Source organism: Molothrus aeneus, chromosome 7, assembly GCF_037042795.1.
Source record: "Molothrus aeneus isolate 106 chromosome 7, BPBGC_Maene_1.0, whole genome shotgun sequence".
NCBI lineage: Eukaryota > Metazoa > Chordata > Aves > Passeriformes > Icteridae > Molothrus > Molothrus aeneus.
Genome location: NC_089652.1, coordinates 5,793,277 through 6,367,483, shown reverse-complemented (window position 1 = coordinate 6,367,483; position 574,207 = coordinate 5,793,277). Strand labels below are relative to the sequence as shown.

General features: G+C 42.7%; 14 protein-coding genes across 29 annotated transcripts; 7 read left to right on the top strand and 7 right to left on the bottom strand.

Annotated features, from left to right (window-relative positions):
- Positions 1 to 89,003: 89,003 nt before the first annotated feature.
- ADARB1 (adenosine deaminase RNA specific B1) lies at positions 89,004 to 155,868 on the bottom strand. The gene is made up of 11 exons (XM_066553138.1): positions 155,786 to 155,868; positions 137,149 to 137,185; positions 128,532 to 128,606; positions 121,871 to 122,802; positions 114,513 to 114,627; positions 112,534 to 112,702; positions 111,890 to 112,038; positions 111,108 to 111,276; positions 102,214 to 102,395; positions 96,856 to 97,034; positions 89,004 to 95,362 (listed from the first exon to the last, which is right to left on the bottom strand). The coding sequence occupies exons 3-11, from the start codon at positions 128,557 to 128,559 to the stop codon at positions 95,186 to 95,188; spliced, it is 2,100 nt and encodes a 699-aa protein (XP_066409235.1). The 5' UTR covers positions 128,560 to 128,606; positions 137,149 to 137,185; positions 155,786 to 155,868; the 3' UTR covers positions 89,004 to 95,185.
- A 10,392-nt stretch (positions 155,869 to 166,260) lies between these two features.
- Positions 166,261 to 206,691, bottom strand: SLX9 (SLX9 ribosome biogenesis factor). The gene is made up of 6 exons (XM_066553409.1): positions 206,563 to 206,691; positions 204,672 to 204,780; positions 173,947 to 174,015; positions 170,750 to 170,903; positions 168,238 to 168,306; positions 166,261 to 166,857 (listed from the first exon to the last, which is right to left on the bottom strand). The coding sequence occupies exons 1-6, from the start codon at positions 206,689 to 206,691 to the stop codon at positions 166,731 to 166,733; spliced, it is 657 nt and encodes a 218-aa protein (XP_066409506.1). The 3' UTR covers positions 166,261 to 166,730.
- An 8,538-nt stretch (positions 206,692 to 215,229) lies between these two features.
- On the top strand, positions 215,230 to 222,634 carry ITGB2 (integrin subunit beta 2). Its single transcript, XM_066553421.1, has 15 exons — positions 215,230 to 215,293; positions 215,607 to 215,695; positions 215,996 to 216,179; positions 216,382 to 216,552; positions 217,141 to 217,382; positions 217,718 to 217,873; positions 218,082 to 218,177; positions 218,317 to 218,406; positions 218,585 to 218,725; positions 218,978 to 219,162; positions 219,861 to 220,105; positions 220,340 to 220,559; positions 220,692 to 220,906; positions 221,027 to 221,193; positions 221,493 to 222,634. The coding sequence occupies exons 1-15, from the start codon at positions 215,230 to 215,232 to the stop codon at positions 221,553 to 221,555; spliced, it is 2,328 nt and encodes a 775-aa protein (XP_066409518.1). The 3' UTR covers positions 221,556 to 222,634.
- An 827-nt stretch (positions 222,635 to 223,461) lies between these two features.
- On the bottom strand, positions 223,462 to 233,164 carry KMO (kynurenine 3-monooxygenase). Its single transcript, XM_066553690.1, has 15 exons — positions 233,111 to 233,164; positions 231,928 to 231,997; positions 230,718 to 230,815; positions 229,359 to 229,448; positions 229,131 to 229,179; positions 228,469 to 228,556; positions 227,457 to 227,622; positions 226,879 to 226,950; positions 225,552 to 225,673; positions 224,929 to 225,076; positions 224,449 to 224,506; positions 224,255 to 224,337; positions 223,938 to 224,039; positions 223,802 to 223,861; positions 223,462 to 223,629 (listed from the first exon to the last, which is right to left on the bottom strand). Exons 1-15 carry the CDS (start codon positions 233,162 to 233,164, stop codon positions 223,462 to 223,464), a joined length of 1,428 nt encoding a protein of 475 aa, XP_066409787.1.
- Positions 233,165 to 233,871: 707 nt separating this feature from the next.
- On the bottom strand, positions 233,872 to 243,622 carry C7H21orf58 (chromosome 7 C21orf58 homolog). 8 transcript variants are annotated; one of them, XM_066553493.1, is made up of 10 exons: positions 243,538 to 243,622; positions 243,228 to 243,292; positions 242,437 to 242,494; positions 240,995 to 241,062; positions 240,264 to 240,407; positions 239,700 to 239,814; positions 237,533 to 237,663; positions 236,104 to 236,277; positions 234,807 to 234,823; positions 234,638 to 234,722 (listed from the first exon to the last, which is right to left on the bottom strand). In XM_066553493.1, the coding sequence occupies exons 2-10, from the start codon at positions 243,288 to 243,290 to the stop codon at positions 234,707 to 234,709; spliced, it is 786 nt and encodes a 261-aa protein (XP_066409590.1). In that variant the 5' UTR covers positions 243,291 to 243,292; positions 243,538 to 243,622; the 3' UTR covers positions 234,638 to 234,706. The 8 variants fall into 8 exon arrangements, with proteins under 8 accessions (XP_066409584.1, XP_066409585.1, XP_066409587.1 ...); XM_066553492.1 differs by having other exon boundaries at positions 236,104 to 236,252; XM_066553487.1 differs by lacking the exon at positions 234,807 to 234,823 and having other exon boundaries at positions 233,872 to 234,722.
- A 3,612-nt stretch (positions 243,623 to 247,234) lies between these two features.
- Positions 247,235 to 317,591, top strand: PCNT (pericentrin). 2 transcript variants are annotated; one of them, XM_066553259.1, is made up of 54 exons: positions 247,235 to 247,332; positions 252,302 to 252,499; positions 254,019 to 254,069; positions 254,884 to 255,063; positions 255,827 to 255,970; positions 258,291 to 258,455; positions 258,749 to 261,208; positions 261,293 to 261,385; positions 261,598 to 261,774; positions 262,747 to 263,002; positions 264,797 to 264,855; positions 265,030 to 265,204; positions 265,794 to 265,930; positions 266,463 to 266,574; positions 267,515 to 267,547; positions 269,152 to 269,416; positions 269,657 to 269,744; positions 270,289 to 270,505; positions 271,383 to 271,621; positions 272,530 to 272,996; positions 274,118 to 274,694; positions 275,327 to 275,560; positions 276,491 to 276,655; positions 278,275 to 278,421; positions 278,970 to 279,121; positions 280,747 to 280,961; positions 281,405 to 281,631; positions 282,902 to 283,064; positions 283,517 to 283,660; positions 287,827 to 288,056; positions 288,485 to 288,604; positions 289,146 to 289,166; positions 291,249 to 291,476; positions 292,716 to 292,886; positions 294,034 to 294,186; positions 294,567 to 294,737; positions 294,999 to 296,102; positions 297,917 to 298,444; positions 299,148 to 299,241; positions 299,685 to 299,839; positions 302,671 to 302,868; positions 303,122 to 303,295; positions 303,908 to 304,103; positions 305,153 to 305,366; positions 305,849 to 305,999; positions 308,198 to 308,914; positions 309,455 to 309,729; positions 309,985 to 310,084; positions 311,998 to 312,162; positions 312,925 to 313,160; positions 314,308 to 314,396; positions 315,110 to 315,272; positions 315,772 to 315,899; positions 317,207 to 317,591. In XM_066553259.1, exons 1-54 carry the CDS (start codon positions 247,279 to 247,281, stop codon positions 317,248 to 317,250), a joined length of 13,419 nt encoding a protein of 4,472 aa, XP_066409356.1. In that variant the 5' UTR covers positions 247,235 to 247,278; the 3' UTR covers positions 317,251 to 317,591. The 2 variants fall into 2 exon arrangements, with proteins under 2 accessions (XP_066409356.1, XP_066409355.1); XM_066553258.1 differs by having other exon boundaries at positions 299,145 to 299,241.
- Positions 317,592 to 320,227: 2,636 nt separating this feature from the next.
- On the top strand, positions 320,228 to 399,406 carry DIP2A (disco interacting protein 2 homolog A). 4 transcript variants are annotated; one of them, XM_066553286.1, is made up of 39 exons: positions 320,228 to 320,360; positions 344,280 to 344,351; positions 352,320 to 352,439; positions 358,674 to 358,793; positions 363,096 to 363,341; positions 366,739 to 366,867; positions 367,417 to 367,536; positions 368,411 to 368,608; positions 369,447 to 369,538; positions 369,814 to 369,924; positions 370,673 to 370,796; positions 371,051 to 371,160; positions 371,604 to 371,706; positions 372,648 to 372,712; positions 373,034 to 373,127; positions 373,588 to 373,707; positions 374,449 to 374,563; positions 375,451 to 375,590; positions 381,658 to 381,794; positions 382,231 to 382,311; positions 382,504 to 382,631; positions 383,711 to 383,825; positions 384,963 to 385,164; positions 385,526 to 385,635; positions 385,762 to 385,842; positions 386,892 to 387,015; positions 387,278 to 387,399; positions 387,715 to 387,826; positions 388,029 to 388,138; positions 388,248 to 388,378; positions 388,889 to 389,057; positions 390,293 to 390,463; positions 392,553 to 392,582; positions 393,005 to 393,066; positions 393,678 to 393,735; positions 394,415 to 394,489; positions 395,233 to 395,407; positions 396,972 to 397,095; positions 397,419 to 399,406. In XM_066553286.1, the coding sequence occupies exons 1-39, from the start codon at positions 320,264 to 320,266 to the stop codon at positions 397,669 to 397,671; spliced, it is 4,746 nt and encodes a 1,581-aa protein (XP_066409383.1). In that variant the 5' UTR covers positions 320,228 to 320,263; the 3' UTR covers positions 397,672 to 399,406. The 4 variants fall into 4 exon arrangements, with proteins under 4 accessions (XP_066409383.1, XP_066409385.1, XP_066409384.1 ...); XM_066553288.1 differs by lacking the exon at positions 363,096 to 363,341; XM_066553287.1 differs by lacking the exon at positions 392,553 to 392,582.
- Positions 396,665 to 407,814, bottom strand: S100B (S100 calcium binding protein B). Of its 2 annotated transcripts, XM_066553291.1 has the most exons (4): positions 407,683 to 407,814; positions 406,591 to 406,743; positions 405,973 to 406,128; positions 396,665 to 397,658 (listed from the first exon to the last, which is right to left on the bottom strand). In XM_066553291.1, the coding sequence occupies exons 2-3, from the start codon at positions 406,726 to 406,728 to the stop codon at positions 405,988 to 405,990; spliced, it is 279 nt and encodes a 92-aa protein (XP_066409388.1). In that variant the 5' UTR covers positions 406,729 to 406,743; positions 407,683 to 407,814; the 3' UTR covers positions 396,665 to 397,658; positions 405,973 to 405,987. The 2 variants fall into 2 exon arrangements, with proteins under 2 accessions (XP_066409388.1, XP_066409387.1); XM_066553290.1 differs by lacking the exon at positions 396,665 to 397,658 and having other exon boundaries at positions 405,197 to 406,128.
- A 5,472-nt stretch (positions 407,815 to 413,286) lies between these two features.
- On the top strand, positions 413,287 to 421,558 carry LSS (lanosterol synthase). Its single transcript, XM_066553713.1, has 21 exons — positions 413,287 to 413,390; positions 413,465 to 413,603; positions 413,681 to 413,789; positions 414,192 to 414,313; positions 414,603 to 414,699; positions 415,467 to 415,602; positions 415,783 to 415,891; positions 416,189 to 416,307; positions 416,684 to 416,781; positions 416,889 to 416,916; positions 417,457 to 417,513; positions 417,696 to 417,767; positions 418,457 to 418,507; positions 418,664 to 418,813; positions 419,148 to 419,244; positions 419,433 to 419,538; positions 419,773 to 419,838; positions 420,243 to 420,323; positions 420,611 to 420,781; positions 421,085 to 421,163; positions 421,250 to 421,558. Exons 2-21 carry the CDS (start codon positions 413,525 to 413,527, stop codon positions 421,439 to 421,441), a joined length of 2,019 nt encoding a protein of 672 aa, XP_066409810.1. The 5' UTR covers positions 413,287 to 413,390; positions 413,465 to 413,524; the 3' UTR covers positions 421,442 to 421,558.
- Positions 421,559 to 426,987: 5,429 nt separating this feature from the next.
- LOC136558911 (maestro heat-like repeat-containing protein family member 6) lies at positions 426,988 to 431,653 on the top strand. Its single transcript, XM_066553686.1, has 14 exons — positions 426,988 to 427,392; positions 427,487 to 427,633; positions 427,795 to 427,943; positions 428,185 to 428,332; positions 428,573 to 428,760; positions 428,850 to 428,987; positions 429,250 to 429,364; positions 429,538 to 429,675; positions 429,921 to 430,097; positions 430,224 to 430,379; positions 430,534 to 430,635; positions 430,940 to 431,042; positions 431,130 to 431,186; positions 431,448 to 431,653. The coding sequence occupies exons 1-14, from the start codon at positions 426,988 to 426,990 to the stop codon at positions 431,651 to 431,653; spliced, it is 2,229 nt and encodes a 742-aa protein (XP_066409783.1).
- A 1,986-nt stretch (positions 431,654 to 433,639) lies between these two features.
- On the bottom strand, positions 433,640 to 442,614 carry NUP35 (nucleoporin 35). Its single transcript, XM_066553411.1, has 9 exons — positions 442,515 to 442,614; positions 441,543 to 441,713; positions 439,428 to 439,555; positions 437,721 to 437,781; positions 436,974 to 437,118; positions 436,531 to 436,600; positions 436,311 to 436,439; positions 434,294 to 434,461; positions 433,640 to 433,936 (listed from the first exon to the last, which is right to left on the bottom strand). The coding sequence occupies exons 1-9, from the start codon at positions 442,546 to 442,548 to the stop codon at positions 433,859 to 433,861; spliced, it is 984 nt and encodes a 327-aa protein (XP_066409508.1). The 5' UTR covers positions 442,549 to 442,614; the 3' UTR covers positions 433,640 to 433,858.
- A 786-nt stretch (positions 442,615 to 443,400) lies between these two features.
- Positions 443,401 to 450,313, bottom strand: DUSP19 (dual specificity phosphatase 19). The gene is made up of 4 exons (XM_066553864.1): positions 450,048 to 450,313; positions 449,913 to 449,959; positions 448,468 to 448,620; positions 443,401 to 444,572 (listed from the first exon to the last, which is right to left on the bottom strand). The coding sequence occupies exons 1-4, from the start codon at positions 450,265 to 450,267 to the stop codon at positions 444,351 to 444,353; spliced, it is 642 nt and encodes a 213-aa protein (XP_066409961.1). The 5' UTR covers positions 450,268 to 450,313; the 3' UTR covers positions 443,401 to 444,350.
- Positions 450,314 to 465,256: 14,943 nt separating this feature from the next.
- On the top strand, positions 465,257 to 518,556 carry NCKAP1 (NCK associated protein 1). 4 transcript variants are annotated; one of them, XM_066553121.1, is made up of 32 exons: positions 465,257 to 465,458; positions 475,997 to 476,014; positions 477,139 to 477,249; positions 486,822 to 486,908; positions 487,117 to 487,173; positions 488,218 to 488,360; positions 488,446 to 488,536; positions 490,612 to 490,749; positions 491,414 to 491,462; positions 491,966 to 492,122; positions 492,705 to 492,761; positions 493,287 to 493,383; positions 493,630 to 493,736; positions 494,797 to 494,929; positions 496,201 to 496,282; positions 496,677 to 496,735; positions 497,287 to 497,432; positions 497,943 to 498,075; positions 499,714 to 499,833; positions 500,075 to 500,214; positions 500,914 to 501,045; positions 503,376 to 503,594; positions 503,937 to 504,067; positions 504,444 to 504,541; positions 505,570 to 505,663; positions 506,270 to 506,352; positions 506,813 to 506,893; positions 507,748 to 507,841; positions 509,372 to 509,488; positions 513,314 to 513,423; positions 516,177 to 516,266; positions 516,911 to 518,556. In XM_066553121.1, exons 1-32 carry the CDS (start codon positions 465,351 to 465,353, stop codon positions 517,025 to 517,027), a joined length of 3,399 nt encoding a protein of 1,132 aa, XP_066409218.1. In that variant the 5' UTR covers positions 465,257 to 465,350; the 3' UTR covers positions 517,028 to 518,556. The 4 variants fall into 4 exon arrangements, with proteins under 4 accessions (XP_066409218.1, XP_066409216.1, XP_066409220.1 ...); XM_066553119.1 differs by having other exon boundaries at positions 486,816 to 486,908; XM_066553123.1 differs by lacking the exon at positions 475,997 to 476,014.
- Positions 518,557 to 530,745: 12,189 nt separating this feature from the next.
- Positions 530,746 to 551,368, top strand: FRZB (frizzled related protein). The gene is made up of 6 exons (XM_066553354.1): positions 530,746 to 531,199; positions 540,317 to 540,364; positions 545,369 to 545,434; positions 547,701 to 547,905; positions 548,103 to 548,166; positions 550,385 to 551,368. Exons 1-6 carry the CDS (start codon positions 530,746 to 530,748, stop codon positions 550,490 to 550,492), a joined length of 945 nt encoding a protein of 314 aa, XP_066409451.1. The 3' UTR covers positions 550,493 to 551,368.
- Positions 551,369 to 574,207: the final 22,839 nt, after the last annotated feature.

Genomic DNA, 574,207 nt, shown 5'->3' with positions numbered 1-574,207 from the left:
TATGGTAAAACATTTTGTTCTACCCAAGCTACATCCATATGTGACAAAAGATATTTAAGCGCCAGAAATAACTGTTATGTCCTACATCAGATATTTAGAGACTTGCCAAAGGTGTCTGCAATGATACTGGATGAGCTTCAAGGTATACAACACTGGGGGTGGTAGATGCCCAGAAGCAGAAAATACAATTGGAAAGCAGAAATCATTCTATGCACACGTTGCTAGCCCAACCCTCCATCAGCCTTGCATTCCTTACTGCTTTCCTCAACAACCAGAAGACAAAACCAGGTTTCTGACAAATAATCTGGAATGCACAATTAATAGGGCTTCTTTCAAATAAAAGGTAATGTACTTAAGGATGAACATTATTCTGTTTTGAGTTAAAGACTTGTTCCTATCGTGCCTTGATATATTTTTAATTGTTTTATAGAAACATCCTTATATGAAGCATGCAGTCAATGAAACCATATGCAGAGCCATATTTCCTCCCTCACAAGCAACATCATAATGAATACAATCTCATTGCACTGACATTGGGACAAAATATCACTGCTAAATTAATCAGAGCTTGTGGTGAGGCCCTGGCACAGGTTGAAGTTGTGAATGCCCCATTCCTGGAAATGTCCAACAGCAGGTTAGATTGGGCATGGAGCACCCTGCTCAAGTGGAAGGTATCCCTGCCATGGGTGATCTTTAAGGTCCCTTTCAATCCAAATCATTCCATGATATTCTATCTTTGCAAAATTTAGCTATAACAATTTTATCACCCACAAAACTATAAATTGATGGCACTAAGCTTGAACTCAATATAAAAAAAAAACCCCAGAAAACAACACCAAACTTTTAGTTCCATATTTCTGATTCAGAACACAGTAGAAACATCCTGATGATTTACAAAAGGCACTGATATTACCTACAGAGCATGCCAAAATGAGCCATCAGAAAGGTATATATTTGAGCTGTGTGGGAGAAGGGGGTCTGGTGTCACTTGTATAGCTTGAAATTCAAAAGCAGTTTAAAAAAAGAATTCAATTAGCTCATGCATCTACTGTGAGTAGGAGGTCTCATTGGGGCTGTCAGAGGAAATGCTATTTAATCAACATGATGTCAGTCAAGTGCTTGTCAAACCTACTACAATTTTTCAAAATCCAAAATGTTTTAAACAATAATTGATGGAAAATTATATGCAGAGATCTGACCACTTTAAAATAAATTACAGTATTTGAATCTTTTCTAGAAGTTTCTGGCAGGAGACATTGTTACTAGGTTTATTTCAAAAGCCTCTGTTTCTACTCTATGGAAGAAATGTTTAATACCCATCCACCCCAGCAGGATTTGGACCATCTACAAGAACACTTAATTACATAATTATGAAATTACATGAGACAGGCACTAATTTAACCTGCAGCACTTTCTCCCTGAGTTGCATCACAGCAAGTGTTTCTGGAGAGCAAACCACAGGATCATCCAGACTCAGGCTTCCCCCTGGAAGTGTGCTGGGGCAGGTTTCTCTGGGGATCTCACACCTGCTGTTGCACCCACCTCAGGGGTTAACCAGCTTTAGACCATCTCAGTGGCACTGTGTGGTGCACAGAAGGATTAGACCCAGGTTAATGACTCTAGAGAAGACAGCACAAGATGAACAAGGTCCAGAAGAAGCTGCAAGGAGTCAGCTCAGGGCTAACACCAAAGTCAGAGCTATAGAAAAGTCTCCAGACCAACTGCTGACCTTGGCTTTGATGTTTGAGTAAGGTCAGCCTGGAAACCCTTGAATTCCTGCATGCTGCTGTGCTGCCCTCCCAATGGCTGCATGGTGACAATCCTGGAAAGGGCCACAGCAGGCACCTTGAGACAGCAGTGACCAAATCAACATGTGAAAGTCTTGTAGAATTTCATCTTTCTGCAGGACTGGGAATCAGAAGCTCTGAAAATTTCTGGTATAACCTCTTTTTAACAATTTACTACATCTATCCATATGCCCAAAAAATTTCTCTTAGGTAACAGAAAACTAATTTTTTTTTTAATAAAGTGAGGATCTAGGCAGCAAATGAAATCAACAGTATTCCATAACTCCTGACTACGATCTGTTGGAAATACCTTAGGTTTGTATCATGCAGAGATACAGGTCAGGCTAGGAGCAGTGTGGTGGGGCATCACAAGGCTGATGATACTAAAGAATTGTGAGGGCTTCTCCAGAGGACTAAAACCACTGCATCAGCTTTTCCCAACAAAGAGCAAGTTCACTTCAGATAAGTGTCAGGTCACAGAACAAAGCACATTCCAGCTGGTGCAGAAGTACATAGAAAAATATGATGGATGAAACAGCTTCATAAGCATTTCTGAGCTTCAGCAGGAGGTCTCAGCACAGACAAAGCTTTGCAAATTCAAAAGGAATTATTCATAAGAGGAATGGGTGTTCCTGCAGGAGTAGATGAACAAACTATTAGACCCAAATCAAATGGAAGAGTTCATGTTTCTGTGCTTGAGACTCTGGTTACCAGCTCCCCCCTAACTGAGGAGGGCTTACCACAACTACACTGCAAGAGGAGACGAGAGGTAAACAGATTTAAATAAATCGGAAAAGAAAAAACTTACAGTATTGGCAATACCACAGTAAGGCCCTACTCAAAGCAACAAGTAGTTTACTGAAAAAGCTTAGTTTGACTGATAAATTTTTGAGTTATTGCACCCATGAGAATTCTTTGCAGCCTTCCAGTGAGCTCAGGTTATAAAAGGGGCGTTTCTGAGAAATGTAACTCCATTTTTCTTTGCTTTGGTGACTGACATTCCATGGAAAGGCTTTTGAAATCACTAGGTTGTTTTGCAGCTATTGCTAGAATCAGCCAAACAACAAAAACAGTCTTCTTTAATCATATTGAGCCATAAATGGCTATTAAGACAGCCAGCCCTTTCACAAAGCATGATCCAAAATGCATACACCTGTGTTATATACATACATTTAATAAAGAAATTCTTTCAAGGTCTCTACACACATAGCGCCACCTGGCAAAAATGCAGCTTGGTTATTTGGAAAGAAAACTCTGCTTGATCTAATTTGGCTCAGAGCCATCCCCACTTCTGATAGAGACTGGGAGATGTACAGATCAAGAGCAGGCCTGTTGAGTAGAATTTGGGAACACTGGTGGACAAAAGAAAAACATCGGAATAGGGCAGCAATGCACACTTGCAGCCCAGAAAGCCAGTCTTAACCTGGGCTGAATAAAAAGAGTGGCCAGCAGGTCAAGAAGATGATTCTGCTCTACTTCACTCTCATTAGATGCTCCTAGAGTACTGCATCCAGCTCTGGAGACCCCATAAAAGACAGACCTTTGAGAGCAGCTGCAGAGGACAGTGAAAACAGAGGGCTGATCTTGTATGAGAGAGGAACATTGTTTGGGGAATGCTCAGTCTGGAGAAGAGATGACGCCTCAGAGACCTTACTGCAGCCTTTCAATAAAAGAGCTGGGGAGGAAGGTAGGCTTATAAGAAAAATGTAGAGGGGCATTTCACCAGGGTCTGTGGTGTGAGAAACAAAGGGAAATAGTTTCAGTCTCGATTGTATCCAATATAGACAGTTTTAAGTAAGGCCTTTTTGTTTACTTTTTTGTTAACACAAACAATGAGGGTGGCGAGACACTGGCACAGGAACAGAGAATTTGTGGCCACCCTATCCCTGGAAGTGTTTCAGGTCAGGTTGGAGCAACCTGGACTAGTGGACAGTGTCCCTGCCCGTGGGAGGGGGATTCAAACTGGTCTAGATAAGCATTAAGGTCCTTTCCAACCCAAACCATTCCACAATTCCATGAATCATCCAACAGTTGACTGGGATATCCCTAATTTTCAAGCAGGAAACCATCACCATAGAGAGTCTTGGACTGGAGGTTTTTTGTGAGATTTCAAGGGTATTTTTGGTTGTTGGTTTGGGATTTGTTTTCCAAAGTTCATTAAAACCAAGATATTTTAGACAAGCAGCAAAGTAGTTAGTTGTAGAAACGGATGTAGCATTTCACACCATATAAACTGAACAAACAAACATTGTGAGCTTCACTCTCTCCCTCCTTACCAACAGAAGTATTTGAAAACTCAGAATATTCAAACTGCTCTGGCTGGTGTCCTTGAAGAAGTGGATGTCAAATTGTTTATTATCATAACAACCTGTCACCAGAGAGCTCCTGTTATGTAGCAAATGCACTACAGATAGATGCATTTTAGTTAAAAGCCTGAAAGCTCTGAAGCATTTGGGGGATAAAATAATGATTCAAAAGCTAAATAGCAGATTTAGATGCCTGCCTGCTGCCACATCTAACCTCTGCATCTTCAAAACTGATCTAAACAACCCAGGCAAACAGATTCCTGCCTCCGCCAAGAGTCACGATTTAAATGGACTTTTGTTCCGCACTATCACAAACTCTGTAGTCCATTCCACAAACACAGGATTACAGTTTTATTTGAAGGTCTTTTTCTTATTGTCAGGTTTATCCTATATCATTAGAAAGACTGAATGTTTAAATTGGCAATCACCCAAGTTTTGCTTTTACTTCTTTATGGTTGTTTGTCACTGTGTTTCAAAGAAGCTCAAATGCAATTTTCAGAATTTATTACAACCTATTTTAAGTAGTGCAGAAGGTCCAATGACAATTTTTTTTTCGTTTTACTGTTTGCTATAAGATGGGCATTCACATTTAATCATATCCAATGATTGCCTCAATGAATACAAATGTGTTACATTATCTTTAAATAAATGAATGTCAATATGTTCCAGGGTAACAGAAGTAATTGCATATTGATAACAGTCATTATCATAAGTCATGGTTGCTGGCAGAAAACCCACTTGTATTTTTTAATAAGGTGCAATATTATGGTCTATTTTGAGATGATAGCTTTCTATTTCCCCATACATAATACAGTATCACTTCAATATAGCTGGCAGACTGTGGAAATAGATAAAAATTCAGAATGCAAACCTGCAAACTGTAAGATTTTACAGTCTTTTGAAACTAGTCTGGATAGTCCAAGTACCTCAGAAAAAGTGATATGAGGGAATCATTATCTATGCCAGGCTGATGTACCTTCTCTTCCACTCACCACAGCAGATAATAGCAACCAGCACATTTTCCCAAATTGATACAACCAGATAGTTCAGACTTTGCATTGCAGCTCATTGCAGTTTGCAAAGTAATCTGAAAGACACTTGAGAAAGGGACATGTCCCCCCTGTTTTTAAGGGGAACAAAACTTTAAAGCTAACTCAGATATTCTGTCTGCATCTGTTACAGGAGAGCAGAGAAGTTCTAACATCCAATATCAGGATTGGAGGCTCTTGTTCTGCACTACTGCTCTACCTTATTGCTTTAAAGCAGCAGAAAGTCAGGACTTGTTAAGACAAGCAGAAAACTGCAGAGTCCTGCAGTGTGGACAGATTATCCCCTGGAAACTGCCCAGGCTGGAGATGACTGTGTAGCAGGTTTTGCAAAAAAAAGCTCCTGAAGGATCTTATCTGGGCAAGGATTTTAACGTGGGTCAGCAGTGTGTGGATGGGCAAGGTCACAGCAAGGTCAAAGCTGAGTGACTCCCTGCTCCTCAGCAGCTGTGAGGCCATGCCTGGAACACTGCCTAGTTTTGAGTTCCACACACAAAAAGTACCTACAATTAACCCTCAGAGGAGGCAAAAATAAGAGTGCGCCTTTAATTTTCCAATGAAGCAAGGGGTTTAGTTCATGAAGCATAGAAAGGGACTGAAAAAACAAGTTTTATTTGCCCTGGAGAACAGGAAGCTTGTTCTTGAGAGGTGGGTGCTGCTGCTGCTCTCAGCAGCCTATAGTATAGCTGTGGAGAAGACATGGCTTCTACTCCTCCCCAAGATACTCAGTGAAGGGATAAGCAACAAATACTACCTGCAACAATGGAAATGCCCATTGCATGACAAAAAAAAAAAAAAACCAACAAAAAAAGAACCACAACAACTGGAATTTCACAGTGAGAATGGATAGACCTGCTCATAGAGGATCCACCATCCCACCATCTGCAGAAATTTCCAGAATCCAAACAGCTGGCTCTGCCTAGAACCGAGTTAGTTTCCTTCACAGCAGCTCAAACTGTGCTCTAGGTTAGATTTTTGACCAAAACAGTTCTGGTAACACAGTGATGTTGTCACTTTTGCTGAGCAGCATTGAGGCCTTTTCTTTGTCACTCTGCCTCACCAGTGACCAGACTAAAGGAGGGTGCATAGTAGGCTGAGAGGGGACATAGGCAGGCAGGTGACACTAGCTAGATATTCCACATCACATAACAGCGTGCTCAAACAGTAAGAGAGAAAACAAGGCAGTTTTGGAGGGTTTGCCATCTTTTTGCTCAGAAATCTGTGTGCTTTAGCCTGCACACAGCAAGTGACTGAATCACTTCACAGCATTACTAGTGTTGAGAGGGACCTCTGGAGATAACCCAGCCTAATCCCCCTGCCAAGGCAGGGTCCCCTGGAGCAAGTAACACAGGTAGTTTGGAATGTCTCCAGCAGGGCTTTGCCACATTCAATGTCAAGAAGCTCTTCCTCATGTTGAGGTACAACTTCTTATAGTTTCATTTATGGCCATTACTCCTTGTCCTGCCACTGGCCACCACTAAGAAGAGCCTGGCACCATCCTCTGGACACTTGCCTTTGAGATCTTTATATGTATTAAATACCTTGCATTATTTTTCCCCTTGTGAACCAAGTTTATTCCTGTCGCTCTTGATGCCATCAAGTCAGTTCCCTAACAGTCACAGAAGGGTTTGTGTGAGGGATTCAGCAGAAACACAGGTGGATCAGCCCCAGCAGAGCACTGCGCCATCCCTTGGGAATGCGCTGCCACACCGAGCCCCACCACTGCCCCAGAACACTTCACCAGGGAGAGCTTCACTTATAATTGCTCATAACTATAATTGCTCATACATAACTGTGACGGTGTTCACAGGGGTCTTATGTTGAGGGAAGAGACTAGGATCTGCCTCCATTTCTCAGAAGGCTTGATTTATTATTTTATGATATATATTACATTAAAACTATACTAAAAGAATAGAAGAAAAGGTTCTCATCAGAAGGCTAGCTAAGAATAGAAAAGAATGAATGATAGATAACAAAGGCAGCTGCCTCAGACTCTGTCCAAGCCAGCTGGACTGTGATTGACCATTAATTATAAACATCCAAGATGGGCCAATCACAGATCCACCTGCAGCATTCCACAGCAGCAGATCATCATTGTTTACATGTTGTTCCTGATGCCTCTCAGCTTCTCAGGAGGAAAAAATCCTAAGGAAAGGATTTTCATGAAAAGATGTCTGCGACACATAATACCACTTGTTTATAGCACTTTTCTATCATTCCACTGCAGTTTCCCACAGGGAAAAACAAAGTGTCAGCTCTAACTTTTCTTAGTCATGGCCACACAAATAAATATGTGAAATAAAACGCTCAGGCACCCAGAGATCATGAGCACCATTAAAACTTTTTCCTCAGGTGAGGAGTAGAGTGTTGGGGGAGGCAAACAACCCAAGTGTTCTGAACTCTTAATTATGCAAAGAGGCATAATTAAACCTTCATTTATTTCTATGCAACTATTCCCTCAAAGTCTCATACCCGAAGCTTTCTATCCAGCAGCCACAGCCAAAACTTTAAAAGCCAAATATTTTGAAGCGTTATCGCATGAATGCCTCAAAGGCATGCCCTGAAATCAGCCCGCACTGCCCCGAGCCCTCAGGTGGGTGGGCACGGCCACCGCGGCAGCACAGTGGCCCTCGGGGCACTCATCAAACACGTGCTTTGATGGTTTTTTTCCTGGGGTTTTCGTCAGGTTTTGGGTTTTTTCTTTTGGTTTTTAAGTTCTCTCCGGCCCAGGCCCGGCTCGGTCGGGCCCGGCGGTTGCCTGGCAACCCCGATCCGCGCAGCAACCGGGGCCGGCCGCGGCCGCCAACGCTGAACTTCTCCAACTAATTATGTTTCATTAACTTGTCTAATTAACATTGTTACCTCATCAGAAACATTGTAAATTTTCTACAGGTTTTTCGACGAGTCGCTATTGTTAGAATACGGTTTGGGAATATTACTAAGTTTTGCTAAACTAACCTTGGTATGTCTCAAAGCACAAAAACTGAGGGAGAGATGGATTGCCGAGAAGGGAACGCAAAGAAGGCAGAATTTAAGGACAACAAGGACCAAAGTGTTGCAGAAACCTGAGATAAAGAGGAACCTAAGACAATTCAGTAATTGCATTGAGAAACTCTCTGAGAAAAAGATAATAAAAAGTCTGCCAATGTGGGCTAATTAGCATGAGAATAGATAAATCAATAAAAGAATACTAATTTATGAACAGAATTATGCAATTTATAGCCAATGTGCATTAATTCCTTTGTTTTCTAAAAACATACAAATATTGAGAAGCTTTCCAAATGAGCCTGTACATTTGTGGAGCAATCTCACACACACCAAATGGTGTGAATAAAGTAACTCCTGCCTTCTAATACTAATGATAGTTTGATTTATCCCGACATTTTTGATAACAACAGGGCACCAGCAAAAATTAAAAGCAACAACAACATGGGTACATACCTGTTCTTCAAGGTTGAGCTGCTGAGCTTCCTTCAGGGAGAAAAGGTGTGCTCCTGCCTTCTCCAGTTATATTAAGCAGAGTTAATTGGGATCAGCTGTGGGGCTGCAGCCACACCTGAAGCTGATCATTGCTAATTAGGTGCAATCAGGCCAGGTGTTGGGAGAACCTTCTGCAGGGGCCAGAAAAACCTTATGGAGGAGCCAGGTGGACCTCAGCCTCTCTATTTGGGGTGTCCCCATGGTGCTGGATGTGCAATTAGGGCTCACCTAAATGCTTTCCTTGGGAAGCATGCCAGGTGTTAGGATTTCAGAAGTGGTTCTAGATTGGGGTGATATGAAGGAAAGTCTCCTCTTTCCCTGTGCCTTTCTGTCCTTCATAGAAACAATAAGATTCCTGAGAGCATCAGGAGCCTTACAAAGCATCCAGGATTCACCACAGACCCAAATTCTCCAAGTGGGAAATGTGGAAAATGTGTCTCTGACATCCACCAAAAGATACAGCTTCTATGAGGGAAGAAATGTCAATAAAAATATGGCCTTCAGTAACCACTTGTGACTGAGCACATGCACTTTAAAAAAGCCCTCACTATTTGCATACTACTTATTTTTAATGTTAGAGGCCCAGCAATGTTGGGTAATTAGTGCAAGCGTACTGTAAAGTCAATTTGAAAGTGGGCATGTAAAAGATACTGAATTTGTAATATTTTACTGCCTCATGAAGGGCATCTAATTTGGACATTGAACATTTTTGCAGTGAGTAAGCACTTCCATGAATTTCAATGCACGTAGTTCCCCACAGAGTGAAATTTTTATGGAAAGTTGCACAATTCTGAGCTGCAAATACTCTGTGTGCTTAGTTAGCAGTTTTATGAGCAGCCAAGTTGTGGTTGCTATCAGGTATCTTTTTTTGTTATGTGCTCTTCTTTAACTTCACAGCAAGTATAAAGGCTCTTCTTAGGAGAAAATCGTCTTTCCACTGAGAATTAATCTTTTTTGGTATGCTCTCTATTTCTGGCTTTCACTCTTCTGCTGCTGTCAAAATCCAGGTTCTCTACAAGGTGACTGACACATTGAGTACCTCTTCCTTCCCTTGATTTTAATAATAAAGAATCTACAGACATAATGATTTGTTTACACTTTTGTGCATTTTTTTGTTGAAGGAATTTTTCTTTTTATATGACTATTCTACTCCAATGTAAGGCTGAGATAGAGCACACTGTTAAAACTAACCAATGGGGGCCAAAGAAGTCAATACCTCTCTGTCTGTATAGTCTATTTCCTACTATTTTCAGGGTCCTTAAGATTTAAAAGGATTCTTAATTAACTGTGGTAATTCTGAAATCTGACAAAATTGTCATGGATGGTTCAGTGAAGATCTCTACTCACTGAAAGCAAAAAAGGGTAATGAGACTAACATTGATGGTATTTATAATGCACTTGGGTACAGTGGCAAAGCTATCCTTAATATTGATCAGTATAGGAGAAGTTATGTGACACAAGGGGATTAAAGCAGAAAAGGTTATCAATTCAAAGGAAACTCGAAGATGAGGTTGTTTATATTCAACAGGAAACACATAAGGCAATATTTTAAAAATAACAATATTTCAATTGTTATATTTCATTTATTTCCATGCATCTCATAATGCTACAGATTTGGCCTCTGTACTTACACATAGAAACTATATTATAATGTGAGTTATCCAAATAAAATAAATCCTAATTTGGGAGGGTGAGGGCGTGGTACAAGCAGCAATTATAAAGGATTTCCTGTGTGGAGGGTTGGTAACTCTGTTACTGAGTGATGTAAATGAGATCACAATTTAGTCCAAGGTTCTGTTCTCCATTTCTAAATGGGTTACCTCCCACTGTGGCAGATGTGAATACATATGGGAGAAAGAACAGAACGGATCAGATCCATCTAGTGGGAGGACAGGAACAATGTACACATTGATCTACTACATGTAACCACAAATCAAAGAATTTTCACATGGAACAGGGACATAGGTATTTGTTTCATATATTACATACTTCCATTTTTAATAAGCATTACATGTAAAATCATGTAAAGTAAGAGCACATGAAGATATGATAAATGAACACCAGAAGTTATGTCACTGGGTATTCTTTAAATCAACACATCTCCTTTTTTAGCTTTTTTGGCTAATGTTAAATTCAGATTTTTTCTATGTTTGAGGTTGGAGTCCTTTAAATATACCTAAGAGGAACAGAAATATTTCTAATAAGAAATAGGGTATGGTAGAACTTTTTATTTCTAATTCTTCATGCCTGCCCTGTCTGTATTCTCATTCTTAATGCCATTAGTATTTGTTACTTTTTACAGTGACTGGTATCCTTGAATGCATATTCCAAGAGGAGTTCATGGTAACTATTTATTGTGATGGGATCTTGTTTTTGTTTCTGTCACATAGTAAAATGTTACCTTTACAACAAAAGAGTTGAAGTCACACTGAAAAATCATCCACAAAGTTTCTGAATTATAAAAATATGTAAATTATGCAAAGCCAAGTCTTGCCTGAAGGGTGAGAGACAGGAAGCCTTAAAGTAAGTTGACACAGTTTGTGAAGTGACAGACAGGCCTTGTTCTTGTGCAGGTTTTAAAATTGTAAGAAATTCAAAGGAAAAAACCTATAGTTAAACTGAAAATCACACGTCTCCACAAATCTGAAGGAAATGTTTTCTGGGATGATTACTTTGCTGGTGTGAATGTCCAGCAGCTTGGCACATGAGTCACCCCTGTCTGGTCAAAAGTTTAATGGAACATGAGTTTCATTAATACTTCCACTAATTTTTCCAATATTTTTCCATTTCTACACTAAGTAGAAATAGCAATTGAGCTCTATATTTTTTTCCCTCTATCACTCAGTGTTGTATTTGTCTGCAGATGTCCTCAGAAAGGATTCACTGCTGCCATAAAAAACTGCTATTGATGATGGAAGATGCATTCGATCAAATTATTCCTTCAAAATGGGCACAGCCTTGCAGGAAAAGGATAAAGAGGCTACATGAAAGTGGAGGATGTAATTCTTGATGCCAAAGAAGATGGGAGTGGATCCTAGCAGGGAGGTGCACCCATTCACCTGCTCGTTGTGTTGTGTACCACTTGTATTCCTGTTCCTGTTAGTAGGAGTAACTGGCTGGAAGTAATTCAGAAGTAGCAGAGCTTTCCAAAGATGGTGGAAGTTCTCATCACCATGACAAGAAAACAAGAGAAGAAGGGAGATGTGCTGGTGGTTTTTCACAAACAGGACAGGACTGCTGTGATGTTCCTGTGAGCTTTTATTGCAGCATCAGCCTCATTACCTGGCTGAGACAATTGGAAGATGGCAAAAGCTCACATCCTGCCAGCAGCAGTCAGAGATTTCTTTGTTACAGAGCATTTAAAAACTTTCTAGCCAACAGCACATTGCTAAAGCTCACAGACAGTTGTTTTAGCCAATCACTAAAATCACACACACACCTGCTTCACACAATGCTTGCCTGTCTGCTCTCTATTAACAACACACAATACTTCATTATGAAGCTTAAAACCTTCTACTATCTTGCTAAACATATTTTTCTGCAGTCTTAAGGTCTATCTTGGCCAAGCCTAAAATTCAAGCTATTGTTTCATGTCTTTGCTTGCTGTACTATTGTAAATTTTCTTCTTTCAGACTTTACAGCTGTAGCTAGTTCTAAGTTTTCTGTTCTTTCTAAGGACTGCCTTCTCAGCTTTCTGAAAGTCTTCTTACCTTTACTATTTCCCACAGGGAGAGGTTAAAACTCTCTTACAGCTGTTCCCTCTCTAGAAAATATCTGGCCAATGTGCTGTTTTACACAATTTCCAAGGACTACAGTATTATCTGTTCTGAAAACTGTTTAACATTCACCTGAAAACTGTTATTTGCACACAGGTTCACGTAAGAGCTTTAGATCTTGACCATTGTGCTCAGGAGTATATAAAGAAACACCAAAAATTTGATTACTGTCCTGTAGGGAAAAATAAGCACTTAAACCTACTAAGTTCCAAATATTCTATTTTGCATTATAACTGTATTCCTAGAATGTAGAAAACTGGTTCAAGGGGGAGTAAATCTGATTTCCTGTGAGTCCATCCTTGTAAAACCTAATAAATTATGTATTAATTTATTTTTCTGAGTCACTGCAGTGGTTTTGCAACATATTTGCCCCAAAGCAGAAGCTCAGAAGAGGGCTGCAACCTGTCACAAGATAAATAGGAGAAAACTTGAAATGAGGAAAAAGTAAATACTTTAAATATATATATAGTACATATATATTTCGTATATATTTTAAATGTTATGTGTGTACATATATATATATATATATACACACAAGATGTAGGTCCTAAGGGCTGTATCTGCAAACAAAATCCTTCAGTTTAACAGCAAGTAGAGAGCTGCCATTCTGACACTCTATGGAAAAGCTGGTCCCTTTTATTGTACATTTTATTAGAGGGAAGAAGAGAAATCTGAATTCTGGATGGTCATTGGACAGTTTCCAGGGCTACAGTAAACTGTGCTACCTGAAAACAACCCAGAGGACAAGAGCTCATATTTTCTTATAAAGCTCAAAAATAGTCTAAACCTAGTAGTGACTCAGAGAGGAGGCAAAAAGGAAAAACAAATACAAAATGTAACTAAATCTAGAACATCTCAGCTCTATGGAAAAGAGATTTTTTTGAGATGCCTTCAGTCCCTCATGTACATGGTAAATTATTTATGAATATAACCTGGTAGAAAAATTATATGAAGGAAAAAAAGACAAAATTAAGGCCATGGTAATCAGTTCTCAAATGTTCACTATCTAGATTTTCAGAGGATTTTTTTTTAATAGGATTAAGTGCCTAGAAATGGTTGGGTTCATTCATATGTACTTAGGACTAATTTATTTGTCAAGACACAACATAATAAATAGTAAGCAATCCTGAATTAAATGTCCATATGTCAAACTGCCGCTCTGTTTGCTATCAGCTGATGTTTATTTGTTCAGAAGCCTTTCAATATTCTTCAGAGCTGCTATTGTCACCTAAATTTCAATTCATTACATCTGTACATTACTTATGCTGTCTAGAGGAAAAGAAGTAGGACTTTCAAAAGATTCTTCATAGCAAGAACTTAGTTTAGCATTGTGGCCTGTCCTCTCTCTATCAGTCATATGATAACCTGAGGAGAAACATTCTTCTAACTTAAATATTCGAGTTGGTTGCCAAATGGCAAGAAAGATAAATATCCTTGTTTCTCTTCTTTTTAAATACTTCCCTCAGGATCTCATTTGTTCTTGGGGGTAATTTACTATTTTAAAACTAGAAGGATTAAGCCTTTAGCTAAAAACAAAAGCAAACTTACAGAGAGAAGAATATGAGAAGGAATAAATACATTAACATGGCAAATAATTTAGCCATTTTTCTGTTGGCATTTTAACCACTTTTTTATAATTAAATCAGAATATTTGGTTGTACTTTCTATCAAAATACTGATTTTTTTTTCATCTGCCCTCTCTGAAATTATCAGTTTGAAAGATTAGACTGTAGAAAACCCTGTGTATTTCATCGTGAAATGATCTTCAAGTTAAAATAGAAGTCAGTAGGGTACCTACAGTATAAACCAATCCACTCTAAAGATACCAATTTGTGCCTTCTGAATTCACCTGGTTAAATAAAAAATAGAAATGTTTTATGTTTTAACCTATTTGGTTCAGAGGAAAAGTGATGGTTTTGTTCTTTCCATTTCTACAATTCAGAAATTTCTAAATCTCACCTTGGTTCTCTTCCAGACCATTTCTTCATTATTTCTTGCAGCTTTTCCAGTTTCTAATTTTCCACATGAAGTTGTATTTTCATCAATAGATACAACATAAAGTGAAGGTTTAAATAAAGCAACTGTAGAGAGCAAGCACAAAATTTTAACAACAAAGGTAACTGACCAGTCAAACGAGCTCAAATTAACTGTGAAGTATTCAAAGCTTTATCTTCAAAGCAATGCTGGGTGAGGGGTGATAGGACAATAGTGACCATTAAAAACAACATAAACTAGGCTGTCCAGCCTCAGTTAGGGTGTTTGATAATTCTAACACAGAGGTATCAGGCTAAACATGGAAGCTTGTGCTTTACTAAAACACAGACAATATGACCTATACGTCTTTTTCTTCTCTAGATATGCTTGATATTTTAAAGTCATCAAAGCAAATGCTTCAGTCATGGCAAACTGCTGAAAATTAGAATTTGAAATGTGAGCTCCAGCTCTGCCTTCCATATCAGCAAATTACATCTATTATTTAAATGCATGCATATTTTTAAGTGTTACCCAAGCTACTGCTCCGTGGATTTAACCTCATGTTTCCAAATCATGTGACTGGCAGAGTTCATAATCCCAAAATCACCAAGGGCCCTAAAGCCTTGCAGTAGACTAACAGGGCAAGACATTGCCATAGAAATAAATAAATATATAATAAACCACACAGAAGAATTTCAATCTTTATATATACATATATATATATATATATATATTTGAACTTTTCTAAGGCTTAGAGCCAACTGAGCAGAATGTTAACTGGCATGAATCCAGATGGTGCCCCAATTTCTTTAAGGAGATGCCAGTGTCTAGCCTGGTGTATCTGTTATTAGAAGAATAAAAAGAGGACAAATATTAAGCCCTATTAAAGTAACCCATATGGGCACCCGAAGTGATTAAGTGAAACAGCACACAGTGTTCCTTCCATGTGCTAATTTGCAGCAGAAATTTCTGTTCACTCCCCTCTTTTCCAACAAGAGCTGCTTCTTTCTGTGACTAAAGGGAGTGTAGAGAGCAGAGTAGTCCTGGAAATAGCAATTTAACCTCTTGCTGATTCAACAACAATTTAGCTAAACAAGTGGAGTCTTCAAATTTACTTATCTATGAGGAAAATTGCTTCTCTTAAACACTCATTGAAAGGTCTGGGGGAAACCATGTGTATTCTTACCATGGAAATCCCCCTTATTTACATTAAATACTCCTTGCTCATCTCTGCAGAGATGATGTTCTCATTGGGCTAGAGGCTGATGAGATCTTTTTCATAAGATATATTTCAATTACTTTACCAGATATGTATAATACATTTAATATTTAGAAATATTAGTTTAATTACCTACTTTTTTGAAACATTTATTGCCCTTATATTTGTAATAGAGCTCAAGGTAATTGTGACCAAGTCTCAAGAGAAAGTAGGAAGCACAAAGAAACATAAGGGGTCAATGGAAAGGGAGGAGATTGAAACCTGTCTGATAGAACTGAATGTAAAACTAAAGGTTAATTTTGACATCTGATATCTGACCCAGAAATGTGTAAATCAGGAGAGCAGAACCCCTTTTATAAAGGCACAAGGTTGTTTCTTTAGACATGAATAGTTCAGTGTGCAAAACAGTGGTTAACAGGGCATATAATTTAAAAATCCTGCTTCCACAACAGATGGCTTTATTTATCCTGTTTAGAAACTTGACGTGGGGAAATCTTCCACTGGAAGCTCAGTTGTGAGTGCTGCAAAATAATCAGATGTGGGTCAAAAATCAGATTTCCCTAATATTCGGTGCCAGTGTTTATGTAAGATTGTCACAATCTGTCTGAAGCAGGAAAAGATTCAAATAATTAAATGTATTTAGTGTGTGATGTTTTACCTCCTAAAATAATTGTGACCAAGTCTCAAGGGAAACATCCATAAGGGAACAGCTTTCCAGTGCTGCTTTTTTTCCATTTGGTACAGTGTTTGCAGTGTGACTTTTGCAACATCCTTTCTTGCCTTCTAATAAGTTCTGGGAAATATGAAGCCATATAAAAATCAGGGTATGCTGAAGACTGAAGAGTGGTTCATGGATAGAAACACTGAAGAGCAGCTCTAGGAGACACTAGAAGGAAATGCTGGAAAACACAGCTCAATGCACTTCAAATTTGCTTGCTAGTGAATGTCTTATAACTAAGAGAGTACCAAGTGTTTTCCCTGCTCCTCATTTTTACGCCCAAGAACTCTGCTGGCCAGTCTGGTGTGGCACAAGGACACCCAAACAAGCAATCTAAGGAGAGCCTGGAAAATAGGAGGCAGGATATCAGTACTCTGTGTTGGGTGACAGGAGATGTTTTGTTTGGAGGAGAAAGAGGCCTAAATTAAAATGGAGATGTGTCTCCAGAAACCATGGGCATCCTGCATGCATGACAGAGCTGCTAGGACATGATATCCTTAAAAAATCCTTTTCCTTCTGAGTTCAGTATCCATCCTGGTTATACAGTAAAGGATAAAAACCAAAAAAACCCCAAATGTGTGGTTAGTTTATGGATTCTGAGGGTTTGGGGTTGGTGGGGTTTTTTTTTCCAAATTTGTGTAAAACCAAAAGCAGTTTCTAATTAAATTAAGGTCATTAACCAGTTCAGTGTGATTTGCTAATAGCAGCAGCAGAACCAAATTCCCAGGGTGGTTCAATCATAAGCATAGCCCAGAATATATTTTTCTGCTGTTTGCTTCAGAGGAAGGTCATTAGCACAACAAAACTACACTGGTGTGACTGGACTTCTCACAGATCTTTATTCAAGCTGTGGAGCCAGAACAGAGAGAACAACACAACTGGTAAATTAAAATACAGAACTGGGATGCTGTTCAACATTACTAATTTCTAAACTATCATTAACCTAGAGCTGTTACTAATTTTAAGTAGGAATGAACCCAATGAGTTTTGTCAGTTCACCAACAACACATTTTTTAAGGGAAGTAAAAAGAAAAGAAGTGATATCAGCACTCATCTACAGCTTCATTGTTACTGTACAAGAAATTGGGTGGCTCAACGGTGAGCTAGCAAAACTGTTTGTTTTATACAGAGATTTGCTGAACAGGATAATCAGGATCTTGGGGCTTTTCAGAAAAAGAAATGAGGACTATTTTAAATGCAGTTCTTTAAAAGTAAATGTACATTGCAAGGGCTGGCAAGCTGATTAATGTTACCTTGGGGTTTATGGCTTGATTAGCTATACATTCTGCAGTGCTGCTGCAACAACAGCAGCACAAAATTATATATGGGGTTTTGGTGGGGTTTTTTTGTTGTTGGCTTTTTTTTTTTTTTTAAATTGTGGCATTAATTTCTCTGTTTGATTCTCTCATTTTTCTTATCCTGAAAGTTTGTGGACTCGCTGGTTTCCACACTGTTGGCTGTCCAAGCTGTGCCTGGCATCTTGGCTCCGTTAAACCGAGTGGCAAGCCGGCTGCGGAGGGAAGGGTTTCATGTGTTCACAGCAGATGGTCTAAATTGCCTCGAGGGCATTCTCACTGCAAAAACAGGAGAACACGACAAAGTCTACAGTTTCTAACATACATACACCAAGCAGCTGGAAGCTTCTCAGACTTTCTGTGTGCTCTGGAGGTATTTTGCAACATATCAATGTCAGAAGTTGCTACTTCAACACTTCCCATAATGATTTCCAAGGAAAGAGCTCTAGAAGTCAGGAAAATGCATGGGTTAAGTGCTGTGCAAATTGTGTGTCGTTTGACATAAACTAACTCCTTTGAAGTGTTAATTTGGAGAATTTGTCTCCTTATTCCCTAAGTTTAAAAGGCAGATAAAGCACTCTGGAAGTGATAGATTTTTGAGATAAGATAATGGATAACAAGGCTTAAACAGAATAGTCCTTTTCTTCTCTAATTTTGGATACGGCATAAATTTCTTCTTAGGAAGCCTCGGGGGCCACTAACAAAAAAAAAAAAATTTTTTTGAGGAGATTTTATTTTTTTAAAAGGCAGACAAATCAATCAATGGATATTGTGGACAAAATACTTTGTCCTTGCCTCCATCAAAAAAGCAGATTAAATTGGAGGGGGAAGAAAGGAATGAACGAGACACTATTTTTTCACGTCTCTAACAATACCATGTATTTTACTTTTGAATCTTTTCCTGCCCCCAGTATTGTCTCCTCAAGGAAGTGAAGTTACTTAAATTGCTCCTGTATGTGGTTTTTCTATTAATAGCACTTGCAAGCAGCCTTCCTGCAGAGTTTGACTCCGTGTCTTTGCTCGGCCACATCTGCCGACTGTGCGAAAGCAGATGTGCGGCATCGGTGACATTGAGGAAAGGCAGGACACTGACACCACATTAATTCTCTGTGGCCAGGCTCTGCACATGGGGTGCAGAGTGGCAGTGACCCTTCTCCTCCCAGTGGTCCCTTGGAAGGGCCCGTGCCAGGCAGGGACAGCTTGTCACAGCACCTGTACAGACTGGAGGCACCTCTGCACATCCTAGTCTGTGATAATGGACTGCAATTTCTGCTTTATGGGCAGAGAATGGTTTTTGTTGAAAAAATTGATCAATGGGATTGTGAAAGTCACAGAAATGACCAGGTTCTGAGGCTCATGAAACCATTTGGGTTTGTATCGTTATCTCTGCTTTTAATGAAGGAAGGGAACCACAGTGGGCTAAGAAGGATTTATTGCTCAGATAAACATCAGTCTCAGAGGCCCTGAGATTTTAAGGGAGCAAGCAGTCAGCCATAGCTCAAAGTAGTCACAAGTTCCTTGTTACATGACAATATAGAACTTTCTAATCCAATAGACAGATGCCACAAAGTTTATTTTGCTTTTCTAACCTATCACCTTCACTTAATTTTGCTGCACTGCAGATACTTTGTCCAATGGGCCGCCATCTCACATACACACATGTATTTTGCTATAACACACTTCTATTATAACTTCCAAACTCTTAGCTTACTCCACACAGCCACATCCCTACACTATAAACCCTTCACCATCTTATCAATACAGTTTCTCACTTACTTGAAGCACATTCTTACCTACAACTATAGAAACATAAGTTTATGATTTTTTTTTTTACTTACTATCTATTGTATTTTACATCAATCCAAGCTTCTTCCAAGGCTGCAGATCAAAACTTTCAGTGTCTGTGAACGTTTCTGTTTTTCTGATTCCCACAGGTTTGTTCACAACAAAAATTCCAATTGTTATCATTGCTACAGAGATAGCAAATTTACACTTGGGCCTACAACAGAGAGTGTGACTGTAGTTTTCATGAGCTTTATATCAAAACCAAACATATATACTTGATTACATGGGTGTTTTCTGGATAATAATAAACAATTAATAAATAAGAGCTTCAGTATCATCTCATTAATAGTTTTTTTCAAAAGCACTGAATTTTGATAGACTCTAGCACTATGTCCATGCACACAAAAATTCAGAAGTCACTTCACTGACTTAAAATCACTAACCTAACATCTGCAAGAGCCCTGTGGGAGGTGTTTGATGGTTTGAGATGTGCTTATAGTGATGGATAACTACTTCAGGCACCAGGCCTCCCAGGGTGAATGATCATCCTGAGAAGTCAGGGTTGGCAGAAGGTGAGGGTGGAAAGTCAGGTCCCTGTGAACGAGTTCATCCCTCCTGGCTGGACACACTGTCCCACCTGCTGGGACTTTCCTTCAAAGAACAGCACTTTGCCTTGCCATGACCTGGCCCTGATCTCTTATTTAGGCATCAAAACAGGCAGATATTTTCAGGCTGATACAGTCAATCCTACCAGCAATGTGCACCTGAGGCAAAACACCTGAGCTGTCTGAGCTGAAGGGATGTGACACTGAACACATCTGCCTGTAATTAGGGAAGTACAGAGACCCACAGGTGGAGGGTTTTTTTAGTTTAACAAGAAAAAAAAAAACTTAGATTTGAAAGAGAGAAAACAAACATTAGAATTGTGTTCAATCATTTAAGCTACATAGTTCTCACTTGAGAAGCTTTGATCATGTATAATCCTGTTGAAAGCCTGACTTGTAACCAGCCTCACATACATTATGTTGAAATGCTGTGGCACTAGTGCATGACAGAACTTTATTTTCCATTAATTCATTCTTTGCTGGAAATATAAACACTCTATATGCTTAATAGCCCAAAAAATGAATAGTATTGCTTTTTTAAATTGCCTGTTAATGAGAATTTTGCTTGCTATTAAAGAAATCTGAGTGCCTGAGGACCATCTTTCAAATGCTGACACACCTATTTTCAACACCAACAGTGCTGAACAATCAAAACAAAATCATCCCAGGCACTGCTTTTAGTAAAAGCAACCATGTTTTTTAACTGATCAAAATAAATGTTTACAGCATCTGTGAACCACAACTGATTCTAAAGTAGCTTTCCCCTGAACTTATGAACAATTTCATGTCTACTGCAGTGCAGCAGTGATGGCTGTGCAAAAACATCCATGGAACAGGTAGTTATTTTCTTAGGAAAAAGCCTGTTGTTGTAAGGCACAGGAAAAATAAAATTTTAAAAAATGGAAGAAAGAAAAAAAGAAAAAAAAAGAAAAAAAAAAAAAAGAGGTAGGAAAGTCTGCATTGAGCTGAGTCATGAAATCCATATGCAAATGCAGGGTTGGCACTTGTAGGAAGAACCAGTTTCCCTGGGCAGGGATACTCTGTGTGGGAAAGGCTCCTACAAATTCCAGTCACACCCAGTGCACCAGCAAAGAGGGGGTATTTGTAAGAGCTTCTGTGTACTAACAAATCACCTGATCAGGAGTAGCTGAAAGCACAACTGTGCACTCCAGAGGAAGAATGGAATTCACACTGTTATCAGTTTTACAGAATATTAACTAAATCTGGATTATCCTACCTGCAGGGTTTCATGTATGCTTGTGAGAGCAAGAGCTTCATGCAGTCAGAATCTGAAAGGAAATAGTTACCCAGAGTTGTTGATAGAAATCTTGTGCCACAGGATTAAAAAGCCTTCTTCCCAGTTTTGCAAACTTAAAGCATTACAGGAGAAACAGAACAATTCCTTATCTTACTTCTACACATAAGTAAGGATTTTTGATAGCTTCTGGTGACTGATATTATACACCTGTGGAAGCTGGATTTAAAGCTTAGTGCAGTTTGAATATTTGGATTTTTTTTATTCCTGTTTTCTACTTTCTTTTTCCTGTGCTGGGAAGTAGGAGGGGGGAATCCCTTCAGCTTATTCTAGATATAAATGTTAAACTTCAGGCTATTTTGGAAAACTTTAAACACATATAGAATGTGGCACTGATAAAGGAAATAGCAGAATAGCCTGTTGGAAAAAGTTAGGATTATTTCTATGTAGTACCAGTGAAACTGAAAACATTTCCCCAAATTTCTAAGTCTAGTGCCTGCTTTTTGTGGCTGCTTATAGATCTGTGATAAATTCTTTGGTTTATTATTAAATCTTAATCCTATCTGTAGTTCTGTGTAATTTTTGGCTGGCCCTAATAATGTAAAGAACATTTCCCTCCCCATGGAATGGGGTTTGGAACTAGATGATCTTTAAGGTTCCTTCCCACCCAAATTTTTCTGTGTTTCTAATGTAAAAAAAGGCTTAGAAAATTAATGGTTCTGTTTTCTCCATCATAGTGGGGAAAGAGATCATATAAATAGGGGCATACTCAAATATAAAATATGGCTAAATAATCTCTATCAGAAATTGTATTTTCATTACCTTCTAATAGGAGACATATACATCAGGATACATCAAAATATTATACAGGATATATGTATGTATATATATATATAATATAATATAAGATACATCAAAAATATTTCATTTTTTCCTTCTCATGTCCTGTGGTGATCTTCTGAGAGGGAGCTGGAGAGCTACAGGCACTACTGGGTGTATTTGTGATTGTTCTAATTTTGTGTTGACGTGAACAAATAAAAACAGGACACAAGTTCAGGGGGAAGGAAAATTTACCTTCACTCAGCTCTAAGTAGAGAAATATTGACACCACAAAACCTTCTTTGCTGGCACCAGGTATAGTCACTCATGGAAAGGTGTCTTTGTTGGACAGCCAGGAAAGGAAGCCATGGACTGAGTAGGTCTGAGTAATGATCTGAGGTGACAAACTCCAAAATTAAAGATATTAAAGAAAATAATGCTTTCTATATTTTTATTTATAGTGAAAATAACTTGGAAGTAATGCAACTTTTTTTTAAAAAGAGGGTTCACTGAAGATGCATTTGTGATGACACATCCTGGGTTTTTGCACAGCCAGTGAAGTTTTATACCAAACATCTAATAATGTACCTATTGGAGAGGCTCAAGTATCATTTAGGAAACCCTATATATTCCCAGCACACTGCTGAGAATAGTGTAAAGAAATACTTTCTTCTCCTGGTTTAATTTCCAGCATATCTGTTTGTAGGAACTGTGCACTATTCCATTATGCATAAATACATTTTTTTTCCCTACAGGCAATCACCATATAACACATAGTGGCTGCAAACCTTAACTATACATAAATAAACAGTCCCATAAGGACTTTCTACAGAGACTCAATTTTCTGATATTCAAAACCACATTCTCTTACTCTCTAATTTCATTTTCACCTAAATATATAGAACAAGGAACCAAGCCAGATCCTCACACATTAGGAAACCCATGCGTGCCCACAGTACATGGAATTATTGGCTCACAAAGTCACCAGAAAGGTGTCCAGCCACTGACTTCTCATTTATTGTATCAGGATTTGATGCCCATCCATATGTACCAGTCATGAATTGCAACTTCAGAGTAACCTTCTTTACTGCTCTGCTTAACATTTTGTCCTCAATACTGCAAGGTTAGTTCATACACTGAACCAAAAAAAAAAAACCAAAAAAAACCATAATTTCAGTGTTGGACAAAATACAATTTTGAAGAACCAAGCCAATAATTTTATTTTATTTCAATGGAAAAAGTGTTGTTTTCCACATTGTAAATTACAGACCCAAATGGAAGCGTGGTATAAACCACAGACATCACGGAGGGAAGAGTTTACAGTTACTTTGCTTGTCTGCTCTACTGGTGTCTGGAATAAAGATTAAATACTAAGTATAAAAGGCTTAAAAATTTTGAAAGAATAAGGAGGAATAGGTCTCCCTGGTACCTGGAGCCCTGTTTCTAAGGATAAAGAAATTGAAATCTGTCTGCTGAGTTCTGTCCTTGTGACCTGGTTTCCTAATAGCATCCTGTAGGCCTTTGAAGGGGTACAGATGGTAATAAACTGAGCCTCGGATTAAAAATATGTACAGTATGAGGAGAGACTACACAAATTGAAAATCCATCATTTTAAAATGATTTGAGGAGGAAGACAGCATTGTAATTAAAGTACCTACATTTCTGAATAGGATAAATGAGGTCTACTCAAGTTGCTATGTGCACTGCAAAAAACAAAAAATGAATTTGTTAGTTAAATAAAAATAAACTTGCAGCAGGTGTTTTTAACTACTTTTTCATGTACAGAGATATAGTGAAATAGTTGCTACATCAAACACAGGAAAAAATAGCTCATTCAACAAAGAACTAAAAAGAAAAGACGCAGGCAATAGGCTATAGAAGGCACCTGGAAGTATTATTTTCAGCGGCCTGAATTATAGTTATTAAAAAAATTCTTTTTCCAGCTCTCCCTCTGCCTTTAGTTTCCATAAATTAATAGCACACATTCTGGCAGAAATAGAACTATGTTGCACACTTGCCTCTGAAAGCAGAGGTGAAACACATCTTCTGAGCCAAACAAATAAATCCAGGCCCTCAGCATCCCAGCCCTAATAATAGTCTGTGAAAGCAGGTGTTTGTTTCAAGCATTCCTGTTTATTTTACCCTAAAGTCATATAATGCCATTAATGCCCACTTAAAAAGATTTAGAAGACTAGACACAGTCTTCTCCAGAAGTGATGGCAGTTTTCATGGAACAGTGTAATTTTCAGCACAGAAGGAAAAACAACTCAGTGCTTTAATGACAGAGTAAATATTGAGATTAAATGCAGCAGGTCAGCAAAGCCTGCCTGGATTTCACAAGAGTAGCTCATAAACTAAAATTTTAAGAGTAGAGTGAACTTTCCTTGACTTGTCCACTGTCAGTGCACAACACAGCAGGAAATGTTCCCTTTGGCTCTCATACCCCACTTTGCACATCTACTACCCAACAGGTGAACTAAACAACAAGTTCAGCAAATATTAAACAACATCAAACACTGTTCAGCAACTGTTTTCCAGTTTTACCTTGTGATTATAAGCCAGCCTTTTCCATGCAATTAGGTCATGTAAGAATGGAAGCAATGCCAACAGCAGCTGCTTTATGTAACTCACTTCAGCTCTTTCCCAAGGTGAAGAATTTTGCCAGACATCACTCACAGAAGGGATGATGGTGCTGCTTCCAGGAGTCTGAGCCCTGTGGTCAGACCCCCATGTTGTAGCATTCCCCTATCACTGGTCTTCCACATCATATCAGCACTGCTGAAATAGAGAGGCATTTCAAATGACAACTCCCTAGAGTCTTTCTATGAGGGACTCCTCTTTCCCAAGATTTTTGCAGGCTCCAAAATGTTCCTGTTCCAATGAAAATGGCAACGTTGGCACTGTTTTCTTGCCCCCCAGTAGCTGATTTCATTTCAATGTTACACAGTCCTAGAGGAATTGGAAGGGTGAAAGCAGGAGGCAGCTTTAAAAAGGAAAGATTTTGTATTTTCAGGGTAGGGTTTATCACTTTGTTCTACACCATTAATTATACATATCATGCATATGATCTGACAGTTTTATATGCTTTGCATCTTAGGTGAATCTTTTCCCTGGGAAGGAGGAAAGAGAAATTAAAAATTTGCCAGGGTTAAGACTCAGGAGAAGAGCTCCCTTGTATATTTTTATGAGGTTTTTTAAGTCTATACAATTGCTGAACACAATTTTCAAAGCAAAACTTTGTGTATAAAACTCAGATCCTTAAACTCACTACTAAACTTAAATAAGAAGCTTGATGTAGTGCCGAGCAGGCAGTAATCCCAGGAATGCCAGAGAACTGCTGAATGCTGTGCAGGCTGAAAAATCAGACCAGCAAATTGCAGACACTACATTTGCAGGTTTTCATGAAGATATAGTTGTTGAAAATTCCCTGATTAGTTGGAGAATAGAGCTGTGGTTATCTCACAGGAGGAAAACAAAAATGGATCATTTAGATTTAGATGCTGAAAACAAAGTCTAGGAAAACTTTCTTCCTACATGACTCTCAATCAAAGATTTGAACCTTCACCTCTCAAGTGGCCACGTCATTTTTTTTCTACATTTCTGCTAAGCTCTGAAGGTCTCCAAGGACCCAATTCCTTTGCTGTGTTTATGGAATATGTATGCCCAGCCACTGCTTTGGTGTATATCAGAATAATGTCACACCAGGCTAGGGAACACAGATAAGGGCTAAATGGATATTTCTGAAAAATAAGAGTGTATTATTAGAAAAAAGTCCATCTCAGTTGGTCACATCCGTATTCTCCCTCTCCTCCATCCCTGTACCTTGTCTTTGTTGGCTGCCCATCCCTCATAACCAGGCCTGTTGGTGACCCAGGCAGGCTCTATGTTTTTCTGCCTTCTTCCATCCACTTAAGCAGCAGTGGAATAATGTGGCTCCACGATTTTGGTCAAAGGGTGGCTGTGGGCTTGGGATCCTTTACTTTTAATTTTTTTAAAATCAAATAACATAGACTATTTAAATATGTTTGATTTTTTTTTTTTTAGTTTTTAATTGTATGTTTTCATGAATGGGTTATGTATGATTAGATAGCTTTACATAATATACTTATTCAAATTGTTATATTTATGTTTATGTATTAGTAAATGGAAAGTTATTGTTCTGCTTTGTAGAGTTGTATGTTTTACATTTTTGATATTGATTAATAAATTATTTAATGTAAGAGAAGTAGTATTCTAATAATAAGAAAAATATATTAAAGTTTCCTTAAAACTGAGGAGAATTTACCATTAAGACTTGGATGAGAGCCTTCCTAGCACATCACACAATGGCCCTGTCTCAGCCAGTTTCGAGCTTATTAATTTATGGGAGACATTTTAGGCTTCCCAAATGTATCATCTATTAATAGGCAGCTTGATGATCAGCAGGCTCCTGCTCTGTAACTTTGATTTAAGTACATTTTCCTCACCACAGCCAAAGAACCTCCTGGGAGCTGCCCAGCACCGTATCCCAGCTCCTGCTCTGCTGAGCCCACACGGGCAGAGCCACTGCTCATAGTGTGAAATACAAAGCTGTGTTTCGTGTCAGGTACAAATAGGTGATGTGTGTATTTATGGATGCGAAATGTGTGGACCCCGACAATGGGAGAGCTGTGAATTCCAATAATAACTGAGGAAAATAAAGCATGGAAAAAGGCCTTTGAACCTATCTTTTGTTTGCAATTAACCCTGGTTGATTTAGGAGCATTGGAATTAAGGTGTTAAGGATGTTGCTTTTTGCTTGCATTTAATCCATAAAGAGCTCTGCAATAATAACCTTTTGAAGTATAATTTTAGAATATTACTTGTATCCTTGAAACTATAGCTTTGGAATATATATAAAGGAAATATGCTTATCTCACACCTTATGGAAGCAGAGAAAAGCAGCTTGAGAAAGGAAGATGAACATCACCTCAAGGATTTATAGTTTTGACCAAAGAGAAGCTGGACATCACTGTTGTTAGATTTATAGTCTCTGCAATTAAAAGGTGGACCCACATCTGGGGAGCTGGACTCCACCAGATGGGATTAGTCTTTCTTCTTTTGGAAACTGGACCACCACCATCGGGGATCCTCCTTTTGAGATACATCCTGAGAAACTAAGATCACAATAGTGTATAGAATTGTGATGCAATAATTTGGAATAAAAACTGCTGATGAGTAAAAAAATTGGAAATAGAAACTGCTGAAAAAAGCTGATGAGTACCCCTATAAATACCTGTAACCCTCAACTATCAGTGTGCAGTTGGAGGGAAAACTTCCCCCACTGTACCCAGCGCTGTATTGCTCATACTTTACCATATTAAATAATAAATTGATTGCTGCTTGAATATTGGCCTAGTCAAGCTTCTTATTCATAACAATAGGAGTTTGCACTTCTTCCCTGCACCCTGAAGCCTTGTTTTTGGAGCATCTGACATCAGATGTATTGGACAAGTATCTTTTTTTTCAGCAGCTCCTCTGCTGCTCTCACACTGGGCTGCGATGGCTGCAGACAAGGTGAGCTCCTTCACGGAGCTGCTGCTGCTGCAGAGGCTTAAATACAAGTGGCAGCACTTCAGCAGGGCCTAACGTACATTCTTTGACAGGATATAGATTCCCAAGGAGAAGTCACTCTTGCTGCTGTCATAAAACACTGCTTTTTCCAAACGTCAGCACCATATGGCGCTGCCATCAATAGAGCGACTGCTACCACCATCTACTGGCAAGAGCATAGAAGGGAAAGAATGGAGGGCGGATACTGCCTTTGGGTGGGTCTCAGCAGGAGGAAAAAACGAAGAAATACAGTATATTGCGGGAAAGAGTAAAGGTAAGATGATTTTCAGAAAGCTGGGAAAGCAGGGCTTAGAAACAGAGCAGAGAAATTAGAACTAGCTGCAGCTGCAAAGCCTGAAAGTAGAAAAAGTTACAAGAGTACAGCAAGCAAGGACACGAAACTATAGCTTGAGTTTTAGGCATGGCTAAGATAGACTTTAAGACTGCAGAAAAATATGCTTAGCGAGATAGTAGAAGGTTTTAAGCTTCATAATGAAGTATTGTGTGTTGTTAATAGAGACAAGATTGTGTGAAGCAGGTGTGTGTGTGATTTTAGTGATTGGCTAGAACAACTGTCTGTGAGCTTTAGCAATGTGCTGTTGGCTAGAAAGTTTTTAAATGCTCTGTAACAAAGAAATCTCTGACTGCTGCTGACAGGATGTGAGCTTTTGCCATCTTCCAATTGTCTCAGCCATGTAATGAGGCTGATGCTGCAATAAAATCTCACAGGAACATCACAGCAGTCCTGTCCTGTTTGTGAAAAAACTCCCAACACAGCATATGATCATCTTTCACATAGCAGCAGCCAGTACTGCACTAGTGACAGCTCTCCAGTTGCATTGGTAGGGAAGAGCCTCAAGGATGAGGTAAGCCTCAAGGTAAAGCCTATTTGTTCCTTGCAGCTGGTGGATGGTACTTCACTGTTCAGTTCTGCCTTGCAGCAAGAAAAAGCCTGGCTCATCTGCTCTCTGCACTGCCTTTACTGGGAAAACATCACTAGGATGTGGTGTCACAGGAAAGCAGAGAGAGCATCACATCCAAGTGCTCGAAACATGGAGTCCTGACAGAAATTTGTGTATCTGAGCAGAATTCAGGATAGATGGAGCTGTGTCAGCATTACAGAGTAAGTGGGAATTATACAAGAGTTTAACAAAAAGAAAAGAGTGTACTGTGGTACAGTGATTGACTGTGAATCTGATTCAAATATTATCAAATAAGAACACCTTCTTTTACACCAGTGGGAATTAAAGCAAACACTAGACAAAATGTACTGATGGGGAATGTTGGTACTTCATAACAACTATTCTGATTTAACTGTAAAACTGTCTTTCCTTAGAGAGATGATGGTGTAGTTGACTTAGAGATATTAAGCACAGATTCCTGAGGTTTTTTTAAACTAGACTCTAAATGAACATGCAGGCAAATAACATCTTAACTTAAGAAATCACAGTGTATTTCCCCATTTTTCACTGACATTGATTGAAAGATAATTGAGGGTCTTGGACTAGATTCTAAAATGAGTCAAATAAATTAATCCTGTTGTATTCAATCAGTTTTGGTTGTGTTCTCTGCATAAATCAAGTCCAGAAGAGGTCTTAACTAAGGCATTTAATTCTGATTCTTTCACCTGATAATAAAAACAGAGCCAGATTGAGATGATTTTATGCTCACTTATAGACTGCTGGAAGGGATCATAAAGAAATGCACCAACACCTCTGTCAGAATCAGATATTCAGACTCATAACCAGACAAATCAGGGCAAATTTGGCCCACTGAAGTGCCAAAGCCCTGGCCCAACATTTCTTCCTGAGCAGTGCCTGAGTCACCTCTGCTCTAACCTGCAGGACAAATAACAGCCCAAATCCTCTCTGCACAGATGTGAAGACATCTGACAACCAGTTACCCTCTGGAAGAGACTATCCCATTTGAGGCAGTGGTCAGCAACTTCCAAGCTTCCAGACAGTGAAGCTGATTCATCACCATTTCATCTTGCCAATCTCCTGCTATCCTTTACTGGATGGAGGGCACAAACTACAGCTGAATGCCAAGGAATGAGATCTGGTACAAACACGATGTAAGACAGCAAAGTCCTGAGCCAAGATCTGCTGGACCAGCCAAATTGCATCCCAGTGAACTGTTGGAAATGATGAAACCATCAGTTCCTACAAGTTGTACCCTGCATCAGTGCCCAACACCAAACACTGCCAAGAAGTCTTCACTATATTTCACTTCAAGTAACCCAGGCACTTGGAAGATCTCTCAGACTGCAGACCCCTCTGCCTGTTTGTATCAGCTGAGACCTCAGCTGCTCCCACAATTTACTGCAGTCCTTGAGACACTGATACTCTGTAGAAATTTTACCCAAAAAGCAGTGACCTAGTCCAAATCCTGTACAGGCTCAAGAAAGAGCCCCTTGAATTGTCATTCTGCTTCATTCAGGACACAGTTGCCCTTTTCTTCCCTGCAGTGATATGTTACCTGAAGAAACCCACCCTCAGAGGAGAGCTTTCACACTTGTTGCTTTATGACTTGGGATGAAATGACCACTCAGATCTAAGTTCATACAACTTCCCACCCTCTGTGTTATGTGCCAAGTACATCTCTTTGCTATTGTCCTGAAAGATATAGAGTCCAACCTGCTGAAATCCAAATGCCAGAGAGACCCGGGCTTAAATTTGGAGAGTTCACCAGTAAAACAACCTAAACTGCTGCAGAGCTTGTGTTGTGAAGCATCTGCTGCCTCTGCCCTGCCTGCTGTGCTCCACCAGCCCCTCCTGGACTGCTGGTGGCTCTTGAAGCTTGTCCTGACAGTTCTGTGAGCAGTTTGTGTTTGATCAGTGCTCCCACACCTACATGCAACAGCCTTGCTCCACATTGACCAATCCTTTCCCTCACTCCTTTGTCCTGTGGGTGAGGGTCCATAATGACAGAGACCCCAGGCAAGTGCAAAGGAGAGCCCTTCACTGCAAAATCCAGGCCTTTTTAAGCAGTTACCCCTTCATGAGTTATCTAGTTTTAATCATCACAAACATAATCCAACCATACCCCACAATTTGAACACGTCATGGTTACATAACTTCTTTTTCTACCCCTAATTCAGCTGAGCCACTTTCCCACAGTGCTCTTCTACTTAGCCAAAGTAGCAGGCCTGAGCCATGATTTTACAAGGGTAAAAAGGCCCTTATTTCATAAGACTTTACCTATCTAGAACATTTTCCCTTCACCAAATATCAGCAGTCCCCTCATCTTTTCCAGGCTCCCTTCCCTGGCATCCACTGGGGGCACTGCCACTGGAGCTTAGGGATGAATTTTCATTTAAAGGAAAATCTTTGAACTTCCCTTGATCTAAACACATAAAACTGACCTCAGTTGTACCAGCCTCATGACTGTTCAAACAGTTCTTCAAGCCCTCCAGAAGTATCTGAGAAGTAGAAAAACAAAATAAAGTAAAATGGTTTGTCCAAGCCTCTTTGCACCAAAATAATGCAATTTCTCTGATGTTTTCTAATTTATTTATTTTGGAATTAAGGTTAGAAACCAAAGTAAATAATTCTGTATTTTTCTCCTTTTTTTTTTTACTTCCTTTTTACCACACTGTTGCAAATAGTATTCTCTTTAGAATAACTGTTACTTTTGCTTCAATCTTTTTGGCTTGTCACATGGTCAAGGGCCCAAGGAACGTTGTCTCTCTGGAGAAAAAACCCTAGATAGTATAAATTTTATGTTTGGTTACTCCACTTTTCCTTAAAATCTAATTGGTTTGCTGTTTTCCTCCAAGTCCTACCCTGGATTTTAATAATCTGTCACTGCAGACTTTCTTTATGACCTATTTCTGGGCCTAATTCTGACCCTATAAATCAAGTCAGATGCTGCAGTATCTCCACGTTGTCCATTTCCTACTGATTATTTTATGAAGACATTCAGCACATCATGGATTTGAGCTTTGCTGGTGCCAACAGCTCCCAGCTGGGTGAGAGAACAGAGCTGAGCTCTCTGTGCTTGTATCTTCTTTAATAAAGAAAGTTGGGAGGCATTGAAAGCATCTATATACCTAAGAATTGGTCAAAATTCAGGTGTTGAAGTCTCATTTTCTAAGGTGACTTGGTCACTGGGTGCCCAGTCACTACACCCAGTGTAAGTCAGTAGGGCTTACACTGAGAATTTTTTGCAGCAACTGTTTCTTCTGTTGCAGCAGTGCAGCAATGTTTATTAACTGCTCCAAGAGACTTTGATTAAAGGATTTGCAAATGTAGAATACACTACTGACTCTCATTAATTCATTCTGTAAACTACCTCAATGTCCTTCTAAAGCTGCTGCTGCATCTGGAGCTGCTTCCAGTTCCAGTTGGGATTAGCTTTAGACAAAATGGAAATTTGAATAACCTGGCTGTGAAAGGAAAAGAACAGGCTGTTCACATTTTTATTTGCAATATTATGTATTTTTACTTATCATGCAAACATAAATGAACAAGTAAGTGTTGACTGCTGGGCTGCCTTCTTTCTGATTAATGCATTTCCTCATAATAAGCTGTGATCCTCTACATTTCCCTCCAAACCCTGCTGCCTGAATTACTCATTAATACTACAACTAAAAAAATTCTTTAGTTAAACTCTTATGCATCTTTATTGCTCCTTTAAGTATCCAAAGAGTGCTGGACTTGTACCAGAGAAACTTGCACAAATAATAAATTATTTGTTTGCTGTGAACAATGTGATTTTAAAATGATCTGATGAAATAAACCCAAGAAAAAAAGAGCCATAGGATTCAGGTGTGATTGACCAATTGCAGCTGCCTTAAAATCACAATCTGCTTTAAAACATGTCTTGTTCTTCAAGGGGAAAAACCCAAATCTTTAGGGCAAAATTATCCCTTATTTGCTGCAAAAGAAAATAGTTCACTGTAATCAGCTTTCTTCATCTCACTAATGAATAAGTCGAATTCATTTCAGGAACAGATTAGTCTTCCTCATGATGTGACATACCCTGGAATGCTATAAATGCTTTTTGCTGCACACACAGTGTTCGTTTTGAGCTACCTATGCACTGTTCACAGCACTTTAAATGATTACATAGTAGGTGTGTGTTTATATATAGTATGTAATCATCTCAAATGCTGGGATTGCAATGTGAATAGGTAATAAGAAATAAACTCCACTTTTGATTACATAGGCCTGTGATTAATTGTTTGAACTTTGGTAAATGAAAAAGACTTAATTAATTAAAAAAAAAAAAAAACAACCAAAACCAGCAACTCCTGAAAATGGGCTGTTATTATTTAAGGTTAATATATATTTTATGGGGTTTATGTGCAGAGTATAGACCTTTTTGGTTTTTTTAAAATTTTTTATTTAATTTGGTTTATTACCTTATTCATTGATTTCCCATAATAATGCTTGTGCTTATATACTGCCTTTCACTTGGGCTCATAAGGTATTTTACAAACATTAATATATTTTTCTCACTCCTTTTATTTACATTCCCCTTCTAATGAAACTATCATAGACTAGCTGCATATAAATTACACTGTGTGCAAGAGAAGCAGAAGGCAGAACATGTACCAGATGGAAAAAAAAATTACAATTATTGAAAGGAGAGCCCAAAATGCCATATCCCAGGTGACTATTCCACCTTCTGCTCTGCCCTCAACACGGAGAAGCAGGATCATGGATAGTACAGCTGCTTTGGGGCTGAGCCAGCTATGCAGAGGTCACTCAGACATTGGGTTAGCCTGTTCTTAAAAATTTCCTATTACAGAAATTGTCTGTGGAGAGCAGAGACTCTGTTCTCACCCTGAACTACCTGTGCTGCTGGAAACCTTTTCCTAATGCCTAATTTAAATCAGCTGCTTCAGGTTTAGCCTATTACTTCATGTCTCATTCACTTGGACACAGAAAAATTGCTCCCTACCTTTCCAGCAGACTCTTCTCAGTTTAAAGGCAATTATCCTGTAGCACCTGTGTCTTTCTTCTTCTTTAGATGAAATAACATCAGTTCATTACACCTTCACTAGTAGGCATTCTCACTGCCTTACACTTGCAGGTCTCTGGTCTTATCTTCAGTGAAGCCCAGTGTTGGAAATAGACATAAAATTTCACCAGAGCACCTTCACTTACCCTGCAGGGTATATTTCTTCTTATAGAATATTCCAAGTTGTAACAGACCCACAGGAATCATCCAGTGCAGCTCCTGGCCCTGCACAGACATCTCAACAATCCCACCCTGTGCCCAAGAGCATTGTGCAAGTGCTCCTTGGGCTCTGTCAGCCCTGGAGCTGTGACCATTCCTTGGTCAGCCTCTTTGGTGCCCCATCACCCTCTGGGGGAAGAACCTTTTCCTAATATCCAACCTAAATCTCCCCTGGCACAGCTCCAGCCGTTCCCTTGGGTCCTGTCACCACAGAGAAGAGACTGATCTTCCACACCCAGTGAGTGCTGGTGTTTTGCACAAGACCTTGGCAGTGGTTTCTCCCACTGGTGATGCCCAGTGACGGCCCAGATCTTTCCCTGCAGATCCATCACCCAGTGTATCCTGAACTGGCACAGCTGGCTATCCTTGTACAATCCTATTGTTGGTCAGCATTGCAAAGTTCATATTTGTCCTTAATTCAACTCCACTCTAACTTTCAGACCATTTCTCTAAATTATAAGGTTATTGGAAAAAATGTTCTTATTTTGCCAACATGCCTGAGCCTGCCTAGGATGATCTGGTCTGCATATGAACCTTTGCTTCATCATCCAAGTTATTGATGAAGAAGTTTCTGCTGCTCCCAGAGTACAGAGGATCCTGTTTGAGAGCTTGGCAGTGAGTCATTAATAACCTCTCTGTGGAAAAGGCTTTCCAGACAGCCCTGTATCAACCTTAGGGCAGTTTAATTACAGACACACTTTTCCCAGTCTCCTTTGGAGGCCAACACGTTAGGCTTACAAAGCTCAAAGTATTCCATGCTGGCCAGCTCTACTGCAGCCACTCTATTCTTTCACAGGAAAAAAAAAAAAAAAAAAAAAAAAAAAAAAAAAAAAAAAAGGAAGTTTGAAACTTGGATAATTTGCTTTTGACAGACCTTGAAGCCAAGGTCTGTCAAGTTGTTTCACACTTCCTTGGCTTCATTTTTTTCTGTGCTGTTTCTGGGTTTTTTCCTCACAAATTATTTGTTTCTTCAGTATTTTTTTTTCTGGGAAGGCTGAGTGATCTGTAATTCCTCTGATCTTCCTTTTCCCTCTTTTTAAATGTAAGGACTGCATTTACTTTTTCCAGGATCTAGGACTTCATAAATCCTTCATACTTTCTCAAAGATAATTTCTGATGCCTCTATTTGATTCACTTCACTCATAGCTCCCCGTGAAGAGAGACCAAGTCCACCCAATTTCACAAGTCAAAAGTTGCTTAGCTCCCTGTGATGATTTCTTCTCCTGCTGTAGCTCCAAATCTTGCTTCTCTGCTGCTGTTCATGTGCAGCTGATCTTCCTACTGAGAGCTGAACTCTGATTAATACCAAAAAAAGTGGTATGAACTATGTTGGCTTTCTCAGTGGTATGTATCAGCTATCTAAAGAAGTACCCCAGGACTAGATTGCTATCTAAAGCAGTATCCCAGGACTCTCCATCACTGATAATCTCTCTGTTCTTTGCTGTAGTGTCATATCCTGTGCCCTAATGAAAAGGCTGACTACTGCAATAACCAGAATAACTCCTGCAGAATCCCCCTTGATGCATCCTTCTCATTGCATCTTTTATTGTACAATATATCATTATTAAACCAGTCATATATATAAGTATAAAGAGCTATTTGGGCATCTTCCTTCTCCTGCAAGATTGTTTTAGAAATACAGATTTGACAGGAGGCTTGAGCAGTGTCCATGAAAGGCTCTTTAACCACAGGCACTTGCCACTTTCATTCTGCTTGGCATTGAACAGATTTCACTTATGTGGTTACAAAATATCTGGCACTGGCATAACACTTGCCATCAGAAGAGCTCAAAGCACTTTCCACATGAAACTTTTTAATAAGGCAAAAGTAAGTAAAATGACTTTCCAGAGGTCGCCCATCACGTTATGGGCTGAGCCAAGAACACAGTCCAGGCCTCCCAAATCCCAGGCCAGTGCTCCATCATTATGTCATCCAGCCTCCCATACTATTAATGCTCAGCCTAAATATATTCTTGTAGCAATTGATTTAATGCCATTAGTTTCAGACAGCTAATCCAAAGCTCCTTTAGTTATCCAGCCTCCAGGGATTTACTGGAACAAAGAACCTCAAGACTGATCCAGAAAATAACATAATAACTTTCCCAGGAATCCTAGCTGGAGTTTCTTAGTGGTAAAGTTATTTTGAAGGAAAATCATCACCTGTAGTTCTAAACCCACTGAAAATCAAGTGGAAAGATTGCATTTAACTAAGTGTATTTGCTAGCAGGCCCACAATGGTTTTCTGCGTTTCCTTTTCAGATGCCAATGTTCAATAAAGATGTACGGTAGTAATTAATGGAATGAAGATAATTATTGTGATACATTAAAAGAGAATTAAGTAAAAAAATCCTTAGGGTCTTAAAGAGATGAGAAGGTGGGTGGAATTGGAGACTGCAGAAAAATTATATCCAGTCAGCATCTCTTGGGCATAAGAGGAGATAAAGATTCTGTGTGAATTATAGAAACAGACCGGATTATACAACAACTAGAGGGAGATACATATAGCCATAAAAATAACTTTGGAGTCCTAAGTCTTTGGCAGTGCCCAGAAGGATGCAGTTCAAAGTCCTCAGAAGATGGCAGAGAAGTAGGAGGACAGAAAGTTAACTGTTCATTAAATGTGTGAGAGAACACAGGCAATCAGGACAGCCAGACAAATATGTGCCAAGAGAAAGATGAGGAGGAGGTACAGAAATCTTCCCATCAAACAAGCCACACAGTTTTCCATGCCTTTGGCTTTCATAATCCAACATACTGGACTAGGTGGGAGAGGGTAAATGCACCTTTCAGTCTACCATCTGAGACCTGTATATAGATTTTCTCACTCGCCTGGATTTCTCCATGGTGTAGTTTCAAATTACTGAAGTGTTCAGAAAGCTCTCCTCATGCTGTGTGTTCTCCAGGACTGTAGATCAAATCATGGAGTATTATCTTATTTCCATGTACACTGTATGTTTCCTTTACAGGACATTTCTTTTTCTTGTCCAGGCAGCCTTTGGATCAGACCTTATTCTTTATAGTGCTTTTTAATTGCCATTATATAACATGCCAATTACTAGGGTTTATGTCAATGAAAACTACCATACCTTTTACAATTCAGAATAACTTATTGTTATTATCTCTGCTTCAATATGGATGTCAGTGTTCTTAACAGCAAACCTAGTAATAGCTTCTGTTTTCTACAGCTGAGTACATTAAGAGGATGCCTTGCTTCAAATACTCTATTGTGTACAAAGATAAAACAGAAAATAAAAATATAAAATACACAATCAATTACTTAAAGACAAAATTTAAGAATTGTATTAACATAGAATGGAAAAGAGAAGACTTTCTCAACTCTAAGCAGAAACAGCCCTGAACAAAAAGAAAGAACTAAATTGCATCCTACCACACTTTCAACTCACTGATGCCACAGTTTTAAATGGATAGAAACACTAAACATCTGTTTTTCCTTTACATTCAGATTCAGCATCCAACAAGCCTGATCCATCATACTGTCTGACTACATCCCAGCTTCAGAAGAACAACAGACATTTAAAATGGTACATCTCAGGGGTGGAATACTGAGGGAAAAATTTCTCACTATGTTTTGTACAACAATGACCACTGTAGTTACCTATGTACCCACCTGAGATTTAAATACATTTTTATGTACATAAGCATATAGAAAGTAAACACAAATATACTTTTTATAAAGTATATACAAGTATATTTTAAATATACTTTTCCTGACAGAACGAAAAAGAAAATCCTGTGACTCACATTTAAGGTGCACAGCAGATTCACATGCAAATCTCTCAACTCATTCAGGGGAGATGTTTGTCTGTAGGCAGAAAGCAAACACCTCTCCACACTAATCTCATGTGATTGATATCTCAATGTCAGAACTCAAGCTCTGAATCTTCAATAAACTGCTCTAGTCCCATATAATATGCTACTGTATCTCTGTCTGCCAGAGCCCTGTTTGAATCCAGAGCTGCCCGTTTCATGTCAGGCTGTTTGTCACCAACCTGGTCTCCAAGCACAGGAGCAGTCCCACATCTGCCTCTGCACTCAACTGCCAGCTCTGAACTCAGAGCCCTTGAAGGAAACCATTATAAACCTCACACACAGTCATTTACAGCATTTTATCAGCCTCAACTAGTCACTGATCAGACTGCAGCAGCCCACAGTCCTCCAAGCCCTAATCTGATGCCTCAGGTTTTAGCTTTTATATGTTTCAGATTCTGACCTGCTTTACTGTGTGCTTCTGAGCTTCATATTCGGGCATGGTGAGCTCTCTTCACAGAGCAGGGAGACAAAACAATTCCTTCTCTAGCTGGGGACCAAGGACAAATGATCCAAATCTCAGGCCCAAGAGCATAAACAATGGCAGAACAAACAGAGGAAAACAAGGATGGGACTTCATAACCTAGAGCTCTAATTGGACAATTAACTCCAATATGCAAATGGACCAGAACTTATAAAAGTGAGAGACCCCCTGACCGGGTGTCCACTTTGTGACCATTTTGGTTCATCTTGGGTACAGCCCTGGCTGGGCTCCTGTGCTGCTCAAGGTGCATCCATTGAGGCCTTTTAATAAATCCCTGCTTTATTTTTTTAACTCCATCCAGCCTCTGTTCCAGGTCAGCCTCGACAAGGCATCAAATCCTTGTGATTTCTGCTGGCAGCCCCTGAGCAGCCTGAGCAGCACAGCAACCTGCCTCAGCAATACATGGCTGCATAGGCACTGCTCATGCCCTGTCCAAAGAAAGATGAATGTGTCAAGAAACCTACTTTTCCCATCCTAAAGCTATACAGTGTCTCCTAACTTTGTCCATGATTCCTAGTTCTCTGTACTTGTCTTTTCTGCATCAGATTCCAATACAAGAGTCAAATGAATCAGTTGTTTCAGACATGGCAGTATGATTTCTGACTACTTCTTTGTTTGCCTTGTCATTTTTCACCTCCAGTAATGAGAAGCACAAGCTAGGGAAGGTCACTTTTATTACCTGTTTGGACACTGGTAGTAATGGAGAGTAAAATGGAGAGTAAAACTTAGAAAAACAGATGCAGTTCCTTGCACACTGAAGTATATTGACTGTGCTAAATTCTGATTAGAGAGGGATGTGCTCTCTTGCACTGGTTCTATTTGTGCTGAGTTTTCACCTGCCCTTAGCCAAGCACAAACCTTGTGGGTTTAACAGCTTTCAGAGGATTTCCTTTTGCCTTTCACCTGAATAAAACCCAAGACTTCTTTCACCCTCCTGAAGTGACAAAAACCCATGCAGTGATGCAGGTACACAGAAACATGAGCTGAAATGAGATGGCCAAAAAGCAGCAGCAGCTTTTTGTGGCATTGATGTGTTTGGCAATTTTCTCTTTGTGCTGGCCTTGCCTTTTCCATGTGCTAAATGACCTGCAAAAAGTTGTTCAAGAGTTTCTTCAACTGCTCTGTACACATGGAAAAGTCATCTATCAGGCTGATGTTCCCCTCCTAAGCTAGCTGAGTCTGGTGCTTATAGAGGAAAAAGCATAAAAACAGCCTAGAAGTACTTATTTTATTTTTTGAAATTTTCCTTTGGGTCAAATTTAAGAAGTGACCCTGAGAGAATTCAGTGCACCTCCTAAATATTTTTTTCCAAATATCCCTCCAAACAGCAAGTCATCACATACCTCTATGTGTCTGCACTTTCTACAGCAAGGACTGTGCTGGATGAACACAAACTTTTTATTTCTACAAAGCTGAAATTTGGTAGCATCAGCATTTTGAATTCTGTTCACAAAAGGAAAATGATAATGAGAAATTCTTTTTATGGAAGTATCTAAAGAACCACTAGGAAGAAAAAAAACCCTGAAGCTACCTTTCTCTTTGGAAAGAGGCTTTTCTAAACACCATACATCCTTTCAGCAATTGAAAATATAATGATAGTAGGAAATTTCCTTTATATTACCACAGCATTTTTTCCTTCTACTGGAAAAATTTTATCAGGTAAAGCTGCAGAAAAACTTTAAATTAGTTGACAGATCTTTGCCATCTTCACAAAACAACCATAACTCCAAGCCTACCATAATGATCATATTTGGCCAAACACAGCAGAGAGACACAGGAGGACAAGGTGGTGGCATTTGGTGACATTTCAGATACAGTTCCTGTGGCAGGTGAGGTTTGTCTCTTTAGGTGAATTTTCCTCAAACATGCACTTTCTAATACTGTCTGGAGCCTCTAATTCTGTGAGAGAAATCTTAACTCAAGGCACGTACACTTCCTTTTAAAAAAAATAAACTTAAAAAAGAAAATTGCATATTATTGCTACACTATGCAGCTTCTGACAGCCCAAGGGAAACATTATTGACCAGAATAGATTTATTCATTAAAATCCAGGACAGCCTCACACAGCTGATGAAGCATCTGATGCTTATTCTAGTACAGACCAGTCTTACATGGGGCACCATGAACAATTTGAGTTCAGAGGTAGAAGAGAACAAGAAATGAACATCAAAACTTACCTAAGTTAGATCAGGTTCTCTCATGTATAAATGGAGGCAACTTCCTGAGGACTTTCAAATCTGTTTCACAACATTATCACTTCTTAAGTAGTCTTAGAGTTCTTTGTTTCCACCTCACTTCAAAATATATCCCTGCTGGAGCATCTCCTCAGGTAAACACTATCCTGATTTCAACACGCCAGCCAAAAAATGTCTTTGAGCTAATCTTTTCTATTGGCAGCTGAACAATTTCTGTTATGTTGGAAGGACAAACATTTTACCATGGCAGGTATTTTTAAAGCTGAGACCTGACCTTGGTATCCACAAATGTAATACATATTTGCAAACTAAATTTTGAAAGCAAAATTCACCATCTGCAGCTCCACGTGCTCAGTTCACACTTTGATATTTAGAAACAAACTAAGATTTGTAAAGACAAGCACAAAAACATGGGCAAAACACTTGCTTACATGAAGAAAGCAATTATTCTTCTGAATATCTACTCCTTACCTGCCATGTCAGTCCAAGGATTTAATGCCCAAGCAACATGCCATCTTATATAAAATTGCTAACATTAACTCCTGTGTTAATGCCAAAGTACCTAATTTTGTGACAGATTTAAGGTCTTAATATATTCATCCCTCTTTGGGAGCTCACTAGGTTCTGACATTTGTTATTTTTGGCAAAACACAAAGGTTTATAGATGTTTGTTATGTGCAGTGAATTAAAATGCAAATCTCCTCAGTACAATGAAGGCATTTTGTACTCGGGGCTGAAAATTTACCCAAAGTACAAAAATAATTGCATAAATGGTTACACTCCTAACTATTCACTGACTTCTGCTCTTCTAATTTATTTTCCTCATCCACACCATTACTAGAGGAATCATTTAGTGAAAGCTCATTTCATTGTGAAGCCCAAAACTATTAAGAAAGGAAGCAATTCCTTCCACCACTTTGAAAGACAACAGCTTGACGTGCTGTGTATACTGCCTGAATTTAAAGCTATTTCGCTTTTCTTTCAGAGGAAGGTTGTGACAAAGCTGTCTCAACATAAACCATCCTTTAAGCACAAGTTATAATAATCATGAGATAGGATATTCCTGGCCTGTTTCACCTGACTGTATTTAATAGAAAATGCATCACTCAGCCATGTCGGAAAAATGAGACTCCAGCTCCCCTCTTCCCGCAATATCAAATTATCTGGTAATGCAGATAAAAACACAGCACATCACAGCTTGCAGCTCCAGCTTTGGGTTGCAGAATAATGGTATGAAATAATAGCTGGCACATTTAAGTTTAGGATAGTTCCAGAAATAGCTAGTGCTGCGTACTCTAAAGAAATATTAATAGAACAGGCCAGTTACAGATCAGAGACCCTGTGATTTTATCACTGTGATTTGGCATTATGTACTTGCATATCAATGAAATATGTCATCTAAGACATAGTTCTATTTTCTCACATGGAAAGAGCCTTTTTCAGTTAATTTAAACTCCAGTTCAGCTCTGAATGGGGTCACAGTAAAAACTGCTTACCTTTCCACAGATTTATTTCTATGTCCATGGACAGCTGATACTTCACAGTGCTAAATCTTCTTTTTCCCTCTTCACCCATTTTTACTCTTTCAACAAGGACAGAACCAGTAGAGCAAGGAGCATTTGTGCAGGTTACTTGTCACCAGAGCCATCAAACCTGTTTACTATGATCAGAATAATTACATCGTTATCCATGTTGGTTCATTAATGATGAATGATGCAAAAGGAGAGAAGAACTGAGCTGGACTCTCAGCCCTCCATTTGAATTTCCATCAAGGAAACAAACAGTTCCATGGCCAGTAAAACTCCTAAAACCCTGTTCCTGCGGATTTATGTCCTGTGCTTCAACTACCAATTGCCCAAAAGTGCAAATTCTCATTCCTCTGCAATAAGAGACTGTTTCTGTGGGGGTGATCTGGTGTCTACTTGATTTCCCAGTAATTAATGATTAGACTGATGCAATAACTGACTTTTTTAAAGCAATTATGCTTAAGCTACAAGCATATGAAGCTTTTCTAATGAAATGTAAGAGCTCATAACCAATTTTTGTCCACAGAAAGGTGGAAAATATCTCTACTTTAAGACTAAATTGTTACAGAGATAAAAAGGAAATCAGGTAGTTCAGGCCCTCACAGAAAGCTGAACATATATATAATTTCAGCAAAAAAATTTATATCAATCATTCAGACAAATAAATAGCATTTTTTTCATAATTTTAAATACAAAACAGCAAGGCAGACATCAAAAAGCTGGTGATCTGGTGATGACAGTCTCTAATTTACCTTTAGACCATTATAGATATTTTGGTATGTAAGATCAGCACAAAAACATTCTCCAACAGCTACTCAGAAAATAATGTGTCAGTGAACTTATTCCTAACAGGTGCCTCTGAGAGTAAGACTTAGTCTTTCATCACTTGTGATAGAAGCTTTGGTAATTTTATTTCCAATCTGTTGTCACCACTGGCAGAATGGAACCAATTTTCCACTGAAGTCATCCTCAATCTTCCTGTTGCCTTCCTTAAAAATAACTAGGTGAGATTTTGTATGTAGTAGCATTTTTGTATGTAGTAGCATTTCTCTTGTTTATATTATTTTATAACAGTATTAACTTAAAAAATTAAAATAATACTAATATGTCAGGCTATGTACATACATAGTTTTATGTATAGAATCGACACGACTGACAATGACATACATGCTCATACAAATATATAGACCCCAGACAAATAGGCAGAGTTTCCCTCTAAAACCAGAACACTGAAATGCAATAAACCCATTTATAATCATCCTCCAAGCACATGAAAAGTTTCCTATGAATGTTGTCATTTGACCTTTTCAGAAAAGGTCACCCAAAGGCCATCGATCTCTCATTGGATTTCGATTACACACACTTTGAACCAAGGATCTTTACATTTACTGCTCTCATTTATCACAGAATGCTGATTACAGGAAACATCCAAATTCTGACATTTCAAAGGTCAGTTTGCAATTTTTAAAGATTCCCCTCCATTATTCATTTTATTGCCTGCTCTGCTCACAAGTAATCCATTAGAAATACAAGTTTACTCCTTGATCTAAACAATTTGTATCAGAAGCTCAGATCTGAGTGGAATTAAAAACCACTAAAATGAAAACCAAATTATTATGCTGGTTATTCATCAGAGGAAAACATTTTGCCCAAGATAAACATCCTTATGTTTGTATAGTTGTAGAGGTGGTTGGTTGGTTTTTTGCAAAGGAAGGGGTTGCTCTTGGTTTTCCTAATCATGCTTTAGACAGAAGGTGAGGCACCAAACTGGCAAACAAGTGGTGTGTATAATGTTGGTTTCTGACTTACCACACTGCCAGCTACAATGTCAGTCGCATTACAACTCTCCAAATTCCCCAAGTTCTTCAAGGTCATGCCTTGGCAACGTGGCAGGCACATCTAATCAGCTCCTACGTGCTGCTTCAACACTCCAGTGAAACGCTTTCTCTTCCTGAATGCTCATAAAATAAACGTCTTCTCAAATACTTTTTAGTCCAGGATTACTTGTCATTATACGGAAATAAATAATTTATCAAAAAATCTTAATTTGCTGTTCTGTTGCAATAATAGAGTGAAATAAATGCTCATAGTTCTGAGCACTAACACGATGCTCAGCTTATTATGGAAGGGGAACATTATCTGTGATTTTTTTTCTTCCTCATGAGGTACTTGCATCCCTTAGCAATAGCAGTTCTGCAGTCTTGGTAGAAAGGTGCTTCTGACTGAGCTTGAAAACCCCACAGAGGTACACCTTCAAATAGGCACAGCTGCTATGATGACCTGTAAAAGGATATTAGAACATGAGTGGCTTTTTCTGTTCTTTATTGGCTCTTGGATATGTCCAAATACCATTAATCACTTTTGCAAGATCACCCCCAGGTCTCCCTTCCCCTTCTCCCTATTGTCCCACCCTCCCCAGGGTTTTGCCACAAAATTACAGAATAATGAATTAATATTTAATTAATTTTTGATATTTAGCTTCAAGAGGAGGACTGCTAAGCCCAGCAGTGCCAGGCCCCTTGGTCTGTAACTGATTCCTGTGCAGCTGCCGGCCTTGGTGGCCCTGCTTGTAAAATGCCCTGTCACAGAAGTGACCCAGACCAAACCCGAGCTCCACTGACTCCATCAGCCAGGTATTTATATGCTCCTGTCAGCAGGAAAGCTGTGCCATGGGGGTGGAAATACACCATTCAACTCCAAGAGTAACAACATGTGAAACCCAACTATCTCACACAATTGGGTTCAGGAACCCCAAGGCTTTTTTTTTTTGGTGCACCTTTTCATAGGTTGAGTTGACCTGTGGTGTTACATCTTTATTTTGAGCACTATACACTGAGGTATATTTTAACATGAGATAGGGGGCACTGGGGCTTTGCAGAGAAATTATATGCTTATTGCAGAGGAGCTGAATAAATACCAAACAAATAAAAATTTGACAACCAAAGTAAATCTCAGACCTCTGGCATTGCCACAGGACTGCAATAAGATCGGCCTTTTCCCTTTGGGATATTTGGTCTGTGCATTTCAAAATGCTCAATGTGGATATTCTCAGGAGTGGAGTTATGACTCTGAGGGGGAACAGATTTACATCAACATTTTGTACTGGCTGCCAGCTGAGGCCCAGAATCACTTCAATATCTCTTCCAATGCCATAGAAGATAGCAAGAACCATCAAGTGCCATGACCAAAATGTGTATAAACCAATTCCTGCTGAACATACAGACTCACAGATTCAGGATCAGCCCTTTGATATGCCCATATAACTCATCTGCTACAGAGCATGGAGGAAATCTCCCTGCATTAGTAAATTCCCATGTGTTAAAAATCAAAATGAGATAAAAGGGGAAAAAAACACCCATGCTTTTTATTCCCACAGCCCAGACTTTTTTTGACTTGCATTTTCTAGAGAGCTACAGAATGTCAGATGGCTGCTCTTGTTTAAACCAAGAGCTGAATCCCTCAGGTCCTTCAGATTTGAAAAATGAAAGAAAACACTTCTAAATTACTTCCTTCTCCACTGCTTCCACGCCCTGCTCTGATTATTGGTTTTCCTGTTTCTAATTCAAATGAAAGAAGAAAAAGTTCTAAGCCACAGCTGGCAGGATATCATACTCCATTTCATTAGTCTTTTTAATAGAGATTAATAATATTCTTTCCTGTTTTAATGGGATATCACACTTCCTTATGTACCATGAGAAGCACTTTTGATAGACTAAATTCCAACTGGTGCCATATGATCTTTTAGGAAGAGCTTTTAGGAGGTTTTCTATTTCTCTGCTGGGTATTAAAAAAAAAAAAAAAAGGGAAAGAAAAAATTGAAAGAAGCTATATTTTGCACTTGCAGATAAAATTTTATCCACACAGATTATCCATGGTGTACTTTACAGATAATATTTTCTCAATCCTCATTTAGAAATATTTGGGATTTTTTTTTTAGTGTTTGCAATGTGGCTTACATTGCTGTTCATTTCAACCACATAAAAAAAGTCAGGCAAACACTAATGACTTATACCTTCATTACAGTACACATTTGAGTAATGGATTTATTCAGAGCATTACAGCTCTTCATTATGCACTAGATTTAGTAGTTTTAATTTACTAGCAGCACTTTGATACTCTATGAAAAGTTAACTTTTGAATTGAATGCCTTATTTGCCATGTTAAATGGAACCAAGCAAAAGGAACATCTCACATTCTAAAGAGGATCACGAACAAAAACTATTTGGAAAGACTGTTCAAAACTCACTGCAGCAGCACAATGCATTTCTTTTTATGTTCCTGAGGTCAGCCCAGTTGATAAAATGCATTAATTTGTGCTGCAGATGCATCAACCACCTTGCTTTGCATTCTACATGAAAACTACTGTTGGCTGAGAGATTTTTTTCTTTTATGTACTGAACTGAGGTGTTTTCATCAGCACATTTGATAGGTCCTGGCTTTGATCTCTAAATCAGGAGGAGCTCCTTGGCACACCGTCCCTCCGAAGATGTATTACAAACCAAAGCAGAACAGACACCTGAGTGTCAGCTCTGAAGGAGAGAAACCAAGCAGTGCTACGAAAAAGATGAAGTGCTCCAAAACTGCCATGCTTTCCAAGCTAGCTGATCTCCTTGCTGTGTTTCAGAGAGTTTAATTTCACCATTATTACAATTAATTGAGTTAGGACAGTTTTAATGCCACGAGGGGCTTCCAAGGTACACAGCTGTAAGGTGGGGCAAACATCCCAGTTTCCAAGTAGACACAGCAAAGGTCTGAGCTGAAGTACTGTTGTCATCATATCATAAAACTTCCACACCTTCCCAGTGACTTCTCATGGGCAGCTCCTCGCAGCACTGACTCCTCCTCCTTCACAGCACAGCCAACAAAGTGCAGCTCTCCTATTAACCAGCTAACCCACTCTTTTGTAGCCCTCATCCTTATTGGACACAGATGTGGCCTATTAATGGCAGGCCTGTTCCTAATCTTTGGTGATTAGTACAGCTGCAACTCCTCAAAAAATAAGGAATGAGCTAGACCCTCAGGAACATAATTTATTTTTACTACTTTAAAAATCCTTACTGGTTTAAGAAAATCCCTGTGTTTTAGCATATATATGAATGTAGATATTTTAGCAAGGTTCTTTAAAATCCGTGATGGGCCAAGTCTCTCAGGAAACCTTCAGTCTGACACAAGAATAGAATTTGGATTAGTTTTATCACAAAGAGGAATTCACCATGAACTGCTAGGTGCTGTCAAAAGTGCTGGCAGTTTATAACCAAATCCCATATAGTGTAATTTCAGGGTTTTGTTTTGACCAAAGGTCCTTATAACCACTCTAATGATTGCTTCCCTTTCACAATGCCGTTTGTTTTAAATAGCACAACAAAATGCACCCTGTTAGAAAAGAAAAAAGATTCTCACTCCTCTTTACCACAACTTAAGTCCTCACAAGAACTTTCTGGTAAGGAATCATATGTTTCAAATGCATTCTTCCCAGCCAGAAGTTCAGGATAGAAATTCTAAATGCATTTAGGCACTGCTTCAGGACATAGCAAGTATGGAGGGTTTTGTTGGTTTGTTGTCACTGGTTTTGGTGTAGGCTTTTTTGTTTGTTTGGGAGTTTTTTGGGTGGGTTTTTTGGTTGGTTGCTTGGTTTTTGGTTTGGTTTGGATTTTTTTTGTCAATTTGAGGATAGAAACTTTTTGGACTGGTTCAATATTCCTTGTGTAACTAAGACAGGTACAGCCCCCAGCCAACCTCCCCCACTGCTCTATGCACTATAAAGAACCCACATGTGGAACAGGACTTGCCCACTGTCACTTTAACCAAGATACTCACCCTATTTGTACCAGTAGACTCTCAGAGTCAGCATTAAATAAAGTACTTGAGAGATTATTGTGGAGGAGAGTCTTTCACAATGCCAAAAGTGGACAGATTAAAAGACAGAACATGTCTTTCAAACTCAGCTGCTGTTTGACTTAATTTTTACCCATTCTACACTCTCCTTATGCATTGTCTTTCACAGCTTCTCAGCAGATAGGGAAAAAAAACTAAATATATATATATATAATCAAGCTGAGGCCAAAGGTGGGTGATCTTTGAGAGATGAGAAGACTTAGGTTCCAGTAGGGAAATTCCAAAACTGTCTTTAGTGGATATATTTGAGAATTAAAGTACCTAAGACACTGGGGATACCCATGGACTTTGTTTGAACTTCAGTGTGGGGTTTGAATGTGTGCTGGAATTATTTTTGCTAACAGAACCTATCTTTCCTCTTACATCTTCTTAAATGCAAAAACTTGTAAATATTGCTTTATTTAGTGATCCCTAGGAAACCAGTCCTTCAATAAAATTTTAAGTTCTCAGGCACTAGGTGCCCAAGGGTTAATTCAGTAACTAGTGCTCACTGGGTGACCTGATTTCAGCATCTGACCAGGAGAATCACAATTGCTTTGTCACTGAGGCAGGGTTTACTTCTGAAAGGCCAGCAAGTGTTTCACACCCAGCATACCCAATTTCAGAAGACAGCCAAGAGAAAAATCAGATTGTGCATCAAGGCAAGATTTTTAAGCTTTTTGTCTTTGTTAAGTGAGAGAACAAGTGAAAGGGACTCCAGCACAGAAAATTACATGACCATGCAACACCACCAGCCTCACAGGTCACAGCAGGACCTGTGCTTCATATCTGCCCCTTGACAGGGGTGTCAGTTTTTAACAAGAGCTGGGAGAGATGGCTTAGCAGCAGGTTAGTCTCATGAATTCTTATGCAGCCTGCTGTTGTAAAGGAATAGCAGCAGGCCTGAAATCAGAAGGGTAAGTTAAATTACCTGCTTTTTTTGTATTTTTTTCTGGCTGGAGAGTATAGTATTTCTGGTGGTTCAGCCTGGTTACTGCCTTCACTGAACGCTGAATTCTAAGTCCAGATACCCCACAAACAAGGCTCACTGTGCACTTCCTCCACACCGCCATCTCCCCTACACAGTGCCTCTAGATCCTTTGACTCTCAGTTCTATTAAAGCTGGTAACAAACATTCCTGCCTTAGAGCCCCTCACAGCAGGACAGAAGTGGCTGAGCTCAGCAGAGCAGTTTTCAGGAGCTGGTGTTCTGGAACAGGTCATCTCCTGCTTCTGCAGCTCTTCACCATCCCGAAGGTGCTCGGGGGCTGCAGCACCACTGTGCTCCATTTCCACTGAAGGAATTGACACAAGAACAGATTCATGTCGTGCCACTTGCTGTTCTCACAGCCTTTGTCTGAAAAACCAAGGCTCAAGTACTACTGTACTTGTACTGTATCTCATTTGCCAGGAAATTGGTAGAAAGGCACAAACTTTTCAGCTTTTCCTGCGTTCTGCAGTTTGATTCTTGTCAGTTTTGAAGGGTTGGGGTTTTTTTAAGACTACAAGGAGAGGAGAAACAGTAATCAGAAGGAAATAAAGATATCACAGTGCCTTGCACGTGAATGTATTACAACAGTCACGAGCACAAAGATTGCTCTGGTAGACCGTGCCGGGGGGAAATGGAAATTCCAAAATTGTCTTTAATGGATCTATTTCAGAATTTAAGTACCTAAGACATTGGGGTTACCCATGGACTTGGTTTGAACTAAAGTGTGGGGTCTGAATCTGTGCTGGAAATATTTTTGATAACAGAACCTACCTTCCCCTCCTACATCTTCTTAAATGAAAAATATTGTAGGTATTGCTTTATAAAAACCATTATATATGTATAAAAACCATTGTTATCAAGGAATCTCACTCTAAAACCATAGCTGACATTCAATGCTTAGCCTTTACATGCTGCCAAACCAAGACAGGAATGTAGTCCATTAGCTTTCTCAATCAGTAGTATAATAAGGACCAAGGTACAATTAGCTGACATTCAAAATTAATAGCTGGACTATGTTTGAGCAATTTATGCTCTACTAATTCAAGAAAAAATAACTAAAATTTACTCAGATTTATGCTCTGAATGAACCAAACTGCTGAAGAGCAGTAGAGTGTAAGTTGTTCATGGACCAAGACCAGACAGGCAAATTTTAACCAAAATAAATGAGAGACATTCATTCATGCAGAAGCAGGATTTAGAATGGAAACAAGGACAAGGCCTAAGAACATGGGCACTGTAATTAGTGGAGCTCAATATGGCACTGATGGGATCAAATTCTACCAGGGCACACTTCAGCATTAGCCAAAATTAAAACCTCCACAGGATGGTCAGAGGACTGGACTCATTATGCACTTGCATTTTAATTCCATTGCAGGAATTGTTGCTGACTGGCACAAAGTCTTTGCTCCTGTGGACTGCCAGGGTGAAAGAGAAAGAAGCTGGCAACAATTCTGTTTCCCCATTTTGTCCAAAAGACCCATCAGGGTCTCTAAAACCCAAAGCTGCCATTTTACAGGAGCAGATGTAAAAACCCCTACACCAGCTTACCTGGAATCCACACGACTCACTGCACCTGCCTTCACCTTCCCTTACTCGTTCCTCTTGCTTGCTTGTAGATATTTTTGTTTCTTTCTTCACTGGCTCTCAGAATAGTCAAGATTGCATGACACCCTCAAATATTTACTTTCAAAATAACCTTGAGGAGGAAAGAAAAAAAAAAAAGCACAGACATTTTGTGGACAAAGAGACTTTTTAAAACTTTTCACAATAGTTTGCATTGAGCTTACTGAATCCTCTCTCTCTCATGTGATTGACTCATTATTTCCCATCAGTTCCATCGGTGAAAATGATTTCCAATATTTTTCAGGAAAAAAACACAATGTCAGTAGGGCACAGTCAAACACACAATGGCTGTGAGTAGCTCAATAGACTGAATTACTCTTGCACAATTCTCTTTGCCCTGCCAAGAGACATTTTGCAGCATCAATTAGGTTCAGCAAGCATTTCGTTTCAAGTCAAGAGCTGGGAGAATAATGAATTTCTTTGAAGTCTGATGACAGCCTAGGCAATAGCACAAGTAGAAAGAGAAACAATCTGGAAAACTCATTTACATAAGAAATTGTACCAGCTGACCTTTTATTAGATCTGATCTTGTGAAAGCTATCACTATATGAATTTGTCATTCTCACAAGCAATTTCTCATTTAATAAGGGCTATTTGCTGCAAATTATGGCACTGGGCTCAGTAACTCCCTAGTAAGGGTCAGTGAGAACAGAAATGATGAATGTAATGGACAAGTGCAGAGTGCTCAGGTCCAGTGAATTTCACACCTCATCTATATTTAGTGTTAACTTGCAAAAGGAAATGTCTGCTTGCTACCAGGAAATATCAGAACACCGACAGAATTGCCAAAATCCCTCTGTGTACCTTCAGTAGTTTTTGGTTTTTCATTTTGCACAAAGCTACCCAAAACATTAGGAAATTGAGGATCCATACATGTACAGTCATATATTTCTCGTTCTTACAGGTGCCACAGGAGCCTCAAACAATTATTTTTATTAGTGGCACTGATGTACAGCTTTCCAAGAGAATTTAAGTAGGGAAGATGCCAGAGATGATAATAAATATCAATGTGGAAAGTTTGCATTGACAATCTTAAGCATTTGGAAGGAATAGCACAGAGATATAGGAAAAAACAAAGGTGGGTAAGCTGAGCAGCAAATTTAGGGGCAATCTGAAGACAGAAGTCATGGGAGTGACCAAGAATAATTTGACTCAATGGTACAAAACAGATGTCTTCAAGTTACTGGGGAACAAAAGCACCTGATAACAGTGAAACAGAAACACTTTATTTCCAAGATTGTCAAAATATACCCTTTTGCAGCAATCTCCTCGTGGGTTTTTAGCATGTTAAGTTGCAACATGAGCAGATATTTCTTCTGTGATTTCATTGCAGCTTTCAGTAGCCTTAAAATGATATTATTTTTTCTTCACAATAGGCATCATTCCATGACTATGCCAAGAACTTCAGCTGAAAACAGCTTTCCAGACACTACCAAATCCAAAATGCCATTGTCAATAAAGGCTGAAACCAACTAGCACTGATTTGTTTCTCCAAGAAACATCAAAGGGCTTCCTAATAAATGTGCCAACTCTTGAGAAACATAAATTTCCATTATTCAGAACAATTGCATGTTGTAAACTTATCTTTTTTCCCAATCAGTTTATATTATCTTGACAATGAATCATAGTCATTAATGAGTATTTCTGAAACAAAAAGAAAAAATTAAACCTTTGAGCATGTTTTTATAATACAGCACATACAGACAGAGAAATAGAAATAATGTTTGCTCTTGTTTTTAGTTTTCAGATTACAGAGCATTTGGTAATAGAAAACATTATTAGTGTCGAGGACCTTCTTGCTTTGCAGCTTGAGACATGTTTTCATCCTGTTTCTTGGGAGACTCTGTGCAAAACCTTTTTCCTTGGGGGTTTTTTTGGGGTTTTTTGTTTGTTTGTTTTTGGGTTTGGGTTTTTTTTTTTTAAGGGAAAGAGAGAGTGAAAGTAGTTTTGTTACACCAGGAGTAGAGGCACTTTTCTATCATGCTTCCAGCATGGAATAATCATAAGCAAGGTGAATCCTAGTTTCATGGGGGTGCAGTATTTACTTCCTATGTACTTTTCAATCCCCTTTCCAAACATTATCATGCTATTTGCTATTAATCTCCAGCTGAACTGTATAAACTACTTCACATCACTAATGATCTTCCACTCCATCCTGTGATTTTTGCAGTTTGTTAAAACAGTTTAGTTTATGCTTTATTAAAGCAGTTTGTTTTGGCTTGATTAAAAGCACCTGCAGATCCAGATATTATTTGTATTAAGTTAAATAATAATAATAATTTAATGTTTATTTTTAATATTTATTAGGAAGAATAACAAGTTTATGAGAGTATTCCTATATATTTTATATTCACACTTTGCTATGTATCTTTTCCACCATTCAAATCAAAGTGGCAGGTCAGTTACCCTGCAAACTCATCCAGACCAGTTTTGCAACTTCAACAGTAGCCAATTATTTAGCACAACCAACTTGGTTTTGAGACTAAACAAATGAGATATAAAGTAATTAAATTATAAGAGTGGTCAGAAATGCTACATCCCCTAAACCTGAGGTTCTGGAAAAAAATCACAGAAAAAAATTGTTTCTACAGAAAAATGAACATTCATCTGAAAGCCCAAAACTGCCAGAATGGTTTTTTTTTTTTCTTGAACAGCTATTACAAATGATTTTTAGGATTCCTAGGAAAGCTTAGGAAAGGTTACGTTAATATTCAGCTCTGCCTTCCAATAGAAGAGTTGATAAACTGGCAGCTGGATACACACACACACACACACATGTCTGTGTATTTGTACATTTGTGTGCATCTGACACCAGAGAGATGAATCCTACAGTCATAGGGACCAGCACTGCCATTCCAGCCACTGCAACCAGACATCAGACCCCTCTTTGGCCGCAGTTTCCACTCATAAAACTGCTCCTATTGCAGATGCCAGCACCAACAGAGTGTTCAGAGCTGTTAATAAATACACTGAATTAGAAAATGTCTCCATATGAACAATGCATCTGAGCTAGACAGATTAGAGGATTAAGTTTCCCACTGCAGCAGTTCATATTATGGTGACACAGAAATGTCAAGGATAACAGAAGTTACTACTGCAGCATTTGAAAAACTGAATATGAAAAACCATGAGTTTAAAGCAAGAGGAAAAAAAAATTAATAGATTCACAATTCACAAATCAAATTAAGCAAAACAGTGAAGTAAATAAATTATGAGTAGAAATGATTCAACTCTATTGATAAAACTTATTAAAAGGTCAGGTCTCAAATAATTCTGTGTGATACACCAAAACCAGGGGATTCATTTCCTAACCTGCTGAAAGGGGCATATGGGATAAATTTCATCAATTTACCTCTTAACAATTCAAAGCTTTCTGGAAGTATGCTTGCATCCAGTAAAAGCTGAAGAATGTCTCTGTGTGAGAAATCTAGTTATTTCTCTTGCTTCCAAAGGATTAGAGGTGGCATGGGGGGTGTCCATCAGAGAGATCTTCATGCAAAACAAACTAAATTGCCCAAACACAGAAATATCCTGTTTTAAAACCTCATCTCAATTCCTGAAATTGCTTTCCTGTTTGTTTTCATTGTCTTTACTGTAAAACTAGTATTTGTTCTGTCTTGAAATTATTTTTTAGTAATAAATAACTATAAAATAAATTGCACATTAAATTAAGCACATTTAAAGTAAAGAAGTCTCCTTTTTTCCCAGTATCACCCATGTAATGGAAAGAAAATCCTGCATGGATTATTCTTCTTGTTGGTTATTGCACCCATGGGGCTGGAGAAACACTTGTGACCTTCAGGACACTAAAGATACTTGATGTCAAACCTAGAGAAAAGGTAAATTCGCTGCTGATGTGGAAAAGGGGATGAAAAATTGCAGTTAATGGAGTCAGTTCCCGCTGAATCGGTCCCTTTGCACTTGCCAATGTTTTTCTGTCAGGTAAAAGAATGAACTTTAGTCTACAATAAATCATGAGATGCCTGTTACCTTCTTGAGGGTCAAATGTTGCTGTTTGTAGAGGCAAGTTGGAAAGAAGTGTTAATTTTAAAGGCATCTTTAAATGCAGCCCCTCATGTGCACCATCAGCACAGGCTCAGTGTTCAACTTTCCAACCAAAGGCATCAGCACCTTCTCCAAAATTCAGAACCCAGCTCCAAAACTGAGGTTTTGCCACCAATATTTCACATTTCTTTGGGGAATTACATCCCCTAAGAAAATAAAATATAAACATAGCCTTTATAAGCTCCTGCAGTAAAGGCAAATGATAAAAATACTTCCTTACCATCCTTTTCACACACAGAAACAAACAGCTATTTCCAGCTCCCCCTTGACACAGGCAGCGCCTGAAACCCACCAGCTGTAATTCTGCCAGATCTCTGAACTGTGCCCTCCTCGGGCTTGGTGAGTCAGCACCTGCTGTTAAAGGTAAAGAATTACACAAGAGGTTGTTTTCTTCAGTCTGAAAAGGAGATGGAGTGAGTGGGTAGCTGTGAATTTTGGGTTGGTGTATATTTTTTTTTTTAATTTTGCTTATGATGGATTTGGTTTGGTTTTGTTTGCTTGCTTTGCAGGGGAGTGTTGTTGGGTTTGCCCCCACATAATACAAAAATTAATGTCTTTCCCTTGCACTTTTGTTTATTTATCTTTGGTTAAAGAGTATGTGCAGTATCAGATAAGAAATGGGAGGAGGGAACTGAAAAAAGTGAATTTTTTCCAAAAAAGTCCAATAAACAGGCATTTAGAATGCAGATGTTTCTGAGCCACCCTGTTGAGCACCATTAAATTCACCTTTATGCTGCAAATCCACCATATCAAACAAGCAGAGATGTGCCAGTAAACTGAACCACAAAGGAGTTTCTGTCATACCAAGCCTCTGAAACCTGGCCTAATGACTGTTATTTATATTTTAAATCTTTGGAAGGCATAAACCAAACTTACTTGATGCTAGATATGCAAATGTGCTATCAAATACTGGTGCCTTTTAGATTACAAAGCACTTATTTTCCTGTGGTGTTTTCCACATAATCTAGCCTCAAATAAAGACATCAGTAATTTTGACTTGATTACACTATAATTATTTAAATATCTTTAATTTCATACACTGGACTAATTATTGTATCTGTTGTTATCATTAAAAGAGATTGTTACAGATGATGTATCTCATGTATTCCCCCTAATTGAAAAATGCAGTTCTTGAACAATAACAGTTGTGACAACAGCAATTCTGTTTAAAGGCTACCCTGGCAGTACAGCTGGAATTATTGCAAACAAACTACAGTGAGGGACCACAATTAACAGCAGAGTTCAGGGACAAGCTGCTGACAGCTGACTCGGTCCTTTTGCCAAATTTCTTCTTCTTCACAATGATCCAATAGACAACATTGGGATTTTGCCAGGGAGCTCCCAATTCTTATTATTTATAAAAGTCTGAAATAACCAAGTAAATTATCCCAAGTAAATTCCGTGTAGTTGTCTTGTACTGAAGACTCTCCAGATCCAGGCCCCCCAGAAATCGTGAGAAGAGGGGCAGGATCACTTCCCCTGACCTGCTGGCAATGCAATCACCTTCTCTATTAAAAGGTGTGCTTTCTCCACGTGACCTTTTCCTCTTGGCTGATTCTTGCTGGATATGGGAAGTGAAGATGATGCCTCAGGTTTTAGCTTTTATATTTTTCGGATTCTGTGCTGCTTTAGTGTGTGCTTCTGAGCTTCATATTAGGGGATGGTGAGCTCTCTGCACAGAGCAGAGAGACAAAACAATTCCTTCTCTAGCTGGGGACCAAGGACAACCACCCAAATTTCAGGTCCAAGAGCATAAACAACATGGACTAAAGAGAGAAAAACAAGAAGGATGGGACTTGGTAACGTAAAGCTAAAATTGGACAATTAACACCAATATGCAAATGGACCAGAACTTACAAAAGTGAGAGACCCTGTGACCAGGTGTCCATTTTGTGACCATTTTGGTTCACCTGGGGTGCAGCCCTGGCTGGGCTCTTGTGCTGCCCAAGGTGCATCCATTGATGCCTTTTAATAAATCCCTACTTTATTCTTTAACTCTGTCTGGCCTCTGTTCTAGGTCATCCTTGACAAGGCATCAAAGATGGATAGAACAATTTGCCAGAAAAAGAACAATTCACTCACCTTTGGACAGATGATGGCAGGAGTTGGTTGTTCACAGATCTCCCTAAGGGAGAACCTAGAGGGAAAATGTCAGACAAAAAAACTTCCATGGAAAATATGAGAGAATTGTGACAAAGGTTTAAAAATGGAGACTGAGACAATACAAGGAATTGCAGAAAATGAGTGAAGGAAATAAGAGAAGGGGAATGTTAACTGTGAGAAGAAGAACCAGTGAGGAGAGGGCACCCAAACAATAGGCAGACATAAAAGTGAAGATGGAGGAATTTCAGATTTGCCAAACACCAACACAGCTCTGAGGAAGAAGTTCAGGTGCTATGTACCAGAATAAAAGAGGATGGAAATACCAGATGAAATGATGAACACTCTGAATATAGAGTGGCATTAAGACTGAAAGCTCTTCAGGGGAGAGATTGCCTTTTTATTGTGTGCTTTAGCAGAAGTCAGGAGGATTTTTAGCATAACTCTTTTCTCCAAGTGCTACTTCAGTACAAATAATTAATAACAATAACAGTCAAAATAATTCATAAGACTAATGACTTTATAAATGATCTTGTGCAGTTCTCAAGGGTAAGTGCTCCCTTCCCTCAATTCACTCCCCAAAATTCACCAGTGAATGTAGCTGCTTCCCTTGACAGCTCATCTTATCTCTCTCTTTTCCTTATTTCAGCTTGAATTATGGACCAATTAATATACTTTCTACCTTATAAGTGGAGCCACAGTTGGCTCTGTGCTGAAGCTGACTGCATGTTACATTGAATTTGTAATGAATACCCCTCTGGCTGGCACTCAGCACTGCTTTTCCAAAGCAAAGCATTTCGGATAGGTAAATAACAAATGCTGGGTTTGTCAGATCTCTGGAACTTTGTCATTCTACCACGGATATTGCAGTGTCTGATTACCACACTCCAGTGTTAATATCTCTTTTTAAATGTATGCTCTCAAGAAAATGAGTTTCCCTAGGAGCACATTTGATCATTAACTTATACTTACAATTATGGACCAGCTCCAGTCTACTCAGTCTTCCTCTCCATGCTGGTGTTTTTTCCCAACACATACGTTGGGCAGGAACAAAACCTTTTAGATTCCTGCTATCTTGACTTCTAAGTGAAAACATTCTTAAGGTGCAATTTCTCAATAGAAAAAAAAAACAAAAAACAAACCACCAAACACCAGAGCGTATCATCACCTTCCCTTGCAGCCCTTTTGAAGTGAAGTGGACCAGCAAGGATTTCTCTTTCTTTACAGTAGTCATGCCCCTGTGTGAATGAGTGTCTTCCCAAAAGCCACTTGTCAGAGAGCACTGTTGTATTTCATCAGAGCAATTTTCACTTCTGTAGATGAAATTATTGTAATTGAAACAGAATCCATGCAGATTAAAAGGCAGGCAGGCTGATCTTCTCCAAGATCCTTCTTCATAATTCTCTCCATCCTCCATTCTTGTTATCTATTGACTAAGATGTAAGATTAGATTCAAGGGGAAAAAGGAAATTGGTATTTCCAGAAAATAAGGGGTTTTCTTTGCTGCTGCATTTTCTAACATTGCACCCTCTCAATTCTTGAAAAACAGGTGGACATATTAGAAGAGAACCAGGGAAGAGAAACTAATTCCTGTCAGCTTTGTACTGGTCTGCTGCTCTTTCACCTTTCTGCCAACTGTGACACCAGCACAGAGATATTTAGAGGCTTTAGAGATTTTTGGTAAAGCTAGAAAAGGGTCTGATATTTCACTGACTCTATTTATCAGCACAAGCAGAAACAATAGATGAGACATCCATCTGTAGACAGAGCTTCCTTAACCAAAGTGACTTGAAGAGATTTAAGGAATGTCACTGTGTGGAAGTCCTGTTGTCACCTCTGCAGCTCTGGGGCCACTGCCACCACATTTGGAATTTAATGTACATGCTTTTAAGTCACAGATTCATTATTTCAAAGTAAAACCTCACCACTATCTCTAATGAATGCATTTTTGTGCTAGCAGCAGCTTCACTGCAATACTATTAACTTTCACTTGTGTGCAAACTGATCTTGTCTCAGCATATTTGAATGAGCAAGGCTACCCTGTAACTGCAGTTTTGTTATAAATCTAATAAATAATAATGCAAGGTGAAATTACATTTGCTCTTTATGCTGTCATATCACATCCATCCCATATGGAATTATTTGTCTGCTCTCAAACGAGAGCAGCACTCATCAAGCTGCTCTCCAGTTTTTCCCTTCTGTACTTCTAAGTAGTATTCCCTAATACTGTTGGGAGAGCTAAAAATGGGGTTGGGGGGAAGTGTGTTGCCTAGGAGGCAAAATATCTTCAATGTTCATTAAAAAAATAAGTGAAAACAACAAATCTGCGTCAACTTTCCTAAAATAACAGCAGGGTGCCAAGGCAGGCAGCAGTGCTCAGAGACAGCTGGGCCTTGTTGGAGAGGGAGGGGAGAGAGACAAAAACCAAAATCAGCATTCCTGTGCACCGAGAGGATTATTTTTGCACATTGTAAACATCTCAAAACAGGTCCTACAGTGCAGGACACTGTTTTAGACTGACCTATGATACAAAAATATTTCCTACACCAGGAGAAACATGACCTGGTAGCATGTTCTAGCAGGTAACCACAGCAAAGCCAGGCTGACAAGTCAAGAGGGACATTTCAGCTGCAGGGAAGAATGCTTCTACTTTGGGAATATTCTCAACACTGGATCTGCTACATCACTTCCAAAACCACCATCTGATGCAAGCCTCCAGTGTGTGATTGATTTGAGACCAGGTCAAAGCTGTCCATGGCAGCCTCCCAGGTGCACTGGAAGCACTGAGCAGCCCCTGTCTGCACTTCACAGGCTCAACAATTAACAATGCATCTGATAATGCCACATTAACACCTGTAATAAAAAAAAAGAACACCAGAAGCTGAAAAGTGAGGGACAAAACAAAACGAAACCAAAAAGCAGTGGCAACACAAGAAAAACAACCCAAAGGAGCAAGTTCCTTCAGAAAAGGGCAGGTTGGTAATCCAGGGCTGAATATAGGGAGAAAGAGAAAGAGAAGCAGGACCCACAAGAACTGCCCAACTAGAAGGTGGTGGGAAGTTGGGTATGGAAGCCATGATGTGGAATTCCCGCAGGCAGCCGGCCATTTTGGGCCTCAGGCCCCTGAACAACTGTTCTGGCCTTTTCCTTGGGAAACAAAACTCACCAATCCAGGTTCCTGGTGTCAGTTTGCAGGAGCCACTTGGCACTGTCAAACCAGCCCGAGTTGCAAGTGGTGCCAGCTTGGGTATGGGAGGCATCCTGCGCAATGCGGAATTTCAGGAGCAAGACAGGCACTCCAGCCCACAGGCCCCTGAACACCAATGCCGGCCCATTTCCCTGGAAAACAAAACTCACCATCCCAAGTTCCTGATGGCAGATTGCAGGAGCCACTTGGCACTATCAAACCAGCCCAAGTTGGCACTGGTGGCAGCTTGGGTCTGGGAAGCATCCTGCACAATGCGGAATTCCAGCAGGCAGCCAGCCATTTTGGGCCTCAGGCCCCTGAACATCATTGCAGGCCTTTTCCCCAGGAAACACAGCTCACCAATCCAGGTTCCTGGTGTCAGTTTGCAGGAGGCACTTGGCACTGTCCCCTCATCATTTCTGGGATGAACAGATGAAACTGGTGTGACTTCCCTGGCAGTGTTCTAAAACACGTCGATGTGATAATTTGGGGCGTGGTTTAGTGGTTTCCTTGCAGTGTTGGGTTCACTGTTGGCTTCAGTGACCTCAGAGGTCTTTTCCAGTATTATTTTTCCTGTGTCATCTTATTCTGTGACCCTTAAGCAAATATCACAAGAAGGGACTTAATCAAGGCTTTACTGATCCCCTACGTTTCCATGGCAATTGCATTAACATTTTCCTTTCTGATTTTGGCTCTGGTTTTGAGTAACTATTCCTCATGCAGGATCTTTTTGCTACTTACCTCTTCAGGTTGGAACAACCAGATGCCTGAACTTGGAAAGAAGTGGTCGACTGTCTTCCAAACCAACAAATGCTGGGAACAGTTGAGATCAACACCTCACTTAACAGGAGACACAAATACAGAGGGGTTATTTTTACATATAGGACCACTGCAGGTACTTCTTTAAAATACAGATGTCCAGTTTCCTCAGCCCACAGCAGAACTCTGCAGGCATTCTCATCTTTTTTCACATCCTGAAATACTGGAAATCATCCATGCAGGCCCAACTGAACACAAGTGATCAGTAGTGCAGAGAAGGGAGGTGAAAGCCATGTTTCAGAAGAAAAGGTTCTAGCTGGTTAGCTAAATTACCTGACTTAAATACCTGTCTCCAAAGATTCTATGCTTAATCCTGTTGATATTTGCATGGTGATAGTTGGGTTTTAAGATTTAATCTGTGTGAAATACAGTGAATAAATTGGGTGATAAATCTTTAAAAATCAAGCTGCAACTTCTATCTCACTGATTTTATCCTTCCTTTGGGACTCAATGCTATTTGATTAAATACTTGCCCTTTTCTCTCTATTCCATATTATACTAAATTCATTATGATGATTGCTATAATCTGTGTAGCCCTAACTGTAAAAAAGTCTCCTCAATAAATCTTCCCTGCTTTGTTTGTGCCAGGTTCTGTAGTGGCTTCAGGACATGCAGGAGAGGACAGTCTCAAGCATGACCCAGCTTGTGAGACCACCGCCCACCCCATCCCTGTTCCAGTTCTGGGGGAGTCAAGGAGCCACCTGTGGTGAAGGCCATGCAAATGACAGCAAGGAAAAGGCCCTGAGCCAAGGGAGCAACAACCACCTGTGAAAAACCTGCAGAGATCATTAATAACTCACTGCTCTAAAATTTATGGCAAATGCCAGTTTCCTGCTGCCTGGGAAAGAGGGAAAAGGGAGGAGGAGTTCTAGAATACAGTAGCTATTTCAGTTGGAATGAATCAGGTATATAAAAAAATAGAGTTTCAGAAAGAGAAATCTTAGAATATTTACCCTGAAAAATTAGTTCAGATTTATTTAAATAAAAGAGACAGAAGGGGTCCTACTGAGTCCTGCAACAGTGCTGCTTAGCCAAAGCATTCAAAATTCGAATCAGACCATTAAAAGTGAAAGGATAAAGAATAATGCACGACTTTTGTTCTCTGCTTCAACTTTGATCAACAGATTTTAAGTATACTTAAACTGCTGGTATTCCATTATCTCTTAAGTTACTTCTTTTTTTATAGTGAATGTGTTTTCCTAACCACAACTGGGATGTGGTGGAAAGTTGAGCTTGGATGACAGTGACAGGCTTATAACTACAAACATAAGATGCTGCGTACGCAACCAGTGCATGCATTTTATCAGGAAATAGTGGGCTGCATACACCTCTCCCTCTCCTTTTCTCAACAGATACATCAGCTGTGCTGCTCCTAAACAGGAAAATCAAGTAAATAATCTGATTAATTTAGTGATGCCTCAGGCTTTAATATGTGAGATTAAAAGACTTGATTTCTTAGTATCAGGAGAGTATCAAATAAGTAGGACAACTCTGCAAGCATCTGACTTGATTTTACTCTTCCTAACTAACTTTAATCAATCTCTGCAGTCACTGATCCATGATTGCTGCACTGTGGGTGAAACAGCAAGTGCCTTTTGCCTTGCTCAAAATGTGGGAAAAGATTCTGTGCGCTAGAGGGGTCCATAAACATCCAGTGGGCTTAAAAAGCAGGAATGCCTGCTGCAATCTTGGTGGAGGAGTTGAAAAGCAGGGCTGTGCAAACTAATTGGTCTGTGCTGACTGCCCCAAACACAGTGGGCTCCAATTCCAAGGAAGAGCACAGCATAAAGCAATTCCCTGAGTTATCATTCCCAAAAGAGGAATCTGCAGCAACAGCATCCCAGAGTTGTGCTGGCCCAGGGACTGACAGCCAAGGGGCAAAATGGCAAGGAAAGACAGGACTTGGCTCCCAAGGATCAAGCAAGGAAGGAGAGCAGGCTCATCCAGACACCAGGCAGTCCAGTTAGGCATGCACCCTTGTGTGCACTGAATGCCAAGTGAGCCATCACCTTTATATTCCTTATTAACCTATACAGGGCAAGAGGAAGATGGGGGTTTTTAAGTATTTTCATAATTTTTTAAAGTATTTTCAATTCAAAGTATTGAATTTTTAAGTATTTTCAATTCAAAAATTCCAGCATTATGGACTAATGCCTCTTGGCCTTCCAAAACTGTGGAAAAGCTTAGCCTGAAAATCCACCAGAAATTCAACTTATCCATCCTAAAAGTCATTCAACTGTACACTTGTAGAACTCTGTCCCTCATCAAAGATGATTGGTTTAAACAAAGCCTTGTGCCAAAGCAACTACAAAGTTCCCAGTTTAGACCAGTTCTGTGCCTGAAGGCTTAAAATGCAAGCATAACAACCTGAAAAAAACAGGTCCTTAAGGTCTTGCACATGTAAATTCGTCAGAAGTACAAAAAAAAAAAAAACCTCAGCTAGAGAGGACTGATTTTTCTTTGCCTTCATATATTTTATTAATCAGAGCCAGTTTAGCAGGGAAGCACTTCCAGAAAGCACATCAGAGTCAGCAAATCTGACACTGCCTCTCAGTGAAAGGCCAGCTGATGTTATGCTGCAATTTAACCCTTTGCATCAGAAGCAAGAAGTTGCCTCACTTGGAGGTGATCAGGGAATTAAAGGCTGAAGGAGAACAGTCCAAACCCCAAACCCATTGCACCCCATTGCACGTTCTGTAGCAGCTCACAGGATGGGGCAGGTGTCCTGCTCTGCTCCCTCACCAGGTCTGTGCCACAAGGACGCTTTTTCCAGGTGAGACACATCACACTGTGGCACTTGTCACTCAGCCAGGAGTGCCTCAGTGCTGGCTAAACTTAAAAACATCAGTAAAACAACAACTGCTCAGTTTCCTCCTCCAAGAGCAAGGCTCACGGCTTCTTCCACGCTTCCACCCCACAACAGCTTCAGAGGAGTTAATGTTTGAACTCCAGATGTGAACTTGGATCCCAGGGCTCATATTGGCTGAAATAAACACCAAGTGGCCCATGGCTTATTTACCACCAAACTCCAGCAGCAGCAGGCACAGGAATGTGGGTAGCTGGGTACTAAATTGAATTTTACTGCATTTCCCTGGGTTTCCCAGAAGCATTTTGCTCACATTTACGCTGCATTCAGGAGCATTTCTAACCCTCCCACAAAAGGGAGGATTAGAAACACAATTTTAAGAGATTTTAAATATTTAAAGACTGTGGTTTCATGATTACAATAAAACCTATTGCACTTTTAGGGCATCTCCATTGTTGAGGTCTTCAAGTTCTATGAGGACTTCTCCATTATTAACAGGAGGTTGGCAAGTAATTTAATGGTCTTTTTAAACACTATGAGCAAATCATAAAAAAACCCTGGAAGGAAATTGTGTGTGCTCCTCTAGATAATGTTTGAATCTTGTCTCCAAAGATGACATGCTTTTCTCCTTACTCACTGCTCCAGGCTCTCAAGCTAAATTTGTGTAGCTTACTCAGAAAAGGAGTAAAAGAGAACATGGAAGCAGCATCTGCTGTAAAGGATTCAAGTCTCTGCAGGGCTACAAAACTCCTCTCCATTCCCCAGCATGCATTTTTCAGCATCACAGCCTCCCAGAAGTTTTGACAAATGGGCAGGCACATTTTAAGGGGATCAGGGAAGCAAAAATAATTTCTTATCACCTTTTGACTGCTCCAGTAGTGAGGTTTTTTTTGTCACTGTGTTTTCTGCTAATTGTGACCCCCAACACATGAGCATATATATACACACACATCTGTAGGGATTATTTGTTTGATTGGTTAGGGGTTTTGCCTAAGAGATGGGAATGTAATCAACTTTCCCATACCCAGAAGGGCTATGTCAGCCTGCAGCATTTCAACCTGAGACTTCCAGCACCAAATGAACCTTTTGATTTTGTATGAGATGGGCAGCACCAAGGACCAACAGACAGACACGTTTACCTATCTTGCCAAAAATCAGCTTCTCATTAATCGTAATTAATCATTATAAAGTGGAAATACAGAGATGTCTCATCTGGCATTGATTATTAACATCAGGAAATGACTGTATGGGGTAGAAAGTATCATCTGGTTTTAAACTGCAGACATCTACTAAGAACTGACCTGTCTCCTGTAGACACAAGTCCTGTTTCTCACAGGAGGCAAAGGTGCTGAACCCCACTGTGCCAGATGCTCTGAGAGCCATGAGTGACAGTCACTACACCTGAACAGGGATTAAGAAAAGTCACGGCTTCCCTAAAAAACTGGTTCTGTTTCTAAGGACATTGGAGGTGCTTCAGCCACGTGTATCAAACCCAGCTGCTTTCTTCAGCAAAAATACACATTACCTCTACAACTATTGCAAAAATTCCATTTCTTAAAATGCTAGCTTCTGATCAGAGCATATAAAATTACTTGATTTAATTTAAATCCAAAGGAAACATCAAGATCTCAGCATTTCTGTAGCCAAAACCAACACCATGGCACCATCTTCTGGGCACTTTATAAAGCAAGTTCTGGAAAAGCCAACACTGCCCACAGGTACAGACTGTTTGCTCCATCCCTGAGCTCATACAGAAGTGCTGTGTCAAAAAAAGGTTTTAAAATCTGAAATTGTTCATATCCAGCTGTTTGGGAAACTATTTTACAAGTTCCACAGCAGGCTTAGGAGAATTTCTATACATTTTTTTAGTACAATTGTATCACCAAAAAATCCTAAAAAAAAAAAAAAAAAAAAGCAATCCTTAAACCCTGCAGGTAACATGAATCTCCACGAGATTCTGAATGTGAATCCTAAATGAGACACATGGTTATATATCCTGCCTTCAGGAGTAAAATCCCTACTGTCATGAAGGCTTTTTTGTTTTAATCGGAAAAAAAAAATCTGATTTCTAGCCCATATTTTGATGCTGGTTTTAACCACAAAACCATATCTGGCTTGAAACTCCAAGTCCTGACACAGTGACACACGACATCAATCTATCCAAAATGCCCAAAAATCTTATTTTTGGCCAGCAGAAGAAGGGGAAGCAGAGTAGGATACTTTTACATTTAAATTTGTCTGCTCTTCCATTTGGGTTAGCAGTTCTTTTCATATACAACTTTTCAGCTGACAGAAAAACAACTGCATTTGGAATTCCATAAAAAATTGCTTGTAACCTGCTTGATCATTTTGTGTCTTTTCTACCCCTGAATGTTCTGTCAGCAAGTCTGTAAAGACATGAAGAAAGTAATTCCTATATTCACAGATTATACATTTTGATTTGGGCTTTTGAGGAGCGGGATAGGAGTGGTCACAATTACTGAGGATGAAGAGCAGAAAAATCTGTTTAAGACCTCCCAAAGACCACACCATAAAGACTGTATTTCCCTGTAAAATAATGTAGGCATCACAGCAATTGAGGCTACAAATGAAGCAGTAATAGTTGGGATTTCATGCAAGTTCTTGTTTGTATTTGTCTGTCTTGTCCTTAAGCCAGAGGTCAGTTGTGACAGTGTTCACAGGGGTCCCAGGATGAGGGAAGAGACAAGGATCTGACTCCATGTTTCAGAAGGCTTGATTTATTATTTTATGACATGTATATTATATTAAAACTATACTAAAAGAATAGAAGAAAGGATTTCCTCAGAAGGCTAGCTAAGAATAGAAAAACAAAGAATGATAAGCTTCTGTCTCGGACAGAGTCCAAGCCAGCTGGGCTGTGATTGGCCATTGATTAGAAACAACCACATGAGACCAATCACAGATCCACCTGTTGCATTCCACAGCAGCAGATAATCATTGTTTGCATTTTGTTCCTGAGGCCTCTCAGCTTCTCAGGAGGAAAAAATCCTAAGGAAAGGATTTTTCATAAAAGATGTGTGCGACAGTCGGTGGCTCAGATAAAATCAATTTTGCTCCAACACCCTGGTATTCCCTTCTGGGCTCTGGGGAAGTCACTCTTGGACCGAAGCCACAGCTATCCAACTCACAAGCTCTGCACAGTGCTGACCAGAGGAGTGACTGAACAGTGTGAAGGGGCATCTCACACCATTTTTCAGGGACAATAGACCTGAAAACTACATTCCATTTGCTCTTGGTGAGAAGGTTTCTGAGCAGGGAGAAAAGCACCCTGCCTGGCAATTCCAGGCTATTGTAGCAGATGTCACTGAAAATAATCTCCTGCAGCCCTGCATTCACCTGCAGCTCTCCTGACACTGCTGCCCTGGATTCCTCCTCCTTGTTAGAGATTAAAATGGCTGAAGTCAAACTGAAATATCACACTATTGCAAAAATCTGTATGGGCATTCAAAACCCAGGGATGAGTGCACTCTGCAACAGCTCTGATGCCCTACTGACACTTAACATCCTTTCCTCCCTCCAATCTCAGCAGTAAAACCAGCTCTAGGACTTGGCTGTGTTTTTATTGTAGTTGACTGATTTCTGCTGAGTGTCTTTCCCCTCTCCTCCCCTCCTCTTTCAGTTGCACCAAGCTCACAGGCACAGAAAGAAATTTAAAACAAGGAGAAAACTGAAATCCTGGCTCACCCTGCCTCATGCAGGCAAGGCAGGCATGAAAATCACCCTGAAAATTCAAGTCTCCACAATCTTTCAAGTGCCTCCTTGAGAAACTCTCCAGTGATCAAATTGTTCCTAGACTTGCTGAAGCTTATTAAGAAACACCTCTGTAAGCAGAAACAAGACTGCTCTGCCAACTGCTTTATCTCAGTGGAGAATTTGTTGGGTATGGATCCTAATTGGCTTCTCCATAATTCAGTCTTGACACTGGAAGCACACATGGAGAGGTCTCCAGAGGCTGAGCCCCTGCTGCTGTTGAAAGCACAAAGAAGGGACTTAAACATCCAACCAAAATTGTACAGCACCGAGTCAGCAGTCACCTAGTGCAGGACCTCTACAAAATAAACTGCATAGAAAATCAAGCCATTCCCATCTCAGGCACCTTCTGTCCTGCCATCCCTTCTGTGTCATCAGAATTCACAGGTACAGACCAAACACCAACACGACGCACGTTGAAATCAGAGCCAGGAAGAATAAAAACGCAAATAATAAGTACAAATAATAACAACGTCTTCTTTTTTTAAGAATAAAATGCAAAGTGGTTTTGGCTTCTCTGAGCTGACAAAGCATCAGTTTGGGCTTGCTAAGTACTCAGCTGGGAGGCAGGAGAGCTGGGCTCACTGTTCCTGCCCCTGACATCGTGCTCTACAACAAAACCATTGAGCATTGTAAGCATTATATTTCATTACAAGAGACATCATCATGGACACAGGTGTAAAAAGCCCCCTGGACTCTCAGCATGCAGCACCGCTGCAGGTAGACAAATTTAGAGTTAAGGATAATGGGGAAACACATGGAATTACAGCTCCACTGCATGCAAGTGTATCCCTAAGTACCCAGGAGAGACCCAGGTACCAAACACTGCCTGAGCTCACTGGGAAAAAAAAAAAAAAGTCCTCATTTTCCGTAACATTTGCTCTGGCTGCTTGCCAAGGGGTTGGAAGCAATGCCTGCATGGATTTCCAGACTTTCTAGACTTTTTATGTTCATATATATGCATATAAAATCTCAGAGCACTCACTAAGGTGCTTGGAGTGTGATCAGCACAGACTGGGAGGGAAGCCAGCTCCCAGAGGCCACAGTACATGCAAAGCAGACCCATTTAAACACAGATTTCATTCTTCATCCACCTAAGATAGGGCTCCATTTAGCTGTATTTCTCTATTGGACTTTTATGTAGACATAATACACACAAATATATACAATACATATATTAAACAGCTATGGTATGAAACCCAGAACTGGCATTCTCAGCAGAAGAAAAAATACTGCTCATCAACAGAATTCTTCCAAAGAAAAATAAAATATACTCAAAGGCATGCAGAGGCCATTGAAATAATGACAGACATCTCCAAGTGGTTACCAGAGATGTACCAAGTGCTGGTCCCTGGGAGTGAACACAGCTTTGGGCCATGTTTCATCACCAGGGCACATGGGCATTACCACACTCTTGGCAGGCTGAGCTGCCTTGAGTGGCACAGATGAAATTCCCAAGTTTCACCTCCTCTGCTCTCCTACTACACTTTAGAGTATGTTATATCCACACTGTAACATTATACTGTTCTCTTTCACATGCACAAAATTGTCTTTCACAAAGTTATTCTGGTATCCTCTGGTACCAAAGCAGAAAATTAACTCCTCCTCTAAGAAGCTGCACTGCTCTGTGACTGTTTCAAGCCTACAATAGCTACAAGTTTGTAAGAGCAAGATGCCTAGGAGCTCCATGACCAGTTTATGACTGTTATTGCCAGAGAGAAGAAGGACTCAAACCCCAGCTTGAGGGAATAGTTCTGCAAGGTCATCCCCAGCAAATACACCCCAAAACACAACAGAAGCACCCTGGTGCAGGAGACAGAATTGTGAATTTAGTCATTTCAGAATTCACTTTCCTCCCACACTCTGCCAAAGGGTAGCAACACCTCAAACTGCTGCCCACTGTGTGACCATGAGTCCTAAATCTTTCCACTGGATCTCCAGGATTAGTCCAGCTTTACCACTACATTGTCCAAGCCAGGTTAATTCACTCCTTTACATCTTCCCACCCCTCCACCCCATCCCCTCTGTACCTCTTATGCATTTTGATAACTAAAAATTTAGAGTTTAATATCTTCTTAGCCATTACTCTATTACCCAACATGAATCATATCTACTTGTTGTACTGAAGGGAGGAAATTTGGTCAAAGAATAACCTAGGTATGAATTTCTGCTCTTTTATGTGCAGCTGAGTCCCTGAGTGCAATAGAGAAACAGCTAAGAGAGATACTCAACCACAAACCCATTATTTCATGCAGTTCTATACACCCAATTCCTTTGCAGCTACAAAAAAATTATATTCTATTTTAACTGGAAAGCCAACAAAATTCAGAGCAGCATCCTTAAAATACCACCATGGGGATTTGTTCTGTGAATCAGGAAGGGAAGGGGCAGTAGAGTGAGCTACTACTCCTTTTGATCCAGGCAACAGACTGTGTTTCTTTTTCCTTAAACACCCAGAAAGAAAAATAAATGGCCTCAGCAGCCAGTAATTTTCCTCTTTTCCAAGGAACTCATATGTCACTTTGAGACATAAGAGACTTTGGCTGCAGGCTCGTTCAACACACAGAAAATTACTCTTATTTCTGCGACTCTGTTCATTTCTCTCTTAATTTTGCTGTTTCCAAACACACAAACAAGCAAACAATTAGCTCAATGGGCTACTACTGATTGCAGTCTCTGTGGAAAGAGTGAAATGTGAGCTCTTCAGCTGGAAAGCGGCAGATGCAAAACCTCCAGTAAATTCCAATAGGGACAGGGGAGTCCTGTCTCACCATCCCCAGCCCTCTCCTGAGGTCCCTGTCAGCTCAGGTCTCCCTCAAAAGGCTGACAAGCACCAAATCCTGGTGGCTGCTTTCACTGAAGTCTATTTCTAACCACAATGAAGCCAAAAAGCAAAATGCCTTGTAGCTTGCACCATCATGCCAACCTCCCAGTACTTTTTGTGCAAGCAAAAACGTTTTCAAAGCTTTTTTTTTTTTTTTTTTTTTTTTGTAGACTCCATCATTGCTATTGGACAATTTCCTCTTGCCAGGTCACTGTGCTGCTTCAGGGCTCTCCTTCCCTCTTGACAGAGCCCTGGGGCTGCAGACTGGTTGGTTCTCCAGTGGTATCACAGATGTGGGCAGTGCCACACTCCCTCTGAAGGCTCTCTGCAAAACAAGGCTCTCAGCACAGAAGTTTTATCCTCTTTCCTTTAGTTCAATGTTCAGCAGCAACCTACAGACCCAGTGGTGAAGAGCATTTTCACAGGACAGCAAGGATGAAATGTGGAGAAAAGTCACAGATGAAATGGGTATAGACATCCCTGACCCAGCTATCCATAAAAAAAAATAAAAACACTGCAAGGCCTTCATGCTGCCCAATAAACAAGCAACTCCCAAGTTCTTATTTATCTAATCAGCCTAGAGAAAAACTATCCAACTATAACTATTGGATTTGGGCTTTATGGTTCTTTGAAATTTAGAGATTAAGTTGTACTGTGAAGAAGATACTCTGACAACCCAAAGCTAAAAACTGAGGAAGGTTCCGCCATCTTCATGGCGAGTTTATGCTAAAATATATCATATTTCAAACCCAGAACCCTAGGTTTTGCCACAGATTATTACAGTTGATGAAAATTTCATTGCAATTCTTAAATTAATGAATAAATTATTAAATTAGTGTTACTAAAGTTGTGAGGGAAAGGTGCTCAGGGCTTTCACCAAGTGCTATCCCTTCCTGTGCCCAATGCTGAGTGCTGGGAGAGTGTGCATGGGGGGAGCTCACTTGGCACCCCCAGAGTCCTCACTGAGCCAATTCCCACCTCAGACAATCTGGCCAAGCCCACTGAGAGCTTCAGATGTGGGAGTGGAAAAGAGTGAGCCCAGTGCATCCAGCCTGGTGACAAGTCCTGGCAGATCCCATTTCAGGAAGAGCAAGGGTGTTTTGGGCTTAGATGGAGAGGGTTTTTGTAGCCTCCATATTTGCAGAGCAGAACAGGGGGTGAATTGATTAATCTTCATCAAACAGTAGGTGGAACAGCAAACAAAGGACTAGATAACCTCAATTTTAAAGCTGATTGTTTTTCCTGGCTTTGTTATAAACTAGCTACTCCTAACCCAAGGAAAATAATGAAATCATCTGCTGTCAAGCTTTAATGAGAGTGCTTTATAATAGTCATTTATTTAAAACTTTGATAAAGTTTAATTAAAATTGGTTTTCTGCACCCATGTTTCTGCAGAGCAAGCATCTGGATTTGTGTTCACATGCACAAAATGGGAAAATAACCTTTGGAAAGCATGGCTATGGGATTGCATCTACCCAAGTGAATTCCAAGTTTGAAGGAGGTGGATTTGTTTTCCTCCAGATAAACTGGACAGAAACGACACAGCCTGAATTGCATCTCAGTTGTGAAAAATTTCTGTACAGCTCTTGTTACCCCTTGGTGTTCCCTGGCTATTTATGTGTACCATATTCTGTTTCTTACTAATGATCCAAGAGAAAGTTAAAATGGATACACTGAGCACCTCCATTTTGTGGCTCATATTGCAACAAAAGTGAGAATTTTACTCTACAAGCAACAGTCACACCACCACAACTTTTTACTGCTCTCTGTTTAGAGCCTCATAATTCCTGGCATCCATCACTGCAAGATTTTGGTCCTCCCAAAAGCATCCTGAAGGTCACTATTGCCACATTTCTGAAGTTCCAGTATCCTGTCTTTGGCAAGCACAGCCACTCCTCAGTAATCCCAGTGCAGTGCAACAACCAGCAACACTCCTAAGAGCACAGCTAAATCTTTAATTCTTTCTCAAACAAAAGGAGGAAGGAGCCTGATGGGTTTAGGATTCATAACACAAGCTGCAGGACTCTCTTTGCAAGCTGTCAAAAGGTGATACAGACACAGACTTCATGCAGAGACTGAGTTTTATCAGCCCTCCTAAAGCTGCTCTGAATTTTACAGAATCAGATCCTAACCCCAAGTCCTAAAGCAAATCTAAGGGACTTGCTCAGATTTATTCACTTGTTCAAATTTACTCCTTTGGGAATAAATCCATTTGTTCACTGGGCCCCTGCAGAGAGGCTGTAAGGAGCTGCCTTCAGTGGATATTTCTGGTTTCCACAGCTCTCCCTCACAGCTTTGCTGGCAAGTTGGTCACATTTTCAAGGAGTACCTGAAAGGGATATTTATTAAAAATTACCATCATTTCATCCAGTGCTACAGATCTGCCTCGAGTGGCACAGATGAAATCCTCCAGTTTCATCCACTCTGCTTTCCTTTCATACTTTAGACTATGCTGTATTTATAATATAATACTATAATATATATAACTCAGCACAGCTGTTTTTACAGTTCCGACACCCTCCACTCCCTCAATTGTATCACTCTCTGAACTGCATGTTAATATAATTTTTTCCTTTATTTTTTCTTTCTTTTTATGATATATTTTATTTTTTGTATGCAACCAAGCCATTTTTACCCAAGCTGGCAAGAGAAGTGGAATGGGAAGTAAATTCCTTTTCACAGCAATTAGGACATTCCAAAAATAGTGAGGAAAAAAGGTGGCAAAGTGCAGCACTGTAAGATTTTGCTTCACTAGAAAGAAAGAAAACAGTGGCTGCTCATAAAAATGCCAAGTGAATTAATGTTTCACTAAAGGAAAAAAAAAACTCCAGTGGCACAAAAGACTAATTTAGGTCTTTAGATGCCACACAGTCACTGTTTGCTATTCCCACAGATAAAGGGTAAAATACATTCATGGTCTGGCTGTCTGTGCATGCATTTATTACACCTGAGGCAGCTGCTCTGGGATACTCTGTGCCCTTTAGACAACAGCTACAGCAAAAACAATTACCTTGCCTCCAAACAAAGTTACTTGAGAGCCAGGAAGCATAAAAAATACTCATCTTCATGACCCATAGTCCTGACCTAAAGACAAGTCATGTTGGAAATGAAAAACATTCATCTCTTGATTTTCCTAACTCAGAGACTTTGTTCATGACATATGGATTGTCAGTTTACCTAAAATACATTTTTATGTTGTTTGAAAGAGTCTGGAAAGTGGGATGGCTGTTTCAGAAAAGTGAACAAACCTAAGAAAGAACAAAAGGCACAGGATGGGATGAGAGTTGACATTGCACTGCTCTTTTTCTGGGCTACAGATGAGCACCAAAAATGCTGAAGGGCAGTATTTTAATATGTTACAACAGCTATAGCATTCCTTGACCTGTTTCCAGGCTGCTCACCACAGTCCAGTCCTTATTTATCAAGTAGGTCACCCTTTCCTCCAGTTTAATAAAGGCTCACAGGGCAATTTATGGACCTGCAGGAGAGCTTTATATCAGCAGTGGTTCCAGTTGTGTCTAGAAACTTCTAGGACAGCAACACCCTCACAGAGCCACGGTAAAATCTTGTGATCTCATGAATTTATGTGTTTGGTTGGCAATTACAATTTGGTCTGAAATTACATCACCCAGCTTTGAAAAATAAATCAGAAAAAAAAGAAAACCAAGTAACCCCTGTGCTACTAGGAAGCCACAGGATATGAAAGGATGTACTGTACACACAGAACACTTCAAATTCTTTCCCCACACAGGTCATCACACTTTCACTCCAATTTTCAGGCTTTTTCTCTAAAGAGGTCTGGGGCAGGACTAACTTTTCCACAGAAGCAGGTTCATAAAATAGCAACAATGAATACGGAAAGGAAAAGCATGAAATTGAAATTTGCAGTCATCTCTCACATCAGGAGCTCACCTCTCAGCTTTCTCAGCCTTACTTCCCCATTAAAGGAATTTTCTTCCCCTGTCTACACATAAATTATACACATATAATACACGTAATTATGTGCATAAATTATAATGATTTTAATTGCTCTGTCTTCTTCAAAGAAGACAGATACTCTATTTATGCATGCTCTCTCTCCATGTAAGCAAAGCATTTCTCTGCTCTGGAATTAGTTACAAACAACTTGAAGTTGTACTGTCGAGTGAGAGAATGCTAAGTGTGAGAGAACTTGAATGGCTTTGAGGCTGATTTCACCTGCACATAGCAAACAGGTTTACATTAAAGTAGATGGATAAATCTTTGTTCAAGGAATCCTTTATGATGCTTCAAATTTTACCAAAGTTACCAAACTTTTTTCCATTCACTTCTCCCCACACGCTGTTTTAGCGAATGCTTTGCAATCTCAAATCCATGCTGGATTTCAATAGTTATTCACAAAGCTATTCAGGAAAAAACATGGTGAATTTTCCCTTTCAGAGTCTGCAGATCTGATTTCCCCACAGAAATCAGTGTCTGAGAACTGTAAGGGTCAAACCCCACAGGAGTCAGTGGTTTGCCCATGATTAGTTTCAGCGGAGGATTAATTTTTTGCTCTGTTTAAAAAACACTGCGAGCATTTGAGAACAGCGTATTTCAAGAAATAAATATTGCTGGAACTGTTGGAAATTAAACTTCCTTTTTTTTCCTTCTCCTTCATTTTACATTTGACACATATTACTTTTTTCTAATTTTACTCCCTTTATATCATGACTATTTTTGTCAAAAAGTGTTGGTATAACCATAGATTCATGTAGGGCCAGAACTTTGCTGGTAAGCACAAGAACAAGTTGGTCAGGTTAATTCTGCATGTGAATGCATGCAAAAATAAGTTCTAAACATCTTAACATTTTTTATTCTATACTGATCTGTTATAGAGCACAATTTTTTTGAATTGTTTCTCACCTGACAAAATACATTCCAGAGATTTCAATTTCACATTCTCTTTTAAGAAATAAACAGAACTGGTTTGGAGATCATCTTGTTTCAACACCACAATTGAGGACTGCCACTCTTCTAGGTGGGCAGCTGTTGACAAGAGCCATTCAAGCTGTCACACACACACACTAATGAACAGCTGTGCACTCTGTGGGCTTTTGGAAAGGTAAAAAAAACCACAGATTAAAATGCTTTTAAGCAGCAGAAGCTGGGCTGTGCAAGTGGGAGCAGCTTTTTGCAGGAGCAGGGCTGGAAAGGAGCCCTGCCAGCCCGCAGCCACAGTGGCACAATTACACACTGTGGTGACAGCCAGGGGCACCAAGCTGGTGTCAAGCTCTCAAGGGCATCTGGAACTCTGCTGATGCAACTTCCTCAGCTTTAAAGCACAGTCAGAAAAACTGACCTGCAAAAGTCCTTGCTACTGGTACTGGACATTTCTATCCACTTTTATTGGCTGCTGCTGCCAAGGAACTCATCAGCTCAAAACAAAAGTGCCACACGTGCCCTTCAGCATCAAATCACTAATTGTTACTAGTAACAAACACCTTCATTACTCACAGGAGTGTTAATCCTGATGCTTTTAAACCCAAGAGGGTAAACCTGATGAATACTCCGTTTCTTTTTATAAATATCAATTCCTGAAGCTCCCAGCGTTTACAGCTGATGAACATACAGCAACAGTTTTCACTCCCAGGACCTGCATCACTCTGCTGCACCACTGGTTGAAATCCAAGCATTTAGTCCAGCTTGTTTCCCTGGCTCCTGGCTCTGCACATGCAATGAGAATTATGAGTTTGCCACCCGTGCCAGCCTGCAGTCCTTGGGGGGAGAATGGCAGAGTCAGCACTGCAGAGAAGAACCCTGGCCAGGATTGGCATTCTGATCCCAAATGTTGGAACTAATGGAACATAAAGAGCTAATGACAGCACAGGGTTTGTCTCTACAGTCTAACCTTGCTTAGCTTAAACCATTGCTGGGTGTATTTTAAAAAGAGTTACCTTGAGAACAGACCCTGTTCCATACACTTCAGGTGTAACAACCTTGCACTCAGATTGCAAACATGAAAAAAAAAAAAGAAACACACTTGAATTTCAACATAAACCACTTTTTTTTTTCTGATTTTCACTAAAGTCTGTGATAAAATGTCTTCTTTATATGCACTAGCTTGCATATTTGCAAACAAGTTTTCACATGGGAAAACTACAAAAGGACAGGTTAATTCTGCACATGAGTGCATGCAAGCATATGCAGGTTTTGTAATACCAGTCCAGTCAGTACAATATGCACCAAAAAAATTTAAAAACCTTTATATCTATTTTCTTGTTATCAAAAAATTATATTCTGGGTTTTTTTCTATCCAGCAAGACCCTGATGCATAAAGTAAGCTCCAGGCCTCCTGTGAAGCCTACACTAATGTCTATATTATTTAAACCTGTCATCTCAAAGCAGCACATCCCTGAATAATTTGCTAAATAGAGACATGCTAAGAAATTACATATTTCTTCCTGGAATTGGGACCTTCATCCTCAGACTGGCCCAACATGAACCTGAGCTGATCACTGCTAATAAAAAGTATTATCTGGGACAGTTGTGAGTCTGTTCCACAGTACAAGTCCAAACAAAAATAAAGAAACACATAAACAGTATCCAACAGGCCCTTTAAAATAGAACTAATGGACAAAATAACCTAAAGATCTAATTTTTTAATACAAGAGTATGTTAAAAGAAAATGCTCAATGAAATAACAATGAGGCACTGGAACATGCGATCCCTAGAGAACACAGCTCCCCCCAGCAAACCAGCCCAACCCAGTATCTGCAAACTGGTGAAGGCAGAAACAAGGTAACAGAACATAAATCACATTTTGAATTCTAGGTTTTTCTGTTCTCTTGAACAGTGAAATGCTTTTAGAACTCAATAAGTGAACATTCTATTTTTATAAACGTAGTACTTTGTGTTTCCATGAATAGAAGGATTCTCTCTGAAGCACCAGAAGGACAAGCAATTAAGGAATGAGCTGATCAACCTCATTATGTGACAAGGGACAACATGAGAGACTAATTAGGTCAGCCCCACTTCATTTGTCCCCAGTAAAACTGTGTCTGGTAGGCAAGGAATTACAAGTTGTAATTAACATCAATTATGAATTAACCCATTACCCAGCTTCTCATTTGGGCCAAAAGTGGGTTTCCCATTTTAAAACAACATCTTAAATCTTGCATTTCAACACTAGCAATACTGAGAAAGTTTCCTTGATTTTTCTAATAGAAAAACCAGAGCATTTTTTATTTTCATCATAAAGTAAGAACAAAACAACTGCTCCTTGTTTTTTAAGTTGCATCCATTGCAGCTTGGCATCCATTTTGTAAACCAGCTTGAGACACCCTGTTGCTCTGGTTTTGGGTTTCATTTGGTTTTGTAGAAGGAAATGCAGAAGGAGGAAAAAAGCTTAAACCGCCAAAATCTCATGAAAGAAAACATTAACCTAAATGGCATCACTAAAGTGATGACTAAAGGAGTCTAAGGATAGAAAGATAAGGATACACAGCTTACATTCCTAAGCCAAATATTGTAAAAAAGTTCATTTCAACACAACAAATATCCTAGTTATAACTCCCAAGCCAAATTTTTCATTTTTCACTTTTTTAAAATGTATTTTCAGAACGAATGTGAGAGTTTTAGCTGGATCTGACTCTTTATATCTTCTCAATTACCTAGGACCTACAGTCCAAAATCCACCTAATATGATCACCTTCCATAGCACCTAAATCTTTAATCAGAATTTTTTGAGGTGACCATTGGATACCAAGTGACCCCCCTTGTTCCACTGATGCCTAAGTGGGCAGAAGCAAAGCAAATGTTTATGACCAGAAAATGTCATGTGGAAAAATATGTGAGCAGGCACTCGGTGAGATTACCCCAAACAGCACTTCTGTCTCAACCTCTGGTGTCTGTTTTACCTTTCAGAAAGTTCCTTTTCACCCTGAGAACCTTCTGCAGAGATCTTGGTTTAAAACCACGCTGCCTGAGGAGAGACCATGTGAAATCTTACCTGCAGCCACCAGTTTCAACATTCCAGTCAAACACATTTGGATCAATACCTGAGACACTCTCTTGAACTGCTTCCAAATGCCAGGTCTTTGGTTTTTTGCAATCATGTCTGCCAACACTCAAAGCCACGTGGCCCCTCCAGAGGCCCCTCAGAGCCCTGCAAAGACTTTGGTGGCAGAGATACACACTTGGATTTTCTACAGGCCATACTCCTTCCACCAGGATGCTAATTTTAAGCTTACATTCCTTATCCTTAGGAAGAAAAAAATATTTATATAGTAATTTATATGTATTATTAAAACCTGAGGGGGGGGGGGGGAAAGGAAAAAAATGAGAATTTGATGTATTACTTCTATTTGTCACCAAAATCACAATCCACCAAAACATTCCTACCAAAGTTGTGGAGTTTTTTAAATAAAAAAGAAATCTTTGGTGCCTGTATTAGGATTGGTCTGGTTTTTGTAGGGTAGCTGGGCATTTAAATCTCAATCTGAGAGGACCTCTGTTGGGAGGGAGGGAAAAAAAAAACCAAGCTTTTCTTCCCCTCACTTAGAGAAGCTGCAGCATGCAGTTGACACTTCAGATACAGGAGGATTTCACCCTGTCACCTCTGTGTAATAGAATATTTCTTTGTTCTCTTTTACTGAGATATCTCTATTGCTTCTGCAGGAGACAGGGACTTAACCTTCACGTATGTAATACTTGCTGCCACCCCATAACACACCAGCCCCTTCTTTGCTATTTCTCTTCTCCTCTTTGCTGTTGTGACACAAACCCAGCTGCTCTGGAGTGACAACACTTGTGGACAGCTCTTGGTGCTGTCTCACATTTGAAGGTGACAAGGTAAAACATTATTTCCACCCCTCTCAACGCACTTGGGCTCCTGTTTGCAAAATCAGAGGGAGCACAAAGGAGGGGAGCAGGCACCTCCACCTCTGTGTGTCTGTGTCCCAAAGGAAAAGGTGCACTGGTACAGCCTTACCCAGTTTTCTGGCAGAAACTGCTCAATACCAAGTTCCCTTCAAACAAAATAAATTTGCTTGCTCCATAGTGACATGAGCAAGAAGGGAAGAATGTTTTTTGTTGCAGTGCTAAACCAGAGGCTGATCCACACGTGTCACTCTAGATCCACCCTGTAACTCTTGTCAAGGCTGACCTGGAACAGAGGCTGGACAGAGTTAAAGAATAAAGCAGGGATTTATTAAAAGGCCTCAATGGATCCACCTTGGGCAGCACAAGAGCCCAGCCAGGGCTGCACCCCAGGTGAACCCAAAATGGTCACAAAATAGACACCTGGTCACAGGGTCTCTCACTTTTATAAGTTCTGCTCCATTTGCATATTGGAGTTCATTGTCCAATTACAGCTTTAGCCCATGCAGTCCCATCCTTGTTTTTCTCTCTTCAGTCCCCATTTTTATGCTCTTGGGCCTGAGATTTGGATCATTTGTCCTTGGTCCCCAGCTAGAGAAGGAATTGTTTTGTCTCCCTGCTCTGTGCAGAGAGCTCACCATGCCCTAATATGAAGCTCAGACTCACACACTAAAGCAGCACAGAATCTGAAAAACATAAAAGCTAAAACCTGAGGCATCACCAGTTCCATCCCTTGACCTTTCAGCTCAGTCGTTTCCGTGTCTATAAAAGGAAGACCCCAATGTCCATCAGTCCCACATTTCCAGGTTTCCAGCTCTGAAGGGCAGTGCCTCCTCCCAGAGTGTCTCTGCAGCACTTAGCACAGGCACTGTGACCAGAGTGGGAGCCCAAAACCAGTGTGACAGCACAGTGCTGGAACAAATCACTCTGTGCTCCACAAGGCCAAGTCCTCCACACGTGATTTGGAAGGTTTACGTTTCCAAGATTTTGAATATTTCTACTGAAGACAATCTTCAGCAAATAAGAAAGAAGATTCTCTGTTTGGAATCCAGGTATCTCCTACAAGAGCAAGATCCTTCCACACAAGAGTGAAACTCTGAAAACCCAGGTTTTAATGGTGACCTAAACCTCCTCAGCCATCATCTGTTACAACATTCCCTGTTCCCATACCTTTCCTCCCTGCATGGTGAAGATCTCTGACCCTTTTCCCATCTAGAATCTTTGCAATTAAAAGGTATAAAAACAATTGAGTGATTTATCAGCTGAATTCCCAGGTATTGGTATCTCTTTCTGTGAGAGGAGGCTTTTCCTGCTGGGCCAAGGCAGCCTGGGATAGAATGGGAGCAGATTTGGTCTGGGAACCTGTGACCAGTGACACAGCACTGGGCGCCCTTGGGAACAGGATAAAGGCCTGAAAAAGCAGTGCCAGGCTGTGCTTCCCTCTGCAGAACATTTATTTGTATTTCAAGAAAGAAAAACTACTTCTTTGCTCCTGAGCATGCAACAAATTGGGAAGAAAACTGTTGGATGAAAGTAAGGGATGGGATTGAAAAGGGCAATCAGGAGGGAATCATGATGAGCCACTCACAAAACCAGATGCTCTTGTCTTTTGCAGCTAGCTGTAGGAAAAGCCATTATGGGTGAAACTCTAGACCCTGCCAGGGCAAGGATTCCAACCTGATATGCCAGATCAGGTTGCTGCTTTCTTCATTTCCTGCAGTATACCACAACAATGTCTAAGTTTATTACTCCCCTTGTATTATTGGACACAGAGAAAGTCAACACCATTAGGGCCAACAATGTTGGGATGCTGAGAAAAGAAAAAAAAACCACAACATCAACAACCAAAAAACCCCAAAACCCAAAGAAACCAACAAAACCTACACACACCCCCCAAAAATAATTTGATGTGAATGTGAAGTTTGAGCTGCATAAAACTTTACCCTGCTTTCACTGAAATTTCTTTGATGTGATTATTACATTTGTTTCTATGAGGCTATTATTAAAACAATAAAATGTACCCACAATTCATTTAACACACTGTCAAACTCACCAGCCTATTTTAGTCCTGCCATTGCATAGCTGGAGATTTCAATTTTAGGATTCTCACTGATTTCAGGAGACAAAAGTTTGAGAAAATTAAACCCATAGAATATGAAATAAAATACTGTAAGGCTTCAGAAAAGAGCAATTGGACTTATGGGTGAAATAAAATTATTTTTTGGCTCTTAGTGACAGCAGAGAAAAAAAACAATATAGATGCATATATGGAGTTCATATAAAATGATCTGGTCAATCATTAGTCCCTACACAAAAATTGAGGTCTATATATACAAAAAAATAGGTTTTGTCATCAGGGTTTGCCTAATTTTTTTTTTTGAAGAATGTCATTTTTCTACTGGTTAACTTTTAAGGTAGTGTTCCTTGGGTTTTTAATAAAAATGTTTTGAGAGGAAAACCCAAGAGAACCTAACAGAGAGATGGTTAAATCAATCCCTGCACAGCTCCTTTTTCCCAGCCCAAAGAGTTCATACAAACTACAGGCACCATCATTCCAAGCCCATCCTGCTGGGACTCAAAATCCAGCAATTCCAGCTGGTCAGAGCACAACAGCCACAAAGGCACTTCTGGGAGTTGGAAAGAACATCTGCACCCAGCAAATGAACACCTGGCTGAGAATGCCCAGCAAAACCAGGCTGGGCATTTCTTCCACACGGGAATTTCCAGCCCTGCCAGCCGCATCCCAGGAGCCTCCACCTCCTCAGGGCAGCTCCTGCAGAAACACAGAGGGCAATTGTGATCCTGTGACTTCAATAGCACCACAAAAAGGGCACTGGAAGAACGCTGAGAAAGCGTTCTTGAGCCATTTCTCTCTCTTTCATATGCAGTGATAAGGCTGAAAGTGAGAAAATTTATGCAACCTCATTTTTCCCTTGCCAGGTGCCAAGGTTCAGAGCTGAGTGCCCCCTTGTTATATGTCAGAGCTAAATTTAAGTCAGGATTTTAAACTGTTTTGGGGTAGGTCTCTCTCTCTCAGTGAATTTCTTCATCTGAAAAGCCATCGTGCTTGACAGGTGGGAAACTTCTGTTACAGTGTTGTTGTTTGTTCTGTTCTGTGTTATATAAATACACACACACAGATATCCTAAATAAAGAACTCTTGTTCCTTGTCCTTCATTTTTGCCTGGAAGGCCCATCATTTTCAGACTTATAACAATTTGGAGGGAGAGGGTCTTCTTTTCCATTCCACCTTCCTCAGCAGACATTTTGTTCTTTAAACCAGGACAAAAACTTTCCAAACACACCCCAGACAGCAGAAGATAAATCAGAGCAAAAGCTTCCAACACTTGTTTGCATTTTGCAGCAGTCTGGTGATGTTTGGGAAGTTTCCCAATCACTTTTTGAGGCTATTCCTGATGCCTTACAGATTTTACTCTTAATTTTGGAATAGTTATACGCCACCACCAGCAGTGAGTTAAAATAGGTACCAGTGCCATAGCTGTGCTGGCAGGAGCTGGGAGCTGTGATCCTTATGGGTCCCTTCCATAATTTAGGATTTTCTACCTTTCAGGACCTTTCCCAGTGGCAACTCTGCTTAGATGTGGGGAAAAAACCCAAACATTTCAAGGCTCAGCTAGCAAGATGTCCAGCAATATCTAAATTTGACCATCTCTAGGTGAAGGGACGGTGATAACTGTCACCCACTGCACTAAAACACCTATATTCCAGTTAATCACTGTGTGTCTATTAGGCTAGCTGTCTCCATAACAACATAATTAAAAATACATTTTAAATTCTTCATTACGCTCGTGTTCATGAACAAGATTAATTGTTAGAAAGATGCTCTTGCAAGAGCTGACTTCTATTGCAGTTTGGATTGATAACCATTTTTGAGCAGGAGACAAAAATGACTTTAGTTGAATTAATAATATATGTTATTAATATATTAAAAGACCTAAACAGCTTTAAAATTGTATTTTACAGGGTTTTTTTTTGTCATTACAGACAACTTTGTAATTGTAATTCTTTCAAACCGACCATACAGGAGTTTCTTTTTGGTATTTCTCAGATGGAAATAAAGCAAAAGAACAACACTATTTATCTCACCAGCACCCAAAAATTAGATGGCTGAGATACACAATACAAAAGAAAAAATATTGAAAAGTTCTCAGCTTTTCATACTAAAATATTATTTCATCCTTACAACAAATTGTATGTTCATAAACCGATTTCTGCAGTAAACTATACCAAAACCTGATGCAATAAACAGAACAATTTCCCACTTTTCAGAACAATTTCCCACTTTCCTGCTGCTCCTAAGCAGCAGAGAGACTCCAGCTTCAGGCACAGAGCTGGAATGAACAAAACCCACAATTCATCTGCAGAGATCAGAATTTTGGGGTCACTTTAGCTGCACCTGAATACATCAGCAATAAATTCTATATTGAAGCTGAATACATTCATTTATTAATTTATTTCCACTTTCAAAGCTGAAAAACTTGAGAAACCAAGATATCTGCTGACAGAGAGGACACCAGAATTCAGAGTTTCTCAGCCTGATCCCAACACGAGTTTTACTTGTGGAAAAGTGGAAAACATCACTTTGTTGGCAGAAGCACAGCTCATGGACATTACTCAACAACATACCTGAGTCAAAGCACTCCTTAATAAAGGCAAAAAGCATTTTAAGAAGTTTTTATTCTAAGATGTTTAATCCTGAGCCTTCTCACCTGCAGTCTGAAATGCAAGAAACCAGCTCCCAAATCCAAATTACTTCTGGACCAGCTGGTTTTGTTTTCCCTCATCTAAGGGCTGAGCAGCCCAGTGTTCCTAAATATAATTAAGCAGCACTTTTTGAAGGCTCATCTGTGAATTAAAGGAAAATTATGCCAGTTTTGTATTTTTACACATGCACACAGACTGCCAGAAAATAGATATTTATGTTTATACCCCCCAAAAAAATTATATTATGGTATATTCTGCTGAAATATCATTTGGTCAATGTGCCCATCTCAAAATGGACATGAGTGAACACTGGTAAAAAATTTAAGAAGTTTAAGAATGACCTCATTGGAGCAATATTTAGAAGTCTGAAGTACTGCTGAATTAACCTATTTAATAGACTCATCTTTGTCCTTTTTTCTACTTCTCTGCAAAAAAGCACCTCAAGTCAGTTCTGAAGAGCTGCCACACGGTGGAGGTAAAAGGCCATAATTGGAAAAGGAGAGGCACACACGAGTCACTGGAACATTCTGTCTCCCTTTTATGTTAGTGAAAGTGAATTTCCAAAATTAATCTCACTCGCTTTGAAAGTTACCAGAAAGCTGAACTAAGGAGGGGTGGAAGGGGAAAAAGGAGGGAAAAAAATAAACATCAAGATTTTATGCCAAAAATAGCTTAAGTAGTAGGGAAATTACCATTGAAACAATTGAACAAACCCTTTTTCAAATTAAAACCTGTGCAGATCTATATACCAAAGAATCAGATACCTGAGGAACATGTTTGTGAAACAGACAACAGAAAATAAATATTCATAAAATTCTATAATACTACAAAAAGTGTCATGGCCAGTCTTACAAGAAACCCCATGTAAGTAAACTCAGAACTGCCTTTCCTGAGCATCCTCCCAGCACCAGCTGAAGCCCTTAACTTTGGTTTTAATTGATAAATGTAAATCACATCCAGCCACAGGCAGAAGAGAATCCTTCCTTCCTGCAAAGCAGCAGGTACACTGTTAACATGCTGTAAAATCTGGATTTTTAAATGCAACTCTACCTGACAGCAGTAGCTTTCCTGGAAAAGGTTGGCTTGAGGACCTTCCAAGCACTCCAGAGATTTTTTTTTTCCACTGGTGTACTTGTCAACAGATGGACCCTGTACATCCAGGTAATTAATAACAATCTTCATGAAATTAAAAAAGAAAAAAAAAAGAGGAAAAAAAAGAGGAAAAAAAAAGAGGAAAAAAAAGAGGAAAAAAAAGAGGAAAAAAAAGAGGAAAAAAAAGAGGAAAAAAAAGAGGAAAAAAAAGAGGAAAAAAAAGAGGAAAAAAAAGAGGAAAAAAAAGAGGAAAAAGAGGAAAAAGAGGAAAAAGCGGAAAAAGCGGAAAAAGAGGAAAAAGAGGAAAAAGAAAGAAAAAAAAAGAAAAAAAAAGAAAAAAAGAAAAAAAAAGAAAATCCAAACTGGGCTTTTTGGGGAGCAAAGAGCCCAATCTGTTGGCCAAACTCTCCTTTTAGGGAATTTTTCTGCCTCCTTGGGGCTCAGGATAAGACATTACCAGGAAACTTGCACAGCCTCACAGGGCCTTGGGATAATTATTATTATTGGCTGTAATTTTGCTGTGTGCACCAGCAAAGCCCCAAGGAGAAGCCCAAGGGTGTGGGGAGATTGTGGAAGGCTTTAGGAGGGGAGGTGCTGTTCTCTTCTATCCTCCCAGCTGTAGAGAAGGACACCAACAGGAACAGTGCAAGCAGTTCATCCAGATCTGGCTCTGAGAATGGCAAGATTTTGTGGGTTTGGACCATGGGGTGATCTGTGCAATGCCAGGGCTGTTTGTGCCCTACAGGATTCACCTTTATCAGTGAGGAAAATAACTTGGGCCTCATAAGTTGGCAGGATCCATCAAAAGAACACCACTGTGTTATTATTATCCCATAGGTTATTAAGGAAAATCTCTGGCTCCTTGCTTTTATAGATAACTTGAGCTTCCAGCTGTTAGCTGGGACTATCACAAACAGACTCAAAGCAGCTCCAGGAGATTCAGGTAAAATTGAGCTGGCAGCCTGAACGTGCTCCCCAGGCTGTGTTAGCCCAGTGATGACAGATTAGAAGGAACAATTAACTCCCATTGGGATAGAGAGATCCTTACAGAGAGATCCTGATGGATCAGTGCACTTGAGAATCACCCACCAAATGAAATCTCTAGCAAGGACAAATGCTGGATTCTGCTCTTAAATTGCTGCAATTCTGGATGTACATCCAAACTGGGGGACAAGCTCCTCACCAGGAGGAACTGGAACACACAAGTTGCACTGGGTTTGGCTGGAAGAGTTTGTTGTTTTTTGTTCAGATTTGAGACCAAAGCAGTGTTGACAAGAGCAATGTTTCACTGCTGCTGAGCAGCACTTGCACAGCATCAGGGCCTTCTGTTTCTCACTCTGCACCTGCAAGGGAGTGGGTGGCTTTGTTTGGATGGTGAAGGAACAGAGGCTGATAAGATCATCTTTATCTTTCCATCAGGTGTCCTGTCCTGCTGTAAGAGGAATCAGGGAGGATTCTTTTTGGTATTCCTCAGATGGAAATAAAGCACAAATGTGGCAGTATTATATGTGAGAAGCTGAGAATTCTCTGTATCTGAGAATCCACCATTGATAAACGTCTCTGCTGAAGAGGGAATAAGAAAGAGAGAAGGGAAAATCGTGGAAGCTTTCTCTGCCCTGGCTGGCTGTCAGGTGAAACCTCCCTGGGACAGGGCTCCCCCCTCCATTTTCTGCCTCCTTAACATGTGGCACATGTTAGGGCTTTCAGCACTGCCCCTGTAGTAATTTTCCATCCCATGTCACAAAATAGATTCATAAAATATGTTGAGGCATAAATAAAAGTTAAATTGGCCCCTCTCATCAGGGTCTGGTTTGTAATACAAACATTTGTCCTGCCACAGTCCTGGCTGAGTGGTCCAAGCTCCCCCTGTCCCAGAGCTGTAGAAGCCAGCCCCTGCTACCACACAGGGCTGCTGCCACCCCACCTTTTTGGATGGTTCATCTTTTCTTGTGTGGTACAAACAGCCAGAAGTGACAGCTGCCAGAAGATTGCCATGATTTCCACTGCAGCCATGGAAAAAGCACATTCACCTTCAAAAGCAGCCTGGCTGGCTGCACAGCCATCCAAGGAGGACAATGTCTCTTGAGGCTCACCCCTCTGTGGCTCATGAGAGATTTAACTATTTCCAGCCATGTACCTGAGGCACTGAAGAGAGGGGCATGAACACCCTTTTATTTTTCCTGCAAAAAGAGGAGCACAGCCCTGCTGGGTCCTAGGAAGCCTCAGTGGTGTGGGGCCATGTGAGGAGAGGCCTCAGTGAATTGAGAGGTGCCTGTGCAGCCACACATCTCACCCTCTGCTGTCCTCTCCAAGAGTGTGATGGGTCACCACTCTAGTTTGACCCCTGTAGGCACAGCCCCCCTAAAAGCATTTACCTCTTATTGGCATCCCTTAGGGCCCTTTTGGGGTCAGCTCATAGGTTCCCATCTTACTGGTGTGAGGTTCAACAGAACTGCTCCAAAGGCTGCTTGCCCCATGGCAGAAGTGCCAGTGGCTGCAGCAGAAATGCTGCCAAGCTGTGTTCTTCACATGCTGGCACCCTTGCCAAGCTTGGGATGATGCCCCTCGTGGCTGGGACTATTTTGGTTTGTTTTCCAAAAGCACACAGTCATTGCTGTGTGCCATCTGAAGTAGCTGCTGTTACAGATCTTTGCTTGAACAACTCAGTGGGAGCATTGGCTGGGCCATCACTTCAGGCACATGGCCACGTCCTCAGAAATTCTGCACCTGGCTTGACATGCAAATCTCCTGGTTTGCAGACCCCACTTCAGCACTTCAGGCTCTGGGAGGGAGATAATTGACATTTTCAGCAGCTGCAGTACACATGTCAGGGCTGGTCTCTCAGTGGGAGGAGCAGAATCAGCAGCAGGTCCCACCTGTGTTACCACTGTGGCAGGGCAAACTGCAGGGATTCTGGCCATTTGCAAAGCCTTAGAACTAAAATTCAGAGCCCAACTTTTCCATGAGGGTTGTGATAGAGAGTGATAAAAAAACCCATTAAAACTTACCTCCAAACCCACAGGCTTCCAATAGTGCTTCCAATAATTCACCACTCAGCTCTCCCATCATCTTCCCATCTGCTACAAATTACAGATTTCCAAGCAGAACAGAATAACCACAACTTTACCTGCAGGGGAGGAGCTCCTGCACCTCCCCTTGCTGCCCCAGGCACCCCCCTTTCCCTTTGCTGCCCCTGGAGATCACTGCCCTCTACCAACAGCTGAACCTGGTGCAATTAATCCTGGTGGGCTTTGTCAGCTGGCTGGACAAGCCCAGTGCCACAGGAACATGCCCTAGCCAGGAGCTGCTCTTGGCACTGCTGCCTCTCCATGTGGTGCCCTTATCCAGCATCCTCCAAACTGTGGCTGTGCAAGTGCTCGGTGTCAGTACCACAGATGCAATCAGGTTGGAAAAGGCCTCTCAAGTCATCCAGCCCAGCCTAAACCCATCAAGCCAGAAACCACTTTGATGCTGACAGAGCTTCATTTAGAACATTCCTTGCTGTGACCTAGAAAAGGCCACAGAATCACAGAATATTCCAAGCTGAAGGGACCTACAAGGATCATCAGAGCTTACAGGGGGTCTTTCCTGAACAGGTGCATCACCCAAGCAGGGATCTCTCATCTTACCCCTGCTCCCAATCAGAAACTGATCTGATAAGGCAGATGATGGGGTCAGCAAACACCAGCCTGAAGGCTATTATCCATGATGGTCCCACAAAGCAGCAGGCTGTGGAGGAGTTCTGGAGCAGGACTGTCTTGGATCTGACTCTTTCTTAAGATGCATTTCTTCTATGCAAGGTAAGGTGCTGCTTCCAGAGTGGCAGATCCAGAGGGCTCCCTGCCCTTCCTGAGCCAGTGCTGCATTGGACCGGAGCGGGCATTTCTGGCTGCTAATGAGACCAGGACTCTCCAGAAGCATCCTCTGAGCAGGATCCAAGCGTAGCGCATTTGGACCAGACCTTCCTGCTCTGCTGGGACAGGTGCTGCTGCAGGTGACCATCGGGTGTCTGGGCTCCTGCTGTGCCAGCACTGGGGAGCTGGGTGCCCTCCTTGGGCAGTGCTGGCACCCACAGGGCTCACCAGCTCAGGGCTGCCACCACGGGCAGGGTCCAAACCAACAGCACACACGTGCTGGGCTGATAACCCTGGTGACCACCTACGGGTTTTGGGGATCCCGCTTGGGATTTGGGTGCAAAATGCCAGTTTTAAAACACGCCAGAGGGGGCACAGGCCTTCTCAGACCCTGACACAGGCCATGTGCCCACACTGGAGGCACAGACCTGTCACTTGCCCTCCCCTTTCCCATGCTCTTACCAGCTCTTCAGGACAGAACCAAAGCCACCACCTGAAGGACATGCCCAGTATCTTGTGACATTTCACTTGTTGTTTTGCTGTCACTAGCAACACTGATATGAAAAAAATAATAATGAAACTTAGCAATTATATAGCTCTTTATATTTTGAAATCTCTGTACAAACATTACTTAAACAAAGCAAGGTAGTATGCAAAACAGTCATTGCTTAAAATAATCGACCAAGGGGTTGTGCTTCAGCAGTGACACTGGGAGGAGGACAAGAATGCTGGAAGGAAAGTGGCAAACCAGAGGTATAACAAGGTCTCCTCTTCAAATTTGGGGTTATGAATGGAGAAAGTGTCAAGGACAGTATCTGAAAGTGTTCTTTAATAACCTTACACCAGGTAGGTAAAGCTGATGTGTTTGCACTGTCACACAGGGAAGAGTAACTGCTTAATGCAAATAATATACAGCAATATCATACACAGGGATGTATAAATACATATTCACGCACACACACATTGGATCTTAAACTTGTTGAGGACATCTCAGCCAAACTGCAACAAAAATGGTACTGGTATGATAGTGATGAAGATATTAAAAACATAAAAACACAGTAGTGACACCAACTGTGGAGCTCCCCCTCCAGAGAACAGGTATTACTTAAACTGTTCTATCTGCTGAGGCTGGCTGTAAACACAGCTCTCAATTCCTCTCTTCTGGAATGACTGAAGAAAACAAAACACAGCTACCCACAAAACTCACTGCTGCAAACACAGATGCTGTTGGTACAATTTATGGCCCATTCATTAACAGGTAGAGGGAGAGGCCTTTGGCTGAAAGGTGCAGAAAAACACAGTACATGGACATGATCCAACAAGGAATGTGTGCCCTCCCTGGTCCCCAGAGCCCTGCCAGCTTCAGGACTCCAGCCCCAGCTCAGTTCCTGCAGCCCCCTGATGATTGGTTTGTATTATTCCCAGCTAGAAGAAGCTATGGAAAAAGCAGTTTTATAAGGGAAGCCCCATATAGGTCCGAGCACATGACACCAGTGGATGCACTGAGGGAAAACTGCCAGAGCTCACCCCATTTTAGGGACAAACACCTGCCTAGGGATGAACCCCCCATCCTGCAGCTCCAAACACCAAGCCTGCCTGCCCAGAGACCCACACAACTTCTCCCAATGGGGAATCAAGCCAAAATTGCTGCAAATACTCCAGCTGTTTGCACAAAGGAAGAGCAGCAAGCCCAACGAGGCTCAAAAGCCTCAGATGGACACACAAAAACCTCTGTGCCTCTGCTAGCTTTAGCCCCAGCATAAACATGACCTCCTCTCCCAAGAGGAGCACACAAAGTCCAGGTGGAAACATTTAAGGTCAAGTGAAAAAACTTGGTATTAGAAAACAAATAAAGAAATGGACAAAGAAACCCAACAAAAACCACGCAGTGATTCTGAGACAGAACAGTTCTATTTTATACATTTTATTTCTGTGGGGTTTTAGGTTTTAAATAAGGTGAGAGATTTTTGTTCTGACTCTCTACCTGAATTGCAGCTCTCTTTCCTTTTTAGTAAACTTTGGGATAATTTTCACAGTGGACAGTTAATGATGATGAAATTGGAAAGAATTCAAAGTGCAGCTTCTCTGCAAGCATCAGCCTTCCAAACATCAATTTAAGGAATGGAAATAAAACTATTTTGAAAACCACTGATATCTTAAAAAACTCAAAATTTTAACTATGTGGTGACCATGACTAAGCAGTTCATAGAACACATTCTCAATTCCTAGCTGGTCATTTTTCTAAAACCAGAGCTCGGTTTCCAAAGGCAGCACCTACTCCATGACACAGGCTCTGCCTCACACTCCCAAACACTCAGAACCAACAGCTTTAACTTGTGCACACTTGCTCTGAGAGCACAGTGAGTTGTGGGGTTTTCCTTGGCTACATGACCTCTTGGACATCACAAAATCATGGAATGGTTTGGAATAACCTTAAAGTTCATCCAGTTCCAGCCCCCTGCCATGGACAGAGACATGTCTCACTATCCCAGGTTGCTCCAAGTCCCATCCAATCTGATCTTGAACACTTCCAGGGATGGGGCAGCTCCCCTGGGCAGCCTGTGCCAGGGCCTCCCCACCCTCACAGGGAAAAAACTCTTCCCAATATCCAGTCAAAATCTAACCTCCATTAGTTTATAGCCATGCCTGTTACCCTGGCACTCCAGGGCTCTCCAGCTCTCTTGGAGCCCCTCTAGGCACTGGACGAGGCTCCAAGTCCTCCCCAGAGGTTCTCTTTTGGTGAACAGCCCTGCCTCAGCATATGCCACAGCAATGTCACAGTGAGACAGCCACCATACACAGAGCATCACCACACAGTATCAGAAAGCTTCAGAGTAACTCCTCACCCCTTCAGAAGGCTTCAGGCACCTGCCCACACACAGTAACACCATGGCACTCAGCAGGCTGCAAGCATCTGCCCTTCTTGCTCTCCAGCCCAGCCTTTTATCCCCTCCTGTTGATGCCCTGCACCTGTGTGCCCTCTGTTCCCTTTCCTGGTTGGTCAGTGCCCCTGGGCACTCCATGGCTCGTTCCCTTCAATAGCATTCACCTGTCCTGCACAGCTGCAGCCATTTAGGGATGAGCCCCCACTCCCAATCACCCCAAACTGTGCCCACACCACAGCCCCACTGCCAATCACCCCAGACTGTGCCCACACCACAGCCCCACTGCCAATCACCCCAAACTGTGCCCACACCACAGCCCCACTGCCAATCACCCCAGACTGTGCCCAGAGCACAGCCCCACTGCCAATCACACCAAACTGTGCCCAGAGCACAGCCCCACTGCCAATCACCCCAAACTGTGCCCACACCACAGCCCCACTGCCAATCACCCCAAACTGTGCCCACACCACAGCCCCACTCCCAATCACCCCAAACTGTGCCCACACCACAGCCCCACTGCCAATCACCCCAAAATGTGCCCACACCACAGCCCCACTGCCAATCACCCCAAACTGTGCCCACACCACAGCCCCACTCCCAATCACCCCAAACTGTGCCCACACCACAGCCCCACTGCCCATCACCCCAAACTGTGCCTGCACAGACACTGCAGCTCTCCCAGCCTGTCTCCAGAGCTGGACTGATGAAAAGCAACCCCAGTTCCCTGCTCCTGAGCCTTTCAGCTGCTAGTTCTCTTAGATTTAGAGGAACTGCACACAAAAACCTTCCACTCCAGAGCTGCCTGTGCAGTAACCAGCCATGAAAAGATTTCTCCAAGACAAGGAGAATATGAGAATTGCCAGCTGTACAGAAAGCCCACTGCTGTAAATCCCTAAGGCAGCAGCAGAGTCACTGTTCCCATCCCCAGCTGCTCCAGGGGCAGAGCCAGCTGGACATCCCCACTGCTAACAAGCTCCTACACAACAACACTCACACAATCAATAAGAATAATCTACAGTTATTACCAGTCCTGAGTACAGCCATAAGCAAGATTTCAAGTGTTAACCTTTAGGCCCAGATTTTCTTAAAATGATCCTGCAGAACATATATATATATATATTTATTTTTTTAAAACATCTATATTTAAAATTATCTATTTACCTAACCTATAAAACTTTACTACAAGCCAGACTGCCATCTGGAGAAAAAAACACCTTAAATTCAATTTCAAGTATTCATCAACATTAAAGTTGTTACTCTAAGTCCTTTGAAGATCCTGAGACAAATACTCAATTATAATTATGTAAATATTCAAATAATTATATAAATATTCAATCAAACATAAGGGAAAAAAAAAAAAAAAGTAAAGGAATAGAAGCAGCTCCCAGAGCAGCAGCACAACCTCCCTGTGCAGGCCAGCTCCCACCCACCCAGCCCAGGATTTCCAGAGCCCTCAGCCTCCAAAAGCTGATCTCCTACAAAATTTGGCAGCTGCCAGAAGCTGAGTTGTCTGATCTTTTTTGCAGCCACTAGAGATAATATACATGGCAATCCCTCAGTGACACTGATTTCCAGGGAGCTCTCCTTACTTCCTTCCACTGTGAACTGCACAAAAAGGAACAAGGGATTGAAGGAAGCCAAGGAGTTTTTATTGCCTCCCAGAAGACAGACATGGATTGCAGACAACCCTGGACAACTTATTTTTAAAATCCCAGAATTACCAACAAGAGGACTCTTCCTCACAAATAACCTGACACAACTCCTTTGTCGAAAGATTTTGGCATGGAACTTATTTCCATTATAGTTTAATGTTAATAGTTCATTCCAACAGCTAAAAACTATGTCTATAATACTATTGAAATATTTTGTTCATATTTTTGACTTAATTAAAAAAAATAGTTTGAGCTACTACTTTCCTAGTCCTCAAAAAAATTCAGGGAGACGCCAACTTATGAATGAGTCCCTTAAAAATGTGTATTTCAGCTGAGAGCAGTAATGACTCCAAGGAAACACACACAGCTTGACCACCTTTTCCTCTGAAAAAGAAACATGTTCACACACTCAGCTACAGCCCCAAACAACTTCTGCAGCGTGATCAAGACAAGGTCAATCCCAAGACTGGTGCCCCAGAGCCTGCAGAATCTGACCACAGAGAACTGAACTCCTTTGTTTTGGAAGAGGTCAGTCTGCACCTCAGTTGGATGATGACTCCAAGGGCCTTGCTGGGCCTGCAGAGACCAAGGGAGTGCTCTCAGCTTTAATGAGAACCTGGCAGGGTGAGTGAAGCCACCGCAAAGGTGAATTAGCCCAGCCCTTCTACTGCAGCTTCCTCCCCAGCATCTGGAAAAGGCAGCAACCTCCAGAAGCACCAATTCCCTGAGAGGACCCTGGGTCACAGCCTCTCTTGTATTCCCAGGGGAATGTTTGCTGTTATCCACAGCACCAGCCCAATGCACTGCTCGCACCTCCGTGTCTTCTTCCCAAGACATGAGCCCAGAGACTCCAACTCAAGCACAAGTGATTTTCAGGTCTGATCAGGTTTTGAAGCTGAGAACAGGCTCCTACTCGAGCAGAAATGTCTGAGCATTCATGGCTGGCCAGAAGTGGGTTTACACCAAAGTCTTCAACACCCCAAGGACCTGCTGACCCCAGGGGTGCAGGGGCTGAGGTGCTCCTCCTACACAGCAGTTAATCAAACCTCAGGATCTTGCTTCCATCCTACAGTTTTACATAAAGCAGAAGTGTCCACACCTTCAGGAAAAACACTTTTTAAAGGAATAGTCAGAACAGATGGACACACATTTGAGGGCAACTTACCTAATGATGCCCATCACACATGTAAAGCCCAAAGGCAAAAGGGAATCTCAGACACAACAATTTGGCTGAAAGCAGATATAACTCACAGGAAATAAGTTTTAAGAATTGGTTTCTCTGTTACAAGAGTTTCTAGAGGAGAACAATTAATACCCAACAAGTAGTCACTGGTTTTGGCAACTCAGGCTTGGTGCCCTTAAAATGAGCAAATTTTCTTAAAGCTGTTACATTGCTGTTACAGTTAAGATTGTATTCAGATGAGTTCCTGGGATACACAAATCATCTACTTCTAAACAGGCTTCTGCATGTTATAGACTAAACTTCTTAACTGACAAATAATTATTTTGATGTTTCCAGTTTACAATGGTAAAAAAAATGAAGACTTCACAATGGGTATAAATGGGAGGTAAATGTATTTTTAAAAACAGAATAAAAAGCTGCATGTTAAAAACTGGCTCACAGACTAATAAATACATACATCAAAGACATGAAATTTTCAGCAGCTGGTTTTAAAGAGCAAGGAATTGGGAAAAAAACTAGCTGTCCAGACTCCATTCCGCCTCTGTGGTCTATGTACTAAAAATATCTGCAGTTGAAAAACAAGTTAACAGAGGAGTAGAATCAGCTTTGTCACCTATTTTCTTTTTTTAAAAATTAAGCTACTTCCTAAAAGTGTGGTGTAAAACCTAGAGAAACTATTAATTTCTTCATGCACTTGATGACATTGAATTAAAAAAGAAATTATTTTAACCCAGAAAAAATGAGTCATTGTATACAGTAAGGACAGCCTTACTGCAAGTTTTCTACAGTAAAAGTATTTCTAGAAATACACCAGAAATTACTTTCCTATAACAAAATATACAATTATGTGTTGCATCATCATTGAGTTTCAATACTTAGGCAAAACAGAAACAGCTACTGTGAAGTTTCAAAGAAAACCCAAAGAAACCCAACTCCAAAGAGCAGAAAGATGTTTTGACGGCTGTGGAGATGCCAGAAAGCAACGCCGGACACCAGGAATCTCCAGAACAACTCCCCTTCCCCAGTGATGTGCAGTTTGTGAATCAGACTGTGAGAGAAAACTGATCCTGTTCTATGGGCTTCTCCACCCAGGCTCCAAGTCCTGCCTTCAGGAATGCTTTAAACAAACACTCTTTAGCAGTTTGATACTCCGTGGCTCCTTGCTTGGTGTCGTGGTACAGGTTGGGCTTGAGGATCTTGGAGCGCAAGCTGGAGGAAAGCTGTGGGGTTCAGAGACAAGACAAGGAGAGAGACAAGACTCCATTAAGCCAAACAGCACCAGAGTGACTGAGTTATTTAAACAGCTAATATTAAAATAAGGTAAGGATCTATCAAACAAAATGTTGAGGCCAAAAAGCCACAGGCATACTTACTGGAAGTTTTTTTTCTGAGAGTAAAGAGTGAAACCTCAGCAGTGAAAATGGGATCATCCTTCCAAATAAATTAAAATGCAAAGGCAAGCTCAAAGGAGACAACATCCTTTGCCTACTCAGCTATAAACCAAGGAATATGCATTTTGGACCAGACAGCATCACATTAAAAAGTAAGTTAACAAACACATTGCTTTTCTCTGTTACTGCATGAGGCAGCAGCTACCTGACCTCAAGCTGCACCAGGGGAGGTCTAGATTAGATATTAGGGAAAAAAATTTCACTGAAAGGGTTGTAAAGCATTGGAACAGGCTGTCCAGGGAAGCAGTGGGGTCACCAGCCCAGGGTGCTAGAGGACACGGTTTAACATGAACATGGTGGTGGTGCTGTGTTGATGGCTGGACTTGACCATCTTAAGGGTCTTTTCCAGCCTTAATGATTCTGTAGCTCTAACAGGAGGCTCAGCTTAAAACAGGCTGAGATACTTGGGAATTCATTAGATATTAGGGAATTAGATATTAGGGGATTCATTAGATACTGGGGAATTGGATATTAGGGAAGTCATTAGATATTAGGGAAACACGAGGCTCAGCTTAAAACAGGCTGAGCTGTTAGGGAATACATTAAATATTAGAGAATTAGATACTAGGGAAAAAACATTCACTGAAAGGGCTGTAAAGCATTGGAAGAGGCTGCCCAGGGAAGCAGTGGGTTCACCATCCCTGGAACTGTTCAAATAATGCACATATGTGGTGTTAGAGGACATGGTTTAATGTGAACATGGTGGTGGTGCTGCATTGATGGCTGGACTTGACCATCTTAAGGGTCTTTTCCAGCCTTAATGATTCTGTGGCTCAGCTTAAAACAAGCTGAGATACTAGTGAATTCATTAGATATTGGCAAATTAGATATTAGGGGATTCATTAGTTATTAGGGAATTCATTAGATAGTAGGGAAAACACAAGGCTCAGCTTAAAACAGGCTGAGCTATTAGGGAATACATTAAATATTAGAGAATTAGATACTAGGGAAAAACCATTCCCTGAAAGGGTTGTAAAGCATTGGAAGAGGCTGCCCAGGGAAGCAGTGGGGTCACCAGCCCTGGGGATGTGGTGCTAGAGGGCATGGTTTAACATGAACATGGTGCTGGTGCTGCGTTGATGGCTGGACTTGGCCATCTCAAGGGTCTTTTCCAGCCTCAATGGTTCTGTGGCTCTGACAGGAGGCTCAGCTTGTACCAGGCTGAGGAAGCACAGAGGCACAGTACTTGTGTGAGTGCAGCAAGGCCATGCAGGTGTTTCCCTGAGCCCTGAGCAGAGGCACAAGCGCCCCTGGGGCCGTACCTTGGCGTGGATGCGCATCCAGCGGCTGTAGAAGGCGTGCTTGCAGAGGCGCGACGCGCGGCCCATCTCGTCCTTGCCCGTGGTGGCATTAATGACCTCCAGGCCTGAGTCTCCCACTGTCCAGTTCACACTGAAGTTTGGGGCTTTCCCTGGCTGGCGGGCCTCTGCGTTGCTGATACCTGAAAGAAAAGTGGTGTTTAATGATGATAATAAACACAAATGCTTGACTTTTGGTTTTGTGTTGGGAGGGTGAACAGTCTTAGAAGATCTTTTATTTTGAGGGCTCTCTCCTGCAGATTTCTCACCCACTCACAGAGTGACATCTCACTCTCATTCTGGCTAAAGTGGTCTCTAGTTCTGTCCCTCCCAGCAGGGCAAGTGTGCACTGCTGGAAGAAGCAGCCTCCTTGGCAGAGGGGGTCATGGAGAGCTCTGTGGCAGGAGTTCATGGGGTTCACCTCACTTCCAAATAACTATGAACCCTGGAAATGCTCATGGCCAGGTTGGATGGGGCTTGGAGCAACCTGGGATAGTGGAAGATGTCCCTGCCCATGGCAAGGGGTGAACTGAGATGGGCTTGACAGTCCCTTCCAACACAAACCATCCTGTGTTTCTACTGAAAGCGAGCCCCATGCCCAGCACCCTCCACAAAGCCAGAACTGGCAGATATTTGGGTCTTCCAGCACAAATCCGCTGTATTCCAGCTGACTCTCCACTCCACAGGCTCAGTGCTGCACACTGAGCCCAGAGACAGGGAACCACAGGATTCCAAAGAGGACTCAAATCACTTTGCTCAGGTGTTAAATGAGGTTAACATCTTCCAACTATGGCTCTACCTGCAGGGATGGAGAAGCAAAGCCTCCACAATCCAACCCAAGTGCAAATCCAGTCTGGCTGCCTGCCCAGGGCAGGATTTATTCCCCACAACACCCCAGTGCCCAAAGATGGACTAGACACAATCAAGGTCACAGCAGCTACTGCCATGCATGAGTGACTCCTCAGACATTGCAGGGGTGGCAAAACTCTATTTAAAATGTCTCAGTCACCTCACCAGGACAGAACAAAGCACTGGGGCCATTTCTTCTTTCTAGTAAATATAAATCCCACTTTTACTTTAGGGCAGCTCCCACCAAGAACCTATTTCACTGTTAGGCCAGGTCCTACACTTAATAAAATCTAAAGAATTTGTGGAAATTGAGCATGAGCCACACAGCAGGATGCATTTCTGGCTGATATCTGGAACACAATCCAATAAAGCTGGGCACTTGGGAGCAGGACTGGCTCAGTCTCATGGCACCTCTGGGCCCAGCACTGAGAGTGGCCAAGGTCAGAATGACCCAGCAAAATTCAGTTTGCTTCCTATCATCAATTCCTCATTTAATAAACAAAGAAAGAGTTGAAATATAAACCACTGAAGCTGTTGTATTTTTACCCTTGGTTTGGATCAATCTTGTCACTATGACTGATAAGAAATAATTAACTGAATAATAATAGAAAATAACCTATTATTCCCCTTTTTCTTAAAATATAAGCTGAAAAAAATGAGAATTGGCACAAAAGCTGGTTTTACCAAAAGTACTGAAGCAAAAGTGGTAAGAAATTGATGCCACATGACAATTCTTGGTCTTTTTTTTTCCTTTAATGACATCTATGCTGCTACCTTTTCTTTGATTTCATACACTATTAAACAAGTACAGGGATCAGACAGAGGTCATGAAGTACTCCAAAACACTTGTGATATCACAACCAGTCCCACAAGCAAATCAAATAGAGATGAGAAAGCTGAACATCCAGCATGCACTACATTTCCATTGCAATTATATTATTCTATTCCTTGGTTTTGAATGAATTGTTTTTTCTTTAAAACTACCAAAACCAGCCCAGATTTAGAATTTCAAATAGATTTAATTAATAACAACCCATTCAGCTGCTTTTTGCATGCAAGAACCCTGGAGAGATGTCAAAGGAGTCCCTGATGGTGGATCACAAGTAGCAGGGGCAGGGAATAAAGGTCATCTCAAAATCAAGGCATTTGATAAAACTTTAGGTGGGTCATATCTTCTCCCTCAAAATCTAGACATGAGTATAGCACAATATGCTGAGATCAGAAACAGAAAAGAAATTTAGGATAGAAAGTCAAATATTTTAGTCTTCTTTGAAAGCTAATAGAACTACATCTATTTAGAGAACCTTGCTCAGAACTTATTGTTGAGTATTATTACAAAGGGATATAACAAACAAAAGCAAAGGTCACAGCTCTTTGTGCCACTGCTTATATAAATAATAAAGTTTGACAGTTCTTTGAGGAGAGAGCTAAAACAAGCTTCATGAAAAAGGACACAAAGCTGAAAAACACCAATGTGAACAGGAGGATAAGGTACCAAGGGAACGGGCAAATAAAAAAAAAAATCACCAGAAGTTCTGCTGAAGGATTTATTTTTGTCTACCTTAAAAACAAATTCACTAACACTTGGATAAAGATGACCTCTTTGGGAAGAGTGAACACAGCTGGAGAACCTCCATCTCAGGGCAGACCTGGGATGTGGGGGGGAAGAAAACTGAGGTAGGATCATTGATGACACTAAATTACTTTTAAACAGCAATAAGAGGAGCAATAGCAAAAACGTAGCATAAAAAACCTCCCATACTGGGTGTCTAGGCAATAAAAAGAGAGATTAAATTCTTCACAGATAAACATAAAGCAACACATATCAAGAAAAAACCCAAAGCAATCTTGCACAAGGAGTGCTGGACTTGGAGCTCTCTATTAGCATTCAGGAATGAGATTTTAGTTCCTAATATTCAGTCCTACCAAAAGGCCAGGTCAGTCACCAACAGCAATCAAAGAGAACATCAGGAATTATCAGTGAAGTGAACAGAATATATGCCACTACATGGACTAGTATTGCTGCTTTACCCTGAATATATCAGCTACTGCCCTGGTCTCACTAGCACAAAAATGGGGCTGCAAAATCATCCTTTACGTGAAAGGGTCTCTGTGCAAGGAGCAACAAAGGAGACTAAGGCACCTCAGCTTGCAAAAAACAGGATTTATCTAGGAAGGAATATCTCAGAGGTATAGAAAACAGTGTCATGACCACTGCTTATGGCCTGGATCTCACAGAGCACTCAGGAATATCTAACTGAGGAAATTAGCAGAAAGGAAGTTTCTCTGCACAAACTTTGGCACATTCCACGGTCCTCCTTTCTCAAGGAGGCTGTGGATGACAAAAAGTTGAAAGCATTTAAAAAAATGGAACCAGGAATGAGCAACTGAAAGATGTGTTAAGGATTTCTACAAAGATCTCAGTCCCTGACTCAGACTTCAGCCCAGGTGAACTCCTGCATGCCCATCTCCCACAGTGGCTCCCCCTCAAAAAGAGTTTTTGCAGGTCACCCTGCAGATGGGCAACTTGATACTGGCTGATTTATCCAAGCACCCTCACTTTGACTGAGAAATCCATATTTTTTTTTTCAGATTATTCTACAAATTGACAAGATTCAAACCTGTCTTCTCTTCAAGCCACTTCTCAGAGAGAGCTCAACTGCCCTCAAAAGCTGGATCCTGCAACCAAGGCTTCCAAGAGTCAGCACAGGAGGGAGCTCTCTATGGACAGATTTCCTGCATCCCTCAGCTGAAAAACACCTGCTCTGGTATGCATGTTCCCCACTGGAACTGAATATATGGGGATGTGTTAGTGGTGGACAGGGCAGTGCTGGGCTCATGGTTGGATTCAATGATCTTGGGGGTCTTTTACAACCTTAATGATTCTATGACTCAATCTGCTGCCAAAAGGGCTAAATCAAAGTCTCTTATAAAGAAACAAAGATTATAAACAGACAGTTTTTAGCAGTACAAACAGTACCTCAAAATAATTTTGACTTACTGCAGGTGCCCCAGCAGACATGAAATTTGCTGTATTAGAGGAAGAAAATCTGTTTTTACAGCGCTTTCTCAGCTAAACAGGCAGGACAGTGAGGCAATTTCTGTTCTAGTTCACTCTGTTGGTGCAAATAAATCTTAGTGTGTGTGATACAAGAAAGAACACAGAGCTGGAGACAGGTATTTCTGCCATGCTTCTTCTAGTTAAGAATACACTGAAAAATATGTGAATCCAAGAGCACGTGGGCAGCTACACAAGTGCCCCAGCTGAATCTAACAGCAGAGGTCAGAAAATCAGCTTTCAAGACTGAACCAGTAACAGAAAATACATCAACATAGTTCTCTGCCCAAGCTCCTAAAGAACCTTGCTGTACAATTTTGAGATGTGTATTTTTGTGAAAACTCCACAGCTGAGAACATTTCCAGACTCTCTCTCTGCTGCACAGCAAGTCCTGGCTCAACTGTTTAAACAGATGGTTCTCTTTCATGGGAAATAGATGATAGCACCATTGCAGAAAGATGATTTTCAAGACGACAAGGTACTGTTACATGCTGTGAAAAGGATAACAAAAATGCTTCTCACCCTGCCACAAACCTGCTGTCTTGAAGGACTGATAAAAATTCCCCAAAATCAGGCAGAAACAGTCCATACATGAAGCTATTAGATATTTGGTACGGAGTGTTGCAACTGTTACTTACTTGCTAATATAAGGACAAATATGTTATTTAATATTTTTATACATTCTAGTTCAGGGAATCCTTATTACCTTTCTTACCTAAAGAAATACTCATTGTTGACAATGCTCTTTTCCCCACTCCCTCCCTAAATCTTTTTTAAAAATTCACGTCAAACTTTCAACATGCTTTAAAATTATGAGCTGCTTTTTCTTCCCTGGAAAATAAACACATGCCAAAAGCTAACCTCTACAGAACAAAGCAATAAACACAGTGAGTGAGAGAGAGGATGAGATTTCAGTTTTAAAGCTTTCAGAGCATTACTGAAACAAGCCATTTTAGAATTTAAGACAGGTGAGGTGTTATCTCCGTCCATTCTGAGTTGATAATTAACCTAAAAATAGTGAATCATGTTGGCGCACTGATGGATGAAGGGACCACTCAACAAAACTCTGCAGTGCAAGAGAAGTGACAGTGAGTGCTAACACACTATTCCACAGGTGGGAGGAGATTTCCCTAAGCCTTCAACTCTGCTCACATCTCCCTGGGCATGCTCCAGACAGGCACGGTGTGAAAACTCACCCCAAAGTTTCATCCCCCAGCTCTTTCCAACTTTTAAAGGTCCTTGCTATGGTATTTCTGACTGGGTGTCTGTATTATGTTTGGACCACAGCTTCTCTATTGCAAGCAGCAAGCAGTTTACTCACAGCACACAGTTTGCAAGGTTTTGAGAACTACAAAATCACAATGCTACTGGAACAGACTTCGTTACCGGCACGGCCTTCTCCATTAGATACTTGCCACTAAGTAAAGGTCTGTTGAGTGTATAAAGAGGTGGTAGATCTTCTATCTCTGCTATCCTCTGGTAAACGGCTCTGGATAGATGATCCCCATGATATAAACTCCCCAAGATGATGCTAGAGAAGTAAATTGGCTCCACAAAGAGGCTAAGTAAGGCTCCTTGAATACCCAATACGTTCCACCTAAGAGGGAGGGAAAAACAAAACAAAACAAAAAACAAAAAAACACTTTCTTTTTAATGAAACAAGTAACATCTGCCAGACATAACAGCAGTTAATCACAATGGACCAGACTTTCAACCCTTCCTCCTGACTAGCACATGACCATGGTAGCATAAGCTGTGACACCTGCCAGAATTTCAGAGATCAGCTTAGGGGATACTCAGTGTAATCCTGAGTAAAATGACCTAAAACAGGAGCAGACTCTGTAACTTGTACCCCTGCTAACATGTCTGGTGATGCATTTTCCAGCACTCTAATGCCAGAGATGGACAGGATCATTCAATGGGAGAAAGCCAAACTGAGAATTTATCCACCAGAAACAGTAGCTGATATCTGCAGAAGACACCTGGCAAGGAGAAGAGCATCCTTCCCAGAGCACAAGAAGGATTCTCTGCAAGACCTCCATACCTCACCACCAGGAGGAAAGGCCTGTCCTTCAAACCCTGGCCCCAGTGGCCACACCCTGCTGACAGAAAGGGCATGTGCACTGGCCTTTGAGCAGGGACAAAACTGACTATGAAAACTGAAAACATGCAAGGAATGCATACAATCCTTGCTCCCTTTAGACACTTCACAGATTCCAAACATAAATCCCTGTCTGGGCACTGTGGTTTACACTGGATCAGGTCTGGGATATAGAATGCCTAGGAGCAAAATCCTGATCGTGATATTTGTTTTTTTAAATTGTGCTCATTTAATAAAGTTTTAGCTCTCAGTGTCTCTGTAACTGTCACACAAAATGCTTTTGAAAACCTCAACATCTCCTGCAGAGTATTTTCACTGCCTTGCTCTGAGGAATGCTGAGGCACTATGAACATAGCATATTTCAGTCTTGGAACCCAGCATGGTTTGGCTTGCAAGGGACCTTAAACAAAATCTAGTTTCAAACCCTGCCACGGGCAGGGACACCTTCCACTACCCCAGGCTGCTCCAAGCCCTGTCCAACCTGGAGCTGGAGTCCAACTGCAAAAGACAGACACAAGCAGCAGGAAAAGGTTCCTTTGGTGCTTGGATGAAACAGGAGCACAGAATGGTTGTCCTTATTAAAAAGCCCATGCTATACCAGGCTGCAAGGTTCTCCTAGGAAGCCAGGGAATTCAGATGCTGCTAACAGTGTTTCCTGCAGTTTTAGGCTAGGAACTCCACACCACAACTGTTTCAGTGCTGCAATAACTGAACTACACTTCAGGACTTGCAACATGCTTCTTTTTTTAATATCAAACTAGTAAAACAAAGATTATAATCCAAAGAAACTATTTCTTTGCATACCTTTAGTGATGGTGAAAATGGGGGCAATATTCATTAATTTACTCACCCATCATTAAAAAACCTGGCCTTAATAAGTGAATAAAAACACTGTGCTAATATATGAGGTGTATTTTACATGGAATAAAGGCATATTTTTTAAAAGACTGAGAACACAATCAGCAACCAAGTGTCAGAGTAAAGATATCAAGTGAACATTGTTGCTTCCCAGGACCAATATGCCTTTCTGACTGCTACAGACACAGGTAATACTATGGAAGAAACATCTGGAAAGAGAATTCAAGACTGAGCATTGCAAAGACAAGGCACATCCCATTTCACATTACATGATCAGTGCTCAAGTGATGATAGACATTTTAAAACAGGCCAAAGCACTCCTCTGGAAAGCCCTTACTTCCTAAATAAACCCCCAGCCAGACCCTTTTCCTTACTTCTGACTTCAGGATTTCCAGAGCTCATGTTTTGCTGCTTCCTCCCACAGCTGGTGACCTTCTGTGGTGCAGAAAATGAAAGCTGACATTTGCCTTGTGAAGCTCTGATGAGAGGAGGATGAGGAGTGAGGAGAGCTGAGCAAGCCTCTGCAGAGAGGACTGTATGAACTGATGTTATATGTGAACTGTATGAGCAGTTTTTCTGGGCTGTGCTGAATCCCCTCTGGCCCCCCAGCACACACTCTGGGCTCAGAGCAGTGGGCTGTGCAAGCACTGCACAAACCACTCACACAACCAAAACTCCTCATGTTCAGTGGGCATGCAGTTGGTTTATAAAACTAGCTTTAAATCTCATGGTTATAATAGAAGAACATCTACTTCTCTACAGAAATGTATTGTTGTATCAGAAACTGGTTATAGTGCAGAGACAAACACAAAACCCAAAAGAATCACATAATCACTAAGGCTGGACAAGGCCTCTACAATCATCAAGTCCAACCACTAAACCCTGTCCAGTACAATCCTGTTTACCACTGTTCCCAGGTGCCACACCCACACACCTTCTGGACACTTCCAGGGACACCCCACCACTTCCCTGGGCACCCTGTTCCAGTGCCTGGCCAAATTTTTCCCCAATATCCAAGCTGAACCTCACCTGGCACAGCTTGAGGCCATTTCCTCTGGTCCTGTCCCTTGAGACCAACCCTCAGCTAACTCTGCCCGACCACCAGGGAGGTGAGGAGAGCAAGGAGGCCACCCCTGAGCCTCCTTTCCTTCAGGCTGAGCTCCCCCAGATCCCTCAGCCTCTCCCTGGCACATTTATGGTTGTGTGCTGCAGATCATAGCAGAGTGAAAGAAAGGACTGCAGGGAGACTTGCTTCTTGTTCCTTTTTTATCCTGTACTTCTGTCAAGCAGTAATATCTCACTTCCATCAGCATGTACACTCCAACAACTTTTATGAATATAAACTGAGAAGGAACCACCACCACACATCAGTTTTCAAAAGGCCACAAGCATCACCTCCAGAAGTGGTAAAACTGCCTCATCCTCCAGCTTACAAACACAGACTGTCAGAACTCACACCAACAACTGCTGCCAAAATAGCATTAACCTTTACTGAAAGTAACATTTCTTTTGAAATTAAGGGGCCAAATGCTGCATTTCACTACAAACCATGCAGTGAAGAGCAGAAAAAGCAAAATGCATTGCAGAAAACTTCAAGTCAGTGTTGTCTTTCCAGTGGAGCATTTAAACAATGGATTTTTTTTTTCTTCACATTAAAAATAGCATCAGAAAAGAGTTAAGTAAGTGAAGTGACCCAAGTCTAGCTTACAAACCCAAACCTGGGTGCTAAAGAATGAGCATGAACAGGACAAAGGAATGCTGCCATCACATCCACAGATACTGAAATGCCTCAAGTGAGGCATGTAAAGCTGAGAGTTACAGATGGGAAAGAACACCCAGGGAAACTCTCCCAGTGTAAACCTTCTCACTGGAAACACCTGCAATGCTTGTCTAAGGTAAGCAAAAAAAATTGTCTTATGACAGTATTTAACATATCCTGAGTGTTCTGGTTTTAAGTTACTACTAAGAATTTTTTCTGACAACCTTCAAAAACTTTACCTTAAAGTAATGACATTTAAAGTGCAAGCTCTTAGACTGGTATAAACAGCCACAAGATTTACATTCAAACTGCTAACATTTAAACAGAGGTGCCCTGATCTGAGCTGGGGTACAGCTAATTGTGGCTCCTTCACTGTTGGAGTAGAAGGACAGGGTTGGGAAATGCTCCTTCAAACCAGTACATCCCAACACCTTTGCATGCTCATCCCCAGGCTTGGCCTTTGCAGATCCATGGACATGGGCTGTGTTCAATTCCTGTCAATTTACACAGAGGAATTTACTCTCTGTGTACTGTGCTCACCTGATGTCTTATAGATCAGCACCTCAATGGGAAAAATCTGAATTTTATCAATTTGTCAAACTCACTGGTTTTCTTATTCTATAAGCACTGCTGTTATATCTTGTTCATAACAGTCTGGAGGATGGATGCCCTTCCTCAACCTTTCTGCTTGTTCTCAAGCACACTGCACTAAAAAAAGAGGGTGGAGAAAGCAGAGACTGACACCAAATCAAGAGGAGTCCTCTCCTTGCTATGTTGGACCACCATCTGCTGAGGGGTATCTACAGTGGGTTCCTAAAAGGTCTGTGGATTTCTTCATGAAATGCAGCTGATTTCACAGCTCTTGACACATGAGAAGGCAAGCAAAATTAACTCTCAGCAACCCTTTCACAGCGTGCTGGTAGCACATCTTGCCAAAAATAAAACCAGTTAAAAACATACATGCCAGGTAAAAACTCTCCTCTGAACTTTCCAAATGAAAAAGGTACAGAAATTCTGTTATTCCCATTATTTTTGACAAAAGGCAGGATTGAGGGAGGCCCAAGAGCAGTAAGTCATCAAACTTCATATTAATATCAAACATCTTAGTTACTGAGAGGAGCATAGGGCAGGGGAGTCCCTATGTGTGACCCACAATAGTGTCCATATGGAACTAGTGCCAAAATTCATCTCAGGAAAATAAAAGTCCTGCGACTACTCAAACAAGGCAAAACCTGACAAGTGCTTACAGTTCAAAGAGCTTCTCATACCAATATTATTTATAAACAACAAATCACTATGAGGAAATGAAAATTATTTAGTTGGCACTTCATTTATCACAAGTTTCTACTTGCAACTGATGGCAAGTGAGAGAAGGTGTCACCGTGGAAGATGTAGCACTAGCCCAGAAACCACTTCTCTTTGTGGTAGCACAACTTTAAACCTGATTTCTCTTGTCTCCTAAAGAGATTAATTGTCTGTGACCACTCCTCTTCAAGAGCCACAGTTGTACACAGGCAGCAGTATCTTTACAAGGAGTGAGAGCTTCTTTTAAATCAAGTGGCTGGGTCAGCAGCCCACACTACAAACCTTATGTGCAGGAAGTCTCTGGTCTTTGACAGTGGCTCTTTTCACAACACCATTTTAGATTTGCAGTTACAGACATGAAAAAGTCCTCCCCTTGCAGCTGCACTGAGACAGGTAACCACACAGCTCTGACTTGCCCCAGCTTTTTTGGCATTGCCTGGATTTGCTGCCTGTATGTTACTGGAGACTGAAATGTTATAGTTTATGATTTCAACATCTTCATGAAGAACCTTTGCCTATTACAGCAAAACTGCATAAAAGCTGCAGAGAAAACCACCAAAACCCTGAATGGGGTCCTGGACTGCACATTGATGAGATCAAGTGACTCAGGTCTGGGCTGGGGGATGAAGAAGACATTCACAGAGGGATCAAGCTGAGCACAGCTTGTGGCTGGAGAGCACAGCCCTGGGGCCATCAGCTGCCAGGCTGGCACAGACCCTGCACCAAAGGCAGGAGGGAGGAGAGGTTTTGGGTGTGTGGTGAAAAAGCCTCTGCTCAGAGGCAGTGAATGCCATCCTCTGCTGTGCAGAGCTCAGCTGTGGAGCCCTTCACCCCAGGAGAAGCTGCAGGACAGCTGAGGGGGTGTCATGGTCCATCAAAGGCCCCCCAAAGCGGTCCCCAGACCCTGCACCAGAGCACTGCAAGTGCTGCAGCACATCCAGAGTCCTGCAAGGAACAGTGTCCAACTGGCCCCCTGCAAGGGAGGCATGTGGGCATTCCCACCTGCCCAAAACTTCCATTCATCCACTGCATTCTGTACCTCTCAGGGCTGCAGGGGACCCTCAGCACCAAGACCAGATGGAGGGGACAACAAGGCATCACTGGGACCAGAGTGATAGACTCCTACCTAATCCCTGTCACTCTCCCCCTACCCCCATACACACTTCTTTCTCTATTTCTTTCTTTCCTCTTTCTTTCTCATTGCCTCTTTTACTATTAAACAAAACATATCAATTTTTTGGCACCAAGAGCTAACCTCTTTTGGTTTTAATCATGTTTTTTTGGTATTGTTTGAACATTCAAAGTTCTGTCCCTTTTATACACAGAGACTTAGTTTTCTTTGTTCTTCTTGGTTTAAACCAGATTGTAACATATGTGAGCTTAGCTGAGAGGTCCCATAATGGTACACCTTGGGTAGTCATTTCTAAACACCTGCCTCAGGTATTTCACCCAAGTGCCACAAAGCCACCATGCACTGCAATTCACATCAGCTACTGCCACTGGGTTAAGAACTGGTGAGGAGAAATGCTCACTATTGGGGAAAAAGAGAAAGACTGAGTTACAAATGTCTGTTTGGATTTCCCACTCTGAATGAGCACAAAACAAGGCCAGTGAATGGGTGTGTGATGTTCTTTCAGACAAAATATCAGAAAAATATTTTCTCTTCTCTAAAGCAGAAGAGAATGAATGACCTCCCTTTTAACAACTCAACTGAGAAAAGTTTTTCTCAGCTCCTAGAGCTTTTCTAAGAAACTGTGTGATAAGGAATTTTGTGCTCAGCAGGACATTAGCTATTAACTGGAATGTTTGCTGAGAAGCTAAGTAATTATTTGAAACCAAAAATATGGGCAGAAAAACACATCAAAAGAAAAATGACAAAAATCAACATTGTGAAGTACCATGGCACCAGGCCAGCACACATTTAAAACAAATGCATGTATATAATAAATGTTAACTCTGGTCAGAAACCACCCTAACCCCTTACTGCAGAGCCACCAAGCTCTAACACACCAGGACAATCCTGCTTTAATGCTTCCAGTCCAGGTGGGATTACACTCATGGCCCTCCCACGTTTCTCACAACTGTTCCTGGATGTTCCTAGCAGGTCTAGGAGGGTGCTGGGCAGCACACTGCAGCAAAGCACCCAAAGGCTGGAAACAGCCACTTGGATGATCCAGATAATCCACAGAGATGAGGCACTTCAGGTACAAGTGGTTTGATACAACTGCAGTCCCACACCCCAAATTCATCCACGTCTTTCCCAGGCTGTGACTTGTGAACCTCTGGGAAAGCTCAGTGGAAATTCCTGGGTCTGAGGCATTCTGGAGGACCCAGAATGCTGGACACTATGGAGCAAGGCACTCTTTCAAATGCAAATGGACAAAACATGTCAGGGCAATGTTTAAAAAAAAAAAAGATGAAAATCTGGGCCTCCTTACCCGTCATAAAGTCTTTGTTCTGTGTCAAGGGGTTCTATTTGCTTCCTTCACTGGCACAAACAAAATTATTCCCATTAGCCCCAAGGAGAGGTGACAGCTAGCTATGGAAGCAAGAAATGGATTCTGTTCTGCATCACACAAAATCAACAAAAGAGTCAAATGTGTTCTAGCTCAACAACTGGCTTTTTTTTTATATTTGCAATGACAATGTGATAAAAGAACGTGGTTGGGAAAAGCCCCTGGCATGAAATTGGGGATTTATTTGGTGAATTTTACTGAAAGTATTATAAAAGAAGCCAAAATGTTATTTTTGTAGAATTACCTTTCCCCAGCTGCCTGTCCTACCTTCTGAAAGGCCCTATTCATTTATGTTAGAGGTACTTAAACTAAAATAAAATATCCTCCTTCAGTAGAGATGGTGATTACTTGGGACAAGACTAAAGGAATGAAGCCATTATATAACCTTCCTCCTCTATTTTTCATTTGGCATATGTAGGTCACAAGAATAGTTCCAGCTTAATATCTTTATTAAACTTTAAATCAGGCTAACAGTGACTTGAGAAAACAGCAAAGCTCTTTTAATTAAAACATATATAGCATACATATCAGTGAAAATAACTAAAGTATTATCAGCTGAAAAATTTGGCATTTCTCATCTACTTTGCAAGAGCACCAAGGCTGCAAACATGCAGACTCATTTAAAAAAAAACTATGATGTTGCAACTCTCCCATCCTTCCAATGCTTGTTAAAGAATACTACTGCTGATTTTTTTTGGTCCATTTATGATTTTGAAAACAAACAACAAAAATCTTTCAATCTTTGTCAAAGAGAAGAAAGGAATTTGGAAAATTTCCAAAAAAGGAATTTGATGAAATATAAATTAAAATATCGTTCTGGAAACAAAATATTTAATTTCAATACAATATTTAAACTATAATTAAAATTCTAGAGTAAGAACTAGAAGTGCCCATCAATTAGGATATTTTTAACGGGAACACTTTTTACCATAAAAAATAATAAAAATCTAAACTATGCATGGAAAACGTAGGAATCTTTAATATCATGGAATGGTTTGGTTGGAAGGGACTTGAAAGCTTGTCCTGTTCCATCCCTGTGCCATGGGCAGGGACACTTTCAACTTGACCAGGCTGCTCCAAGCCCCATCCAACTTGACTTTGAACATTTCCAATGATGGGGCAAGGGCATGTATCACCAGAGGAAGTTATTCAAATATAAGTAATGCAATAGACTTATTGTACTCTTTTCCCAATGCTATACTACTTTAGGGGGAAAAAAATCTAAAACATTCCTCTGCTATTCCCTGTGATACAAATACAAAACAAAGCTGTCATGACTTGATGTGGCTGGAATGGTACAGAGTGACTACACCTTGCCTCTGACACCAATTGCAGGTGAAGAATCAGAGCTTTATCACAGGGGTGACAGCAGCCACCCTCACACTATGTCCAAGCAGTGAGATAAGCCCATCAATTCCCTGCCCATTCACTGTGGGTACCATGCACCCCTCCTCTCTCGTAGGAACCACAGGATGGTCTTTGATTGGAAGGACCTTAAAGATTTATCTTAGTCAACCCCTCTGCCATGGGCAGGGACACCTTCCACTATCCCAGGTTGCTCCAAGCCTCATCCAGCCTTGGCCTTGAGCACTTCCAGGGATGGGGCAGCCACAGCTTCTCTGGGCAACCTGTGCCAGAGCCTCAGCACCCTCACAGGGAAGAATTTCTTTGCAACATCCCACCCAACCCAGCCCTGCTTCAGCTTTAGGCCATTCCCCCTTGCCCCATGCCCTCCTCCAGCAATAACATCTGAACCATTCAGAGTCTCACCTGGCTATCTTGTCACTGCAGGACATGGTGAGCAGCCTCTCCCCTTGCAATACCCCATCCCAGGTCTGGATGGTGGTGGTGGAGCGCACAGGGATGGTGCCTTCCCCAGACTCGATTTTGGTCCGGAGTTGTCCTCTGGCTTTGCGGTTTGGATGTCTGTCCCCTTGGTCTGAAGGACAAAAAACACTGAGGATCAGCTGAGGAACCTTCTCAAAGGGTTTTACATTAGAATCACAGTAAGAAGGACTGACTTGAGGGCTCTGCCTGCAGTTACTGCTGGCTTGCATCACAGTTCCTACTGCTCTTGGCAACTTAGCTACAGCATCAGACACCTCTCACAAACACTGCCTTCCAAAAACACACCTGCAGTTAAACCAAGCTTTCACCAAAGGAGCAGTAGGAAGCAGGCAGCTCTGGAGCTCTGTTCTGTTTGTTACAGAGTTAAAATGAAGTTAATGGGCAGACTGTGGAAGGGGCAGGCAGAGAACTGCTGTTAAAGGATGGAAACAGGGAAAGGGGATGGTTAGTTCTGTAGGAATACTTGCTGACTCACTGGCTTATCTCAGTTAGCATCAGCCTCTTCAAGACCACAGGGCTCATCACTCTATACTGAACTTCTACCACAGAGGAAGAACAGCTCAGATTTTTTTGGAAGAGATCTTTGTCTAACACACTTCTATGCTAAAAGGAAAGAAGACACCTAAATTTTAACCGTGCCACTTGTACATGCCCCAAGAATAATTTAAGCTCCCTTGGGTGGAAGAGGAGGACTGCTGCCATACCCTCTTGTGCTGCTTCATGGGGTGAGAAAATCCGAGCATCACCACAAGGAGATGTGCTGATATAGAGGTGGAACTGCACATTCTCCTTCAGCTTAAACCCGCCTTGCTCTGACCTGATGAAAATGGATTTTTGCTGATCTTCTTTATTGCTGAAACAGAGAAGAAAAGCTGGAGTCAAAACTGACATTAACATGGAAATAGGCATAAGCTGGGCAGACTTAACAGGCATTAAACACCAACACAGGGTGGCTGAAATTTCTATAATGTAAATCTAACAGTTGTGACAATTAACAAAATTAAAGGACCATCGAGACAGGAAACAAAGAGCCTGTGGTAATCCCAGGTGTCAAGAGCTTTCAGACACTTAAATGAAACATCAGCAACCTTTAGCCCACTTCATATTATTTTGATTTATACAGTTACAGTTCACAAAATGATTGCCAATTATTTTCCCTGTCCTCCTCTCTCATGATTGACACCTCACTGAATAAATGTTTTGTTCTACTCAAACTTCAGGGCAAAGGGGACGAGTTCTAAATTAAACATCCTAATCCAACAGGACAAGTGCTTTACACTGAAATAATGAAGACAGATGTTTTCCAGAGACACCTTTTCAGCTCATCATCTTTTTCCCTCCAGCTTACCTTAGGTAAAGCTCAAGTTGTGTGTACAGAAATTTCAGCAGACACCGTCGAGCTATGATTTCTGCATGGCAATCATTTAATGCAAGACCACGATCACTCATGTATTCACCATTGATGCATTTTGTTCCTGTAGAAACACTTATTACTAGGGCATCTTTCACGTCTGTACCTGCAAAACAAAATTTCAGGAAGAAGATGCAATTAACATCACAAATAAAGCACTGAGTGATCTTCTTGCAGAACCCAAACAAGGCTCTTTTTTTGGTGGTTTGCTTCTTTTAAAAAAAATAAACTTTTTTTTCTTCTGATAATTTATTTAAAAACAAAAGCTTCACTCAGCCATACCTCCCCTGCACCAGCACCATCAGCAGTTCTTATGAGAACTACTCTTTTCATGCTGGAGCTCAGACAAGTTAAAAATTGAAAACCTGCAGGTAGAAAGTGCTGCTTCAAGAAGAATAATTAAAGCCTGAGATCCAAAGTGCTTTTTTTCCTGAGATTCAGGCAGCCACAACTTTCAGCTGTACCTTCTGGTCACCTATGCAGATATTCACAGCCACTTGAGAAATCTGAAGGGCATTGGTTTATTAAAGCAGCAAAATGTTATGGAAGGGTATTGAGCCAAATACAGAAAAGGCAAGACTGGGGAAAAAGAAATATAAATGCTTAAATCACTGTAAAGATTACCAGTATAAAGTGCAGTTCTTGGTATTAAACCATTCCATGCAAAAGGATGTTGGGTGGGTGTTTTCTAAGCAGAGAACTGCCTTTATCACTCAAAAAACCCAGCTGGATGAAGGACTATGGAAGATGGGTCAAAATGCCACTTAGCAAAACACTCAGGGGTAAAAAACAACCCAAAAAGCTAAAATGAACCTGAGCCCAGCTGGGCCCTCCTGCCCACAGGGCCAGAGGAGAAGCACCAAGCTGTAACACAAGGCTGTGCCATGGGGTCATTGAATTCCAGGTGCTCCCCAGACACATGTTCATGGCAAGATATTTTCTTATTCTGTGTAAAGCTATTTCTTCAGTTAACCAAAAGGCATCCACATGTTTAGTTAAGTCTTAATTCTTTGGCACATGACTCTTCTTGGAATTGCACATAGGGGCTGTAAATAGCATAAAAACCTGTTAAATATCACAGAACACAAATATCACAAAATAAAATAAACAAAACTACAGCATGTTCCTCGTGTATTTGGGGCTAAAACAGTGTTATGAGCAGATGGAGGTCTGGCTGTTGCTCAACAGAGCTTGAGAAGCATCAAGGTTTCCCAAACCTCCCAACAGCCTGTGTGAGTGGGAGGGCAAGAGATCAGAAGGGGACACAGCTGGGACAGCCTCAAAATGAACATTGCACCAAGGGTTCACATGGATTGAAGACCAAAAGAAACCTTAATGTGAGGAAAATCAGCAACAGCATGGTGATAGATTAGTTTAGGACAGAACCTCACTGCTTTGGGGGATTTGGACAAGCAGAGATCTTGTGTCAGCCACGACACCATTGCTGACACGTGCACACCACTGCCATCTGCCAAAACATAAACTGCTCTCTTCAGATATTTTTACTAAAATGACTAACATAGAGCACTAAGAATAAAATGTAGCAAGAATAACAAAGTGCAAAATCTTAAAACCTTGCAAAGAAGCGTAATTCTTACATAATGTGCCCAAACCAGGAATACCAATGGGGAATTTTATTTATTTTCCCAAAGTTTCTTGATTCACTTTAAAACCTGAATTTTGTGAGCTACTCAGATGTCTCAGGCAGAGGACAGGAACTCTGTGGAAAAAGCAGTACTTGCAGGTCTAATTTTCCTCTAAGTACTTGAGATTTAATTACTATGTTTAGTCCATCTTCAAGATGAAACAGTAAAAATACATTTCAAAACTGCTTGACTGAAAAGAGTTCGTTTACTAGATGCAAACAGAGCTCTCATAGTTAAGCATTCAAGATATTACTTTTTTTTTAAATTTACCTGTTGTCATGACAATTCCAGCAAGGACTTTTCGACGTGCATGTGGAGATGAGAAATTTTCTGTCAAATCACTGAATTTATCTACAACCAAGCGTGCAACAGCATCAGCTAATACCTGTAGGACCACACAAATGCACATTAAAAAAATTTAAAATTCATTTTAGAATTACAGGAGTATTAAGTTATAAAGATTTACACTTTTAAAGGATTGGACAAAGCAAATGAAGTGAGTGTTTATTGTTCACTTTAAAAATTGACATTGAGGAGTCCCTTGCAAGTGGAAGCAGAGGTTTGAGTGCTCCATGTCTACTAAAACAAGGTCAGACAGTGCTAAGCAAAGCACTGAAGCACCTAATGCCCATGATCCTGATGAACATTTGAGGCTTGGGAGAACAACTGGATAGACAGATAAACCTATCCTCTCATGCTCAAACCTCAAAACACATCATTTCAGTATCCTCAACATTGAACCAGACAATAAGATTGAAGTAAAAATCCATGCCCCTCAAATGAACCTTTTATAACAATCTAATTCCTTATCTATTATATAAATAAGGACAATTCTGTTTTCAACCCTAGTTTAATGCCTCCTATTTTTACAAGACCTCTACCAAGTTAGGAATAGAAAATTTCAGTGTATAACCCCAAAAAACTATCTCAAAACTAGGAAAGATTTCTGTCTTTCAGAAAAACCTGAACTTTAAGTCAGGCTGTAAGTGGGGCTAACTTCCAAAAGGAAGGAGAACTTTGAAATAGCAGTCCTGCTCCTGTTGACAGACAATCCAGTTCAGCACTGCAGCTCATCCCACCTGCTGTTTTCAAGGCAACTGGAACTGTAACTGCTAGAAAAAATAAGTCAAGACCAAATTCTTGTATTTTCACCTGAAAAGAAGCTGAAGCCAAGGCAACCATGTGTTGATAACCAGCAGTATCTGAGATGTTCTAGGTGTGCACACCTGGCCCACAGCTCCACGTGCCACAAATCCACAGGTATTGTGTCACACCCACCAGTGCCATTCACATGTTGAATGTGAGGCACTGGAACACAGAAGCTGTGGCTGCCCCACTGCTGGAAGTGCTCCAAGACAGGCTGGACAGGGCTTGGAGGAACCTGGTCTAGTGGAAAGTGTCCCTGCCCATGGCAGGGGATGGGACTGGATGAGCTTTAAGGTCCCATCCAACTCAAACCATTCCAATACAGACGTGTTAGATGCCCAAAGGGAAAAAGGGGAAAGAAAAAAACAAAATACAAAAAAAAAAGAAGAAAAAGGTTTGAAGACCACCAGCCCCATTCAGCCCCATTTCCTTAACAAGGCTCATGAGAACCAACCAGCCTAGAAATGCAGTAGACATGCTCTCAGTATTAACTTGCTTTTGGAAAAGCTTTAGCAGCCAAGAAATAACGAAAGCTTGGGTGTCATGATGACAGAGCTCAGCAGCTCTCACCAGAGCCTGACAGAAAACAGTGACCAGCAGTCAGGTCCCAGCTGCACCAGCCTCATCCATGTTTTGCAATCGCTCAACTTGTGGAATCAGAAGACTCCTGACATTGCAAACACCAATTTTCTTGAAACATTTGAATGGACTGCAACTCAGAAACTCCATATATTTTTCAGGAACACAATTTAGCTCAGAGGTCATGAACATGTCTGGTCAGGCACTGATTTTCAAACACAGCCTTTTTGTTGCTGGACCCAAAATTGGGTTAGTCCATGTTCTGCCAGCACCACAACCACACAGCTAAAAATCTGCATTTAATTGTCCTACTTACCTAATGCAGAAATCTGAACTTTAAGGTAAATACACAAAAGAAAAGGCAAATAATTGAGTGTTTTTTCATCACCCTGGTCTTAGAAATGGAAAATTAATACACAAAAGGCTTAAATGATTAAGCTCCCTGCAGCCATGCAGGCAGATCACTGTATAGCCAAGGCACAGATTTCTCATTGCAGTGTTCTATCCCTAGTCTCCCTGCAGAGTAATGGATACTTGCTTCCAGTTGCAAGTTTTATGCTCTCTCTTCTGTAATCCATGTATTTTCTGCTCTGCCCTACACTGTGATGTGCTGGACAGCACACAGTAAAATCATGCTGAATGACACTGTGATGGAATACTAGAGAAACAAACTATTCCAGACAGGAAATGCTTCAGGTCACTTCCAACCCAAACTGTGCTATGCTTCTATGCTTAACAGAGGCTTCAAAACTGCTAGAAAAGGCCTGGCATCCATTAGCTTCTTCCAGAAGGAGCTTCTTTTTTTTTTTTTCTCCACACAACAAGCACAGCAGAGGAAACTGTGGTGTTGGTACACAAAGGAGCATGCAGTGAGTTCCTCCAGGAAGATGGAAGTTGGCACAGCAGAACAAGATGGAGTTGCATCTCACAGAGCCTGGAGCTCAGCTGCTGGCAAGATAACCTAAAAATGCTTGGATGAACTTGGAGCTGGACGCTGGGGAGAACTTATGAAAAGGACTAAACAGAACTCAAGCAAGACAAAATGAACCTTGGAGATGCAAACAATCCAGGATGAACTGGAGAGGAGGAAAAAAAAAATCACTGCCAGAAAACAGGCAGATAGGTTAAAGTTTTCTTATTTCTATTTGATAGACAAATTGCATGACAACAGCTGGGCAGTGAGGAATAAACACTGTTAAATGCCTATAGATATAGTCACTAAGATTTTGGTCTTTGGTAAGAACACTCCCCCAAGAAATTAGAAGAATTATCCCTCTCTCCCAAGCAGTTATTACATTGCCATAGTTAAGGGCATGAAAGAGAAGGGAATAAGGCAGCACCAGGAACAAGACTTCCTGGCCAGAAATTCCATCCTGCAGTCCCCATCTCAAAACCATGGACTTGAAGCTGTTTCCACAGCCAGCCCAGGCCAGTGACTGGCCTGAGTAGGGATCCTTCACATCACATTCTGCTCTACTGCCTTGGATATAAATAAATATTAACTGGAACAGAAACTGAACTCATGTCTCACCTTCCCTGTGAATGCCCTAACATCTGACACACAGTTTCTCTACCCCCGCTTCTGCATTAAATCATTATTCCAAGTTGAGTAATTCAAAAAAGGAAAGACCCAAAATAGCTGACAGTTGGTTCAGTAAGGCATGTGAGCTCCAAATTATTTTGGGTGCGTTGCTCCCTTCTCTGATGAATTTACAGTGCATCCACTCCTTTTCTACACACACAGACTGGCTTTGGTTAAATACAGATGTTGCAGCAGAACCATCCTGATCCTTCATACTTGAAAAATATTCAGGAGCTGATGAAGTTCAGGTCAATCTGGAGCTAAAGACCTTGGAAGGCCCTGGAGACCACCAAGATGAATGGGATCCCCTGAATGGTGGGAGAGGCAGCAGCAATAGCTCACAGCTCCCACAGGAACTGACCCAAAACATCTCAGTCCTTTGTGCTCTTCTTGGATCTCCAGGGACCCTTCTCAAGCAGAAATGTTCTCCCTTGGTTTGTTTTGATTTCTTTTTCTTATCTTCACAGTTTATGGCTTATGTGAACTTCCCACTGCAGGTAAAATCGAGGTCCTCCCCTTTAACAGTGACCAGCATGCACAATTCAGAGAAGTTTCCTGTAATGATTTAAAGAAACTTCTGCCTGGTTATAGAGTCTTCCACTGTTTATACTGATGTATTTTGTACAGTTCTTCCAATTCCACAGCAATTATTCCAACAAATGATGCATGATATTCCCATAAATATATTCAATATTATCTTTTTCCCAGATTTGAATCCATCTCATTCTTATTCTCCTGTATACATTTAACAATTCACTGCTATGAACTGCCTAGAACTCCTTGGTACCTCTCCAGAAGCAGCATTCCCAGATCTCCAATCATGTTCATAATTATTTGTGTATCTTTTGTAAATTTGAATTTTTTTTTATACTTCCCCTCATCCCAGGTGGAACCAGGACTAAAAAAGCACATCAAGTACAAGCAGCCATTCAGAACTGCTTCTCATCCCATTTCTCCTGCTTAACATTTTGTTTCAATGTCTGTCCCCAAGAGCAGAAAGGATAAATTGAATTAGGTGAATGATTAAAAATACTCTCTCTAGTGATGTTTATCAAACTGATCTCATTTGCAGCTACACTGCTCACTTGTGTAGCTCAACTTGCTTTCTCTCACCACAGTCAAGCTTTCTAATTTTAATAACTATATTTAAGCTTCAATGTGAACGACTTCAATTTCCAGCTCTCTGCACACCTTGACTAATCAGTTACCTTTTTAAGTAAACACTTGGAGGAAATAACACTAGGAAAAAAAACCTCCATATCAGCTTTCTAACATAAGCCATTAGTGGCCTGAAGAGGTGATACCTCCAAGCAGCAGGATCCCACAGTCTGATGGAAAACTGCTCCCTGAGCGACCCCAGCAGCCTGGACTGCTGCAGGTTTGAAGCATATGCTGGGAATTACTGCTACCAGTGTGTTCTTTTCTCAGTTTTACTCCAAAGCATTTGGTACTGGCCTGAGAACTTCTTTTAGGGACAGCACCATGCCATCTTTGACAGAGGTGTGAGACCCCTCCAGAGAAGGCCACCAAGATGTTCCAAGAGCTGGAGCCCCTCTGCTCTGGAGCCAGGCTGGGAGAGCTGGGCTGTTCACCTGGAGGAGAGAAGGATCAAGGGACACCTTAGAGGCCCTTCCAGTGCCTGAAGGCGCTCCAGGAGAGCTGGAGAGGGACTTGAGGCAAGGGCCTGGAGTGAAGGAGAAGGGGGAATGGCTTCCCATTGACAAAGGGGAGCTTTAGATGGGATACTGGGAAGAAATTCTTCCCTGTGAAGGTGGTGAGGCCATGGCACTGAGAAGCTGTGGCTACCCCATCCCTAGAAGTGTTCAAGGGCAGGTTGGATGGGCTTGGAGCATCCTGGGACAGTGGAAGGTGTCTGTGCCCATGGCAGGGGGTGGGAATAAGATAATCTTTAAGGTTTCTTACAACCCAAACCATTTTGTCTTTCTATGATTTTTTGGGATCAGTTCACAAAGCAGAGCTAACCATAAAAATATTTTCTTTGTTTTGGAGAGGCAAATCCCTCCAATACAAGTGTGACAATCTGTTCAATACCAACACATCCACTGCCAAGGTGCTAAATGCACAACTGCTGAGGTTCTCACTGGGACATTTCTGCCCACTCTGAGGCACACATTGATTGTGTTCCTGGGTTTAACTCATTTTGCCAGCACAGAGATGTTCCTGACTGCAGGGAACCTTCCTTCATCCCTGACAACACACCAAGCTGTGAGCAAGCAGACAAGCTGGAACTGAACCACAGGACCAGCCCCTCAATAACCTCCTGTACAGACCATAAGATTATTATTCTCACATCTCTTTCACAACAATACATTTTTGACTACAGCAACCCTTCTGTACCATTTGATACTTGGCACCTGTGTATGTGCATTTAACTCTCTTTGGGGCACCTGCAGCTCTGCTGGGGTCACAGACAGACATCCAGCCACACTCACCACCAGCACCATCACAGGGAACAACTTAACTCCATTCTTCTCACCACAAATGAGCTACAGGCAGGTTTGGATTTTGGTATTTGATTTTTTTCCTCCCCTCACATATTTCTACCTTTCTTTTTTTCCAACCTGATCAATATTTTATGTTTTCCACTGGTTGTATCAAAACCTATCCTCATTTACATCATTCCTGCACTCTTCAGTTTTTGTGATTTCACTCACTCTAGGATTATCTCTGAACCTAACACTTTTTTTTACACAGTAAACAAGGTCTAAAATAATTAAACAACTCACAGACTTCTAAAAGAAGATAATGAAGCAGGACCTGAAGACAGCACAAATGCTTAAATCATTAAATACATACCAGACCAAAATCACTAATATGCAAAAGACCTAATGTAATTCACTAACAGCTAATTATAATTCAAAGCAAAGCAACACAGTGAAGTGCTTGATGACATCCTGATGACAAGCTGATCAAAAGCCCCTGAATAAAAAAAATACTTGAAATAGGGTCTAAACGAGGCAGCACCCATGTACCATCTTTTTCCCAGCTCAGCTTGGGTTTTTCACACTTTCCTCTTCCAGTTTCAGTTTTCACCATTTTACTGATGCAAGAACTAAAAACACATGAATTACCAGCAGTGAAATTTTTTTGATGTCTGGGGTCAAATCTACTTTTAAAAGCAGAGAACACAGTCTAAAATCACTGAATCTACTGAAGATATTGTAACTACCCAAACCAGCATGATCCTGGATTTGAAAATGAAGGAGACATTTATCAGTAACACAGTAATAGTGCAACATTAAAATAAAACCATATAGGACATTCTGAAACATGCATAATGTCCATATATTTTGAGAAAACAACATACTCAAAATAGTCACATTTACTTACACTCTTTGACCCCACATTATCAAATCAGAACAGTATGTTAGAATTTTAATGAAATCTACAACAATGGTTTTGAGATAGAAAAGGTCAAAGCCTTGAAATTCTCATAATAAACAGAAAGCTGCAAAAGAATTCACAGACAAATACTTTAATTTAGATGGGTATATAATATCATTAAAAATACCCAAGAGATGCAGTAGAAAGACAGCAGTCAAACAATTATTAGTGTAGTTAGACTAAGAAGAAATATAAGCAAGAAAAGAGGAAGAACTTTTCTGCATTAAAAAAACCTCAAATTACTCCATTCTAATGACTTCAAATTTCTGATCTGTGTCTGGTATGTTGGATACTTGCCCTCAAATAGTTCCTTAACTATCTGAATTAAATTATTCCTTAGCTATATTTACTTGCCTAAGTAACTTCCAATGCATATTAATTTACTTGCCTAGAGCACAACCCTTCAGATGAGAGCCATTTAACCACACATCCTGGATACACACACATGGAAATCAGTGGCAGTTGCAACAGCCTCAATAAATCTGACCTTGACTCACAACAATTTCTGTTTGCAGGAGAGAATGATTTTCTTCTCTGCTAAAAACTATTGTACCAAATAATTTCACTTAAAGCAGCAATTCTCACTTGAACTCCATCTAAGTCTTGCTTGCCTGAGATGAGCAAGATGTGATTCAATCTTTCCCCAGCACAAACCATAATTCAAGCTGGCACTGGTGCTCTCTTACACAACAGGATCAAGGCTGAAAACATCAGAAACAAAGCCTCTTCTCTGTGCAAGAGAATACAATTTGTCAGGAGCTGTAATTGTATAAATCACATAATGCAGATTTACATACATCTATATAGACACACATATCTACAGAAGCAGAAATGCTGTTCAAACTGATTCAATCCACAATTTGACCCCTCTTGGCCGTTACCCAAAGCCACCCACAACACCCGAAGCATTTCTCACCTGTGGCAAGTGTAACTGGAGCCCCTCGCTGGGAATGGGCTGGCGAGAAGGAGTCTGGTCCAGCTGCATGTTGAACAGGGATGCCAGGGCTGACTGAGCAGCCCGAGCTTTCGCCAGCTTTTTGTTCCTTCCCGAGCCTTCGAAAGTCTGACCGTCCACGGCCACGGCCATGACAAAGTTCTTGGCGTGGCTCTCTCCGCTCTCCGAGAGGAACTCGTACTTGAGCCCGGGGCGCAGCTCGTTGAGGATCATGACGGGGTTCTTCCCGCTGGCCGTGGGGTAGGGGGAGGCCGGGGGCAGGGGGGACTGGGACAGGCTGCTGGCTACGGCGCACGATGGCAGCCCGTAGTCCCCGCCGGAGCCGAAGGAGCCGTCCCCGTTGGAGCCCAGGTAGAAGGGAGCGTCGGAAGGGACGGGCGTCTCGAAGCCGTTGAAGAGGGTGTCGGGGAAATCGGCCTGGTCAGACGTGAAGTCCGTGTTGACCGACAGAGTCCTGCCCATGGCCAGGTGGGCCTCCGAGGCGTTGGGGAACTGCACGAAGGAGCGCAGGGCCTTTTCGGCAGCGTGAAGCTTGGCTTTCTTCTTTGTTGGGCCAGACCCCTCGAACACCTGCCCGTTGACTTCCACCGCCATCACAAACATGGGGGCGTGCACCGGCCCCGTCTGGGAGAGGAGTTTGTATTGTAAACCGGGTTTGATCTCGTTAAGCTGCATCAGGGCGTTCTTTGGCAGAACGGGGCCGGGCGTTTTCTTCCTCTTCTTGGGGCGGAATTTGGAGTGGCCATTGTTGCCCTCCTCCAGAGGCCTCTTCCTGCTGCTGCTGCCGCCGCCGTTGGAGAGCGGGGTCCCCTCGCCAAGGCCCTGCCCGGCGCTGTCCTTGGGGGGAACGTTGTCCACATTGCGGTTTTCTTTAATGTCGGTGCTGCTCGAACCTGCGGTGCCCAGAAAGAGTAACTTACAATGCCTTCGGTGCAGGATCTTGTAAATGCAAAATTTATAGATTCCTTTATCTCTCTTTGTAACTGGTTAAGTGATGTGTGCTCACAGGTTAAATATTTTGGCCATGCAACCGGAGATGATGATAATGTAACACAACCTCTCAATAATTCAAGAAATAACACACTCAATCTTCAAACCACACACCTGATACAACTGCACAGCAAAAAACCTCTACAACTTTTTTTTTTTATTTTAATTATGCTATAACAAAGCTTTTACTTCTAAGTTATATTTAGCCTTAAAATTGCTTTAAATCAACAATATAAGCTATAGCAACGTATGCCTACAAAACAAACAACTACCATTAGTAAAGTAAAAATGGATGCCTAAGACCACAACTCTGAGCCAGATATTTAATTCTATTCTATTATCAGTTTAGTCATGTCACTTTTTTCCACACAGTGATTTTAGTTGCTTAAATTGAAAAACTACATAAATAAAACCTTTGTTCAGAGCAATGAAAAATTAGGCAGCTCTTTGATAGGTACCATGACTGAAGAGTGTTTGAATGCTTTTATTTCTCTTTAGCTATTCCATACTTTTCAAATTCAGTGGTTTTTTTATGCCTCTTCTAAACATTCATTTCATCTCATCCCAATTTTCTCAGGAACTATAGCTGTCCACTGTGCCAGCAGGACCACAAGATCATATATTTCCACACAGACTTCTATTAAAAAAATCTCTAATTCATCATTTACAAGCATAATTCCTTGTCAAGGAAACTGCTCTCATGGAGTTACAAACCCAAAAATCACTAGAGATCCTCTCTAAGGCCATGTAGAATCCAAGTGTGACAAAAGCTGCACACTCACTGTGAGAATATTTTAATGGGAGAGCAGGGAAGACAATATAGTATTAATGTAATGATTTGTTTTCAAAGATGTAAGTTGGGATAATGATATGTCAGAGCTATATATAAGGAACTGAATTTGCTTTAAGTTCAAAGACCTCATTTTCACCCTGATAAAGAAACTAAGGAAATTAACCATTTGTACTTTCTACTGGCATTTGTGAATGAAAAGGCAAATGTAATAGATCAATTATTTTTAATTCTCCTGTTCCAAAACGTCAATATAACTGTATTATATCTACACTGACTCAAGGTGGTAAATGGTCATTGAAATTAGAGCAAACCAGGTGGAAGCTCTCTTTCACAGTGACAAATTCCAGTCATGCTTTCAGTCTTCCCTAAAAATCCCCTACCATGCACACATCACTTCACCCAGGTTACAAAGCTGATGGAATGGTTACTAAATTTTCATTTATAACATCCTCCAGCAAAAGCTCGATAGGTTACTCCTTTCGGTGCTCGAAGAGAAAAAAAGGAAGGAAAAAAAAAAGATCAAAAGAAAAAGCCAAAATAGGAACACATTTTGTTAAATCACAGCAGCACAACAAAGAATTGTACAGTACTGATTATGCAATTAAGTCAATTCAATTCTGTCAAGAATTTAAATTCTGAAGCATTTCATTGCTAGAAATCTGCTACATTTAATCAAGTATCTCTTGCTCAGCAACAAACATATTGCCTGGAGAATGAAGGCTATAGGGCCACAACTGTCAATACACAGTGTTCATGCATATATTCTTTATAAAAATATGCATTTATGGTAGAGGAGTCTAAGGACAATGGAGGAAATTTTTAAATCTTTCCTTACAGTGAGTTTCTTACATCTCAACTGAAAAACTGCCCTTACTGGTGGCACCAGATATTTGTTATCAACCACCAAAACTTTCAGGCTAAACAGAAATCTTTGACTTAACACTAATCAATGGTCTCTGGTTTCATTTCTTTTTATATGAAAACCACTACCAGTGTCTGTAGGAGGAAAACAGGAGTTGAACAGAGTTCAGCTGAACATTAAAAGCTTTTCCATGTAAGCATGTCAGCTGGAGGAACTCCTTCATCAAGCAGGGGAAACAATGTCCTGACAGAGAGGAGGGACTTGTAGGGAGCAGGAAATAAACTTGCAGGCTTACCTGGAATTATTAAGAGAGAAGGGAAGAAAACTACTCCTTGCCTGAGAGCTACTAGGCTTTGTTAGCTTTGGACAACCTGCAGGGTGAAGAAACTTGGAGAGGAAGAACAGAGGGAGCTGATCCTGAGTCAAACCAAGAGACCAGGAGGAAAGAAAGTAACCGTGGAGCTGATCCAAATCCAAGTTGGTGATGGAAAGACTTGCTGTGCAAACCAAAAGGACCTGTGCTTGTCTCAACCCACAGAGCTGCTGCACTGCAAGGAAAGGTCCCTCCCTCTCTCAAGGTGTGTTTTTGGTCCTTTTGGTCAGCCTGTCCAGCCCAGCAGGGCTGAGGCCTTCTAATTACCTGAGGGCTTGGCAAAGATTAGTCAAAGCATAACCTGCTCAAGTTAGAGATGTCACCTCCCATCCTGGGAGTTATTTATATGGATTAACTCCTCCAGCCCAGCCTCTCCCTGGATGCCTTTTCCAGGCATGCCACCCTTCCAGGGAAGTCAGGAATGGCTCTCCTGGCTCCTCCTCACCTTGTCCAGTTCCCCACAGGTGACAGGGCCACCAACAGACCCCAGGAGAGGGCATCACACCACATAAGTGTCCTCCCAGGGCAGCCTCACAACTCTGGCCTCTCCCAGAGATGATGGCAGGGAGGCACATGAGCTTTTCCCCCCCAAAAAAAAGTTTTCTAATGGCTTTGAAAGACCCCATAAACCTGTGGTATCCACAATGTCCTGAGCAAGGTGCTTCACCACTTCATCACAAATAAAAACATCTCCCATTTCTTTCTTTCATCCTCCACCTGATGGTCTGACTACATCTACTGGGGTTTATTTGCTATTTTTTAAAGTTTTTGATGATTCTAATATTAATCACTCCATATTGGGCATGATTTTACAGAAATCTCTAATATTTCCAATCTTTAAATTTAATTCTTCAAGGAATGAATGCTTTAGAGAGGCATTTGAAATCCATCACATCTGCTGTGCATTTAAAGTTTTCAAGCAGCATTAGCACATACATAAACAATTAATGACCGAGATCCCGTTTTCTTAAACATTTATACAACCCATGATTTTAAAACTGGGTATTTTTCAGGAGATTGGTATATTTTCTAGTCATTAAAAATATCTGGCAGCTTCAACTAGATATTTGACTTATATCTGTGGAGGCTACCTTAGTAAAAATCATAGCTGACACCAACAACTTCAGCAAAAGGATAATTCTGCCCTTCAGATTTCAGCTGAGCACTTACAAACCCAAGGACATTTGAAGAAGGAAAAAGGCATGGGAATTTTTCATGCCAGTAAAGAAATAAATCTTCTGTGGTGATGCTCTGGTTTATTTTTGGGCTTATTCCCTGTAATTAAAAAGTGTCTGCCATTGAGACACTTGATCCATTGGGGATCTTCCATTCCTGCTTGCTGAGAGGCAACACTCCCTCTGCTCTGTCTGATCTGGAACACAATTAATGAAATTTAACTCTTAGCTGAACCAAAAGATGGTTCTAGCTACCCCTTATACTGCTGCTTTCATTTAGTGGCCTGGGGAAATTCTAAATAAGTCATTTTCTTCACTCAAAAACAAGCAGAAAAAACCACATGCTCTCTTGAGAGCATCCTTTAGAAAAAGAAGCAAATACATCAAAGATAAAGGTCAGGAGAGTCACATGCTTGTGTTCCAAGTGTCCAGAGTGCAGCCACGCAAAGCAACAAAAAACAAATAAAAACCTTCTAAATAACCATCTCTTGCCCCAAATCTCTTGTAGTGTCTCTATGACCAAAGGATAAAGAAGGAAAACACTAAAAATTCAAGTCTGAAACACTTTTCTCAGGGATATTAATTTATTAATGTAAGACATCATCACTGTCTTATATTTCATCTGAATAAAAAAAAAAAAAAGTCATCTTAATTTTGGTTTCTGCAGAGGAATTCTTGTTATGCAACCACAGGCTACAAAGACTGCATAGCCCACCTTCCTTTCCTTCAAAAACCTTTCCCCAAAAGCAGTTACATAAAATAATAAAAAATTTAACAGGCAACTTCTAACATGCCACTTCACAATTATAAGAGATATAAAAGTAAAGAAAGATAAACAGTTAAAAAATATATCTCTGCACAAATCAAAGCAAAGAACTTAAGAATTTAAACTTTGATTTCTGAACCCCCCCCCAATCAGATGACTGAACATTTCAAATTCATGATGTTTGTGTGGGCACACAAAGGAAGGTTGTCTTGCCCTTCATAGGCACTGGGCTCAGCCAAGGTTCTGACATCTCAAAACTGAAGTCATACAAATGCATTCCCTAAACAATTCCATGGAGCCAAGCTCCTGACAAAATAACAAATTCCTTGAATGGCTTCCCATATCGATGCACTAACACAAAAAAACCCAGAAGCAGACAAAAATTTAGTGTTTTTCTTAATGACACAGAATTAAATCTGCCCCTATAAAGAGATTGTATCTCTCCAGCTCAGGAAGGCATCTTCTATTCATGCTCAGCTATACCATTATTGAGAAAAAGGATGTTTTATCAAAAAAAAAAAAGAGAATTATCCAATTACACTTTTTGAAGGCCTCAGTAGGGAAGGCACCTTTAGAAGAAGTTATATTTTAATTTCTTATCTATCAGGGAAAAGAAAATTATACCAAGCATATTGCAGTTGAGTTCACTGTTTCACTAAAGAAAAAATGGTTAATTCTATTTCAGGTAATATTTTTCGCTTTGGTTCTGGGTTTTTTTGGGGGAGGATGTTTGTTTTGGGTTTGATTGGTTTATTTTAACACAATGATCTAACTTCCTCATCTCCCTCTAAAATTGTTCTGTAACTCCTCCAGACTGAGCTGCAACTCTTCTGCTCCAAAGCCAGTGCTGGGCTTTGTCACCTTTGCCAGATGCACTCTTTAGCCACTGCCACTTGGGGGAAAAAGAAGCACATTTGTTATAACATCATGTACAATTATTTATAGTCAGGCACAGCAGCAGCAGAACAATTCTCTGAGTCACAGAAAAAAAGGAGACAGCTGAAAAGCAAATAACAGTAAAAACATTTTAGAAAGGTTCAAGGAAAATATTTTTCTCATAAGTTATTGGATCTTAATTATACCCCAGAGTTAGCAGTCTCACACACTTGGCTGCATCAAGTACACACCAAGATAATCACTTTGACTATTTTTGTGCTTTAAAATCACTTCAATAATTCAGTAGCTCAGGGTTGGGACAATCACCATCTAAAGAGAATCATCAGCCCATGTGAGACCTGCACAGAGCTTTTCCAGCTCCTCCTTTGCTTTTTCTTTCTTTCTCCTTTTCTGCTCTCCCTCCTTTATATTGTACTCTTGAAACTCCATTCCCCTCACCGTACCCCTCACTCCTTACTGGTACTTTACCCTTGGCATGGGCACTACTGATATTATCCCTCCTTTATTCACTCCTGGCTCAAGACAGAGAAATATTTTGATTATTCAGCTGCTGTAGGAAAAAAAAATAAAGTATAAGGTATAATACAGAAGGTATAATTATATTAGCATATTAAAAACACCGTTAATGCAAAAGCTCCAATTCACTCTTCTTCACTGCATTTTAAAATATCCTCATTTCTTTGCAGTTGCCCCTGTGCTTGGGAGAAAAAAATTAGTTTCAGACACTATTAGTGAGTTTATTACAATATAAATAAACACATCTTACTCATGTTTTCTTCATCGTCTACATCCATTGTGAAATATCTTTGCTGGTTTCTTGGCTGGCAGAGACGGCTTCTGTCTGGAAAACAGGGAGGGGGATATTCAGGCTTTAAGGTACCAACTTATTAGGTTTAAAACTTATTAACAATAAGTTTAAAGATCCTTTAAAAGTAGCAGCCCAGGCCCTGGCTTAGCACTGGGCTGTTTGGGTAAATCCTGACCAAAACTGGATTTACCCAACTGATCCCTCCTAAAACTGAGATGTTCATCAGTGACTGAAAGATGCAGCCCCAATCTGCCAAAGGCCAGAGTGGGATGATGAAGACCACTCCTCACAGTGGCTGAACAGCCAGGTGCTCTCAGCTGCTCCTCCTATGGCTTCCCCTCCAGACTCTTCACTTTCTTCAGACAATCTCTAATAACTTCACGTCTTTTTTACATTGTAGTGCTCAAACCTGTCCCTAGGACTCAAGGTGAGGCCATGCCAGTCTAGAGCCAAGTGGAACAATCTTCTCCCTTGCCCAGCTGGGGATGCTGTGCCTGATGTCCCTCCTGGCTGCCAAGGAACTGCTGACTCGCGCTCAACTTGCCATCAAACAGGACCCCACAGGGCCCTTTCCACAGCACTGCTCTCCAGCCTCTCATTCCTCTCACATCCTGGTCTATACACACTCAGAATCCAGCACTTGCCCTTGGTATTAAACTTCCTATAGATGGGGACTGCCTAGCCCTAAAATTCATCAAGGTCTCCCTATAGGGCTCTCTGCCCTCGAGGGCGTCAACACCTCCTTCCAATTTAGTATTGGCAGCAAACTTATTTGGTATTCCTTTGATTCCTGCCTCCAGGCTGTTTATGAAGGTGTTGAAGAGCACAGGGACAAGGATAGAGCCCTGTGGAACCCCGCTAGGGACTGAACACACACCTGATGTCACCCCATCTATTTATAACCCCTGAGACCGTTTGCATTACACAACATCAGCACACTCCACTGTAACAAGAGGAAATTAGTTGACTGTAATCAACAGGACTTGTAAATAATTATCACCTCAATTAGCACATTGCACTGGCTCCAGTTACTCCTGCAGCACCACTTTGTACTCAAGGACTAAGGACTTGACAAATTCCTGGTTTAACTTCTAGCAAGGAGATCAGTGAGCTCCCTGAGCCAAACTAGAAGTGCAAAAGGCTGTAGAGCTGCCCCACACTTCCACACCATGCATAAACCCTCCTGAGGAGCTGGGTTACCAGCCTGGGCTCAGCACCTCACCCACAGCCTGAAGGAAAGAAAAGGCAAGCTCCTGTCTGCTAAAAGCAGAGGCAAACAGAAATTCTACTTGCTTTTTTTTGTTTGTTTGTTTTTAATCATTTCAGTAACTGTGCTGAAACAGATTCTGAAAGCATCGAGGAAGATAAACAGCCAAGGACAGTTGACAGAAGAGCCTTAAGGCACCTAAGAGATGCAGTCCTACACTGCTGCTGCAGCCAAATGACACTAACACTCTGTTTTAAGCTTTAACCACGTGTGTTTAAGAGTTAAGACTACTCTTGGCATATAAAGAATGATCACCTTTTTTTTCTAATCCTTTCTTTATAAAAAATGCAGGAGTCCAGTTAGCAGCAGTCAGCTCCTCCCTGCAGTCCCCACAACTGCACCAGCAGATCACTCTGGGAAAGAGCATAAGAGTCAAAGAACCACTAACTTCAAGACCTTCAAAATCAAGTCTGAATATGAGCATGGCCACTGAACCCAAGCATGAAATGCCATATCTATTTGTTTCCTGAGCAGTTCCAGGGATGGTGATTCCACCACTTCCCAAAGCTAAGCCTCCCTCACTCTAAGCACTACAAGACCGTGTGTGCTTCATACAAGTAACTGATTTCCAGTACAATTAATTTCCAACAACCACCCACTTCAAATCAAAAACACTTGGAAGAGAATGAATCAGTTATTTAAAGAGTATGAAATGTTGTGGATGTCCCAACCCCAGCACTGTTCAAAGCCAGGCTGGATAAGACCTTGAGCAACCTGGTGTGGGAGGAGTCCCTGCCCACAGTTGGGACTGCATGATCTGTAAGGTTCATTCCAATCCCTAACTTTCTACAATTCTGTGAATAATGTGTAGGGGACAGTCCTGAGCTGGGAAGAGAGAAGGAACTCAGTACTCTGTATACACATCTATCTTCCAAACTTCCTCCCACTGTAATCCATGGGTTTTCTTTTTTTCAACCTGGCTTTCAAAGGTAGAGGATTTCATAATAAGAAAAAAGGTTTTTCAAAGTCCTTCCATATAAAGTAGGACCTATGTATGCCCTCAGAAAGACAGGGGAGATGTTTTTACCAAATGGACTCTGAGCCCAGGCTGCTCATTACAAAAAAAGCTTCCTCTCTTGCCAAGGCATGCTTGATTATTCTGCAGTCATTAGTGATTCAGTTATCATTTCACTTTGAAAGAGGAACAGCATTTCTGGCTTCTTGGACCTTCCAAACTTTTATTCAAGCAGCAAAACTGCATAAATAAACACATTCACTGCCTGCAAATAACCCATTTAGTAAGTGACATCCAGGAACATCTCAGGTGCTACAGACACAAAGACACCTCATGAGGTTGGGTAATGGTCAGTGGCATCTGAGCAAGGACACCTTCCAAAAGGACTTCACTGAAGCTTGGACACCAAGGTATGTATGATAAACTCCTGAGTTTCACTCCTAAAATCCTGCTATGGGATAAGGGACACAACCACAGTAACACTCAGCAGTGCAAAAAAAATTTTGTTGGGGAAAAAAAAATAAGAGTAAAGGAAAAAAGCTTCATTGCTTTTCATTCATTCAAAGCTTTCAAGAACAGCAATAAGGAATCAGTGCCATAAATACAAAGTGATTTGGGTCAGTGTATTTACAGCAGGTTCTGTGTGGAATGGGGATGTGGCAGAAGGCAGCTCCATGGCTACAGGGACTGTTTTCTCCCAGCTATACTGATAAAATAAATTGAGGGTTTGACTGCACTATGCTGGTGTAGCAGAGGGAAGTTTTTTGTTCATAACACAGAGCAACAAACCTCCACCCAACTCTTACCTAAATTCACTCACTGAAGCCAAGGCAATCTGCATAGTAGCACATCCTGAAATGTTCTGAACTACAAAAACCTTTCTTTTCATAGATGCATTAAAAGCCAGCCATATCAAACAGGAAAACAGTATCTACATGTATGCTAATTTAAGTGGAGCCAGGAAAATGTAAACTTTTAATCCTCTCCTGGTTTTACAGTCTTTCATTCCTGTAGACTGTTTCCAAAGATAGAAAGAACATCAGCAATGCTTAAAAATGCAGCAGCAAACACAACAGAATTTGCCTTTATTTCCACAGGAGACTACTTGAGAGATTTTTAGGTAAATGTTAGCTATAGCAAGTACACAGCACATGAGAACTTAGAGATAACCTGGTTTTCTTCTGTCTGAATATCTAGATGCAAAAAAGAGTTGTGAAAGACCTTAAGAGTAATCTTGGTTTATTCTCATTACTGAGAAAAACCCTAAATATGTCTTGAAAGGGAAATTTCACAACTAACAACACTTTACATTCAGCGAATGGCATATATGGAAAAAATCCCATTAACCTGAGAGATGACACAGAACTGTTAGAAAACAGCCTAAGTCAGAAAGGTGCAGTTTTAGCAAGTTCCATATTTGTTCAAAAGTCCTCTCCTTCCAAACTTTGAAAGTCAAATGAAATAAAGCATTGGGAAATAGATCTTGCTCAAAGTATTACCAAAAACTGGCCTTCTTATGAATCCAAAGTGCAAGCTAGCAAAGAGATTCAAACCTCACCTGAAAAGTACACTTAGACCACCACCACCACCACCTCCTTTGTTCCAGCATTTAAATGCAGCAATTAAAGCCCTACCCTTCCTCTCAGATCTCTTCATCCTCCTGCGCTTCCAGTGCACTCGGGCCACGCTGCAGAGGTTGCCCATGCACAGAGCCATGGCTTGATGTGATGCCATGCACCCCCTGGCACCTGTGCCACCCCTCACCCCCTCCCAAAACACCAGCAAGCTATTCCCAACAGGAGGGTTATCCCTGGGCTCCTCTCCCAGCCCCTGGAAGCCTGGAGTGCACTGATGCACAGCCCAGTGAACAACGATGAGCAGAGGATGCAGCTCACCCTCACCCACTGCCAGAGGCACGAGTGACAATCAACCCTTTGTCACACAGAAGGGGCAAGGAAGGACAGTTCTCTGAGAAGGACTAGATCAAAGGCATCCTTACTCCTAGGTGTGGAAAGGCACAATAATTTTATATTATTATTAATAAAGGAGGGCAACTCTTGAGTCTTGTAGCTCAGAAACGAGGAGAGACATTAAGCAAGGAAATATTTATACAGCCTAGTGCATGAAACAAGATGCTTTCAGCATCCTTTAGAACTCTCAGGTTTCTCAGGTTCCCAATTCATACACTGCCTCAAAAGGCACAGAATGCAGCTGGAAATAGCAGGAATACATAAATATGCCAATCTCAAATATACTTGAGTCACAGATTTTCCATACAAGAGTTTCTGTCAGGCCTGACCAAGAGGCCTCCCACTGTCAACACCACCTGTAGTATTTTCCAGCTTTTTCATGAACTAAAAAGTAACATGTCACATTATGGGATAATCATCCTGTTTCCCCATTTGAGTGACCAACAAAGATATGTTGATCCTGTAGACCCTACAGCATCAGCAGCACAGGCTGAGGGCATTTTATGGATATGTAGAGGATATATTCGGATATTTGGATTATTTGATATTTTTTATATATTTGAGATATTTAGATTATTTGAGGATATTTTAGGATATGTAGATCATTGGCACAGGCTGAGGGTTGCAGCTACCCTTTAATCCTGCCCTCAGATTAAACCTCACAGGACAAAAAGCACTTTGCAGCAGGGAATGCCTGCAGGGGCAAGCTCCAGTCTGTTACTGCAGTGATGAGACTTCTCTGACCAGACACCTCCAGCTGCTCTCAGACCTTTATTTCTCAGTACATCAGGAACACAGCACATGACTGAATCTAGATGATGTCTGGTACATGACTTACATGCACCATCATATTTTGACAACTATCCAGGCTGGCATTTCTTGAAAAACATTGCCACTGGCATCTTAGTAGGAGTACTTCACTAACCAAGCCCAACATGCTCCAGCTCACCACTGGAACTGGGCTGATGTGCTAACAGGGAGCTCTACCTGCTGGCACTCATTCCCAGATCCCAGATAACAGCTTTTACATCTCCAGACTGTGATGGAAAGCACAGACTGAGTGACTGTAATGATTTCTGTCTGAAGCCTAAGCACTAAAAGCTTCCAACTTCCCCACTTCAAAGGAACTGAAGTTCTACTTCAGCATCCATGTTATTAGACAGTACTACTCATTGTGAGAATGAAGAAAGAGCAACAGGATCATTTGAACTTGGTTTATGCAGAATTTAGAAAGAAGAACTAACCATGGAGGAACAAGCCACCAATGCAGTGGTCATGCCACAGTCACATATTCACCACCAAGAAGCTCCGGAGGAAATGAATCCTATCAAAGAGCAACTCCCAAAACTAGTGCTGTGCCTAATTTGGTGTGCTAATTAACTGTTTCTGCATGCTGATGAACAGTTTCAGGCCCAGTTTCCCATTTCAATGCACAATAAGCTGTGTGAGAGACAAAGGACATGGAGAGTGAGGTATCTACACCTACACAGTTCTGAAGGAACAGCAACACTGACAAAGAGACAAAGGGAAAAAACACCCCTTAGGGGAAGGAGAATTAATTTTCCACCTTTGAGAAAACAGCACAATTTGTAACATGCAAAGAACAGCCTGTGCAACTACTGAGCCTTTTACCATAATTCCTTCAGCTGCTCAAACTTTTACCACCTTGTTCTCAGCACAGCAAAGATTGAGATACATAGAAATGTGTATTTCTCCTCCTTTCTGGGAGAAGAGATCCTGCATTAGCTATATGAAGTCAAAAGTGATTTTGCTTATAATAATTACTTTATCTCTCCTAACTTGTCAGAGATTTGAATCACAAAATTTGGTGTAAAGACTGAAAAGAGACTTCTTCAGGTCACCTTTGTAGCTCTCCTCCCCAAAGCAGCTCCTAACTCTACCAACCCCTGCTCCTCAAGGCAGTGACTCTGGGGTATGACACTCAGGAAGGAGACCTAGGACAAGGCCTTGAAGGATGACAGCTTTGGAGAGAGAAAAAGATCTCTAAAATTTGATTATTGTCTAAAGAACATACACAGTGCCCTTGGGAGAGAAACTTGGTGACCCTGCTGTAGGGGTAACATTAGCAACAGTTTCAGGAAATAAAAAATATCACAGAACCAAATCACAGACCAGTGGTTTGAGCTGGAAGGGACCTTGAAGTTCACCTCTTTGCAGCTCCTGCCATGGGCAGGGACATCTTCCACTATCCCAGTTGCTCCAAGCCCTGTTCAACTTGCTCTTGAACAATTCCACTGATGGGGCAGCCACAGCTTCTCTGGGCCTCACCACCCTCACAGAAAAAAATTCCTTTTAACTTCTAATCTAAATCCATCCTCTTCTATTTTAAAACTATTTCCTCCTCTTTTATCACTATCTGCCCACATGAAAAGTAACTCTTCCTCTTTTTATAAGCTCTTCTGGAAGTTCACAATGAGGTCTCCCAGAGTCTTCTCTTCTCCAGGCTGAACTACCCTGTAATAACAAATCTGTAATATGCATGAAGTTAAATACTCAATATCCTTAAATATCTTAAAATGTCTATACAATTAGATAAGAACAGGTTGAAAACCAAGTGCAAGGGCTGCCTTCTCTCCAAAGAAAAAGCAGTTCCCTGGTGGAATTTGGGACCTACCCATCTCCAATACTCCCATTTCACCTTCATCCCTGAACCAGGAGTGCAGAGACACTGAACAACTCAAGCATATTCCAGCCAAATCCCAAAGATAAACTAACTCAGGCAAGATCAGAAGCAACACAGCAAGACTGATGGAAAACTTCAGCATCTCCTCAATTCTCCCCTCTGCCACCCAGCCCAGTGGAACAAAGCCAGTTATTCCATGGATTTATGACTTGTGCTAGATGCAGTTTTGTGATGAAGGATTTGGGAGCCCAGCTTAGTGACCCTGCAGCTGTGGCATCTGCAGTCCCTTCCCATCAGGTTCCTTGGCAGCAGGAGGCTCGAGGCCATGCTGCAGCCCCTATTTTACATAGATATACAGTATATTTATACACATCACCCACCAGGAGATAAATTTTTAAACAGGTATCACATGAAAATCTCCATGCACCAAAACATCCTTGAAACTCTCATTTACTTATAGATTTGGCCCCCATTATCAGCTCACTTTACATACTCTTTGAAGAAACACCCATACACTGTATTTTTTAAGTGCTTCTCAAGATTTTTCATATTTTTTTGCTCCCACAAGCAAGCTGGGTATTTTCAAGCACAAGGACAATGTTACAGGCCAACAACAGTTTTCCTTTTATCTTTGTGTACTTCAGCAAGAAATAATATAAATTAGCATCAGCTGCTAGAATTAGTAGGAGCTAAAGTACAGCCTGAAAAGCTGCTCTGCACAGCAAATTCCAGATCCAGAGCTGCTGGCTGCATACTGGGAACCCCAAGAGCTCTGATATAAACCTCATACTGGAGCTTATTGGTCAGCTTGGAGTCTATTCCTCAGGTGATCAAATCCATTCCAACAGCACCATCTGCTGTTACAGAAATAATTGGGGTTGCATCTATTGATCCCTCAACCAAGGAAATTTAGAGCTCTGCTCCCAATTAGAAATAACTTCAGAAATTTGCAGATTTATTCCTTCTTACCAGGTTACTGTTAGGACTGAATGTCTCTTTTTAACTTTTTTTTTTTTTAAGGACTCCTCAAGTACCTGTAACTGTCAGAAATGTATTTATGATGTGATGCCAAGGCAAAAGTGGTAACTATTCAGAGAGAAAAACTGAGCAGACTGGACCTCCCAGTAAGTAATATCAATATTTTCAACATGATTTAAAACATAATTGATACAGCTACCCAGTGCTAAGGAAAATAACTAATTGGAAGAAAAATCTAAAATAGTTTTAAAGGAGGTCAAAAGAGACTCAGATATTTTTTTGTTTCATAAAAGGAAAAAAAAAAAAAACAGTCATAGAGGTAGACTGATGTTTGGGATTATGAGATACACTTACAATTTGGGCTTATTTCCTCTTTTCCCACCAAAACCAGTTATTAAACTTTGCTCAAACACTCTGAAAACTCTCAAGTCCTACATGCCAGCTCTGCCTATTTACTTTAATAAACAATTACTTTAATAATTAATATTCATTGGATACAAATTTGCAGCCAGAAGGGTAACTAAACATTTGTAATATCAACTTGCAAACCAATATCCTGTCTGTTTTCAAGCTGCTGATCCAATAATTGTGAAAGGATTTGGAGTCCAAACACAAATAAAAGCTATAGATAAAACAAGAAAGTACTAAACAAGTGTTCAAATACATTAAAATGAAGTTTCTCCTCCTCCAAGTTATGAGGCAAATGCATCAATTAGAAAACAGAGAATCCTGCTCCATGTTTGCAAATGCAGTGTGCTTACCTTTTTAACTATTGGAGACACATGCTGATTCTGCAACCTGCAAGAAGAAGACATCCAGTCAATTGCTTGGTTCTTTAACAATTTGTGCATCACAAATAGCAACTCCTGACCTTAAAAAGGGACACATTTCTGATTCTCTAAAAATAAATAGTCCACACTACAGATACACACTCCCAGAGCCAAGTCTTCTGTAACCCCTGACCATTCTGGACTTTCCTGGTTGGAAAAAGAAAAAAATAAATCAAGACTCAAAGATGCCTAATTCTGGGGGTCAGAAAAAACATCCCTAAGGTACAAACAGTTGTGTAGCAGAACCCAATCTGCATTATCTGCACCTTCCAGGAGAGAGGGTCAGCACAAATGTGGTAAATAATGGTGTAAAACCAAAATAAACATCTGTGCTATCACAGCCAACTTATCCTGAAACCAAATCCATAGTTCTCATCTTCTTAGGTTTTTTAAATTTAGATCTTCGGTTCTTATTTTTAGGGAGTGATTTTAATCCATATAAAAGGCCCCTCATACAACAACCCCCTTTCCAAACACCACTTTCTTGATCCCACTGACATCAGACTGCATTCCCTGCAAAAAAAAAAAAGAAAATCCCTCAACCACCAGCAGTGGGGTGGAAAACAACTGGCAGATGTAGGGTAAAACACACCCCCCCCCCCCCCCCACATTCTTAGGTTATCTTCCAACCCAAATTATTTTGTGATTCTGATTCTAAGGAGGATACAGGCTAACAGGGATGCTGTGAGCAATTTTATTTCCATGAATAAGGACAGCTGTTGGATCAGGAACAGACAGCTTTCATTTAACAGACAACCTCCTAATTCTAAAAAAATACTGATGGGGCCATAGCAGTGTGAAGCTAAGACTATTCTAAACCAGTTCCAAAATCACAATCACACAGCCCACGAGAGGGTGCTGGTACCCTGCAGAAACCTGCACTGAATTCAAGTTACACAGAGCACAGCTCCACAACACATCTCTTAAACTAGTTTGGTCAAAAAGGGATCTGACATAATATTTAAGGTCCATGAAGTAGCATATTGCATTGATTTGATCCCAGCTTTTAAGACATTTCAATTTCAACACTTCATAGTGGCCTTTTCCAATAAAAATAAAAATATCAATGTAAACACTACATTGGTCTTAGCATAAAGCAGGAAAAATGCCCAGAATACTGAGTTCAGAGTCAAAGTCCCAACCTAGTGTTCCCATATTCACAATAAAAACTTCCAAACTCTTGGAACATGAGCTATAAATTAAGTGTGATGTGAAAATGTATTTGGAGCAACAAACACCAAAAATGTGTTTTAAAAACAAGGTTTTGATAATTCTCTTCCTATGTGAGCATTGCTTAAAGTTACAATTAATCCTGAGGAAACACGCAGCTAATAGTTTTTTATATTAGTATATCCTTGAGTTAAATTAGATTTCACATTATCTTCCTTATACACAACATTACTGCAGTCAGTAACTCCCTAACAAACTAAAAACAATCCATGAAAATTGAGACTTTAAGTTTACCACTGAGTACACCAAAAGTCATTACATACTGACAGGTGCAGTGAATTTTACAGACAAAGAACCAGCCAGGGTTAAGAACTAGGAATTCTTTTTGTTATACTGTGAGCAGTAAAGACAGGTGGAGGAAAAACAGACTTGTAACACCTTAAACCAGTAAAAATTCCAAACAGCAAAGAAAGGGAAATACCACTATGTTATAAAATCCAGGAACAAAGCTCTGAGCTCCAGCATGTCCTATCTGGCTCTGTCCAGTGGCAAAAAGCAATTCTGGGGCTTGTTCAAGTCATGAGCTGCTTCCCCAAAACCTTCTGCATGGAGAGCCTGCCAGAAGGGGCTCCTCTAGGAGCTCAGCACCTTGCCACAGCATCTCCATATTGCTACCTTGCAAAAAAACTCAATAAACCAATTCTTTGTCCCTTACTAGTGAGTTAATTTACCCTAAAAAGTTCAGAAACATGCTCATGATTTCCCCCAAGGCAGCAAAGGATACTTGAAAATCATCTGAAGAACACAACATGTTGGCCACTTAGGAATATTTTCAAACACTAACTTTTTAAATATCAGTTGAAAATATTTCAATGCAGTGAGAATCAAAACAGACATCTGGGTACCACCTCAAGACATAAACCTGCAAAAACCACCCAAACACAAGGCAACAACCTGGAAGCACTCATCACTTAGCCCTAGGGTCAGGATTGAAAAACCACCACTTGCAATCTTTATGTATTTACTTTCCTATTTATTTTACTCCTCACACATTGAAAAAGTAAAGTAATCTGTTGAGGCATCTCAACTGCTGATGCATGACAAAAACCACAGGTACCTTAAATCCAGTGTACAACAGTTTGGGTTGGAAGGGCCATGCCATGGGCAGGGACACCTTCCACTAGCCCAGGCTGCTCCAAGCCACATCTAACCTGGCCTTGGACACTCCCAGGGATGGGGCAGCCACAGCTTCTCTGTGCCAGGGCCTCCCCATCCTCACAGAGAAGAATTTCCCCCTAACACCTAATCTAAATCTCTGTTCTCTTAGTTTAAAACCATTCCCCTTTTCCCCATCACTATCTGCCTGTGTAAAAGTCACTCAGGGAATGTGAGGAGGAGATGCCTTCAAGCAAGATTTTGTTCCTGATCCCAGAAAACAATAGTGTGAGGCTCCAGTAAAAGACATGAGGTTAAGAAGTGTTTGGACAGTGTTCTCAGGCACAGGGTGGGACTCTTGGGGTGTCCTGTGCAGGGCCAGGAGTCAGACTCCAAGATCCTTGTGGGTCCCTTCCAAGTCAGGATATTCTGTGACTGTCACATGTTTTTTCATACACCAAGGTATGAGTCTCCATCATAAACTATAAACACAGTTCAACAGCACAACTACAGAATTGGGTTTTCCTCTGAAAACATTTTCCATCTGAACATGAAGAAACAATTTGACATCTATGATGGACTTACTTCAGTTTATCAGTCTGAATCAAAGAACTAATAGCCCAAATTCAACCCACACTCCCTACAGCCCTTTTGAACTGCTCATGTAAAATTCTAAAGTAAACTAAGAAAGACTAGCAACTGAGCAATACAATGAAAAAAAAAAAGTTTAGGGAAAAAAGGACATATATGCTGCAATTGGAAAAAGAAGTACAGTTTATACACAATACAAGCTGTCAAATGCTTCTCCTTCCCTTGATATAAAACAAACTCTTTTGGAACTTACAAACAGGTACACAAGACACTGAAACCAAGTTCACTGACACTTCAAAAGCTAGGAAAATTCAGCAGCTATTAAGCAACAGGAATCCATGGAAAAAAATAAAGAGAATGCTAGTCCATCAAGTATTATCCAAGCTTTTACTGCAGCAAACAAACAAAAGTATGTTCATCATTTATTCTAAAACACACAATTCTCCAAAAAATGTTAAGGAAGAAACATAATAAAGTATTTTTCAAACATTCTCTCACCAAAAATAATTTCACATATTTGCATTGTATCAGCAAGAAACTCTCCACTTCTAAATTGGAATTTTGCCATCTCCTATATTTGAAAAATCATATTCACTAGTGTACTGGTACATTTGGCATCCTAAAGCCTCAATAATAAATTTTGATACTGCAACAACATTATTTCAAAACTAAAGGTTTTAATGCCACTCCTCTTTTCACAGGATCATCCCATGGATAAGAGCAGTTACCTTAGAAGAGAAGGTGATTGAAGCCAAAGGAATCATTAACATGAACAAAATTACCATAAATGTCTTCAGGGGAGCTTAGGCTTTAATCTTGTTGTTGATGTTTTCACTATAGTTAGTGTTTAAATATTTACATTACTCATTTAGCTGCTTTAAACATTAGTCAAACTGTAACAGTCCAACAGTGCAACCTCCAGACTAAGCAGCAGCTTTTAAAAGGCAACAGAATTTAAGAAATCAGTTGTAATTTCTCTGCTTGGTATTAATAGTTTTTAGACAACCGCTAAAAAAGAAAAATAACTTATTTTTTACTACAGACAAATTGTGGACAAGAATTTAGGCTACAGGAGCAGCAGAGACAGGACAACCCACCCATCCCACCACACTGACCAATTCTGACCCTGGAAGATGCCCCACTTTGGAGCAGATGTTGCTGCTGAAAGCTCTTCTCAACGCTACAGTGATCAACCAGGCTTTTCAGCTTAACACATTCAGAAAAGAATACCTGTAAAACTTCCTTCAAGCTTGTTCTACATATGTGCAGCACCTACTAGAGGAATGCAAATCTTTCTTCCTTTGAACAGCAGCAATATTTTCCAGCCTTCACAACAAGGCAGATTTGATTGTTTTCAGTCCTAGGGCAAAGATTAGATACATGTGAACACTTTGTACTTAGCATTAGTCTTCAGAAAAATGCCTCAGAAATCAATGTTTAATAAAAGATGCCAAATAATTATCACTCAGTTTAATAGTGCTCAAACCCAGGAGATCATGTTGTGCGTTGAGGATGTGTATCTTCTCTGGCTGGTACCTGGGAAGACACTCTCCACAGCCCCTAAATAAAGTTAATTGCTTCAGGAGTGCCAGAAAAAGGCACTTTATTCCCAGACCTCTGCTTTTAAAACAGGTTGGGATGACTGTGCCACTGCCTCCAGCCTCCTGGTGTGACAAGAGATTGCTGACAAAGCTGGGAGACAGACTGGGAATCAGCAATGGTGGGATGAAGTGTGCATATTAAGCCATGCCTAAAGTGATAGACCCTTCACTGGGAGCTCCCAGACCATGCCTACAACCCCAAGAACCAATGTCATTCATTCCTGGATTTAAAAGCAGGACACTGAGAGGGGCCAAATGTTACCTTTCAGCACCTGACAGAAGACAAGTGACATGACAGAGATTTAAACCACACCCCCGGAAAAGATCCAAGAGGCAAAGACATAGCCACACCCAAATCACTGCAGGAAAAAAGATCTTATGCAGCCCAGACAACAAATTTCTTCAGTTTTGTTGACCAGAGGCAACCTGACTGCAGTATTGCCCTGAGATGAAGATAGAACTGTAGAAGAGTGTGCTGCAACTTCAGTAAAAAGAGTTTGCCAAGGTAAAATGTACAAGCTGGAAACAAGGCTTAACACAGCCACTGATTGTGCACATTTCATCCAGTCTCAGAACGGTTTGGGTTGGAAGGGACCTTAAAGACCATCCTGTCCCAGCCCCTGCCACCAGCAGGGGACATCTTCCAGGGCAGGGACACCTTCCACTATCCCAGGTTGTTCCAAGCTCTGTCCAACCTGCCCTTGGACACTTCCAGGGATGGTGTGTCTTGCCCAGCTTCTCTAGGCAACCTGTGTCAGGGGCCTCTCCACCCTCAGAGCCAAGAACTTCTTCCCAGTATCCCATCTAATGCTGCCCTTTGTCAATGGGAAGCCATTCCCCCTTCTCCTTCACTCCAGGCCCTTGCCTCAAGTCCCTCTCCAGCTCTCCTGGAGCCCCTTTATGCACTGGAAGGGCGTCTAAGGTGCCCCAGAGCCTTCTCCTCTCCAGGTGAACAGCCCAGCTCTCCCAGTCTGGCTCCAGAGCAGAGGGGCTCCAGCTCTTGGAGCACCTTCAGGGCCTCCTCTGGACCCACTCTAACTGGCCCATGTCTTTCTTGTGCTGGGCACAGCACTCCAGGTGAAGTCCATGAAGACAGAGGGGGAATTGTGGATGTATCCTTTGACTCCCATTCTCCAGCAGCCTGCAGCTCACCAACAGCTTCCCCATGGGAGATAGAGCACAAACTGCATCTGCTGTGCACAAAATGCCAGAAAGCACAAACTACACCGGGGGGAAGAAATAATGGATTGCACAAGTGCACCCACCAACAGCCTTTTTACCAGGCTTAGTATTATTTTTAAAATAAATGTTATGCAAGTAACATGGAATAGCTTTAGAGCTCTTTATTCCTTTAGCTTTAACTTGCACCTTACAGGAACTCCATGTACAGGGAATTTGAAAGACTGTGAATAAAACCTGAATCACGCTGTTTTCCCAACAAAGGATTGGGTTAGCTGGAAAACATATTTCCAGGTCAGTTGTTTTCTTGCTGCTTCTCTATGGACATTGATTTTGTGCTCTGGGCAGAGTTGGAGACTGCAGAGGAGAGATGCAGGGATGGGATCAGACCACAGCAAGGACTCTGGGCACGTGGTGGCTCTCACCCCACCACACTGGACAAGAAAGACACCAAGTGTCCCAGGGCAGCAGGAGGCCAAAATAACAGTGGCTGCATCTTGAACCAAGTTTTCTTCTCCACAGAGGCCCACTCTGAGGCTGTCCCAGAGGGAGCATGGCAGCAGCAAGCTAAACTAAACTAAACACCCGTGTTTGTGACTCAAGTCTCACTGACAGTCTGCACCTCCACGGTAGTGACTTCTGGGATTTTGATATCTGTCTCATCCCTGCAAGGTTTTAGGAAGAACAAGCTGCAGGACTTCTAAGAATAGGAAGGTGTTACATTTCACTTTTACAGTCACATTTCTGCTTTTCTCCTACTAAAACATGAGCAGATTTGAAGAACTTCAAGCTAACTTCTGAGGCACCTTGACTTCCCGCCAGTCTTCGGAGATCCTGGAAGCTTTTCTCGGGATCTGGCCTGCAACTGGCTGTCAGGGATCTCTCTAGCAAAAGACTGCCTCAAACTGCTCCTTCCTGAGCAGTTCCTTGAGTTACTCAACATCAGGTTACTTTATGTTAAAGAAAGAAAAAAATAAAAACAAAAAAAAACCCACCCCAAAATAAAACAAAAATCCCACCACCAACCACACTTGTGGTGTAAAATCTGAGTGCCATCACCGCTCGGGTGTGTGGGCAGAGTGTTTGCCATCACAGAATATTAGACATTTTTCAGCCACGTTGTGCAGAAATGGGACTTACCACCTTCATATTCAAGAAACTCTAATATATCCCCAAGTTTGACAAGACAAGCAAGGAAAACACCCAGAAGATTTTGGGTAAGGCAGGAGGAAAGCGAGAGAGAGGGAAGATGCTGGCATGACCAGCATGCTCAGGACCTGTGGTCGATGTTACTCACACATGCAATCATAAAAGCACTCAAGTTGGAAAATGCCTCTAAGATCATTGAGCCCAGCTCTGAAGACAGAACCTCCATGTTCACAACTGAATCATGGTCCCAGGGGCCACATCTACACCTCCTGAACACTTCCAGGGATGGTGACTGCACCACTGCCCTGGGCAGCCTGTGCCAGTGCCAGGCCACCCTTCCAGTGAAGAAATGTTTCCTACTAGTCAATCTAAACATGCTCTGGCACAACCTGAGGCCATTTCCTCTGGTCCTGTCACCTGCTGTCTGAGAGAAGAGATCTATCCCTACCTGGCTACAACCTACTGTGAGGGAGTTGCAGGGAGCAATAAGGTCCCCCTTGAACTAAAACCACACCAGAGGGCAACTGGATCAAAACTTGGAATGTATCAAGACTCAAGACTACATCAGACAGTTTTGATGTATTCCCCCCAAGGGCTGAGATGTTGGGAGGTAACTCATACATTAATTTTCATTAGCCTTTTTGAGTTCAGATAAAAATTGATAAATAACAAATGATGTTATGGTTACCTGAAAAGCTGAGTATTAAAGTTGTTCCTGATAGCCAAAGGAAACAAATAGGAGTTGAAATATTTACACCTATTTTATCTACTAAGTTATTTACACAAAATAGCCCCAAAGAGTCTCCCAGCATGACAAACCTGAAAATACTTAGAGAGGAAAAATTAATGAATAAGTGATGAGAGTTCCAGACCATAGAATCTCAGCCTGGTTTGGGTTGGAAGGGACCTTAACCTTACAGCTCATCTCATTCCAAATCAAACATCTTGACTACGCCAGGTTGCTCCAAGCCCTGTCCAACCTGGCCTTGAACACATCCAGGGATGGGGCAGCCACAGCTTCTCTGGGCAATCTTTGCATACATGACCCTGCCCAACTTTGGTAGCCCTTGCAAATCAGCATCACATCAAAGCAGAAGGCAAACAAAGGGTGGTACATGGCACAGGGAGCTTGAGAGAAGTACCCTAAAGAGCTGCTCAGTCAAGAAGAACAAATCAGAGTCTGACTGTACAAATACAGGAGAAAAGGGGAACAATTATCAGTCCTGGAAGGGAGCACTGTAGAGAATCAAAGGCAAGAAACACTCCATGCTTTCCAGGCAGAATCGATACATGCTGCAAATGTTGGCAGAGCAAGTAACAGTGGATTAGACCCAAGCACATTTATCCTTCTACAGCCCTCAGAAAGCACATCTGGGTGGCCCCAGGAGAAGGGCAGAGCTGCCAGCCTCCCACATGTGCCACAGCCAGGCAGCAGCCACCACCAAGCAGCCAGGAGCTGCAGAGGAAGGATGACAAATCCAAGAGACACCAGCCTTCACCTGGGACATGGGTGAAGGACTGAAGAAATCACTTGCCTGGAATTTTGCTGGACACCAGAGAGTTGTGTCTTCCCTGCTCAGCTGTATTTCCAGGCAAAAGTGGATCCACCCAAGATGCTGCTGCCATACCCCATCTCACAGGGCACACACACACCTGGACCAGCACCACCACATCCTCCCTCTGTCTCTGCTGCTCCCATCACCTACAGCAGCACAGGTCTAAGGTCCAAGGATGACACCACCAGAGAAATCCCCAAGATTTTAAAAGAGCAGCAGATTACCAAGGAGACCAGCACTGCTTCTGCACAGCCTGTGATGCACCCGCTCCAGGTAAGAGGATGGGAAACCCCTGTTCCCCTGGCACACAAACCCAGGGGAGCAAATAACTCAAGACATAACATTTCCTTCAGGTTCAGGAGAACAAAACCACAGAGAGAAAGAGCCATTTAATGCCATCAAGAATACTTAAGAGATCTCAGCCACAGAAGCAAAGAGCCTATCAGTTCACATGCCAAAAAAACTCCATGTTGAGTGGAATTTGGATTATGAACCTACTTTAGTGACCTTTTACTGCAGTTATTTTTAGACTGAAGTTTGTATTCTGGACAAAGTACTGAAGATAAAATATTATACATATGCATGTATTTTTAATATATGCACATACTGTATGCATTTTCTGTGAAGTAAAGAAGCAGCTACTGATTCAGAAATGCAGGGAGTTGGCTGTTCTCTCAAGGATAACCTATGCACTGTGAACATGCACTTTACAAGAAACCCAGTCTTAGCTCTGGGAGGTGAAATCCTGCAATAAGAACATCAGCAGCCTCCAAAGATAGATCCACTGCACACATATTAAAGTACTATTCACCAGCGATGCTGCCAGGACAACTGCTGGAGCAAGAGGCGTTTGGATGCATTTTAAGTACCACTGGATGTAAAAATACCCATTAATACAATTTTTGTATTATTTTGTATTTTTACAATTTATGTCCAATTTCATCTACAGCAACATACCAAACCTAGGCAAGAAAACACCAGAAGACAGCAAAGGAAGGTCTGTGATCCAGGGAGATGCAAAAATACCTAAGCCAAAGCCATAAATAATGCTGAGGAGCTCTGCTGCACTGAAAGCTACCGGCAGAAAAATTCTTTCTCTACTTTCTACCACAGCATTCTAAAAGCTATGACCTTGAGAATATTGGCTATTTCTCTTCAGCTTTAAAAGCAGCCTGCTTCAGCTAAGCTGTCCTACAGATCAGGTGATGCTCTGGCAAGAAAGCCACAGTCAATAGCCATATTCCTCAACAGAGCTTTTATTACAATAATCAAATGTACTTCTAGTTCCTTCCATACTGACTGAAAGCCATCAAGAGCAGTTACTTAGAAAATGTTCTCACAGTCATTGGGGAACCTTAAGTCTGGAAAGCAAACTTTAAAAGAAAGCAAACCTATTGAACAAAGGACTGAAGAAAGAACACACTGAAAGGAGAACAAGCCCCAGCTCTTCTTGGGGTTGTCCTGTGCAGGGACAGGAGATAATCCTTGTGGGATCCTCCCAACACTGGCTATTCTGTGAACCCTGAACTTGAAAAAGGCTGAAAGCCAGCAAGGGCACCCCAGATGCTGAGAGAAGCTGGGGGTGTTCACATCCAGGCTGGGCAACTGGCCCCAAAGGAGTCATTGCCCACCTTCAGCTGACCTGCTGACTGAAACCTGACTGAGCTTCTGTCTGAGAAAAAGCATACAAGGAGGCCAAGGGAGATGGAAAATAAGCAGTGGGGTTGGGAATACTACCCAGTGGCCCTGGGTATTATCTGGGCTGCAAGAAAAAGCCAGCTAGCCATCGTGATCTGAAACACAGTGATGAGAGAAAAAATAGTACAGAGTTATAGGGACACTAGCTATATTTACTGAAGTTGTTTATTTATATCCATCCAATACAATAACATTTTAAAAACCTATGGAATATACTTTGTACAGTGTGTTATGTAACCGGGATGTGGCAGGAGCAGGAGGGCAGGACGAGCCTCTCCCTCCCTCCCTCCCTCCCTGCCGGCGGCACAAGCGCCCGCAGCCCGGCGGCCCCGCTCGGTACCACGGAGAGCTCCCTCCCTCCTTCCTTCCTCAAATGGAAAACCAAAGGTTTGACAGCAAACAGTCGCTCTCCCTTCCAAGCAGGGAAAAAAAAAACAAAACCCTCTCACAGACTGCATCTGAGGAATTTGTACGCAGAAAAAGTTCTCTTGACAGCACAGAAGTTATGTGCATGAGGAACGATGCTGCTGTCCAAATATATGAATAAATTACCATCTTGGCAATAAACACAAGCCAAAGCTCAAAAGAACTATTTCATTTCCAGGCAAGTTCATTCATAGATCTTACTAATAGTGAACCTGATTCCTTTAGGAACTCAGGAGCAGCAGAAGGAAAAGCATATAAGAAGATTAGGTTAATACTATATTTAAACATATGTAAGGACAGTGAATGAAATAGTGATTATTCACTCATTTAATTCAAGAAAAACAACCACTTACTAAGAATAGCTTTCAGGGATAAAAGAAGATAAACTAAGCTGCACCAGGGAAAAAAAACCAACAGAGCTACAGTAGTAATCATTGTCCCTCGTTATCCATATTTGTCAGCACTGAGGTCTGGGAAAATCAACTTGGATACAAAAGCATCAAACAGAGACAAACTACCCAAAGGTTTCCAGACTAATGCACCCTTTCCCCCAGTTGGGAAGCTTGCCCAACTCATTATCATCCTCGGGGTGAACAGCAGAGTTGCATTTAATGTAACAGATTTTTGCAAGAGTTTCAAAGACACGAGAAAAACCAGATTTTGCAGATTTGATGGAAGGACCTGACAGTCCTTGTGAAATAGAGGGGGGAGCTACTGGGCTTGAGCTCCCACCAATTCCAGCATGGATGGTAGATTATGGAGTGAAGACAGGATTTTGTCCACTTTCACAAAAGATTTTCTGGGAGACTGCACCCCTTTGGCAGTACTTTGCCAAAAGCACAGGCACGCTCTCCCAAGCAGACCTTGCTGCTTTGGCTTGCATCAGCTGTGCTTTTCTGTCTCATGTTCTTGAGAGCTGCTAATTCAGTGAAAGGTCCCGATTTAGCTTCTTATTAATCAAACTCTGAACAGTCATTAGCAACAGAAGCACAATCCAATCACAAACTTGGAGACAGTGGACATGCCCCTAGAGCTCATCTCTGCACTCACCCTCCTCCAAAGGGAGCCTGTGCAAGCTGTCCCACCTCAAGCACAGAGGTGGAGACATGCAGGATTGCCACAGAATCATGGAATTATCAAGTTTGGAAAAGACTTCAAAGACCATTGAGCCTAACCAGGTCCACCACTAAGCTATGCCCCTGTGTGCCACATCTACATGTTTGTGTAGACTCAGAAGCGTGTTCCCAACTCCAGTTAAAACACTGGCATACACACCCAAGCCACAACTGCCAGGATCACTGGTTTGAGTTAAGCATTAATTTCCAGCTCCTCTTTGTTATCAAAACACAGTATCACATGACATCAAACGGCAGAACACCACTTGGCACTGGTGAGCGGCGGGAGACAAAAAGCATCTGTAAAAATATCACTACAAGAAGGTCTGTATAATACACAGTAAATCCCAGGAAAGCCTATCTGCTGCCAGCACTGCAAGGGTGGTTTTGCTGGCTGTAGAAGTGCTTCTAAACCAAGAGAGGGGCTGCAGCCCCAGAGAAGACATCAAAGCCACCACGGCTGAGAAAATACAAGCATCGTGCCACACAGCTGCTCTGAAAAGCTTACAGGTAAAAAAACCAAAAAACCAGGAATATGCTCTAGTCCAGCTGGAAAAGATGACTCTGGTTTAACAGAGAACAATGATTCTGCAGCTGCCTGTGACTCCACACCTGTGAACAACACCCAGACTTCGTGCAGACTCCACAGGCAACAGGTCCAAGGGGCTGCAAACCTGCACAGAGCCAGCATCCAAAAGGTGCTGCTCAATCAGCTCACACGTTTTAGCTACCAAAACTACCAAAATTTAAGGGAGAAAACCACTATTTGTGTTCCAGATTCAGAAGCTATGGCAAAGGAGATCTCTCCCTACTTAATACACCTTGGTAATTTCCATACAGTGGGAAATACCCATACTATAAAGTGCCTTCCAGTGTAAACTTGACCAAAGGCTATCAGGGTTATAAAAGTGAGTAAGCACCCAACAAAAGAAGTTATCTCCTCCTCCTTTGATCTCCCAGAACGATCTACTCATGCTTATCAAGAGCAAGCTTTAAAACCTGGGCAGTGGAGGAGGGCTATAAGCCTGGTTCCCTCACAGAGCCAGCTTTATTAAAAGTTTGTCCCAAACAAAGCACAGTTCAGCCATCGGCTTATATTAATTCTTCTCATTTTTCAGATATTTAAATATACCAGCACTGATCCTTCAGCTGTGAGAAACATGGCAACTCTAAGGCCAAAAGCAGCATTCAAATGCGTTATCTTAGTCCAGTTTTGATCACAATGTTTTAATTAGAGATCCTACTGTGTTCTTACTGGGAGCCATCTACAGAGTTTTAGAGTTGTTTTATTAAGTACTCAGTATCTGTGCTCAGTGTTTGAGGTGAAAAATTAAATCACATTCTGATACACAATGGCCTCTGTCAACAAGGTTTTATAAAACTTGCATCTAAACAAAGTCAAAGGTATTTTTCCCCCCTAATAGTTTTCCAGGAGATCATGTACAAACACTAGAGCATAACTAAGCAAGGAAAAAGGCAGTGAAACCTTAAACTTAAGGCTCATTTACTAATAAAGTTGAAGAGCTGAGTAAATCAACCTAAATCAAAATTAACCTCATTTGAGACAGACTGAACACTTTCAGGAGAAGCCTTCAGAATGACAGAGACAAGTATTAACTATCTCTGCAAAACTCAAAACCTACACAGACTAAATGAGAAAAAAAATCCTCCTGGTTGAGGCTGCCTCACAATTCCTATGTAAAAACTGCATATTGACATTACACATGACAAATGAAAGAAACTAGTGTTTAGCATACATGCTTATCTCTTTTTGATCAAATTTTAAACAGTTCATCTCTCTTCAGCATTAATATGACAAAACTAATAGCAGAAAGGAGGAGCCATTGGCAAAATGAGTTTGGAACAAAGACAAATGGACATTGGTATATTATTCGCACATAATTTTACCCAAGGCCCATCATAAAATTGTTTATGCAACTTAAAAGTACCATAATAACAAAAGCACCAGGAAGCAAAGTAATCAGAAAGTACCTTCTGCCATGCAGCACCAAACTCACCCCCAACAGAGGAATATTTCTACTTGAAATTCAAAATATGGTATATTCCTCACATGTTTTCTCCAAATGAGGATACTCAGGATACTGTTCACCTTACCTAGGTCCAAGAACTCCATTCTGTTAAAATCTCTGTAAATTAACTAAACCCAAAAATTCCTCTGCAATCTGCTGAGCAGCCCTTCCTTTTGCATCTCTGCCAAAAGCACTTTGCATGGAAAAATCCTGACCCCAGTGCTTTCCTACACCTATAAAAGGACATTACTCCAAACAACTGCAAGAGCCTTTACAGGGAAATTTAAAATCGTTGCTGTCTCCCTCGTGCTTCAGCCCCCAGGGGCAGGGTGAGGGACTGTACCCAAACCTTTTGTTTTCTTCCATCACCTATGGTGATGCAAGACTGCTCCTTAGATCACTCCTCTCTGCTTTCACAAAGGAAAACAAGGGATACTTAGGAAAATAAGGACCTACCTTTTACTGGAACTACTTATGAAACTTGATTTCCTCTTTGTCTCACTACCACAGAGCTCCTCTGATGTCCAATAATATTTGCAGTCCAGCAACAGCTTTTCTTTCAGCAGAGCACTCATCTGAGATTTCCTTACTCACAGATTCTTGTGCTCACACAACTCAGTACTTAGCTGTGACAAATCCATTCTCTTTCCAAAACTGATGGGACTTTTCAAGGTGTTGACCAATTTCATTCAAGGGCACTAAGAGCGTGATGCCAGGCAATGGGAAATTGAGCTCTGAAGCACAGGAAGATAGCCAGAGATCCCACTAAAGACATTTTTTATGAAGCAATTCTGAGTTAGAAGTACAGACAGCTCTCAACCACAAAGAGACCGAACCCTGGAGCATCAGGGAAGACATTTTTCCAAAAGAAAAACAAAGCACCCTTCCTCTTCAAGCACATAAAGCTTTAAACAAAATTTTAAAAATAAGTAAGTTAAAATGAAGTGTAAAGAAGGAACACAACCCACAAAGATGAAATGATAATACTGCACACAAGAGAAGCTTCTTGTTTCAGAGCTTCCTGGCACTTCCACGGATGCTCAGGATCACACAGAAAAAAAAGCTCAATAACAACCAACTTCCACCAACACACACAGCTCAGGAAAGCAGTCAGACCTTCCCAAACCCCTGTAAGCAGGTGATACTCACAGAGGAGAGCTCTGGAATGAGGTTCCAGGCACAGCCTGGCAGTGCACTGGAGGGGACAGCACTGAGTCACAGCCCTGGGCAGGCAGCACTGACTCAGCCCTGCGCTCCTGCTGGGAACAGAAGCTCAAGGTAACCCCGGCAGCTTTTGTGGAGGAGATGGATTCCCTTGGCTTGGGGACAGACACACACCACAGCTGACCCACAGGCAGAGAGCAGGAAAAGATCCTGAATCCCTCTGCAACCAGACATTCTTAAGAGGATGACTGTACTGAGCATCCTCTGAGCTCCCACAGTAATAACAGTTACACGAGTTTCTTTGGTTTTTTTAACTTAATTATTACTTAAATGGACTCATGTGCTGCTGCTTTGGTCAGCTACAGCCCCAAATACTCATATCTGGCAGCCTGCTGATGACCTCTTTAAGGACTTAAATTGCAAAAACAACTATTTCTCATACCTACCATACAAAAAACATTCATTAAAAGGATTTAAAAAATGTTAAACAGCAGGAAAGAGAAAAAAACCCAGCCACGCTGTCTCCAAACAGGAAAGAAACTTTTGCTTTAGAATGCCATTTCACTTGCTTACATAATCATTTCACCAAGGTTTTTTTTTTTTGGGCTTTTTTTTTTCCTTTGGTCAGGCAGCATTTCTACTATAAAGGTATTTCCTTTCAAACCAAGATACATAAATAACAGCATCCACTGATAAATACAGCCCAAACATACAGTTTCAATCTTCAGTACTTAAACATAAGCTGAAATCCACACTGCAGCAGCCGGATGGCTTGAGTTTCAAACGTGCCAAGCACCTACCAGCTCCAGAAGCTGAAGCAATAGCAAGAGCTCTGGGCTCTCTTCATCAGACCAGATATCCCCAGGCATCCAAGCAAAGACCCTCAGGTTCCTGATTTCAAATGCAAGAGCCTAACAAGGCACTCACTGCAAGCACCTGGGGACAACCCATTTCAGCCTCACCTGAAATTCCTCTGGCACCAACACCCAGCCCAGCCCTTGCAGCCAGAGAAACGTTCCCCACCTGAAACACAACCAGCACTGCCATGCCCAAAACCTCCTCAGGGCACAGGTGACACTGACAACACTGACTGCTGAGAGGGCATGGCACACTCATGGTCTGTCCCAGGGCTCTCTCACAGCAGTGTTGGCCATCCCCCAGGCAGAATCTCTGACTGGGAACAACTACAGGCAGCAGTCTGGGGTCTGCCAAGTGTAGGCATGAGTTTGCTAGGGAATGGCAGAGCCTCACCTGGTCCCAGTCCCAAACTGTGTGAATTAGTAAGCCCAGCCACTTAGGCTTTACTCACTCAAACCAGAACATGTGTGGCTTTTAAAAGAGAAAAAAGTCCCATTTAGTTAAAAGTTCTCCAGAAGACCTTTGTGCTCATAGCAAGCCAGAGGCCTGCCAATGAGGGCTTATGGAACTGCATTTCCATTCCCAAAACACAGCCCACAAAAGGGCACTCAGCTTCCAACTGAGCAGATAAATCTAGATAACTGGGGGCAGTATCCAAGTGGGTTGGGGTCTGTGAGCAGTGTGATCAAAGCTATGAGACACTCCTGTTTCCAACACTGAGCACAATGGTACCTTCTCAGAAAACATAGAGCAAACACTCCTCCTGCTGAAAAAGGTGGCTATTTTTTCTCTCTCGAGCTGAGGAGCCAGTCCTCTTGAACGTCAGCAACACAGAGCAGCCTCAGCCAGCATGCTGCCTGCTGAAAACAAACCCCAAAAAGCACATGCACGTGAGAGGCTGGGCTCTGATAAAGCACCCAGCAAAATGTGAGAACACTCCTCGTGCCACCCTTGCTCCTACCTCCTGAAAGCAAGAATGGTGTGCTCACACAGCTGCACCCTGGGACACCTGGAAGGCATCCCAGGAAGGAGAGGCACGATTAGGATCACACCTGAGCTGCTCTGTCTCTGTCTCACAGAAAACTGAGGAGTCAGAGAACAGATGAACGGGGCTCTGTGCTGAATTCATGATGGGCAGTGTCCCAGAGCAGGGTGATGCAGTCACCTGGCAGAGCCCACTGCTAGCCATCGCCACCTGGGCATGGATTTCATGGGAAAACCAGGACTGCTCATCCTTGGGAAGCTTTTCTGTGCAGCTGTGCCAGCCCTGAACAGCGAGGGTTACTGAGCCTTGCCTCTGGTCAGTGCATACAACTGCATGGACTAAGGGCCAAGAAACATAGTTCACTGCAGAGGAAAAAAAAAAAGGTTAGAACATTTGGCAAAACCCCCAAAGGCATCTATCTTGGACATCCCAAAAGTAACAACAGTCATTCAAGATATGACTTGTTTATACTATGAGGCTCATTACACAGAGGCCTGCCTATTTTTAGAGGTAGATATTGCTACAACTGAGTGCTAGATAAACCCAAACAATTATTTTAAAGGGGTATTCCATCACTAATTATTCTAAACATCTTGTGCGTCCAGGAAGGCTGGCCTGCTGCCACTCTCTGGCATAAAACAGCTCCAAGAACAATGCTACAACTTCACTCTCAGGAGTGACAGAGTAACTCACAGAGCAAGCAGGGTGCCTGGGAGAGCTCAACAGCTCCAGTAAGCTCACCACCACTTGGATAAAACAAAAAACAGTAAGAAGTGAGACCCTAATATTGTTTATGCTAAAAAATTACATGAAGTTGTTTTTTCCTTTATATATCACCAAAAAAAGTAGATAAAAATTTAAAAATAAAAAGCATTTAAGCCCAGGCCAAGGAGCAGCATGGCTGATGGTGGCTCATCCATCGATTCTGTAGATTCACCAGCCTGAGTGCAGAGTCCTGAATGCTTTGTAGACCTCTCTGCCATGATCAGTGCTTCCCTACCTGAGTTCTGAGAGGTGCAAGGTGAAGATCGGCAGAGAGCAGGAGCAGCCCAGGCCAGCGGTGCCCCTCGGGCACCAGACGAGCGCCCTTTGGAAGCCTTTTATCTCTGTTTTTTTAAGCAAACCAGACTTTGAAAAGCACAATCACACATCTCACGGCTGCAGTTTCGCTCCAAGCACAGCACAAATCCAACCACATCCCAAAGGAACAAGGAAACCCACCGGGAGCCACGGCAACAGATGGAGAAGGGCTCTGCGGGGTTATCCAGCCGGGAAGGAAAGGCGCTGGGATGTGCAGCCGCGTTTCACGCCCGAGCTGCTCTCCAAGGACGCGCCGCCTCCCCACTGCAGAGGGCGGGCGGCGGTGCCGGGGGCGGCCGGACCGGGCGACGCCGGAGGAGCACGGCCAGAAGGGAACACCGGGAGAAGGGCAGGGCGGAGGAGCACGGCGAGAAGGGAACACCGGGAGAGGGGCAGGCACCCCCCGCGGCAGCGCCTGCCCCGCACAGGGGCTCTCCGCTCCCCGCGGCCCCGGGCGGGCGCCGTAACGGGCGGCCGGTGCCGCTGGGAGCTGCCCCCGGCTCGGGCGGCCGGGGCCAAACTTCCCCTGGTTCCGCCACCCCCCAAAATGGCCCCAACGCCGACGCCGCCGCGGCCCCTGCCCGGGGGAGCCCGCCCGGGCGCCCGCCCCCGCCGGGAACGGCCGGGCCCCGCTCCGCGCCGCACTGCGCCCCCGCACCGGCACCTCCACCGCGGCCCGGCCCGCCCAGCCCCCGCCGTCCTCAACAGGTGCGGGGCGGCCGGGCCGGCAACCACCGGCACCTGCCACCGCGTCAGGACCTGGACAGGTCCCGCGGGGCGCTCCCGCCCCGCCGCCGCAGCCCGGGCTCACCTCTGTCCACGCCGCTGCCCGGGCCCCGCGGCCGCCGCCACTCCGCCATGCGCGGTCCCGGCCGAGCCCCGCGGCGGCCCCGCTGCGCCGCCGCCGCCGCGGCTCCGTGCGCGCGCCGCCGCCGCCGCCGACGTGCAGGCCGCGCCGGGCCCGCCAGCGGCGCGAGACCCGCGCGCGCGGGGGCGGGGCCCCGCGGGCGCCTCCGCCGTTCCCATTGGCGGGGCCGAGCGCGAGCGGGGGCGGGGCCGAGGGCGCTCGCGCGCTCGCGCGCGGCGGAGATGGCAACGGGGAGGCGAGGGGCGGGGCCGGGCGCTGGGAGGAGCGGCGCTGATTGGGCGAGCGGGGGGCGGGGCCGACGCGGGGCGGGGCCGTGCGGTGTACGGTTAGCGCCCCCCCCCCTCCCGTTCCCGCGCCCACAGCCCGTCCCGGCCGGGCCCCCCCGCACCCCCGCACCCGGAGGGGTCCCGCACCAGCCTCCACTGCCGGGACACCCAGCATCGCCCACCGGGCCCAAGGACCGAGCCTCTGCCATTCCAGCGTCATCCTGGATGCGGTGTCCGTGTCCGAGCGCATCCCAGCGCGCCAAGACGAGAAGGCCAAACAGTGTTTTCCAGAAGCGGTGGGAGATCGCCACCCAAACACCGTCAGTAAAGTTCATCAGTGCTTCCACTGCGGGTATGGCTCTTGATGTGTGTTAGGGCTTCAGCCTCCTGCGGAACAGGGGCTCCAAAAAGGATTAAACAACTGCGTTAAACCTTGGCTGTTTGTGACAGCAGGCTTGTGGTCACCTAAGGAGCAGGTTTCTGACGTGCATTTTGCTCTTGACATACAGTCACAGAATGGATTGGGTTGGAAGAGACCTTAAAGCTCATCCCATTCCACCCTCTGCCACGGGCAGAGGCACCTTCCACTATTTGCACCAAGCCCTGTCCAAACTGGCCTGGAACACTTCAGGGGTGGGGCAAGCACACCTTCTCTGGGCAGCCTGTGCCAGGGCCTCACTACCCTCACAGCCACGAATTTTGTCCTAAAATCCAATCTAAACTTACTTACTGTCAGTTTAAAACCACCGCAGGTCATGGCAGTTCAATGACACCTGCAGGTGCTGAGCCCAGCTCAGCCCCTGGGATGCTGCAGGACACAGAGGAACACAATGCTGGCCTCACTCTCCCCAGTTTTTGTGGCTCAGGATCTTTACCCCACGAGGAACGAGGTTTCAGGCTTGCAGCCTGATACCACTTCTCATCTGTGCCCTTCAGAGCACTTTCATCATGTCCCAAAATCTCATTCCTGGCCACAGCTGACTACAGACATCAACTGCTCAGAGAAATCTGAACTTTCCCAGATTTCTGTCCCTTTGAGGCTACCTCACCACCTTTTCAGTGAAGGAAATTTTTCCCAATATCCAATCTAAACCTCCCCTGGTACAGCTTGAGGCCATTTCCTATGGTCCTGGATATGTGCTGACACGTGTTGCTGCATCAACCACCTTGGCCTTGCTAAATCTTTGTGCTGAGAACCCTGTGTGCTTTCTCACCTGTTTCTCCAGAGTGTTTAGGTGGTGACACCCACATTACCATGTCCCTTCAGCGCCCAGCACTGCAGCACTGAGAGGCTCGTGGCTTCTTCCTTCTCTCCCAGTTCCTGGTGAGGTAAAGATCCATGCAGGCAGAGGGTAAAGAGGAGCAGCAGAAAAGCCAGTGCTGGGAACAACAACCTATTTTTATACTTCCTTCTCTCAAGGCACCGCCCTTCGCCTCTGCCCTGCTCAGGAGCAGCAGGAAAAACGGGCAGGCAGCTTTTGGCTGCTGATGCCTTCACCTCTGGGAATGCCTTGGGAATGCCTGTCTGTGTTTTCTCATCCCATTTCACACTCAGGAAATGTATCACTAACTACTGCATTTTCCTCCTGCCTTAGGATCAGCAGTGAAGCCACGAAACAAAACCACGTTCCTCAGTTCCTCCTCTGTGTCACCAGAGTGGTTGTGTCCCGCCAGGATGTTGGGAAAATCACTGCCAGGCACAATCCTGTGCTGTGTGCTCTGGGATGATCCTGCCTGAGCTGGGAGGTTGGACCAGGTGACCCACTGTGGTTCCTTCCAACCTGACCCCGAAATGTGGCAGGGACAAGGCTGGGGTGGCAGGCAGAGCGTGTTCCCAGGCTCCTCATCCCACTCAATGGCAGATCCAACTCCACCATGGATTAGCTGGCTCCCTGCTACTGTGCAATCAAAGGGGCTCCCTCCCTAGACAGCACTGGCCTTGCTGAGCTGAGCCACTGTGACTCAGCTGCTGGTGCTTATGAAACATCAGTTTTCCAAGTACTTCAAATCTTGATGTGGGTTTGTTGTTTTTTTTATTGGTCGGGTTTTTTTGGCTTGGTTTGTTTTCTGTAAACCCACTTTAATAAATGAATGGCTCTTTAACAATGGCTTTTTCATTCAAGTCCTGGGAAATTTGAAATATTAAGCAGTCACTTGCAGAAGTGAGCAGGGCGCATTTCAAACACCACAAGTCAAAAGCAGCTCCACAGTTTCCACACTCTGACAGTGATTTTCCACCACAGGGAAACCTGATTTGCAAACTGGTCTTGCTCCCTGGAGTCCCCACATGTGCTGAACACATCCCTGTGTGCTGGTCCTGGTGCACAGTTCTGCGTGGATTTGGACGGATTCTCCATCCCATATCTGCCCTACTGGAGACACACCTTGCATCCAGCATCCCAGTTCATCCAGACCTACTTCTGGAGTCCTTAACCTCACCTGAGGATGTGGTGCATGCACTGCCAGACCCAGCACCTCCTCCACCATTCTGTGCCACCAACCCAACAGAAGCTGCATCCCTGAAAAGCCCTGGCAGCAGATCCAAGCTTAGGAGTTTCTCCCTGCTGTCGCCATATGATCCTCAGCGGGGCAGCTGCCAAGCCTGGGGAACCTGTTTCCAAATCCATGCTGCAGAAAGAAGGAGGGAGGATGTTTAACCCACTCCTTGCTGAATGGCAGGCTGGCAGTGCTGTGGAAGGACAGTGGCATTGTCACCAGGGTGGTGGCTGCTGCTGCAGGACAACTGGGGAGCACAGCTGCCTAATCAAAGATTCAGCTGCTTCATAGGTGGTGTGTAACAGGAATTTCTAAGGCCAGCACATGCTTCAAGGCAGTCTGGCAGCTCCTCCTGCAGTAAGCTGCTTGTGTAGACCCCTGAACAATGCTGAGGTGTGTCCTCATGCCTACACAGTGTCCTGAGCTGGGTCTACAGGCAGGATGGTGGTGCCAGACTGCCCGTGAGCAAACACATCAAGTGACAGCCAAGTAGAGTGCCCTGCCTGATGGCATCCAAGGGAAAAGCTGGATCAGGGCAGCCCCAAGACAGACAGGTCCCACATTGAGCTGGGAACACATCCTAAATACAGGGATCTCCATCCACAGGGAACTCCATCCTTGGGGCTGGAGGAAGAGTGACATCCAATAAAATTTCACACAAGCACCAATGGTCCTGGTCTTTTCACCCCACCTGCAGGGACCCACTGCAGTACAGGGCAGAGGAAGCACTCTGGCCCCCTCATCCTCTCACACCCACAGGCATGGGGCTGTGTGGTGCCACTCATAGCAAAATGTGCTCTTTGGGCTCACAGTGGGCAGGCAGGACTATACACCAAAATGCAGAACTGCCTTGGGGACAGTCTGAGCACTGCCTAGCAACAGGTCATGAACCAACCCGCTAAATAACCAATACAAGACCAATCTTAAAACCATGAGCATCCAGGGAGGTTCTGGTCATGGCAGATGAGCTGCAGTGTAGGCTGGCTGTTACTGCTCAGCTGCAAGGCCCTGGCACCAAGACAGACCAAGCTGACCTTTTGTGGAATTGTGACAAAGAGTGGTCAAAAAAAAAAAAAAAAAAAAAAAGGTAAAGTTAACATTGGGAATTAGGAGGAGGAAAAACTGGAAGCAAGATCCAGCAAGTGGTATTCAAGTACAAGAACATCTCCGGCTCAAAAACCCCAAGACATGTGAGGAGTTGGAGAAATGCATGGAAAAGGATTGCTTGAATAGGTTCACCACTTCTGTTTACACTGCTCACCAGCAGCAGCAGCATCCAGAGCTCACCCCAGGTGCCTGCAGCATCCACTGCTTATCTGATGCACCTGCACTGCACACTGAGCAATGATGAGCATCCCAGTGTTCTCTTGGAGCCCACCTCCAACATCAGGCACCGTGGGCACAGCACCCCTGAAAGCAGCATGAGCTCTCCTTTTACACAGAGGGCCAAAAGGTGGGTGCAGGAACATCAACAGAGTTGATGTGTCTTGCCACAGTAGAGTGGGAAGAGTTAAATGTCTTCCCACAGTAACACCTCCTGCTCCCAAAGCAAAGGGATTCACGAGGCAGGCAGGGGTTGTTCTGCCAGTGAAGTGGAAGGTGTTTAGATGAACCATCACATTGGTGAGCAGTGATTACATGTACCCAGGACAGCTGTTAATGTATCCAAACCAGCTGTAAACACAGCCAGGTTCCCTCTGCCCAGAGCACCAACACTGCTTCCAGCCTGGAGCCACCAACACAGCTCCAGGCTGAGGCACCAGGGATGTGCATGTGCTCATAAACCCATCAGGCTGTCGCTCACAGCCCTCACAGCTGGGGACACTCATGTCCCCATGGCCTGTCCCACAGCAGGGCTCTGAGCTCCCCCTTCCTCCCTGCCGAGCCTGGGGACAGCAGGGACCAGGAGCAGCAGCATCCCCCAGGGAAGCAGCTCTTCTTGCCTCTCCCCATCCGTGGGTTGGCTTCTGTCCACCAACCCCTCAAACAGTTCCTGCTGAAGCCAGACAAACCACACTTTAAATACAGATCAAGTGCTCAGCTGAGAACCGTCTGTCCATCCCCCCACCTTCCCCCGGGCTGGCTGAGCTGGAACAAAGAGGTGCCTGCCCTGAGGTGATTATCTCTTCCTTCATCTCCTTTACTTGGGAGGATATCCTGGTATCATCTGCTTTTACCTGCTGGGGCCTGACATTTGTTGCCTTTCTAGCACCTTCCTGTTTGGGACATTTCTTTGTCTAAGCTTCCTCTCCTACTTGAGCTGCTGAAACCAAGTCCAAGGAGCATCAGGCAAACAATGTGTCATACACCACTGTCAACATCCTCCACAGCAAACTGCATCCCACCCACTCCTTGAGCAGACAGACCAGCAGCAAGCCCCTGGTCATGGCTTACTCAGTCTCAAAGAGAACCTGCACTGCATTAAACCACAGAAATTCTCAGTTTAGGAACAGTGAGCATGGATCCAGACCCCACTCCTCATTGCCCAACATCAGGGACAACTGTGGCTCCCCAGATGTTTGGGGATGACGAGCCACAAGGAGAAGATACAGGCAGACCTGTGTGGTTCATGTACAAATCACACTGAATTCAAACAAGGTCACCAACACACCCCATCTGGCACAGAACACCAATTGTTAAAGTACAGAGAAACCCTTAGATAATATTTCACGCATCCTACTTGTAATCAAGAAGTCTGGAAAATCTCAGGGAATCCAGATGCAGAAGTCTAAATCTTAAAAACGCTGCTAGCAAGGCACTGTGTTTTGTTTGCACTATTTAAATATGTTTGCACATATTTAACTTATTTCGTAAGGAAAATTGAATTGGTTAGGGAAAAAAAAAAAAGCCACCACAAAAATCCTTGTCCTGCTGTCAGCAACACCACTCCTGATGCCAATCCCAGTTTGGGTTGCCAGAGCACCCAATGAGGCATCAGGACCAGACAGAGAGAAACCACAGAGCTACACACCAGCTGCCTCTCCCAGAAAAAAATGTCAGACCAGCATTAAATTGCTCATCAAACTAAAAACACAAAGCCAGGTTTAACAAAGCAACCATGGTGCAGAGCACAATCAGCAGATCCCAGATAATTATCTCATTGGGAAGAGTCAGCATGCAGGGCATGGCTTTCCCTTGCAAGGAAATGGTGAGTATGGAGATAAGGGTGATCCAATTAACTGGACTTTATGGGGATTTCAAAATGGTATGTGGCAATGCTCTTAAGCACTTAAAGAATACCCAAAAGCTCTTAAAGAAACTCAGCTGCCATGGGATAAGAGGTAGAGCCCTCCTGGGATTAGTGACTGGTGAAAGGTCAGGAAGCAAAGAGCAGGAACACCTCTCAAGGGAAGGTCTGCTGCATCCTACCTGAGTGCCCTGGGGAGGCCAGGACCCAGCACTGTGACAGCACATCCATGCAGGATGGCCACCAAGGGCAGTGCTGCCAACAGACCAAGGCAAAAATGGTGAAACCTGCTCCTCTGGGCAGGGACAAGTGGGGCTGAGCTCTGAAGAAAAAGCTGGATCAGGTGATTCACCTCTGTCCCTCTCTTACGCAACACCTCAATGAAAGGAGCTGCTGGTGCCAATCTCATCTGCTTCCAAACCATCTCATAGCTCAAATTTGCATGCAATTCTATTTCCTTGGATTCCCTGAGGCTGCTTCTGCAAGCACCCACCTGGGTTGGTTTCAGGGGTGAATAAAAGGCAAAAGAAACAGATACCAAGTGTGGGAAATGTAAGGATCAGCCAGGGAAGAGGGCATCTGGGAAAGGAAATAACCCCACACGGGGAAAGCACTCACTGCACATGCTGGAGCATGCAAAAATGGCAGGAGATCAGAAGTGCCAAGTCTCTGCTCTGCCAGCCACTGTATGGGCCAGAAGGAGCAGGAGACATTGAAGTTTCAGCTGTCTGGAGCTCCCTGAGTGCTGGTCAACAAGATGGCCCACAGTGGGGCTGTTGAGGGCCATCACCATGGCTGGAGGGGTGTGCTGGCACCCGCAGCCATATCCCTGGCAAGGTGCCCCTGGCAGACTCTCCTGTGGGCTGGGGTGTGACAGGTGACATGCAGGGTAATGGAAGGGTAAGGGGAAAGGAGTGCAGGTCCTTCTTGTGAGCTGGGAGACAACTCCTCACGCTCAGAGAGCAAACCTACAGATACACCCCTGAACGACCCACAGGGGCTCAAAGCTCAGACTGAGCAGTGGCTGTGGTGAGGAAATGCAGGGCAAGGCAGCCAGTCATGCTCTGTCCTAGCCAGTGAGCAGAGGAGAGCAACCATACTGCAGCAGGGACCCAATGCTCCCAAATATTCCCACTGCTCCTCACCAGCTGCCACTGGCACCTTAAGTACAGAGTAAGAAGTGTAGCTGAGGGCTGGAGTTGCAACAGGTCATGAACCAACCTGCTCAGTGACCAATAAAAGGTCAGTTTTTAAACCATGAGCATCCAGGGAGGTTTTGGTCATGGCAGATGAGCTCCAATGTAGGCTGGCTGTTACTGCTCTCTGCTCTCAGCTGGAGAACCTGGGAGTTATCTCAAGGAGCCCATGGCAGCCCCCCAACCAGCACTTGGGACAAGCCATCTGGAGCCCAGCAGCCACAAGGTTTCTGTGGCAGCCTGGGAGGCAGCCAGCTCCAGCCCAATATCCACAGCATCAGCACGTGCCTCAGTACTGGGGCTGGCAAAAGCCATCTCACATGCTTAGTTAGCTCCAGGGGATCAAAGAAAGCCATGGGCACATAAGGCAGCTCATGCTTCAAAGCAGAAGTGCTCTCAGCCCAGCAAAAGCCCCATTTTCCATAGGCAAAGGAGACTTGGATGAGGTGTGTAAGGAAAACTTTCCAGGGCAGCCGAGGCAGCAAGCGGAAGGAAGAAGGACGTAGGCTGTGTGCTCACAACCCAAGGGATTTCCTAGGGCTGGGCTGTGTCTGAGTGACTCACTGCACCTTTCCAGGCTGTGCTGCTGCCCTGATGCAAGCCCTGCTGCAGCAGGAACCAGCCAACAGGCCATCACAGGTACCACAGAGAAATGTGGGAGTGGGAAGAGCAGGGATATTAAAAAATATCCCTGCACACCAACAACACTACCCAGGAGCTGATGGGAAGGGAGAATCCCCTTCCACCTACTGCTTTGTGTGTAGCTGAAAATATCCACTGGCACCACCAGATGGACAGGATACCCTGGCTCCTACTTGCAGACACAGCTCTATGAACAGCCTTCAAAGGCAAAATCCCCAACAAGAAAGAGAACAGCTCAAAAAAGTAGCCCCAAATTTCTCCAGAGCCGAGCTGAGATGCATTCACTGCTTACTCACTTCTTGCCAAGTCTGGAGCTGCCGGGTTGGGCCCCCACCCACCCCTCTGGCACAACCACTCCTTACAGCTTGGAAGCTATTTTTTTCCCACCCTGCTATCTAAAAAAGAAAAAAAAAGGCGTGAAAGCTTTTATCATGCTGAAAACATGCCAACTGCGAAGGCGACTCTGTGTCTCAGACGCCTGTTTCCTGGCAGATTTTAAGTCCTTTGCTCAACTGCTCGGATGGCGGGGGCAGGAGATGCCTGCAGCAGCAGCAGGCTGTGAACTGGAGCTCTAAACACTCACATGTTTAACTGCTGCTAAATTCCTGGGGGACCAACAACTCCAAACACAGGGCTCAGAGCTACACACACAGCCAAGTGGGCGCCAGCCCACCCAAGGGCCACCAGCCTGGGTACAGGAGGCACTGAGGGGGGTCACTGGTCCAACACCTCCACGTGGGGACAGCCACCAGGCAGTAAAAAGGTTGGGGGGCACCTTGCTCAGCACCTCTACCAGATCAGTAACCCCTTCACTTCCCACATCATGAGGCTTCAGCTCTGTTGGCTCCCAGGGGTTTGAAGGGAAAGACTGGGACCCAGCAAGCAGGATGAGCAAGGAAAAAGTGCTGGACAACTCCACTGGCTGGTGTCCAAATTGCCAGTGACCAGCTCTGGCTGTAGCCACCTAATGGTGGGAGGAAATCCACCATCAGCCTGAGGGGTAGGGACCCTACCTTGGTGCCAGCCCAGAAAGACCTACACACACAGAGCCCTTCATGACAGTGATGCCTGGAGTGCTTGATTTTGCAGAGATGTATCCAAGTTTTCACTAGGACCCAGGGATTTTTCCATACCACCTCACAGCATTACCAGCATGAGGGGTAGGGACTCCCTGGCTTGCAATCAAAGAGAAATAGCAGTATTGTCTCAGGGTCTGGGTGAGCACTGCTGCACATCAATCACCCCCCTCTTTTGTACTGTTTTGTTATTAACATTGTTGCTGTTACCGGTCCTTTTCTTATCTCATTGCTGTTTCCAGTTTTCCATCCTCCTTTGTACTCAGAATCACAGAATGAGAGAATTATACAATGGTTAGGGTTGGAAAGAGCCTTAAAGTTCATCCAGTTCCAACACCCTGCCATGGGCAGCAACACTTTCCACTAGACCGGGCTGCTCCAAGCCCCATCCAAACTGACCTTAAACATTTCCAGGGATGGGGCAGCCACAGCTTCTCTGGGCAACCTGTGCCAGGGCCTCAACAGCCTGACAGGGAACAATTTCTTCCCAATATCTTACCCAGCCTTCTGGGAGTATGAAGCCATTCCCCCTTGTCCTGGTCCTCCAGGTCCTTGTCCACAGCTCCTCTCCTGCTCTCTTTGAAGCCCCTATAGGCACTGGGGGTGGGGCTCAGTCTCCCCCGAGCTTTCTCTTGTCCAGGCTCAACAGACACAATTCTTGTGTGGCTTTGCCTTCTTCATCTCCACCTTCTCTCCCTTTCTGCACAAGAATGGCTGCACCAGGGGCTGGCCAGCCTGAGAGCCACAGAATGGAGGATGGGACAGAGTCAGCATCTCTCTCTCCGTGGCCTGTGCCAGCAGGAAGCTCCTGGCAGGCCCTGTGGGAAGAGGAGTGGCATTTCTCTAACAGGCAGAGTCAGCGACAGCTCCTGCACTGCCAGAGCCAAGAGGCACCAGACAAAGCCTTTGTTCAACAGTGCCAGCCTGGAGACAGAACACAGCAGCATTACTATAGAGGCAAGACAAGTATGATCAAGGTGCCAGCCACCTCCACTGAAGCTGGTTTCAGGCACTAGCTGGGGTCAGAGTCAACTGCAGCAGGCTGCTTTCCCAAGGTTAACAAGCATCAGTTAACTTTTTTTTTTTATGGTTCAAAAGACAGCACTAGTATTTTTGGGTGTCAAATCAGGATCATCTCTAATAGGCAATGGCCCTGCCTTCAGCTGTGCCCCACAAAAAAATCACTGGGGTTTTGTGAACACTGGTGTTTGGTAAAGGAAAAGCCTGCTCCAGAGGTTCCCAATCCCAAAAATGACTGGCTAAAGTTCACAACTGCAGGCTGGACATGTTTTGGGATGTTTCCTACAGGGCAGGCTAAACAAGGCACAAAGGCCAAAAGGGATGAGCATCACTCACAGGAAGCCCCTCCAGGGCAGGAAGAAGGCAAGTCCCTGAGTAAGACATGATCTGCAGCCATTTGTCATTGCTTGTAGCAGTCTCTTGATTCACTGTACACATGGAAACAACAATTATTTTAAGTCATCTTTCCAGAGAAAGAAATAAACTCGTTTTGGTAAATAGGAATTGAAATACAAGAACCAGACAAACTCAGTGCTGTATGAAAGTATGTTTATTCCAAAGCTAAATTTCTCACAGAAAACCATCTCTATGAACAGCAGCACTGGTCATGACAAACTCCAAAAGCCTCCTGGGCTCCAGGGCTTGAAGTCCTGAACAGAGCAAGCAAGAACCTCTTCTCAAAGTTGTCAGGGAGAAAGGGGGAATGACAGAAAACAGATACATGGCCGTTTGGCACAATTTCAGAAACCATACCTGCTCCCAAGAAGAGCAAATGTACCAAGACACTTTGCAGGGAGATTAATGCCTGCACAAGAATCTCTCAGAACACCCTGGAAAGGAGCAGCTGCCCCTGTCAGGAGAGAGCTGCATTATTCCTGCAGACAGAAAGCAGGGCTCTTGGTTTTCATCATGTGCTGAACTGCTTCCAAGGACCCAAGAGGCTGGGATGTTGTGCCAGGGATGTGCTTCTCTGCAGCCTGTGCATGTCTGGGCCCAGCTGGAGCTCTAAAGGAGTTCCCCTGCTTCCCCCTGCCTCAGCCTCTCGGAGAGGTGCTTGCTGATGGCCAGGAGGGGATTGGCTCTGTACTGGGGATCGCTGATAACCTCTTGAAAGCGAGCCACTTCCTCCTCTCTGAGGAAAGAAAAATAACACACCAGTTCTCTAAGTGCCTCATGTGAAAGGAACTGAGCAGATAAGGACCAGCTCCTAAAGTAGCAGATTTCTGCTGAGACAGAGCACTCAGTGATCCTGAGTGTAAATCTCAGAGAAAGACAGTGCAAGAATAAACCTAATTTAGCCAAGGGCAAAGCTCGAATTGCTGCCAGCTTCATGGGAGCCAGGGACTTTGATCTCATGCCACAGACACACAAACAATCATGACAGTGTCCAGCATCACTTGGGAATGGTTTTTTTTTTTAGAGCTTTTCCTTGGTAAACCAGAAACAAGAGACTGTGGATCTGGTCAATCACCAGGAATGAAAATTACTTCAGATTGCACCAGCACAACATCAAATTCTCTTTAGAGAGCCCCTCTACTGACTCTCTTTATTGCTGAACATTGAGCCTTGGTAATCCTACATGCACCACTAGCTGGGCACCACGGGAAGAGCATGACAGAATTACCTCTGCATGCCTGGTCACAGCTGCTTCCTGGGGAAACGGCCTCATCTCAAAAAGCAAGCAAGCAGGGAGGGACAAGAACAGAGCAGGAGTATAAAAAAAAAAACCCTGTGAGTTTTCACACAGCCACATCCACTACAGCACCCTCATCTCCCTCAGACTGCCAGGCTCTCCACAGCCTCGCCAGACAAACGCTTGGTAGTGCTCAGCTACTTCCCTCCCCTTCAATGCTCCTGCCAGAGAATCAGAGAGAGGAGCCAATGCTCCTGAAGCTTGGCTTGGGGTATTAAGGTGAGGCTTAGGGAACCTCTCATCCAAACTAATACTTTGGGAAAGAAACCTCAAGACGTTCCTCCAAACTTTTTCTCTCCCAGGAAGCACAGACTTGCCAGGCCACCAAAAGCAAAGCAAGGCAGAACTGAGTGAGAAAGGCATCCCAGCACCAACACAGGCCTGTTTCTGACAGAGAAGGTATTCATGGAGAGCAGTGCTGCATCTGTAGCCTGACTGTTCAGCCTCAGTTTAAAGCTGAATGGCTCAAAACTGACAGAAATCCAGGAAAACAAGAAAGCAAACACTGCCAGATCACAGAGCCTAGCCCCAGGAGAGCTGTGCTGCGGGAAAATGAAGTTCTTGATGGCACTGTAAACTAACCAACAGATAGGGAATAAGGAGCTGCCAGACTAAGTCCAGAAGTTACTTGGACACATCTAAGTTCTCCATCCTTGTTGAGATATTCAAAAGCCATGTGGACTTGGGTTTTGAGCAACCAATTCTAGGTAACCCTGCTTGAGCACAAGGGTTGGACCAGGTGACCCCCACGGATCCCTTCCAGTCTCAACCATTCCGTGAGGCTCAGCAGGAACTGGACACTGACAAATGGGTACTTACAGGAGCTGATGTTTCTGAGCTTGTTTCATCAGACAGAAATCTGCTGGTTCTGCCTTGGCTTTTATGTGGCTATGGAGAGAAGAAACAAAACAAGTGAGTGTTAGAGCATTAATTTAGCCATGGCTGTGTAGATGGAAAGAGTCCAGGGATTCTGCATCTGCCTTTCCAGAAAGAACAGGTAATTAGTTGTCCTGCATGGAAATTCTCCTGAAAGGCAATTATTTCCATAGCCAGGCATTGCAGGGAAATGCAAACTCCTTCCACCTGAGGCTGAGGGAGCAGGAAGCATTACAGGAAAACCACATCTCTCAGAGCCAGCACTGGTCATTATCTGTCCATGCCCAGATCCCTTTCTGCTTATCACTGACCTCCAGGTCAAACTGATCCTGTTGCTTAGAGCCAAGATTCCATGGAACCTCCCCTCCCCACCACACGTGTCACTTCTGCACAGCTCATGCTCCCTCCTGCTGACACTGCAGAGCTCCAGCCTCCACAGCCACTGTAGGAGCACAAGGGATGCTCAGCAAGAGGAGGGAGCTGCCAGCCCTGCTATGTGCTATAATGCAGGATGGTGCACTGTGTGCAGAAGAGGCACAGCAGCAGATACACATCTGCCACCTCTCCATGCATTCCTTATTCCTGGGCAAAGTCCAACGAGACCAGAGGTGTAATACCATCCCTCGTGACGCCCGATGCCAAGCAGCAGCAGAGATTTACCACAAAGCCAGCACTAAGCCCCAGCAAGGGACACACAGGAAGCACAGAGATTGCTTTTGGGACTTGTGGTGCACAACAGGAGCTGCTGGTAGAACTGGACATTAGGGAAAGGAGAAGAAATTGCCATTTTTCAGGATTACACAGATATGAAAATTAACAGAAGCAAGAGGCTGGGGACCCCAATTCACCCTGAAGCAGAGCTCCAGCACACAGGCCAAGGGGGGAAAGGGGGCCTGAATCCCACCTCTCTGTTGGAGCAGAGATCAAGGAGGAATATTCCCATAAGGGTGGGTGCTGGGGGTTATGGCCACCCCTACCTGATCTGCCCCAAAGGTCAGGAAACACAACAATTTCTCACCTCCTCTTCAAGACAGCAGGATCTGGTCTCTTGTTACAGTGACCTCCTCTTCCTACTTCTCTCTCTGGCATGCTACACTCCATTCTCTTACATTGCCTTTTTTCCCCCCTATTCTTTCTTTCTTCTTACTCCCCTTGCCTCACATTCCTTCAAGTCACTCATTTCCATCACCCACCTGTAATTCAATCAGTTCCTGCTCATTTTCCTCTCCTCTCCCTTCCCTCATCTTTAACAGCTCAGCACAGGAACAGAAACTTCTGGTCCTAGTTTGCCTGGAATGCTCACAGAAGCTGAGGAAAATCCTTTCTCAAGCTGGATAGCAGCCCTTGGTCACCAGAGCAGGGCTTGCCAAATCTGTGTGTGCCACCAAGTCACCATGGCAGTCCCTTCAGAGGTGAGCAGCTCTGCAGAGGGTGGCAAAGCCTAAAGGAAAGTTATCCTGGGGTACATTTCCTGCTGCATTTCCCCTCAAAATCACCAGCATTCTGCCTGTTCACTTGGACCCTGTTAGCAGCTCAGCTTCATTACACTTCATTGCCTTCATTCATTATAAAGCAGAATCAAAACCTCCCTGTAATGCGCTTTTACCCTGCAGGAGATCAAATTCCTGGAGAATCTAATCTTTTATTAATACTGCTGACAAATCACCAGAGTATTACCCTTCCTTTCTGTAATGATTCAAATCCTATAAAGGCCTCCTCCAATTATTTCAAACACTCCTCTACAGACATTTGGGAAGCCAGAAACCAGCAAGGGGAAGAAGAGCCTGTAGCTCCTCCATGCCAGTACCAAGGGGGGCTGGTCTGGGGTTAGCAGGTCACAGGCAGCGTAGGTGACATCAGCCCATGTCCAATTCCCACCTCCACAGTGCCAACATGGGCTTCTAAAAGGAGAGGCTTTTGGCAAAGGTCTGGGATAGGGAGAGACAGAGCTGACAGTGCACAGGGAACAGCCAACTCAGCCATGCTCTTGGCCAAAGTCACACTACAAAACAAAGAGTCTGGCCACAGCACAAAGGGCACTGCTCAAAGGCTTGGAAAAAAAAAAAAAGTGCCTCAGGATAAAGCCTGGATGAAGGCCTGGAAGGACGGAATGTCAGGCTGCAACACCACAAGACAAGGTTATCAGGTGAGCTCAGCAGCATTACAACATGCACACCTACACACCACTCCTGCAGCTCCCAGGACATCTGGATGCTCCCAGCCTGTCTCATGCCAAGCCTCATCCAAGCAATATGGTTCCCCTCTCAGCTGTGGGTTCAGAAGACACATCTCATCTTTTATTCTTGTGCCAAGTGAAGCATAAAAATGGTTAATATAGAGTTGTGAATGAGACCCTGTTCTCCTGACCATGGCCTGCAGCTGCAAGCTGAGCTGAAGGCCCCTTCACCCTGCAGGAAGAAGGGAAACACACAGCCCATCTCCAAATGGCACCAACCTTTTGAGAGGCTTCCTTGCCCTGCCACCTGTGGTTAGGTAAGAGAGCTCAGGCAGGGCTTCCATCAAGGGCTGCATGTCTCCCACCACAGGTGTTGCTTTCCGCTTCGCTTCAGCTTTTTGCTTTTGCTTGGCCATCTTCACACTTTCTATTTCTGCATCAGAAACAAGGCATTACTGCAAGAAGGGGAAAGGCCTGCAGGACATAACCCTTGAGCTAAGAAATAAGTTGTTTTACCATTTACAACAGGCCAGAGGTGATATAAACCAGAGAAAAAAATGAACAAAACGCAGCTGGGTCATGCCCTCTGTTGATGTGTTGGCTTGTAACTATATACATCCCTTCTGACAGTGCAACGGGAAGTGAAATTCCCAGATTTTGTCTGTTTCCATCCCTTACAATGTTCATTGCTCTCAGCAAAACTGCACAGGAGTCCTGGTGTGGCAAAAACCACATTGATCTTGCATGGAATTGGGAAACAAGAGGGGAAGGGACAACACAAATAGAGTCAACTCCAAATCTGGCCTTAAACAGGCACAGCCCCCTGTCTGCGTTGCTGTTGGGACCAAACAACAGTCTCCTAGCACAGGCAGGAAAGATGGACTAAATGTCAGTTGTTTACTTAGTTTGAAGAGTCAAGGCTCCACCTCAATGACTCATTGTAGAGTGCAAGCAGTCAGATGTTGGATAAACTGGACCCTTGGAAAAGCACTGCACCAAGCAGTAGATGCACGTGGCTTTTCTCAGGACCAGGTTTTCCTGTCTGCCAGCAGCAGCTCAGACAAGGGTGTGGGCACAGAAAGCTCCACAAATGTTACATTTGTCTCCTTCTTTGTCTTAAGAGGTGAACATTAAAAGCCACAGACTTTTCTGTTCTTTTCTGCCTCAGTCCTTGAGGCTCCCTGATGTAGCAAGTAAGTCCCACAGCTGCCATAATTCCCAAAGCCAGCAGTTTCAAGGGTGAGCACCAGCAGAGTATGTCCTTTAGGACAGGCCACAAAAGCCCAGCACTGCTACAGGCCTCCAGCTGAACTCCAAGATATGCCCCACCTGACCCACAAGTCCCTTGGACGACTGCAAGGATGATGAGCTACAAACTCCTTGTGTGGATGTGACAGTGTGCCAGAAGCCATGGGGCTGAGTTGGTGACACAGGCAGGCCAACAGCTCCCAAGGCAGTGTGGCCACAGAAGCCAGAAGTATTTTTGGTGGGAGCACAAAAGCAGCCAGTCCTACTTAGAGACCACAATCCTGGGTCTAATCCTGCTCCCACAGTCAAGGAAGCAGAACTCAAATTCAGTGGCTGCTCCTTTAATTAATACCTTCGCCTTGCTTCTTCTCCAGCTCAGCTGAGTAGAAGAGCAACAGTTTTTCATGAACTGCAGCTCTGCTGCACATGGATGTTTGTGACAAATCAGGATTGGAAACACTTCTCCTCACAGCAATCCCTGCCAAGAACACAGCTTTCTGTTCTGCATTACTTCTTTTTTTGGTCTGGCTTTATGAAGCTGACTACTTCAGTGCTTTCATAAACAGTATGTGCTGAAAATTTTCAGACACCTGATTCTGCGCAAACATCCCAAATTCTTTTCCTATGAAGTCTTGTTCGGATGAGGAGCCATGCAATATATGTATTTTTAAATGTGCATACTTCTAATGTCTGAAGCATTACAGAAGTTTTTTTCCCCTCTCTAGTCTCTCCTAAGATTACTTATTGGAACGGGAGAAAGTTTTGCATTTGCACTACTGGCTGATCTTTGGTTCCCAGGGTCTTGGCATCCAGTGTCACAAAAGCAGCCCTGGGACAAGAAGAAACAACAAACTCAGATTTAGGAAAACAGATGTAGTGATAACTTCAGCAGTCCAAGCTGGCTTCTCTTTTGGGGGACAAAAAGCTCTTTCTCCACAAAGAACTGGAAGAGTTTTTAGGTACTTCTGTGCCTGTAAAGCACTTCTAACATCAAATATCTCCTAAGACAGGTAATTTAGCCTGGAGTTTACTGTCTTGGTGTTCTCCTCAAAGCCAAGTCTCTGCATTTCACTTGCATTCTCTCATCTTAGTAATTTCAAAGCCAAGAGAAGGGGAAAGAGGCCACAGCAGGGCCAAAATAGCACACATGATCTTGGGAAAGACTGATGCTACAAAGGCATCAAGAAGGCTGGATTAAGACCCTGCAGGGATCCTGCTCCTGGGCTTTTCCAAAGCAGCTGAACTTGACCAGCACAGCCATCTGTGTTCTGTGTCCAAGCAAGATGTCCAGGCACTCAGCAGCTGTTGGCTGGTTGTTTGGGAGGTTTCCTTCACACTCATGTGTGTTAAATTCATACCTTTTTATCTAAGAAGAGCCAGAGACACCTTCAGTGCAGCTGGTGAAATCAAAGGTTAATGAACTTGGGCTCAGAGCTCAGGCACAGAGATCATTTGGTGTAGCAGAAAGCCACATCCCTTTGCCCCAAAAATAGTCTGTGTCCAACTCTGTTGGGAAAGAAGGTGTTAGGAGAAAAGGCTGTCCCAAGAACAGCTTCAGGTGACAGAAGGAACCCCTCTGCCACACTGGGTACAACTGCATAGTCCCCTACTGTGCTAAGACACTCAGAGCAAAAATAGGAGAAGAGAAGCATTTCTACCATGGGCTGGGCTTGTTTAGCTCATATTTCACTGCCTCGAGAAAGGCCAGACTGTCTGGTGAGTGGGTTCACTGACCTGTAGCATGTGGGAAAGAGCAGTAACACAGCCAGCAGTGTCCAGAGCTCTCCCCTACTGAGCGGGCAGGAGAGCCCACTGCAGGGTCTCACCACAGAGGTCTGGGATTAGCTGGTGGCAGCATGGAGCCCAGCTCCAGCCTGTCCTGCTATCCCCAAGGCTCCTGGGTGAGGAGGAGCTTCACTAGACAGCTACTCACATCTGTACCAGAGTTTTAGAAGACAGACAAATATGCTAACCTTACATGGGCACAGTGCCCTTCTGCATAAACAAAGGGTTTATGTAGTCACATATATTACACATGGTAAAAATCAAAAGCACAACTGGGGCAATGACTAAGTCTTGGTGCTAAACACTGAGAAACAATACCTGGAACTTTTATGTCAGTGCTGGGGAGGGATGAACATTTCTGAGAAGCATTCTGTCACCCAAACCCAGAGTACAGAGATCCATCAGAACTATGCTCTGTGATACCGTGTCACAGGAATACTCACTCTGCAGCCATCTTTCCTTCCTCAGCTTCATCTTCTCTTTTTTAGAAAGTATTGGTTTTTCTTCCAAACCTAGAAGAGCAGAGACATGAGATGGAGCCTGGCTCCTGCATAACAGATTGTGTTTGACCCTTGAAGCTTTTGAACTTGCTGGCACAGCAGGCAGGCTGCAGGCAGACCCAGAAGCTACCCTGCACCCCAACTTTTAGCCCAACATATCAAATCTGCCTTGCTGCGAGTTAAAAAACAACAAACAAATAAGCAGATCAGATCATCAGCATAGGATCACAGAATGGTATGGATTGGAAAGGACCTCAAAGCTCTTCCCATTTCCAACTCCCCTGCTGTGGGGCCCAGAGCAGCTTGTTCCAAGCCCTGTCCAACCTGGCCTTGAACACTTCCAGGGATGGGGCAGCCACAGCTCCCCTGGGCAGCCTGTGCCAGGGCCTCCCCACCCTCACAAGGAGAAATTTCTGAAATATATCCAGGGCAGCCCTAAGGAGCAGCTGGTCACTGGCAGCCTGTAAAAAAGACTAGTACCTACTATTTACCAAATTCAGTGTTTGGAAAGCAGCTGTTATTAAGCACTGATGTCCAATATAAAGAAAAATATCATCACAAATATTTTTACTGGACATCTGTTCCAAGTGCTATAAAATTGTATCTTATCTCACGTGTTTAAACCAAAATTGACCTTAGCCAACTTTTCTCCTGAAATGTGCTAGAAATACCAGAATTCTAATAAAGTAACAAGCTCCCTAAGGATCATGCCATTCACTTTCGCTTATTCTTAAATCTGGAGAAGAACAAGTACTTCTTTTTCCCCCCCAAAAGAAAGAGAAGAAAGGAATTCAATACAATTATGAAAACAACTCACTAAGGATAACTTCTCTGAAGCTACAGATCCTTTAGGATGATTTAAACAAAAGCATCCTTTAATAATTTCATAAGAACAGAACAAACCTGCTGAGGCTAAGGCGACCTTCCCACAAAACCAACAATGTTTTGAGTTTCTAAGACAGGGAGAATGAAGCTGGAGCTTCCACAGCTTCATTTCCCAGAAAAATAAATTCCCAAAAAGCACTTACTAAAACCACATTTGTTGTGGTATCAAAGCAGATGCTGAAAGAATAAATTGCATGATCCAATAACCAGCTCTGAGTTATGCCCACCCCCATCACCCCACATTTCTGTGGTTTCAGCGGAAAAAAAGGATGAATGACAGTCAATTATCGCATACATATTATTATTATGGAATTATTATCCCACCCCAATGATCTTCAGAAGGCTGCCTGCACAGGACACCACAGCTGCTCCAGCCTGCCCACATTTCAGCCATGGCAATGCTGGGAAGATCTGCCCCTCATTTGGAAACACACTCATGACTTCACTGGAAAAACATCGCCTGGCAGCATTTGTTAATGAAAATAAAAAGGCCCAATTCAGCCAGCTGGCCAACTCTAGTAATAACAGCAATTCAGGTCTGGGTTGGTATTTTATCCCCAAAACACTAGTGGAATATTTAAGGAAACACAAAAGCTGTTTTCCTGGCAGGAACCCAACCCTGGTGCTGGCCAGGGTGGGGGAAGGTGGCCACAGATAACCAGAGAGTGCCTGAGGGAAGGGAGCTGCATCCCTCCTCTGCCAGCAGCCAGTTCCTGCCCTTTTCCATCACTTGGCTCCCTAGACACTCCAATTTCCATATCCCAGCCTGCCCTCAGAAGGCTGTTCAGCTGCTTGAAGGTGCAAAGTTGTGTTTGGCAGCTTCCAGTTGCGATGCCGAGTGCCAAAACCGCCGGAAAGCCACTGGAGGCCAGCGAAGGCAGAATTGAGCTAGTTAATTAACAGCACAGACTGTCCCCAAGGTAGCCTTTTATTTTTATTTAGCTTGCAAGCACCTCTGAGATCAAGCCAAATCACAGCTCCGTTTTAATTATTTTCCTGTGAAATCAGAAGGGTTTGAATCCCCCTCTCCAGCCCATTCCACAGGTAATTTAACAACACTTGCCTTTGAAACCCTATGAATGAAGGAAAGGTGAGCAAACCCCATTACACTAGCTAAGGATAATATCCATACTGTAAATTTGACAATCATTGATTTAAGCAAGAACATGCTTTCTTCTTTCTTCCCTCTGATCTGTGCAGTACAAGACATGCCAGATAGAAACACATTAAAAAAAACCACAATAGCTTTTTGCCACCTACATCAAGCATTTGGTGCTACTCCTGGCAATACTCAGGATGCTGCTTTCATGACAGAGAAGCAGATTTTTGAGGATGGCTTCCTTAATTTCAAAGATCTTGAGGGTTTTTTTGGTAAAGAACTCAGACTAAAAGTAAAAATAGAATAGATATACACACACAGACATATATATATATATATATGTGACTATTTTTCATAAAGAAATCCTTAGACTAAATATATCTAGAAATCCCACCTTAGAAATCCCCATTTAATCTTTTCTAGGCATTCAGAAAGAAGCTGGAGTGAGTTAAAGCTGTAACACTACAGGCTTCCCTGCCCCAAGATCCCACTATTTAGTTTTGGCTCTGCAGCCAAGAGGGTTTGACAGTTCCAGGAAACTACGTTACTTGGAGCATTTGGCCATTCCCAGAAATATTCAATAAACCTGTGCAATGCCACATGGACAGAGGAGGGTCCTTCAGCACCAGGCATTTGCAAAGCTCCTCCTGGGCTATGAGACATTAAGAAACAACATGCAACATTAATTAATATTCCAAAACCCCAATGATACATAACAGTAAAGCTGTTGCTGCTCAAAACATAGTATTTTGGCAAACCGAAGTTAAATAACAACAGATGTTTTAATTTTAGCCTCAGTTGTGTAACAGCAAGAACGAGCATATGCCTACAGCTGTGGGATGAGTTAATGAAGGAAGTCAGACTAGATCCAAAAGCAGAGTATTGGGTGTGGTTTGGGGTTGTTTTCTTAAATTACATAGAGCCACTTGTAAATTGTGCACTGTTCTTGTCCAATAAAGAGCCTGGGAAATGGTAAGGACAGTCTCCTGGGGCACAGGCAACAGTGCTGTGACCTGGCAGCTGTCACTGCATGACCCCTGAAGGTGTTGCTATTCCTCTAGGAACAGAGCTGAGGGACAACATGGGCCAGGCAAAAAGCCAGCCAAGATGTCCTTTGGCAGAGAGGATGCTCCACAGCTCCCTGCCCTCATCCCACCAACAGCTCCCAAAAGCACTGATGCACAAGGGTCACTAGTGTGACAAAGGCTTGGTGGTGGCAAGGACAGAGGCAGGGGGCTGTATTCAAACTCTTGGTCCTCCTGCTGTTGGGGGAGCCCTCAGAGACAGCTTGGTACCTCTATGTATGGGGCACAGAAAACACATTTGGGCTTTGCCCAGTCCAATCCCTGCCGCACCCTGAGCAGGCTTGGGAACTAGTGTTGGAAGAAAAGGTGCCAGCTCCTGCTGGGCCAGGGCAGGTTTCTCCATGGATACAGCATTTGCTTTTCATGATCTAAAATAAGCCACATGATTTCTGTTCACACTTAATAATTACACCAGCATGCATGCACTCTTCCTGCCCCAACATGGAAGGTGTGAGAAATGACCCTCACTTTTAAAATTTAATTTCAACAAAGGAATAAGGAATAAGCACAGTGCTGGAAGCCCCCCCCCCACCATGACTACCAGCCACATGGCTCCTCTACAAAATAGATGCTCTGCCTTTTATATCTTTAGCTCCTCTGGAAGTTTTGTCAGTCAACTCTTTCCCTGCCATCCATTGGTGGAGACTACTTTTTACATTGATTGGAGGTCAGGTGTTATTATGTTAGCCCCTGGTGACAAGCCAGCCTCCTCTAAATGTCCTGACTACCAAGGCTGTTATTACAAGGGGGGAAGCAAAAAGGACTATGGAATGACATATTACAATAACATCACTATACAACTATATAATATCTATCACTTAATTGTGAGAGCCAACTATTACATTAATTATCTATAACAAAGACATCCTACAAAAAGTGGAATCTGCCTTCTCTGCCCCTTCAGATCTGGTTATCTGAAGCACAGCCTACTTCCAAGGCTGGCTTCCCACTGGAAGCCCAGAGCAGCAGTGCAGCTCGTGTCCTCACAGCAAGGTCATGGCTCTGTCAGGCCTGGTAAACATCCCCAGGCTCCAAGCAGCCCCAGCACAGGCACAAGGCCTCCCAGAGCAGCCCAGCTCAGCCTCAGCTCACAGGGGCACACAGTGATGTTCCATTAGAGGGGGGAGCACATCCCCTCAGGAGATGACTGGGAAGTCACAATGTGCACAGCAGGCTGTGAAAGGCAACCCCAGAGACAAAGGCTGTCCTTACACACGTGTCTGAAGTGCTGCTGGCACACTCAGCCCCTTGCACAAGGTAAAAGCACCTCCTTCTCCTCCTCTGCCCAAGGCTTGGTCCACTTTAGGTCCTCATCCTGCATGTTCTGAGCAGCCCTCCCCAGAAGAGAGGCTGCCCCAGGCACAGACAGGCACACAGAGACTGCTCAAGGTGGCCCAGTGTGTCACTGCTCCTAAAGCCACTTGTGCAGCTAAAGGTTATTTTTATAACCAAGGCTGAAATGCCACAGGGAACCCGGGTTTCTGAGCCAAGGACTGCAGAATGCCTTGTCTAAGACAGGAGCTTGGTATTGCTATTTCAGGCTCAGAGAATCAAAGAAATCATAGAATGGCTTGGGCTAGAAAGGACCTTAAAGACTAACTCACCACAAGCCCCTGCCATGGGGAAAAAAGAAGAAAGGAAGGGGAAAAAAAGGACAGGTCTCAGTACTCCCTGACATGGAAAACTTCAAAGTCCATGAAACAAATGCAGAAAGGCTCACCCACAGACAAGTGCCCTGGGAAACACATGCCATGTCAGGGGCTTGCCAAGACCAGGTGTGATCTCCTTCAAGAAACAGATTTCCAGCTTTGGGAGAATGAGTCTGCTTACAAAATAAGACAGTTTAAACTCCCCCCAACCCCCCCACCACTCCTTTCCACGTACATGCAACAAGGGTGTGTGCATTTCTTCCAATGAAAGAGTTCTCCAAAAGTATCATAAATTACACAGTGCAAACATTCTCATTTGTCAAGGAATGGCATGGCAGAAAAGATGACTTTTTCCTTGCTGTCACTGGCATATATTTCCTCTCTGTGCAGCCCCAAAAACAACTTAAATACCTGTGATCACAGTGAATTTCATTTTATGCCCAGCAGCTCTCAGCAAGCTCTGCTGCAGCTTCCAGCCTCACAAAAGGTCACTCAAGAGCCACAAGAGCAGCAGAACCCACAGCATCAGTGCACCAGCCCTGGAAGCATTCAAAAGGTGCAGATGTGGCACTTGGGGACATGGCTTAGGGGCACACCTGGCAGTGCAGGGGGAATGGTGGGACTCACAGAGTTTTCCTAACCTTAACAACTCTATGTTATATGAATGGCAAAGCCTTCTTGCAGTCAAGCTGGTACAGGGACCTGTAGGTCTGCAGCAGCCTCTGATTTACCACACATACAAGAAACCCGACTATTCCAACATCCTGCCTGAACATTGTGAGCAGAGAAACCCCACCAGAAGCTTCTGAGAGCAACTTCACAGCCCTGGCCCCATCAAGAGAGGAGAATCAACCATGTTTTCTTCGCTTTCACCACCCCATAAATAAGCCCAAGAGAAACATCTCCAGCAAGTGCAGACAGTGGAGCTAGGGCCAAATGCTGCTTCAGGCAGCACCAGGGAAGCCTGGATCCTGCCTCCCCCAGAGGAAACAACAGCAACTGGCTCAAGATATTCCTGAAGAACAAAAGTTGGTGAGCCTCTACAGGGGCAGTAAGCACTGCCATCCAGCTAAAGCAGCTTCCTCTGCTGCAATTCAGACATAGGGGAAGATGTAGGAATACATATATATATATAAAAAACAGGATGTACATTCCTCAAGACCAGACTCTTGGGGGAAAGCTTCCCTGGGAGCACAGGCAATCCTCATTTCCCCAAAGACCACCCTTCCCAGAGGTGCAGCACCCAGCCCTGGCAGAAGTTTTGCATATATGCAACACGTGACCCTCCTTGGGATTACAGCCACTATACCTGCTTCCCTGCTCCTGCAGGTCTGACAGCATCTGCAGCGCCTCTGCCCCACATCTGGATGTGTGAGGCCACATCTGGAGTGATGGGTCCAATCCTGGGCTCCCCAGGACAATGGAGACATACACTTGGGGGAGTTAATCCAGCTAAGGGCCAATAAAATTATTAAAGAACTGGAGTGTCTTCTACTTAAGGAAAGGCTGGAAAAGAGGTCTCAAAGGAAATCCCATAAATGTGCATAATACCTGGTGGAAAGGAAGAGGAGGAGGGAGACAGACTATTCCCAATGTTGCCCAGTGACAAGAGACAAGGAGCACACAGTTTTTGGGATCATTTTTCTGATTTTTTTTAATTGTCAGGAGGTTATAGAGCGCCCAGGTCTCCACCCATGGAATTATTCAAGACCTGACTAGATGCAGTCCTAAACAACCTGCTTTATCTGATCAAAGTGGACCACCAAAGTAGACTCCAGTGAGTCTGCAGCACCATTTGGACAGTTGGCAAGAGTCCTTTTACAGAGGATAAAAACGTGTATTTTAGCAACAGAGATACAGGCACCTCAGCTATTTGTGTGAATGTTGCAGTTTCAATAAAGGGCAGTGAGAAGAACAGAATACCACCTCTGTAAAAGCTTGAACAGCAACCAATCTCTGCAATGAGATTTATTCTGGGACTGGGAGTAATTCATGTTTACCAATGGGTAAAGTCTCTCCTTGGGGCTTACTGAGGGAAGCAGAACACTGAAACATTACTATGCTTTTTGACAATGCCTTACAGGCCTGCATTTGAAAGAGATTTTCCCCAAAATATCTTTTCCTTTCCTGCTAATAAGATTACCTTTGACTATCCTGTCCTTTGAGAAGCTTTAAAAATCAGTAGTTCAGTATCTCTGCAGTATTACACAGTGAAAGATCTAGATCTGAAATAGTTACACTACTGGATTTTATCTGGTGCTTCTTATTTATCTAAAAAGCAAGAACAGTTTACCTTAATTTCCTTGTCTTTTAACTGCATATTAGCTAGCAGACAATTAAACTGGCATTCCCTAGGGAAGTTTTCCATCTCCAGCCACTGGTTCCTATAATCCCTCTCATACTGTTTTTGGCATCTGGTGTTTCTTTTACCTATGCCTTCATACATGCTCTTTCAGCACCTTAGGGGAGGCAGCTCTGCTCAGCTGTACTTGTTATTACATTCCCAGTGGATGGATTCAGTGGAGACACTGCATTTTATCACAGAATCACAAAATTATGTGGGATGGAAGGGCCCTTAAAGATCATCTAGCTCCAGCCATGCCTGCCTCAGGCAGCATTTCATGCTGCATTTCCCCTCAAAGCCAAAGCAGTGGCCTGATGGGGTGCTGGAGAAAGGTGAGAGAGCAGACAGAAATACGGAAAGAGAGGGAAACAAAATATGGATTTAAAGATGCTCAGAGGACAGAGGGACAGACTTCCAAGGCAGACAGACAAATATGTCACTGTCAGCTGCCACTGCAGCACTGGCAGCAGACCAGCTGCACACAGGAGGAGGTATGAGACATCATCCAAAACGAGTTGTGGAGTTGTTTCTGTTTCTCAGGGATTACAGCAAACACCAGGATCTGTTATGTGCAGAGCCCCACCTTCCCCCCACTCCTACACACAATACATTCCATGGATTCATTTCTTTGTTTGTAGAAATACCCAGTTTTCCTCATTTCTTGGAGCCAGGTTTAGCATTCAAAGCCACCTTGCTGGGAAATACAGGCCATGGAGGGATTGAGACAGATTGCATCATCTGGAATCATGCCTTTAACTGAAATGAGGAAGGACAGGCAACCAGACCATGCTCACTGTGCAGCTTGGTGAAACAAGTGCCTGCAGGAACCACTCCCTTCATCATCTGACAGGGCAGGGATGCAGCCGGTAGCAAGAGCTACAGCTGGACCTTTCCTCAGATGGAGATGGAAAAAAGAGGCAGGAGGAGCCCCAGGGCTCAGCCCTTCCATCCTGCTAAGCAAAGCCAGTGCACACTTAACCTGATGGCAAGTGTTGGGGAAAGAAGAGAAACTAATAAAACAAAGAAAATAAGGTAGCATTGCCAGCTGGTCAAAGGAAGGGATTGTCCCACTCTGCTTTGCACTGTGTGGCCTCACCTCAAGTCCTGTGTGCAGTTTTGGGCACCACAGTACCAAAAAACACATCAAGCTGATAGAGAGCTTCCAAAGAGGGACCACAAGGATGGGAAAGGGTCTGGAGGGGAAGCCTTATGAGGAGGGGCTCAGGTCACTTTGCTCAGCCTGGCAAGACTGAGGGGAGACTTGACTGTGGTCTTCAACATGCTCCTGAGGGCAAGCAGAGGGGCAGACATTGACCTCTTCACTCCTGTGACCAGTGACAGCACTTGAGGAAGGGGCAGGGAGCTGAGTCCCAGGAAGAAGGGGAAGTTTAGGTTGGATATCAGGAAAAGACCTGTAAGATCATCAAATCCTAACACCAGTGGAGGTTCCACCATTAGGCCATGTCCCTAAGCACCACAGACACCTTCTGAACACTTCCAGGGATGTGAGTCTGCCACTGCCCTGGGCAGGACCTTCCAATGCCTGATCATCTTTCAGTGAAGAATTTTCCCCAGTATCCAACCCAACCCCCCCCAGTACAACATGAGGCCATTTCCTCTGGTCCCCTGCTCCCTGGGAGCAGAGCCCAAGCCCCACCTGGCTGCACCCTCCTGTCAGGGAGCTGTAGGGAATGAGAAGGTCCCCCCGAGCCTCCTTTTCTCCAGGCTGAGCCCCTTTCCCAGCTCCCCCAGCTCCTCCTCATCAGGCTTTTGCTGCAGACCCTTCCCCAGCTCCACTGCCCTTCTCTGGACACGTGAATAAATCTCCCCCCACACACAATGAGGTCAGGCTATGAGATGTTTCACACCAGTTGTGGCACAGGGGAAGCTGGCAGGGACTGTTTCAGGGTAATCACACAGCTCCTATTAAAAGCTGCCTTTGGCCAGAGGTTTTTCAAGAATTTTAATGGACAGAATCCAATGTGAACTGGTAGCAAACATTTTTTTTCCATATTAAGCCACGTATCCACAATGGATCCCCTGTCTAGGGCTAAGGGTGGGGTGGGAGTCAGAGCAGTGAAGACCACCAGGGAGCAAGGAGGACAAGGTGGATTTTTTTGCACTCTCTGTGATGTGGAGGCTTGGCAGACAGACACATCTTCCAGCCAGTAGCTGCTCAGCTCCTCAATCAAGTCAACCACTGGCAGATAGTCTGAGTCAAGGAGGCACTGCCATTTCCCAGGAAGCCTCTGGAAGCAAGATGTTAACTGGGATTACTCCAGCCTGGCTGCCCTTAGAAGTAACCACTGAGGTAGTGTAAGGCTTCTGAAAATTTATCATCAGCAGAGAACAACGAGCAGGAACAAGCAAGAAACAACAGCACCAGCAAAAGAGCAATGCCCAGAGAGCACCACTGGTCAAGGGACTCATAACCATTAAAAGGCAAAAGAAATAGCAAACACCACTGCAAGGTCCATCTACACCCTTCCTCTCAACACACACACACTATGCCAGCCAGTAGGTAACAAACATTACTGGAATGACATCCTCTTACACATAATTAATATATTAACTCATTTGACTGCTGAATACCCAGTGATCAATACTTAATTATATTTCCAGGCAACAATGCCAGCCAGAAACTGCATTGAGTAGACTTTGCAGATATTTAACTCCAGGGTAAAAAAAACAAAACCATCACAGGATCAGCAATAAGGGGGAGTTACATACAGGAGCTTCAGCAGCACAGAGAGGAGAGAAAAGATCACATCACAAATGTCTCCACAGCGAAGGAGGAAGAATTGAGCCATGAAGGTCAAGAGAAGACTGTCAAAACAGGCTGAAATCATAGTTTCAAATGACAGGAACATAAGGATGAAGCTCTTGCAGAGAGAAAAATGGGAGAAGTAGGAACAGCAAGGGAAGGGGCAGAAACAAGGATATTACAGGAAGGCGGACACCCATAGGACACCATTAAATGTTCAGTGAGCTTCGTCTTCCAGTAGAAAGGTCAGAGCAAAAGCAGAGAAGTGGGGCTGCCACAGCAAAACCAAAGCCCATCTGGGCAGACAGAGAGAAGAGCTGGCAGGGGGATCATTTCTGCTCCTAGCCTGGTGGCCTGAAGCACCTACTCACTAAGCCCTCTCTTCTCCACAGGGCACATGAGGCACAGATTGGACAGATGCTCTCCTTCCATCAGCTCAGAAGGAATAAGCACTCAGGGGCACAGCAGAAGGCAGAGAAGAGCTGGGAGCAGAGAGAACTCTCCCTATTTACTTCCTCAGTGTCCAGTTTGCTATAAGGGCATCAAGTACTTCACTCCATCAACTTCCATTTGAGAAGCAATTGTGCTTATGCCAATCAGTGTTTTCCAGAAAAATCTTAACCTATGACTTTTGAAACATGTCAGCTGACCCAAAAGTAACATCCAAGCCTGATCTCTGCACCCCTCTACCTCCTGTGGTAACAACTCTTCCAACAGCAATATGGACTTGCACTTGCCCTAAGTAGGAAAAGACTAAAAAATCTAAAATTTATTCCTGAAGCCCTCCCTTGTTCACAAGTGTCCAGAAATACAAGGATACAATGAAAGCACAAGGGCAAGACCATGAGAAATCCTTTGAAGATCCACAGAAGTATTCTTCCCAGCTAACAGTTTCCCTGCCTCTTCCTGGAAGATTTGCTAAATTAGCATCTAAAGGGTACATTGCAATCCAGACCTGAGTAAAGGGATTTTCTGGATGGCCCTGAATGCACCCTTCTAACACTGGCAAGGAGCTATCTCAGGCTGCCTTTTCAGCAGAGAGGATACTCCCCCAGTAGGAAGGACCACCCTGCCACCACTGTTCAGAGAGCTGCACAGCTCAAGGACAAGCTGAAATGTCAAACCTCTGCTTCCCCCCACCTCCTCAAAACAAGTTCCATTAATCAGAAATAGTGCTTTAGCATCTACAATCAAGCTGGGATTTCACCAAAACACCCATTCCAAAAAAACATGTCAGCAGTCAAAAAGCCTGAGTGTATTCAACCACACCTGAGGTAGGCAGCCCTCACCCTTGGCTAGGTGAGGAGGAAAGAGCCCTGATTTCATTTACTAAATTCTCTGTTCAGTAAATCTGTTCTCCTGGCAAACTGGCAGCCTCTTCCACCACATGCCTGTACAGGCAACATCTCCAGAACACCACTCCAAGGTCTCTGCATGCCAATGCCCCACCTACTGCTAAAGGGATTGCAGACACACTCTCAGCTCCTGCAGTGATGCTGGCAGGATGCTTGGGGGTACTTTGGGGAGCAGGGAAGGGGTCTGCAAAGTGCTGACTTGCTCCAGGGAATACTGAATGCAGTATTGGATTGCTTGGCTCTAATGGAACTAAAGTAAAAAAAAAAAAAACAACTGTAATTGACTTCCATGTTAATGACACAGAGGCAGGGCTGCTTCCCCTGGAAAGATCGACATGGAATGTGAAGCAGTATCAATACCATGGGCAGTATCAACACATGACATTTGGAAACTTGGCACAGAGACAACAGCAAGCAGACTCCACAGTAGCTCAGGGTGCTGGTAAATGAGAGCTTAGCTTGGCTTAGCTTATCCAAGCATTACTTGTTCAGTCTTCCACCCTGACTCCTCCAGGTCCTGCACACAAACCCAACTGCCCTGCACCAGGTCAGCTTCCTGCTTCTTTAATGAGCTGAGCCAAACCAAGGGAGCTGTGTGTGGTCAGGAGCACAGGGAGCTCTGTCAGACAGCTGGACTCATCTTTCAGCCTTCAGTCCCAGGGTCTAAAGTACCCACAATCTATCTTAGAAGTTCAAATTCATCAGTAGCAACATATCTCTAGCAGCCTGACATGAATGAGCACACAAGCACACCCAAGTCCTCAGGACAGGCTCACAAGCAAGGACAGAGGGAATGTCTGCAGAACCTCTCCCAGCTGGAGGAGCAGGGGGACTCAATGGATTTGGCCCTAGTGGTACCTACAGCTTTCCTCCTGTGCAGTTCACTAGTTTGTTTTTTGTAACAGTTATTAGGCACTGAATGTTTTAAGTACCCAGCTAAGCATTTTGAGGAAGGTGCTGCTTTATACTCCGAAGGCTTGCCCTGCTGGCTGCTGTCAAAAGATGGGAGTGCCCAGTTTGGATACTCTTTTTGTTCTGACAGAGCACACCAGCTCCTATGCCAAGCCTTCTGGGTGGGTAGGGATGATCTTGTCACTGTAAGAGATGCAGCAGTGACAGCACCAGCCAAGCCATGAGAAATGTGAAAATCATTGGTAGACCCACCCCAACCCTCACCTTGCAAACACATTTCTCCCACACACAGGAACCATAGAAAAATAAATGTCTGACCATCAGAAGGAAGAAACAAAGTCCCTGATCAAACATTGCAGCACCAATTCTGACTCTGAGGGCAGCCTGGAAGCAAAAAACAGAAGCAGCTTCAGAAACAGCTCAGGGATCAACATCAAGCAGCAGGTTTTGACCTGCTCTAACACCAGCTCATCAACAGCTTGAAAAAATCTTCCTTCCTCCTCTATTTCACCTTCTCCTTTAGTACTTTTAGCTACAGATTTCTTAGCTGGGTTCTGCCTCTTCCCAAGGACCTAATTAGAAGAACAACCAGCCAAAATGCAGAGGCCACAGCTCCACGGGGAAAAAAGGCAGCATGTGGCATGGGAGAAAGAAGATGACCAGAGGCAGGACTTGGCACAACACCTCAACTTTGACTTTTTTGACTTCCCAGCCACACTCAGCCACAGAAGAGCCCCCATTGTTAGACAGAAGGTAAAGGAGGAGAGCAGCTGGCAGAGGACTCCTACAGAGAAACCTGGATGCACACTCTGAATAAAAAGCTTTGGGAGTGAATTCTGTGTCTCCCACATCTGTCTGTTCAACAGTTACAATGAACACCGCTACAGCATCTTTTCCTTCCCTTCTTCCCCACAGACTGAGTTAAATCTGTAGAGTTAAGCCTGCTGTGCCTCCCCTCTCCTCCTAAGGTCCCATAACTGTTGCAGGAATGAGCTTTCCATCGTGCCTACAGTCCTCTCTTGCTTTCCTACTCACTCTTTAGGGGTACTGGGATGTCAACAGCTCTGCCTCAAAACCCAGAAGGGAGAGCTTAGGAAAAGATGAGCCCACCAAGACTACACAACAAAAAACTATCAGCTCAAGACTATCAGGAAACTGGTGGTAAGAGGCTGTGCAAGCCCACCAAGGATGCAGCAGCTTTCAGACACATATAACAACAAAGTGCCTGAACTGGCTCCTGGAGAGGTGCTGACATGAAAAAATCATGCAGAGATGCAGACATGAAAAAATCATGCTGAGATGTCTGGACACTAGACTTTCCCCCACAGGGACCTCAAGAAAGAGAAAAAAATACAGCAGATATGCATAAGATTTGGAGACACACATCTCTGTATGCTGATTGCCACAGCCCTGTAAGTTACATGCTCTGTGTTTGCAAACAGCAGATTCCTGACTGGTCCCAGGCACACGACAGAGCATAGGATACACATAAAACCAGTGCTACTCCCTCAGCCACTCCTCTGCCCTGTGTGGCCCAGGGCACATGCCCAGAGAGGAGTATGTGCCTCTCAATCAAAGATGCAAACATGACAGAAACTTGCCTTCAGATGTGCATACAGGAATTTTACAAGGAATAAACAGGCACAGCTTGAATTGCAGCGTAAGCAAACAAACAGAAAAAAACAGAATTAGAAGAGAAACCCAGCAGACAACTCAATGCTCTGGTCTGCTTTATGAATGGGCATGGGGTGAAAAGGAAGGCTTGGGGGACCTCTGCAGTGTGCAGAGACCAGGCTCCAGTGAGACCCGAGCCAGGAGCACAGACACATCCTTTGCTGGGACAAAGGGATAGAGAGAAAGTTCCAGCTTCTTCTAAGGAGTTCCCAGTGCTTGACCCTGGGCAAGAACAATGAGAAGTTTAAAAAAGCCTTGCCCCACCTTACTTTCTTTTTGATGAGCTTTCAGTGCTGCCCTAGTTAATCCAATCAGTCCCTGACCTTTCTAACAGATCCCTGCCTCTGCTTTCCAAACAGTAGCTCTTTCCTGGCCTCCTAACAGTGGCATCCCAACCACTGAGGCTCAAGTTACCCTTCCCTGAAGGCAGCAGAGTCAGCATTTCTATTGCTTACTGTATTCTTGCCCTTGTTTGCTTGTTGAACTGTCATGTCTTCTCTCCTCCCCAGGGCTAAGTAGCCAACATTTCCAGTCTTGGCCACAGGCCTTATTTTCCAGACAAAACCTGCATATCCTATTTTGAAGCAAGAAACACAGAGCAAATGCCTAGTAGCTTACAGAAAAAAAAAAAGTTACATTTCTGTACTTAACCTGAGATAGCATTGCCAGCAAATTCCTGTCATGTGCAGTGGACAAATTTCTTTCCCTGTTCTTTTTTCCCCACCAATTAATTCCATGATGGATCTGAAGGACAGCAGGAAGCACAGGAAAGAAGAAAGTCAGTACAGACTAATGACCGCAGAACAGGCTGGGAAGATATACCAATTTTCTGGCAGTTGCAAAAACGTTACAGGCAGAATAGGCAAAAAAAGCCCAAAGCTTAACTTGTACCCTGTAAGTATTTTAATCAGCTGTTCTCAGTTCCAGCAGGTCTGCCACAGAATTGTATTAAAAGCATCCATGAGGTCAAATTCTTAAGACTTTCATTCCAGTTTTTAAATTGCAACAGAAATACTGTAATGACAACTTTATGCTAAAATAGTCAAGGGGCAGGGTGACTGCATGAATGTATTGGGGACTGGGATCAGGGCAGGAGCAGAAAATTCCACTTTGGCACTTGTTAGCTGTACCATTGGCAGCACCTCTGCCCAATCTCCAGCTGAAGCTTCAGGGGACAGAAAGAAGTCACTGAAAGGGGCCTGGAGGGAACACCCACTGGAGCACCCACAGGCAGCCCCCTGGCCTTGCACCTTGTGTGGCCAGCCACAGGCAGAGGCTGCACACCAACACCTCACAATGCATTAACAGAAGGCACTTGGAGGGCTTCAACTGGAGCCTGCTGTCCAGCAAACAGCACCACTGAGCTAAGAACATACCAGGCCTGACCACAGCTGGGTGCAATGCCCAAGCAGAGAGCCCCTGGCAGGCAGCACCTCCCATGAATTTTTATTTTGGAGGCTCTGCTTCCAATCCATGTGGGCACCAGAAATTCAGAACAACTATGGGCAAGGGGTCCTGCAACTTCACTGCCATTTTACTGAAGGATCTCTGTCCACCTTGAACCCAGCATCTTACAGTTGGTTTTTTCCCCGCTTATCTTACTGGAAGACACTGGGAACAAGTTCAGTCTCTGGGCAAACCTATTTGATTCAACTTCATCAGCTCCTCTTTTTCTCAATTGATCAGAGCTCTTTTCCAAGCAAAAGAGCTCTGATCAATTGAGTCATTGCTCATATTTCACACTTTTGGCACCAATGCCAAAAACCTGATTCTGCAGATAAATGTGAAAGCTCAGGAAGGACAGCACTGGCTGCAGACAGTGCTGTGAGCTCCTACACCTCCTTTGAGGTGAGGCACATGGGTTTTTCCTGCCCCTGTGCTAAGGAAGCTCAGTGAACCTGGCATAACTTTCACAGTCACAAGGACCTGGGCAATGCCTACCACACAGCAGAAAGAAAAGCAGAAGGAGAGTTTCCAGAGACACTTCCTGACTGCTCCAATCAATTCTTTTTATGCAGTAATTACTCTGAACCTTACTCAGAGCTTTAGGACCATGGCAAAATTTCCACTGTGTTATTTTAACTGTTGATTAATTCTCCTCTCCTGGCACTCACTCCTCTTTGGATTCTCTAACATGCCTGGTCTCAGGCTCCCTGTGGCATGAGTTAGTTTCCCCACTCACAACACTCCATGCATTGACAGTGAAATGAAAAAAGTAATCACATGTCAGAGCTTGCCCTTGATTGTTAAGTCTGTGTGGCAGATTAGCGTGGTGTGGTCCCCTCCCCATGCTGCCCTATCTATTGCACAAGCATACGTCAAGGAGTTAATCCCACCATCTGCAGCTGTCAGAGCTCCTGCACTCCAGGAAAGCCACACACCTGCACTTTGGGAGCACTGAGGAAACACTGAGTCCAGCCACATCTTCTACCACTGAGCGGACACATATTAAATATAATCATACTCATTTCTTTTACCCAATAGTCTTTTTAGGCAATATATACAATAAAGTAATTTCAGATTTAGACACAGAAAAGAGCAGCACAACTTAACCAGTAAAACACCAGCAGACTTTCATTATTTACATAATTTAAGAATTATTAGCTCAATCCAGTCACATTCTGATCAGTCAGTTCAAACACCACTTGCATCATCAGTGGCTTTATAACACAGAGGACTAAAACACTAACATAAAGTAAGGAGGTTGAGAATACCCAGGAAAGCTTCCCAAGTAGCTTCTGCCAGGCATATGTTTGATCTGCAGCCCCCAGCTCAGCTGGGCAACACCTGACACACAGGATTGGCAATGCAGAACACTTCCCATTCTTCCCTTTTTGGGGGGACATACAGCAGCTTTCAAAATTGGGAAATATTTGAAGAACAGAGCTGGAAAAATAACCACCTGGAGAAGTACAAGGCATAAAATCCTTGCTCTTCTGTTCTGTGATTGGAGTGGAGATGGAACTCGAGCCCACTCCCAGCATCTACAGCAGCTTAGCACCTGCTGAACCCAGGCACCCCTCCTGCCCCACAGGAGCACACAGCCCTCCCTGCTCAGAGGGTTTATGTCTAGGCCAGAAGCAAGATGGCTGTTCTACCACAGCACTGTACAACTGAGTACCATTGATAAGGAACTGCTCCACCACAAGGTCAAGACTGAAGCTGTCAAGCAGGAGCCCCTCAAGGACAGGTCAAGGCCATCCTATGTCTGCATGAAGCCTCTGTGTGATCATAATGGCACTTTAACCTTGAAAAGGTCGTGCTAGCTCTAGCATTCAAACATGACACAGTGAGCTACCAGTCTGATGGGGTTTTTTTTCATGGTGGTGATGCTGATTAAACAGTTCAACAAGCCAAGCCCGTGAAAACACTCATTCCAGGTGGTGCCCAAGCATGTCAGGTCTCCTTCCCTCCTCCTGGGAGCACAGACTGCCCTGTAAGTGGAACTGGTCCAAACACTGCTTCACATCTCTTCTGGCTGCCACTGCCACTTCTGGTGGCTGCTGCTTTTGTGCTGTCTCAACTGCTCTTCCGCTTCAGCTGACAATTCAGAGCTCCCAAAAGCCCTGAGGCACCAACAGGATCACCAGCTCTGTCATCTTACACAACACAGACACTCACACAGCATCCTCCCCCCTGGACAGAGCCACATCCACACCCTGCTCCTGCTCCTCTGCTGGCTCCAGGGACAGAGAGCACCATCCCACCACCAAGAGACCCCTGGGACCCTCACCTCACTGCAGACCTCCCACAGAACTCTTCATCTGCTGACATGGAGGAGAGGCTTCTCCCTGTCAGGGAGCTCTTTGTCTGGCCCACAACGATTCTCACACAAGACTTGTTTTTCAGAAAAGGTCTTAGAGCAAGCCTCTCTACTCCAATATACCCATTTGGCTCACTTAAATGCAGAAGAAATCTTTTAAAAAAGGAAAATTAAGGTGTGGGCCTCTCTAAGAGAGGTAGAAGCTGTTTTGTTGGGTTTTTTATCTCCAGCCCATCACCTCTTCACATTTATTTTATTTCAGCCCTGCAGGTCAGCATCGGTTCCCCATTTCCAAATGACATTTCCCTGGTAGAACCTATTTTAAAGCAAGCCAAATTTTAAAAAAGTGACAGGGCTCTGCCACTTTGTACTTGATGCTCTTGCCTGCCAGCAGCAGAGGCAGACAATGAAGTCCCATTTACACTGTCTGCACAAGCATCAATGGGTCCAGCCCCATCCACCTCACACAGAGATGAGATCAGCAGCTGCCAGCACAGAGCTGTGGAGAGAACACCCATGATGTTAAAAGAAATAACAGGGGATGGCAAAGGAACAAACTACCATGAATTCTCTGACACTTCTTGTGCTTCTCTGACACTCCTTGTCAGCCCTCAGAGCTGCCAGACATTTGGCATTGCCTTGATCTCCTCAGGTCTGGGACTGCAGCAGCAAACCTTGAGACTGCCCATCCATGCCCTCACCTCTCACTCAGGGTCCCCACGCTTACAGGGCAACAAGGACTGGAATCCTTCCTGTGAAGAAAGTGCTCCCAGAACAGAAGAGCTACACACCCCTCACCAAGCAGTATCTGCAATACTTAGGCTCACCACACCCAAAAAAAACCACCTACTGAGAACACCTATAACCTCAACAAAATACCATGTTAGCTCCCAGGAGAGACTTTCATTCTATGAGGGAAGGCAGCAATCTTCCTGCATTGCACAGAAGATGCTGGCAGGAAGAGTGTTGCTCTGCATGAAGAAGGCTGTGGCATGAGCACTGTGCCTGCTCATTTCCTAATATGGATCACAGTCCAACGGAGTTCAATCCACACGCCTACAGACTCATCATGTTTCTCACTTGGTCTAAGACTGAGTTTCATCTTTTTACCCTGCTGACAGGATATTAATTTTACCTAATGGCCCAAGAGCTGCCAAGAGCTATGAGCCATTGTTCACATTTTTATGGCTTTGTTCAGCTTTCCTTCCCTGATGAGGAGCTCCCTATTTGCCCTGACTTTGCTGAGGTGTCGCAGCATGACGTGAAGAAATGCCAGCTACATGGTGGATCCCAAACCAGAAGTGCAAAGCACAATCTGGACTTCTCCAGGAGGCAGGACTGATCCAAGCTACTGTGCCAGGAACAACATTTTGACAGTATCAAGAAGGTTGTTCCATCTCAGCAGTTTGTGGGTTTGGATACTGCCACCCTAAAAATAATTCAGGGCAGAATTGTGCTACAAAATTGTTAGCAGCCAAGAACATGGTGCTTTGGTAGAGGCCCCATGCATGTGAGGAACACAAGGCACTCACAAATTCCTGAGGGACCTGTCCCTTGGCACCTTTGGGTAGAGGACAAGGAGATGAAGAAGCCTGCAGGATGGCAAAGCACACAACACACTGTGGGTAAGAGAGAAAGGTGTCGTGTCTCGCCCTGCCAACCCTCCCACCTGCTCCACCATGTCAGGCCAAAGAGCAAAGATTAATTAATGAAGCTTGGCTTCCACTGAGGACCCTCCAAAATCAGTCAGCCGTTGGAAACCAGTGGCTGATACTGCTAAACCTAAAAACAAATTCCTGCTATTCCAGCTGTCTTGAACCAGCTTCCCTTTTCCCAAAGTCAACAACATGCAAAAGATCTCCAGTAAGATGGGCATGGGAGATGTTCACTCCTAGCCAGGACTTGCACCCAGCTCTTCCAGAAGTCTGAAACACCCTGGCTACACAGTGCTACAGCGGCCTTCTATGAATGTTACATAATAAATAATGCATTTTAAGTATTGTGATGCTGGACTCCAAATCCCAGCCCCACTTAGCCTTTAAAGACAGTGCCATAATTATTTATAGTATTTCCATTCCAGAGGGTGGTGGGGGGTGTGCTATCAGATCTCATTTAAAGATTACTTTTGGATGAAGCAAGACTGGTTCTTTAACATTTTCTTCAAGCAGGAAAAGGTGGCAGCAGCAGCTGGAGTGCAGCAAACAAATCCATAGATGCATATGGACATATAGGTCAAATAAGAATTAAGATGAGCAAAAAACAAGTTAGCTGTGAAATATTCTTTTGGCTGTTTTTCCACATACTGTGCTGACCATTTGTGGTTTAATCTTAGAGAAGCTCTCTCTCATATGAGCCTGCAAGCTCCCTAAGCTTCAAAGAAGCAATTTTTACTATAAATAATCCATATTTCTTTATACAGGCTAAGGTTTTCATATGAGCATTGTTGTTTTGTACACTTAATGCACCAGGAAAAACTGAAGTAGGAACTGGAAAATTTTGTTCTATGCCCTGCAGAGATGAAAAATAATCAAAAATATAGACCTGACCTAGAAAAAGGAAGACTTATTCTGCTGCCCTCTAATGAGCACTTCTAACATCTGAAAAAGAACACTCTGAAAATCAGAGATCTGTTCTGCAATGCCACAGGTACGTCCTCTTGTGCTACAAAACTGTCAGCAATGCAGACACAGCTGGAGCAGCACCTCCTACACAGCAAAGACAAGCAGAAGAAACACCTAGATGGGCCCAAGGTCTGTTCTGTACTTCCCTGAATTCAGACTGGAGTGTATGGCTGTGTCCTGTTCTGCTCCCTTCCCTTGCCTGAAGAGAGGGAGGGGAGCAGTTCCTAATTCTGACCTTCAGGACACAAAGGCCTGTGTACCTGGTTACAGGTGCACACCTGACCTTGTTACAGGTACCACAGACATGTGGAACCATGACTTGCTTTAACACCTGGGAGCCTCAATTAAAAGCAAAGGAATTCAGTTCTATACCAGAGTGTCTCTGCATCTGCACAACATTTAGAAGACATTCAGCTGAAAAACACAGTAAGGAACCACCACGGGGAAAGGTGTACCTGGTACTGAGTTTCATCTCAGTTTTTGCTGAGCTACTGTGATGCTGTGTGCTGATCTTGGCCAGCTGCCCACCCAGCTGTGCCCTCCCTCCTCAAAAGAACAGGGGAGGAAAATAAGATGAAGTTTGTGAGCTGAGGTAAACAACAGGGAGATCACTCAGCAATTACCATCACAGGCAAAACAGACTTGACTTGGGGAAAATTAACCTAATGTATTGCCAACTGAAGTAGAATTGGATGATGAAAAACAAACACTGAAACACCTTCTCCCCCACCAAGCCCCTTCTCAGCTCCACTCCTTCATTGTGACTTCTTCATTCCCAGCTCCCTTGAGCAGTGCACAGGGCCAGGGAATGGCATTACAGTCATTCTCTGCTGCTCCCTCCTCCTCACACTCGCCCACCGGGGTCCTGGTGACTGGAGCACCTCCTTTCCCCCTTTTCTGTCCCTAGTCTTTATAGGGCTCTCTCACTTTATTCCTACTCCTTCTTAATGATATCTTTTCCCAGAGACAGCACCATTGCGCCTGACAGTCTCAGATGTGGCTGCACTGGGTGCACTTCAGCTCTTTGGACCTGGCTGTGCTCAGAATGTGACAGCTCTGGCTTCTGCCCTGCTACCAAAACCCTGCCACTTACACCCCATACAGGCCAATGCCCTCCCTTTTGGAGGAAGAAAATACATAAAGTTAGAATAACTCCCACATAAACAGTATCTAGACATCTGCATGCTATTTCCATAAATAAAAACCCACTCAGGTACAGACACTAAAACAACAAACACAGCTGCAGAGGAGCACACCTAAGCCCAGCCCTACCCAAGCCCAGCCCTGCAGTCACAAATTACTGGCATGAACCAAAAGCAATAGCCAGAGGCTCTGCTGAGCAAAATACAGAAGTGTCACTGAACAAAGCAATTCTAAAATGGTGATTTCTGACAACAGAATTCCCGCAGTGTGCAAAAACCTTCCCATGTCTCCCTGTTGACAGGCACACCAGGTTATTTCAACTCCAACCACACTGTGAAATAACTGCTGCGTGCACAGACACAGCCTGTACCCACTGCAGCTGGGAATGTCCTCTCCATGCTAAAGAAGCCCATTCCCGTTACATAAGAACACTCAGTGACCTGAATTTACAAATAACCTTGGAGAGGAAAATAGACATAAGGAAAAACAAAGTGAAAAAGCCATGGAGCTAGGAAATGCAACAGAAATCAGCCCAGAGCATTTGCATGTGCACAGCCACACCAGGCACAAACATCCACAATAACAGAAACCAAAATTCTCTACATAGATGTATTGATTTGCTGTGTGCTCTCCAAGCAATCAAAAAACAGAGTACACGTGGGTCAGGGAACAAGTTGGTATGCCCCATTTTCCCTCAAATTTCCTGCCTGGGACTCTCTGCAACACCACATTTCACTGGAGTTGGTTATCACTGTCACTATGTACCTTCCAGCTCACAGTCCCTCTTCTTGTCTGAGGAACTGCTTGGATAGCCTGTTCTTCTGCAGCACGATTTCCCCCAGAATTTTCTGTGGTTTGCCTAATGGAACATTTGCAGCACTACTAGTTCAATCTAAATCTGTCCAAATTATCATTTCAAACAACCCAGAATATTCCAGTACCCACTGCATTTAATCCTTGCATAGCTGTGTTTCCCATATTTAGCTCAGAGAATGCATATTTACTGTGTTAAAACTTTCATAAAAAAAAAAAAACAACAACCAAAACCCCCTTCTACAAGCCACTTGACTAAAAACCTAACCCCAAATTAGATGTTATTACCAGTTAGGCCACATATGAGCATCAGCAGTTCCACTCTGAAATGCTGAAGGGGATAAACAGATCTTGAGCTGACACGTACATTTTCACCCAAGCATAAAGAAAACTTTGGTCCACATTGCTCCCAAAGACCAGAATAAAGGTTAACTTGCATAGAGTAGAAAAACATTATAGATCCCACTAGGTCTGAATGACAGACATGAACTTTTGAGATCTCCCTGTAACACAGCCTGTAACTCAGTAAGACCCACATTAGCAGGGCAGAGATTTATCTTGGTAAATCAGAAACGTGATTTATTTAGCATAGAAGGAAAAAAAAAAAAAGAGCAGCTTTTAACACAGGCATTTCCCAGAGGGGTAAGGAGAAAGCTCACTTACTCCTGCACCTCAGAAACACTTCAAGACAAGTCAGAAGGGGCAACCCAGAAGAGGGAAACCTCTCACACCATCCACCCTTCACCAATTTTCTAAACAGAGTGTTTATTAAACTCCCAGGACACGTATTTCAGAAAGACATGTGACAGTTGGACACATCATACCACTGCTGGTGACAAGGAAATGGCTCTGACTTCCAGAGCTACCAACCTGCCCTTTCCACAAGTGCTTCCTCACTCCTCTTCACATTTGCTTCCTCCATTCCTGCAGGGTTGAGCCACCCCTCTCCCACCCCACGAGAGGTTTGCACTATTGGAACTTGTGCTGGGAGGCCCTTTTGGCACCAGTGCAGAGCCACTCCACCTCTCTCTTTGTAGAATTCACAATTTTATAACTTAATTACGTTAAAGCTTTAACATTAGTACAGCAAACACAGGGATTTCAGTTCATAACCCTCTTTTGTAACACCACAGCTGCAGTACTCTCCTAAGCAGCACTGATCTATTTTTGTCTAAGTTTGTCCAACCATTTTAAATTCATTTCACAGGAGAATACCAGGCTAGATCAGTATCTTTTTAAAGCTCCAGGAGTCGTGATCACCCAGAGCAAGACAAGGCATGACATGCAGCTGCCATGCCCCACCACTCCTGGCCAGGAAAGCAAGGGGTCACCCTGGCCTCAAATTCAGCAAGCCCTTCAGTGGCACAAGGCACTGGTAAGTTTGATCTAAAAAACTCTTGTTTGAACACCCAACTTCCACAAAGTCTGGAAGAAAACTTTGCAAAACCACAGAGCAGCACCACAGGAACTTCTCCAAAGAAGTCTCTGATCCCTCACTGAGCCATATCCTCCTCTCCATCCATCCAGCAGCATGGAAAGGCTGCTCCAGGGCAGGCATGTACCTTCCACCAGTGCTACTGGTGAGCATTACACAGCAGGCACAGCCAAGGAACCAACCATAATAAGAAACTAGAGCAATCTGACACATCCTTCAAACTGCTAGGACTCATTTCAAGCTCTTCCCACTGACAGCCTCCTCCCCTGGAGCAGGCTGCAGAACATTTTGGAAGGTTTGGGCTCTCTGGAAAATGTTTGTGTTTGTGTAGTGCTCAACCACGAGCTAATTGGAGTCTTTTGGTTTTTTAATGTTAATTTGAAGAACAGAGACTTAGCCACAGCTAGAGGGACAGAAAGAAAACAAAAAAGTTAATTGGTTCCATAAATATTAACACAACTAATTCCTGTGATCTGGCAGAAGGCACTCACAACATGGAAAGGCTCTATTTGCAGAAGGGAAGTAAAAGCACTGAAAACAGTGCAAGCTTCATAGGCTCATTTACTGCTTCTCAATTAATTGCATTTACTTTAATTAAAGTGGAGCTTCCCACAGCTATTCTCACAGCCAGCACCACACTGCACAGACAAATTGTTAAAGCAACATTAAACAGCATGGATTTTTAACCTTCTTTTAAAAATTATTATTTAAGCCACCAAAGTATTTAGTTTTCAGTAGGATCCCCACTCCACAGCAGGTCTGTTCTCCATTTCAACCAAACCCCACAGCTGTTCACCCCTGATACAGAATTTGCTCAATCTGACTGCTGAAGTAAGATCCCACTGACTTTAATCCTTTGGACCAAAGGAACAGAAAAACCTCCTGGCTTTGAGCAGAGTTGTGGGGAGCTACACAATCTGTTTGAGGTGTCCTGCAGACTGAGGCCATCTGACCTCACTGGAGCGGTTTCCCAGATGACAAACCACTATCTCAGTTCCTCCCAAACACAGTGCAGCTTTCTAACAGCCTGTTATAAAACTCCCAGACACCAAATCTGCCCATAAAAGGTGATCTGGCATTGTCAACATAAAAGCAGGTCCTAATGATGCAGTCAAAAAAAAACAAATAAATTTCAGCTGAACAGCAAGGCAGAAGCAATGTGCAGTAATTTGCTACCCAAAGCAATTTACCCAGATAAGGTAAACTGCCATCTGTCACTTGATCAAGATAGCAGGGCAGCCAGCCTTGGGCCTGGAGGAGAGCTAAAGAGCATTTCCCCTTCCCTGGGAATTTTGCCTTTCTCGCAAACTTCATTACTGGAGGTGTCAAACACTTTGACACACAATGTCAGAAGCAACACCAGCTTGTGCAGGGAGCTGAGAGCTGAGCAGCTTTGAGCTGAGACCTGCACATGCAGTCCTAGAACACGTCCTGGACCTGTGCAGGTGACACAAAGGACACAGGCACGTTGCAGAAGGAATGGGGTGCAGAAGGGAGGGGGGAGCTAAAGCAGGAATTCCCAGCTCAAGCACCACTCAAACAGCTGCTCCTTCCAGGGCAGCACCCACACACCCATCAGGTATTTTCAAAGGCATTCAAATGGTTTTAGTGCTACACCACCAAGGGCATCACTGGCAGCACCAGGGACTGCATTTCACCCCTCCCCAAATTCACACAGCCCAAAGCTTGGGCAGCTAATACCAAAGACAGATGGAGGAGGAACACCTCATCACTTGGGTCTAGCACAGCACACAGGCATTTCCCAGGGAGCTCTCAGCAACACGTTGGAGGTGCTGCAGGCACTCCCTGCCATCCCCAGTGTGAGGAGCAGCCCATTTACACCCTCCTATCCCATCTGAGCTGTGTTACTGTGGGGAACAGCTTGAGGAAGGCGTTCTGCACAAAACAAACACAAGGCAGGCCTGACAACTGCCAGCACAGAATGAAAAGCTGAAGAAAAGCAGCAGCAGCAGAATTGTGAGGATCCAGCAGCTTTCCACACCAGAGATGTGAATGACCAACACAAGGGGATTTCAGAAGTCCCCAAGCATGCAGTAAGAAAAAGCAGCAGAGTTTAGAACTGACATTCAGAACAGATCAGATGCATTCATTACAACAAACAGGATTAATTTTTATTTTTTCTCTCCCAAATTTGCCCTGAACCAGGACAAAATCTTTCAATGGTTAAACACCTTGGTATGCCAGAAGACTAGGAAAAAAAAAAAAAAAAAAAACCAAAACCAAAAAACAAGACATCAAATCAAAACAGAGGAAAGGTGACAAGGGATGAGCACAAAAGAGGAGGAACCTTAATGTTTAAAGACAATAAACATGCAGAAATCCAATCAACAGACAGGAATAAACTATAGGGCACCAAGATTGGCATCCTGTCAAGAGCTCCAGAAGAATAATGGGGGCCTGGTCATGGCTGCAATTTTTCCACACTGGTGTGCATCCACTTCAGGGGTAACCAGAAGTCTAGACACTGCAGGAACAGCAATGCTGTCAGAGGAGAGGTCATACAGGGACTCGGTGACATTGTGGTACAACATCCATAAAAAAACCTCTAGACTGGACAGTAAATCATGCTGCATGAAGCTAAGGCAGGACCAACCAACCACAGCTTTTCTGCTTCTCTTGGAGGCTACAAAAGGAGAACAGAACTGGACAAGTAGATGCAGAGCCCAAGCAGAAGCAGATAAGGTGACAGACCCAGCAGATCTGGAACTCCAGAGCAGAAGCTGAGGTGCAAACCAGAAGGGATCTGTCAGTGACTCTGCAAACAGAGGCTTGGTATCAAAAGAAACTCACAGAAAACCTCAGAAAGGAGCAAAGCAAGGCTGTACGTAGCCCAGAAATTCACTGCTGTCAGGAAATTCCTGCTTAGTCTAATCTCCCATCTCCACATTTCTTTGGGAGGAGAAGGGAATTCTTTCTTTGTCAGATGCTCAGTCATTTCCCTCCTCTACACCCCTGTGTGCCACTGACAGTGCTGCAAGGCAGTCCTGGTCTTCAGAGCACAACCTCTGCTCAGGCTCATGACCTACCTCACTCCATGCTTCACACCCTGCTATAGAATCACAGAGCCACAGAGTGGACTGGGTTGGAAGAAACCTGCAGAGAGCATCTATTTAAACCCCCTCTTTCACCTGTCATTATCTCAGGTTGCTCCAAGCCCCATCCAACCTGGCCTTGAACACTTCCAGGGATGGGGCAGCCACAGTTTCTCTGGGCATCCTGTGCCAGGGCCTCATCACTCTCACTGTAAAATGAGAAGTCTTTCTTTACGTCCAATCCAACCTCAGAAATCAGGATGATTTTGCACCAGGTTTTGCAAACGATTATGAACTTGCTGTTGTTGCACTTTTGTTTTCTCAACAACACAGCCTGTCACCATTCCCTTCTGGAGTAACTGAAAATAAAGCAGGAAGCTACCAATCCAGTTGTTCATATCATTCCACAACTGCTTCATCATCCACTCCAAAAAAAGAGACATTCACAGGCAAGTGCTCAGCCAGAGCCAAGCTTGAATAGGCCCTTACTTCAAGGGGCAAACACTGACGAATGAAAGCTAAAGAAAACAAGAAAAAATGAGCAGCAGCAGCAAGCCCGATATGACAGGCCATTATTTCTGACTTGGTAGGAAACATTTAATTCCCACGCTACAGAGGCTCACCCAAATGAGATTTATCCTCTCACTGGAGGCACAGAGGTCCCTGCGTGGATTAGATTACGGCAAAGCCTCTGGTTGACATTACGTCAGTGGCTAAGTAAACTACACTGACAGGAAGCAATCACTGAGCACAGAGTAACTCATGGACTGAACTCCAGCAGTCCCAGGGATGGCACTGGCTTCTGTCACCTACACACGAGTGGAAATCATCTGCAAGCTGGTGTTAAGCTGAGCTAATGATTAAAGACAAAAAGCAGAGCAGGGGAAAGCAGTTGCAGCAGGTCTGCTTCACAGCACGACACAGCTTGGAGCTACCATATATTAAAATACTTTCCTTTTTAGACCACTGGCTTTTTATATCACAGAACGCAAGGCTCACCTACAATGAATTCCATTTTGGTGACATTTTTCATTACAGTTCCACCCTCTCCTTCTCCTGCCACCAGGATTACTGATGCCAGAACAGCCTGTGCTGGTACCTCACACTAATCACAAGCAGACTGAATCAGCCTTATACCTAAAGGAAGCAACACACCACCACCATGAGTAGCAGACCCTTCCACAGGGCACCCTGCCTCAACCAGATGCACCAAGAGTCCTCAGAAACCCCCAGAAAAACCAGGCCTTCATCCAACAAGAACCAACACCACCAGTTGATCCTCCCACAAAAAGGGGCTTCACTCCTTTCAGCCCCAGCACACACAGGCACATGTGTTAACTGGAATAACCCCGCTAGAGGACTCTGGACTTGCCAATTTACACATCGTGTTCCTCCCTGTTCCCTCAAAGCCACCACAGCCAAAATTACAAATTACTTACAAATTGAGGAAAACTATGAGGAAAAAACTGCAGAGAGACATGTCCTCTCTTGTTGGCAACCACAGGCAACAGCCCTCAAGCCCCAGCACAGCAGTGGATTGGTTTCCAACAGGACTGCAGCCCTTTGACACATCAAAACAGCTGTTCCAGGTGAAGCCTTTAATCTCCTTAAAGTAACCATGCTCTGCTGTTGGTTAGTTAGCCCCTGTGATGGTACACACAGCATCAAAGAGCTGCCTACACCACGGGTTTATTTAGAACATAACAATTCTCTCCATGTTCTCTTCTGCTCCTACTTCCCAACATCCAATTGGCTCTTTTGACTACTGTCAAGCTCCAAGCTGACATCCTCTAAAACCTAACCCAATTCCAAGATCTTCCTCAGACTTGGTTTTGTTTGGAAGAGAGTCACAGCTTAAGGCCAGATCTAAACACAAAAGACAGATACCAGCAATCTTGGACAATGTGAATATATCTCACATTACCTCTTGGGTAATGTGAGATACATACACACACAGGACAAATACCTGTTTTCCCAACTGCCACACAGCAACCTTGGCAAAAATAAAAAAAAAAATCTTCTGTAGCTGTGAAAAGCACAGGAGATAGTGAGCCCACCTACAGTCTGCCAACTTGACCTTCTCAAAGCTTGAAAAGCAAGTGGGAGGGAAGCATGCTTTTGTCTTGTTATTAAATCTTAAAATAGCGATGTGTAGGAGAATCCTACCCTCCTGCCCTGTGCACTAGGCTGAGGGGGAAAGGGAGGAAGAGGTGGAGGGAGGGTTGGAGTCAAGTTGAACTTAGTGCAGAACAGGCTCTGAGCTGACCAGAGATGCCAGGAGACAAAGCCCATTTGCCTAGAATCTCTTTGCTAACTCTATGGTGTCTGCCATTGTATGCACAGCCTAGTTACACTTCACTGAATTAACAGTAAAAAATGAACTGATTTCCATAAGGAAAAAACCTCTGCATGGCCCCAGAGTGCAACAACAAGAAAGGGCACAGCAGCTTGGGAAGGTGTAAAAAACCACTCAAATCCCTCTTTGCCTGGATGAATTGCAGTTTGGAGCCCCCAAACAAACAGTTATTTTTAGCTGCTCATCTGGGAGGCGCAGAGCAGCGGGGCCAGCAGGGCTGTGAGCAGGAAGGCAGCACACAGCCCCGAGAGAGGCAGCCAGGCACTGCACATCTGCATCATCAGCACTGCACGGGGACCAGCAGCACGGCTCTATTTATAACCCAGACATGGAGCCTGCAATGAAAGGCTGGGACTGCAGGCTGCCAGCCCCCAACAACACGCTGTCTGATTTAATTAAAGAGATGGCAACGTGCACATGCACACATAGATGCATACATGTCCTTCTCCCAGCAGAGTGACCAACAATGAGCCCAGTGTTTCAAGAACAACACGTTTTGCCAAGGTTTCTGTGCAGAGAGCTGGCAAATGTGTCCTCACACAACCTCCCCACTTTCTCCCACTGCGCCCAAATGTCACTGATGGGCAGGGCAGCTCAGGCAACCACTTGCCCTTGTGTGATTGATTTGTTTATAGCCCTGGACAGGAAAACAAAGTCAATGTAGTATCTACCCACATGAACAAAATAAATTAACTTAGTTTGCAATTTGCGAGTCACATACATTTTCTGCATCAGGACAGCTTGCTGTGATACCAGGCTCTGTTTGGTAGTTTGTTCCTTCTGAGATTTTTTTAAACATTTACATACAGTTTGTGGGGGATTGAGATTCAGGTTTCAGAGAATTTTTTTTGAGACGTTGCAGACATTTAGAAGTGAAAACTGCTCTCAGATACAAAGCTTTGTGTCACAGTGAGCAGTCAAAGAGAGCATTTTCTTCTTGTGGGACTGGAAATCAAAGGGCTCTATCATGTCCTCCCTTTTCCCCCTCTCACTTTCCATACTCCCTGTGAGTTAAGATTCTCCTGCCTGGGAATCCTCGAGCCACAGACCCCACAACAGCAAAGGACAGGAGAAGATTTGCTGCAGTCAGGCTGCTGTGAGTGAAGCACTGCTGGCACACAATGAGAACCTGCTGACAAAGCACTGGGTTACCAATGGCAGCTGCTCACTTACAAATTGAGGAAAACTATGAGGAAAAAACTGCAGAGAGAGGTGTCCCCTCTTGGATGTAACCACAGGCAACAGCACTCAAGCCCCAGCACAGCAGTGGATTGGTTTCCAACAGGACTGCAGCCCTTTGACACATCAAAACAGCTGTTCCAGGTGAAGCCTTTAATCTCATTAAAGTAACCATGCTCTGCTGTTGGTTAGTTAGCTGTTAGCTGCTGGTGAGGCAAAAGCAGCCACAGAGCAAGCCCAGAGATCAGGTTAAAACCCTGGCCCTGCTGTGCTCTCAGCCCTGGCAGCCTTTGGCTGCACCAGGATATCCCACAGACTGCCGGAAGCTAGTGCCCCACCTGGGGATCACTAAGCACATCCATGCAGAAGCCCAAACAAAAACAAACCTCTCCCAAAAACCTTCAGAGAAACACAGGAAACAATGTCTGCATTGTAGCTCCCAGAGCTTCAGGGGACAGCCACTAAAAGCCACTGCAAATACAGTCCTCAGCATCTTTGCTCACAACCTAAAGCAGCACTCACTCAAAATACAACCAACCTGTTCTGGAGGAAATGATGCTTCTGGAGTCCAAGTCAAGCTTCTGTACTAGGGTAGCAGGGTCAATTTTCAGCCCAGAAAATACACCAGAAGATGAGAAGTCCCAGTCCTTATGCAAAAGAAACATAAAACAAGAATCAGTACATACACAACAAGGCAGCACTTGTTTAAAAAAACTGTAAACTCAAACCTAGCACCATCCAGATAAGAACAGTGGTAGTGAGCAGGTGTCTCTCTTGAGCAGGCAAGGGCACCAAGGAACCCTACAGTCCTGCTCCCCCCTGCCTAACCCCCAGCTCTTCCACACAGAAGGAAGTTTGAAAAAGTCTCATTTTGGCCTGTCCCGTTCCTAAAATATTCCTGCCCCAAGTCAACCTCACCTCACTCAAGTGCATTCACTTGCATGAGGGCTGGGAACAGCATCCTTAGGAAAAGACAGATTTATTACAGGTACTGAACAATACAGATAAGCAACAAATGAGAGGATTAAGGGATTAAAGCCTAAATCAATAGACATTAGGCAGATTCAGTAACTACTAGCAACCCACCAAATCTTCAGCATCATGCTTTAGGCATGCAACGCCTCCCTAAGATCAGCAGTAGCTACTCTGTTTGGATTAGAATTTATTACTTTAGCCAACAGTATCTACCATCACCAACACATAACTTCACAGTGGTATAAACCCATCTTATTATATATATATAATGTATTCAGCACAAGCAATTCCTCCCTCCTCACAAGGAAAGCTCAGGCACAAAAAAAAAAACATTTACTGGTGGTGTGTCCTTGCTGTGAGGGGGCGGCACCTGAACGATGTATTCAAAACACAGCTGGGGAAAACAAAATATCCTAAATAATTCAGGATAAACAGCTCCATCTACGCTAAAGTAAAACGGAAGGCACGCACTGCAAGGCTCCCCTTCTCTCCCAATACTTGTTGATAATAATCCCCACTGCTGCATGCACGGCAAGGCAGCCCAGGCCCCTAGCTCACTCCAGGAGCAGCAGCAGCAGTGCTGGGACACGCGTGTCACTGTGGGGACACTATGGTGCTGCTGCTCCGGACCAGTGGCACTGCAGGCTGGCACTGCCACGGCGCGCTGTGCTGGAGCGGCCCCCGGCTCCCGCTGTCACTTCCCCGCCGTACCCTGCCACACTCAGCTGCCAGGGCTGAGTACAGCGTGGGGAGCAGCGGCTGCCTGGCAGCACCAGGGCTTCAACCAAGCCTCCACCGCCCACGAGCACCAGGGCTTCAACCAAGCCTCCACCGCCCACGAGCACCAGGGCTTCAACCAAGCCTCCACTGCCCACGAGCACCTGGGCTTCAACCAAGCCTCCACCGCCCACGAGCACCAGGGCTTCAACCAAGCCTCCACCGCCCACGAGCACCAGGGCTCCTACAGGGAGCACCACTGCCCACGAGCACAGGGCTCCCACAGGGCTTCCACTGCCCACGAGCACCAGGGCTTCAACCAAGCCTCCACTGCCCACGAGCACAGGGCTCCCACAGGGCCTCCACTGCCCACGAGCACCAGGGCTTCAACCAAGCCTCCACTGCCCACGAGCATCAGGGCTCCCACAGGGCTTCCTTCCACCGCCCAGCAGCACCAGGGCTCCCATAGAGCTTCCACTGCCCGGCAGCACCAGGGCTTCCACGGCCCACAAGGACCCGGCCTGCGCCACCCTCTCAGCCGCCGCATCACCACGGCAGGCACGGAGCTACCGACGGACACCCCCGCAGCCAGGACAGACCCACAGCAGCCCGAGCGGGGCTGGGGCCGTGCGGGGACCGGGCCCTTTATGCAGGGGAAAGGCGGAGGAGTCACTGCGAGGCGGCCGCCGCTTCCAGCCCCCGCCCGCCGCCGCCCCGCGTGTCCCCGCCCCCGGTACCTTCCCGGCCGCCGCGCTCCATCCGCCCGCGGCGGGGCCGAGCCCGGGCCCGGGGAGCGGCGGCGGCGGGTCCCGGGCGGGCCGGGGGGCGGCGCGGTGCAGCCGCGGGCGCTTGGCTTTGCCCACCATGGCGGCGCGGGACGGAAAGGGCCGGGCCGGCCGGGATCTTCCGGCTGCGCCCTCACCGCACCCGGCGCCCCGGGAAATTCGCCTTCCTCCCCTGCACGGGCGGAGCTCCGGAACCGCCTCCTCGGCTGGCCAGGCCGGCCCCACAGCCCCGGCTGTTCACTTTGGAGCGGAATGGGGCCAGGTGGTGTGGCAGCCTCTATACAGGACGGCCTGTGGATAATCTCCCTTTAGTCAGTTGCCCTCTGGTTAATTGCAGCCTGCCCAGGTGGTTCCCATCAGCACCCATCAGCGTGCTTAAGTTAAATCCAAACACTCCGCAGCACAGTTTTATACGCCTCTGTAAGAGCTGAGAGCTCTTGGTAGCGTTGGAAATGATGCAACTAAACTCATTTTCATTAGTTGGTCAATTACTTGTAAGCAGCGCCCACTTGGTAAGTTTCTTCACAGGCTCTTAATGTCACTTAATGTCATTAAATCACCGAAAGCTTTAGTTGGTTAACCCTGATAAGCGTCAATAAGCAGAGCCAAAGTGAGCTGAAAATTGGACATCTGGGATCTTAAATGTATGATCGTTCAAGGACATGAGTAACCAGAAGATACCAGAGGAGATAGAAGCCTGGAAAGCTGGAGAGTCCCTGTCCGAGAAACAGATGGAGGACTAAAGAATGTGGACCAAATTAGCATGAGGGGCAAGAAACCACTAAGCAATACAGGATAAAATACTAATTAATGACAATAATTATGTAATTTGCCTCAATTTCTATAATATATTATCTATAATCTATAATGTGCTATATATATATATAGTGTATAAATAAGTGAAAAAAGTTTTATATTGGGTTAAGTGTGAAATGTTTTTAGCCCCACACGCATCTCTTCCTGGTGAGGAATAAAGCCTTACTCACTAACACTAAAAAGACAGTTTTACAGTGAGTCTTATTTATCTCAATGATTTTGGAGGTTTCTTGGTAACAGTAGCACCAGCTAGCAACCAGGCTGCACAGTAGGACAAAAAACAACTCTAAAACTTCCTGCCAGGTATTACTTCTGCAGTTGAAACAGTAGAAAATACCCAGCAAGTCCCTAGGGAGGGCCAACACCTGCCAGACTGCAGTCATGGGCCCAGGTGAACACCACAACAAAGCAACCCAATCCTCAGCTGCATGTTTCCACACACAGAAGGGGGTGAGATGCAAAGCTGCTTCCAAGATGAATAAAAAGCTCCAAGCCTGGAGCCACAGCGTGTTTGATCTTAACAAGCCCTGACAACTGCTCCCTGGTTAATGCATTTTCGTTTCCCACATCCTCTGCCCTCCCTATTTCCCCCCGGGCTGTGTTTCCCAGGGCCTGATACTGGGACACAGAAGTGCACAGCTGTAAGTGCACTCGTTCCTTGTGAGTAACAAGGAAATGCAGGGAGAGGCCTCTGGGAAGGTATTTGGAAAGATCATAGAACCATGGAAAATGCTGAGCTAGAAGGAACACATCAGGATCATTGAGTCCAACTCTTGGCCTTGCACAGGGCCCCCCAACAATCTCACCCTGTGACTCAGAGTGGTGTCCAGCTCTCCTGGAGCTCTGGCAGCCTTGGGACTGTGACCATTCCCTGGGGAGCCTGTCCAGTGCCCGAGCACCCTCTGGGAGAAGAACCTTGGAAGATCCAACCTAAATCTCACCTGACAGAGGTCCCTGTCATTTCCTCAAGTCCTGTCACTGGTCATGAGAGGGAAGAGGTCAGTGTCTGGCTGTCTGCTTCCCCTTGAGAGGATGTTGAAGACACGGAATCACGTAATGGTTTGGGTTTAAAGGAACCTTTAAAGATCGTCTTGTCCCACTCCCCTGCCTCTAGATCAGGTTGCTCCAAGCCTAGTCCAGCCTGATGTGGAACACTTCCAGAGATGGGGAATCCCCAAGATTAAATGTTCATCAGGGATAGAAAGATTTAATGTCCACTGGGAATAGAAAATAACAACAGGAAAACTTCCCTTACCCTGCTCTAGGCTGGGTGAACATCATTTAGGCCCAAAATGACAACTCTGGTCATCAAAATCCATGACTTTGGGGGAAAACCACTCTGACAGTGCCCAGGTGGATGCCCAGCTCCCCACCCCAGCTGCTCAGGTGCATCCTGTATAAACTGCATCAGTTCTGCACTTAGTGGTGGGGGGAAACAAAATCCACACTAGTAAAAATAAAAAGATGAACCAATAAAAATAAAGGCAGTTAAAATAGGAAAGGGAATGTTTAGCAGCTTTAAATGCTTACAAAACAGGCTGGGGAGCATATGGGCTGTGCCCAAGCATACCCCAAAGGTTGCCCACCCCCTTTACCTGCAGCACTGAAGACCAAAGCTGCAGCAGAGCCTGAGGAGCAGCTGGAAGGGACTGGGATATGCCAGCAAGCTTCAGCGTTGGCTGCAAGGACCCATGGAACACCCTCTCGGCTCCCACTGTTCCATCTCCGAGGGCTCACAGCTCTCCCACAACTCTGAGTGATTTGAAGCAAAGTGGTTGGACAAACCCCATGAAACAACTGAGGAGAAAAGACTCGCACATTCAGGGCCTCATGCAACACAAAAGCAAAATTACAGCAGCTCATCTCATTCAACCACACTTCCTTCCCCCAGATCTACAACCCCCATCACTGGCAGGAAGCTCCACCAACCTTCCCAGCTTCATCTACCACAGCTCACGCACTCCAGGCCTGGGGAGTGCTCTGCAGCATCCAGCTTCAGCCCTCCAGGCTGGGTGAGCATCCCAGCTCCAGCTGGCTCACTCTCAGGGTCCATCCCTACCATATCCTGCGTCAGATGCTCCCATGCTCCTGTGCTACTGCCAGGACTGCTGTGATGCTTTCCTGCTGCACCTGGCTGTGATGAAACCAAGCCAGGACTATGATGGCTTCTTTAATAAAAGCACCAATTCACAGAGCATCCATCCAGGCTGGGAAATTTTCTGCTGGCTGCAATCTCTCGTCTTGCTGCAAAAATAAACCCGTAGTGTAACACAGCAGCAGGTCAACAGCATCAGGGTCTTATAAAGCCTCAGGTTGCCCTTACCAGAGAGAATGGCAGAGAATTGGAACAACACGGTCTGTCATGTCCTTTCCAACAAAAACTCTTCTGGGATTCCATGATAATGCAAAACGGATTGCACATCAGATGCTTGGAAGGAGAACCTACAAAGAGATTAATAAAGACTCATGTTAATTTGTTTTTTAAAAACCCTACAATCCTGTATGTTTTCTAAATTACTTCCTTTTTTTTTTTACTGTAGTGCTTTGAAGAGGTTAAGAGAAAAGTGCCAGGAGCTGGTTCCTCTCTGCTCAGGGAAATGCTGCTGCTGAGAAGAGTTACTGCAACTGGCACAAAAACTCTAAAAGCCTGCTTACAAAAAATTCTCCACATAGCCCTGAGCTTTGTCAGAGGACGGCGCCTGCATCGTCTTGTCATGTAAGGAGGCCTGGCTACACAAACATTTCAGAGTCCAGCCCACAGTCTGAGAGGAGCTCCCCATCTTCTCCACACCCAAGGGCTGCCAGTAGCTCCCACATGAAGTAGTTGCCCCCACTCCCAGCTTTGTTTGCCCCCCGAGATCAGCGCTGGTCCCCAGCAGGGCTGTGAAACGTGAAAAGTTCTCATAAAGCGTGAGGTTTTGGGTGGGTCCCTTTCCTACGTGCAGTGGGAGGGCTGCAAACCCTGAGTATCCCAGGGAGACCAGTCCCAGTCCCACAGGGCAGGTTGCTGTGAGTTTGGCCAGGTTGAGTGGGGCTGGCTGGGCTTTTTGGGAAACACCCCCTCCCACAGGCACCACTCTTGACTTCCTCTTCCCCTGCGACTGCAGAAATAGGAAGGAAAGATTGGCGTACGTCACAGAGCTCCTGATGCCCAGCTATGTTTCCCAGCCGAAACTGAGAAGCTGAGACCATCCTCATCCCAGCCCAAGTACGGAACAGAGACGAGGGCAGGAGGCCAGGCAAGTACAGCATCTCAATTTTTATGCTTCTGTTCCTCCTTTCTTGCGGGGAGACAGGTAGGCAACGAAGGGTTTTGTAGTTCTGGTGTTTCAGTGGCATACTTTTATTATTCCTGATCTAACCTTTGGCCACTTGAGTTCAGGGAGCTTCAGGGAGCTTGGCATGGCATCCCTGCCTCAGGTGGGTCAGTCTGTGCAGCCTTTGCAAAGGCAGCTCGCCTGGTCTGTTCCAGTTTTGCCTTTGGAGGTAGCACTGAGCCCGGAAATGCAGGTGGTTATGGTGGGGAGGATGCCAGACCTCCAAAAACTTCCTTTCCTCAGCAGCCCATGGGCTCGGAAAGCAGAGCAGAGAGGGTGCAGCATGCTCTTCCCACGTCCTGACACATGGCACTGGGCAGGGTGGCACGGGCTGGGTGCTCACCTGCAGCACCAGGACTGGGGCTGCCACCTTCCCGTCACCCTCCCTCTTCCTAAGGGGATCTCCACCACTGCCAGCTGCTGTTGCAGTGGGAAAGAGGGAAGTGGCATGGCAGCATGGCATGAGGATGGCAGGCATGGCTGCCTGGAGGGCTCAGCACAGTGTCACCACCTGGAACGCCTGTGCACGGAGCTTCCCGGGTGTCCCTGCACCCCTGTGAGCCGGGGAAAATGGCTGGGACAGGGAGTGGGACCCTCCTTCTTCTCCTCCATCTCTGTGTGCTGCACACATCAAATACTCTGCAGGCGTGTGAGCCTGGGGAGGGCAGGTCCTTCCCAACACCTCAGTGGCTCTTGGATGCAGATGGAATGCAGGGCCCACGCCAGGTGTCAGGGAAGGCAGCCTGCTCCCTGGTTTGGATGCTTTTTCCAATGCCACAGCTACAATCCCCAGCCTTCTGGCAGGTGAGAAGCAAACAGGGGAGCACATGCGGCATCACCATATCTTGTGGCCAGCACGGCACTGCAGGGGGGCTGCTGAAAGCTGTGGGAAATCTCTAAATGGTGCATTTTGCTATCCCAGCTGTCACATCCTGCTTCACAGCGGTTTTGTGTTTTCTTGCTGCGGCTGCTGAATGATTTCAGCGGGTTGGAGGGTGTGGTGTCCCAAGGGCAGATCAGCCCGAAGGCAGCCCCTTCCCACCCGAGCAGGACCCTGATCCTGGCAGACCCAGCAGCACAAATCCCCTCCTTCCTTCCTCCCGGGGCAGGGCAAGGCTCCCAGGGGCACCCAGGGACCTTGGTGCTCAGAGCCAAGGGATGCCACAGACTAGGCAGGGACTGGGTGCACATGGGAGAGAGCTCGCCCCACAGATCTGTCCTCTGCAGCCACTGGAGGCTGCTGCAAAGAAATATATATAAAAGATATTCCTATTTCCTATAACATGGGAATAGATATGGATATTTGTATAGACACATAGATATAGATAGATGTTAGATATAGATATAGATATAGATTTAAATATTTAAAATAAGTTTATATATTTATAAAAATATATAATATATAATATTATATAAATATAAATATATAAGTTTATATATTTATGTTTATGTTTTTCCTGTGATTTACATATACAAAATATGTATGAAAAGACATATACACAAACACTGAGTGTGATACTCTGCATGGACTGGGAAAGACATGTCTGTGACCACCTGGGTGGGATCTATCTGCATCACCCAACTGAGTGACAGAAAAATCAGCCCCAGACAAGTGACATCCACTCTCCCATCCTCACCATATCCCACTCTGCTCATTTCCCTTCTGTGCTTGGGGTCTGGAGCTGCCCAGGGGTGGGAAGGAGCAGCTCTGCTGGGTGCAATACCTGGCATCTGTGTCACAGCATGATGGTGACCAGGGATGCTTGGCAGTGTGGAGGAAGCACCCACGGGCTCTGGCACTAGTGGAACTTCCCTATTACAGGTGAATGGTGCAAACATCACAGGAATCCCCCCAGGATATTGGGCATGTGTGCATATCCTCCCTTTTTGTGGGAAAACAGATGCTTAGCAAAGCCCTGATGGGAACTTGTGGCTAACAGACTTCAAAACTCATCTCTGCTGTTGAACACTTGTTTTATTTATGACAACAGGATCACTGCTGGCATCAACACTTCCCCCTTCAGCCTTATTTATAACTGCCAGCTTGCTCCTCCATGCAGCACAGCAGCCAGCTCCATCCCAACACAGCAGCCCCCAGCATGTCCTGAGTGCCAGAGTGCCCCAGCTCTGCACCCTGCCCACAGGCAGAGCAGCAAGGACAGCACCCAGCATTTAACTTATGCACCTTCCCTGAGACCACCTTCACATCTTCTGGCACACAGACCCCTGGGGGGCATCTTTCCCTAAGGCAGATGGTGGAATATCCTGGTGGCTTCTGTAAAAGGCTCTTGCTGAAGAAGAGGCTTGATCCCGAGCCACCCAAGGCATGTGGTGAGGAGATCACATCACAGGGCCGAGAAGGACCCTGGTCCTGAGGTGCAGCTTTGTCCCCCTGATGCCACCATGCAGCCCTGGCCAGGAAGCAGAACCTGGTGGCAATGTGTCCTGCCCTTAGCTGGGTTGCTCCATCTTGGCACCCCACTCCCCACTCTGGGGTGAAAGTGGTTGTGAAGTTCTGCAGTTCTGCTCCTTCACACCAGGGCTGTAGGATGGGCTATGTGCACCCCTCTACTTGCCTGAACTTATGGGAAAGAAGGAGAAAAAAGGAACTTCACAGGCAGAGCACATGCAGAAGAGGGGTTGGTGGCGACTGTGAGTCTGGCATGAGCTGAAGGGATCATCAAGGGGGTTGGAGGAAGTGCTGCTGAGGCCTATGTCAGAGCTCTGCACATTCAGAGTCAGGCTGAAAACCTGCTTTGCCCTCCTCTGAAGGCTGTAAGGAGGCAGACAAAGGCAGAAGCCCCATTTGTTTGCTTTGAAAGCCCTCTGCTCACCTGCCCACACATCACAGAGTAATTTCTCTACATGGCGGGAGAACTGTTGAACTTCCTGTTATGTTCTCTCCAAGTGTAAGGATGTGCTTCACACTCTTGTGACAAGAGCAAGAAGCCACTGTGGGGGTGAAAAAGGCATCCAAATGCAGCTCACAACATGAACTCTACTTTACAATACTTGATAGCAGCTAGCACTGGGGGTGTATTGAGACTATTTCTGGAGTTTGGGAGCTTTTTTTAACCCAGTTTTAAGGTTGCTCTATTTTATGAGATGAGCCTGTAAGCAGGAAACTCTAACCTCCAGCAAAAACGAGGAGCTCACAGAGCTCTATCCCATCACCACTGCACACTTTGGCATGGCAGCAGGAATTAAATGCTTGGAAACACTGGGCAGGTGGAAAAGCAGGAGCTCATTGAGTCCATGGGTTTGGTCCTCACAGCATGTGAGGGAACTTCTGGTTTGTAGCAGAATCGGAGCCTAATTAGGCACATTTGGGGTGTCAGTCACTGAGTTCTACAAGAAACAAAGGCAGAACCCACTTTTCTTTCCTGCAAGCTCAAACTCTTTAGGCAGAATCTGGAGGTGACAAAAATGTGTTGGGCCAGCTAACCAAAGGGCGTGCATGACTCATAGACGGGGACATTGCAGCTGTGACAATAAATTATGCCCTGAAAATCTTACCGTGGGTGACTGTGGTGGTGGAGAGGAACTTGCAGAGCTTTTTGTCCAGAAGGGCTCTGGCCACCCACCATAGGATGGTCTTGTGCAGATGTGGCAGAGTGAGCTCCCAGGCCACATCACCCTCAGGGTTTGGCTGGGTGACACCAGCAGTGCCTCTTGGTGGCTGTGCAGCAATGTGGTGCTGGCTGTGGAGCTCTGCCAGGGGCACTGCATCCAGGGTAGGCAGGCTGGGCTTCCAGATGGCCCCAGCTGTAATCAGTGATGGCCACCACCCTTAGGGTCCTGCCACATCTCAAAATCTATGGCACAGCTGGGCACCAAACCGCACTGTGCAAACATCACCCACTGACCTACCCAGACTTTCTCTCTGCCCTTGGGAGGAGACCAGACATCCTTTCAAGGCTGACCAGTGTCATCCTCAGCTGGGGTGGTGTCCTGGAGAGGCTGATGAGCTAAGACAGCACACACTAATGCCTCAGATGATGCCTCAGAAGGGGATCTGAGCAGCCCTCATGTACAACCTGCCTCAGTGTCTTTTGACAGTTTCTCTTGTTTTCTCATTTCCACATCTCTCTGATCTGTTTATTTGGTGAGCTGACAGGAAGGGGTGATGGCAGGAGCCAAGGAGTGGTTCTTGTCTTACTCAGGGCAGCTATCAGAGCTATTTTGAAACTGATGACCTGGTTTTCAGACACTGTGTCTAGTATTGCTACAAAGCGCAATGTCTGTTGTTCCTTTTACTTTTTTATTCCTCTTTTTTTCTTTTAACAAATTCCTCTTTTCTGACTTCCCCATGTTCCATGTTGCAAGGCCATTACACGGTCAGGGTTTGCTCTGCTGGGAAAGGTGTGACACGTGACAGTGTTAATGAATGTGATCTCAACACAGGTTGCCCAGAGAGAAACTGTGGCTGCCCCATCCCTGGGGCACATCCCAGGTGGTCACAGGGGTGCTTTTTGTCCTGCAGAAAATGCCTCGTGACTGCTGCCTCCAGCTGCCAGCAGTGACCTGGGTGCTGCTGCTGGTGACAACAGGTGAGCCTGACCTGCTTCCTCCCAGCACCTTTCATGGGCAGTGAAAGAGTGGGGGGGATCCAAAATGCTGCCCGACAGCAGGGGGAACACAGCATTGAGAGGTCTGCAAAGGCCATGTCCTTCCACTTCCTGGGATCTGGAGTTAACACCAGCCAGCCCAGCTGAAGGACAGCAAGGCAGCTGAGGGCCCTTCCAGAGCCCCCAGCATTGGTTTGAGAGGCAGGGCAGGCTCAGGCCAGCATGGGTGCCCACTGTTGGTGTCTGAGCACCCCCAGCTGCCCCCCACACCAACTCTGTCTTCTTGCCTCTCCAGCCTTTGCCATGGAGTGCCCCAAGATCAAGGTGGGGACGTGCAAGGACTGCATTCAGTCTGGTCCTGGCTGTGCCTGGTGCAAGAAGCTGGTAGGTCCTGTAGCCTGTCTAGTTGTCACCCCCCAGCAGTCAGCTACAGGCATCAAGCCAGTCACCCTTCCTGCCTGGCTCTTCCTGACTTCATTGTGGGAGTGTTTCATGTCCTGAATGGAGGATGGGGCCAGGAGGGATCCAACAGCCATGACCTTTCTCCATAAATACCCATCAATGGTTCTCTTTTCTCCATCAATGCCCTGGAAACCTGGTTTGGGGACCAGGTAATCTTGTAAGGTGCCTGTTCACCCCCTGCTCCTCTGATTTCTGTTTCCCTGCTGGTGTTGTCACACACAGGATTTCACCAAAGCTGGCGAGCCTGACTCCATCCGCTGTGACACCATTGAGCAGCTGAAGCAGAGGGGGTGCCCAGGCAGTGAGATTGAGTTTCCAGGCAATGAGATCAGAAAAACACAGGACAAGCCCTTAAGCAGTGAAACACAGCTGACTCCACAGGAGGTGCACCTGAAGCTGAGGATAGGTAAGCTCTGCCTGGCGTTCCCAACACCCTTCTTCTTGTGGCCTGCCAGCAATGCCCTTCCACTCATCCCCAGACTCACCTGAGACACAGCAGCATGTTGCAGCCTGCATTTCCACCCCTTTTCTTCCAAGAGAGAGGAGGGGTGGGTGATGGCACAAGCTGGCCCAGCACCGCAGCTGATGCCGCTGTCCCTGTCCCTCAGGCCAGCCTGCTGTGTTTGAGGTGAAGTTTCGCCGTGCCATGGGGTATCCCATTGATCTCTACTACCTCATGGACCTCTCCTACTCCATGCTGGATGACCTGGAGAACGTGAAGAAGCTGGGAGGGGAGCTGCTCAGGGCTCTGGAGAGCACCACCCCTTCTCGGCGCATTGGTGAGCGTGGTGGTGTTCGCAGGGGTCCCAGGATGAGGGAAGAGACGAGAATGTTGACTCCATGTTTTAGAAAGCTTGATTTATTATTTTATGATATATATTGTATTAAAACTATACTAAAATTATACTAAAAAATAGAAGAAAGGATTTCATCAGAAGGTTAGGTAAGAATAGAAAAAGAATGATAACAAAGGCTTGTGACTGACTGAGACAGTCCGGACAGCTGGACTGTGATTGGCCATTAATTAAAAACAACTACATGAGACCAATCACAGATCCACCTGTTACATTCTACAGCAGCAGATCATTATTGTTTACATTCTGTTTCTGAGACTTCTCAGCTTCTCAGGAGAAAAAAATTTAAGGAAAGGATTTTTCATAAAACATGTCTGTGACAGGTGAGCCTGTCATCAGCCTGGCACATCTGTTTGGGAAGAGCTGCAGAGCTGGAGGAGGATGTGGGAAGTGGACAGCAGGTGTCCTCTGCCAGGCTGAAGAGTTTGGCAGGGCAAGGGACATGGGCACGTACACAGGGGCCAGCAGATTGCCCTGTGCCCTGTCCCTGAAACTGTAGTCTGGCTGCCCTAGGGTTTGGCTCCTTTGTGGACAAGACGGTGCTGCCATTCGTGAACACGCACCCCGAGAAGCTGCGGAACCCCTGCCCCAATAAGGACACCAAGTGCCAGCCTCCCTTTGCCTTCAAGCACATCCTGTCGCTGACGGACAACGCCCAGCAGTTTGAGAGTGAAGTGGGCAAGCAGTTCATCTCAGGGAACCTGGATGCCCCAGAGGGAGGGCTGGATGCCATGATGCAGGCAGCAGTGTGCGGGGTGAGTCCTGCACCCGCCCTGCTGCCAGCAGCTGTGCTCAGGCAGGAGGGCTGCTGCCCACACACATCCTGGAGAGGGCTGCTTTTCCCCCTCTCCACGTGGGCTCGTGAAGCCCATCCTGCCTAAGTTCTAATCTGGCAACAGGGCAGGTCACTCTGGCGAGTACAAGAGAGCATCTTACCCCAGAGCCTCCTAACCCTGATCTCCCTTAACCCACCTTCCTCCTGCCCCCTGCCCCACGCTGTGGCTGGCACAAGAGTTTGGAAAGCGTGCCCATTGGCACTGTCCTGCCAGCCTTGCTCAGGGACAGGGGCCACTCTCTGTGCCACTTGCAGGACCAGATTGGCTGGCGCAACGTGACCCGCTTGCTGGTGTTTGCTACTGATGATGGATTCCACTTTGCTGGGGATGGCAAGCTTGCAGGCATCCTGACCCCCAACGATGGCAAGTGCCACTTGGAGGACAACATGTACAAAAGGAGCAATGAGTTTGTAAGTACCTGGGGGCTGTTCAGCATCTCCAGCACCCCCCACCTCCCTCCCCCAGGCACAAAAGACAATATTATGTAAAATAGCCTGTTACAGACAGAGACCAAAACATCACCTCAATCACCATAAGTTGTGCTGCCATACCAGAAGTGTCTACTCTTCTGCTGGTGGGGGAGGTTGTGCTGAGTTTGATATCCTTCTCCCCATTCAGGACTACCCATCTGTTGGCCATCTGGTCCAGAAACTTGCCGAAAACAACATTCAGCCCATTTTTGCTGTCACCAGTAGGGTGGTGGATGTTTACAAGGTGAGAATATGTCAGATGGTCCAGGTGCCTCCATCCCCTTCCCAGGAGAACAGACACAGCTCTGTGTGTGTCTCTGGTGCTGTCTCCTGCTCTGCTGTCATGTGTTAGGAAGTGCCCACCTCTTTGCTCTCCACTGCAGAAACTCAGTGAGATGATCCCAAAGTCAGCAGTGGGGGAGCTGAACAAGGACTCCAGCAACATCATTGAACTCATCCAAGTGGCCTACAATGTAAGTGCTGGAGTTCCCACCTCTCCAATGACATCACCTGCATTTCCAGAACCACCCCAGGCAGCTGAGATCCTGACTTGTGGTGCTCTCTGGCTCTTCTTCCTGACCTGCAACCCCATACCCTCTTGGTTTGGTCTGCTTTTGGACTGATGGCACTTTCTCCACCATTTTTCCAAAGAACCTCTCCTCGCGGATCATCTTGGACCATTCCACCTTGCTGGACACTCTGGATGTCAAATATGACTCCAAATGCAAAAATGTCAAGGACTCCATGGATGAAGCAAGAGGCAAATGTGACAATGTCAAGATCAATGAAGAGGTATGCTCTCCTGTACCAGGAACACTCCACAGCTTGCACAGCTTCTGTTGCCCATCCTGTTTAAAGACAGGAACCCTGGTTGCTCTTCCAGGCTTTTTGTTTATATTAATTAATTGCTAAGAGTGTCCAAAATGCTATGGGATGCGGGAGATCCTCCTTTGTTCTGAGTGTGCATGTCCTCAGCCTAGGGCCAATACCACACTCTGACAGCTGGACATCTGGCCCTCCCCTGTCCTACTCTGCACTTTCTAGGTCACCTTCAAAGTGAAGGTCACAGCCAAGGCGTGCATTCCAAACTATTCCTTCACCATCCGGCCGCTGGGCTTCACAGACACCATCACTGTCCACGTGGCCAGCAACTGCGACTGCCACTGCAACGACAAGACTGACCCAGCTGCTTGCAATGGGCAAGGCAGCATCGAATGTGGGATCTGCAGGTACATGCTGTCCACCCAAAACACGATTTCAAATGCTGCCAGAGCTGGGGAATAGCTGGGTGAGGGATCTTGGGCCAAGCCAGGGCTGGGCTCTGTAGCTTTGTACAAACTTTTTTTGGTCAGAGAGGTGGATTTGTGCATTCCCCTTGGAACTGTCCCCTGTGTACTCAGAGGCAGGGACACAATGAGCTGATTCTTCTGCTGGTGGAGGTTATGCTGTTTTCCTGAGGGCCTCAATCCCTCCAGCTATCCAGCCATCCATCCCAGTATCAAATCATCCACCAATCCACCCACTGAGCAGACAGAGATTTCTGTAGAAATCTCTCAAAATCCCATTTCTTGGCTGCATCTCACAAGAGTCTTTAAGTGTAATTATTGCTTCATGGCCTCTCAGTGACAAGGAGAGGAAAAGACTGGGTTTCCTCAGGAAATACTCATATCTCCTTGGCAAGAGCTTGGAAATTATAAACATAACAATAACTTCTGGGCATTTATTTGGTGTTGTGAATATGACTGGTAGAAAAGCAGCATTTCTGAGGTTTTCTTCCCTGCTCCAGCATGGAGTTAGCACCAACATGCTGTCATTTTTTTTGGTGAGGCTGTCCCAGATTTGCCACAGAGGTAGCAAAGGAGAGGTCTGGGCCCTGTGCATGCCTCATGCCCACTGACCCAAGCTTGCTCCTCTCCTGTGATGGCAGCTGCAACTCAAGGTACACAGGGAAGAACTGCGAGTGCGACACCAAAGGGAAGAGCAGCAAGGAGCTGGAGAGCAGCTGCCGCAGGGACAACAGCTCGGTGATCTGCTCGGGGCAGGGGGACTGCGTGTGTGGGCAGTGCGTGTGCCACACCAGCGACGTGCCTGGCAAGTACATCTACGGCACCTTCTGCCAGTGTGACAACATGAACTGCGAGTTCTTCAATGGCTCCCTCTGCGGCGGCCCAGGTGATGCCCCTGGGACGGCTTCTCCACTGCTTAGAAGAATTCAGTGCCCAGGGAGATGTGGCCTTTTTGTGCCTTCACCCCTGGGTTATGGAGCTGCTGGGTCCCACCACACCATCCTGTAGGACCTCCTTGAGGGTGGTGTGGTGAGGGCAGGGTGGGTGATGCTCTCCAAGCATGGGCAGAGGGAGGGTGGCCTGGCTGTCTGCAGGATCTGAAAGATCTCTTCCTCTGCAGCACGTGGGAAATGCGACTGCGGGGCGTGCAAGTGCCAGCCTGGGTATGAGGGCAGTGCCTGCCAGTGCCAGCAATCCACGGAGAACTGCCTCAACACCCGCAGACACGTGTGCAGCCTCCGTGGGACCTGCCTCTGCAACCGCTGCCAGTGCACGGGAGGGTACCAGCCCCCCTTCTGCCAGGAGTGCCCAGGCTGCCCTTCTCCCTGTGGCAGATACATGTGAGTGATGGGCACAGGGGCAGCGGGGATCCCCAGTATCCCAGAGATGCACAGGCAGGGCCCAAAATGCCCAAATCCTGGTGAGAGGCTCTCTGCCCCTGCAGATGTGAGCTGCAGCTGCTTGTTTTGCAGCTCCTGTGTGGAGTGCAAGTTCTTCGGCAGCGGCCCCTTTGAGAAGAACTGCTCCCAGGCCTGTCCCAACATCCACCTGTCCACAAACTCAACAGAGGAGAGGACAAATGATAGGAAATGCAGGGAAAAGGATTCCCAGAACTGCTGGATGTCCTTCCATATGGTCCAGGAGGATGGCGATGAGATTTATACGATCATCGTTGATCCTGAGAGAGGTATCCCATCCCTGCTCCTCCTGCCCTGCCACAGGCAGGCTGCCAACCCTGCCATGGCAGCCTCGCTGCTTCACCGGGGGCTGCAGCCTGACACTGTCTGTCTGTCTGTCTGTCCCTCAGAGTGCCCACAGCCTCCCAACGTCCCACTGATCGTGGGTGGCACCATTGCTGGCGTGCTCCTCTTTGGCATTCTGGTCCTGGTCATCTGGCGCTTCCTGATGGAGCTGCTTGACCGCCGGGAATACCGCCGGTTTGAGAAGGAGAGGCTTAAAGCCAAGTGGAATGATGTAAGAGAGCCCATCCGTGCCAGTGGGGGGTTCTGGGGTGCCCAGATCCACTGGGGAGGGGACAGTAGGAGGGGACATCCTTTCCAGAGACAGCCATGTAGACCTGAGCCCTCCCCACTGCTCGTTTTTCAGCCCAGCTGGATTTTGCCATTTAGGGGCCTAAATATCCTATGGATAAATATCCTACAGCCTAAATATCCTTCTTCCAATGCTGTCTGTGCTGTTGGCATTGGGATGGGTGGGATGGGTAATGTTTTGCTGGAAAGCCCAACACAAGCCTCTCTCTTCTCTCCCTCCAGGCTGATAATCCCCTCTTCAAGAGTGCCACCACCACTGTCGTCAACCCCAGGTTTAATGAATGAGGCAATACTTGGCAGCACTGGGATGCACTGTTAAATACGGAAATGCCAAGCTAAGGAAAGCTCAAACTAAGGAATTCCTAAACTAAGTCTCCTATCCCTTCTTCTTTATCCTCATGGTTTCATCCCTTCTTCCAAGAGGCCCCCGTCATGTCAAGTGCTCACTGAGGGACTGCACCCATACCAGCCTCCTGGCCCACTGCTTGATGATTGTGTTAGTGGAGCTGGTAGAGGGAAACACCACAGGAATATGCAGTGGCTCCTGTCCCATCTCCTGATGCTAACTTTGCTTTCTGGCAGCAGTCTTGGACACAGAGCCTCAAAGCCAGCTGAGAGCACAGAGTGCTTCCAGCTTTGATTTTGAGCTGGGATTTCAATACTGCCATCTCTCTTCTGCTGCAGCAGAATCTGCCTCCAGGATCTGCTCCATGCCTTCCCCTGCTGCATTGGTCTCCACCACTATGCAACGTTTTCCAGAGAACTCACTGCTGAGTAGGACATAAGGGGTCCAAGCAGCTGCTCTAGAGGCTGCAGTGATATGATGGGCCCTGAGGGCTAGTCAGCACCTCTACCTTGTCATGAAGAGCAGCTGGATAACATGCACTGGATCTTTTTCCCAAATCACCAACTGCTTCATGACATCACTCAAATCTACCTCAGGCAAGGTTCTGCCTGGGCTTCTGCATGCTTGGCCTAATTCCGTCATGCCTTGAAGTCCCCTGCATTGTAAGGAGCCACTGATTGATCTATGAAACTTGATCTGTGATCTATGAGCACCTGGAAGATGAAGGTTGCAGGTCAGCCATAGCTTCTTCCACGCCATCTTTGCCAGCATGTCAGACACACCAGGAGCCAGCTGTGCAAAACACCTGGAAGTACCCAGAGCATCTCCAGCTCAGCACATATCCAACCACACACAGCAGCCAGTTGTTCTTACATTGTGGGTCATTCCTATGAAATGATGGTGCAATTCCTTATTTGCTTTAAGTTTGGGATTCATTTGCAAAGACTTGTATTGTGTTGCATCTTTGTTTGCTCTCTGAAGCAGTTTAATGTGAATAAAGATTAATATGTAAATTAAATACATCTGTCCTGCTAAGATTAAGGTGCAAGGGCAGCAGCTAAAGCATTCTTTGGAGAAACTACAGTCACACCTTGTCATTGCTGACACTGTTTTCCATAAAAACAGTGCCTGGGAAAGATCCCATCTAGAGAAGCAAACTGTTTTCTACACAATTTGCCATCTATGCCATGAATGGTGCTCCCTTTGCAAACCAAAACTGACTCTCTGAATATTGCAGAACAGTGTTTGTCCTGCCTGTGTGCTGGCAGCTGTACATAGACTACCTCAAATGAGATTGGCAGTGCTACATCAGATCAGGGGTCAATTTGGGCCATTTTATTGTTCTTAAGCAGTGACTGTGAGGGTCTAGGGCAAGGTAAGAAGAAAGAAAGTGTGTCTTCCTAGTACTATCCCAGGCTGCAGCTACTTTTGACCTCAGGACCCTCAAAATGTTGTCTTGTTTTTGCTAAGAGCAGGCTGGGGCACACCAGTGAGGTCACAGAATCATGAGATCATTAAGGTTGGGAAAAAACTTTGAGATGATTGACCATCTAACCACTACCCCAGCACTGCCAGGTCCAACACTAAACCATAATCTTAAAGTCCCACGTCTACACACCACATCCCTGAAGGCCAGGCTGCCAAGGTTACACAACTGAGCCCCTGGAGAGGCTTTCTGGGCACTTGGCCTGACAGACTCCTCTCAGCTGGGAAAGGGAGAAAGGCCAAACTGCTTCCAGGGGGCTGCAGGAGCTGCCAAACCACATCCCAAGAGAAACGAAATCACCCAGCTGAGCCAACAGTCTGTGCCTTTGTTTTTATTACAACAAGCAGCTCCCCATACATTTAATCCACTCTTGTGCCAAAGGGAAGACTTCCAAAGTTCTTCAGATAATGGGACCAGCCCCACAAGTCTTCCAAGCAGAAGTTCAGGTTCCGTGCCAGACGCTTTATCAGCAGGTAGGTGCCACCCAGCCCTGCTGCCCCCACAACAAACAGCCCTCGATTAATTACCTGCAAGTGCAAAGAGAAACCCCAACATCGTCACCGGCTGGCCCCTACCCTGCAGCACCAAGCAAAGTCATCTCACCTGAGAACATCCCACCACCAAAGCTGAGCAGTGCTGGTGTGCAGGATGCTCCCAAGGCTCGTGGCATGGGGAGGGTGGGCGCCACCCCTGACCAACCTTTGTCTGCCATTTCCAGCGCTGAAGGGCCTCGTGGTAGCGAATTCTGGTGAAGGTCACCTGGGAGGGGGGGCAGGAGAATGTCACCAGCCCAAAGCCAGGCAGGAGGAGCTCACAGAAGTGGGGACTGGCTTACCATGGTGTACAGTGGGACGATGGTGGAAGGCATGAGGGCGTGCAGGAAGTTGTCTACGCGCTTGCGGAAGATGAACCACGTGGAATTGACGTGCTCGCGCATCTGCAACAGAGCAGCCGTCACCCCTGTGCAACGGGCTTTGCCAGAGCTCCCTGTGCTTTGCCAGCTCTCCCACTGTCCTGGAGGGGATGCAGTGCCTCCTCAGCCCCAGTGACATTCCCAAGGAGCTCTGAGGCTAAAGCCTGCCAGGGTGAGTGCCCAGCAGAGGCCCTGCCTGCTGCGTGCCTCCTGAGAGCTCTGCTGTGGGGCTCACCTACCTCTACATAATTGTACATGGCTAAATCTGAAATTGCATGGTCATCTGGCACCCTCAGTCTGGAGAACTCAGGGAGGCAGGCAGCTGGGAGAAGAAAGAAACAGTTGACAGGCAGCTCCCTGCAGGGCACCCAGCTGCCCTCAGGTGCAGAGGGATGTTCCTCTGCTCCCTCACGTCCCCAGCCACATCACTTACCAAGGTCATTGTGGAACTGGTCCATTAATTCATCAAAGACCAGACAATCTTCAAAGCCCTGGGAGGAATATTAGGGGATTAACAGGCATAAACAGGACCCATATATTCAGGAGAAGTGCTCTCATGGATGCTTAGCTGGTGTAGCTCTTTGGTCCCACTGACCACAGCTTCAGACCAGGAGTTTTACTCCAGGCCCTTCTGACAGGGGTCTTGAGAGAAATTGAGGGACTTGCCCTTCCCAGCTGCCTGGACCCCCCTTCCATATTGTCCTCTGTCCATGGGAAGGTGGCATCACCACCCTGTCCCCTGTCCTTCCCAGGAGGACATCCTGACGGGAGCTCAGCCCTGCCAGTGCCGAGGACATGAGGCTGTGGGACAGGCCAGCCCATGAACTCTACAGAGTTAAACACTAAAACCAGGCATTTGTGGGTGAAAGAAGTGGGATCCCCACCAAGAGGGACAGGCCAGCCATGAACTTACTGCATTCATGCCCTGTCCATAGAAGGGCACAACAGCATGAGCAGCATCTCCCATCAGCACGCACCGGGAGGAGAGGTTGTAGGAGGAGCACTTCACAGAGATCATGGCCTGGGCTGGCAGCAAAAAGTAATCGTGCTTCAGCTCTTGCCTTCAGGTAAAACAACAGATTTTGGTGTGTGGGACCACGAGAGAGAAGAGCAAGCTGTGCCACAGCCAAGCTGAGGAAGCCAGGCCACAGACACTGTCAGCTCTGGTGTGCAATCCCCAAGCCTGTGCACTAGGCTGTTTGTGCTGGGAAAAATGTGGAAGTCAGCTTCCCCCCTGTGGACCAGACATTTTGTCTGCAGGTTTTAAGTTCTGCACATAATTAAATTAAATCAATAACTTGGTTATTGACATCTTGGTTCTCTTATTGCGAGCAGTGGTAGATGTTGGTCAACGTGGGAAGGACATACCAGAAAATATCTGAGTTTCTCAGTTAATATGAAGTCCTGGGATAATTCATTTTAAGAGGAAAGGAAACTGCCTAGCCCAGCTGAGACTGTTGATATCATCCAAGAAAAAGCCCATCCCATAATAGATACCTGTGTTGATGGGTGAAAAGGGGAGATGGGAGCACTTACTCTCCGATGAGGGGAATGGCATCTGGGAAGTAGGTCTGGAAAAACCCCAGCACTTGCTCGCCTGTTGTGAGCTTCTCAAACTCCTCAAAGGGCATGAAGAGCGTGCAGGTGAAGGACTTGTCCTGCCAGCCAGGAAAGAGGGTCAGTCAGAAGCCCAGAGAGCAGAGAGAAAACCTGAAGCAGCAGCTCAGTGCCCAGCCTGCCACCTGGCAATCACAGTGACCCACTGGCACAGCAAGGGATGAATGTTTGGCCACCCCTCTCTCATGCTGGGCAGGCACAGGGGAGGCAGAAACAGTGTGTGACCGGGCCTGGCTCACTGTCCTGATGCTCCTGGTATGTAGTTTACAGCATCCAGCTGCAGAGTGCTGCTTTCTGGGGGTCTGGTTGGGCTCAGGTGTGTGGGCAGAGAGAGGTGCCACAGGTACCTACCCAGCACTGCGAGGCAGGACTGGCTCTGAGCACCCTGCCCTGCACCTTCTCAGGCTGTGGTCAGCCTGGCACAGGCTGGGTGTCCCTCCTGGCTCTTCCCTGGGTCTGTGCCAGTATGTGCCCTGGTGGCCAAGAATGCCAGTGGCACCTGGCTTGTGTGAGAAACTGTGGCCAGCGGGAGCAGGGAGGTGATTCTCCCCCTGTACTCAGCACTGGGGAGGCCACACCTCGAGTACTGTGTCCAGTTCTGGACCCCTCGGTTTAGGAAGGACATTGAGGTGCTGGAGCATGTCCAGAGAAGGACAACAGAGCTGGTGAAGGGGCTGGAGCACAAGTCCTGTGAGGAGCAGCTGAGGGAGCTGGGGGTATTTAGCCTGGAGAAAAGGAGGCTCAAGTGGAAACCTCATCACTCTCTACAACACTCTGGAGACCTCATCACTCTCTACAACATTCTGGAGACCTTATCACTCTCTACAACACTGATAGGGGGATGTAGCCAGGTGTGGGTCAGGCTCTGCTGCCAGGTAACGAGGGACAAGATGAGAGGACACAGTGTTAAACTGCACAAGGGGAGGTTTAGAGTGGGCATTAGGAAGAATTTCTTCACAGAAAGGGTGATCAGACATTGGAATGGGCTGCCCAGGGAGCTGGTGGAGTCACTGTCCCTGCAGGTTTTTAAGGAAAGACTGGATGTGGCACTCAGTGCCATGGTCTGGCTGATGAGGTGGTATTAGGTCATGGTTGGACTCTGTGATCTCAGAGGTCTTTTCCAATCTAATTGATTCTGTGTTTTGGTTATCCTGTGACTGCTGACCCTCCCAGTCCCTGCCACCACAGCCGTTCATCCCCACCAGCCCCATGCTGTGCCCCATGAGAACATGGCCTGGGTTAGCACCATGTTGGGCAGTGCAATCATCATGAAGGTGTTCCTCGGCCAGATGTGGAGGTAGTTTGGTTCCATGGCAAACTGCAAGAGAAAGAAAATTGCCTTGTATCCTTGACCTGCCCTGCTCAGCTGCCCCAGCCCAGGCTCTGGCTCTCCTGCACCCCAGCACAACAGTTCCCATGGGAAGACACAACAACTACAGGGCCCCTTTCTGGTCCCTGATGCTTCAGGGAGACACAGGGCAAGGGAAAGAGGAAAGAGCAAGAAATACAGGCAAAAATCGGGTGCTTTGCAGTTGCTGATGTCCTCAGAGACATGTTCCCATACCTCCAGGACCTCTCAGAGCCAGAGTTAATCCCATCTTGCCAGGAAAGGCTCTCTGGGATTTTTGCATGCAGGACCAACATTGCCACCACTTTTGGAAGAGGAAGAGATCCCTGCCTTATCTTAGGAAAGGTTTAATCCCCTGCCTGAACCCCAGGTGAGAAATTAACTCTTCCAAAGCTGTTGCAGCAGAGCCACAGTGAGAAGGGGGTGAGATATCCAGCCTGTGAAGGTTGTAGCACCGCTGGGACAGGCACACTCACATCTCCATCCTTGGGAGGGATGGTCAGCTCCATGTAGCCGTGAGGAATGTACTCATGGCTGTAGTTGAAGCGCGTTTGCCTCATGAACTGTTTCCTGACTGTTGAGAAGGCTCCATCACACCCCACAATGAGGTCATAGGTCACTTCCAAGGTCTGCTGGTCAGATCTGAAAGCAGGAAAGCACCTTGGATCAATCTGCTCCTTAAGGCCCCTTCCCACCCTAAGCATTCCATGATTCTGTGGTTAATCCTCCTGTAACTCCAGGCCAGCTCAGCACCACTGTGCCCAGAGGATCTGCCTTTTGCTAAATGTATTAATTAAATAAATTAATTAAAATGTATTAACAGTCTTCTAGGATGGGGGGAAGATTGGCTCTCACTGTCTGGGAAGCACAGCTTTAGGATGAATAATTATCCTCTAGTTTATCCAAAGCATAACTCTGCCAGGTTTACTCAGCAATGCACTTTGGGGATAATGCTGCTGTTTTGCAGAGCCTGCAGCACCTGCCAGGAGGATGGGGGGCAGGACCAGAACTTCTGTGAAAGACTGTGAAACAAGGTCATGGAACCTCAGAGTGGTTTGGGTTTGCAGGGACCTTAAAGCTCAGCCCATTCCAGCCCCTGCCATGGGCAGAGACACAGGACCAGGCTGCTCAGAGCTTCATCCAGCCTGGCCTGGAACGCTCCCAGGGATGGGACATCAGCAGTTACCCACCCTCCCTGATGAGCAATCTGTCCCTGAGCCCAGTGCTATGGATACTGGTACATTTATCCCCTGCACAGGTCAGGAAGTGTGTGCCTGCTGCCAGCCTTAGGGGCTTAGGGAATTGCTTAAACCTTCCTCATCTCCCTATGAATGCTGCCTTGATGTCTCTCCTTTCCAAAGCTGGCACAAGGTTTTGCCTGCACAGTAGTTTCAAAACTGAGATTGCTCAATTGTTTGAGGTTTTATGAATGATTAAGCAGAAACTAACTGACCACAGTGCTTGATCCCACGCTTGTCCAGGGATTACCTTTTAATGGATAATGTCCCCAACTCTGCATTGCACCCGAGGAGCTTGTGTCCAAAGAACAGTTTTGTGTTGGAGTACTTCTCAGCAGCTGTGAAAAGAAAACACAACTAAATGTAGAGGGGTTTACTGTGACTGCAAAAAATATTTCCAAGAGATCCCTAAATTATAGGGACTTTTGCCATTACAGCAAATGATTTGCATGTTGCATGAGGGCCAGCAGGCAGGGCACACTGGGACTGGTCAACCATGGTATAAACTACTTGAAAAATGCAAGGAATCCTGCAAGGATCTTTTTCTTCCCCACAGTGACATGAGTCATTGACTGCTTTCCACCATCACTGTTCAGGATGGGATGAGGTGCCTGCAGTCAGTGGGGAATTTGCATAAATTTGGTCTGGTCTGATTTGCCATAGAGCTCCAATTTTTATTTGTTTCTGTACAATCAGGGGTTATGGAAAATGCCCAAATCCATGACATGGCCGAGGAGGTGTCTCCTGCTCAGCTGGGAACCAGCACAGGTTTTCCTCTGCTTGTTCAGGTTTGGACTTTCTGAGATCTGGTTAAGGGAGCTTGGGGCTCAAAGTCTTCTCGTCACAGGGCAAACCCTAAATCCCCAGCAAAAAGTGTATTAGAAGAATTTGCAAACAGAAGTGACAACCTACCTGTCAGCAGCTCTTTGTTTAAGTTTGCTCTGTCCACAGAGAGAATGTACTGCAAGGCAAACGAGCAGTAAGCTTTGCTGAAGGACACTCTGCATGGCCAGACAGGAAACCATCCCCTTCCCTCATTCTCTCCAGCCTCTCCCACATCCATGAGCCCCACACTGTCCATGACACAGAGACACAAATGCTAACAAAGTCCTCTTGTGCTCTGCAAAGCAGCTCCAGTACCTGGTCCTTCTTCCCATAAGGGATGGAGTATTTTTTCCCTGAAGGTGTGTGTATCCTCCTTGCCCTCATGGGAATGCCCTTGGCCACAATCTGAAACAGAAGGGAACAAAACCCAAACTTCTGGCCAAAACTGTGGCTTTTTTAGTGCAAATTACAAAGCATTATCCCCTCCCCCAAGCACTGAACTCCAGGGAGAATGGGGAAGCTCTTTCCTCACACATTTTCAAATCACCAGGGAAAACTTGAGCAGGGTTGTCATGTCAATTTACTACACTTTATTGAGATTACTTACAAGCTCATGCTCATAAAAATCAGAGGGAAATTGTTTTTGGATAGAGGGGACATGAAAAATCCCAGAGTGCTGGACAGGGCAGGGGATGAAAGCCAAATGACACCCTGGGACTGGGATGTGTGTTGTCAAAGCCTGGGCTCCTCTGCAGGGACCCAGGGAGCAGGAGATCCCACCAGTGCCAGCAGCTGGATGTTAAATGGCAGCCAGTACCCTGCAGAAGAATGCTGGGCTCCCAGCCAAGCGTGCTGGGCAGAGAGCAGTGTGGATGGATTTCAGGGGTCAGCCCAAAGATCAAGGTTTTCTGGGAAAATACAAATCTGGGCATGCCAGTGGGGAAAACAGCTGCCTTTATTGCATCCTGCTGTATTGCATCAGCTCTTTTGGGAGTCCATCTACTCCTGCCCTGCTTGCCCTCTGCTCCAGGAGGGAGGTAAACACTGGAAGGAGCTTGGTGTCCCAGGGAACAGCAGCACTGCCAGCAGCAGAGCCCAGCTGCAGGGGTGGGCAGGATCCTGCTGGCAGATGTGCTGTGAAGCAGGGGAGGGCGAGACAGAGTAGAAATTCTCCAGAGTAGAAATCCATTTTGATTTAGGTGGAATGTACATCTTTGAGTTAGAAAACATAGCTATGTAACCTGTGCAAAAGCCTAGGCTCAGAGAAACTGCTCCAGTGAAGGACAGAGATAAGAGAGGAGAGACAGAAAGTGATAAAGAGAGACAGAGACTGCTGTGGGAGCAGGTCAACGTGACCTAGGAATTCTTTCTGATAAAGAAGAACTAGCGGCAAATGTCACACGAAATTTGTAAAAATGAATATGTATGAACCTATTGTGAAATTGTATGCATGTGTATTTGAGAGGGGGATAAAGAGGGACCTGAAGTTCTCAGAAGTATGCATGCCATGCCTTTTAAGGAGAGTAATCTCCACATTAGGTGCTGTAATAAACATACCGGCTTTACAACTTTCCCAAAGTTGTAGAGTTTTTAGTTATCTCCGCAAAACAAGAGCCAGACTGCAGTGGAAGAGGGACAAGAAAGGACAGAGAGCAAGAGAAGGTGGCAGAGTACCTGCTCCTCCATGCCCACGGCTCGCAGGGCTTGGCGTCCCCGGTGGGACAGGGCCAGGTTGATGCTCCTGCCCCGGGCAAAGCTGGACACTCGGATATCTGCAGGGGAGAGACACGGAGCCACTGACAGCACAGCCTGCTGGGGGGCAACACCTCCCAAACCAACAGCAGCAACAGCAGCAGGGCTAGGGGGAGCCCTGCCTGGACACTCCGTGCCACCTCCAGCCTGGAAGGAGCAGCAGCTCCACTCCAGCCAAGGGAATGCTGGATTCTGACAGCGCCCCATGTGCCAGAGGGGTGCTGATAGCACTGAGAGCCATTGACATGAAGAGCCATCCCCCCTCTAAATGGAGCAGGCTGAGCAATGGATGCCTGCCAGGTTCTGCTGGGGCCCACAGACTGATGCTTTTTGGGACATTGGCAGGTCACCTTCTTTGTGGCTGATCAGATGGAAATGTCTGGGCATTGGCTTGTTCCAAGCTGCCTCATTTAGACTTGCTGGGCTGTCTGGCCAGTGCATGGGGCACAGCCTCCTCATCCCAGCATGTGTATCAGTGTAAGCAAAGGGCCAAAAACTGGAGCAGGGCAGTAGGATCCATCCAGAAGGCAGGTAAGAGCAATCAGAGGCTGTGGAGCTTCTGGCAACGTTAAGCTGTGCAGCAGAACTGCCTGTTCTGAGGTCTATCAGGGCAGGAAGAGTTGCCACAGAGTGTCAGGCATGGCTCCTCCCTCCCTTCACTGCACACTTGAGTTATTTCCATGCTATTATTCCCACCTGCCAGTTGGCTTGCCACCTCTGCCCAGGTCTTTTTTGTCTGCCAGCTGACAGACACTGAAGATGAACACTTTCTCTGCCTTTGAGCCAGCGGCTTGGCTCTAAATCCTAATTTCTCTTTTGTGGTGCCTTGTGGACCTGGAGGCTCCATCTCTTCACCTGACCCAGCACTGTACTATAATGCTTTCTGCAGAGACCAGGCTTCAAAGGTGAGGATTTGAATCAGTGTTTAAGCCAAGAACATAAAAAGGGCATCATTTCAGCAGCTAAAGAGGGGGTTCCCTCCACACAAGATGAACTTCAAAATAAGTGCTCCTCTCCACCACAGGAGCTAAAGGGGACAGAGAAAAGAATACCCCCAAACTGCCACTCTCAGCTTTCATTATTTTCTTACAGTTTCAGTGAGCTCAGACAGTAATGATCAGGCTGACCTTACCTTCCCTGGCTTCATAAACATCAACATGGAAACCTCTTCTAGCCAAGAAACAGGCATTTAATGCACCCACCTGCAAGACAAGGATCAGGAAGGGTGGATGAAGTATCTCAGAGGTCACTGCTGAGATGCACCAAAGGAAAGAAGTGATCAGGGGATGCAGCTCAGCATAGACAGGGAGGCCCTTTGACCAAGAACCTCAGGAGACCTTTTACTGAAGAGCGGTCCTCTGCCAGCCCTGTGTGTTTGCAGAGTCTCCAAGGCAAAAACCACCGCTCAAAACTCTTTTTATAAAGTCATACCAAGCTCAGGCTTGTTTACACACAGCAACTGAATGCAGCAGGGCTCACCTCTTCAGCCAGAGACAGCAGGAGCTGGTGTAGGCAAGCTCCAGCTCCTCTCTGGACTGTGTTTACCTTCCTCACCAGTATTCAGGGCATAGCAGCATTCCCTTGGGAACACAGTGAGGGAGAACACTACAAATATGTCCTGTTCATAATTTAAACTATTTTTAAAATTTAATTTCCATATGAATTGTTGTCAGCACTACAGCCTCTTCTGTCATCACTCATTCTTTTCCAAGAAGCTAATGGCCAAAAAGTCAAGAGAGAGATGGAGGTGCTGCAATGCCCTAAGCTGTCATAGAATCACAGACTCATGGAATGGTTTGGGTTGGAAAGGATGCTAAAGACCATCTTGTCACAACCCCCTGCCATGGGCAGGGACACCTTCCACCAGGCCAGCTTACTCAGAGCCCCATCCAGCCTGGCCTTTAGTGTCACACCTCTCTGCGAGTAGCAGTGGATGAAAACCATTCCCAAACAAAAGTGGGCACGGGGAGGTGTTTCCTCTCAGCCTGACATTTACTGGTGTCAGTTCTTGCCAAGCATTTCACATTAGAGCTTTGGTTGCAGCCAAAATCAGCCAAGGGACAGGGGAACCTGGCAGCCCAAACAAGGACTGGAGTTTGGTGTACCTGGGCACCACTGCTCCAGCCACCCCCAAACCCTTCACCCAAGAAAAGAACAGGAGCCTCCCACAGCAGGAGCTCCATCAACCCCTCCTCAACACCCCATCATCTGACAGAGGAATGGCTTTAAGAAAAACATTCACCCCCACATTCAAGCAGTGTTTTCACAGCCCCAGCTCCCCAGCAAACATGCAGCAGCTAAAAGGCATTTCCTACCAGACCACCACCAACAACAGCAACTCTTTTCCCTCGTGGGTCCCAGGGCTCCATGCTGGCTCAGCCCCTGGGTCTCAGCTCCCTGCTCTGTCTCCGATCCCTCTGCTTCTCCCCAGCCCCACTGCCCTTGCCAGCGGGGAGGGGTAGGGAAGGAATGTGGGTGGCTGAGTCATGCCTGGGCTCCTCTCCCCCCAATTCACATTAAAGTTTAACTCCCAGCCCAGGGACTGCCAGGGAGTCAGCCTGGCTGAGCCTGGGGCGTTGAGATGGCAGCGTGGTGTTATTCAGTCGGGCTCCTTTGGAAATTGCAGAGCAGTCCTGCAGTCTCCAAGGAACACACAGAGCAGGAGGAGAACTTCCATTGGCCAGGCTTTTGCTGGTTCTTCACTGGGATACAACTGCAGAAGCAGTGGTGGGGCAATGTGGAGTGACTTCTGGAACCTCTCCTGAGGGTGGGATGTGAGCCATGCTGCTTTCCCAGGAACCTCATCCCATCTTTGAGGACATCTCTCATCCAAGGAGGCTGTGTGTGTGTGGCTCAGGGTTTTGGGGTGTGATGCTTAGGAGAGGGTCCATGCCTGCTCTGCAGAAGCTTTCCAGGGCTTAGACAGGGCTGTGAGGAGCCATCTCTGCAGGCATCATTTCACATGGAAATGCTCTGCTGAGCCAGTGCTGCCCACAGTAAACATTGCAAAGGGAGGAGCCAATTAGAGCCAAATACAATAATTAAACAGCAGACAGTGAAACTGCAGATATTTGTATCACCAAGTAGAATTTATTGCTAAACCTGCCAGGCCCCAGCAGATTTGGCTCATAGAATCATTAAGGTAGAAAGAGTAGAGAAAGCCCTCTAAGAACATCACCCCTATGACCCTAAATGCCACATCTATGTGGCTAGCAAAGACCTACAGGGATGGGGCAGGACTCAAATGCTCCCCTGGACAGCCTCTTCCAATGCCTGACAATGCTTTCAGTCAAGAATTTCTTCCTAATATTCAATCCAAACTCCTATGGCACAACTTGAGGCCATTCCCTCTTTCAGGTAGAGAAGTTGTAGAGAGCAGTAAGAATCTCAAAGACAACAGAGCAGAGAGGGCAAAGAGCAAGGTAGGTTTTACATAGTAAATAAATTATTCTTTTTTTTTTTTTTTTGAACACAGACAGCTTCCAGCAGTGATAGTTACTATCTTTTCTTCATTCCAAACAAAATTTAGGTCCCTGGGTTCTTTTAATCAGACTCACTCACAAACTGCAGCAGGCAAACCCAGTGTACAGATGTTCTCCACTCTAAAAACAGAAGGTGGGAAGATTTTGAGAAAGTGCTATAAAATCATCATTCATCTTTCTATATTAAGCAAAACCAGGCTGCTGAGAGCATGAAAAAGTGTTGCCTGATAAAAACTCCATGTGAGCCTTTCAAGAAGTCATAAATAAAACGAAAAAGAACAGGATAACATGGGCATGGATTAAAGCCTGTGCTCTGGGGAAAAGTAAAGGAGGGAAAAGTGCTCAAGAAAAAGACAAGGCTGAGGAAGAACAGCAAGATTTTATTGGTTTTAGAAAGGCTCTGGTCCACTTGCAGAGGATCCTGTACTGTCAGTATGTGGGCCACCTGCAATGAGAAAAATGGGGTTATTGTGTTTAGTAACAGCCAGTAGTGCTGCAACTGCAAAACACAAAGTGTTTGGTCTCATACCTTGTGGTGGCAGGCAGCTGAAGAAGAGGAAGAACAAAGGTTAAAGGCCATGACAAGACCTACTGATTTCTGCATTGAATTGCACTGATCCTGACAGGAGCCAGGGGTTCTTTACTGGTTCAGATTACAAACCCGTGTCAAGGGGAAATAGGTAGAAGTGCTCATCCCTTGTAATCCCATTAGGGAAATAATCTGTTCAGGAATTCAAATCCTCTGCTAAAGAGGGCTGTGCAGACACCCCTGCCAGCAGGTCACCCATGCCCAAGGCTGCAGCTGCCTCCTTCCTGTTCTCCTGTTCACTAAAGCCCTGAAAGAGCCATGGACAGAAATAAAAGTGGAGTTCTCAGCGTGTCCCCATATCACCCCCCTTTCCAGGCTCTAGCAAGGGGCATTTCTTTATCAGCCTTGGCATGTAAGAACTTCCTAGCACCTAGGAAGCCAAGCAGGAGAGGCTCAGGGGAAGGCACAAAGCAAGGGAGCCCCTGGAGGAGCTGGCTGTGCACAGGGCTCAAGGGCTCTATGGATTTGGGAGCATCCTGGGGAGGAGTTCAGCCATTTCTGCATTGACACCCACCCCCTCCAGCTGCAAGCACAAGCTTATGGCAAAGGCTCAGCATTATTTCTGATACTCCCCTCCCTTTGTATCATTTCTCTTAGCTGGTGGTTTGGCTTTTTTATTTTCCCAGGAATTTCTGATTAGCAAATGTCCCAGCAGTGCTTAAAGAACATAAACCCTGCTGGGACCCTTAGCACTTCCCCACCCCTGCCTTATCTGGCAGGTGACTGCTGGGTTCACAGGGACACCCAAAAGGCAGGGTGGGAGACACAAAAGGCAAGGTGGGAGATCCAAAAGGCAGAGTGGGAGACACAAAAGGCAGGGTGGGAGACCCAAAAAGCAGAGTGGGAGACCCAAAAAGCAGGGTGGGAAACCCAAAAGGCAGAGTGGGAGACCCAAAAGGCAGGGTGGGAGACCCAAAAGGCAGGGTGGGACACCCAAAAGGCAGGGTGGGAGACCCAAAAGGCCGGGTGGAAGATCCAAAAGGCAGGGTGGGAGACCCAAAAGGCAGGGTGGGAGACCCAAAAGGCAGGGTGGGACACCCAAAAGGCAGGGTTGGAAGATCCAAAAGGCAGGATAGGAGCCCCTGCAGAGCACAGCAATGCAGCATGGCAGGGTGGGGGATCTCTGTGAGCCCGCCCCTTGTCAGATGCCCACATTTATCCCACAATGTGCCTTGCCACCCCACCTGGGCAGGGAGAAAGGGCTGCAGGAGCACGTCACAGCTGCCTGCTGACTTACAGGGGCTGGGCAGAGCTGCTGCTCCAGGGCTGTTCTGTGCTGGGGGGCACTGGGAACACCCCTGTGGGAGGGTAATGGTGGTGGTGGTGCACCACAGGTACCTTGGGCCTCTCTGCCTTCACTGCCAGGGGGGCAGCAAGCTGCAGGTCCTTGTTGGAGAGAGACAAAGGGTGCCTTTGGAATGGAGAAAAATGCATTGGCAATATCCATAGTGGCCATACTACTTTGCTGGTTTGGATTTAAGTTTGTATTGGAGTTTTGTCGCCCTGATTTTTTAAGATTTTTCTAAGCCTTCTATGTTTGCATTCTTGTAACAAACTTTCTCACACACTTTCTTTAAATAACTTACTGTTTTGCGTTCTTTTATGGAAGAGGAGAAATTTGATAGGCTGTTAGTTTGTTCAGTGTCATTGGAGAAGTGGCACTTTCACCCTCCAATCCACTGTCATTTTTAGAAATCTATAAATGTTGAAGCCAGAAAATAAACTTCCCTTTTTTCCCCTTGAAAACAGAAGTGTTTCATGTTGTGTTGTTTCGTGTCCTATAGTGACAGAGTTTTAGTATGTTTGGTACAGCAGTGCTTAGTGGTGGAGTTATTTTATTCAATGCACTGTAGTCTACAGTTAATTTTTATTATTTTAGATTTTTAAATGTTTTTATTATTTAGATTTATGCACAGGTTAAATGGGGCTGTTGAAGGGTGAGTGGGTTTTGCTGACTATTTTTTGGGTTTTTAGCTCATGGATTATTTTGTGGATGGGGATTACAGCATCTTGATTTGTTTGGTATTGTTGGCAGTGCATTGTTGAGGTGGCAATCAGCATTTGTTGTTTTTTTATTTTTAGGAGTTTTATTGTAGATGAGTTTTTCAGTAGTTTGGGTAAGGTGTTTAATTGCTTGACACTTTTTGTTTTTATAGTTATATAAATATTATATATTATATTCTATATAATTATAGATATAATTATATATATGTAACAGTTATATATAACTATATATAACCATATATATAGTTATTTTAAATGTTTATTTGAGGGTTTTTGGGCAGAAACCTGTGCCCCTCATGGAGGAGGCAGGGGGTTCCCTAGCTGAGGGGGCAGGGTTCCACTCAGGCACCCCTTAGGAAAGGAAGATTTTTGGGATATGTTTGGAAAAGAGTCTGCAGGTTCCACTACAGAGGGCCCAAGAACACTTGGTGACTTCAGATTTCAGCTGATCCTCAGACCCCACTCCCTCCAGTTTATTCCATTAGTCCATGCCAGGGAAATGCAGCATGGCAGGACGGCCTGGAGAGGAAGGTGGGCATCAGGGCATGCTCTTCCTCTGCCATCCTTCCTGAGGTGCAGTGTCCTCCACAGTGCTCTGGCTCTCCCAGCTCTCTCTCAGGGGGATGAGAGGGAGCTGGGTGTTGCTGGGTGTTGTTTGTTACCTGCTGGGGGAGAGGAGCCATTGCCCCCCCAAGCTGTGTGAGCAGTGCTGGTGGCAGAGCCTTCAGCATCATGTTCTGCATCATGATCTGGTGCATCTGAGCATTCTGCATCAGCATCATCTCCACCATATCTGGGAAGAGAAGAAAAGAATAAGAGCTTTCTCTGCAGCTGGCAAGCAGCAGAGGCAAAATGGTAAGGAGTGTCCTCCAGCACACAGAGTGGGCACTGCCACAGAGGCAAAGCAGCTGAAAGGGGGCACATTGTCCTGAGGTGTAAGGTATGTGTGTGTTCTGTTTACCATCTATTAGGAGTAGGGCAGTTCTCTTCTGTTCATGGGGCAGTTTTCTTTATCTCTTCCACAACCCATCCTCCCTCCAGAGAGATATCATCTATTAAAGAGGCCACTGAGTGTCCCTGCATGGCTGATAAAAATTACATCGTCCCATTGTGAGATGCTCCACCCAGAAAGAAGAGCCAAACATTCCTACCTAAATATAATCTGAGACTTAAAACATCAGAGACACCCTTTTCTCACTAAATTCCCAAAAGAACAACTATCTTCTCCACTAAATTCCCAGAAAAATACCAAACCCATCTACACCACCACCAGACCTTCAAAAAAAAACCCCTACACCCTTCTACAAAATCACTGCTTTGACAAAACCACATCTGTCACTCCAAGAAAACTACAGCCACCATTTAATCAAAACTGCTACCAACACCCTTACCAACAGTGTCAAGTCGTATTCTAACTCTGTCAGTAGTTTATTTTTTAGTCTTTTTGTACTATTTTTTAAATTTTCCTAGTAATAAAACTGTTATTCCCATTCCCATATCTTTACCAGAAACCCCCTTAATTTAAAAATTACAATAATTCAGAGAGAGTTTACATTTTCCATTTCAAAGAAGGCTCCTGCCTTCCTTGACAGACCCCTGTCTTTTCAAACCAAGACACACATGAAGAATATTGGCATTATTTCCCCAGGCAGTAAAAAGTTAATGTCTGTGAGTGGGGTTGTTCATCCCATGTTTCCTGTTTCCCCTCCCTCCTACAGGAAAGCTGCTGCTGAGTCTCTTGTCTTGCCCTGCAAGCCCACAGCCCTGCATGGCAGGATGGAGAAGGGCTGAGCTGCAGTTTTCCCTCACTCCAGCAAGGACAGGCTCGTCCTGTGAGGTTTCCTCACATTTATGTGATATTGCAGTGCCACCTTGAGTGAGAGCCCACTGGCTCATAGAATAGAAAAGGTTGGGAAAGACCTTGAACATCATCAAGCCCAAGCCTCAATCTGTCATTTCATGCACATCACATCTCCTTACAGGATCCAAAGGACTTGGGCAGTGTAACTAATTCACTTGGGGAGGAGTGAAGAGGGAGAGGGGAGAAAAAAAGAAGGGAAAAAAATAATGAAGGCAACTCTCATTTTCCTTTTTACTGATCATATAAAAAGTAGTTTACATGTAGCAGCTTCAGAGAAGCCATGAGTGGATTTGGACTATTTTGGTTATGGAAATAAACTCTGATACAAAAATCCAGACACTTAGATGAAGTATGAGCTGGGAAATACTGCAGTTCCATGACTGAGGATTCCTGAGTGGGATGAACCTTTGGCTGAAGGCTGAGCCAGGGAAATTGTCCCAGGTTTTATTTCATGTATCATTTCACAGTAGCCCCCACCTATGTTTAGAAACAAACTCTTTTATTGTTTATATTTAGAACAACTTTCAGATGTTCTGTCTTGTTTCCAAACACAGGGTGCAAACAAAAGCCTGAGGAGATTGAACAGCAGGTTAGGAAGGCACAAAAGAATAAAACCAGATTTTAGAAGCCTGTTTGCCAATTCTGGAATCACTCATGTGCATGACTTTGACTTTGTTCATATTACTCAGCGCCACAAGTTGAGCTGTTCTGCTTCCCCAATCTTCCTTTGAGTTTGTAGTTCCTTTTTCTTTAGTTTTAGTGATAAGAATTTCACAACTGAATGCCTTTCACAACTGCTACCCACCCCATTTACGAAGCACAACTTCCCAAGCTCCACCAGCTCATTAAACAGCACATCCCTAACGAGCTTGGACCCCGTCCCATGTCCCCTTCCAGCTGCCATGTCCCCTGCCCTGCCCTCCCAGGCCTGGTGGCAGGAGCTGGCTGCTGTGTGCAGGGTTTCTTACCTTCCTTGATGCTCCCAGAGCGGGGGGCTGCCAAGGGCTGGGCTGGGGGAATCTGTGTGATCACAGGGGAGGGATGAGGCAACTGCTGGATGATGGTGGCAGGCTGAGCTGGCATCTGGAACAGGAAGGAAAAATGGACGAGTCAGGCTTGGTTTTGGCCAGCTCTCCCAGCTATGGGATCAGCTGTCATCTGCCTAGGCTTCAGGAGAACTCTGGGATCCTCATGGAGAAGCTGTTGAGGCTGTGGGCTGCCTGAACAGGCAGTGATGTGCAATAGCAAGTGGCTGAATGGCCAGGCTGGAGTGTGGGCAGCCCTGCCACTCCTTTTGCCATCTTGCTCCAAGAGTAAACCACTCCCATTGTTAATTTTGGGCTTTATTTGCAAGATGGCAAATAAGGCTTCCTCTTATTTCCCCTTAGGTTTCACTGCAGGCAGCAAGGATCCCATCAAAGAGCAAGAGGCATGTCTTCCCTTTTTGTGGGATGAGCAATCCCACACAGCTCCCCAGTTGTCAGCTCAGACTGGCACAGTGCTGCTGGTGTTTTCTAGGAGCCAATCCTTACTGTCTGCTGGATAATCCTTGGTGGCTCCACTGGGGAAGCTGGAAAAGGGATCTGGTAGATTTGTGGGAGGGCAGCTCTGTGGTCATGGCAGTGTCCCCCATCTGGTGCAGGTGGCTGTGAAAGCTCTTCCAGAAGGTGCTGCTCCTGCAAAGTCAAGTATTTTTTTATTTTCTTAAAGAAAACCTGGACACAGCAAGGCAGACAGTGTGGTTATGCTCCCTGGACTAAATGGGATCAGCCCCTGGGAGCCTGCAGCAAGGGCACTGCCAGTGCCTGTGTAAGTGTAAAGAAAGTTCTCCTTCCCACAGATCTTGAAACACAAGCAAAAAGGATTGGGGGTAAAAAAATGCACAGAACAAGCTGCCAAAAGTCTGGGAAAACATTTCAATAATAGTTGGTATCCTCCACAAACTAGGAATAAATAACAATTATGATTGTCTCTACTGTGGCATCGCTAAAAATCCCTTCTTTGCATTTTGGCACAGAAAGTTTATGATGCAGCAGCTTCAGGAGAAGCAGAATCACCCCACTTTAGTGCCTGAAGCAGGTGCAAGCTCCCTCAGCTGCAGTGAGAGAAGCCAAGCTGCTCTCCAGGCTCTTTTCCCTGATTAGCTGGCCCAGCCTTTATATTCCAAAGCAGCAGAGCACTAAACCCTGCCCAGCCCCAGAATTAAACCCTGACCCCACAGCAGCAGTGGATGTGCAGGGAACTGGCCCATGTCTGCTCTTACCCTGAGCTCCTGCAGCAGACCTTTCCTTTGCCTCAGGGCACTTTGGAGCTGGTCCAGAGGTCTGTTCCCTGGAAGAGGAAGAGTTTCCATTATCTCCCCAAAGGATGACAAAGACAGAGCTATTACAGCACCTGTGTTATGATATCACTGTGGAAAATGTGGTATTGGAGAGCTGGATGTTGCATATGGGTAAAACCTTACAAAATAAGGGTCTTGTTACCTTTTTAAAATCATGGCTCAGGCCTCCTACTTTGGCCAAGCAGAAAAGGACTGTGGGAAAGTGACTCAGCTGAATTAGGGATAGAAAAAGAAGTTATGTAACCATGATGTGCTCACACTGTGGTGTATGGTGGTTGCTTGCATTATGTCTATTATAATTTAAAACTGTGTAAAGTCAAGGCCTAACTGCTCAAAAAGACCTGGTTTTTGCCATAAAGGGACTCTCCTCTGCACCTGCCTGGGGACTCAGTGTCTCTCTGCTTCAGCAGCTTGAGTTCTTCCACAAAAGGCTTGGGCTACTTTTCTTGTCAAATACATGTGTGGATAATGACTTTATGCCATGTGCAGCTGCTCAGCAGCTCTACAAAGGCAAAACTCCCCTGAAAATAAACTCTTAAGATTGCTCTCCAAAGCCCCCTTTTAACCTCCTGGTTTAGGAATCCGTTTCTGGCTCAAGATTTCTAGATGTGCCCTGTGCATGCAGAGGATGCCTGTGTGTAGTAACAGCTCCATCAAGCTCTGGTTTGAATGTCAGCTTTTCTGTTTCCATTTTGTTCTGCATCAACTTCTTTTTCAGTTCATCCCACACATTATTTTGAAATAAAGATAAGCAAGAATGTTTTCATATACTTTGGAGCCATGCCTGGCATCTGCTCAGGAAAGCACCATTTTGTATTCTGAAACTGTAAATTGTTCTAGGGGATTTTTAAAAATGTTTGGCCACAGCATTAGAAAATTCCAACTATTTGTGCATCAGATCAATGAATAGGAGCCCACAGTACAGTCTAGAAATATCACAGAGCTTCCACTGGTGGCCTTGAATCCATAGACAATATAAACAGTGCATGTGCCATGCAAAGAAATATTCCTCCTGCCTTTTTAGAATCACCAAAGCCAAGCAAAGAGCTGGACTACAACAGGGTGTACTCCTAGGTGTAAGAGCTAGGACAAACTGGATCAGCATCAGTTTGCTGCAGCTGAGAGGCTGCACAGGATAAGATGAACCTTTCCTGGGCAGGAAGGCATCTTATGTCAGTGCTCAGCTGGTTGTTCACTTCCCTTGGTCAGGAAAAAAAAACAGGTGAAGAAATTCAAAAGATGAAAAGCAGTTAGCTCACAGATGAAGGGAAGAGAGGGGATCATCTCCTGAGGAACTCATGCCTGAGAACATAAGCAAGGCCTTTCCAAAATATGCCTAAAATTAGAACAAATGCTTCTCTTACTTGCAGCTGGGAGAGACAAATCCATCTTCTCTAGGTTCTCCTGTTCATTTTCTAGTCTCTGTTGGCAGAACCATAACCAGGACTGGTTATAAGTCAGGCAGAAGAGCTCACAAGGATTCCCAAGCCTATGGCAGGAGTTTGGGATGGAGGAAATAGAGCAGAGGTGGAGAAAAATGGTGGTTCTTAAAGAAGTATGAAATGTTCCATTACAAATCTAGTTACAGCAAAGAATAGTGGTGCTTCCAACTGTCCAAGCTATTCCAGACCTTAAAACTGATAGCATGGTAAATCAGGAGACAGAATTTATTTTGTAGGGCAGAGAGCTGCATCATATGAAGGACTTGATAATGTTGAGTTTGGGCTTGCCTGATAGTCCAAGATCTGGACTCTCGATTCAGCAAAGGTCAGAGCAGGCAACACATCTTATGTGAAAGCAGACATGAAATTGCCTTAAAACAATCTGAGATTCTCTTTACCCAAGATTTACTCCTAAACTTTGCCTGTCCCAGCTCAAACTGGCTTTGAGCTAACTGGTGACATCTCCCATAAAATCCAAGTCAATTTAATTTACTGTAGGCCCACATAAACATGTAGAATGTTATTCAAGAAAGTGACAGTGAGTAGTACCACTCCTCAGTGTATATCAGTAGAGTTATACTATAACATAATAAATTTATGTTAAAATACAGTGTTGATGCTTTAACATGCAAGAGCAAAATTCAGTGTCAATGCTTAAACATGCAAGAGCAAAAAGCAGAGCAAAGGTGACCCCTGCAGAATGATTCCCTTACCTTTTCTAGGAGTTTGAGTTTCAGTCGTGTCAGCTGATCCACCACTGAAGGATCTGCCATCATCTCTGCAAGAGCAGGCAGGCAAAAGCAGGTTAAAATGCTAAACAGAGGCAGATAGGTTTTCAGTGCTCATTTTTTTCCCTCCACAATCTTCACAGAATAATTCCATTATTAAAAAAAAAAAATAACACAAGATGAGCAGAAATTGAGAGAAGCAGATAAAAGCTTCAGTTTCACTCCCAGGTCAGAATGAGTACAGGCATTCACAAAATCACAGACACAGCTTTTCCTGACATTTCTCTCAACATACTTTTGTGCTGCAGCTTGTGATGCTCACAGGAAGGCAAGTGAGACTGAATATTTATTTGTCTGTTCCTAATGGTTGCTATCCTTCCCCTGGCAGCATCACTAAGCCTGGCCTCTGTGTTGTTAGAGACTTTTATTAGCCCAGAGGTTTGTGCCTGGTTGCTAAGTTTATAGTGTCAACAGGTAACATAAACAATTTAATCTCCAGGCACAGAAGCTTGTGTACCTTGGGTAAAGCAAATGCCTGGCACATTAGTGGACAAGAAAAAAAAAAGAAATAAAAGCCAATGGTTCTTTAAAACAAGCCCAGTGCCAGCAGTCAGGTTATGATCTTGCTGATTGGTACCTGTTTATTCCACTACAGGGGAATAACACACTTTAGACCTTTACATGAGTTGTTACCACACAGTGACTAAAAATTGAAGGAGCACAGCTGGAACTCTCCCCTGGGTAAGTTCAAGAGTCAAGAGGCTATGGTGCAACATCCTTTTGGTTACCATCTCCCAAGAAAGCTGCAGAATGTCTCCCTCACCCTACCAGCATAAAAACAGGGTCACATTTATCAGTGACATCCATAAAATGAACACCAAGGCAAGAGAAAAAAGCCAAGTGACAGACACTCCTCCTCAGTAGGATATTTTAAGCCCAGGAGAGACAGGTTACAACCAAGTTAGGATCCTCTGCTCCCAGGAGAGACAAGTTACAACCCCTTCCTCACTCAAAGGCCACAGCAGAACTGCAGCAGAGGCACTGGAGCAGCTCAGAGATGCTCCTGAGCTGTGTGAGAGCAGCACAGATCCCCTCTCCCAGCTGTGACACGCACACAGCCCATCCCTAAAAACACACAGGCTGCAAGGCACTGGAGAACTTAGGGAAACTGAGGTGCAGGGATCCCCAAAGCAGCTGTGCTGGGTCAGAGCTGGGCTTCAGCTCCTCCGGCAGGGCTCTGGGTTCAAGGGCAGAACAGAAAATCCTCTCACCTGCCAGCAGCTCTCTCCTGGGAAACAACTCTGAGCCCATTTCTGTACTTGAAAATCCCAACAAAATTTTTCTCTGGCATCTCTGACCCTTTCATCTTTGCAGCTGCAGCAGCCTTTGACAAGGAGTTTGCTAGTTATGCCTGTAAGCTTCATCAGTGAAGTTTGCTTTTGTGCTGGGAAAGAAATCCATCCCTTTTTGATTGCTGGTGAATATTGAGCTGACTATTTTACCATCAACTGGTTTACCACAGTGCCCCTAAAAGTTGAATTTCTAGAGCCTTCATTGTAGTATGAATAGAGGGTCACAAAATAGTTTGACAAAAAGAAACAGGTAAAAGTATTGCATTAAAAGTATGTGAAACAACTGAATTTACTAAAGAGGAAAGGAAGAGAAGTTTGTGCTTGATGTGGCAGGTATCCCAGAGGAAATCCAGTACTAGGGAAAAAAAAAATTTAAAAAAAAAATTTAAAAGGCACTTTCCAGCAAACCTGCTAAAGGATCTCTCTTTCCCGTCTTTTCTCTTTTTTCCACACTTTCTCTTTTCTCTCTTTTCCACTCTTGGTCACAGTGTGATCCTTACTCCTGGGACATCTTACAGCCTGCTGATAAATGGGGTCCTAGGAATGTGCCAGCCACACACAAGATCTGGCTGGAAGAGATCTGGAGCTACACTGAATCCCAGAGAAGGGATCACAGTCGAGAATGAAGATTCAAAAGACCAAAATCAGACAAATGTAATCCTATAGAAGAATAACAGGTGTGTTACATGCACCTCACAGGACATCATTATTCTGCTCTATTTAGCAGTGCTGAAGTCAGAGTTTGGACACGGTGCTCATTTTTGGACATGGTGGTTTAAGAGGGAAAAAGAGTCCAGGAAATAAAAAATAAAAAGGGTACATTTAAAAAATGTAGGCTCTAAGGAAGACTTTAAAGAACTGGCTTTGTTTAATTAGTAAGTAGATGGTGAAAAGAGGACAGGCCAGCAGGTTTTAAATAAATTAGAGGATACAATCAAAGAACAGGGTGGAGTGGGGCAGGGGTTTGTCTGGAAAACCACAAGCATTTGGCTTAATAAGGAAGAGAAAACCTGATAAAAACAGGGAAAGGGAAATGGTGGGAATGATGGAGCAACTAAGGGAAATGATGGAGCAACTATCAAAAAAAAAAAAACCAACAAACCCCCCCCCAAAAAAAACCCCAAAAAAACAAACTCAAAAAACTTTCAAATGAGTTTTTACGAACAATTAAAAAACCAAATGTGTGAACATTGCAGGACTCCTCAGATATAAGAATGGATTCAATGACCTGATGAGGTCCATAGCAGTATTGCATTTCTTTGATGTCTTTGATTGATTTTGATATTTTATAACCTTAATTTTAATTTCTGTGAGTTCTAAAAGACAGTTTAAAAATACATTATGATACTAACCAAGATGGTTAGAGGGGTGGAGCAGCTCTGCTGTGAGGAAAGGCTGAGAGAATTGGGATTGATCAGCCTGAAAAAGAGAAACTTTGGAGGGACCTGTGGCCTTCCAGTGCCTGAAGGGAGCCCACAAGAAAGATGGAGAGGGAAAATGTACAGGGGCCTGGAGTGGCAGGACAAGGAGAAATGACTTCCCAATGGCAGAGAGTGGGGTTAGATCGGATAGTAGGAAAAAGCTCTTCTCTGTGAAGCCCTGGAACAGGCTGCCCAGAAAAGTTGTGGCTGCCTGGTCCTTGGAGGTGTTCACTAAGACATTTCATTATTCAGAGTTTGTCTTTTGGTACTGCCCTTGAGGCAGACGGGCTTTTTAATGTTTGCCAATCCAGCACAGCGCTCTGAGTAACACATTTGACTAAAGCCTGTGTTTTTATAATTCAATTATTTCAAAATACAAAGAAACCACCAGTTTTGTAGCTTCACTAAGCAGAGCAAAAGGGAGTTGAAGGTTGGACATCTGGGATCTTAAATGTATGGCCCTTCAAGGACGCTGGAGTAACCAGAAGACTCCGGAGGAGACAGAAGCCTGGAAATTTGGAGACAACTCCATGCGCAAGAAAATGACAATGGAGGGATTAAAGAATGACAACCAAATTAGCATGAAGAGCGAGAAATCAATAACCAATACTGGACAGGAGGCTGATTACTGAAGAGAATCATGCACCTTAGAACCAATGGACATTAATTAATTTATTCGCCAAAAATTTACAAATAAACAAAAAGGCGGGAAGGCAGCCACCAACCCTCCCCGCACGCTATTGGCTGCCCTTAGCCCCGCCTCCATTGCCCACAGCCCTTAGCCCCGCCTCCATTGGCCACCGCCCTTAGCCCCGCCTCCTTTGGGCAGCTCCCCTGGCCCCGCCTCTATTGCCCGCCCCAACCCCGCCTCCATTGCCCGCCTCCAAGTCCTAGCTCCCCATTGGCTGTCTCCCGCGCTGGGCGGGGCCAATGGCCCTTTTGAAAAGGCGCGGGACGCTCCCATTGGTGGCTGCCACGGGAGGGGGCGGGGCTAGAGGCTCGCGCCGGCGTGCCCGGGGTATCCCAGCAGCCACTTAGTGGGAGTGGGCGGAGCCCGGCTGAGAAAAGCCGTCACCATTGGCCGGCGCTCGCGGTGCGTCATGAGCTGCGGCCAATGGGCGCAGAGTCCCGCCCCGCACGGTGCGGCTGGCGCGGCGGCGGGCGGGGAGCGGCCCGGGGCGGCCATGACCGACGCTTCGCTGCTGCTGCTACTGCTGCTGCCGCCGTGAGGGCGCGGGGGGCACGGACCGGCCCGGCCGCCGCATGGAGGCGCAGGAGGAGGCGCGGAGGCGCAAGCTGGAGGCAGGCAGGGCTAAGGTGAGGGGAAAGGGTCCCGGTTAGGCAGAGGCTGCGCCCGCCCCGCTCCCGGTGCGCTGAGAGCTGTCAGGCCCTGCCTGCTTGGCCTCAGCCCGGCCCGGGTCTCTCCCCTCCGCGGCGGGTCCCACGGCGCACTCGGAGCTGAGCCCGGGGGTGTCCCCGGTGGGGCTCCCCTGGCACGGTGGCTCCGCAGGAGAAGGCGTGCCCGGTGGTGTTTGTGTGTGCAGGCTGCCTGCGGGGCAAATCCCGCTGCACAGACATGGAAACATTAAGTCGCGTCAACACGGAGCAGCTGGCAGCTGTGCATGTGCATTCCGGCTCTGCTCTCGTTGTTTTTGGGGGTTTTTCCTCCCAGCTCTCCCATTTTTGCCCAGGATTCAGTGTTTGTGCTAGTGGTATATAGGATATATAATATTGCACTAGGGACTGAGGATCCCAAAGAACAGGTGGTGTTTTATTACTCGGCTGGCTCACTCCCTTGCCTGTGTGTGCACAGGGAGAGCAAAGAGCTGGGCTCGCTTTGGTGGTTTCCAGTCACGCCGGTAGCAAACACTTCATAAGCTTTGAACATTCAGGTGTAGTGTAGGGACTTGTGTAGAGCTCACAGGATGAGGCTGATACATAAAGATAACGTTCTCCAAGTAATTATTACCTGCAGCCACGTGTTTAACGCTGGTTGTGTGCTAACCCCGTTAGATGAACACTTTTGCTTTGTTTTGGTAGTGATGTTCAAGGAGCTGATTGGAAATGCTTGGTTACTTTCCTTTTAGCCCAGCATTTCTGCTGGGTTTTGAGCTGGTTTTGTCATATTTCCCTTCTGGCTGTGCCTGCTGAATAAGGCTTTTTAAGTTCTCACCTTTCCAGTAAGAGTGGAATGGGGGCTATAGCTAGGCAGGGTCGGGGGAAGTTTGGACCCATCAGGTCTTTCCAGATCCTGCCCTTTCTGCAGGGACCCAGCCTGGATATCTGGCTAGTGGGGTCAGAGGTGGCTTGGAGCTGTCCTGTGTGTCTGCTGTGTTTCTGTTTCAGCTGCTTCCCAAGGGAGCTTTTTTGGAAGGGAGCAGGGTTGTAGCTGAAACTGAAGCTGCAGCCTGGTGCTGGGCAGTGCAGCTCCTCCATCCCTGGCCTGGCCCTCCCTGATGCTGCCATGGATTCCACACTGCCTGCTCCTGCTCAGCAGTTTCTCATCTGCCTGCCTTCCCAGCCTTGTCATGTGCTGTGAGAACACAATCCTCTGCTGGAGAGCAGCTGCTCAGGAAAGAGCTCTGAGAGCAGGAGTTCCTAAGGTTGAGAGGTTGCCTTAGCATGGCACAACCTGTGTTAACATTCCTGTTAACATACATTAATTCCAGGTGCAGGACCTCTTTGTGCTTAGAAAAATGTGACAGACTTAGCTTGAGTAAGTTATTAGCTAGCTCCCACCTGTTGGAAAGCTGTTGTTTGCCATTAAGAAAAAAAAAAGCTGGGACTTGCCTTATGTTTCAAGTTATACCTGCAGAGCCAGGGTTGCATTTAATATTTTTATACTGTGTGCTAAATCTCTCTCTCCCCATTAAAAAACAGAAGCATCATTAGCAGTCCCATCAGTGTTGCTGCTGTCCAGAATGCTGAGAGCAGAGGGAGAGTTTTAGAGAGGCAGAGGCAGATGTGGTGCTTCCTCTGCTGATTAACATATCACAGACATCTGTTCCTTGGTGGGCAGATTGTGGGCCCAGACAGCTTCCAAAAAGCACCCAGGTGACATTTCCTCTTTTTTATTCTGCTTTTCATTTTTCTAGTTTTCTCTGTGCCCCCCTCCTCATGGCTACAGCACAGTTTTGAAAGGGAGGAAGAGCCATGAGCAAGTGCAGGTTCTCTGTCCTAGAGCAGCTTGAGGTCATCCCATCTCTGGTGTGCCACAGGAGTGTTCAGTGCCCATCAGATCAGCTTTCTGAAGCCTCTCTGGAGGAGCTGCTGGCAGCAGGGGACAGGAGTGAGGCTGGCATGTGTGTGAGAGGCCTCTGTTGTAGCAACCTGTGCAGTGATGTAACTGCAGTTGGCTGCTGCTTCACTCTGGAGGTGGGAACTCTTGAGGGCTTTTTGCCTCACCCTCACCCTCCAGAAAATGAGATATTGTATCTTTAGCATCCTAGATTTTAGTTTGCTAAGCAATGACTTGGCAGAGAAATATGTTCTAATGGTTTCCTTTTCAGACCTCCACTTGCATTATTCTTTTTCATGTAGGAATAAAACAATCCATTTTTGAGATGCATTTAAGTTATCACTTAATAATAATAATGCCAACTGTTAAATTTATTGGAGACTGTAATTGGCAGCTAAGTATTGGCTGTATCAGATACCTCACATTCCTGTTTCTAACAAATGCAGTGCTGATAAGCCAGGGTAGTAATTGAGAAACAGAACAAGCCTAATTATTCAGTGCTGCTTTTTTTTCCTTGTTTGTTTCTACCTCACATTAATTAGTCTGCATGTTGATCACCTGTGCCTCTCGTTACAGAGATCTCTGTGCCATACCTCAGGTGTGGGAAGTTTTGCTCTGCTTCAATTTTACAGTTAGGGCCTGAAAAATGAGAATGAGTGCAGCTTTTCCAGGAAGTTTTCCCACCTCACCATTTTGAGGAAGGTCTAGAAAATATTTCTTGGTTTTGTCCAAGAGCACTTGTTGTTTATGTTTGCTGTATCCAGGAGCTGGACTAATGTTTATTTGAACAACCTGTTTCTGTTTGGTGCTGATGTGGTTTTCTGCTGTGTTCTATTTTCTCTGGGTGTTGGTTTTGGTACTGATTTCTGAAACACATAAAGTAATACATCAACTTTTAACTGACTGGTGCTGGTGAAATGAAGTTGCAGTGCCTTGGTACCTGTAGAAAGGTGTCCTTTGGATGCTGTGGAGGACAGTGCTCTCAGGGTTCCTGTGGCAATGCTATATTTTGGCCAAAAGTGAAGCTTTCACCTTTGCATGTGCTTCTAGAAAGCAAAAGCATTCAAAACAAGCATAATGGGATCTCACTGTGGTGAGGCAGAGGCAGTTGTGGCTTGTTTCTTTCTTCATGTTCACACTCAGTACTTCGTGCTGGCTGTGAATTTGAGGTTCTCTTACAACAACACTTAACTTCATGTAGCTGATGAAAGGCTTTGGAAACCTGATACTGCTCTAAATAGAACTTTTCCCATAAATCTGGAGCATGCCACTCCACCAAGTCCAGTAGTTCCATAAAGTTTTGGTGTAGTTAGATATTTTTGCATGGCATGTGTTATGATTTTGTATGTTTAGTACATGTGAATGGGACCAAGTAAGTTTTGTTTTCTTTGACCTCTGCATTTAAAAATGTAGAGTGTTTAGGTGGTCAGTCATGCCAGGTCTTGGTATTTTCATGTGAGATTCTTGGTCTCCCTTCATGAATCAGTAACTGCTCCCTGTAATGCCCACTCTCTGTGCCTTTCATCTTTTCTGCTTGTTTTACTCCTGTTTTCCCTTTTTCCCTGCTTCAGCAGTTTGCTCTACTCTCCATTTTCCTGCAGGTTTCCTGCTGCCCCCTTTCCCCATGTTATCAGGTTAATGAGTGCTGTAGCTATTTTTGACACACATTGCCATCAGTAAGTGCTGGAGCTGACACCAGGTTTCAGAGGATAGGATTTGTGTCTCATTGCAACTTTATGGTCTGTTCATTCTGCTTGTTATGAAAGGCACAAGTCTGGCAACCTTCATTTAATCTGCATTTCAGTATTGCTAACTCTAGAAATTACAGGAGGTAATCTTAAAAATTAAGCTTGTTGTACATAAGAATTTGATCAGCTGGTAAGAAATTGATGTTTTTCTGCAAATGTACCTTTTAAACAGGCTGCTGGGTGTGGCAGATGTTTAACTGTGCACCTGTTGAGGAGCTAAGCTGCCAGCTACAAGTTCCTGTAAGGAGAGGGGACTGAACTAGATCCTTTCCACAAACTGAATGAGAAGAATGGAACAAGATTTTTCTGCAAGGTGCCTGTTGGGCAGGAAAACCAGGCTGTTAAGCAGTGGCTTTTTGTATGAGTTGCAGGTGGAACTTGGCAGTGATGTTTACATCCAGTCATCAGTTAACTATCTGTTTTGTCTCATCACAAGGATATAACACTGCCCTTGATAACCTGTGGTTTTAACCTTGAAATCTTTTCCCTTATCAGAAGGATGTCTGGATTTCTGCTGTGTGGGAGATGTTACTTGGAAATGCTGCCTAAACACAATACTAGAGTTGAAAATAACAATAATCCTTTTTAAGCTGTTTAGGGTGTTAGGGAGAGTTGGGTAATAAATTGTCAGTGACATTCTTTACAAGTCTCTGGGGCTTTGTAGAGCTGTGATAGCCTGATAAAGTAGAGCATCTGATTCTTCAACAGAAGAAATTAAAATGACCTGGCTTAATTGATTTTCTATTTATGTACTGGAGGCTGCTTTCTGGCGAAGAAGTTTTGCTGTGTTCTCTTAAGGGGGTGGCAGGGAAGGAGCATTAAAATTAACGGAAGTGAATCCTCATCTCAAAGCTTAGGCTGGCTAAGACCTGTTTAGATGTATTTGTAGGGGTGTGCTGGTGCTGGCACCATGACAAGGGGGTTCTTGTTTTTGCTGGTCTTGCAGAAAGACTGCTCAATTATTATTTTTTCCTAATGCTTTTACTATATTGACAACTCGTTCCTTTACTTATTTGTCTTGCTGTAATTCTGGATTCTTATTGACACACCAAGTTTCACTGAGTAAATCTTTGATTCTTGTGTGGAAATGAGCCTTTAGTACTGGTGTGAGATTTGTTGCTTAGTGGCACAGTTATCCAGTATGTTGTGAATTATCCAGGCAGATAAAGCAGTTTTTCTGCAGATGTATATAATTTATCAAGACAGGAGCTCTGTCACCCATGACTGTGTTAATCTTGTGGTCCTGCTACTTTTTCCTTGCTTACCTCTCCCTGTACCTCTTGCAATCTTTCCTGAACAGTTTGCTTACTTCAGACAGCGAAAAGCAAAGGGCGACGTCGCGCAGTCGCAGAAAAAGGCGGCGAAGAGGAAGGGCTCGGCTGTCCACACGCATGACCTTCCGAAGGAAGAGCCCCCAGTAGCAGCCAGAGATGCTGGGAAGGGCATAGAGGCTCAGGCTGAAGACACCAGCCTGCCAGAGGCAGCAACAGAGGCACAGGTAAATTTTAGTATTTCTTGCCTTGGCTCCACTCCATTTGCAGGTAACAAGTGTTGCAGGTGGTTGTTTGACTCTATTGAGTGTTAGCTCACTGGCACTGGCCACTAGCTGCTCCTAGAGGAGAGGTAAGTGAACTGGTGTTATCTTCACTTGTAAAAGTTCACTCTCTAACAGAGTAATCTCATTTAGTAAGACATTACATGGCCTGGGCAGCTGTTATTGCCAGGGAGCTGTTAGCCTCCTAAATTAAAGCTTTTCACCTTTTGCTGCCATGGACTTCTCTTTGGGCAGACCTGCAGTTATGTGGCTGTGAATTCATGAAATGGCAAATCTGGACTGGGAGATCAACAGATTAAAAACTGCCAGGATCTTATACTGCACAGCATTCATTTGGTTTTGTATCACTTGGCTGGCTCAAATATGCTTAAATGTTTTCTGAAAAACTATAATTTATTCCAGCCATTGTAAAGCCAGCATAGATGTTATTTCCACAGATTTAAGGTGTGACTTTGCTTGTGTCTGATGTGTTTTGGTATGTCTGTACTGATGGCTCTGTAAAGGTAGTCATGTTTTCTGTGGAAAGAATTTTGTGCCTTCTGCACCAAAAGCATCTCTCCAGATGTTGCTGTGTTTTCAAAACATTCCACAATAGCATCAAACTAAAGTGTTTGCAAACCTGCAATGATGGGGGATAAAATTTGCGTGTGTTATCCTGCTTTCTGTTGTGAGGGTATCCCTGATGCTTTCAGGATATCTTCAACAAAATGTTACCATTGCAAAGGCTTTTATGAAGCTACACACCGAGGAAAAACAGTGTTTTGTCACTCAGCCATAGCAGTGTCCTTGCTGCATTTGTGTGAGCTTAAATTAAAAAAACAAACAAAAAATCACTTACTGCTGCTAAGCAGCTTTTTTCAAAATAGCTGGTTTGTAAAGCAGCTGGAATTCTAGGTTACCTGGAGAGGGTGCCTCCAGGGAGACAGTAATCATTGGGAACTGCTTCAAGCAGACTCAAAATGCAGGGAGAGCTGTGGACTGCCTTTTCCAAATAATGCCGTAGTCATCTTGGTCTTGTTGTGAATTTAGTGAGAGGGAAACCTCCTTCAAGGTATCAAACTATGTTAAATCTGCGTGTCATAAAAAGGAGTTGCTTTTGTGATTACCTGAATGGTTTTAGCATGTTTGTTAATTAATGTCCTGTCAGTTTACTAATTTTTAGTAGTAGAATAAAGATTACTTAAGTGTTTGCTAGCTACAATAGCAGAAGATCAAGCATTGAATCAGTGTTGAGGATTAGCCCTAAATTTAAGTAGACATTATAATACTTTTGTTAGTTTGTTTTTCTGCAGTTTAGTTCATTTCACCGTGTAAGACCAGCTGAATTTAGCTTAAAGTCAGTTTCTCACAGCACAGACCTTTCTGGCTCATGCTTAAGATGCTTTCAAAATAATTCTGATTTTCCTTATTTTTATTTAAAATAGCTATGATTTCATGTTTGTTTCATTTGTTCATTTACCAGGGCAGCACTGATTTATCTAGCTGGGAGCCACTGGATGATCATGCAACTGAAGTAAGTGTGAAGAGGTGTATCTTTAGTACAAGATGCTGGGTAGAGCTGAAAGGAGACTGATAATTGGTTGTTAAAATGATTAATTGACTGTTGTTATCAAATATGATGAAACTGATGTGATTTCACTGTTTTATGGTATAAAGCAGGCATTTCTCTATGTACATGTACTGGCTGTGAAAAGTGGTTGCTGAGAAAATTGGGTTTTGTAAAATCATAGACTTTGCCCAAGAAGTGTGAATGTTTCAATGCTTCCAATTGATACATGGTTTCATTTTTCATTGTTTCATACAATGTAAACAAAATGTATTCAAAATAAAATACAAGATACTGTGTCCTCTGTGATGATTGTAACAATGTTGCTCCTAAGAAGCCAGAGAAATTTCATTTTAATTGAAGAGCTTTACATTGTTGTTTCTCATTTGGGTGGACTGTTTCCAGTCAGATGGATGTCAAGACTTTGTTTAAATTGGAAATATTCTGCTTCCTTCCTCACAACTCGAGGTATTTAAATCCCGATACATGCCAAAATGCTATGTTGCCACCATTGGGTGCTATAGAATCACAACACTTTTACTTTACTTTTGTGCCTTAAACTATCATGAAAATCTATTATCTATGACCATTTTTCATTTGAAGTTTTGAAGCCTTAAGGATTTTATTTATGTAATGTTTCTGTTAGATACAAAGGCCCAGCATTGAGTTACTTTTCAAGTAGAATTTGCCCAAGACTTAACCTTGAAGTTGAATTTGTTTTCAGATGAATCACAAAACGGTGGCTTTAGTGAATAAATGCATTTCTGTTTCCTTTATGCAGAAAGCTGGGATAAACTCTGCTGCAGAGTACAGCGAGGCTGATGCTCAGGTGTGTCAGGCCAGGATAGCTGAGCTGGAGAGCAAGCTGCTGGAGAAGCAGGAGGCAGTGGAGAGACTCACTGTGCAGATGGATGAGCTGCAGGACCAGCTCACCCAGCACAACAATTCCATGCAGCTCCAGGTATGTTTCACAGAACTGGGTAATGGCATAATAATATCTTATTTTAACCCTAAAAATATTTTGGTCTCAAGACTCAAAAACCTGTTGTTTTTTTTTTTTTTAGTGAGAAGTACTCCACCTTGCTAGTGTAGTGCAAAAAGCAGCATCCTCTTCCAGAATATTAAAAAAATATTTTGCATTCCTTTTCTCTAGCAATTCAATGTAAATTATTACCAGGTGCTTTCTCAGACTAGTTATTTTCTCCTGTATGTCTTCTTTTTCTCATTCTAGGATTGGTGAAATAAAGACATTTCCTGTTGGTGAGAAATAAATTGAAAAGATAAATGTAATTAACATAAAATAGGATTAATGTATCCCATCTCAGTAGCCTCCTCTCACATGGCTGAAGGGAATTGCAGGCAGATAGGAAATAATTTAGGGGGTACTAAATATTCATTATGTCCTTTTTGAAAACTTGATTGCTTTTTCCATCAATGAGAACTACAAATTTGGAAGTAAAAATACCCATTTCATTGCTGGTACCCCATAATTTGTTTTTAAAATCACTTTTGGTTAGGTTTGTCATCTCTGAGATCAGTTTAAGACTCCTCTTCCTTCATGCCTGCCATCATCTTTGGACACAAAGATTTCTTTGCTGCAAGTTGGTTAAAACTGAAATGTAACTACAGACTCTGTAATGGCTTTGCTTCAACAAAACCTACTTGGTTCCAAATATGTTAAGAATATCTTCCTGTTAAAAGTGCACTTTGTCTGACCCCTGTAGGAAACCACAGTTCAGGAGCAGAATGAAATCATCAGGAAGTTGACAACCTGCCTTCAACAGGCCAAGAAAGACCGCGATGAGCTACAGGAGGAGGCTTCACGTGTGGCTGGCCAGATCCACGATTTACAGCTCCAGTTACATCAGGTGTGCCTCTCCTGCAGTTTGCATGTCCTTACAGAGACTGCAAGAACAACTTTAGACTGTGAATGTAAGAACATTGAGCTGGTCATGTAGCTCCTCATAGTTCAGTTTGTAGCACAGCACTCCAAATGGTTTCAGGGCGAGGCAGGGTTTTTTCCTGGTTGCTATGGAGAAGTCCTGGAAATATCCTCCTATTTTCCACTTGCTTGCATAATGTTTTGAAGGTCATTGCACTTCTTTGTTCATCACTTAAGCCCTTGTTAGGGAATTCTGCACAATGTTGTTAGTGGAGTTAGGAGCTGAGTGGAAGCATTAGACAAGCCCTGCCTTAGGTTCAGATTTTTGGCAGCAGCTTGAATTCAGGTGAGGCACACCTAAACAGCCCTGGCTCATGAGTTCTTAAGAACTGCAGATCAGGTTTATCATAAATTGAGTTATTTACTGAGTAGGCAGAAGATTAACAGACAAATGGCCTTAAATAGGTTAAAACAACTACTAGAAACAGGTTAAAACAACTACTAGAAGATGACATAAAACAGTGCAGAACATAAAGCTATCTATATTATAGCTAACAAACAATACTATAGATTAGGAGTCAATCTAACTTATCGCTGAACTGATGAGGAGGTACACAGATTGCTTTCCCTCAACCCCCAAGAGAGTGACCACAAAGTGGCATCCCAGCTTTGGGGAAGGCCCCACACATTTCCACAGAATGTGCAGAAGACTTCTGCCTTGTGAAAATTTGGTGTAGTTTTTATAGTTTGTGAAGTGTTAAGTGTCTGTCAGTCAGAAATTCAAACTTAGCTTCCTTCAACCTCTCTCCCAAAGCAAGATGTTTATTGTCAGCTGGGAATGCCACCTCCGTGGTGCCAGAAATATCTCACTACCAGACAGATGTCTGGCCTGAAATATTTCACCAATTAGCAAATTCTTGTGAGGGGGAAGATGCCCTGAGCTCTTGCACCAGCTGATAGGCTGAACAGATAAGCCCTTCTGTGGTGGGGGAATGTCCTGCCACAAGTGGTTTGTGGCTTGTGCACAACTGTTGCTATATAATTTGGGCCTGCCATGTGATCATCTGTCCTTTGCCAGAGAAATCTATGAGTTTCTGCTTGGGCAACTGGAACATCTCAGCTGTTAGACAGAAACTTGCTGTGCTGAGGTCATGTGACTTGGCTCAAAGAAAGAAATTTCAAATGACACGGTTCAAGCAGCCTCTCTGACACGTAGGAACCTGCTTCAGTGCAACAGGTTGATCATGGATCTAATCCCTGGATAATGACACGTACTGCAGCCTTTCTCTGCTTTAAAATGTGTTTTTGAAAGTGCTTTATTCTTTCTTGGTGACACTCAGTATTCCAATGGCTGTTTTCTCTGACATATATATTTGTTGTCCTTGGAGCTTTTTAGTATATGCCCAAGAGAAATGTTTCTGTACAGTAACTGTTTCAGGTTTGCAGGATCTTAATGTCTGGATAGGAAGGGAAGGGGCGTTTAAAATTTTTAAAAATAAAAACCAAGACTTTTTAGTCTAGGAATTATCTTAATGGAGTTGCTTACAGCCTGAAAAAGGTCTGCTAAATGAAATTTAGTAAAATAACAAAAAATACTGCTTTCCATCTACAGTTCTGGTTGCAATAGCAAAATGTGGTAAAAGTGAAGGCTACTCAACAGGTGTTTGGGATTTGCACCATAAGCCATTGAAAGACAAGGATCAAGCCTCAATAGCATTTCAGGCATATTCTAACTAAGTCTACTGAGATGATGCACATTGTGGAAGGATGTCAACTTTGATATCAGATGAAAGCACTAATACTGCCTTACGTATTCTTCCTTGGTTTTAGCAACATACTGAGAAAAATATATTAAATAAAACATATTATCCTGATGGAAGGAATCTTTTCCTTTCATTTGAAAGGATGTGGAGAAGAAGAAACCAACCTTTAGTAATGAGCATTAAAGTCTTCTTCTTTACAGGGAAGACTGGTTTTGCTCATTGTCCTCTTAATGGCATGTCCAGTCCATTGGGAGTTCTGTTTTCTATTGGACGAGTTCAGTATGATTTATTATGCTAGATTTATAGGTTCATCATGTTAGAAAAGCCACCACAGGGATGAATTATCTAACATTTGCATCTTTTCAGTAAGTAATAGTATCTAAAACACAACAAGTGTTGTTTCCCTTTTTAGGATCATTTTTATTCCTTGAGAATGAAAGCTTTAGGGTAAATCTGTAAATACAATTGCTTACAGTGAGTCTTGTGTATGAGTTGTTTGGATACAAACTTTCTCCTGACTGTGAGTGCCTTTTATGTGTCCAGGTTACTGAGCTACTGAGGAGTAAAAGTCTCAGGCAAAAGGAAGGATTAGAAGCCCAGCAGCAAATGTCCTTGTTTCAGGACCGTCTCAGAGAGCAGAATGCGCACTTGGAGAGTCTGCGGGAGAAAGCACGTGACCTGCAGGTACAGCTGGAGTCTTCTCAAAAGGTAAAAACATGGTTTTTTTTAATTATTTCAAATTTGGTGGTAACTTGAATTTGCTATAGTGACGTATTCATGAAGAAAGTATTTTTATATAGAAATAAATTTATGGGGATTGTGATGACTACCATACATAAATCAAACAGCTTGTTGTCTGGTTTCCTTTAAGAGTGTAACTAGTAGTGCCATAAATAGAAACCTTAAACTTAAATGTTGTTATTTCTGAATGCAAATTAAAAATATGAGGCTTAAGGAAAAGAAATCATGGTATATTTCATATGTCATGTTTTATTTTTAAGAATACCAAAGATAAAGAAAATCTGCTTGCCCAAATGCAAGAGGATATGAAAGATACAATGCAAAAGCTACACAAAAGCATAGATGAAAAAGAACAATTTATTAAAAGTCTTCAGGATCTACTGACATCAGAAAGATCTGGCTTGTCTATACTACAGCACACACTTTCTCTCCGGGACTCAGAAATAACAGAATTAAAAAAAGAAATTGCTTTATCCAAAGCAAAAGAACAGCAACATATTGAAGAACTGAGAATCAGTCATGAGAAGGATATTTGCAGACAGTTGGATAACTTGAGGAATGAGCTGGAGAAGTGCCACAGAAGAGAGATTGCAGAAGCCAAGCAGATCTATGAAAAAGAATTTATTTTAAAATATAAAAATGAACTTGAACAGTTCAAGAAAGAACTATGTACTTTGAATTCTGAAGAAAACATTCAGCATTTGAATGGCATAATAATTGACTTAAATGTAAGGCTTCGAGAATCTGAAATTAGTAAAGAAAATTTGAGGAAGAAACTTGAAAACCAATGGGAAGACTTTCAGAGGGAAAAATCTGAAATGGAGACGAAATACAAGGATGTAATTGATGGCCTTAAGTATCAACTTTCTTCTGCAGAAGAGCAAGTGAAGGAAGCCCAGCAATATAAAAAAGAAAAACAGTCCTTGAATGAAGAGATTCAGAAGCTGAATTCCTACATCCAGGAATTAAATGAAAAGCAGCTTTATGAGGCTAAAAAACTTATAGATGTAAGGCAAAATCATGATGGAGAGATTGTCTCCAATAAAAAGTTACTGGAATTGAGGGAAAACCAGATTTTATCAGGGAAGTGTCAGCTGCAGGGAGTGGATCTGGAGATGTGGGACAGAGCATGCCAGCTGGAAGGCAGAGATGAGCCAGTGTATCAGCCAGAAGTGGAGTTCCAGTCTGACTCCTCAAGGGATCAGTTGGAAGAAACAAGGAATTTGGAGATCACGAGGGATCATGGAAGTGGTGAAGGGGAGAACCTGTCTGAAGAACCCTTGTCAGAGCTGGGGCTTCTCAGTGGTGATGAAGGTATATTGGCTAAATACCTCGTTGCCACAGAAACTCCCGAGTACTCCTATGGGTCCAGCTCTTTGGAGGGCCATGCCATTGAGGAGGGCAGATGCAGTATGTATGGGTTAGACAGCAGTGTGCTCCTAGAACCCAGCAGAGATTTTGTGTCTTCCTCATTCAACTGTAGCCTTGAGGAGGGGACGTGTCTTAGTGGCTTGGCTCAAGACCTTTCTGAAGAGGCAGAGGTGAGAGCAGAGGCCTTTGTTTCATGTGTGTCAGAGGGCTCCCTGCAGCAAAACAAAATTGGAGACCACGGTGACACAGAGGATGATGAGATGATGTGTTTGGCAGAGAGACATCTGAAGCCAGCTGAGCTGCTCCATCAGGAGTCAGGCATGGAAATGCCTTATCAGGACACCCAAGGAGGTGTTGGAAATTGGGAAGAAGCCATGTCTGAGCTCTCTCATAGGCATGCAAAACTGGAGGAAGAACATGAAGCGCAGATCCGTTGTGAAAACGAACTTCAGAAAATGGAGAAGGAGAAAGAACTTGAAAATAAACACATGCTTCTACTAAAGCAGCAGGGTGAGGATGGAGGCCAGCCATCCCTAACACAAGTGTCCAACCCCTCTATCTGGTTAGAAATGGTGAAGGACCTCCAGGAGGAAAGAGACATGTTGGTGATGCAGCTGCAGACTCAGGAGCAGTTAGTGAGAGATGCTCAGGAGCAGAAAACAGCTCCTGATTCCGTGACAAGCCAAGTGCAGGCTCTTCTTGGCTGTGAGCTGGCAGCTTTGCAAAGTCAAAGGGATGGGATGCAAAGCCAGCTTGATGCTCAGAAGGCTGAAAACCAGAGAATAGCAGAGCTGTTGAGTCAGAAAACCATATCTGAAGAGACATTGCTAAAAGAACTGGAGTTGCTCAAAGCTGAAATCAATAATAAAGAACAAAATTTAATGCTTTTGTTGAAGGAAAAAACGGCCTTAAGAGAGAGACTATCCAATGTGGAGGAGGATCTGTTGAAAGCAGAAAAAGCACTAGCAGAGAGTGCTAGCATCATTGAGGACCTTGAGAGAAACATCCATGAGCTTAATGCTGAAATGAAAAACATCAAAGAAATACAGGAGTGTGAAAGACGGAGCTATGAGGACAGGTTAAACCACAGCAACCAAGAAATTAATAAACTAACTGCTGAAATAAAGGAAAAGTCTACTGAATACAGTGAGGAAAAAAGCCAGTTGACTGAAGAAATTGCCCAGTTAAAAAAGGCTCATTTGGAGCTTGAGGCTTGCTTGCAGAAGTCCTGTCAGGCTGCCCAGGAGGCTCAGTCCAAGCTGGAGAAGCATTACCAAGAACAAATGGATCACATGGAGACTCAGCACCTTGCTGAATTAACTGAAGTGAGTTTGGCACACGAGAGACAGGTAGGAAACCTTGGTAACTCAGGAGTTGTGGGGTTTTGGAATGCTTAAGGTAGCCATTGCCAATGTTTGTATGCCTGTTTGCAGATCAAAGAGTTAAATGCTGAAATAAAAGACAAAGTGGAAGAGCAACAGAAGTTGGAAGAAATAAGAAAGGAAGAGATTGCGGTAATAAAAAAGGTATGTGCTGTAATTTGGTTTATTTTGGAAAAATAAAGTAATTTTGCATTGTCATGTGAGCAGTGTAAACATTTTAGAGATGCAAAATTCTGTTTATCGTTTTATTCGATGTTTCTGATTTGGGGCCAGGAGGGGGGGAGAACTCTTGCTCCATAATTAGGGCTAAACAATCATATTTTGAAGAAAGCTTTTCATCAGAGTGTTCTCTGCAGGTTCATGAACGGGAGCACGATCGGGAAATCTCTGAGCTGGCTGCTCAACATGCAGAGGAAATGGAGAAGCTCCGTGCTGAGCTCAAGGAGGAACAGAGGCACCTTTTAGATGAACTCCAGCAGCAAATGGCAGCTACACACAGAGCAGAGCAGGAGCAAGCTCAGCTCCAATCCCAGGTAAAACCAAGAAATCTCACAGTCATTAATATAGTTCTTAGCTGACTTGGTGATCTCCAGCATACACAGAAATCAAGGAGCCTTCTCCTTAATTTTTGTGGGTATTACACATGCTATTTCACATGGTGCTGCAACCAAAGGAAAAGGAGTGTTATCTTGGTGGCTGTTAGTAGATATATTTTAGAGGAGTTCTCCAGAATCCTCACTTTTTTATATTTGATATCTATTTTAATATATATTTTAATATTAATTCTATTTTCATGTTCATTCTGAAGAAAACTGGATATTTAAACTGATGATTTTAAGAGAGAAAAAACAGCTTTGTATTTTTTTGTCTTGGCAAGTTTAACAAGTTAATTTTATAAAGGATGTAAACCCCTCCCACTTTTTAATTATCCCACTATTAATAATTAGGAGTGCTACAGTGTGAAAACCTGACTTTTACTTCTGTATGTTTCCTGGGTTTTTGAACATTTCTACTAAGTGCAAAGTGGAAATGGGAAAAATGTCTAGTGTTAAGTCTAATTACAACCTGTTGGTACACTGGGTAGTTCACTTAAGAATTGAGGAGTGATGAATTTTATTTCTACTTCTCCAATATCACTTAGAACTTTACTTTGTTAACAAATTATAAACAGCAGCACACGTAAGGAGTTCTTTCAGTAGACAGTGAACGGCTGGGGTGAGCTTGTATTCTACTTTGATGTGAGGAAGTGGACAGCTACAGGATATTGTGTAGGAAATTGAGAGGCAGGTAAGGAAAGCCTTTTCCAATGCACTGAAAACATCCAAATATCATTATAGCAGCTTAGTTTGAGGGTTCCTTTAAGGGTCCTTGCCACAAAGAATCCATCTCCAAGTACAGAAAGGCAAAACTTAGATGTGTTAAATAGTGAAAACTGGAACTGGTGCTGAAAAAGCAAGCACATTTCATTAGAGGGGAGGGAGAAACCCTTTTTTACTCCACTGCAGACACTGCACAGCCTTGAACTGGAAGCTTTACGCCTGACCTTAAACAATCTGCACACCTCTCAGCTGGAGCTTACACAGTCCAACTTGAGGAAAGAGAAGGAGACTGCCCTGATGGAGCTGCGGGAGATGCTCAATGACAAACGTGCTCAGGAGATCGCCATTCTGCAGAGCCGCCACCAGCTGGAGTGGGAGAGGATCAAAGAGCAGTGTCTGAAGGAAAAAGATGACCTTAAGTCCAAGTATCAGCAGGAGCTAGGTATTAAAGCTGGGGAATAAGTGTTTTCTTCCTGCACAGGTTCCTGTCTTGGTGTAGAGCTGGCCTGGGAGTGACAGCTGGTGTTACCTCTAATATGGGCAAGAGTGCATGTTTTATATATGAAAATGAAGCTGTGCAGACCTAAGTTTAGTTGTTATTCATCTGTAAATTAGTGCTAAACTGAACTGCTTTCTTTCAGGAGGCTTTAAACCAAGTTCTCACAAAGAACTTGTTCAGTGCAGGGAGTAGAGCTCTTATCCCTTTTGTTTTTCTTGCCCTAAGTCAGCACTCTGTTATCTTTGTGAGAAGATATGGGAGTGCTTCCTGGCTTAGCCTGTCAGTGTTAGGAAGGAGTGGGGAAGGGGCTGAAAGGCTCAGTGAGAACCTGTAGCTGGGTGTCCTTGGAGATGCACTTCATCTAAGACTCTGTTTTGGCATAAGCAAGAGGGCAATTGCACCTCATAGTACTGAAGGCCTGCTGAGGATGCTCTTGGCATTGCTTGGGAAGTTTACCTCTTTGCAGGTCAGGCCAGTTTTGGCCTGTATGGCAGAGCTTGAGGAGTTTCTGGAGAAAGGGGAATCTTGCAGCCCCTCACTGAAGAAGTTTACAGAATCACTGGCTGGTTGGGCTGGAAGGGCTCTCTGGAGATCATCAAACCCCCTACTAGAGCAGGTTTACTGAGAGCAATTTGCACAGGATTGTGTCCAGGCATGTTTGGAATATCTGCAGAGAAAAAGGCTCCACAGCCTCTCTGGGCAGCCAGTTATGGGGCTCTGTCACCCTCACAGTAAAGAAGTTTTTCCTTGCATTCAGATGGATCCCTGAGGAACACTGCTAATTGCAGGCCTCCAGCCAGACTCTGCACTCTCATCACACCCTTCTGAGCTCTGCAATAAGGCTTAGAAACCATTCCTCTAGTTGTCCTTCCCTAAGAGAAAAGAAAACTTTCATTTAAGAGTCTCTTTTTGACCTAAAAGTAGGAAACCATTTGTTACCACCAGTAGTGCAGTGAACTGACAGCACAGTCAGTGCTGGGATCTGGGAGCAGGAGGAGGTCAAGATGCAGTTCTTGATATCAATGCTGTTAAATTGTGTTTTACCAGTGTAACTTAATACCAGTTGAAGTTTTTCTTTCCCATGGAAAGGCTTTTAATAATGGTTGCATATTATAAACTATTAAATATCATAAATAAGCCTAGGCAACGTGGCTGATAGGCTTTTACAAGGTTCCTTCAAATCAAAAAAGGGGGCAAACAAGAAGCTGGAATTAATCAAGGGAGGAACTGGAAAGGAAGAATCTGTTGGTGTCAGTGGTAACTGAGCAGATAGTGGCATCTGTCTTGCAGTCTTTTTTACTATTCATTTGTAGAAGAGATTTTGAAGTTTGCTCCCTGCTGCTGCTGCATGCTACTCCTTCTGTCTTTCTGGAGATTCTGTGCTCATAGTGGTGTGCAGTGAAATGTTAAAATGACATCAATATTCATTTATATGTTTACTTTTTAGTATCATGTTCTCTGTAGACTTAAGCAGCCTTTACTAATTAAATGGAACTTTACTTTCTGAATTGTTGTTGCAGCTTTCTAAGTTCTAGAATGCTTCTTTTCTAAAATGAAAGTGAAATAGTGGGATGTAACATAACAGCAGGTGTGGCTAGAACCCAGCATCTTACTCTGCTCTATGCCTGCCCATTGAAGTCCTGAGTTTGATGTTGAAAATTGTAATCTCATTCATATTTCTACTTACTATTTAACACTATTTTATGTAAACTTATTAATAAGTGTTTTATTTCACAGTTGACCAGAGAAAGAAAATAGAATTGGAAATGGAAGAGACACATGTCCAGGCATTAGAGGTACAAATTCTGTTCTTTATACAAGAAAAAAGAAAGGTGCTTTCAGAAAACAAGAGCTGGTACAAGTCCCAGATCTGCTACAGATTTATTGCAAAGGACAAATAAATGGAGAATAAGAATCATTAATTTACTAAACGTGTTTGCTTTAATATAATGCATGTTTTACTCTCTTAGACCCTCAAAAGAGACTGGGAGTTCGAGTCTGATAGACGTTTACAAAAGGTCTGTGAGGAGCTGTGTGAAAAACATCAGGCTGAGATGATTGCACTGCAGAAATCTCTGGAAATGGATCTGGAAAAAGTCAGAGCAGAGCTGGGGCTTCTTTCTGTTGAGAATGTACAATCTAAAAGTAAGTATCATGCTCTGGGAGGCAGCTGTTTTATTGAACAGAGACATTGATTTTACATCATGTATAAAAGCAAATACAAGCTGTATTTATGTAGCCTTGTTTAAAAACTGGGACAATGGCATGAGACTGTCTAGACATGGTTGTAAATGAAAAATGGTTTAAAACCTGGATAGCATTGTTGCATTTCAACTTCCACGGAGTATGAGATGCAAGGTGAATATTAAAGGGAAGTGCTGATTTGCTCCCATCTGAAAACCTGTTCTGACAGTTGCTGAGTTAATAAAAATTGTGGTTAATATTAAAAGAAGCTTTGTCTAGCAAAAAATTGCATTTGGCTTGTGGATAGTTAAAGCTTAATGGAACAATTGCTTGTCTCTTAGCTAACTAACAGTGTGGGATGCAGAGAACAACAAAGCAGTGCATGGAAATAATTTGATTTGCAAATACTTTACTGTCAAGCATTGCTGTGATTCCCTGATATCTATTGCTTAAGCTAGAGAAAATACATTTCTATTTTTGTTGCACAGAAATCGTACAGGTTATTCATTAACTGAGATGAGGGAGTAACAGAACTGATTTTTCATTTTAGTGAAATGTATAGAATTGGAGAGGCAACACCAGTTAGCCATCACAAAGTTACAAGAACAGCTGCAGGCTGAACATAATCAACTCCTAGAAGACATAAAGATGAAAAGCCAAGAAAAAGAAGAGGATCTTCAGAAGGAGGTAAGTTACATTTCTTTAGTAGTTTAGAGTAGTTGATTTCTCTTTATGTTACAAAACTAGATCATATACATATCATTTGGGTGACCTGTTTGTGTTTAGGGATGTTACTGCAAAAGCAAAATGCATCATGAAGCAGGTAAATACTCTGGGAGTTTCCATAGGGGTTCAAAATCTTTGGAATGCAGATGCCTTTGTGCCATTTGGTGCCATCTCTTCATCCATATTTATATTCCTAATTTTATGGTTCTCACATTTTGTTTTTATCTGGCTAATGCCTTACTTTTTTGCCAGTGGAGATACTTATGGCATCAGGAACAAATTCTTCCCTCTCAGAGGAGTGGGTGTAAGAGTTAAGAGATGCTGCTACTCAGCATCTCTGATACTGTCAGGAGCTGAGAGCGGTGTTGTCACTGTTTCCACTTAGTTCTGACAGAAGTGTCTCTTGAGTGTAAAATAAGCCCTTAGAACAAAACTGTTTAACAAGTTGTGGTGGGATGGGTTTTTTTTGCTTTTAACATGGTTTTTTTTGTAGCTGGACCAGCTTCAGGTCAAGCATGAGCAGCTCAAGGTTCAGTCCCAAGAAGAAATGAGGCAGCTTTGGTCTCAGCTTGACAGTACCCGAGCAAATCGACAAGAGCTAAGTGGTATGTTCATAACTGATGCATTTTATTTCATTTTTTGCCTTTTCTTCGTACAGATGGACACATTTTTGACACAAAATGCTTTTAGCTGTTTTACCAGAAACACACAGCAAGGCCACAGTGTCAGTGGGTTGTAGCCCAGTGATGTGTCTCTAGGTTGAGGTGAGTTAGTGTCAGATGACAGGTTCTGCAGTGTGAAAAAGCATGGTATGACTGTGGGGAAAAGCTTACTCCTGTGCTTTTCCTTTCCCTTCTCACTCCATTCCTGCACACTATAAAAACATTCAGTTAAAACTAAAGCTTTTTCATTGAAATGTCAAATTAAGGATCATGTAATTAAAAACTGGAGAAAATGCTGGTCAGTGCAATAACATGCTCCTATTTGTACTTCTGTTTCAAGAGCCAGGTGTATTAAATAAAACAGCCAGTTTTGCAGTGTAGTGGTTGGAGGTGACATAGACTTTTGAAATAAAATAGAACATGTCTTAGATGTGTGTGCACAGACAGTATAACACACTGAAGAACTTCTGGGGAAAAAGGAAAGCTGGAGACCATGACTCTGCCAGTGTTCTTGTGTTGAGACTCTAAAATGAGGTTCTTGAGTTCTGGTGGGGTAGTTAGAACAGAAGGCACATGTAACATACTTCAAATGCTATTTCAGATATTCTGAATAATATAACTTTGGGTAGCTTTTGAATTGTATTAGGGTTTTGTTTGGTTTGGTCATACCCTAAATAAGTAAATTTTTCTATTAGGCAGACTTTACCTTAGCTATTTCATCTTTTTGTTTTGGTATAACAGAATTATAGTACATAGCATTTCATAGTATTTGCTGGAATTCTTCCCTGTAGCCCTAACCTTTAACATTTCATATGTTTTTCTATGTTACTAACCACTCACAATCCCTTTCTTTGGACCCTTTCTATTTTCATCTTTCATGAAGGTGGTGAGACCAGAATGCAGGCCCATGATCCAGGTGAGGATCTCTTTTGGTGTGTGAGATCTTAAAGGTATTTTGTTTTACTCTGCTGCTCTTGATTTGAGTGCTGATTTGACCATGCCTTTGGGTTCATGGTAGGATTCCAACCATGAAACACTTGGGTTTCATGGTTTTGAAAATTGGGTTAAATTGGGTGCTAGTAGTCTTTGCTGGTAGGCAAAACCTACCTATGTCAGATTGGACTTGCCCTGCCTACCTCATTGCTGGTGTCACTTCTTGGCACTTGATTCCTCTGGTCCCTGTGCCTGGCAGCTTCTCCCTTTGGAAGAAGGCTTGAACCATGGACTTGACAGAATTATGGAGTGGTTTGGGTTGGAAGGGACCCTAAAGATCACCTCATTCCAACCCCTGCCATGGGCAGGGACACATTCCACAATCCAAGCCCCATCCAACCTGGCCTTGAACACTTATTTCTTCTCTTACTGTTTCTGTTGGCGTTTGCATTGTGAGCATTTTTTCATGCCACAAATGCATTTTCTGGTTTGCTACACAAAACCACATTGTGACAATCAGTTGTGTTGCTCCTGGATGGCATCCTCGGTTTCCATCAACTTTTCTTGAGTTTCTCCTGTGTATTGTAAGCAACTGCTTTTCTCCAGGCAAGTTGTTTCTTTTTAAGGAACTTCTCCAAGTTCTTTCTTCTTGAAATCTATTTCCCTCTTCAGTGGGAAGTGATCCCACTGAAGAAGAATCCCCAGTGATTCTTTGGGGATTTAACTTAACTTGAATTATTTGGAAACTTGAGCTATGGGGAAAGCTTATCTCTCTTGAGATTTTTTTTCCCTTTTTACCTACCTTTTAACTTACCTAAGTGTTACTGCTACTTTAATACAGAAGGTGGGGAATAAAGCTCCCAGAGGGCTAATGAAAAGGCTGCAGTTCTTACTCCCTGGAAGGAGGGCAGCTTGCTGAACCAGCCTTGGTAGCTGCTTTTTGCTGCATTCCTGCTTTATTGGTTGATTCTTTTAATCCAGTCAGTTCAGCCTCTGAGCACACTATGGGTAATGAACCATCATTCAAGTATCATTTTCTTTTCCTTCTGGTGATTTTTGGTTTTCTGCACAGTTTATGCTCAGTTTGGTTTTGTTTGGATGGTTTGGCCTGGAGCAATTTAAATGTTCTTGAATAATTTATTGCTTCTGGGTGCTACAGCAGCAAGGAGGTGTGAAGATTAAGCAGTAGTGCAGGACTCTGCTTGTTACCAGCCTAGTCCTGGACTGCAAGAAAACAATGAGAGCTAACTGTACTGGTGGTTTTGATTTTGATTAGCATGAGGATAGTTTCTCTGAATGCAGTGTAACTGAGAATGAACTTCTAACAGACAAAAATTCCTTCCTCAGAAGACATTTCCTATCTCATTGCTATTTCCAGTAAATGGTTCTTACCTCAACCTGCCATCTCTGCCTTTTGTGACTCCCCATTGAGAAGGGAGTGGCTTGTGGTGTTTTTAGGGGAAATACGAATGGGACAATGCCATTCCTACACCACTGACACTTGGTAACTGAACTTAATCTTCTCAGAATGACTTGGCCTCAAGAGATGTGTTCTTAGTGCTTGTGTTGGTTTTGCCTTTGTTGCAGAGCTAAAAGAGCAGCTCCTGGCTCGAGCATCACAGGTAGAAGAAATAGAGTGTTTAAAACAGGAGTTTGAACAGCAGCTTCAGCAGAGAAACAGGGAGCACAAAGCTGAATTGGAACAAATGAGACTTCATTTTGAAAACAAGTTAATTGTTGCTGAAGAAAACTACAAAAAGGAATTGACTTTGTTGCATCAGAGACCACAAGAGCTGATGGACTCTTCACTGCCAGAGTTGGAAATGAGTCAAGATCAAGCAGGGGACATCAGGTGATCTGTTCTTTTTCCTTTCATTTTGTGACAGCGTGCTTCCATTTTATTTTTCTTTAGCATAAAAGATGCTGTTAGCATCTAAACCTATTGGGATTGAGCATTAGGTGATGGCCCAGTCCTGAGCAGTTGTTACAGTTGCCCTTTGCCTACTTTCAGTACTACACCATCAATCATCAAGAAAATATGACTTGAATTCATGACATAGCACAGTCTTCAACTTTAAAACCCTTTTCTCAGGTCTGCTGTGTCACTTTTGGAAGAGACTGCTGAGGAAGAGAGAAGTGTTGCACTTGATCAGCTAAACCAGCAACTTGACCAGCAACAGGTAGGATTTGTGATATATTGAAGGCTCTACTGTTCTTTATATGACCTGTATGAGAATTGATATCTAATTCCTAGCTCTTGCAAAGAGAAAATTAATTGTAGGTGTTTAGTAGGGCTTAATTATTTTTGACAACAATGTTATGAATTACCAACTTTAAATAGCTCTCAGCCTCAGAGAGGCTGTAGAGTAGAACAGCTACAACAGTGCTCTGTAATTTTATGTGCTGTTTGGGTTATCCTGTGCTGGGTAAGGAACTTAGCAGTTCTTCTACACCAGGGCAGAATTTGTGGTGTTTCTCTTTATCATGCTGGTAGTAATTGTTCCTGTCCTTATTCTCTTAAAACCAAGATGCTGATTGGCCCCTCTTAGATTTATGCCTCTATTTTCATGCACCTTGCTGTAACTGAAGATCTCAACATTTTTACTCAACTTGGTTCAAGTTGACTAAGAGTTTGGAAAAGCAATTTTGCTTTCTCTCATTGAGAGTTTCTCACCATGGTTTCTTAGATGCTGAAGATCTCTTCCTAACCCTTTATTTCTGTAGGAAGAACTTGCCTGTTTGCAGCTACAACTTACAGAACAGCACAAGCATGAATTGGACTCCTTGAGATCCTCTCTTGCACTTCAGTATAAAGAAGACCTGATGAAAATGAAGATGGATCTGTCAGAAAAATATGCAACAGAAACTGAGGCCTTGAAAAGAAAGCATGGTTTAGAACTTGAGCAGCTCCATGCCCAACTTTCAGAAGAACAGTCTAAAGGTAGGATGGCCAGACTGGGAAGGGAAACAGTAAGCTGCTTGTGTGGCTTATAGTTTTCTTTAAACAGGCTTATCTGAGCAAGTTTTCAACTTATTATTTTACTATGGGGAACATTTAACAGATGTTAATCCCTTTCATTGAGCACTTAAGGGCACGTTGAGTTACACTTCTGAAGATGTGGTGACCTGAAGTTGCTTACTCTGTAGTAAAAGCTACTACAACTGTGGAGCAGTTCCTCAAAGGAGTTGATCAAGTTTCCATTTTGGATGCCTAGAAGGGCACTGTCATACAGACATTTGGACCAACAATGCATAACTACTTTAACACACATGGGTATAATTATGTTCCACTGTATGTTGGTTAAAAGGATTAGTAGAGCTATTTTAATTTGCACTTATATTTCTTATCTTCAATTATTTATTTTTAATACTTGAGAGGATATCAAAACTGCTTCAATTAGAATGTTTAGAGATTTGTCCCATCTGACTTCTGGTGAAATGCTTTGTGTAAGTATAATGTGCAAAAGAGGAGATAAAACTTCCATAAATCTGCCGTTACATTGCCCAGAAAGAAATTCTGCTCCTCTGGCTGCTGCAGATAAGGAGGGAGGTCCTGCCACAGGTTTTGTGACTATTTTATGTATGTTAATACTGGTAAATTCCCAAGGTAGTGATAAAATGGAACAGAGTATAAAATCATCCAGCTAAGGGGTTCTCCTTGTCCTGTATTTAGCTTGGATACTGATAAATTCCACAGCCAAAAACATTCAGCTTTTTTTCTATGCATCAACAGCAGCTGTTAAAATAAATTCCAGTATGTCATTTTATTGTCTGGCTTAGATTTTTCTTCTGTTTTTTTTTTTTTTTTCCCTTTCCAGAAGTCACCAAACTGTGTCTCCAGAGTGTTGAAGATGTGGCACGTCAGGTTGAGGTGGAGGTGGCTGAGCGAGTGTCTGTGCTGGAGGAAGAGCACAAAGCCAAGCTTGCTCTCTTCAACTCTGAGAAACAGCATATTGCAGAGCTCTCAGAGGAAATAAGGCATTTAAAGGAAGAGCTTATAAAACAAAAAGATTCTTCTGAGCAAAATGAAAAGCATCTGAAAGAAGAAATGGAAAAAGTAATTTGTACTACAGAACTGTTTTGTGTAGAGTTGGGCAAGTTCCAGCCTGGTGGGAAGGCCATGGGAGGGAGAAGCAGCACTTGAATTTCCAAGTCCCTGGTTTGGGGATAGCAGCTAAAGCTTTGAATGGCCTTGCTTGGGTGGACACAAATGTTGGAATACACTTCTGTTTTGGGGTGACTCTTGCACCTCAAAGTCTGAGAGCTGAGACACTCATACACAGCACCATCACTCTTACATGTTAAATCAGCTCTTCCAGCTGAGGATAAACTTGGCATTCATTATTTAATTCATTGCTTAAATTGCTGCATATTTGAATGCTTAGGAGAATTAGATGGGTGAAGTTCTTATTTATCAAGTCCTCCTTTCCACCCTTTTTAAAGAGCCATGGATATGTGTATCTTTCTCCAGGCTTAGAAACTGTTGGAGAAAGCCAGAGAGAGTCTTTTTTTGCTTTCTCTAATGGAGCAATCATTTGCTACTTTGGCTTCTGTTGTTGTGCTACATGCTTTTTATGTGCCTTTTAAAAGGAGAAGTTTAAAGGGGATTTTTCTTCATGCATAATATAAACACCTAAGATGCCCATAGCTGTATAAGTGGAACTCCTGAAAAGAAGATAAGTGACCTCAAGAGAAATCAACATAGAGTATGAGTACCATAGTAATTCAAGAATTCTGCCTTAATTTTTTCTTATCTTCATAACCCAAATTCATTCTTAAATAATGCATTGAATTTAATCCATGTCAGTTTATAAATTGTCATTTCAGCCTCACTTACAGTAGGAAGGGCTACTTCAGTACAGGAATTTATTCTTTTCAAGACCTTAAATGCCTGAGAGTGTTGACACATTTCAGTTTGGTTTCAGTGGTTTATTCTTTTTCCTTTTTACATAATTGTCTTCACAGGTAAAATATCAAATTGCTGAGGATCACAAAAAGGAATTAAGAGAAGAAGTCCAGAAAATAGAGAATATGTACAAAGAAAAGGAGAAAAAATGGCAGTGTGAAAGTGAGGCCCAGAGAATCCTAGCAGAAGAGAAGCTATCACTATTGCACACAGAACTGCAAACTAGAGCAGAATCTGAGAAGCAGAACTTACAAAAACAGTTTGAACTCCGTGAAGCTGAAATGATTCAACTTCAAGATCACCAAGCTGCCAAAATTCTGGAGCTGGAGAAGCTGGTGAAGGAGCAGCAAAACAACTTGCAGCAGCTGGAGGACAGCCTTGCAGGTGCTCAGGCTGTGCAGAAAGTTCAGCAGCAATATGAAGCTGACCTGGAGGCAGCCAAAGCCCTCATGGCAAAAGAAATGGAAAAGGCCACACTCTGTCTGCAGGAAGAATGTGCACTGAAACTCCTGGAGGCACAAAACAAGTAAGTTTCCCCTTAGAAGTTCACTCACTGGTAGAGTTGCTTTGTCTTATTTTAGACTTAGAGTGATAGTGCAAAGTTGTCACTTGATGGCACTATCTGTAAAGGCAGTTCATCTAGTCTAGCAAATAAAATGTAGTCAAGTTTTGCCTGCTAGGAGTACAACCAAGCTGGAAATCATATACCAGCCTTCAAAGAGAAGTGTAACAGGACACAGAAGTGGAAAAATTCTCTGAATGATTTTAAACAATTGCAATGAATGTAAACAAGCTTTTCCTGGTGAATGAAACTCGTGCTAACCATTGAATGCTGAGGTTGATGGGGCCCCCTTTGGTATTCTTTACTTCAGGTTAGATGCCTGGAACTCCTGTTTTTCTTCCCTTTCCTACACCTGTTGTTTCAAGTGAATTAAGGGAAGTAAACAACCACTTGTTGGTATTTGAATGCATTGCTTCAAAATTATCCCTTCTTCCCTCCCCAAAAGTATGTTCACAGAACAAGACTGGCAAGTGACTGTAAGAAAGCACTGAAAGCAGCAACTTAACTTTTAGATAACTGGTTTTTTTTAGTTATTGGTGTCTGCATGCAAAAATACTCAAGTTACTGATTGCAGTAAAGGGCAGTACTTCAGATACTCAATCTTCTGCATCAAGCTTTAAGCAGAACTCAGCTGGGTTTGGAGGAACCCCCAGCTGTCCCACACAGACCTTCACAGTGGTTTTATGTCTGTCTTTACCAGATGTGTTTAGAGGTGTTTGTTATGACAGTTCATTTATTTGCAGACAACACATTTGAGATGGAGCAATGTATTCACCATGAGATACTGTCATGGCAGTACTTCTCAAATATATTTCTCTGTATTTCTAAGTTAATAGGGGTGCCCAGTTGCTCTAGTAATAACCAGCTACTCCCAAGTGACATTGTAGAGACCTTTAATTGTGTGGCTATGAAATCATTGTTGTGGCTTGCTTTGAATTTAGTTCTGTATTTGAAGCATCAAGTAAAACTTGTGAAGACTAAGTGAGGTCTATTTATTTTTCTTGGGTTATCATTTATTAGCTAAATTATTTTTAAAAAGTGACTTCTGTGACAATAGTCTCTTAATTTTCTTGGAAATAATACAGGTTTATGGAGGAGCACAAAGCAATGACTCAGAAATTCACAACTGAGCAAGAGATTCTTCTCCAAAAGCTGAAAGAGAAACATGTGGATGAGCTGGAACTCCAAAGTCAGCAGTTAGAGGAGAAGCACAAACAGCAGATTTTGTCTTTGACAGCTGATTTGCAGGCAAAACACCAAGCTGAAATTGAGACACTTAAATCTACACTGGAAAGTAAACAGCAGATTCAGCTTGAAAGTTGTGTTGCTGAACTACAGGCAAAGCATCAGGCCCAAATCGATGAGCTGGAGATTAAACACTTATCAAATCTGGATTCCTTGGAATCTTCCTACCTATCTGAAATTCAGACTATAAGAGATGAACACTGTAGGGCTCTGGAGAAGCTACAGCTGCAGCACAGGGAGCAGCTCCAAGAACAGGATAAAATCCATCAGGCACAGCTGCTTCGGGAGATGGAGATACTGAAATTGAAGCATGCTGAAGAACTTCAGCTTTCCCAGAATAATTTGAAAATTGAGCTAGCTACTGCTAATATGGAAAAGCTTAAAACCATGGCTCTTGAAGCAGAAGAAGCTCATAAGGTGAGTGAGAAAGAAAACCTGGCATAGGAGATGAAATTTCATGACACATTGTGTGGGATCACCTTTTCCTTTGTTCCCAGGGGATATTTTCACAACCTCTTTGTGCCAGCACTGACACATTGTGTGGGGCCATATTATGAGCTGAAACAGGAAACCCCAGCTGAAAATTAAATCCATCTGTTGATTCCTGCCCCAAATGCTCTCTCTATTCAGTTTTCTGTATAATTTCTGAAAAAAGCACAAATGAAGTATATCTTTTATGTGTTTAAGATTGGAGGGTCTCCATTTGGTTGCTCAGACCTTCTCTCCCTGGTAGAGCTACTGTGTAATTCTTCAGAAAGTGATTAGACCAAAGTAAATGCAATTCTGAAGGTTAAACCACATCTCTAGGAATCTAAAGATCCTTCCAAATAAGGAAGGATTTACAAAACTTCTGCTAGATAAGAAAAATAAACCCATTGAAATGTTTTAGAGAGTATGTATATATATGTATGCTCATCCTTCATCAAACAATATTGCTCCTGTTTACTTCAAAAGCTTTGGTACATCAGGATATGTGCTTAACAAATGGCTTGCAAAGATAATTGTACTTCTTTTTTCCCCTCCCCTTTTTTTAATTACTGCTTACACAGGATGATCTGAACACAGCTCTTCGAAACCAGAGGCAGTTGCTGGAAGAAGAAAAACGTCTGGCTCTGGATCTGTTACGTGAGCAAGTGTTGCAGATGGAGGAAAGGCACAGGAAAGCACTCCAAGAGCTTCAGGATCTTCATGAGGCAGATATGAGGAAACATAAGGAACAGTACTCCAGGGAGCTGGAAGAAGAACTGGGGAAACTCAAAGCACAGCATGAACGTGAGCAAGAGGTCAGAATGCTGCTAATACCTAAACCCTGAACAATCCATGTTTATCAGAAAGTAAATTCAGTTTTGGTTAGATGGTTATGGAATTTTTTTTAATAGTGCTGACACTAAGAGGACACAATCTGACTTGTGCAGATGCAAGCAGCCACTGGTGTTATATTACACTCATATAGTAGGAAAAGTCACAAACAAAATGAGCTTTATCCAGCTATAACCACAGAACACATTAAGTTGAAATATTACTCACTTTTGCTTTTTCACTTACTAAATTGAAAATGTTATAATGTTCCAAATAACTCTTAAATCACTTTTAAAAGAATAGATTGCCAGGGGAGGAAGTTTCATTAGTTTCCTGGGAGGTTCTATAGGTGATTCAGTCTTCAAGCACATCATCCTAGAAACAGGATTTGTGTTCTGATGACTACAGTGACCCTTCTTAGAGAAAATAGTAGGGGAAAAAACCCTAGATGACCAAAAATCTCTCAAACCTTTCACTGCTGTATCCCAGGATAATTGCATTAAATTGAGATTTAAATGTTTAATGCTTGCTCCCATTTGAACAAGGGAAATCACATCTTAACAAAACATGCTCTCCCTGTGTTTCTCTCCCTCTCTTTCCTCTTTATTTTTTTGAATTTCTTTTAGAGAAGTGTCTGTTGGAAAGAGTAAGTCAGGAATACTTTGTTAGTCTGACCTGATGGTCTCATGAATACAGGAGATACTTGATACCTAATGCCTGGTTGCTTATCTATTTTTATCAACTGCTTTTTTTTCTATACTCAGCATGGTGATAGACAGCAGCCCTGTATGACCTTGAGGACTGTGAATGTACCTTTCAGAATTTGGTTTAGCTTGATGGGTTTGGTTTGGATTCATTTTTCCTTAATTCTAACACTGTGGCTAAAATATTTTATATTCCTTCCTTTTTTGCAGCTGTATGCTTCTGCATCAGCTTCTGAAGTAAAATCTGTGAGAACAGCTCTTCTGGCTCAATTTGAGGAGGTAAAATTGAAGCAGCAGCTTCAGTTCCAGGAGGAGATTGAGCTGTTGAAGTGTCAGTCAGAGTTGCTGCTGGAACAGCAGATTGCACAGCTGAAGGTAGGCTCTGGTAAAAATGCTCTTCTGAGTAAGCACTGGGAGTGTGTTTCACTGAAAAAAGAGCATTTGGTGTAAGATTTGTTCTTTAGCCTCTAAAATGGAGTCTGAGTGAGATCTCTCCCATGCTTCATAATGTTAGAACTAGAAAAACAGCATTGGAAATAAAGCAGTGTTCTGCAGTGAGCAGTTGTCTTACCTGAGGATTGTCTTCAAGTCCTGAACTGGATAGGAGGTGTCCTTCAGCCAAAACCAAAACAATCAGTGGAGCATGCTCTAAGCACCATTCCTTGTGTACATGTTCAGTTTGTCATTTGAGACTTCTTCTTCTTAGTGTCTGCAGAGACTGTGCCCTTCAGTCATCCCACATCTACTGCACCTACTGTGTCTTTGTGGCAAAATATTCAGGATTATCTAAGGTTTTACCAAGTGTGTGATGGCAGTGAACTCTGTGAGACAGCTTGTTGTTACATGTTACTCATGATAAATATTTTCAAGATGTTCCCTGCCTCTGGCCCTCTGTGTAGTCCTGATCAGTGTTTGACCTCTCTCTGGCTGGTGCAGCTGTCTTTTGAGACAGAGGGCACAAGTGTGTCCTGAAAAGCTGCTGCAGGTATATTTGGCACTGCTGTCCTCAGCTGAACCCCAGAAGCTGGGACTGGACTGAGGGTTACACAGAAACTCCAGAAATGATCCCTACTTTTTTCTCTTATGCTGCCTTAATTAGCATTTGCAGCACCAGAAATTTCACTTTCTCTTGAGACTTTTCCAGGGCTAATTCTCCTGCTGGTGCAGCTGTCTGTGGATTCAGCTGGGTTTTTTGCCCCATGGACTTGCTAACCAGACTGGCTGGATCTCCTTGCAGTGTCAGACTGAGCTGTGTTGTGGGCTGATACAGGTTTTTATAGCAAGCCTTTCCCTTCCCACTCCCCTGTGCTGCTTATGCAGTTCTCTTCATGCCAGCCTGTTCCCTTGGTTTGTTCCCTCTGCCTCCCTAGCAGATTTGAGGTGTTTAGAATTGCTGTCTGTGCTCTGACTTAACCCCTAAGTGTTTCTGAGAAGAACAAGCAGGCTGCTTCAGAGGTTTTGTCCACAGATGCCATGTTCTAGGTCAAAGAAGGTCATCCTACCCCTTTGTGTCAGCCCATTTTTACCTTCCTAACTGCCAGAGTATGGGGCAAAGACTGGCTCAGTCTTCTGCCAAGGATCCATGTCACCTTGGGTGACTGCAGGTCTTCTGCTCTCAAGTCTTATTTCTTCCCATGGGGAAAAGCTATTTTCTTGACTTGCCAGCCAATTCAAAAAAACAGTTGGCCATCACATTAGAGTGTATGGGTGTTCATAGATAAAATTGTGCCTCATCAGTGCTAAGTACAGAAGGACAGTCACTGCCCTGGCTCTGCTGGCTTCACTATTTTTGATTTGATCACAGTTTCAGCATAATTTTGTTGTTTGGAGGTGTTATGTAAGTTACTGCTTTTTATTCTGAGAGGCAAAATGTGTACTTCTAAAGCATACAGAAAAAATACAGGGGATGTTTGAGGTTTTATTTGGAGGATGGTGGTGGTGTTTGGGCATTTTTTTCTTCTCTCAGTAAATCCAAGTATATGTGATTTATGCAGGAAGAATTTGAAGCTGAAAAAAAGTCATCACTACATGACAAGGAGCAGATGTTGATTCAGGAGAGGGAGAAGGCACAGGCTGCTCACCAAAAGGAACAAGAAATGTTATCAGCCCAGCTGCAGGAAAGTGAAGCAATAATTAACCAGGTGTGGAGAGAATACTTTAAACCTAGCTTTTAAATGTGCTTTTGGGGCTATATTTTAGCACAGGGCTCTCTGCCTCAATGTTTGTAGAGAGACTGAAGGTATAATTCTTGTGATATGTTAGACTAGGGGCAAACAGAGTAACACTAAGAATTTCCTGACTGGGAATGCCTTACTCTTTCAAGCTCTTCTTGTAGGACTTGATGAGGATTGAAAATGTTGGCATGGGAGCAGAATGCTTGTCTGTCTTGGCAGTTTTCTCCCAAATAGAAATTTTGACTTATTTGCTAGTTTACTGATGAGACAGAGTTTCTGACAATGGCAGTCATTTGTTTGGCAGCAAAATCTGGAGGTGGGGGTAGGTATACACATACAAATATGTATTTTTATTTATATTTAATCATATGTTTTAATCTGGTATAGGTGTCACCTGAAAAAATAAATGTAAGGAGAGAAATAATTTTTCTAGGAACTCGTTTTCAAGTAGAGTTTATAAAGCAAAGTTTAGGTGAAATTGTTGACTTTGTTGTGTTTTCACTGTACTTCCACAGCTGGAAAAGAAAGTGGCCTCCTTAAAGCATGAAATAGGGGAGACCAACTCTGAACTGCAGACACTCCTTCAGTGGCAGGGCAGGGAAAACCAAGAAGAAGCAAATTTGGTGGCCTTGCTGAGGTCTGATATTGAGCACTCCAAGGAGGAAAGGTTTGTTCAGCTTTGGTTACATAATGCTTAGTGCTTTTCTATTTGCTTGTTTTCTCACTTCTCTTAAAGAAATCAATAACTAGGCAAAATGAAGCCAGCTCAAAATAGTAGTGTTGAAGGATTATGTGTTGTTTTTATTTGTAAATTATTTTGAGGTTTTTTCAGTTATCAACCTATTCTGACATTAAGAGCAAGTTGGGTTTTTTCCTTGCTCATTTTTGATGCCAGCAGGGGGTTTATTTACAGACATGAACAGGATGGGGCTGCTATGGAAAGAGCCTTGAGCTGTTGATTTTTTTCAGCATCAGTCTCATTACATAGTTATATCAATGGAAAGATGCTAACAGCTCACAATCCAGGCAGCAGGCCAGAAAACTTCATGTTACAGCATACTTTATAAGCTTCTAGACCAATCACATGAAGCCAAAGCATATTGACAGTAGTTCTATCTAATCACCATAAGCACACGTAGCTTTGGTTAAAACAATGCTTGCTTATTCCAAATACAATACCCCAAAAGCCTGCCTTTTACAGCTTTCCTAAAACCCTCTAATTTTATAGATTCACACATTTTTTCTTTCAGCATGATGAAGATTTGGGTGTTTTGGAGTTTCTACTGTCTCTAATCTTGGAAAAATCTAAAATAATGGTGAGAGGTTCTGTGACCAAGAGGCTTTCAGATGGAGTGGATTGGTTTGACATGTCATGGGGTTTAGAGAAGCTGTCATATTGAATAAGCTTCAAGAATTCCCTTTCTCATCTTTCAGAAACTGGCTTAGTGTTAATCTTAAAACTAAAATATTTTCCTTAATAGAAACAGAGTTTTTGTTGTCAGGTCTACCAAAACACCCTCTAGTTATTTTGATGTCACTGATACTGTAGTAGTAGACTCCTTGTTCCTCATACTGTAGTAGTGTCTTCCTTGTTGGTGCTTCCACGGGTATGGAAGGCTGAGGTGCTTGTGACTGTAGTGTGATCTGCCTGTGCAGATGACCAAGGTGTTTTGTTGTGATTTTAGCTTTTATATTTTTCGGATTCTATACTGCTTTTATGTGTAATTCTGAGCTTCATATTAGGGGATGGTGAGCTCCCTTCACAGAGTAGGGAGAAAAAACAATTCCTTCTCTAGCTGGGGACCAAGGACAAATGATCCAAATCTCAGGCCCAAGAGCATAAACAACATGGGCTGAGGAGAGAAAAACAAGCAGATGGGCTAAAGCTGTAACTGGACAATTAACTCCAATATTCAAATGGACCAGAAATTATAAAAGTGAGAGACCCTGTGACCAGGTGTCCATTTTGTGACCATTTTGGTTCATCTTGGGTGCAGCCCTGGCTGGGCTCTTGTGCTGCCCAAGGTGGATCCATTGAGGCTTTTTAATAAATCCCTGCTTTATTCTTTAACTCTGTCTGGCCTCTGTTCCAGGTCAGCCTCCACAAGGCATCAGCTGTGCCAACTCTTTTAAAATGACCTGTTTTTTATGAGTCATCTGAGTGATCTTCACTGATAACTGCCCAACTGTGGCAGATGCCCATTTTAGACTGTCAGGTTTACAGTAGGTTCCAAGTGTCTTTCAAATCAAGTGTGTGCAATTTTTCAGATGTTCAATATGTTTGTGTTCTAGGGAAAAACTGCGTGACTCTTATCAGCACGTTTTGAAACTGCTTATGGAAGTGGTGAAGGCCACAGTAGTTATTGAGGACCTCATTTGTAGCAAGATTGGTCTTTGCCTTGATGACAGTCTGGCTTCTGGAGATTCTAAAGAAGCTCAGAGTATTATGGAAGAAATGGGATTCATGCAGTATTTCAAAGCCAAAGAAAACCATCACCTAGAAAAAGGTGAGTACTAATCAGCAAAACTGGATGTAGTCAATTCGTGTTCTTGAAAACTGCCTTTTCAGATCCTTTAGTTTGGATGAGGATCAGAAAGAGAATATTTGCAATGTTTGTGTCTTTCAAAGCTGGTCCACACTGAAGATAGTGTCTACCAGCATTCTCTCAGTTTAATTCTTTTAATAGTGCAACTCCTACAATGTTGTTAGAAAAGCTTGGATAGATCATGGGGCAGGAAAGATGGACTTGGTGAATGCAGAGTTCCAGGTCCTGATGTATAGCACAAGATTGCCAAACCTTGTGAAAAACCCTCATGATTTTTCAACATTGAATTGTTGATGGGTCCAAGTTTCTTGTGGTGCATGTCCAGGTCCATGTCACTGCCTGATGTCAGTCATCTGTGTGACCAGTTTTGTGGCTAGCTGTCACTTTTCTGTGTTTTCCAATAGCTTCCTTGTTTGCAGTAGAGGAGCTGCTTGATGAAACTCTGACAGAAGACAACCAGCTGTCTCCAGGGACTGATGAGGTGTCTGAGTTGAGCCAATACTTATGTGAAAGTGTTTTTGCAAAGCCAGAATTGGCCTGTGAAAGTGAAGAAGCGATACTGAAAATTTGTCATCGTTTGCGCACTGCAGTGGAGAGACTTCTGGAACTGGTTACAGAGTCAACTAAACAAGTAAAGCTTTTCATCTGTACAGAGTCAACCTGGTCTGATGGAAGATGTCCCTGCTCATGGCAGGGGTTTGGAACTAGCTGGTCTTGAAAGGTCCCTTTCAAACCAAACCATTCCGTGATTTTTTGTGTAACACTAGAAATGTGAAATCAGTTTTAAGGCTGTGTATTTAACCTTTTAACAGATCCTGTGGGAAGGCAATAAATTGGTCACCTGAAGTAGATTTAAACTAGGATTTTAAATTCTTTTGGAAACTTCAGGAGACAAGGAGTTGTTTTGAGGATGTTTTATCACACTTCACACTGATGCCTTTTCAACACTGATAAGTGGGTTCAGGAAAACTCAGTCCAATAGTCCAATGTCAAAATGCTTTGGGAATATGTAGATAGCAGCAAACAAATGTTCTTGTAATTATATGCTGCTTTAATTGTGACAGAAGGAGATGCACTTAGTATCATAGAAGAACTTGAGTGTTTCCATACTGAGTTTTACAGTGTCTAGACTGCACATCTGGGGTAGTTTCACAAGCACTGTATACATCTGAGGATTTCATTTAGTGTGACAATCATTAGTTTGTTGGATAAGGAAGTCCCTAATGGAAGAGATGATGGGAAGGGGAAAAACATGTCTGAAATTGATCTACTCATTGGGTATTTTGTCAAACCCAGAGATATGTGTCTATGTGAAATGTATATTCACCATCTTCAGTCGTTCTTAGAATGAGGTGCATGAATTTACTTTTAGGTACTGATGATGCTTCCACTGAGACATAGCTAACTTGTGGTTAAAGCACTTGCCCAAGCCGTGGCAGATCTGGGTTCTAGGTGACACTCATCACCTGTGATCCAGCATACTTTGCTTGCTGGGGGTGTTCCTTGGAAACCTGATCATGTATGGACTTCACTGTCTATTAGACATGACTGAATCTCTTAAAGAATTTAAGTGTAAGGATACTTTGAGTTTCAAGTGGCTCAGGAAGTGTCAAGCTAAGCAGTTTAGCCAATAGGGAGGTGTTTCTTTTTTGTGCACGGTGAAGACACTTAGGTTCCTAAGCAAGGCTTGTGGCAGAAATACTGGTATGCAAGCACAGGGATTCACCCAAGTGTCCAGAGGTTTTGGGCAAAGTCAGCTTAGTACTAAAATGAAAGTTCAAAACTTGTACCTTAATGCATAAATGTTACTAAATATTTGAGGTTTTTGTTGAAATGTCTTTGGTACTATTACCTTGCATGTGCATCTGAGGTCTGATGGTGGGGCAATTATTCACTTGCAGCTGGAGAAGATGCATGAAAACCATGCCCAGTTTGAGGAGGAGTTCAGCCGCCGCAATCGGGAGACGGCGCAGGTGGTGAGTCAGCACCAGGAGCTGATGGAGTGCCTCAGTGAGGAGAGTGAGGCCAAGAACCAGCTGGCACTAGAGCTCCATAAGGCAGAGGGTAAGAGATGGATTGCAGTGTCATTTGCTCACAGCTTGTTCTTCCCAACATTTGTAATGTGCTTTCTGTTTCCTGGATTTCTTGGGCTCTAAATCTAATATTTGATCTTACTTTCTGGAGGTTGTTTCTTGAAACATGAGCTCTTAGCAGAGGATATGTTGTAAGCTCATCCCAAGCCATCAAAGCTTCATGTTCCACCTTTGAATCCTACAGATGTGGAGACACTTTGATGTGTCAGCCTCATAAAATCTTGATAATCTTAGAATATATTAACTAGTACATTTTATTCCTTAAGATATTCAAAAGCCTAGCTACAGTATAAACATAAATCATCTTTTACTACTTCCTTTTTATGTCACCTTCCATTGTTTGGCAAAAATTGGTTTTTTACTGCTTCTTCCCAGTGGATGAGTTTGTCTATGGCTTTATTTGCATTCTGATTTGGCTTCCAGGCATTATTGAAGGCTACGTTGCAGAAAAAGCTGCGTTGGAAGAGGCCTTAAACCTGAAAGAGGAATCTGAGCGTCGTCTTGTTGTGGAGCTGGAGAACATGAGGGAACGCTTCCAGGAGCTCACCCAGGAGCAGGCAATTCTTGGTGAGTAGAGAGTACAGCATGATTAGCTCACAGCAAAGTTGTCTGCAGTCAGGGCACGTTGCAGTGTCCTCCTGTCATGGATCAGAGGACCTGGTGAGCAGCTCAGACTGGTACACAGGTGAGGGGGTCTTCCTGTAAAGGCAGAAAGCTCTACAGACATGGATCAAGCTCTTCAGGAGCTTTGGAGCACGATAAAGATGAAATACCTAAAGGCTGGCACTCTGTGTCCCCTGCACTTCTCTGTGTCCCCTTGCACTTCTCTGTGTCCCCTTGCACTTCTCTGTGTCCCCTTGCACTTCTCTGTGTTCCATTTGTGGTTTTGGTGGTCTAGAAGATGAAATGGATCACAATGCCCTCCCTATTCATCTTGTCCACATGTCTGTGTTTTGATTTCTAGGAGCACCTGTTGCTAATGTAGCACAAAAAGAAGGTTCAGGTTTGTAATGACAAGTGTGGATTTTTTTTTCTTGCTGTGTTGCTGTAACACTGAGTGAATGAATTGATAACTTTTGTTTTAACAATGAGGAATAGTACTTAATAATTAGGCCTAACAGGTTACTGGGTTTATAAGTAACTTGACCATAAAAAGCTATGACTTCTGTGATGGAAAATTAGGAATATTCCATTCAATAATGACTATTTGAAGTGACAAAGATGTTTTGCTGCCATCAGGCTTAAAGTGCATTGTGCCATTGTCTTTGTTTTTGCCAACTTTGTTTTTTTTGAGGGGATGGAGTGGGTTGCAAGCTGGCTGTGAGCTTCTAGTGATACGAAGTCAGCTGTCCAAATGAGTAAATGAAGTTAAAGAAGGGAGGGGAAAAAGAATAATATTTGAGGTGACATGAAACTGAGCTAAAAAAAGTACAGCAAGAACTGAAGGACATCTAAGGGAGATGAGAGATATGTAACTGAATGGATTGATAGGTCAGAAAAAGTAAAAGCAGAATGGTAGGGAAGGCTAGTAAAGAAATGAAAGAAGAAAGCAGAAATAAGCAGGAAGGATCCTTAGAGTTATACACTAATTTTGGAAGTGAAGTGCTGTAGTCAAATTTGTAGATGCCAAATTGAAAGAGAAATTTTTGTTCCTCCTGAAGTTTGCATACTTAACTCCTGAGTGGCTAACACTTAAATCTGATAAATTCATAGCTGACGTGATTATTTTGTGTTCTACTCAAAATATAATTCTCCTATTGTTTTTTAGATTCATTTTATTTATACCCATATATATATATTCATAGATTCTTGTGTATATACTGTATCTTGTGTTTGGACTTTTTCTTTTCCCCTAAGAGTATGAACTGAGTAAACCAAATCACTCAGGTGAACAAAAAGTTATGTAGGTAAATTCCTGTTAGAGTCAAAAAGCTGCACTGAACTTTCTTAGCCATTACTGTATCTTTATTCCTTCTGTCCACTCAGATCTCCCTCAAACACTATTTTTAATTTAACCTATTTTTGGTATCCACCTCACTGTCCTGCAATTTGCTGCTGCCCTCTGTAGAACAGAGTTGGTTATGGTGTATTTTGGGATTGACATTCTCCCAGGAGCTGCAGCCCAGCCCTTGCCAGCAGCTCCTTAGAACTTGAACTGTTACTTTTGCTGCAAGGGCCAAGTCCTGAAATCCATCCCCTTTCCCCCACCCAAGCCATCTGTAGTACTTTTCCTCAGGTTTGGAATTGTTTGTAGTATGTGGAAAACATGATAAATATCAATCATATTGCTTGGAGCTGATTGACATGGGCTTATTCCTTGAAAAGCTGACATCTCCTGGTTTTCATGTGGAGTACTAATGTGAGTAGAATGGCCTTGCTAATTCAAACTCTTTTGGAATGGAGCTTGGCATTTGCTAATGATCTGGGGAGTGGGAAGGAGTGTGCTGGGGCCTTTTCCAAGGGGAGTTGCATGATGTGCAGTAGCATTAATGAAATAGGTTTGTCTCTACAAAGCAACAAATCTGTGAGCTGACGATCTCTTGGTGTGTTGCTTGAAATCCTATTTATACACTTGGGGAACATGTGCTTCAAAAAAGATTTTTAAAATTTGCCAGTAAGATTGAGTTTATAGGTTGCCAAAATTTGATACTTGCTTTCTATGAAATACTGCTGATTCCAGGTAAAATCTACTTGCCTAATTATTTTTTTTCAATTAATTTACATTTCTGTCTAAGGATGTGACTGAGTGTGTAGGTCAGTGTTACCTAATCATTATTTTGTTCCTCATAAAGCACTAGTGTTCCTCTGGAAGCTAAAAAGAAGCCATCAATGTTTCTTTCAAGGATATAGCAGGCAAAATTCTTGTGCTTGTTTTCCCAAATACCAGTTCTTTTCTTCAGGATCAATCTGAATTCATGAATCCATGACCTTCCTTTGGGTGTCCAAATATCTCTATCATCATAAATATCTCTAGCACCTGACCTTGCCCTCCTCTCTGCACCATGTGTTAGTAAATACACTAGAGTGCTATTTTATTCACATTATTCCCATCTCCTGCTTGGCAAAAGTGATTCTCTGTCATGCACCTCTGGCTGGGATTGGATGCCCTAGTAGAATTCAGATATTGTTGGGTTTTGTGGGTTTTTTCTGTTGCATTATGTGGTACAGATAATAGATGGTATGTGCAATTCAGCTCCAAGGGGACTGGGAGAGTAATTAGGACAGAGTCTTCACTTCATGCATTCTGCCAGAGCCTGAGTTACATCCACAACCAAATGAACTTGTCATTATTTAAAAATAAAATAAAAAGTAGGGAGTGTGTCCCAGTGATTGCACTGTGGTTATTACATAGTCTATAATTAGTGCTTGGAGTGAAATGTAGTTGGAGTGTAACTGTAACCCACAACAGGGTTGTTGTGGAGCTCAAGAGCTCATGTAGTCCATGTTTTTGTCCCAGACTTTCCTTGTTGCTCTTTGTCTGGCTTATTTTGATTTCCAGAGCCAATGAATGCACAGACTCTTCACATTGTTTTCCATTATCCTCACTGTGGTGACATTTTCCCCAATGTGCAGTGTAAATATTGTTCCATTATTCTAAGCCTGTGACACTTTTTGGTACATGAACATGGAAATTTTCATGATTTTTTGCTTAGTATCAAGGGTCTAGACATGTCATTAAATATCTGTGGATAATGAAGCCCTAGAAAAAATGTTGTAGGTAGGCTGTGGTAGCCAAGATTTATAAGAGCAGCTTGTAATGACATTAGGTCAGGAATCACATTCATTGTATTGGTCATACCTCAGAAAGAGAATTGTCTTCTGGAAATTGGGCTGGATCATTTCTTAAGGTCCTTGTTGGATCACAGACTTACCTTTAACCTGTGACCAAAAAGATTTGAGGTCAATAATGGAACATTTGAAAAGTAAAATCATGAGCTCTTGCAGGACCTTGCTTTGATACAAAATAGACAGGTTTCTTTTCCTGCTCAGGTTGCTACCTCTATTCACAATCCAAGTAGCTTTTCTCCAAGAGTGTTCACAGTAAAGTCTTCAGTTTTAGTCTCTAAACAGTGTATTCAGTGCATCCAACTGATGGAAAATGCAGTTTTTGTAGCTGTAAATTAACTCTTGATAACTTGAACAATTTCAGCTATGTACACTTCCCTTTTTGGTATTTCTTTTTCTGCTTAGAGCAAATATGTGCCATCTTTTTTCCCCAGGTGTTTTCTTTTTTTATAACCTCAGAGCTGGACTGATTTTCTATAACCATGATTTTTCCCTGAGTTTTAATCCCCACTCAGGTTCAGAGGAATACAGTAACTTTGTTTTTTCATGGCAGCTGGCTTCAGGGTCATGCTGGGCACCAGTGGCCACTGGAAAGATGTTCTGGGTGCTGCCTCACCAGTATAGAGGGCAGCAGCAGTATCCAGCATGGCACAAGGCAGGAGTCATGGAGAAACTAGCCCAAGAGTGGGTATTGGATGGGTAAAGGAGGATCTTGGCATGAGAGTTGAGAGGAGCTGAGAATGCTTGATTAAGGAGAGATTTGGGACAGAAAGGTGGCAAGGATTTAGGGCAGGGCAGTATAAGATGTCTTTTACAACCCACCTCAGGAATAAATATTTTTCTTTGTTTTGATGGTGTCCAAAATACCCCAATTTAAGCTCATCTGAAATATTTGACTTTTTGTACCCTCCACTGACAGCTTGTATTATTTTTCTGTTCTTACTCAGGTCTACTCAAGGAAGTAGAATTTTTGTCCAAGGAGAAACTTGAGCTTCAGTGTCAGGCAGAGAAGGACCATTCCAACTTACGCTCTCAGATGAAGGTGTTGGAGGTGGAACTGGAAGAGCAGCTGCAAAGTAACCAAGACCTGGCTACAAAGTTACTGGAGATTACTGAATTGAAACAGCAAATTGAAGTTCTTGAAAAGCAGCTCAAAAACCAGCGGCAGTTCATGGATGTAAGTAAGAAATCACATTTCCATGGGTTTGGAGGTGATAAATTCTTGTCCTTGTTTGAGACATGAAAGGTGGTTCCCAGAATGGGCTCTATTTTCTGTTTTGGTTCAAATTAAGACCTTGGTGTACTAGTCTCATGGCAAAAAAAAAAAAGTTAAATTTTCAATTCAGTTTTTGTAGTATTGCAGGGTCATTTTTCCTTTTTATTAAATGATCATTGTGGCTTATATGTATGTTGTAGTCAAAAAAGTGCTTTCTCTTTTTTTTATTTCCCTGTCACTCTAGATACGCTTTCAGATATGCTGATTAATTATTAATAATTAGTTAATCTTTTTTTCTTCCCCACAAAAACAAACCCCAATTATTCTTGTACTCAAGATTGTAGTGAAATCTTCAAAAATATTTTGGTTCTCTCTGGCTGGGTTTACAGGAACAAGCCATAGAAAGGGAACATGAACGCGATGATTTTCAGCAGGAAATTCAGAAATTGGAAGAACAGTTGAAACTGTCAGCAAAATCACAGACTTCAGGACAGTCCAGAGAGCATAGGGTGAGTAAAATCAGACTTGGTGGCCAACAGAGTTTGTTTATTACATTGAAATACAAAATGTATATTCTTGGGGGTCTGGCTCATGGGAGAGTTTTTTTTCTTCTGTTACCCAGAGAGCAGATTTTTCCCCAGCTGATTGAACTCCTTTTAGGCAATGAGGGTGCACTAAGATTATTTGTTATGGAGGTGGAAAGAACTGTTGCAGGTGCTTTACATTCAAGTTTCTGAGTCTGGTTTAAAGGGACCTCTGGGCCTGGTTTAAATGAACCAAGGAGGACAACACTACAGACACTCCACTCTAAAAAGTTCATTTGAGAAATGACTTCTGGGTTTGAAATGTGTTTATTTTTTCCACCTAAACACTTGTAATAGAGATGTCATTTGTCTGCATGCCTCATCCTATTTAAGTTTATAAATGAGTCCTTGTTTACAAAGTTTTGTTTGTTTGATGCTTGGCTTCAAAGATTAACTTTTGCCTTTTTTTTTCCTTTTTGATTGGTTGTTTTTGTTTTTTTTTTTCACATAAATGAACATTATACAGAACTATGAATTGATTCTACAGGTATGGAAAACAGCATGAATGTCTCTTAACTTTTCTTTCCTTTTCCTTTCAATCCCTTCTAGATATGCTTTAGCTTTTTCCTTTTCTTGACATGTCAAGGCATGACTTGGAGCTGAGAATACAGGTTTTAGGGTGGCAGAATTCTTGCAGGGAATGAATGACTGCTTTCAATTTCATTTCCTGTACACAGGTACTGAGCTCTCCTGGCTTATTGCTCAGAGGTGTTACAGGCAATTATTCACTGCAACAGCCTTTTGGTATAAAAGAAATTGAAGTTTGGAGCCTGCAACAATGATAGTGGAATGGTGATGATAAAACTGTGCCTTTTGTTTGTGGCCTGGCTCTTACCAAAACTTGTCAAGTAGTTAATTTAGTTTCCATCTATTCATGTATAAGTTGTGGAATCGTGTACCTCAATGTTAGAGTTGCACATCCATATCTTCAATATGAATCAATCTCCAGGGAATGAATTTTCCATGCTGGAGGGCATAGCTGAAAAAATGAATGCTGTAGCTTTGCAGCCTCTCTCAGAAAGGATGAAAACTTGGAGAAAACCACACAAGGATGGTAACTAAGCAAGTGACATTTGTAGGGTAGGGTGAGGTGTGTAGGCATTCTGTGCCAGGAAATGTCAGTATTTATTCAGTTGTTGAATACAGCTGTAACATCAGTAGGTGCTTAACTCACTCCAGACCAGCTCAAGTGACCTCCTAATTTCTGCATGTAGCAGTTATAACAAGTGTCCCCCTCTGGTGTTTACTAGGTACAGGGTGTGTACCTGGTCAAGTGGGATTATTGTGTGAAAAGAGTCCTCACTGGTTCTTGGGAGCTGCACTGGGAGAGTGGAGGTTATGTGGAAGGCTTTCTCAGCCACAGGATTGCAGCACCAGCTTTCTAGCAATGTGGTGTTAACAACATGCTTTTTATGTCTGAAGTGTCATGGTTTTGGGATTCTGATGCCAAAGTTCTGTGGCATTAGAAAGATTAGACTTCAAGGCGATTTTTCTGTACCTAAAAGCTTTACTGTAAGACCTGTGTTATGATTAGCAGTGGTTAGTTGCTGGTGAGATGAGAAGGGAGTAAGATAAATGCACAGTCAAGGAAATGTTAGTGCCTGTAAGCAGCTTGAAAGTGTCATCTTGATAACTTTTGGTTTTCTTAAGCAGTCTCCTACACTCTCCCTGATTATTATTTGACTCTGGTTTGCTCAAGCGTGTTTTCCTGCTTTAATAATATCTGCACAATCCTTTCAAGATGTAAAGATCTATGTTAATGCAAAGAACTTTCATTTCATAATGTTAGTGGGATTTACACCAATTCAGACACTTTTTGATGAACAAAAAATTGATTTTGTAAAATCCCATCTTCCTTGCTCATGGGTGTTGACCAAATTATTTCTCCACTCCCACTGCTTTCCTGCCTGAGCTTGCTTTCACTATGCTAAATGACTTTATCACACCCTGAGGTAGTTTGTCTGTCATACCAAAGCTCCTTGCCTTGCCTTCACCTTGATTACTGGGATCAATGAATGACTGTTTTCCTGCAGCTAAAATTCCAAATTTGTATCCTCTTCATATTTAAATTATTTTTGGAAAGTGAAGTACCTGTCCTATGTTGACTCCTGGGAGTCCCTCTGAGTGCATATTGATCCTTCAGTTCTTGGTATCTTCCTCTAAATTGGAATTCCTTGGATTATTGAAAGAGGGTTCTGAAGTCACAGAAATAAATCCAATGCTGCTATTAATAACTCATGTAATGTTGATGGGTTTTTAATCTGATAACCAACTAACCCCATCACCAAAAGGCTTGAGAGTAAACCTTCATCTAGTACTTTGAGAGTACTGCAGATGTTGAGAGAGTAATCAAACATGTGTCTAAGAGCTGCTGCATTTGGAAAACAAGATTTCAGAAAGCTAACTTTTTCTTACTTTCTATGCATATTTAGTTTTATTTTCACCTGAGATTTTAGCACCACTTTAATCCGTAGTAAAACCTCCTTCAATGTGAAATGACTCTTGCTTTCATCTGTCAGGAAATCTGCTCATATTGCCTGAATATCTGTATACTGTGATTTCTGTGTAGGTAGAATCTTTGCAAGCAGAAATAAAAGAGAAGATGGATGATTACAATAAACTGTTACTAGAAAAGGAGCGAAAACACCAAGAAATTGCAGCTCGTGATAAAGAGATAGAAAATCTGGTGGCACAGATCCAAGAGCTGAAGCTCAGTGGTGCTGAGGTCTCCAAGACTGTACATAACTTGGAACAACAGCTGCAGAAAATGAAGAAAGTGGAAACTGAACTGAAACAGGTAATTTTGAAATCCTTATTTAAATGGGGTTGGCACTACATGCCAGTGGCTTTATGGGGGCTGTCAGTAGTGTTTGTGATGCTGTCTGGCACCCAGTGCTGGGTTAAACTTCTGCATTAATGGCACATATCACAGCCAGAGTTTTAAATAATCTCTGGTTCTACAAACTAAGTCCATTATAAAGACTTGCATACTACTTGTAAGTGGTATGTACTTAGATATTACTTACAAGACTTAAATAAGACTCCAAGTCCTACTATGAAGTCTGCTTTTAACAGTTGTCATGTTTGCTGCTTCAGAGCTGCTCTTGAGCTTGTCTGGCAGCTTCTGAGAAGGTGGTGTTACTGAATATCAAAACACTGAGGGTCTTTAATAATTACCTGTGCTTAAAATCTAATTCTCTTAATCTGTAGCCCTTTTTGCTCTGGGTCTGAAGCCAGATCTGCTTGCCATAGTCCAAAACTTCCAGCACTTTGTTACTACTACAGAGTTAACCACAGCCTAGAGTTAAGAATTGTAATCCATTTAGCAAGTTTGCTGTTGAACAGCAGAGGCAATTACTGTCTTAGGTTTCTTGTCAAGCTTTCCTTTAATGTATTAAGAACAGATATGTATGCTTATTCTTTGGATAATTCCCAAGTGAACCTTTCCACCTTGGACTGACCCAGCTCCTGAGAAGGATTGTGACAGAAGTAGGATGAAATACCCATTTTTTTATTTTTTTTTTCAATAAAATTAGCTATGGTAGCTTGGCAGATCACAGGCTGGACAAACTTAGTGCTGCTTTATCACATTCTGACTGAACTTGATGTGTTTGTGAGTAGGTTTTGATCTACCCAGTACTCTTCATTTCTTAAACTGTGTCCATCTATCAAATTTAGTTTGGCACATATATGGTATGATATCCAATTTGGAAATGGCTAGAAGAACAAGATGCTATGTTCTTAGACATAGAAAGTGTTGTGTAACTGAGAAAGTGTAATTTGTCACTGAATGCTAAATTTTCTGAAGTTGCTAAACTTGGATTACAAAAAGCAAAGGGGTAAAAACTTAAATGAGCTTAAAAAAGCATTCAGTTGTTTTGAATTCCTGTTTTTATAGGCGACTGGGATTATGTACTGCTCTTCTTGTACTGGGTGTGTCAGGGTCAATGAAGTATTTCAGCAGGATTGTTCTGGCTAAGTAGGTTTGTGTATTGACAGCAATTAATTGTAACATGAAAAAAAAATCATTTTTCAGGATAAAGAGGCCTTGCAACAGCAGCAGTACAATAACCTGATCCAGATCTCTGCCCTGCAGTCTAAGCTGGATGAAGCAAGGCACCGAGTGCCTGTGGATGCCAGCTCTGCCCCAGTGCTGAAGGAGCAGCTACAGGCAGAGCAGGAAGCACTTCAGGCCAAGGAGAGAGAGGTGAGAGCTTTGGGAGACTTGTACAAACTTTTGGAGTTGCTTTGGCCACCATAAACCTTCCTTTTTCTTGTTGTGTTCTGTGCTCATCTCCCTCCCTGCTGGAAACCATCTTGTGATGATTCTCATCACTTGGAGACTGATGACTATCAGTTCTGAACTGATTTTCCTTTCCTTCCAAAGTTGAAATAGGCAGATAAGTTTTTGAAGTGAGAGATAATTATTATAGAAATTTTATATATATTTATATATTATATAATTTTATTTTAGATAATTATTTTATATTATTACACGATAATGGTGTAGTTTGACCTGTTTTGAGAGAATGTTTGTGGTGAATTTTCATGTCAAGCTAAGAAGAAACAGAGAAAATGGCTCACAATATATGGAACTCTTATTGGATTTACAGTGTAAATGTATACACAATCCCACTGTAATTTTATATTATTATAATATCTGTGATGTAGAAACTTAGTCCAGTTAAGGATGTATAAAAAAGAAAAACAGGAGTGAGCCTTCAGCACCATTCTTTCAAGAGCAGAACAAGACAATAAAAATAAATTTCTTCAAGATGGGATTTCCATTTCTCTTATGAAGTCTGATTTCAACAATCATAGTTCCCAAAGCCACTATACTTGCTAGCCATGAAGACAAGAGATGCTGAAAACAGTGGATGGCAACATCACACTGCAGAGAAAAGTGTGGTTATTGAATCATCTCTTTGTCTGTGTTACTGGGATTAGCACTGCAAGGCTCATTTCTGGCTTCTGGGAGGAGGACAAGGATGGTGTTTATATTGACTGCTTGTGTTGGTTGCACATCAAATGCTAATTTGTCTCACATTGTTACATCCAATGACACCAAAGCCTTGATTGCTCACAGTACACATTAATGGATCTTTTGTGAGCAGGTTGATTATTTTTTTTAAAAAGAAAGCAGAAACCCACCTTTGCAGTACTTGGGTTTTACAGATGAGGAGCTAGAACATAAGCTTCTTACTCTTTTTATATTTATTTATTTATATTTGATTATTGTAAGAGTTTAAATCACTGAATTTGCTGATTTTGCTTTTTGTCATTAAAACTTCATTCCTTGTATTACTTATCTTAGAGGAATTAATTGAAACAGCTATGCATTTTTTCTCTTTTAGATTGCAAGTTTGCTAGACCAAGTAGAACAATATAAAGATAACTTGAGCAAGAAAGATGAGGAGATATTGCAGCTGAACTTGCAGTTAGAGATACAAAAAAATTTGAGTACTTCCAACATCATCCAGCTTCAGGCAGAGAATGCACACTTGCAGGTAGGTTCCTCTAGCTTTAGTGCACTGCCTAAAATGTCAGAGACATGCTTGCTTGAGTGCTGAGGTCTTCCTCTCATGATGTTGTAAACAGATTTTGGGTTGTTTCTCTTGCCATCAGAATGTTGCATTACCTTTACAAGACTAATGCTGAGTGTCATAGAACCAAAGTATTCTAAATTCATGCTTGGAGCATTATATTCTGCAGTGATTTGATTTAAATCAAAAGCTGAGGTTATTTTCTGGGTTGGGGCAGTCTAACACAGTGATGTGAACCTGTAGAAGAAGCTGTAGTTGTGTTCCTGAGCTCTTCACCATATAGTAAGTAAGAGAATGTTTAAGTAAAGTCCTCCTTTCTAATGAGATTTGTTTTCTCTGGTCAGGAGGATTTAACAAAACTTCATGTGAAGCAAAGCCAGGACCTGGGTATTGGTGATTCCTCAGCTTTGTCATTCCCACAAGCACTGCTTGAAGAAAAGAATCAAGAAATTGATCACTTGAATGAGCAGATAAAGAGACTTCAGCATGAGCTGCAGAATGCTCTGGACAATAAAGTAAGAGTGCTTACTATATATTCATTGCTTGATTTTTGGGGGAAGCAAGGTGTGCAGATTCTTACTGTAAATTACATCTGTTTGAAAATTCTCTTAGGAAGGTAGAGATTATTTTGAGAATTTACCAGCTGAAATGCGTGGTTGTTCTTGCTGTTAAATGTGTGATTTAATGCCTGTGTGACTCAGAAGAGAAATATAAACTCTGTGTGCAATAATAATTGCCTACATACAGTAATATTCAGTCCTTTTCCTTTTGCTTAGGTTGAAGAAGACCAAAAACCTGAAATTGAGGAGCTCAGGTCACTGGTTCAGCACCTTCGCCTTGACCAGGAGAGGCTGCGCAAGGACAAGGATGAAGAGGTGGAGCAACTCCATGGAGTCATTGAGAAGCTTCAAAAAGAGCTGGCACAATTTGGACCAGTATGTCATGAAGACAGTGACAACCCAGTTTATTTCTATGAAGATGCCTTGGAGAAGTCAGTGGAAAACCTTCAGAGTGAGCTGAAGAAAGGACTGGTAGCTTGCCAAGGTGATGCTGATCCAAACAGAAGAAACTCATTGGTACACTCCAAAGTGAGACAACTTCAGGAGGAACTGGAGCTTGTCTCAGCTTCTAAAGAAGCTCTGCAGCAGCAGCTGGAAAAAAAGGAATTGCAGCTCAAAACAGAAGTGGAAATTTTGGAGAAAAAATGCCAACAGTTGAGAGAGTCATCAGAGCAGTCTGTTGCAGAACTCACCTCCCTGAGAATCCAGCACCAGGCTCTTCAGGAAGAATACAGGGATTCCCAGACTCTGCTGTCTCAGACAGAGGCTGAGACAAAGATGGCTACATCTCGAGTTCAGGAACTTGAAGATAAGGTGAAAGAAAGGGAAGCAAATATTCTAGAGAAAGAGATGCAAATTAAGACAATGGCTGATCAAAGAGAAGCTGACACAACTGAGCTGCAGTACTTAACAGAAAAAGCAGCAGAGCTCCAAACAGAGCTGGAAAAGAGAGGTGCAAGTCAGGCACAAGATGTTTACAGTCTGCAATTAGAAGTTTCCAGACTTGATTTCCAGGTGCAAGCACTGAATCAGAAAGAAGTAGCTTACCTGAGAGAAATCAAGGAACTGCAGGGGGGCACTGCAAAACTGAAAGGTGAAATCAAGGCACATAGGAAAGAGCTTGAAGCCCTACGATTGGAAAGAGCTGAAATGCTTTCACAGTTGAAGTCTTGCAAGCAAGTAGGTCATGAAGACACTCAATTTTTCAAGCCATTCTGCCAGAGCAAAAGAAAAGATGTAGCCCTTAAAAATGGAGTGCAGGAATTAGAAGCAAATACTGATCAGTCTTTTGGAGTATTGGCTTCCCCTATTGCTAGACAGGTACATGATTTGATTTTTAGTAGTATTATTTGTTGTGGAGATGTTTTTTTTAGTAATACATTAATAGATTAAATAAATTTTCCCCATCTGACTCTGTTTTGCCTGCAAGAGTAGTGAGTAGGTGATATCCCTTCTTTCTTTCCACCTGTGAGTTCTTTCCAGTATATTCTTCCCTGCTGATCTCTTGAGGATGGAGAGTGAGAAGATGGGCATCTGCCAGCCAAGCAATGAGCCCACCATGAGCTACCAAGACTGATTGCAATTGTTCATGGAATGGAGAGCTGCTTGACATTTCATCATGTCTCCTTTCAAAAATTCTTATTTACTGTGACTCTTGCTTGTAATTATTCTGAATCTTCTCTAGAACCGTTTGCTCCAAGTAACATAATCTTCTGAAATTCTTATTAAATCACTCAATTTTAGAAAGCAGTAGCACCCTTTTTTCAGAGAGCTGTAGAAATCTGTCATGCACCAAGTTACTGTCTTTAAAGCCTGGCTTACAGAGGTAATAAGTGCTAGTTAAGAGGGTTTATATGAAGAGTTGGAGTATACAGGAAAGGAAAAACATCCAGTGTCAGGCTTAAGTGTATTTTCAGGGCCCTGCTTGGCAGTATGTTACAATAATCATCCAAGGTAGATGAATTATTTCAAGAAATGATAGGGTAATTGCTGTGTATAATGACATGTTTATTTTTAAAGCAGAAATGAAGAGTGTAGCTATGCAGAACATGTGGTCATTCCTGGTGTTTGTATTTTTATTTGCCTGCAAGTTCAAGTTTGGAGCAGTGCCATCAGTGCCTGGGTGACTCTGTGCATTTCAGGGTCTGCCCCAGAAATCTCTCAGGAAAAGGAAATAGCTGGGAAAAGTGTTAAATGGCCCCTGCAGACTGATGCACTTCAGACCATGGGATGTCTGTACAAGGCAGCAGACTTCCAGTCCAGTGGCTACTGGACCATGTTGTTAATACAGGCAGGGATTGTCAGATCCCTGTTGAAATAACAGAATTAATCCGGGATCCAGTGAAGAGAGAATTGCTAACATTTTGAAGGATATCAGGGAATGCTGGCATGCTGGGGGCAGTTAAATTATTTTAAAAAACACTTTTCAAGTAGAAATTCAGACTCTGAAAGGTCTAAATTGATGATTGTGTCAGTAGATGTGTTTTATTTCCATGTTTAAGTGGAAGTTTTTAAGTAGGCTGTGGAGGGATAGTTATCAAAATTGGAGAATATGTGGAATCAAAGTAAATAAACTACCATGTTTTCAAACATTCATTACAATAGACTTTTTTTCCTATGGATCTAGCTCATCCAGGTATTAGAAAAAGTATAATGCAGTGTTCTTAAAGGAGCAAAGAATCTCTCCTACATTTATGCTTGGGTTCCAAAGTGGAAACAATGTGAAAAGTAGGAAATGTATTGAAATGAAAGCTGGAGGAGCAGCAAAATGTGTAAAGTCCTGGCACTGGGCTTAAGACAGATGATTAAGGGGGATGATTAACACAAAAGGATTAAAGTAATGGTCTAAAATGAGAGGGATAACAATTATTCACTGTATCTGACAAACTAACAGGTATGGAGGATGAAATGACATTTCCATGTTGACAGGTTTAAAATAAACTATCTTCTCAAATAGTGCATTATTTTCACTCAGTCACAGAATCAGAGGTGAAAAGAGTAATTTTACCTTGAAATGACTTCAAGTGATTGAAGGAAAAATCAACCAATTTTAAAAGGTCTTTAAGTGCATGTTTCTCAGTTTGTAAAATCATACTCAAATTCCATTAAACAATTAATGTGTTATTTCATTACAGGAAAAAGAGGAAGTTATGGTTGATTTGACAATTCACAATAAAAATCCAAAAACACAGATGAAGCAATCACAAGAAAATATCTTGTGCCAGGAGTTTGACATGATCCACAGCTCTGAAGGGGATCCAGATTTGAAAAAGCATTGCCAGCAGATGTTGGAAATTCATCAAACTCCTGATTCACCAAAACACAATTTGAGCATAGACAAAGAGACTCCAAAAGATTACCAGAATTTAATTGCAAGTATGTCTTCATGGGGCTCGCCTGAGATCATGAGAAAGCAAGATATGAGCATGGAACTTCAGCCAGGGCTTCACCTGACCCCTTTCTCAGAAGCTGAAAACACAGATTTTCAAATTGTGCACTCAAGGTCATCCCTGCAAGGAGAGAATTCCATATCCCTGGGATATTCTAACCTAGATGAAAATGTCAGTGGGGATGCAGCAATGGGAATAGGTAGAAAATCTCCAGCTTTTTCTGAAAGTACCTATTCTGTTGATGATGATGAAGATACGGAGAAGAAGCTTCTGGTAAGTGATATTTCATGTCTGATTTAATTCTTGTTAAACAAGACTGCTCAGCCCTGTCCCCCTGGGATCATTGAGAGGCCATGGGCTCCAAGTAGTAGAAACCTACACACTGCTGGGAGTTGGTCCATTGAAGCTCTGGACATACAATTATTAGTTCTTCTCTTACTGTGATAAAAACTGGTAAATTTCTGATTACCACCTATTGTGCCAGTAGTTGAGCTAAACATGTAAATCCTTTGCTACCAGAGTGCTCAGTGAACTCTAACAGCTCCCCACTTCTTCAACAATCTGTTATTGAGTGTTCAAAGAGACTTTCAAAACTGGATTTGAGGCTTTAATGGCAGTATTTTATATATTGTATACATATATTTATATATATTGTCTGTATTCTGTAATTTCACAGGAAGATCAAGTTTGTACTTAAGAAAATTTCTCTTTGGCTGTGTTTTGTTGTGCCTTGCTTTGATGGCTAATTAAATATAAGTACATGTGTCTTAAAACTACTGAAAGAGGAAAAAAATGAGATGGAATGGTTTCCAGGGAGCACCAATGTTGCAATCAATCATGGTATTTGCCATCTCTAACACTTGGATCAAGTAGGCATTTGCTAAAATCTGCGCTAGTAAAAAAGCTGTCATAAATGCTGAAACCAACACCTACTTTCAGAAAGCCAAAGTAACATGAAAAATTTCTTCTCAAGCAGATGAGAGAAGCTGATAATCTGACTTTAACCCCTTCTGATTTACAAGATGATGAAAGATCAAGAGCATCTGCCATGAGCGATGGATGTGGCAGCAGTAAGTTGAACTTAGACCCTTTTAGACCTTTTGTTAACTTCAATATTAAAACATGCTTCTCCTTTCTCCCATTTTCTTTTACTGTGGGTCTTTTCTTGGAAAGCTGTGCCTTAGGCAGGTGGGTCTTTGTTAAGAAACACACAAACACATATATATATATATATAAATGTATATTGTGCCTGCTTTTACCTTTTCTTCTACATACAGGACAGAGGCATGGGGTTTGAGTCCTGACTTAAGTACTTGACTTCTCTGGTTCTAAAGGCAACTTAATGATTTTTAACTTGTTTAATTTAATTGAGATCTTAACCAACCAACTCCATCTGACCCCGCATTCGTACGAGCAGAAGAAATCGTGGTTGTTTTGCAAGTGGTTGTTGTAGTTTCAAGTTCTTTCCATCTTTATAACACTTTGTGGGAATGGGGGTTGTTTTTTCTTTCAGATACCAGCTCAAATTTGGCAGCCAATCTAAAGCAGGAGCTACAAACATCAGATCACCTAGATGCCAATGTCATGGCTTACCTGCGATACCGAGGGATAATTCCAGATATTATGGAATCCATGAGAGAAAAGGAAATACTTTCACCACAGATGAAGGTAATGTATGATTCATTTGAGCATACCAGCAAATTAAAACTGGACAGCAAAAAGGAGCTAGTAATATAAAGTAGCTGCTACGCTTAGACTGTAAAGTGTTCTGTAATGGTTTCAACTGCAAGCTGATGATGGTTCTTGTCCTTGCATCTCTGGTGACAACCTTACTGACACTTGCTTGTACTTGCTAGAATTGAACTAGTTTTGCTGTGACAGCACTGGTGCTGTTTCAGGATGTGGGGGTACAAGGACTGCTTATTCTGCTTTGGGGGTTTGCCTTGGAGGCTTCACAGAAAGTTGTTTCAGAAGCAACCACAGCTGGCTGATATCGTGCTCCTCTGCCTGTTCTTGTCATCCTGATGTGATGGAGGGCTGTGGAAACACCAGTGCAGGGTGTGCAGGGATAGGTCAGAGCCAGTTCAAGCAACATGAGGAATATGTAGAAGACTGAGCAGTGAGTGCTCACTCTAGTCAGTAATTAAAAGCTCAAGTATATGCCTAGAACTCTTTGCTTTGCTGAGCAAGCTCTCAGCCATTTCAAAAATCCCAGCTACAGAAAGGGAGAAATTCTCATCTGTGAGAGAATATACAGTAGGTTACAGTGAGTTCTCAAGTAATAAGAAACCAGAACCAATACCTTTGCTAGAAAGTGAATCCTGCCTCCTAATATGCTTAGCAGGTTCCTTCAGCTTGCCCAGCAAATTGGAGGAAGGTAAACCTGAATTCAAACTCACTCAAGTTACCTGGCACAGGTAACTCACAAAATGAAAGAGGCTGGGCCTTTATGGCTGCTCAAGTCAGAACAAAGATCCTTTGCCCATCCATCTGCCCTTAATAAGACACATGATGCTCTAGGGTTGGAGGAGGAAGAACACATGGAATAACTGATGTGATCCAGGAAAAGCCCAACATGCAAAGCTGATGAAACCATCTGCTGGCACGAGAACCAGTGCTACCAGAAAAGCACATCAGGTGGTAGTAATTGGAGATTCCTTACTGAGAGGCACTGAACCAGCCTCCTGCCATCCAGATACTTTCTCTAGAGAAGCTTGTTGCTTACCTGCAGCTTGTATTTGTGGTGTCATTGAGGCTGCCAAGCTGAGTGAGCCCTGCAGTTATCACCTGTGTAGGGTCTTACAACACTGCAACAGGGCAGTCCCAAGGTTTGGGACCACGGGTGATATTCTCTCTATCCTCCCAGTCACAAGAAGGGGACCAGGATAGAATCCCTGGCTGTGCAGCTGGTGCAGTACTCAAGGTTTTCATTTTTATTATCATGGATTTACCTTTGAGAAGCCAGAAATGATGGGAGCTCATGTAATTTGCCCAAGTGAGACGAGATGTCTCCACCAATAACGTGGCCAAACCTTTAAGGAAAGCTTTAAATTAGATGAGGAAGGGACTGGAGGAATGAAGTCCCTCCTATTGTAAGAAAAAGATCAGATTCAGGACCACCAGAGGAACCTGGACATAGGTAAGTCCATGGGACCCAAAGATATGAATCCCAGGGTCCTGAGGAAATTTTGCAGTTGCAATTGCCAAGCCACTCTCCATTGTTTCTGAAGAGTCACAGCAGTCAGATCAAGTCCCCAGTGACTGGAGAAAAGGAAATCATAGCAGCCTCTTTTTAAAAAGCTTCATAGCAAGCACCCTGGAAACTACTGATGGTTCAGCCTCACCTCACTGCCCAGTAAGATCATGAAATGGATTGGACATAAGTACAGAACTTCTTGTGATGACACACTGGCACAGAGAGGTGGTGTATCTCTAGAAGTCCATCCCAGAATCCATTCAAAATGAGATTGGATGGGGCTTTGTGCAACCTGAAATAATAGAAGATGTTCCCCATGCCTGTCACAGCAGAGCTGGGCTAGATATGGTCTTAAAAGGTCCCTTGCAACTGAAAACCATTCAGTGAACTGGGATTCTGTGTCTAAAAAACTCTGTGTCAGAGACTTCATGCAAGAGGTGAATTTTATTTTACCCTAAGAAACAGGTTGTTTGGTTGGTTTTTTTGTTTCTTCTGTGGTGCATCAATCTAGGCATTACTGTCTGTAAGATCTGAGTGCATATTCCAGTACTGAATGTTTAGTTCAAGCACTTTACTGTGCTTTTGATGTTAATGTTTACTAAAGGATTTCATTAATTATTCAAGTAATCACTATTGGGATTCCAGTGACAGAAAAGCAACTTAAGTTTGTTTAAAAGTAATTTAAAAGCTGTGCAAGGAAAGAATATAAAGAGTTAAATAAAATACTCTGTGTTGTTTTTAAAGTGCATAGCAATGAGGAACAGCTCCACATGGAGGCTGGGATATTTCTGATGTGTGTAAGAAAAGGATTTAAATCTCCAGTGACCTTCCTTGAGAAGAGGCCAGGAAACATCTGGGCATGATGTAATAGTTTGTGAACAGAGAATTTATTTAAAATACATTATTTGGCCTGACAGTGTCAGAGGAAACCATTTCCACTGTGTAAATTATTAGAACTGGTTATTTTGGGAGTTGATATTTGTACATAATTTGCTAAATTAAGCCAAGGTTGTCTAAATACATAATTCAGTTTTCTGGCATCACTGGGGTTTAGTAAGATTGCTTCAGACTTGATAGAGTTTAATTTATTCCCAGCAAAGTTAGCTGAATGGTTCAGAAACAAAGGTGAAGTACAGCCCTTTGGCTGTAAGCATAAATAATAATTTATGCTTAATTGCATCTTAGTGTGTTGATACAGACACCTTATATTTGTTGTCTAGCACTATCCCATCCTCATCTTACACTGCCAGGATGCTGATGCCTGTTTCCTAATATTATCTATCTTTTTTTTTTTGCTTCTCAGACTGTGCTGAAGATGGTTTATGAGGAGAGCCGCAAAATCTTGGCTTTGTCAGAGCATCCCTTGGCTTTGAGGGAGCTGAAGAACATCCCTCAGACCCAAGTGGCAATGGAGGGCTGGCAGAAGGAGGGATTATCCCTGCTGGATGCTATCCAGTCACTGAAGGATTACCTCAGCAAGGTGGCAGACAGAGGAGACAAGGTATGGCTATAAAATACCCTTTACAGCAAGGGAACCAGGTTGTGTATGTATATATATATATATATATAAATGTATGTTATATACATAATGTTTTGAGACATGTCTGTGTGTATATATATGTTTAAGGAGTAAGGGACAGGACTCTTCAAACACTTCTAAAAATGCTTAAATTAACAGATATACTCTTATGCTATGAAAGATGCTGGGTTAGAGGTTGAGAGAGATGCCATTAAAACAAAAAATATTTTAACAGGAGACATCAGGTGTTGCTGTTGACTGGAGAGGAGAACTTCTACAAGCAGTACAGAGTGTGTTTGAGAAGGAGAGAAATGTGCTACAAATTGACTTGAAGTCTCACTTCTCCAATCCTGCATCTGGTGACACAAGTTCATTAGAGAAAAAGCTGGAGTATATAATCAAACAACAAGTATGAAAAGCTCTTTAAGTCTGCTGCTCATAAATCACTTCCTTATTCTCTTTTATTTTTTTTTCCGTTTTATTGCTTCTGTTGTTAAGTCTTGTGTATTATTATATTATTATCTTGTATGTCTTGTATAATGCAGATGGTGTGGGATCAGTAGCTGAGTTTCTGTTGTGGTAGCATTTTTCTTGAACCTTTTCCATAGTGTTACAAATCCTATTGATTATTTTAGCTGGCATTAAGAAACACTGTGATAGTGAATAGGAAATACTTGGTTGAATTCTTTCCCTCCTTCCCATTTATTTATCTAGTACTTCACAGATCCCTCTTGTAAAGGATATATATTGAACTAACTCTGAATCTGGGGGCTTTTTGCCAATAATATTTAGTTTCTAGGTTGTAGCTTTAGTTCTAGCTATGTATAAACTCAACAAGGCAAGTGAAATGGGCTTTTTCTTTTTTTACATAATGTTAACATTTTGCATTAATGTGAAGCACAAACTTAGTCATTGGAGTGCTTCAGTACCAAACTTGTAGTGCAGGAGTTTCCTTAGTATTTATCCTTGCAGAAGATATGGAAATAGCCTTGTAGTTTGAATAGGCCTTGCTTTGTTTCAGGAGGAGCAGAGGCAGATGGTTGTGGAGCACCTCTTCTCCTCAGACAGGAACAGCCTGCTCTCAGAAATCCAGGAGCTGCGGGCTCAGCTCCGCATGACGCACCTGCAGAACCAGGAGAGGCTCCAGCAGCTGCAGGAAAGCCTCACCAAGGCTGAAGATCATGGGAACAAACAGGAGCACCAGCTCCGGAGGAAAGGTAATTCTTACTGGCTTTGTCTGCTCTTTCTGGCTTCTGCATCAGTTCCTTTTTGCCTCAAAGGTCAAAGGCAAAAAAAAAAAAGTGTCTTGCAATTAGCAGATGCTGTACAATTCCTCAGTTTTACTGAATGCACTCAGGCTGCCTATGATGAGAGCAGTTCTTTCTCATATAAGTAGTTAAGATAAATCTGTAAGGAGCAAAGAGAAGCTGTGAAATAACACAAAGCAATGGAACTGAAGCAGTAAATACATGGTGAAAACCCAGCAAGGACAGTAAACCCCCTGCTTGTTTGCAGAGAATAATTTATCTTATGTTTGCTAGTTTAGAATCAAAGAATCATTTAGGTTGGATAAGACCTTTAACACTGTGGAGTCTCACCATAAACAGTGCCAAGGCCACTGCTAAACCATGTTCCTGACTAAATAAGCAAGCCTTGGTTTTCACAGCAGGTTCTCTTATGTAATAAGGAAACAAGTGCAAGTGACCTTGGTCAAAAACAAACACTGCTTTTTCCTTCTTTTTGGTTTTCCATCACTATCATTCAGGGTTCAGCCATTTAATAGCACATGCACTAGTCCAATAGAGGAAAGTTTTCTGGACATCCAGAAATTAATTGCTAATTTTATTTACATAATGCTGTAGACATAGGTACATGAATTATTTTTAAGTACTTAGCAAACAGGAACCTCCAAATTTAGGGAGAGTTGTTTCACTTAACTCACTGGCCTGAACAGAGCTGGCAAAACAGGTTCTATATAGTGATTCCTGTCATAAGGAATGTAAGGAAACTTATCCATATGTAAATTTGGATAAGTTTGTTTAATGAGTTTTAAAATCCATTCATGATATTACAAAATATCACAGTGATAGAATCACATTGTTTATACATGTTTTTGCTGATTCCTCTTATGTTTGAAAAGAGATTAATTCTTCAGACAAGAACACTTCAGTACAGCTGACTATTTTTCCTAATTTAAATTAGTGTGATATCATATTGTCAAGATCTCTGTAATATAAATAACTGTAACAGTGTTTTTTTATCCTAGTTGAATTATTGGAATATAAACTTCAGCAGGAAAAATCTATTGTAAGTGACTTGCACAGCACTCTCTCTGAGGAGCAGAAAAGATCCTCTGAAACATGTGATCTCCTGAATCAAGAAAAAGCATCCCTGAAATCAGAGCTTTCTGGAAGCAAGCAAGAGAATGAAAGGTTGCAGAAATCCCTGGAAGAGCTTCAGAGGGAAGTAAATCATTTACGGTGAGGAGTCGATTTATTCATTTACTTGATTATTAGCAGGTAAAGCTCTGAAAGAGCTTTAAACTAGTTGCATCCATAAAGCACTTGGAAACACAGTGAGGAAAAACAGGGTCTCTCACTTTTAAGGGTTATGTTTTCTTTACTAAATGATGTCCTCTTGGGTATGTTCCTTTCCCGCTCCCTTCTTAGTGTGTGCCAATACTTTGCTTTCCTCTCACAGGACAACAGCTATGCTCTGCCAGAATAAATAACCTCTCTCTTCATTGTTACTGAATCGAGCAATTCTAGCTTGGCTTGCAGGGAGGTAAATGTTTTCAGCTGCTAACTAGCTGTGACTTGAAAACTGACCCTCTTTAGAAAGACGAGACCACTTTAAAGAAACAAAAATCATAGATAGGGAAACCAACCCAAAATGTCTTGCTTGTGATTCTGGTGAAGGATGTTGTGTTCTGAACACAGAAATGTCGTTTTGAACTTTGCAGTGTTGAATTGGAAAAAAAAGAAAAGGACTTGGCAGCTGCACTTGAAGGCTTGCAGGCTGAGCAGCTGAAGGGCTCTGAGCTGCGAGGTTGGTTTGAGGAACAGCAGCGTCAGCAGAGGAAGGCAGAGGATGAAAAGACAAAAGCCATGGAGGTAACGCCCAGCTCCCCTGGGGCATGACGTTAACTAGCAAGTTATTTGTGCAGTCTTCTTCACCTCCTCTGTTCTTTGTTTAGTAACTGTTAAAACCCCCAAACCTTTTCTGCATGTGCACAGCGTCTTTTTTCACCCAGTTAAAGCTCTCAGTTACTTTCATTAATTGCACGTGCAGAAATAAACCAAGGTTGAATGCTGTGTTGGGTTTTTTCTCCACATATTTTTAAGGTTTTTTGCTTTCCCATTTTCCCCTGTTGTGTACTGTCCCTTGCTGAGTAGGGACAGCCAGATCCTGCAGCTGTGTAACTGCACCCTTAATTCCAGAGCAAACTTAGCATGAGGGTGTGAGATGGATGATATCTGAGATTATAAAGAAAACCACCCAATGATAAATAGGTTTGGCAGAGAGTAAGTGAAGCCTTTTCAATATAAAATGTATTTTTGGAGGTTGACCAAAGTTGTTCTGTTCCCTTCTAAATTGAAGAGAAAACAAGTGAACAACTTTGTCTCCAAGACCGTAATAGCAATGACTCAGTGCTTGTAAAAGGCCTCCAGTAAATGGAAAAGGAGGAAGATTTAACATAAACCATTTCTTGAACCCCAAAACTAAATTCTCTCAAAGAACTCCAAACAATCCTTAAATTCCCTAAGTGAGGAAACACAATTCTGACTATTTCCATGTAGTCTGGCTTCTCCTGTCACCTTCCTGGTAGTTGTTTAAGTTTGAGAGTGATTTTTGCTGGGATATTTGTTACTGCTGCATGGTTAGGAAATGTTGCTACCATCTTCCTCCTTTTCAGAAACCTCCTCATGCAGGGAGGACAGAGTAGCCAAGGCCAGGAGAAAAGGGCTTTGCTCCAGGGGTACCTGTTGGACAGATTAGTCTGGCATTCACAAATCTTTTTTGAAGCCCCATTATGGAAAGCTTCTGCCTTTTAGCATCTGATCTGGCTTTCTAGGAGATAACAAATGGTGCTGGCTATGTGGAGGGCAGGGTGGACCTCCCTACTAGGACAGCAGTGCCAGCTCTGGCTGTCTGCAGTGCCCTACACTGCCCCTTCAGTCCCTGCCTTTCCTTCTGAAGAGACTGGCTCCCAGAATGGACCTAGGGATGGATTTCAAAGGGAAAGAGGGTAGATTTAGACTAGATATAAGGAAGAAATTCTTTCCTGTGAGAGTGATGAGGCCCTGGCACCCAGATTACCCAGAGCGGCTGTGGTTGGCCCATCCCTGGAAGTATGCCCAGGCCAGGGCTTGGAGCAACCTGGGACAGTGGAAGGTGTCCCTTCCCATGGCAGGGGGTGGGAATGAGATGAGATTTCATGTCCTTTCCAACCCAGACATTCTGTGATTATTTTTTTCAGTCTCTACTCTGTGCTTTGAAGAGATGGGCTGCCAAGTTCTGAAGCTTTATATCTACTCATACTGCTTAGATTTTTCTTCTTAAAACAACAGGGTCATTGCTGTTGCAGATGTTACTTATTAATGGGACTGAGTGATGTAAAAAGTAGTGAATTCCTAATGAGGGTCTTAGTAGCTGAAGAAGAAATAATGTACTGGCATGTGGTGGTGTTCACAGGGGTCCCAGGATGAGGGAAGAGATGAGAATCTTGACTCCATGTTTCAGAAGGCTGATCTATTCTTTTATGATATATATTATATTAAAAGAAAATTATATATTAAAATTACACTAAAGAGTAGAAGAAAGGATTTCATCAGAAGGCTTGAATGGAATAGAAATAGAATGATAATAAAATCTTGTGACTAACCAGAGAGTCTGAGACAGCTGGACTGTGATTGGCCATTAATTAAAAACAACCACATGAGACCAATCAAAGATGCACCTATTGAATTCCACAGCAGCAGATAATCATTGGTTACATTTCATTTCTGAGGCCTCTCAACTTGTCAGGAGAAAAATCCTAGCAAAATGATTTTTCATAAAATATATCCGTGACACTGGCAGATACATGAACATGATAATTTTTGGTTTTGTTGCTTGGTGCCATATGGCTAAAGAGCATTTTTCTGTCACCTGTAATTTTAAATTAAACTTTTTAATACCTGAACTACTCTAGTTAAGTCTTGAATGTCTTTCTGGACAAAATAGGAGATTGAAAATGGCTAAATGCCAGCCAGTGCCACAGATGAGTGTTTGTGCTGGAATACCAATGTGCTCTCCCCCTTGTGCCCAGGAGCTGCAGGCTGCCCTGGATGTGCAGTCGGTGCAGAAGTGCCAGCTGGCCGTGTCCTTGGAGCACGAGAGGACAGTGACAGACAACCTCCGCAAGGAGCTGCAGATCGAGCACTCCCGCTGCGAAGCCCTGCTGGCCCAGGAGCACAACAAACTGAGGGAGCTGCAGAAAAACCTGGAGGCTGAGAAGAACCGTTCCTTGGAGCTCCTGGATTCCCTGAACCATGAGCGGGTTCTGACAGAGCAGTTGAGCATGAGAGTGAAGGAAGGGGCTTCCTGCCAGCACAGGGAGTCGCTGCTGGAACAAGCCTTTGTCCGAGAGCTCCAAGCCCAGCTGGAAGAGGAGAGGAGCAGAACTATGGAGCTTGCTGCTGTTATTGAGAAAATGCACCAGAAGGCCATCCTGTCCCAAAGGCAGCTGGAGGCTGAGGTACAGATGTGCTGTGAGGAAACCCAGAAGGAGAGGGAGGTCAGTGACAAACTGCGAGCCACCCTGGAGTCTCTTCAGGCGCAAAAGCAAGAGGTGATCCGTTCCTTGGAGGCCCAGAGGGAGAGAGAGGTCAAGCTCAAAGTGGACTGGGAACAACTGCAGTCACTCTTCACACTGCTTAAAGAGCAAGATAAGAACAGGAAAGAGGAGAGGGAGAGAGAGCAGAAACAGCAGCAACAGACAGAGCTACAGAAACAGAAGGACTGGCAGAGAGATCAGGAGAGACTGGTGAGAATGCTCTGCCTTACACTGAAATAGCCACACACTGGGATTTAACCCTCTGGATGGTATTCTTTGATTGGAATGTTTCCTTCTGAAAAATGCATTAAACGAGCTCTTGTCCTGCTTTTGTGAAATGCAGCTGTTTTCAAGGGATTGTGTCTGGGTTGCTTGTTGATGGAAGTTGATCTTTAAATTTTTGCCTATGCTGGTTGTTTACAGGTGGGGATGAATATGGGTTAAATGCAGGATGAAACCAAACTAGGTTTCATGTCACTGCCCTTATTTTGAGCTAGGATCCCAGTCATGGCTTCAGACAGTGTTGGTTTCACCCTGGGTTTCTCCTTGGATGGAGACAATGGCCACTTCACTGTCATTAACTGGCTTCTTGGTGGCCTTGGAAAGCAGTGCTCTAAGCCTTCCCCAGAAGTGGTCTGGCAGTTCAGGAACACCCAATGGACATGCTAATGCTGATTAGGTGGGTGACACTTAACATAAGTGGATATATATAAGATGCAATTAACTACTCTACTTACTCTATTCAAACAGCAAAACTTGGAACGGCAACACCAAAGGGATGAACAAAGAATTAAAGAACTGCAGGAAATGCTGACAGTATTAAGAGAAAGAAATCCTCCAACTCCAAACTGTCAGGAGGAACTCTTGTGTACCTCAAGCAAAGATGGAAGTGCCACACAGCCTGTGACAAAAGAAACTGAAAAGCCCCAATTGCAACAGCAGCAGCAACAGCTGGAGAAGATAAGGCAGCAGTTGCTCTTTGTGGTTATGCACCTGAATGAGTTCATATATAAAACTCTGGATAAGTGAGTTCATAAAATAACACTTTGCTTTCCATCCTGCTTATTAACTTGTGTGTGTCATGGCTTAGACCTCTTTTAATTCTTAATAATTAACAGAACTTGCTAATTTCTCTGCGTATTTGCAGTAATTTGTGTGGTAAATATTGCCTAAGTAAAGCCTCAGAACCTTAAAGGTCAAGTAGTGGGAAGAAGCAATTATATGTGTGTTAACATTCTTACAAATAAGCCTGATACTGAAAAGGTATTTCTGCCTAACAGAACGGTTAATGACTGGTCTGCATCAAATGATGAAGCTGTAGCCTCTTTACTGCAGACATTAAGGGAGCTAAAATCAGATTTGTCTCCTCCTACAACTCAGGTAAGGAAAATATTAATATATTTTCATGTCCCACTCTGTTTTGTCATATTGCAGAGTCTCCTTCTGAGAGCACTTTTTTCCTAGATATGTGATGTGTCCAAGGATCACAAGCTTTGGGATGTGTTGCTGTAGCTTCTTGATGCATCCAGAGAAAATTGGTTTTCACCAGAATGCCAAGTAGTTTTTTTTCCAAAAGCACCACAGTGGTTTGTAATCTCAGGAGGGCTGTTCTGGCCCAAGTCTGCAGTATTGCAAATATTTTACGCAAGCCCAGGGATTACCAAAGACCAAGCTTGGGTCTATTGACACAAAGTACATAAATGCAGAACTTTTAGATTCCATCTGATTCCCCAGATAACTGCAGTTTTATGTCTTTCTCTTGCAGTAGACAGAGATCTATGACTGATAAGTGAAAAGTTTTTTTGTGTCCTCTGTTCACAAGTCTGATGTGTGACAAGCTCCCTTGGCACGTGGCAGCTCTCCCTGTGTCTACCTGCTTACAAAATACAGTTAATATTTTCCTTCTGTCACCTGTGCAGCCACACAGGTGGTTGCCAAGTGGATCATCTCCAGCCTTGAGGAGGGGGATGCAGCCTTTTCTCCAGGTTCATGGGGTTATTTTGGTTAAGCCTTCCTCTCACAAACCTGTAGAGCTGTCAGCTGTAGACAAAACCCTTGTTGGAACAGAGTTTCCTCCTTCAGGGATTGACCACAAAAAAATAAAGGAACTCAAGCTTCCTGACTTTATTTTTTAACAAAAACAAATGTTCAGTAGAGCACTTTAAATTCACATGCCTTTCTAGAGATTAGGAGCAAAAACTCCACCTTTATAGCTTTTCTTCTGTGGGCACAAACAATCCCTCCTTTCTACCCTCTTTCCAGACTTCGATTTTTTTTTTCCAGAATCACCTTTTCCTTCAGTCTCCTCCCTGAATTTCTCCTTCCTTTAAGGTACTGAACCACATGCTCAGGAGACCAAAGCAATTTTCTGCTGCTTCCCACTTGACTTGCAATAAATAATTGGGGAGTATTGGACAGGGAACCTGGCAAAATGTCAGCATGGAAAATCTGTGCCAAATAGAGCTGTCTGGTCAATCAGCTGCCAAATGGTGCAGCAGAAGTCAAGGACATTAGATGAGTCTTGTAGAATTCCTTCAGATACTACAGATTGTACTGAAATAAGTTGCTAGGAGAAATTGGGGTCAGTTGTTTGTACTGGCTTCTCTAATGTATGGATTTTATTTCAAGGGATAAAACATCAGCTACCTTAAAAAAAAATCTTGTATTTCTTTTGTGAACTACTGCATCATGCACTGATGTAACTGATGACCAGTAAATTTGTAGTTGATACAAAGAGGGTTATGAAGGCAGAACTTCCATGAAGAATTGGAGCTGGAGTCCTGGGTCCCATTCCTTATCACAAAACTCAGTTTCACAGAATCACAGACAGCATGGTTTGGACTGAAAGGGTCTTTAAAGCCCATCTTGTTCCACCCCCTGCCATGGGCTGGGAACCTTCCACTAGACCAGATTGCTGCAAGCCCTGTCCAACCTGACCTTGGACACTTGTAGGGAGGGGCCAGCCACAGCTTCTCTGGGCAGCAGACTATCAGAATTCAATGTGAGATTTTTCAGAATTTTTCACAACCTATATTTGCATGTACACAGACATCTTGACTATTTCTGTGCTGCCTGTGCATGTAGAAGAAAGATGAGAGACAGAAAGGCTTTTCCTGCATTTCAGTTTCCCATTGTGCTGTTCAACACCTGAATACCATTGCTGGCTTTTGGGCTCATTGTTACTATGTTTTAATTTGTCATAAATTTGGGCTTTTACTCAGTTTGAGGTGTTTTATTGTGAAAACAATGTGCAAAACCCATTGTGGCTCACTTCCTTTAGGTTTCTGTTTTAGGTGAGATCTACAGGTGATGCTGCCCCTGTTCAAGAGCTGGAAAGAGAGGCTTGGCAACGAGAGAGGAACACACTGCAGAACATGCTGAAACAGGCAGAATCCCAGCTGGCTAAAGCCAATGCTGAAATTGAAAACAAACCAGTGGCAGAAACTTCCAATCCTAAGGTAAAATCATGGGGATAGCCAGCAAAGGCAGGGTGGGTCTCTGGAGCTTGGAGGGCCAGCAGAGCCACAGCCAGGAGGTATCATTTGAACATGATCTGGGGAAAAAAGGCATCTGTCAGATTATGGATTTATCTTTCACTTACTGCTGTAATCTTCAGTTGCTATTTTAAAAGGTTGATTTTCAAGACAAACAGTTTGATTTATTATTTTAAATTACAAGCTTTCCCCATATGTACCCCATCAGAGAAGTTCCTTTGGAACTTTCTCAGTGTTAGACAGGAACTTGCTTCAAAAGTCATCTGGATCTTTGGAATTCCTTTCCACTCTTAAATGAGAGGGAGACTTAGATTTTTTGTCTGAGGATGAAAATAGAAAACAGTCATTATTTTTAATCCCTGCTGACTAAAATTAAATAATTTTTATTTTTCTGACACTTTGATTGTAATCAAATCTTATAGGCATCTCTCCCACCATGCATTCTGGCTTACTTTTTTTTTAAAGCAGATGTGCTTTTTTTTACTAAGGAGTTAAACTGTTCTAGAGTTTTGAGTATGACAATTTTGCTTGAAAACATTCAGGAGATTTCAAGAGGTCTGACACTCCAAATCTGGGTGGGTTTTAGCAGTGTACAGAATTGTTTTGGCTGTCCTTGTGTCCTCAGTCTTGACATTTGACCTGAAGATACCTTGTTTGTGGCTGGCTTTTTGCAGCAGTAACTGTGAAAAAAATGAACTTTTTAAAATTTTTATTTTCTTTCTGCAGTTGCAGAGATTATATCGAAAGTACATTCGAGCAGAGAGCTTTAGAAAGGCTCTAGTTTATCAGAAGAAATACCTCTTGCTGCTGCTTGGTGGCTTTCAGGACTGTGAGCAAGCAACTCTGTCTCTCATTGCCCGCATGGGAATCTATCCTTCTGCAGACCTGCAGCTCTCTGCATCCCACTCCCGGCCCTTCACCAAGTTCAGGTGTGCAGTCAGAGCCATCATTGCCATCTCAAGGTAAAGCCAAAACACTCCCTGTCTCTTATAGGTCATGTGTCCTTGGAAGCTTCAAAAATTGCTTGTTCCTGTGCCTTATCCTACATTAATATCACGTAGAAGCAATCTCCAGGACTGGTTCAAACATGACTTCTTAGCTGAGTTTGATCTGTACTAAAGATTTGGAAAAAACATCTTTAAAATGAAAGAGAGTTGATTTAGATGGGATGTTGAGAAGAAATTTTCCCTGCAAGGATGGTGGGGCCCGGCAGAGGTTGCCCAGAGACGCTGTGGCTGCCCCATCCCTGGGAGTGTTCAAAGCCAGGTTGGGCAGGGCTTGGAGCAGCCTGGGATGGTGCAAAGTGTCCCAGCTCATGGCAGGAGGATGGAACAAGGTGGGCTTCCTTAGATCCCTTCCAGCCTGAACCATTCCATAATTCTATGAAAAAGCTACTAGAGTGATACCCAGCTGCAATATATTTGGCAACCAGAGCACAGCTTTACAAACTGGAGTCCTTTGGGGCTGACCTTTATCTCCTTGGTCTCACTGGACCGTCTGTCCTGTATCAGAATGGGATCTGTCAGGAATGGTTTTCTGGAATCCAGTAGTGTTTCATTGGGTGTGATTTTTTCATGCTGTGTCACTATCAAATGGGTTTTGCTAGCTGTACATGGGACAATATGCCATCTCCCAATGGCTTTAAGCCCATTGAATGAAAAAAAAAGGCAATTTTAAGTGTAATAGGTGGTTATTTTAAGTGTAATAGGTGGTTATTTCTGAGCTTTTTTGTTGTCTAGTTAAAATGATCGCTAGCAAGTTTGTCAGATGATGGCACAGAGTCTTTGATATGAATACCATAATAACAGCAAAGGCTGCAGCACCTCCAAATTTGTGCAGTAACCTCCAAACTCCCTCTCTCAGGTAGGAAGAGCTCTCTGGAGATCAGGAGCAGAGCCAAAACAAGCAAGGTTTTTCAGCAGTTCAAAGATTGTTACAGAGTAAAATGTGATAAGCCAGCATTCCAAAGATTGAATTTGAAAATTCTCCTGTCATTCCCACAACAATCATTGCTTATGTCACTTAATCGGTTCTACCAACAAATAATATTAAAATTTAATGTATTTCTGTTTATTTTTAATGCTTGTACAAATTTGTGTTCTTACCAAGGTTAAAGTTTTTGGTGAAGAAGTGGAACAAAGTTGGCAGGAAGAGCACACAGGGTGAAAGCATTTCTCACAGTATAGGAGGTAACACAGGTATGTGTTTGGATAAGTACATAGTTTTCTTTGTCATTTTCTTTGTAATTTGTTTTCTTCAGTGATGTGTTCCATTTAAAAACAAAACCCAAGTGGGAAAATCTGTTTATTTTGCCACTATCCATCTGTAGAGTAGATGGATAGATGGTCTGATGCAGGTCAATAAGGACTTGAGTTACTTGAGGAACATTTGAGTGTTCCTTTTAGTTACCGATGAGTGCCTTTGTAAGAATTCCAACAAACATCTTAATGCACTACCCCATATTGGGGAGCTGTTGCCCTTGATGTAAAATTCCATTGTGTCTTTTCAATGCTAAACAAAATTCAGATTAAACAGTGTATTTTTCATTACCTGATACTATGTAATTTTCACTGTTTTTAATTTGCTGGAAATACTTATTTTAAAAGACAACACCACCTTTGTACATAAACCCACTGTTGTATGATTCCTAAGAAATGTGAATCCTCAAATGCTGAACTTTCTACCTCAATGCAAAATACTATTACAATTCTGTTAAATACAGTTAAAACAAAAGAAAAAAACCCCACAAAAATAAAAAAGTAGTTAGCTGTAGAAAGTGTATTTACCTGCATTTAAAACCAAGCTTAAGCATGCTCTGCTGTCATGTTCATGGGTTTATTGGACGTGTTTATGACAGCCTGTTCTCAATGGTTCCTAGTGCACATTTTTTAACCCTCCATATTTACCACAGCCTCTGGTGCTAGAACAGAAGTTCTGAAAGAGCAGCAGCCTCCAGCTGGCCCTGTGAGCTCTCCCCCTACCCAGGACAGGGACACAGGGCTGTGCCACAGAACCAGCTGCGCTGCAAGATTGATGAGCCTCTCCCCACGGTCCTCCTCCCGCTCACACAACAGGTCAGTCTGCAGAGATGGGAGATGCTTCAGGTTTTTGGAGGGGTTTTTTAACTTTGCTGAGTTGCTTGTCACAAACAGCCAGGTAGTCTTCTGGTTTGCATGGAATTCAGCAAAATGTTTTTGGAGAGTATGAGACCTGCAAGAACCTGAAAAAGACTGAATTCTACCCCACCCTATTTCTCTGTCATGGGATGTGTCTGCTCCTGACAGGCCTGCTAAGAAAAGTCACCTGTATGATATGGAGCAGGATATTAATAACAGCAGCCCTGGCTGGTGCTCAGTGTGACTGGATTAGTGGTGGCTCAGGCCTGATGTAGATCCAAGCTAGGCTAAATGATGCCTCTTGCTGCTCTTGTTTCCAGGAACAGCTATACAAATGGAAAGGGTGGTGATGGTTCCAATTTCCTTTGCCTAGAATTCCTGACTGTATGAATGTAACTTCTGGATATACTTGAGAGTATAGCATGAAAAGGGGAAAATAATTTGTTTTCTTTTGAAGATTGCACCAGTCCCCAGGTTCAGCTCCAGACAAGTCCCTTGTGCCACCTCAGGATCCTGAACAGTCACTCACAGAATATATCCATCGCTTGGAGGTGATTCAGCAAAGGCTGCGAGGGGTGCAGCCAGGTAAGAACCACCTTCTCACCCCTCACAGCTCCTGCAAGGCTGGGCTGCTTTTCACAAGGTTCTTCGTACACATTGCCAATAAAGAGCATCATTTTAAGGAGTAATTATCATTATTGGGGGGTAACAAAGTCAGTGTCTGAAAGGAAATCTTTCTGAATTGTGCCTAAAACTACTTCAAGTGTGGCGTTTCTCTAAGCTCATAGTGAAAGATAAGATGGAGTATTTTCATGTGATTTCTGTCCCCTTCCTGTTTCCAAATCTAAGCAAGCAAGTATTGCAATTTAAATGAAGCTGTGTATAGAGTTAATTTGCTTTCAAGTCAAACATAGCTGTTGTAATAGCTGAGCAGGGCTTTCTCTGCAGCACAAACTGTAACGCTTCCCTTAATTATCACTTCCTTATGTTCATAACAGATTTTAAAAAAAGATTTGGAGGCTGGTAAATACAGCCATCTCGTTCTAAGATTTATCAAAGAACACACAAAGGATTGTAGTGGCACTTAGCTTTGCTATTTAAAACAGTTCCACCTAATTTCTAGACCAGATTTACTTCGTTTAATTAGTCTAATTACCTCCTCTTGTTACATGTTGGTTATAACACAGAAACACCTTGTCCTAAGGAGGAACTTGCAACCTGTAATCACATCATCCTGAAATCCTGACGAGTTTGAGAACTTTGACATTGTTCTCAGCAGGACTTTACTTAAAAACTTTTATTACTGTGACTTTGTGGGTTTGTTTGTTTTGGTTTTTTTTTTTTTTCCCAAATACTGCAGCTGCATGGCTGATACAGATAAACAGATTTTAGACTTGAAACCTGTCAGCCTTTATGGAAGTAACACATTTTGCTTCATTCCAGGTGTGGAATAAGTACTGCACAGCTGGGACACCATAAACACTTGTATGAAAAGTGTCTATGATTTCTGTCATTTCCATATTACCAGGATGATCATGTCCAGGCATTACAGAATGATGCTGCAATCTTTAGAGCAGTGCTGTCAGCCAAGTGATTTCCCAGCTCCACTGAACTAAAGAATCACCACAGGAGTGGCAGAACTGAGCTGTCACTGGGGTAAAGCAGGCCTGTGATGGAGCACTGCTCCCAGGGTATGAAGGTTTGCTTTGGCAGATGTTTAGGCTTTCAAATCCTGTTTGGGATTGCTCCTAGGTGGCTCATGAAAATTGGAATTGCTTTCAGTGTAGCTCATATGAAGTGCTTTGAGGAAATAACATGCTGCTAATTGTACACTGTTGCTTCATAACACAAGCAGTTTTCTAATATTGATCTGTTTTTTTTTTTTAATTTAGGACAAGTGCTAGGTTCACCTCATCAGAGAAACCTAAGGAAGTGATGGGAACACCTAGAAAATCTGTCCTGCAAGTTCCTGCTTCCTCTGAGTTGGTCCTCACTCAACAGATGCACTTGCAATCTGCCATGCAACTGAATAAAGGGCAGTGCTTTTAAAGCAGATTTTTATATGACTCTTTTTATTATATTTTAGTACTTTAAGAGGGACTTACTTTTCACTAAGAACAATGTTTTACATTCTCATGTGAAATTAAGTCAACAGCTGAGGTGTGCCTGCATCGCTGTATTGTAAGCTGCAAAAAGTCTCTGTGGTGTTTATTTTTCTATAGTGTATAGGTGGATTCCTTGTAAAAAAAGTTATTAAAATGGCATTTTATTAGTGAATTTTACATTGTGTGGTTGTTTACTTCTCTCATACTGATTTATTTCTTTTGCTGTTCCTGAAATTGTTTGGGTTGTGATATTTCTGTAGGTTCATTACAATTAAAGGAATAGCTCAAATACTCTCAAAAATATCAAAGATACCTGTAGCTTTCTGTGAATTTAGGGTTTGCTCTTCTGTTTTTTTAATACATAAATCCTCCCTCAGTCTGTCCTATTTATTCTGAACACTTTTAGCTTCATTTTTCTAGTTCAAAAGGCCCATAGTTTTAACTCTTTTGTACCAAACAAGACCTGTGAATTCTGTATCTGGTATCTTGTGCTGTAGCTGCCTTCAGGGGGAAGTTCCAAATGTGCATGAAATTGCTGGTTGGAGAAAAGGGAAGAGGTGCTCTGGTGGTACACCCATTTCCAGTCCCAATCAGTATCTCAGTGCAAAAATGAGAGAGATCCAAGTATCATGCTGAATAAGACTTTTCTGTGATATTTCTATATTTCTTTAGAAAAGGCATAGGAAGAATTATAATACCAGAATATTTTAAACCTCTCGACACGTGAAATCTCTACTTTTGAAGCAATTGTGGTTTTTAACTTTGGAGCATGAGAGAAATCTCTTCTGGAGGCGAATTGTTCTGCTGCAGCCTATTAAAAGATTTTTCTGTACTGGGTATTGAGAATTATATAATGGCATTCATCTGAGATTGTTTTATTACTTATTTAACTGCCTTTGTTTGGTAAACTTGTATTTATATGTCAGGTAGGTCACCATTTTGTTCTCTGGAAAAAAAAGTGGTAGCAGTAGATCTTGGCACATGTACAGATTTATTACCCCCGAGAGCTATAGGAGAACCCTTGAACTGATTTGGCATAAATTTAAGAGAGCTGTGAACAAACAATACTTGATTTGGTGTAAAAGCTTGGGTTTGGAACTCTAGACAAGTTAAATTACTTTTTCCATTTGAACTAAGTTTAAGCTGGCTCAGTGACTGCCTCCTATTTCTTTTAAAAATCAGATTCTAAGAGTTCTAACACTTGAACATAAATCTGCAGAGAAGATGATGCCTTGAGAGGCTGCCCAGAACAGAGGCTAGACAGTGTTGAAGGAATAAAGCAGGTATTTATTAAAAGGCCTTCAAAGGATATGCCTTGGGCTGTACAAGGCTACACCCAATATGGGTGACAGGTCACATGTTTTCACACTTTTATAAATTTTGGTCCTTTGTTGGGGTTAATTGTCCAATTACAGCTTCAGGTTATGCAGTCCCATTCTCCCAGATTTCTTTCCTCAGTTTTCTGTTATTTATATTTCTTGGGCCTGTTATTTATATTTCTTGGGCCTGAAGCTGCAATGGTGTCCTTGGTTCTCAGGCTGGAAAAGGATTGTTTTGTCTGACTAAACTGTGAGGAGAACTTGCTAACACTTCATATGAAGCTCCAAGTTATTTACTAATGCAGTACAAAATCTGGAAAATATGAAAGCTAAAACTTATGGCATCAAAGGAACTCAACCCAGTAGGATCTGACCCACAGGTAAGGTGTTCCCTGTGGCTACGTCCCCATCAGCTCCCCAATACCCACAGACAGCTTTCTGGAGGGCAGTGGAAGCAGAAGTGTTTGTCTAGAAAATCAACCTTTTAAAATAGCAACTGAAGATTACAGCAGTAAGTGAAAGAAGTGTTTCTGCCCAGTGTAAGGGATGACATTCTAAGCAGCATGGTGTTCTAGTGCTGGTGTGGTGTCTGTGCCCTCGCAAGGGCAGCTATATGGGACACACTCTCCTGTCATGTGTTAACCTCAGTAATGTGAGTAGAGAAATTGGAAGCCCCAACATGAACCCCAATTGTCCCAAACACGAGCGGTGTTTTGGACAGAAGCAGTTGTTGGCAGGAGAGTACTCCCCAGCTTTCCCTATTTTCTAGTTCTAGGGCAGTTGCTACTGGCAGAGCAGTTTGGGGGATCAGGCCACTGGCAAGGTCCTGGATTTGCCTTTGCCCGAGCCTCTGGGAGGCTGCAGGAAGGCCGGAACATCAGGCTCTGGTGCCCTGCCACACACTCACCCTGGAACCCACAGCTGAACAGGGAAAAGCTGCTGCTGCCTCAGCACAGCCCCAGCGCAAACGCGTCCTGCTGCTCTCTGCTGCCCTTTGAGAGGTGGTTGGCTTTAAAAAAGACACTCTCACCAGATTTTTTTTTTAATGCAGTCCCAGGTACCACTTTACATCCAGGCTCTCACAGTGGAATTCCGTGCCATGAACATGTCCCTGCTCTATCCTGGGACAGCGGGTGGGCCTAGGATGGGTCACAGTTCCTATTTTCCGTCGGGAGGAAGAAGCGGGGAGGGAAAGGGCACTTTCGGTATTTACAGGAAAGGGGCCTCAGCACAGCAGGTGCCAAGGCAAGCAGAAGGGTGGGAAAAGGAAAGGAGCACGAGAAGGGCAGCGCCGGGCCGGCAGCGGGCGGGCCGCGCTCTGGCCCCTCCCCGGCGGCCCGGCCCCGTCCCGGGCTGCGGCAGCGGCTGCGCGGGGCGGCGGGGCTGGCGCCACCTCCTCCTTCCCTGCCTGCCTGCCGCCGGCCCGGGACCGCCGCTGCCCGCCTCCGGCCCGCCCCCGGCCCCACCTGCGGCAGCGCTGGGCGGTGGCTCCGCCGGGCCCGCTCGCTGCTGGCCCAGCCGCGCCATGGCGGCGGAGCGCGGGGGCTGCGCTCTGGAGGCCGTGCCGCTGCCGCCCGAGGTGCGCGAGAGCCTGGCCGAGCTGGAGCTGGAGCTGTCCGAGGGTGAGTGGGGCCGGCTCTGGGGCGGGCACGGCCGCGGCGCGGCAGCAAGGCCGTAAGGCTGCCCAGGGGCCTGGGGGCACCGGCGGCGGCGGCGGCTTCGCCCCCCGGTGCAGCTCTCGGCGGGCCCGGGCTCCGCTCCTGCCGGAGCCCCCGGCCGGGAGCCGGGAGCCGGGAGCGGGCGGGCCTTCGCCGTCCCCGCGGCTGCACTGACCGCCCGCGGCCCCTGCGGCCGGCGCCTGGTGGAGGCCCCGCAGGAACTCATCCAAACGGGCACTTAGTGATACTCTGGAAAGACAATTTTATTTTAGTTTCAATACCTACAGTTCCTAACTGTAGGTAAAACCTTAAATCGCTCTCTCTGTATCTGTCGTTAATTTTCAACTTTTTTGTGCTTCACTGTATATACAGTCAGGAAGGAATATGATGATGCTCGCTCCATTTTTCTAGAGCCACCGAATCATGGTTTGGGTTGGAATCTTTAAAGCTCGTCCAGTTCCATTCTCCTGCCGTGGGCAAGGACACCTTCACTAGACCAGGTTGTTCCAAGCCCCTTCCTGCTTGGCCTTGGAACACTTGCAGGGATGGGGCAGGCACAGCTGCTCTGGGCAGCCTGTGCCAGGGCCTCAGCACCTTCAGGGAAGCATTTCTCCCCGGTAGCCCATCTAACCTCCCCTCTTGTCAGTGGGAAGCCATTCTCCCTTGTCTTGTCACTCCAGACCCTTGTCCGAAGACCCTCCAGACGCTCTAGGGTCTCCTTAGAGTTTTCTCTTCTCCTAAACACCCCCAGCTCTCCTTGCCTGTCTCCATAGCAGAGGGGCTCCAGCCCTGTGCATTAATGAGCCCAGAGGTGACAATATGCAGTGCCAGGCACAGGGTCTCTGTGACCATTTGATGGATTTTCAGCCCCCAGGAGACATGCCTTCCACCTCCAGGTCAGTGTTTGGTGATAACAGCCCTGTGGGTGTCAGTCACGGTATCTCTGTTAAGGAGCTGGGCAAGGATTTTTTGCATACTGATTCTCTGGCGTGGCCTGTCCTGCAGACAGGCAGGTATCAGCACTTGGCACAGCAGGGCATGCTGGGGTGGAGGGGACAGAGGCAGCACGTTCTGGGAGTATTGCTCCTTGCATTTCCCCCAGTTACACCATCAAGCTGCACCCTTGAATAGAAGAGCTAAAAACCTGTTAATACCACCTGTGCTATTGGGATTCGGTGCATTCAGTGTGCTCCTCAGATGTTGCAGTTTTCAGATCAGCAGGTTCAGGTGGGCACAATTGGAGCTAATTCACCTAAACATGTGCTGCCTGATTCAGGTCACGGTTTCAGGAGTTATTCACAGGTCTGCTGACGTCATTTCCAGTGTGGAAGCTTTGGTGCAGAGGCAGGGGAGAAGTGTAGGATGGGTGATTGTTGTCCAAGTGGAACCTGTTGCTGCATGCCTGCTGGCACAGGCAGGAGCAGTACCTGGCAAGGCCTGTTGCTTGTGCCAGGTGAGTTCCTCTGTGTGTGAGCTGGGACCCTGTGCTCCATGGCCCTGCAGTGGTTCTTCCTGTGTGCCTGCTGACACGTGCAGGGATATCCTGGGGCTGGCTCCTCTGCTGTGCAGTTCCTGTCTGTGTGGTGTTTTAACTGATAAAATATTTTTTTATAGGGGGATCTGCAGTATGTTAAACCTGTGAGAGGCCTGAAGTGATTGCACACTGTCCTGGTGCTGTGGGTCTGATGTGGAATGTGTATTTCTGTGTAGCTGCTGGGTTAATGGAGAGACTGGGTAAAGTGGTAACATGAGCTTGAATTCCTTGATCACTCTGAAGACTTAGTTTATGAGCTTAGATGTGACTCCTTTTCTGTGTTTCCTAAACTGGAAAACGTTTGCAAGTAGTTCTTCAACATCTGGTAATATGTTATGTGCTCGTATCCTGCCATTGCTTGGTGTTTGTATGAGCAGCTTTTAATGCTCAGAACTTGCTTACTTGGAGAGGAAGGAACAGCAATCTGAGATTTCTAACACTGAATATGCCTCAGGTTAGAGAAGATCAGTACTTGGGTGGATGTTCCCATCATCTGAGACGAACTGTGAAGGGAGAAAGAGAAAAGGAGAAACATGAGAGCAAGTTCCTTTCTAGTTTGTCTGTGTACTTTGTTAATTGGAATATTTGTGTGTTGTGGTGATGAGGCAGGAATAATGTCTGTTCTCTTTGATTACATTATTTTCACCTGTAAAATATAAGTCGGGAAGATGATTAATCTCCTCCTTTGGTTGTGCTTCAGATGATCACAGCAAAAGTTGGGAACAGTGTTTGTGTTGAGGTGTAGAGAAGAATGAAGACATCAGTATGTTGGCACTTTCTAAAGATAACTCAAAATCCTAAGTAGAGCATTCAACTGAGAAGAATTTTGGATGGGGATGGAATGCCAGTTCATGATACAATTCCAGTCATATGCACTGTTAGGAATCCTTCAGGTTTACAAGATCTTAATCTCTTGCTTGACATTGTTTGTGTTCTTCATGTACTAGAAAAATAATAGTTTGGGATAAAAGGTGACCCTACTATGATGCTACTGTGTTGCTTTGTTATAGCAACACTAATTTATTTCTTGTTGAAGAAAATTTGTGAATCCTGTAAAGAAAACTGAGAGATCTGCCCACAACCTTTTGAGGAGATAAGGGCAGTTCTGAGACCATTCCTGGCACCTAAGCTGAGTTTCAGCTGATGGATCTGTGAGCTAGGCTTGCTTATCTTAAGACTCAAAGATGCTGCAGCTTTCTGTTGTAATGGAAATATGCAGAGCTCCCTAATCAGACTGGCAGGATCTGTGTCAAAGAGTATGATGGGGATGCTGTAAGCTCCAGTACTTCAGGTTGTTTATTGGTAACTACAAAACACTGGGGTTTGGGGGTTTGTTTGTTTGTTTTGTAGGTTTGGTGTCGTTTTTTCTTCCCTGCTCTGAAAGAGAGCTAAGGTTATAAACAGTTCTTAAAAAAAATTCTTACCTGCAGTGGAGATTCTGTAGCAAAGGCATCAATGTGCATTTTAAAGCCTGTACTTTTTCTATTAAATGGCATCATATATATGTATATATTTTTAGGTGCCTAAATGTACTTGTACACCACCTTGGAATTGGGTTATTTCTTTGCTTTTTCAGGGTTGTCTGTGCAGGAAGGTGCTTCATTTGTTCCTTGATTGTCTAAGGACAAGATCCATAGAAGTAGTCCAAGATAAAGTTGTGTCATGTGTTCATGTAGCCATGAGGACCTGGTGTCAGCTTGTGTTGGCTTTGTCTTCTGGGACTGGTGGTGGTGGCAGTGTCTCAGCCAGCAGTTCAGGGACTTAACAAGAATATATGACTATGTTTGTTTATTTTCTTGCCAATTTGCTAGGAATTTGTAGATTGGTCTTACTTTGGACTCAGTGATCTTGGAGGTCTTTTCCAGCTATGAACTAAGCTGCAACTCCAGAGATTACCTACAGTAAAGAGGCTGAAGAGATTTTTTTGCTAGTTCAAATATATTCTATTACTCCACAGATTGACAGATGGGGAACACTGCTCTCAGTGGCTTCTACCAGAGAGGCTGTAGGATTAGTTCAGAGATAGAAAAGTATTTCATGTAGCTTACCATCTTGATTATAACCTCAGTTATTTCTCAGTTGATTTGGGGAGGAGCATTTTCTGCTTCCTGGCACATTGCTCACAGGTTTCTCCTGAGCCTGGCTGAGCTTCAGTGGCAAAGGATGCAGTTTATGTGGAGTGGTCAGTGACTGCTTGCTCTGGTTCCCCTCCAAGTGTTTACATCTGCCTGGACTGAAAGCTGACTCTCAATGTCATTTTTATTTCAATTTTTCTTTCCCTTTTAAGAAAGGAAGAAACTGTGTATATGACAAAGAAGCTTTCTCTGGGGTTTTGTTATTTTGGGGATTGTTTTGCAAAGGTTAGGGGTTTTTTGGCACATTTTGAGGTACCGCAGGTAATTTCTGAATGGAAGATGACACCAGCTGTGAAGTATTTCCTGAAAAAGTAAGGGTGTTTAATGTCTGACATCTTTGGCTACAGCAAATTTTCCAGCAATATTTCAGCAAATACTTTTTGTAGTTAGTTTGATTAGGCTTTTTGAAAAATTGATGCAAGAATACTGTGTTTTTTGGGGTTTTTTTTGGTCAGAACACCTTTCTTATAAAACCTAAAGGTAGTGGTCAGACCTGAAAGCTTTAGGTCGTTTTGTTACACCCAACAGTATTGATGTGGTATTACATTTCTTTGTGTGACATCAGGTGAGGGAGAGACACCCACAAACACTTGCACCTGTTTTTCTTGTGATAAATAATGGGATTTAGGAGTTAAGTTTTTTCTGGTCTTAAAATGGTAGTTTTCTCTTATGGAAGTCTTGGAAATACTTGGAAGTAAACATGATCTGAGGCTGTCAGTAGGAAGAACTGTTGTAACTGGGGAGACAGATGGCAGTCTGTGAAACTTGACCTACAGCATCTTTCTTTCTTAATTTCAGGGCTCTCCAGCAGAAACTGTTAATTGTGTGCTAGTACCTGGGGCTTGCCAAATGCCCATGGGGACTAAGTGAGTTTTCAAAGCTTGTTCTCCCATGTTAACACCCAGCAGAGGTCTGGGCACCTGGCTGCTGTCCTGCAGGCTGTCCCCATCCTGAGAGAGAGCGAGTGAGGAGCTGAGCCCAGCTCCCCAGCCAAAATCTCACACCCTTCTCAAGGCAAAGCCCCTCAGCTACAGGAGTGCAGCCAGCTGCACCTTTCCCTCTTCTCCTTGGCTACATCTTTTGTTTCTTAAGTACAAGTCGTTATCATCTCTTAGGCAGCAGATGGGGGAAAATTCCCTGAGAGGGGGAAAAAAACCTCCTAATCTCTAACATTATTCATCCTGAATTTTTTCCCATACCAACATGTTACATCAAACTTAAACTTTTAAAGTATGTACATATGTGCATTACCCCAATTATATACATGTATACATCTAGATTTAGATACAGGCACAGTGTGACAGGCAGCTCACCCTAAAACAAGGTGCCTTTGAGGGATTCATTGTGTCTCTCCATCCTTTTGCACCACCAGGTGCAGCTTGGTCCCTGAGCAAAGACAACCCCACAGATGGGTTTGTATTGGCTTGAGGCAGAATTAATCCAAACAGTTTTTCCCAGGATACCTCTCATGTGTACCACCAGAACGTTATCTCTGTTGTTCACAAGGGTTCAGACTGGGCAGGTGCAGCTCAGTTAGTGGAGCCTCTGGTGTTAGCTAACCAGGTGCTACATGCAGCTCCCAGTTTTTCAAAGTCTCCCTGCCCAGTGCCTTCAAGGTGGTTTTAAGCAGTCTGTTCCACCTCTTAACTTTCCCATCAGTTGGTGCATGATAAGGAATGTGGTCCACCCATTCAATGCCATGTTCTCTGGCCCAGGTGTTCCTAAGGCTGTTCTTGAAATCAGTCCTGTTGTTGGACTCAGTTCTTATGGGGATACCATGCCACCAGAGAAGCTGGTTTTCCAGGCCCAGGATGGGGTTCCAGGCAGTGGTGTGAGGCACAGGGTAGGTCTCCAGCCATCCCATGGTGGTTTTTACCATCATGACCACGTAGTTTGAGGCAGTGTGATATAATTAATCTGCCAGGCCTCCCCATACTTATATTTGGACCACTGCCCACCATACCATAGGGGTTTTACCTGCCTGGCCTGCTTGATCTCAGCACACATCTCACAATTGTGGATAACCTGGGAGATACTGTCCATGGTTAAATCTGCTCCTTGGTCTAGTGCCTGCTTGTAGGTGGCATCCCTGCCCTCATGGCCTGGGGCATCATGGGCCCATCGAGCTAGGAACAACTCTCCCTTGCGTTGCCAGTCCACATCTTATCTGTGGCACCTCTATTTTTGCAGCCTGATCTACCCTCTTGTTTCAGTGTTCCTCAGTAGCCTGACTCTTGGGGACATGGGCATCCACATGACAGACTTCTATAGTAGAGGAAATGTCTTGTATTTGAATATTTGTATTAGAATATCTGTATAGAGGCTTTGCCCCAGAGGTCCCGGTTGTCCTTGATGGGCTGCAGCTGTGACTAGTGAAGATAACTGGGATAAAAGGGGGAAGGTTAGCCAGTCAGGGAGAGCCTTGGAGGAGCTCTGAGCTGAGAAAGAACATGCAGAAGAATGAATCAGTGAAGATCTGCAGCCATGAGAATACACCAAAGAGGTATGGACTTTAGAAATCTGATAACAACAATATAAGACTCTAGAGAAATAATAGAAGAGCAGACTTCCACAAGTAACTTCTCTACCTGAGTGGCCATGCCTTGCCATTCTTCAGCAGCCCAGATTGGCCTTCCTCCATGCTGCCAGCTGGCTTTTTCCCCCTTCCTCAAGCCAAAGCCATGTGCCAACCAAACCAGGCTAGGCTAGACCACATGGTGCTGCTTAGCAAGGCTTCTGTATTCAGCACACAAAAAGCAGGTTACCCAGGAACTGTTACTCCTTGTTCACCCTTTCCTGTCAATGTCCTCAGGCCTCACACTGAGCACCAAGAGTCCTCTGAACCTTTCTGCATTGGGAGGGTAAAACAAATGGACCCATTTTCTTTATCTTGCCATGTCTGATGTGCTGGATGATGAGAGATTTTTTTTTTATTCTCCCCTCTATTTTGGAAGATAATAAGCTGGTTAAGAGGTTCTTGTTGAGTTGACCTAAAATGTTAGCAACTGTGTTAGAAAGCACTGTTGTAGCAGTGGAACAGTACTTTTGGCAATGGTTTTCATCTGCAATGTGCCTTCCCTTTTGTTCCCATTTCCACTCCTCCATCATACTCATTTTCCACCATTGTTATTCTGCTGTCCCTCCCTCCTCTTTCTTTCCTGCCTTCTGGAATATAGGAGGATAAACCAGGTATCTAGTCTTAGCTGAGAGCATCCTTACACTTCTTACCTTTAGCTATTTCTAATGAAACAATTTTGTGAGCAGTGAGGACATCCAGACTTATTTTGTTGGCTCTGGCTTCCAGCTTAAGAATGATGATGATGCACTTAAAGGCTTGCAGAAAAAAAGGACTAAATGTAGTATTCTGTTACCTTTATCACTGTGAGGAAAGAGAAGATTCTGAACCAGGAAAACTGGGATTGCTAGGTCATCAACTTCTTTTCCCATCAAAGCAGAATTTCAGACTCAACCAGTTAGGTACTTGGGGCTTTTATTGGTTGTCTTCTAGATTTCTGCTGTAGTTAACCAGTGTTTAAATTAATCTCTTCCTTGTATTTGAGTAGAAGTCTTGTTATTCTTTTGTATGTTGCATTGGCAAGGAAGGTTAAAACCTGGTGAGGAACAAAAGTATGATGGCAACCTGTACATTAAGAAGAATAAAGGAAATACATTTTCTTCCAGGTGTTCTTGTGTAAAAATAAGCTTCCCTTGAAATTATAAATGCACATTTATGAAGTAAATAGACCTTTATAAAATTAGCATTGAACACAGTCCTATGTCCTACCTCCCTATCTGTCCCCTAAACCTAAATTAAGCTCTGTCAGTCTTGAGATCATGAAGTGACTTCTACTTTTCCATTTGCTGGTTAAAATGCTGTTGGGAATATTTTTTTTTCCTTTGGATTAGTTTGGTTTTTGAAAGGAATAGACTGTTCTTCTGAAATGTGATTTCATGAAGATGGGCTGTGGCATCTCTTGGACTAAAGAAGGTGCCTGCTTGTTGATATTTCATACAGTTACAGATGTATCACCCAGTTCTGTTACTGAAAGACAGACTTTAAAATACCTGTGTGCAAGTGGGAGGGAAAACATATCAGTCTCTCTTGATTACATGCCAGTCATTTGGTTGTTAAGAACCCTTGTGTTTACCTTGGAATAAGTATCAAAGTATTTGACAGTTTCTTGGCACAAGCTTTGTAGCTCTCGAGGAAACACAAACTTGGTGCATTCACCTGAGTTTTCTTGATGTGATGATTGCAGACCCAGCTTCGAAGGTCATAGAATCTTCTAGGCTGGAAAAAACCTCAGAGTTCATGGAGTCCAACTGTTACCCCACCATTACATACAGAAAAATAGAGTGTATGATTTTCTTGTGTAGTGGTCTCACAAAGCAGCTCTGCAATGCAGAATTCAGGGGACCGAGTTGAAATGTATGACTTAAAAATTAAAACCTCCAAATCATCATCATCATCATCATATCTTTCTCTCACTTTCTCACTGCTTTAGTATGACCTTTGTTCTTTCTCAAGGTGGTGTTTCCCCAGCAGTGCTCCAGAGGACACAAAGATTTTAAGCTTCTGTGGATTTTTGTTGTTATTGTTTTCCTGTGTTGAAGCTTGTGCCTTGTGGTTGATGTCTGCAATTTACAATTCAGTGAAGAATGAAGCAGCTTGTAATCTTCTGTGTCTGTTGTTACCTTTTAAAGGTCAAGACCTTTCTGTTTAATTATCTCTGTGTACATCCCTTTAAGAACTTGAAGAGAATTCCAACACCTGGTGAAGCCAGTTGGGCTTCATCCCTCAACTAGCAGGGAGTTTTTGTTCAGTGTTCTGCTGGATGCCAGTGATGTCTGACAAAAATCTGCCTCTTGTAGGATTTGCTATTTATGGACACTAAAAAGATACTAATAGCTGGTGTTGTGATATTATGAAGATAGATGCAAAGAATCTTTTTTCTGGCTTTTTGTTATAATTCACTGTGGCTCAAATTTTTAATTTTTATTTTATTTTTCCTTTTTCCTACTTACCACCATATGGCCTCAGAGCTGGATTGGGTTGAGGGCAGAAGAGTGAAAGAGGGTGCCAGTACTTCATCTTAGCTGCAACATGAATCCATACCCAAAATAAACTTCTTCAGTGTCTGCCTGTATCTCTACGGCTGTTCCTTCAATCTGTTGTGGATCCAGCCTCAAATGAAATGTAGGACTTGCTGATTGTAGCAGCATTTTGTCCTAGAACTTGAAATATGAAAGCTCCCATAAATCATAATCAATATGTTTGTGTCCCACAGATCTGGCATTCATCAGATACAGGGAAAATACCAGTCAACTCAGCATTTTATCAAATAGTGCTTGAGAAGTTATTTGCTTATGGAGCAGTGAAAACCTGTGTTGGGAGGTGGGTTAGATGTAACTGGAAGGGCTTCAGCTCCATATGTACCAGCTGCCTGTGTATGAAGATGGAATTCTGTCCAAGTCCCACATGATGAGATTTCTGCCTTACATTATAAGGAGTAAGAAATGTTTAGAAAGTGCCAGAATGTGTGGTTGCAAAGAAAGCATGTCAGACAGGCCATATTGTGGAAGCACACAGTGTGGTAGGGCTAGGAAAAGGCATTGTGACCACAAAACATTTGTTGGCAATTATGTGTTGTCTAACAAAATTACTGAAGTTTCTCATTTCAGATGTTTGTGTATAATTTGTATTTGGTGAGAGTTACTTCAGCTTGCAAAGAATATTCATTGTTTTCAGAGATGGCAGCTCGGTAAAGACTTTTTCCTTCATTCTTCTTTCAGAAAGATTATTTGAAAAGAGAAAATTTAGGTGTGAGCATTTTTCTAATTATTTTGAAGAATTTTTTGAATTCTTCAAAATCATGAAGAAGCTTAAACTTTATAAGCCAGTGAGTTGAGGTTGTGTGGTACACGTTGTAGGAATTTAAATGGTTGTACTTGGGGATGCTCATTCTTGCTCTTTGCCTTCTTTTACTGCCTCTGGGTTAGAGGTCTGTGTAGTAAAATGTATGACCCTGAAACTTCTTAACAGTCAATCAGATGACCCCACAGTCACTCCTGGCAGGAGCTTGAGGTCTTTTTCCCCTGCCTTGATCTAGTGCAAGTGAAGTTAAGAGCATCACTCTGGAGATCCTCCCAGTTTGATTCTGTAAAGTCTCAGTTGCCTGCATACACAGAAACACCAGAGAGGTCAGGATTAGTTTGGCTGCTGTGGGTTTGTGTCTTGTATTTTTGCCACATGTTTGTCTGCCTTGAGCAGTTTGGGAAACTGAGAAATGATATATTCTGTGATGGTCAGATACAGATCCGTGGCTGGACAGTTTGAGCAATAGCACAGGAGTCAAGGTGATGGGCACTGTTATCCCTGTGCTCACTTTCCATCTACAGCCTCCTTGCTAGAGAGGGTTTGGGTTACTTTTCATGAATTATTGAATAAACCAGTCTGTTTAAAAGCATTACTTATAGTCATCAACCAGTGTGATCGTGCTACAGATGAAGGAATGTGTTAAGGAAATATGTATTTTTAAACAGGAAATTCTTCTGATGAGCTTAGTGTTTGAAACAAATTATATTTGTGATTCTAGACTTTTCACAGCTATGAAGCCAAGATTAGATATATCAGCAACTATTGCCTAAATATATGCAAAGTCGTAGTTTTCTTCAGATTTGGGTTTTAGCAGATTTTGGCAGGCCTCTGATTTGGTTTGATTTCCACAGGACATCAATTTATCAGTGCCCAAGACTGACCATTAGCAAATGAGACTCTTCCCTTTCTAGATGATGTTTTCACATGCCCTTCAGAATGTTTAGATTCTGCTAATTGAAAGAAGAACTTCAGGTGCTGGAAATACCTGTAACAAAGGTGTTTACAGAAGGCAGGGACTGGGACCAAGATCTGCAGAAATATCACTATGGATATTGCCCCTTTCCAGTGAAACTGATTTTTATTTGGTTGTTACTTCATTGTTACTTACAAAATAAGTAACTTGGGCCATGGCCTCAGCAAAACTATAAAAACCTTCCTTGACACACATATTCTTGTAGCTGTGGCTCAATATTCTAATCTTAAATTACTGTTAAGATTATAAATCATAATTTAAATTGTAAAATGTCTGTGTATAAATCCTTGTATATGTTACTTTTATCCTAGCAAGTTATATGGGTCTTAAACTGTGAGATAAGTCTGTGTAGCAGGGTAGTTGGGATGAGGTGATTACAGGCTGGTTTGAGACAGAGGAGGAGTAGCAGAATGCTTAGTGAAACCAGAAAATGGTATGTAATATAAGAAATAAATAGTCTTGGATTTTTATTTAAAATGGAAGCCATATAAATTAGATTAGACAAACTCAGTATGTACTTACACAACTCCTATATTGCTGCTCCTTCTTCCTGGCAGGACTGGTGTTCCCTGGACTGCATCCAGAGGGGAAAAAAATTAAAATAATTTAAAACATGTAAAACTTGGGAATAGCTAATAACTGACAACTTGTTCTTGTGATCATTACATGTTTTCTGTGCCCTACAGCACCTCACTGCATCTTCCATGGGCAGGCTCTTGCTTGTACCATTTATTTGGTTGTTCTCTTTTTGGGTTAGGGCCTTTTAGCCACTCTTGTGCTACAAACAGGTAGATTTTTCCTCACTGTGGAATGAGCCTTTTCTTGCTTTTATGCACTTCTGTCCAAAATATTCAGCACTAATAACAAGCCATGAGATTTTTGGAGGATTTTCCTTTCTTTAGTGAATATTTGTAAGTAGTGAACTGATAGCACTTGATGCTTAGCTTGGAGCTGAACTCTGCAGGGCTTCAGTCACATGTTGGTGCAGCTGGTGCAGTTTGGGAAGCCCAATAAACTGACTCATGACAAGAGGTAGCCTTGCTGTGTTCAAACAAGCAATGTTTTGACACTGGCAAATAAAGAGAGATTCTGAATCGGTATGAGATAATTCCCTGGGGAGATTGAAGGGGACTGTGGGATAGATTGATGACTCATGCAGTACTGATGCTATCAAAATTGTGTTCATCACATGAAATAGGTTCTCAATGCCCTTTCAGAAGGGAAGCTATGAGCTGCAAAACTGGTGAACTTGCTTTGTGGTCCTCATCAGTGGGTGTCATAGTTGGGAGGATGATTGCAGTGAAATTGTTACCTGATGCTGTGAGATAAGTCACATCAATTGTTACCTGATGCTGTGTAACAAACCTTACCTAATTTTGGGCTAGATGGAAGGTATGACAGTTCACTTGAAGTTCATGTTGGCTGTTTTGTAATTAGTAAAAGTATCTTCAGCAAAACATGGTTCAAATAATTTAAAAAAAGATATTTCTGTAAGCACAAGGCTTTTACATTGTGATCAGAGGAGAGTAACCTGCCCAAGCCCCAAAAAAGCCTTGTGACATACTCCCTTCAGATGATAAACCTGGTGATAGTGTAGTAACTTCTGCAGATTTATCAGTTTGTAGATATTATTAGTGAAGTAATATGTACTTAGTGGAATTAGCAATTGGTGTTTTATGGTAAATGCAAGTAGGTTGCATTTTGAGACTGAGGAAAACTTAGGTTTAAAGGAAATCCAGTTGCTGTCTTTATAGGAATTGGTGTTATGCCTTTGAGACTGATCTTCAGGGCTTTTTAGATGTTTCAGGAAAGTTTCTGATGTCTGGGCTCTCACACCTCCGGAGAGTCTGGAATACATGAGTTTATTAGCAGAGATTCTGAGCAGCAAGTTCTTGACTGAGGGCTACTGAAAGTGAGGCATAAACATAGAAATAAATATAGAATCTGTAGTATGACAGAAGAATGTTGTGTTGATGCCTTTAACCTTCTTTTTCTCATTCAGTGGATGTTACTGGATCTTGACACATTGTTAATAACATTGCTGATTTCCAGCCTCTGCAGACAGGGCCTTTACTGGTGGCTTTTGTAGTGAATTTTTTCTGCTCAACAGAGAAAGTAACAACAGGATTCTAAGGAAAATCTGCATGCAGAATTATTGACTTTGAAATTGGTTTTTTTTTATTTTTTTATTTCCCACCTGCAGTGACTTGGAGAATTTTTTTAGGGATGTTGTATTAGCCTGACATGAGTAGAATTTCTTGAGATTTCTTGATTTCAGTCTTATTCTTCTGGGGGTGTCTTGGTTTGAAAGACAGATGTCTGCTAAGGAAAGCAGGAGCCTCCCTAGGAATGGAAAATATGATCCCCTCCCTCCAAGTTACTGTAACTTTGAAGTTAAGGGGCTTTCAGGCAAAGATATGGGAAAAGGAATAGCAGTTCTTTGTGGAGGGATAGAATGTAAGAGAATAGTGCAGAAGGTAATCTCAGCCCTGAAGTGTTACAGCTGTACTGATCACCAATCAGGAACAGGCCTGTCCTTAACAGGCCACAGCTGTGTCCAGTGAGGGTGAGTGCTAAAAAACAGGGGGTTAGCTGGGGTTTGTTGGCTGTGCTGTGAGGAAGAAGGAGTCAGTACTGCAAGGAGATGGCCATGACAAATCACCCAGAAGGTATGGGAGCTTTGCAGTAAGATGGCAACAATCATGAGAAATCACTGAGAAGGTATGGGAGCTTTGCAGTAAGATGGCAACAATCATGAGAAATCACCCAGAAGGTATGGGAGCTTTGCAGTAAGATGGCAACAATCATGAGAAATCACCCAGAAGGTATGGGAGCTTTGCAGTAAGATGGCAACAATCATGAGAAATCACCCAGAAGGTATGGGAGCTTTGCAGTAAGATGGCAACAATCATGAGAAATCACCCAGAAGGTATGGGAGCTTTGCAGTAAGATGGCAACAATCATGAGAAAGCTTAGGTGCCAGGCATGGTCTCAGAACTGCCCTTATCTCCTCAAAAGGTTGTGGGCAGATCTCTTAGTTTTCTTTACAGGATTCACAAATTTTCTTCAACAAGAAATAAATTAGTGTTGCTATAACAAAGCAACACAGTAGCATCACAGTAGGGTCACTTTTTATCCCAAACTATTATTTTTCTAGTACATGAAGAACGCAAACAATGTCAAGCAAGGGGCTGCAGCAAGGCCCTGGAACAGCAGGGCAGGCTCACTCAGTGGCAAACAAGAGGCAGCAGAAACTCTGCAGGTGTAGCTGGAATCACAGGGCACCAGGGTGCAGAGCTCAAGTGTAGCAAAAAAACCCAATTTCTGAATGGTCTCATTTCTGAAGCACTGGAGGATATAGCCATGCAGCTGTAGAGAATATAGGATTACTGGGATTCAGTGGTTTTCTCAAGACCACGGTGCATCCTAAGAAGACATATATATAAAATCAGAAAAGCTCTGCAGTTTGGAGGTATTGGAAAGTCAAAAAACTGCAGAATTTTGGCTGAAAAATAGTGCTGTTAATAATGGCATGCCAGACAGTTTTCTTGGGAATGGAGTTGCATTTCTGAAAGGAAAATTTTGTTCAAATACATTCAGATGTGTGTATGTATGTGTGTGTGTATATATATATATATATATAAATTGATGATTTAGAGCTCTCTTACCAGACAGCTGGAAAGTCTTGATTTTTCCAGGAATAAAAACCAAAATGCTCATTAATTAATAAAAGTCATGGTAGAGAAGTGATTTTTTTTTTTCATTGATCTTAATCAAGACTGGGGAGAGAGAAGACTGGGGAACTTGAGAAACCCATTCTAGATGAATGGGCAGAGGAAGTGGAGCAGCATTTGTACAGGTCCACATCAGCAGCTTCTACACATTAGATTAACAAGAATCTAATTGTTTCAAAATTCACAGCTGTTTATGAAATGCAGCAAGGCCATTCAAGTGTCTTCTGATGGTCAGTTAAAATGAAGGGACTGATTATAGCTATTTGAAATCCTGAACTCTAAGAGTATCTGCATGTTCTGTGTTAGCACTGTAAGGAGTTCTTTATATAAAAGTAATGTAGATGCCTGAACAAGAATGGCTTTGTCTTAGGAATGTTTAAACCGATTATTCAAACAATTTGGACATGATGTGGGGTGTCAGTTAAAAAATGCTGGTATATTCCACTTATCACAGACATTGTCTAAGTCTTGGTTATTGAAACAATCATAAGGGAGTCAACTGCCATAAAAGATGGAAAAAGCAAGCAGTAATCCCTTGAAACTCAAAGGTTTGCTGAAGTGGCTCTGGCCATTTTAATGTTTAATTACTTTTGAAATAATAAATAATAAATTGCAGTTTAGTGTGCTGCTTTTTAACAGCACCTTTCAATTGTCTGAGTAGGTGCTTCTGTAGGAGGGCATTTGGAAGGATAATGTCAGTGGTGCTGGGGCTTTTGGAGACAAGTTTGTTGTCTATTGCTTTGAACTCAGTTTCTTTGCTAATGAGTTTCTTGTGTGGAGACTTTTATATTCCAATTGCCTCAGTTTAAATGCAGGAGATTGGGTGAAAACCAACTTAACAGTAGTTTGCTTGATTGTGCATGTATCTTGAAACTTCTTTCATGCAGTTTTATACAAGGTGAAAGCAGATCTTTGGAGGTACTGACTTCTGTGTGAACAGTAGCATCTCTTCTTGGGTTTGGGGTTTTTTTAGGGTTTTTTTGGGGCTTGGTTTAGTTTTGAAGTCCTTGGGTGGTCCTGCTTTCTGTCCTGCATCCAGTCCCAAGCATCCAACAGGTTGTTGCTGCTTTACCAGGTTTCAACACCAGCAAGAGGTGCTGCTGGTGATCTTGGAGGAGATTTGAAATAAATTCACAGTCAGACTAGATCTGAATTTAGGATTAGGTGACTTTTCATACTGTGACATGTCTGAATTAGACTGTTTTGAGTATAAACAAGTATTTTTTTCTGGTTTAGGATTAAGAAGCTGAAACAGGTGGTGACTCCTCCTTCCCAAGTACTGCCAATCTGTCCCTTCATCCATGACCTTCCTGTTCATGAGCTCCTGCATTCTGAAGCCTTTTGTCTCTTGGCAAAAGAATTAAGAAACAAAACAGATACCTATTCAATATTCTGTTTATTGAACAATGTCTCTTCAGTGCCCTGGATGAGTCACGGGTCCTGCTGAAAAATAAATGCAGTCATGTAAATTTTCCCAGCAGTTGCACGCCAAGGGTGTTTGTTGGACTGAATGGATAAGCTTAAATCTGGTATTTTTGTGCTCCAGTGTTTGTCTTTGGAGTGTAATAGTTTGTTTGAGCTTGCATTTTGGAGACACTCTGTGTGTTGTGTTAGTACTGGGTAGCACTGCATTGGTGGGGTTTTGTACTGGGCTTCACTGTTAAGGCATCAAATACGTGAACTTTCCAAAGTTCAGAGATGAATATTGTTTTAAGGGAATTGCTTGCAATCTTTTTATTTTAATAAAGAGATTCCAAGTGATTAGATGATTTGTAGTTACTTTATAGTGCTCAGTGTTAAGGAGCTGTGGTGGTAAAAGCTGCTTATAATGGAAGAGCTTGAGGAAAGCAGAACTGGTTGGTGTCAATACAAGAACTTTGGTGTTTTGTTGCTTCGTTGAAAGCAGGTTTTGTTGAAACTCGTTGTTTAATTGAAGCTTTGTTCTGTTGTGGGTTTTTGAAGGGCCTGGTGCAGGATGTGTCCTGGGCAGTTTTTCTTGGGGCATCCAAAGGGAGCAGGTCCCTCTCTTCCCATTGCAATCCTGCCTCGTGCACCTGCATCCTTTGCCTCCCTGCCTCTGTTTCTCACAGCTCTGCTGCTGCACTCCTCCTGAGCCACCCTCACGATGGACAGAGTGTTCAGCACATTTAAGTGACCTTTCAGCAGTGCTGGCATTAATGACAGCACCAAAACTGCACACCAGATTTAAGGTCAGCCCTCAATGAATCTCTATGGCATGGACATGGAGAGATCACATGTAAGAGAAAGAATACCAAATCCTAAAGTGAGTTGCCTGTCTGACATTCATGGTTGTTCTAGTACAGATTTTCTGAATAACTTACTGGTGTTTTTCTGTCTCCTGTCTGTTTCCCAGACTCAAAGTAGTAAGAAATTGGCCACCAGGAAACCAGAAGTGTAATTTGGCAGGAAATAGATGAGCATATCCTAGGACAGAAGGAGGTCAGTCTGTGTGAATAGGGAAGACTTAAGGATACAGCCTTTTGGATGGACCAAAATCTTCTGTGTATAACTCCCATGGGGGAATCCTGGAAAAAAATAGAGGTTTTGGAGTTAGTGATGTGACAGTAGGAAGCTGGAAAGGTAAGAAGTCACTATGAATGAATTGAAAAGCAGTTTAATGATATGACCTTAACAAGGGAATTATAAATTAATTATATAATCATAATTGTAAATTATAATACTTTGATAACATTGTGGGTATTATAGCACTCATTATATAATAACTATAAGTTGTAATTAATCGCCTGGTTTAGTGTAAGGTGTTCCTGGCCATAGAAGGGTATTGAAACTAGATGAGCTTTAAGGTCCCTTCTATCCAAACCATTCTCTGATTCTATAAATGTGACCACCTCCCAAAGGGCAGCATTTTTAGATTTCTCAGGTTTGCTCCAGTTAAAGGCACTTGGTAATTCTCATTCAGTTGACAGTCAAATACTTTTCCTCTTAGAGTAGGATTAGTAAAGGTAAATAACCAAGTAGCTTAGTAAGGACATTCAGAGGCACTGCCATCAAATACATGGATTCAGGATCAAAAGATGCAGGACAGAATCCATATCCATATGCATATTTTGGGAAACAGCCATTGCAAAGATTAGGCAGATGCGGTAAGGAAGAATAAGTGACTTAAGGTACTGCTAACCTGTCTCTTCCAGACCATCATTAATGCTGGTAAGGATATATTACTGCAAAAGAGTATTTTTCAGGCCTTTGATTATGGGTATCACTGCATGGGACAGTCTGGAAATGTGTTTGGTATGTACTGGAGTTGATTCATCTTTTCTCCCTAACATGCTTTGTTCTTAAGCAGCTGATTTAAAAACGATTCTTGTGTTCAATACTTTATTGTGATAAAGATGCATTTCCCAAATAAGGCTTTAACAAACCTTAGTTCATAGAAAATTCTGCTGCTGAGCCCCTGCCTTGGCAGCAGCCTGGGATCAGTATGTTACATTGAACCTCAAACAGGTGCTGGCTGGGGGCTTGAGCATCTGAGCCTGCAGACACCAAACCTGCCTTTCCTTTGGCTCTTTGTAACAGATAAACAAAGGAAAAGGTGCAGTTGGCAGAAGCCACAGAATCATGGAATGGGCCAGGTTGGAAGGGACCACAGTGGGTCATCTGGTCCAACCTCCCTGCTCAACATTTTGTTGCCAGTGTTTGGTTCATGCTGTTCAGGGAGAGCTCCATTTCATCAGAAAATACACTTAATGAGTAGTGTTGCAACTGGAAATAAATTGTAAATAAGTTTAGCCACCACAGGGACCCACGCTGGGTCTTCCCAAATGTGCAAGCACTGAACTGTTCTGGTCCTAATAGGGATTGATGGTTTTTTTTTCCTGCCATGAGAGGATGTCTGTGTGCACCAGCTGGCTTGCTTTGCTGCCTCCTTCTGTGAATAATTCAGCTGGTTTCTTTTTTTTTTTTTTCAGTTTATCATTCTGTAGTTCAGCCAGGATCTCTGAATCATTCATCTGATTCTTTGTGATCATGTCAGATGACTTATGTGCACCCAATATATCAGTGAGGTCTGATCTCTTAGTAAAATTACATTGTATTTTGTTATTTATGTAGCTTTAACATGAATACTGATGAAGTTTAGTTTTTTTAAATATGCCAATGTTTTATTTTAACAAGTCAAAATGTCAGCATTCACCATAAAATTTTGCCCAGTAGCCACCCCCCCTCACCTGTTATTTCAAGATTAACTGTAAATCTTGTCTCTAAAAGCATGATTTTACAGTGCATGTGAGGATGTGGTAATGCTGTGTCAGGAAACTAATCAAATCTGAAAATGAGACCTAGAAATCCATTGAAAAAGTTTCATCATTTACAAATTGAAATAAGTTGTATATGGAGTAGACACTGCAGGTTACAGACCTTCTCATTGTATGTTTTTGACATACTTGGTGAATTTTGAGTGTTGTGCTGCTGTTGGAGTGTTTTGGGGTTTGCTAGTGGGTTTTTAAATTATTTTCGTGGTCTCATCAATGAGTTGGATATTTCCATGGTCATGGATTTTTGAATCAGTCTGCTTTGGTCTTTAGTGTGGTGCATCATGCCTAAATGGAACCTTTGCTCTGATCTTTGTGATGGCTACCAAAGTTTAAATATGAGCTTTTTGCAAGTAGTAAATATGACATGCTCTCTTTCCTGTAAAATATCTCTGACTGTTGTGGTAACTTTTTGCATATTAGTGGAGAGAGGAAAAAAAAATCAACGTTGCTGACATCCAAAAACACACCATAAAGATAAAGTTTCATACTGGTTTAATAACGTAAAGGATCTTCATTGTGTTAATCACTATGCATTATATAATGAGTCTGTGAAGGATGTGAAAGGAAAAGAAGCTATGCTTTAGAAAGGCTTTTCTTTGATTCCTCTGTACCTGGTTGTTTCTAGATTTGGATCTTTAGGCAAATATAGAGACAGTTTTAATGGAATTTTTTGGGGATACCATAGAATATCTTAGTTCAGATAATTATTTCTGGCCTCATTCATTATAATAGTTGCTTACTACCTGTCAGACAGTTAGTTTGGTATTTTATCCTTGATACAGCTAGGAAGTGACAAACAGAAACTCTTAGCGTTTTCATTTCTATAGTACACTGATATTTTGATTGTTTTGAAATAGCATTTCCATGATGGGGAGTACATTGCATGTGTACAGCATTCTATCTAAAGCTTTTCACCTTGGAATCTTACCAAAATAACTGTGTTAGAGTTATTCATAAGTAAACATCAAGCCCTAATTTTTGGTTGACATTTAAAGACTCTGTCCATTGATCTGCCTGACCATTCCTAGTCTGTTTTTTCCCAGCTTCTTTTGTTGGCTTTTGTGGAAGCAGACAGTACATTCCCTATGGGCCAGAGGATTCCCATTCCTTCCTCCCCATGTCTGTAGCTTTCCTCAGCCTTTTGAAGGGGATGGCAAAGTTACTGATCTCCATTCTAATGGAAGTGGTACCTGGTGTGATGGATGTTGTTCACCCACAGGTGTACACATAGCTGGCATCTGTCAGTCTGTCTGTGTTCTGCAGGGAGCTCCAACAGCATGGAAGGGAAGTGGCAGAGTTGGAGCTTTTCCTGTCTCCCTGTGGACCAAGCTTAAGGATTTACTGCAGCAGGGGAAGAACAATTCATTAATTTGGCTTAACTGAGCCCAGAAACTGCTGCTAAGGCTGCTTTTGTGATCTGGTTATTTAACCTTATTTTGCACTGTCAGATGCTGACTCCTGGCAGATGAAGCAAATAAGTGTTTAAGCCAGGCAGAGTTTAAAAGGAGCAGCTCTCTCTTCTCCCTGCCTACACACACACTTCCCAAGTAGGGGTTGTATGGAACAGAATAACCTGGAATGCACTGACTTTGCCCATCCTCTCTGAATGCAGGATTCACCCACCCTTGGCTTTTTCAGGTTGTGAAATACAAGTGGTGCCTTTGTCCTGCGACTGCTTTGAAACTTCAAGGTGAAAGTGTGATATGTGAATGTGTCAAAATAGAATTTTCTTATTCTAATTTCAAATTTTCTAATTCCAAATGTTACTTTGGATTGCTTTGTCAATTTAAAAATTCCTAATGGCTTGATCAAACTAAGTTTATTAGTGTTGATAATTCCTTCTATAATTTATTAGGCAAGTAATGGTATTGTAAAATATAGTCCCACTGTGTAATTGTGAATGGAGTGGAAGACCAGATCTTTGCTATTAACATATTGGTCAAATTCCTTCCCTTTCTATCATTAAGATACATATCATTAGCTAGTCAGTATTTGCCTAGTGTCTGGAGCTTGATGTGCCAGTGATTCTGTTGTATGTGCAAAGGTTTAATGAAATTCTGCATTTATATAGTTGTGTATCTCCATGCTGCTGCGTTGACATCAGACAAGTTTTATACTTCAATAACTCAAATTCCCTCAAATGGATGCAAGTCCTGCTGCAAATTAGGAATTACCAGTACTGTGCATTTTCAGCCAAGTTGTGCTAAACTTGTGATACTGCTTTAAAGTCATGGTGATGCTCTCAGGATGTTTCAAATAGGGTCTTTGAAATAGAATTTCTAATGGCTTAGTCAAATGCATCACCATATGAAATGATCAGATGTGATTTCCATTTTAAAGAGATTCCTGTAATATGAAAGATTCCAATCAAGATGTTTTCACACTTCACTTAGCTCATCATATGCAAACTAAATTAAGGTATCAGTCGACCTACCAGATGTGGTAGGCACAGAACTATCAGAGCCTATATTTCAGGGATGGCAGCAAGTGTTGGCTGCTGTACAGTTTGGAGATCCAAAACTTTCTTTGATTGCAAGTGATGATTTTCATCTTTTAGTTCCTTTATTGCCTGTTGATGAGTTTGGCTTTTGCCTGATTTACATAAGTGTAGTGTCTGGGAGAACATGTGCCAGGTAAGGCTTGGAATGGGTACTAGTCATAGGTTTGGAGGAGTTGTTCTGGTTCCTAGATTTAGGTGGTGATAAAAGCTTGTGTGTTAAATAAAAATGATTGTCAACTGTCATGGGCAGAATCTTTTGATGGCACACCTGTGTGTGTCCCAGCTTGAAGCTCACAGGTGTGCATATGGAGAAAATATTTCCCAAACCACTTCCAGTTTTCTTTAGACTGGTTAATTTCTGCCATTGTCCCTTAACCCTCTCGCATCTTTTCCAATGTTTCTATAGTTCATCTTAAAGGATTTGTATTTTGATCTTTGGTTCATCTTTAGGGTCTTTTTTTAAAAAGGTTGTTTAAGATGTAGAATTAGCAATTATGTCTGCTGAAATGATTCTTCCACTTCCAGCACCTTTTCAAATACAGTGACAGCCTGTCCCAGAAACATGGGGGATATGCTTTAAATACTTCTCCAGATGACATGTGAGTTATGTTTTAGACTGACAACTTGCCTGCCTTTCCAAGCCACCCAGGAGCCACCTCTGAGGCAGAAGCCAATGTTGGTGCCCTTGACTTTATCCTGAAGGAACTGGCAAAGGTTTCTGCAGCCAAGGTGATGGACCTGCAATTGTGGCTGTGCTCACCAGTGGCCAGACAGTGCAGTTATTAAAGGTTCCCTCTTGCAGAGCTGATCCAGCTGATTAGGTTCATCCACGTTTCATGTACAGTCAGCTCATTTAACGATGTTTCTGCTCTTGACCTCTGCAAACTGGGGACCAGGAGCCATTTCCCTATCTTTAGCAAGTGCCAGGCTTCACAGATCCATTCTCAGTTCCATTTAGTGAATTTGGCATTAAGATTCTGTTAGGTCTAGTGCTCTCATGGTGGAATAGAACCACACCTGGGCAGCATCAAGGGTAACTACATGACAGATTCTTGTGTGCACTAATGAAGAATATATTTTTATAGATCATTTTAAGAAATGCTACCACTTTCAGCTCTGTCTAGATTAATTTTCTTGGTACCTCTGACATCTTTCACAATGTATACTTTACAATACATCAGATATTTCAAGTCAAGATCTCTTCCAAACAGAGCTCTCACAGCTCAGCCCAGTGTCTGGCTCTCTGCAGGCTTCCCAGCTGCCTTGCTGAGGCCGAGGAACCTCAGATTGCTTTTGTGTAATCCAGTAACCCAGGAGAAAGTGAGGCTAAATGACAGCAGCTGTGGCCCCGGTGTACCAGTGTGGCAAAGTGGCTCCTTTTGGAAGAAATGAGGGATCACAAAAACCCCATATGATGGGTGAATCCCCCTGAGGCTCTGGGGGCAAGGGGGGAACAGTTGTTAGGAGGAGCCCCACCCCCAGGCTTTGGAGAAAGGAACAAAGCCCAGCTTGGCTGGGCAGCACAGCTCGACCTGCCACGGCGGCGTTGCAGAAAGCGGCAGAGATGCTTCTGACTTTGTCCTTTGCTTAACCTCATGCAAGCAAAGTCCTTCCAGTCAGCATTCCAGCAAAATCAAAGAATTCCAAGTGCAGCAGGATGCCAGCATGTGAGGTACTCTGGTTTGAATAGGACTCTCTCTTGAAGCCTGCCTTTTGCTCGTGGCTTACCTACCTGTGCACTTGGGTGGTAGCTGGCAGAGGCTGAGCTGCACACAGGGTTGGGATAAGGATTATGTGGAGCATTTATGATGCTGTGCAAATTGGTGTCCTCACTGAGCTTACAGTGCAGCACTTTGGTGTAAGGTACAGTTTTGATCCTTCAAGAATTTGCTGAGCTTTAGTCTTCCAAATTACTTCTGGTTTGAGGAAAAACTGTTCTTCTTACTGGTGCTTCTTGTCTGTTGGATTGGGTTTTTTATTTCTTCCATAATTGATAATTATGCATCTCTTCTTCTGAAAGAAGATATCTTCTGATATCCTTTCCTTTTTTTTTCATAAAAAGTGTAGTTTGTCATTTTGACCACATGTTCCCAGGCAGACAAATCTGCTTGGGCATTTGTAGTGCTTTGTTTTAGTTTGATCTAATTCTCATCTTGATATAATAATACTATATATACATAAAAATTATATTTCTGTGTATTTTTTCTGCTAATTTTTTTTCTGCTCAAGAAAAATGGTAATTTCTGTGTTATGCCCAAATTTTGTATATAATATTTACATGGGTTTATGAAGAAAAACTGGCAGATTGTATTTTGAAATACCTGCAATAATTGAAGCACTCCAGGATGTACATTTGTTTTTCTTACCTGTTTTGACCATTCTTTGAACTCCCGTTGCTTGTTTTGGGAGAGTGTCAGTAGTTTGAAATTATGCATTTTCACTTGGATGGAGGTTGGGGATGGCAGAATGAAATGACTTTGTGTCTGTTAGTGTTCCTGATATAGGGATTAGGCAGATATTTGAGGAAATGAAGAATATTAAGCAAAAAATTAAACACAGTCCTTATGGATTAAGGAAAGTACTTGAGAACCATTTTAAAATACAGAGTAAGAACTCTTATGTGTGAAATCTGACTGAGTAAAAGGAGTTCTACTTGGCCAGAGGTGGGCTGAATCCATATATATATGTAATTAATGCCTTTTTTGTTGTTTTTTCCCTGCACAGTTTGCTTTGTTAAACTCTTTCACCAATGTGTTGCTGACAAAATGTGCTTGATGCAAAGATTTAAATGTAGAATTTCCAAACAACATGTATTTATTTCTTCTTTTCTTTAGGAGACATCACTCAGAAAGGATATGAAAAGAAGAGGGCAAAGCTGTTAGCACGGTACATACCACTAATTCAAGGTGAGAAACTGCATGGAAGTTACACCTTTGTGCCACATCTGTGAAAATATCAAATGGAAAAGTTCTCATTAATAGACTGGATGAATTAGAATAGTGTTTGATATGGCATCTAAGCAGCAGTGGGAGATGGCTCTCACAGAGAAGTGCAGAGCAAGGAAAAAGCCTGAAATAGATATTTTTTAATAGTTTTATATCAAATGTTAAATGGTAACATTTTTGTGAGCAAACTTCAGTTTGACAACTGCGTCTGAGACTTGAAGATAACAACTTTATCAATTTCTAAAGTTATTGCTAAAAGCAAATTGGCTGTTTTCATTAGATGAAAATACTCAGTAGTTCCCGCTCTCATGCTTTAATGTGCTGGTTTTTGCATTTGCCCTGTGCCTCACCCCATTTCCACACACTCCCTCACTCCCTCTGTTTCTTCAAACTATTGACTTTTTTATATTTCAACTATTACTTCTGAAGCTGGTTATTATCAGACTTCATCATCCACAGCCAAAACCTAAGTGCCCAGCTTTATAAAATTTATTTTTATGCTAGGACTCTGAAATCACTCAGGGTTTAGGCTGTTATGCTGCCACTGAGATTTGGTATTCTGAAATCCCCCAATTTTCCATAGCTTGACAGATTATAAGATAAGGGAAAATGAGAAGAAAACTAAGGTGAGTGGAAGCAATAATGAGACACTGTAAACTGTGACAGTGTTGAACTGTCAGAATGTAATCTGGTGTTTCATCATGGGGTTCTTAGCAAATGTTTCTTTTTTGTGGTTTTGGTTTTTATTTGGATTTGGGGATTTATTTAAGAATAGATGTAGGTTTTCTCTTAGCAAATTTGGAATCTCTGTAGGCCAAGCAGAACCAAACTCATCTCTTTAAAATGGCTTGTTCCTTGCAATGAAGCAGTTTGGATTTTTAGGATGACTTTGACAGTCAGCAGCAAGCTCTGGCCTCAGCTGCCACAGCTTCTCCTCCTTACACCATTTTTCTGGAAAGAACTGTCTCAGTTTTCTGTTCCAAATACCCTGTCCTCTAACTCAGCTTAGTTAAAGATTCTGAGACCAGGTGAGGTATGGATTTTCTACATGGGGGTTTCACAATTACTAGAAATATTCTGACAATGCATTCTGTCTCCTAGCAAGTCATGTATTTGGATTTCTGTCTCTTGTTTAATCTCTCATTATCTTTGATTTACTCTGCCTTCACTGCTTTCTATTGACAGTGGGGGTTTTACTTTATATTTTTTCCTTCTCAGCTCTCACAAGGCTGTTTGCACAAATATTCAAGTACTGAGCTCTCAAGCATAGCTTAGACAACTCCAGTACTTTGTCTGCCATACTCCTTAAAGTGAGTTTAGATTTTCTGCTGCTTCAAGGTTGTTCTCCTTGTTCAGCTATATTTTCCCTAATCGCCTTAAGCAGTAGTTTAATGAGTCAGCAAATCCTGTGGTTTGTCCTACTTGCTTGAGACCACATTTTCTAAGAAGTACCAGATTACCTGATCTTTTTTTACCACTTCTGCCTAGATGAGCATTAAGCTGACAGGAATCTAGCTTTAATATGCTAAAAAATGAATAGACTGTCTGCCTCTGAGCACAAAGAATGATGCTCTGGCAAAAAGATAAAATTTGCTTAAAACATTAAGCTAAACTGCCTGGTTCAGTTTCCTGACATATGCTCCATTAACCCAGTTCTAACTTGAAATTTCCTTAATTGACACAGCTCCAGCCTGGCTCAGAATGGTGTGTGGGAGTCCCAAAGGCTTTGAGCCTGCAGAAATTTTTTATCATTAACAATTTAATTGCAGCATTCCTGATAGGATTCATAAGGTTCAGTATCCATTAAATCTTTGCAGACTGATGAATGTCAGCATTTTACATTTGTTGAGTTCTTGCTCTATGATTTGACGTCCCCAGGACCACTAAATCATGTCTTTCTACAGCTTTATGACATAAAAATGCACTTGCATGATCATAGGTTTGGGTTCTAGAAGTTTAACTTTCCCTGTTACACCTCATCAAGTGCTACCTACAAACTCCTGCTCTCTCAATACCATCAAAATGGTTTGGGCTGTGTTCTGCTGCACTCTATGGCTGAGTCTGTGGGGAGCCAGATCATTACCCAGACAGTGTTAAACAACCCCACAGAGGGCTTGGGGAACAGAAAAAGACACAAGTGCCTGCAAAGCACATTTTCAATTAACAGGAAAATTAAGCAGAACACCCTGTGATTCAAGAGTCTCATTCCTGTAGATTGTTTTGTATTCTAAAGTTCTAAATCTGCAGTGATGAAGAGTTAGTGAAAATGTAAAGATTTTGCTTAGGAACCATAAAACTCTGTAATTAGATGGAGATAATAACTAGGATGAGTTATTTTTCACTGATCCAACCAAGTGCACTGTGCAAAATCAAAAACAAGTGTTGAGTAATAGCAAGCATTAAACAGTAATTAATTATTTTAATGAAGTAAAATTTAACAGTCAGTAATTGGCTTCCTCAGTCAACCTCTGCATGCAAATTACAGATAAAACTCTGAGGAAATAATTAATTATATCTGTAGGCAATCTGGCATGCTGCATGATGAAGCTTCTGAGTGATGGATAACATCAGATAGATGGCAGAGGGTGATTTTGGATGTGGATAAAGCTGGGATGCAAAAACATTCAGAAATAACAGAATAAAGTAAGCAGCATGTACAGTGAGCATCATCTCCTGAGGGGCAGGTGATGGTCTTAAGCTCCTTTCTAACACCTCAAGTAAAACTCCTGCCCTTGTGATGGTTGTTTCCTGATTATCCTGATTTCCTACTGATGTTTTTACAGTGTTAGTGGTTATTTTCAGTCTGCCTCTTTGGCTGCATAAATGAGGTTGCAATTGCAGTTAGTGTCCTGGTGCTACTTTACAGAGCAGTCCCTGGAAATGATTTCACTGGATTTAGTTAGTGCTAGAAGAACACCTTGGTGAGTGACTTCATTTCTTCTCTGGGGTCACAGTGATTCCACTCTAGAATTATTTTCTTTCATTATTTTCTTCCTTAGCACTTCTGCTCCAGCAAAATTGAAATGCTAACCATTTTCAAATTTTTATTTTAAGGGAAAATTATGATGAAACTTCCTCTAATTTTGGTTGAGGCTGGCATGTCCCATACTTGTTTTTTTCTTAAGTTTTCATGGTTTTTTGTCTCTGAAAAATGTTTCTGCTGCTACCAGGAATACATGTGCTTTCTATTCCTGGCTGCACCAGGTGATCTTCAAGGTCTCTCCAACCTGGGTTCCTTTGTGATTCTGTATAACTGTGACTTTTGTTTTTTCATCTTTGTGGGAAAGAGGTACCCTCAAATCAGCCTCTCATTCAATTAGAGTGGGAGTTTTACATACCCCTATAGCACTTAGTACCTGTAGTTCCATTTTTAGGGAGTATGCAACTTACTGTGGTGTCTTGGAGTCTACAAAAGCTTTATAATTTCTTATAATTTAAGGAAAAAACATATAAGTAGCTTTCTTGGTGCTATGGAGTTACAATTCCCACTTTATACTGTGGGTATAATGGCTGTGGTTAAAGGATGTCCAAATTTTAATTGGCTAATTTGGTTGGATCTTGGTGTACTTGGTTTAAATGAATTATGTCAAACTGTAATGTGTTCACATGGGCTAGTTGAAAAAGCAGTTTATAGCTTCATTGCTCAGTTTCTCAAAATATCAAGTCATGGCTATTCCTGTGCCTTTTCAATTCAGTGCACATCCTTCTATGTTAGGAGTGCTGGGCTGCTTGTGAAGCACCTCCTGAACTGCTGCTTAAAATGGACTATTATTTTGGGAAATTTAAGCTCTAGCTAATGCCTGTGGGAGTTCTGCTTAGCAGTCTGTCATAGTGTCTAAATAAGTTTCTCTCCTACTTGTGAGTAAGTAAGTAACACTTTTTATTTTTATTGAGGTAGTTTAGTCAGTGTTTGGATTCTCTGAATTGGATCCAATTCTTGGCTTGTATTTTTTTTCCTTGAATTTATAACAAGTGTCTTCTATGCTTTTGTGTTCTTTGCTGCTGTTCCATGCTTCCTTGAATGGAAAGTGTTAATGCCCTTAGAATGGTTTCATAGGCTGCAAATGAAAGCTTAGGAGGTGGAATTTACTTCCTTGAGTAGAGGAAAATGTTACAGAATCATGGAAGATTGTCAGACATAATGCATGTGCATGATGCCTTTTGCTATCATTATTATTTCTAATCTCTTGAATTTCTGATACCATATTCTGGGTAATAAATTACATTGGGTAAATTCTTGTTCAGTCCTTCTAATCTGGAAGGTGTGAGCACTTCCAAAACTGGATCTTGAAGATAAAAAAACTGTGTACAGCAGGTAATATGTTCTGAGATGGGATATGACAGTAAAGGATGGTAACATTGAACTTGAGTGAGGACTGTATACTCAGTAACTGCCCCAGAGCCAGACCTCCACTTTCTGGATTTTCTGCCTTGTCATACCTTTTCCTTTCTTTTTGCACTTTGAACCTGGCTGCTGTCATTTGTTCCTTTCTTATTTCCAGACCCAGTTCAATAGCTGCAGAAAGATTTGATAATGTACAAAGAGTCTGGGGCTTCCTCTTTGGCCTCCCTCTTCCCCTTTCCTCTCTACAGAGCTCTTTAATACATTATGTTTTGAAAATTTTATCTCTCCCCACCTAATGACTTTAGCTGGTCATCCTCCCCACTGATGCCAGCAGAGAATCTTCCTTGTCCTGGCAGCTCTTCCCTGCTCTTACAGTAAAATCATTTTTGCTTGTATAAATGAAAATGGCTTGAAATGCCAGTGTTAGTCTTGATTCTCCAGTGCTTGTGGATGGACAAATACAGGAATAATTCAAATATTATTTTTAATTTTCATCCAGTAGAAGCAAATTGTTCAGTTAGTTGGAACAAGCAGCCTCTTTAAGTTGACTTCATTCTTGCTAGCTTTGGGCAAGTTAAAAATGGAGAAAATACAGTGAATAGTGGATCAAGTGCCTTTAGTCTGTCTTTTCTGTAAAGGTGTTGGTGTGAGTGGGGAGACTTTGCCTAGTTACCCATCTGCTTTTGCTGAAGGCTAAGGTAGTGATTTGCATAGTAGGAGAATAAATGAACATGCTCACCAGGCTTGTGGAACAGCATTTTACTGGCACATAGTTATGTAGCCTAAGAGTCAGATGCACTATCTTACTATTTTTACCAAAAAGTGACATTTTTCAGATTTATTGTTGCTATTTTTGCACTGTGATATGAAACCTACTTTGAGAAAGCAAGAAGGGAAACTTAATCCAAAGAAATGGAGTTGTAGTTTATAAAAGTGCCAAGGATTTCATGCCTCATCCTAATTTAAGAGGAACTTCTGAGATTCACTGGTACATACTTCATCACAATAACTGTGATTCACAAAAATCTGATTGAGAGCAGGAGAGTGTTCTGGAGGTGGAGTTGGTCATGGACTCCTGTTGTTATTTGTGGTCACTTCTCCCCTGCTCCTCCTGCCCCCAGGGTTGGTGTGGCCAAACAGCAGCGCTTGGGTTGCACGTGTGTCGGGACATCCTGCATGCAGGCTGGCATCTGCTGATGGGTTATACCAGTCAGCTCATTTTCCAGATGATTCTCCTCCCACAGGGGATCACAGAGTGGAAAAGGGGCTCTTACAAGTCCTGATTTCAAGGCTCTGTAGTTACTACAAGACTGCAAATGGGAAGAGTAAGGAATTGGGAGGAATATGAATCTTGTTTTCTGCTTACAGCTAACAACCCTCCTGGAGGAAAAGAAATGGCACACAAATAAACAAGTTCTGGTTTTCTTTTGCTATCTTTTTCACCCAAGGTCTCTTTTGACAAAATTGCACAAAAATGATGTAGATATGATGTTTTCTGAGGATTCCTTATGTAGTCTTAGTTGAAGGAGGCTCCCAGCCCTGCTCCCTATTCTCTTTTGTACCATCATAGTTCTCCCTTTGCCTTGGCTATTTGCTTGGCTGAGGCTTAAGGAGATGACTTGCCTCAATCTTTGTAACAAAATCTGAAGTTGCTGTTTATTGTTTCCAGATGAACCAATCCCCCTGGACTGTTCACCTGTGGTTATGGAAAACTTGTGCTCAAGTGAAATGTGGAATAGAATTCTGCAGTGTTTTCACCACTTATCAGATCTGTTGAATCAATTCAGTTGGGAGACCACATTTGTTTTTCTCTTACAAACAGAATTCTGCTTAAGTGTTTCAAGGAGTGTTAGGTCTGTATCTTGGTAAACACACTTTCTGTTCTGCTCCACTGAGGACACTTTGGTTTCTTTGCTGGGCTGTCTCCATATGTCCCACTGGGGAATGCAGTTGGTGTTGGATATTCTGTCATCTGTTTAAAAAGCTTTACTTTTGGAAAATCGGAAAAATGAAGTGAGAATGTGTTTGTTCTTTAGTACAAACTGTAAAAGAAAGGAGCATATCTCTGGAGTCGGACTAATTTCTTAAAACTTAGATCTGTGTGAATTATTAAATCTTCATTTGTTTTTCTATTATTTAGGCCCCTTTATCCCACACCCTGAACCCATATCTAGCTCAAGGTTGCCTCTTCAACATCCAGAGGTGCTCACTGTTAGCTGCAAAGGGAAAGGATTATGGAGTGCATTCATCCAAAGGTCTTAACAGATACCCAAGAAAGCTGGTATATAGTAATTTACCTTGTCATGAAGATGATAAAACACTTTCCCTGAGGATATTACATTTAAATAGAGTATTTGAAAGCTCTTTTTCATCAGTTGAGGTAGAAATGGGGTATTTAATCCAATTACACTCCTAATGTAAAGACTATATCTCACTGAAACACCTTCATAAAAATATCTTATAATTCCGAAATTTGCTAGCAGTTGCCAATTTCTTTCCTGATACTCACTTTGTAACAAAGGGAACAGAAACCCCATGAGAGAGAAGTGAACCTTTTCTTACTTTTTAAAGTGAGATCTTTCCTTGCAAAGGAACTGACCCAGATTCCTCTGGGATGATGTCTTCAGTTCAGTGAGAGCTGCTTTTGGTAAATATTTGCATTTTGAAAATGTGGTGTTCCAATACTTTGTTTCCAAAACGTGTTGTTTTCAAAAGACTTGGGGCCAGGTAGGAAAGCAGAAGCTCTTCAAGGGAAGGGAGGAGTGAAATGAAAGATCTATTCAGCCCTGTGTGGTACAGGGGCTGAGTAAATACAGTGACCTTCATGCAGCCATATAAGTTTGTTGTAAAACACAGCACTAAGCTATAGTCACGTTAGGATTGTGCAAAAAAACCCTCCAGCTGCATTGGAATTTTTACATTACATTTTGAAGCGTGGATGTGTAATAAAACTGCAAATGGAAGTTCCTAGTCCAAATTCATACAGTCCTTGATAGATCAAGAGCCAGCAGAGAGTCTCCTCATTTTGGGGATGGGGAAGGGTTAATGCATATTTAATGGTTACTGTCCACTCCTTTGATTTTTTTTTTTATTCCTGTTGTGCTACAATGTAGAATTCAGATTGATCTTCCTGAATATCAGCCAGCCTAAACATAAGCAACTGCTCTGGGTTATATAGAGCCCTGTTCTAATAAGGTGCAGAGCAAACAACTAGAGAATGGTTCAATTTCTCTTATTTTTATTACTTTGTGTGGGGCTGGGAAGGTCTTTCATTGTTTCAGGAGTACATGAAGCAACCAGACCTACATTACAGCAGGAGCTTTTACACAGCTGAAGCTGACAGTAATTCTGCATTAATATCTGCACAGGTCTTACTAGAGAATTGCAGCATTTCTGTAAAATGTGAATCTTTTGAGTGTTTCTCTGTTAAATGGGTATAGATGAAATTGGATTAAAATGCAGGTAGAAGATGAGCTCTTTTTAAAGATACTGTCTTGCACCAGTTGTAGTGAAACAATGTAGATGTGGGGAGCAGATACTATGTTTGCAAAGCTGAGTTTGTACTAAAATAAACTGTGTTTCAGGTGTGGATCCATCCCTGCAAACTGAGAACAGAGTCCCAGGCTCTTCCCAAGCCACTGCTGGGGTATCAAAACAGCAGAAATCCCGATCCACCAACTCGAGGGACGAGCGCTTCCGATCCGGTAAGGGCACACAGAGACAGCTGAGGCATCACACGTCCTGAGAGGAAAATATCCCTGGAAAATGGTACCTGCACCCACACAGAAAGGTGCAGTGCTTTGCAAGGAGGGAAGAGATAATGAATGTTTTTCAAGGATCTTTTGGTTTTGTTTCAAGAGTGGTTTTGTTTGAATTCGGCCTGGAGGAAATGCAAGAAGGGAAGGAGACTGTAGGCCTGTCTTCTGATGTGTTTCTTGTTGTGAATTTTACCACGCTCAACGGGTTTTTCATATTTACTAAGAAAACAAAATTGGGTTTCCAGTCTGTGTAACAGTTAGGTAAAAATTTTGGAGGCAGGAGTGTGTGAATTTGGAGGATTTCTTTGCTTGCTTGTTTGGGTTATTTTGTTAAAGCAAGGTTATAGATTTGTTGTAGTTTCTTTCTAATATTTCCTGGTTTAAAGCAAGTGCACAAAAAAGGGAAATATCACAATGGATATTCTACTTCATTTTAAGTGGACACTACAGTGACAAACCTGTTTTGGAAAATTGTGTGAAAATACTGATATCCTCATAGCATCCTGTTCCCATTGTTACTTTTCAGGTGGTTGAAGTGCACCATTTCCCTGTGAAATTCCTTGTCACAATAGTCAGGAAAAACAGGTGTTTGAAAGCTTTTCTCTCCTAAATGCTTTGGGACTTCTAGCTGGATATTTTTCTGTTTGTTGTGCAGGGTAATTCCATGTCTTGGGTTTGGGCATGAGAAGTGTAAGTGATGGCATGCACTGCACCTCCTTAATAGGTGGCTGCTCTTGGGTCACCTTCTCTTGCCACTGCTTGGGCAGGGTTTTATTGCATCCTGTTTGCCCTGCTGATATGGAAAACCTTGCTCCACAGTTGGACCAGCTGTGCCTTGTACATTCCTTAGGGCTAACTGAATCATGAATGAGACTTCTTAAATATTCTGTGGACATATACAGACTCCTGGGAAAGATGCCTGCATTTTGCTACACAGAGAAGAAACTTCTGAATGCCAGGGAATAGTGCAAAGTGTTGTAATTAGCTAAATGACATGTTCAAAAATATTTTTTAAATTATTAAATTATAGAAATATGTTATAGAAAAGTATAACATAGAAAATAATTAGAGTAACATGTGCCATTGTTAAACTAACAGAAATAAAAATCTGCAAGAAGAGCACAACTACAGCAGGAAATCCTTGGGAGGTAGTCCTTGGTGGGGACTGCCATGTCCTTCTGTGTTTTCCTATCACAGCTCCACAAACTAATTTTTCATTCAATATTTCTGCCTAGAACAAGTTCCTTACTTGGCAATTTGCGAAGTTCTTAGTTACAGCACACATAATTGGTTTTCTTTCTCCCATTAGGGATATATGACAAGGCTTAATGTGCTCAGATGGTATCAAAACCAAATGGTGATGGTTTTGTTTGACTTGGTTTAGGTTAAACTTATTTAAGTCTGTGTAAGGAAATGTAGCTATGGCTTTTGGATGCCAGTACATATTCCCCTTTCTATGCTGTAATTAAAAAAAAAACACCTTCAGATGTACTGCGTTAATGATTGGCTTCTTTATCTCAGCAAAGAGATATTGGTGCCTTTTTTGGCTTCCCTGTGTGCTGACACACATGGACTGTTGTGAGGGATAACCAGCTTCAGCCTCCTTCCCTCAATGTCACACCTTTCTTTAGACTGTTATGGGGAAGGGAGGCTGTGTTGTTCCTTCTTTCTTTCCTTCCAGTCTTTGGTTCTTGTTTTCCTTGCTTCAGATCTCATCAGTTCTCCTATGTCTTTTTCAAGAGTAGTTGTTGAGGGGAGAATGCAGCTTTTCCTAAAACAGGATCTCTTTCTGGAGCAATTATAGGTACTTTACAACCATCAACATAAATTACTTAAAATAAGCAAGTAAGTGAAACAATTTCATCTTTTCATACAATTAATCTTTTACTCTTTGTAAGCACATTTTTAAATAGTTTCACAGAAGAGTTTTGTATTTAAATCAACTGTATGTTTTTATCATGCCCAGATAACTTATCTTCAAACAACAAATATTATCCAAAAAATTCCAACAGTGAATACTATTGATAAATCCAAGCCTGCTGTCCAGGCTTCAGCTAAAATAGTGTTAATTTTCTTCTTAATAGCTGGTACAGTACTGTGTTTGGATTTACAATGAGAATAATGCTCATATTTTATTATTCTTGTTCTAAGTACATTATTATTATTTTTATTATGATCATCATCATTATTACATTTTAATTTACTTCAGATATTATTGTTTATATCTCAACCCATGGATTTTACCTTTTTCCAAGTCCTCTCCCCATCCCACCTACCTAGTGCTTATTGCTTTGCTTGATGGTATTTTGAAATCCATGAGTAGCAGGGACACTGGTCAGGCTAAAAATGTCTTTTTTTTCTTCAACCAACTGTAGAAATTCTTCCTTCCTTGTGCCTGAGGCAGGGACAGGAATCAGAGGCTGATAAATGAGCAGAGACTACAAATAGGAAATAGAAGTGCTCTTCTAATAGCTGAACAGTTTAGGAGCTGTAAGAGTTTAGGTGATTTATAGTCCACAAACTATTTTAGTTTTCCTCCCTAATCCTTTTTTAAGGGCATGTGGAAAGAAAGAAAATGAAAATAGATACAAAGAACTGGAGAGAAGATTATGTGGTTTACTACAGCAGAAGGAGAAAATGTTTATAAGTTATTAATTGTTGATGGTTGCTTGCAGCTTAATAAAGTGCAAAAGCTTAGAAATAGGTCTCCAAGACTTTTTCTTCTGCTTTTTGGATGGCAGCATATGGGTTTTTTCCCTCACTTTGGCACATGTATTCTTTGTGTTAATGAAATACTGGGCTTGCTGTTCATCACTTCCAGTGATCACTGTTGAGCATTTGTGATCCCTGTTCTCAGAATGTGACACATTTGGTCTGATTATGAGTGATTAATTCCCTGAAGAAACCTGAACTCCACAGTTCTTATGTGGTGAATCACTTTCACAGTAAATTTTGAAGAATTTAAGTAACAGACAGTGGTAGAGAGTTTCTTTTTGCAATTCCAATATCCAGTTAAACTTTAATTTATACTAATAATTTATACTATACTTAATGAATTTTTGTACCCTAAGTGTTCTGCTTCTTTAAAATTATTTCATTCCTTTTACTTCTTTTATTGAAATGTGTTTCATCATGTAGCAAAGCTCTTAAAGCAAAAGTGGAATAGGAACAAAGTGTTCCAGGGAAGTGAAAGCAATTACTTCATTGATTTGGATGAGAGAGGATGTTCCTACTCAGCTGATGTCCAAGGACAAGATATTATAGGAAAGATTTCAAGCCAGGAATAGATTTTAATGAGTGTAGAGGGAATGATGAGTTAAATTGGCGCTGTAAAAATAAAACATGGAACAGAATAAAAATTCATCCTGACTGTCTCCTGGTTGCATTTTTATCAGTTATTCTAGTCTGTTCCAGGTTTTGGGGTGGGAATTAGGGCTAGAGGATGAGGTGGTAGTGATTTTGCCCTCTGGAAATGGAATAAAAAGTAGTTCCCATGCTTGCTCCCACAAATCTGTGTGATGTTATGACCTGCCCTGCTCTGCTTTGTTAAAAAGCCCCAGCACACCCTTGCCTCCAACTAGGCCTTTCCATTCCCAAAATGCACAGCTGTTGAAGAATGCTTTCATTTTTAATCTGCCACATTATTTAATGGCTTCATATATTTATATGGCAGACTACAGATATTGTGTTATTTTGCTCTTTGGAAGACCTTTTCTGGAGAACAATTTATGTTCCCCTGCTGTTATGAGATGTTAATACAACAAAAATGTCTTTTAAATTGTATGTAGATGTAGGCATGGTGGAAGTGACTGCATCTCACAGTTACTGTCTCTTTCTAGAAATATCCCAGCTTGGTTTTGGCTGGAAATTGTGCCAAGGAAACGTGTCCTGCAGAATGGACATTTTTTCCCTACTTTTAAGGCTCCAAAAACAACCTTGACGTTGAATGCTGCTTAAACTTTCTGGAATTTGGGGACATAAAAGGTTTGCTTCTGGATATCTGTGGGAATAAACTTCATTAGTGGACAATTATAACTAAAACTAAGGATCAGGAGAAACCAAGATTTGACAATAAGCCTAGATGTGGGAATGGAGAAGGAGACAGGCAGACATAAGCAAAGGGAAATTTTTAATTTATAAAACATCTGTTATTAGGTCCTTGGTGTGAAGGACAGGAGCAAAAATCTGACAAGGGGACCAGGACAAAAAAAAATTACTGTATAAAAGAGTAGAGGTTTTACTGAGGTTTTTTTTTTTCTTTTTCCTTCTTAATATTTTTCTCTCATAACATCATCATCTTTGAACCTCCCATGTTAGTTGCACAAAAAGTTCTTCTTTGAGATAAGCATCTACTTAGTACATTCCTGAGTCTTGTAGGAACACAGGTGGGATAGTATATTTGCATGTATACATATTTTAAATGCTGCTCTGAACAGATGATCTGCAGGGAGCTGCAGACTGAAAAGTGATGTTATTGCTGTGAAGAACTGGTTGGTGTCTGGGACCATTTACTCAGGAATTCTTGTGATTTTGTAGAATCCATTTGGCCAGATTGAAGGGCATGTTCCTTAGGAATGCCCTTGTGCTGGGCATGACCCAAGGGGGCTCAGGGCCAGTACAGAAATGGTACTTTTTAAATTAAAAAAAATAAGATGATACTGTAAAATACTGATCCTGTAGTCATCACGAAGGTAAATCCCTGTAGGTACAGGGATAGAGTTACATTGTATATTATATGTACAAAATTATATGTACAATTATGTTGCATTGTATATTATATGTAAATTGTGTAATTATATGTCTGTCATACACATTTACATACCTACAAATAGTTTCATACCTTCAAATTTGTCTACCTGTTACATATTTAAATCATAGCAAAAGACTAGATGGATACTTACTGAAAGAATGTGTTTTCTTTCCAATTGAGTAGTTAAATTCTGAAAACCTTGTACAGCAGTTTCCATGTAAAAGAAATGTGGTCAGCCCAATGCAGAATCACGTCCTCACTCCTGGGCTCTGTCCTGTTTTGGGTTCTGTCTATTGACAGGGGTTGCCACACTCAGCAGTAGCAATTCTTTCCTTGTACTCTCTGTCATGGGTCTTGCTGTTACTGTTGATTTTCCTATCTCATTGCTGTTTTCAGTAAATTGTTCTTACTTCAACCCATGGTCTTTGCCTTTTGTGCCTCCAAGTAATTCTCCTCTCCATCCTACCACTGAGAGCAGGGAGAGGGGGAAGAGAGTGAGCAGTGACTGTCTTGAATTGTTTTGAGAGGGAATACTGGATTGGAGAATGCCATTCCTAAGCCACAACCAGCCCATTGTAAAAGTGTGTATATGATGTATTGTGCTTTTCATGCGTTTGAGTCTTGGTGGTAAGTCAAAAGTATATTTTTGGTTTGCCTCATTCCTCCTCAACATCTGTTCACTTCTCATGAATTTTCTTCCTGCATAAGTTTTAGCTTTTGACACTATTGGAATGTAGATGTCAAAGAGAAAAGGTTGCTGAAAAATCACTGGAATACATTAAATTTTATCTGCAGCAAGGTCTTGATTGAACACTGAATTCCTCTTTAATCTCAGTTTTGGCTTAAAAATTAGAAAAGTTAAAATACAGCCCTTGAGCCTCTTAGGATAATTTTTACTTTCAGGAAGGTGAAAGCTCTGCGTGTCTTTTCCTTTCTTCATATAGAATCATGGAATTTTGTTAGAGTTGGAAAATAGCTCTGAAATCATTAAGTCCATTGGCATCTTTTTTCTGGTTTTTATTACTGGCATTGTTTTCTGAGAACTTCAAGTATGCATGTACTTGCACTTCTTTTCCCTTCCTGGATTTTGAGGATGAAGAGTCAAATGCTGTTGCAAATTTACAGATTCTGCATTGAAATTCCTCCCCCCCCCCCCCCCCAATGAAAATAACTGATAGTTCAAAACCAACATATAGGGTACTCTATAACTGCAGTGTTTATTTCAGGGGGGTTTTCAAATTGCTACTCACAGAGCTTTTTCAGGCTGATTTTATGAGGAAAATACATCAACTTGCCCCTGCTTGTATTCTTCCTTAGCTTTGGAAACCATTGCTTCTGTACTGGATTGGAGCTGGAGGCAGTGGTGTTGATTCATTCCTCCTGTGACTAACTGCAATTCTGACCTTTTTGTTTGTTTGTTTTCTATCTAGATGTCCACACTGAGGCAGTACAAGCAGCACTTGCAAAATATAAAGAGAGGAAGATGCCCATGCCCTCGAAGAGACGCTCTGTCCTGGTGCACTCTTCAGTAGAGACTTACACGCCTCCAGGTATGTGCTGAGTGAACACAGAGAGCTTACAGAGCTGCCCAGACAAGCTGTGGCTGTCCCATCCCAGAAAATGCCCAAAGCCAGGCTGGACTGGGCAGCCTGGGAGAGCTGGAGGTGTCCCTGCCCTAAGTTTTTAATAAGTTGCACTGGAGTTCTATATCATGGCTGTATTTCCCAGGAATCAGGTCTTGGTTGGATTTCTGCTGTGATGTTTTTCCTCATGGTTTTAGAGTTTCATCTAGAGATAGTGTCCACATGAAAGCAGTCATAGAGAGCAGGTGCCCTTTATGCATTAAGTATGTTCTCTTACATCATATCTCACTCAGAGGAGATAATCTAGGCAAGCATGTCAGAGCTGAAAATACCTCATTTCAAACTGCAGAAGATTCTTCTTGTAAAAGCTGAAGAAAATACCAGAGCACTAAGTTACTGCATCAGTTGCAGAGCACTCATCAGATGGTTTCAGCTATTCAGTGGTGAGCAGATTGAAACAGTCAGGGAATAATACACTGTAATTGTTCAGATTGGTTATGGCATAACACCTTCTTTAATTTTAGGGGGAAAAGGTAATCTTCTGTTGTCTCACAATGAATTTTCTAGAGGTTAAGAAAATCATACAACATATTGTGCTAGCAAGCCAAATGGTTTGAGGCCAGTGTCTTCTATACAAAGAAGAGATTTCCTAAAATGTTTTATTTTGAGAATGTGCATGTGTCTTTTGTAATGAGGCCCAGGAGCAGAAGCATACTGACTTCTACTGCCCTTCTCCATCATTTCCAGTTCTTAACCCCCTTCTCTAAAAGAAGAGTTCAGGTATGCTGCCCTCCTGCTTTCTGAGCTGTATTTCTTCTTTCTGTTCTTCCCATTTAAAGAGAATTCCACTTTAGTTTGCTAGTCACACACTTAAGTATATTATTTTTGTGAGTTCTCCAATTATTTCAGTAGTTAATAAACAATAATCCTCTGGGTTCTTATAGATGGTCTTTCTTAACCCTTAATGTTTTTGCCTAGAAATATGCTAAGTATTTTTATTAAAGTATCTTTTTTTTCTGAGCAACTTAAAAAGAGTCTGAGATGCTATGGATAGAATGTTAGGTTGTGTGATAAAAGCTGCCATGCTCACCTGCAGAGGAGCATGAAGTATGGCAGGTGAGGCACCCCAAATAATGCCCTGTCCCAGGAGCCACGAGCCCCATCTGCACCAGCCCAGAGGGACACTGGGAACAGCACCAGGCAGGAAGGCAAGTTCAGGACTCTGAGAAGGGTCACCCTGTCCAGGCCTGTCCCTGGGGAGCCTCAGTCCTCCTGGCCAGGTGTGAAGGCCATCAAGACCAATCAGCACTAGAGCACCTTCTGGATTGGGGGGAGCACACAGAGGGGTGAGGGACACAGTGAGGGCAGGAGTATTTCAGAACTGTGTGAGTCTTGTTATGGGATGTTAGGGTGAGGAAGTGCAGACTGGCAAAGGGGCAGACTTAGGGAGGAACAAGTGTGGGGAAAACAGCAGGATATAGGATCAGAAGGGCTGGTAGTGTGTAAATGGAGCAAGTGCCTGGTCAGGCCCCTGAGCCTGCACTCCATGCTGTATGAGTGTGTGCAGAGCAAGATGAGACTGTGGGATCTGCGTGGTTTTTGTGTGTTTGTGCTGCTGAGTGTCATCATGTAACATGGCTCTGCAGGTGGTCAGCAAAGAAGCCAGGTATGCTCACACTGGGATTGAGGAGGGTGCAGTAGCACCTTCAATACCAGGAGCTGAAAGCTGGTGGGCATGGCCACAAGCCTGCTGGAGTTCATGAACTATTTGGACAATGCTCCCAGGCACATGGTGTCATTGTTTAGGTGCTCCTGTGCTGGGCCTGGAGTTGGACTCATGAGTCCCTTCCAACTCAGGATATTCCTACTCAAACCATTCTGTGAGTGCATGGTTCTCAGCACAGTGTTAAATTGAAATCCAGCTCCTGGCTGGCAGTAAAGGAACTACATTTATCAGTCATCCTTCCAAAAATTTGAACGTACTTCTGGTTTTGTCCTGTTTGATCCTTCCCACACGAATTTCCTGTGATCAGAACTGGAGCTGATCCTTCTTGCAAATCTGGCTCCAAGAGGGGTGGCTTCTGTGGCTGTCTTGGGTCAGCTCCCAGCCAGGAAGAGCTGGAAGCCAAGCACACAGCATTCTGTCACTGTTCTGTCACCACACACCAGGATCCATGGATTAGCCACTGCCACAGAGCTCCTGCTGGGGTGACCTTGCTGCTTCATGGTGTATTTATGTTTGATAGTAGAATGCTTTTACCATGGATCCTCCAGTTTTGTACCCAGATTTCATTTGTCTCGAATCTGGGTAAGGAGATACTGTCACAGTGTGTATTCTGTGAGAAACCTGCTTTTTCTGTAGTTCTGTTTCTTCCTCTGAAGTGATTAGAAATGGCAGACATGGTGGTTTGGTTTGGGTTTTTTTTTAATTCCTGGCTGTTCATAATCCCATCTTGTTCCATATTCCTGGGATTATTTATTTTTGCTTTCTGCCTAAAAGAAAGGGAAGGTTACAAGCAAGGTGGGTCAGGTTTGGCTTCTCTCCAGGAGCAAATGGAGTCAGCTGCCAAAAACTCCAAATGTAGCAGCAGGCTGGAAGTATCACATGGACCCAGGAATGGGGATGCATCACAGCTGAATCTTCTCAGAGATCTGTTGTTTGGGTATTTTTATTCAAAATTGTCATGTTTCATGAGGGAGGTCGAATAATGAGAGATATACAATTTTAACTTTGAAAATGCTATCAATATACTGGGTTTCTTAAGAAATGGTTTTTTAGTTTTTATGATTTTAGACTCCTAAGAGAAATTATTTTGAAGTTATTGGAAATGCACATATTCTGAAAATCAGAAAATGAAAGAGCTGGTAACTGAAATGTGTTGCCCAAGATGAGGAGTAGCTTTTTTAATGTTACTTCAAGAAATGTATATGGAATTGTAGCTAGATGAACAATTCTGTGTCCAGAGGATTAAGAAAACAGCCAAAATTCAAGTTGCAGAATTCCTGATGTAACCAACCCCAAATTTCCCTGTCTGGGACTCTTAGAGTGTAGTAACAGACACCTTACCTTATATAAAGCATGTAACGGATCAAGTCATTAAAATTCAGCAATTTCTTTATGAGGGCAGGATTTTTTTCTGTGGTAAGACTTTCTGGTTTTCACTCAAAATCACAAGGGATGTATTTTCTTGATATTTAGAATTACCTTTTTTCTTGGATGGAGAATAATTAAGGAAGGATTCCAAAGGGAAACATCTGGAAAGTTGTAAGTGACTGGATGGTAATTAAATTAGGAGCCCTTTGTCAGGCTTCTAACAGCAGCAAATGTACATCTAGAATGAAAAGATGCTTTACTAAGCATTTCTGTGTATTACTCATTCATATTAGTTTATGTGGTTAAAATGCATGCTTTGTAGTAACTGTTTCATTGAACTTCAGAGCACCATGGTTTTTTTTTTAGGAATTAGTTCTCAAAACAATTGGAAAGTGAAGAATTCCCTTCCCCTCAAAAAGAGTAAAAATGGAAATCAACAACAACAAAATAAGAAAGGCTTTATTCAGGTGTGATGAGGTAACATTTACCTGTTCAGAACAGAAATATTTTTTCAGTGGAATAGCAACGGGATGAGATGCTCATGGATCTTCTGCTGTAGGTAGAAGCCTTCTTTAACTCTCATGTCATTCCAAATATTGGAGGTAATTGAAACTTGGCTCCAAGTGTGTTCTGGCCCTAATGTGTAGAAGTTGGAGGTAGCTGAAACTTCACTCCAGGTGTATTCTGCCCTAATGTGTAGAAGTCGGAGGTAGCTGAAACTTCACTCCAGGTGTGTTCTGCCCTAATGTGTAGAAGTCGGAGGTAGCTGAAACTTCACTCCAGGTGTATTCTGCCCTAATGTGTAGAAGTTGGAGGTAGCTGAAACTTCACTCCAGGTGTGTTCTGCCCTAATGTGTAGAAGTTGTTCCCTTAACCCAGCAAACAGCAGCAAGAGGGATTTGTGTGTGTGAATATCCCATTCCTTTGGTACACACTTGGAAACTTGGCTCCAAGTGTGTTCTGCCCTAACGTGTAGAAGTGGTTCCCTTAACCAGCCCAGGGCAGCAAGAGGGATTTGTGTGTGTGGCTGTCCCATTCCTTTGGTGCACACCCCTCCTGTGTCGCAGGAGAGAAAGCGGCGCGGAGCACACGGAGCGCGGCCCGGCGCCGTGTTCCTGGTGCTGGGTCATTGCCATTCCCCCATTACAGGCCTGTCATCATTATTTTGACCACAGACACATCGTCAGCATCAGAAGATGAGGGCTCGTTGCGGCGGCAAGGGCGGATCGGCTCCACTCCGTTCCAGAGCCATTCCAACGTAGAGCCCTGGCTTAACCGGGTCATTCAGGGCTCCTCCACCTCATCCTCTGCATCCTCCACCTCATCTCATCCTGGAGGGAAACCTGCTGCTGCTTCCAATACAGCTCCTGCCACCACTGCTGCCGCTGTGCTTGCAGATCTCATGGCACACACGCAGATAGGTCAGTAAACCTGCCGGTGTGGTTGGAATGAAATCAGATTACAAATCCCAAAGCAAGGCTAAACACAAAGGTCTTCACCAGGAGATAGCTGTGAATGGCCTTAAAATGTGCAATTCACAGACCAGGTAGGTATGTGTATGTATGTACCCCAAGGCAGTTGCTCATGAGATCTGAACATGCGTTGTTCTTGGTAAAATGCTTGCTTTACCAAGAAATTAAGGTTCCGTTTTAGTGGATTCCAAAGCACAATTTCAAAGGAATCCTGGTTTTGGTGCATGCTTTCCAATCTGCATGTATTTACCCTAAACAATGTCAGATTGTGTATTTCCGATATGATTCAGTTGGTAAGCACCCAAAAGACAGAAAAACACACAGACTCTTTGGGAAGGTTACAAAATCAGAGGTACTAATCATTAGGGAAATTTTTTGCTGTCTGTACAAAACTTGTAAAGAAACATAATTTTTCATATTCCCATTTCCAAGCTTATTAATAATAAGAAATTTGCAATTTTTTTTGTCCTTGGTAGACGTAAGAAAGAGATAATCTGTCACCGCTTCACTTTGAGCAATTCTGGATTTCATATTATGGATTAATAGAAATTATGTTTAACTCCTTTAAATTACAAAGTCAATTATGGCTAACCTTTTAAGCTTAACTGGGATTGATGAAGTTCTTAATATAGTTGTAAAAACTTGAAAGATACCCGAAATATAGCACTGCATCTTGTTATATCTCATGCCCCAGGCCAGATAGACCTGTCTGTCAGGACTGTTTAATTAACAACATACAAAATCAATACCTTGTATGCAAAATCAAGGCCTTACTAAAGAGTTCAGAGTCCAGCATTTAAGCAGCTGAATGTTGGGCTGTATGCAGGTTTAAAATTTCATTAATGGGAAATAATTATAATATCTAGAAGGAAGGAAGCTCAGGGATCTTTAAGAGCTGATCTATTAAATATATTAATAAAGGTAAAATTGGCAAAAAAAAAAGGCATTTTCACATAAGAATGGTCTTCCTCATGTCTGCAATGCTTGCCATGTTCTATCAGTTTTCATTCCTAGCTTGGTAACATTCATGCATGGCCTGTATCAGTTCAGTTGGGACATTTTTCCTGTCTGCATGTATTTTCCTAGGTCACAAGAATATGAAAACTGACTCAGTTCTTACACTGCAAACTTTTATGACTCTTGATAAATACTCACATACTTTCTAAAAGTGGCGTTGATTTGTCCTAGAGCGCAGAAGATGAGTTTATTTATTTTTCAGATAGTGTGCTGATATCAGCAATGTGAAAGGCATCTTACATATCTTAATTGCCATGTCCTACTGAAATATTCTGTGTTTTGGTTGTGTACTGAATAGCTATTCACAGTTTTGAGATGTTGGAGAATTTAAATTTAGCAGCTTGTTCCCTTACAGCTCATCTTCTCCAGCCTGCATTTTTAATAGTGAGCTCAAACTAAGTTCCCAGGCAGAAAACTGCACTGTTGGAAGTGCAAGGTTACAGTATTTAGTGGAGTCAGATAGAAATGTGCATTATTTTTAACATGTTTGTCTTTCACTTAATAGCAGCAAGGACAACCCTTCATGCAGGGTTTTTTTTTTTCTTTTGTGTAATTTTTTTTTTTTTTAATGAATAAGGCTGGTGGTATGTCCTGTTTTTTTTCAAGGTCACTATATCATCTGTGGAGTATTTCCCACCTTAGCTCTTAGAGCAGCTGGAAGTACAGATCACCATGGCTTTTAATTCTCTGTCATATCCCATTTATTCTTCCTTTGGACACTACTCTCTTGCATTTATCTCTGTCTTGTCATCACTAATGGAAAGGTCCTTCAGTCTGAATCCAATTAACCTTTTCCTGAAGTCATAAGTCTGCTCACACTTTCTTTTTTAACTCCTCACCACTTCTCTTACCCTGCTGTGCCATGGTATTTCTGGATGATACAAGCTAATAGCATGGGGTCTCATGGGCATTGATTAATAAAATGCTCCAATTCTTAATTAAGCTAATGTGATTTTTATCTGAGCATAAATTCTGAGAATTGAACCTATTCTTTCTCCATACCTAGTGAGACATTGCTAGTCCCTGGAGGGTTTGTCAGGTGGGAAGTGGGAACCGGGTACATTTGTTTCTGTGGCCAGGCTGTATGCCTGCAGGAAGCCTCTGGTTTGGTACTTTGGGAAAGCTAGGGGAAAAAGAAAACAAAAAAAAACAGCCAAAAAGCAACTTCAAAAATATATAGAACAGAGTAAGAGTATAAACATGAGGCAGGTGCATACATGGGCTCTCTATGGTCCTGTGCAGTTATGCAGGTCAGCTTTACACAGTTGTCATCTGTGTGGTTACTGAATCCTGAGCATTTTTGTGACAGATGAAGTAACACTTTCTCCTTCATGTACCTCACCCACATGAAAGGAATTTAGTCTCTGCAGTGCAAACATTGGCATTGCAGTGACTTCAAGTGGAAAGGATGGGAATGGATTTAAATTTTTCTCCTGGTGATCCCTCTAAAACCACTTAGAGCTGGGCTTGTGGCTTGTGTATCAGCTCTGGAAATGTGGGAGCAGTGCAAGAAGCACTTGCTGTCTTGGGGCTGATCAGTGCTTCATAGTGGGGGATTGTGTATGTATTTCACTGCACTGCCCAGATCTCCCTCTGCCTGCAGTTTTTCTGGCAGGATTGTGACATGCTGAGATCCTCCAAGGGCTGTTGGCAGCTCCAGCCCTGGGCAGCAGGGTTTTCTCCAGTTCCTCCCTGCTGCATTCCTATTTTTACTCATCGATTCTGCATATTTCAGTCTTCCTGTTCTTGTTGTCTGTTGTTTAAACACTTTTTGAAACTACTGCCATTTCCTAAACCATTCCATCCAAAACCATTCTATAACCATGGTTACATTTTTGGAATGATGATAGCAACTTCTTAAAGGGGCAGTTAGTGATAGGACAAGAAGGAATGGTTTTAAATTAAAAAAGAAGAGAGACTCAGATTAGGAAGAAATTCTTCCCTGTGAGAGTAGTGAGGCCCTGGCTGGCACATGTTGCCCAGAGAAGCTGTGGCTGCCCCATCCTTGGAAATGTCCAAGGCCACATTGGATAGGGCTTGGAGCAACCTGGCCTGGTGGCAGGTGTCCCTGCCCATGGCAGGGGGTGGGACAAGATGAGCTTTGAGGTCCCTTCCAACCCGAACCTTTCCTTGGTATTCCCCAAGCATTGCTCTACAGCCAGGAAATGGGGCACAGCTCCAAGCAAAGCAGGCTTGTGCCTCCAGGTTGTAAGGAGGTTCTCAAGCCCCTGTGAGGATTTATGAAATGGCCTCATGTAAGAAGCAGTGTTGATTCTGTTGATTCTTAAGGTGCCTGATGAGCTCCTGTGTCTGTCTTGCATTTCTGCAGAGAACCACTCTGCCCCCCCTGATGTGACCACTGGCCTGGTGGAATACCTGCACCACGAGCGCCCGCAGGTCGCCTCCGTGCGAGGAGTGCCCAGAGGCTACAGCAGCAGCATTCTGGAAACTGCAGATGGTGATTGCATTGTACACCTTTCCATCTGTGTTCCCTTGTGTATCTTCAGATGCATCTTCATTTTACGTTGCCTCAGAGCTTTAAATTTTGACAAATATAAATACATATATTTGCATTTAATTTAACATATACAAATGGAAATCAGCATTTAACATGTTTTGTGTTGTGATTGTTTTTACAAGCCTCATAAAATATTGAAAGATTCACTCATTTTTTCCAAGCATTCTGGTGCTTTCAGAATGGAATGAATGTTAAGGTGTAGTATTTACTAGGTTGCTGGAGAAAAGGACATTGTTCATGTTTCAGTTGAAATCTCATGAAGGGGTCAGTGGTTTGAAAAGCTAAAATGAAGCATGAGAAGGTGTCTGTGTCAGCCAGGTAACAGCATTGTTGGAAAGCACATAAATCCATGGTGGAAACTCTTACTAGTTAAAGCTGTTTTCTTCCAAACAAGGTACTCATCCTGAATGACTTTTCCACCTGAAAGTTGTGTGTTTTAGTGTATTTTGGTTAATATATGATAAATAATAAGTCTTTTCCATTTGGCAGGTGTTCCAGTGAACAGCAGAGTGTCCTCTAAAATCCAGCAGCTGCTAAATACTTTGAAAAGACCGAAGCGCCCACCTCTGAAGGAGTTTTTTGTGGATGATTTTGAAGAGCTGCTTGAAGGTTAATTTTCTTTCAGATACATTTTTTACCCCTTGTGTAAGTGGTTCATGACAGAACTGATACATAGCAAGTGTTGGTTTCTCTTCTCAATAGAAAACTAGTCATGGTAAAATTAATACAGTGGAGCAAGAAAGTGGAAGATAATCTTGAACTCAACCTTCTTACTCAGTGTGACGTTTCTGAGCAGCTGCCAATAGAGTTCCCCTACTATTGGTTTGATACTTGTAAGATAAAATGTTTTTGTGGTTTTAGTCTTTTGCTGAAGTTTCTCCAGGTGAACTTTCATTGAGGTGCATGTAATTGTGGAAAGAATCACTTGGAACCATTAATTTTGCTGGTTATCTACATTGAGCATTTGCTAGCTTCAGCCAGGACTTTGCTAACTAAGATCAAGATACTTCACTTTCTGGAGCAGCTTGGAGCAGGATTTTAACAGAAGGCCTTTCTTTAAAAATACATTGTTAGCCAGGCACAGTGTCATTTTTCATCACCTGTTGAGAATTCAGTGCAGCGAAAATCAGTGTCCAGATGTCACTGAAGCTGTTGTCTCTGATAACCCTTCTTGACTTGGCAGAGGCTTTCATTGAAATAGATGTGGAGAACAAGCAGCAGAAAACAGCAGCTTTCCAAAATAGAGAGAAGTAAGCTAGAGATTCAAATTCTGCTCTTTTGATAATGTGGAATCACAACTCTGAAGTGATGGTCACTGTTTTTTGGGAAGCCAACAGATGATTAGCACAGCATCATCATAAAGTGGAGGAGAAGTGTTGATAGCTGTGAGGAAGAGGTGGATGGTTTATAGAATAGCCTGTGAAGTGTAACTTACACATTTTGTACAGATTGACATTTCCCTTTTACTGTGCTCTGCTTTTAGTGCAACAGCCTGACCCAAATCAACCAAAGCCTGAAGGAAACCAAGTGAATGTACTGAAAGGGGAACCCCTGGGGGTGGTGACCAACTGGCCCCCCTCACTGCTGGCTGCCCTGCAGCGCTGGGGAACCACCCAGGCCAAAGCCCCCTGTCTGACAGCACTGGATACCACTGGCAAAGCCATTTATACCCTGACCTATGGTACGTGTTGGAGCCAGCTGCAAGGAGGCATTAGGTGTTCTCCATGAAACAACAGTTTGCCTTGCTTCAGAGGGACTGCCTGTGCTTGTAATGCATGGTTGGAGATTGCTGTAGGAATGGAAATTATAAATTCATTGTATATGAAAAGCGTTTTTAAAGAAGTTAAGGAAGAGAAAATGTTTATTGCAAAACATATTGGTTCTTTCCTAGTGGCTATTTGTAAATCTCTTAGAATTGTGTGGGTTTTTTTCATGAAAGAACACTAAAAATAGCCCAGTGTAAACTGGGAGGTAGAAACAGATTACTAAGAATGCACTCTTCACATTCCCAGAGGAGACATTCCATTTTAACATCCTCTTGCACAGCATTATAGAGAAGACTCATACCTCAGGAGCATAATCAGGATGTTAATGGTGGGAAGTGAAACTTGCCTATATTAATGACTTAGAAGTATTATGGTAAATTGCATTTTTGGGGAAAATAACTCTGTCCTTCAGGATAGCTCACTCCAGCATTTCCTTGTATAATATGTTAGAATGTTGAACTTTATTGTTTGCATTCTCACAGATGAAGGATGCAGGAAACATAGCTGAGCAGCTGCAGTAATTTAATTACTCTGCAGTGGAGCTTTGAGTGTTGTTTAGAATAGCATGTTTAGTTTTACATTTAAAATTAAAAAAAGAGGTAAATCAAAAAGAAGCCAAGTTCTAAATTGTACTTGGACTCAGCCAACTGTTCTGATACCCTCATGCTTAGTGCATGTTTGAGGGATTGAGATCTGCCAATTAAGTGTTAAAATTTTAGTTTGTGCTTCTTAATTTCTTCTTTTATTCTTTAGGCAAGCTATGGAGTCGAAGCTTGAAGTTAGCCTATACCCTGCTAAACAAGCTAACCACTAAGAATGAGCCCCTGCTGAAGCCTGGAGACCGGGTAGGCTGCTGTTGGAAGTGGTCCCTATGGATGAAATAGTGAGGAACAGCTTTAGCTGAAGAAAGCTTTGTAATAAAATATTGTAATAATATATTGTGAAATAATCATTGCTGTGACTTATAATAATACACTGTCTCAATACTTAGTATTTTTCTGCCTGGTTATCTATGAACCTGGACATTGTTGTGAAAATTTTGTTCCACAAATTAAAAAGCAGCCCCCCTCTCTGCCAAATGACAAATAAACATTTTTCTTGTTTTACTATATTTTTGTAGGTAGCTCTTGTATTTCCTAATAGTGATCCAGTGATGTTTATGGTGGCATTTTATGGATGTCTTCTGGCAGAACTTATTCCTGTCCCAATAGAAGTTCCACTGACAAGAAAGGTAGGCAGATACATTCAACATTTTTATGGTTTGATAAATGAAGTGTTTATGTGTGTGTGTTTGTGTATGTCTAAATCCTACAGTCCTTACATGGGGTCCTTCAGAGCCTGCTCTTTAAAAAGCATCACGTGGACTGTTCAATGTACATTCTGTACTTGGAATTATATACAGTATTCAGTTAAGGAAAGGGGGAAGTAATATTAAGCTAATAATTTAAGTATTTTAGGGTATGTAATTGTAGAAATTATTTAAATTTATTTTTTTCAAAAAGATGTGCAGAAGTATTTCACTGAGTATATTAGAGAAAGGTTGTTTCTTCAGCTCTGATGCTGAGTAATGAGGCAGGCAGAGACACCATAGTTACTGAAATACAGTTATAATCCTTCACACCTGGAGATTGTTAGCAAAGAGCTAAAAAGCTGTAGGCTCTGCTCCTCAGTGTGTCAGGACTCAGAAACAGCATCAAACCAGTTTTCTGTTTTAGCAGAATTTATAAACATCCTATTGGGTTGTGGAGGGATGTACAGCCATTGCTTTTGACACTGCTTTTCTTACTAGATCTGCTGCAAATCTTAGCTAGCACTAAGCAAACTTCATTTTCTCAGTCATTTAAAGGTCTTATGGGATTGACTTTTGTTTTTTCCTGTGATATAAATTGACTTAATGTTTTCTAAACATGAAGAAGTTACAACAAACTGTCCAAAAGCTTTGTTATTTGTAATTTTGCTATTTCCTTGTTTCTCTACAGGATGCTGGCAGCCAGCAGATTGGATTTCTTTTGGGCAGCTGTGGAGTCACGTTAGCTTTAACCACTGATGCCTGCCAGAAAGGCCTCCCAAAAGCTCAGACTGGCGAGGTGGTGACGTTCAAAGGTGTGGGTTTATTTTTTATGGGACAAAAAGCAGGTGTACTCATTGTTGCTGTCAAACTTGAGTTTTTGGGTTTGCTTGCATTGTTCTTACACATAAAGAGCTGCCTTGATTGTCATTGCAGTGCTCTGTGCTGTTTCTTCCTCTCCAGCAGGGGATTTTGCTTTTGCTTGCCTCCTGTCATTATCCTTGAATACTGGGGAAAAAACTCTGATGTTTGCAACTGTGGTGACAGTAGCTTTTCTTTTTCTTTGAAGGCTGGCCTCGTCTCATTTGGTTTGTGATTGATGGGAAGCATCTGGCAAAACCAGCCAAGGACTGGCATCCCCAGGTCCGGGATGCCAGCGCCGAGATCGCTTATATCGAGGTGAGGCAGTGGCATGTGCTAACTTCTGTGCTTACTCTGTCATGGTTTGTGATCTTTTCTTCCTCTAAACTCTGGATACAATAAAAGATTATATATATATATATGTATAATGTTTTATATTATTTTATATATAATGTTTTCAACTGTGAAACAAGCATGTTTCCATCAGGCTGCCAGGCAGAGTGTCAGTTGAGTGACTGTGTAGAGTCACGTTGAAGATTGGGAATAATCAGCATTTTGGGATCCCCAGGATAATCTAATTGGACTAGACAAACAGATTTTTTTACCATATTAATGTATTCTATGGATGTAAATATATTTTTATGCTAGCTTTTTGAATTTAAAGAGCTGGATTTGTTTTTGTAATGTGTTTTCTATTCACTACTGTAAATTTTCTTGGTTTTGCTGTTAATCTAATGCTTGCATACACTTTCTCTTCTCAGTACAAAACAAGTAAAGAGGGCAGCACAGTGGGCATTACTGTATCTCATGCCTCCATGCTGGCACACTGTCATGCACTGACTCAGGCATGTGGTTATTCAGAAGGTAAGTTAGATGGGGTAACTTTAAAAGGGTTCTGGCAGCTTTGCATCTTAGACAATTCACGTTGCATAATCATGTCTGCTGTCTGCAGAGAACTTTAGATACAGAATAGTCACTTCAGCTGCAAAGGGAAAGACAAACTTCCTCATTCCTAAAGGGTGTGATGTGTGAAAGAGCATTAAGTCACCTGTGAAAATGTAATCAAGGAGGGGATCTTCCTCTTACCTGATCATGTCCCACAAAAGAGCATCTCCCCAGGGATGTGAACACAGTGAGAGATCTGCTTGTTTGCAGTCATTCTCCCAACGAACAGCCAAGAACTGCACTTGGTTTATGTCCATCTGTATAGAGTTAATCTGTGCTACCATTTAACCAAGTACTTCCCTGCATCCATCTATCCTACATCAGTGATAAGCAAGTTTTACCTAATCAAGACAAGATATCCCTCAAAAATCAGGGACTGATTAATCAATTGAATCCTTGACTTAAAATCTTTGATTGTTACTTGGTTTTTTTTTAATCACTTAAGATATTCAAATATCTCAGAGAAAATATTCAAGAAAATTTAGTAGAGCCGTGGTGATATTTCTTACTGGATCTAATTCTTTCAAATACAGATTAACTTTTTCAGTTCAGCTGAAAAAGTTTGCTTCAAGACTAAATTTTCAGTCTGCATAGTTCATTGGCAGATGGAATGGGTATTACAATGAATCAAGATGTTAAATACCTTGTAATATTCTAGTCTAGTAATCATAATTCAAAGATTATTGCAAGAAGTAAAACAAGTCACTAGGAGCTTAAGCAGCCTATTTGTTATAGGCAACAGAGCTTTGGTTTCTTAGCAGTCATGGAAGTTTCAGAGTTGCTTGAACAAATATTTGTAGTTTTTAAGTATTTTTATAAAAATGCTTTTTAAATCTGATATTTTTTTCCTTTGCTTTCAGCTGAAACACTAACAAATGTCTTGGATTTCAAAAGAGAGGCTGGCCTTTGGCATGGAGTGTTAACGGTGAGTATTGCTAGAAAGGCAAAAAAACTGCAGCAATTTGCTTCTTTCACTGGTAGTGTACTGGTATCAGAAAGAGGCTATAAATTCATCATTTCTCTCAAATGGTTTTTGTTTCAGTATTTATATTTTTCAGAATCAACTGTTGCTTTTGCTGTACCTTGTGTAGCGTATTTTTTCAGAGTATTGGCATAGTTTTCACTGCCAGTTAATTGTAAGAGTTATGCTGTAGCTGTGATGATGGAGGGGTTTATTTAAGCATTGTTACATGTTCTATATTTTTTAAGCCACTTGGAAGTTTATTTTTGAACCTCTTTCTTGTAGAGTGTTATGAACAGGATGCATGTCATCAGTATTCCCTATGCATTAATGAAGGTTAATCCACTTTCCTGGATACAGAAAGTCTGCTCATACAAAGGTACCCTAAAGGTTGTTTTAATTCACCCATCTCTTTTTGGGTTAGTGAAAACAAATTAAATTGTACAAAATGTCTTTGTATCACACTGATTACCCCATTTCAGTATTCTGTGTGCTCATAGTTTCACTGAGGAGTGATGTTGATGGCTTCTTCTGAGAGACCTTTAAAGAGACTGTGTTTCTTAGTATTTGAATTTATAGCAAACATTCAAATTCTGTGATCAAGTCCATCTGGTGTATAACTATGTTATGTTGTATACTATAACACACGTATATTGAGTATACACGTGTTATAGTAGTTGAATTTTTGGCATTTTTATTTGTTTTCTACATGTGTAGCATCATAAATTTTGTGTGTAGTTTCAGAGGTTTGTGTAAATACACAAGAATACTTAGATAATTTTCTAATTGGTCTTGATTTTGTTCTGCACATGCAGCATAATTCTTGTTTTGACTTGCAGCCCGTGTAGCAGTAGTAAAATCCCGTGATATGCACTGGTCACTTTTGGCTCAGAGGGATCAGAGGGATGTCAGCCTGAGCTCCTTACGGATGTTAATAGTGGCAGATGGAGCCAATCCATGTGAGTATGGATGTGTTTCCTGAGTGTCAGTCTGGCCAAGATTCTCTTTCTTGTAAGCCCTGTGTCAGAGCTGATGCCTGGGGAGTTAAGCAGTTTCTTCTGTAGTAAAACTATCTGTGTGCCAGTGATGCCACTGCTTTTTCATTACTTTAATTTGCACTTCTTGGCTATAATTACCAGTGTAAATTTATTTTTTGATCTTCATGTCTTCATTAGTGCTATACTTTTCCTTGAATTGACTTGAACTGATACCTACAAGATATAAATATAGATATAATCCACTTTGGGCCAAGTGCTAGAGGCCTGGTAGAATTGTGAAGGTATGTCGGAAGCATTTGATATTTAACTGCTGTGACTTGTGTATGAAACAATCAGATAGGAGCTGTATCAGAAAGGAGCTGTATAAGAGGTTGACATAAAGTTACCCTTAGTGACAAAGTATTCTGATCCCTGAAGGATTTTCCATGGTGCTAAGTTCTGGTGTGTCCTGCCAGAGGAGGAGTATGCAGTTGGGAGTTTCATTCAGTGTAGTTGTTAGTCACTAGGAGTTCTTTTTCCAAATCTACTCTCTTACAGTGAACTGGAATACCTTTCAGACAGTTCAAAAGAGTATTTGGTTTGTACATGAATGCAACAGTATTCATAGAACTGAGCTGAGAGTGGGCACACCTTTGAATTCCTGCAGCTCAAGCTTTCCTGCTCTTAGAAAAATGTTTCTGATTATGTGATTGTTCTTTCTAGGGTCAATATCTTCCTGTGATGCATTCCTGAATGTGTTTCAGTCCAGAGGTTTGAGACCAGAAGTCATCTGTCCTTGTGCTAGTTCTTCAGAGGCACTGACTGTTGCTATTCGCAGGTAATTCCCTTTTCTGAGAAGTGAACTGAAGCTTTGCTTGACTATTGCAATGTGTCCTAGAATCACAGAATGCTTTGGCTTGGAAGGAGTTCAAACCCTTCCACTACACTAGGTTGCTCCAAGCCCCATCCAACCTGGCCTTAAACACTTCCAGGGATGGGGAATCTCATGTTAAGGTGATAGTCAGTAACCCACATAGAGATTCACAAAGATCTAGGCAGAGGAAATATGAAGCTCACAGGTGCCTCTTTCACTAACAGATGGGTGATTTTTGTTTCTTTTCTTAAAAGAGTTTAATATTTTCTAAGAATAGTCAGGCAGAAGGTTTTTTTCATGCTTTGGGAAAATTAGGTCTCATCCTCACTGAAAGTATTGGAGGACCTTTTAAAATGCCCCCAAAACAAGACTTATTAATTTGGGAGGAAGAAGATGGTGAATTCTCCATCAACTGCTTATGTACAATGATTTGTAAACAGGGGCCTAAAATAAAAAAAAAAACCAAAATATTGTAGCTGGTCTGAGAAATGCCATTGGATTTCTGGAGATAGCAAGGGATACTCTGAGAAAAATAAATACTTTAATTATTAATAGACAAATGGATGGGATATGCTGGATTTTTTGATAGCAGTTCTGATCAAAATGTGCCTTTTCAGAAAGTCAACTTCAAGAAAACTTGAAACAAAAAACTTGGAAATTTTGGCAAGTTTTGTTTTAGCTCTGTCTTCATTTAGTTACTATATAAGTCTTGAACTCTTGTTTGTTCAAAGTGAGAAACCGTTCTCTTTCTGAACCTTACCAAGCCTGAGAAACCATCAGAATGTTTTTAGTAACCCTCTCACCAGTATTGGTCTGTTGATTCTTATCTAACTGGACTTTGTGTCTTCCAGACCTTCTGAACTGGGTGGCCCCCCTCCAGGAAAAGCAGTGTTATCCATGAATTGTCTGAGTTTTGGAGTGATCAGAGTGGATACAGAGGAGAAGTTGTCAGTGTTAACTGTGCAGGATGTTGGGCAGATTATGCCTGGAGGTAGGAAAACATTTTGTGTGGGTTTCAGAATATTCCAAATAAGTTATCTTTGTGTGCATGGAATGAATAAAAATGTTAAATACCTTTAAGGTAGCATGAGTTATGTTTTGACACATTATCCAAACACATGATGGAGTACAGAATCATGCACAATAAAACTGAATGGCCATAGATTTTGGTATGGGCAAGTGCTTTTGGCTTGTTGCAGAATTGTTTATGGAATGGAGTGGAGTGGAATAGAATAGAATATTTCAGTTGAAAGGGACCTCATCTCAGACCCTGTAGAGGTGATGGAACAGCTACTTCTGGAAACTATTTTCTCATGCCCATGGAGAACAAGACAGTGATCAGGAGTAACCTGGATTAACCTATTTCCTAATGACATCTCTTTGCAACACTGTGGTTCCTGAATCAGGTAGAGCTGGGTATTGTTCCTCAGCCCATTAATTGAAGCAAAGAGACTTTGTCTCATCCTTGTTGTTCTCACTTGAGATCCAGCTGCATTTGGAGAGGAGAGCACTCTGAAGAAGGTTAGTAAAGGTAGGGTGCCAAAGCAGACCTAAGACTGTGAACAGTGAGATGAAGGACTGGACACTTGCTGCCATCTACTCCAGCTTTTAGGCTGGCAGTTTCATGGCACTGTCTGTCTGCTCTGGTGTGCTTGGAGAGGATAAAATAGAGAATTTTGCAACTCTCCTCACCCTCAAGTTTATTATGTAATTACCAAAGAACCTGGTTGATTCTGGTCATGCCCTTGGCACCTTAGGCTTTGCTCTTCTTGGTCTCGTTATGAACTTCCTGCCTTGCAGAGCTGTGGTTCTAAAGTCCTGCTCTCTGTAGAGCATTTACTCAAGGTAAGGTGGAGATTCAACTTGTGTGATTTCAGCAACAACCTCTTCTCTGTACGCCAAAGCCCCTGATACAAACAAGAGGAGGTAGACAGCTTCCCACTCTGCTGATGAGAATTTCAGCCATTGTGTGCAAGTCTCATTGGTGTTGTTTAATTTTCCTTATTATCCCCAGAAGCCCTTTGCCACCCCTGAAGTCAATGGTTCAGTTGTTGTTATTGAACTTAAATTCAGTAGAGCTTCCTTTTGGTGAAGGCTGAGCAGATCTGCACTTCATACCAAAATGAAGCAGAGAAGTCACTTGGTTGTTGTGTAGCTTCTCTCAAGTTTTTCTTTTGTATTAAGACCATTTGAAGTTGATTTGAAAGTCCAGAATAAATTCAAAAAAATAGTGATTTTTCTACTTTGACTTGAATATAGATGGCATCTACTGCTACTGCTGTCTGTTTGGGGTGTCCACACTAGTGCTGTCCCCTGGAAACCTCACTGAAATTCACCTGTGCTCCCAATGTTTTCTCTAGATTATAGGTTAGACACAGGGACACAAAGGGACCAAGTCTGAATCAGGTAGTTCAGGTAGTCATGCCCTTTGGTGAACTGACTGAGCTTAAACTCAATATTGCTGCTGTTCAAAAAAGTGGTATTAGGTGTAGGATCAATTGAAATCTTTCTTTGGATCAGTTTATCTCATATGGCTCCACTTCTATGGCCCCCCTGCTAAAAAACCAGGCCATGCAAAACCAACAGGATGCTCCTGGCTTTGCTGTAGGCTTGCTCTCATAGCAAATTGTGCTTGACTACTACTAAGATACACAGCTGCTTGCAGCTACTCTTCATATTCAGTTGTTGGAGCTCTAAGTCCCCTGGGTTACTTTTCCACAGAGCATTTGCTCAGTGGCAGCTTCGAGTCTGCCTTAGGATGTTGGAAAATTTCCCTGTATGCTTATGGTTAAGTAATTTCACCTCATGACTTGTCAAAACCTTATGAGTTTCACCTTATGAATTGTCAAAAAATACATTTTTGTCCTTGTGAAATGCCTGATGGAGTAGTCAGAGGGATGTGTGAAAAAACCCTTCTCCTTTGTCAAACTTCCTTGGAGCATTGCCTGGCAAATCTAAGGGATGTGTCTGGGTTAGGGGGCCACTGGCAGGCAGTGATAACACTACCATTACTTTCTACATGAGTGACAAGCATCAAGTGACTTGTGTGATTGTGTGAGGGGAGAACAGTTAAATGTGTATGAAGTGTCTCAGAGTGATATGACTTGTAATTGATGGCTGTTGCTAGTTAAAAATACAATAGTAAGTGGTTAAACTATTTGTAGGTTAAGCAGAATTTGGGCAACTTAATTCATTGACCCCTTTAAAATTCTGACTAGCATTGAGCTGTCAGAATCTGGGGCAGATTTACTTCAGTTTATCCACATTTTAAGAATTCCAGCAGAAGTTTCCCTGTACATTACTTAAGTCAGAATATGCCTTATAGATTTCATTATAAAGGATAATTGATAACTTTTTTCTCCTAAAAAATCCTTTGGAGTACGAAGGAAGTGACAAGACTAGCAGCTACTTACAGGAGTGTGCTAAGTGAAAAAAATTAATGACTTAAGTAAATCAATGACTTAGTTTCAAATGAGTCTGCATGTACATTCTAACAGTGGAGATACTTGTGCCTTACTTGGTAAGATTTATGCTTTCTCCTGTGTAGTATTCATGGAGGGTGTGCCCTTGTCCATTCTGGCTTGGTGTTTGGCATACAGGAGAGAGCATACCACCACCTGTTCATTGCTCCTCTGCTGGCTGAAGAGTCTTGCTCTTCATCTGCTTTTGGTTTTGTATTTCTTTCTGAAGGCTTCGTTCCATCTTCTGATCCCCACTGAACTTGGAAGTCTGCCCTAGCCTTTCAAATACTCTGTGACATAGGGAGCTCACATTCCTGAATTTCATTTGGAAATGGTCAAGCCAAATGGTTTTGCTCTCATTGCCTGTGAGCATCTCTGGCATGCTTTATTCAGGAACTCTCTGGTTAAAAGGTCACAGATAAAATGTCCACTCACACCCTCCTTTTCTTCAGATCTTGCTTTTTTTTTCTGAAATGTGGAGCTCACCTGCTCAGGGGATCTTACTCAACAGAGCCATCAGCACCAGGGTCATGTCACATGTCACTGCTGTTTAACCCATAGGCCATTCTTGATGCCACGTTCCCTTCACATCCATTATCTACCATGAATGCCCATCACAAGACTCTCAATGGAAGTGGCAGCATCCACAGAGAAATCTTCTCCTCAAAGATAGCATGGGAATTCTTAAGAGAAAATCTGGTATGCATTCCCATGGAATCCTGTTCTAGAGGAATGATGTTTTACCCCACCTGTTGACCATCTTGGGCTATTTTGCATAGTTTCTGTCTGGGACTGGCATTGCTAAATTTGGCTCCTCACCAACATTCAGTTCATTTTTTTCAAATTGGACTGGTAAAGATGGCAGGGAGAGTGCCAAACCTCTTTTCTTCTGCACATTTTCAGCCTCCAACTTTCACATCAACTGGAATGTGATTGCTGTGTTATCTGTCATCTTGAAAGCATATTATACCTACCTTAAGTTTGAGCCTGGATGTGTTGCTTAGTGGATATTTTAACTGTAGTTAAGTTTGTCTCCCTTCTACTTCCCAACCAATCCTTTCCATTCTTGTACTGGGATCCTTCTCATGTTCTTTCTTTGACAAGAGCTAACAGTCTTGAACCCAAAAGTTATAAATCCCTATAGCCTCTAATCATACAAAGGCTGGTTCCTAGAAACAGTGCTGCTGCAGCAGCTACTTTGTTACACTCAAGCAGAAAACTTCACTTTGGCATCAAATTTTGGGCTTCTGCAACATCTTCTGCAATGAACTCAGTTATGTTCTGGATTGTGACTGCATTCAGTACCTTTTCTGGAACTTTAGGGAGATGGTTCTAATTTCCTAAATGTTGGGATGCTCACATTGTTTCCAGCCCATGGATGTCTTGTTTCTTCTGTCCATGTCTGAGTGAACATTTGCCAAGGTTCTGGTAGTTACCACAAAGCATCTTCACTGCAGAGGGGTCTGCTTCCTTTACTTCAGTAGAAAGAGTTGGTACAGAACAACTTAGTGAAACTTTCAGGTTTTTTTCTTTAGATTGTGGGTTAACAGCACCTCTTTTCCATTCAGCCCTTAGAATTTATCATAATCATCAGATCTGTGTTCCTCAGGGCTTCAGTCTGTCACACAGCGGCACAACAACCACTGCAGAACAACTTCTCTTGGAGACCTGTGCCAGTGTGCGCTTGGGATGAGATGTTGTCTTCCAATTTAAATGTTACACTTTGGATGCTCATGGACCACCTCCAGAGTCCAGATTTAATGTTCATCCTCATCTAGGAAGTTGGCTTGCTTTATGCCTATTTCCCTTTCCAGAGGAGCAGGAAGAGATTCAGGTCTGCTTTTGATATCCCCATATGCTGTTTTTCTCAAGGATGAGGTTTCTCTGGAAACCCTGGAAATACCTTCCACAGTGATTTTAGAGGCATTTCATCCTGGCATTTCAGTATTTTTCCTAAGGCTTCATACTTCTAGAAGAGAAGTTCTTCCTGAAGAATGTAATGCAAGGGTAGCCATTGTATTGATCCACTATGAAATGCTGGAAAGGGAAGAAGTGAGCACTTCCTGAGCCTCATCAGTACCTTTGATCACAACCTTCTGCTGTACAGGCCCCTGGCATTCTTCTTGCATTCCTGCTGTGCTAATCTTGAAACATCCAGAGCTGAATCCACTCTTTGGTAGGGCATCAGCATCATCCTTTGCACAGCAGGATTCTCATCTCCTGCCAGGATACTCCCTGGCAGGTTTGACTGCTGTGAGTCACCATCTTTCAGAATGTACATGTGGACTCATTTGAAGAAGGAAAGCTTTCCTGGCAGGAATCTGTGTTCTTCGTGACGTGCAGTCCACATGTACATTCCTGTCCCATCTGCTTTTCCCTTCTCTTTAATTCTTTTTCAGATGCAATGCTGTTGAGAGAGACTGAAATGGTGGTAGATGCACTCTCTTGTATGTCACACATGGAGCAGGAAAAGGAGGAGAAGCGAGAGTAGAGGCTCCACAGATACTGCAGAAGGGCAGCCTTGCAGTATAACCTGGCAGGACAGAACTGTGCCTGCTGTTAGAATGTACCTGTAGACTACCTGTATCATACATTGGTTACTGGTAAGTATTTTTTTTTTTACTTGATCAGGGTGATAGGGTTGTCCTTTGGCTTCGTGGATGGAGCATCATTTAGGGACTGCAGGCTGATCCTTTGGTTCTTCCATGTTTGTGGATGCAGTGAGGGCTGTACATTTGTTAATGCCCACAAACTGTGCTTTCTCCAATTACTAACACTTCTCTTTGCATCATTGTTTAAGTGTTACATACAGAGTTCTGATGTTTGCTCAAGTTATTTCCTGTAGTAATAAACTATTTTGTCAGTTCCAATTTACCATTGTTCTATTTTTTCCCTCCTTAATTGCAGAATGTGGGTTTTGCATGACCAGTAGTTCATACTGTAGGTTTTAATTCCAGACATGTAGTACACACATAAAATATCCAGAAACTGTACCAGAGTTTGAGTAGCATCTCTTTGCTTACCAAGGTTATCATTGCATGGTTCCAAACAATTACTAATAACTGCTAGTTGTTCTGATAGGTAATTTTTATGAAACCAAGATAATTTAGAGGTTGATCTATTGGTAGGGTGAATAATGGTCTCACCTGTTCAGACCTAGGATGTTGGCAATTGGAAGGCTTCTCTAAGGTTTGAAAGTGTACCCACAGATCTATTTCAACAGCACTCCTTGGTCCATGCAGGTAGCAGAGTTGGCTTTGCCATGTTGATTTTGTATTGACCTGGGTAGATTTATTGATTTCCTTCTTGATCTTGAATCTTACACTCCCTCAGTGCATTGTGCCTTGGATTCAGCTGCAGCTGATGTGGAGGCTGTGAAATGCTGTAAGAAAAAAGCACTGCATTTGTGAACTTAATCTTGGAGAACAGATTGCACAGGCTGTCAAGAAGCTAAAGTGAGCTCTCTTAGATGCTGTGTTTCTGCTGTAGCTGATGAATAATTGATACTAAAATCTTTATCTGTCAGTGGCAGAGCACTGTGTGTGTCAGCTGCTGGAGCAGACTAACACTGTGATTCTGTGTTCTTCCTCTGTGCAGCCAGCATGTGTGTTGTAAAGGTGGATGGGACTCCTTATCTGTGTAAAGCTGATGAGGTTGGAGAAATATGTGTGAATTCAGGAGCAACTGGGACAGCATATTTTGGTCTCCTCGGAATCACCAAGAATGTATTTGAGGTTTGGATTTCTTTTTAATTGTTATATTTCTAGTATTTCTTCTTGTAAATACTCTGTTTTTTCCTTAAAGGTCTTTTGTGTGCGTGTGTTTTATTGTTTGGTTTGGTTTTTTAGTTAGTTAGAAAAAAAGCCCTGACCAGGTAGACTTTGCTTCATTCATAGAACCATTACAAGACATTCTGTCTCTTACAAGCAAAAATACCAAGTCTCATCTGCTTCTGTATTCCACAGTCCAGTGTAGGGCCTGTGTGAGCATTTAAATTTATCTTAGCTCTGAATTAACACAGTGGTCTTATGTGTAGTTACCTGAAGGCATTTCAATCTTTCTGCCCATATTTTTCCTTGCAGTGGTACCTCATTTCATGTATTCTGGCAGTAAAGGAGTACAAGTCCTTATCAGTCCAGTGAGTGTCTGAATCCTTCTGTGTTCTTCCAGGCCATCCCAGTGACGGCAGCGGGCATGCCTGTATCAGACCAGCCCTTCACAAGGACAGGATTGCTTGGCTTTGTGGGTCCTGTAAGTGTGTACAAGCCCTCAGGGCCCTACTTTGTCCTGCCTCCCAACTCTAAAGTGATAGCCCTGAATTCAGCAGCACTTTGTCTCAGGACCTCCTGAAGGTCTTAAGAGTATTGTTGGCTTGAGTCAGGCACGTACTGCCAGGTGTGAGGAGGTTTTTCTGCTGTGTTTCTAATCCTTCCTTCTTTTCAGGACTATTTGGTGTTTGTGGTGGGGAAACTGGATGGCTTGATGACAGTTAGTGGCCGCAGGCACAATGCAGATGATGTGGTGGCCACTGCGTTGGCCGTTGAACCCATGAAGTTTGTCTATCGGGGAAGGTGAGTGCATTAAAAACTTTACCACTGCTGGTTGGGCCTTGTTGCTCTTTTTTTAACCCACAGTCACCAAGTGACGCAGCACACACAGGAGGAATGCATGTGAACTTTTTTATGTGTGTTTTGTAGGAAAGTTAGCACTAGGTTATGAATTTGGGTTGTTGAAAGGTAAATATTCGCACCCTGCTTCATGCATAATAGATTTTAAATTACTTTCACACAGTATAAAGGTAGATCTTAAAGTATCTGTTTAAAACTTATTTCAAAGCTTCTCTTAAGGCTCTCAAAAGAAGCTCATATGCTGGATATAAAACACTTCTGTCCCCTGGGTCTTTTGGGTGGCTGAGGGGGAGGAACTGTGCAGCCTGTTCTAAAGACCAAACTAGGCTGCTGAAGGATCCTCAGAGAAAGGTCTCTGAGGAGAGATGTTAGCCAGCTGGAGGACAATGACCAGGCAAGAAAGGTGACACTGGGGTCCTGGCTTTGTTAAATATTTGAATTAGCTTATTCAGAATGAGAGAAGACCAGGTGTTGTATCACCAGCCTGAGTGCTCTTCAGTGGTCCATGGCTCCATGTCCAGATGAAGATCAGTGACAAGTGGAGTCTCTCAGGGTTCAGACTGGGACCAGCCCAGGCTGAGGCATTATTAATATTTTATCCTAAGCCTAAAACTAAGGTAATTCCCCAGGGGAGTTAAGTATTTTTCAGTGCAAGCACCTAGAGATCAGTAATTTGGCATAGTTGTCTTCCAGAAGGGACATCGTATGTAGGGACTAAAAGTCTAAGTGTGCATGATGGGGTTCTGTAGGCAAGGTTTGCACAGCCCCTACATGTATGGAACTATCAGACGTGTGCTACATGGGTGACTGCAAATCCACTTAACCCCCAGCAGAAAGCAGTTACAGCAAGGATCCCACACGTGTTCTAAATCTTTCTGTGATTTTGTGAAGATCTGGCATGAATAATGCTCGTGTGTGTGAAACAGTGCCATGAGAGGTTGCAGCCATTGCCATGTGATGATAAGCCATGCTCCATTCACCCTGTGTTGCACCCCATCATTCTTCTGTCCTTTGTGTTTTAGGATAGCAGTGTTTTCTGTGCCCGTTTTGCATGATGATCGGATAGTGCTTGTGGCAGAGCAACGCCCTGACGCCTCAGAGGAGGATAGTTTTCAGTGGATGAGCAGGGTTCTACAGGTAGTCAGTCTGTCCTTTTCTCTTTCCAGGTGAATAAGGCTGATGCATGAAATGAGAATATCAGAGCTTTTCTTTTTTTTTTTTTTTTCCATAAGCAAAACTTATCAGTATAACCCCAGAGAGCTGTAAGAAGATAATTTTTTCAGGGTTCAGAATTAACAGAATTTTGTAAAAAGTAAGATTTTCTCTCAGAATCTATTTTTAACTTCCTACTACTAGGATTCTCAAAGGCCTAAAGGTGATGGGTTTTGTTTGGGTCAATGCTACAGGTCTCTTCTAATTTCATACTGAGAGTTACCTCTGAAAATATTCACAAGTATGCTGCCAAATATCAGAACAGCCCCAAAAGCTTTTTTATCACTAACAACCTTATTCTGGATCTGCAACAAGAAGTATTAAAAACTTTTCCCCTTAATTATTTTACTGTATGTTCCTGGGGATGAAGGACAGAAGGAAGGGGAACTGTGGTAGATCTGCATTTGCAGATTGTAGAATTAATCAGTTCTCAGGAAGTGAAAAAGGAGAGATCAATTATGGAAGACTCTGGGGACAGCTGTAGGGAAGGATCCAGAAAACAACTTAAAGGAAGTTTGCTCTTAAGAGTAAGGCAGTTGAGTAATAATGGTTTCTGTCTAATTTCAGCCTTCTTATCTTTTTGGAGAGGGTATCTGGTATTGATACAGAAAATATTTTTCTCTTTTTAGAAGTGTCATAACTAAAAGAGACACTTAAGATTTAGGCAGCAAAGATGCTTCCCTCCTAAATTTTGTGAGTTTTATGTTCTACTGCGCTTTTGTGATTGTGCCATACATGCTAAATTTGCTGTGATATAACTTTGGCTTTTGAAAATCTCTGCACTTTTTGCCCACTTTTAAGAGACTTTCCTAATCCCTGATGTGCAGGTGGCATCCCCTTGATAGAGGGCACAAGCAAAGTCCTGGGTCTGCTCCTGCTCCCATTGAAGTCATGGCACAGCTTCTATGAGTTCAGTGAGTGCAGAATTGGACCCTTTATTTGCAAATTGTGGTGCAAGTAAAACTTTTAATGTTATAAATTAATTGAATTCAAATTCTTGCTCTAGCTACATCCCAGTTGATAATGTGAAATGTTTGTTTGTTTGTTTTAATTTCTGTGAAGGCAATTGATAGCATTCACCAAGTAGGTGTGTACTGCCTTGCCTTGGTGCCAGCCAACACTTTGCCAAAGGCTCCGCTCGGAGGAATTCATATTTCAGAAACCAAGCAGCGCTTTTTGGAGGGTGCTCTGCATCCTTGCAACGTCCTGATGTGTCCCCACACCTGTGTTACCAACCTGCCCAAGCCTCGGCAGAAGCAGCCAGGTGAGGAAAGCAGAGTATGTGCTGGTTCTGCCAGACCTGGCACCTGCAGGCTGCATTGGTGCTTGTTCCCCAGCTTGTTTTTCCTCATTTGCACTGCTCTTTCCAAAATGCAGATGTTGGTCCTGCCTTCCTTAGGTTCTTTTTCCCCATTTGCACTGCTCTTTCCAAAATGCAGATGTTGGTCCTGCCTTCCTTAGGTTCTTTTTCCTCACTTGCACTGCTCTTTTCAAAATGCAGATGTTGGTCCTGCCTTCCTTAGGTTGTTTTTCCTCACTTGCACTGCTCTTTTCAAAATGCAGATGTTGGTCCTGCCTTCCTTAGGTTGTTTTTCCTCACTTGCACTGCTCTTTTCAAAATGCAGATGTTGGTCCTGCGTCGATGATTGTAGGAAACCTCGTAGCTGGCAAGAGGATTGCACAGGCCTCGGGGAGAGATGTTAGCCAGCTGGAGGACAATGACCAGGCAAGAAAGGTGACTCTGGGGTCCTGGCATTATTATTAAATATTTGAATTAGCTTATTCAGAATGAGAGAAGACCAGGAGATAAACCTGAGGTACTTTGAGTGAATTTGAGTGTCTCCTTTTTCTTCCCTTTCAGTTCCTGTATTTAGCAGACGTTCTTCAGTGGCGAGCTCAGACAACTCCAGATCATCCACTCTTCCTTCTGTTGAATTCCAAGGTAAGATGCACTTTAGGTCATACTTGGAGATTAAAACCAAAGCAAAAGATTATTAGATTCTAAGAAAATTCCTTCATGAAGTCTTTTCTTGAAATGCTGCAGATTATTTTAATGAAGCAGATGAAAATTGCTAGTTAGTAAGTAGCATAAATTTTTCCACTTGTGGAATTTTATGTCATATGTTTTATTCCACTAACTGGAATTTCAGTATGCATTCTGCCTCGCTTAAAACATTGCAGTAATTGCATTTCTTGCTGGAACACAATTTTATCGTATTAATGGAAGCCATGATTCTGTCTTCATTCCTGAGCACAAGGGTTAACTGTAAGTCAGAAATGGAGAATTTCCTGATAAGAAGATCAAGAGCCTAAGTAGAGAGCCCTTGGGACAGCTTTGGAGTCAAATTTTCCCGGAGCACTGTCACATCCTGCAGGGGATATACTGATGCCTTGCTCTGGGCTAGGCTCTGCCCTCAAAAAGGATGGCACACAGAGTGACAATAAGAGCCCAGGGACAAATTGGACCTGCCTTGTGCTGTGCTGTGCTGCAGACAGGAGTCTTCCAGAAAGTCCAGCAGCAATCTTTGGGGAAGTGAAGGATTTGTAGGTCTCATTCAGAAGGGCAAAAGAGTTTAGGACATAGTTCAAACTTTCTAACTTTTCTTTTGAGACTGTGCTTTAGCAAAAGAAATTGTTTCAACATTGTTATTGTTGAATTTGATTTAATTGATTGAATTATCTCAGAGTAAAGAATATTTTGAGGGAGCTTTTCTAGCATGAAGCAGCCTTTCCCAGGTCACTTTGTTCAGGCAAGTTTTACCCTTGGCATAGAGACTCTGCAAAAGGAAACACAAAACTTGGGCACAAAGAAAAATTACCTGTTGGTGAACACCTTTCTTAAATAGCTGAGGACTAATGAGCTACCGTGCTGTGTGTTGACATGTCTCCGGGAGAAACCCTCTTGGTTTACCCCTTTTCATGTCAATATCCAAGTCACTGAGCTGCTGCTGTTCCTGTAAATGTTTCTGCTGTCACTTGTCTCCTGTGCAGGGTACTGTAGCCAGCACTGCCTCGTGCATCCAGCTGCACAAGAGGGCAGAGAGAGTGGCAGTGGCGCTGATGGAGAAGGGACGGCTGAACGTTGGTGACCATGTGGCCCTGGTTTACCCTCCAGGTAAAGCAACACAGCAAAACCCACAGTCACACAGCACAAGAAAAGAAGTTCTGTTTATTAATTGGATTGGAATAATTTTTGCTAGCTCTTAAATGCAAAACATTTTAAGCTGGGTGTGGAACAGCCTGTTGATTTGAACAGATGCTTGTGACAAATCCTTGTGCCTTAATAACACAAATCAGTGGGTATTTTGATTTTGGTGAAAGAATTTGGCCTATTGATCTGATAAAAATGGCTTTAATTTCACAAATATCCTTTCCAGGAGTAGACTTGATAGCAACTTTCTATGGCTGTTTGTACGCTGGCTGTGTTCCCATCACTGTCCGCCCACCTCATCCTCAGAACCTTGCTACCACTCTGCCCACTGTCAAAATGATTGTAGAGGTAAGTATGAGACATTGCTCTGCCTGTGCTTTTGGGGAATGGTGAATGGTTGATGCAGCCTGATGATTGCTTTGCCACAGTCAGTGTAAAATAAGCTAGAAAATAAATATTCAGTGTGCTGTGGCTGAATCAGTAATGACTTCTTCAGAAACTTATTTAAAATGGTGTTTTATTGTTGTGATATATTTTGCTTTGTTTCCAATTACTATCTTCATCTCTTCATCTTACTGCTTATCTCATCTGGATGCATATGACATGACTTTGAGCATGCATTACCTGGTTTTAACAATGGTCTTAATACTTTGCCTTTTGCAGGTCAGTAAGTCTGCATGTATATTGACCACCCAAGCTATAATGAAACTGCTCAGGTCCAAGGAGGCTGCAGCAGCTGTAGATATTAAAACGTGGCCCACTATTTTGGATACAGGTAGGATAGCCAAAATGGAAATAGTTTCAAGAGTGATACATTTATTTTGCTGCACCACAATTGCCTGATTGAGTGGATGTGTTGTGCATTGCATTAAAATAGCTGTCTAGAAACTACAGGGAGGATCTGATGATAATGCTGTGAAGATAAATTTTTTCCCAAAATAATATGGTACTCTCCTCTACTTATGTATTTCAAATAGATGATATGCCTAAAAAGAAGCTGGCTAGTGTTTTCAGACCTACATCTCCAGATATGTTGGCATACTTGGACTTCAGTGTGTCTACTACTGGTATATTAGCAGGAGTAAAGGTACAGTAACAAGAGATAATCCTGTTTTATTCCTTGAAGTTTATAAAGAAATCTGTGAAACCCTTTTTCTAGAAGAAGGTCCCTGAGAGGTCCTGTTTTCCTCCTGCAGATGTCACACGCAGCCACAAGTGCCTTATGTCGCTCGATCAAGCTGCAGTGTGAGCTGTACCCGTCCCGACAGATTGCCATCTGCCTGGACCCCTACTGTGGCTTGGGCTTTGCACTCTGGTGCTTGTGCAGGTATGGCTCTGCAGCTCTGGCTCTCCTCACCTGTGCTCAGCCCTCTCTAGAACCCCAGGGAGAAACTGGCAAAGAAACCCAAATTAACCTTTTTATCAGTAGTTCAGAAAACGCTTTTTGTGATAAGAAAATCCATTTCACTCAGTTAGTTACTGGAGTAACTTTGTTTGCAAGTGGAATTAATTGCATACTAAATTCAAGGAAGAAAAGAAAAGGACTTCACTGTCTGTTTCACATTGATTAAGTAAATCCTTTTAAAGTATTTTAAGATTAAACCACATGTTTTGACAAGACCTTTAAGGTGTTCACTGCAAGATTAGTATGCAGTAAGAAATACTGCTAAAGGAAGCAATTATATGTTTCTTTAAATGAGTGAGTCTTGACTGGATTCAACCAGATACCTACTCTAATGCAGCCTGTCTCACAAAGCTGCAAGTTTTTTGCCTTTTGAAGCATGCCATATACATTAATTAATTAAATTTTCATGTTCCTATTGCTTCCTCTCCCCAGCATATATTCAGGTCACCAGTCCATCCTGGTGCCCCCTCTGGAGCTGGAGAGCAATGTGTCTCTGTGGCTGTCTGCTGTCAGCCAGTACAAAGTGCGTGTCACCTTCTGCTCCTACTCCGTGATGGAGATATGCACCAAGGGCCTTGGGACACAGACTGATGTTCTCCGGGTGAGTGGGCTTCATTTTTCCACATTCTGACATAAACATACCTGTATCTTTCCAGAAATACTTCAGTATCTTTCCAAAATACTTCACTTGGGCTTGGAGAAGATGAGGTTTTAAGTGTTCCTGTGAGAGCCTTCCATTATGACTTGATTTTTAGGGAGTTTTGAGACTGCTGCAATATTCAGCTTCCATGTTTCTGGTGGAGGAAAAAAAGTCTTGTAATTTCTGGCTTAGTTATTTGTGCAACTTCTGTGCTCCTGGATGTTCTTGAGATTTTGGGCAAAATACATAGCAAGCCTATCAACCTTTGTGTCTGAGACAAGTAAACAACCCAACATCAAGCAAAAAATATTCCAGACAAATCACACACCAACAGAAGGAAAAATCCCAAATCCCCACCAAACACAAACCTCACTCAAAACAGCCAGAAGAGAAAGGCTCCCAGAACTCACCACGGGTCACTTACTTTCAGATATCACTTGATACCAAAAGTGTTAAGTTCTAAAATGGATATAATCTTGCCTGTCCTGGAAGTGTTCCAGGCCAGGTTGGATGGGGCTTGGAGCAGCCTAATCTAGAGGAAGGTGTCCCTGCCCATGCAGAGGGGTTGGAATGAGATGAGCTTTAAAGTTCTTTTCTTCCCAACCAAAGCATATGCTATATGATTCTTTGATTCCTAACATCAGTTACACTCTACATATATTTATTTTTGAGGGAAATCTCTCAACTCAGATTTAATTTCCTTAAAGAAGAAGGAGTATTCCCACAGCTGTAGTAACTCAGCTGCCCAGGACTTCTACTGGGAATGTGTGGCAGTTCCTTCACAAAAAAGTGATTGTACTGTAAGCTGTCAATAAAGACAAAAAAAAATCTTGTTCCACTGGAACAAGGAATTTCCTGGAATTTCCTCACCAAAGGAAATCCTGGCCCTCAGCCAGTTGCTCCAGGTTCACATTCACATTGAGAGGAGCTGGTGATGTCTGGGACACCTGAACTGCACAGTGCTGGGAGCCAGCAGGTCCCTGGCCAGTCCAGCCCTCTGGTAAAATGACATTTTGAGGGGTTTTCAGCTCAAAATGCTGAGTGACTGTGTTGCAGCTACACGACACCTGTAATGTTAAAACAGTTCATGTCTTACTCTAGTGCTTTTAAAGCCATTCTGTTGCACAAATAAACCCGTTTCTCTCTAGAATTGCTGCCTTTGCAGTCACAGTGTGTGTTCTGTCCCACCCTCCCAGATGAAGGGGGTGAACCTGTCCTGCGTGCGCACCTGCATGGTGGTGGCCGAGGAGAGACCCAGGATCACCCTCACCCAGTCTTTCTCCAAGCTCTTCAAAGACCTGGGCCTGTCTGCCCGTGCAGTGAGCACCACCTTTGGGTGCAGGGTCAACGTAGCCATTTGCTTACAGGTGAGCTTCAACTGCTGCTTCCTTGCACAGAATCTCTGGGGACTTGGTAGAAAATCATGTTCAGGTTGTTCATGTTCATTACAACCCTTTTTGTAATGAGCTAGAGCTCCATTGCTTGCTTGCTTCATCACCAAGTTAAGCTAAGCTTTTTAATAGGATGTTTACTATTATGTTGATTATGATAATTTCATTTTTCTGTGCTAATTGACCAATTGATTTGCTTTTCTAATCCAGTGGGTCAGTACTAAGAAACTTGTTTCCTTCCTACTATGCATTAAATAAACAGCTTCCTGTACATAAATATTGCATGTTACAAGCAATGCTGTTTCAGCTTTTGTGTGATTCAGATTTTGTCTTGTTTTGTATAATGTGGAATTAAATGGAAAACAGAATTTCACAAATAAGACTCAGAAAAATTAACACAGTTGGCAGGGTTTTTTTTAATTTTTAAAGATCTCAAATGAGTATTAGCGACATGCAAATATTTTTGTCTCACTTTGTGTAAGAGCAGGACTGTTGGTTTTGTTTTTTTTTTAACTTTTAAGTTGTGAAATTGGAAGCTTTCAGAGGGAGGATATGCCCATAAAGTATTCAGCCATGCTTCACAGTCTGGAGATAATGACATTCTGTGGGCTAGAACCACCTTTGATAGTTTAGTACTCAGCTGATAATAATCTTTTATGTGTAATTTAATCAGATGAAATCTAACTTTTCTTAATGAGATATTTCTTTTCCAGTCAAGAGATTAAAAAAAACATACATACATACATAATAAACATACACATTTATATTCCAAAATTTACCTGAAAAATCAGCCATTAAGTTAGCATGGACTAGAAAGTGGGAAAAGCACCCTGGAGTTTGGAGGATGCTTGAGTTAGTAAATAAATTGCTCAGGTTTCAGATGAGGCAATATGTAGCTTTGTACATGGGGGATATCTTAGGGGGCACATGATTAAGTATGTGTAATTGTAAATTTAATTTCCAGTTTTATTGGTATGGATTACACTTAATAAAATAGAATTCTATGCAAATTGCTACTGTATTTCAGCAAAATTTTGTTTTTCCTTTTCTTGTTTTTTTCCTGGTGCCCACTAGATGAAGAAAAGCCTTTTTATCTCTCAGAATATATTACAGTGTTCTAGTTTTCCTACAAGAGAGATATTCTGGGACATGAGTTACTTCAATATGTTGCCATTCACAATTGTTTCCTTAGTTTCTGTAGTTTCTTTCACAATTAAAGAAGAAAGGATTTTTAACAAGACCAAGCTAAATGGTTATAAAGAAATGTCAGAGTGATTTTATAAATCAGTAGGTGGAAAAACAGGAAGGATGCACGTGAAATCAAGATGACAGCAAATTAAGATTTTAACATTGAATAAAGCTGCCAACTGTGAAAGAATAGCTTTCCAAATTGCCTGTGTGAATAAAAATTTCAAAAGCCAGTTTGGGAACAAGAGGTGAGAAACAGTTTTCTGCAAAATACTGAATGGCAGCATAACAAGTCCTCCAAAAAAACCTGGTGAGGAATACAGGACTGCTGGGCAGTCAAGCTTCCCCTTCATTTCATGCCTTTTTGATCTCTGTTTTCCATTCTTGAGACCCTTTTTAGTGAGAGGGTTTTCTACCCCTTTTTCCCCATTCTTCCCCCATTCCTCCATTAGACTTTTTAAATTGGATTTAAATGAATGTAAATGAATGACCAAACTGTTGATACAAATTAGCAGGCTAAATACATGTCTTCCAGCCCTGCTAAACTGGTTCACTGAGGTGTTTCAGAAGCTGCAGTCTTACAGAGGGAGAAGGGATTTATTATAAAGCAATGTATGAGTTGCTGTAGCCTTCTTTTGTTACATGATCTGAGATTTGCATGTTTCCAAAAGAACTACCTAAAAGTGCCAAGCTCTTAAATAATCTGAAATGGAAATTTTCTTTTCATTCTAAAACAGTGTAAGTTTTGTTTTCTGTCTTACTGTGTGTATCTTATGTTTCCAGTGCCTCTTTGTTTGTATTTTCTTTTTTTCCCCTTTCTCTCTGTTTCCCACACTTTGATGGCCTCTGTTACTTCTGTTTGTGGTCCTGCTGTCAGCCAAACAGGCTGGGCAAGCTGGCTGAACAGGTATAGTGATGCATGTGTGCTTGTCACGTCCTAAAGTCCATCTGCTTCTGCAGTCTTAGGGACTAGGCCCACATAGGTTTGTGCTTGCATCCTTTTGCACTGCCTATGTGGGTTACAGAGCAGGTGCTTACTCAAATAAAATCCTAAAAGGTGAATTTTAAATCTAAAAATTCGGCAAACTTAGACTCACCTGTACTACATAGTTCACCTGTGCATTCATTGATTGGATTCCATAAAAAGCAAAGGCTCTACAGTAGTCACTGTAGAATGGGGGGCTACTTTACTCTATTTCTTGGACATTAGGGAAGTTCTTTCTAAGTGTCTGTAAAAAAGAAAGGAACTTTGTGAATTTATGTGGCTGTGAGAATGAAAGCAGGGTGTTGTGGCTTCTGTTGAATTTGTTTCTTCCTCCTTATTCTTAGGGAACAGCAGGACCAGATCCAACAACAGTCTATGTAGATATGAGAGCACTTCGACACGACAGGTACAGTCTGTGTTGCAGCATTAACTCTTCAGTGGCTGTGGAGAACAAACTTCAGCCTCATTGCACTGGTCTGTTGAATTGTCCTTGGCAGCAGCCGACTGACTTCCTCCCATATTATATCCCTGTGCTGTGCAATTCCAAGAAACCTGCTCCCTAACAATCCTCTTGGTAGTGGAAATAGCACAGCTAGAATCTCCCATAGTTTTGTTTGGTTTTTTTTCTTTCTTCAAAGCAAAACAACTCTGTTCCTCAGCCTTCCCTGAGTGGCAAACAGAACATAGCAGAAATCTGTAGCTGTAACAGGAACCACGGGGTGTACTGGTGAGCACAGGATGCTGGGTTGAAGGGTAATGGAAGAGCCCAAAGCAGCAGCAGAAGACAGCAGGGCTGTCTCTCAAGACAAAGCCCCTCAGCTACAAGAGTGCAGCCAGCTGCACCTTTCCCCCTCCTCCTCGACTGCATGTTTTGTCTTTTTTAAATACAGTCATTATCATCTCTTAGGCAGCAGATGGGAGAAAACTCCCTGAGAGAAAAAGAAAAGAAAAAAAATCCTAATCTCCAACAGTCCTTAAAGCATTGTACAAATGTATTCATTCCGCTTGTCTTCTCAGGGTGCGTTTGGTAGAGAGAGGTTCTCCACACAGTCTGCCACTTATGGAGTCTGGCAAGGTGAGAGACAGTGTCATCCTTCCTCCTCACAGAATCAAGGAGTGGTTTGGGTTGGAAAGGACTTCAAAGCTCATCTCATTCCAGTCCATGTCTGCCATGGGTGGGGGTACACCGTCCAACCTGGCCTTGGACACTTCAGGGGTGAGGCAGCCACAGCCTTCTCTGGACAACCTTTACCAGCCAGGGCCTCACCACCCTCAGTTGGGGACAATTATTCCCAACATCTACTCTGAACCTCCTGTTACAGTTTAAAGCCATTATGACACTCGTGATGTCCTCATGGCCCTCACCTGGGTGGGGAGCTGCATCACGTGGATCTCATGAAAGAATATGTGGGATGAGATTGGCTAATCAGAATGTGTCCAGGAGAACAGGTTGTGAGTGAGTAGTTAAGTGAAGCCAGGTGCATGACATGAAGCAATAGGATATATTGTACCACCAAAACAAATCTGAGACTTTCATAAGGAAGGCATTTTCTAGGTGTGAAACCAAAGCTGAAGCTGCAAAATGGCTGCTCAGAGTTAGAATTATTTAACAATTTAAAAAACTGTAGTAGGAAGCGATGATTGGTGTCTGTGGTGCAGAAAGGAGTAGAAAGGGAAGCACAGACTGTTGACTTCCGATTAACATTTCTTTTGATGAATTCATTTTCTTAATTTCTGTTTGCTTCTTACTCGAGATTCTTCCGGGAGTCAAGGTCATCATAGCACACACAGAAACCAAGGGACCTCTGGGAGACTCCCATTTAGGAGAGGTAAAGCTTTGGTACTGTTGTACTGTGTGTGTGGGCAGTGATGTGATGCATGGATACCTCCTGTTAGATAAATGCCTTCCTTCCCCTGAGTGGGATGTGAATGAGCCCCACAGAGAGCTGGCACCGTGTGCATTCCTGCACATGTGGCTGCACAGTCTGTGTCTGCCCAGCAGCTAGAACAGGTAGGGATGTACTCCCATCAGTGGGCAGCAGCAGTAGGTAATTTGCTGCTTGGTTTGACCTTTGTTTTATAGGCATCTTTTGTTGTGTAATAAGATGCCCAGCTAATAGGTTAGCAGCTGTTCCTTTCCAGTAAGCCAAATGCCTGGTTCATTTTTTTATGGCCTTTACTACCCCCCAGTTACATGTACCTAAAACTCCTTTTCTCTGGTCAGAAGTTAATGCTTTATATAATGATAAATATATATATAATAAATAAATATATATAATACATTATATATATATATAATCTATAGAATACATTTTATATATATAATATATATAATGCTTCATATAATAATATATATATATAATAAATATCTATAATACATTTTTAATATATATAGATGTATATAATATATATAATACATTATATATATATATAATGCTTTATACAATTAAACTGGCATTTTGGAGTAATGAAAATGGTCAGTGAAACAGATCTTTTAAATCAATTAACGATGCTCAGTGTGCCTGGCACAATGACCCATGTTCACTGCAGTTGGATTTGGTTTGTCCCCCAGATCTGGGTGAGCAGCCCCCACAATGCCACTGGTTACTACACGGTGTACGGAGAGGAGGCGCTGCACGCCGATCACTTCACCGCCCGCCTGAGCTTCGGGGACACGCAGACCCTGTGGGCGCGCACCGGCTACCTGGGCTTCCTGCGCCGGACCGAGCTCACCGACGCCAGCGGGGGTACGGGGACAGGACAGCACACTCCTCACTGCAGGGCTCCTGGGGGGCTCTCCAGCTGGCTTATGCTGACTTCCATCACAGGAGACTCCTGAGTCAAGGGGGAGGTGTTCTGTCATTCAGCAGGTTCAGAACGTGCACTGACACCGGTGATGTTGCAGTGTTTCAGAAGTTAAAGGTCTAGAGGGGAATGTTGTCGTCTCTATTGCAGGGGTTCCACACTGCTGTCTCCTTATCACAAAAGTTTCACACCTTCTTGGTGTTTCTCATGGGCAGCTCTCAGAGCACTGACTCTTTCTTCTTCACAAAGCAGCCAGCTGACCCCAGTTCCCTTCTCACCCAGCCACCCCACTCTTATAGCACTCTTCCTCTCCTGTATGGCCTGTTAAAGTCAGGCCTGTTCCTAATCTTTGATAATTGGCCCAGCTGCAACTCCCTAGGGGTAAATTACTTTCTACACTCTCTTTATTTTCTTATATTCTATTCCCCTACAGGAGAAACTTTCCAGTATAGAAAATAAATTATTAATCTTGGGTTTTTTTAGTCTAAGCCAAAATGTCTGAATTTGCGAAGAGTTTATCCTCCATCTGCTCTGTTTTCTGTTGAGACAGAACACAAAGCAGATACAGTTCTTAGTTATCATATATGTAAAGAAATAAGTCTTTGAACATTCTAAGGAAGGGAGTTTGGATGCTCTTCACTTAGTAACAAATGTATATTGCTGGTTTTCTGTGATTGGACTTAAATGAATGGTGTCAGTGTCCTGACTGCTGCCACTGAATCCCAATAGCAAGTTTTTGTGCCTTGTAGTTTTCTGAAAAGTCACATTTCACAGAGATTTTTATCACCATGGAACAATGTCAGTTGTCCTTTAGTTTTTAAGAAGCTGTGGGCAGTGAATTTACAGTATACACAAAATACAACTTCCCAGCATGATTTTCACCTCCAGTAACATAACTGAACAAGACTATGAAATAGTTAACAAAGAAAAAGCAAAATTTAACTGAACAGAGTTACAAGGATGAATGTTGAGAGTAGGGCAGGGTCTTCTAGGAGAACTTTGCTTATTTAACCTGGCAAAGCTGAGGCTGGGGAGAGGACAGAGTTGTTCTTACTTTGTAAACTGTGGGATCTTAAGAAACTGAGTAGAATTTTGCTGTCATGAGGACTAGTGGGTATAAGCTGGTGTTAAAAAAAAAGAAGTTAAATTTGGGAATTGGAAAAGTGGTTGTGTTGATCAAAAAAGAATTGTCTGGTAAGAACAGTGGAACAAAAAGATGTTTTAATGGTGGATTTTACTTGGGTTTATGAACAGAGGTTACATTACATGAGACGAAGGACAGAACTGGATGACCCAGAAATTCTTTTCATTGTGATTTCAGTTGCTTGCAGTCATAGGCAGAAGTGCTGCATGAGCTCTTCATTCTCTCAAATGCTGGAGCGTGCATTATAGACTTTCCCCTAGGAAGCACTGGGAACATGTTAGAAGGTCAGGAATAAGCTCCTCCAAGTGACTGTGTTTGTCCTGTAGCTGTGCTGGTGTTGAAATGTGTGTGCTGTATTGCAGAGAGGCACGATGCCTTGTATGTGGTGGGCTCTTTGGATGAAACACTGGAGCTCAGAGGAATGAGGTACCACCCCATCGACATAGAAACCTCTGTCATCAGGGCACATAAGAGCATTGCAGAATGGTAAGAACCACAGCATTGTTCTTCTCTATCATTTTATTTCTTCTAAAGCAGAACTTATGAGTTCCTTGGCAGTGTCAGAATGTACACCTGTGGGTGTGGTAAACACATCTCAGGGATTTCATGGATGATGTCTTCTCATGTGTATTATTCCCATTTAGCCCTAATGAGTTATGGATATAACTGAGGCTGTTATCCTCTCCAGCCTCAAAGCATTCAGGTTTAGTTGTAAGCTTTGGGAGGCCTTGTCTTTCTTTTCATAATCTCTTTTAGTGACTTATCCAGGTGTTCTTTCCTCCCCATTAACACGTGTGTCGTGCCGACAGTGCTGTGTTTACGTGGACAAACCTGCTGGTGGTGGTGGTGGAGCTGGAAGGCTCAGAGCAGGAAGCTCTGGATCTGGTGGCACTGGTGACCAACGTGGTCCTGGAAGAGCATTATCTCATTGTTGGTGTCGTGGTCATCGTGGATCCCGGGGTCATTCCCATCAACTCCCGCGGCGAGAAACAACGGATGCACTTGAGAGACGGATTTTTAGCTGATCAGTTGGATCCTATTTATGTTGCCTACAACATGTGAAAACAGCAAATAACATCAAGGCTAAAGCACCAAAATCCAAGGGGCTTTCCTCATAATAACATTGGAATCCATGCTCTTGTTTTTACAAGCTGTTGAAGACCCTAGGAAAATGGAGATACTTCTCTTTACATGCAGCCCTTCATCTCCCAGATTGCATTTGCTTTCATTGTAACAGTCACAGCTGTCTTAGGATGGAGAGTTTACTGGAATTCCTGAAGGAAGCTTATTAGAACTATCATGGACCAATTTTATTTTGGGGGGGGGGCAGAGGGGAGAGAGTAATTATGAATGTCAGTACTTGATGCACTGCATAAAAGGACATAGAGTGGGGTGGGGAGAGAACAGCAGCTGTGAGGAGGACTCCTGGAAACAGCACCCAAAGTCGTGAGTAACCATCCAGAGTTCACCCTCCATGTGACTGCAGTATATGGGCAGTATTGGGGTTGGGGCATATCCTTCAACATTGCACACACCTCTGCCACATTCTCTACTGAAAGGCATTTTGCACATATTTGAGATTTAAAAATGCAGCCTTTTTATTTTAAAACACTGACTCATCCCTATTCAGAAGAAGCCAACCCCTTCCAATCCTGGATTCAGTGTAACAGTTATGCTGCTGATCAGCTTTTTTGTACCAAGCAAAAACAAATGCTGTAACAAGGTTACTTACGGTGCCATGCTGGACTCTGTAATGCTATAAACTTTATAATAAAATACAAAGTAATATCCAGTTTTAAGTACTTGATGCAGGAGCCTTCAGTGCTCTTGCTCTTCTAACTCCATGTCCAAGTCGCTTGTTTTCATAGTGTGAGCTGTTAATTCCTGCCCTGCATAATGCCAAGGATTCGAAAATCCATTCCAAAGCCACTCTGAATGATTTGTATAAATGTTTACAAAGCATAGGCTTACAAAATGTTTTCCCTGAATATTCTGTGCTAAAACTTGAAATAGTAACTTTTTTTTTTTCCCACCATGGAAAACCCATTCAGTGTTAGTTAGCTTGAGCTGTTGTGGTACAAACTTTGTTTGTTTTCTTTGGAGTTGTATTTAAACTCTTTTGTTCAGGCTAAAATATCCAGTTGGTTGGGTCACAGTTGGACTAATTAAGGTTTTGGAGTTTCTGCCTGATCTAATACTGCAGTGAACCTAATACAGAAAGAGAATATGAAGTTATTCAAGTAATTCTGTGTTTGAAGGTAGGCACAAGACTAGCAAATAATTATTTTTATAAACTTGTTAAAGACTTGAGAGCTACAGAAAAATTTTTTAATAATGCACAAGTTTGCAATAGAGCCAGTTTTTTCTGCAAGGCAATTCTGCCTGGATCAGTGCCTAAGAAAGATGGACGTCAGTCCCCTGATAGATTAGATTTATCCATGGTCAAACTGAAATCTTCAAGAAAAGCTCTCCTTTATAGTAGTTATGGGCCCTGGTGGTGTTTACCTATGGTGTATTATACAGCTGCATACTCTGACTGTAATTATGTACAGAACTTGTGTAACTTATTGTTTGAGTCCAGCAGCCTCCAGCAGCAGGCTGTGGGACAGCCCTCCTCCCAAAACAGCTGGCAAAAGGAGACAACTCCCTAACCCCCAGTTCCATGTTGTAGTTTTTTAGCAAACAAAGCATTGTAAGACTTTTGTATTGAGATACTGATGAAAGTGATACAAGTTGCCTTGTAAAGTAAATCTTAAAACAAAAAGCTTATTAAACATTTCAGAACAGCTCTTGCCAATCTGACTTGATGAATGTTGAAACTCAAGCTGTTAGGTCAAAACCTTGGCTTAGCACCAGTTTTCACTCATATATCAGACAGTTGAATGCATTAAGAGCTTTTTCTGCAAAACCTCACTGCAATTGCTTTGCAGGTAAAAGAGTTGTAAAGCCTGGATGCTCCTGAATTTCCTGTGTTTTGAGCCTCTGCCAAGCTGCACTGCTGTTGTCACTATGTCAGGTATGACATCTCTGCTGTGGGGCTGGCAGGGCAGGGCTGGCAGGATGTCACGGCCATGGTGCAGCTAAGCAGCTGCTCCATGCATGGCTGAGCCTCTCCAGGCCTCTGAGCTCCAGCTGCAGGCACAGACTGGCCCTGTCCCTGCTTGCTTTGCAGCCAGACATCCACTGAAGTTTATACCCCTGGGAGACATTGCAGAAGGCACCAGCTGGACAGAAAGGCCTGATGCCAGATCCGGGCTGATGACTGCCAGGGAGGAAGCACTAACTGAAAAGGAAAAGGAGAAACAGCAGCACTGGGATGATGCCCTCCAGCAACTTCATCAGTCTGTGCTGCCAAATTCTCCAGAGCTGTCAGGGTAAAGAAGGCTCTCTCTGCAGGCCAGTAAGTCCCATGGGCCCCTGTGTCCCCTGGGAAGGAAAGATGAGAAGGAGAGGGGGGTGTTGGGTGTGAAGAGAGTTGGAGAGGGTGAGGGCCATACTCAGGACTCCTTGAACTACCAAGGATGCCCTGGAAAACAACAGCTCAGCAGGTGAACATGTCCCTGCCAGCCAGGGGAGTTAGGATGGGATGAGATGGAATGGAATAGCGTGGCGTGGCATGGCATGGCAGCTCCAGCCAAAGCAAGGATAGTACACTTTACCAGGGATGCACATACAGGAGACAGCAGTGACCCTGCCAGCTGCTGAGACTCCCCCAGCACAGGGAGCAGGGAAGCAGAGGTGGGCTCAGGGAGCAGGCAGGGTGATGGGAGGAGCCCATTGTGCAGCAGTAAAGCCAAAGGACACCCTTACTTACTGGCTGCCCAGGTGATCCCTCACCTTGCCCAGCATAGCTGAGGCTGTAGTCTTGGGGGGGCTCAGGGCCAGCCACAGGAAGGTTGGTGCAGTCTCCACTGTGCCAGATGGGATAGCATAGCCAGGAGGTCATTTGGGGGGAAGGAGGGATGCATGCACAGTCTGGCACCCAGCACTGTCAGCACCTGTGCCCCTCAGGGAGGAGGATGGGGGCCATACCTAGCAGGTGCAGGAAGCCCCCAACACTTGTGCACACCCTGTGTGTCGTCAGTGGCACCAGCGTGTCCAGCAGCTTGAAATAACCAACATAGAAGGTGTCAGTAGGCACTGAGGCCACAGGGATCAGCTCTCTGCATGGTCCTTCTCAGCTTGAAGGACCCCTGTGCACATTACAGCTTCATAAGGATTAAAGATCCCAATAGAAGTCTCTTACAAAAATGTGCCAGGATAAAAACATGTGCTTCATGTCTCCTTCTCTTCACCCAGATTGTGCTGCTGTGCTAAAAGTGTTTCCAGTTAGACTGAGATGACAAGAGAGGCAGAACACAGGGCTCCATAGCAGTGAGAAGCTAAGGGCATGGTACAGCCCAGCAAGACATTGCTGTGTGGAGCCATTGTTGGACATAGTCAGTGCTGGACGTGGTATGCAACTTGTGCTTGGTAAGTTCCTGAATGAGAATGGCAGTGCTTCCTCATGGGAAGGAAAGAACTTGGCCCCAGTGTTGGAGGTGCAGATAAGAAGCTGCATTGTGCAGCTCAAGGGTGGCAGCAACTTTCTACCCTGGCATATTTGGTTTGGAAGCACTGACTCAATTTGTACAATCATGGAGTCAGCATCCATCTTTGAAAAGCAGTCTCCCTCCTGAAAGATTCAATTTGGCATGTGTTTTCCACTTGTTAGAGGTAGCCTTCTTGAAATTCTGCCAGCACACTTCTTTTGGACAAGGTAAGCAGCTACGCTGAGTGTTGGTGTGCAGCTGATCAAGTGCCCCAGGCAGGTAATGCCCAATAGCAGTGTTCTGACACATTTGTAGGGGATCAGTCCCTGGATGTTTTGGATTTTGGAGGGGATGCCATTTCTTTTGAGATGGAGTTCTATTTGCTCTCTTTGGCAAAGAAAGTAAATTTGGATGAGCACTTCAGTGATCTCAGTGAATTTAGAGGCTTTTCCTAATATTCAGTTCTCTGGGTTAAAGCTGTTGAACTGCCAGTGGGAATGCAGATGCCAAGCTGTTGAGTTTTTGTCCTTGTAGCTTTAGCATGTGAGCAGTCCCTGGTGCCATCCCATTTGGATCCTGCCTCTGAGACTGAAGGCTTAGGATTGTACCTAGAGCTGAGAAGGAAAGGGGCTATAGCAGGGGGTGTGTTTGTAGTTTGATAGGGGCAGTTGAAATTGTAGGCAGCAAAGAGCTTTCTCCACCGACACTTACATGAGCCCTGGTTTTGGCAGACCTATTCAAGTTTGTTACCAGACTCTGTGAGAGTGAAAAGGTTTGTTGGGGCAGAGGAGTTCATGTTGCCATTTGAATGTGCTGCAAGGAAGAGTTTGTACTTGCAAGGGGAAGATCAGCCAAATCTTTTTGTCCTGGCAGAGGTGATTGGAGAGCAGGGACGTTTCTGACTCAGCTCTGTCCTGGGGGTGGTTTCGAGCTCGGTGCGTGTCCCTGTTTTGTGAGTCGACAGCGCTATCGTGTGGTTATGTTGGCTGTGCAGTTTATAAGCTTCAAAATAAAAGGCAATTGCAGCACAGCCTCTTCCTTTTAGAAGCTTTTCTGTGCCACCAGCTGCTCAACATGTAACTCACACCCACTGAACTGCATCCAGCTCCCTGGAGATATGCACTTTCCCTCAAGATCTGTGTGCCATCTTGCACTCTAACGCTCGCAGATCCCAAACCCCTTCAAAATGTCCAGCAGCTGCTCGCAAAGAAGAAGTCCTATAACAGAAAGCCACTACTGGCCTCTATAGTCCCTTTGCAGCCTGTAAGCTAAACAAAACATACTAGTGATTGACATTTTCCTCCTAAATTGTATATATAGCATCAGCACGTTCTCTCAAAGTGGCAGAGTCCACTGTTAGAGCAAAGTGTTTCCAGCTGCAGTTCTGACTGACAGATGTGCCAGGACAGAAGGCATTTGCCAGCCTGACATTCACAGCACAATCACTTTCACATATTTTCAATGTCCAAGCAGCTGCTAGAGGTCATGCAGATGGAAGTGTCAAGACAGAAGATGTTCTCAAAGTACCTCCTTCTCTTATTAACAGCATTTAAACTGCACACAATGCTCTGTATCTCCTTTTTCCAGACAGACCTGGCATCACTTTTTTCACTCTCACATCTTCATTGCAAAGTCCAGCAGTTGCTCTCATAGAAGAAGGCTCTAGAAGTAAAAGCCAGTGCAGGGCTGCACCTTCCCCTTGCTGCACATAAACCACATCAAACTCACCAGTGCACTCTGTCCTTCCCTTCTCTGCTGCCTCTACCATTGTGTTCTCTGGATCTCAGAGCCTCAAGGTAGGCACAGGTGTTCCCACAGAGGGGCTGGAAGAGGAATAGGTAGCAGCACAAGTAGCTCTTGTTTAAACTTTACCCTTAAGACTGCCAGCTTAGGACTGGGAATTCAGCTGGCAGGCCAGTGGCAGCCATGCTCCTTTCACAGCCAGGACGCTGTGCCCAGCTCAGAGAGCTGTGCCAAGACAACAAGCTTGCCCAGAGTTTGCCCCTGGAACTTGTGAAATGCTGTCTAAACTTTGGGAAACTTGTATTTGCACCACATTCAAGGGGAAGCCCCCTCTCTTTTAAAACCTTCAAGAAGCTGGTAGAGCACAGTGCTCTCTGCACAGTCCTTTTCAGCTTGAAGTACTTCCATGCATGTCGCAACCTCGCAAGGGCTGGAGATCGGATAGATGTCTCGTACAGAAAAATCTGCAAGGACAAAAATGTGTTCTTCACATCCTCTAATGGTGTCTTTGTAGTGCTGGAGAGTGAGGCAGTTCTTTATTCCTGGCCAGAGTTTGTAAATGGCTGACAAAATTCCAGCCTCTACACAGGCACAAATACAAAACTTTTCCACCTATTTCTACATTTTTAGCAAACAAATTAACGTTCATTGGTTCTAAATTGCATAATTATATTTCATTTATTAGTATACTGTTCTCTATTGGTTATTGATTCCTCGCTGTTCATGCTAATCAGTCCATATTTTTAGGGAGTTTACTGTCTGTTTTCTCCAGTAGGGACTTTTCAACACACAGACACAGTCTTTGTTAGTCTCTTCTGGTTTCTGCAAAATGTCCTTGTAGTCCCTAAATTCTGCATTCCAGATGTCCAGCTTCAACAATACATCTTTATCTCCCAGGCCTTGTTCATTGAAGCATATCAGATTTAGTTTATCAAAACTTAATGTGTCAGAAATTTTCCCAAGCTGTGTTCCCATAAAAGTAACTTGAGACAACTTTGTTAAATGCTGGCTTTAAATGATACAAGACTAATGTACTGCTTATAATTAATATACTGGTTATGATTAATTAAAATTTAATAAAACCATTATTTTTTTTTAGTTATGTCACTTCTAACAGCTGCAGCAGTTTGGAAAAGCTGTAAAAAAACTCCAAAAAGAACTCTTCCTCTCCCTCTTGCAATGTGGCTCATTGGGAGGTAGGGTGTCTGGTTTAACTTTTATCTAGACAAAATGATGTGCTGCACCAGCACTAGTCCCAAGTGTGTTCCCAAGTGGTTCCTTTCTCTGACACAAAGTTCAGTGCAAACACTTCTTTGAGGTGCAGCAGATGGGTCAGACTGCTGGGCCCACAATCAGCTCACAGTGTGCAGAACACTCTGTGCTTACAGGGCATTCCATCTTGGAAAGGAGCCCTGGGAGGTTTTTTCATGTCATCTGCGTTTTTTAACCCAGACTTTCACAGGTTCCTAACCAAACCACCTGCTTCTACTTAGATCCTTGTTTGTGGAAGTAAATTAAGTTGTAGTCTTTAAAAGAAGGCAAGTGTTTTGTTTGAAAAGGCAAGAGAGGTGAGGCACGTACAGAAACCATTTGCACTGACAGTAGATTTAGGAAACACACAAGAATCGATCCTGCAAAATGTGTTTTGTGTTTAAAAGCACTGCACACAAAGAGACAATCACAAAGAGACATCGTGTGTGCCTGGCTCTGCCTGAACCTCCCCTTGCACAACCTGGGGGAGGCTGGTGAGAATAGCAAGATGGTCTAGCAAGTAGCAAGATGTCCAAAGATGTCATTTTGTGCATAAAATCATTATAATATGTGGAATGAGGTAAAACCAGTACCATCTGAGAGCATCTTTGCTGTGAATCTGTTACTGTTGGAGCTGCAGGAAGGCCCAGCTCACAGGTGCTGCTGAGCTGGATGGCAGGTGCAGACTGGAAAGGCAGAAGCTCAGGTGTTGGGGCGGTTGTTCTGGGTTTAGCTGAGGCTTTGCAAGGGCTCACCACTGCAAGCCCCTGGATGCCCCCAATAGCAGCAGTGACATCCTGCAGAAGGGCCCCTGTGTCCCTTTGTCCTGGCAGGTACACCTGGCAGTGTGGGCAGCCAGCTGGAACTCGGTGCTGGTGACAATCGAGGGTTGTCTGGCCAGTCACAAAGACACCAGGCAAGAGAAGAGGGGTCAGTACCCAACGAGACCCCCAGGGGCATGAGCTGTGGCAGTGCCTCATCAGTGCCTCAGGCCTGATCCCCCAGCCTTTCTCTCTCAGTGCAGAGCAGCCTGGCACAAAAGGACACATTTCTCACCAGAGGCCAAACCAATGTTTTATTCCTTGTCATTTCCACACACGCAGGAGGCTGTGCCTCGTCTGTGGTCACATGGGCCACTCCCACTTCCCTTCTGACTGAGCCTGGACACCTTGTCAAGGCATATCCCAGGCCCAGGAGCTGACCCCAGTGCAGGAGCCTCATATGCTGTAGCTTCCAGTTCTGCAGGCTGCTAAAAGCAGGATTGATCAACAAGTGAAAGCCTGAGCTGTCAGATGGTTATGCTTTTAGATTGTTACACTTTGCCTTGCAAGCCAAAGGTGTCTCAATGTACCAAGAAATGGGTGGGCTCTGCTGAGCACCTGTGATGGGACAGGAGCTGGTTTCTAATGCCATGCCTAGAGCCCACAGGAATCACTGGGAGCCTTCCTGTTCAGGCCAGTGGGCTCAGCAGCAAGTTTCCAAAACCAGCCCCTCTGCATCACCTCTTCCTTCAACCCTTGAATTTCCTTTTTTCCTTTGCAAGCAAGCTTGGATCACAGCATCCCTCTGCTTCTAGCCCCATGCACATTCCTGACTTAAAACAGCAGGGAAGGAGCTTGAGGCAAGGTACTCTCACTGCACCCAGCCCAATGGGCACCAGCCAACAGCCTCTCCTGAGCCACACAAGTGTTTCTTGTTCACAAAGCCACAGCACTTTTAATAAGCTGCTTAAGTCTAGCGCAAGCTGAACTCTAAGGTGTCTGTAATCACAGCCAGTCCTTTTCCTGGAGGAGCAATGCTGCCTTGCCTCTCTCCAGCATGAGCAGAAGGGGCTCACCTGCTTCCCACCAGTTCACTCCTCCTCAAAGAACTCGTGGCAAGCAGCAGTGACCATTGCAATGAAGGCCACGAACTCCTGGAAGTCGCACTCTGCATCCCCATCGCAGTCCAGGGCCTCCATGACTTTGTCCACAGTCTCCTGGTCTTTGATTTCCTGAAGGGATAGAAACAGGGGGCCAAAGCTGGGGAGGACCACAGCGTGGCCCAGACAGTAACATGTCCCCGTTTCCCAAGTGCTCTCATGGCTGAATCTCTGTTCAGACACATCCTAAATGTCTTGTGGCTGTTCCCAGTCTGGTGGGGCACTGTTCTGTTCCCTGGGGAATTGCAGCCACAGATGTGCTGCTGGGAAGGGACATTTGAGCCCCCTGGGGCGAGGCTGTCCCCCGTGTCAGGGAAGGTAATTTCCCTAGTATCCAACCCACACCCCAGTCTGCCATATAGGCTGTTCCCCTCATCCTGCTGCTCTGTAGAGCTGGGGCAAAGGATTTAATGTCCTGCTGTGTAAATAAACCTCTTCACCTGTGCAAGGCTTCTGTGGGAGACAGAGTTGGGGAGTGCAGGGCTGTTGGATGGCCCCTGAGCCCAGGCAGGCTGCAGGGAGGGCAGTGCTTACCCCGAGGAAGTGGCTCAGCTCGTTGTTGATGAGCTCCTTCAGTTCGGATTTCTTCAGCTTGTGCTTGTCTCCCTCCTTCCCGGAGTACTGGTGGAAGGCCTCGATGATGGCGATCATCGCCTTCTCCAGTTCAGACATGGTCGCGGCGCAGCCCTGAGGTCAGAGGGGACGGTGGAGCGCCAGCCTGGGCAAGCTCCAGCAATTCCCATTGATTTGGAAGCACGGCCACCCCGGGCTCCGCCCATGGATCAGCAAGGTCGGAGCCGCGTTCAAGGCATTCTGCTGGGAAGCGCTGGCAGCAGCTCTGGCTTCAGGGGGAAGGTCATGAGAGACCAAACCTCTGCTGCCAGGGACTCTCGAAGACAGCAGAGCCACAAGACGAGGAGAGAGGCAGGCATGGGGTCAGCTCCGGAGCTTCGGAAAGGTTTTGCTGTCCCTGCTGTCACAGGTCCCCTCGGCTGTGTCTCTGCCTGCAGCCCTGTCTCCAGCCCAGCAGTCAGGGGAATCCGGCAGAAACCGGTTTTGATGGGTGCGAGCAGGTCAAAATGAACATCTCTCAAACCTCCCTCTCCCACACTTGGTCTGGAGACTCTCTTGGGATATGATAATAATTCGGATTGCAGCGTTCCCTGCAGACTTCACAAACGGACAAACCACAGAGACTCTGATCTCTTTAGTGGAGACGGAGAGCTGCCAACCCAAAGACTCGGAAAATAAAGAAGCCTTATTGCCTGGCACTCGTTTCGTTCATATCCCATCGGTAAATGTCTCCTGCCCTGCAACCTGGCTCCTGTTTCTCCACCACAAGCTACTGAATCTGATCCCACAGCTGATGTCCTCCCCCGCCCAGCAGTCAGTGCCCCAACCGAAAGACTGTTACCAGACACGGCAGAAAACATCCTAACAAAAATACCCTTTTCATGCAGCAGCCCTGCCTGCTGCCCGTCCGCAAGGCTGAGGAGTGCTCCCGAGCAGAGGTGATGCGGAGCGGTGACCCTGCCCTGACAGCGCCCACCTCCCCCCCGGGCAGGGCCAGCCCCCGGCATCCCCCGGCATCCCCCGGCATCCCCCGGCATCCCCGGCCCCTCTCACCTCCGTGCTGCCGGCGGGGCTGTGCACGGCGATGCGGCGTGGCCAGGCACCCCCGGCGGGGCCCCGCTGCCCTCTTATGGCCGCGGCGTGGCCGGGGCGGGGTGTCCGGGCCGGGCGCTGTGCCCGCAGAGCCGCAGAGCCGCTGGCCGGCCCAACGCCCGCGCGGGAGCCGTTGGAAAGCCGCCCTTGGGACAGGGAAACACCGCCTGCTTCCCTTGTTCTCCTTTTTACCTGCTGGTACTTCAATCAGCCAATTTTTATAAGCGACACGTACATAGGGGTATACCCCGTTTCAAAATGTATTGCAGTAAACGGAGATCATCCCTAGACGCAGTTGTTACGCATTACCAGTAAATCTGTTATGGTGCCATTTATTTGTTCATATTTTTCAAAGATAGAATGCCTATTCTCTGTTCCTTTGACTCACAGAACACAGAATGTTCTGTGAACCAAGCTTGCAATTCAAAGATGTGAATGCTTTCTTTAAAGCTGCTGTTCTGCTCTGAACAGTGAGTATGCAAAAACAGCAATTCCTTGTACGTCTGATCTTTTCACTATGTTTACTGAACACTATTAATATTTAACACACTTTTTCTGCTTTCTACTGCTTTAAGATTGTAGAGTCAGGCCAGACAGGGAAAATAAGGTTATTTCAATTCACTCAGCTTCACCAAACATACCACTCAAAAAACTGAAACCTTTGCTGCTTGTGCAAAACCATTTATACCATGGGAGTGAAAGTATCAATGAAAATATGTTTTGCAGTCAGTGGGAGCATAAGACTTATACTTTTTTGTGTGTATTGTTCAAGAAATGTTAAAATGTTCAAGAAATATCCGCCTAACACCAGAGACAAGTGAAACTGCAAATATTTTGAAGCAATTCTGAGAAGAGAAGTGTAAATCAACATGCAAAACTCAGAAAAAAAGATGAATTATTGTTTGTATACTGATTCACACTAGAATTTTTTTTTCTTTTTAGAAACTTTGAAAAAAACTTTTTTATAATGGGGTCCCAATACAAAACTTGTTCACATGTTCCCTGCCAGCCCTAGCAGCCACCATGAACTGGCATTAAATGCACTTTTATCTAAACCCTGTTGCTGGACAGACATATTCCCTGGCAGTTCCTGTGTTCCCAAATCTACTGATACAACACCAACCATGTTGCTTAAAAAACTTCACATTCTGGTGTAAAAAAAAACCCATCTACACTGATAAGTTCCTTACATCAGCTCATGAAAGTTTTTGTAACAGGCTCAAACACTGGTTTGGGGAAAAATAATTTCCCTGGCTTTAAGGTTGAGTATGTTGACTCTAAATATTTGCCTGACCACTAAAATTCTTGCATTTTGGCATTGCAAATTACAGCAGTTATCTGTGCTCTGGTGGGACTAGTAGGGACAGCAGGGATGCTTTTAGTAGTGGTGTTTCTAGTGTGGAGGTAGTTTGTCAACAATTTTGCACAATTTGATTTTTTCCAAGAATACTTGCATTCCTGTAAGAGCTGGCTATAAATAGGGCTCTCTGTCAGCAGGAAAGAGATGGCATTTTTCTGTCGATAGCAATTTGATCTGGTAGATCTCTAGCTCAGTCCTCAGCCAAAAAATGCATTAAAGTAAACCTTTTCTAATCAGAGACAAACTGCTAGCTCATCTCCTTAAACCATATTCTGATGTCATTCTGGAGAGTGACCTTTCCTTAAAATGGAACAGAAAAAGTATCATTTGACAGATCAAAACTTGAAGTCTTGAAATTCTCTTTCCTGGTGGTTCTTGCTGTCCATTTCACCCCAAATCATTCTGACTCCTGTATTTTACAGGTGGTGATCTGGAATGATGTCCTGATAGGATGGGAAGGAGCAGCAGGATCAGATGTGAACACCAGAAACCTTGACCCTTTTCTGCCTTTGCTAATGGGCAGCTCCAAGAGACTTTCCTGATCCTTTTCCAGGCTCATATCCTTTGCAAAGACTGCTCTCCTGGCCTGGATCATCCCTAACCCAGCCTGTGACAGTCCAGAAGGTCTGGATATGAGTGTGGGGCTGTGAGCTGTGCTTTCAGTGCTGCCCAAAGAGCTGCTTCTGTTATTTTAAAATTCATGTTCTGATCTTCGAACGGGAGGGTACAGCCTTGGGGCTCCTTTCCTCAGGGTCAGAGCTTCCTTGCCAGAGCTTTGGGCTGATATGTTTAAAGAAGCAAGGGCATTTTTCCGTGCCCAAGGCTGAGCAAAACACTTGAGCCCTCTGCCTGTCTCCCTCACAATGTGGGCTCCTCATTCCAGGAGAAAAGACAGCCTATTTCTTTGTCTCTCGGGTGTGTGTGGCGCCAGGCTCTGCCAGACCATGAGACAAATGCCAGCAGTCATTGAACTGGGACAAAAAAAGTCATGAAAGCAGAGGAATTTGGGTGGGAAGGGGAAGAAAGTGCCTCTGCCTCTGCAGGGCTGCTCTCTCAGTGCCAGCACACACAGCAGCTTTGCAGGGAGCAGGTTCCCTGGCACCTCCAAACACAGCAGCCAGAGGTGAGCTAGTTCCTGGCTGAATCCAGCTGAGATCAGACACAGAAAAACATGGGTGAAAACAATGCCTAAGTAACAGGAATTTGGCAATTAGTAAAAATTTCTGATGCAGCTGAGTTGTACAGAGACAGAAAAATAAAACCAAGTTGTTCATCCTCCATCACTCCCCTTAGGCAAATATTACCATAAATTATCTTAAGATTTTGGCACCCATAGACAAGTAGATACTTTCATGAACCTCATTTCAGGCAGAATCATTATGGCAATTTTTTTTTCTTAACCCAAAAATAAATGGACTATTAACCCTCAAATACAACACCCATGTCAGTGAACTGCTAGAGTTCTCTCTGTTCATATAAACTGTGCAAGAGAAGCAGCACAGCTCTCCCTACTGAGGACCAGTGGGATGAGACACAAGTCAAAGATATTATCCCCATCCACTCTCCCTCCAGGAGAAGTCCAGACACATCCAAAAAACATTTTGCTCTTTCTGAACACAGCCAGGGCTGAACTGAGTGATCTAAGCCTAGTTTATAAAATTAATAAAAAATTAATTCAGTAATTCTCACATAAAATCACTGTATCCTCTCCAGATAATCCCTGATGTTATTCTGGATGTGAAATGAGTGAAGACCTGTTTGTTAGAAGAGGAGTACTTTAATTTAAACTTCTATTGTGCATTATATACTGTAAGTATTAATGATTATAGAAGTATTAATAGTCATTTTCCTGTCCTGGGGTGTTGATGGGTGCCACATTTGTGAGTAGCTCTTTTGTCCCTGGGTACTGCACAGACATGGAGGGGCTTTTCTGCCAGTTTAGTTTGGTCTGGTGCCACCTCAGTGGGATGAGAGAAACCAGGTCACTGTGAAAGGCTGAAAGGAATTTATCACTTCATTTAAACAAGTGTATATTAAATGTCCACCCAGCCCTTCCAACAGCAAGTACAGCATCTGGGATTTACAATCCCTGTGTGCCTCATTTTGGGGAACCTTCTTGAGCCAAGGGGCTTTGAAGGGCTGAAACCCTCTTGCTCACTGGCCTGGGAAGGCAGTGATGGGTGTCAGGAGAGAGATGGGGACATGTCAGGAGGAGCTCTGCCATCTCCTCATGGACTGCTGTCCCATGGCATTACCTGCATGAAGGTGACACCCCCGAACCGTGCTGGAGGGACCAGGGCAGGGTTCATAGTGAAGGTACCTGACTCACCTGCAGAGCACAACACGGTGTTTTATGGGTGTCAGCCCTGCCAGCCACTGCCCTCCTCACCAGGCTGGGCCCCGGTGTTTAGAGTGCCTGACACCCCGGGAAAGCAGAGCTGAGGACTGTGAGTCAGCAGCGGGGAAGCACAGGGCAGCGAGAGCGTGGGCACACCGCGTCAGGGTGTGCTGTGCCCATGGCTGGCACTGCTCCCTGACACACCTCCCCAGCCCCACTGTGCCCATGGCTGGCACTGCTCCCTGACACACCTCCCCAGCCCCACTGTGCCCATGGCTGGCACTGCTCCCTGACACACCTCCCCAGCCCCACTGTGCCCATGGCTGGCACTGCTCCCTGACACATCTCCCAGCCCCACTGTGCCCATGGCTGGCACTGCTCCCTGACACATCTCCCAGCCCCACTGTGCCCATGGCTGGCACTGCTCCCTGACACATCTCCCAGCCCCACTGTGCCCATGGCTGGCACTGCTCCCTGACACACCTCCCCAGTCCCACTGTGCCCATGGCTGGCACTGCTCCCTGACACATCTCCCAGCCCCACTGTGCCCATGGCTGGCACTGCTCCCTGACACACCTCCCCAGCCCCCCTGTGCCCATGGCTGGCACTGCTCACTGACACACCTCCCCAGCCCCACTGTGCCCATGGCTGGCACTGCTCCCTGACACACCTCCCCAGCCCCACTGTGCCCATGGCTGGCACTGCTCACTGACACACCTCCCCAGCCCCACTGTGCCCATGGCTGGCACTGCTCACTGACACACCTCCCCAGCCCCACTGTGCCCATGGCTGGCACTGCTCCCTGACACACCTCCCCAGCCCCACTGTGCCCATGGCTGGCACTGCTCACTGACACACCTCCCCAGCCCCACTGTGCCCATGGCTGGCACTGCTCACTGACACATCTCCCAGCCCCACTGTGCCCATGGCTGGCACTGCTCCCTGACACATCTCCCAGCCCCACTGTGCCCATGGCTGGCACTGCTCCCTGACACATCTCCCCAGCCCCACTGTGCCCATGGCTGGCACTGCTCCCTGACACACCTCCCAGCCCCACTGTGCCCATGGCTGGCACTGCTCCCTGACACACCTCCCAGCCCCCCTGTGCCCATGGCTGGCACTGCTCCCTGACACACCTCCCAGCCCCACTGTGCCCATGGCTGGCACTGCTCCCTGACACAACTCCCCAGTCCCACTGTGCCCATTGCTGGCACTGCTCCCTGACACACCTCCCCAGCCCCACTGTGCCCATGGCTGGGCCGGCGTTGTTTTGTTGTTTCCATTAACGATGGAAACCACACGCCTGGACTTTGGGGAGGCACGGAGGCGGGGACAGTCGTTCCAGGGGCTGGCGCTGTTACCCAAAGGGACGGCTCGGCTGTCAGGGTCTGTGAAGAGGATGGCACTCCTGTGCCGCGGGCAGACGGAGTGGGAGTGAGAAGTCGAGGCTCGGCAACTGGCGGGCCGATGTCCCATGGCAGGAGGGGACGGGAGGAGATGGGGCGGGCCGGAGACGGGAGATGGGGCGGGCCGGGGCCGGCCGGGGCGGGCCGGGGGCCGCCATTGGCTGCCGCCCGTGAGGCGATGTGGGACCAGCCGGCGCGGCCCCGGTGCTGGGATCGGTAGCGGCGATGGCGGCGGACGGCGTGTGAGTCCCGGCGCTGGGATGGAGAGCGGGAGCGGCGCTGGCGGGGGGCACTGGGTGGATCCCGGCGGTGGGGTCGGGAGCGGGGTCCCGGCGGTGGGGTCGGGAGCGGGGTGCCTCCGCGGCTTACGGTGCCCGTGTCCGGCAGGGCGCTTCGGCGGCGCGGCGGCCCTCGGCGCTCGGCGGCGGCCACGGAGCTGCCGGCCTGGCGGCTGCGCTGCGAGGGTGGGCGGCAGCTCTGGCGCTACCTGGGCGATGGCGAAGGCGATGTCGCGGAGCGGCGAGCGCAGACGGCGCTGGAGCAGCACAGCCTCGGGCTGGACACGGTGCGGGGGGCCCGGGCCGGGGCGGCGGGGCCGTGCCCGGGGCGCGCCGCTGAGGTGGCCCTGTCTCCCCACAGGGCGCGACGCTGCGGACGCTGCCGGCGGCCGGCTCGGCCCGGGACGCGGCCCGCAACGGGATGCGGTTCTACGCGGCGCTGCAGGCCGAGGATGGGCACTGGGCGGGCGATTACGGGGGGCCGCTGTTCCTGCTGCCAGGTAAACCTGGGCACCTGCCCAGGGGTGAGTGCCCTGGGATTCGGCTCTCTGCAGTGCCGGCCTGTCTGGTCATCCAGGTCTCCTCATCACCTGCCACACGGCCAAAATCCAGCTGCCCGAGGGGTTCCGGAAGGAGATGGTGCGCTACCTGCGCTCTGTGCAGCTCCCGGACGGAGGCTGGGGCTTGTGAGTACCAAGGATGCTTCTCTGGGTGATGGCAGCTCCAAGGTGCAGGATTTAGAGCTGCTGTCAGATCTGCCCAGGCTCAGGGAGGGGGACTCATCATGTGTGATAGCTGTGGGTGGTTGGAGTTGCTCGTGCAGCACTCCACGTACGCTGTTTGTCACAGAGGTGGCCATAGCATCAAGTCTGGCCACATCTCCTCTGGGGCACTATACCCCAAAGCAACATGTGTGACAGGGTAGTGCAGAGCAATGTTTACTCCTCTATTAGTCAGTCCCTCTTTTCCAAACTCACCCCTGGCATCCCACTTCACCCTGACAAAGACAGCCCTGTGCAGTGGCTTGTGTCTGGCTAATGGCAATAGCTGACTAATGGATGTGGTGTTTCTGTATATGCTTCTGACAGACATGTGGAAGATAAATCAACTGTGTTTGGCACAGCCCTCAACTACGTAGCCTTGAGGATCCTGGGGATCGGACCAGATGACCCTGACGTTGTGCGGGCCCGTGTCAACCTGCACAGCAAAGGTTAGCCATGGGGCTGGTACACTGGTGAGAGAGTCTGGCCACACCTGAGGGCTGTAGGGAGCACTGAGGGCTGCCAGGCAGTGGAAGAACTGTTGTTCTTACTTGCCTTTCGTGGCAACTGTATTTTCAATTAATGATGGGAAGCTGTGTTGCATTTTTGTGCCATTGCCTGCTTGCCTTGCTTTGGGACATGTATCCCAGCCTGAGTAATGTGCTCCCAAACATAGAGAAGAAAGCTGGGAGCTGGCATGGCTGTGTTAACCCTGAAAGCTGCTACTGTTCTGTGCAGGAGGTGCTGTGGGAATCCCTTCCTGGGGCAAGTTTTGGCTGGCTGTCTTGAACGTTTACAGCTGGGAGGGAATGAACACGCTTCTCCCAGAGATGTGGTATGTGCCCCCCTCACTGTGGAGAGAGGAGCTGGTGTCAGTCCTGCCACCAGCCTCCACCCAGAACTGTACCAGGTGATGGTGATTGCTGGTATAACTCCAGCTACAGCCAGGAACTGGAGGTGCTCAGGCTGCTTGTCAGCTGAGAGCCAGCAGCAGGCCAGGTGGATAGCACTGAACACTGCATCCAAGGGAGATGCCAGAGCACAGCCCTGTTAGCATTTCTCACGGGATCCCTAACACATTCATGTGCTCCCTGCCTGCCACCAGTATCTTCCAGCAGCCAGAACTGGGCCCTAGCAGGAAGGGACAGCCACATGTGAGGCTGCCAGCCCTCAACCCTTGCTTGTACCCTCTCTGAATACTCAGAGGGCTGCTGGGTGTCAGAGACACAAAGTGTCTGACACTATCCCCAGAGGAATTTGGGGGCTGCACAGTACTGAGGGCTGCTGGTGCTTTGTCAGCAAATGCCATTAACTGTCAGTGCAGGCCTCTGCCTTCAACATCCCATGTGATTGAACTAGCTTCTCACCTTCCTCTTTGAGCTTGAGGTCCTCCCTGCCCTGTGTCAGCTGGGCCTGGAGTGGTGTCAGGAGGGGAATGCTCCTGTTGGAGGGGGAATCTGAGTAGGTCCAGGCTGTGTGTATATCCCTTACTGCAGGGGACAAGGAAAGGCCTGCCCTGCTCTGGGCATCCCGCACAACATCTCTCCGGTGGCCCTTGGCCTTCCTTGTTCCTCACAGCAGCACTGTCTCTATTGCAACCAGGCTGCTTCCCACATGGTTTCCAGCGCATCCATCGCGGCTCTGGTGTCACTGCCGCCAGGTTTACCTTCCCATGAGCTACTGCTATGCTAAGCGTCTGTCAGCAGAAGAGGACGAGCTCATACAGAGCCTGAGGCAGGTAAGGAGGGAGCTGATCCCACTGGACAAGGATACATGGCTCTGTGGCCACCTGCTGTGCTGGCCATGCTCTTGTGAGCCAGCCTCTCCTAAGCTGCAGGGTGTCTGAGCCAGCTCCCAGCAGTGCCTGCCCCAGGTGCTGCTCCTGGCTGGCCAGGCTGCCCTTTGCTCTCTGCTGCAGGAGCTGTACGTGCAGGACTACGGCAGCATAGACTGGCCAGCACAGAGGAACAACGTGGCTGCCTGTGACGTGTACACCCCGCACAGCTGGCTGCTGGGTGCTGCCTACGGTGAGTGCAGGGGCTGCTGCCAGGAATACTGAGGCTTAGGGTCTACTACCAGCTACTGGTGTATGCCCTGCAGCTGGGATGGAGACTGGAACTATGTGATCCATGGGATTCTCCATCCCTGAGAGCAGCAGGGCCTTGTGCTCATGTCCTCAGGCCACTCTGGGGCAGAGCTTTGCTCCGTCCTGATGCTTGTTGGTCGATGGTTGTTGTGTGAGTTGGCGTGCAGCCTGCCACAGCAAGTGAATCTGGCTGCACAGGGTGGGTTTTTTCACTGCATGTCCCTTTCTTCTCCTGCAGCCATCATGAACATGTATGAAGCTCACCACAGCACCCACCTGCGGCAGCGAGCCGTCACAGAGCTGTATGACCACATCAAGGCTGATGACAGATTCACCAAGTGCATCAGCATCGGGCCGGTAGGACACTTGCTCTTAGTCCTTTAGTGTCTCTTTGTTCTTCAAGGACCAGCTTGTGCAGGTGTGGCATGTAATAATCACCAAATCTTGCTCAACTCCTCCTGCTCCTGATGCTCAAGAGCTTAAGGCTAGCAGGGCACAGGAGATGCAGAGGGCATGGGGACAGCTGTAGCCCTGGTGAGGAGTATCTCTCCTTGAGGTCCAAGGAGATGATCTCATGGCACCTGCCCTGCTAACTCAGCTGTGCTGGGTGATGTCACATTGGGATCAAGGCTCAGACAACCTCTTGATGGCTTTGTGTTGAGTGGGTTGGGATGTATGTTTCTGGGGCTGGAAGAAGCTTTTTCCAGAGCAGTGACAGTGCTCCTCTTGGCAGATCTCCAAGACAATCAACATGCTGGTTCGCTGGTTCGTGGAAGGGAAGGACTCTCCAGCTTTTCAGGAGCATGTTTCCAGGATCCCTGACTATCTCTGGTAAGGGCTGAGTGTGTCCATCTGGCACAGCACACCATGACTCCTGACATGCCTCCTGGTGCTCCCACTGTGCCTGTGCTGCAGCACTGTGCTCTCTCCTCCCACAGGCTGGGCCTCGACGGCATGAAGATGCAGGTGAAGTGCTGTAGGAGTTCAGCTGTGACTGCAGGGACCATGGTGTGCTGGGGCAACCTGTGGAGTAATGGCATAGAGTGTTCATCCCAGGCCTGAGCTCCTGGCATCTCACCTCTAGTGCCTGGTGGCCTTCTCACTGCCATTTCCCCCAGCTGTGCCAGGAGGGGCTATTGTCTGTCCTGCTAGTTTGCCTCCATGTGGCATTCTGTCCATCCTCATGAGTCCTGGGAGAAGGGCAGGAGAAAGCCAGGCCCCTGATTCTCAGTGCAGGCTGAGCTCTGCTTCTCTCAGAGCCATTGTGTCCTGCTGTTCCTCGATGCTAGCCACCTCTCCTGCCTTGGCTATGCACAGAGCAGACTGAAGCAGCTGTCTCATTTTGTGCTCCCTTGCTGTCCCTTGACCTGCTGCATCTGTCCTCTCTGTGCCAGCACAGGATGACATTGGAAGGAGCTGTTGGGGCTAATGCTGTCCCATAGTCCCCACAGCTGGATCAGGCTGCTGCTAGCATCTGCCTCTCATTATCCATTTTCTCTCTTCCAGGGCACAAATGGATCCCAGCTCTGGGATACTGCTTTTGCCATCCAAGCCTTCCTGGAGGTAATACACCCTTCAGTGCTGCCTTGGGAAAATGATCTCTGCTCATGAGTCCCCAAGTACCAGAGCTCCTGCTGTGCACCCCCTTGGAGCTCTGTTCTGGCCTGGCATGGTGTGACTGAGCTGGGAAAGCATGGCTGGCTACAGCCCCTTGCTGACTGCTCACTGTGCATCTCTATTTCTAGGCAGAAGCCCAGGAGATGCCTGAATTCACCTCCTGCCTCCAGAACGCCCATGGATTCCTCCAGTTCTCCCAGGTGAGCAGAGCTGGTCAGTGGTGTCTCACACACTGCCTGTGCAGGCCTGGCTGTTGCTCAGAACCCTGTTGGATGCATCTGTTGCCTTCTGAAGAGAGTTTCTGAAGGGCTGACTAGCAAAGTCCCAGGCCCAGCCTCCTGTTTTCTACTCCCTGTTTTCAGGGAACCATCTTTGAAGCTTGGAGAGGACCTTAGCAAGGCCCAGGGATGCTTGGGTTGTCTGCCTGAGCTTAGAGGGGCTGGAAAACTGAGAGCTTAGGCTTATTTGCCCTTCATCTTTGAGGTACCCTTCTGGGAAACCCAGGATCATTGGATAGTGACTGTACGATAGCGACTGTATGAGCTCAGCTTCTGCTCGCCAGGCCAGCAGGGGCTCAAGGTGAGCGTCATTGTCACCAACAGCTAGATGCATATGCAGTCACCAGTCTTGTTTGTGGTGCTGCTGCATTGAAAGCAGATGGTTCCCTGACAGGCAAGCTCCCAAAGGGGGCTTTAGAAACACTTGCTGAAATCAGGCAAAAAGGTGATTTCTCCCTGCTCCAGAGCTGACCTCTTTTCTGTCTACTTCCCTCAGTGGAAGGCAGGTACTGTCCACTTCCACATGGAAAAACCACCTGCAATGGTTTCAGCCCATGATCCTGCAGCCAGGCACCTCCAGGCTGCTCTCACTTGTTGCTTGTCTCCTGCAGATCCCTGAGAACCCACCTGACTACCAGAAGTATTACCGCCATATGAACAAGGTACGATGGCTGGCACTGGTCTCCCAAGGACTCATCACTGTCACAGGCATTTGGGCAGAGGGAACAGGAATCAGGGGCAGCACCTGCTCTCTTCCAAGAATAGAGTGGCTGAGGGAAAGTGATCCTGCTCCCTAAGCCCACCTGATCCTTTTCCAGGGTGGCTTCCCCTTCAGCACGCGGGACTGCGGCTGGATCGTGGCAGACTGCACAGCAGAGGGGCTGAAGGCAGTAATGCTGCTGCAGGAGAAGTGTCCCTTCATAGCCAAGCCTGTGCCTGCTGAGCGCCTCTTTGATGCTGTGAATGTGGTAAGAGCTGCAACAATTAGGCCAAGGGACATGCAGGACTGTAAGAGAAGCCAAGGCCCAAGGAATTGATAGATCTGGTATTAGATCTGGTTAGATCTGAGTTAGTGTGAGGCCTGGTGTGGCAGCACTCTTGTGATTCAGAGCTGCCTGTGTCACCTAATGTCGTGTGATGGCCTAGATTGGGCTTGCTTTGTCACAGTGGTTTGAGACCTGGGTTTTCTGCCTGCCCCATAGACCTGTAGGTCTGACTTTATCCTCACAGCTGGCTTGGGGCCAGACTGGAGTAGTGCTGCCCCTGAGGTTGTACCACCCCCCTCTCTGCTTGTCTGGGCAGTTGCTGAGCATGAGGAACCCAGATGGAGGCTTTGCCACATATGAAACCAAGCGAGGAGGCCACTTACTGGAGCTGCTGAACCCCTCGGAGGTGTTTGGTAAGGGCAGCTCTGGGGCTTGGTTGTCCTGCCCACTGAGAAGGGACAGAGTGGCCTGGGCTCACCATGCCCAGCGGGTGCCTGGCAGGGGATCAGTGTGCCCTGGCTCTGGGACAGGCTGGCAGTGGCTGGCCTGCAGGCTTGCTCACACAGGGGCTGTGGCACTGATACCCACTGCCTGCTGGCAGGTGACATCATGATTGACTACACATATGTGGAATGCACATCAGCTGTCATGCAGGCACTGAGACACTTCCAGAGCCAGTTCCCTGAGCACCGAGCCCTGGAGATCAGGTGAGGCACTGAGATGAGAGCTGGGCAGGGGAGAAGGCAGGCTCACTGTCCCAAGCTGCCTGCCATGGCCTCCTGAACAATGTAGCTGCCTGTCTGTATGCTCTTGATACTCTTGTCTCTTGTGCCCTCCAATAATGGGACCCATCCAAGCCTCAGAGGGGCTGATGGAGCCCCCAGTGAAGCAAACACTGGGTTTGAGCTGCTTCTGAAGTGGATGACTTCTTTCCTGTCCAGGGAGACTCTGCAGAAGGGCCTGGATTTCTGTCGCAAGAAGCAGCGAGCGGATGGGTCCTGGGAAGGGTAGGTGGTGTTCCCAGCACCCCATTTCCTTCTGGCTGCCCCAGTGAGAGAGGGATCATCATGGCAAGCGTTCCTGGCTGGCAGGATCTGTGCAAGGGAAAGGAAGGGCTGATCCTCCTCTAGCTGCTGTGCTTTGCTCTCAGTTACTCTCCCTCCAGCCCAGGTAGAACAGATGAAGACCCAGAGAAGGTTGGGGTGGCTCCAGCTCCTTGTGGTCCCAGTTCAGCTGACACTTGAGTTAGCTGGGAGCAGGTGCTGGTGGGACTGGGCATGGTTGGGCCATAGGGGAAGGCAAGCTACAGCTCTGTGCCTGGCTCTGCTCTTCTGTGAACACAACTGCATGGCAGCCTGCCTCTCCCTGGGGCATTGCACCCCTGACAGTGCTGCTCTCTTCTTCTTCCTAGGAGCTGGGGGGTTTGTTTCACCTACGGCACCTGGTTTGGTCTGGAGGCGTTTGCCAGCATGCAGCACACATACCACAACGGGTGAGAAGGGAATGTCTGGGTGCCCTACCCCTACCCTACCTCCTGGGCCAGGGTAGGACTCAGTGGCGGGGCTGGATGGATCCCTGGCTGTGCATGGACTCTCCTGCCTCAGGGACTGCTCCTCCCAAATCCTGTGCCTGCAGTATGGCCAAGGCACTTGCTGCCTCACCCTCAAAGTCAGGGCAGTCCCAGCCATGGGCACTGCTTCTCTTTTTAGCTGAGAACTGTGGGCGTCCAAACACTCTCTGTCCCCAGTCCTGTGTTGATTCTGGCCCCCATCCCTGCAGGACTGTCTGCCAAGAGGTGGCCCAGGCCTGCCAGTTCCTCATCTCCAAGCAGATGGCAGATGGCGGGTGGGGAGAGGATTTTGAGTCCTGCGAGCAGCGCACATACGTGCAGAGTGCTGAGTCACAGATCCACAACACCTGCTGGGCCCTGCTGGGGCTCATGGCTGTCAGGTAAGAGTAGCCCCAGTGCTCAGGGAAAAGAGATCAAGCTGGGCTGGGTGGCCTTGGGCCTGGCTGATGTGACCCAGTGCAAAGCAAAGCTTTTGATCATAGCTGCAGGCCTCTAGCCTGGGAAAATGGTGCCGTATTCATAATATTTAGTGTCTTGGGGTTGTGGGGAGCCCTTCTCAAAGCACTCAGTATGCCTGAGGCAAGCTCGGGGCAGCCTGGAGGTGGTTGAGCTCCCCAAACACGTGGATGAGGGTTTGCAGATGGTTTGGATAAAGATGCTTACATTTCCCTTGTGCTTTGTAGGTACCCCGACATCAGTGTGCTGGAAAGGGGCATTAAAGTGTTGATGGATAAGCAGCTGCCCAACGGGGACTGGCCTCAGGTATATCTTGAGTCTTTCCGAGAAGTTCCTGAACGTGCAGCAGGCCCCTGTCACTCATAGCATTCTGCTCTCTGCTTGTCTCCCAGGAGAACATTGCAGGGGTGTTCAACAAGTCGTGTGCCATCAGTTACACCGCGTACCGCAACATCTTCCCCATCTGGACGCTGGGGCGGTTCTGCCGGCTGCATCCCAAGAGCCCCCTGGCTGGGCAGCTGCCAGCCAGAGCCAGCCCCTCGGCTGGGGCAGGCCAGGAGGAGCAGGGAGCCCTGTCTGCTTGAACCTGGGACGCTGGGGATGCCACGGCCCCGGACTTGTCTTGGATCCCCGAGTCTGCATGGGGCCGTGGCGGTGTGTGTTGCATGGGACAGCTCCATGCTGACCTTAGCATGTGGACTACTGCCTCTGCCAGGGAAGGGTGCTGTGCCGGTGCTGCAGAGCCTCTGCTTGCTGTTGAACCTCTTCTAAACATTCCCTTTCTAAGGTTTTTTCCAGGTATGTTCTCCATCCCCAGATGGGGAGTGAAGTGCCTTTTCAGACCATTTTGAAGATCAGATGAAGCTGCCGAGCTGTGTTGTATTCCACATTTGGACAGACTCTCATCCTGGGTTGCAAGGCTGCCTTTATTGTCACAGGCTGTCTGTCTATACCAAGAGTGTGGGATTTGGGGTCTCCCCTGTGCCCACCATTGGGGCTTGGGGGACACTGCACAATCCCTGCTGAGCTGACCTCTGTACTGTGGGTGCCAGCGATGGCCTTTGAGTTACTCGCTCTACTCTGGAGCCTGTGCCAGGAGGGGAAGGACACCTGTCCTCCCCCAGATGTGTGAGAAAAGGAGTGCTTTGCTTAATTTTCTTACTGCTTTGCTTAATTTTCTTCTTGTTCTGTCCCCCAGCTGGTGGCACCTAGCTTCCCCAGGTGAAGTCACCAGCAGCCCTTGGAGAAGGGGCAGCTGAAGCAGAAAGCTGTGAGGTGGTTGGCATCATGGCACAGCCTGAGCCCCAGGGCTCCAGGCTTCCCCCAACTCAGACCATGGTGCTGTGGGGCATTCACAGGTCATTGTCAGAGCTGGAAGTCAGATGAGATAATAAATTGCTAAGGGTGATGCAAGAGGAACTTCACTGTGTTCTCCTTTCTGTCTGCTAGTGTGTGTCCCAGGCAGAGGGGAGCTGGCACAGCAGCCTCATGTCCTGTGGCTTGGGTTGCCTGTCCCCAGATGTATGAGCAGCATATCCACCAAACCATGCTGGGAGCCTGTGCCTCCTCTAATGCATTTAGCCACAGAAAAATGTAATCAAGGAAGCAGCTCACTAAAGGGGAATGATCACTTCCCTCATCCTCCCGCTTATGCTCATGCAGATAAGCAAGACAGAAAAACTTACTGATTTAAGAAGAATCAGCTCAGGCTGTCTCAACTCAGCCCTGTTTGCCTTTTCCAAATTATGGACATCTTTACACCTGTCTGTGATATTACTCTGCATTTAAATTCCTTCTTGCTGAAACTGAATTCTTCAAGTGTCATGCAGTGATGTGTCTTGAGAGGACATGGCTGTGTGGATTTCACCTATTGTTAAAATCTGCTCCAAACTGCAATTTTGGATTGAGCACATGCAGAAGAGATCAAGGAGATACAGGATATATTCAGTACAATTCTTGTTTGACAGAAGCTGCTTCTTCCAGGAGTCCTCTGACACTCTTCCCAGGGATCTTCTAGAGTGTTTTGATTTCTGATTTCAGAGATCCCAGGTGTCAGTCCTAGACTATTCCCAGGATGTTACCTGAGGTGATTTTTCTCCTTTGGAGAAACTCTCAGCTCTGGAATCTATTCAAGATTCATCCCAGGCATCTGGAGTCATTTGATCTATGGTTTTGGGACCTGACATCCTGGGTGGCAACCCCAGACTTCCAAGAAAACTTTCTGAGATTATTTTTCTGGTTTGGAGGAAATCCGTTTGTGTTTCTCAAGAGTTGCAGCACATGAAAAGAGAGATACAAATGCAGACTGGTTTTTATATATGCAATAAAAAGAGATCAAAGATTTAGCCATGACCATGGTGATCCTAAGCACTGTCTCTTGACATGATGCTACCCACTTTGTCCCACATGGACTTGCAATGTCATGGTACACTAGGAGAAGGCAAGTGACCCTCAGGGTCTGTACAGGGATCAATACTGTGTAATATTTTTATGAATGGCATGGATGAAGGGATCGAGAACACCCTCAGCCAGTTTGCAGATGACGCCAAGCTGAGGGTGCAATGCCACACCTGAAGGACTGAATGATGCAGAGGGACCTGGACAAGCTCCGGAAGTGGCCCATGGAAGCCTCATGAAGTTCAACAAGGCCAAGTGCTGATGCTGCACCTGGGTGAGGGCAACCCCCAACATCAATCTAGCTTGGGGGAAGAAGGGATTGAGAGCAGCCCTGCCAAGGAGGACCTGTGGGTATTGGTGGGTGAGAGCTGGACATACCTCCGCCATGGGTGCTCACCCCTAGAAACCAACCCTGTCCTGGGCTGATCCCACAGTGTGGGCAGAAGGACAGGGGTTCAGGGTGAGACCTGAACACCTGCAAAGCTGTAGGAACACAGTTTGTGGTGATTGGGAGTGGGGCTGTGGCTGAGCCTCATCCTCAATGGGGCACAGCTATGAAAAGCAGGTGAGCAGCACTGACAGCAATGAGCCATGGAGTGCCCAGGGGCACTGAGCAACCACCAAAGGGAACAGAGGGCACACAGGTGCAGTGCATCAACAGGAGGGGATAAAAGGTTGGGCTGAAAAACAAGAAGGGCAGATGCTTGCAGCCTGCTGAAGAGGTGGGGTGTTACTCTGTGTGGGTTGGAACTTTCTGAAATTGTGTGGTGATGCTCTGTGTATGGTGGCTGTCTCAACTGCTGTATGTGCTGTGACATGTGCTGTGACACAGAGCTGCCTCCAGCCCTGGGGCTTAGCGCAGGAAGGACATGGAGCTGTTTGAGCAAATCCAAAGTAGACCACAGAGATATTCCAAGGGCTTGAGCCCTCTCCTGTGAGGAAAGGGTGAGAGCTGAGGGTGTTCAGCTTGGAGAAGGAAAGGCTCCAGTGAGACCTTAGAGCCTCTTCCAGTGCCTAAAGGGCTTCCAAGAGAGACTAAGAGGGGCTTTGGACAAGTGTCTGGAGGGCCAGGACAACAGGGGAATGGCTTCATACTGCCAGAGGGCAAGGTTAGATGGGATATTAGGAAGAAATTCTTCCCTATTAGAGTGCTGAGGGCCTGGCACAGGCTGCCCAGAGAAGCTGTGGCTGCTCTGGAGCCCTGGAAGTGTCCAAGGCCGGGTTGGATGGGACTTGGAGCAGCCTGGTCTGGTGGAAGTCGTCCTTGTCTGTGGCAGGGGGGTGCAATGACTCAATGACTTTGTGACTTACTACTGCTGAGCATGCAGCACTGCCAAGCAATGGGAGACAATGAGGAAGCAATGGCCTGAGGATGGGGATGTGCTTCAGGCTTCAGTTCTCTGAGGGGGAAGATGAGGCAGGAGCCTGCTGACTGCTCACATCTTCTACACAACACTATCCTCTCTGAGCAGGAAGGCTCCTGCCAGGACAGAAGGAGGCTCCCAGATGTCCACCCTATATCCTACCTAACCCACCCATCAGCATCCCCTCTGGGACAAAGGCTTCCCTCCTCTCAGGACAGAAGGAAACTACAGATCACCCCTTTGACCCTACAAAAACCATTCTGGGCAGGAAGGCTCCTGTCCCTCCAGAACAGGCACTGAGATTTTGGGCAGGAAGGAACAGAAGACTTGTGGCTAAATGTAGCATCTCAGGTGGGTGAGGGGGAAACTGGGATGCCATGGGAGGACACCTTTGTTTGAGAGACACCCTGAAACTCTTCCCCACAGTCCTCTGGTTTCCTCTGGTTCTGTATGTTAATAAGCTCAATGACATCATCCCTGTTCTCCTCCCCAGTTCTGGAAAGGTCACTGTCTCTAGCTTCCCCATTGGCTTACCCTTGTAGACACTCCTCCACTGTATCCCCGTTGGTTGTTTCCTCCTTACCCCACCTTCCTTCCACCCCTAGTCCCTTTAGCCATTGGCCCTCAGATTGTGATACCCTGCCTACTCCTGACTGTTTATAAACCCTGAACCCTCCTTTGGCCGGGTCTTTTCTATCCCTGAATCCCTTCAGTGTGCTTGTTATTAAACCACTCACAGAATTGGAACTTTCATACAAAAAGCCTCTCCTGCTTTCTCCATTGGTCTGTGTTTATCAACTGACTGTGTGAGGGTCTGGTGCCTGCCTGAGCTATCCACCTTCTCCAGAGAAAGACGCTCTCGGGAGGGTGGCTGGCTGGGCATCATCTGCCATGCAGTCACAGCTAACTGCCCCTTCTACCCAAGAGGATCCTTCCAGGCACAAAGACTCTTGCTCCCCCAGGGCAGGAGCTGTGGTTTTGGGCAGGGCAGTAGCCATGGACAGCGTCAGCCTGTACCAGCTGTTGGATTCTGCTATCGAGGGCGAGGCTGGCATCAACTTTGCAGTCCTGTGAAAACTTCTGCAGGCCATTCTGGAGCAGCAGGAGCTCCCCCAGCAGTTCCCCCTACGCATGGTCTCCCCCCTTCCTTAGCAGTGCTTGTCACTGTCCTCCCCGCGCAGGCATTGTTTGAACCTCTGGCAGCAGGTCTTTGCCTTTCAGATGGGATTCCGTGATCCAGCACGGAGCCTGGCTTGGGCAGGAGGTGCTGGATCCATTCCTGCTGGCCTGGCTGTGTGATGGACTCCACGGGGCAGGATGAGGGATCCTAAGCCATGGGTTTGTGCTAGGGTCTCCACGAGGGGGTGGGCAAGATGAACACAGAACAATCCAGCATGGAGCAGGACATAAAGATGATAGGGCAAAAACTTGGCCAGCTGAGCTGCCACCTGTTCCCCCAGGAGGGAGTTGAATGCCCACCCCCTCCTCAGGGACTCTTCCACAGCTGCTGCCGCCAGCGCTTCCCAGGGGACAGAGCAGCATTGGTGCTCCGGGCTACAGGTCCCGCATCTGTGTGAGGCCCCTGCGAGCGTGCCGGCCACCCAGCACCGGGACTGGTCCCAAAGAGGCCGTGGCAGGGCCTGTGGAAGGCCCCGGTGCCCTTCCTGCTCTGCTGCGTTGGCAGCCATGGGGGCTCATTCTGCTGCCCTGAGCAGGCAGAGCAGAGCAGCAGCTGCTTCTTGTTTGGGCCATTACTAAAGTTCCTGCTGGGCTGTGTCTTCAACACTTGGGACAAGGTCTTGCCTGCAAGCTGGGGCAGTTTGGGTGGGGTGGGGGTGTCCCCAGGGCACGTGGAGGTGTGTCCTGGGGCTCTCTGTGACACAGTGCACTGTGGTCACCATGGGATGGAACGGGACAGAGTGCGCAAGGGTGACCCTTTGTGACATGTCATGCCATAGGTGCTGGTGACGCCGCGGCCACACCACAGTGCTCGGTGCACGCTGTGGAAGAGAGCAGTGCTGTAAGGAGCCCCCACACAGCCACATTGTTCCTTGCTTTTCCAAGTGTTCTCTGTGGAGGTCACCTTGAGGCCAGACTGTGGGGCTCAGTGACCCATAGCCTTCCCAAGGTTTCTCTGCTGCAGGTGCCCTGAAGGGCAGTCTGTCGGACTTGCTGACCCAGAGCCTTTACAGGATGTTTCCTGTCACTGTGGCAGGAGGCCTTCAGGCCAGACTGCAGGACTTAGTGTCCTGTAGCCATTCCAAGCCTTCTCTGTTGTAGCTTTCTTCAAGGCACAGCTGCAGCCCTTGCTGCCCTGCAGCTTTTCCAAGGCGTCTGTCCTGCAACTTGCCCTAAATCCCAACCTAGACATGGCAGAGAGACCTCCCACCCCACCCAAGAAGGTGGAAAATTGCCCTTGTGGTGCCGCACTCCAGCGACGTGCTGACTTGGAGCAGCTCCAGCTGCTGCAGCAGAGTGAGTCAAAGAGCTGGGACACAGGGCTGGCCTGCAGCCAGCTTCACCCTGCCCCATGCCATCCCTTCCCTGTGGACATGCCCATGGATAGGACAGAAGAGGGGCTGGAGCTGGCCCCGCTGGTAGCCTGGGGCATCCTGGCGCTGTCCCTGCCTGGGGAGATTGCAGGGCTGGGCTGTGTTCTCTGGCCTCGCCTGCAGCTCTTCAGCTCTGGCATTCCTTGCTCTTTGCCAGATGCAGCCAAGGACCCGACACAAGGGCTAGATCCTGCCCGTAGCTGCTGGCACTCTGTAGGCCAGGTACTGAGAGCCATCCCCTCCTTCTCAGCCGAGCATCACCATTGGAGCACTCCATGGATCGTGCCTCTCTTCCCTATTGTTCCTTCTTTTGCAGAAGTTTACAAACCTCACTTGGTGTCGAGAGATGATCACCATGTTCACCAAGGATGCAGCAGAGCCTGGCCCCACAGCCCCTCAGAGCATACCTCCTGCTCCCAGCCTGGATCAGTTTGGGGAGAGAGTAGTCTCCAGTCCAAGTCAAGTAAGCAGCCTGTGGCCAGGGCTGGGTATCTCCAGGAGTGGCGTGGCGCCTCAAGCCTTTGGGGCCCGGCCCAATGTGGTGGGAAGGGGAAGCGCTTCTCAGGGCAAGCTGGGCAAGTTGCTGCTCTGGCAGCTCTCCAAGTCTCCCCGTGCCTTCTGCAGGTGCCAGGCTTTGTTAGGAACATGCACCAGAGGCTGGCGTCCAATGAGCCTCCAGACGACTGGCTGTTCATGGACATCCTGCGGCTGACTGAGGCACACCCCACCGATGTGGCAGTGACCCTGCTGCGCTGTGCCCCATCATGTGACAGGTACAGGACCTGCCTGCTTGAGGGCTCAGGCCTAACCCTGTGCAGCCAGTCCAATGGGCTCTGCTAGACAGGCAGAGAGTTACAGGAGCCACTGGAGCCTCCATTTCCCAGCCCTGGCTTGTCAGCCCATAGGCCTCCTGACATGCTCCCTCCCTACCCCTCTGTCACCTGGGCCCTTGTGGCTGCCCAGGCCACAGTGTCCTGGCTGAGTCCCCCATGACACACAGCTCTGGTCCTGCAGAGGTGCTGCAATCATATGGAAGACCATAGCCTCATCAGGAACAACAACAGAAAAGGTGCTACCAATCCTGCTCTGTGTGATGGACGGCTGGCCAATGCAAAAAATGTACACCTCTGATGGGGACAATAAGGATGTATTTGCCCTGGCTGTGAGTTTCCATAACTGGCCTTTGCTTGTATGCAGGTTGCTTCTCCAGTGCCTCTCCATCCTTTCCCTCACTGCAATGTATCTGCCTGCCTCAGGCACTGGGCTGACACCTGGCTTAGGGGCAGGGTTCAGGGGTGCCAGGCCGGCTGTTCCCCCTGTGTCTCCCCTGGCCTCTCCCTTGTATGCTCAGGCCTTGCCACTTGATACTCAGTGCTGTCTCTAGATGGTTTATCCTTTGCAGGCAACCAGGGTGATTTGGGAGATTCTCCGCCTGCCGTGGTGCCCAGAGCCATTTGTGGAATATTCCCCCCATCTCCTTGTGGCTCTGCTGTGCCAAGTTTTCACCAGTACAGAGCAGGTGTCAGAGGAAGTAAATACTTTCTGGAAGAAATGTCAGGAGGAAAATGGCATTGCCGCCAGCCCCAACAGGTGCTCCATCCCAGTCCTCCTGTCACTCCCGCGTCCCCAGGGCTGAAGCCCGAGGTCCCAGCATAACCCGGTCTTTGCTCTGCACACAGCTTTGTAGTGAGCACTGTGAAGGCATTGTTGCACCATCTGCGATGTCTGAATTTACTGATGGCACTGGAACGCAAGTGTGCCTGGGACACGCTGCTCTGTGCTGGCACCCACCACTATGCAGTGGGTCTGCTGGCCAGGTGAGACCTCGTTCTGCCCACCGCCCCTCTCCTTTGTGCCCGCAACGCCCCACACAGTCCCCCGTGGTCATGGGCGGCAGGGCCTTGTCACCAAGGGAGGGATGAGCAGAATGGAAAAGGCCGGCAGAGGAGGTGTGCAGGAACAGCCGCCTCCCAAAGCGCCCCCGGGGTGCTCAGGAGCAGATCAGAGCTCTGTGAGTCTGCCCTGGGAGAGGTTTGCCCGCCCGGCCCAGGAGCAATGGTGCCTTTTTCTCCCTGCCAGGGAGATGCGCCGTGTCTGCCAACCTTTCTGCTCCTGCATTGCACTGCGCCTGGTCTGCCGGCTCAGCAGGGAGGAATCACACTGGGAACTGGCTGCCCTGGCGTTCCTGGTGGAGGTGAGCCCCATGGCCAGCGCTGCCTGGCCGCGCTGCCTCCCACCCCTCTGCCCTCTGGTAGCTGCAGCTGCCTGGGACACTGCCTGTGCCCTTTGCTGCTGCCTTGGCTGGGCCCTGTGCACTTCTGAGCTCCTGCCAGCTGGGCACCTCTGTGCCTGCTCTGTGCCTTTCAGGTCCTGGATGGCCTGGACTTGAATGAGTGGGGTAACAGCATCCTGGAGATCTTGACCAGGCACTTGCTGAGCGAGTCCGTGGAGATGCGTCGACTGGCGCTCAAAGGCCTCATGGTGCTCAGCAGAGACCCCTCAATGGTGAGAAGGAGGCAGCAGCTGAAGCTGTGCTGGCAGCGTGGGGCTGGGGCAAGCAGCCCCTTGGGCTTGGCTGGGCTGTGGCAGCTGCTCCCAGCTCTCCAGCGTGGCTGTTGTGCTGCCTGAGTGCTTTGGGACAGGCCTTCGGCCTCTAGACTCCATGGCAGGTGGGTGGGGTTGCACTGCTGGAGCAGTGCTGGTGGTGAAGCTTTTCATGGATTCACAACACAGCCTTGTGCTCCACATAGGCCAAAAAAATGTGCAGCCTGTCGGGACCCCTCATGGATCTCCTGAGGAATGAAGACATAGAGGTGGTCAAGATGAGTCTGTCTGTGTTCACAAATATACTGCTCAACAAGGATATCCTAACATCCTGCCCCACAGCCCCGAAACTGGCTGACGCGCTCCGGCCCCTCTTTGACAGCGTAAGGCTCTGTGCCCCCAGCCATGGCCCCTGGGTGCTGCCCAGAAGTGTGGTGCCCTGTGGCCTTTTGGGCCTGTGCACAGGGGGGCCTGGAGAATCCAGTGCTGAGTTTTTTCCTTTCCAACAGGACAACAGTCATGTGCAGTGGCTCTCCATTGGCCTCTACAAAGATGTGATGGAATCAGTAGTGGAAAAGGGAAAAAAGGCCCTGAAGATTCATGTGAGCGAGAGCCTGCTCCCTCTCTTTTTCCACTGCTACGATGAGAACCGGCGTGTGGCACAGGTGAGGCCTCCTGGCTGTCCCCATGGGAGGGGGCTCAGCTGTCTCCCCACCCCTGGCACCTGACGGGCTCCAGCCTCCTCCTGGCCTTGGCACAGAGATGCGGGTCCTGTGCCCTGGGCTGCGGTGCCATCTCTGGGTCTCTGCTGCTCTGCAGGCCTCTCGGGAAACGCTGCTGACTGCAGTCAAGTTCCTGAAGAGAAGGGATCTCAAACAGCTGCTGAAGATGGACGACCCGTGGATCTTTGCCGAGCACGTGGTAAGGAGAGGCTGGAATCCCCAGCCCGATGCCTGGAGAAGTCGCCTGCCCACGGCGCCCAGTCTGTGGGGCTGGCAGCTGTGGCCCCTGCCCAGTGTCGCGGGCGGGGGCACCAGCCTGCGCCCCACACGCCGCTCCCTTCCCTGGGCCGTGTGGGCTCTTCTCCAGGCCCCTCTGGCCCCAAGGCTGGTGCAGACCAGCCGGGCCTCAGGGCTCTGTGGAAGGGCGAGGGCGTAGGGAGCGCCCGGCCCATGGGCAGGGCCCGCATCGACCCTTTCTCTCCGCGCCCTGCCGCTCTCTGCAGCTGGCAGAGGACAGGTGCCGAGCGGCCGAGCACCTGCGCCTGGCCCTGCCGTACCTGCAGAGCCCACAGGAGCCCCTGCGAGAGGCGGCCGTCAGGTCCATTGGTGAGCCACCAAGCCGGCTCTTGCTCCCTCCCTTCCCCATGGCCTCAGGATCCGGGCCAGGGGTCGTGACAGGCTCTGTGTTCCTAGGGATTGCCGGGATGCTCATGAGAGGACAGCGGGAGGAACTGCAGCTCATCTGTGAGGGTGAGTGAGGCCAGCGGGGTGTCAGTAGGAGCTGCCAGGGGAAGCTGCAATCCCTGCCCCAGCTGCAGCGGGCTCCTCTCCTTGTGCGCACGAGGGGCTGCATCAGGAGAGCACGGAGCCTTTTTAGAGATGTGTCATTATGGCCAGCACCTTCTAGCTGATCCTTGTTGTGTCCTGCTTCCTTCAGGCCATGGCAAGAGCTGAGTGGGCCGGTCCTTTCAGGGGCTTTCCTCACTCTGACCGTGGCTCTGTTTGTTTCAGCCCTTCAAGCCCTTCGCACAGATGAGAGCCCCTCCAACACAAACCTGATCGTTCAAGTCATGTTGGATGAAAGAGCTACATCACTAAGTTCATCTTCTGGATCGAGACAACCAGGACAGCAGCAGATCCCATGCAGGAGGAGACAACCCGGAGATGAGAGGAAAGCAGCTGAAGCTCCAGGCCCAGCTGATGCTGGGCAAGCCTGAGCTTGCCTTCCCTCTTTACTTGTCCCTCTCTGCGGCCCTCAGAACCTGCTTGTTCCCTTCTCCCCAGCTTTGCCATTAATAAACATTTCAGCTTCTTCACCTCATTTGTATCTTTGTGGAGCTGAAGTGGATCAAAACCTGAGCCCTGGAGCACACAGGCCCCGTCCTGCCGTTCTTTTCTGTGCTGCGTTTTGTGCAGAGAGAAGCAAAGCACATCAGGCTGGAAAGGGCCCTGCCCTGAAGGTCTGGTTTCACAGCATTGTGAAAGACCTAAGGGTCTTGCTGAGCACACTGAAGGTCAGCAGTAGGACGAAGAGCCTGGATTTTAGAAGAGTCAACTTCAGTATTTCCTGAATCCAGCTGTGAGGGATTCCATGGCAAGCATCCACTGGGGGCAAAGGAGCTTGGAATGCTGGAAGTTATTCAAGAATAGATTCCTTGAAAGCACAGCAGTGGTCCTTCCCTACAAAGGGAGAGGAAGAGGGCAGAACCAGAGACCACCCTGATTTACAGTGAGCTTTAGGTGTACTAAAAAGGAAGCAAATGAAGCAGCAGTACAGGGGCTTACACACGACTATCCTGCTGTACGGAGCGCTCTCTGGCACTGCTGGGATCCTGGGTGCAGTTCTGTTCCCCACAACTGAGGGATTACAGCTCCTGCCTCGTACACAGTTAGGAACCCAAGGAAGTGAGACCAGAGGGAGGAGACCCTTCCAGTCTCTCTTGGGCATGGCTGCAAAACAGCTGCTGCTTCTTCCTCTTCCTATGTTTGGGGTTTGCTGATCCCAGAGCCAGGTTGTGCTCTATTTTCAAAAGACTGTTCAGAACAGGCATGAAAAGTGCTCTGTGCACAGTGGAGAGTCCTGGAAGGTGCTTGCAAGAGCATCTAACCCAAATCTACCCTTTTGCAGTTTAAATATGCGGCTTTCTCCAGCAAGAAAGAGCTCCTCTGGCTCTGCCAGTGCCTGTTCTGCTGCCTTTGGGCTACCTAATGTTGGGATAAGGAACTTGCACTAATTCCAGAGTCTGCAGTGACAACAAAGATGCTGAATTTGAGACTGGTAAGTTGCTATGGTGACTATATAAGGCTAAGCTGGAGTCCTAAAACTCCTTTGCTGCTGTGATGTTTGCTCAGCAGTTGAGAACTTGAGGACAATTGTAGTTTTGCTCTCAGCTTTGAGAATCACAGAATCCCCCAGCAGTTTGTGTTGCAAAGTATTTTAAAGATCCTGTAGTTCCAGTTGCCTGGCTGTGGGCAGGGACACCTTCCATTACGATTGGACTAATCCATCTTTACCTTCCCTCCTCTGGATTTTGATCTAATGTGAATATATCAGCTGATTAGATTTTGTAGCTCAAAGAAATAAAACAGGACTTTCCCAATATCCCATCTAAAGCCACTCTCTGGAAGTGGGAAGCCATTCTCTCTGTCCCTCCAGGCTCTTTCCCAAAGTTCTTTCCAGCTCTCTTGGAGCCCCTTTAGGCACTGGAAAGGGGCTCTAAGGGCTCCCTGGAGCCTTCTTCAGGCTGAACATTCCCAGTTCTCCCAGCCTATCAGTGAAATGCTCCAGTTCTTGGACCACTTCCTGCTCCTTGCTGGCCTCCTCTGGCCTTCCTTGAGATCCTCTGCATCCATCCCAAAGCCACCAGAGCTTGCACAGACAGAAGCTGCCCTCAGCTGCCTTAAGGGAAGAGCACACACAATCCTTCTGCAGCTGGAAACAGGGAGTTGGGGAAGAGCAGCCTGACCTCTCAGCGCTGCTAGAAAACTTTTCAGCTGAGGAAGGAGTTTTGTTGCACTGGAGACAGCAGCTTCCCCTTTGGCTTTAAACACAACCAAAGGCACAGTCATTGATTAGAGGCTGAATAAAATGATGTATTGCAGTCCTGCCCACCTCTCCCTCAGGGAACTGACAGGCTGCTGGCTTCAGACAGCTTTTCTTAATGAGACAGAATTTTTTCACAATCATGCCATCAGAGAACAAACAGGGGTAAAGCACTTTTATTTACACTTACTCAGTTTGTAAAACCATGTGTACACTGCCATCATTTAAAGTGCAAGCTACATGTCTTCTGAATAAACTGAAGGCATACCAGGTGCTATGTAAGATAAAATACTGCCACCAGTAGTTATACAACTAACTACAAATGCCAGTAGCATAGTTCAAACCCTGACCAGCTTAGTGTGTTACTTCCTCATGTATATTACCAGCCAAAAACATATTCCATTGCTTTAGATACAAGACTTTCATCTTTCCTAGGAGTTTGTCTGTCAGAAACCACCTAGAAGGCAGGGAGAAAAACAAAAAGAGAAAATACAGAGCATTAGTCAACATGTAGTTAATAGTTTTTACACTAAGCATTTTTTTCTTCTTCTCCTAAGTGCTACTATATTTTGACAAAATATGTTTCAAATCTCTTCAAAACAACCCCTTAATCCCTGGAAAAGTACCAAGTCATTAATTGAGTATTGTTTTATTATTATTTTAGAGACTGAACAGACTGAGCTTGTACTGGAACCACATCATTAAAGAACTGACAGCAAAAGGTAAAGGTCACATTGAAGCTAATGTCTGCACAGCCTCATAGAGGTAAGGGGAGACAACACAAAAACACATGTTTCTGTTTCCCTTAAAATACCTGATAGTCACTAGTGGAAGCCTTATATGCTGTTGCCAGAGGTCTCATGGTAGAAATCCTTGCACTGTAATTTGCAGGTTGTGTTGGTGTGCCAGCAGATTTTGTAGGTGGAGTGAAAATCGAAGACATTGAGGATGTAGAGCTTCTTTCAGAGTTTTCCATCACACTCTTAAATAGAGGGTTAATATAATGTAAACAAATTCTGAAAAGCAGTATTCCAACTTTTATCATCTAAAATTATCTACTATTTGAATTTTTTTGATAGAACATAGTTGGATCCCCAAAGATAAAAGGTGAGTCAGTACAGAACATACAGGTACAAATGACCACCAAGCATTTTCCTCACTGCAATCATTTACATGTTGAATGATGACACTGCAAAGTAGTGCAAGGTTGGAATCTGTTCTTTGTCTGTACTGAGTGTCAGTCAAGTTTAAACAATGTAGAGACTAAAATAGAAAAGGAAATGCAATCAAACTTCAAGGCTCCATTTTTATGGAGCTCATGTTTAGAAAGGAACGCATGTAGAATGGAAGAGGTAGGAGGTGACTTGATGGGAACCACAAGTTCCACAACAAACCAGAGAAAACAAGATGGTAAATAACAACCAGCCTGGGGACATGTGATTTGGTGCATTTAGACTCAGTGGAGCATAGGATTCAACCAGCCTAAAGACAGCAGAAATTCAGCAGCACGTTTGGTAGAAGAGCACTTTGCAAAAGAAACAATAGGACTGGTGCACATGGTGGGTGTGCAGCTGGCTCTGCTTAGCACAAGGGGAACCCATGGAACTGACTAATCCTTTTAAATCAGAAGCCTAAGTGCTGATGTCAAATCCATCATATCTAGTTTTCAGTTGCAGGAAAGTCTTACCAAAACCAATCCTTCAATGGATTAGTCTCCTGAAATCTTTTGCCTCCAAAAATACAAATGAATGACTATGGGTTTATTTATTGGTATAAGAAAGTGAATATTATCCACAAAAAACATAATGAGAATTCAGAAGTAATGAAGATCAGATGCCTGGCAATTATGTCTTAGATCATTACTCCTAGAGCTTCAGCTTACAGGCAATTCATTCATGGATACAAAGTGTAAAAGACGATATCATGGATATCAAAGAGTAAAAGGCATGGACAGACCTCCAGCAGAAGCCCACAGAGAAAAGGGCCATAGAAGTACTTGTTTCTGAATTTTATTGAGTCTAAGAAATGTTTCAGTCTGCTAAAACTTCAGTAATTGCAAGTTCAGTTTCTAAGGCTGCCTTCTCAGAATAGTTTACATTAGAAAGCTTACATTACTCTTTAGTATCATATATCCTTAAAGGAGACCAAAAAAAATAATCTGTGCAGAATGACTGAGGAATGACTGTTATTTTCTTAAGCTAATGTACAGTACCCAGTGCAAAGGGCTGCACTTGTTAAAGGTCAGGATATTGCCAATACCTAGACATTAATAACTCATGTTAATATTAAGACTACAAGACAGCCGTGTCTACCCCCAGCTACTACTTACAAGAGAGTGACATATTTTTATAGGGGCAGGTGGGAGGACACGATTGGGATTTCCTCGCTAACAAATTTTCAATCCAAAGTACTAAGATAAATTCAAGAGCCAGAAGCACATAGTCACATAAAAAATAGAGAGATACAATTAGGAGCAGCCACAGTCTTAATCTGCCATTAGGTATCTACTGCAGGCCCTAAATTCCAGTCAGGAAACTTATGTGAGTTGTGTTTTATAGTATGGTTTCACTTCCTCATCTCATACAGCAATATAATTGTGTGCATTGTAACTTCCCAAGAGCACAGAGAGTGCTCATCATGGTCTTTCTTAGCAGGAAATGTGGGCATGTATTTAAGAAAAAACTTATGTGAATGTGTAACAGACTATATCTATATAGATGAACTATCTACAGTTTGCAATTCCAAAAGAAAAAAAATTAAACACATCAGGGAAAATAAAAAGCAAGGCCAAAAGCAGAGTGCCTTTGAACTAAAAGCAACTATTAACTTACTTTTTCTATACAAGGCTTGACACCAATCATGATAGATTCACCAAAAACTTTTCCATCTTTGCTTAAGGCTTTCCGGGCTTGAAGCTTAGACTGATAACGAATATGCATCCAGTTTCCTGTGTTGGACATCTGAATGAGATCAAGTGAAAATTGTGAAATGTAGTTTTTTAAATGCTTAATTCACAATGTTTTCTGACATAAGTGTCAAACTAAGACATACCACATGCTTTAATATGTTTCCATACTGAGCAAACTGTAGTAGAATATAGGAAGCTGATGCTTGAGGAAATCTGAAAGACAGAAAAAAGTACTCATAAAATTGAGTGGTTTAAGAATTCCGGTGTTAAGATACAACCCTATGAAGCATTTACAGAAATGCAGAAGAGAGCACTGTAATATCAGAAGCAGTGACTTGAGAAATACCACCTTCTAGGCACTTTAGCACACACACCCCAACAGCAGAATGCTGCCTTTCTAACTAGAAAAAATAATGTGTAGCTCAATTTAAGATGGCTAACTGAAATGTATGTGTTTGCTTGCTTTAACCATAGCTGTACTTGCAGCACATACCAATGCCAGACAACATCAATGCCCCCAAGTATTTTTCTCGTATGCTCTAAAGACTTTACCCAGGTTTTTCCAATACTTTGGAAATCAACTTACCCAAATACAGTTACCCATGTGTCATCGAGTTGATCTTCTGAAGTAAGGGAATCACCTTGAGTATAAAAAGGATCCAGCTGAGCAGGAGATAGAGTTGTCTTCTTAGGCTGCCCAATACTTGCAGGGCTGAACATGCTTGAAGAAGCTGTTCAATTGAAATGATATTGCTGAACAGATTTCTTTTGCAAGACAGAGGTTTATTAGAAAAGAATACATTCAGTGTCAAGCATTTCACTTGGATGTGGAAGAGTTTGATGGGGATTTACTCACAGACAGAACAAGTAAGTCAATCCTAACTTCACATCTGCAAACACACTAGGAAGTTTTTATGGCTAGCAACCTAGCGTTCTCTTCGACTTCAAAACACCAATAGCTTCATACAGTTGCCAAATAGGAACAGGCCAACACAATAAAGCTTAGCAAGAAACCACCAGTTCATACACAAGATATCAAACCTTGTGAAGATGGAAGGCAATCCATCAATCTCAGCTTCTTCACTCAATTACAACCACCTCTGTGCTCAGTTCAACACCACATTTGGAACAGGGAACAAGAAAAGCTGCTTGAAACTCAGTCTCAGAAGAAATAATTATTTCCTACTCATACCCACACACCTTTTGAAAAGCTAACAAATACACCACCTCTTCATCAACTAGCAAGGAACTGATGTAGCTTGAACAGTGATGCTTTTTCTGTATTAAAAAAAGCAGTAAGAAAAGAGAACAGAAATTTTGACAGGACATCTACCTGCTCCTGGAGTTGATGGCAGAATTCCAGTGGATGGGCTCTGTAATAAAGTAAAGCTGCCCTGTATTAACATAGAGAAAGGAACAAATTATTCTTATAGGTATACTGCTCAGATCAAGTGATTTAAACATTCAGGTAATAATATTAATTGCCTTAAGTTATTCTTAATTTTTTAGAGAACAGATATTTGCATGTATATTTAACAAAAGATTACCAAGAGCTATTAATGAAAAGTTATTTGACAGCATATTTGACATATGCTTTGTGAAACAAAGTAGCTTTAAGTATCAATAATCAGAAACCTTCTTAGAATAGTTCAATGCACTACTGCTGCACTGTAATAATTCACACATTCATATGCATCCTGATGGGAAGGATATTAGCATCCTAATTTTATCAGCGTTTTCACTGCCTAAAGGGTTCAGAAATCATGGGAACATAACCTTCCCTTCTATGGAGACTATTACTAGACTTACTTTCCTGCTCAACTATTTAGTGCATAGAAGGAAAGAATACTTTGAGTTTTAGATGGTAGCACTTGTTTTTTGTTTTTTTTTTTAACATACGATTTCAACACTCAAAACAATTTTAGTCTACTTTTAGCCTGAGTTATGGCATTTCTTAGATTCAAGATCAAACAGCCTGGAGATACCTGTAGACCTAGCAACATAGGTTCTCATAGATGCTCAACATTTTTTGAAATTTAACATCCAGTCCTTGAAGACGCTCTGTGAAGGATTCTGTCCTTCACAGAGAACCTCAGCTTTCAGAATAAACTTTTCAGAAGGCAACACTCAATACAAAGACTGCTCATTCAGTTTAAAGTGTTCTCCTTGCATCAGAAGAGTTCAGTGAAAAAGGACCTTAGTAATGCTTCATTAGTTAGTTAAGCAGCAGAGATTATAATAAAATTTAGCTCATAGAAAGTTCAGTGTTTCTCCTTCAAAATTAACCCCAACTGTTTGATTAGATACTTTATTCAGAAAAAAATTCCTTCTGTTTCCATAAGTGCCTCTATTGCCTTCTAAAAGGTAATCACAGAAACCCAGAATTATTAAGGTTGGAAAAGATCTCAGATCGAGTCCAACCATTAACCTAACACTCCCATCTTGACCCCTAAACTGTGTCCCCAAGTGCTACTTGCACACATTTTTGAACACTTTCAAAGATGGCAATTCTAATACTTCCCTAAGTGGCCTGTTCCAATGCCTGACCACCCTTTCAGTGAAGAAATGTTTCCTGATATCCATTCTAAACTTCTTTTGGTGCAACCTGAGGCCATTTTCTCTTGTCCTATTACTTGTTACCTGGGAGAAGAGACCAGCCTCTACCTTGCTACAAGCTCCTTTCAGGTTGTGGAATGGTCCTTCTGGCAATCAGCAGCCCAATAAACTTACAAGAAAATGAAAAGCTGATAAACAAAGCTGAATTTGAGAACATAACTGACTTGCATAACTGAGGATCACTTGCATTTTTCATTTGCTGCTGAACTGAAAATTGGCAGTAACAGGAAACTGCTTCATGACCACAGCTCTTGTTCGAACAGGAACAGGTACACCAAACAACCCATACTAAGCAACAGCATGATCTCTAGGCTCAACACTCATTTTGCTACAACAGTTTCTACAGCTAAGTTAGAGAATTCACTGAGGCAGTAAGCTGCCTCACATCTTCTGCTAAGAACAGGCCAGTGCTGAAGACACTTACTGTTCTTCTTAAGGACGGAGGTGCTGATCCAAGCCCAGGACTAGATAACTCATCATAGATGCTTCTAACAGGTGGAGCACCACCTTTATCCTTATGTGAAGGGACTACTGGTTGTGGGGGAGACCCTCCTGCAATTCAAAGGAACAAAAGAAGAGCATGAGAAAACTTGTCATTTTGCTTTGGTGCTACTTGTTCTTGAAACTTCAATAATACATTCAGCCATGCTCTCATGTTGATTGTTGTTGAGACTTGATGGTTTCACTGGAGGTTTGCAGATCCATCTGTCCTACCAAACTGTTCAGGTTTGAATGTTCTAGGTAGGAACATCACAGATGTCTCACACAGCATCCTGTTTATAATACAGAAGTATTATTGGTAATAATACAGAAGTATTATTTAGAACTTTAAGACCTCTTATTAACCCATTATATTCACTGTTTACATGTTCTTTCTCTGAAGTCCTGAGCATGGCTGTATCTTTCAATTTTAAGCCAAGCTAGAAATCTATTTTAATTGTTTGAGAGACTAACTTGCCTATAGTACAGACACAAAAGCAAGAATTTTAAAAACTGAGATATATAAAAATTGAGATTTATAAAAATTGAACCATACCAAAATGCACAGAGACATTGCACATTACTGTCACATTCCCACTGTCCAAATTCCTTGGCTTCTTATCTAATTTCATATAAAATAAAAGTGTAAGCTCTTGAGAGCAAGGACTAGCTTGTATATAGACAGGATGAAGTTAAACCAGCTGCCCTCCCATTTTGTAAACTTGGGGACTTCCAGTATAACAGGGAAGTAAACTTCTTGAAAGAACTTGACCTATCTTAACCCTTTGTGTGGATTTACCCCAGGGGGAAAAAAAAGTAGTTTGCATCAAGTTTTCATTTGCAAAATGTTTGGAAACCAAGCTTTTCCAATCTTAAATTCTGAGCCTCAAGGCTCTACTCTGAACTATTGAACACATACAAGAACTGCTACTGTTACATGGAATAATGTGCATTATGTAAAGCACTCTCCCATCAAGGTTTGCAGTTTAAGTGATGTACTTGATCACTTCCTTTGGGAAGTTTGTGTTAGTATCTTACTAGCTCCTCTCTTGCTAAAATTGATACTCTGAGGCTATAAAAAACCCTTTAAAAAACCATTTGGTGAAATTCACATGATTACTTTCAATTTCATAAATATTTTCCTAAGAGGTTTGTTCCCAGATGTGTAGGGGCAGGCAGATAAGAGCAAGAAGCAGACGACCAGCAAACCTCCAACTACGGAACATTTTAATTTGGAAGGGACCTGGAAAGATCATTGAGTCCAATCCGGCCTGACATTCAAAGAAGAGAATATTTTATTAAGAGAAATTCTTGCAGTACTTTAATCCTCAATTTTTCCTTCAAAATGACTAGCATATTAGCACTATCAGATGTTAAATTATGCCAACTGATTTAGTACAAAAGCCAAGATCACCCATGGCATGTCAACTACTCATTGATTCTTCTCAGAGAAGAAAATAGATGTACAATACTAACATGGGTAAGAACCTCTCCTAGTCTGATTAATTAGGTGGTTGAAGAGAAATGAGCATCTACAGCTAGGAAAAGTCACTACTCCAGCCCAATGACAGCAGACATCAAGAGTTTAGCAACAATCACTAGATACTAATTAAGAAGTTGATTTTCAGTTTTTCTCCCTCCAGTTTTTTTAAGTTTGAAAATCTGTTAAGTGGCCTTTTAGAATTCAAAGAAATAGAAAAATTTCTGCAAAGAAATCAGCAGTTTGCACAAGCTGTATTTCGTTTGCCAGCAGGTATCTCTGTTTTCAACATCAATGTAAGTGCAACTGACTTGTAAAGAGTTGTGTAAATTGATTCTGTATTAGGAGAGGTTTATTACCTTCCCTGTAAAACAAAATTTTCCTGATACCAAAACTGTCACATTTAAAACATTTATTATAATTGAATACACTGAGTTCACCACTTACTCAATCAGTGGAGTTTGCTTACAGAAAGAACTAAAACTATAAGGATTCAAGTCTGCAGCAGTCATGCAGAACAATGAAACAAACCAATTTTTTGCTTTCAGGACAATTTTCCAACATTCAACAAATTCTGACCTGCAAGCAGTGGAGACCTTGTTTCCATGACACCGATTGAAGGGCCGTATAAAGCACGTGGCTGCGGAGTCACTGGTGCAGGTAAGTCACCCATCAAAAACCCAGGGAGGAACTGAGCACTAGTTCCTTGTTTTGGAGATGTCGGGGAGCCAAGAGTCATTGGTTCAGCTCCTGAAAACAAAATTTTAAAATATGAAAAAGAAAAGTGAAAGAGAAAGACAAAGGCAGTTTTTTCCATTGTGGGCTCTATGAAAGAAACATAACACAAGATCCAGGAAGTGATTAAGATCACAGAATCCCAGAACTGTTAGGGTTGGAAAGGACCTCTGGAGACCATCTACTCCAAACCCGGTGCCAAGGGAGGGTCACCCAGAGCAGGTACACAGAAACGTGAGTTTGGAATGTCTCCAGAAAGGAGACTCCACAGCCTCCCTGGGCAGCCTGTTCCAGGGCTCGGCTACAAGAAGTTCCTCCTCACGCTGAGACAGAACTTCTTGTTTTGGTTTATGGCCCTTACTCCTCTCTCTGTCGCTGGGCATCACCGAAAGGAGCGTGGCACCATCCTCTTGGCACCCGCCTCGGAGGTATTCACTTGTATTGATGAGACCAAAGGCGGTTTCATCATTCATTTTACAGCTAAGCCGAGTTTATCACAATGTTGTATTTTTCGCAATTTCAAGTGGCGACCGATCGATCTAACCCCGCTCTCCTTTCGCATCACCCCATCGCGAACCGCCCCTTCCCGGCGCCGTCTCCCACCCCGGCCCAGCAGCATCCACACCCCCGCCCAGCGCAGGGGCTCGGCCCCGGCCCCACAACCCTCACAGGGGCGCAGGCAGCGCCCGGGAACCCGCGGGGCGCCCCCGGCCGGGCCGGGCCGGGCAGCGCAGCCCCTGAAGGGCGCCCGGCGGAGCCGGAGCGCGGCGCGGGCCGGGGGAGCCGCGGGCCCGGGGAGCCGCGGGCCCAGGTCACCTGCGGGCGGCAGCTCCATGGCGAAGGCGGCCATGTCGGCCAGGAGGGCGGGAATGCGGCGGCGGCGGTGGCTCCGCCGGGCGCTTTCAAACCGCACGGAGCTTCCTGCCGTCGTCACTTCCGACCCTCCCCATCACATGGTGGGACAAAGCGGGGCGGGCACAGCCCCGTCATGGGGTGAGGGTGTCGGGGCCCAGCATCGGCTTGTGCCGGCCGGTCCCCTCAGGGCTCCCTGGCAAACGGTCCCTCAGGGAGGGACGGGTTGCGAACGGAGCTGAGGGAATCGCGGTCGCTGTTACCAAGGGCTGGTCCTGGGCTGCTCCCGCCGGCTGGGAACTCGGAACGGCCTCCCTACCCTGTCTTCCCCAGGGAAAGGGTGTCGGTCAGTGCCCGGGCTGCCGGCGGCCGCCGGGACAAGGCAATGAGCTGCTCCCCCGCGGATACGGGGGTCAGTGACCACGGACAGCCATGGTTGCCTGATCCCCGCATTAACGTTTAGCATAGAATCATGGAATGGGTTGGCTTGGAAGGGATCTTAAAGCTCATCCAGCTCCACCCGCTGCCATGGGTAGAAACACCTTCCACTATCCCAGTGAGCCCTGTCCAACCTGGCCTTGGGCACTTCCAGGGATGGGGCGGCCACAGCTTCTCTGGGCAACCTGTGCCAGGGCCTGCCCACCCTCAGGGTAAATAATCTAATCTTAACCTACTCCCTCTCTTTGAATCCATTCCCCCTTGTCCTGTCACTATGTGTTCTTGAGCAATTCACATTGAGAACAAAAGAGGTCTTGTTTCAAACACAACAACGTGCTACAGTTCTAACTACTGGTACCAGGACAGAACACCAATCTTGAAACCAAACATTTGAAATCACTTTAGCACACAATTTATCCAAACACAGTGTTCTCTTTATTTTGTTGCATATTAATATATCAAATCATTAAGAGCTGGCATAAAGGCCACAAAATACTATTAAAATCTTGTAGATACTGTTTTTAAGAGCATATTAAAACAGTAATTTCAGGCTGGGATCTCTCAGGAAGACAAAATTACACATCTTATGATCTGTTCTTTACATATGATGTGGAATGGAGTGAGGGGGCAGCACATGAGAACCAGATGAGAAGAAAAGAGGAGCATGAGCAGAGACAGATCATTATTAACATTTTTTTGTATCTCTACTGAAATCGTGTACAGGAAAAAAAACCCCTGCTAGTTCCAAGACTGGACTCATCATGCTAGTGCACTTCAAACCACTACTAGATGAGAAACAATAGAAATACACAAAGCATTAAAGCATCCTATGCATTTTGAGCATCCTCAAAAGACCATAGTTTTAATTAAAAAAGAATAATGGCTGGCTAGCCCACAAAATTCAGTAATATCATCTATAGTTGCAATATAATTTAAAAATCTATATCAGCCTACTTCATTATATGAACATTGTATTATCTTGATTTTACAACCAACTAGGTTGCACAGATTTGGAAAGAAAGCAACTTACCTCAGTTCTTTTACTTCCTTTCTCTATTACCTGCATTTTCTGATGGTTCAGTGAGCAAACCATCATTCTATTGTTTTCTAATATTTCAAGGAAAACTGAGCTGTATCTTTTTATTAGAGCTCCTGTTGTAGGCAAAACTTCTCTGAAGTCAGTACAACACCATTTGGCCTTTTGATGACATGTTGGAAAAAACAGGGTCAAAGGAGGGTAAGAAAAAAAAATATAAAGACTTGAAAATGCACATGTGAAAGGGGATTTCAAAATGACATTAAAATACATCCAATATCTCTTCCTGCATAGTCAAAACACATCATTTCACTTCTCTCTTTGCATCAGTCATGATTGTTTATGCTTCCATTTGCCTTTAAAATCTGTTCTTGGTACTTGTGGAGCTGCTCCATGAAGCCAGGATTTGGACAAGCTGCAGGCCTTGCATTTTTCACCAAGGAAAAGGCTCTGGCAAAGCTCAGTCTTTCTGAATTCATTAGAAAACCAATGACTACAGCTGCTGCACGGGAGACTCCTGCATTACAGTGAACCAGCACCACGCCATCCTCCAAGAAAGAAATGAAATGTAAGTTATTAACATAAGGATATTCATTAGACAGATTGCAAGTGTAAGAAACTTTACATAAAATTATTGTAAGACTTATTGAAAGCTCCTTGCTGAGCTCAAAGTAAATACTTACACATATAAGTAAGTCCAGACAAAGATATAAGCGTGACATAAACATGAAATTGAGTATTTTTCTATTCAAAAATGCTTTATTATTACCAAATTTGTCAAACTTAATTCATACCACAGAACTAAAACACATCATTTTTCTTTCTTCCTGAGGCCTTACAGCAGCCTGTTAATGTAAAAACCAAATCACAGACACCTGAGATACTGAAGTATCTGATCTAATTGACTGCCAATTTTGAAATAGATTTTATTTGCAATATGGAAAGGTACTTGACAGTATCTTGTTAAAGGTTAAAGACATAGCAAGGCAGCCAAGAGCTGGGCACAGAGGCAGATTTTAGATTTTAGGCAGATTTTAGAACATCTTGTAGTCCCAGTTGCATGTTTCTTGTGCACTCTGCAGGGAAGATTCTGGGTAACAGGGATCATGCACAGGAACAGAAAAATTAGAAAAGACATTGTGTGATTTGCAACAGATCTCTCCCTTCACCACACCACTGGTGCAACTAAGGCCCCTTAACTGGGCACTAGGGTGCAAAATCCAAAACTACTCAATCTCCCATAAACTCACAAATGCTTCTGGGGTTTGAACTCAGGCTTATCCTGAATTACATATAAAATTAATAAAATTAACTACTTAAACATTTCCCTCACAACCTTTGAGACACCTGAATGGCTCTTTTTAAACACTGCAAGTTTTGTTAAGAAATAACAAGCCCAAATTAATACAAAGACTACTAGACAATCTAGCATGTGTTAAGCAATGTTTGCAAGGCCCAGGCTTTATGATGTTGTCATGTTTGTATATCAGACTGTGACCTGGAAAAGCCCCTTTGACACAAGAGACCACCAAACCCTCAGCACTTCCGTATTCTGAATGAAAATACTGAAACATGGCATGATGTGCTCAGATACTTGAGGCTCAACAAAACTATTCTAGATATAAACAGCCTGTTCTGTCTGCCCTTTACAGATACAAGTTACTTAATGGGAATTTTATCCAGAGACAAAAAGGTGTTTTAAAGACCAGGGTTCCTTTCCAGGAACTTAATATTTTGGGTTACAGATTTGGGAGCTACAATTATCTGGTATTTTAACAGACACACAGACCAGAAAATGGTTCATGCTGCAAAAATCTTCCAGTTTAAATAACAAGACAAAGAGGTGTGGAATGGAATATTATTATCCTTGTTGGAGAAATTCCAAGCTGAGACTAGAAGAATGAGGCACAACATTATGACAGAGCTAGGAACAGAGTCTAAGCTCCTGCATCCCAGCACAGCAAATAATGGTAACAGCCTTTCTTGCAATGGAAATCACATCTTCTGTGCACTGCCTGCTAGAAATTGCTCTCTTTAATTTTTTTTTCTTTTCCTTTGTACAGTTTATGCTTTATTTCCCTCTTTCACATTTAAGTCTGATGTGTCTTTTTAAGTAACTGGTTTGCTTTACACTGCCAAAAATGATAGTGATGCTCATTAATCCTGAAAATTATTGAACATTAATGAATCTGGGCCATAATATTAAACCAACTTTAATACTGAGAATGTTTATCTTTCCTTACTGAAGTCCATTGTTTACAGTTCATACAAAACTGAATTTGGCATGTCATTCTTAACTAATTTTGTATTAGTTGTGAATACAGAATAAAAGTGAGAAACAGACAGCAAACAGGAAATTCACCTGTATTTACCAAGAACTCCTTGCTCTGATGCTGATACTCTGAAATGGTCTGTGCACTTGCAAGAATCATGTCAGATTCAAGACCAAGCTGGGGTTTTTTTTAGTTTTTATGGAGAGAGAAACAAAATCACCTTCCACCAACAGAAAAGGTGATTATACAATGGTTCTACACAGTGGGCAAAAAGCCTCATCAAGGGAAGAAATTTTAAAAAAGGCTAATGTAATTCCTTATAGATCCATTTTACTTTGCAGTGAACTGAGGCTTTTCCCTTAGGAAAGATAGGGGGAGCAATAAGGAGTGATGTTCATGAATAAGCAAAGATTTTCTCTTTGGAAACACAAGACTTCAGAAGTTTTATTATTAGATATTAAACATTTTAAAAAAGTATCTCTCATTCATAGTATTATGACTTGACATGGGTCACTGAATGTGTCATGGAAAACCTGCCTGCCAAGTTGGAGCCTAGAAGAAAAGCTGAGCTCTGATCAGTATCAGAATTTGTGCCATGGTGTCTAGAGACTTGAGCCATTACAGTTTTAGAAAAGTGAATCCTGTTACAAGTAGCCAGCTGGCAATGACTTACAGAACAGTGCAGGCTTCACTTGCATCCTCAAATTCACATGCTTTCATACTTCCTTCATGGAGTTAACCATGTTCTAGAAATAATTTCTCATATATCATGTTCTCTCACCAGTGAACATCTCTTCCCTCCCCCATTTTAGGAGATAGAACAGTAGTGTCTCTGTGGTTACTTCAACAGAAGAACACTTCATGACACAATTTATCATAAGCTCTTTCAACACTATTTTGACAAAGTAAATAAAGTAATTTAAACCACCTAGAGATCTGTCTCTGTATATCACTATCATGTGCTTTTTGAACTGATCCTGGAGAACAACTATTCCACCAATTACCTTCTCTTTCATCCACCTCTTCCATCAGAAAACTACTTAATGTTGTTGTAAAAGCTTTCCTGTAAACTCCTGACCTACAAAACAGTAACTGAGATATAGACACCAGAGGCAGAAAGCAAAATTGTGCAGTTGTGAATGGCAACTCTCATTTAGAAATGAACTGGAAAGTGTAATTAGAAACCTTGAAAAGGTCATTTAGTGATAATACGTTATCACATAGCTTGTAAATTATAAATGAGAGAAGGAAAGAACACTGAGACACAGAGAAAACTGGGGCAAGATCATCTTTTATCCCAATCTACATAAACAATGAACCTGACAGATATGGTAAAATAACACCCAATAATGTTTGGTTGTTGAGTTATAGTTTAGATTCCAAAACAGTGGTTGTCATAAATTACACACTAAACCTGAATTTAACAGCTCTGAGCTGGGCTACAGATAACTCTGCCAAGCAGCCCCAGAAGGGTTTTTCAGCCTATTTTCTACGTCACATCCTTTCAGGATTTTGTGAGCAGTTAAATCCCTTTTGGCTCCAAGACTACTAGCACATTTTCTGATATTCTTGGTATGTATGTGGATTCACAGCATCTTCTTGGTGCAACCTGGTCTGGTGGGAGGTGTCCCTGCCCATGGCAGGGGGTTGGAGCTAGGTAATCTTTAAGGTCCTTTCCAAGCCAAACCCTTCAATGATTCTATAATGAAATGCACAAGGATGGTGAACAGCTGATGATAAACCACACAGATCTGTAAAAGCTCTGTTTCTTGCTTCTAATCCAGGCTGGTTTCTAATCCAAAACAACATCCCCAATGGAGAAATACATTCTCTTCATTTCCTTTTGTCAGGGGTAGTGACTTGGATTTAGGATGCAGTTGAGTAATCTCAAGTCAAGCCCTGGTCCAACTGTTTTAAAGAAGCATTTCTTTAAAACTCAAGACAGTCATTCTGAAAAGCAATGCTGGAGGGAATGAGGATTAATAGCAGTGCCATGTCTCTAGGAATGCATAGAAATTACTTGGATTTTCTATTTAAAATTTAAAAAGACAATGGCAAAACTATTTATTTGGTACCATATTTTAACAAAAGAAGCTGCTTTAGTTCTTACATAGTGTTATAAATAATCTACACAGGATAACTACTAACATTAATTATTGATAGACTGTACCTGGATCCTGGCTTTCTCAATAAACTCAAAACATTCAGGGAAATAGGAGGTAATATCAGTTTCTGGGAGGTCCAGAATGGAAATGGTCTTGTATGTAAAATCATCAAGGAAGGCATTTTGGACTCCATATGCCACATTTAGAACGTGAGTGACCTAAGTCAAAAAAAGAAAAGAAAAGAAAAGAAAAAGGCATTTTCTGAAGATAGCAAGCAAAACGAGCAGTAACAAAGGTGCCTTCATCTTTAGGCATACACAGACTCTACCTTACACTGATGCAAAGTTCAGTTTTACGTACATATGTTGTCTATGGTATGCTTTTCTCCAAGCAAAGTTTTGAAGTGTGCTAATGCATACTGTGATAAATCTCAGGGTTTTTCTGAGAGGAAATGAAAAGATCAGTGCTCAAACACAGACTAAAAAATGGGTTTTAAACAGAAAAGGGAGTTTTCATCACATGGTTGGAAAATAAAAGAGAAAGCAATAGGAATGAGAACACAGACCACCCAACAATCACCCAAATTTCAAGCCTGCTCTAACCCATCATGTTAATGTTCCTTCTGGTTAGTGACCAGAAACATTTCCTGAAGCAGGAGGATTTGAGAGTAAACTACTCCTGTTCTTGGCAGGCAACACCACCTCTGGCTTCCTGCCATCTCTGCTCTGTCCAGCCTACAGCCAGGTTATGGATTATTTAAAGTTACAGTAAAATGACATTTAGATGGCACCAGATGCCAACCTGGTGCATGCCCTGTCCTGCACAACCACCACTGTCCAAAGGCCTTATCAGCCCATTACTGCACTAGAGTAAAAAGACAAAACTGTGGGACAAACTTAGAGAAGCTGCTTTGTTTTTCTAGTTTCGTCAATCCACATAAGGCAAGGGGGAATGGTGCTGCTTAGTGTCTGAAGTGGAAATGCCTATGGCAGTGTAGGAATCTGTTCCATTAAACAGCTCTACACAATCATCACTCTTGCAGGGAAGCAAGATTCTTCTCAGTGGTACCTAGCAACAGGATGACGAGCAATTGCCATAAACCAAAACCTAAGAAGTTCCACCTCAGCATGAGGAAGGACTTTAGATTGAGGGTGGCCAAGCACTGGAACAGGTGCCCAGGAAGGTCACAGGGTCTCCCCTGGAGACATTCCAAACCCACCTGGACGTCCCTGTGCCACGTGCTCTGGGTGACCCTGCCTTGGCAGGGGGTTTGGACTAGATAATCTCCAGAAGTCCCTTGGAAGATTCTGGGATGCTCTGAAAGCTATTCAGCTTCTCGTGAAGCCAACAGAAACCAATCCACCTGCAAACGGAGCAGCCTCTTGAAAATACAAGTGGAATACATTTTTTTTCTCAGATTCGCTAGAGGATTTTTCAGAATTTTTAATTTACAGGAGAAACGCGCTGCGCTCATTATGCGAGATGCCTCCGTACACCCACGAAATGCTACCTTGTGCTTCCTCATCGTCTCCAGGTCGTGAGCAGCATCCTGCGACCCTGCGGAGAGAGACAGAGCGTGCCCGTAGCTGCACCGAGCCCCCGCCCGCCCGGCTGGAGCATCGCTCCCCTCTCCCAGCGCACTCACCCAGCAGCAGCCAGGGCTTCACCACGCCGACCTGCAGGTCAGCGCTCAGGTCCTGCACGAAGCCGCCGCCGGGCGCCGCCTCCTCCTCCTCCTCCATGTGCAGGCAGGCGCCGCGCCACGTCTCGACGATCCTGCGGCCGGTCAGCGTGGTGACGCGGGTGCGCTGCTTCCGCAGGTTGGCCCTGGAGAAGCTGCGGATCTCCTGGGCGAGGGAGTGCATGGCGCGACTGCCGGCAGTGCCGTGCCGTGCCGTGCCGTGCCGTGCCGTGCCGGCCGCCCGTGACGCGGCCCCGGGGGCGGTACCGCGGTGCCCCGGGTGCCGCGGCCCCCCCGGGCCGTGCTGTCGTAACTGAAGGAGCCTTTAAATAGAAAAGGCATCTTTGCAGGCCATGCAGCAGCGCCTGTCTGGCTCTAAGTGGGACCTGCTTGTCGGGAAGCGTGGGAATACATTGGAAAGAGCTAAATGGGAGATATTAGAGTTCAATATATATATTGGGTTTGTTTTCTTTCCTCAGAGTCATTTGACTAGTGACCAAAGACTAAAGAAAATCAGTTTCTTATGTTTACCAGAGAGGTAAAATGAAGAAAAGGGAGACAAGGTGAGGCTGCTTCCCTTATTCCCAAACTTAATGCCCATGTTTTCATGTATTCTTTGTAGTGTACCACTTGCAATGTTCCACAGCTGATCATAGAATCACAGCCTGGTTTGGGTTGGAAGGGACCTTAAAGACCATCTCATTCCAAGCCCCCTGCCATGTGCATAGACACCTTGCATTAGACCAGGTTGTTCCAAGCTCTGTCTTGGCTTCCAACACTTCCAGAGATGGGGAGTCCACACCATCTCTGGGCAACCTGTTCCAGTGCCTCGCCGCCCCCACAGTGAAGAGTTTCTTCCAGATATCTATTTCCCGTCTTTCATTTTGAACCTCTTCTTTCTTGTCTCTATCACTGAGGTTCCTGATGAAGAATCCCTCTTCCTGGTAGGTCCCTTCAGACAATGGAAGCCTATATAAGTGTGTGAAACGTTTCTTTGTGAAGTAAGATGGTAATACTCTTAACTTAATTTCTGCCAGAAATACATTTCAGTTTGCTAACAATCCTCTGTGCTGGCTTGTAGAATAAGGAGATATTACTACAGTACTTCTCCTCTTGTATTATTCCTCAAACTTATGCTGGAGGATATGATGACTCTGAGAAGATCCTCCTGATAGTCCCCCAGAATGCAGCACAGACCAAAGGCAGCCACGTAAAGAGGTCTACAAATGCCTTGGCAATTCAAGAAGCAGAGAATGCTGTTAGGAACTGCAAGAGCATGAGTTATTTCTGGGAGCGCCAGAGGCAGTTTTCTAACAGGAATGAGATATAAAGTCGAGGTAATCTAAAAAAGGCAGAATACTCCACACACTATCTGCAGCTGATGGGGTGGTAGGACGTGTGGAGAGCAGCACAGCAGCTGAGCCAGCCAATGTGTGCCCGCTTTCTGTTCAGTTCTGTTAGGCCTCTGGTTTGGGTTGTGTCTGGTGGAAATTAAGGGTATAAGGGTTGATTTTTGGCAATTAAGAGATCTTATTCAGAAGTATAGGGAGGTCTTTGAGTCTCTGTTCTCCGTGGCTACAAGCGGACTGTGCTTCGTAGCAGTTACCTTAAAACAATAATGATGCAGAAGTTGATTAATTTGTTCTTTGTTAAGGCCTTATCAGTTATTTTGATGAAGTTGACTACAAAGGAAGCGATGGAGAGCTTTAGGTCTGTGGCCCAAGCCAGCAATTACATAGAATTTCATGGCTGTTTTCAAGCTATGTTGGCTCACTGTAGCTGCCTCTGTGAGAGACAAGGATATGAGGGTATCTTGCAAGAATGCAGAGAGCCTTGAAAGGGTTAAAAGCATTGTGCCTAGGCATACTTGGGCAAGAACAAGAAGCATTGTAACCAATGTGGAAGCTAGATGAGACTTGGCGAGAAATAGAGAACAAAACTTGCAAAAAATGAAAGCCAAAGCTTGCTAAAACTTTGCAAGCAAGTTTCAAGCAAGTTTTTCCAGTGAGGAAATCAATAAAACAGCTAACAAGAGGCTGCACATGCCCAAAGGAGAAAGGTGAAAAGGGCACAGTGATGAAGACATCCAGCCTTCATCAGGAGACCCCCGAGGAAGACGTGGAGCCTTCCTCAGTGCCACCATCGGGATGCGCTGCACCTGCATGTATGCTAATGATAGTGATGAGTTTTAGGAAATAATTTGCATAACTGTGGAAAATGGATTGATAGAAAATTCTCAAAACCTAACAGAAAGCTCACACAGTGTGCATCTCTATGCAAGCCTTGAGATAAGGAAGGCTGACTTAGAAATGCCACAGAATAGGACAGACATTGTCGAGAGAGAAATGGAACTAGAAACAAGTGTCAAAGAGTGGCCTTACAAATAAGACTGGATACTTTGGAGAAATAGAACTATGAAAGATCCATTGTAGTGAGACCCACAAGGGGTAATTTTAGATGATTAACTTTAAGGTATTTACAGCATAGTGTAGCAAAAGCTGATAGACCAAGAAACACTTATAGTGTATTCTAATTAAGAAATATTGTAATTAAGGATAGTTTTTCCTTAGAAAACACTTTTCTAAGGAAAACTATGAATGTAGCCATATATTGTGATTTGCTGTGTGCCTGGGCGTGCACTGTTGGGAGCAGTGATCTCCATCCCCCAGTGCACTGAATAGAACAAATATCAATTTCTTGGACTTTGTCTCAGAAGTGTCTCTTGGCCCGTTTTGGGGTGATTCAGCCTCGTGTCAAGAAATTTGCAAGCCTTAGCAAAATTTGCTTGCAGACAAGCCCCAGCATCCTCCCCTTAGAGTAACCAGGTGCTTTGTTCCAGCTTCTGGCCTGTATGAGTATGGGGTGTGCTGTGTAAGCTTTTGCAAGACTAAGACAAATCTGAAAGACACTTGCAATTAAACTTAATAATACAGCTAGGTATTTTTCCTTGATCTCAAAGGAGGAAGATGCAATAGGTGTGGATGCAGAAAGGCAGCTGACTCCACAGTAATAAATTCATTTTCTGCTAGGGATGTTGATCCTTGTTATAGCTGCCTTAAACACCAGGGGTCCCTACTGGACAAAAAAAATCTGTGCTGCTCTTTCCTCTGAAATCCAAACACACTGCAGATGTTTGTATGCAGAATTATTATCTTATTATTTAGTATGTCCATTTGTGTCATAAGCATTAGATATAGCTTGAATATTCATAGGCGCTATGCTTTCTTATGAAGCAGGCATTTTCTGCTTTGACATGATGATGTCAAGTTGTTAATCCTGCTCATTATAGGGTGGAAGAGAAGATAATTGTGAATTAGAGTTTTAAACTGGGATTTCAGTTCACAGATGATTTCCTATATTCGTCTTGCATGCTTTGTTGAGAGTAGAAGACTTCTTTAAAGGTGTGGCAGGAGTTGGATGTTTTCTCTACTTCCTTGGCTGAAAGTGTTTATGGTATTTCTGGATCTTCAGGTTTTGAATAAGCTACATATCAATGTGAATGCAGTAGTTTAAAGTAATTTTTAATGTTATGATTCTTCTGTTTGGTCTCTCAAGAAATTCAGCAGAACCTGTTCTATGGGTATACAGTAAGAAATGTGTACTGTAATTACTAATTATTACAAAAAGCAGCTGGTACATATTCAAAGAGCTCATAAGGCAGTACATCACTGTATCTGTTTCCTTCCACTATTATTTTTGTCTAGGTACTGCCTGTACTTATTGATGCAAAAGAGCTGGCTCCCATCTGAAAAGTGATAACCAGACATTCCAGATAGCTGACTTTGAAAAACCAGCCTTGCACTCTGAAAGATGCATATGTTAGAGGGATGAGCTAGATTGTAAAATGCACTGAAAATTGATACTAGATTCTTAGGTTGGTAATTTAACTGAAGTGGAGAACTGAACCCTAATTAATACACTAATTACATCACATTTCAACCTGCATTTACCAGATGAGTTTTGAGGAGTAAGAGAAATGGGGGAGAAAATCCAAGTATTGTGAGCTAATATCTAACTCTAATAATGCCTCTGCTTCAGGCTCTGTGTTCTGTGGTTGAAAATAACAGAGAAGTTGGAAATAACTCTGTGCACCAGTTGGTGACTGGATGACTGTGAATCATGAATGTAGTGTGTGATGAGAAATGCAAGTGTGACAGTGAAATGCATGAGGAGGTATTTAAAACAGAGAGAGGGAAATAATAATGCCATTGTATGAAGTTCTAATAAGCCTTTTTGGAAGTGCATTTTGCTATTTGGGGATAATGGTATTCAGGAGAGTTGATCTCATTCTTGACACAAGTGCAAAGAGTAGTTTAAAGCTTAAAGACAGCTCCTGTCCATGATGATTTGGGAGGGAGAAGGCTCCTTCAGGGGGACTGTTTCACCACCATTTGTGCCAAAACACACTTAAACCCTTCTGAGTGTACATGCTTCATGCATGACAGGATGCTGTCTCCTACACAACCTGGAGACCCTTAGCTGGAGCAGAATCTTGGTTTCAGCTTTGCAAAGCTGTCAAGACATGATGCCTACTCCTGTAGGCACAGAGTTTGTGGTGATTGGGAGTGAGCACAGCTGTGCAGGACAGGTGAATGCTATTGAAGGGAACGAGCCATGGAGTGCCCAGGGGCACTGAGCAACCACCAAAGGGAACAGAGGGCACACAGGTGCAGGGCATCAACAGGAGGGGATAAAAGGCTGGGCTGAAGAGCAAGAAGGGCAGATGCCTGGAGCCTTCTGAAGAGGTGAGGTGTTTCTCTTTATGGGCTGAAGTTTTCTGAAATTGTGTGGTGATTCTCTGTGTATGGTGGCTTCCTCAACTGCTGTATGTGCTGTGACAAACTCCTGCTGGCTTTTCCCTTTTTGAAGCAGTTAGGAGTCAGGAAAATTCAAGCAGTCAAGCTCAGGATTATTCACACCCTGAGCAATAGGGCAAGATATTCCAGCCAGCCTTCTGTGTACTATGACCTGCTCCCATTTCCTTTCAGTGGCATATATTTGTGTTCCATGCCATTTCCTTCATGTGGAGAGGTTTTGGCTGAGAGTCAGCCACTCCTTTGTTCTCATCAGTTTGTTTTTTATCCTTTAGACTTGCCAGTATCTGGTGGGGAAGGAATATTCTGGAAGAAAAATAGAGTCTCAGCAATGCTGATGGTGAGTGATTGGTCCTCTTCCAGCTTGGTTGTGTGCCTTTGTCCCACATCCTGAATGAGGATGCAGATATTAACTTCTTTGCTCTCATATCCAATAACATGCCTGGAAAATCTATCATAAGTGGAATCCTGACTGGAAAGTGAGACTTTAAAAAGCTAGTGAAGTTCAGACAAAATCTTGAAATGTTATTTTATAAAGAAGAATGAATTTGCAGCAAGGCCTCTTTGAGAACTTAATATCATGAAGAGTGTAGAGTCCACAAAGATTCTCAGTTTTGTGTACTGAGCTCATTGCTGAGATCAACTGTGAAGGCCTAAGGAATTTTAAGCTTGCCAGTGATTGTGGGTTTTTGGGGTTTTTCCTAGGATGGCAGGATTAAGGGGTGAAGGCAGGGGCAGATTAGGTATGTCGCATTTTAAATGTGTTGCTGTAGTAGTTGGACTAAATGGGAAGCAGGACCATGCTGAAGGCTGTGTACAGAAAGCTAACAGGTCATTCCTGCCCAAAGTGCTGCAGTTACACACATACTGTGACCTGGTTGTTAGTGAGCCAAGCTTTGCTGGAAGGTGTCAGTTTGTTCTGAATTTCTGCATCTGACAGTTTGTAACACATTGGAAGTGCTAGACCTTATTGGCCAAACAAAGTGCAGCTACTTGTGTGTGGGAATAGAGTGAAGGCAGAGGTGCTGGCAGTCATCTGTACATATTTTTGTGCTTTGTTTCTGCATAACTGTACTGCTGCAGAGGGCTTTCCACTGTAAGGGGAAGTATATATCCTAAGCACACATTTACATATAATTTTTTCTTATATTCCTTTGGCATACAAATCAAAGCATCCATTAAAGCCATGCTGCATCCTTCTTGACCAGCTTTATCTGTGCAGTGTGTTAGGTAAGTGCTGATGCATCTTGGTCAAGCCTAGAAACACAGCCACTTCCTCAACTCTTTGCAGTTTGGGGGACTGGATTGGTGATCTAACTCTGATAAGGTGTAATATGGAAGCCCAGTCCAGACTGCTAAAGACTGCAAACAGAGGACAAATGGTTGCTCCTAATAATACTATTAAGTCTGTGAACCTTTTTCAAGATCTGCCTTTTATCCCTGGCCTGAAGGGTAGGCAGCTGCTCCTTGTTTAATATTTTATTTCAAGCAGCATAATTTGCTGGTTTCTGTAAAGCTATGCTGAGCCAGTGGTGTTTCCACTGGCATATCTTCTCATATTGCTGCAGGGAAATCTCCCCAGAAGTGAAGTCTTGCCCAAGGCCAAAGGCATGGCCCTACAAACACCAGGGCATTCCTCTCTGCTCTTGCTTTACGAGCAATCCATATGAATGAGCAGACAGGTTGACTGATCTAGAGATGTGTGCCTTTATAGTGTGTCAGGGATTGTGCTTAATGAAGAGCACTGAGGAACAGGGACTGAAATACTTAGTAGCCAAAGGCAGTACCCCTGGGGACTGGCATGAGGAAGATCTGGCAGTACTTGTGACTGTGTTAAGTAAATAGGATTTGAATTTCACTCCCATTTGTGCCCAGGTTTCTGTTCTCCAGGTGGACTTGAACTTGCTTCTCTGCAGTCATGTGTTAGCAAAAGTAGACAAAGAAATATACACACACATATATATATGTTGTTCATGTAGCTTGGTGTAAAACCAAGTATGTCAGCTCAGTAGGAGTTAGTGTTCTATTTCCTGATTAACTTTGCCTATCAAGAGACTAGAAGAACTTTTTAACAAAAATGCCCATGTATGCAACACCTTCTATTCAGGCTGGCAGCTCTGCAAAGGAGTGATGAATAACTGTGCAGTTAGCACAGACCATCATTCATCAAGGCAGTTTTTCTCCACCACTTGTGTTATTTCCTTTTAAGTATGCCTTCACTTCAGAAAAACCAACCTGAGAGAAGGTAACCTTGCAGTAAAACCTGAGAAAAGCTTTTAAGGGTCAGGACTCTCAAAAATAAATAAGAAAATCTGAGCTCTTCTTTGAGAGATGATGTTAATGTTAGTTTCTCTAATGCTTTCAAGTCCTTTGAAACCAGAAATGTGGTTTTCTTTCTCTATTTTAGGTGGCAGATGTGAAGTAAAAGGTTATGATTTTTCAGTGATTATTATGACTGCTCTTAGTTTGTTGGATTTTTTTTTTTTTGCCAGAATATTCAAGTATCCATTTTGTACCACAGCTTTTAACAGTCTACTGCAAAAAATGCAAATAATCTGTCTCACAACCTTTCTGTTTCTCTACAGGTTTGTTTCAGTGGTCATTCAAAGACAGGAGAGATACTTAGAAAAAAGATATCCACAGAAATTTCTCCTGCTGCAAACACCAAGCCTACAGCCTCAAAACTTAAAATCAAAGAAGGTAAAAATCAAATTTTATTTCAGAGTTTTTGTAGCATTTTATGTATAGCTTTTGTTAATGTGTAGCTTCCACAGGCATAATAAAATATTAATGTTACCATTTGTGCCAGGAAGCATAGCAAGTGTTTTTTTGTTTGTTTCATGGAGTTCAGGAAGGAAACCATTATAACTTCTAGTTAGGATCGCAAAACAGCAAATAGAGTAGGAAAAATATTTTATAGATTAGTGTAGTTTGCCATGTAACTAGTACCTGCTACCTGCTCTTACTGTTAATTATGAAGAGATGCCTTCTATAAGTAGGGTAAAAGTGAAGTGGAACATGATCAACACAGAATCCCCCATCCTGAAAAAAAAAAATACTGGAGGATACTGTTCCTCTTCATACTCTTTTTTTGCCCTACCATATCACTAACATTGCATTGTACTTGGTAATTGTGTGCTGGAAGCAGTTCCCTGAAGGAAGGGAAGGAGAATTAAGCTGTCCAAGCCCTGTCTCTTTCTATGTCTGTAGTTTGATCCAACCAGCCCAGAGCTGCCTAATAACTTCCATTCTACTCACAAGGGGAGACCTAACTTTCCTTTTTCTCTCAAAATATTGAGGCAGGACATAACCTATGTTATTCCTTTAATTTCCTGTGTACAAGGCACATTTAAGCTAAGGGAGCCTTTGCTGCAGGACCCTAGGAGTTTGCACAGGTTCAGATTTCTGACACATTTATAAAAGAGAAGTAGATCAAGAGGTATTAAATGCAAGCCAGTGGCTCTGGCTCATGAAGTCCCTGAGCTGCAGCTGTTGGGGTGTGAAAGTGCAGAAGCAGTGATATGTGCTCATCCTCTTCCTCAGCACTCCATCCTTTGGCCACAGGATAGAGAGACAGGCTACTGCACTTGATGGGCTTTTAATCTGCCCAGATTCTTAGGTTTTTAATTTCCTTCTGCTCAAGTGAATAATAAAAATTAGTAAGATCAGCCTGATGAAGTTAAAAAATTCCCTACAATATTTTATTTACATAAAGCCCTGACTCCAGAGGCTACATCTGTGAAGTGGGAGAGAATGCAAATTGCAGGTGACAGAGTAAAGTGAACTTGTAAATCGTGTGGATGGGAAAGAGCTGTTATCCAGGTTTGTATGAGCTATTACATGTGTCAGCAAAGAAAATGGTACTTTTGGGATTTTTTTTTTTTTTTGCTGTGAGGACTGAGACAGATGCATCAACATTTGAAGGACAGCTGAAAGTATTTGCAAACCAGAGCTTCAAAAAGAAGAAAACTGGTAACTTAAAGACTTTTGTAGAAAAAGAGGTGACATCCTGGAATACACCCATAGGCACACCCAGGAAAAAAAACCTCTTTTTTTTTTTTTTTTTTTACTGGTATACTCCAGAGTCAAAGAATGACCCAGATTGACCTAAACTGTCTCTTCAATGTGTTTAATTCTTTTTTTCCTCAATAACAAGGCAGACTGAAAGCTCAGGGGATTTTTAATCATATTTTCTCTTTGGATATTTCAGTAAAAAATGTATAGAAGCACTTTGCTTAAACTCAAAAGCTGTCCCTAACTTTATCTTCCTTTATCACTACTTTTAAAGTAACCAAAAGTTTCCATTCTGATTGCCTATTAAAATAATTGATTAATTATTTTATATAAAATTAATTTCTATATGTGGACCATAAATGAGGTTCAGGATGATGTAGCTATGTTTTCTGATTTACTGTAGAAAAAAAACTTGTATATAGTTTAGACTTAAACTAATGGTTGAAAACTAGATTTGAATGTCATTATGAACATATTTGATGTAACTAATTTACTGTCTTGTTAACATCTTAATTAGGAAGATTTCTTTCCTTTGGGACTGTCTTGTAAAAACAAGTCCTTTCTTCCTTTTCCATCCCACATTCTTAACCACAATTTCAAAATCACCTAAAGCTCACTGAAGAACAGTTCTCAAGTATGGAAGATTTCCGTTTCATTTCCATTCCAGTTTGATTGACAGGATGAATGTCCTACCAAAAAGGCCATCTAGTATTTGGAATGCCAGTCAATGACTCTTTGTGAGCAGCACTGAGTGTTCTTGGCTTCATCTTAATATTAAAACTTCACAATTTTTTATAAGATGTAATGGCTGTTTTCTGTCCAACTTTAAACAATGAGCTTCATTAATCGAAGCAGATAAAATCTTGGATGCTACTTTGCTAATGGCATTCCTTGTTAATTCCTTGTTAATTCAGCAAGATAAACAAGAGACCACTTTTGACACGAACATTATGAAGGGAGAAGATTTTTCTGGATTAGACATGATTATTTTGTGTGAGTAACACTTGCTTGATCGTTAACAATTTCATTAATCAATGTCAAAAAATATTGCAGGGAAAACAAAACAAACCTGGAAGATACATAAAAATAAATATATATATTAAATAAATATATAAAAATTATATATAGAAAATGATAATTATATATAAAATATATACAATATATATTATATAATATATAATTATAATTATATATATAAAATATATATAGAAAATTATATATAATATTTTATATATTTTTATATATAAAATCTATAAAATGAGTTATACCTATAAGCCAAACTTTTTTCAACCATGTTAAAAGGTATTTATGCTATTAACATCCTTTAAAAATTAAAAATAGCTAAACATTACAACAACAATTTCAACTACACCAACAAAACCCTAAGCATTTTATCACTAAAAAAATGTATGTGAAAGTTCTAAATGCAGTGTAACTAATCTGTGTAAGGAAATCCACTGGTAATGATTGATATAGATCTTCTGATTAATGGTTTTATTACCTGTTAGAAATCCTTAAAATTGTGGTTTTATTTCACATTCTGCTTTATAACTTTTAACAGTTGTACTTAAGTTGAAAAAGCAAATTTTAAATACACAAAATACAAGTTGCTTGACTCATCTATACAAGGAAATTCTTTGATATCTAGTCCTCTGCTTCAGCAAAGGAAGTCATGCACTGTTTACCTAGAGAGCAAATCATTAGGAAATAATTACTTTTTAAGTACTCATGCTTCCTGTGGGAAAATTACTGTACCAGGTTTCCCCAAAAACAAAATTTTCTGCATTTTATTTCAAAGAAGAACTCAAAGTAGGCTACTTAAACAGCTAAAGTTCAAATGCAGATTCATCAAAATAAATGTTTTGATTGTGTCATGTAAGTTTGATGGCTATACATAATTTTTATTGTGGCAATCTTAATAACAACTGAGCTTCAGTTCTTAGTGCAGTTATTTGAAGTAGTTATTGGAACACTCCTTAGTGTTCACAGTCTTGTCCTGTCCTACCTTTCTCCACACACAGGGTTTCCCACAGCATATGGGGATGGAATTTTGTCATATCATACTCCATCTCTGGTACAAGTTGTATATTTATGTGCTGTGTGAAACAACTGGAGGTTTCTACACCCTCAAAAAAGTCATATGTCTTTATCAAATGGACAAAAAAAAACATTACAGATGGAAATATGGAAAAAACTGTAGTGGTTTTTCAATCTTTTTCCCCAGTGTGATCACAGGTGTGACAATTTGGTTGGTACTCATGTCATTCTTCTCACCTAGTTTGCTTTTTGGCACACATTTTATCTACAAAAATCTACCATTTCACTCTTGTCACATGTAAACCTCTAACTTGTATTAATATCTTGTATTAAAGATCCCCCATTGACTGGTAAATCTGATTCCTAAAATGGGGGAAACCCCTTCATTCTTTGGATATTCCTTGATTCGAATTTTCTGCTCTTAAATGTAAGGGAAGTTTGGGCAGGGTTTTTTTTTTTTAGCCTTTAATAGATGGATTGTATTTAAAGAGGGACATGTATTCCCCTGGGCTCTCATGACAGAAAGAGAGAAGACAAAGTAACCTCTAATAGATGATTTTTGTACGTTTACAACTGTAACCACTCATGCTACCCTATTTATCTAGGCCAGAAGTGTAACACAGGCTGTAGAAAGTAGATCAGAGCCCTGGAGCTTGTACATGCCTGCCAAAAAAGGCTCTGTAGGTACACAAACAGAGTTCAACTTGAAGGCCCAACAGAAGCCCTACAGCTGTCTTGGTCTGAAAAGCCAGGTGTCTGCTAAGGAAGGCAGGAGCCTCCCTTGAAACAGAAAATGTAAACTCCTTCCAAATTATTATAATTTTGAAATTAAGGGGCTCTTGGGCAAAGATATGGGAGTAGGAATAACAGTTTTCTTACTAGGAAAATTAAAAATACAAATGCGATAGTACAGGCTGCCCAGAGAAGCTGTGGATGCCCCAACCCTAGGGTGTTCAAGGCCAGGTTGGATGGAGTTCTGAGCAACCTCATCTGGTGGAAAGTGTTTCCTGCCCATGGCAAGGGCTTGGAACATGATGGTCTTTAGGGTCTCTTCCAAATTATTTTATGGTTTTCATTCCTGTCTGAAAGCCCTATACTGATTAGCAAATTAAACTCTGTACTGAACAGATAAATGACTTTAAAAGAACCAGAGCTGAGCTTGACCCAAATCTGAAGTGCTGTTTCTTGCCCTAAACTTGTATTTTGGAATAAGTATAGAAAGCTGTTTAAATCTTAATCATTAATAAATCATTGAGAAAATAGAAGTTGTGTGTTTTAAAAATAATTCTTAGCCTTATTCTCTTGTTCATTTCCTTTTTGCCACACCTGTAAGAGCTGTGCTGTTACTGACAAAACTTGAATTTCAATGTTATTGTTATTCTTGCTGTTAGATTGGTGAATGCAGAATGTGTGGTGCAGACATTTTTTTAATCTAATAGGCAATAAATCTTCCTGCTGGAAAATCTACCTGTATACCTGAAGTTTCTATAGAAAGTGGCAGCAAAAAGGGTATGACAACAGGGGCTTAATACTGCTGTCATTAAGATTGGTGACAAAATTGTGGGGTGCTTTAGTACATGCATTGACATTGACCAAGAGCTTTGTTGCAAGTCTGTGTAACCACAAAACAGTGATAATTCAGATAACACACAAAAACTCACTGACTGGCTCAGTGACATCATTCCACTTTCTTGGTTATATACAAATTCTGTGGCTGTTACTGTTTGAAACTTCTAGAACATCTAATATGGCTAAAAATAATGAACATGAAATTAAAAATTGGATGCTTTTGTGTTAGCTGTAGGTGTGTAGGTGAGGAACAAAAAAAGTAATAGTATTTGTTCTTAAATGGCTTTAAGCTGAAGGAGGGTAAGTTTAGATCAGATATTAGAGGAAAATTCTTTCCTGTGCAAGTGGTGAGGCACTGGAGCAGGCTGTTCAGAGAGGCTGTGGATTCCCCATCCCTGGAAGTGTTCAAGGCCAGGCTGGACAGAGTTCCTGCTCTAGTGGAAGGTGTCCCTGCCCATGGCAGGGGTTTGGAATGAGATCATCTCTAAGGCCCCTTCCAACCCAAACCATTCTATGCTTCTTATTTTGCAGTGCAACTACATGAGAAACATCTTTGCTTCAAGTAGAAATGTTACATTTGATACTTAAAAAATAATTTATAATGGAAGGTAGATGCTTTATGTAAAATATTACTATAGATATATAATTAAAACACATAGCATTTTATGCTTTATAAATTTAAATAGCAATTTGAATACTTCTGATGATTTCCATACACTTTGGTAATGAAAAGTCAGGTCTAACAGGTCTAACCTAATTAATCTTTACAACATTGTTGCTAGGTACTCCTGACTTTTGGACATGAAGCTAAGAAATTAAATCTTCTGGTAAAGGCCAATGGATGAATCAATAGCAGACTTCAGATTGGAACTTTAGGTTCTTGCTTCCTAGTTTTATTCTGAATCATAAATTGTCTTGTAATTGCTAAAGTAGAGAGGTTAGTCAGAAACAATTTAACTACATTCAGGCTTCTCAGGTTCATTTCTATGCTTTCTAAAATAGATTAGTTTAAAATCTCTGAAAGACAGTCTAATTCTGATTTCTAATGCAAAAATGTGAACTGAAAATTAAATACAAGTATTTATATGCAAAAAAAGGCACAGATGGTGGTGCCACTATAAAAAAAATTAGATTAGAAGGTTAATTCTTAAACCAGTCTCTCATTGCCTAGTCTGGGGATCCCTGCATCCCAGCTGGTTGTGCTGGCCTCTCAGCACTGAAATCATCTCCCTAAGATATCACAACAAGGGATGATCTCCTGGAGGTCTGTTGTTGACATTCACAGTACGGAAATCTCACCATTCCTTAAAAATATGTCCTTTTAATTCCTGTGCTTCAAGTGAAAAAAGCCCCAGCAGTGATGTGACTCATCTAGCTGGTGATATGGTGTTTCTCAGGATTTGCTGTACATTGGTCTGGAACAACAGCTTAGGGGGGATGGTGTCAGCCCTGTGAGTGGGGCAGAGGGGCTGCAGGCAGCACCTCCACAGGTATCCCCAGGTTCTTCCCCCTTCCTAGGGCGGCTGTGATGCTCTGGTGGAAGCACCCTCAGAAAACAAGGGGGACCAGCAGTGACAGTGTGTCAGTATTACTCTGTGCCGTGTTTTGCTGGGCCCCAGTTCTTAATTTCAGTTGGTTAAGTAAAAAAAAAAAAATCATAGAATCATCAAGGTTGGAATGGACCTTTAATGTGATCCACTCCAGCACTGCCACTGTAACTCCTAAACCACATCATCCTGTGCCAGATCGAGATGCCTCTTAATCACCACCAGGTGTGGTGACTCCACCCCCCCCAAGTAACCTATTGCAATGCCTGACCACCCAAAGAGTGAAAAAAGTTTTCTGATGTCTAATCTGACTATCCCCTGTCGTAGCTGAAGGCCATTTCCTCTCATCCTCTCACTGGCATGGCAAAAGGACTGGCTCCCACCCTTTTGTCAGGGAGTTCTAGAGGCTGTTCAGATCCCACTGGAGTCTCTTCTTCTCCAGAGTAAACAGCTCCAGCTCCCTGAGCTGCTCCTCGTAGGAACACGAGCAACAAGCTTCACCAGCTTCCCTGGACGAGTTTCAGCCTCTCAGTATCTCTCCTGAGCTGAGGGGCTCAGAACTGGCCACAGCACTGGTGGCCTTACCAGTACCAAGTACAGAGGGACGTCAGCTTCCCTGGCCCTGCTGGCCACACCATTTCTGACACGGGCCGGGTGCCATTGGCCTCCTCATTCACCTGGGCTGGTTCAGGTTCCCCACATGGCACAGGTTCAGCTGCTGTTCACCAGCTGTTTTCCATTAAACAGATTTCCAGCCACTCTGCTCCCAATCTCTGGAGCTGCAGGGATTTATTGAGGCCAACATGCAGGACTTGCGTTGTTTAAGTAAAAAAAATGGAATCGATTAAGTAAAAAAGTGAAGTTGATGAAGTAAAAAAATGGGGCTTTCATAGCCTCACAGAATGGTTTGGAAGGGCTATAAAGACCATTTTGTTCCAAAGCTCCATCCAGCCAACACCTCCATGGATGGGGCACCCATAATTTGATTTTTATTTAAGGTGTAATATTTATTTAAGGTGTAAACCTGTCAGAAAAACGGGCATTCTTCACCGTTCCGCCGCCCACCTCAGGGCTATGCCCGAGGCCCCTCACGGACCCTCGGACCGGGCAGAGCTCTGCGCTGCCGCCGCCCGCCCGCCGGGGGCGCCCGAGCGCCGCCCCACGTGACCCGTGCCCACGCCCCGCGGAGGCACCGAGCGCCGGGCCGGGCGGACAGGGAGCGCCGCGCCGGGCCAGGCCGGCGGCCGCGGGGCTCAGAGCGGCGGTGTGGGCACCGGAGCGCCAGGATGTCGCGGTCCGTTCTGCAGCCCAGCCAGCAGAAGCTGGCGGAGAAGCTCACCATCCTCAACGACCGCGGCGTCGGCATGCTCACCCGGCTCTACAACATCAAGAAGGTGCGGGGGGCCCCGGCCGTGAGGGGGGGTGGACGGGGAGCCGCCCCGGCGCGATCCTCAGCGCCGCTCGGGCCGGCGCTCCGCTGGGCTTGCGGCTGTGCCGGCTGCGCCGCGGCCTAGCGGCGGGGCCGGGAGGCTGGGCGGGAGCCGCCCGGCCCGGGAAGGGGGGCCCGGGGCTTTGGTGCGGCCGCCACATCGATACCGGGAGAGAAGGATGGAGGAATGGAGGAGGCCGGGCCGATCCCGGCGGCGGCCGCAGGAGCGGGGCCTGGGCCCGGCGCAGCCCCCGGAGCCGCTGCCGCCCCGCTGCCGTGCGTGACTCACACGAGCCGCGAGTGGGCAGCGCCGCGGGGCTTTTCCCACGCCAAAACCTGTCGCTACCGAAGGCAAAAAGGGGCTCGGGGTAAAATTAGTAAGTTTAATTTCGATAAGTTCGAGGCGCGCGGTTGCTTAGCAGCTCTCGGCGTGAGATGGAGCGGGTGCTTGGGGCAGCTCCCCGGCTGCCCGGGGGTGTGGGTCGGTGTTGGCCTAGGTGAGGTGGCTGGGCCAGGAAGGAAACTCCGGGTCTGGGTGTTGGGAGAAGGATGGGTCACGCCTTTGGTTAATTGCTCGGTTAATTTCTTCGGTGCTCGGTTAATTTCTCTTCTGGAGGTAATCGTTGTGCTTTGCTGTAGGAAGGAATGTAGTTCATGGCCGCAGAATCATAAAATTATTTGGGTTGGAAGGGGACCTTGGAGATATCTCGTTCCGACCCCTGCGCTGGGTGCTTGTATCCTTCCCAGCTTCATTTTCCTCATGAGTGTTAGACCGTCTGAAAGTGTATGGCCCCTCAACCCGCTTCCAGTAATGAATACTAGTCAGGATTTTATTGCTTTGCCTTGAACACAATTATTTAAGAAGTTTTTCTTATTTCAAGGAAAATGCTAGTTAATACCAATTAATTAATTAATACAAAATTTCAGTGCTGTTCCCGTGCTGGGTGCAGCTGCAGTGGCAAAGGGAGTTTGAGAATTCTTGGTGCTTACTTGGTCCTCTGACTTCTGCACCCAGGTTTCCGTCAGGAGTGACCCTGCCTGACTGATCTGAGGTAAAGGTGTTTTGTCCAAGTATTTTTTCTCATATGGGAAGAAGTAAGAACTACCAGAAGAAGTAAGAACTATGAAGAGCAATGTTGATTTTAATTAAGGTGTTTTTTCAGGAAAAAAAAATGCAACAAACCAAGTGATTGAAGTATTTAAAAGTCAGCGTTCAGCCAAAGCCATTTCTCTATTTGATGTGCACTTGAGTGTTTCTAAAAATCTTCTTCACTGACATAAATAAGGCATTCTGACTAGATGATTGTAAATTCCTGTCTTTCTGAAAGGTTCCTTTTAGTCTGTAGTGTTGTACATTGGAAAATCCCTTCAGTTAAATATAATTACACTTCTTACAAACAGAAATCCACAATTTATGGGGAAAACCATCAAAATGAGGAAGTTGTTTGTGTGTGTGCTTGTTGAGCTTTGAGATAAATATCCCAGGTGAAAAATGAGCAAGGGGAATTTCTCCTGGACACAGCCCTGCTCTGCAGGGCAGGAAACAAGACTGGAGAAATGAAACCTCGCCTTGGTAGCTCTGCCTTAGCCACTGTGAGCCTGGGCTCTGTTTTCATTCCCAGTGTTCTGATACAGGGACATTTACCCCTGTTCAACGCTCCAGTGCCTACAGACATGTTTCTGCTTGGCATGTGTGGATGGCCGAGTCCTGTTGGCCCATATGGTGGTAGCTCTGCTGATCTCCTGTTTAGGAAGTGATGCAGATGGACAGGCTCTCTGTAGGGGAGCATCAGCACTGGGGGTGACACTGCTTTTTCCTGCAAATGCAAAGAGCTGAGTCCAAAATTGCTAGGTCTTGCATACAGAGGGAGAGCAGGCATCACCAAGTGGCTTGATTATTGTGTCATGTGTAGTTTTGCAAATATGGAGATGTCTCAGGCACAACTCTTGTGTATTCATGTAGTGATTTGTGAATTCAAATAGTAATTTTCTTCAGCTGCAGTTAGTACAGCTTGACAGGGGGAACTGGCCAGCTCAGAGGGTGAGCCCAGAAGTCTTGGGATTGATTATTGTGTTTTATTGTGAGTCTCTCTTCAGCCCAGCTGCAGCATCGCTGACTGCTTGGAACACTTTGGTTTTGTTTGTTTATTTTTTTCCCTCTCTTTAAGCTGTCAATTCCAAAACTGCTGTTTAAGATTCTGTCATAGTTCTGTTGAAGATGATATTGAAACTGAAAACCACACAATATGTGGGTTTGCGGTTAAAGGAAATGGTTTAGACTTCTTTTATTAAGAGGAAGTGAGAGATTGAAATGTGTGCAGCAGCAGTAGAGATTGCTGGAGATGCTGTCTGGACAGTACAGATTTTCAAGGATTAAGAATTTTTTCAACTGTTAGAAACAAAGCAGGAAAATTTTACTTCCCAAAGAATCACAGAAGTTGTTAAAAGCTGTTACTAACAATGATTCTTTGTCTCATCTTCCTATACAAAGTTCAGTTTTGTTGCTGTTGTGCTTATAGCTGATAATTGTTCATGGTTTCCTGTTTACTGACCTTCTGTGCCACTGTTGTCTTTTGAAACAGTTAAAAGTTTGTTGTTTTTAAAACAGACTATCTGACTGTATGGTTTTTTGCCTCTGAAAGTGACATGGAAATTAGGAAAAGTGAAGTTACTAAGGTAATAGTAGATGGTGAGACGGAATTTATATTTGCACCCTGTAAGGAGGTGGATTTTTTGTTGCTGTTGTTATTTTGAAGGATGGCTCTTTGCTTGCTGCATTGGGACCAGTATTAGTAATGAACTTGGAACTCTTTCCCTTGTGGTTTCTCTCTTGGTTTGTTCCTTCTGTTTTTAACAATTTATCCACAGTTATCTAGGTTACTGTCTACCCTGTAACTTTGGTCATTACTTGCCTACAGCTACACCTGTGTAAATCAAAGACAGCAGGGTTTTTTCGTGCCATCCTGGCTCAGGTGAAGCTTGGATTTCATTATTACCTTCCAGTCTTGTGTTGGTAAGCTTTGTGCAAATGCTGCCATTACTGTTGACTGTTTTGTTTGAGAGTGGTGGCAGCAGAGAATAATCTTTTTTGTGGGCCTGTCTTTTGTTTGTTTATAAAACCCTTGGATACCAGGATGTGTTTACAGTAAGAGATTTGATCTTGAAATACCTGAAGTAGAGATTTAGGCACAGCAAGTCAAAGGGGTTTGATTTTGGTGAGTGTATAAGTAGTACTACAGTCAACAGAACTGCCAGGAAGTTAAGATTTTGAATTATTTAAGAGTATATGTTAATCAAACACGAGTCTGTTATTTAGCATGAATTGCTTTGCTAGCAGTGTTCTGTTGTCCTTCACAGTATAGGTTTTACATTTGTTCACAAGATGTTTTTTAAATGTTATTAACAAAACAAATTCCTTAGAGTTTCCCAACTTGATTACATAGTATCTGAAAAATGAGGATCTTAAACCAACTCTTAGATGTGAACTGCATCATCAAACTGAAGTCATAGATGAGGGACTTAACTGTTTGCAGAGGCTTTAGCTGACTTTATACTTTCTTTAAAGATATAGTAGTGGAAATACTGGATTTTTACCTATTTTGAGGATGTTACTACTCGAATTTAAAAGTTGTAAAAGCTAGTTAATTGTTTTATTAGTAGAACCAGTGGATAAAGTGTACAGTTTTGCTCAGACACTAGAGCAGTTCTGCAGGAAACAGTGGAAGAGATTATAGATGATTTTAGGAAGACCACGGGGAAGTTTCCAATCTGCAGAGCTCTGAAGTTTGGAATGGTGTAGGATTAGATCACCCTTTGGACACAGAGCTCTGTGCTGGAGTGCAGACCTTTGAGCTGAGAGGAAAAGCTCACCAATAATTTAGTTGTGAATTGTAAGGTTGGTGTTGAACAGATAATGTCAGGTCATGTCTTCAGGTCACTGGGAAGTGTCCCAGGGTGGGGCAGTATTGCTTCCACAGATGTCAGCAGTTCTTTAAAGGTGAAAATGGCAGTATATGTTTGTGTCTGTGATCTTGGAGGAATGGCTTTTAATACTGTCTTATTGATAAGCAGAGGAGTGAGCCCCAAACAAACTCTCAGTGTGGGCAATTGAAAAAAAAAAATTCCTTTGCTCAGGAAGCAAACACTTAACCGGTGATACCATATCATACTATTATTTTTCACTCAGAAAAGCAATTAAATTTGTAAAGAAACAGAAAGACTTTGTAATAAAATAAAAATGTCCCAAAAATATACAGAGTGGATTTTCCCTTTTGCATCAAGAGTAGCTGCCCAGAATTATCTTGTTTCTTGGCTTACAAATACAAGTTACCTTGCCCCCTGCAATCGCTGTTCATTTTGTGTTAACACAAAACCAAATCCAGTTGTAGTTGCAAGAGATTTTTAAAGTTGTGTGTAGAGGAGGTAGACCTAAAAAGTAATAACAGTTCCCATTTGAGGTTCAGGATAGACAGGGCTTTCCCATTGCCTTGCTTCTTTTTATTAAGATGTTATTTTATAAACTACATTGAGGAAAAGTTTTGTGGCAGTGAAACTCCTTACTTTTTTTTATCCTTTGCATTTCACCTGCCCCATATTTGATTAATAGAACCAAGGCCTTAAAGAAGTGCTACAAACACAAGAAGACAATGTGAATTTAGCACTGTACAGACACTGTCAAACCCAATATATTTCATTCATTCCCAAGGTGATGGGTCACTCTAGTATGGACAGTTTAGAAGATAATTTACATGTTGACTTTTGCAAGGCTGCTGATGTGACCTCATCTGATTGTTCTCATGAACAATCTAAGGAAGTGCAGTCTGGATGAAGCTGTGATGATGAAAGCAGATGGATCACCAGATTAGGGAATGATTGTGAAGATCTCGTGGTCAGATGGGGATCAGCAGGGTCTTATGGGGTGTGTGTTACCTCTGCTTCCAGTCACTCTTTGGTTCAACAAACTAGATGATGCCTACAGTGTGCTCAATAAATTTATATGTAGGAAACTGGGACAAGCTACAGAATCGAATTGAAATTCAGCTTGAGCTTAGAAATTGTAGGTATGGTCTAACAGGCTTGGAGGTGGCTGAGCAAGTATGATTGTAAGGTATATTTGGTTAGTGGAATTTAAAGGACAAAATGAGAAGTAATGAGGTACCAAGTTCTGGAGAAAATAGCTGGGAAAAGTTAGGGACATCCCAGGGCAAACAAGAGCCAGGGAAGTTTTGCTGCAAAAAAATCAGGGATGACGTGAGTTCATGTAAATGTGAGCAAGATAATCTGAAGGAAAAGTAAGTAATTTTTTTCCTCTACATCTCCTTCATTGAGATTCATTGAAAACATATCTGATTGACCACTCTTTTCAAGGAAGATGTGGACAAAATGGAGAAAGTTCAGGGCAAAATAATAAGGACAAGTGGTGTAGAAAATTGCACCCGTTAAAAAAAGGGAATGTTTTTTCAAGTCAGCTTGTAAGTAATACAAATTTGTAAAAAATTAGGACTGCAGTAAAGAGATGGGGAATAGTTTATGCCATCCAGTATGACCACCAGAGATCAAGAACTGATGGATTGAGTTAAATATTGGAAAACTGAACTGAATATTTGAAAAGACTGTGAGAATGTTTTTGAATGTAGCCTATTTGAGACCTATAAGTCAAGATTTGGCAGACATATCCCAGGAGCAACACAGATACAGTTGATCCTGCCTTGGAACAGGAGAGGTAGGTAGGCAATTTCTTGCAGTCCTTTCTAGACTTTTCTTCTGATTTCACATGAATTTACATTTTACTTAATTGAATTTCTGAGTAGTGATCCACTAGGATTTAAAGTAAGGTGTGTACTTGGGGTTCAACACACACCTAATAATGAGTAAACACAGGGAAGGTGTCTTGCTTAGATCTAGGAAACACTGGGCTGACTGTAGCACCTTTAATTGTAATTTTGAATTGATAGGAAGGCACATTATATTTCAAATTTGGAATCCTAGTAAATAGAAAGTGCAACAGCTGTTAAATTTCTAATAATTTTATATGATATTATTTATATTAATAATAATATATTTTGGATATGTCCAAGGCCTTTAGAGACTCTTCATAAAGTAGTTACATGGAGATTTTCTTCTGCTTCCGTATCTTGGTGGAAACAATTAGCATAATGTGTATCAAGATGCAGATTTACCTTTCATCTAGGTAACTGCAAGCATAAGAAATGTAATTTACTTGGTACAAAGTCACCCTAGCTATGCTGCTGTAGGACAGTTAAATTTTAGCCATCAAAAGTATTAAACTATAATAATTTGTCAATGTGTTCCCAACTAATTCTTGTATCTTGTTGGATAGACTTTACAAGGGACAAGGCTTTATTCACAAAACTTATCTGGGACCAGCCTGTTTAGTAATGAACTTAGGCTTCCACAACTTAAATACAGACAGGCAGTTGTGGTGGGCTTAATCAGAGATATTAAAGCAAATGTAGTGTGAGCCACTATTCAAAGCAGCTCTTTATTGTTTATTCCCCTCTCTTTTCAGTAGTTTTTTCAGAATTAGAGATTGTGGGTTCATAATATTAATTGTTTTAAATGCATGGCAGAAACAAGGAGTAAATAATAGGTTTTATCCTACAAAAATATAATTAATGGTGAAAACATTTCTTTTACTGTTAGATATAGTATAGTTTTACTGTTAGATTTAGTTTCCAGGCTGCACAGCTGGAAACCAGGCATGCAAACTTAGAGTGAAGCCTTTAATGCCAGCAGCTCTTCCAAGACAAGAACAGTTTTACTGTGCTGCCTCTCTGGCCTTTCAAAAGAAAATGCTATAGTAAACTGTAAATAGGACATACAGGAGCTTTTCTTGGTTTGGGCTCTGAATTTCTGTTTAATAATCCAAGTTGCTAACTTAGGGAATGGCATAGTTTTTGCTGTCATTGAAATTCCTTCAATTTCCTTGTTAAATTCACAGTTTTGTTGTGCAGATTCATTTGTAAATGAAATGTAAAGGTGAAGTGATTTGTTGACTGAGATTATTTCAGTGCATGTTGTCACAGTCAAGTGGAACTGTGCTTAGCAGTGTTTTATCTCAACTCTGCACTAACAGCAAATCTCTTGAAGTAATAAATACATTACATTGCTGCAAAGTATGGTTTATGGTAATCTGCTGGTGTAGGAGGTTTGGGGGATGAAAATACAAAATTTTTAATTCAAATGGCCCTGTTTCTCTTTTACTGGGAGACAGCCCTGCTGCTAATTTAGAATAGTTAGGTTTAGCAACAACGAAAGAAAATAAATGATAGGTCTTTCTATAACACAGTAAAAATTTAGGCTTTATTTTTTTACCATTCTAAGCCATATAATTCAGGTGATACTTCCCAGTGTTCTTATTCAAGGGAACATAACAGGTTGATGTGAATGAGTGGCATGAGTGAGGTTCAGAGGTTTTAAATGCAAGTTTGGGGCACTGACTACTGACAGTGATTGTACCTGAACATAAATTTCCTTTTATTCATGCCACTTCAGCTGCATGATAGAGTCATTTTGTTGATTGATGTTTTTTTCTTCTCCTTCAACATCCTCTGCCCTCAAGTAGGAAGTAAAATGTTAAATTTAGATTTTTGCAGTGAGAATTGTAACAGTATTGGGGCAAAAGGTCTCTTTGCTGTGTATTAATGTTGGTGTATTCTGGGCCAAAGGCAGTTGAACTGGATTCTGTTTTCCTATTTAGAGGCCACTTGTCTTACATGTAGGCCTTAAGCAGATTTTTGTAGTTGGCTGCTTCTGAATGAGTACAACATAGAAAGTATAGATATATGTAGTATTCTTAATTTTCAAAGTGAAATTAGTATAGAAGAACCTAATAGCATCAAGTGAGGAAGAGAATCTGAGTTTTCTGTAATAATAATATAATTATTTACCTCAGTAGGATAGGTAGGACAATGCTGCTTTAATTCAAAACATATGACCCGAACATGTGCAAACAGTGCAGGTAGTCTGATCTCTCTGAAGCTTGATAATTGTGCAGATGATAGCAAATAAGTATTGTAAATAGTGAAGTTCTTAGCTACAGAAATCCTATTGTTCTTGTTGGTAGTTGCACAGAATGCCTTTACTTAGTTGAGAGCTTATCATAGCAGGCTACCATTCTAAAGATCTGTGGAAAGAAATGCTGTGTAACTTGAAGAAATCAGCATCTGAATCCATTAAATTTTTTTTAAGAATTATGTAGATTAGTTTCTAACCATAACTTAGCATGATCTTTTTCAGCATAGCTGCTTATCAGCTGTTCAGTAATATACAAAGGAATTCAGAGTTGACTGCTGGGAGATTCCTTGAGTATAATATTTTGGGGTTGAAGCAGCTGGAATCTCATAGCTTCAGAACCGTGTTCTGTGAATGCTGCACTAGTAAGAACATTTTTAATTGGTGAATTTCTTTTCAATACTCAAAATCGCAGTAATTCTGTGTTGTGGGGTTTTTCCTAATAAGAAATTAATTGAGGAATTGTTATTGCAACCCGCATGGAGGGGGGGAAAGTGGTGTCTGAGCCTGAGAAAGGGCTTCTGGTTTTGGCTGGTGCTTGGAATTCTGTGTGAATACTGGAGAGCTGTATTTGGGAAATGGCCTTTGTATGTTCCACCACAATGTTCCTACCCATTACAGTACTCACAAAGGATGTTGTAAAAGCAAAAGCTGCATTTCTTATCTACATTCTAAGGCTATTGCCGTCAATGTCTTCGATCTTTTTACAGCAAAATTCAGTTTCTGTGTCTTACCACACTTTCATGCTTGTGCAAAAGTGCTAGGATTGGAGTTTGCATATTAATTCTTTTCTTTATAGAGTAAACTATGGGGAGTTTGAAGTCTCTTCACCATTTGGGGAGAGGTTTAACTTACGGACACTGTTTTACCTGTGATGCTGAATGCAGGTAACTGCATGGATGAAATCTGTTGATGCAACAACAGCTGGTTCTTAGATCTGTAAGTAACTTAGAAAGGAGCTGAGCTGCTGTGGAACATGGGAGAGTGAAGGAAAAGCATTGACCCACTCATTCAGTGATATTTATTGTCCTCTTTCAATTCAGTCTAGGTAGGCTGGTACAGCTTTCTAGAAGCTGGAATTGTGGTGTGTGTGAGGGATGCTTCTAATACCTTGCAGGAATTTTCTTATTTATCAATCAGTCTAGTGTAGTTCATTAGTAGGAAGAGTTAGAGTTGCTTCAAGTGTGATGCCAGCTGACAAATGATGGGGAGAAGCAAAGAAGGAGCATATTCCCAGATATTGAGAGGATTGCCAGTTAAACTGAGGAGAACACTTGTCTTTTCTGGGGGCTGAGTTGCTAAAGGCACAGGAGGATGTGCATGTAGATGTTTTCAGATCTCTCTTTCCTTCTGAGTGTGTGTGTAAGGGCTGGGGTAGAACATAAGTTTTAGTAAACATTTTGAAGAGCTGATTTATAGGAAGGAAAACATCTATTTCTAGCAAAAATAGGGAGTGTGTGTGGAAGGAGTGTTTGAATTCAGACTGAAAAATTTATGAAGTCAACAGTGGTAGATTTCTTGTCTCCTATATAACAGCAGCCATGCTGGAATTTAACCGGGCAGTAACAGTACACTGGGCATGAATATATGTCAGTTAACTTGTTTTCTTAGTAATCCTTCTAGTAGAGCAAGTTACATGTTTTGTGGGAAGAACAACAAATTGAAATAATTTGACTAAGGTTCTGACACCCATGACACGGAATTAATTGAAACTTCATAAATTTCAAGCCCTATGTTGAATATTTAATGCCTTTTTACAGTATAGTTTGTACTTTTGAATTGCATAGACTTTAAGGTGTGTACAGAACATCTCTTTTTTGACATGTGTGGTTTGCTGCTCTAAGGAGGTGGAAGCAACAATTTAATATCTAACATACTGTGGATGTTGCTGAATTGATTTTCATTATCAATTCCTGTTATATTATAGATACGATGCTGTAACAAAGTTTAGTACCTTTGTGGGACATTTAGCAAATATGAGCATTTTGATATCAGAATAGTACATGAGTATACATCATGATGGTCATGTACTACTGGTAGGTGTTTTAGAAACTTTCAATAATGACTCTTTTGTTTGTTTTTTTTTCTTGGCTACCGTTTCTTTTTCAGGTATGTAAAACTTCACTGAGTTTCTCTCCTTTCTCCCCCCTGTAGTTGCATGTGATGTTTGTTAACTTTTTTCCCCTCTCCACCTGAACTTAGTTTGGAAGTACTATTAGTAGTTACATGTCTCAGTATATTCACAGTGCTTTGCACAATCGTTAAATTCTAATAAGCGTCAAGTTGTTTGTGAGTATTAGAATAATCAACGTCCAGTAGAAAGTGTGCTGACTCGAGTAACAGATGGTTGTAATGTTCTCTTGGATGTAGGTAATAGTCTATTAGTTCACATAAATGTAATACTTTAGAATTTAAGAGTAATTTGTTTATATGTAATTTTTCTCTCTTTTTGTTACACTGCTTTCCCAGCAAGGACAAGTTTGGAAGGTTTGCAAAGCTTTTCACCTTCCCTTTGCCCGCTTGCCCGCTTTCAGAATCGGTCTCATACTCCATGACTTCTGTCTCTACAGTCCACAACTCGGTCATAGAAATCAATGTGGAAAAGTTTTTTAAATGAGTTGTCATTTGAGTTCACTCTGTTGTGTAGAAACGCCTAGCATGTAATTTAGTTTTGCATGAGACGTGCAACTCCTTTGCAAACCCCTCTGAGGAAAACAAAACGAAATGAATATTTGAGAGAAACACGGTTTGAGTGCATATTTTGTCATGTAAGTAACGCTGCTTTTAGTGTGTTACTCCCAATGAAATGGTGTGGCATGGCTCACTAGTCAGAGTAGCAGAGCAGTGTCTGGCAGCATGCACTGTAGCTGGCAACAGGAGGTGCTTCCTCAGGTCTCTGTCCAGAGAAGCTGTGCTGATCCGTCTACGTAAGTTATTGAACAGACCTAACACTTAGCTGTGGCTTGGCATCAAAATTTAGTGAAACTTTTAGATTGCTGCTTTTAAAGCTCAGCCTATGCTGCTGTAGGAATAAAGAACACGAGTAAAACTTCAGTTTGAGGAAGTAGACTATGTTAGGCAAATATTGGTGGTTTGATTGTGGGATGGAAAATTGTCTTAGAGTTACAAGTGGGAAAAAAATTAAATGCAGTTGGTGGTGGGGTGTTTAGTTTTGTTTCACAAAGGATAGTTTAATCATTTCATGTGCCCAGCACTGTCCTCCACAGATGATGACATGATCGAGTTCTCTAACAGTTTGTTAACTCCAGATGAATACAACACTACCTCAAACCAGGAATAGCGTTAAAAGGAAACATTTTTTTTTTCTCCTTCTTTTAGGACTGAGTTTTTTCCCTCACTGCTGTTCTGCACTAACTGCTTTGATACTTCCATGCATCTTTTTCAGTAGAAGAGCATCTCTGTACTGTTTCCCATTGCATATTTCAGCTGTGACAGTCCCTGCACTTTGCCTTTCATTTTATCACCTGCTCACTAAAAGCAAACAAACGAAAAGAGGAATCTTTCTAGTTTGTCTTCAGATTTGCAACTATCACTTAGCTTTACATGGATGATTGTGTTTCTACTTCATTTTGTGTTGTATTTTTTTATAGGCATGTGGTGACCCCAAAGCCAAACCATCCTATCTTATTGACAAAAACCTGGAATCTGCTGTCAAATTCATAGTCAGGAAGTTTCCAGCAGTAGAAACACGCAACAACAACGTAAGTAACCAAATGGCTGTATAACTATTTTTCTTACTATCCTTTCAGCACCATATGGGAGGTTTACATTTTCTTATAAAGCATCTGATGCTGACAATTGCAGTTGGAACATAGTTGTTGATTCAAATGTCTGGCACGATACTTGAGAAGGAGTTATCTTTAAGGAGAGAATATTAAACTGTAATTCTGCTTGGGTTTTGTTAGGATAGGACTCTTTCTGGTTTTCTTTTTGCCTGCTCTCTTCCATGCCATTTCAAAGAATTGTCAATGGGAAGAAATCCTTGGGAAAAATCATGCCTTATTTTAATAAGAGAAATTCCTGGTGACCAGACCGATTGCAGAAGATGAAAGTTGCATAACTTTATTTGAGATTTGTCCTAACCAGCAGATCAGTAAAAAAAAACACCTGTCTGCAAAGTGGGAAGAAGTGTTTGTACTTTACAGGTACCCTTGCCTATGGAGTCAGTTCCTGTGCAAATAAAGAATGCTTTAGTACATAAGGAGAAACATTGTGAAGTACAAAAATATGGAAATAAAATTGTTTCCTCCTCATATAGTAAGATCAGTTGCAGAAGTAAATTATATTTTACCTTTGAGTGGCTCGGTATTGCTGACTTTGGTTTTGAAGCCTTTTTTTAGGTAATTGTTAGGCTAGAGGCAGGCATTTTGGCAGGTGATGTACTCTTGTTTCCCTGTTTCAATTTGAAACACAAGGGCCCTTCAGATGTTTGTTTTACCTGCTTATATTTCTTTCCAAAGGTGGGAAGTGGAGGTAGGTGTTGGGTTTGCATGTTCCCTGCATGCAAGTGGCTGCCTGTGTGTTTGGGAGGTTTAGGCTTGCTTTAAGCGTTCAGGTTTTCTGCAGAATGATAGGGGTGATAGCAATGAGAATAATTAGTTTCTTTTACATTGTGTGTAATGTCTCCAGTAACAGCAATGGAGAAAAGACCCAAAGAAACCAGAAGAAAACTTTACCTTATGGAGGAAACAATTTCATTAACAATGTGCTTTTTCACTTTAAAACTTGTTCATTTGCTTTGCACTCTTTAATATTGCTTATTTCTTATTGTATTGAATTTGTGTTAGTAACAAATATAGAAATTCTTTATCAAATTAATGTGGAAATAGTAAATCTGTTAAACCATGTTTGGTAAATGCTTCCGTATTCTCTAAGCTTGGGTGGCAGATCAACTATTAAAAGATAATCTGCATAGAATTTACTTACTGCAGCTGCATGTATATTTTAAATTTCTTCCAGTTGTTGGTTATCAATTTGGAGCTTAAGTAATGATAGATGTTTAAGGATTTGTTGCTGTGAAGTTTATGGAAAGAGATCAAAGAAAACTTGCTATATTTTGACAATCACAGTTTCTAAAATAGGACACACTCACAATATTTTGTCATTGCTTTGTGTTTATTTACTATGAGCCAGCCAGGCCTGTGTTTATTAAACACAGTTGACAAAAGCCTACCCTCCTTATGGATGAGCACTCTTTAAAGGAGGATTTTAAGCTCTAGCAATAGGCAGCTGGGGTGTCTGTCCTGCAGTCAGAGCTGATGGCATTTCATTAGTTATTTGCAGGTGTTCCCATAGAATGCTGTAACCCCCCCCAAAAAAAAGAAAAGGTGGTTTAAAGGTTTAAAAGGGCAAGAAGCTAATTGGAACAGAGGCACATTGATTAAAGAAACATCACAAAGGATTACTGCAGTGGAAATAGCTAAGAAATCATAAGCTGTGTTTCTTCCTTGCAGTGAAAATTCCAGGACACCATTTCAGGGAGGGATTTTGGATTTTGTATGTTGGAGTGCAGCAGTTGCCACTGCCTAGCACTGTGTACCTTTGCTTTCAACATGTCAGTAGGTGATGGTGCTGAACAGGCTTGCATTCACTTTTAGAGAATAGATAGTGCCAGCTTTTTTGATTTTTTTTTGACCTATTTTAGCTGTTTTTTCTCAGGTATTGTCATCTACAGTGTTTTGTGTCTTAGAAATGAGCAACACATTTGATTGAGGAGTATAAGCAGTGTTTGCTGTAATCAGAATTTTCCTTCTGTTGAAACAAGTAATTCTGTTATATTTGCTATTGGTATCTTTTACATCTTTATCCATGGAAAACCGAGTTCCTGGTTTGTTCCTCCTTCAGTGTTTGACGTGCTGAGTCATCAGAGCAATGTCTGACAGTTGCTGGTTTTCAGTATTGTACTGAGAGTGAAAGATTGTGGGCAGTTCAAACAGGGAAGTGGCTGATGAATCCTTGCTGATCAGGCTGGAAAATTAAATGGAGTAGTTAATTTTCCAGAGAATTAATTATAGATAACTCTGCACCTTATCAGTTCATAACTCTGTCTCCCATTGTTTGAGGGCAGTCCCTGTGATGTCTTACACCTGCCCTTTCTTTTCCAATAACCATGGTGAATCACATCATCTTGAAATTGTGCCTGTGATGTCTTACACCTGCCCTTTCTTTTCCAATAACCATGGTGAATCATATCTTGAAATTGTGCAGTTAGAAGACCAGGCTTTTAAGCTGTTAATGAAATAGGCCACCAGGGTAGTACTGCTGCACACTGTATGAAATAACCTGCAAAGGAAGGAATAAACAAAAATATAAGCCAAAATTTGAAGGATTCAAAAAGTGAGAAACAAGATAGAGTCCTGTTTGAAAGGGAAGTTTCTTCTGTGTTTGGGAGAGCTTTACTATTTATAATTATTATAAATTGACTAAAGCTTTGTTTTGAAAAAGCCTTCTAAGCTGCAGATGGCTTCCAAAAACTTTTTAGCACTGTTGTTCTTGGTCAGGTGCGTGATCTGCTTGTGCTTGTATTGACTCAGAGCAGCATTTATTGTTACTGAATTTCCTGGCCTGGCTTCAAAAGGATTGTTCCAAAGTAAGGGATGCAGAAGCAGCCAGCTATTTTTCTGATAGCTATTTGGACTTCATCCTCTTGTCACAGTGAACTCAAAAAAAATGTTGTAGGACCTAAAAGTTCCTCTGTTCTCAGTCAATGCTAATACTTAATACCTTTTAAAACCAGAATAAAATACCTCACTGTGGGGAACTGGAGATGCAGAGAGAAAGGACAGAAATTTTTTGTAGCTTGTGAATAGGATTTGATGAGTCTGCTGCCTGTGCAGGTAAAGCTATATGTCTTTATGGGATGAAGTTATAGCTCCCCCTCTGCTTTCCCAAACACCACATAGAACAATTAGTGGGAATATCTAGTCTTCTTTCTTGAACATACCCTTTTCTTGGTTTGTTCCTCAGCAATTTCCTTGTAGAAAAACTTATTTTTTTACATGTCTCTTGGAAAAAATTGATGTTCAGTCATTGCTTAGCACAAAGCAGACCAGTGAAGCATCACTTAGAAGTTTCTCAGTGTATGGTTAGTGAGAGAAAGATCTGTTTTCCAGATAATGCTAGTCTTCATCACCTAGTAGGTATGTTCTCAGTATTGTTCATATCAATTCCATTTTTGTTTTGTATTGACTAATTTTCTGCTGTATTGTGTCTGTGGGGACTGGAAATGAGATCACTTGGGAGCAGAGGATAAGCAGTGTGAGCATTTCCAGTCTACTTGGGCTAGGATCTTTAGTTTTGAATTAGTTCACTTTATTTTTTTGAATTTTTGCCTTTTCCCTTTTAGATCCCAGTGTGTGTTTGGTTTGCCCCCTGTGTCTTTCACAGTTTCACTTCACAACAAGCTGGTTACATACAAATTAGATGGGTGTGGGAGAGGTGGTGTGGGCACAGAGTGTCTGAACCTCCTTGGCTAAAGCTTATTAGAAGTCATTAATGCATGCTTTTATTAAATGCTTTCTTCTATTAAAAAAAACCCTAAAAACTACACTTTAGAACCAGTCTTGATTTTTAATTTGTGATAGGTGCTTCCAGTAATTAGTCTTTTTCAGAACACTTAATACAAATAAATGACCTGATTTTCCAAGTTTTTTCTTTTGGCCCTGCAAGCGCTACAGGTTCTCAAGGAAAATGTCATTTGTTTGCTTGTTTCTAATGAAGCATTTAGTATTGTAGTTTTCATAGCACTAATGAAGATCATTTAGAAACTATCATCTCTGGAAAAGTAACTTTGGAGTCTGAGCTCTGCTGCCTCATGCATTGGTAATCCCTTTTCACTGGTCATATATTTTTGAGGAAATTATATGGTCCTTAAAGCTATCACAGCTGTTTTCTTAAGTCTAACTTAAATTTACCCCTTATTCAGTAAATGGTAATATTTTGTCCACCTTTCTGGGGTCTTAGATCTCTTGCATGGGAGACTTGACTTTCCAGATAACTTCCAGCTTGCTTAAGCAAAAAACCCCCAACTCCCTAAATTCCGCCATAAAACCCAAGTAGCCTTTTCCATGAAGATTAAAAGCTTTTCCAGGTAAGGGGGTGCCATGCACAGCTGCTTTTTCACTTCTGCTCTTGCTGAGGGAACTGATAGTGGTAAAGAGATAAATTTTCCAGAAGTCACTGAGGCAGCAGTTGAGGTTATGGATGTTCCCCTGCATGAGTGAAGTCAGATGATGAGCAATTATTCTCTGTTCAGCTTTCTATGAACAGCTAAGATGTCTTATGCTTGAGAATAGAATATAATAAAGATAGTTTATTTCACAAGAACATGGAAACCATCTACAAATAATAAAATTTTATCTACATTTTTGCTAAAAATTCAAAATTGTAATTGCCTTGCTTTGATACTACCATACTTACTGTGCTGGTTTTGTATGCAGGAGTGTGTCTGATGTCTTCAGTTGTTACAGGTGTAAGACTGACTTAAAATGAAGTATCCTATATAACAGAATATAGTATATAAAGTTTTTCAGTCTAACAGTCATTTGTGAGTGAGCATTTTTTTCATAGCAATTCTAAGAGGTCATGTGAAATCCTGAAATCTCTTCAAAATATTTCACCAAACAGAATTCTCATAATGTAACATATTTTTTTCAAAATATTAAGTGCTGTCAGCTACAAAGTTTATTTTCTTGGTTTGACCTTTGACTGGGCCTGAATTAAAGATAGAATAACATCCAAACAGTGTATTTTTTATGATTATTTGTAATAAATCACTGTAGAACACTGCTGTAATTCATGTAAATCCATACAAGTCACTTGCCAAGGTAAATCAATTTTGCTTGCTCGTTGCCTCATAGTGTCTGCAATACCTGCAGAGGAGTGAATGTATGTAACACTTTACCCTCTCCTTCATCCACTCAAACTCTCTTTGCTTTAATGATTGACAATTTAAGAGCTTGGCCCTTAAAACCAAGAAAACAAACAAAAAAACCCCACTGAGATGGCATTCAAAAAATTGTATGAATTGTAAAAATATTGCAAAAATTGTAAACGAAGGTGAGAGAATGGGGAATCTGTTTTTTACAGCTGAGAGGTAGATGAGTTTTTAAAGAGAAGCCTCCCTGCTCCAGTTGTCTGCCCTTGTTAATTCCCTGGGAATGGTAACAGTTCTGGAGCATCACAGGTGGCTATTTCCTTTTCAAAACAGTTAACTTAGTGCTAGAAACTTGAAAACAAACTAAAACAGACCTTGTAGGTAGACATACATTAGTTAGTAAACATGTTAAATATTCTATTTTATCTTTTTATAGGCAGCACAGTACTTCAGAAACTGCTTTTAATTGCAAATAAGCAAACCAAGGGACACATCCATCATTCTAGAGTTAATTTACAGAATTTAAAACTTTTTTTTTTCATTTTATTAGATGTTTCTATCTTTCCCTGTTGCTCTGCTATGTATTTTCTAGACACAGAACTTTGGTCAAATTAATTGAGTTTTTCAAATGTTCATCTAAAGACTCTGTAAGTGACAAGCATAGTGAGTGTAACAAATGACAGTAACAGTCAGAATTTATAATAGTGCTTTTTGGGGCTTATATTCCAGCTGGTGAGATTGAGTTGATGGTATTTTTGCTGACGACATGGTAATATCTGTGGTGTTGTATTGTAGAAAACAAATACAAGTGTTTCATGATCAGACTTGCAGGAAAAATATCACACTAATAGAAGCAGAAAATTCACCTTTGTACTGTCTATTTCCAGATCATGAAATAAGCCATTTATTCACATACTGCTACTGCCAGTCAAATAAACATGATTAAAAAAAAGCAGGACTAGGGGTACAATTTGCTTTTGCTCACATAAAACTCTCTGAATAACCTCTTTTAATTGTCTCATATTTTTCGTGAGTCATTGTATTAAATTGGTATTTATTCACATGATTAGTATGCCAGGCTTGCATCATTTCTCCCTTGTCTGAGCCATTCATATAAGCTTTAAATGAGGCTGTCTTGCATTTTTCATTTTTTTTTCTTCTCTTAATGTACTTTCTCTGACATAATTGACTGTGTAAGGATCTTTGGGATTTAATATAAAGAAGGAAAAGCACAAGTTAAAGATCAGTTCCTTCTCCTGTAGGTACTCTTTCTTATTTACAAATAATATTCAAACATCATCAGAGATGTGGTATTTTGTTAATAGACAAAATAAATAGTCTCAGATTAATTATTTGAGAGTTTTTTTCATCTTGCCATATTATGCTGAAAATTCTACAGGTTTTCATAGGTCTTAAATCTAATTCACCTCATTCAACAAAAATACTTTTCTTATAATTTGTCCTTCAAATTCTCTAAGAATCAATAAACCACTTCCAGTCTACAAGGCAGTCAGGTATAGTAAAAATAATTTTTTGATGTTTAAAGAGTTATTTCTTCAGTTTATCCTATTTTAGGATATACCTTATTTTGTTGGTTATTGGAAACTTTCAATAATGAGTTGCAGGCTAAGGAAAAAAGCCTAAAACCAAATACAACTCAATATAGCATCAGCAACTTCTAAGCAGATGTTTAGAAGTTAATAAATAGTAATGGAAAGTTTTAATGCTGTGGTTGTGCAAAGAGTTACACCCACATTCTTGAATGATAAAAAAGCAAATAAACATCCAAGACATTGCATGCTTGTAAGCTGTTCTAAACATCACTGATCAGGCTGTGCTCCATAAATTGAACTATTTGCCCTCTACTGACATAACAGTTAGTTTTATATATTGTTTTGGTACTACTATTTTAAATAAGGGTTTACTGACCCCCTCAACACTCAGCATTCAAAGAATGATCATCTCAACTCTCTAGGAAAGTTTTAACATCACTTATCTTGTTACCTATATTCCCAGAAATATTTACACATAAGAATGCACAGCTATGATTCCATAATCCTTAGCTGAGTGTGGCAGATACCTCCCTATACTCTGTACAACTTCACAGAATTTCTGAAAATTTATTATTTCTTTTGTGATCATAGTTCCCAGCACCATCTCCCTTTTTGCCATATCTCCCCATTTCACATATTGTGGCTTGAAATTGAATGTCCTGTAGGAGTGGCCATTCAGTTGCTATTTGTTCCCAAAAATAGGTGTACAGCAACTTATAATTTTGAGTCTCCTTTAGCACTGCACCTTGCTTACTATGATTTAGGATTGCAGTGGAAAAAATGCTGTTAAGGGAGTGTGCAGTGATAGTGAGTTCTGGTTTTGTTTTTTCTCTGCGCTAGAAATAATCTTACTTGTGGATCACACCCTGTCATCTCTTCCTGAAAATTCTTGAAAGGACTTCTCAGATTCATCTGGGTCACACTTGTATTAGTTGCACAGAAAAAAAACCTCTATTTCTGCTTAGTCTTTTACAAACTCAAGAAAGGCTTGAAGTGCTACGGCCAGGGTCCAAAATTAAAACCACTCATCTTAACTGAATTTTCATTGTGTAAGAACTGTTGAGTGATGGAGCAGTCCTGAAAGTACACAGCAGGTTTTCCTCTGGAGTGATTCCAGGTGTAGGCACAAGCTGGTCTGAAGGTGTGCTGGAGCTGCACAGCCATCCTGGAGCTCTGGAGTCTGTGTGCTGATGCTGCAGCCTTCATTTTCTGAGCTCAAGGAAGTTGAAGTTAAAGCTGTATACTGGAAAAACTCCAGTTTTAAGCCTCATGCTGAGGATCAAATTACAAGTCTTGGGATTTGAAAACAAGTTTTTGTACAGCAGCACATGAGATGGGAATAACCTATTTCCTGGTGCATGAGATTTATCAGGGCAAGTTACAAAATGAACACATGTACTTGCACCTCTTTCAATTGAGCCTCAGCTGATGGCTATGTGGAAGAGAATAAATAGGCAGGCATTCCAAGTCCAATCCTTTGCCATGGTTTAAGAGTAGACAGGAGGATTTTATAATGTAGCCATTCTGATTGGCTCATAACTGACTATTCTTGTCTTCCTTGGCAATAATGAAAGTGTTACGGCTCAAGACTTCTAAAAAATCTTCATCACCTCTGAAAGTTCAGAGGAGAGAAACTAAACTTATCTTACATTTGTGATCCAGGCAGTTTGTTTTATGTAAAGCATCAAAATTCTTCTAAATTCATAAAGTGAGAATACAGAGCACAGCTTTATAAAACAGAGTGAGCTGAAAAAGCATAGTCACTTCTAACCTCTCATGAAAATAAGCTAATCAATTTGAAGCAATTTTTTAATCTGTCTTATAATTGATTGCTCTTGTTGAGAAAAAGATGTTATTTAACTTGATCATCTTTAATTTAAAATCTTGCAGATTTTTGGAGGGCCCTTTTTCCTATTGTTCCTATGCTTTAACTCATTTCAATTCCTGTATCAGGAAGGAGATGCAACTTGTAGCTGGAGTTAAATATTTGGATACTTACAGTGCTTCGAGACTGTCATACATAGATAAACAGAATGGCTGTTCACTAACAGCTGCTTTTCTGTGTTCTTAATTGTCTAAGTGATCAATCTTGTTCCTTCAGAAAATCTTTTAAAATAAATAGTATTTCATTGTCTGTTTAAAATATATATAAAAATAAATCCATGTGAATTATTTTACCTTTGTATTCACGTTTGCCTCTTCCATTTTATCCACAAGTGTCTAATGCTAGTGTTTGGCTTCTTTTATGTTTCTTTATTTTGTTGCTTTTGTTTGAATGTATTATTGTGTTTATATGGAACTGGTCAAAGAACCGTTACTGTATTTTATGTTTGTATCTACATTTTATTTTGCATGCTTAACGTGGCTTTGCCTGGATATTCTTTTTGGTAAGTTCAGAATTTAAAAGCATAATGTTTTTCTGTAGTACAGTTTGTAACCTGCCACCTTATTTTCTTCCACCTCGAGTAACATAATTATTTTGGTTTTGGCATACTGATTTGTGCTCATGTACTGTTCTGCTTTTGCAAATTATACATATGTGATAACATAACACTTCTCCTGACTACCATTTTCATCTCTAGCTGAGCTAAACAATATGACTCTGGTACTAATGTGTACTAATGTAACTTTTATCTTCAAAATGTAGTGGGCAGCTGTTAAAATGATCAGTGCTGAGAACTCTGTGTATTTGACACACACAGAACCTCAGTCTTAGAAAAACAGTGTTCCAGCTTCTTTGCATAGCCTGGTGGTTTCTCTGCGCTTCACAGGTATTACTTTGCAGCAGTCTTCTCAAGATCTTCTAAGAACAGTGTGCATGTTTATGTTTCTCTTTTAGCAACAGCTTGCTCAGCTCCAGAAAGAAAAATCAGAGATTTTGAAGAACCTGGCATTATACTACTTCACGTTCGTTGATGTTATGGAATTTAAGGTAAGGCATTACAAATGTGTAAGTTGTTCTGTCACATTAGGTTTCTGTAATTGTATTGATGAAATAACACTATATAATGAAATAGCTGAACTTGAAGTTCTGTTCTTCAAGTAAAAAAAAAATTGAAGTTCCATCACTAATCGTAGTAACATGATTTAATTAGATCTTTTTATCTTTTTAAGCTAAAGTTATTCCTTTGTTTTTCAAGGACCATGTCTGTGAGCTGCTGAACACTATTGATGTTTGCCAAGTCTTCTTTGATATTGTAAGTTTCTAGGTTTAAACTTCCAAAAATGTTATATTCAGAGTCCTGTGGGGAGAAGGACTTGTTTTTGTTAGTCCAAGAAATATCACATCTCCAGTTATAAGTGCAAGAGAAATAAAAACAACATAGGGTTCACATTTCTAACTTTTATAACAGAGAGATTGACCTTTCTTAGTAGTCTTCTTATGAACAGTAGTAACAGTATTGCTACCAAACATAAAATTTTTTCAGTAATTTTTGATTTATTGCATCTGCAAGTTAATTCCTAGTCACATCTCTATGCTTATGCCTTGTGAGACTCACAAGACAAGGCTATTACTGCTGTCCACCTAAGCTGTGTGAGGAGGTCATTTTTGGGGCTGACTAAAGCAACTACAAAAGCATCTAGAAGTCTTATATTTAAAACAAAACCACCAGCCCCCCCCCCCCCCCAAAAAAAACCCAACCAAAAAAAAAACAAACCCAAAAAAACTCCCACCAAAACAGAACAAAACAACAAAAAACCACCCCCAAACAATCTTAGAAAGAAGGCTCCCAAAAGAAAATCACCAACACTTTTTCCTGTTGGTTTCAACTTTCTTAATGTTCTTAATGTCACCTTGTTAGTTTTTGTCATTATTTTGAATTTGGCCAACTTAGATTCATAATGTGAAAAAGGAGCAGGTGTGTGTTCTGTGGAATGATGTTACAAGGCCAGTGGGATATGTGCTACTCTTTTACATTTGGGTCTTATTAAAATACAGTTCATAGGCATGGCACTTCTGACTGCTAGGTAAACAGGAGAAGTTGTCCTGTCTGTCAGGTAATCTGTGACACTTAAGCCTGGCAGGATTTATTTGGATGCTTTGCTTTTTTGAGTGCAAACAATTCTGGGAATCTGAATGAAGGAATAAAGGTTATACAGAGTCACATGCCACCAGAACAAGAACTTTTTTCAAAAGACAGCATTTAAAAATGCTGAAAGTTGGTGGAAATGTAAGGAAAAATGGGTTATGCTTGTTTCTAAAAGTTTTTAAATGATAATTTACTGGTTTTCATTTCTAGACTGTAAACTTTGATTTAACAAAGAACTACCTAGATTTGATTATAACCTACACAACTCTAATGATACTGCTGTCTCGAATTGAAGAAAGGAAGGCTATCATTGGACTGTATAACTATGCCCATGAAATGACACATGGAGCAAGGTAAAAAATTAATTGTATAAAAGATGTGTATGATGTTAATGATAGCAACAGCTACACCTCATGAATTGTTTGTTGTTGCTTTTAGTGACAGAGAATATCCACGCCTTGGCCAGATGATTGTGGATTATGAAAATCCTTTAAAGAAAATGATGGAGGAATTTGTACCTCACAGTAAAGTATGTAACTACTTTTCACAGGCATGCAGTAACCTTAATTGGGAGAAACAGTGATAAAAAATAAATGTGCAAGAGTTTGTTTTGTTGAAGGCCATTTGCTATAAATTTTATCTGAGATTTCTGCTTACATTGAGTGTCTAGGGCTGGGGTTGATTAAAAAGTACAACCTGCAGAAATACAGGAATGGTAAGTCCATTAGTAGGGTGCCAATCTATTCACTAAGGATTAGAAATTAATTAAAAATCAGTTGTGGATCATCTGAGAATAACTACTTTTGTGTTTTGTGTTAGCTTGTAGCTTGAAGTTAGAGATTGACAATGTTTCTGTGATGTTGGTTGTTTTGCTCTGTTACCATCCTAGATGAATGTGATTTTCTGTTTTGTAACCTAAGGGGCTTTGCTTTGGATTGTCCTTAAACTGGGAGTCCAGGAGATCACCACTGCCTCTTTAGCAGTAGCTCCTGTACTCAAAAGCTGATACTGCTGAGTTGCCTTCACTGAGTTAAAGGAGCTCAATTCCTTTAGTCCTTTCTGTACAGATGTTTCTAAGTTTCTGTTCTTACACTGTTGATTGTGTTGTAGTTCTGAGATCTAGGCTCTATTTTCATGTAAGAATATCTTGGAAAAGTTACAGAAGCCTTGCCAAAGTATGTCTTATCACTTCGCATTTGCTCACTAGATTTGTTATTCTGTCAAAGCAAACTAAATTTCTCTGATCAGGACTGACCAACTGTTATAAAGACATTACTTTCTAGGTGCTTGCAAATTAATTGCTTAACAGTTACAACTTACTTTGGAGTCTTCAGCAGTAGCTTAAGTTAAATTCTAAGTTATTACCTAAAGTTTTTAAGGTTTGGATTTTTCTTTACCTATTTTGACATTTAGTACTGGTTGTGTTTTCCTTCTCTAATTTCCTTTCTAGATTTTTCTCAATTTCCTTAAACTTTTCAGTATTGTCACTAGAAGTTCAGAGCTTTCCAGCTACTTTCCTAAGTGCTCTGAAGTGAAATAGTTTCCAATACTTCTAACTTTCTGTAATCTTATTGGTGTTATGTTTTTCACGATTCCTGTCTTGTTAAGACTCATTTAGCTAATGCTGTCATTTACAAGTAATCTTTTCTAATGCACATTTTAGCAAAGATGCTTTACTTCTCAGTATTATCTTTGTTTATGCTCTTGTATTTAATAGTGGATCAGTCCTTTCCATTGACACCTTTGTAAAGATGCCTTTCAGTCCAATTTTTGCTCTTGTGATTATTCTGTGCTAGAAGCATAAATTGGATCAGGGATCTTTTCAGGTGCTGCTCTACAGAAACATTCTTGGGCTGCACTCTCATGGAACTGCACACTGTAGTTGTCAGTGTAATCCCACTGCTTTGCAGCAAACTAGTCCTTTGTATTTGTTTAGTCCTTTGTATTTGTTTAGTCCTTTGTATTTGTTTATTATTTGTTTAGTCCTTGACATTTAGCTTTGGCAGATGACTTTGGTTTTTTGGCCTGCGTGACCTCCTCTGCTCTCACACTGTTCAGATCTGGCTCCCTGAGGATTCATTCAAACACCACTATTGATAAAAAAGTCAGGGGAAAGACTTAGGATACACTTTCCCAGATAAGCTTAATTTGCTACAGAGATATTCCTGCAGACAGTATCTGCTCAAAAGAATTAGAGTTTGCTACCATGGGGAAAGACATACCAAAGGAAGTGGCAGGGAAGGGAGTAGTACAGCAACTGGGATGCTTGAATATGTAATGGACAACTTCCAGTTGTGTGTGAGAGGGCTTTTGTGCCTTATTTTATGCCTTACTTTTTCCATGTCCTCTAATTCTGAGCTCAGAATTTTGTAACTCTAACTAAAATAATAGAAATCAAACTCTTCCTTCTTTGCATCCTTCCTCTAGCCTGGAGTAGTCTTTTATATGTTAAATAAGCTAGGTGCAATGGGATTTAACCTTATGTTTAATTTCAAAACTAGTTCACTAAAATGTTCTGGTGAGTGTTAGTAATAATGCTGAGGAAACAGCTCTGCTGATGAAAAAGTACTGACCATTCCAACTAATCATTAGCCTGCTTTCTAGTCCCTTTCAGATGCTCTGATTTCACTCCAGATGGTCTATCCTCGGCGAAATCTCTCAGCTGACCAGTGGAGAAACGCACAACTGCTGAGCCTCATCAGTGCCCCCAGCACAATGCTCAATCCTGCACAGTCTGACACAGTATGCTCTTTTAATTTACATTCTGTGATAGAGTTAAGTAAGGTTTTCTGTCAAATAATTGTCCGTTGGATTACTTCTATGTGATTTTTCATCAGAGAAGAAAATACGCTGATTAGAACAGGGGGAAAGTTTTCTCTCATTAAGTAAAGTTTCTGTTACATTAACTTGTGCCTTCAGCTTCTGTAATTTATTGACCAGAAGATGAGGGGAAGCAATGTTAACTTCTGCAGTTGTAAAGGGGAGGAATGCTGAGTACCCTCTTAGGTGTTTGTGAGCCAGGAGACTGGAATTCAGAGCTGGTCCTTCCTTTAAAATTTATGTTTGCATTGCTGCCTCAGCTGTGATAGCAATGGTTATCTTTCTGAAAAAAATTGAAGCTTTAATAGCTGTCAGGTTGTGATTAGTATCCATCGAAAGCTTTCAATTCTTGAATATTGTTAAATACAATGTTTATTGAAAATAAATATTTGTCAAAATTTGTTCAAATTTTGGAGGGTATGGAAGCTCACTTAATATTCTAACCCTCAGTTTCTGAAGTGCTGAAACACTGAATCACTGTTAGTGGTCAGTGGCCTTCTATGATCAGCATTTAAGGCTTTGTTTGTCCCTTTTTGCTAAGAAGTACTTATAACTAGAGTGCTACAAATTACTGTTCTTTTAACAGATGCCATGTGAATACCTATCTCTGGATGCAATGGAAAAATGGATCATTTGTGAGTAAAATACTCTGAAACAGCTCATGGTTGCATTAAAAAAAATTGGTTAACATTTAAGACTACTTGCTTTCTGTACTGTACAATAGCTGTATTAATTACAGCTATTAATTACAATTAATAGCTTGATTAAATTTCATTTGTACTAATATGCAGTGAAGCTAGAATTTAGCATGTGCTGCTAAATCATGCATGTGCATCAGTTTGTTCCAGACTTTGGAAGTGAGGGCTTCAGGAATTTGATGAAAGTAGTCAAGTAGTATCAGCATACTCCATTATTTTATACTCCAGCATAAAGTAATTAATTTCACACAAATATTGCAAAAATGCTTCCATTAGAAGTGGGGAGGGAGGTATTTTTTATGTATTGGAAAATGTTATACATTAAAGAGTTTATTAATGATCTATGCAGACTATTTATACAAAGTACATAATCATCTCACTGTTCTCTTACTGTCTTTGTGCATCTGATTTGTGACATACATCAATGTGAACTTTTGAAGTTGGATTTATTTTGTGCCATGGAATCCTTAATAGTGATGCTACAGCTTTGAATCTTTGGAAACTTGCACTTCAAAGCAGCTCTTGCTTGGCTCTCTTTCGAGACGAAGTGTTCCATATTCACAAAGCTGCAGAAGATTTGTTTGTAAACATAAGAGGGTAAGTTTTTGTTCTTCTTTCAGAATCTCTGCTAAAAACACCATATTTCTTGAAGGACTGTTTCAAACAGATTACTTCTGTTTCATATAAGTTTGGCTTAGGTACACAAATATTTTGCTTGGTATCATGACTGTTCCTTAATGCATAAGTTTTAGGGGCCTGATTTCATAACCACCACACCTTTTTTTATCTCAGTTCTGAAAGCCTGGTGAATCAGTCTCTAAAATGGCACGTCTCTAAGATTAATGATCTCACCCACAAATCTTGACTTACTGAAAGGAAAAGATATTATGAATGTTGGGTTTGCTTGAAAAATTGCATCTTGCTGCCACTAATTCTGCAGTACATTATATGAAAACTCAGAAACAAAGTTGAGACCTCTACCAGCAAACACCAGGAGCACTTCAGTAGATTTTTGGTTTGGGGATCTAGTTTTGGCATTTAGCTCTGCTCAGGAGCTGGTGTGTGTTTTCTGCTGTATCCTGCTTGCTACAACATTGTAGCTCCTCTCAAGTCCCACTCAGCTCTTTCTGAAATGTACTACTGACTCTTATACCACATGTGGTTGCTTTTTACTTGCAGCTACAACAAGCGTATCAATGACATCAGAGAGTGCAAAGAAGCTGCTGTTTCACATGCGTAAGTGTCTTAAGGTTTTCTGACTGATTTTAGGATTGCTTTTCATAAAGCGAAGTTATAAGGATTGTGCAAACAGAATCTGTCAAATGCAGAATTAGTCATGCATTTTCAAATGAATCATTTACTGATTGTTCTTTTAAATCTGGATTTGCTTAATGTTATTATGGATTTAACTTCCCAAGTTCTGGATTAGTTTTCAAATTATCAGGATGATAGCATTTAGTTTATTCATTAGTTATGTTTCATCTGATTACAAAAGGTCAATGCAGATGAAATAGAAATCTTTTAATGTAGTCAAATGCACATCACAGAGAGGGGGCAGAGAACTTGGGGTTTAAATTTATTGATGCTTTAAAAATATATGGTGTTGGAGATGAGAATGCCAATTTTTTGAACCACATTCTTCAAAATTCTGAACTTTTGAAGTTGGTATAATATAATCTGCCTATGTTTGGTTTTAAATGCTCTTGAAAATGAAGTATTCTTTGTCTGGCGTAGTGGATAATGTATGTTCTTTTGATGCAGTGGCTCAATGCATAGAGAGAGACGCAAGTTTTTACGTTCTGCACTCAAAGAACTGGCCACTGTCTTGTCTGACCAGCCAGGCCTCTTGGGTCCCAAGGTAATGACAGCTTTTTTGGTGTCATTTGTGCAAAAACCAGTGTGTTTCTCAATGGTAAATCCAATCTTTATTTTCTTTGGGGGGAAAAAACTCCTTGCTTCACGCCGAGAAAACCTACTTAGTTTTTAAGTTCTTGGGTTTTAGAGGCTAGTTGCCTCTTGAGTGCACAAACTATTCAGCTGTGGTGTATATTGATAAGTTTATATATTGATATATATTGATAAGTGAACAATTTTTGTTTTTCAGGCACTTTTTGTATTTATGGCATTATCCTTTGCTCGTGATGAAATTATTTGGCTTCTTCGTCATGCAGATAATATGCCAAAGAAGAGCGCAGATGATTTCATAGATAAGTATGTGCATTTTTGATGCAGTTCCTTCAAAAATAGAATTTCACAGACAAAAGAAATTTGAAGGCAGTGGAATCTCAGAAAAGGTTGGCTATATGGAGCAGCTGGGAATGTTCAGAAAATTTTTACTTGGGAATATTAAGTGTCTCACCAAAACATAAAACTAGAAATACTGTCCTAGAAATTGGAGCACATCAGTGAAAATTCATATATAAAATAGAAATATTTTATATAACTTAGTTTTTTAACTTTGAATAGGCAAAAATAAAGGTTTTTTTCACGTCTTCATTGATTTTGCATTGATAAAATTAATGAAGGAGGCAAGAAAACTTTCAAAAAACTTTATTTGTTGATTTTTAGATTGTCTCTTGTAGCAAAACTGTCTTTTAAATCAGCTAAGCTTTAGTTATGTAAAACAGCTTTAGTGTCACCATAAACAGATGGTAAAAATGAGAAATATGATGACAAGATCTTACAAGTGTGGATAGGCAGGAGACTTCTCAAGATTATTGGACACAAGGTTGAACTGAATGACTGCAGGATTTTAAACAAGTAACAATCACAAGGCCATTTATAGAGCTGGAGTGGGAAAATCTTGGATTCTCTCCACTGGATTTAGGTGCTAAGGAAAGATGGAGGTTCCAGAGCCTCTCTGAAACAACCTGTGCAAGTATTTAACCATCCTCATGGCTTGGGAAAAAACCCAGAAACACAGTTATTAGACTTGTATTTTTCAGGTTTAACTACTTTTTGAGAAAAACGTTTTTTCAAATTGAGCTGTACAGAAGGGCTTCTTATTCAGAAAAAGAACTGAATAGTTACACAAACCTTTGAGGATTACTATGATGATATCCTGCTAACTTATGTCCTGTTGAGTGGATTTGAGCTTGCAGAGAAAATTACCTATGTAAGCTCCTTTTACAACATTAACCAATACTTTCCTACAGAAATTAGGTATTGATAATTGTTTTAAAAACAAGATGTAGGAGGAAATTCCCATGATAGATATTTGTTTGAATATTTTGAGTGACATTTCTAAGCTTGTCCTTGTTTTTTTGTCTAGGCACATAGCTGAGCTGATATTCTACATGGAGGAGCTCAGGGCACACGTGCGGAAATACGGACCAGTGATGCAGAGATATTATGTACAGTATCTCTCTGGCTTTGATGCAGTGGTCTTAAATGAGCTGGTGCAGGTATGGCAACATCATGGTTCTGCCTTCTCAAATGCAAATTTTAACAAGGGCTTTTTGTCCAAAATGACATCATAAAGTGCATCCCAGTTTGTGGATTTTGGTGAACGCTACGGAGTAAACCAGATTAATTTACTGCTTAATTCTGGGGTTTAGACTTATATAAAAACTTGTGGGTTTTATATATAATCACAGAATATCCAGAATTGGAAGAGACCCACAAGGCTCATCAAAGTCCAACTCCTGGCCCTGCACAGGACACCCCAGCAATCCCACCCTGTGCCTGAGAGCATTGTCCAAATGCTCCTGGAGCTCTGGCAGCCTTGGGGCTGTGACCCAAGCCCTGGGGATCCTCTGAGGGAGGAACCTTTTCCTAATATTTTCCTTTCCTTTTCCTAATATCCAGCCTCACCCTCCCCTGACACAGCTTCATACATTACAAGTGGTATGAATTTATATACTTCAGTGTTCATATTTGAATATTATGAAGTACTGTTATGTTTAGAGGCTGTCGAACAGGTACTGTCACTGAAGGAGTGTAGAAACCTTTTCTTATTTAGCCCAACCAAGAAAGGATAAACTTTCTGAAGTGCTTTGGTTTTATTTCCTGGTGACCCCACTAGATGGAGCCCAAGCTGAAATGAGGGGAAAAATGGGCTTGAATTTTAGTTGACATTAATTCATAACAGATGTCAAGCCCCAGATTAGACAAGTGATTGAGAGGTCATTGCGATGTTTTTCAGCCTTTAGGTTTCAATGTCAGTTTTTTCTGGAATTAAGGGAAACTTCTGCATTACATTACTTAACAGAATTGTGGTCCTATATAGTAAAACTACAAAGATTTATGTTGCATTTTGTAAAATTTGAATGCTTAGTAAAATAAATTCAAATTTTTTGTAAAAAAAATTTTGAGGGAGGGGTTTTTTGGACGTAAAGTAATGCTGATGTGGGCTCCATTATACCCTGCAATAACCAGATTTTCATTGCAGACAGGATAGAAAATGTAGTATAACTACATTCACTGACAGATTTTCCCATTTTGAGCTGCTATTGGTTTGGAAATAATCTTTTCTAGGTATTTGTCATCAGCCAATGAATTAAAAAGTGAAAGCTATTAAATAGCAGTATTTGAAAAATTCTATTGATTAAGTTACCTCTTGTAGGTTTTTGAACATTTCAGAGTATAGCTGATAAATGGGGCATAGATATTGATATTATTTCATAAACCAAGTTCAAAGTAATAATAATAATAACAACAACAACATTTCTTTTAGAATCTTTCAGTGTGCCCAGAGGATGAATCAATCATCATGTCCTCTTTTGTAAACACAATGACTTCACTAAGTGTGAAACAAGGTAAGTTTAAATGATCTTGGAAAATTGGCAGATTCCTCTGAAAAGTTTCATCACTTTTGTTTCATGTAATCAGTAGAAGGAGATAAACTGATTTGGTTCCCTTGTTTCTCTTTCCTTTTTGTATCTGCTTCTTGTGGTGTCTCCCTTTTTCAAAGGATGCTATTGGGTAGTAATCCAACCTTTTAATACAGAAAACATTACACATACTATCCTCTAGATATTTTAATTCCTTTTACTGCAACTGTACTGGATCAAAATTCTTGGGTAAAAACATGAGGTTCATTACCCAAATCATTCTTTAGTCTTTTGGGTTTTTTAGAAAGTCTGATCTAGTCTCTCTGAATTTGTTATTGCTGTCTAAGGGTTTTCTGTTCTATATTTTTCCCTGATGCAGTTGAAGATGGAGAGGTGTTTGACTTCAGAGGAATGAGATTAGATTGGTTCAGATTGCAGGTAAGAATTGGTCCATATGCATGATGTTTCACTAAAAACCAAACTGTTTCATAGATTACTGCTGTTCTAGATTACTCTCATTCTGCAAGTGGGTGACAGGCTATCTAAAAACAACCTACTCTTCAACAGATAATTTGCTATGTTTTGATATAACTTTGTCTGCTTTGGGTTCTTTTTGCAAATCATCCCCTGGGGTGTTTATAACAGTTCAGAAATAGAATGTGTTGAGGCTGAGCTGTTTGGTGGGTGTGCAGAGTGTGATTCAACGTGCCTACACTGGTAAGGGAGAGATTACAAATTTGTTTTTTGCCAATACATTTGTTCAGCATTTTGTCTGTAAATTAGTGCCTTATTCAGTGGTTGTTGAGAGATTTCACTGAAAGGCAGTTTGCTGTTTTTTAAGCCCTAGTGGAAAGAGAAGAATCCCTGCATGGTCTTCAAATACACAGGTGTCCTGTGCATAGCACAAACAGTATTTAACATTGGTACTGAGCAATAGCAATGGAATTTGCAAAAAGCAGCTGCAGTTATAAATTGTGTTTTCTTTCCAGGCCTACACCAGTGTTTCTAAAGCTTCACTTGGCCTTGCAGACCATAGAGAACTGGGAAAAATGATGAACACAATCATTTTCCACACAAAAATGGTAGATTCTTTGGTGGAGATGTTGGTGGAAACCTCAGATCTTTCTATCTTTTGGTATGCTACTAACATGACTGTACAAGTTTTTTATTATTTGTTTGGTTTGTCCTTGCAAGTGTGATTTTTAAATAGCACACTCTGTAGGAATATAGGCCAGTGGAAGAATCGATTGTAATTTCTGGTTTCTAGCAGAATTAGTTTGAAAAAAGTATTTATGAACATTTGTCAGACATGTTCTGACAGTCATATAATTGATCAGGAATCATTTGCAGATTTCTCCTTAATACTTCTTGACAAAAAGTGCAAGTTTTTACAGTCCCTATGTGGGAAACATCAGAATAAAGAAATGATTATGGTAATAATAATAATGTAAAATACATGTCCCAATAAAATGCATAGGAAGTGATTGTAGAAAACAAACAAAACTGCCTCATACTTTGATCATTTTTTGGTATACAAAATGTGTTTACAATTACATTTGGTTTGTGTGAAGTAACCCTTATTTGCAGCAAAAAATATACATATTGCATTTAAATGTCTGATTAATAACTGATTAATTCTGTTCAGTTTTTATAGTCGTGCTTTTGAGAAGATGTTTCAGCAGTGTTTGGAGCTTCCCTCTCAATCCAGATACTCAATTGCATTCCCACTGCTTTGCACTCACTTTATGAGCTGTACCCATGAACTATGCCCTGAAGAGGTAATTTTTCAATTTTAGTTATTTTCATCTCTTATTCAACAAAGAGTGAACTAGAGCTGAACATGGCAAAAAGGTGTTTGTTATGGCAATTTGACATTTGAGGGAGGAGAGGGCTAAAAATGTAAAAATGGAGGTAAAACAAGTGGATACCTTGTTAGATGACTCTTCATGCATAAATCTCTAAATCCTTTTCTCAAGTGAGAAAGAATTTTGATCTTTGCTTTAAAGAAGGATTACCTAGGGTACAAAAATTAGGCCTAGATGCTAATAAATCCCCTATGCCTGTTTAAACTTAGAAGCAACAGTTTTCCTCTTAAATGATTTATAAACTCATGGCTGGGAGAAGGAAATAGGAAGCTGGGAGTTCTATATGGCTTGTTACAGTTGGTTTTCAATAGGAAAAAAAAAAGTGATACACAGTATCATACAAGCATTTGCTTTGGTCAGAACTGGGTAATGGAAACCTTGTTGGTTAGAGGTAGAATTTAAAAAATACTGTGGGGCTTGAAGAAATGGACTCTGTTAAAGGAAGCAGTTAGAATCTGAGGAAATTCTTTCTATTTTTGTTGTAAGGGCATAAATCCTTTACTATATTTCCTGTATGTTCATTGACTTTGAAATTAGTCTGGGAGTTAACTTGTCCATTGTTATCTAGTACTTATGAAAATGTTGTTTTCATTGCTAACAGTGCTCATCTGAAACAATTAGTTGAGTAAGATTTATTGTAATATACAAAATATGGGGTATTCTTATTTAAAAATAAAATTCTTTTCTGCTAAACTTCATTACAGTATACATCTATATAGGTATTTTCCTTGTATGCTTTGCTTCAAATAGCAGCCAATGCTATTCATATTAGACAAGCAATATAAAGTTTCCAGGAAAGCTGACCCCTTCAGGACAAGAGACATCTTTGAGAACAATTATAGTAACAGTAAGAAATCAGTAGCCAGAGTCCACTGGACACTAGTTACTGTGCATTCAGCTGCAGCAAGCACATTTTGTCACAACCAGCAGAACTTGAAATTCAATATCTGAATTGTATTCCTTGGTAACTATTATCATTTTGGAAAAATAATCTTTGCTGTGCTGTGTACAGTGTGTCATAGTGTGGCTGATAGAAAGTAAACATCAGTGGTGAAAGGAGGATTTCAGCAAGACAGAGGCTGTTCTTGTGCCGATCCAGTGAGAAAGGAACAGAATCCAGAAATTAATGCAGCAGGGCTTTATTATTGACTTTCTCAGTGATCTGAAGGACACTGCTTTCTCTATAGCTTGAGTTGCATCCTCTTTTCCCCCTAGACTTAGTATTGGCACATACTAATGAAGAGGACATTCACAGAGACCTTGGAATATTGGACACATTGAAGCAGATTTGATCCAAAATTAAATGTGAAAACCTACTTCTTCAAACATTATTTTTGCCTCCTTAAAAAAAAATTAATTAATGGTGACTTTGAAAATTTCATGGTTCAAATTGCTTCCAAAAACAAAAACCAGCCAGGAGTCAAGATTATTGAGGACTAATAAATTTATTATTTCCCATATCCTAGTTCTATGATTAGTGAACTGTTCTCTGCAGTGCTGTAGGACTGATGGAAACTGAAAATCCTGCTTCCTTTTCTCCCCTTTGAACAGCGACATCATATTGGGGATCGAAGCCTTTCCTTGTGTAACATGTTCTTGGATGAAATGGCCAAGCAGGCTCGAAATCTCATCACAGACATTTGCACAGAACAGTGTACACTGAGTGACCAGGTGAGTATGGTTGTGTCTGTTTTAATTCTCCTTGGAGATTTTCTCCATTCAGCTTTCTGGATATTTTCTGTTTGCTTTTTTCTGTGTTTTGGGGTAAATTTTCTGTTTATAAAACTGAAGGTGATTTGAGCAAGAATTTTTAATACTAGAATTGTGTCAAAGGAATGTGTTATTTGTGTGATGAAATGTGCTAAAAAAACTGGATTTTAATTTGGAGGGGCTGTTTCTTTTTGTTTACTAGTTGTTGCCAAAACATTGTGCCAAAACCATCAGTCAAGCAGTGAACAAGAAGTCAAAAAAACAGACTGGAAAGAAAGGAGAACCTGAAAGGGAGAAACCAGGAGTAGAAAGCATGAGGAAAAACAGATTGGTTGTGACAAAGTAAGTTGCTTCTTCTGTTCTTTTCACCTTGAATCCCAAGTCAAAATATGTTTCACACATTTCAATATGTTTTACATATTGAATGCTTCTTGCTTAATTTGTTTGAATAAATTTATTTGGCTGTAAGTTTGACAGCTTTGCAGTTTGGAGCTTATGATGCTTCTGTGGCTTGTATAGAGACTGAATTTTGTTACATAAGTAATAGGAGTTTTTGTCACTTGAATTTATCCCTTGGCTGTTTCCTTTCCTGAGCAAGAAGAATCCCTATGCTGTAGCTAGGCTTCCTGAACAGTCATATTAACTGTGGGCATGTGAGCCCAAGGAGTGGGTGGCATCTCTGATTCTACCTTGCTTTAGCACTCTTAAGTACAGGCTGGACAGGAAGTTCTTGCTGTCTTCTAAATCACTTAAGCATCTATTCTTTTTTGGGGGGGTAGAAAAGAAAAAAATATAGATTAAAAAATATATCTCACATCACTGTATTTAATGCAGATCAGTATGCAGTTGTAGGATGTGTTCTTGGCTAAAATACTGGGTTTTAAATATGCTAGAAAAGTGTCTCAGAGCAGAACATGATAATGAAGAGTTAGACCTGTACTTGCTTTTGAAGAATTACCCATTCAGTATGTGCCTTCTTCCATGATAATATACACTTCTGTTACATTAAATATTTTTCTTAATATCTTGTCTATTTTAAAGCCTGGACAAACTGCATACTGCACTTTCTGAGCTCTGCTTCTCAATCAATTATGTACCAAACATGGTGGTTTGGGAGCACACGTTTACCCCAAGAGAATATTTGACATCTCACCTGGAAATCCGCTTTACCAAGTAAGAAACATTGGAGAGTTAGAGACATTGATACACAAAATAAGCCTTTGCTAGTTTATGTTGGAAATATTGTGTACTTACTACATTAAACTAGGTGTTAAAGGTGGATTGTGAAACCTGTGAGTAGAATCCCAGCAAAATGATTATAAGTTACATGTGCAGGCATACACAATAGGCAATTCCTTTTTTAAAATAAAATATGTTGAAATCCATGTAATCTATTTAACAGCCAGATCCTGCATTCCCAATCCTGTGTATTTTGTAGGAGCTGGTGATGGCTGTTTGTAGGCATGTATGAAGATATCTATTCCCACCATTCTTTTGCACAGTGCTGGAATGTTTTTGAGTATTTGAGTCCACTGCCTTGCTGAAAGGAAGCCTAAAAATCAGAAGTCAAGATCTGACAAAGCCAACTGAGAATATGTGCAGTTACTTTTCTTTTTTTTTTTTTAATAAAGTGTTGATAATTGATATTCCTGTGTGTTCTTACCTTGATCTTCCCACAATTTTTTACAGAAACAGGCAAATAGCAGCTTCTGGAGAGGACTTCATATTAAACCAGCCAGTTATCCTGCTATTTTATACCAAAGATTACTGGTTATATATTTCAAGCAGGGTATAAGGCTTAACCAGTTTAATCATTCAGACGTAATATTAGCTCACTGGAGCATTCCATCAGTAAGATAAGGTGGCATACAAATGAAGATAACTTGATGATGTTTTAAGAAGTCAGCTCTTCAGGTTTATGAACTTAGACCAGTGTTAGTCATTTGTGCTTATTATTTTTATTTGGAGGAGGTCAGCTTGTGGATTGGGGCTGAAGCAACAGGCACATTACTTTCAGAGACTGCTTTCCTTTTTTTTGCTTCATGAAAGAAATGAAACTTGTTAGCAGAACATAATAGATATGCAATTTAAAATTATTTTTCAGATCTGCAAGTGGCATTTCATTCAGAGGCTTGCAGTGTTCCTTAAAAGACAGTGTTACTGTCTCACTGTTAGGGTTTCTTTACTGTTTTAAGCTCCTCTGTGTCATGTGTGCTTGGACTGAAGCTTATTATTATGCCACTTAATCTTGTTATTGTGTCCATTTTGAATTTATTTTAAAATAAGACACTACCTCAGAAGTAAACTCTTGAAAATACTTATTTACATATGTTCAAGCAACATCAAAAAAGTTACTCTAAATAATGTGTTCTCCTCCAGAGTAACTCATCCTGTTTACCTGTGATGAAGGTTGTTATCTACCCATTTCTTTTTTTTTACTTTCTGTACTGTCTTTGAAAAGTACATATTACTTAAAAGCTTAGCTCTTAAAAGTCTGAGACCATTATAAATTTAAAATAAACACTACCACAAGTATTTGTTTACTAAGACTGCCTTAAAGGATCCCCTGACACAGTGTTTGAGGACTTGGTTCCAGTGACATACTGGATAAGGTCCATGTCCATGTATGATAAATGCAATATACAGCCCTTCTAACAGTTCTGCTCTACCATGAAAGCTAGCCTGTGAACATCTATTTTTATTTATAGTGAGAATTTGAGCAAATTAAGGTATGTCCTGCAATTTCTTGGTTCCTTGATTAAAGATAGAAATCACTGTTTTAGCTGAAGGGAGATGTATTTTTCATAATAGGATTTCTGTTTATTTACTTTACGTATATACTGGATATATTTTACAATTCACACTATACTACAGCTATGTGGTTTTTTTTAAGGATATTTCAAACTATAACAGCAGCTTTGGTCAAATAATGTTTTGTGTTAATATGCTTTGAACACTTGAATACATGATTGCTCTTGCATTTCCCATAAGTTCTGCATTTTAAAAGACTTGAACAAAATTAATTTATTTGCTGAAGTAGTTACATAAGCCTTGCACAGTGTAGGTTGCTCATATATATGTGGGGGGAAAAAACGTTATTTAAAAAGGGCTTGGTGAGTATTCTTAGTCTCATGAAATTTTTACTGGAACCACAGATAGAATTGCCTTTGGAATCCAAAGCAGTTTTTAAAAGTGCTGCTGTAGCATGTGCATTGATCAGAGTTTTATACATGAGGATTTGAGCAGTATTCAAGTCAAGTGAATATTTTACATGCTTGAAAGGGTTTCAGACCAGGTTGGATGGAGCTCTTGAGCAACCTGGTCTAGTGGAAGGTGTCCCTGTCCATGGCAGGAGGGGTCAAACTAGCTGGTCTTTAAGGTCCCTTCCAACCCAGGCCATTCTGTGAAAATCTGTGGATATAAAATCGTCTTTATAGCTGCATCTTTGTTGAATTTTACTAAGAAATGAATTGATTTGTTTCCTATCCTTTTGTTTCCAAAAGGTCAATTGTTGGAATGACAATGTATAATCAAGCAACACAAGAGATTGCAAAGCCTTCAGAGCTGTTGACCAGTGTCAGAGCCTATATGACAGTCCTGCAGTCAATAGAAAATTATGTACAAATTGACATTACACGAGTGTTTAACAACGTTCTGCTTCAGCAAACCCAGCATTTAGATAGCCATGGTGAGCCAACCATTACCAGTCTCTACACAAATTGGTAAGTATTGCATGAATGCTTGTTAGAGAATTTTTAGAGATTTTTATTGATGTTGTTGTTTAATGAAAAATCTAGAATTGGAGAAGTGGAGTTATATTAAATTCTCTTAAGTTTCCAAAATCACATTTTTATTTGTCTCTGTACCTGTTAAAAGCAGCTTGAAATTTGCCTGTTGGCCAACTTTTACTTTTTATAAGGATGAGACATAGAGTAAAATGCAGGCATCAGTTGAAGTATGAAAATAAAGCTTTGCTGTCCCTTGTCACACAGCTGTATTTCATCTGCATAGAGTATCCATGAAGATGTGCCTTTTCATCTAAAACATTTCTCCTTTCTGATAAGGTATTTGGAGACTTTGCTACGGCAAGTCAGCAATGGTCACATAGCCTATTTCCCAGCTATGAAGGCTTTCGTGAATTTGCCTACAGAAAATGAATTGACATTTAATGCTGAGGAATACTCTGATATATCAGGTAAGCTTTGATGCTTCTACTCAATATTTGTGAAGGACAGTTACTGTTTTGCTTGAGTAATTGGAATAACAGCAACTCTCAGAGCAACTGTTACTGAAATAACAGCTAACTCTTAGAGTTAACAGTTGTTAGCTTTCAGTAGTATTTTAGGTACTTTTTATTCTTGCTGCCTCTTGTCTCACTTTTCCTATTTTTGCTCAAAGTAGCATTGCATTTAAGCTAAAGAGATGGGTATATTGTGTGTCAGTTTACTACCATACAAATTCTTGTCTTTAAAATTATGCTTTTGAGTAAAATATTTTTTCACTTAAAACACCATGCTGCAAATAAATGAAGATGGAATATTGGAAGTATAAGAGTTTCTTTTCTTTCCCAGAAATGAGAGCCCTATCTGAACTTCTGGGACCATATGGCATGAAGTTCTTGAGTGAAAGTCTGATGTGGCACATCTCTTCACAGGTTGCTGAGCTTAAGGTAACCTTGGAAGCTGGTGGGTGGGAACATTAATTGAAATCTTCTTTAAACAGAAGGAACTTCAATGTTCAGAAGAACACAAGAGATCTGCATTTTCTTAGCTATTGATTTTCCTCTACATAAAGATAATCACTTTTCCCTTTCTGAAATAGGGTGCATTGAGACTGCAAAAATATTTTTATAAGAATAAACTATCTATTTTTTGCTTGAAGAGAGTTTGAGAATACAGTTTGGCACAGACTAAGTTCCTCAGCTAGCAGGATCTGACATTTTAGAGACGTGATTATGCAATCGCTAATTTAAATTTTAATCTGTTAAATATTTGGAGAATGATTTCAGGAAAGTTATTACATGTACTCTAATCTTACAAGTTGCTGATATGAGAGCTGTTAAAAGTTAGAAACAGACACATTTTCTTTTCTTCTGGCCAAACTGAAATGAAAACTACTGCACTTGAGTTTAACTGTTTCTGGCTAAGGTGTTGGGACTTGGAACTATGTCTTTGCTTTTTCATATTATAGTGGAAGAAAATTTCAAGTGAACTGCACCAAGGTTTAACAATCTGACTTCCACTCTTGATTCAATTTTTCAATTTTACCAACATTAAATTTCAGCTTAATTAATGAAAGCAACAAACCCAAAGAATTGATTACTTTGTGAATTTCTAATTTTATTGTAATATGTATACTTTTCTTCTAAAAAGCTGAGTGGCATAAGGACGTATTGTCTGATTTTCACAGAGTTAAATTCCTTTGCTTTAAGATGTGGTACACATTGCTCAATACAAAAGTCCTGTTCTAAGGGGTATCTGGTATCTAATTCTCTGCTTTTTGATTCAGAGCTTGCTTTTGTGTGTAGTAGTGACTGATGATGATACTGATCTTGTAGTCCCATTAAGAACACAGTGGATACATCTCTGTCCCCTGGGGTCAGTTGTTTATCTGCCAGGTTGAAACGTCCTAAATCAGGCATTTGTGCAGTTGACATGCTGAAACCTATACCTGACATGGATCCGTCCTTCTTTATAGAAACTTGTGGTGGAGAATGTTGAAGTTCTAACACAAATGAGGACCAGCTTTGACAAGCCAGACCAGATGGCAGCACTCTTTAAAAGATTATCATGTGAGTATCTAACAAGATCCTGCTAAAGATACAGACTTATTTTCTATATTTGAAAACGGGAAAAATTAATTTCTCTGTATTGAATATCCATAAGCAGCAAGATGTATATGAGCTCATATAAACTGATGGATTATTTTGAACTTTTCCAGTCTTCTCATGTACAAAGTGAGATTTCAGTGTTATTTAGTGCACAGGCACTATATTAGTTATGAGTTTTGAGCATCATTTCAGGGATGATAATACCTAGCTGTAGCAGCAGTAATGTGAAAGCCTGGTACATAGCTTAATGTGAAACAAAAAATAATTACAGTCAAGAGGCATTTTTGTCCTCAAGAAAGCACAGAACCAGTGCTAGAATCCAGGACTGCCAGCTGTGTATACTAGGTTTCATTCCAGGAAGTGGTAAATGTGATTGTCTTCTACAGAAAATCCCATTGTGGATTCAGCTATAAAAACCTGCTTTAGCTCTGGTTATTTTGGCTCTTTTAAGGAAGGGCTTTGTTTCAGTACCTTGTTGTTTTCAATATTTTGTGTACTATTTTGTTTCTCTTTTTTGAAAAACTGATCTTGTCAACTTCAACATTTTGTCCATTGTTCTCTTTTCAGCTGTTGACAGTGTTTTGAAGAGAATGACAATTATTGGAGTTATCTTGTCTTTTCGGTCATTGGCACAGGAAGCACTTAGAGATGTAAGAAAGAACTGAATATGTTCTGAATCATTTTCATTGTATTTAACTTAATGGAATTGTAGGATATTTGAACCTTAACTGTTGAGGAATGCTTAAAACGTTGTCCTCTTAAAAGGTTGATGACATGTGGGTAAAATGGCAATACTCAGTTGTAACTGAACTTGGAATTGCAACTTGGGGTGAGGGAATCTGTTTTTTGAGTACTGTTCAGAGAGCTGTTACATTGAAACATCACATTTAGTTTAGATCATGTTTTCTGTGTTTACTCATTTTAAAGGCTTCTATTTCTCTTCTTTATTGCAAACATTTATTAGACTTTAATATCTTAAATCTACAAACAAATGCATTAAATAAAAACCATTAAAAAGGAAAATAAGCCCAGTAAAATAATGGTAGTGTCGAACTCATATTGAACATGGGAAGCAATTTTTCTCATTTTGTGCATATTTGTGTCTTTTAGGTCTTATCCTACCACATTCCTTTCCTTGTAAGTTCCATTGAGGACTTCAAAGATCACATTCCAAGAGAGACTGACATGAAGGTAATGTTTGGCTGAAAGGGTGGTAGAGTAGTTTTGGAGTTTACTGAAAATATGGAAGCAACAAGACTTTCATGTTTAGTGTTGAACATCCAGACACAAAGAACACCCTTTTTCTACTTTTTTTTCTTTTTCTTTTTTTTTTTACCCCCCAAGAGCTTAGTAATGTGGATTTGCAGCCTCTTAATGTTCTGGGGAAAAAATCACAACCAATTGATAGAATAAGCACAAGTCTCTGTCTGCCTCTGATCACATTTGAGAACTTTGATAGACTTAAGAACAAGATTTATCAAGTGTTAAAACAAGACAAGGGGAAGAATGCTGAGCTGCTCCACACTGTGTCAGCTAAGTAAGCATTAGGAGCTAGTAAAAAAAAAAAATATTTCAACACTGTCTATGTGCTTGGAGTTCTGTGCATGTAATAGTGACAAGTCTGATTTTTACCTTAAATTGAAATTTTTTGAAAATGCACTGTGCGAAATGCTTGTTTAAAAATGCTGTATTTCTAGATGTTGGCTTATGCTTTAGATCTGGTATACAAAATATGTCAGTTTCTTTTGCACATTAAAGAAAGATGTAGAAACAGCTAATTGGAAGTCAGGGTGTTGCTTTGGAGGTAATGTGGGCAAGTATATGACTTCTGTTTGGCTTGACACAACAAAATTACCATCTGGTGCACAAAGTACAGACACAGCTGCTCAGTGGAGGTTAGAAACAAAATCTACAGTCTCTGTCTAACATTTGCCAAATCTCTGAAATTCCTTAGTGCCTCAAACTCATTTTAAGCATGACAGCAAAAACTTGCTTCGTCATCTTGACATGAAAGCATTCAGTGCTGTCTTTCTTCTGGTCCTCAGGTGGCAATGAATGTATATGAACTGTCATCAGCTGCTGGATTGCCTTGTGAGATTGATCCTGCCTTGGTAGTAGCACTGTCTTCCCAAAAATCAGGTAAGAAGTTCCAGCTTCAAACATAAAAATGTTAAAAAGAGAAAAGAAGTGTTTAAAGTGGTGGGAGGAAACTTGTATATCTTGACTTCTTTGTTTTCCTTCAATAAACTTCATAAATGGCATAAGAGGATGAATTACTTGTGCCTTCTGTTTGTTAGTGTTGGCTTGAGAATCTCTTCAAATACTCATGAATGGATTTGCTGACCTAGAAAAGGGTATCAGATAGATGTAGAAGGAATTTAATGGTGAACACTGCTGTAATTCAGCAATCATGACAATAAGAGTGTCTAGTGAACAGCTTGATCAGTTCTGTTGCACAGATGTGTGACAAATCTGTCAGCTAAGTAAGCATTAGGAGCTGAATGCAGCTTGTGAATTTCACAGTATTTTGTTGCCAGTGTATCCTACAAGTGTTAACATGAAGTTTACAAGGGAAAACAGTAAAATAAACATGTTAGAGAATTAACATGTGTCACACTTCCTCTTCATTGCTTTTAGGCACTGCTGTCTAAGCTTTTCAGTTTTGTTTACTCTGGCATGTTCAAAGACATGAATTAAGACTCCTAAGTGTTTTTTGATGATCTTCAGGTTTTTTTCCTATCTTCCTTACTGAGCATTTCATTACTTTTTTTTCTCCTTGTATGTTCTGGATAGTTGATGTTAGAATGAGGCCATGAATATTTTAAATGCTACCTAAGTTGTTTTTTCTTACTTCAATTGTAGTTATTTTGAGAGGGGAAAATACTATTCAATATTTGAATTTAAGTCCCAAGCACAATTTCTTTGTGCACTTAAAAAAAAAAAGCCATCCAAAGTGTATTTGTTCTATCTTGTATGTATAATATACAGAAGTATATTATTGTTAGGTATCTGGTATCTAAAATGCCATTTAAAATGTATTATTTTCATTGTGGTACAGCTATGAAATGTTTAAGCTAGGTCAACAAAGAGAATTTCTGTATATTCTCATAATGGTTTATGATCCTGTATTTTGATTGTTACAAATATTTTGCATTTATTCAGTTTTTATAGAGATAAATTCTGCATGTCAGTAATTGCTAACTTTTTTTAAACTAATCTTAGGCATGTGTGTGATGATGCTGCCATTTTTTTAAGCATAAATTGACAAGAATGCACCATCCCCTTCTGCTCTTTTGCCAACGGGAGATGCAAGAGAAGCTCTTCTTAGCTTAGAGCAATAACTGGCTTTATACCAGCATGAAAACATTACTATTGTGTTCATCATATTAAAGACTTAGTAACTAAATCATGGGAAGCAATAGCATGGCAGTGGCTTCTTTTTGTTCTCCTACATAACAGATTGGATATTTTGCAGCTCTACTCTGTTTCTTTTGGCAAGACTGACATTAATATTCCTCTTTTCACAATACAAACATTGACTTTGTTGGATTTTGCTTTAAATTTCAATTTGGTCAAACAATTTACATTCTAATCTACCTACAGCTGAAAGGAAATATTTCAAGATAACTTCTTTAATTAATAAACAACTTTCTTATTTTTGTTTTTTAGAAAACATTAGTCCAGAAGAAGAATATAAAATTGCTTGCCTTCTAATGGTCTTTGTGGCTGTGTCCTTGCCCACTTTGGCTAGCAACGTGATGTCTCAGTACAGCCCTGCCATCGAAGGTAATGTAGAGTCTGCTCAGTACTTGCTGGGAATGCTGTCTTCACAATGGTTCTGTTAGTGTCTTGAATGCATTCACCTTTAATATTTAATTGAATTCTATTCAATTTTATATTTTTATATAGATTATATTTATATATTAATATTATATATATATGTAATATGTATTTATATTTAATTAGAGTGAAGAAATTTAAAAAGCACTTAGCCTTAATTCAGGCAAGTTCTTCTTAAAGTGCTTTAAAAAGCATTTACTTAACTCTTGTCGGAGATAATTTCTATGAAAAATTAGTTTGGTACTTGAAATTTTCAGAATCGTTTAGACACTGCAGGGGGCAATCTTGTCCTTAAGTGGAATCATTCAAGCACACATGCTGCATTAATGAGCATGACACTATTTAATATAAATATATTCTAGTAAGTATTAATGTTTTAGTAATCTTTACATTGGCCTTGGGCCAGTCATACAAGGTGTCCTTTCTGTATTTTATGTGCTGTGTTCATATTGCCAAGCATAAAGTTTTGGAAACACAATCTGGAAGGTGTAAGTGGTGAGCAGAATTATTTCCTACACAATAGTTCAACTTTCTTATTTAAAAAAAAATAATCTTTGCCTCAACAAAATTCTTTGCATGTAATCCACAGTTTTCTTTCTTTTTTTAAGTTGAAAAAAGACAGTATTGTTCAAGCACACACAAAAGTCACCTTTTGGCTGTTCAAGCTATTTCCTTTGTGCTGTGTAACATGACTCACATAAAGACCATGTTTATACTGCTTCCATTCTCTGGGATGGATGTTTTTTCTAATTAGTTTTGAAATTTGCATTATTTTTAATTTGCTCCAAATTGTAACTTACAAAATAAGTTAAACTGGCATCTGAATATTGAAAGTACCAGTAAAATACCAAAAATTTAAAAATCTTTGTGTATCACTTAATGTAGTGTGCAAATCATATTTTTAGAGACCCAAGATTGTTGTTTTACATGGGATTAATCTGCCTTTTCTTCAGTTTTGAATTATTAGGGATCTGTTGACTCTGGTTTCATTTTAAAACAGATAGCATGGACTTCTCCAGTTGCTTAAAATGTTAGATAAATCTGATGTATGAGTAGAACTTGAATATTGCTTTGAAAATGAAAGAATTTTCAAGTTAAAAGGTTTTTCTGATGAATGGGGAGAGCAATCTGTAACCTGCAGAGCTGTTTTCTGTTATTTGGGCTCTTGAAGTATTTCTATTGCTCTTTGCAAACTTTTTCCAAATCATGACACTTGAATAAAAATCTTGGAATATAGGTGAGAGCAGGGAATATCTAATGTGATTGATGAGGTGCATGGGTAGAAACTTCCTTGTTTGAAGACTGTCAGTTTGACTGTCTTTACTTATTCCAAATGAACTTGTTTATGTATATTTAAGATCACAGCTCTTTAAAAATTACCTATAGTTTTGTAAAAGAAATCTTCTGGGAGCACTTCCTGCTACCAGTTTCTCCTTCAAAGGATCTTAGCAACTCTATAGAGTCTCAAAACCTGCATGGCTTGCCAGGGGGGCAGAACTACAAGTTTTACTGGTGTTTATATTTTCACATTTACCCCTCTGCAAATTAATTGCTAAGAAAATGTCAGGCTAGCTAGAGGTTCTCCAGCAGGTTAAATTTCAGGTGGGTTTGGCTTCTTCAAATTTCCTCTTTTCCCAAAACCCTCAGCCTGCTAAAAACATGACTATCATGTTTTTAGCAGGCTGAAACAACAGATAATTCTTCTGTTGAAGATAAGCATATAATCTTGTGTCTGTTTTATATCATGTAGCTTAAATATTCCAGTTTATGTGGTTTCATTTACATTAAATAACTCTTAAGATGAAGTCAGGCAAAGCCTTGTTTCAAAGTGAGCTCTTGAAGTACAGTTAATAGATGACATGAAGCTGTGACTGGAGAGAAGTTCCATCTTGCACTCAAATAAGCCCAACATATTAGAAGTTGTTCTGTGAGACATGGCCTGTGTATTACATAATTTTTTACTGAGTGGGCTCTTATTGAGAGGAAAATCTAGCAAAAGGTATACATAAAAAATGTTCACTCTACAAAAATAACTGAACAAACAGAACAGACTTTGTCATTCCTGCCTTCCTTGCATAATACTACTTTTTCTTGTGTTCTACCCTTGTTGTAGAACATCTGGCTTGAAACACTTAATATAAATGGTATTTCCAGAATGTGAACTTAATAAATTCTGCTTTATGAAGTAAATTCCCTGGACAAATCCTGAATTAATCCATCAACGAGTCACAGATTTGAAGGAGTTTCAGCTTTCTAATCTGGCAAGACATATCTCCCAGATACAGACAGTGCTTGGACAGCTGTAGCAATGTCTGTATTCCCTCTGTCTGCTTCAAGATGAAGTCTGTTTCTTCCACTAGTTCCAGATAAAGGCTCAAAGTCTAACAGACCTTTACTTTTGTTTCCAGTACAGAATCTGAACTGCTAGTCAAATACCAGGCTAGAGGTCTAATTTGTCAACTAGAGGGTAGAATAGAATACTAGTCTGCAAGAGCCCTAGCTCTTCTCTAAATACTTGAAACCTGTTGTGAATTGGAACACAGCAGTTCTTTTGCTGAATTCCCTTGTTGATGCTTTTTCTACAGCCTGAGACGTAAAAATGAAATCTCTTGAATAAAATGAGCCTTTTCAAAGACAAATACATATTTGAATCACAATTAAGCAGAAAATATTTTCTTGACCGATGTTCATGTAAAAATAGGAGACAAAATTGGAGTATCAAATCTGGGGGCACTGCTGAAGGAGATCCACAGGGATCTTCTCTGGGACCTACAGGTCAGCAAATTCACAGACCACCTGGATGGGGGGCTGAAGAGTGAGGTGAGAAAATCTATATATCATGTGAAGCTGTGGAGGGTATTATAGGAGTGAAGAGCTGCAGAGAGGTATGAACTGAGTAAACTGGGCAATAAAATGACAGCTAAAAGTAATTTTAGGTAACAATCGTGATGTGCATGGAGAAAAAATGGTTTTCTCTCATGTGGAGTGATGGGGTCCAGCTGACCTCACTATTCAAGCATGAACTTGGAGTTATGGTAAATGACTGAATGAAAAGATGAGCTCATTGCTCAACAATGGTCAAAAAATAAGAATCAGCATGCTCGAGTACTTGTTAACTCCTTCAAAGACCACCTCCTTTTCATATGTTCACACTTGCCTAAGATACTTGCCCATGTGTACATTAATTCTGTATTAAAGTGGTATATTTGCTTAATTTGCCTGGAATAAATACCAGGTTTACTGAGTTCTTCTGCTCTCTGTGAAAACTGGTGTCATTTAAGCACTTCCAGGGCTCTGAAGCCTGGGTGAATTTTAGGCAAGATGTTACATATGAAAGTCAGCAATAGAATACCTTTGTTCTTGAGTACCTGCAGATCTCTTTGAGTGATACTGTCTGGGCATGAGATGTTCATTTACACAGAGGGGAAATAGTCAATTAGCTTGTGAAAATCCTGTCTTTTTGGCCTAGACAAGTGTTAACACTTTGAAGTTTTGTAGAAACCAAATAGACTTCCAATATATCCCTTATTTCTAAAAGCCCCAGGTTGTTTCTCAGGTTGCTGTGACCATTAGGAGATGAAGGCAGAGCTGTATTCTGGTGACTTTCCTGATAGCAAGTTCAGTGTGGAAGAGTTCCTTTCTCCCATTGTGTAAGATGCTGAAAGTCATCCTTTCATTGTCACACGTCTCTTTAGTATTTGGTGATTTTTCCAAAGAATACTGTCTTTTCCAACATGGTGCTGAGGTGATTTGAATGTATTTTTTGTTTAGGGCATTGCAACAACATTCACTGCTTGGCAAAAGCTATCAATCAGATTGCTGCAGCTCTGTTCACCATCCACAAGGGAAGCATTGAAGACCGTCTCAAAGAATTTTTGGCTGTATGTATAACTTGATTCCATTTATTAAAATGTACTGTTGATTTGGGATGCAATGTAATTTATTTCATAGAAATCTGCTTTTGGTGCACAACAGACTATTTTCTATATGTTTCTATATACAAGTCTGTACATAGATTGAATTTTGCACTAGTTCTTTATAAACACCTCTGTGTGATGTTGGAAAGTTAGAGGAGCATCATAATTTTTTTCAGTACAATCTTTGGTATTTTAGCACATACCATTTCAAACATTGTGTGGCCCATGAGTGGAAAAAAAAATGTTCAATGCATATCAAATCAAAATTCTGTCTAGCTGACTTCTTCCCATGATGTAGTGGATACTTAGAGTGGCTTGTGGGTTGTATCTTTTGACATGCCTGCCCTTCTTAAACATGAACAGCCAGGTAGCAACATGTTGCAGGGTAGTTGGGAAAAGGAAATTTTTTATGCCTCAGAGTAGATTGAAGATGAAAGCTGCTGAAATCCTGAGTGATGCTTAGGAAAAAAAAAATCAGAAGTTTTTAGGTCATGGTGACATGTTTTAAATACATTTTGGTGTGCTGCTTGAGTAGAAATAAAATTTTTAAATGGCTCTGAATTAGGCCGTACTGAAAGGAGAGGCTAAAACAGCAGCATCACTTTAATTTAAAAAATTTATTATTGATTTTGAGTGGGTTTTGATTTCTCTGTTTGGTGTTAAAATGTGTAGAGAAAAAGCCCCTCCCTCTTTATTTAGGTAACTTTCTGTAACTAGAAGTTTACAGAAACAATTTTTCTTTTTTCTTTTTTTTTTTTTTTTCCTTAAAAGAATTTTTCACTTGTGGAAATCCATTGCATTTTGTAAATCAGAAAAAACCCCTATGGCCATTGACCTTGTCTAATGCAACTGCTGGATGTAAAACATGAAAGAGAAATGGCTGTATCAAGTTGCATACATTTGACAGTTGAAGAAAACCAGTATAGGTTCATATGATAAAAACACTTCTGGTATGAGGTTTGCATTCTTTCAGTGTTTATGGACTGCTTTCAGACCACTGCTTTTACTGCACAGACTATGACTTGATGGTTCAGATATTTTGTTAATCTTTCTTTTTTAACACTTACTGTTAGTCTGAAAGAAAAACATTTCTCTTGAGAAGGAAATTACTGCTGAAGATGATCTGCTTTCCTGTCCAAGTTAGTTAAATATGAAAAAAACTTAGGAGGTTTCTTAATGCTGATGAGTATGTACTATGTATCTTTTCAAGTATACATATTGACTTCAGATGAAAAATTGATTCATGACAGCTTTTTCAAGAAGAATGTTGTGAAAAAGCTATTTTTAAAGTTAGTATTTTAATTTAGTATCCTTTTCTGGTAAATGTGTTTTTTAGGAATGTTGTGAAGGCCAAAATGATGATTGTTCATCTGAAAGTTGGAAGGGGTTTTTTTCAAATTTCTGTAAGGCATGAATACATGGTGTATCAAGGCATCTATAAATTAAATATTTTACTATATTTTGTGATCCTGAGCTTGTAAATACCCAAGTACATGTTAGCAGTTTCTAGCATATCTTCTAAAACTAGGATAGCATGATTGCTTATGGCAATGCCATTTTCAACCTAGAGATAATATTGGTATGGGAGGTAATATAAAAGTGGATCTCCATCAGAGCTCCAAGGGCAGTTATGGAAGAATATCCCCAAAAGCCTACCCACACAGGGTGAATACAGTTTTTACAACTTTAGCAAATTAGCATATTTGACAGAAAGCATCAATTAGGAGGAGAAGTGGTGATGCAATCCCCCTCACCAGGTCAAGCCCCTTCTCTGGAGCCCTCCCTTGGTACTAGCTGCCCTTTGTTTATGAAAATGTGTCTCAAAGAGTTGTTCTCAACCCTGGTAGCCTGGAAGAGCCATGATAGCACAGGGGCCTTGTGCCCCCATGGCTTGGAGCTCTGGAATAAGTTTTGTCTTTCTGCCTGGGAAAAAGGCATGGAAAAGTACTGGGAAAATGAGCTAGAATACAATAACAGGCTACAGAGCTCCAAATACATGTGTAAAGAATACAGAGAATACATAAGAGAAAAAAAAATACAAAAATCAATAGGCATAATTTCCCCCCTTTTTAGAGAATAACAAGACTTGACCTTCTCTAGTCTCTTCTCCATATTTAATCATACCACCAGTTTACACAACTGGCTAAGATACAGATGCTAACTATAACTACAGCTACTATGAATATTTTTTTTTATCCAGGCCCAGTTTGGTAACCATGAAGTGAGTGTATACTGAAGGTATTTTGATATAATATTATTTGTTGACAGTTAAGATGACATTTCTTCAAAACTTCTGTTGCAAAATGGGTAAAATTTCAAACAATAAATATTTTTATCACTTGAAACATTACAAAAATGCAGTAAGTTGAAGTGTATATTGGGAAGGACAGAAGTGAGATCTTGATCCCCTGGGAGTTGTCATTGATTTCAGGAAACATCGTAATTGCTAAGCAGTGATTACAACAAAAAGTTCTCTGCAATGAATTAATTTACTTTTTATATTAAAATAGCATGTGTCATTTATTAAACACTGCTAGGAATAAGCCAGTATGGCACATTGAGACTAAAGGCCAGTGGTGGTTCATGTGCTCAGGATTACTTGATTTCCTTTGTCATTATTAGTACAATGCAGAGTCCATTGGCTTTGTGTAACAAAACAGCAGAAGCTCATCAATACTTTGTTTTATTTATTGCTTTGAAATACTCATTTTGTGTAGCTTGCATCATCCAGTCTACTGAAGATTGGCCAGGAGACAGACAAAACTACTACAAGAAACCGAGAATCAGTTTACCTACTACTAGACATGGTGAGCATTTGTGTGTTTTATTTGTAGCTCACAAACCAGTGGAAATAATTTCATGTTGTTCTTCCGGGCATTCTCATGTCAGTATTTTTTTTTCATTCCCCCAACATGCGTATATTATTGCCATCATCCTTTATTGCTTGGAACATTGTAGCACCATGTTCAGATCATTTTCACTGTTTGTTTAGTACTTACCATACATTTAAGAAACAGTGTTCAGAGTGTATAGGAGAGAATCCTCTGTGCTCAGAGGATTTTTCTCCCAGTGTTCAGTATCTTTTAGAAGATAAATATTTATATAGGAAAGTAAAATACTTATTTTGAGAAGCAGTGAGTTTAAATGTAGGGAGTTTAAATTTAAGGGGTTTTGTAAGTTGTTTTTTCATATATTAGTTTGTACTGTAGTTATATGTCAAGGTGTCTTTAGTTTATTATAAGTAGATAGTATCTGGGGAAATACTATCCCCTAAAATATACTATACATATACTAGGGAGAAGCACTACTATAAACTTGGTGCAATTTATTTTCACTGTGAAATATGTGAGTGGTAATGTGATGCAGGCTGGAAGGATCTACATGAAACAGCTTATCAGTAGCAGGCAGCAGAAGGTGCTCTGCAAAACCTTGTGTTTCTGGTATTTTTCAGATTGTGCAGGAGTCTCCATTCCTGACAATGGATCTCTTGGAGTCTTGTTTCCCTTATGTCTTGCTGAGAAATGCATACCATGCTGTCTACAAACAAAGTGTTACATCCTCTGCCTAAGTATCTACTTACTGGAGATAAGACATAGCACGCATCTGTGTGGCCTCAGTTTTATCTGTAAACTGTGGAGCTATTTTACTCTATGGCCTGATGAACAGTTTTGTGAATTATAAACTTTTTCCATAAAGTTGTATTCCTAAACAGTGGTTTCTTAATATGGTTGTACTACAATATAAGCTTGGTTGATTTTAGGTTGCACACTTACGGAAAATTTCTTTTCTCATTCCTTTCTTTATTTTTTTTTTTTTTTAACTTTAGAGCACCAGTTATGTTTTAAAAATACTACTTCTGCTATATGTTTTTTGATATTGATCATGCAAAACAAAAATTGCTTGTTTATTTCCCAGAAGAAAAATGTATGTAGTGATTATTTTACATAGAGTAGCTTTCATCTGTGTGTAAATTATTTCAAATAGGGAGAGTTATAAACTTGTACCTATTGTTCTTATTGAAAACAAATATTGGATGTGCATTTCTGTGAAGTAATTACAGCATTTCTAGTTTTATTTTGAAACGTTCACCAATCTACGTACTATGACACTATCTAACATTAAAAATGTTATAGGACTGCTTATCCTACAGACAGTGATCCTCTCCCAATTCTCTTAAACAACTGCAAGTGGTGGTGTTTGTATAAAGCATAGTGGAAATTTTTTTTAAACTAACTTCTGTGGTGCCCTGTTGGCATTAACACTACCATTGTACCCTGCTGTATAATAAACATTCTTACACATTTATCATATATTGATAAAATGTTAGCCCTTAACCACTTTTTATATGTTTTAAATTTTTGAAATTCAAGTGTACCTTCCATAACATACAATAAACACTAGACTGTATTATCTGTAGGTGAATTATTTTTAATATAAATGTTACCCTAGTATTTTAAGCTTTAACTGTGCTGTTGTGCATTGATTTACATCTCACAGTTCATTAAATATCAATCCTTAGAGCTTTTATGTGAAGACTTCTTTTAATCCTTCACCTTTTGCCTTTTGCGATAGCGAATCTTGTAAAAGGATGGAAGAAGGAATTAAAAACAATGTTAAAAATGTCACTTTAGTGCCATTATCCTTTAAATCTTATTTTTACATAATAAAGCAAGAAAAGCATTTATATAGTATGTAGCTATGCCAGTTGTACCCATAGAAATAAGTGTATTGTTAAAGTATGAAACTTGAAATAATCCTAGAAGGGGCGAATGTTGCTAAAACCGTAACATCAGGCATGACTGAGACAGATGTATAATAGTCCCTTTTTTATCAGTCATGCAAATTGGCCTTGCAGGGTAGCATGGGCTCATTTAGCCTGAAAGCTGACCAGATGGTTGTGCTCTGTAATCCCTGATGTATAAAGCTGTGTGTTCCTCAACAGGCTCTGGACATTGTATAGAGCCCCTGTTCTTGGTGCAACTTCTGTGCATGCTGGTAACTTTTTCTGTTATGAAAGAGCTGTTGTGTGCTCAGTTATAATAGCTTCCTCTGTCCAGAGGAAAAAAGTACTGGAATAAAATTGTCCTAAGGAAGTAAGACAGTACATCTATATTTTTCCTAATTATGCATTTTATGTTATAACTATGGAAGGGTTTTTAAATTGCTAAGTTGCTACCATAATGAAGAAGTTTGTTCATAAAGTAATTAGGTTGAATGCAAGACTTATGATTTCTTAAATATTACTCTGTAATATTTATAGTCTAATACATTCAAATGTTCTGATTTCAATTAAGATTTTGATTTTGATGTAGCCTTTTGTGGGAAAACAATGCCTATTTTCAAGATGAATTCTTGAAAAACTCAAGTTTAAGAAATAACTTTTGTGCTTTTAATATTTTAACAAAACAATTGTATCTGTCCATTTGCCTCAGATCCCAGATTTCTGCTGTCGGTGGTGTTAGTGAACCAAATCTAGAGAACAGGTAATCACTGACAAACAGGTAATGAGTTCAGTATCTCTGCAAGAAGCTGCTTCTCACACAGTTGGATTAGATTTAGGCACGAACCTTTTAGACGTGGTAGTTTCTGTGGGAGTCCTTCCATGTGTCTGGCACACAAATCCCTGAGGTGATGCCTCTTTAACTACACCACTCCTATTTAACTTGGGCAAGATCAGAACAAACCACACAAGGGAAAAGCTGGGGAAGAATCATGTGGACTCATCCATGTGTTGGTTGGATTTGGGCAGGGCTTGGAAGGGTTTCCTTGTTTTGTTCTTGCTGTATTTCTGTTGTTCCTGCTTTCAGCTGAGCAACCACAGGATTGTTTAGGGTTCAGCCTGCTCATGGAAGGCAGAGCACCTCAGGCCTACTCCTCAAGGCAACCTGTGTCCATGCACTGCACAAATTGTCACAAGCCTGGTGAACCAAGTTTGTTGGGAAGGAAGATAGAGAAGGAATTTTTCCTCTGGAGCCTGCAAGACCATGTCCACAACTTAGTAAGTTCAACACTTGCCACTGTATGTGGAGTCATCTCAGGTGGCCTTTTGTGCCATTACAAACAAAATGTGTTTGTAATTCCTGGAGCACAAAGCACAGATGGCTGGGCTGAGTTGGCCCCATATGGAGCCAGTTTGGATCAAATGTCTGATTCATGGGGGAGGGTTTTGCCTCATGTGAGAAACAGTGCAGAAGAAGAATGTCCTGTTGTTGCCCACAGAATTATTTTTACAGTTTAAAAAGATCTGTCTGCCAGGACAAAAGATTATCAGTGAAAGCAAGGGCTACTCCTAAACCTTTTTTTGCTGTAGTAATTTGATTTCTATATAGGAAAAGGAATTGGTAGCACTTGGACTGTACCACTTTTTATACACCAAAAGGCATTCTCCCAGAAAATGTTGGAATGAGGCCAGTGATTTGAAGAAAGATATGAGCCTTCTTCAGCAGGTCGTCATGGGCTTGTATGACTTGAGAACTTATTCATTCCAGATTCAGGAATTTCAGACCATAAGTAAATATGCTTGGCCTCTAAACTGCATTTTTTCCAAAAGCTTCCCTTGTCCTGAGATTCAGCATTGTGATTCATACTAAAACCCAAACCCTCAGTTACTTACTAGTAACTTACAAATTCTTTAAGGTCAGGTATGTCTGAACTAATGCTGTGTTTTTATTTCCTGCTAATTACTCCCTCAAGCTGAATGAAACTGCAAGCTAGGAGTTTAGGTGTGGCAAGTCATCCTGTTCAATCAGTGAAAGAGATTTTTTTAGACATATCCTTCAAATTGGTCTCAGATCCAAATTCAAGCATCCTTTAACACCATAGTGCATTTTGGATACAATAGAAATAATTTATTGCAGTTCTATTCACTACTAAATGGGGCTGATAAACTAAAGACTGGAAGAATACATGGAACTGCTTCCATTTCAGTCCTTGTGGCTTGCCCTGAAACATGGACACAGCTGGCTGTCCATAGCAAGGTAATTGAACTGGCAGCTACACACACATATGAATTGGTTTCATGGGTAGGAATGGTTTTCAGTGTTGTCAAATAACCAGCTTTCAAAAATACTGAAGTTCTACCTGTATTCTTCTGTAAGTAAATTTTTTAAAATCATTTTAATGATAAAGCTAAATCATCCCCTGAAATGACAAAACTTTTTTGCTTTAATTGACCGCTCCCTGTGTGCTTTTGCTATTTGTCATGTTACGAAGTCTGTAAATATTTGTACTAACTCATAACAAAACCAAAATGTCCCCCTGACCTGTGTCCAAAACCATATTAGTTTGCTATTAGTCATGCTTTTTCTAGCACTCCTGGGTCAAAACGACCTGTTCACTGGATATGGTGTCAGTCTGTCTTAGACAATTCAGGAAAAGAATTTGTGAGTATTACATGCAGAATGAAAAGCCTCTGTTGAGCTTTGAATGAAGTAAGGGTATTTTGAATAATTTCTCATGTAGACTTTAAGGTTGTTGCCCTGCTCCTGATCATAGTAATCTTATGAAGGGCCTTCTCACAAAAAGTGAAGGTAAGCAATAAAAAATGTACTGACACCTGTGTGTAGAGAGATGTGAGCTGCAAAGTTACCACAGCTGTGTCAACCCCAGTGCTCATGGGTCCAGTTCACTTCCCACTGACCACAGACTTTCCTGTCTTGTCAGTGCTCACATCATGTGTCTACCAGCATGTGGCAAAGACCATATCACAGGTAACCTGCAAACTCTTCTTGCCCTCTCTGCCCTTTTCATTAGCCTTTGATTCTGGCTGAATTTGAGGAATCTCGATGGGCACCCAGTGCAGAGAAGTCTCATGTTTGGCAAAAGCAGTAGTGCGTAATACAAATTCAGCTGTCTTTTTAACAGTAGCAAGGACACAATCTCAGCAACAATGAAACCATTCCTTGCACAGTCACACAAAGGAAAGAGAAGTATCACAATAAATGCACTGTAACTAAGACTCTGTCAGTTATAGGAATACAGAAGAGGATTGCAAAGAAAAGGGAGGTAAGAGGAAAAAATGCTTATCACAGAGCCAGCAGAGAAGTTGGGAAAGACATTGCTCAGTAACTCTGATTCCATTTTGTGACTCTGAAGTCACTGGATGTTCTGTGGATCAAATCTACATTGTATATCACAGACTTCAGAACTACATTTAAAAATTTCAGCTGATGTATCCTCTTTGTTCCGTACTGCACATGAAGCAAACTTATCCAGCCTTAGGTCTATTTGTAAATAAAGGATCCTTGTAAGTGTAAAACTTCTAGGTGTCTTACCATGAGCTTTTGTTTGCCAACACCAAGTCAGCAGAACTGGATAGGACCATCTCTCTCATGGCTGCTTGTCATGAAGCACTGAAGGAGCTATGTGCTGTTTGGATTTAGTTCCATGTATGTCTAAACTGGAAGATGTTGAGTGTTACAGTGAGATCAGGTAAGTGAACGAGTTCATCTCAGCAGTTTCTTATTTTGGATAACCAATAATTTCAAAGGGCTGAGAAAGAAAGTGGGTTGAGCCTGTGGCACTTGCTTTAGAGGTAACTTTATTAGGGAAACAATCCCACCATTGTTTCCAAAACCTTTTCTTTTTTTTTTTTTTCAATGAGTGCTAAGAAAATATGTGAACTTTTATCTAGTAAAAACTCAAAAACAAGCATCAAGGAAATGACAATGCATTTGAAATGTATCATATAATACTAATTATTTGCTGGCTAATCCATGGTCCTCCAGGCACTGGTTAGAGGTTGTCTCAGTCCTTTGCTAAGGGGTGTTGGGCTCATTGGGTATTTCATTAGTCCTTAGTGAGCAGGTAAAATACACAAGCTTTTCTAAGTCACAAAGAATTGATCAAGTTTCTTCCTGCCCAGTTAAACTGGCAAATATTTCTGTGTATGCATGTGAGCTGCATTGCTACAAAAGGATTTGTGTTTCCAATTTTAGTTTGCAAGCCTATGGCTTCAGGGAGCGGGGAAAACACAGCATTGTTGTAAGAACAAAGGTTCTATAAAGGTGAGGGCAAAAAAACCCCACACAACACACCCTACCCTGAAAAAAGCTTGTTGCAAGGTTAGTTTGATGGATTTTTTTAAAGCAATACTAGGGGAGGGACAGCAGAATGGCCACACTTAAAACCTGTAAATAATTCCTAGAAAAATGGCACTAGCTTTTTCCCTTGGTCTTTGTTGAGCTGTGGAAGTTTGTTGAGTAGAGAACTAAAGCAACTTAAATATATCTAGTTCTCAACAGTATTCTCATCCTTATTTTTAACCTTTTTAAAAAAATTATTAGTTAAAAAAAAAACCTTAGTATCATCAGGATATAAGTGGAGAAAAATAAGCATAGTAATAATTTACTGGCTGTGATTTTTTTTCTACCACAACTAAAGTGTGTGTGGGATACAGAACTGAAAGTCCCAGAGCTCCCAAAATATCCCCCAAATCACTGTTTTGAGGGGGGTAGGGCTTCAGCATAGCCTGGTGCATAGGAACTATAAATCAGTAGATATGCTGTGGACTGCTGCAAGTGTCTAAAAGATCTGGTGGGCAAGCAAAGGGTTCTGCAGAAAAAGAATATTTTCTAAGAGATTGGACACTTAGTTTAGACTAGGCTGTGGATTATGTTAATGTATAATGGCTTCACACTGAAAGATTGTGTGGATTTGTGCTCATAGACCACCTGCTCTTCCTTAATTTTGGGGTATCTTTCTACTTTCATTGCTATCTCTCACAGAAGTAAAAATAAAGTGGCAAAACATGGAACGCCGTGACAAAGTCACAGCAGCAGCTGCAGCCTCAGCAACTCTCCCCAATTTTAAAGCTTTTCAGTAAATCAGAGATGGGATGAGAAACTGAGTTGTGAAGTTTAAAAATAAGCAGCCAGGAGCTACTCATGTGAAAAGGCCAGCTGTGCAAGGGTCTGACAGAGCACCAGGCAAGTGAGCACACAGGTAAGGCAATTGGGAACCTTCATCTGGGAGAATTAAGAATTTCTCTGTATGGGTTAGCTTTTTAACATTAAATTGTTTTTACAGGGTTAGATTTCATAGTTTTCAGTTTGCTGGAGCATCTGCTGTTTGTATGGCTCAGCAAGTGTGTAAGAAGCTCTCAGGAAAGGTGATTCTTCTCCCACATTTGCTGAGGTTTCTGTAGTGAACCCTTAGAGATCTCAGTGGCTAAAAACACGAGTAAAAATACACAGAAACTGGGCTGGCTTCAATTTATAGGTATTACTTGATCCCTGGTGCATCAAACCAAATCAGCTCCCACTGAAATGAGCAGTGAGGCTGAGTTTCAGCACCTGGTGATATTGGGGTGGTACTGCAAAACTCAACTGTTTGTGCAGGGCTTATTTTTAGGCATGGGTATGATTTGGCACTTAGTACTGCAGGGCACTGCTAATAAATCTGGGTAATGCTGCAGCAGCAGAGGCAGGCTCAGGCCATGCAACCAGAGAGGCTGTAAATCTGAAATAGTAAATTTATGGTTTAACAAAATTAAATTCAGAGTGGTTATGGCCTTTAAGCTAGGCCTCTCAAGTTCTTTCTGCAGGGGCCAGACTAGAAATGCTGTGTAATGTGTAGAATATTATAGACCTCTGTGGGTTTGGGGTTTTTTGTCTTAAACACTCCATCTGGAAGCAATTATAATTTGGAGAGGGTTCAGTGGATGTGGTTGTGTCTCTGTCGTGGCCCACAGTGGGAGAGAAGGATGTATTTTTTATTATCCTCGTGGTCATTGTAATAGGGTATAGCAATTTGTCACATTAGAGTAACAAATTGAATGCATATTGAAATCCAATGTCTGTACATAATGCTACCACGGGTGTTATCTCACAGTCATAAACACTTGAGCAGGAGTTTAAAGCAAAAAAATGAGAAAAACCTGTATGTTGGCAAGCAAAGCAGCCAAGCATCCTCCTTTGTGTCCCCTCCTATGCAGCAGCAGGACAACCAGTGGAGCAACAAGTGCCTTCAGGACACTAATTACATGTCAATCAGTGCTGTTAAGTGACTGTGGATGGTTGTTCATCTTTGTCCTGGGAAATTGGTGCATTAACACGATGAGGAACAGTGGAATTAAGTGAAAATGGAACTGCTTTGCTCTGAAACACATGCAGATGCTTTCCCAGTTTGAAGTCCAGGAGCTTAGGTACTGACTAACTACCTGTGCTTTTATTGCCTCTGAATTTAGGCAATTTAATTTAATTTTTCTCTGAATTTAAGATGTGCTCTCATTTTTAAGAAAAAGTGGCAGTTGCATCCCTTGCTTTAAGTGATTGCACCCTTGGTGCTAAACCAGGGGTCAGGAAAGCTGTTGGCATTTGTAATTCAGCTGCACAAGGAACAGGAGCATTTCTGTTCCACCACAATCTCTTGGCTCACATCTGCACGATATTTTACAGTGAAAATGAGCTGGGAGGATTTGGGGGAAGGTTGCTAAGACACATCAGAGGTTCAGCTTTCTGTCTTTTGCTCTAAGTCCCTTCAGCATGGCTTAGTGCTTTGAGAAACACATACAGCTTGCATTAAAACTGGCAGTGATTTCCCAACAGAAGCACTCATCCAAGTTCCAATGTCCAGGTGGCAAATGAGCATTGCAGGTAGCAAATTTCAGTATTGAGAAGCTGTAAACTCTGACATGGCCATAAAAATCTGGGAAAAAACCTAAACAGCAAACATGGAAAATCACTCTGCAAAATGAGACTGCTGTGGGAGAGATAGGCCAGTATGTGTTTGTGTGGATAGACTTAAAGCCTGTAATAGAGAATTAGCATGGGGTTGTCTTTGAAATGCATGTCAGTTAGGTGTCTTGGTGTTTAAAGATAAAGCAGCATGTTTTCCTAGTCATACTACTAATTTTACCCATAACATGGATACAAAACACTGGGCAAATAGGTTGTTTTTTTGTTTGGTTTTTTTTTTTTTCTGGGAATTCAGGAACACTGGCAATTTGAGCAAATATTACTATGAAAAAAAATCTAGAAGGCAAGCATACCCCAAGAGCAAGGGATAGTTAATAATGGTCTGTCTAATAAAAACAGCCCCAAATATTACAGTCTGAAAAACTGCATTAAAGGAATCTTTTCTTCCTTGCTACTTCCACACCATCCATGGAGAAGCCTGAAAGATTATTAGAATAAGTTAATAGTCCCCTGTGTTTTATCTTCCTGAGGGAGTTGTAACAAGACCCTGGCTGAAACAGGAAATACACAATAAATCCCATTTTTATGACTCTGTAAGTCAATGATTTTATGGTTTTAGTAACAGGCCTGTAAGAAGTATTTTAGGGTTTAGTTTTCAGTGAGTTGCATGGTTGTTTTTGGTTTGTGGTTTTGTGTTTGTTTTTCTAAGGCAGTGTATATAAGCAAATTAAATCACATGTAATCCTGAGATTGCCAAAGAAAGATTCAGGACAACAAAAACCTGTTCTAAAGAAGTATTTTTCTCAGCTAGTTTTATTCTTGGGAATGTCCTGAATAGATACAGTCATGCCTGCACCTTTTTTCCAGTTGGAATGGGCAGGACCAGGCCATAAAGAAGTCTTGGTTTACAAACAGCAGCCCACTGGGTCCTTGGGCAGCCTGAACCACTGGGATGATGGGAATCTCCCCAAGCACAGAGTGAGCTTGCATCTTCTGTAAACACTGCCACAGGTCACTGATCTGAGGGGTCTGGCAGAACATGCAAGCTCAGAGCGGAGAGACGACTCATTTAATGTCACCTAGAGCTTACAGACTAACGCAGGCTGTTCCCTCCAGTGCTAGTGAAGTTTATGGTATCTAAAATACACACGTGCCTGCACACAGGCCTCTGCATCTTCAGGGCCAGGAAAAATAACACCCTTCTTCTGCATTTTTTCCCCTGATCTCTGATTTTCCCTTTCTAAAATTCACAGAACCATACAATGGTTTGGGTTGGAAGGGACTTTAAATATCATCTCATTCCACCCCCTGCCATTGGCAGGGACTCCTCCCCCTATCCCAGGTTGCTCCAAGCTCCTTCCAACCTGGCCTTGAACAATCACAGGCATGGGGCAGCCACAGCTTTTCTGGGCAATCTGTGCAGGGCCTCAGCACCCTCATAGGCAACAATTTCTTCCAATATTGGACTAAACCTTCTCTCTTTGATTTTGAAGCCATTTCCCCTTGTCCTGTCACTTCAGGTTTGTTTTAGACACATACTCATTTCTCAGCCACTTGTAGAGTATGGAATTAAATGCATCCACAGTAAGTACTTAGTACCTCTCCTCTTAGAAATGTAAATACAGATTTGTTGATCTGCTGAGCTCTGCCCCAAGCCAGAGTAGGTGGGACATGTTTTGAGCTGGTTCTTCACCCTCCCTGTGCCTCCTCTGGCCTAGGAGCACCCTTTGCTTATAGAGGGTGAAGTGTGTGTATGGGGACGTTTCTTATCTCTAAAGGGAGACTGTAACAATCCAGGACAGAACTGGTGCTGACAAATATACTTGGGACTAGGATAAAACTGATGCTAACGAATACACTTGGGACTGCCTTGACTGCAGCATGTTAATCTTGACCAAACCTGTATTTCTTACTATTTTGTGTTTCTTACTATTGCAAAGAAAGCTTCAGATTTCAGTTTTATTTTTTCATTGAGGTCGTATTTCTATATTTCTATCCAGTAACTTAGTTCCAGCTTAGATTTGAAATGCATGTATTTCTGTATTTCAAGCCATGAAGTTTTCCTGATGGACAGTTCTAACAGTGGAGCTGGACATCAGAGCATCTCAGAAAGCCTGCTCTTGCTCTCTTAAGCCTGTTGCTGTTTATCTGCCTCCTGCAAGAGAAAAACAAGGAGTGGGGGTGGAATAGATACTGCATAAAGGAAAAAATAACAAAGAAATAAATTAATGCCAGGTGTCTGGAAGCAGTTCCTTACTTAGCTTCCTTTTGGGGAAAGGTAAAACAACAAACCCCACAATCCCTTTTTATTTCCTCTGCAGCCCTCCTCATTCTGCTCTGTTTCTGTATCCCCAAATAAAGTTGGTTGGCTGTCCTCAGAGCTGTGAGGGTTATCCTGCCACCTCCTGCTGAAATCCATCCTCATGGCACTCCAAGGTAACCAAGCTGGGGTATTTTGGGGTTATGGATGAGTAAGTTGGACCTCAGGCACTATGCACTGTTGCAGGTTACTGTGATTCTTGTGGGGAATAACAACAATAATGATGATAATAATAATAAAACAACCAACAACTTTTTTCTGTAATTTTTATATGAGCTACTCTAGAGGCAAATCCCTGCCTTAGGCCTCAACCCCACTGAGTTCTTGTTTATTCTAGGAAATGACTTAGTGTGATACTATGGGCTGTATTATTATTCTTTAAATTTATAGGGTTGTACCAACCCCCCCAAAGTGTACCATGAAACTCACAGGCATGCAGTGCTGATCTCAGTCTGCTGCCTGGGCATACTTCTATTAAGAAATTCTTACTGGTCATGCATGACATCAAGCTGACAGAATATTGATACCATAATTCGACTAAACCCTTTTGGAGTTGTCCAAGATAAGGAATTTGATTGTTGGCACAACCCAGCTCCAGAGTTTTAGCACTGCCCTTGTTGATGGAAGCTGTAGAAAAAGATTTTTTCTTCATAAATCTTAAGAAAGTGTTGGGAGAGAAGGGGGTGAAATTCCTGAGAGCACTGTGGTAGCACCCACAGAGTAAAAGCTACTTTGTATTTTGAGACTGGTGGAAAATTTCAGGTACCACAGCACATGCTTTCTCAGCTAACATACAAGCTCCCAAGTCACCATTTTCAGTATGCACACATATAATAGTTCCAATTAGCAGTGTTGGTGTTGTGCAGCAAATGCATGTGAAGACAGAGAGTAGGTTGGTATCTCGCTCTTTTCCTCTAGCCATTTTATTTTCCTTCTAGTGTAACTCTACCTGCAGAGCACAGCACTGTAGCTGCATTTTGATAGTGTGAAACCACAGCCCTCATCTTCAGTCTCTTTTTCTGCTTTACCAGACTCCTCCTCTGTTAAAAAGAGGTGTCAAGACAGGCTATACTGCTTCTGTGTAAGAGAAAATACCTTGGCAGACACAGGGGGCTGTAAATGTTTGGTTAAAGTAGCAATGTTTCAGGTCAGTAATCAGATTGCCTAGTTCCAGCCAGAGGTGAATTTTTACCACCTCGTATAAGCTGATTTACAGTGGAAGCATGAAGAGGTAATGAATGCAGACAGCCCTGCAGGCCAGCAGCCCCAATCCTGCCAGCAGCCCATCCTCTCCCAGGCACCAGCTGCACCAGCAGCTTGCCAGCAGGGCAAGTGGGCAATGCTCTGCCAGCTCAGTGCATGGGAGGTATCAATGTTCACACCAGCACTGGGAGATGTGAAGCCAGGTTGCATAGGAATGTGTTTTAATGTTTGTGATCTCGTGGGGATGCCAGCATTTGCTGTTCTGAAACAATTTTCAGTAATTTTACTCTTTGAGTAAAGAAGTACAAGGTCATCTCATGTAGATCTTGTAGACTTGGGGCTAAAAAATTAAGCTTATGGAATTGATAGGCATATTGCAAGCATAGGAATATTCACTATTGTCAATGCTTTTTCCTGCAAAGTATTACAGGCAGTGGATCTCAGGAAATGTTTTTAAAGCTGGTTTGTGTAATTATCAATTATCAATCTGGAAAAAAAATCCCAGAAGTACAAGAACAGAGATGGGAGAATTTCATATTGAAGTGGAAAATATGTTAATTCATGTCAATAGGTGCTTTGCATTGCTCTGGCCCATTTCCCTGGACTCATTCTTGGGAATGCACTGCTCTCATACTCACTGCTGTCAGGTAAGGTCCCACTGTATTCAGTTCCAACCACCTGGGTAAGGTTTTTATTACACCACATGCTTTTAAAACATGTATTCTAGGGAAAACTCAAGCCTGAGGCTTTGCTATGACTAAATTTGAAGAGCTAAGAGGATGAGTAAAAACAGTTCTCTCTCTAATTCCCCCTGCAGAGGAGTAAACTTCCCTTTGCAGGGAAAGCCCTTTCCCTTTCCTTTGCCTTCACAGCTACTTTGCAAGCCTGGATGCAGGCACAGGGTCATGGGCAGCCTGACTGATGGCTCCTAAGGCTGTCACACGCACATGTGTGTGAACATTTCTGCCTCCCTTTGAGGCCCAAATTTTCTTCTAGGAGTGCAAGGAACAAGGTTTGGATCTTTGAAATCAGCACCTGCAGTGGTGGGCAAATAAAAGGTACCTGTACTCCACTGGCCATATCAAAACTCCTTGTTTGCTTGGCGTGTGCCTTTGCTGGAACAAGGACATTAGCAGCTGGGTTAAAGGGATTAAGGTTTCATCTGCAGTCATAAAGTAAAAAACTGCAGAAAAGCCTTCTAGGCATAGGACCCTGTGTTTGTGAACCTGTATCCATGGTTGCTTTCACAGCTTGTTCACATTTTTAGGCTGGTTTCTGAGCACTGGCTTATGGTAGGTGTGTTTCTACTCCCAGGTTTGATTTAGGGGCAGAAGCTGGAATAATAAATGTGTGATTGAGCACTTGCTCGTAGGTTTATAACTGGAAAGAACTTATTCAGCTAATAAATGTCAGCTTGTGTTCTCTGTGCAACCTGGTGTAGTGGTAGGTGTCCCTGTCCATGGCAGGGGGTTGGAACTAGATGATCTTTAAGGTCCTTTCCAACTCAAACTGTTCTGTGATTCTATGATTATATCAAGGCACATTTTTCCAGATCAAGTCAGACCTCCTTTTGCTGCACCACTGTTTTGCAAGGTATCCTAAACAGTATCCAGCCTCTTCAATTTTTTTTTAACCTTCTGTAAAGAAAGCATCCCCAGCTGCTGAGCTGAATTTCCCTCATTTTTAAGCCTCTCAACATTATTACTCTCCCCTAAAACTGCTCACCCATTGCTATGTCTATGTGCCACGCTTTTCATGTGCACCTCCTGCTTAAGCATTTGCACCCAGGATAGTGTGTGCAAAAAACAAACAAACAAAAAAGGTCTTTCCTAAAAAATATGAACGTATCTAAGAGAGATTGGTCTGAAATCGTGTTCAGGCTCCCAGTAAGGTTTTTATTTCGGGGAGAATTCAAGCTCTCGCTTGAGAGAGAAATTCCTCTCCGGTTCTTCCCATCAGGCGAGCCCCCCCTCCCCTGCGCCGGGCTCTCCTTTGTTCGGGGCCGGGCTGCGGGGCGGAGAGGCGGGACCCGGTGCGCGCCCGGCGGGGCCGGGCCAGGGCGGGCGGAGCCGCCCCCGCGCCGCGCCGCGCCCGCTCGGCCCCTCGCTTACCGTCGGGCCGGGCGGCATGAGGCGGGGGCTGCCGCTGCTGGCCCTGGCCGGGCTGCTGCTGCTGGGGCGGCCGCCGGCGGCCCGGGGGGCGGCCTGCGAGCCGGTGCGCATCCCGCTGTGCAAGCCGCTGCCCTGGAACATGACCAAGATGCCGAACCACCTGCACCACAGCACGCAGGCCAACGCCGTGCTGGCCATGGAGCAGTTCGAGGGGCTGCTGGGCACCAACTGCAGCCCCGACCTGCTGTTCTTCCTGTGCGCCATGTACGCGCCCATCTGCACCATCGACTTCCAGCACGAGCCCATCAAGCCCTGCAAGTCCGTCTGCGAGCGCGCCCGCGCCGGCTGCGAGCCCGTCCTGGTCCGCTACAGCCACGCCTGGCCCGACAGCCTGGCCTGCGACGAGCTGCCCGTGTACGACCGCGGGGTCTGCATCTCTCCCGAGGCCATCGTCACCGCCGAGGGCGCGGGTGAGTGCGCGGGGACCGGCACCGGCGCGGGGACAATGGGCGGCGGGCGGGCGGGGAGGGCAGCCCGGGAGCCCTGCCTCCCCTCCGACTGCTCTCTCGGGTTCTCTCTGCTCTGCCCTCCGCTCTTTCGCTGTCTTCTCTCTGCCTTTCGCAGCCGCGTCGCTGCTGGAAAAGTTTTGCTGTTGGGCACAGAGTGTGTGTGACAAGTGACAGCCCCGCCACCGAGTGTGGGAGCTGCAGCCCTCGTTCCACAGGAACGGGAAACGTTTCCATACCGCTCTTCTACCGGGGATCCATCGGCAGCGCTTGCTGGCAGAGAATGAAGAGCCACCCAAGTGAGGGGCAGCCCCCCGGCTGCCGGCTCCCCCTCTGCCCCCTGCTCCTCTCCAGCCACTCCCTCCCAAAGCAGGTTGCTCTCATCCCACACAAGGCCACCAGTCCACAGATTTTGGGAAAAATCTGTGCCCAGAGGAGCCCCAGACAGGAGCTGGGGAGCCGGGGTCTCTCCAGCCAATTCTATGCCAGTGGTGGCACATGCACAGTTGGAGGGGAGAAAACATGCTCATCTCAGTGGTTAGCACCGAAGGTACAGGTTCCTCAGCAGGTCCCTGGGCTCTGGAACTGCAGCCAGGTGAGGAGTGCAGCAAAGTGCAGCCTTCCCTTGTGTTTTGTTCCCAACATCCCTGAAGACAGCCAAACGCTGCATCCTGCACCCGAGCCCTGATGCTCTGTGACCACAGTGGCCTCCGAGGGGCTGCTGGAGCTGCTCAGCTTTATCTCTGCATCCTGTTTCACCAGCTGAGCTCACTGTGCTGGGTGTCTGGCTGCCATCCAGCACCGCTGTCTGAGGCAGGAGCATCTCTGCACAGTCAGGTGAGGACTGCTGACTGCTCAGACCGTGTACAAAGCTGCTGTGCCTCAGGGATCCTGCTCTTGTCACAGCTCCCTTTGGGCTGGAGGAGTTGGCAGGACACCCCTCCAACGTGGTGAGCTGAGCACCACAGAGATAGTGAATACAAGGGGCTATTGAACAGGAAATTAAAGCAAGCTGGTGGGTGGTTATCTCGGGTGAGCTCTGACCTTTTACTAAATGACTACAGTTCCTGTGTGTTTTCAGGAAAGCATTTGCTGCTGGTGAAACCAGGCTACCATTTTCTTTGGTGCAAAGTTTCAGTGCCGGTGGCTCTGCCAGACCTCTCCATCAGAGGACTTGGAGAGCAGTACTAGGGTGGGAGAGCAGACCAGAGGGGTCAGAGCAGAGCAGCACCCGTGCACCCCAGGAGCTTGTTGTGCTGCTACCTGTCTCCTTCAGTGCCCACAGCTGCAGTGCTGGGTTTTGGGAGCTCACTGACAGGCAGTGGATCTCACCTCTCTGTCCTCCCCCAGCAGTGGCCTGGGAATGAAAGGGGAATTTTTCATGCTGTGCTCAGCACAGTATTTTACTGTGCTTCTGTCCCACTACTAAATGCTTTATGTATCCCACTGCCAGTAATGCCAAACGCTGTAATTCCTGTTTTCTTCTCCTAACAAAATATCACGCTTCAGTTTCCTGACCGTGCTCCCCAGCTCAGCCTTCCCAGGTAAGCTGCTCTCTCTGTCTCCATTTATTTTCAGGCCAGACAAACCCTAATCCATCTCTGACTCTATTCTCTTACCCTCTGTGCCTCCTGAAACCTCCATACCCTCATATCTCCAGTCATTACTGCTATTTCTAACTTCCAGCTGCTTCCCTCTTGCCTTTTCCTACTTTTTTTCCAGCCCATGAACGTAACCATCTATTTTTGCCATCAGCTGCTGCTCTCTGAGCGCTGCAGTCCTGCTTGGGGTAGTTTTGGGGAGAGATGTGGTTTTGAACACCAAGCACCTTTCTCTGGAGCATTGAGGTGCTTTCAAAACCACCTTAAAAATGGCTTCAGCATGAGCAAGGTTTGGCAGGTCTGCAGCGATTTGAAAGCAATCACTTCAAATCTGGAGGGAGGAAGCTTGGCTGAAATCGCCCCCGAGTTACCTATTTCTGAGGACCTCAGCAGTACAATAACCTCTTTGAGGGATTCCAGGGCCAGATCCATGAAAACTCTCTTTCAGTGAATGAGAACCTGATGACATTCTCATTTCTGGGCTGAATATTTTGAACTGATGCATTATGCACCAGACTGAAAGAATCCTTCTTGAGTGAATAAAACTGTTCTTTTAGAAAGCAGAGGGAAGGATTCCTGTTCTAGGAAGAGGTAAGGTGAGCACTTTCAAATCCAATTCTCCAAATAAAGGATTGCAGCTCAGTAGAAGACACAAATAACCAACTGCCTGATGAGTAGTGTGTAGAATCCCTGCTCTTATTTGCTTTAATTTATCTCCTAAGCATTCTAGCCCCTTCTGCTGTCTGTAAACTACACCTAATAGAGTGGGCAGAAATATAATCCATTGTTTTGTGGCTTTCTGTTGTAGAAGAGGCTTTTTGTATTCTTCAGAACTGAAATCTTGTTTTTACTTTTATTCTTTTGCTACCTGTAAGAGGGTTCTACTGTTTCCTTTCCTCTTGAGGTTTCTGCATGTTTCTGCATTATTTTTTCATTATTGTTCTAATGTTCACCACATTTATCTTGTCCCTTCTATGAGGGAGCCTTAAGGATGATGTAGTCAGTGTTTGTCCTTGTCAGAGTGGGGACTGGGTTCACAAGCCCAATTTCCATCTATTATATTCCCAGTAGTTGGTGACTGTTGCCAAGTATGGAGTGACTGTGGTTGGTAAAATCTGTGATAAATCTCTGTAAGAAGTTCACTTTCAGCTGTTGAGGCACAGTCCACCACACACATCTTCTAGGACCTCTCTCCATTTGAGTCCAGGTGTGAGGAAGATCCAGACACTTCCTGTCACAGCACCAAGAGGCAGCTTTGTCTGTGATGGAGAAAGTTGACAGCAGTGCTGTGTTTTGGGCTCTGTTAGAGGAATAGCTGTGCACACCCCCTGGGCTTGTGCTGGTCTCCAAAATCTGAGTGGGAGTGCTGATTGGGAGGTCCTAAGTTCCTCAGGTTACAGAGACTGGCTTAAAACATGTGGGAAGTGTGTGTTTCTTGATTTTTCATTCTTTTTGGGAAACATTCGGGTTTCTTTACAACCAGAAAGCAGAGGGATGCTGCAGGGAGGGTGTGGGTGTTCTGGAGGTGAGTGTGATGCTGAATAATTTGGCTTTTTGTGGAGGATCCAACAAATCATCATCCAGGATGGAGGATGAAAGAGCATCCTGACAATACATTTAATACCCTGGATGTCAGATTAGTGCATGCTAATGTCTGAAGTCTCCTATGGCATTTATCCCACATCCCTGTCCTTTTTGGAGGTGCAAGGTGTTTCTGTGTGCAGACATCAGTACAAGCTGTGTTAGATCTCTGGGAGGTCCTGTTCACTTGCTCCATGTATTTCATTCTTCACATGTATTTGCTTATCCTTCCTCCAGTCTGTCAGATTATCTGCTTCCCTCATTCAGGGCCCTGTCAAACTTTCTGAGGTTTCTGAAGCAGCAGGAACTGCTGAGAGAAAAAATTGTCTCAAATCTAGAATTTCAGAGGCAGGACCTTGTCTTTAGTTTTGCAGGTAATAAGTGGCCAGTGTTGGCATGGGGATGCTGACTAAAAAAAGCATCTTTGACATGTGGCTGCTACTGCCTAGTAGAGTGTTTATGTCTCAAGTGAAATGTTTATTCCTGTTTTGAAGAGGGAATTAGCAACAAAACCAGAGCAGTGTGATGGGTACTGTGCATATTGAAAGTCAGATCTGTCAGGCAGGTTGTCTCACCTTATCTTCCTTAGATAAGAACATAGCTTGAAGGGTATTGGCCTGTTAATAAGATGTTGGAGAAAGGGGAAGCCACATCACAAGGTATCAACCATGTGTAGTTAATACCCAAACTATCATAAGGTGCATAAGGAAAACTTGGATTTATTTTTTTTTAAACCACCATCTCTTAAGCATTAAAGAAAATTATAGATTATTCACACGATGGACACCTATTTTCTTACATCATATGGGAACCCATGATTTCTCCATGTTGCCCAAGTCCTCCATGTCTGTCTGGATGAGTTCATAGTAAACCCAGTGTTTATTTGGCATTGCAGGCTTAAAAGACAAGTGAACAAACCATTTCTCATGCTTGTTTCTTATGTAATCATAACTTAATTTCCAAAACAATGGTTTCCAAGCTCCAGATCAAATTTGTTCTGACTCTTTGCCTAGCTCTACTTAGAGCAGTTGATGTGCATGACAGTGCTGGGGGAGTGTTAAACACTGTGCTGAGGATAAGCAGTCATGCCCAGGGTTTAAAGTTTATAAAGTTGGGATTTGTGTAGGTCTTTACCTGAAACTTGGGAGCAGCCTCATTTCTCAGTTAAATAACAAAATTATTACAAGCTTCAAGCCTGAAACAGGGCAGGAGAAGTAAATAAGAGAATTTAAATCTCAGTAATGAAGATACCACCAATGGTGTTAGGCTCAGTACAGTTCAGCTGCCTTTGTAGGCTGAGTCCCCTGGATTTTACAGTCTAAGCATTTAGTCACGACCTGGGCCATTAAATGTCATCAAAACCTGGTGGGATTTGTTGTGAGGAATAAAATGTTATGTGGAACAGCCATGTTGCTGGCTGCTCTACAACTTGGAGTTTGAGTTCTTTGTATTAAATGTTAACTAGAATAAATTTTCTTATCACTTGGCTTTCCATGCATGTTTCTGCAGCCAAATTACAAAGATCCTCTCTGTATTAATAGCTGAAGTGAATGACAGTGAATTCATGCATTGTGGAAGGGTTTCTTAATTAATAGGGCTCACAGATATCTAAATCTGAAGAAGGTACCCAAGCAGCAGCCACTGGCTGTGGTTTAGTTCTTTGGAGCACAGTGCCTGTAGTGGCTTCATTGATAGCTGGGCCATATTCTTTAATCATAATGACAATCAGGATCGTGTTATTTTTTGCGTTCCTCTGCCTTTAAACATTTTAATTTATTTAAACAGTGGTATAGGAAAGATGTTTGCTCAAAACTAGGTATTACCAGGTTGTTTCTCCATTCCAAACCTCTCATCTAAATCTGTGGTTGCAGGCATTGTTATTTTGTACACTTACTGTGTAAGTGGCTTTTATTTAGCTCTCCTTGTTAGTGTTTTGTTTTGGTTTTTTTATATAGAGTCCCTCTGAAAAGAAAGTAATTAGGATGGCATATTGGAAAAAACAGTTTGGACTTGTCCCCTGCTCCTAAACAAAATTTAATAGGGAACTTTTGGATTGAACCTCTGGATAGTATTCCCCTCTTTGGCAATCCAGCTAACCATCACTGACAGGTATTTATTTCAGAAAGATTGCTTTGCACAGACAGAACTTGGCAGAGGGTTTGCCTGTGAAGAGAAGTGGAACAATAGGAAGTCAGTTGTTTGGGGGATTTTAAATAGCTTTTTTCCCCTCCCTCTGTCTGTGTTGCAGCTGAAGGTCTCAGCTTGGTGGAGAGAGGCCTCTGTCCATGAGGCTGCTGGGGACAGGGGCTGGGTGGGTGCTCACACACACCTGAGACCTGACCAGTAGCTGGTGGCAGGCCTGGCCTGGACCCTCTTCCAATCTCCTGTCTGGTGGGTAAGCAGGGACCAGACTGTAAGAGTTTAACTGGGAAAAGGGTCAGAGAAGTGAGAAGGGTTTCCAGAGAGGTGTCAGTGAGTGGCAGAGGTCCCCAGTCCCCTCCATAAGCCCATGCTCCTGTCCATCTGTAGAAATCAGTCATCCCTGAATAAGCATGAGTGCATTGGAAAGGATAAGCACCAAGGCAGGGTCAACATTTGCCTAGCCCGAGCCCTCCCAAGTGCAGACATGAACTGTAAACTGTTGTTTGGGTACCTGTTCACCCCTGCCCTGCTGCCTTTGTGCAGGCACACAGACAGGAGGCACTTCCACTCCTGGCTGCTCTGCACACAGTGTCTGAACTCCTCTGGCTGCACACACAGCTAATTCATTGGGAGTTCCTGGTTTGGGGTGGGACAGGTGACCTGGCAGTGCAGAGTTAGCAGATGCCTCGAGGCTGTGGTGTGCTGTATTTTGGTTAAAAATAAGTTGTGTACCTAAGAGTGTGTGGGGTCATCTGTAGGGGCAGACAATATAAGAAAATAGAGGTAGTACAGAAAGTAATCTTACCCCTTAAGGAGTTGCAGCTGAGCCAGTTATTAGAGATTGGGAGCAGGCCTGGCTTTAACAGGCCATAGCTGTAGCCAGTAAGAAGAGTGTTATAAAAGAGTGGGTTGGTTGGTTGAGGGAGCTGCAGTCAGTTGGCTGCTGTGAGGACGTGGAAGAGTCAGTGCTTAGAGGAGCTGCCTACAAGAAACATCGAGGAGGTACGAAACTCTAGCAATATGGAAGCTTTGCAATATAATGACAATAGAACTCTTGCAATATAATAACAACAGACATCTGGTAGAGGAGCTCAAACATGCACACAATCATGGAACTATGCTGCCCATACTGAGTGCTCACTGGTTCTCCTTGTGTTGGTGTGAGCTCCAAGGACAGTTCCTCAGTCAATACCCATGGGCATTGTACTCCACATGGGCCAGGGAAGGCTGTGAACTCTTTACTGGGCTCTGGTTTGTTTTGAGGTGTAATTTCAATGGGGATTGGACTAGGTTTGCCCAAGCACCACAAAGTCATGTCTGCTTGGATCCATCCTTGGTTTAGGTAGAGACAGTGCACTTCAGGGCTTTTTCCTTCTGTGGATGGGAGATGGTAAGCATTTAATGTGATACTTCTCTTGTCTTCTCAGTAATGAAGATTTTTTTTCTGTCCCCAGTAACAATTTTGATGGAATGGAGAATGTGCTTTGAAGCTATGAACAAACTGCCCCTGAAATACCTATTCTGGTAGGAATTTTGGCATGCTGGGCCACCTGAAAAACCAGAGGAGTTGGCTTGGTCATATGCAGATAGCCTTTGAGAAAACCTGAGAAGGTGGCCAAGGCAGCTGAGTGAGAGGGGCAGTGAATCCTGAGAGCTTTCTCTGCAGGGGCAGTGAATGCTGAGAGCTTTCTCTGCAGGGGTTTTGGGGGCCCAGAGTGGGGAAACGTCTGAGGCCAGCCCTACATACACGGAGAGGCCTGTAAGGTCGCCTCTCTGTGGCTGGAGGTTCTGCAGATGTTTTATCTGTACTTGGAACACATGGGAGGATTCTCGGACCATAGACCTCTCTCTATGCTTTTACCACATCTGAAGGAATTGTAGATTTAAAGCTACAGCTTGGCTGAATGAACAAGAGGACAGGTAATTGACCCAGGAGGGAAGAATGAGAAATGTGCTTGTCCTTTTGTTTACCTTTGCAAGAGGGAAACCATTTCAGTTCCTCTTCCATCACATGCTCGAATACCAGAGTGCATTTGATGCAATATAAAATGCGTTCTTAATGCATTGAGAATAACTCAGGTGAATAATCAAAATCAAACATGTAAGAAACTACCAGCTTGGATAGCTTGACTTGTTACAAGGCAGTATGGTGAAGATTCAGAGGTTCTGTGGAAGTACCTCATTGCAAAGGTCAAATTGGCTCCATAAAAATGTTGGTTTTTTTCTCTATAAACAAAGATCCTGTGGTAGTTTGGAACTTTCTTTGCAAGAAAATGGATCTGATGTTTTATTAGCAACAGGATATTGAATATAAAAGAGCATCTATTGAATCTTCCTTTGCTGTTTTCTATACCCTTTGCTCTTTATGTTGGTTAGAATAATTATTCCTGAAGTCTCAAATTTTTTAAAGTTAATTATTATGTGAGGGAATTAGTTATTTTTCAGCTTTATTCTTGCCCTGACTCTGATTGAGCTGCATTCTCATTTATAAATGAAGTTTCATGTTGCTTTGAGTAGTATAAGTATTCATTAAGTGGAGATTTAATTTCTTTTTTTTTTTTTAAGAAGGATGGCAAAATTAAAAGGTTAGCTAAGTCATATTATTTTTCTTGTAAACAGGTATTACAGAATTTGTGATTATATAAATATATAGTGATTATATAAACATATAAATATATAAAATAAATAAACACACACACACACACACACCCTGGCCTTTATAGTTTAATCCACACATCTAAAGCCATCATGAGTACTGAGTATCAGGAGTGTCCTGGGCTGTCTTACAGCCAAAACCTTACAGCTCAGGCTGCAAGAGAGGAGCTTTTGTTAGATTTGTTCTACATTGCAAAGGCAGCAGGATTGCCTCCGTGACTATGTAAGAATCTAAGAAAAGTTGATTGTAGGATACCAGATTCCAGAATTGGAAGAGCAGCATAAATGAATAAGTGTGTAAAATTACAGAAGGATTTTATCTTTGAAAGCTCATTTGTTTTCCCATTTTATGTTCCATCCTAATAAAGTGTCCTGCCTCTCTCCCAATTCTTGCTCCTCTTGCATTTATTTTGTCCTTAGCTCATTGAAGGTTATATGCATTATAATACTTGTTTTTCATGATTAACTATACGTATAAACCCATTGAATGGTGTGATTTAATAAATAGGTTTGAAATGATGCATTCTACTAATCTGGGACACAGTCCATTTATGAACGTGTCTGAAAGCAGTTCTTTGGGCAGAGTGCCTGTTTAAACTTCTGTTCCTTATCTGTCTTTCAGAGTAATCAGTGTGTTTTTAAACTGAGGGGAAGGTCTGAAACATTTATTTTGGCATTTGCTTCGACAGTGTGATTATGGTTGGTTGATTTGATTTCCTCAGTAACCAAAAAAATCCCCCAAAGTAATTTCTCCTTCATCATCTAATTAAATGCAAACACTACACGTGTTTTCTGTAGGTGATCAAAATTCATGGCATAAATGTCAACCCTTGTCTGAAACCTGCCAGTCTGTAGCAATGGAAATGGGATATTTAGTCTGCTTCAGCATTTAACGTGATATGCTGGATTCAGGTGAAATGTGGGTAAGACATTGTGTCAGCTTTACTGGACTGACCTCTAGAATATTGTTTATTAGTGAAATTATTAAGTTTCCACGTACTAAATATTAGAGAAAGAGAAAACATTGTAATGTATGTGTGCTAAAATAATCCAATATTAAAAATACTAACTTTTTTTTACATATTTTGCAAATCCATGGCAGATTTCCCTATGGATTCTAATAATGGCAACTGTAGAGGTGCTGGCATTGGTAAGTACATTTTTATAAAACTGTATAATAAGTAATAAAACTGTATAATAATTTTTATAGAATTGTATAATAAGTTGTAGACTTTCAAATCTTTTAAATATTTAATTAAGAGGGGTACTAAGTGATAAATACTTAAATACTTAGTGTTGACTGAGAGTACTGTAGATTTTGCTTTTGCATTCCATGGTCAGGTGGGATTTGGTCAGCCTCAAAATGTCCATCAAAGCAGGAGGGCTGTGCTGATCTTATTTGAAGTTTTGTCTTGAACAGAAAGAGTAATCATTAAATTGATTTTTCCCTGGGAAAAGCCAGTGAAGATAATGGTTCATTTTGACCTTAAAGTTTTCAATTTAAATTCAGTACTCTTTGTAGATAATGGCAATGCTCCTGTTAGCCTGAGGAGGTTGAGGCACCTTCTGAGCACCTTCTGGCACCTTCTGAGGCTGGTTTTATTCCAGCAAGTCTCCTGTTGCTTTTTATTGCTGTTTTGGTTTTGCTAGAACAGAATAAAACTGAATAAAACCCCTTGAGCATTACCACTACTTGCCAATGCAAAGAAGCAAAGCCCAGGATGGTGGCTAATAATTATAGGAATGTGAATCTTTTGCTCAAGCAAGCCAATGACTGTACATTTCCTTGAATTTTATTATGATTCCATCTAAAGTTCTCCTCTTAGGTCTTTGTCAAGAAATTGAGAGTTGGAAGCCCTAGCATTGACCTGCATGTCTTTCCTTCTGCAGAGGTGCTGATGAGCTACAGTGTGCACTGATGTTCACTTTACCAACATAAACACCTAAAAGGTGTTGAACCTGACATTAGATACCTATAGTTATCATTTCAGCATTAAGCTCTGTGGCTAAATTGCAAAAATATATTAGTAATGCCCAGTTTATATAATACAGTTTAAAATTTTAAGTCAGTAGGTCCCAATGTGAAAGCAGCTATATTTCTGCAAAATGTTCTTTAAATCACAGTGCATACCCTCTAGAAAGTCCAGGTACAGTTAAATAACCTCATAAAAGCAAGCCCCTGAACAGGCTTTGCTTTAAATTATCTTGAGCATGGTACCATATCTGGAGGACTTGCTAAAGATATTTGTTACTAATGTTAGTATCTTCATAGCTTGAAGCCACTTGCAGTTGTGTGTCATTGAGAAAATAGGAGTTTCATGCACAAAGAGCATACAAGCTTCATTTTGAGCATGAAAGCAAAGCTGTATGCTCTCACTATCACCTTAAATCAAAACTATGAGGCATATCTTTATTGCTGCCTGTCCATAGGCATGTAATTCCAATGAGTGACCCTGCAGTGGAAGAGGAAAATTTCAGTCATATTGTTCCTGTTGTGATGTTTTTCAATGTCTGAAAGCAAACCCAGACCTAAAATAATCCCATCTACAAAATAGGGTAAGGATGCACAGAAAAATTGCTGCTGCAATATCTGCTTTTACTGTACATACCTGATTTCTGGTTCAATGTGCTACATCTGTCTGAACTGACAAACACAGTTGGACCACCTAAAAGGCCATGTCTCAAAATGGCTTTATTTATGTGTTCAGTAAAGTAAATTTGTAGTTTTGGCATTGTAAGTAGAGACTTTTTGTTTGTTTGTTTTGCAAGTAGCAAATTGATGCATTTTTTTAAAAAAATCCCATTCTCAGCTTTGTGCTTTCTGCATCTTACTGCTTGTGCTGCTGTGCATGGTCACAGGGAGCAGTACTCATGGCTTATCCCCATTTGAGACACCTTTTTTCCCTGTCAGTGTCTGCTGGCAAAACCTTCCCTCTGAGTCTGCATGGGGCTTTTTTGGGAGACCTTTTTTACCTCTGTAGGCAGTGAAGTCCTTTGTTTTCTGCTTCATCACATGCTCCTCAAGTCTCTTAGAAAATTTTCTAGAGTGTTTATTTCTTATCCTTTCTTTATCTGGGAGGTGTTTGCCAGGTTTGAGTGCCTGCACAGGTCAGGATTACAGCCAGGTTTTCCATCTTACGTATATTTAAGACGACACAGATGTTTCTTGGTAGCAATCCATGGGGGGAAAACCATTCTCTCCATGTCTTTTGGCATTTACAGAGTGAAGTTTTCAAAGACAGAGACTTGGAGCAGATTTTAGTCCTATATTTACTTGAAAAGAAGATTTAATGGCTAGCTGTGATCTCAGCCAAAGCCAGTGGGAGCCTCTGCTGCCTGTCTGTGTGTTTGGGACATGCCATTGTTGTGGTCTCAGAGCTCTTCTGCTAATCCTGGCAGCTTCTGAGGAGGCTGTCAGGTAGGATGGGATTTTCCCTCAGCATCAGGTGATGCAGTTCATTTTTATAGCCACCTTTTGTGGGTGTTTCCACTCCCTGGGGGAAGGTCAACGTTTGCCTTCCTTGGAAAATCACTGTACCAGGAGCTGGGAGAGAGGAATTGGTTCTGGCTCTCTACCTTTGTAACTGACCTTGGCAAATGACTTTTATGTTTGTTTGTGTATCTCTAAATAGTGATTAGGAATAATGCAGCATTTTGTACAGTTCTTTTAAATGTAAATTTAAAAAGCACGAGGGTGACTTGGAGGTTCTTCAACAAGTCCATGGGCATGTCAATAATTTAGAAATAGAACTAGACTAATAAAATATATTCCAAAATTAATAAAATAAGCCAATACTGCCTGAAAACTGAAGGAAATGTGAGGCTGTGTTCTTGTCTTGCAATTTAGTCTATTTTATTTTACCTGGGTCCCAGTGCAAAGTTCTGTAGGGCAGGAGAACATTCCAGTGTGCCACTTGTTGGGCTTGAGTGCTGAGGTGCCTGTGTGAGTGTGGGTCACAGCAGCACATCTTTTATTCTCTGCTCCAAGGCAGCTGTCATTTGGCCTACACTATCCATGAGCTCATAAAGGCAGAAGGGAAGCCAAAAATCACTTCCCTTCACTGCTTTTGTTATTTCAACACAAACACATAGAAAAGTTAAAGTCTGTAGGGCTCTATATATAGATTCCCAAGGATGTGTTTGAAATCAGAGGAAATAATATACTTTTCTTTTGAAATGTTTTCCTCTTTCCTGTATTTTTTTGTATTTTCAACTACAAAAATTCTTCCAATGGAAAATAATGATTCCATCGATTTTATTTTTTTTAATATGCAAGGATCTTATATAATCAAATAAAAGTTCTTTTTCAGACTCTTCATGTTAGATTTAACTAAATCACTAGCTTATATGCATTGATACTTAGAATGATGGTGCATAGAAATAAGCTGCCTTAAATCTACTTCCATTTGTGCCAAATCAAATGTCAAAATAGATGCACATGTAATACTGGGATCTGCTGTTTGAAATTACTCCAGCAAACCACACTTAGACACTATGGTATAAAATAAAAAGTAAATATTTGCAGTAGAACAACCAGCCCTGAAATACCAGTGGTGTTAATGAACACCACTGTGGCTCTGGAGTTCAGCATTAGCATTCCCTGGGCACTAGTGAAAATGTTTTTACCTCTCTTAGAGTTCCCAGCTGTCTGGCATCTGCCCCTTTGGAAATGCTGCTCTGACAGTGCTCATTTGTGTTGTTTTTTTGAAGGCTGTCCTTCTGGCCACAAGGGCTAAGAATTTCTCTTTTTTCATTAAACTTGGGCTTCTGGGCCATAATAAAATAATGGAAAATTTACACCATTCCTCATGGTGGATTGGATGGACCTCTCAGCAACCTGATCCAGTTGAAGATGTCCCTGCTTATTTGCAAGGGGGTTGGACTAGGTGGCCTTTGAAGGTCCCTGCCAATGCCAAATATTCTATGAATGCTTGCTGGCCAGAATATCCCAGGTTACTCAATTGACCTGAGAATATTCAAAAAAATGTTCAGTCATGCTCTCCCACAGTATTTTCTTTCTGTGTCTCTGTTATGGTCTGTATGATAAAAGGAACAGAAAGGAGGACGTTCCTTAAGTCTAGCATAGAAGAGAGAGCAGCATTGCAAGGATGGAATTACAGCACCTGCAAGCTCAGGACTGAGCCTTGAATTGGCTTTAAATGATCATTTTGTCACTCCAGACTCAAAGTCTGTATGTCTTTGTTGTTCTGCTGTGGTTTGGGTTTGTTTCTTTTTTAAATTTCAGTATGTCAGGTTTTTCTCCTAAAAATCATTTAAGGGCTCATGGACAGTTCCTCATCTCCCAGCAGAACAGGCCAGGAATACCCTGTGGTTTTTAGTTTTTCACTGTAATAAGCAAGTCAGTTCAGTGAAATCTTTGTTAGGTGTTTTTGGATTTAACCCTTTTCTGACTTAGAGATGGGGTAACTGAGAGGTGTTCTAAAAACTTTTCAGTCTCATGAGAAGGGTGAGACAGTACAGGTGTTATAATTCACGTCATCATCAATCAAATGACTTTTGTGTTAGTTTCTGTATCTCTAAATAGTGATTAGGAATAATGCAGCATTTGGTACAATTCTTTTAAATGTAAATTTAAAAAGCATGAGGGTGACTAGGATGTTCTTCAGTAAGAACATGGGCATGTCAGTAATTTAGAAATAGAACTAGACAAATAAAATGCATTCTAAAATTCATAAAATAAGCCAATACTGCCTTAAAACTGAAGGAAATGTGAGGCTGTGTTCTTGTCTTGCAATTTAGTCTTATTTTATTTTACCTGGGACTAATCAGAAGCCAACTATTTCCTAATTACAATACACTGTAAGTGTTTCTTGGCTTAGCAAGATTTAACAGATCAAATTAAACCAGGTGATAGATCATGGTTGGATGACTTATTTAAAAGATAAGTTTTACACCTTAGCTAAAAACTTTGCAAAATAAATTTATATACATTAATTATTATAGTAATAATGTTAAGAATAGTACCTTCTGTACTTCAGTGTACGCAGCAGTCAATGAGCAAAACCATCAAATTTATTTATTGGATTTATTTTCTATGAATCCAATTCCCACACTGTGTGAGCTCCAGGCTTTGGGAAGATTGTCACTGAATACATGTTTTTTTCTTTCTAAACAAAGCTTTTTGTTTCTCTAGAGCGCTGCAAGTGCAAGCCTGTGAAAGCTACCCAGAAGACCTACCTACGTAACAACTACAACTATGGTGAGAGCAGCTGCACTGCCAGCTCCCAGCTCTTTCTTCTAAGGCTGCAGGAAGGGCAACTTCTCATTAAAAAAGTCTAAAAAGTTCACTGTTACTGCTGGTAACCCAGTATTGCTTATTGCAGGAGGAAGGTGTAGCCTGAAATGTTTCCAAATTAGAAGGATGGAGGGGATTAGCTTGATATGTTAGTACAAGGGTATCTTTGTTGTTTCAGTTTTAGTGCAGGCATTTGGGGTTTGTGTACTTGTCTGGCGTGAACAGTGATGCAACAAAAATGGCATTGTGGGGTGCTGTGCCTGAGCTGCCTCTGTGATTTCCAGTACCCTCAGCTTTTGCAGAAAGGCATGCTTGTAGCAACTTTCATGCCCACTAGCTCTCCATGAGATCTGAGAGGTTCTTTTCCTTTTGGTGTGTCAAAGGCAGCAATGAGCATCTTGCCAGCTGTGTTATGCTGTCAGTAACACCTGTAAAAGTGCACATGTCCTGCTCTTCAGGCATATCACAGCTCCAGGCTCATGTTTGCCTTCGTACTGCTTCTTTGAAGCAAATTAGGCCAGAAAAGCCACTGAACATTGGGCCCTTCCTTATTGCAAAAAACAGGACTCGTTAAGCAGTTAAGCCATTTTCAGTTACGAACTTAATGTATCAGTTGTATCAGTTACAAACTTAATGTATCAGTTGTATCAGTTACAAACTTCAAGTTAAAACTTTATTAGTTTTAAACCATAACAAACATAATCCAACCAACCACTATACACCACAGTGTGAGCACATCATGGTTATATAACTTTTTTTTCTACCCCTAATTCAGCTGAGTCACTTTCCCACAGTGCTCTTCTACTTAGCCAAAGTTGCAGGCCTGAGCCATGATTTTACAAGGGTAACAAGGCCTTATTTTATAAAGCTTTATCAATATGCACCACTTCCTTTTTTCCCATGAATCAGGTGAAGAGCCTTAGGTTCAGCCAGCTTTAAGGCTTTATTTAAATGGTAAAGATTGTATGATGTTTATTAGGATTGCACATTTATAAAGCCAGAGTCAGACAATCTTCTTTTAAAAATTGTTTGCTGTTAAAAGCTAAAAATTACAACTGTATTCAAACACTTTCTTGGTCAATAGTCAGTTGTATGTTGTTTTGGTGAATTTGTTTAAAAAAAAATTAGAGTTACTATTTTCTAGTCAGAAACTGCATATGGCAGAGTCATTGGGCATGTTCCTGTCCATTTTCTCAAGCTTTTGAAATTAAATGGGTTTTAAAAGGCATTTGAAATATCTCCAAACTAAAATAATATTTTATTTTGAGATCTTAAAGGGTTTTGAAAAAGGGAATCACTCAGGGTAAGCTGTGCATACTAGGTGCACAAGTTGGTGTTTGCTGGCAGCTGTATTTAATGTGCCTGCAATACATGCTGGTTAATGGCTGTTGTGGGGAGGAGATGTGTAAGTCCATGGTTTTCTTTCTTCTCTGTTACCTTTTTCACGCAGGAGACATTTGGAATTTGGGCTATCTCCCATTTATAATGTGGAAAGGGACTCTTTGAATGATGTGGCATTCTCTAGAGCACGACCTCTGGGTTGGCTTTGCATTTGTATGTGGTATCAGTTCACTGGTCACCCTGAGAGAATGAAAAGCTTTGCCTCTGAAAGGCAACCTTTCCTCCTGTGCAACTTGAGGCAAAAAGAGAGGCCAAGAGAGGAAACAATTAGAGAGGTCATTGGGTCAAGATCAGGAGCATTTGAAGTTCAGAAAGAGCAGAGCAGATTAGTTCTGGGTCACTGGAGAGAATAGAAAAGGTAAGGGCTTGTCATCCAGCAGAAGTGGTGATATGAGAAGTTTTAATGCACAGTCCCTTTTTGTGTAAGGTTCGGAGTGATAAAGTTTGCTCATCTGTACTGCAGGTAGTCAGAGAGGGAACAGTCCCAGCTCAGGGAAGAGCATACAAGAAATAGATTCAATCTATTTAACATGGGAAGGGTGAAGAAGGAAGGAAGGAAAGAAGTCAGAGCGCAACTTAAACAGGACATGAATCCAAGTGGTATGTAAGTCCTGCTCCTGACCATTATTAAGGGGCACACTGAGCTACCTGGACCTCCTTGGTGGAGGGTGAAGTAGTGAAGAGATGGAGGCAGAGACATTGCAGGAGTTCAGCTAAACTTCTGATGAGGGACCATGCAAAAGACTAATGCCAGAGGTCACCAAGAACAGTTTGGGAGTGACCTGCTTGATCTGCTGCTTCTAACCATGCTCTTTGTGGCTTTCCCCAGTCATCCGGGCTAAAGTGAAGGAGGTGAAGACTAAATGCCACGATGTCACTGCAGTAGTGGAAGTCAAGGAGATCCTGAAATCTTCCCTGGTGAACATTCCAAAGGACACTGTAAACCTCCACACCAATTCTGGCTGCCTGTGTCCACCCCTCAGTGCCAATGAGGAATACATCATTATGGGCTACGAGGACGAGGAGCGCTCCAGGTAACTCCTCCTGTGCTGTCCTTGACTGTTCTCCTGCCATAAAGCTGAAAGTCAGAGCCAAAAGGAAGGAAAACTTGGTGTCTGTAGGTCTCCTTCATGGTATTCAGGGAGGGCAAGGCTCCCTGCAGGCAGAGAGCTCTTAGTTTTGTGTGTGCTGGGTTGTGTAGGTTCTTGATGGAGTTGTCTCTGTTGTGTAGGTTACTCTTGGTGGAAGGCTCCATAGCTGAGAAGTGGAAGGAACGTCTTGGTAAAAAAATAAAGGTAAGAAAATACCTCACCAGAAGTCAAATGTTGTGGGTGCCATAAAACATCTACCTGTCCTTTCAAAATAAGGGAAGAAAATTCGTATGCTGCCTCCAGTTAATCAATATCATGTATCAAAAGCTAACTTAGTGTTTTATTTGCTCTAATACTTAGAACTGCATGCTGAGTAAATTAAAGGGATACATTGAATTACCCTGAAGTATCCCATTGCAGCAGCAGTCAAAAGCTCTGTCTCAAAAAAGCAAATAGTAGGGGACTTTTAACTCTGTAGGCAAGCTGTGAATTCCACAACACATACTTGCTTAGTTTGGGGTTGTGATAGGAATTTAAAAAAAGAAACAGACCAGGGGGCTTTACAAATGTTTTTCAGACTAAGTCATGGGCAGGGACACCTGGCTGCTCCAAGCCCCATGCAACCTGGCCTTGAGCACTTCCAGGGATGGGGCAGCCACAGCTTCTCTGGGAAACCTATGCTGGGCCTCACCATCCTCACAGCCAAGAATTTCTTCCCTATATTTTATATAATCTGATCTAATCTAATCTGATTTAATCTAATTTCTGTCACTTTAAAGCCATTACCCCTTGTCCTGTCATTCCATGCTCTTGTAGAAAGTCCTTCTCCATCTCTCCTGTAGCCCCTTTAGGTATTGGAAGGTCCTCTAAGGTCTCCCTGAACCCTTCTCCAGGCTGAGCAACCCCAGCTCTTTATATGAAAATATATTCTGGTTTTTTCTTACTTAAATGTTTTCTAATGCCTTCCAGGTTCTGGAAGAATTATCTTTTTATGTTTTGATGCACTGCAAAGTATCAGTGGTTTTGACATTGTCAGGAGTGTCACTTTACCCTGAATATTCCTATTTTGACACAATTTCTCAGCCATTCATTTGCCATAATGCTTGTGCCTATGCAAACCAGTCTTCTCTTCCACTCAGCACTTTCTTCATCAGTGTGAGGGTCACTGGCAGGAAAATACTGTTGTGTTTATAAAAGCAGGATTTTCTGTGCCTATTTCTCACATCAGTGGAGATTACAGGAGTGAAAGATACAGGGATCTTTTTTCAAGTTGTTGTTTGGTTTGGCAGAACCCTGGGAAATCCAGTGCCACAGACAAAATATCATTTTGCTGCCATGGGCTGACTTCTGTTCAGTTTCAGCTCTTGGGTGATAACATTATTTGTTGGAATTTTTTTGGGCAACACACTTTCTCACTTCCTTCCTTATTATCTGTAACCTGCTGCCTCTGCCCTCACACCCAGCCTGGGGGTGTTGAGGACCCTGCCACATCACCACCCACTTCTCATCATCATTTTCTTTCCAAGAGCATCAACAGTTGTACAAACTATATTTATTTTGTTGGTTTGTTAGTTGTACAAACTATATTTATTATGTTTTTTTTTACTGTGATTCCTATGGCTTGCAAAAATAAAAGTAAATAATAATTTTTTTTCAATTAACAAAAACCCCTTAACTGTTTTTTCCTCCTGCTTCCCCCGAAAACCACATGAGTGGCTTCATTTAAATTTTATTATTTCGAAGGTGAGTCTCCCTTGTGCTGAAGCCTTGGATCAGACCCTTCATTCCCAGAGGCTGCAGGAAAGCCAGGAAACAGTTTCCCTGTTAAAATGGGAACTTGTAAATGTTTAACATTTAAATGGGGGCTTTTCCCAGTAAGCTCTCATTGCACCCTTGAGCCCAGCACAGGGTAACATGGTGGAAACAGCAATAGCAGCTTTTGCTGCTGTTTGTGAGCACATTTTCTGTGTGAAACATGTGAACAGGTGGATCGATAGCCTCTCTGGTAATTTCTGTAGTGTTGCTCTAGGACACAAAATAAAACAACGCTGACACTGGAATCTCCAAGGTAAAAAGAAGGGCAGTTTAATTCTGACTCCAGCATTTATAGATGTCCAAAAGTGACAGTGGATTGGAGGATGACAGTGCCACTTCTCCAATGACACTGGACAAACCAACAGTCCATCAAATGTCTCCTCCTCCAGAAAACAATGTAAAACAATCATTATTTCCAGAAAAGCGTTTGAGAAAGTTCATTACAAACATGTAAACATCAGAAGCTTTAGAAGAACAGGGCGACCCTGTAGCCTCTCGGGTAATTTCTGCGAGCTCTCGGGTAATTTCTGCGAGCTCTCGGGTAATTTCTGCGAGCTCTCTGGTTATTTCTGTGCCTCTCTGGTAATTGCTGTGCGTTTCCCCGCAGCGCTGGGATCAGAAGCTGCGGCAGGCGGGGAAGGGGCGGGCCGAGCCCGGCCCCAGCGCGGCGGCCCCAAAGCCCAGCAGTGGCCGGCAGGCTCGCAGCTGGGTGTGACACCCACCGAGGGATGCTGACATGCACGGGACTGTCTGCCGAGGCTTCCTGTTGGAGCAGCAAAGGAGAAATTGCACTATTGCACGTTATATTCTATTGTTTACTACAAAGTCATGTTCTAGCTTTTATTAGGTTTTATTCTCCCTCTTTGTTCTCCACCTTTTTCTTTTTGGATATGTGCAAGTTCTGGAAATGTATATTTTTTCTGTTGCTAAGAACTGTAGAAAACTGCCCTTATGAGATGAAGAAAAACAATGTTCAATTTACCTTTTTATCTCCTAAATCTTCTCTGGGAGAAAATTCTGATGCTAGCAGGAATGAAATCTGGCAAAGACCATTGCTTAAAGTCATGGCTTACACTGGCTTTCCCTGTTCACTCTTTCTTGGTCACTGTTTGCTGAAACTTGCTCTCTTTTGGGTAGGTTGTTATCTGGGTTAAAGTGTATCATTTTTATTCTGAAATATAATTCTGAATGACATAATTATTTTTTTTTCTAAGAGAGCTGTTTGAATTAGTACAGCTTTATTAAGTTTTCTTACAGATAAACCACTTGCAGAAGGCAGACTCTAAATATTTCCCTGTGCATGTACACAGGGAACCTGGGTTTTCCAGTGCTTTGGACCTTAAAGGAAATATTATCTAGTTCTGTAACCATAATTTATAACTAAATTTATGCTTCTTCTCTTATAATGGCAGTTTTTTCCCCTTTTTCTCAGCTGACTTATAGGAGTAGACAGACTTACCAGGCCTGCTTCTCAGTACAGGTCTGCAGTTTAGTCTTTTGATTTTGTGGTGTTATTCTTAAATCCATGCCTACATAAACAAGTGTTCAATGCTCAGTAACATATGTCCAATAAAAGAATTGTAGTTGCCAACCACAGACCCTACCTGACTTCTGAACCAACATCATATTGCTAATACTACCCTTGAAAATATAAACCCCAAAAAAACCTTTAATTTTTGTGCTTTAATAGAATTCTTTGCAGATGGTGCCAACATATTGGAAATTATCTTTGTTTTTCTAGTCTCTCATGCTTAAAAGAAATCTAAAAGGAGTACATCAAAGAACAATCTTCTTTGGCATAGTCTGCAGAGGGGAACCAGCTCTACTTAAAAAGAGCAAGTGATTGTTGTGTTCTAGCTGTCAGTACTGTCTTTAGTACACTAGCGCTGCCTTTCATAAGAAAATAGTGTTGGGTTGCTGGGTGGTTTGAAAATATGATGATGCTAAATAGGACAGAAGTATTTGGGAATACTGTAATAGTGCTGTTTCAGGATTTCAGTTAATAACCAGCAGTCTTGGGACAGGTTTTTCCATTGGGCTAGATACCAAGAAAGTTGAAAAAGAGCAACATCCTGCAACACTTAAGTTTTTATTTATAATTAAAGGGATAAGTTAGGGGAAAGATGAGTTCTGAAAGCTGGCAGAAGGATATGAATCCCCTAGGTATTAAATCCTCAGTATTTCTCAGAACTATGCAGATCACAGAGTTGTTTAGGTTGGAAGAGACCTCCAGGATCAAGTCCAAGCTTTGATTGATCTCCACCCTGTGACCTAGACCAGAGCACTAAGTGCCATGGCCATTCTTTTTTTGAAGACCTCCAGGGATGGTGACTTTAACAAGCATTTCTACAGAGTAGGTAAATAACAGAACAATTTGTTAAGTTGTGAATAGCCTGTTAAATAATGTTAAAAACCTCATTATTTACCCCAAAGCACCCACTGAAGTCCCATAGATGAGTGCTGGAATCCCAGGGTCAGCAGTCACCACTCATCACATTGTGTTCTGCTATGAAAAGAGCTGTGAAATCATAAAACCCTGTTAAAGGTGTAGAAAATCCCCAGAGAGCTGGGAGTTTACCCTTTGCTAGCCACCACTTTTGAAGGTGGCCTGTCCCGTGCCATTTCTCTGTGATTAACAGCCACCTTTATTTCATCCACTTGCCATTTAGTACTGACATTAGTTGCATTAAAAATTGCCAGAGCAGAGCACAGTGTTGCACTTGAAAACCTCACTAAGAGAAAAATGAGCAGCATTTGTAACTGTCACACATGTCATGATGTTGCAGTGAAAATATTTCCCTAACTGGAAGCCACCAGATTGGTATTTTTCCAGAGGAATTAAGCATTTTTCATTAGCACATGAAAAATGAGGGTGGCATGATGGGCTCCTTGGAAGAGGCAAGAGGCATTTTTCACAATTCCTTAATTAACTGAGGAGCATTTTACAAACTCTGGCACTGCTTTTACCCCATCACAGTGATTTCAGTGACTGAACCTCTGCAGCACCCCCCAGACTCACTCGTGCTGAGTGTACAAATGATCAATCCAGAGACCAATGAGACACAGATGGCACAATATCAATATTTTATAATATTGATATTTCAATATCAATTATTTCAAAAGCTTTGAGCAGTATCTCTCACACGTGTTTTGTGGCCTGGAGCACACTGAAATGCTCTGTTGCTCTAAAGCTGCACTTACTGCTTTACCACATCTTTGAGGGCTTTGTGACAAGCTAGACTACTCCACTGGTGTTTTAAAGTGACTTTGTTTTAATTATGGTCTTAGTCATTTGACATAGTTGTATATTATTTTCTTGTTTCTTCCCCTGGTAATCCTCTTCTGCCCTTTTTATGCCCATTTTTGATGTGATCCTACATTAAACTGTCAAAAATGCACTATATGGCACATTCTTCTGTAGAAGCACACAGTCCTCAGCACAGTCTTTTCAGAGACATCCACTTGGGATGTGACTTTGCTTCAATTTGTAATGGTTTTTGTTCCTCCAGTTTTATTAACTTATGTAAACACAAAGTCAGGTTTGGTTTGTGCACAGTCATGTTGCTCAGCTGCAAAGGAAGCGGAGTTTGGACTGCAGTGTTTGCCTGATGGAGGAGCCTCCAGGATCCATCACACAGGTACAACAAGGGAGGGAAAAACCCCAAAGCAGAGAGATTTCAGAACTTTGCAGTTTCTGCAGGGCCGCATGCCTGGCTGAGCTGTGGGTCCAGCTCTGGCCCTGCTCCCTGTGCCCTCCAAGTGGCCACTTTACCCCAGTGTGGTGAGCTGCTCCAGGCTCTCCTCCCTCCTGACTCCCAGTTTCTCCTACATCCTGCACCCAGGCTCTCCTCCACCACTAACCCCTCCACCCTAACCCCTCCTGCTCCCAGCCCTCTGGCCCGTGGGGAGAGTGGGAAGACTCTTCTTCACAACACTTGGGCACAGCACAAGGTGGCAGAGCCCTGAATGCAGCCCCACACCAGGCACACATCAGCTCCTGCTGCATCCAAGGCACTGCAGGACTTTCAAAAAGGATGCTGAGTTACAAGAATAAAAATTACTTAAGCAGCAACATAGCTGTTCCCATTTGGAAACATCACTGTGATGCATTTTGGAGATTGTAGCTTGGTGCTTCCATTCTCATCCACACCATTGCCTGGTTCCTGTGTTTTCCAGACATGCTTCAGCTCTGCCTGTGGTGGTCACAGTAAGTACAGCAAGGTGAGCACCATCACTCAATCAGCAAATCCCGTGAAGCATATTGTCAATCCTATTTAATTCTTGGGCTTTGGATTTTTTTAAGCACTCAGTGAATATCACTTAATGTGAGAAGGAAACTTTGCTGCACAAAAAGCCAGGAAAACCAAACTTCTGAGTTAATCATGTTGACTACTGTCCTCCTGTCCTCACTCTCAAAGCCTTTGGAAGAGAGCAAAGTTTGTTATTTTACATCTTGCCTAATTAGGCCTGTGTTTGAGATTCCCTGTGTCAGGAAAATTAATCCATGATATCAGGGGTTTAAGTCCAAAAAGGAGACAGAGGAGTCCTGCAAGGACAAAGGGAGAGGCCGTGGGGTATTTCCCAAGGGGTCTCTTGAATTCCTGGAGGATGCAACCTCCTCCTTATCCCAATTTCCTGGCCACATTTCCCTCTCTCTTTCCCCATTGGCTGAGGTACTTGAGAGGTGCAGACTTCCCAAATCACCTAATACAGACCTGCCTTTTCTTTGTATCTCTGTTCTTTTTCTCTAAGTCCAGGAATTTAGCACAGCCTTGAGTGACAGTCTGAGTCAGTTAGTGCAATACCTCTGGAATTTATGGTCCCTCCCATTGCTTCTTTCACCTATCAGTGTCTGCCTTTATCTACCAGCAGGGCCATAGCTTGTTTGTAAAGACACATCCCTGCCATTCCTTCCACCTGAACATGCCATGCAATTTAGAACCAGAGACTGTGGTGTGAAAATGTGGTGCTTTTTTCATCTTCCCTAATTTGGGTGGAGCTTTGCCTTGTAATTCCCAAACCCTGCACTCAAACTGGGTCAGTCTATGCTAACAGGCAGTGTTTTATTCAATTAATTTCTAAAAGTCCTGCTTCCCATCCAGCATCTACTTCATTCCTCTCTTAGAGTAAGATACTCCTACTTCATCTTTCAATCCCCATAGATAAAGCCAGAGAAAAAATAATGCTGTGTTTAAAAAAAAGGCAAGGTGTGCAGTCTGGGAGCAAACCCACCTCTGTCCCTGCAGAGAGAACAGCAGCTGGCCTGAAGTGTCACCAGGGACAAGAAGCAGCTGTTTCTCATATCCTGTGCTGCTCAGAGAAATGCTGGTAAGTGATTCTGCAGTCTGTGCAGGGCTCTGCCCTCCCTGGAGCCCAGCTCTGTCACTTGTCTCAGGAAAAAAATACCTTGAATTGCTTTAGAGCCCTGGCTGCACTGAGGCTTCTATTGTGGGCTCTGATGGAGTGTCCCTTTTAAATGGATTTCCATGTGCTGGAAGGAAGGCTGATTTCAGTCTGTTTCCCAAGACCTTATTGCACACTATTGAGACAGTATATAGCTTTTACTCTTCCCTTTTCACCTGCAGTGAAACTATTTGAGGGTCATGGTCAGTCTGTTATTTTTGTAAAAAAATTGTAGCTGTGAAAAAAGTGCTCTGAAGTCACTCAGATTATTTCCTTATTTCATTTCAGAACTGGTTTGGTTGGAGGCAGCACTATAGAAAGAGGGCAAACAGAACAGCTTGTGATAGGCAGCTTGTTACTGGTGTACAATGTGGTTATTTTACTGGGTGATGCACATAATGCACATACCTACACATGCACATGTGACCAAGTATCATGGGATGTATAGAAGGGTTGATTAAAACCACGCCTTTCCCATATCTGGGTTAGATTAGTCCAGGGAGAAAATATGCAGCTTAAAATCTCTGTGAATAATTAGCCTGACAAGTTGCTTCTCTGGTGCAGCTCAGCAGATGAGGAGGCAGGAGGAATAAACACCAAAGTTGCTTCTTCACCAGAAAAGTCCTTAATTTCTGGCAGGGGGGTCACCCATGTCTTTAATAAATCTCCTCTGGACATGTTAGCAGTGGCATGAAAATAACAGAGCTTGATTTCAGCCTGGGAATTATCATTTTGGAGTATATTTCCTGCCACTGAAGCCAATAATTATCAGAGTCTATAGGGTGAGGACAAGTTGCACATGTAGAGAAGAGCACAGTTGAAGAGCACAGAGAAAAGAGCCAGTGAGAAGAGCACAGTTCAGTCCATCAGGACTAAACTGGCATCAGGATTTTCTTTTTTGTGGTAGTCCAGTTGCCCTTTCTTTAGGGTAAACATTCAGATGCATTTCTGAATGGTTGCTGTGCCACAGCATTAGGGAGGGAGACACCAAAACACAGCATGGCCAGAAAAGTGGTTCAGTGTCACTGACAGCACCACTAGCACAGGGGTCAGCTGTAAAAGTGCTTGGGCTCGAGCCTCTTAGTTAAAATGTTCTTTTTCTCTGTGTTCTGTGGGAAGAGAAGGGGAAAAGCACAGCTTTTTTCCCTGTAGGATAGTTGAGTGAGATGTATTTGGCTGCCCCTGTGACTTGCCACACTGGGAATTGCAGTTCCCCATCCTCAGCTCTGGGTTATTTAGTGCCTGGTTCTTCCTTTGCTTTTCCTCTGGAAAGCATCTGCCTGTGTTCCAAACCTGGAGCTGCCTCACCCAAGGCTTCCTGGACATTTGCTACTCCTCCGTTTTTTAGGAGAAATGTGTGTAGATGCAGAATTAGCTGAAGCCACCTTAGGAGCAAGCAGCAGCTGTTTTGGTGGGCAGCTTCTCTCTGGTTACAAAGTAGGGCAGATGAGGACAGGAAATCCTGAGGCTGCACTACTCCCTCAGTAATTTATTTTTTTTTTTACAAATGAGCCTAAGTTATGCTGTGAAACCCATGGCAAAGACTCCACATCAGCCCTGACTGAGCCCACTGCTGCAGTCCAGGTTGGGGATGGCAAACCAGGTCACTGCTTCCTTCACAGAGCAGCTTAAATGCCTACACAGAACCCAGATAAGCTTTGTCATGCAGGAGAGATTACAGGCTCTGAATTAAACCTTCTCTGGCCTGTAGGGTGCTCTGGGCCAGCCAAAATGCCCCTCACCTACCTCAGGGCTTGGGAGGTTTGACAAGTGATAATGAAGGGAGATGAGGGAGGAATAGAAGAGGAGTTTCAGGACGAGAGCAGCAGAAGGAAATGACTTGTGACCCTGCTCTTGTGCCCCTTTGCCAGGCAGTGCACTGTGAAAATGCTGAAAATATATATATATATAAAATATATCTGAAAATACAGCTATGTTACTGTAGGACTACAGGCAGCATCAGACTGCCACAGGTGAATAGGGGAGCTGAATGCATGTGTCATCAGCAGATCTAATATTAGGACTTGCTGAATTTTGAGTGCTGAACATTGCAAATCTGACCTTCCCATGCAGTTATCTAGGGTTTGAAATAGGTCAGAAGATTTTCACCACTTATTCCTATATGATCCATTTGGAAAAGTGATTTGCTTTGTCCTCCATGTGGACCTGTTTCTGTCCCAGGTGGTGTGGTTCCTTCTGGCCCTCTCTTTGCTTTGCTGAGGTAAGAAAATCTGCACCACCTTTTTCTTTTGGTCCCAGATTATCTGAAAGCGTACATTGGTCACCAGGTTTTGCATGCAGAATTCCAGCTTTTCCCAGCATTTCCCTCTGGGACATTGTCTGAGTGGTAGGATAACCAGTCTCCATTGCCCCAGGGACTTCACCAAGAGGTTTATAGTCTCTCTGCTGCCTTTTGCCAGTTTTTCCAGCTGCCCCTGGCCTCTTGGAACATTTACCACTTGCACTCTCACTCTGACATTTCTTGAGGGCTTTCTTTGTGCTACAGGTACCCCTCCTGTTCAAAGCTGGGTCCTGGTTTGCTTTTTGCCTTGTTTCCTTGTGGCTTTCTGCTCCCCTGCACCCTGTGTGTTTCCTGGCTGCTTATCTCCTTTTCTTCCTCTCATTGTTCCTCATTCCTGCAGCTCGAGCCAAGCCTCCTGCCACTGCCTGATGACCACCAGAGCATTTGCTTCCTCCCATTGCCTCACATCCCCTTTCAAGGGGGTCTGTCAAGATCAGTTAGAGGGAAATTTAACCTATCTGTTGGAAAACTTGAACTGAAATGCCCAAGAGTTCTTGGTATGTTGTTGATTTAATGTAAAATTTCTCACACCATCCCAGAGTGCCAAGAAATTAAAAGTGCTGGAGCTGCTGAGACAAAGATCTGGTTTTTCCTTGCCTGTGTGGGTGGATGAAGTATTCCTCCCTAGCTTTGCCCCTGGAATTGACTGTGTCTGAAATCAGAGCTGAACAAAACAACTCCAACAGCTGATATTTAATACTTCAGGCTGTGCAACTGTGCATTTCCTAAATGTCTTGGTGCAGAATTATGGATTGGAAATGGAAAGCTGAGTCTTATTAGAAGTATGGGGCAGCTTTAAATCCCTTGGTTTGAGGAACCCTTTGTCTGACACCTAAATACGAAACACCAGGTAACCCATTGTGGACACTTTGTTTTGCAGCACAAAATACAGCACAGGGTGTTTTTAACACACTATTTCAGGAAAATCAGGGGAAAAAAATGTTGGTGTTTTCCAGCTGCATTTCAGTCCATGATTTTAGCACATTTTTTCCTGTGAGAGGCTGAAAAGCAGTAGGAGTCTGGAGGGGGAGAAGAGGCCTGAAAAAGTGCAGGTTGAAAAGGGTTGGGAAGTCAAAGAAGTGTGGGAGACTGGAGGGCAAAAAGTGGAGGCTGAAACTTGGGGAGAGGCTAAAGTACTGTGGGACACTAAAGAAATCTTTTTGTGAAATGGAGTCTGAGAGGCTGTGGAAAGAGTGGAGGAATAAGGAGAAAGCATTAAATAGAGTGGAGGCTTAATATAAATCCCTAAAGGGGCTTTAATATGAGGCCCTAAAGGAATAGAGGGACAAAAAAGAGTGGGAGACTGAAAAAGGACTGAAGGGTCAGTGTATAAAGTAGAGGGGAAAAAGTGTGGAAATGGAGTAAACAAGGAAAGCTGGGAAAAAAATGGAGGCTATAAATGAGAAGGAGGCCATAAAGGAAGTGAGGTAACAAAGAAAACTGGAGAGAAAAAAAGTAGAAGCTGTAAAAGAGTAAAACACACAAAAAAAGGTCAGTGAGAAGAAAAAATGAGTCAAGAAAAAACAGAGGCTGGAAAAGGGTAAAGAGCCAGGAAAGGGTAGAAGAGAGGAAGAAATGCAGAAGCTGAGAGGACAGGAGGACACAATAATGTGGGAAGGAAAAAAACCCAAAGTATTGACCAAAAACGTGGAAGGTGAAAAGCCAAGAGAGAGTGTGGGTAGAGGGAGGAAGAAAGGGGCAAAAAGAGGTGGGGAGGCCAAGAAGGGGGAAACTGGAGATGGAGGCCAGAAAAATGTAAAGGCTGGAATGGGGAGAAAGGCTGAATAAAGGGTAGAGGCAGAAAAAAAGTGGAGTCTGTGAAGTGGGGGAGGTTAAACTGGAATGGGAGGGTGAAAAGGGGTAGAAGTCTAGAAAGGGATGCTAAGTTGGAGTGCAACTTTAGGAGATAAAAAAGTGGAAGCTGATTTGTGGTGGAAAGCTAAAGAGGGTGAGAGGTCTGAGGAAATGTTTAGGCCAGGAAACAGTGGAGGTCAAATTTTGTGGGAAATGGAAAAATTGTCGGTGGCTGGAGCTGAAGTGGAGGCTGAAAAGGAGTGGAGGCTAAAATGGTGTGAGAGTCCAAAAAGAGGTGGGAGGCTGGAAAGCAAGGAGTAGCTAGAAAAAAGTGGAGCCCTAAAAGTGATGGGAGGCCAAATTAGAGCAGGGGAGTGAAAGGGTTGGAAGTGTGGAGGGGAGGGAAAGGAGATAGGATGGGAGAGGCAAAAAAGATGTGGAAGTTTAAAAAGGATGGGAGGCTGGAAAACAAGATGTGGCTAAAAAAATGTGAAGCCATAAAAGTGGTGGGAGGCTGGAGGGAAGTAGAGGCCAGGAGGTAGTGGAGGCTGAAAAGAGGGCAGAGGGCCCAGAAAGGGGCAAGGTGAGGATGAGGAAGGGCAGGGCCAAGGCAAGGTAATGGAGGGCAAGGCAATGGAAGTCAGGCATGAGGTAGGCAAGGCAGAATTTAAATTTTGCTCAAAGTATTATAACCTCACCCCTTCCTCTGAAGTGTAATTGGGTAATGAGAGAGCATTCCATTGTAATACCAGTAAATTGGATACCTGTCCTGGGTGAATATCACTTTCTGGTTGACAAACTGAACTGGTGTTCTCCCAGATGGCCTGAAATAGGTATTTCAGACAGTGGCTTTCCAGGTGTCAATGTAGGAACCTCTATGTTCAGTCCTATTTATGAACAATTTTCTTTTAAAAGGAAAAAAGATTACTTTTCCAGCTTGAATGTATTAAAAATACCAAGACAACAGTTTGCTAAAATATTATTGTTATATTTTCATTATAGATTGGATCTAATGAGGTATTCTAGCTTGTGGGAACATTGTGCTGTTAACCTGTGCCTCCTCACACCTGCCATAAAATACAGGCAATTCAGTCATTCACTCTGAAGGGTTTCATTTAGCCATGCACAGGGATTTGTACCTGTGCAAATTCACAGCAAATTGCTGTGAATGCTGAGGATTATTCAGTGTGAGAAGTATTTTCCATGCCTCTGCAGTGATAACAGAGCCATTGAAACACTAATTTTCTATGTTTTCAGGCTGTCTTAACAATTACAAGCAAAGTATTTTAAAAGCACTGTTCTGCCTGTGGGTTTTGATGACTGGTGCTCTGCATTTCAAGCCTATAAAACAGAGGGGTGTGGAAAACTCCTACTCTGGATTTACATTCTGGACCTCCAGTCTTGTGGGCCACCACCTGCACCATTCCTGGAGAAGGGGGTGAGCTCTGGTGACCTCACTGAGGGTATTTCCCTGTGTAGCACTGTGCAATGATGAGCAGCAAGAGTTGGGCTGAGACCAGGATCCTGCAAACTCTTTACATCAACTCCCAGGCCATAAAAATTCTCTCAAACCCAGATATTAAAAACTGGAATCATCCTGAAGCATGGGCTTTCTTTAGGTTACCTGTCTACTGTTTTTTTAGCATGTCAGCTGTTGTTTCACATCCATTTTCACACTTAGAGGTAAAATAATGTGCCTGTCCATAATTATTAAAAAAATACCAGCTTCTAGCTGTAATTGCCTCCAAAGTATCATGGCTAACTAAAGATATGCCCAAAGGAGAAGACAGGACTCCAGCTGCTGGGGGCAGTGAGACCTCAAATTCCATTTCTGGCCCTCCTAATAGTCAGGGGAAGAAAAGGAGCAATTAGAGGAGTTTGGAAAAATAAAATTATATGGCATAACTGAGCTTTACCTGCTGCAATAACACAAAAACTGTTGTCTTACCTTGGGATGGACTATACTGATTTAATTTCTGCTTTTTTGCTTTTTTATGGTGTGTTTGGGCCATGTGTTTTAAGCAGGAGTAAAGGTCTGCAGGGATGAGCGTCCTCTGCTAGAGAAATTACATTTTATCAACCTTGCAAATGGAATTCTTGAAAGTTACCCAGAAATAAGTGCCAGTTCTAGTCTCATAAAAAAAGCAGCAGGTTTGGCTAACAGCTGTGTGATGCCTTGATTTTTCTTTTTAAAAATGATTTAGTTCTGTGATTCTCACTCCTGGTGAGAGCTGTACTCAGTGCCAAAGGATCTGTGTGTGAGCACCAGAGCTGGGCCACCTTAACAGGGTCAGCTGAAGGTTTTGCTCTAAATTCATGCTGCTGCTTACTTTTGTGACTGAATTACTGAATATGCTGAATTTGCATTTGAAAAAAAAATAGTTCTTGTACCTTTTCCAGGCCAAATCTGTGCTTAGGGCAGGTGTCTTCAGGTTAGTAATGCAAGCAGATACTCTGCATGGAGCAGGAGCTGTTCCCTAGAGAATACAGATCTCCCTGAGTCCCCTCAGCTCCAGAGCACTGAAGGGCAACTTTCTTCTGGCTCTTTCAAACAAGGTTCTCTATGTGCCCTTCTCTGAGTGCAAATACTGTTTTTCCAGCAAATGCCACATGAAATTGTAAAGTGTACCCTTAGGAACTTTCAAACCCAGCTCTGCATTAACACATACCAACAAAAATCACAGTGCAGTCCTGGTTTTAACTTTGCAGGGATCACTGGGGAGTTTTGGCTGTTATTGCAACAGTGGATCTTTGTTTCCAGATGTTTTTTTGGGTGGGAATCGTAGGAACAGTATAAAATCCTTACTGGAATGTGTTGATGGTAGAGAGTTGTGCTGGAGGTTTTCAGGTAGGAGTTTGCTTTTAGTAGATTGCTGGTTGTGTGTGTCTTACTGTGAGAGGAACAATGAGTTTTAAGCTGCAGGATGCAAAAAAGGGATGTTAATTTAGCATGAATTGATGAAAACTGGCTGCTTTGTAAGGTGCAGAATGAGGGACAAAGTTGAGTTTTCTGTGCAGTGAAACTGGTACAAAAAAATGAGTGCAACGTGGTCAAAGGAGGACTGTGTCTTCTTGGTGTGCTTCCCAGTATGTCAGGTAAGCTTGAACTTCAAAAAATTCAAGACTGTTTGAAATAATTTTAGAAAAACTCGGTCTTTGGCCATAGCTTCTCTTAATAACAAATTATTTTCTCCCCCCAGAGAAAACTTAAGTGAAAATGGATCAACAGGGATAAGTAGCTGTGGTATTTTTGGGGTCCACGGATAGAAGAGGAAGGAATGAATCTGACTCCATGTTCTTAGAAGGCTAATTTATTATTTTATGTTCTGTATTATATTAAAGAATGCTATATTAACTGTACTAAAAAATACAGAAAGGATACAGACAGAAGGCTAAAAGATAGTAATGAAAAACTCATGACTCCTTCCAGAGTCTGGATACAGCCTGACCATGATTGGTCATTAAGTTAAAACAATTCACATGAATCCAATGAAACATCTACCTGTTGGATAAACAATCTCCAACCACATTCCAAAGCAGCAAAACACAGGAGAAGCAAATGAGATAATTATTGTTTTCCTTTTTCTCTAAGACTTCTCAGCTTCCCAGGAGAAGAATCCTGGGCAAGGGGATTTTTCAGAAAATATGATGGTGACAGGTAGCATTGAAACTGGCAAATTAATATGAGGATTTATTTTGGGACCTGATAGGCATTCAATTGGCATTCTCTAACAAAATGGGCATTCTCTAACATGTTTGGCATTGCACTACCACAACTCATACCAACACTGTGCTCCAGAGGATGCAGTTTAACATGCTTTTCTGCTCACATTACTTAGGTGAGTTTCAGGATCTAAAGGAACTAAATAAATGCCAGGAGCTCTTAGTATAATCATAGCTTGGTTAATAACTGCTCTCTTTAATTTTGAAGTAGTACATCCTAGTGATGTGATAAACACAGTGGCAGGACTGTGATAAAATGTGTTATTGGAAAAAGCCAAGTGGGTAAGGAGCCAAGCAAAAATGGATGATAATGACTATCTTTGGTTAAAAAAACTTGAAGATCACACTAATGCATGTAAAAGCTAAAAAAAGTCTTTAGGCAGTCTGTAAGCTCTTTAAAATTCAGAGTAGGAAATGATGGTATGAGGTAGTTAAGAATGCCATGGGTAATATGGGTCTCTGTGGTTTCATAGGCCTTGGTGCCTAGAGCTGGGAATCAAATTTTATCTGTTTAATGCAATAACATCCATTATTTAATGAAAAAGAGGGGATTACACAAGGTCTCCAGTTTTATCAAAGCCACCTTGTTAACTTTTCTCAGGGTACCAAATGTCAGTGCTACAGATTGTGAGCTACAAGGTAAGTTTCATTTAAGCCAAGTAAAATGATGTTTTATAACATCTTGTTAGTGTATATTCTTCCTCTCTCTTCTTGATTGCAGTTGTCATTTGTTGATTTTCATTATATTCTTGGAATAGTGGGGTTGAGTTTTCCAGGATGTTTTTTGCAGTACAAATTTTTTTAATGCTGTGCCCCATTTGTGATCTGTGGGGTTTTTCTGTGTGTTTTTGTTTGGTTGGTCGGTTTTGTTTTAAATAAAGTTGGTCACATTGGGAATATTATGACTCTTAGATGTATAGAAAGGACAAGGGTTTCTCCTTTCTTAACACCCAGAAATATCCATGGATTTCTCCTTAAAATTTGTTACCAGGATACATAAAAGAAATGCAACTTTTAAACAAATTGAGTAATATATTGGTTAAGAATGCATTTAAACTGTTAATTCTATGTTGTATTATCTTCAGTGGGGAAATCAGCATATAAAGCAGAAGTGCCTCACATTTTCCAAGGTCTAATGAGATGCTGTTTACCTTGCTTCTTTTAGTTACATTTTAAAAGATTACCTGGGCCTTGATGTAACTTGTGTGGGGGCTCTCCCTGGCTCAAAGTGCTTTAGAAGACAAGTTGGTCTTTGTGGTTACAGCATGAGGAAGCACTTGTTAAAAAAGCACATCTACTTTTTGGCATAGGCATTAAAAATATGCTATCTGTACCTTCCCAAATAACATTATTAAAAGATGTGCCCTTTAGATACGAGGGGAAGGCTGTGGGTGATGCCACAAATGAAGGGCTTAGTTTGGGAGGCAGTTTTTCAGGGAGAATGCCTACCTCTGTGTTTCCTTTTCCACATCTGAATGGCTGCCTGCTCCTACATGTGGGATTCATTCTCCAGAGGAGATCTCAGAGCTGCATTATTTGAGTAACTCAATGGGAGTACAGCCAGGTCATCCTGCTTGAGTCATCCAGATGATTTTATTTCATCAGGCCTCAGACCTCTGCCTTGTGACATGTGGGCTTGAAAGAGGTGGGGAAGGGAGGGAAAAACCCCATGCTGAGTGCTCCTCACCCTGATGGCCCTGCTAGGAGCCCATTCCCAGGGGGTTCTCCCTGCCTTGCTCTTTATCATGGTAAAAAACAGGTTGCAAAAGGGATCTGTCCCAACACTTAAAGGGGGAATTTTGTAGTCTTGAAAAAATTTATTGGCTGCCAGAAGTGTTTCCTACCAGGCTCTAGAATTGCTGATATATTATTGATGGGGACAGAGCAAACCACAACATATTCTTCCTGAAAGCTCAGTAGAGTTGATCAGTGTTTCACAGCAAAAGTTATTTTTAACTTGAAGTTAATTTTTAATTTATTGTTGTTGTTGATATTAAGTTTGCATAAGAAATAGATTCACTTTTTAAATTTCACTTTCTTGGTGTGATCACAAAAGCAGGAGTTGACTGGAAGCCAAGGACTTTTAAACAGTTCCATGAATTGGGAAATTCCAAACCCCAAAAGCTTCTCATTCTTCATTCTTTTCATTCTTTCAAAAATAATGCAGATATGTCCCCAGTAAGGCAGCTTGTAAAGAGTGCCAAAACCTCACTCTTGAGTACCAAAATAGGATGACTTCAGAAATTTGCAAACACCTTGCCATGCAAAGCACCTTATTTTTTTCCCCAACGTGCTTTACTAGGTTGGCTCAGGAATGTGTCCAAAATGACAGTTTTGACATTTCTGATTTGGATTTTTCTGACCTCTTTCATGCTGAATTATCCTGTTACCTAGTTTAGTAGAAAGTTAAGGTGATGGTGTCCAGACAGAAATACAGGAACTATCAATGTATGGTCATGAGAAGACCTAGGGTAATTATGGCATATGAAATGGAAAGAAATATCTTCTTCCAGGCTAAGAGTCACACAGAAAAAAGTTTTTCTTGGGTTTCTGACATTTTATGCAAGCCTTGAAGATTCTCTCTCCCCCAAAATATAGCAAACACAAAACTGGATTGATCTTCTGAAGCAGTGGTGGGGATCATCACTATGATTTAAGTGACTACATTCAATGCACTGGAGAGCAGTGAAAGCAGCAAATTTCCCTCCTGCTTTATCCCAAAATACAGCCTGAGACAACGTTGTGATGGCTCAAGGGCAGCAGCATTTAATGGAGATTTACTGGATTTTTCCCTTAGTGCTGAGGAATGACATGTGGCAGGAGGAATTTGACACTGAGCAGTTGCTGAAGATCTACTGCTTTCCTTATTTATTCAGGGAAGTAAGTAGTAACTTTTTAAAATATGACTATTGCTTGGAATTTCAGCTATTTAAATGGAGATAGAAGATATAATGGGCACATTAATACTTTTAAGATAACTTAAGATGAAATTGTGCAGACAAATGACAGGAGCTAAGGAGGATGAGGAAAACCAGTACTTCCAGTCTAAGACTTCCCTCCAGCATTTTCCAGATGAATTCTGCTTTGAGCTGCTGCAATAGCTTCAGCCTCAAAGCATGATACAGATACACACACACACATAAAAATACTATTTCCTTGAAATATTTACTTCTAAAAATCTGATGTTACTGTTTCAAATTTCCTTCACTTACTTGCCTGTAGCTACATCCACATTTACAGTGGTGGATCTAAATGAAGAGACATAGGTATGAATATGTTACAACATGCAATTAACAACTTTGTAGCAGCTTTCAATGTGAATATTTCCTGAACCTCCACTAACCTGATTCTCTCTCAAGTGCTCTGTTTTTACTGACTGGTGTGCTGATGCTCCAAATGTCCTTGTTTAAGGATCTCCTAAATGTGGTAAAACAGGCCTTCAGCTCCTGCCTACTATGAAAGTGGGAGAAGTAGATTTTTACAGGTGTTTTGTCCTCTTCTGAGATGCCTTCTCTCTCTTTGCAGTGTGCTGTGGGTTCTTTTCCCTGGTGTTATTCTCACAATCCAGGCAATGTCCTTGCTCCCCTCTGCAAGGTTATGCTTTCCTGTCACCCAAAAAGATGGTTTAGGGAATCCCTCAGCTCCACTGCAGTTTATCTACAGCAAACAAATGCTAAAGTCTGTGTGTATAAGTGGTAATTTTCTTGTTTGCTCTAGTGCAAGAGTGTTTCATTAAACTGAAATATTGAAATATTTATTCATTGGGGTTTGGTGAGGTTTGAATGGTTGGTTTTCTGTAAAGTTCAACAGGATGCCAAAGAGTGGATGTATAGATCTTCTTAATGTCCTCTCTTGGTGTAATTCCTGTCCTGTGAAGGATGTCAGGTACTGAGTCTGAGGGAAATGCAGCTCAGAACTCTGCATCACCCCCATGTGAGCATTACTCCACTGGGGATGCACAGCTGCAAGCTCTGTCTCCTAGAGTCCTTTTTTCCACCCTGTTTTTAAATGTGGCTTTTGTAAAAAGACTTCTCTAAACTCCTTAATGCTTCACAAAGCCTCTTCAGAACAAAAAAAACCCCAAAAAACCCAAAAAAAACCCCAAAACAACAACAAAAAAAAAACAAACAAAAAACCACAAAAAACCACAAAAAGAAAAACAAACAAAAAAGGGTGAGCTTTGGAAAGTGTTTTTTCCTCCTCAGTACAGCTAGCATTTTGACACACTGCAGTCTTCCCAACAGTTCGCTGAGTTTTAGGAAATATTAAACTCCTTTTAGAAGACAGAACAACAGATTTATTTTGACCTGAATAAGGAAAGGCAGAACAGCTCAGGAAGCTTCCCTGGGTGCTTATTAAACTTTCTAATTACTGTTTAGCCCATATCAAGCTCACAGCTAGAGTTTAAATATTTTGAGAGTTGAGCTGATAGTGGGAGACGAACGGGAACAAGTATGTTATTAAATGTGGTTTAGACCATGCATATTTAATAATGTAATTAATGTCATAGAAATCATCCCCAATTCAGTCCTACAAGAAAAACTCTCTGGGAGCTCTCTCATTTCACTGTTGAGAGCTGTGAAGAGGTGGGGATGGAGGTGGACATTGATGGAGAGGAGGAAGAGGAGGAGTGTCCAGCTGGCAGGTGGGGCTGTACCAGCTCTCCCTGCATGATGCTGATCCTAAGGAAAAGCTCAGAGGGAAACTTTTGGCACTGACCAGAATGAAATGTGCATGATTCCAGCGAGAAAAAGGACAGGGAGGCACTGACAGGTTCTTTGGCCAGAGCATGGCCCTGACCTTCCAAGGGCTGCTCTGTGAGCACCTGCCACTGCTGCTTTGAGTTCTCTGGGGCTTTTTTAGCCTCACAGATTGAGCTTCCCACTCTTCAGGCTGTCTCTGTGTGCTACAGTTTCTCTAAATAACCAGTGGAGAGAACATGTTTGTGTTTGTTTAATCCACACGTGGAGAATGAAGAAAATCCCTCCTGCTCACAGCTTACATTTTACAAAATCTTGTGGCTTACGTTTTCATGTTCTTCTCTTGGTTGTCCCTTGTTCTCCCTTTCTCCTGAGCAGGCATCTCACCAGACACTCTCTGAGGATTATAGAGGAGTCCCAGATGTGAAACATTATCTGACATTATAGAGGAGTCCCAAATGTGAAGTTAATCCAGCAGGTCAGAGGCTGGTTTCAGGCAACCACTGATGTTACCAGCCCTAACAGGAAAAATTCAAGGTAAATTTGTGTGGTCACATTTGCTCTTTAAGTATCTGGTGTATGAGTAGGTGTGAGAGGTGCAGAGAACATGACAATGAGTGAGTAGGAACTTTTTTCTTGGCACAGGTTAGTCATGGAATCACAGAAAGCTTTGGGGTGGAAGGGACCTTAAATATCATCTCATTCCACAACCCCTGCCATGGGCAGGGACAATTTCCATTAGACCAGGCTGTCCAAAGCCCCATCCAGCCTGGCTTTGAGCACTTCCAATTAGGAGTGAAAAAGACAAAGACAAAAAAAGACAAAGAAAAATGAACTTTTTTTTTTACTGTCACTCTACAAATTTCACATCATTGTGGGTCTCTGCAAACTTCACATCAGTGCGCTTCTCACTGATGTGCTTTGAATGCCTTTTTCACTCTATGCACTTCATTCTATTTATGTGGTTCTCCCCTTTATAAGCATTCTTTGGGGATGTCATCTCCTCCAGAGGCTGCTTTGCCAGCTGACCATCCCCAGCTGGGACCAGAGCACTGCTTGGGTGAAGTGGAAATTTACCACTGCTGTCATTACACTTGCCAGTGCTGTGTAAATATTTACTATATTCACTAAAGCTGCTTTACTATTAGAAAAAATTCTCTGCAGGTGGTGTTCTGGAAATGAACTGACCAGTGTGTTTCCTGCAACCACCTCCTCCTGCTTCCACCCTTCAGCTATAGGCTAAAGGTGGGAGCAACTTGCAGCTCCAAGGGGGATTTGCCCAGACAGCTGCGTGTGTATATATCCCTTTTCTGTCTCGTGACATCTCAAGATATTGTCTTCCTGAGCTTTATTTATATTATTTATGATGTGTAAGATGTAATTCAAATACTGACGCTGCTCAGGTGCACTTCATGTGTAAGGAAATGTAATCTTAAATATTTAATGCAGCTATTTAAAACCCAAATTCACATTCATGTAGCGCCATCTGTCACCAAGCCTCTGCAGCTGCACAGGACAAGGGCGTTTTTGTTTTTTTTTTTAAATTGAACCAACATAACTCTTGGCAGCACTTAAAGATAACTTCTGTAGGGGGAAAAGGAAAAAAAAAAGAAAAGAAAAAGGTTTCTTAGCTGTTATTTTACAGAGTGTTTTGTAATACTGCATGCAGCTGTGTGAACAGTAAGTTTGGTGAAGCTTATCCGTGCATGTAGATGGAACCCAGACTCAAACTGGGCTCAGCCAAGAAATCTGAGAATACTTGTGGCTTGCTCAGGATGTGGGAACTCTTCACTTTGTCTTACCAGTCTCAGGCTGAGATGGATGGAGATGGGCAACACAGACCAAGCAGTCTTCATGACTTCAGTACAGTGCCAGTATATTGTCAGTATATATTCAGTATCCACAGAATCCCAGTGTGCACAGAACAAAAAACCTTTTGGCATGAGTGCAACAAAGGCTTTCCTGCTCCTTGTACCTTTCTGATCTACATGTTTACCAGCCTCAGGTTTGTTCTTATTTTCCCAAGTTTTTATCCTGTTGACTGTGTCTCTTGTAACTGGGGAGGTGGCCTCACATGGGAGCACAGCCTGATTCACAGCACAGCTCTCACCTGCAGGCTCATGACTTACCTGTGCCTCCTGACTCTCAGATCAATTCCCAGTGACTTTCCAGCCAGGTTTTCCAAGCAGCTACATGGGAGGCTTGTTCTCTGCCAGGTGTTCATAATGGAATGCCTAGTAAATGATTGGCATGGAGAACTCATGAGTGAAGTATTAACTCTTTGCTGTTAGTAATTTAGTGAATACAACTAGCAGTTCAAAATATTATATCCCCTGATTCTACAGATGAAATGTTTCCACTGCAGCATTAAAATTTACTTGTTTTTTTTTTTTTTTTTTGAAACCCTTCAGGTAATTTTGCCTGTGTAATCATTATCTACCAGAAGTCATGGGAAGTTGCAGTTGTATTGGCTTGAACTCAAAATTGGAGCACAATTGGCAATTTTTATATTTTTATCAATTGGTGCTGCTGGTGGGCTGGGGCAGCTTCTCCAGTTGCTACTCTTGTAAACAGAGGCAAGAAAAGCCAAGAGCCAAAGACTAGAGAGTGACTCTGCCTGAGGGCCTCGACTTGTAAGAGCCCAGGGCACCTCAGCCCAAAAAAAAGAGTGGGATCTCTTCCTTATTCCTGGGAATAGGGAAGAGATCCCACTCTTTTTATTCCTGGATTTGGGGGTCTTTAGGATGAGGGAGAATCCCTGGATTTTGGAATCCCTCATTCCTGAATTTGTGGATAAAATCCCTGGATTTTGGAGATCCCATGCCTGAATTTTTGGGATGAAATCCCCAGATTTTGGGTTCTTCCATCCCTGGATTTTGGGGTTCCCATCCCTGGATTTTGGGGATCCCATCCCTGAAGTTTTGGGATAAAATCTCTGGATTTTGTGTTCCTCATTCCTGGAGTTTGGGGATCCAATCCTTGGATTTTGGGGATCCCCCCATTCTGTTTTCTGGCCTCAGGGTCTTGAATAGACCGTAATAGGTTTGGGCACAGACAGATAGGGAATCCAATGAATTTTGGGTTCCCCAGGACAATGCACCATGAAATACAATGAGGAATTTCTTAGCTTTGCTGCTGAGGGATAGTCCTGAGGGGTGACTGGTGGCCCTTGCAGTGGTTTGGGTCCTGCCCTTGAAGTCCTGTCCTTCAGCAGAGGCTTGCAGGATCTCCTCCCACAGCCTCACAACAGGCTGTGGTTTTTCTTTTCCCTCTGGAAAAGGGCTTCTGAGCATGTGTGCAGTGATTTATTATGCAGACAAACACAGAATAAGAATAAACTAAATTCCCACATCACCAAACAATGTACTGTTTGGGGTTTAATGAAGATTTCTCTCCCCTCCACACACCAAATGGATGCTACAGAGTTTAAATTATGTATAGGTCCATTACAGAATAATCAGTGCTAAATACATATGCATACACAGAGCACAATAAATTATGTATCTTGCCTTAATATTTCATGAAGAAGAGCCATGGCATGTATTGATTTCATTTAGACCTGAGTTCAAGAGAGCATTTAAACACATTTCTATTTTTAAATCCATGAATCATCACAACAGGACTGTTCAGGTGCTTTCACTTAGATGTGTACTTAACAACCATGCTGAATTTGAGCCATAATGATAATCAGATTAATATTTTGAACCAGTGCCCAAAGAAGCCAATGGGAGCCATTTAATCAATTTTACTAAGCTCTTGCAGTAAGATTCATTTTTAAAATATATTTGTATGCATATATATATATATATATAAAATGAAGGAAATGGAAGGTAGACCTTTACTGAGAAATTGGAGTCTGTCTGAGCCTGGAGTCACATTATATAGTCATGAATTTCTGCAGCAATCTGGGAAATCAAGGCAAGCTATCTCAAAATGCCACTGGCAGCCACTCACTCATTCCTGCAATGCCCAGGACATGCCACACTGGAGGCTGAACCCTCCCCTGCCCCTGTGAGTGAGCCAGCACCCTTTGGGGAACAGGAACTCATTTCTACCTAATGAAATCATAGGGATTCATTTTCTGTCCTGAAAGATATGGGGGGAAAAAAAGCTTTTATGGACAGAATGTTCAAAAGCACTTCCATAGCACAGGAACTTAAACCTCACTGGCAAACTTGGAGCTCTGATTGAATTTGGGGATGGGGGGAGCCTGGATCACCTAGGGAGAAAGGAGTTCCAGCTGGTTTTCTGCACATAATATCCATGCTGCTGGTGAAATTACTTGTTTTGGGCACTTTTCTTACCTTGGTCTTCTCTAAGACAGCTGTTGAAATGCATTAATTGAGAGGTCAGAAATGACCAATATACCTGATCAAGAAAACAGTTGCATTAAATAGAACATTTAATTTGGTCCTGATGGTAACACTCAGGAAACTGTACTTTCTAGAATGAATCTGCCATACAAACAGGCTCACACATTATTTTCTTGTTTTTGTAGAAAAAAACCAGGTCACAACGCCTGTGGCTTTGCTCTGAGCCTTGCATTTCTTCTCCTGGACTTATCCAAAATTTCTCACTGGAGAATGTGGCTATAAGTAATACCATCATCTACAGAAAGACACAAAAGAAGCCCAAGCATAACCTAAAAGCCTAGTGAACTCATTTCCACTAAATTACCTTTTTACTTTCTTGTCCTTTTTTCCTCTCTTTCTCCCTCCAGGACATAAGCAAAGCTGGTGGTTTTGTGTTTAATATTTGCAAACTCCAAGGTGACTGAGCTTTTCTCTTTAGGTTTTTGTCAACAAGCAAAAATAATGTTTAATATTTCCCTATGAAAGCATCCTGTATGAACTAGCTCTTACAAAAGTAAATTAAATAGCCTGTGTTTTACCACTTTATTGTTATTACCATTATTTATTAATAGCACGGTGTATTGTGCTTTTGTTTATTTTTAAAGCCCAGTGTTTGTAGTCAAATCTGTATGTTGGCTCACACATTAATATGGATGCAAATATGGAGCCATTCTGTGTAACAAATATAACCTCTCATGGATCTTTAATACTGCTGTGCTTTCCTTCCACAAGGTGTTCCTGCATGAACTGAGGAATTCAGCCTGGACTTTACCTGTGGTATGAAATTCTGGGAGTTGATTGTTTTTTCTGGCTGCTGTGAAAACCAGGTTAAGTTGGGGTGGTTTCTTGAGTGTTAGGAAAAGACTAATTTTCAAATTGTGGCCATCAAATTCTAAACCTCAACATTTTGACTCCAACTACCCTCAGATTGCTCAGCTATAACTTCTGAATCCAGAATCCAACTATGGAGCCTACACTAAATGCAGTGGGGTTTTTTTTTCAGTTGGGTAGGCCATATGAATGGGATTTAAATGATGGTATAGCAATGCTTAATCCATTTCCACTTCCACAGTCTTTTTATTTCCTAGGAAAACTCATATAGTGTTATTTATTGTCTCATCTGAAAATGGCAGAAAGCTGAAATGAATTATTTTACTGGAAGGGTTTAAACTTACCTGGAAGGGTTTAAAATTTGTGGAGTTCACAGAGCAGCAAACATTTACTAGGTTCCCATATCAAGATACAACTTTCTTCAGTTTGCTTCTGTGGATTAAAAGATTTTGGTTTAGATTTTAAGGATTTTTTTCATATGTCAGTATCTGTTAAATATCCTGTAGAAGAAAATCTGAGAAGACATCCATTTGTAGATAGTCTTTTTTATCTGTGGCAAAATACAAAGACCTGCAAGCAAGCCAATATTTAATTGCATTATCTAATGGCATCAAAATTTAGTTATGGCTCTCTTTAATAAAATAAATTTGTAGTCTTAGATGATAATTCTAAAATTAGATCACGTCACACCTTATGGCTGTCAGCTCACTTTGTGAGATGAGCCAAGTCTTCCACACTCACTGCAAAAATGCCCTTTGGTTTCTGCTCAGAGGCTCTGAGTTGAAAAGACTTTTTAGAAATGGCTAAACTTGATGCATTGTTTAAATTACAATATTTTTTACAGTCTTCTTCCCAACAAAAAAATTACTGTGGCTGTTTTAGACCAGCAGATGGATAATACAATGGGAAGTACTGCATGCTTTGGGAAAGAGTGTGAAAATAGAGAGAACTTGAGGGGTCCTGCTCATGGCACTCCAGGCTCAGAGATGCCAGGGGGTGAGTGATCTGGCCTGTGCCTTCAGCAGGTGCCAGTGCCCATGAATTTGTCTCTGCTTTCTTTTAGTCCATGTAACTTTTTCACCTTCACAGAGTCCTCTGCTAGTGAGTTCTGCAGATCTGTTCCTATAAAGGCGCCTCCAGCTAGGCATAAAATAGCCTTAGGCTGGTGTCACTGGTAGAGCCACCAGTTCCTAAATGTGGGCTTAAAACTCAAGCTTTAGCTTCTTTCCTATAATGGGAAGATGATGTGATTTCCACCACAAGAATTAACAACGAAATTAATGCCTGAGGAGGTGAAAGGAACAAAAACGATCTCTAGAAAGTGG

What these genes read in the sequence shown, in the direction of transcription:
- ADARB1 (XM_066553138.1), bottom strand. Translation starts at nt 128,559, where the DNA reads ATGGATGTAGACGATGAAGAAAACATGA. An exon ending in TCCAGTTACACTTGCCACAG is followed by an intron (nt 114,628 to 121,870) that starts GTGAGAAATGCT and finishes GTGGTCCTACAG; the next exon opens with GTATTAGCTGATGCTGTTGC. An exon ending in TGGAATTGTCATGACAACAG is followed by an intron (nt 112,703 to 114,512) that starts GTAAATTTAAAA and finishes TTTGTTTTGCAG; the next exon opens with GTACAGACGTGAAAGATGCC.
- SLX9 (XM_066553409.1), bottom strand. Translation starts at nt 206,691, where the DNA reads ATGGTGGGCAAAGCCAAGCGCCCGCGGCTGCACCGCGCCGCCCCCCGG. An exon ending in GGAGCGCGGCGGCCGGGAAG is followed by an intron (nt 204,781 to 206,562) that starts GTACCGGGGGCG and finishes CTTTTGCATAAG; the next exon opens with GACTGGGACTTCTCATCTTC. An exon ending in CATCATTTCCTCCAGAACAG is followed by an intron (nt 174,016 to 204,671) that starts GTTGGTTGTATT and finishes CTGCTCTTCTAG; the next exon opens with GTTTGGAAGAAAAACCAATA.
- ITGB2 (XM_066553421.1), top strand. Translation starts at nt 215,230, where the DNA reads ATGCCTCGTGACTGCTGCCTCCAGCTGCCAGCAGTGACCTGGGTGCTG. An exon ending in GCTGCTGCTGGTGACAACAG is followed by an intron (nt 215,294 to 215,606) that starts GTGAGCCTGACC and finishes TTGCCTCTCCAG; the next exon opens with CCTTTGCCATGGAGTGCCCC. An exon ending in TCATCCAAGTGGCCTACAAT is followed by an intron (nt 218,407 to 218,584) that starts GTAAGTGCTGGA and finishes ATTTTTCCAAAG; the next exon opens with AACCTCTCCTCGCGGATCAT.
- KMO (XM_066553690.1), bottom strand. Translation starts at nt 233,164, where the DNA reads ATGGAGCCCTGGGACCCACGAGGGAAAAGAGTTGCTGTTGTTGGTGGT. An exon ending in CTGTTGTTGGTGGTGGTCTG is followed by an intron (nt 231,998 to 233,110) that starts GTAGGAAATGCC and finishes CTTGTCTTGCAG; the next exon opens with GTGGGTGCATTAAATGCCTG. An exon ending in TCGTCCCACTGTACACCATG is followed by an intron (nt 223,862 to 223,937) that starts GTAAGCCAGTCC and finishes CCCCCCTCCCAG; the next exon opens with GTGACCTTCACCAGAATTCG.
- C7H21orf58 (XM_066553487.1), bottom strand. Translation starts at nt 243,290, where the DNA reads ATGATGGCAGATCCTTCAGTGGTGGATCAGCTGACACGACTGAAACTC. An exon ending in TTTGTCTCTCCCAGCTGCAA is followed by an intron (nt 241,063 to 242,436) that starts GTAAGAGAAGCA and finishes TTCCTCTTCCAG; the next exon opens with GGAACAGACCTCTGGACCAG. An exon ending in CTCTGGGAGCATCAAGGAAG is followed by an intron (nt 237,664 to 239,699) that starts GTAAGAAACCCT and finishes TTCTCTTCCCAG; the next exon opens with ATATGGTGGAGATGATGCTG.
- PCNT (XM_066553258.1), top strand. Translation starts at nt 247,279, where the DNA reads ATGGAGGCGCAGGAGGAGGCGCGGAGGCGCAAGCTGGAGGCAGGCAGG. An exon ending in CTCCTGGAGGCACAAAACAA is followed by an intron (nt 272,997 to 274,117) that starts GTAAGTTTCCCC and finishes GAAATAATACAG; the next exon opens with GTTTATGGAGGAGCACAAAG. An exon ending in CTTCCCCTATTGCTAGACAG is followed by an intron (nt 296,103 to 297,916) that starts GTACATGATTTG and finishes ATTTCATTACAG; the next exon opens with GAAAAAGAGGAAGTTATGGT.
- DIP2A (XM_066553286.1), top strand. Translation starts at nt 320,264, where the DNA reads ATGGCGGCGGAGCGCGGGGGCTGCGCTCTGGAGGCCGTGCCGCTGCCG. An exon ending in GGAGCTGGAGCTGTCCGAGG is followed by an intron (nt 320,361 to 344,279) that starts GTGAGTGGGGCC and finishes TCTTTTCTTTAG; the next exon opens with GAGACATCACTCAGAAAGGA. An exon ending in TGGGCAGATTATGCCTGGAG is followed by an intron (nt 375,591 to 381,657) that starts GTAGGAAAACAT and finishes TCCTCTGTGCAG; the next exon opens with CCAGCATGTGTGTTGTAAAG.
- S100B (XM_066553291.1), bottom strand. Translation starts at nt 406,728, where the DNA reads ATGTCTGAACTGGAGAAGGCGATGATCGCCATCATCGAGGCCTTCCAC. An exon ending in AGCTGAGCCACTTCCTCGGG is followed by an intron (nt 406,129 to 406,590) that starts GTAAGCACTGCC and finishes CTATCCCTTCAG; the next exon opens with GAAATCAAAGACCAGGAGAC.
- LSS (XM_066553713.1), top strand. Translation starts at nt 413,525, where the DNA reads ATGCGGTTCTACGCGGCGCTGCAGGCCGAGGATGGGCACTGGGCGGGC. An exon ending in TCATACAGAGCCTGAGGCAG is followed by an intron (nt 415,603 to 415,782) that starts GTAAGGAGGGAG and finishes TCTCTGCTGCAG; the next exon opens with GAGCTGTACGTGCAGGACTA. An exon ending in CTGGGGCTCATGGCTGTCAG is followed by an intron (nt 420,782 to 421,084) that starts GTAAGAGTAGCC and finishes TGTGCTTTGTAG; the next exon opens with GTACCCCGACATCAGTGTGC.
- LOC136558911 (XM_066553686.1), top strand. Translation starts at nt 426,988, where the DNA reads ATGGCAGAGAGACCTCCCACCCCACCCAAGAAGGTGGAAAATTGCCCT. An exon ending in TCAGCAGAGACCCCTCAATG is followed by an intron (nt 429,676 to 429,920) that starts GTGAGAAGGAGG and finishes TGCTCCACATAG; the next exon opens with GCCAAAAAAATGTGCAGCCT. An exon ending in TCCGGCCCCTCTTTGACAGC is followed by an intron (nt 430,098 to 430,223) that starts GTAAGGCTCTGT and finishes CCTTTCCAACAG; the next exon opens with GACAACAGTCATGTGCAGTG.
- NUP35 (XM_066553411.1), bottom strand. Translation starts at nt 442,548, where the DNA reads ATGGCCGCCTTCGCCATGGAGCTGCCGCCCGCAG. An exon ending in GAAACATATTAAAGCATGTG is followed by an intron (nt 436,440 to 436,530) that starts GTATGTCTTAGT and finishes GATCTCATTCAG; the next exon opens with ATGTCCAACACAGGAAACTG. An exon ending in TCAAGCCTTGTATAGAAAAA is followed by an intron (nt 434,462 to 436,310) that starts GTAAGTTAATAG and finishes CCTCTATTTAAG; the next exon opens with AGTGTGATGGAAAACTCTGA.
- DUSP19 (XM_066553864.1), bottom strand. Translation starts at nt 450,267, where the DNA reads ATGCACTCCCTCGCCCAGGAGATCCGCAGCTTCTCCAGGGCCAACCTG. An exon ending in GAAGCCCTGGCTGCTGCTGG is followed by an intron (nt 449,960 to 450,047) that starts GTGAGTGCGCTG and finishes CTCTCTCCGCAG; the next exon opens with GGTCGCAGGATGCTGCTCAC. An exon ending in AGACGATGAGGAAGCACAAG is followed by an intron (nt 448,621 to 449,912) that starts GTAGCATTTCGT and finishes TTTTTGACTTAG; the next exon opens with GTCACTCACGTTCTAAATGT.
- NCKAP1 (XM_066553119.1), top strand. Translation starts at nt 465,351, where the DNA reads ATGTCGCGGTCCGTTCTGCAGCCCAGCCAGCAGAAGCTGGCGGAGAAG. An exon ending in TTGATGTTATGGAATTTAAG is followed by an intron (nt 486,909 to 487,116) that starts GTAAGGCATTAC and finishes TTGTTTTTCAAG; the next exon opens with GACCATGTCTGTGAGCTGCT. An exon ending in TTTACCTACTACTAGACATG is followed by an intron (nt 516,267 to 516,910) that starts GTGAGCATTTGT and finishes GGTATTTTTCAG; the next exon opens with ATTGTGCAGGAGTCTCCATT.
- FRZB (XM_066553354.1), top strand. Translation starts at nt 530,746, where the DNA reads ATGAGGCGGGGGCTGCCGCTGCTGGCCCTGGCCGGGCTGCTGCTGCTG. An exon ending in CTGTAGAGGTGCTGGCATTG is followed by an intron (nt 540,365 to 545,368) that starts GTAAGTACATTT and finishes TTGTTTCTCTAG; the next exon opens with AGCGCTGCAAGTGCAAGCCT. An exon ending in ACGTAACAACTACAACTATG is followed by an intron (nt 545,435 to 547,700) that starts GTGAGAGCAGCT and finishes GGCTTTCCCCAG; the next exon opens with TCATCCGGGCTAAAGTGAAG.